General features: G+C 47.2%; 4 protein-coding genes across 11 annotated transcripts in view; all 4 read left to right on the forward strand.

Moving 5' to 3' along the window:
* Positions 1 to 64097: 64097 nt before the first annotated feature.
* On the forward strand, positions 64098 to 70349 carry foxl2l (forkhead box L2-like). Its single transcript, XM_085967369.1, has one exon. The coding sequence runs from the start codon at positions 68901 to 68903 to the stop codon at positions 69750 to 69752; it is 852 nt and encodes a 283-aa protein (XP_085823495.1). The 5' UTR covers positions 64098 to 68900; the 3' UTR covers positions 69753 to 70349.
* A 54956-nt stretch (positions 70350 to 125305) lies between these two features.
* pik3cd (phosphatidylinositol-4,5-bisphosphate 3-kinase, catalytic subunit delta) lies at positions 125306 to 385512 on the forward strand. The gene is made up of 26 exons (XM_085967370.1): positions 125306 to 125608; positions 125838 to 125913; positions 192608 to 192716; positions 248868 to 249010; positions 281257 to 281425; positions 288610 to 288838; positions 295071 to 295303; positions 296004 to 296183; positions 298570 to 298725; positions 308705 to 308794; positions 323968 to 324189; positions 337641 to 337737; positions 342009 to 342139; positions 343947 to 343997; positions 347247 to 347414; positions 357889 to 358010; positions 359405 to 359548; positions 359714 to 359813; positions 364454 to 364632; positions 367883 to 367992; positions 368925 to 369003; positions 370655 to 370822; positions 375351 to 375474; positions 378063 to 378208; positions 382274 to 382406; positions 384076 to 385512. The coding sequence occupies exons 5-26, from the start codon at positions 281285 to 281287 to the stop codon at positions 384211 to 384213; spliced, it is 3141 nt and encodes a 1046-aa protein (XP_085823496.1). The 5' UTR covers positions 125306 to 125608; positions 125838 to 125913; positions 192608 to 192716; positions 248868 to 249010; positions 281257 to 281284; the 3' UTR covers positions 384214 to 385512.
* An 18769-nt stretch (positions 385513 to 404281) lies between these two features.
* On the forward strand, positions 404282 to 420092 carry lzic (leucine zipper and CTNNBIP1 domain containing). Of its 6 annotated transcripts, none has more exons than XM_085967371.1 (8): positions 404282 to 405149; positions 407355 to 407462; positions 411427 to 411562; positions 414549 to 414647; positions 416483 to 416578; positions 417495 to 417576; positions 419798 to 419852; positions 419943 to 420092. In XM_085967371.1, the coding sequence occupies exons 2-8, from the start codon at positions 407362 to 407364 to the stop codon at positions 419956 to 419958; spliced, it is 585 nt and encodes a 194-aa protein (XP_085823497.1). In that variant the 5' UTR covers positions 404282 to 405149; positions 407355 to 407361; the 3' UTR covers positions 419959 to 420092. The 6 variants fall into 6 exon arrangements, with proteins under 6 accessions (XP_085823497.1, XP_085823500.1, XP_085823501.1 ...); XM_085967374.1 differs by having other exon boundaries at positions 404282 to 404799; XM_085967372.1 differs by lacking the exon at positions 404282 to 405149 and adding an exon at positions 405169 to 407207.
* A 19989-nt stretch (positions 420093 to 440081) lies between these two features.
* Positions 440082 to 524735, forward strand: part of ctnnbip1 (catenin, beta interacting protein 1) — a 124866-nt gene continuing 40212 nt past the window's right edge. For 2 of the 3 annotated variants that reach the window (XM_085967379.1, XM_085967378.1), the window contains exons 1-3: positions 477970 to 478060; positions 483277 to 483400; positions 505293 to 505383. In XM_085967379.1, coding sequence (XP_085823505.1) covers positions 478047 to 478060; positions 483277 to 483400; positions 505293 to 505383 — 229 coding nt within the window. In that variant the 5' untranslated portion in view covers positions 477970 to 478046. Of the gene's footprint in view, positions 440194 to 477969; positions 478061 to 483276; positions 483401 to 505292; positions 505384 to 524735 lie in introns of those variants that run through there. The other variant, XM_085967380.1, reaches the window with a different exon arrangement.

Below are 524735 nucleotides of genomic sequence, written 5' to 3' on the forward strand. Positions count from 1 at the left end.
CTTAAACAGGCCCCTCTGCCCCAACACTGGTATCCGAGTTTACCATTATTAACTGTCCGACTGTTACGCGCAGCTGTGGCTCAGTGGGTAGCACCCTCGCCTCTGAGTCAGAAGGTTGTGGGTTCAAGTCCCACTCCAGGGACTTGAGCACAAAAATCTAGGCTGACACTCCAGTGCAGTGCTGAGGGAGTGCTGCACTGTCGGAGGTGTCGTCTTTCGGATGAGACGTTAAACCGAGGACCCGTCTGCTCTCTCAGGTGGATGTAAAAGATCCCATGGCACTATTTCGAAGAAGAGCAGGGGAGTTCTTCCCCGGTGTCCTGGCCAATATTTATCCCTCAATCAACATCACTGAAACAGATTATCTGGTCATTATCACATTGCTGTTTGTGGGAGCTTGCTGTGTGCAAATTGGCTGCCGCGTTTCCCACATTACAACAGTGACTCCACTTCAAAAATACTTCATTGGCTGTAAAGCGCTTCGGGACGTCCGGTGGTCTTGAAAGGCGCTATATAAATGCAAGTCTTTCTTTTTATTTAACTTCTCAGCCAAGTCACTTAATGGAGAAGTTTGTCTTTTGTTTCTGTGACAGTGCGACCGAGCTCTCCTAATGACTCAGTGGGTAACTGCTCCATCCAGTTTGTTAGTGAGCCACGCATCCTTCCTCACTTCGAGCAGGGGCTTGAAGCAGCGCTCCAGCCTGACCTCTGGGAGGACGTGTAGCACAGAAAGACTCAAAGGATTTCACACTCCTGCCTCCCGGATCATCCAAGTAACTGAGACAGTAAGCCTAGTCGCTTGTATATGAGAGAGAAAAGAATCTGCAAATTGGGAGGAGGAGGACAGCAAATGGATTTCAGATTTAAAATTATATTGTGACTGTCACGTGTCTTGAACATACAGGCAATGCAATGAGGTGCAATGGCAGTTGCCAAACCCTGAGTTGTTTCACTTCACTGTGCTTATTTGTTAATTGTATTTGAACGGCAGGATGGAGCGATGCTATCCAGAATAGCAATGGACTGCGTACGGCTTAAGGTCACCTTTCTTTGAAAGCCGCAACTTATTCTGTAACGTAGAATTGCTAGATTTTGTGAAATGCTATTAATCTGAAGTATCTTTAAGTTAAAATGAGTACCTCCCCATAGGTGCTTTTTATTTGCATTTGTTTCCTGAACTATTGTTCCATCATTGATATAAGTGAAATCCCTTTGTGATTACAATTTATCCACGTGGCTGTAATAGACTATTGTTAGAAGTTGAGCAAATTTCAAATTGAGAAAAAGCAAGGACTAAGGTTTTTGTGTGTCTCTCTCTCCACCTTCTTTACGTGTCCCCTGGGCGGCCTTACTTTGCGACGCAGACTCCGGGGCTGACGAGAAGTTCCAAGTGAATGGTTGTTGGTTTTGACACTGAGACTTGCATACACATTAATACAGTTTTACTGCTCTTGAGTGTATAACATTTCCAAATCCAAAGCCAAGTTCTGTGCGGGTCAGGTCTCTGCTGTAGCTGTGGGTATTGCAAATATTTAAGTACCTTAGTTAAGTGTATAGAATTTAGCCAGTTGAATGCTCCTAACAATTAAAGAAAGAACTTGCATTTATATAGCGCCTTTCACCACCTCAGGATGACCAGAAGTGCAACACAAGGAATGAAATCCTTTTGAAGTGGAGTCGCTGTTGTAATGTGGGAAAAGCGGCAGCCAGTCTGTACACCGCACGCTCCCACAAACAGCAATGTGATAATGACCAGATACTCTGTTTCAGTGATGTTGATTGAGGGATAAATATTGGCTCAGGACACCGGGGATAACTCCCCTGCTCTTCTTCAATATACTGCCATGGGATCTTTTACGTCCACCTAAGAGGGCAGACGGGGCCTCGGTTTAACGTCTCATCAGAAAGACGGCACCTCTGACAGTGCAGCACTCCCTCAGCACTGCACTGGGAGTGTTAGCCTGGATTATCCACTCTTTGTGGCCCCTCAGTATAGATCAGGACCCCATGTGTGGGGAATATGAAGTGCAACCTCACATTCTGTTGTCACGTGACGTCATGTTATTGTAATGATGAAGCTTATACCACTAAACAGCCCTGTCCTGTCTTGTTTTTTTTAAGTTCTCCCCCCTCATCAAATTGAGGCCCTGTCTGCCCACTCAAGTGACGTAACATGATCCCATGGCACTATGTGAATAAGAGGAAGGAAGTCCTCCAAGTGTCCTAGTCAACATTTATCTCTCAACCAACATCACTGGAAAAAAAACGGATTATCTGGTCATTATCACATTGCTGTTGTGGGAGCTTGCTGTGCGCAAATTGGCTGCCACGTTTCCCTACATTACAACTTCAAAAAGTACTTCATTGGCTGTAAAGGGCTTTGGGACATCCAGAGATTGTGAAACAGTGCTGTATAAATGCAAGTCTGTTAGGTTCTTGTTACTGTGATTCCAGTAAAACCTTCCAACTTCCACTCTAATGTCCAACTAATTTTCAATCCTTAGACTTGTCTTGGAATTTAAAAAAAACTGTTTAAATATTTTGAAAATAAGAATTCAAGTAGTTTTTCTTTATCCAAATTCAGCAATCGGTTGTACGATTTATTTTTCAGAAGCTCAAACCAGAATGCTTTAATATAAAGGAACTGAAAAGGATACAGATTGCCGAGGCTGTGCTAACACCCAGTGTTCTGTGGTTGTAATCAGTGTCTGATCTACCTTGACAACTTACTTGTTGTCAGAAATCAATCAGGATGTGGGAACACTGCAGAAAACAATTTCAACCACTTTCACCTCTGGGCAAGGACCCCCTCCTATCAGATGAGTGACAGAGCACTATTGGAGCCTGGAGCTTATAGAACACTTACACTCTCTCTCTCGTTCCCAGCTAATACCGAGAGAGGTGGCAAACCAGAAAAGGAAAATAAGCACAAAAGTAAATTCTACAGGTATAGACTATGGTTTGGGGGGATTGGAGAGGAGACATGTCACATGGGTTCGCAAAACCTTTTTGAGTATTCCAAGGCAACAATTTAACGTGGAGTCAGAGGTTCAAGATAAAGTGTAGACAGTAATTAGACTAATTACAGCATTTGTCTAGTTCAGGAGCACTGTGCCCTAGATGAGAGTTTCATAACAGTGAAAAGCTCTGATATTTGAAAAATCAGACAGACATTTACAGTGCATTTTACTCTAAGGCACAAAAGCTTTTCCCATAATGTCTCGGTGGTCCAATTATCACCGTAACCTTATAATTTCCTGCTTAGATTAACACATGCCATTATTTTACTCTATAAGGCGTGGTTCGTCAGAATCCTCAACCAGAGGCTTGCTGGTGCTTGTCGAGGCATTTTCTTCTTATCCCTCATATTTACAGTACGTCTCATCTTCAGGAAGTATAAATACGTCTGAGAATACAGGTAGTACAAGAAACAGCATAACTAGGTTGGGGTCTATCACGCAGAGGGTAACAGACCGGTCAGACTCTGTTACTGGGTCACAACGCGTATCGGTGTCCAGATAACACTAGAATAGAAACATAGAAGATAGGAGCAGGAGTCGGCCATTCGGCCCCTCGAGCCTGCTCCGCCATTCAATGAGATCATGGCTGATCATCCAAATTCAGTACCCTGTCCCTGCCTTCTCCCCATATCCCTTGATCCCTTTAGCCTTAAGAAATATATCCAACTCCTTCTTGAATATATTTAATGAATTGGCCTCCACTGCCTTCTGTGGTAGGGAATTCCACAAGTTCACCACTCTCTGGGTGAAGAAATTCCTCCTCATCTCTGTCCTAAATGGCTTACCCCTTATCCTTAGACTGTGACCCCTGGTTCTGGACTCCCCGACCATTGGGAACATCCTTCCTGCATCTAGTCTGTCCAGTCCTGTTGGAATTTTATAAGTTTCAATGAGATCCCCTCTCATTCTTCTAAACTCCAGCGAGTATAAGCCCAATCGATCCAATCTCTCCTCATACGTCATTCCTGCCATCCCAGGTATCAGTCTGGTGAATCTTCGCTGCACTCCCTCCATGGCAAGAACATTCTTCCTATATTAGAGAAATAGAAATTAGAGCACAGGCGGGGGGGCAGCCTTCGTTCTCCAACTGGAGCTAGATACTCTAATTCCACTTCCCAGAAACCACACGAACAAAACTTAAGCAGTATCTCCTGAACTCTGAGATATGCCATGTCCTTGAAACGCACCCCAACCTGTGTGAAAACGTGGGGATCGTAGAGAGCAGTTCAATTCTTACAAGTAACTTGTCCGCCAAACCCTACATTTGCTTCACTCTGAGCAGTGAACAGTCTAGTAGCTGCTTCTAATCGCTTTTTGTGACTGATGATGATGGATGATTGGATTCTGCCATCAGTTTGAACTAAATTGCTATTGGCCCTCAATTTGAACCAATGATATTGTTGGTTTGGGCGAGGTTGCCGTACTACATGTTATTGAATATATTGCAAAGCTGTAACAGCATTGAGTAAATTATAAAGCTGTAACGTTATTGTGTATATTACTTATTGGGTAAAGGGTAGGTTTGAATCCTTAGTGCTTTTAAATTTTCTGAGGCTCCTGTATTCTGTTGTGTTCATAAATCTAATTTTGGAAGATGGAGGAGTTGCATAACTCTGAGTCAGAAGGTTGTGGGTTCAAGTCCCACTCCAGAGACTTGAGCACATAAAGCTAGGCTGACACTCCAGTGCAGTGCTGAGGGAGTGCTGCACTGTCGGAGGTGCCGTCTTTTGGATGAGACGTTAAACCGAGGCCCCGTCTGCTCTCTCAGGTAGATGTAAAAGATCACATGGCATCATTTTGAAAAAGAGCAGGGGAGTTATCTACAGTGTCCTGGGCCAATATTTATCCCTCAACCAACATCACTAAAACAGAGTATCTGGTCATTATCACATTACTGTTTGTGGGAGCTTGCTGTGTGCAAATTGGCTGCCATGTTTCCTACATTACAACAGTGACTCCACTTCAAAAAGTACTTCATTGGCTGTAAAGCACTTTGGGAAGTCCGGTGGTCGTGAAGGACGCTATAGAAATGCAAGTCTTTCTATAAAAAGTACTTGGATATGCACTTGAAGTGCCGTACAGGGCTCCGGACCAAGAGCTGGAAAGTGGGATTAGGCCGGATAGCTCTTTTTCGGTCGGCACAGACACGATGGGAGGTATGTCCTCCTTCCGTGTTGTAAATTTCTACGATTCTTAATATTGCAGGAGAGAGGCACGAGACCACCCACAGGCTACAAGTGTTGAAGTGCCGGTTGACAGTCTCCCATTATACATAAATCAAAAAGTTGATTTATTTTCAATATGATATGCACACTGTATAAACAGAAAGCAAATTTTGCACATGAGGAAGGCCTTGAAAATTTACAAGTGTACTGTCAGGTTCGCCCTTGGCATCCTCCGTGTTACTGTTCTCCTAAGGCATATCCCCATCTTACAGCTTAAGCGGCTTCAACATTCCAAAGTGTATGAGTATTGTACTTGTAGTTTGCCTCGGCTGCGCACTTTCCATTGTAAAATCTTGTTCCACTGAAAAGGTTGCTGTAATCCATCAGCAGGAATTAACGACCCAATGTTTAAAGATCCACCAGCTCTTAAGTAAGAACATAAAATGCATGAATAACATTGCTGGGTATGGTTCTGGTGGCTGGTCCATTGGTCCTTCTGCATTTGGCACTTGACGCTGGCGCCTGGGATTTTAAAGGATTTTAATAAAGCACTTGGCTACAGCGATGTTGCGTTATAAGTGTACAGGTAAAATTTATCAGATTTTCAAGCTCCCCTCCGACCATTATATACACTGCAGGGCAGAACTGTACAGACGACACGGTCATTTTTGTTTTGCATGCTTTTATTTTCCATACACTTATTGGGTGATTGCCTTGGAGACCATTATTTCTTCTCGTAAGCTCTGTGTGTTAATGGAGTTTCGGTTTCTGCATGAGTCCTTCATTCTGCTCAGACTCGAAGCAGAGAACCTCACCAGCACCCTGGCCAAGTCCATTTCTACTTTATTTGGACCTGATTTAACCTTCTCTTCCCGCCTCTTTCACCCACCCTGAATGCACTTCATATCTGATTTCTCGGTGCTCCTCCACACCACCCCCCCCCCGCCCCCAACCCTTATCTCACACATACACACACTGTTGTACACACACTAGCTGTGACCATCCTCAAACAGGGCCAGGTCCCAATCACATGCAACTCATAACCTAATCTCGCATTCCTTCAAACATACAACCAACGTTCCCCCAAAGGTGCACCCTCGGCTGGGCAGCACATTTAAAGAGACCGCCGACACAAAAAAAAACAATTAGAGGGAATATTGCAGACAGCCCTGGTCTTGTGTCTGCCATTACTCTCAACCTAGTTCTGGTTTCACAGTTCTCGCCCATACATTCTGAACTGCACAAAATCCAGCCCTGAACTTAACTCCTCCTCCTACGGACTGTTTAAATTACCTCCACAACTCGTCCTCCTGACATATACCTTATGTTCTCCTGCCATAAGGACAAATAGAAAAGATGGGACAACGAAAGGCCGCTCAGTCCAATCTAAAGACTTTTTCCACAGATCAGGTACAATCTCCTCTAACATGGTCACTGAACCATCTCCTCAATCGCCTGAGGGAAAGCTCTGCATAAGTACTGGAAGTAATCAAACAAAACTTTCAGAACAGTTAGCAATCCCCACTATTCAACCATAGGCTGCTTCCCTATGCAGACAACTCCCAGCCCCAGCAACACAAGGCCTACTGTGCCCTGTGGGGCCTGGAGTCGTGTATAGGTCAGACCGGGTTTCCTTCCCTAAAGGACATTAGTGAACCAGATGGGCTTTTATGACAATCCGGTAGTTTCATGGTCACCATTACTGAGACTAGCTTTTTATTCCAGATTTATTTAATTAACTGAATTTAAATTCTCCAGCTGTAGTGGGATTTGAACTCACGTCTAACTGGGTCATTAGTCCAGGCCTCTGGATCACTAGTCCAGTAACATAACCACTATGCTACCGTTCCCATATGTCTGTGCCTATTCCTATGACCTCCAAACTCTTTCACAACCAGATATTTATCCAGATCAACTTTGAAGTAGAATCCAACGCAGCATCATCTTCATATCTCTAACCTTGCTCAAATATTTTGAAACTGTGTCCATTATTCAGTCATTTCAGTCCACATCAAAGAGGTACATACATCTATGCCTCTCAGCCTTTGAAAAGTGTATTACATCTCCCTCCCTCCCTCCCCCCATAATCTTATTTCATACCTGTAGAATGTTCCATATTCTATGTTAATGATGTAACTATACACAAACAATGGTTCTAATTTTTGTCTAACTAACTCCTCTGTTTCCTGTACCTCTTTTAATCTTTAATCTTGTTTAAGGTTAATGAATCCTCTAGTGCTATGATGAACAGTCCAAGTTAAATCCGATCCATCTTACAGACCTGGATCACATCCCTACTCCAATGAAGAGTTTAACTCTCTGAGTCGCTCTTGCTAACATACCCTTTTAATCTCAAAATCATCCTTACCTATTTTCTCTGAACTGTCCCCAGTGCATCAGTGTCTTGCAGTTAGCTCAAAGCTTCACACAATATTTCAAACGTAGCCTCACCAGTAATCTATTCAGGGTTCAAATAAGAACATAACATAAGAAATAGGAGCAGGAGTAGGCCATTTGGCCCCTCGAGCCTGCTCCGCCATTCAGTAAGATCATGGCTGATCTTCTACCTCAACTCCACTTTCCTGCACTATCCCATATCACTTGATTCCCTTAATATTCAAAAATCTATTGATCTCTATCTTGAATATACTCAACGACTGAGCCTCCACAGCCCTTTGGGGTAGAGAATTTCAAAGATTCACTGCCCTCTGAGTGAAGAAATTTCTCCTCATCTCAGTCCTAAATGGCCGACCCCTTATTCTGAGACTGTGACCCTGGTTCTAGACTCCCCAGCCAGGGGAAACATCCTCCCTGCATCTACCCTGTCAAGCCCTGTAAGAATTTTGTATGTTTCAATGAGCTCATCTCATTTTTCTAAACTCTAGAGAATACAGGCCTAGTCTACTCAATCTGTCCTCATCGGACAATCCCCCATCCTAGGAACCAGTCTGGTGAACCTTCGTTCCACTCCCTCTATGGCAAGTATTTTGTTTTTCTGCGCCGAGACACATTCAAAGAATAATTTATAATCAACTGTATTTCTGGTCATTAACTTTGTTGATAACAGTTTCACATTAACTGAATACTTTTGGTGAATGACCAGTTATACTGATACTTTTTCTTTTCCTTTGTAGATAATAGACAGAAAAAAAACTAAATTGGTATCAAACACTGACTTGTAAAAGGATACTGTGGGTTCAAATCCTCTTGTTACCTTTGCAAGAACAATTCCAAAAGGCTCCTTAATCCACATTAATGCCACTAATTCCCATGGGAGTTCTCCCGACCTCCCACTGTAATGTCGGCAAAGGTCAGTGGAAACCCCAGAAAAACAGCGTACGTGGCCTTTTACGCCAATTCTTTTGGGTTTCTGCCAGAGTTACACTGGGAGATTGAGGAGCCCCTGCAGAGATGCTACACCTGAGTGCAGATCCAATATATGGCCTGTTCCAACGTGCGTTAAATCCACCTTGCCATGTTGTACCTCAACTTCTTAATCATTGCAAGTTTCTTTCAATGTTCTTTATTTCCCTTCTATTTGTCAGCGGGACACAGCTTAGCCTAATCAGCAATATTACAAGCGAGACTGTTCTACCAAATCACTTAGGAATAGCAGGGGCACGGGACAGACCTCTGCAGATCTCCGCTTGTCACTGTTTCTGCCCTGATCTTTGATTAAAGTCAATTTGCCTACGTTTGTCTTATGTTAGTGGGCCGGATTTTGCGTTCAGCGCCGACGACACTTGCACTTGTCCACAGACTTTCTGCAGGATTTTGCACTGGAACTTACTGCAATTAGAGAGCCAAAAGGCGCGGCGCCCTCAGCAGAGTATCTGGGACCTACGTGAACAGAGCAAGCAAATGTGTATCTCCTGAACCAATCAGATTGAAGAATCATTAATGAGCAGCGCAGAGTCTGAACCAGGAAGTATCAATTTGAATATTGAATTCAATGTCAAATCAGGTACAGAAAGTGATGTAAAGAGAGTGAAAGAAAGATTGTATTAAAAGAGAGAGAGATGAAAGAGACAGAAAGAAAAAAAAATTTAAATTTTTTTTTTAAGATCTCCAACAATAATTAAAATCTGTTTATTTTAGTTACGTCTCAGTGTCACAGAGATTGTTTGGCAGTAATTAAGGCTTACCACACCATTAAAAGGGTACTTAAACTGGACTAGACTTTTTCTGGCGTGTTTAGTTCGTATCCATGAGGTAAGTACAACTTCACGCTGTTCAATGTATTGGAATAGAAGATAGGAGCAGGAGTAGGCCATTCGGCCCCTCGAGCCTGTTCTGCCATTTAATGAGATCATGGCTGATCATCCAAATTCAGTACCCTGTCCCTGCTTTCTCCCCATATCCCTTGACCCCTTTAGCCTTAAGAAATATATCTAATTCCTTCTTGAATATATTTAATGAATTGGCCTCAACTGCCTTCTGTGGTAGAGAATTCCACAGGTTCACCACTCTCTGGGTGAAGAAATTCCTCCTCATCTCAGTCCTAAATGGCTTACCCCTTATCCTTAGACTGTGACCCCTGGTTCTGGACTCCCCGGCCATCGAGAACATCCTTGCTGCATCTAATCTGTCTAGTCCTGTTAGAATTTTATAAGTTTCAATGAGATCCCCTCTCATTCTTCTAAACTCCAGCGAATATAAGCCCAATCGACCCAATCTCTCCTCATACGTCATTCCTGCCATCCCAGGTATCAGCCTGGTGAATCTTCGCTGCACTCCCTCCATGGCAAGAACATCCTTCCTCAGATAAGGTGACCAAAACTGCACACAATACTCGAGGTGTGGTCTCACCAAGGCCCTGTACAACATGCAGCAAGACATCCTTGCTCCTGTAGGCGCAAGGGTGGCAGTTGAGCCCAACTTGTTCCTGAATGGTGGATCTTGGTGAGGTGCCGCATTCGCGCAGTGTTTGGAGGAGCAGGGCATCTCGGAAAGCAACTACCAGATTTCCGCGTGTAAGTGCCGTTAGCCTCACCATTATTTTTTTACCGCAAAATCCGGCCATATTGTCAGAAATTTGAACACTGATTTTGGCCTGTTGATGTGGGTGTGTTGGCCTCGCCGGGTTTCAAGGGATTCATTTTCCAAGAAACTAATTTTGCAGTTTATATAATGTGTTAACATTTGTTTGCTGCTTTGCATTGGCTGGACATGTTGAGTGCTCAGACTACAAAGACTCTTACAACGTCACCCTTGGCTACTTCAACACCTCGGTTTAATATTTTTGCATCTGTCCACTCCATATTGAAATTCACCTGCCATTGTTTGGCTCACTTACATATTTTGTTTAACTCATTCTGTAATTTCTGGGCTTCCTCCTTCAATTCCACTGCTCCTCCAAGTTTGGTATCATCTGCAAATTTGACCAGTATGCATGATGTTTCTGAATCCAAGTCATTGGCTTAAACTAGAAGCAGTAGTTCTCCCAACACTGAGCCCTGGGACATCGCACGTGGTACTCTTTCCCCTCACCCCCCTTCCCCTCACTCTGACATTACTCCTCTCGCCAATACCCATCATTTTCTTCCCTTCATCTAATTTCTTGTCCATCCCCAAGTTTTTCCCAGAATCCTCACAGTTTTGAGCTTAATTAGTAACCTTTCATGCAGAACTTCATCAAATGCCATTTGGGAGCCTAAAAACACAACATCATAGAGTTTACAACAGTCAACTTGGGTTGTCACTTCCTCAAAGAAATCAAGAAGGCTGGTTTGGTGGGATTTTATCCATCTTGAGACATGTCAACTGCGGTTTACTAAGTTGTAGAGGTAATCTTCTCCTGTAACTCAATTCCATTATTTTACATGGAATTGAAGCAAGACTTACTGGATCAGTCGTTGCCTGTATCTGTTTTGTCATCCTTTTTGAATATGAGTACCATATTAGCTTGATTCCAATCTAAAAGTAACCCTCCAGTGTCTGTTGACTCCCTTGTAATGATTGTCATTGATTGACCTCTTGCCTAGTCGCTGGCAGAACTCTGGGATAAGCTCCATTTAGTCCTAGGGATTTCTTTGTTTAAAGCTCTCTCCGCTCATCATGGCCTTGCAACTCATTTCTATTGAGGTCCTGAATTTGCCTCCGTACTCTTCTGTTTCGGGAGGGCATAGAATTATAGAATCGTGGAAACTTACAGCACAGAAGGAGGCCATTCAGCCCGTCGTGCCTGTGCTGGCCCTTTGAAAGTGCAGTCCTGCTTTGTCCCACACCCCCACTTTTTGTCTGTAACCCTGTACGTTCCTGGTCCTCAAGTGCCTGTCCAACTCCCTTTTAAAATTATTTATGGAATCAGCTTCCACCACCTTTCCAGGAAGAGCGTTCCAGATCCCGACAACTCTGAGTGGAAAAAAAATTCTCCTCATCTCCCCTCTGGATCTTTTTCCAATGATTTTGAATCTATGACCACTGGTTATTGACCCACTTGCCAGAGGGAATAGTTTCTCCCTATTTACTCCACCCAAACCTCTCAACATCTTGAAAACCTCTATTAGATCACCTCTTAACCTTCTCTGTTCCAAGGAGGTGTTGTTCATGCCTTCTTAGATTTAAGAGAATGGTTCCAGGGATGAGGGACTTCAGTTACGTGGATAGACTGGAGAAGCTGGGGTTGTTCTCCTTGGAGCAGAGAAGGTTGAGAGGAGATTTGATAGAGGTGTTCAAAATCATGAGGGGTTTGGACAGAGTAGACAGAGGGAAACTGTTCCCATTGGCGGAAGGGTCAAGAACCGGAGGACACAGTTTTAAGGTGATTGGCAGGAGAACCAAAGGCGACATGAGGGAAAAAAATTTACGCGGCGAGTGGTTAGGATTTGGAATGCGCTGCCTGAGAGGGCGGTGGAGGCAGACTCAATCGTGGCTTTTAAAAGGGAGTTGGATAAGTATCTGAAGGAAAAAATTTGCAGGGCTACGGGGAAAGGGCGGAGGAGTGGGACTAGCTGAAGTGCTCTTGCAGAGAGCTGGCACGGGCTCGACGGGCCGAATGGCCTCCTTCTGTGCTGTAACCATTCTATGATTCTCTTGTGAATATGTTGAGGAAGTAATCTTTTAGAATATTTACTATCTTGTGTGCAGTCTTCTCTGACTGCCCTCTTGCTGTTGTAGAACTGGAGAATGTTTCACTGTTATGCTTTGCCTCTGCAGTTATGATTTTTTCTATGTCTCTCCTTGCTCCTCTGATTACCCTTTTAACTTATTTCGGAATGATCCTTTGACCCCCTACGTCTTTTTTTTCTTTGGAGAGTTTGTAACTTTTTTTGGTTTCAATTTGATAATACATTTATCTTAATTTAGGTTATATTTGGCCCATTTTCCACTTGCTTTGCATTGTCTTTCTTGATGAACTTAAGTGACCTTTGAACAAACTCCCTTTATTGTGTGTAGACCAATATAAGTCAATGGAACACTTTAGTGAAAAGCTCATTACTTAATAGTCTCTGTGCCTGGTAAGCACCATTAATTACCCTTAGCACATCACTGCGGATGGGCATTGAAGGTGTAATACTACATAATCTGTACAGAAGGGTTCCCTCTCGAAGGTAACTACCTAATTTTGTTACCTGTAACCTGAATTCTGAGGCCATCTGGAGTCTGCCCTAGAAATGGTCCAAACAGAATGCTTTCCTATTAACTGTTGGAGAAGCAGTAATATGTGTACTAGTCTATTGTGCTGCACCAAACGTTGGCGTCTGAATACAGGAACTGTGAATCTTCAGCTGGAGGCTAGCAGCTGTTTCTTTATCTCACTATCCCCATTTAAAAACAGGTTCAGGTTCTGTTAACTACCCACTCCTTGTATCGTCTGATTGTGTTTAGCACTCTGCATGCGCATGAATGTAATGCAGCACCACTAACCTGCCACACACACACTAGCGCAATACAGCACCATTGACCTATAGCACACACACTAACACAATACAGCACCACTGACCTATCGCACACACTAGCACAATACAGCACCACTGACCTATCGCACACACTAGCACAATACAGCACCACTGACCTATCGCACACACTAGCACAATACAGCACCACTGACCTATCGCACACACTAACACAATACAGCACCACTGACCTATAGCGCGCACACTAACACAATACAGCACCACTGACCTATAGCACACACACGAACACAATACAGCACCACTGACCTATAGCGCACACACTAGCACAATACAGCACCACTGACCTATAGCGCACACACTAGCACAATACAGCACCACTGACCTATAGCGCACACACTAACACAATACAGCACCACTGACCTATAGCACACACACTAACACAATACAGCACCACTGACCTATCGCACACACTAACACAATACAGCACCACTGACCTATAGCACACACACTAGCGCAATACAGCACCACTGACCTATAGCGCACACACTAGCACAATACAGCACCACTGACCTATAGCGCGCACACTAACACAATACAGCACCACTGACCTATAGCACACACACTAACACAATACAGCACCACTGACCTATAGCGCACACACTAGCACAATACAGCACCACTGACCTATAGCGCGCACACTAACACAATACAGCACCACTGACCTATAGCACACACACTAACACAATACAGCACCACTGACCTATAGCAATACGCCATTTTTCATTTTTAAGAGTTTTCTACCACAACAATACAGATGATTATAAATATTCTTGTTCATCTTTGCATTGCAGTTAAAAATGTAAAAATGGGGTGTGTGACAAGCATTCCTGTATTATTAGCATTAATTAATTTTATGACAGTTGCCAATTTTAATAACTACATTTTGTGCAAACAGATTATTCACTGAACATGAAGTGTGTAACTATTCAAATGCACATGATGACACTTGGGAAACAAAAGGCAGTGGCTGGCTCAGTGTGGGCTGAAGTGTTCCACTGTAGAGCAGGAGGATTTTTTTAATTCATTCGTGGGATGTGGGCGTCGCTGGCAAGGCCGGCATTTATTGCCCATCCCTAGTTGCCCTTGAGAAGGTGGTGGTGAGCCACCTTCTTGAACCGCTGCAGTCCGTGTGGTGAAGGTACTCCCACAGTGCTGTTAGGGAGGGAGTTCCAGGATTTTGACCCAGTGACGATGAAGGATCAGCGATATACTTCTAAGTCAGGATGGTGTGTGACTTGGAGGGGAACTTGGAGGTGGTGTGTTCTCATGTGCCTGCTGCCCTTGTCCTTCCAGGTGGAAGAGGTCATGGGTTTGGGAGGTGCTGCCGAAGAAGCCTTGGCGAGTTGCTGCAGTGCATCTTGTAGATGGTACACACTGCAGCCACGGTACGCCGGTGGTGGAGGGAGTGAATGTTTAAAGTGGTGGATGGGGCGCCAATCAAACGGGCTGCTTTGTCCTGGATGGTGTGGAGCTTCTTGAGTGTTGTTGGAGCTGCACTCATCCAGGCAAGTGGAGAGTATTCCATCACACTCCTGACTTGTGCCTTGTAGATGGTGGAAAGACTTTGGGGAGTCAGGAGGTGAGACACTCGCCGTAGAATATCCATCCTCTGACCTGCTCTTGTGGCCATAGTATTTATGTGGCTGGTTCAGTTAAGTTTGTGTTCAATGGTGACCCCCCAGGATGTTGATGGTGGGGGATTTGGCGATGGTAATGCAGTTGAATATCAAGGGGCGGTGGTTAGACTCTCGCTTGTTGGCGATAGTCATTGTCTGGCACTTCTGTGGCGTTGACCCAATGATTCTCCATGTTTACTGTCTTTTCAACCGGGCCATCTAGAGGGGGACACTGAGTGAAGGATATGTAACTCCTCACATGGTCAGTCAACCTGTAGCAGCTTACTCAAGAGTGGCATTAAAGGCTTATTATGAGCAAGCTAGCTCTCGGCTGAGAGAGAATAAAAGGACCAAGAAAACCAAGTGATTCAAAACGAGCAATCCCTCGTGCTGGCGAACAGGTTCTGTGCAGATATCAGATTTGGTGGCAATTATCCTATAAAGCACTTGAAATCCTGTGAATAGCATTGATAGAAATCTGAAGATTTCAGTTACAAATCCATAATCTCGAGACGTGGATCTCCGAAACTAACATTGGTAAGAAGGTAAGGATGGATCAATAGCCTGTGGTTTTTGTGAAGTATGGAGGTTGCTTCGGTACATTTTGCAGGGATATTTCAGCGCACTGTTTGCTGCTATACACTGAAGGTGTCCAGTAGATAACAGTGAAATGATCCTTTCGGCTTTTGCTGGAGTAAGGGAGCTAATAGTTCTGGAAAAAAAAAAGCTATTAGGGTCTTGAAACCTTTTTCATTTGCTTTTCAGACTGAGGCAGTGAGGAGCTTTGTGTACCAGAACTAAGAGCTGATTGTTTATTACTGGCGCCTAGCCTTTTCTACAAAACCGTCTCGACACAATCAGGGGCTTTTAAAACTCTTATCCTACACAAGAGAGACTAAAATACTAACATAAATACTTGGTGTGAAACCTGCCTGTTCACAGTTCAAGTGTTCACCCAGTGTCCTCGATTGCTGAGACACTTGGCGCAAGTTTGAGTACAGGAGGTGACAGATTAAATTAACCCTTTCCCGCTCGCAGTTCCATCCTCAAAATTCCACTTTGTCCAAATACAAATGAGAAGATTATTTTAATGCCAATTTCATTGACGCTCAAAGTTGAAATCCCACCGACAACCTGGCCAAGATCACTGCCGAGATCAGGCGTTTGTAATCACTTTGTCCCATTCAGGTGCCGTCGTGATTCTGGCACCAAATGCTTTTGGCTGTTGGGATATCAGCCCAAATGGTGCCTTTGGTCTGCTTGGCTTGGAACCGATCAGCATTCAACAGGACTGGAGGACTGTATCGTTTTCGTAGGGACAGAGAGGGTTTCAGTGCTGCGTTTGTTTCCCTAAAAATCATTATCTACGAAAAATGACATTGTATATTGTGGGACACGGCACAGCAAAAGTATCCACACTCGTAATATATTCTGCACAAGACTTGCATTTATATAGCGCCTTTCACGACCACCGGACATCCCAAAGCGCTTTACAGCCGATTAAGTACTTTTTTTTGGAGTGTAGTCACTGTTGTAATGTAGGAAACGGGGCAGCCAATTTGCACACAGCAAGCTCCCACAAACAGCAATGTGATAATGACCAGATAATCTGTTTTTTTTAGTGATGTTGATTCAGAGATAAATATTGGCCCCAGGACACCGGGGATAACTCTCCTGCTCTTCTTCGAAATAGTGCCATGGGATCTTTTACGTCCACCTGAGAGAGCAGACGGGGCCTCGGTTTAACGTCTCATCCGAAAGACGGCACCTCCGACAGTGCAGCACTCCCTCAGCACTGTTATTTTTGATTGGGTGTTCTTGTTAAATACTTGGCACTACCAGCCTCTGTCTGTTAAAGTTGAAGCATCTTTTTTATTGTTAATGAGCACAGTTTAATTTACAAACCATTGATGTGTTGGAAACCTTCCTTGAAGGCATCTGCATCCTTTCATGATTAGAACATTTTTGTTGACATTTTAAGCTCTTGTGTAATAGCGGGAGCTAAAATATTACAACCTGGGCTGTTTGCTGCAGGGACAAATACTTTCCAGTAATAAAAGTAGAATATTACACCATTAGCATTAGACAAAGGGAGTTACTCAGTGTAAAAGGCCCCTAACTGATGAAGGAAAAGTAGAGAGGGAATTGTGGAACATGCTTGATCAGTGATACAAGTATAATCAAATGGCGTATCATAGAAATTTAGGGCACAGGAGGAGGCCATTCGGCCCATCGTGTCTGTGCCGGCCGAAAAAGAGCTCTCCAGCCTAATCCCACTTTCCAGCTCTTGGTCCGTAGCCCTGTTGGTTACGGCACTTCAAGTGCATATCCAAGTACTTTTTAAATGCGATGAGGGTTTCTGCCTCGACCACCCTTTCAGACAGTGAGTTCCAGACCCCCACCACCCTCTGGGTGAAAACAGTTCCCCTCAACTCCCCTCTAATCCTTCTACCAATTACTTTAAATCTATGCCCCCTGGTTATTGACCTCTCTGCTAAGGGAAATAGGTCCTTCCTATCCACTCTATCTAGGCCACTCACACCTCAATTAACTCTCCCCTCTAATTTCTAATTATTTTGCAATAGTTTATTGAATCTAAAAATGTTAGAGGCAAATGGTTATTATTTGACCTGTTTCCAATTGATACTTATTATAGATGACAACACTGTACTTTGCAAGAGATTCATGAAGGGTTTTCCACCTAAGAAAACAGACATTCCATTCCATTCCAAAGATTTCTGTTTTGCATTCTGCACTTTTTCTTTTTTCAGTATCAAAAATCCAGCCGTCAGGTTCCTCAGCTAGTCGAGTTTCCAGTACTGTGGTAGCTCTCAGAGTGTGGCAGCCTTGCTCGCAGACAGTGGCAGCCGCCACAGATGCGTCCTGGCAGCCGGTTAGTCCTTGTACAGTAATGACTATCTGGTATCCCTTGTAACAGTGTTGGGAGCTGGCAGTTCTCTTGTAACTGGGTGTTGGCAGCCCAGTAACTCTCGTAGCAGATTATAAGATGGAAGGTAGAGGGTTGGTAACCTGGTAATGCTCATTATTCAAGAAGGGTAGTAGGGAAAAACCGGGGAACTACAGGCCAGTGAGCCTAACATCAGTGGTAGGAAAATTATTGGAAAAAATCCTGAGGGACAAAATTTGTCTCCACTTGGAGAGGCAAGGATTAATCAGGGATAGTCAACATGGCTTTGTCAAGGGAAGATCATGTCTGACTAATTTGATTGAATTTTTTGAGGGGGTGACTAGGTGTGTGGATGAGGGTAACGCAGTGGATGTGGTATACATGGATTTCAGTAAGGCCTTCGATAAAGTCCCGCACAGGAGACTGGTCAAGAAGGTAAGAGCCCATGGAATCCAGGGTGCCTTGGCACATTGGATACAAAACTGGCTTAGTGGCAGAGGGTGATGGTCGAAGGTTGTTTTTGTGACTGGAAGCCTGTGGCCAGTGGGGTACCACAGGGATCGGTGCTGGGTCCCTTGCTGTTTGTGGTCTACATTAATGACTTGGATATGAATGTAAAGGGTATGATCAGTAAGTTCGCGGATGATACAAAAATTGGTAGGGTGGTAAATAGCGAGGAGGGTAGCCTCAGTCTGCAGGATGATATAGATGGGTTGGTCAGATGGGCGGAACAGTGGCAAATGGAATTTAACCCGGAAAAGTGCGAGGTGATGCACTTTGGGGGGACTAACAAGGCAAAGGAATACACAATGAATGGAAAGACCCTAGGCAAGACGGAGGGTCAGAGGGATCTGGGTGTGCAAGTACACAGATCCCTGAAGGCGGCGGAACAGGTGGATAAGGTGGTAAAAAAGGCATATGGGATACTTGCCTTCATTAGCCGAGGCATTGAATATAAGAGCAAGGAGGTTATGATGGAGCTGTATAAAACACTGGTTAGGCCACAGCTGGAATATTGTGTGCAGTTCTGGTCGCCACACTACAGGAAGGATGTGATCGCGTTAGAGAGGGTGCAGAGGAGGTTCACCAGGATGTTACCAGGGCTGGAGCGCTTCAGCTATGAAGAGAGACTGGGCAGGTTGGGTTTGTTTTCCTTGGAGCTGAGGAGGCTGAGGGGGGACATGATTGAGGTGTACAAAATTATGAGGGGCATAGATAGGATGGATGCTGAGGAGCTTTTTCCCTTAGTAGAGGGGTCGATAACTAGGGGGCATAGATTCAAGGTAAAGGGCGGGAGGTTTAGAGGGGATTTGAGAAAGAACTTTTTCACCCAGAGGGTGGTTGGAGTCTGGAACTCACTGCCTGAAAGGGTTGTGGAGGCAGAAACCCTCACAACATTTAAGAAGCATTTGGATGTGCACTTGAAATGCCATAGCATACAAGGCTACGGGCCAAATGCTGGAATATGGGATTAGATTAGACAGGGCTTGATGGCCGGCGCGGACACGATGGGCCGAAGGGCCTCTATCCGTGCTGTATTACTCTATGACTCTATAGTAGAATCTTAGAGCTCTAGTAGTTCTTGAATTGGTGTGTAAAGGGCTGTTATGGCAGAGTGTTGATCATCAGATAGTCCTTGTTGGCAGCCCATTTCTTGTAGAAGAGTACTGGCCATCTGGTTTCCCTTATAGTTAAGTCAGCTCTATGCTCACCCTCTCAGAAGATCTGTTTGTTCTTATAGTCGTATCTACAATCAAGTTGCTCCTATAGTACAGTCGTGGCCATAGATTGTCATTTTGCTATCATATTGGACTGTTAGTTACAAGGTAATAACATAAGTACAGTAGATCATGTAATTGAATGTTGACAGCTTGATAGCTCTTGTGGTAAATATTGGTAGCTCAGAAATGCAATGGATTAACTGCTATGCGGTAGCTTTTATACTAACATTTTGGCAGTCGATAGATTGTATTGTAGAATACTAGCAACCTAGCGGCACTTACTAGAGTAATGGCAACCTGATAACTGTGTCAGCTGTCTAGTAGCTCTCCTAAGAGTGTGTTGTCAGACTGGTATCTCTCATTACACAGTCTTAGCTATCTAATGGCTCCCATTATGTAACATTGGCGATCTAATAGCTCTTGCTACAGCGCATATGATCACCCTCATAGTACAGTTTTGCCTATTCAGCTGTTACTGTGGAGAGTGTTGGAAACCTGATATTATTCAATCTCAGGGTTGGGTATGTGAGAACCCTCAGACTGGTTCCCTCGCTAAGGAGAGTTGGCAGCATTCCAGCTCAGAAGTAGACTATTGGCTTCCAGTTAGCAAATCATTTTCAGTGGTACTGTGGGAAAGAATTGTCAGGGAGACTGTGCCACCTGCAGAATTTGCCTCTTACTGGCCAATATAGACTGTCGTTTATGGCAACCAAAGAGAAGGTGGCAGCTCTCTCTTGCTCTCTGAATGGAAGGATAATATTGAGGTGGGAAGAAAATGAAAGCTAAGATATAAAAAAAGACTTGCATTTCTATAGCGCCTTTCACCACCTTAGGACGTCCCAAAACGCTTTACAGCCAATGAAGTACCTTTTGAAGTCACTGTTGTAATGTAGGAAACGCGGCAGCCAATTTGTGCACAGCAAGCTTCCACAAACAGCAATGTGATAATGACCAGATCATCTGTTTTTGTGATGTTGGTTGAGGGACAAATATTGGCCAGAGACACCGGGGAGAAATCCCCTGCTCTTAGAATCATAAAAATTTACGGCACAGAAGGAGGCCATTCGGCCCATTGTGTCCATGCCGGTCGAAAGAGCGATCCAGCCTAATCCCACTTTCCAGCTCTTGGTCCGTAGCCCTGTCGGTTACGACACTTCAAGTGCATATCCAAGTACTTTTTAAATGTGATGAGGGTTTCTGCCTCGACCACCCTTTCAGGCAGTGAGTTCCAGACCCCCACCACCCTCTGGGTAAAAAAAGTTCTCCTCAACTCCCCTCTAATCCTCCGACCAATTACTTTAAATCAGTGCCCCCTGGTTATTGACCTCACTGCTAAGGGAAATAAGTCCTTCCTCTCCACTCTCTCTAGGCCCCTCATAATTTTATACACCTTAGTTAACTCTCCCCTCAGCCTCCTCTGTTCGAAAGAAAACAACCCCAGCCTCTCCAATCTTTCCTCAGAGCTAAAATTCTCCAGTCCTGGCAACATCCTCCTCTGTACCCTCTCTAATGCAATCACATCTTTCCTTCCTGTGGTGACCAGAACTGCACGCAGTATTCTAGCTGTGGCCTAACTAGTGTTTTATGCAGTTCAAGCATAACCTCCCTGCTCTTGTATTCTATACCTCAGCTAATAAAGGAAAGTATCCCGTGTGCCACCTTAACAGCCTTATCTACCTGTCCTGCTACCTTCAGGTATCTTCTTCAAAATAGTGCCATGGGATCTTTTATGTCCACTTGAGAGAGCAGACGGGGCCTCGGTTTAACGTCTCATCCGAAAGACGGCACCTCCAACAGTGCAGCGCTCCCTCAGCACTGCACCGGAGTGTCAGTCTAGATTTTTGTGCTCAAGTCTCTGGAGTGGGACTTGAACCCACAACCTTCTGACTCAGAGGCGAGGGTGCTGCCCACTGAGCCACAGTTGACACACCAAATTGGGATGGGGTGGTCGAATTCCAGACACAGGCATTTTTCTGTTGTTAGATTTCTCAGGTGTCCCATTGTCGAACATCACAAATTGTGCAGTTTTCAATTCATTTGCACGGTACCATACTGGGAAGCCCAGAAATTAATAAATAGTTTTTTTCCCCCCTAAATACACAAAGAACAGGGGTCAATATTGACATATTGGAGAGATTTTTTTCAGACTGACATTGATACAACCAGGAACAACCTAGTCTAAAGTCACTGTTGGACTCCTGTAGGATGTCTACCCGCCTATTTATAACTGGTCATTTATCCCATTTACTTTTTCTGGACCCTTACTATGCACAAACTGATGGGCACATTTGCCAACATAACATCAGTGACTAGACTTCAAAGAAGCAAGCCATTGGACGTGAAGCACTTTGGGTCGTCCTGCTGAGGCACTCGATGAAATGCAGGATTTTCTTTCTTTGCAAGGTGGAAATCCGATACTGTTGTGCTCACACTACATGACCGGGTTTGGGGGGGGGGGGGGGCGATATATTGAAAGGATGGAATTTGGATTGGCACTTGGGATGGGAGTGTGGTTTTCTATAAAACTTGCAAATCAGCTGGTTCTTGCCTACTTGATCATCTTGCAGCACAGTTTAACGTCAGGAGATCCCGATTAATCCGGGACCTTTAGGAGGTGCGGTGTGGTGCTCGTGTTTGTAAACAGATTGCACCTCATTCTCACGGGGCAACCCAACTGAAATAGTGCCTTACAACTCACCGATACTCTGATCTGACTTGTAATAATTTTTGAGTTTCACTCGTTTGAAGCATTTCAGAAATGGTCCCTGTAATTAAACAGATAAAAATGAAAGCTTCAGTGGAACGAACAGAAGCACCTCCAGAGATGTTTATGCGTAAACGTTGGCAAGGTGTGCAAAGGTGTGAATCATTTAATACGTGTCACAAATCTGCACGAGAAAAATTGTTGCACTGTAATAAATTATTTGCAACAGTCCTTTGCTTTTTCCAATTCTTGAGGGGAGGCAGGCTGTCTCCTCCACGCGACGATTATCTGAGGTTTGTGAACCGCCAAGGCTGGGATTCTTTCTCAGTATGTGGGTGGTGGAACCTGAGCAATGATGACACTCCCGATATATAAATAAATACTTAACCATTTTAGTATTGGAGAATGTTAAAATTCCCATTTTTTCATTAAAAAAAAAAAAAATTAACCATTTCCGACCCAGTCCCGTTAAGTGTTCAACCTAATTGAAGAGACTCTTCTGACATATTACATAGAATTACATACAGGAAACTCTTTGGTATCTGGGACCGGCATGTTGCCGGTTTATCAAAAATTCCGGATGACGGAGAGGGTTATCTACCGAGGCTATTTTTAACAAAGAAAAATTAAAAAATAAAGAAATGTGCAGTATACAGTAATTGGGTACTCACCTACAGAATGTTGTGTTAAATGGATGGTGGAAGATGCTTGATTAAGTACAGTACTGCCAGTTGAGGGTAATGCAATGCAATGACTACCAGCAGCGTGGGAGACACACAGTACCCCTGTAAAATGGCGCATCAGAAGAGACTACCGGCAGCGCGGGAGAGTCAGACTCCTGTTATTGAGGGGTTCCGACTTCCGACAGCGCCAAGAAGCCGAGTAGTGGCAGTTTGGAGAACTACACCCACTGACTAACTCGGCCACTGTGGGAGACTCGGACTCGGACACGGCAACATTGCCGGTTGTTGAGGTGTTGTTTTCGGAGTATGAATTTTGCCGGTTAATAGAGAATTCCGGATATTTAGGTGCCGTTTAAACAAGAGTTTCCTGTAGAATGTACAGGCCATTCGGCCAACTATGCCGGTGTTTATGCTCCGCACGAACCTCCTCCCACCCCTCTTCATCTAACCTTATCAGCATAACATTCTATTCTTTTCTCCCTCGTGTGTTTATCGAGCTTCCCCTTAAATGCATCTATACTATTCGCCTCAACTACTCCTTGTAGTAGCGAGTTCCACATTCTCACCACTCTCTGGGTGAAGGCGTTTCTCCTGAATTCCCTGCTGGATTTATTAGTGACTATCTTATATTGATGGCCCCTAGTTTTGGACTCCCCACAAGTGGAAACATCTTCTCTACGTCTACCCTATCAAACTCTTTCATAATCTTAAAGACCTCGATCAGGTCACCCCCTCAGCCTTCTCTTTTCTAGATAAAAGAGCCCCAGCCTGTTCAATCTTTCCTGCTCAGTATAACCTCTCAGTTCTGGTATTGTACTTGTGAATCTTTTTTCCGCCTTCTCCAGTGCCTCGATATCCTTTTTATAATATTCTACCACCTAGATATAATCAAAGTAAGAAACAGCATTCCGACAGCAATTGTATTTATAGACGGTGGAGCGAGCCATATAAAGCTTGTGAGTGTGTTATTTCAATTGAGTCTGTGAGCCACGTTATGTTTACAATAAAGGTCCTGGGAAATGTCAGTATTTTTTAATGAAGGTCCATATATATTGATACAAAAGCAAAATACTGCGGATGCTGGAAATCTGAAATAAAAACAGAAAATGCTGGAAATACTCAGCAGGTCAGGCAGCATCTGTGGAGAGAGAAACAGAGTTAACATTTCAGGTCGATGACCCTCCGTCAGACCTGGGTTCTGATGAAGGGTCATCAACCTGAAACGTTAACTCTGTTTCTCGCTCCACAGATGCTGCCTGACCTGAGTATTTCCAGCATTTTCTGTTTTTGTTCCATATATATTGATGTTGGGATCTGGTTGCTCTCACCTGCCCTACGCACTCCAACTTTTGCTGTCTAGAACCAGGGGTCACAGAATAAGGGGTCGGCCATTTAGGACTGAGCTGAGGAGAAATCTCTTCACTCAGAGGGCGGTGAATCTTTGGAATTCTCTACCCCAGAGGGCTGTGGAGGCTCAGTCGTTGAGTATATTCAAGACAGAGACCGATAGGTTTTTGAATATTAAGGGAATCAAGGGATATGGGGATAGTGCAGGAAAGTGGAGATGAGGTAGAATATCAGCCATGATCTTATTGAATGGCGGAGCAGGCTCGAAGGGCCAAATGGTCGACTCCTGCTCCTATTGCTTATGTTCTTATGTACCTATTTCTAAGATTATTTATGGCTTGTGAGACCCTGGTATCACCGGACACTTCCATTAACCTCCTGAGTATAAGATGCCTGTGCAAAGACAGTTTATACAACTAAGTAATTTCAGTTCTTTCACAGCTCATTTCAGATGTTAACTACATTTTGGGTATTTTAACATCCAATTTGTCCAGAAAAGTATTCATTCATTACAGACACGTTAATTATTTCAAACATACTTTTATATTCATTTAAATTATCTTTTTTTCCCCCTCTTTCCTGTTCCCTCTGAAATGCACCAATGAACCTCCTACATGATCTAGTCCTGGACCTCCTGTGGATGCTCATCTTGATCTAACCACAGGGAGGTGCACAAGAGCAACCTGGGATTCACCTGTCTGCCTTCTTCCCCGTGAAGTGCTTCTTAATCTGCACTTTGCTAACCTCCCGCCCCTCCCAGAGGCTTGAGTGAGAGCAGGAACTCACAAATATGAATCCACATACTGTTGTATGTGATTGCACTAGAGATTTACTAGTGATTTACCAGGATGTTGCCAGGACTGGAGAATTTTAGCTATGAGGAGAGATTGGATAGGCTGGGGTTGTTTTCTTTGGAACAGAGGAGGCTGAGGGGAGACTTGATTGCGGTGTATAAAATTATGAGGGGCCTCAATAGAGTGGATAGGAAGGACCTATTTCCCTTAGCAGAGAGGTCAATAACCAGGGGGCATAGATTCAAAGTAATTGGTCGGAGGTTGCGAGGGTGTGGTAAACCACAGTTATACCTGTCTGTATGTGTATGTGTATTCCACTAGGTACAGGTCTGGACATGCCTCGGCTGACTCCTCCCACTATTCCAGGTATATAAAGTGACTACCTCCCAGTCCCTTAGTATTCTGGACGGGTCGACCACTCGAGACTAGACCTTCATTCTTTAGTTAATAAAAGCCTGGTTGTTACTCGCTTAACCTCAGTCTTTTGAGTAATTGATGGCACATCAATTTTATTAACTAAATTTTTTATAATGGAGAAGATCCTCACACCAGCATGCCTGGACCTGGACAGTCGGGAAGCGGACGCTTCCACCAAGTTTGCTCACTGGCTCATGTGCTTCGAGGCATTCCTGACTGCCTCCACTGCGGTCATAACGGATGCGAACAAACTGTCTGTCCTGATCTCCAAGGTGAACCACCGAGTGTACTCAGTCATCCGGGACGCGACCTCGTACACAGCCGCCCTCCAGCTCCTCAAGACCCAGTACACGCGCCCTGTGAACGAAGTTTACGCCAGGCACCTCCTGGGGAGTCGCAAGCAACAACCTGGGGAATCGACTGAGGAATACCTCCAAGCACTGTCCGTGCTTGGCCGGGCCTGTGGGTGTAAGGCGGTAACGTCCACTAAGTACACGGATGAACTGATCCGGGATGCCTTCGTAGCGGGTCACAGGTCCAACTACACCCGACAGCGACTGCTGGAGCAGAGTGACCTCGCCCTCGACAAAGCCTCCGAAATCGCACTAACGCTGGACGCAGCCTACCGGGGCATGGATGCCTACTCCTCTGCACCGTGGACGCCGCGGGGAACGACAACCTGGGACACGGTAGGACAGCCCCATAGCACCGTGCCACCCCAGCCACAGCCCAACAACGGCCCAACCACCGCAGCAGTGTCCCAAAGCCAGACAGCAGTATCCCAAGGCCAGAAATGCTACTTCTGCGGCCAGGCCAAACACCCCAGAGCGCGCTGCCCGGCAAAGAATGCGACCTGCTCGGGCTGCGGGAAAAAGGGACACTACGCTAGCGTCTGCAAGGCCAAAGCCACCCCGAACGCCAGCAGCGCCGCGTGTGGGCCGTGCGGGCCGCCATCTTGGGCCTCCCCAGCCATGTGCGAACCACTGCAGCAGCAGCCATCTTGGACGACTCCAGCCACATGGGAATCATGGACGCCGCCATCTTGGACACCAGCTGGGACGCAGCAGGCCGCCAACCCCCCCCCATCTGATACCCGCAGCGACACACCGACCCCTACGCTGGCCTCTGTTACGCTGGACCAAACGAGACCGCACCAACTAGCTCGGTCCAAAATGGACGTTAAGGTAAACGGCCATGCAATAAACTGCCTTTTTGACTCCGGGAGCACAGAGAGCTTCATCCACCCCGACACGGTGCGGCGTTGCTCTCTCCCAGTCCTGCCTGCGCACCAGCGGATTTCTATGGCCGCCGAGTCCCAGTCAGCGGACATTGGCGGCTACTGCGTGGTGACACTAGTAGTAGACGGGACTGTGTTCAATAATTTTAAACTCCTGGTCCTGCCCCAACGTTGCGCTACCGTTCTACTGGGGTTGGATTTCCAGTGCCACCTCAAAAGCGTTACGATGGCGTACGGTGGCCCACTCACAGTCCGCAGCCAGCAGCCTCCAAATTGCCCGCTGCGCAGCAGATGCAACCTCTCCACACTCAGAGTCCCACCCCCCCCACTGTTTGCTAACCTCACCCCCGACTGTAAGCCCATCGCCACAAAGAGCAGGCGATACAGTGCCGGGGACAGGGTTTTCATTAAAACCGAAGTGGAGCGGCTCCTGAAGGAGGGGATTATTGAGGGCAACTCCAGCCCCTGGCGAGCCCAGGTTGTGGTCGTTAAGACCGGCGAGAAACAACGCCTGGTCATCGACTACAGCCAGACAATAAACCGCTACACCCTGCTGGACGCCTACCCACTCCCCCACATAGCTGACATGGTCAACCAGATCGCGCAGTACCGCGTCTTTTCGACCATTGACCTGAAATCAGCGTACCACCAGCTCCCCATCCGCCCCGAAGACCGCCAGTATACTGCTTTTGAGGCAAACGGCCGCCTCTATCACTTCCTTAGGGTTCCCTTTGGCGTTACCAACGGGGTCTCCGTCTTCCAAAGGGAGATGGACCGGATGGTCGATCAAAACGCGCTGCAGGCCACTTTCCCTTACCTAGACAATGTGACCATCTGCGGCCATGACTTGCAGGACCATGACGCAAACCTCGAGAAATTCCTCCGCACCGCCCAACTCCTGAACCTGACATATAACAAGGAGAAGTGCATATTCCGCACAGACCGCCTCGCCATCCTTGGCTGTGTTGTGGAACACGGGGTCATCGGTCCCGACCCGGACCGGATGCGTCCCCTTATGGAACTCCCACTGCCTAAAAGCTCTGAAGAGGTGCCTAGGGTTTTTTTCCTACTACGCCCAGTGGGTCCCCTACTATGCAGACGAAGCCCGTCCGCTGATCAAATCCACCTCTTTTCCCCTGATGGCAGAGGCCCGCTCGGCCTTCCACCGTATCAAGGAGGACATTGCCAAAGCCACCATGCACGCAGTGGACGAATCCATCCCCTTCCAGGTGGAAAGCGATGCGTCCGACTTCGCTCTGGCCGCCACCCTTAATCAGGCGGGGAGACCTGTGGCATTCTTCTCACGAACCCTCCAGGGCCCGGAGACCAGACACTCCACGGTCGAGAAGGAGGCCCAGGCTATTGTGGAGGCTGTGCGTCATTGGAGGCACTACCTGGCCGGAAAACGATTTACCCTGCTCACTGACCAGCGTTCAGTTGCTTTTATGTTCAACAACAAGCAGAGGGGCAAAATCAAAAATGACAAGATCTTGAGGTGGAGAATCGAACTTTCCACCTACAATTACAAGATCTTGTACCGGCCTGGGAAGCTCAATGAACCCCCAGATGCCCTATCGCGTGGCACCTGCGCCAGCGCGCAGATCGATAGGCTGAGGGCCCTCCACAATGACCTCTGCCACCCGGGGGTCACCAGGTTCTTCCACTTCATCAAGGCCCGCAACCTGCCTTACTCCATTGAGGAGGTCAGGACCATGACCAAGAACTGCCAAGTCTGCGCTGAGTGCAAACCGCACTTTTATAGACCAGACAGAGCCCACCTGATAAAAGCCACTCGCCCTTTCGAACGCCTGAGCGTCGATTTTAAAGGGCCTCTCCCCTCCTCCGACCGCAATGTGTACTTCCTCAACATCATTGACGAGTACTCCCGTTTCCCGTTCGCTATCCCCTGCCCGGACATGACCAGTGCCACGGTCATTAAATGTCTGAACAGCCTCTTCACCCTGTTCGGTTTCTCCAGCTATATCCATAGCGACCGGGGCTCATCGTTTATGAGCGACGAACTCCGCCAGTACCTGCTCACTAGGGGTATAGCCACAAGCAGGACCACCAGTTACAACCCCCGGGGGAACGGACAGGTGGAAAGAGAGAATGCAACAGTTTGGAAGGCCGCCCTACTAGCCTTAAAGTCTAGGGGCTGATGCGCTATCAATTACTCATAAAAGACTGAGAGTTAAGAGAGTAACTAAAGGCTTTTATTAACAAAAGAATGAAGGTCTGCCTCGAGTGGTCGACCGGTCCAGAAATACAAAGGGCTGGGGAGCAGTCACCTTTATACTAGGACTTGTGGGAGGAGTCAGCCGAGGCATGTCCAGGCATGTACACAGTGGAATACAAACAGTGGTTTACCACAGGGGCCTTCCGACCTCCTGCTGGCAGGAGGTGCTCCCCGATGCGCTCCACTCGATTCGGTCACTGCTCTGCACTGCCACCAATGCCACCCCTCACGAGAAAATGTTTGTCTTCCCAAGGAAGTCCACATCGGGGACAGCGTTACCGCCATGGCTGACGTCCCCAGGGCTGGTACTACTGAGAAGACACGTGAGGACCAATAAAATGGACCCCCTGGTCGAGAGGGTCGACCTCCTCCACGCCAACCCCCAGTACGCTTACATTGCGTACCCGGACGGGCGGGAGGACACAGTCTCCATACGAGACCTCGCACCCTCAGGGACCGCTGTAACCCACTACCCATTACCACCCCCCCCCCCCCACGACACCCTCGGGGACCGCTGTAACCCACTACCCAGTACCACCCCCCCCCCCCCCCCACGACACCCTCGGGGACCGCTGTAACCCACTACCCATTACCACCCCCCCCTCCACGACCCGATATCCAACCCCAGCAGCCGGCTCGCCTTGGACCGTCACCCACGAGGACTACACTCCAGTGCCCCAGCCTACACGGGACGCGACGCCGGAAGCTCCACCACCCCTGCCGTCGCCACGTCAATCACAGCGGCAGACAAAACCTCCGGAGAGACTCCAATACACGAACTTTTAAATACACTTCACCCCGCCGGACTCATTTTTAAACAAGGGGTGAATGTGGTAAACCACTGTTATACCTGTCTGTATGTGTATGTGTATTCCACTAGGTACAGGTCTGGACATGCCTCGGCTGACTCCTCCCACTATTCCAGGTATATAAGTGACTACCTCCCAGTCCCTTAGTATTCTGGACGGGTCGACCACTCGAGACTAGACCTTCATTCTTTAGTTAATAAAAGCCTGGTTGTTACTCGCTTAACCTCAGTCTTTTGAGTAATTGATGGTGCATCAGAGGGGAGTTGAGGAGAACTTTTTTCACCCAGAGGGTGGTGGGGGTCTGGAACTCACTGCCTGAAAGGGTGGTAGAGGCAGAAACCCTCATCGCATTTAAGAAGTACTTGGATATACACTTGTAGTGCCGTAACCTACAGGGCCACGGACCAAGAGCTGGACAGTGGGATTAGGCTGGATAGCTCATTGTCAGCCAGCACAGACACGATGGGCCAAATGGCCTCCTTCTGTGCTGTAAATTTCCATGATTCTACGCTTGCACGTTAGGCTGGGGCACCAACTGACTGTGCCCATACTCTGAATGCTTTTCCAACAAAAATAAAGGGTTTAATAAGCAGCATTAAAAATGGACTGAAATCCCCAGAGGGCTCGGCAGAGGTACAATTCAAGTGCTGTGTTGCTTGCAAACATATTTTATACGCAGGCTTTTCTGGGCATTCCACTGTGTTCTCTCACATTTCATGTTGAATAGACTTCCACTGTAGATGCATTTTGTTGCCAGCCATGCATTGATTTACATTTTTTATGAGGAAATGGAACTATGAACAAGCAATGAATATAAATAATAATTCTAACATTTGGGGTTAAATTTCTCACCCAAATTGAAGATGTATTTTGGTGGCTGCACTAGTTAGGGCAGCGGGGAGCTGAGCCGTATAGACGGCTAATGTCCCCAGCTCAACCCTTGGCCTTCACTGTGTCGGATGTCACTTAAGGCAATGGCAGTGATGTTCCTGATTGCTACACAGTATTTCAGATCCTAAAGGGCGCCGCTAAGAAAATGTCAATATGTTCAACATAATCACAGATACTACAAGAAGAATTATAAGAATTGATAGAGGTGTTTAAAATCATGAAGGATTTAGGTAGAGTAAATAAGAGAAACTGTTTCCAATGGTCGATAACCAGAGGGCACAGGTTTAAGGTGATTGGCAAAAGAACCAGAGGCAACAGGAGGGAAAACCTTTTTACGCAGTGAGTGGTTAGGATTTGGAACGCGCTGCCTGATAGGGCGGTGGATACAGATTCAATCGTAACCTTCAAAGGGAATTGGATAAATACCTGAAGGAGAAAAAGTTGCAGGGGTACGGGGAATGAGCAGGAGAGTGGGACCAACTGGATTGCTCTTCGAAAGAGCCGGCGCAGACTCGTTGGGCCGAATGGCCTCCTCCTGTGCTGTACTATTCGATGAGTCTATGATTCTAAGAGTGAGGGTGAAAAGCCACTTTATGCAGAAGGTGGTGAATGTGTGTCTTAAGTTGTTAAAGGAGGCAGTGGTTGCATCAGAAAATTCATGGAGCGAATTGGCTGAGTACCTGGTGAAAGATTAAATGGAGAGATGAGCTTTTTCAGACTGTCTGGTTGTGGTGTTTTTTCCGGTCCTGTATAATCCTATCTTCCTGTGTTCCTCTTCTGGTAGTGTGCATGTGTGAACATTGACAGAGACCACCATCAGGCTCAGCTGTAACACCCTCTGCATCCGAGTAGTTTGCTGACATTCACTCTATAGGCTCGTCCATGAATAATAACTTGGACAGGGTATATTGGAAGGTTCCTCACACAATATGACCTGCAGACATTTATTTTTTCACAAAGCAATTTCCAATCACTTTCTTGTTTTGTTTAAATTCCACGTTGTCCTGTTTGTTTCAAGGTGCTCTACAATCACCCTATGCTCCTGGCAAAAACTAAACACCAAACCCCTGTTCAGCACCTCTCAAACGCCAAACTTCCTCTCTTCTGGCACCCCACCTGTCTTAACACAGCTGTACCCTCAACTTGCCTTTACCTTCGATGGCCTTGTCCTCGCCAACTTCCTCTCTATCCCTCGTCCCCACTGTTACCCCAGTACAAATCCCACTGCAACGTTCTTCAATCCCAGGGCTGGAGGCCGGAACGCACCTGATCAAGCCAGGTCAAACGATAAATAACTGGATCATCTAAAGCAGTACCGCGCATTCCTCTCCTCTTCAAAACCTTCCCACTATTTCAGGATTATCCTGGAATGGTAAGGGCAACCTCACCCTCCTCTATTCAATGCAAACCACCTTCTCTGACCCCATTTTTTTTTGCTCCCTGCTCCCCCCCCACCCCTCCCCTACCCTCCCCTCCCCCCAGCTTCATCTCCAATGACAAATAAGAGGAGCTCATGGATTTCTTTGTCTCAGGTTGAGACCATCTGCTGGGTTGCCTCAGACGCCTCTTGTCTTTCCCTCGCACCCCCTTCCTCCTCCTCCTCCTCCACCACCTCAGGTCCCCCCTCCCCACTCCACTAATCCACTCCACTACTGCACCGCAGCCTGAATGCCCAAAGCAGAGCTTGGCATTGTGGAGGGACAACAGGTGATGGTTTGGGGAAAAGCAAGCCAACCAATTTGACAATGATAACTGCACGAGGAGACTGTTCATGGCAAATCAAGGTCTTTGGAAGATAAAATCAGCTTATGATCTGACGTAAGAAAACGACTAGGCACTTGGTCTGAGTATTAAACAAGGCTTTAATCAACTGTTTTACAACATGGAGATCTAGTTGTGTCCTTCACTAGTTCCTGTTAAAGAATGTCCTGAGCAAGCTGGGCCCGTGCCCGAGTATTTATACTCTCCCTGGACAGCGCCACCAGCAGGCCGCCCAGTATCATTTCATAACTCATTTCCACATGAATGACACGATTCATGTCATGATCTATTTCTCTTACTAATTATCACACATATTGGCGAATGGTGTGAGGGGGGTAATTGCAGTGTATCAAATTTACATAGGTAGTTCCATTATAAATACGGACAATGGAAGTTATAATAGGGAAAAAATTATTAGAAGTATGTACAGATTGGATTTTTAATATCATAAATAATATTAATTATCAAAAAAATATGGACTGAGTGTATGACTTTAAAATTAGAACTGAATTTCATCTGTGCCCCCACCCTCTAACCCCGCTTCACCTGAAGATTAGGTCTTGACCCCCTCTGTGTGCAGCACCATGAGAGATCAGCTAGTGTGTGTATAATACAGTGACATTTTGTTTGCTTGTGTGTTAAGTAGGACTGTAACCCTGAAACATTGCTGCTGTTTGTTAACTCTAACTGTGACCCATGGTAACTATTAATCTTAATATAAACCTGCAGGTTCTCCTAATTCCAATTTCAGCCCCCTCTTCCAGCATTAATAGTGAAACGAATGCTTACAATACCCACATTGTCCTTTACCACGCTAACTTCTTGTTTTATTACCATTAATTCCAGTCATTTGCATCTGTGTGTCCACGGTGTTTTCCGGTTTCTGTTTAAGGGAAGGATGAGGTCAGCGAGACGTGTGAAGCACCGTGTCGGAGCTGAGCCCTCAATTTCATGTCCACAAACGTTCAACACACCGACATTATCAGTAAAACAACAACTTGCATTTATACAGCGCCTTTAACTCAGTAAAGCGTCCCAAGGCGTTTCACAGGAGCGATTATCAAACAATATTGGGCACTGAGCCACATAGGGCGATGGCGGGGCTGGTGACCAAACACTAGGTGAAAGAGGTCGGTTCTAAGGAGCATCTTAAAGGAGGAGAGAGAGGCGGAGAGGTTTAGGGAGGGAATTCCAGAGCTTAGGGCCCAGGCAGCTGAAGGCACGGCCGCCAGTGGTGGAGCGATTATAATCGGGGATGCACAAGAGGCCTGACTTGGAGGCTGATTTAGGTAGAAATTCATTCTCTTAGCATTCAGGCCCCAAACTCTGTATTTTTTCTTTCTTACTGTTATTTGCTATTATTAATATACACCTTGCAATCAGCTTCCCCCTTAGTCTGCCTCTCTTGTTTTACTTAGTCTATTTATTCTCCACTTCCCTCTAGTTGTATTTGCTCTCTTTGTGTTCCTGACCACCTCTTTCTTTCTTCTCTCTCATTACGGTGTTGCCCCCGCCCCAGTGCGGTTGTTTAAAGCCCCTGTGTGTTTGTTATAAGGGCTGTTCCCGTGCAGCCACTTGGCTTCCTATATACACTCCTTCCTAATGAAACACTGAGCAGCCAGTAAGCAGACTGGTCGTTCCTGACACACGACTCTTGTTTACCAGAGTCATCACAAACTCTAAATTAGTCAAATTAGATATTTAATAGATTTGAGTAAATATTTGCATTCCCACACCCCCGCCTTGTGAAGTACAGTTTGCAACTCAGCACCAGCTACACATTGTGAACTATCTAACGTGTTTCGCCACAGATCTCTACTGGAGTTTGGAATTGGGACTGTTGAATACATGTTTATTTTTTATTCATTCACGGGATGTGACAAGGCCAGCATTTATTGCCCATCCCTATTTGCCCTTGAGAAGGTGGTGGTGAGCCACCTTCTTGAACCACTGCAGTCCGTGTGGTGTAGGTACCTCCACAGTGTTGCCGCAGTTTGGTACAACTGAGTGACTTGCTCGGCCATTTCAGAGGGCAGTTAAAAATCAACCGCATTGCTGTGGGCCTGGAGTCACATATCGGCCAGACCGGGTAAGGGCGGCAGATTTCCTTCCCTAAAGGACATTAGTGAACCAGATGGGTTTTTACGACAATCCGATAGTTTCATGGTCACCATTACTGATACTAGCTTTTTAATTCCATATTTATTTAATTAACTGAATTTAAATCCCTCGGCTGCCGTGGCGCTGGTCATCTCTCCGGCCTTTGTGTTGAGCAGAAACCGATATTTCACTCGGAATTAGGAAACAGTGAGCACCGCAACAACATAGAAGTGCCTTTCACTCCGTGTGTACCCACTCCAGTCTGTCTGCTCTGCTTTGGATACCTGAGGCTTGCACCATATTTGTGCCACGCCAGCAATGGTAACACCACCCTTCATTACGCAGTACGCCTCGTGCGATTGATTAGATTCCGAAACAGATTTCAGACGCTCCTTAAAACCTACCTCTTTGACCAAGCTTTTGGTCACCTGCCCTAACAATCTCCTTGTGTGTCAAATTTTGTTTGATAACACTCCTGTGAAGCGCCTGGGGATGTTTTAGTATGTTAAAGGCGCTGTATAAATACAAGTTATTGATGTATGTTTTGTTTCTGTGTCCAGGTCCGGGTGGTATGATTATATGTGGTATGCAGTAACTGTTAACCATACTTATTTTTTTTTACAAATTTACAGTTTCACTCTAAATCTGTTGTCACAATTCTTAGGGAACGGTGGATCGAAATTGTAATGTATGTACCTTTAAGGGGAGAACTACTTTTTACAGCTCCTGTATACTGTAGTACCAGCAGTGACCACACCTGTATATAAACCCTGAGTAGTGATCTGTACAGTTAGTTCTAGAGTAACCCTCATTCAGTAAACACCTGTTGAATCATTCCCTGCAGTCTTGTTGTCTAATTATTGAAGGACACAACATCAAGATACACGGACATAACATTGGCGACGAGCAGATTCGAACCTACCTGCAACTCTGCATCACCTCCCAGGGATTCGCTCCTGGAGAACAGTGGAAGGAGGTCGAGTCCAGAAGCACGGGCGTCGAACACGGGCAACCGCCCAGTCATCCAGCGGAGATTTGAGCATCGCAGGGGAGGCTGTTGAGAGCCAGGCTTGGCTTTCCAGTCACGGTGGTCCAGCAAAACGGGCTGGCAACAGGTACTGCGCAGACCCTTCCCGGACAGCGGCGGCTAGAGCCGACCGGGCGGCACAGAAAAAGGCCGAGCAGCGTCGACGGGGGAGAGAGAGAGGGCAGAGCGCACAGGGCGCAGCCGGTGTTCAGGACCGAGCGGCATCAACGGGGGAGAGAGACGAGAGCGAGCAGAGCGCAGCCGGTGTTCAAGGGCCGAGCAGCGTCAACGGGGGAGAGAGGCGCGCAGGAAAATGCGAGGCGCTGCCATTGCCACGAGGACCGCAGAGAGCGGCATTGGCAGCAGCGCAGGAGCAACGCACGAAACCCACAGGGCGTCGCCATTTGCCACGAGGACCGCCGAGAGTGACGTTGGCAGCAGCGCGGCAGACGCCATTTTAAGCCGCAGCGGGGAAGAAAGGAAAGCGCGGGAGACGCCATTTTAAGCCAGTCTAACCACACCCAAAAATGCCGAAGAGTGGCAGTATCACAGCGTTCGACAATGAAGTCGAAGATTGGACGACATATGTCGAACGCATAGAAGTATACTGCAAGGTGAATGAAGTGCCAGATGACAAGAAAGCGCTGGTGTTGTTGAATTCAATGGGTGCAAAAACGTATGGCTTACTACGAAACCTAGTAACCCCAGAGAAGCCAGTAGAAAAGGATTTTGAAAACCTAGTGTCAATCCTACAGGACCACTTAAACCCCACACCGCTGCTGATAGCAGAAAGATTTAAGTTTCACAAAAGGAACCAGCATAAAGATGAAAGTAATGCTGAGTATTTAACGGAACTGCGCAAGCTAGCAAAACACTGCCAGTTTGGAACGGGACTAGCAGATACTTTAAGGGATAAGTTTGTGTGTGGGCTTCCAAGCGAAGAAGCCGTTTCTGGGTTCCTATCAGAAAAGGATCTTACGCTGGACAAGGCTTTCAGCATTGCAGTATCACACGAAGCAGCAGCACGGGGCGCTGCAGAGATACAACGGAGACCGCAAGAATATGGCACAAATGAAATGTCATACGGAACAGTGAAGTGCTATCGCTGCGGCAGAACAACACACGACCATAATGATTGCTGGTTCAAGGACAAAGTGTGCAGACAGTGTGGAAAAGTAGGACACATAGCAAGAGTCTGCAGGTCGGGAAAGAAAACCAGCAGCAAGAAATCTCCACAGGAGAAGTACAAGAAGGTACATAAGGTGACGGAGAGTAGTTCAGACGAACAGAAGAGTGATACAGACTCCGGAAGCAAGGAGCTGGGTTGTCTGAAACTAGATAAGGTGATCAAAACGGAGGATCACCAAACTATCTGGATCACGCTCAAGATAGCAGGAGTCCAAGTGAAAATGGAATTGGACACAGGATCAGCCCTAACAGTCATAAACCGAAGGGACTACAAGCGGCTATTCTCACATATACCCTTGAGAGATACAAAGATTGTCTTGAAGACGTACACGGGGCAAAAGGTCTACCCCAAAGGAAAAATAAGGGTGAACGTTATATATAACGGCAAGGAAACACCAAAAATGGACCTATATGTATTGCCAGATGGAGGAGCACCTAGGACGTGAATGGATCCGGAAGATACAGCTAGATTAGCATTCCATACAAGCACTGACTGTAGATGCCAAAAAGGATGACGACGTCACACCTGGACGACTGTCAAAAATGCTAACTGACGCACAAGAAGTGTTCCAGCAGGGACTCGGAACACTAAAAGGCATAACAGCGACGATCAAAATAGAGGAAAATGCAAGCCCAAAGTTTTTTAAGGCCAGACCGGTACCTTATGCGATCCGCCCAGCTGTCGAAGCAGAGCTGGAAGGTTTGGAACATTCAGGAGTACTGTCCAAAGTGGACTGGAGCGAGTGGGCTACACCCATCGTTCCTGTAATGAAGAGGTCGTTGAGTAATACGCCTGGGGAACCAAAGAAGGTTCGCATCTGTGGGGACTTTAAGGTGACAGTGAACCCAATCCTTCACACTGTACAATATCCGCTTCCGCGGATTGAAGATATTTTCGCCTCGCTATCTGGAGGGAAACGCTTCATTAAGATTGATCTGGCCCAGGCGTACCTGCAAATGGAGGTAGAAGAAGCCTCGAAACAGTACCTCATGATCAACACTCATAAAGGTCTCTACCAATACAACCGGCTGGTGTTCGGGGTAGCATCAGCTCCGGCTATTCGGCAAAGGGCAATGGAACAAGTCCTGCAAGAGATTCCAGGGATCCAGTGTTATTTGGACGACATCCTGGTCACTGGCGAAAATGACAGTGATCACCTCGCCAACCTGGAGCAGGTGCTCACTAGATTGAAGGAATATGGGCTCTGAGCTAATCGCCACAAATGCGAGTTTTTCCAGAAGCAGATCTCGTATTGTGGCCACGTTATTGATAGAGGGGTTACATAAGTCTCCTGAAAAGATTGAGGCAGTAGTCAAGGCTCCAGCACCGGAAAATATGTCACAACTGAGGTCGTTCCTCGGGCTGGCGAACTACTACCATAAGTTCTTGCCGGATTTGTCTACCGTACTACACCCACTGAACACCCTACTGCAAACGGGGGTACCATGGAAGTGGAGTGACGAATGTAAATGAGCTTTCCAGAAGAGCAAAGCATTGATCACATCAAAAGAGGTGTTGGCTCATTTCAACCCAGCACTACCAATTCGGTTGGCGTGTGATGCATCACCCTATGGCATTGGAGCGGTGCTGTCGCACAAATTCCCGGACGGCTCGGAGAGGCCAGTAGCCTTTGCGTCTCGGTCACTAACCTCAGCCGAGCGTAACTATGCCCAGATTGACAGGGAGGCCCTCAGCCTAGTGTGGGGAGTGAAAAAGTTCAATCACTATCTGCACGGGCAGAAGTTCACCTTGCTGACTGACCACCAACCACTTGTCTCCATCTTTAATCCAAAGAAGGGTGTTCCGGTGATGACTGCGCAACGGCTACAAAGTTGGTCCCTTTTTCTAGGGGCACACCAATATGAAATAGAGTATAAGGGCACGAAACAGCATGGAAACGCTGATGGGCTATCACGCCTGCCAATGCCTACTGCGGAGGAAGCACCAGCAGTGGATCCTGTCGAAATATTTCATTCGACTATAATTGAATGCTTGCCAGTAACTAACGCTGGTATAGAGAAGGAGACCCGAAATGACCCGACACTGTCTCGGGTATATGATTTGACGGTGAAGGGATGGCCAGCACATGGCGACTCACTGTTGCCAGCATTCTCATCCAGAAGAGAACAGCTGTCAGTATGCCAGGGGACCTTGATGTGTGGATCCCGAGTGGTAATTCCACCCAAGTTAAGGGAGAGAGTGCTCAATGAGCTTCACGAAGGTCATCTGGGAGGGGTGAAAATGAAAAGCCTAGCTAGGGCTTATGTGTGGTGGCCGGGGATCGATCAGCAAATCGAGGACCTGACAAAGAGCTGCTCAGGATGCCAGAAGGTCCAAAATGCACCACCACATGCCCCTCTACACCCATGGGAGTGGCCCTCATCTCCATGGCAACGGGTGCATATTGATTTTGCTGGTCCATTCATGGACTCAATGTTTTTAATAGCCGTGGATGCGCACTCGAAATGGCCTGAGGTGATCAAAATGTCCTCCACCACCACGGAGAAAACTATTGCAGTCCTACGGACTATTTTTGCCAGGAACGGCTTGCCAGAGCAGATTTGCTCTGATAACGGACCACAGTTTGTGTCCGAAGAGTTTCGAAGATTTATGAGAAGGAATGGGGTAAGGCATTACACATCCGCCCCGTATCATCCAGCCACAAATGGATTGGCTGAGAGGTTCGTACAAACCTTTAAAAAAGCAGTAAAGGCCATGTGCGATGACGACATTCCACTGCAGCATAAGGTGGACAATTTCCTGTTCGCCTACAGAAATGCGACACATGCAGTCACCAACCAGGCCCCGGCCATGATGTTCTTTAACCGAAGGTTGAGATCTCGTCTGGATTTGCTCAGACCAAATGTACGAAGAGATGTTGAGAGTAAACAATTCCAGCACATCAATGAGAAGCCGACAAGGAGCTTCAATGTAGGGCAACCAGTCTTGGCCCGCGACTACCGAACAGAGAAATGGCAACCAGGAACGATATGCACACGGCACTAATGTACACAGTGGATGTTGGGGAGAACATTGTGAGACGCCATGCTGACCAGATCCTAGAGTCACAGGGACGAGTCAACCCCATGTCTCGGCCATACGTACCTGGTGAGGAACCCGACGTACAGGTCGCATCTACCTCAGAAACAATAGCATTGGAAGCTGATGAATCAACTGACGACAGGCTGCTAGAATCGCCTCTGCACCAAGAGCGAGACACTCGGGAAAGGCGTTATCCAGAAAGAATCAGGAAGCCTCCCCAAAGACTGAATTTATAAATAGACTATTTTCAGCTAATGTTGCATGTTAAAAGTGTTAATTGTAATTAGTTTGATATTTAATTGTTAAATGAGTGTTATGGTACTGTTAATCTAAAAGGGGAGGAATTGTAATGTATGTACCTTTAAGGGGAGAACTACTTTTTACAGCTCCTGTATACTGTAGTACCGGCAGTGACCACACCTGTATATAAACCCTGAGTAGTGATCTGTACAGTTAGTTCTAGAGTAACCCTCATTCAGTAAACACCTGTTAAATCGTTCCCTGCAGTCTTCACAGAATCACAGAAACCTCACAGTACAGATAGAGACCATTTCGGCCCATCGAGCCTGCACCGACACATATCCCACCCGATCTCTGTAACCCCTACACCAACACATATCCCACCCTATCCCCATAACCCCACGTATTTAATCCCCCTAACACTAAGGGTCAATTTTTATCATAGTCAATCAACCTAACCTGCACATCTTTGGACTGTGGGGGGAAACCGGAGCACCCGGAGAAAACAAGCGTGCCACCTCCCAATAATTCGGAGCGTATTACACTCCAATAAAACAACTGCAAATAATGCAATTCAGAAATAAAAGCTGCAAAGGATGGAAATAAGCAGCAGGCTTGTCAGCCTCTGTGAAAAGAGAAACAGATGATAAGGTTTGGGATATTGACCCTTGGTTAGCACCGGGTGGAAGCTGGCTGCTTTGAAAGTCTGTACCCAAAACTTTAACCTGTCTTTTCGCAGATGCTGCGGGACTTGCTGTAGATCTCCAGCTTTTTTCCTTGTTGATTTGATATTAAATTCCCAGACTTTGCACTGATGTCACAACCTGCACTGGAACAGGTGAGGGAAATCTCACCGGGGCTTCCAGGTGACATTGAGCTGGTTTGTGTTTGGCTCCCTCAATACCTGATGCAGTAATTTGATTAGAATCCTTGGCTGAAATAATTTTCTGGAAATTGCTCCCACTAGGCTCCACATTGTCTAATCATTTTTTTAAAAATTAATTACAGGTAGGCTTTAAAAAGTACCCCGGAGACGTAAGGTACCCTTCTCCCTACTCTTTGCGCTCACTGGTGACCCGTGACATGATTCACTCAGACACCTCACTGAGTGTCCCACCTCGCCCTTCTCTCCCAATCATATGGGCTGGGAATACAGATGTACACCGAGATAAAGGTTGCATGCGATGTCACCTATTGGTTTGGCGGTGAGGAGGGAAGCTGCAAGTGACAGCAAAGAAGCAGAGGCTGGAGTCAAATGCATTTTTAATCAATGTATGATATAACTAGCTGAAGTGCCCGGCGGTGCCGAGGGTCTTTTGAGGGCATGTTGTTGTTGGAAGAGAGAGAGAGAGCGCGACTGGGGGGGGGGGGTGGGAAGAGAGAGAGAGCGCGACTGGGGGGGGGGGGAAAGAGAGAGAGCGACTGGGGGGGGTAAAAGAGAGCGAGCGACTGTGGGGAGGGAAGAGAGCGAGCGACTGGGAGGGGAAGAGAGCGAGCGACTGGGGGGAAGAGAGCGAGCGACTGGGGGGAAGAGAGCGAGCGACTGGGGGGAAGAGAGCGAGCGACTGGGGGGAAGAGAGCGAGCGACTGGGGGGGAGCAAGCAACTGGGGGGGAAGACAGCGAGCGACTGGGGGGGAAGAGAGCGAGCGACGGGGGGAAGAGAGCGAGCGACTGGGGAGGGAAGAGAGCGAGCGACTGGGGGGGAAGAGAGCGAGCGACTGGGGGGGAAGAGAGAGAGCGACTGGGGGGGAAGAGAGAGAGCGACTGGGGGGGAAGAGAGCGAGCGACTGGGGGGGGAAGAGAGAGAGCGACTGGGGGGAAGAGAGAGAGCGACTGGGGGGAAGAGAGAGAGCGACTGGGGGGAAGAGAGAGAGCGACTGGGGGGAAGAGAGAGAGCGACTGGGGGGAAGAGAGAGAGCGACTGGGGGGAAGAGAGAGAGCGACTGGGTGGGAAGAGAGAGAGCGACTGGGTGGGAAGAGAGAGAGCGACTGGGTGGGAAGAGAGAGAGCGACTGGGTGGGAAGAGAGAGAGCGACTGGGTGGGAAGAGAGAGAGCGACTGGGTGGGAAGAGAGAGAGCGACTGGGTGGGAAGAGAGAGCGACTGGGGGGGGAAGAGAGAGCGACGGAGGGGGAAGAGAGAGAGCGACTGGGGGGGGAAGAGAGAGAGCGACTGGGGGGGAAGAGAGAGAGCGACTGGGGGGGAAGAGAGAGAGCGACTGGGGGGGAAGAGAGAGTGCGACTGGGGGGGAAGAGAGAGAGCGACTGGGGGGGGAAGAGAGAGAGCGACTGGGGGGGAAGAGAGAGAGCGACTGGGGGGGGGGAAGAGAGAGTGCGACTGGGGGGGAACTTGGCCTGATGGACCCCTGCGAAGGAAGAAGGTAAGCTCTCCCTCCCTGTCCCACCCCCTCACTCTTTCCCTCCCTGTCCCACCCCCTCACTCTTTTCCTCCTCACCCCCTCCCTCCCTCCCCCGTCTCTCCTGCTTTACTCTCCCTCCCCCTCTCCTCACGCTCTCCCTCCCTCACCTCTCTCTCTCCTCCTGTCTCTCCTGCTTTACTCTCTCTCCCCTCCCCCCACCCCTCTCTCTCTCCCCTCCCCCCGCTCCCCTCCCCCCACCCCCTCTCTCTCCCCTCCCCCACTCTCTCTCTCTCTCTCTCTCCCCTCCCCCCACCCTCCCTCTCTCCCCCCTCTCCCCTCCTCTCTCCCCCTCCCCCCACCCTCTCTCTCTCCCCCCTCCCCCACCCTCTCTCTCTCCCCCCTCCCCCCACCCTCTCTCTCTCCCCCCTCCCCCCACCCTCTCTCTCTCCCCCCTCCCCCCACCCTCTCTCTCTCTCCCCTCCCCCCACCCTCTCTCTCCCCTCCCCCCACCCTCTCTCCCCTCCCCCACTCTCTCTCTCCCCTCCCCCCACCCTCTCTCTCTTCCCTCCCTCTCTTCCCTCCCCCCACCCTCTCTCTCTTCCCTCCCCCCACCCCCTCTCTCTTCCCTCCCCCCACCCCCTCTCTCTTCCCTCCCCCCACCCTCTCTCTCTTCCCTCCCCCCACCCTCTCTCTCTTCCCTCCCCCCACCCTCTCTCTCTTCCCTCCCCCCACCCTCTCTCTCTTCCCTCCCCCCCACCCTCTCTTCCCTCCCCCCACCCTCTCTCTCTTCCCTCTCCCTCCTTGCCCCTCTCCCTCCCTGCCCCTCTCCCTCTCCTCCCTCCCTATTTCTCTGTCTCTCTGACGACTGTTCCCCTCTGTCACTCTCCGTTTTTCTTCTGCCGTGGTGCCCGATTTGCTACTCCAGGCCCCGCCGTCCGCCCGCTCTCCGGGGCAAGGTAAGAGCCGGGCTCCAGCCCCACACCGCCAGGGATCAGCATCCGAGGAACCCGCCCGCCGCCCAACGTGAACGAAGACCCTCCTTACCTGTCACGGAGTTGAAGTCTCCGAAAGCGGCGTGCGCCGGGCCTCTTCCCCCGCGCATTCAGGAGGCGCGGGGAAGAGAGAGAGAGAGACAGACTTGGGGGGGGGGGCGAGTTAGACGCCGCCGCACACCTGCTCCGCGGAGCTCCGTGCCGCCCCCGCCGCACCAGCCTTTACTAAGATGGCGGCGCTCGGCTGAGGCCCGCCCCTCCAGCCTTCACAAAGATGGCGGCAATCGGGGGCCGCTTGTTGACTGGGGCCGGGAGGTGCCTAGCTCGGGCGTGGGTGCGGAGGAGAGGCCGAGGCTTCGAGGCCTACCTGGAAAAATGGGGAAAGGCAGGAAAATTAATGAGATTAGATAAAAGATTTAGAAAGTAATTAACTTTTTTTAAAAACAATATGTGTTTTAAAAGCAACGTTTTTTTTAAAGACGCAGAAAGCGGAAAAAAGAAAGGAAAAGTTTGGAATCAAGATGGCGGCGACTCACCTCGGTTCAGAACGATAAGGCCCGCCCACACACGCACCATCAGGTCACCAAAGCGTAGGATTGGTCAGTCGTCCCGTCACTCGACCGTAGGAGGGCCCAGCTGCACGCGCCAGCAACCCGGCGTACGATTGGTCGACCTCGAGGTCACTCTGTCGCTAATGAGCGGATAATAAGATGCTAATGAGCGGAATGTTGAAGGTTTTTGGGATACCGCGGGCGCGATTTTTGTCCGGCCGAAACTTAAATATGCTTACCATCGTTTTGGAACGGTGAGCTTTCTTTCGACGTAACGCACGCGTAGGTACGCTCTGTAACTTTCGAGCGCATAGCCGGACAGACGCACACGTGAGGACAGACAGAAGGACAGACAGATAGACAGACAGACAGAAAGAAGTATCCGTTTATATATATAGATAGACTAGCTGGGGGAGCCCGGCTTTGCCAGGGCTGTTTTGGGGCGGGCGGTTTAAATCGAGTGCCAGGCTTTGGGGCCTCTCTGTGTCCCTCTGTGAATCTGCTGCCGGGCAACATTTTAAATCGAGTCCCAGGCTTTCAGGCCCTGTCTCTCTCTCCCTGTGTGAATCTGCTGCCGGGCAACATTTCTACCTTTTAATACCTTGAAAGATGAAAGTGAAAGTACTTATAAAACGTTTTTGGTAAACCTTATGTTATTTTTAAAAGAGATACTAACTTTTTCAAAGCTGGATGATCAAAGTAGTTTGAGCTGGAAGCTGAAGTAATGGCAGTGAAACAATGGCTGCCACATCCCTGAGATGAAAACGATTAGTCCCGCCCCCACACACACACACCAATTGGCCAACCATCAGGGGACCGTACTGTAGGATTGGTCAATCGTGACGGCACAGGATTGGTCGAACCTTGATGTCAGTCAATCAATGCTAGCAGATAATGAGTTTAATTTTGAAGGTTTTTTGCACAAGGCGCGAACAATTTTCGTCCGACCGAAAAGTAAATACGCTTACGAGCGTCCCGGAAGTGTAAGCTTTCTTCGGAGGTAACGCGCGCGTAGGTATGCTGTATAACTTTCGAGCGCATAGCCGGACAGACGCACACCCGAGGACAGACAGAAGGACAGACAGATAGACAGACAGACAGAAAGAACGATCCGTTTATATATATATATAGATGTTAAAAAAAAAACTGTCAGTCTCCAGTCTCGGTCCAGCTACCGTCTCCTGGCTGAAACCCTCTATTTTAAAAAGATAAAAGAAAGGCTTGCATTTATATAGCGCATTTCACGAACACCAGACGTCTCAAAGCGCTTTACAGCTAATGAAGTACTTTTTGAAGTGTAGTCACTGTTGTAACGTGGGAAATGCAGCAGCCAATTTGCACACAGCAAGCTCCCACAAACAGCAATGTGATAATGACCCAGGCAATCTGTTTTTGTTATGTTGATTGAGGGATAAATATTGGCCCAGGACACCAGGGAGAACTCCCCTGCTCTTTAAATAGTGCCATGGGATCATTTATGCCAACAACAACAATAACAACTTGTATTTATATAGCGCCTTTAACGTAGTAAAACGTCCCAAGGTGCTGCATAGGAGTATTTTAAGACAGCAAATTTGACACCGAGCCACATAAGGAGAAATTAGGGCAGGTGACCAAAAGCTTGGTCAAAGAGGTAGGTTTTAAGGAGCGTCTTAAAGCTGGAAAGAGAGGTAGCGAGGCGTAGAGGTTTAGGCAGGGAATTCCAGAGCGTAGGGCCGAGGCAACAGAAGGCACGACCACCAAAGGTTGAGCGATTATAATCAGGGATGCTCAAGGGCGGAATTAGAGGAGCGCAGATATCTCGGGGCGGGGTGGGGGGGGGTTGTTGTGGGGCTGAAGGAGATTACAGAGATAGGAAGGGGTGAGGCCATGGAGGGATTTGGAAAGTCCACCTGAGAGAGCCTCACAGCGCCAGAGACCCGGGTTCGAATCCGGCCTCGGGCGACTGTCTGTGTGGAGTTTGCACATTCTCCCCGTGTTTGCGTGGGTTTCCTCTGGGTGCTCCGGTTTCCTCCCACAGTCCAAAGATGTGCGGGTTAGGCTGATTGGCTATGATAAATTGACCCTTAGTGTTAGGGGGATTAAATACGTGGGGTTACAGGGATAGGGTGGGATATGTGTTGGTGTAGGGGTTACGGGGATCGGGTGGGGTATGTGTCGGTGCAGGCTCGATGGGCCGAAATGGCCTCTATCTGCACTGTGGGGTTTCTGTGATTCTTCTGAGAGCAGACGGGGCCTCGGTTTAACGTCTCATCCGAAAGACGGCACCTCCGACAGTTGATACCTTCTGATCCAGTCCTGATAGTCTGAATGCTATGCAGGGCATTGACTTTGGTACATTTTAAACAATACCTGGTTTCTATATGATGCGTTTGCACGGTTTCTCTTTGCATAGCTTTAATGTTCAGAATTTCAATAATTGGTCAAACTATAGTAATTTCCTGAGAATGTTCGTTATTAGGAAGTGTGCAGCCTATGAAGACCTGAGCAATTTCACATCGAAAGGTAATATCAGTCGAATAATTCCACTCTAACACATTCCTTCACCAGTTAGAAATTTGCAATGCACAAGTGTATTTCCACCAGGTGCTCTTGTATTGGAGTCACTCTTGTCTTTATAACGTGCACTGTAGAGAACATGGAAAACACATTTAAAGTGCAGCTCGGCACTTGCTTGGGTTCTGTTCGTCTAATGTGTTTGCACCCTGCATGTGCCTTCGTTTATTGCAGTTATTTAAAAAAAAATCATTTTCCTTTTAATAATCTTTATTTATACTTTGAGACAATGTATGAAGTGTTTCGCTTTCCTTCGGTACCATAATAATGGTCAGCACCTTCTTGCTAATACAAGTGCAGTGTTTCCTATCATTCTAATGTTACTCCTTATTGGAAATACATCTCTGTATCTGTAACGGGACGATGAGGTGTGGGGGTGGGGAAACACACGCCTGACGGAACAAAAGATTTGCACGGTTCTGGCACAGGAAACAACAGGACCCAGCCTGGAGAGTACAGACAGGAAATCCTCTAAAGGGGCTGTAAAGGGACTGTGTCGATATGGGTGGCCACTGCACCTGAACCCTCTCCAGATGATCCATTCATTTCTCAGGAAAGTCACAAGGGACAATCCAGCTAATCCCACCCTTCACAACAGAAGGTGTTAGGGAATTGTTGCTATCATCAGAAAGTCACAGGAAAAACTGTGCCCCTGAGTGAATAAATATTTCTTCAAAGGTGAATGGAGCGACCATCACCTGATGTACTCAGTGAGTGGCATATAGACCGTGTTTCCATTATCTCTACCCCCTCTCCAGTGATAGTGTTACTTTTTCCGAAACTACATTATCATGGATTCTACCCCATCCATTTAATCTCATGGAGGAAGAGTTCTACATAAATACACCCATGGCCAAAGTGAATTGAGTCAAATATGTATCCAGCCATGCACATCCTTTCTACAATGGTAGTGTAAAGGAAGTCTATAAAGTCTTGCATTGATATAACGTCTTTCACAACCTCAGGACATCCTAAAGTGCTTTACAGTAATGTAAGAAACACAGCAGGCAATTTACACACACAAACAGCAATGTGATAATGACCAGATAATCTGTTTTAGTGATGTTGATTGAGGGATAAATATTGACCAGGACACCAGGGAGAACTCCAGTGTTCTTGTTTGAAATAGTGGCCATGGGAACTTTTACATCCACCTGAGAGAGCTGACGGGGCCTCGGTTTAACGTCTCATCCGAAAGACGGCACCTCTGACAGTGCAGCGCTCCCTCAGCACGGCACTGGGAGTGTCAGCCTAGATTTTTGTGCTCAAGTCTCTGGAGTGGGACTTGAACCCACGACCTTCTGACTCAGAGGTGAGTGTGCCATCCACTGAGCCACGGCTAACAATGAATCGACCATCACCTGATGCACTCAGTGAGTGGCATATAGACCATATTTCCATTAACTCTGCCCCCTCTCTAGTGATACAGTGTTACTTTTTTCAGAACTACCTTATCATGGAATCTACCCCGCCGATTTAATCTTGTGGGGAAGAGTTCTACATAAATACACCCATGGCCAAAGTTAATTGAGTCCAATATTTCCAGCTCTGCACAACAACAACTTGCATTTATATAGCACCTTTAACGCTGTAAAACGTCCCAAGGTGCTTCACAGGAGCGATTATCAAACAAAATTTGACACCGAGCCACATAAGGAGATATTGAGGCAGGTGACCAAAAGCTTGGTCAAAGAGGTAGGTTTTAAGAAGCATCTTAAAGGAGGAAAGAGGGATAGAGAGGCAGACAGGTTTAGGGAGGGAATCCCAGAGCTTAGGGCCTTGGAAGCTGAAAGTAAATGGTGGGGCAATTAATATCGGGGATGCACAAGAGGCCAGAATTTGAGGAGTGCAAACTACAATGGTAGTGTATTCATCACTGAGTCTTTGAATAAAAATATTTCAGTAAATCCTGGATAGTCCCGGTAACCATGTGACCATGCTCGAATTTTCTTTTTATAGAGAGATAAAAATAGTTAGGATTAGAGCAGATCATTTTTGCTGTTATATCTAGTAGTGAGATGATTACAATTAACGGTGGACTGCCCGTGTAACAGAAAAGTGGCTATGGCAGTGGGGAGGGGCCTAATAACCCAGAGGTTAAGAGATCATGGCAAGTTGTGAATTGAATTCAATAAATATCTGGTCTTTTGTGGGTTAGCACCAGAAAAATGACCGTGAAAGTGCAGCGAAGATTCACCAAGCTGATACCTGGGATGGCAGGAATGACGTATGAGGAGAGATTGGGTCGATTGGGCTTATACTCGCTGGAGTTTAGAAGAATGAGAGGGGATCTCATTGAAACTTATAAAATTCTAACAGGACTAGACAGATTAGATGCAGGAAGGATGTTCCCGATGGCGGGGGAGTCCAGAACCAGGGGTCACGGTCTAAAGATAAAGGGTAAGCCATTTAGGTCAGGGATGAGGAGGAATTTCTTGACCCAGAGAGTGGTGAACCTGTGCAATTCTCTACCACAGAAGGCAGTAAAGGCCAATTCATTAAATATATTCAAGAAGGAGTTAGATATATTTCTTAAGGCTAAAGGGATCAAGGGATATGGGGAGAAAGCAGGGACAGGGTACTGAATTTGGATGATCAGCCATGATCTCATTGAATGGTGGAGCAAGCTCGAGGGGGCGAATGGCCTACTCCTGCTCCTATCTTCTATGTTTAAAGCTTTGGATCCTGGTAAAATCTCAGCTGGTTCACTAAAGTCCTTCAGGAAAGGGAATCCAGTGCCCCTCCCCAGCGTGGCGTACATGTGACTCCAGGCTCACACTATGGTTGACACACTGCCCACAGAGCAACTGAGGTTGGCCTGTAAAATACTGGCACAACCTTAATGGAAAAATTGTTTTAAAAGGGGCCGAATCAAATAGGGAACATGTAAACAAAATCATTAAAACTGGCAAAAGGCAGCAAGTTTGATTTTATTTTATTTTTAAGTAGTAACAGAATTATTAGTGTAAATTTTAATCTTTAATGCTAAAGTCTCGATTGGTCGTTTATCTCTGGGCTGTACATGGGAAAATAACATTTGTAATATGTCTTTGTGTAACATCATTCAGGGATATAGCCAGCAGATATAAGTGTCTCCCTGGCCTGAGCATCCCTCAGATTCGAGTGCAGGTATCGCCGTGCGTGCCTGGTGCTAATCCACAAAAAGACCAGATTTATTGAACTCAGTTCACAACTTGCCACGATCTCTTAACCTCTGGGTTATTCGTCCCCTCCCCACTGCCATAGCCACTTTTCTGCTACACGGGCAGTCCAGTGTTAATTGTAATCATCTCACTACTAGATATAACAGCAACCGCTATAAATCCATTGGATATTATTGATTTACGCTTTGACCAAATCAGCCAGCCTTCCCGGACTGCTAAGAGTGGCGTGCACTAACACCTCAGTGCCTTGACTCCTCCCCCCCATCAACTTTGCCAATGCAAGATGTCATTAAGCTCACGGTGTAATTTTTGACTTCACCTCCCAATGTGATAATGAACCACACAAATTAAGTTGTAAATATTCTTGCCAAACTCTTATAAGAGCACCAGGCACGCACGGAGATACCTGCACTCGAATCTGAGGGATGCTCAGGCCAGGGAGTGGGAGCAACTGATCGGCTGTTGTGTGGAGACACTTTTATCTGCTAGCTATATCCCTGAATGATGTTACATAAAGATATGTTACAAATGTTATTTTCCCATGTACAGCCCAGAGATAAACAACTAATCGAGACTTTAGCATTAAACTCTTTATAAGGTTAAAGGGGTTTTTATTGTTGTTGTTGTATTAACTATGAATTTATTTTTGAAGTTGCGTTGGCCCAAGTTCACCTGAAATCTCTATCCCGACTCACATCTCTATTAAACAATAAACAAGAGCAAAATACTGTAGATGCTGGAAATCTGAAATAAAAAGAGAAAGTGCTGGAACACTCAGCAGGCCAGGCAGCGTCTGTGGAGAGAGAAACATTAAGGTTTCAGGTCTGGAAACATGAGCTCTGTTTCTTTCTCCACAGATGCTGCCTGGCCTGCTGAGTGTTTCCAGTGTTTCTGTTTATATTTCTATTATCCTGACCTGCCAACCTCACTGTGCTAGGAACCTCCCATTAACCTTTAAAATAATGCAGGAATCTGTAAAATTGAATGTTGCACTGTGGATGCGAGATATATTTCAAAACTCAGCCTCTCTAGCCCAGTAAAAATGCCACCGTCTGTTGCAGAAGAAGCTGGCTGTCTTTTGTGGGATTATATTTAATTCTGTGCCCTTTAATTTAACATTATAGCTCACAGGCTGTTCAAAGTGAGGTGCTGTGAGTGCAAAAGTTACTAACTGGAATGCATGCATTAGGGATTTAACCGCTTTTAATTTGTGATTATGGCTGTTGGTAGGTGCACCCAAATGATTTCATTTTGATTTTAGATGTGGGTTACTGAAGAACGCACACACTGAGACAGGTTGGTCTTTCTACTTCTTTGATCATTGTGTCTAATTGTGGGGTTGTGCTTTTAATAAAAAAAACCAGACTGTTTAAAACAAGGGGAAAAAGCAACCAAACAGTCTCCACTTTTCAAAGTCAAAGACTTCTGTCACATGAGGTACAGAAAGGATGATGTTTCTTGCACAAGTGTTTGACATAAGTGCTCACAACACTCAGATTGAAATTAACTGGCCCAGGTTACGTGCCATATCGCGAAAGGTCACTTCCATTTCAGAAAATGTGGAAACATATATTGGCCGGTAATTTCCGATAGGTAATCTACGCCCTTACCTGAGGGCTCCCGAGGTCCAGTCATTTCCGCCCCTGGGCGCCTTCACGACGAAATGCGCAGGGCCCACGTATCCCGGGGGGCGCAGGCGGTTCGCAAGCGTCCCTGGGATCACGTGGGTCAGGCGAGCCAATGGGAGAAGGGAATCTCCCTTCATACTTTTGACAGGTAGACCCATCAAATATATGAATGGGGATCACTGAAAAAACACATCAAAACATTAAATACATTTTTTAAAAACCATCACATTTTTAAAATGAGTTAAAATTACATTAAATTAAGTATTTTAAACATATTTAATTTTTTGAAAAAAAATTAAAGTTTTTTACGGGGCTAAAAATAAACTTACCTTTTTTAAAAGTATTTTTAAATTATAAATGATAAATTTTTTAAAAAACTTTTTAAAACTCATGCTGGTAAAAGCAGTGACGTAATAAAGACTCACTACGCACTTGGTTGTACATAAAGCAAGGCTTTAATCGACTTGTAACAAAACATGGAGGTCTAGTTAGTAGTCACTAGCTTCCTGTTTCTAGACTGTCTCTGGCCAAGTTGGGCCCACTTCCTGAGTTACTTCTTGTAGAAGTTGCGACTTATGACATTCTTCCTCCCTAAAAGGTTTGGAAGTCCAGTCTTCCTTTAACGGACTAGACGGACCAAAAATAGCCGTAGTCGTTTAGCTTTCTGCTTGTGACCGGAAGGCACGTCTCCCCGGACCGTGTCCTGGTCCCTGGGTCGCTTGGCCCATACCGGTAAGTCGGTAGAGTCCGCGTCGTCTTGATCGTCCTGTGGAGGCCTGGGAATATCATGACTCCGGGTGCGGGTCCCCACAGGTGCAGAGCTGGCCTCATCCTGGGTCGTAGCCGGAGATTGTCCAGTGTCCTGATTTTGGGTGGCCAGCCTACGGGGAGCGTTCGGCTCCCTGAGTTGATCCGGTAGCACTGCCGGCAGATCCCTCGATGTCCCAGGTAGGGCGTCATCTTCATAGGGGTGCGGAGTGTTGACATCATCATCGTGGGATCCTACATCATTCGGGCCCGTGTGACTGGTTGGGCAGGGAGCCAGATCTCTGAGCGAGACGGTGGACTCCCGGCCATCGGGGTACCGCACGTGCGCATACGTGAGGTTTACCTCCGTTAACTCCACCTCGTCAACAAGAGGGTCGTTCTTGGCCGACTGGACGAACCTCCGGAGTAGCACAGGGCCTGGAGCCACCAACCATGACGGTAGAGATGTCCCATGTGTAGAGCGACACCAGAACTTGAAGAATCGCTCATGAGGTGTGACATTAGTGGATGTGGAGAGAAGAGACCTGATATGTCGGGGAGCACAGTTTCCCACTGCTGGTCTGGTAGGTTGCGTGACCTCAGTGCCAGACGGACAACATTCCAGATGATGGCATTGTATCGTTCAACCTGTCCATTGCCGATTGGGTGATATGGTGTCTTACTCGAGGCGATTCCCCGTTGGGAGAGAGAACTTTTAAGTTCACTCGACATAAAGGAGGGATAATTTTTCCTTCGGCAGCTGTAGTCTTAGCAGTGGTTCTTGGGGGAGGAGCAGCTCCATAGATAGCAGCTGTGAAGCTAACAGGCATTCTCGACCGGTATACTTTAGAGGAGCGGCCTTTCTTGTTAACAGAGGCCCGTGACTGGCATACCTTGGAAAAGTGTCCTTTCTTGCTGCAATGATTGCAGGTCGCATTACGAGCCGGGCAAAATTTTCTGTAATGGAACGTACCTCCACAAAAGAAACACTTTCTTCCTGATTGCCAGGATGCTGCTAGGGCGGGGTCGTCATCAGCAAAGGCCTCTAGGGTAGGGTCGTCGTCCGTTAGAGTAGAGTCATCATCAGCGGGGGCATCCACCCGAGACCTATCGAAAGACTTATTAAGGGTGATGGCCGCCGCCCGTGCACGTGGTGGGAGATAAGTGTCAGCATTCTTCTTGGCCAAGTCCAGGGAACACGCCTGGTCATAAGCAGCCTGTAAATTGAGGGTTTTATTTTCCAGCAGGCGCTGACATATAAAAGGGGACACAATCGCGGATTAGTTCCTCTTGATACTGTTCAGCTGTAACCGCTTTAAGGTTACAATCTTTGCTGAGCCTGTGAAGTTTCTGGAGGAATTCATCGAGTGATTCCCCAGGCTGCTGCCGAGTTGTGGCCAGTAGGTGTCGAGCAAAGATTTCATTCGGGGACTTGACATATAGCTGCTGTAAAATTTCGATAGCAACGTCATAGTCTATACAGTCCTCAATATAATCATACACATGAGGGGATACGTAGTTAATAAGCATTCGTAACTTATTAGAGGCACCCACCCCACATTCTTCAAGAAAGTTGCTAAAGGTACGAAACCAATGCTTCCATACCTTTGCTGCCGCAGGTGCATTCGGGTCCAGGTCGAGACGAGCGGATCTAAGGAGTTTTTCCATGATGGATCAGTTTCTTGCCCAGGTCCCTTTCTGCAGTTCAAGTTGCAGCTGGTTGTTCCGAATCACCCAAGGTGTGGAGACGATAACAAGTCGATTAAATTGACGTAATAAAGACTCACTACGCACTTGGTTGTACATAAAGCAAGGCGTTAATCGACTTGTAACAAAACATGGAGGTCTAGTTAGTAGTCACTAGCTTCCTGTTTCCAGACTGTCTCTGGCCAAGTTGGGCCCACGCCCGAGTATTTATACTCCTCGGGCGGCGCCTCAGCTGGCCGTTCAGTAGTACTTCCTAAGCTACTTCTTGTAGAAGTTGCGATTTATGACAAGTAGGTCATATGCTGCTTTTACCAGGCGTAAGATTTTTAAGTGATTTCAGCGGGCGGAGGTTCTGCAGAAAGTGGAACTCTTCCCCCGCAGAGGCCCTTCTCCAGGGCAGGCGTCCGATCTGTCGAGAGGATTCTTTACAGATCGGAAGTGCCGGTTTTCAACGGATGCGCTTCGCATGCCTGAAACTGACATTTGCGAGGACCCTACGGGTGCGTACACACCCGTAGGGATTGAAAAATACGGGCCATTGTATAAAATGTTGTGCAAACTCCTTCCACATTGCCAAAGTTCCACTGTCACGTTGATTCAAAGTAGCTTTTGATGCACATCAACAAGGAACTGGCAGTATATTTCGGGAGTCGGGCTCGGGATCTGACTCCCAAGTGCACCGAAGGCAAGAGGTGACTCTTGTAATCACAGTGCAAAGCCCATTGGATTGCCTGGGAACTTTCAACTTAGTTTTCAATGTTTTGGACGCTAGCAGTGAAAATTTGTTCTCGCTGGATCTCTCTTACCATTAAAAGTTAATAGGCAGGCGAGTAACTATGGAATAAAATTAATATTCACTTAGAAAGGGATGGACGGGTTAATAAAGGATAGCCAGCAGGGATTTGTAAAAGGCAAGTGATGTCTGACAAATGTAAGAGTTTTTTTTGAGAAATAATGGAATATACTGTTAAAGGAAATGCAGTGGATGTTGTGTATATGGATTTTCAAAAGGAATTTGATAAGGTGTCATGCAGGAGGCATGTTGATGCAATTAAGGCTTACAGTATTGAAGAGAATCTTCTTCTTAAGCAGTCCCTCGGAACCGAGGATGACTTGCTTCCACATTAAAACTGTGTTCTCAGGTGACTGATGAGTCCAATGCAGGACCTACAGTCTCTGTCACAGGTGGGGCAGACGGTGGTTGAAGGGGCGGGTGGGTGGGGTGCTTGGGTTGACTTGCGCTGCCTGCGCTTGGCTTCCGCTTGCTCCCTGCGAAGAGACTCGAGGTGTTCGGCGCCTTCCCGGATGCTTCTCCTCCACTTTGTGCGGCCTTGGGCCAGGGATTCCCAGCTGTCGGTGGAGATGTTACACTTTTTCAAAGAGGCTTTGAGGGTGTCCTTGAAGCGTTTCCTCTGCCCACCTGGGGCTCTCTTGCCGTGCCGGAGCTCCGAGTAGAGCACTTGTTTTGGGAGTCTCGTATCGGGCATGCGGACAATGTGACCCATCCATCGGAGCTGATTGAGCGTGGTCAAAGCTTCGATGCTGGGGATGTTGGCCTGAGCAAGAACACTGACGTTGGTGTGCCTATCCTGCCAATGGATTTGCAGGATCTTGCGGAGGCAGCGTTGGTGGTACATCTCCAGTGCTTTGCGGTGCCTGCTGTACATGGTCCATGTCTCTGAGGCATACAGCAGGGCGGGTATTACTGCTGCTCTGTAGACCATGAGCTTAGTGCCGGGTTTGAGGTCCTGGTCTCAAGAGAATGTAGCAGTATCTACAGCAACCTGGCTAATTGACAGAAAACAGACAGTAATAGTTAATGGAGTCTATTCAGACTGGAGGGATATAAACAGTGATGTCTGCCAGGGGTCAAGTCCATTGCTCTTTTCAATAAGTACGTAAATTAACTGGACTTGATTTTTGAAAAAAGACTTGCATTTATATAGCACCTTTCACAGCCTCAGGATGTCCCAAAGTTCTTTACAGCCAATGAAGTACTTTAAGCAAGCTTTTTTGAAGTGTAGTCACTGTTGTAATGTAGGAAAGGCGGCAGCCAATTTGCGAACAGCAAGCTCCCACAAACAGCAATGTGAAAATGACCAGATAATCAGGTTTTTTTTTTAGTGATGTTGACAGATTTGTCAAACACGATTTCCCTTTCATTAATCCTATTATTATTTTCTAAGTGCCCTGTTACCACGTCCTTAATAATAGATTCTAGCATTTTCCCTACTACTGATGTAGATTGTGAATAGCTGAGGCCCAAGCACTGATCCTTGAGGTACCCCACTAGTTACAGCCTGCCAACCCAAAAATGAAGCTCGCTCACTAATAAGAATGTCCAATTTCCAAAATAAAAATACTTGGACAAATCCCATTTTTTTTTTCATGAGCCTCTGTTAATTTGCCTGGTTAGTAAAGCAAGATTATAAGGAGATCTTGCTTATGGTGTTAAAACAAATGAAGCTTTCCAACACAATGTTACTGTCGATTTTAGATGTCACATCTGCAATCCTTTAGGAAAATATAGTCGAGCCTGGAACAACTATGTTGTACTGACACTTTATTAACAGCAATATTGTTCACAGCAGTGTCAGCCGTGGCTCAGTGGGCAGCACTCTCTACCTCTAAGTCAGAAGGTTGTAGGTTCAAGTCCCCGCTCCAGAGACTTGAGCACAAAAATCATGCAGTGCTGAGGGAGTGCTGCTCTGTCGGAGGTGCCGTCTTTCAGATGAGACGTTAAACCGAGGCCCTGTCTGCTCTCTCAGGTGGGCGTAAAAGATTCCATGGCACTATTTCAAAGAAGAGCAGGGGAATTCTCCCAGGTGTCCTGGCCAATATTTATCTCTCAATCAGCATCACTAAAACAGATTATCTGGTCATTATCACATTGCTGCTTGTGGGAGCTTGCTGTGCGCAAATTGGCTGCCATGTTTCCTACTTTACAACAGTGGCTGCACTTTGAAAAATGCTTTGGGACATCTGGTGGTTGTGAAGGGCGCTATATAAATGCAAGTCTTTCACACATTTATAGGCAATCTACGCTTTAATTAAGTACATTCTATTCACACCTGCATTCAGCAATTTGCTAGAAAGAAGTAATTGGTTCCGGATTTTTTTTTCCGTCAAAAGAAGCCTTCATATAATGTGTAATTGTAGTAAACACTCTTCAGTTGCATAATGTTTCAGCAAATAATTCTTTAAGTTTTACTGCTGAAAATATGTATTAAAACAAGTCCGATCTTGTATACCTTTTCAGACCTAGACCTGTGATATACAGTTCCATACGGTAAGGTCTTATTACAAGCATGTCCTGTTTATGTTCTTGCAATAGGAGTTTATTGTACAAATCTTTCCAGTTTGAAGTAGCTACTGCCACCAGTTTAACCACTTTCAGTCTTTATCTCAACACAATATAAAGTGAATCAATAAATGTAAATTTACTTTGTATCTTTTGTTTTAAACCTGTGGTTTAAAGAGACTTTAGAGGGTGCACAGTGGGGAATAGGTAAACACGCAATTCATTCCACTCACCAGCAAGAACCTTGGACTTCCATGATTTCATAATTTGTGGATTATTTGGTTCTCCACGTGCATGGAATAAACAGGGTAAATAGGGAAATTTTTTTTAAAATTTGTTCACGGAATGTGGGTGTCGCTGGCAAGGCCAGCACTTATTACTCATCCCTGATTGCCCTTGAGAAGGTGGTGATGAGCCGCCTTCTTGAACCGCTGCAGTCCGCATGGTGAAGGTACTCCCACAGTGCTGTTGGGGAGGGAGTTCCAGGATTTTGACCCAGCGTCGATGAAGTATCGGCGATACGTTTCCAAGTCAGGAATACTGGCTTGCATAGTTGAATTCTTTTGTTCACACACACCAATTCAAAACAGTTTGGTGTAAAATTTGCACTCATCTGTGAACAGCAGGTTGCAAACAACAGCTAAGACACCCACCTGGAACACAGCGTTACAGCTTATTGATGCATTTTTAATGGGTGTATAATCCTTTTTTTTAAAAGCACAACATCAACATAACTGAGTTTGGTTGTAATTATGGTGCACTAATCCTTATTGTGTGTCATGTTTCACACTTTATTGTCATTTTGCATTAAATATTTACATGTTTGGAAGATAAAACGCGTGTTCAAATTATTATACCAAAACCAAAGGATTTTGAATTGAGAGATAGTTCAGTATGTATTTCTTAGAATTACTTTTAAATAGAGTGCAATGCATTGGGCATAAATTGTTGGAAAAGTGACTATGGAATAATGGTCATAGATTCATGGAATGATACAGCACAGTAGGAGGCCGTTCGGCCCATCATGCCTGTGCCGGCTCTTTGAAAGGACTATCCAATTAGTCCCACACCCCCCGCCCTTTCTCCATAGACCTGCAAATTTCCCCCCTTCAAGTATTTACCCAATTTCCTTTTGAAAGTTATTATTGAATCTGCTTCCACCGTCCTTTCAGGCCGCACATTTCAGATTATAACAACTCGCTGCTTAAAAAATGTTCTCCTCATCTCGCCTCTGGTTCTTTTGCCAATTACCTTAAATCTGTGTCCTCTAGTTACCAACCATTCTGCCACGGGAAACAGTTTCTCCTTATTAAGTCTATCAAAACCAGTCATGATTTCGATGAAGTAATGGAGAGGGTGGATAAGGGTAGTGTGGTTGATGTTGTGTATATGGACTTCAAAAATCTCCCCTTAACCTTCTCTGCTCTAAGGAGAACAACCCCAGCTTCTCTAGTCTCTCCACATAACTGAAGTTCTGCATCCCTAGTACCATTCTAGTAAATCTCTTCTCCACCCTCTCCAAGGCCTTGACATCCTTCCTAAACTGTGGTGCCCAGAATTGGACACAATACTCCAGCTGGGTCCTAATCAGTGATATATAAAAGCTTAGCATAACTGCCTTGCTTTTGTACTTTATGCCTGTATTAATGAAGCCCAGGATCCTGAAAGCCTTTTTAACTGATTTCTCAACCTGCCCTGCCACCTTCAAAGATTTGTGTACATACACCCCCAGATCTCTCTAACCCTGCACCCCCTTTAAATTTGCAACATTTAATTTATATTATCTCTCCTCATTCTTCCTACCAAAATGTATCACTTCACATTTCTCTGCATTAAATTGCATCCGCCAAGTGTCTGCCCATTTTGTCTATGTCTATGTCCTCCTGCAGTCTGTTACTATCCTTCTCACTGTTTACTACATTTCTGAGTTTTGTGTCATCTGAAAACTTTAAAATTATCTCCCCTATACCCAAGTCCAAGTCATTAATATATATCAAAAAGAGCAGTGGTCCCAACAACGACCCCTAGGGGATATCACTGCTTCACTTCCCTCCAGTCTGAAAAACAACTGTTCACCATTACTACAATAGCAAAATACTGCGGATGTAGAAGGGTTTCGACCCGAAACATTGACTCTGTTTCTCTCTCCACGGATGTTGCCTGGCCTGCTGAGTTTTTCCAGCATTTTCTGTTGTTATTTTGTTCACCATTACTCTCTGCCTTCTGTCTCTCAGCCATTGTTGTATCCATGCAGCCACTGCATCTTTAATCCCATGGGCTTCTATTATGCTAACAAGTCTATTATGTGGCACTTTATCAAACGTCTTTTGAAGTCCATATACACAACATCAACCGCACTACCCTTATCCACCCTCTCCGTTACTTCATCAAAGAACTCGATCAGGTTAGTCAAAGATTGTTTCCCTTTATCAAAGCCATGCTGGCTTTCATTTATTAACCCATATTTTTCCAACTGACAATTAATTATGTCCCGGATTAATGTCGCTAAAAGTTTCCCCACCACTGACTGACCTGTAATTTTGGGTTTATTCCTCTCCCCTTTTTTGAACAGGGCTGGAACATTTGCAATCCTCCAGTTCTCTGGCACTATTGGCAGCATCCTCTTCTCTAATGCAAAGTATTCATTTAATACCTCAGCCATGCCCTCTGCCTCTACAAGATTATCTTTTTGGTCTCTAATTAGTTCCACCCTTCCTTTGACTATCCTTTTACTATTTATTTGTTTATACGTAGAAGACTTTTGGGTACCCTTTATGTTACTCTCTTTGTCCCTCTTTCCTTTTTCAGTTCTCCTCTGTCTATGGCCTCGCTCCTCCCTATCTCTGTAATCTCCTTCAGCACCCCGCCACCCCCTTCCCCCCCCCTCTCCTCCCCCCCCCCGAGCTATCTGCGCTCCTCTAATTCTGCTCTCGAGCATCCCCGATTTTAATCGCTCCACCATTGGTGGCCGAGCCTTCTGTTACCTCGGCCCTAAGCTCTGGAATTCCCTCCCTAAACCTCTCCGCCTCTCTTTCCTCCTTTAAACCGCTCCTTAAAACCTACCTCTTTGACCAAGCTTTTGGTCACCTGCCCTAATTTCTCCTTATGTGGCTCGGTGTCAAATTTTTTGGCTTATAATACTCTTGTGAAGCGCCTTGGGACGTTTTACTACGTTAAAGGCGCTATAGAAATACAAGTTGTTGTTGTACGTTCTGTATTCTGCTTGGTTCTCTACTGTATTATTATTCTGTATTATGAACCTGACATTTATCATAAGTCTCCTTTTTCTGTTTCATTTTAATCTCTGTATCTTTAGTCATCCAGGGAGGTCTATCATTAGAAGCCCTTCCTTTCCCCCTCGTGGGAATGTGTCTAGGGTTAGGGTTAGGGTTAACCCTACATGCAGTGTTCCCAAACTAGCTCCTCTTTGAAGGCCTCCCATTGCTCATTTACTGTTTTACCCATCAATCTTTGATTCCAATCCACCTGGCCAGATCCCTTTTCAACTCACTGAAACTGACCCTCCTCCAGTTGAGTATTTTCACGTTTGATTTTGGCTTTTTCCATAACTACGCTAAACCTAATGATACTGTGATCACCGTTTTGCAACTGCGCTCCCACTGAAACACGCTCCCCTTGCGTGTGATCGCCGCCTGGAACATGCACTCTAGGAAATTCTCAGCCTCCTGTACGGCCTCTAGCTACTCCAGCCGCTCCTCAAGCTCAGAAACTCCGAGTTTGAGTTTGAGCAAGTGGGGGCACGTCCTGCACACGTGGTTATCCAGGACACACGTGGCGTTCCGGTATGGTACACTCATTGCAAGCAACGGGCCTCGGCTGTCCCATCATTTTGCTTAAAAGTCTATCTACTTATGTTTTATATATATATATTTATTTATATATACATATATATATGTTTGTAGTTTCATATCCCCTTACTCCTATTCAATGTTCCCTCTAATATTTTTGGGCACTGCACCTCCCCTATAAGGGGCTGTGCGGGCCATTCAACATACCGTGCATGTTTTTACATTCAAAAGCTGGCAAGCCGGCTGCGCGGGTTCACAGCAATCACAGAAACCCCACAGTGCAGATAGAGGCCATTTTGGCCCATCGAGCCTGCACCGACACATATCCCACCCGATCCCCGTAACCCCTACACCAACACATATCCCACCCTATCCCCGTAACCCCACGTATTTAATCCCCCTAACACTAAGGATCAATTTATCATAGCCAATCAACCTAACCCGCACATCTTTGGACTGTGGGAGGAAACCGGAGCACCCGGAGGAAGCCCACGCAAACACGGGGAGAATGTGCAAACTCCACACAGACAGTCACCCGAGGCCGGATTCGAACCCGGGTCCCTGGCGCTGTGAGGCAACAGTGCTAACCACTATGCCACCGTGCTCCCTTGGAGCGCAGTGTGGCTGCGCAGCTGAAAGGGAACGTCGCTCCTATTTATACAACAACAAACATAGAAACATAGAAGATAGGAGCAGGAGCAGGCCATTCGGCCCCTCGAGCCTGCTCCGCCATTCAATGCGATCATGGCTGATCATCCAATTTCAGTACCCGGTCCCTGCTTTCTCCCCATACCCCTTGATCCCTTTAGCCTTAAGAAATATATCCAACTCCTTCTTGAATATATTTAATGAATTGGCCTCAACTGCCTTCTGTGGTGGAGAATTCCACATGTTCACCACTCTCTGGGTGAAGAAATTCCTCCTCATTTCTGTCCTAAATGGCCAACCCCTTATCCTTAGACTGTGACCTCTGGTTCTGGACTCCCCGACCATCGGGAACATCCTTCCTGCATCTAGTCTGTCTAGTCCTGTCAGAATTTTATAAGTTTCAATAAGATCCCCTCTCATTCTTCTAAACTCCAGCGAGTACAAGCCAAATCGTCCCAATCTCTCCTCATACATCATTCCTGCCATCCCAGGTATCAGCCTGGTGAATCTTCGCTGAATTCCTTCCATGGCAAGAACATCCTTCCTCAGATAAGGCGACCAAAACTGCACACAATACTCAAGATGTGGTCTCACCAAGGCCCTGTACAACTGCAGCACGACATCCTTGTTCCTGTACTCAAACCCTCTCACTACAAAGGCCAACATACCATTTGCCTTCTTAACCGCCTGCTGCACCTGCATGCTTACCTTCAGTGACTGGTGCACAAGGACACCCAGGTCTCGTTGCACTTCCCCTTCTCCCAATCTATTGCCATTCAGATAATAATCTGCCTTCCTGTTTTTGCCACCAAAGTGAATAACCTCACATTTATCCACGTTATATTGCATCTGCCATGTTTTTGCATTTATATCGCGCCTTTAATGTAGTAAAACATCCCAAGGCGCTTCACAGGAATATTATAAGTCAAAAAATGATTTAATTATTTACGTATATCAGATTTTTATTTAACGCAATTTGGATCACTTTAATGTTGGTATCTTCGACTTAATTAATTTAAATTTTATCCCCTTAGATCTAATTAATTACTCTGTATCTATTTACTTAATTACTGCTTACTTAGTATATATTACCTATAGTTGCCCTGATAATTCTTCCATAATACTAATTATCAAATACATACATGTGTCCAGTAATGCCATGTTATAAATGGTTGCGTTAGTGGGACAGACTTTATCCCTTTTTACACGGGGGAGTGGAACAGCTGGAACTACTTTCTCCTGAACCACCAGCAGTTAAAATAACAAAACTCAAACAGCTGTTGCTTGTATTCAGCACCATGAAGTGTTGCTCTCATTATAAAAGCTACCACTTAATAACGCCCCTACTTCACGGTACTTTGTTCTACATAAGGGGAAACATTTGACCACCGTACCAGGCCAAATTTAAGTTCATTTTAAAACTTTAATAAAATAACAGGAAGCTAGAACGCCTACAATGCAAAACTACAATGCATAGAAATGCGTTGAATGAAGTGTTTTCTCCACTTGTAAGAGAAATTTGTATAACTCACTTTGTCACCCATGAGAGATATATTTGTCCCCATTCAGCGAATAAACATATTATTTAACAACTTATTTTACAGTACACTCTCTTCAATTATAATGTAATAAAGGGGTGATATAATATATGCATATATTTCCCCCCAGTTTACATTACAAAGGTAGCATGGTAGCATTCTCCTGATAAAATGACATACATGTACAAATTTGGATAGCAAATGCTGTGCTCTTGATCTCTTGTATTGGGAGTATTAAATAGACACTGATGAATGATATTACTCATTGCTTACCTCAAGGTGCTAGCACTTTCATTTTCACAGCGACTGCAAGGATCATTAGGATATAATTGTTTCCTATTGTGCAGCACCTCCCAAATCCGTGACCTCTACTACCTGGAAGGACAAGGGCAGCAGGCACATGGGAACACCACCACCCCCAAGTTCCCCTCCAAGTCACACACCATCCTGACTTGGAAATATATCGACCGTTTCTTCATCGTCGCTGGGTCAAAATCCTGGAACTCCCTCCCTAACAGCACTGTGGGAGTACCTTCGCCACACGGACTGCAGCGGTTCAAGAAGGTGGCTCACCACCACCTTCTCGAGGGCAATTAGGGATGGGCAATAAATGCTGGCCTTGCCAGCGACGCCCACATCCCAGGAGCAAATAAAAAAAAGTCCATAATCCTTCTCTGATGACGCTTAATAAATACTGGCATGAAAGTGATAGGAAACCTAAGTTGTGACTCAGATGGATTTCCATGCTAGTTTCATACCATGAAAGTTTGCATCACCAACTTTAGTGTACACTGACTTTCACACAGGGGAAACGCAAGTAATGTAGCAAAAATATTCTCCCTCATAGACTGCAGGAAATAATACGGTGGTACATTTATACTCCAAACCCCTTGCATGTTGTCTAAGAACAAGGAGAGGCTTTTCCCATTTAGCAATCACACTGACAGAAGAAAACTGACACTCACATCTGCTGCTACTTCTCCCAGTTTTTTTAAAATCATATATGGGATGTGAGCATCGCTGGCAAGGCCAGCATTTATTGCCCATCCCTAATTGCCCTTGAGGTGGTGGTGAACCGCTTTCTTGAACCACTGCAGTCCGTGTGGTGAAGGTACTGTTAGGGAGGAAGTTCCACAATTTTGACCCAGCGACGATGAAGGATTGGCGATATACTTCTAAATCAGGATGGTGTGCGACTTGGAGGATAACTTGGAGGTGGTGGTGTTCCCATGTGCCTGCTGCCCTTGTCCTTCTAGGTGGAAGAGGTCGTGGGTTTGGGAGGTGTTGTCGAAGAAGCCTTGGCGAGTTGCTGCAGTGCATCTTGTAGATGGTACACACTGCAGCCACGGTGCGCCAGTGGTGGAGGGAGTGAATGTTTAAGGTGGTGGATGGGGTGCCAATCAAGCGGTCTGCTTTGTCCTGGATGGTGTTGAGCTTCTTGAGTGTTGTTGGAGCTGCACTCATCCAGGCAAGTGGAGAGTATTCCATCACACTCCTTACTTGTGCCTTGTAGATGGTGGAAAGGCTTTGGGGAGTCAGGAGGTGAGACACTCGCCACAGAATACCTAGCCTCTGACCTTCGCATTTATTGAATTATATTTATGTTTTGTCTAAGTTCAACTCCAGACTCCTCATGCTCGGCAATGACAATCGCTTTTTTGGGAATAAATATAGCTTTTTTTCTGTATTTCACTATAATAAAAACAACCACAGCTCGAATTATTGTCATAGGTTGAGATTATACCTCACTACTTTTCATTTGCAAACGGCCTTATCTTACCTTAACCTCCATCACTCATTTAATGCTGATTGCAACCAATTCAAAACTGAGATTGATAGATTTGTGTCAGGCAAGGATATTAATGTTACAGCATCTAGGCAGGTAGAAGGAGTTACGATACAGAACAGCCATGATCTAATGGAATGGCAGAACAGGCTCAAGGGACTGAATGGCCTCCTCCTGTTCCTATGAATTATTTTGCCCCAACATTGAGACAGCAGATCGGAGCGGCCCAGGACAAAGATGCCCCCTTCTCTCTCATAAAGACCACGTGGCGTGGTCAGCACTGGAGGGCGGGCTTCAAAACATTTGGAGCTATTGCAGCAAATCAGAAAATGTGCCCTTTATGCCTGAATTTTGCAAGTTTCTGTGCAAAAAGTGCTGCTGTTCTGCAAATCCAGGCAGACTTTTGTGACTGGAAGCCTGTGTCCAGTGTTGTACCGCAGGGATCGATGCTGCGTCCCTTTGCTGTTTGTAGTGTACATTAATGATTTAGATATGAATGTAGGAGGTATGATCAGTAAGTTCGCAGATGACACGAAAATTGGTGGAGTGGTAAATAGTGAGGAGGGAAACCTCGGGCTACAGGACAATATAGACGGGTTGGTCAGATGGGCAGAACAGTGGCAAATGGAATTTAACCCTGAAAAGTGTGAGGTGATGCATTTTGGGAGGACTAACAAGGCAAGGGAATACACGCAGAATGGTAGGGCCCTAGGGAGGACAGAGGATCAGAGAGACCTTGGTGTGCATGTACATAGATCCCTGAAGGCAGCAGGACAGGTAGATAAGGTGGTTAAAAAGGCATATGGGATACTTGCCTTCATTAGCCGAGGCATAGAATATAAGAGCAGGAAGGTTATGATGGAGCTGTACAAAACGCTAGTTAGGCCACAGCTGGAATACTGTGTGCAGTTCTGGTTGCCACACTATAGGAAGGATGTGATTGCATTAGAGAGGGTGTAGAGGAGATTCACCAGAATGTTACCTGGGCTGGAGCGCTTCAGCTATGAAGAGAGGCTGGACAGGCTGGGGTTGTTTTCCTTAGAGCAGAGAAGGCTGAGGGGGGACCTGATTGAGGTGTACAAAATTATGATGGGTAGCTAGGACCTTTTCCCCTTAGTAGAGGGGTCAATAATCAGGGGGCATAGTTTCAAGGTAGGGGGCAGGAGGTTTAGAGAGGATTTGAGGAAAAACTTTTTCACCCAGAGGGTGGTTGGAATCTGGAACTCACTGCCTGAAAGGGTGGTGGAGGCAGGAACCCTCACAACATTCAAGAAGCATTTAGATGAGCACTTGAAATGCCATAGCATACAAGGCTATGGACCAAGTGCTGGAAAATGGGATTAGAATAGACAGGGCTTGATGGCTGACGTGGACACGATGGGCCGAAGGGCCTCTTTCTGTGCTGTATAAATCTATGATTCTATGACCCCAAATCCCAGAGCCTGAAATCGTTCAAGTTTGTGATGTCCTGTGATGTCACCCAAATCCCTAAGAATGTAAAATAACAACAGAAAACGCTGGAAAAACTCAGCAGGCCAGGCAGCATCCGTGGAGAGAGAAACAGAATCAACGTTTCGGGTCGAAACCCTTCCTTGTGGTTTTATTTCTTGGCATATATGCAATTTACTGTTAACTGTGATGTAAACTGGTTGATTGGATTATTTTTAGCACATCCCAATTTATTTGTGACTTTAGCAATAGCACAGACATTAATATATATAGGAACATAGGAACAGGAGGAGGCCATTCAGCCCCTCGAGCCTGTTCCGCCATTCAGTGAGATCATGGCTGATCTGCGACCTAACTCCATATACCCGCCTTTGGCCCATATCCCTTAATACCTTTGGTTAACAGAAATCTATCAATCTCAGATTTAAAATTAACAATTTTAAATCAATTGTCGTTTGCGGAAGAGAGTTCCAAACCTCTACTACCCTTTGTGTGTAGAAGTGTTTCCTAATTTTACTCCTGAAAGGTCTGGCTCTAATTTTTAAACTCTGCCCCCTAGTCCTAGAATCCCCAACCAGCGGAAATAGTTTCTCTCTATAAAGAAAAAAGAAAGACTTGCATTTCTATAGCGCCTTTCATGACCACCGGATGTCCCAAAGCACTTTACAGCCAATGAATTACTTTTGGAGTGTAGTCACTGTAGTAATTTAGGAAACGCGGCAGCCAATTTGCGCACAGCAAGCTCCCACAAACAGCAATGTGACAATGGCCAGATCATCTGTTTTTGTTATGTTGATTGAGGGATAAATATTGGCCCCAGGACACCGGGGATAACTCCCCTGCTCTTCTTCAAAATAGTGCCACGGGATCTTTTACATCCACCTGAGAGGGCAGACGTTAACATTCCTATCTACCCTATCTGTTCCCCTTAATATCTTGAAAACTTTGATCGGATCACCCCTTAACTTTCTAAATTCTAGGGAATAAAACCCAGTTTTTGTGTAATCTTTCCTTGTAAATTAACCCTTGAAGTCCAGGTATCAGTCTATAATAAAAACAGAAAACTCAGCAGGTCAGGCAGCATCCATGGAAAGAGAAACAGAGTTAACATTTCAGGTCAAGGACCTTCCATCAGAACCTTATCATTCTATCTATATATATATATATATAGTTTACTTCAACAGTTAACAGCTTGGGAATTTAAGAACATTGTTATTTTGCATGTATACTGTGTTAATCACCGGGGAATCCAGGAAGTGTATTCACAGCACTGAAGCCAAGAAACTGCAAAGGTGGAGAGAAAAAAGACTATTAATTAGATACCAACCTACTGTAATTAGCAGCAGGTGCAGTCTCGCCTCCTGGAGACGTTAGACTATTTCGCCAAAAATATCAATAGCCTTAGTGAATTTCAAAAGTTTTGGATGTGAAGGGTGCATTGCAGTGCCTATCCTAATCCCTCCCGCCCACCTTTTTGCCAAGACGATCTAAGAGAGGCAGAGAGTGTGTTGACGCCAGTGTCTGGTTGGTTGCAGGGAGAAGTTGTTGCTCTGCCAACTCCAGCTCTCTCCTTCTCACCAATTAAAGGATCAAAATAAAAGTTGTTAGCACCTGAACCGGTGACTCATCTGCCCGATTCTGTGTGGGATCACTTTTGAAATATGCATGGATTTACATGTGGCCTGTGACACTATTACTCCCCAAAGTAGCATTTTCATATAGAAACATAGGAACAGGAGTAGGCCATTCAGCCCCTCGAGCCTGTTCCGCCATTCAATGAGATCGTGGCTGATCTGCGACCTAACTCCATCCACCCGCCTTTGCCCCATATCCCTTAATACCTTTGGTTAACAAAAATCCATCAATCTCAGATTTAAAATTAAGAATTGATCTCGCATCAATTGCCACTTGCGGAAGAGAGTTCCAAACTTCTACCACCCTTTTGTGTAGAAGTGTTTCCTAATTTCACTCCTGAAAGGTCTGGCTCTAATTTTTAGACTCTGCCCCCCTAGTCCAGAGAAAGCTACAGGCATGGTTTGCTTTTTCTCTCTGCGGGGCACATTCGTTTCCTTTCTGTCCCACAGTGCCATTCGCTACTGACAAGATAGATTTACATATCCAAATATAATTCGTTACATATCCGTCTCTCTCTCCCCTCCCCGTCGCTGGGTATAATGCAATCACCGCTTACTGTAAATTGTAAAGATTTGAAACCTCCCAGTTAAAGAGTGAAACCAGTGTGCGCTGTGACCCAAACTGGAATCAAACTTACTCTATTGCTTTAACTACTTTTAGCCTTCGTGTGAACCTTTAAGGGAGTTTACTGCGTGTCTAACAGGCTGAGTCGGTTCTTACAGTGTATTTGCCGAGGGTGTGTAAATGGCTCAAAGGCTGATTTGGGGATTATAAGGTAACGCTGTGTAGTGCTTCTTTTTAATCGTGTTAAAATAGACATCGAGGCAAGTTTTCTTTACACCTGAGCAAGGTGCTGACGGACATGTATCACCGAACAATAAATGACTTCAACCCATTAAACTCTATCCAGTTTAACGCGTGCTTTTTTTTCTAGTGTTTATGTGTAGGAGGTGGGATGAATGATGTTAAGACAATCTCAATTTCTGGGTTAATTTGACCTCGGAGTAACCCTCACACAAAATTACCATTGGTCCTATTTAAATGAGCCGGTGATCAGCCACTGGGAGTTTAGTGGGCGGAGTGAGGGCTCTCTGGCGCTGGAGTTTGGGGCTTTCAGAACAGGGCAGAGTTCCGTGCAGATCAGGAACACATTCCAAGTCCTCTGGATTCCTACAGTTCACGCCACACCTGATTTGGTGCTAAAATGATGGAAACGTTTCCCGATAAGGAGAGCTATGATCCGGAAGGGATCAGCGACGATTCATCTGTCAGAGACGAGCCAATACTGGACAAGGCTGGGGGCAAGGAGTCCATGGAGAAGGTGGACCTTTCTCAAAAGCCACCGTATTCTTATGTGGCCTTAATAGCCATGGCAATAAAGGAGAGCCAGGAGAAGAGGCTCACCCTCAATGGCATCTACCAATATATCGTCGCCAAATTTCCTTACTATGAAAAAAATAAGAAAGGATGGCAAAATAGCATCAGGCACAACCTCAGCCTGAACGAGTGTTTTGTCAAAGTTCCCAGAGAAGGTGGAGGAGAGAGAAAGGGGAATTACTGGACTTTGGATCCAGCTTTTGAAGACATGTTTGATAAAGGGAATTACAGGAGGCGAAGGAGGGTCAAGAGGCCGTATAGACCGTCCTCATCTCCGTTTCTGCCTGGAAAGCCCTGTGTGAATTATTCGGACCCGTTTTACTACCAGACCCCCAAGTATCTGCAGTCTCCCTTTGCGAGCAATTCCTGGCCAATGGGGCAAGGACAGCAGAACGCCTCAATGACCTACCACCCGTCCTGCCAGGCTGCTAACGGCAATGTCAGCCCGGTTCAAATGAATGGACTTGCCTCGTCTTACGGCCCTTACACTCGAATGCAGAGCTTGCCCTTGGTCCCGGGGCCCGCTAGCCCTTATGCCGGCATGAACCAACAGATGAGCCCGGGGACGCTCGCAGCGAGCAGCGGATACCAGCTCTCCTGTGCCCGGCAACCCGAGGTGCCGGTCATGCATTGCTCCTATTGGGAATACGGACCTATGACCACCAGAATGGATATGTAACTTTCCAAGACATTTAAAATACATATCATCACTGACGGTGGTAAGACGTTTTCTTTGAAAGTGCCAAAAAACAAAAAGCTTGAATTGTTTTCCTGGGTTTTTTTTTTATTTTTGCAAACTTAAGGCACATTTGCTGGAAAAAATTGAATGGACCCAGCATCTCAAACCAAGACAAGTGTTTAGTTAAAAGCTGACGTTGAGCCTGGGTTGTGAAAGAAGTTGGTACCAAATGGGCGCCGAAAACTTGTGTTTCCTTTGTCAGAAAGAAAAATGGACCATTATTAAAAAAAAAGGAGCGTTTGTTATTTGAACTTGTTAACAGGGTTTATTTACATAAATAGTGCTTTAAAACGTTTGACCGTATGTTGTGCTTTAATTTGTGAATTTTGAGCTGTTTGTCTTTAGTAAATACAATGTTCTACAAAAAAGTTTAAAAAAAAATAAGATCCAATGTTAAAAACGTTATCGACGTTCTAACAGATGAAGGTTTTGGACCAATGTCAAGTGTCGATGCATAGCACTTTTGTGTATTTTTTTTGTCAAAATAAATGTTTTTTCAAGAATTCTAGTGTCACTAACTTCAATGCTAGCCGCTGTTGAAATGAGCAACTACCTAACTATATTCTTCCGACTACTTAATAAGTTAACAGGCAACCTGCGAATTCGAGTACAGCTCGTTCGCTTGTGGTAAAACTATTAATTTGTCTCAAAACATTTTGTTAATTTGGAGTTTTGTTTTACCGAGTCTTACATAAATGTAAAGCACTTTAAGTCAAAAAAAATACTCAAGTGAAAGTTAATTTTAAAACAGGAAAATAAATCAGTTTTTGATGTCCGGTTACCATCAGAAAATCTGTTTGGGGCAATTTCCTTACACAAGGGATTCCTATATCTAATACCTATCTTTGCATATCCTTGTATTTCAATAAATTATAGAAAATACAGTAATTCGAAAATGCTGTCAAATTGTAGCATTGGTTGTTAAACCAGCCAGTCTGTATGCAGGACTGTTTGCAAAAGATTTATACAAATTGAATCAGTATTGAATCTTAGCGGTCGAGGAAAGCGGAAACCCACAAGTGTTTTACAGTCCTGTGAGAATTTGTTAATCACACAAATTCAATACAGAATTGATCTAACAAAATCTTTGCAAGAGGTTCAGATTCCAAAGAGGACAGTAAAATACAAATGCTTTTTTTTAATGGTTCTTACATAAGGCCCCAAGCACATAAGTGATTAATATATTTTCGTAAATAATGATTCCTTCGTGTGACTTAAATGAGAGGGAGTTTTTATAAGTTTAACGTCTAACTCATATATATTTGTACCCTTGCACGGTTTATTAATTGCTACAAAAGTCAGAAACAACACTCTCAGTTTTATTACTGTTGTCACTTAGCGCAAGGTACCTCGGATGAGCCTGGTCAAATTGGCAGTCGTTTGGAAGGATTACCCTGCCTGTACAGATGCCATGAAATATTAGGAGACTCTAGCGAGTTAAAAAGGGCTGCACAGATTTGTGTTTCCAGCTGCATGTGAATAGAAGAGGAAAGAGACCCTCTCGTTAATCGAAATCGTACTTCTTTCTATTCCTTAGTAATAGACGCAGGTCGCTAGAAAACCGGCTGTATGTTAAGAGAGCAGTAACAACTTTGAACTAGGGCATCTCATGGGCGATTTTAACAGCGCTGCATTTTCCGCAGAATTGAAGCATATTGGAAAAAAAAATAGAACAGTGAAATCATTTTTTTTGAACCGGGGCTGTAAATGCACAAAGGCAGTTTTCAGAAGATCCCACTGTATAACATAAACAACAGAAGACAAACGTTACAGGGTCTGCAGGTGAAATCAGACAGCTGTCTAAAAGATGGCTAGAGAGAGCTCAGTGGCAAGACAAGTGAAACCATTCTGTGTTTAAAAAGTGAAAGAAAAGAATAATTATAAATAGCGTTTCCATTTTTTTAAATCGATGGTTTTTTTCCCAATAACTCCATTTATCGGAATGCTGTTCATTGTATCGATGTTGCAGTATCAAAAGCAAAATACTGCGGATGCTGGAAATCGATATAAAAACAGAAAATGCTGGAAACGCTCAGCGGGTCAGGCAGCATCTGTGGAGAGAGAGAAAGAGAGTCAACGTTTCAGGTCGGTGACCCTTCGTCAGAACGTTTTCAGTTTTGATCATCATCTGTGCTTATTTCAAACCTATTTTAAAAGGATTTAAGTTCAATGTTAAAACGTTTCGAATTTATTTTGTGAGTAACTTAAAAGGAGAAATATCAAATATTCAAAGATACACTGTTATGATGCTAATGTCACAGATAAAGTATGTGCGATTTAAAATGCAAGACAATAATTACCGTCCAGAGTTTAGTATGAAGGAGATATGTTTAACTAGAAAACACCTCTCACTGTGGGAGATTTATAAGCAATGGGGAAATGCTATTGCTCACAAATTGTACTTACATTTCCCGTGAGAGTATTTGAGTTAAGAAAAAAAATTGCAAGATGAGCGACCTTCTGGGTGACACGGGTACCTGGAAAGCCGTTCATTTGCGCAGCTGATTCGTTTGTTTTAATATTAAAACTTTCTTTTACACTCAAACCTAATATAGTTCAGAAGCCACGGTTTATTTTTCACGAACATCGCCCGGCAGAATGCCTCTGTTGAGCGCATCCTATCTCTTTGAGCGTTATTTGGGCTGTCTGGGCGAGTTACTCTGGACACTCGAATTCGCCTTACAGTTCCCCGTATATAACAATCAAGTGAGCACCACCTTCAAGGAATAACAACAGAAAATGCTGGAAAAACTCAGCAGGTCAAGCAACATCCGTGGAGAGAAATTTGAGTTGACGTTTCGGGTTTGACCCTTCTTCAAAACTGGAGAGAAAAGGAACTAGATCGAAGGCAGGGCTGCGATCGGACAAAAGAATAATAGAACCAAAAGAAGTAAAAGAGATTAGGAGCTAGACGAGATGGTAATAGGCTGGGATTAGGTGTAAAGTGTACTGGCAGGGCAAAAGATAGCTGCCAGGTGTGAGAGAGAAACAGGAGGAAAGGAGTGGTTTCTCTCCACGGATGTTGCCTGGCCTGCTGAGTTTTTCCAGCATTTTCTGTTGTTATTTCGGATTTCCAGCATCTGCAGTATTTTGCTATCGCACTTGTCTCACAATGTGATGATTTCGAAACCGTGAAATCCCAGTGCTCTAGTTTCATGCATTTTACACAATTTGTTATCTTCGGAACGTGATTAATATACAAGCTGACACAAGGCTATGCTTCAGAAAACAAACTAGTATCACCCCCATCATTCTGAATGAGAGTCCTCACCGGGCAATAACTAACATTTTTTCTGCCACCAGTCTGTGAAAGAACTGAACTCGGAGCACCCTCAATTATTCAGAATCATTATCCCAAACCGCGTTACAATTTTTTGTGCTAAATATTGTTTCGTTTCCCAAATGACCTGCCTGTTGCTTCTTTCTTGGTCAGTTTACAATGCAGGTACAGATCTGCCATGTTCTAATTGAATGGCTGAGCAGCCTGCTCCTGTTCCTATGTTCCGAGCTGTGTCTGGTCTTACTTACAGAGTCTGTTTTGTCTGAAAACAACTAAGTAGCCAGGTGCGAAAGGGTCAAATAATCATAACAAGACATTTGAATAGATGTAAAGGTCGCATATTTTTTTCTCTCGGTATTTTAACATGTATGAAAACATGCACTCTTCATATCCCGCCAACCCAGCTCTTGGCGGATGTCTTGTTTTGACTATTTGACCCTTTCGCACCTGGCCAGTCAATAGTTTTCAGACAAAACAAACGCTACAAGACCAGACGGCATTCTAAATTGATCAAGACATTTATTTCTATATACAACACCTATATTTAACGTTTGAAGTAATAAGTAGTGGCTCATGAGCGCGCAAATTATATTTAATATCATTTGTCATTTTAAACATTGTATAAATGATATCAGAACCCAGACGAATCTCTACTTTAAGCAAATCGAACGGGCGATCCTTTGCCCTGCGCTGCCAATGATACAGATTGTGAAGGGGATAAAGAGACATTTTGCTTTTCGGAAATCAGCCCTGAGAAATCACTGCTAATAATTAATGTCAGTCCATTATTTTAATTTAGAACAAACGCTGGCAATAAAACACGGGTTTTAGCAAGACAATTCTTATTGGGTTTTTTTGAGCCATTGGCTATTCGTACTGTTTCTGCGAATCATGGGGTGATATTACTGTGGTCACTATGTATGTGCAACATCATTGTAAATCTGGTGGATGAGGAATTCCTCTGTTGAGCATTTTAGCGAAGTGGTCAGGGCTTCCTTCTTTGGGACGCCACCAAAGGAATCCTTAATCCCATTTCTGGACAATATAGTGGGGATGTTTTCCGCCTACCTGTCACGCCATTGTACAGCACAGCCGCCGATTGTAAAAGCTTGCGGCAGTCATACGGTGATTTGTAAATTTTTTTTAGAGTTAGCTGTGAAAATTAGATTTCAAAACTCTCAACAATTAAAACGGCAAGACGCGGTTTCACATATCCCAGCCCAGTCTTCCTTATACACACTTAAAAAAAAGTTTAATTTGTATAACGTGAGTATACACCATACACCAGTGCTGGCCAATGGAAATCGCTGACTGGTCGCTGGTGTGGCTTGTTTTAGCCACTGTTTAGTATAAAACACCTTACATACACTCACCTGATACAGGTAAATTATATTTACTTGAACACCTACCATCATTCAGTAACCAAGGGGGTAAAGCACTCACAATATTTTAATTTAAAAAAAACACTCGCACACTCTGCTTACCATTTTACCAACAAGCTCATAAAAAGGTTCAAGTACACAATGCATGGCGGTGGAGTCACATGGCCAATTGTAGTGTCTATAACTCATTTTTTATTTACTGATGAGAATTGCAACTGCCCACATCTGGATCCGCAATTAGCCACTATTGAGCAATACTGCTGTACACAGTGCACTAGGCGGAGGCCCACCAAATTTTAATTTAAGTTGTTAAGTTTTCTTTAATGGTTTTTTTTTCGTTTTTGTTTTTTGTGTGCACCAAAAGAGTACACTCGGCGGAGGTGAGCAGGACCGGAACCAAACGAGTGCACAAATTCTAAGCATGTTATTAAATCAACAAGACATCGTGTGTGTTGCAGGCTAGTCCATAGATGTTGATTGCTCTGATTAATCAACAGCTCCATTATCGTTCACTACAAGGATGGTAGAACTCGATAGACCCTGGTCTTCAAGTATCTAAATGCTAGCGTTGCCTTCAGTTTTAGCAGCGTCATACCTGGCCCACTTGCATCTGGGGCAAGTGTTAATTTTTCATACCAATGTCTTAATTCCTGCTTTGACGAATGTTATTGCGTTTACCTTGGCTGAGTGTCTCCGTATTGACAAGAATTCTCACACATCAGGGGTGACCCGAGTTTCGAGGTTGGCACAACATTCTTTCCGAAGTGTTCTTTGCGTCGATTCAAAATCAGTTGTTGAATGTTTTTTTTAAGGTAAGTTTAAAAACAATAAAATCAAATATCTCTAAAATAGACTTTACATGGAAATTGAGCAAGGACAATAACTAAATCAATTCACACGATCGGTAATGATCATATTCAAGCCAAGAATAAGATCCTGCCTCTTTATAATATACCCGATCAACCCGAATAGAAAGTATACTTGTATTCAAATCAGTAAAGTTGTTAAAATTTTCAATAATGAGCATTTTAGACAAAATAATACGAGTCATTCCAACCAAGCGACAACTTTTTTTCCTCGTGCATTTTGCATTGTCTGTGTCATTTGTTGCTAGGGCCTTTCTCTTGATTTTTTAAGCGGGTATGTTTAATAAACAGAAAATACGTATAATAGAAACATTAAAAAATAGGAGCAGGAGTCGGCCATTCGGCCCTTCGAGCCTGCTCCGCCATTCAATATGATCATGGCTGATCCTCTATCTCAATACCATATTCCCGCTCTCTCCCCATTCCCCTTGATGCCTTTCGTGTCTAGAAACCTATCTATCTGCTTCTTAAATATATTCAGTGACTTGGCCTCCACAGCCTTCTGTGGTAATGCATTTAAACGATAGTCGATGGCATATTCTATTAAAAAATACAGGTACAGAGTCCGAGCCTGGCCTTTGCAGAGGAGGCGGCCCATTTTTTTGTTTATTTAACTTCTGTTTACTTCAGAATTGAAAGAATTCTCGCAGAATTCTGCTAGCCATGACGTTATCTCGCACTGTAACCACCCATTAAATCGAAACACACATCTTTCGCAGTTTTCAAAGTGAATTAAAAAAGTATCACAGGTGAGTAATATTGTAGAAATGTAACTGAATAGATTTTCGCTATATGTCTACAATTCCCCAGTATACAGGTACAGGTGTGGTTGCAAGTTGAACAAAATTCAAGCTGTTTTAGAGAACTGCCAGCGAGAAAGTCGAATCTCATCTCACATTAAAAACGAACCATTTACAAACGGAAAAGACTTGCATTTATAACAACAACAACAACGTGTATTTATATAGCGCCTTTAACGTAGTAAAATGTCCCAAGGCGCTGCACAGGGGTATTTTAAGACAAAAAAAATTGACACAGATCCACATAAGGATAAATTAAGGCAGGTGACAAAAAGCTTGGCCAAAGAGGTAGGTTTTAAGGAGCGTCTTAAAGGAGGAAAGAGAGGTGGTGACCACCAGACTTCCCAAACACTTTATGACCACCGGACTTCCCAAAGCGCTCTACAGCCAATGAAGTACTTTTTGAAGTGTAGTCATTGTTGTTATGTGGGAAATGCAGCAGCCAATTTGCGCACAGCAAGCTCCCACAAACAGCAATGCGATAATGACCGGATCATCTGTTTTTGTTAGGTTGATTGAGGGATAAATATTGGCCAGGAAGATTCCTGGTGTACAGCTCTTTCTTAACTGTGAAAATAATACATCGCAAATATGCATCGATAAAGGGACATTTAATTAACGGAATGGAAGAGCGGCACCTTAGCAACAGGCATTAAATTAATGTAATAGTTGGGTTTTGGCGTTTAATAATCGACCAAACAAACCCCGTTTCTCAATTGAATGGTGCGCGACTAAACCATTGCGATAGCGGCGCGGGATCTTGTACAGTTCGCAGCTGTTCCAATGTTCACAGAATGTAACCAACCGATTATCGGATTTATACATCTTGGCAGTTTTGCAGTGACTTCCAGAAGGAGTCTGTTCCAGGAGGACGGTCGGTGTGTGTGTGGATGCAATCATGTTCCAGTCACTAATTAAAGGTGACTGCTCTCAGAATTTCATTTCCACACACGAAATGATACTCAAATAAGAGAAATAGGATATTGAAAAGGGGAAACCGTGCGACTTGTTTTCAGCCCAACTAGAAGACAGTACACTTTACACCTAATCACAGCCTATTACCATCTCGTCTAGCTTCTAATCTCTTTTACTTCTTTTGGTTCTTTTATTCTTTTGTCCGATCGCAGCCCTGCCTTCGATCTAGTTCCTTTTCTCTCCAGTTTTGAAGAAGGGTCAAACCCGAAACGTCAACTCAAATTTCTCTCCACGGATGTTGCCTGACTTGCTGAGTTTTTCCAGCATTTTCTGTTGTTATTTTAGAAGACAGTGAGCCTCTCTCTCTCAGTTGTGTATGAACGTTTCATGACGCGCTGATCATTATCCATGAGTTTTCAGAGCTGTAAGGGAATCCTTCCATCCCCAACTCCCATAGAATTTTACAGTACAGAAGGAGGCCATTCAGCCCATCCCTCCTGTGCCCGCTGTCTGAATGAGCTTTCCATTCAGTCACAGTTGTCTGGTCCTTTTTTTTCCAGTTGTTCATCCACTTTCCTTTTAAAAGCGATTATTGGTTCAGATTCCAACATTGTTTCCGGTTGGGCATTCCATATCCTAACACCGCTCCACATAGAAAACACCTCCCAATCTCTCATTTCCTTCTTTCGGCAATGATCATTAGTTACAACTCACCCACTAGTGAAAATAGATTGATAGCAAAATACTGCAGATGCTGGAAATCCAAAATAACAACAGAATGCTGGAAAAACTCAGCAGGTCAGGCAACATCCGTGGAGAGAAATTTGAGTTGACGTTTCAGGTTGAAACCCTTCTTCAAAACTGGAAAGAAAATAAAAAGATCGAAGGCAAAGCTGCGATAGAAGAAAAGAAGACAATAAAAGGTATTAGAAGCCAGATGAGATGGTAATGGCGCTGTGGAGACAAAAGGCAGCTGAGATTAGGTGTGAAGTGTACTGGCAGGATAAGGACAGCTGCCACGGACCCATTACCACCTCACCTGGCTTCTAATACCTTTTATTGTCTCCTTTTCTTCTTTTGTTTGATCGCAGCTTTGCCTTCGATCTTTTTATTTTCTTTCCAGTTTTGAAGAAGGGTTCAACCCGAAACGTCAACTCAAATTTCTCTCCACGGATGTTGCCTGACCTGCTGAGTTTTTCCAGCATTCTCTGTTGTTATAGTGAAAATAGATTGCCCTGTCTACCTAACCAAAAGCCCACGTATCTTTTAACATTCAGTGTCAGCTGTGGCTCAGTGTGCAGCGCTCTCGCCTCTGAGTCAGAAGGTTGTAGGTTCACAGTCCTCACTCCAGAGACTTGAGCACAAAAATCTAACACTGTGTAGATTGGTACTATCTCACTAATGGGCCAGGTTGATGTGCACTGTGTAGATTGGTACTATCTCACTGATGGACCAGGTTGATGTGCACTGTGTAGATTGGTACTATCTCACTGATGGACCAGGTTGATGTAACTGTATAGTTTGATACTATCTCACTGATGGGCCAGGTTGATGTGCACTGTGTAGTTTGGTACTATCTCACTGATGGTCCAGGTTGATGTGCACTGTGTAGATTGGTACTATCTCACTGATGGTCCAGCTTGATGTAACTGTGTCGTTTGGTACTATCTCACTGATGGTCCAGGTTGATGTAACTGTATAGTTTGGTACTATCTCACTGATGGCCCAGGTTGATGTAACTGTGTCGTTTGGTACTATCTCACTGATGGGCCAAGTTGATGTAACTGTGTAGTTTGGTACTATCTCACTGATGGGCCAGGTTGATGTAACTGTATAGTTTGGTACTATCTCACTGATGGACCAGGTTGATGTAACTGTGTAGTTTGGTACTATCTCACTGATGGGCCAAGTTGATGTAACTGTGTAGTTTGGTACTATCTCACTGATGGTCCAAGCTGATGTGCACTGTGTAGTTTGGTACTATCTCACTGATGGACCAGGTTGATGTGCACTGTGTAGTTTGGTACTATCTCACTGATGGTCCAGGTTGATGTGCACTGTGTAGTTTGGTACTATCTCACTGATGGTCCAGGTTGATGTGCACTGTGTAGTTTGGTACTATCTCACTGATGGTCCAGGTTGATGTGCACTGTGTAGTTTGGTACTATCTCACTAATGGTCCAGGTTGATGTGCACTGTGTAGTTTGGTACTACCTCACTGATGGGCCAGGTTGATGTGCACTGTGTAGTTTGGTACTATCTCACTGATGGTCCAGGTTGATGTGCACTGTGTAGTTTGGTACTATCTCACTAATGGTCCAGGTTGATGTGCACTGTGTAGTTTGGTACTATCTCACTAATGGTCCAGGTTGATGTGCACTGTGTAGTTTGGTACTATCTCACTGATGGGCCAGGTTGATGTGCACTGTGTAGTTTGGTACTATCTCACTAATGGGCCAGGTTGATGTGCACTGTGTAGTTTGGTACTATCTCACTGATGGGCCAGGTTGATGTGCACTGTGTAGTTTGGTACTATCTCACTGATGGGCCAGGTTGATGTAACTGTATAGTTTGGTACTATCTCACTAATGGGCCAGGTTGATGTAACTGTGTAGTTTGGTACTATCTCACTCATGGGCCAGGTTGATGTAACTGTATAGTTTGGTACTATTTCACTGATGGGCCAGGTTGATGTAACTGTATAGTTTGGTACTATTTCACTGATGGGCCAGGTTGATGTAACTGTATAGTTTGGTACTATTTCACTGATGGGCCAGGTTGATGTGCACTGTGTAGTTTGGTACTATCTCACTGATGGGTCAGGTTGATGTAACTGTATAGTTTGGTACTATCTCACTGATGGGCCAGGTTGATGTAACTGTGTAGTTTGGTACTATCTCACTGATGGGCCAGGTTGATGTAACTGTATAGTTTGGTACTATCTCACTGATGGGCCAGGTTAATGTAACTGTGTAGTTTGGTACTATCTCACTGATGGGCCAGGTTGATGTAACTGTATAGTTTGGTACTATCTCACTGATGGGCCAGGTTGATGTAACTGTATAGTTTGGTACTATCTCACTGATGGGCCAGGTTGATGTAACTGTGTAGTTTGGTACTATCTCACTGATGGGCCAGGTTGATGTACACTGTGTAGTTTGGTACTATCTCACTGATGGGCCAGGTTGATGTACACTGTGTAGTTTGGTACTATCTCACTGATGGGCCAGGTTAATGTAACTGTGTAGTTTGGTACTATCTCACTGATGGGCCAGGTTGATGTAACTGTATAATTTGGTACTATCTCACTGATGGGCCAGGTTGATGTACACTGTGTAGTTTGGTACTATCTCACTGATGGGCCAGGTTGATGTAACTGTATAGTTTGGTACTATCTCACTGATGGACCAGGTTGATGTAACTGTGTAGTTTGGTACTATCTCACTGATGGGCCAGGTTGATGTGCACTGTGTAGTTTGGTACTATCTCACTGATGGGCCAGGTTAATGTAACTGTGTAGTTTGGTACTATCTCACTGATGGGCCAGGTTGATGTAACTGTAGTTTGGTACTATCTCACTGATGGGCCAGGTTGATGTAACTGTGTAGTTTGGTACTATCTCACTGATGGGCCAGGTTGATGTGCACTGTGTAGTTTGGTACTATCTCACTGATGGGCCAGGTTAATGTAACTGTGTAGTTTGGTACTATCTCACTGATGGGCCAGGTTGATGTAACTGTGTAGTTTGGTACTATCTCACTGATGGGCCAGGTTGATGTGCACTGTGTAGTTTGGTACTATCTCACTGATGGGCCAGGTTGATGTAACTGTGTAGTTTGGTACTATCTCACTGATGGGCCAGGTTGATGTAACTGTATAGTTTGGTACTATCTCACTGATGGACCAGGTTGATGTAACTGTGTAGTTTGGTACTATCTCACTGATGGGCCAGGTTGATGTGCACTGTGTAGTTTGGTACTATTTCACTGATGGGCCAGGTTAATGTAACTGTGTAGTTTGGTACTATCTCACAGATGGACCAGGTCAGTTAATTACTTCCGTTTAGTAAGAAAGAATCTCCTCTCAGCGCTCCGGCAGTGAGAGGTAATCGTGTGTGTGGGAAGCTAAATTTTGAATTGCTTTGAGTCGCTTATTATTACTTTTTAAATTAATAGCTAACAACAGATCATCTTAAAGATGCACTTATACATAGAGTAGAACGATGCGATGTGTGTGAATAAAATGGGCGGTTTCTATATTGTGTTAATGTATTCCCAGTTTTTAATTCATCTTCTCGCCTAGGTGTCATTTTGATGTTCATATTAAGGAAAATTCGTTATGTTATAACTCCGAGAACCACCTCTGTTATATATCTATAGTGTTTGATTTCGTGAAATTCCGATAGTCTTTTTACATGTATTACAGATGATTTTAAAAAAGAATTCCGATTAAAATCATTCTCCGATAGTAATGGGGTAATGTCATTTGGCCGTCCCGTGTTATCGCTAGAATCCCAGAAGTGCACTAACCACAGTTGGAAGAATTGCTCTCGGCGCATTTGTGAAGATTTCCTCTGGTACTTGGTTTAAGGTTTCGCTGGACATAACGAACAGAGGAAATTCGCGACCAGAGGAATTCATGCTGTAACACACCTTCTATCTCTGAACACCCCGCACGCTGGGAGGTGTTGGCAGTTCTGTACGACCTGCAGAAAAGTCAATCGAATCCATAGCCAAAAAAAAAGGTGTAAAATACAGCCTGTCTCAGTGATGATCCACTCAGGCCAGTGGATTACTCTCTCTGGTCTGAACGGAATCTCCTTTTAGCAACGCTCCGCGCTGTGAGATGCAATTGTGTCCGTTGAAAACTGCACTTTGAAAGCTCCTGGATAGCTACCTGTGGGCTATTGTCATATGACCGAAAGTCCCATGGATGAGATATCTCGTCCTGGTCCTGGTGCAACAAAGATTGATTTGGTCCCATCACAAAGACCTCCTCTCCACCCAACCCCCCTCCCCGTGGCTGGTGGGACTTGGGAGAATCACAAAATAATATAAACATAAATAGTTGTGTTAAAGAAATTTAGAGGGTGTATAATTGTTATGGTAGGGGGTATATTAATCAGACAAAATAGTTAAAATAATAAAACAAGAAGGGAGAAGCAAGAATAAGGAAATGCTTCAACAGTTTTATTTTACTTTAAATTGTCTTTTTATGTATTTGATGTAATTACTTTAAATAATATAAGAACATGAACTTCATGCACTTGAAGTGCCGTAACCTACAGGGCTACGGACCAAGAGCTGGAAAGTGGGATTAGGCTGGATAGCTCTTTTTCAGCCGGCACAGACACGACGGGCCGAATGGCCTCTTTCTGTGCCGTAAATTACTGTGATTCTATGAACATTACATCTTTTTTCTGCAGTTAAAACAAAACTATTTAAGGTGGCGCGTGGGAATATGGACGGTGTTGATCCATTAATAAAACAGCCCGGAATCACAGTTAAATTGGATAGTTTGGGACCAGTTATTTATAAAGATAACCCTGAGAAGCTCTTGATCCAAACGCCTTTACCCAACAAAAGTAGTTTGTGATGAGCTCGGCCGGTACACTGAAAAGCGGATGAACGGGGGACTGGTTACATTCTGTATCTGATTCTAGTAATAGGGACGTTGGGATCCTTCTGAGCAAAGGGGGTGCAAGTAATTTACGGGCAAGACCGGATTGAGAAGTTGGGCGACTCCTTCTCAATCTCGCACTTTAGCCCACCCAAATACACCGGCACACCTTCACCATCTTTACAATTCTCCAATTTCTCCAAATAAAATATGATACACTCTGTCTGAAAATGTAATAGCATCGTTAATAGCAATTGATGTCCCTGCGGGGAATCCCCCCTCCAACCACTCCTGCAACTCTGTGTAAGCTTCAGAGAATGTCCCGAATCCCCCAAATCGATTTCTGCCGCCCTGAGAAGGACCTGGGACTGTTCACAGTGTGAGCAAGCCTTCAATGCAAAGTGAACAGTTTTGCGATCGTATTTGATCGAATAAGACACTGCCATGTTTATTTCCAATCAAAGTACCGTGACAGATAAGTGCGCATAGTTAAACTAACGTGTCTCTACTTTTTGGGGTCTGGTTTTTCACACAGAATCACAGAAACCCCACAGTGCAGATAGAGGCCATTTCGGCCCATCGAGCCTGCACCGACACATATCCCACCTGATCCCCGTAACCCCTACACATATCCCACCCTATCCCCGTAACCCCTACACATATCCCACCCTATCCCCGTAACCCCACGTATTTAATCCCCCCCTAACACTAAGGGTCAATTTATCATAGCCAATCAACCTAACCCGCACATCTTTGGACTGTGGGAGGAAACCGGAGCACCCGGAGGAAACCCACGCAAACACTGGGAGAATGTGCAAACTCCACACAGACAGTCACCCGAGGCCGGATTCGAACCCGGGTCCCTGGCGCTGTGAAGCAACAGTGCTAACCACTGTGCCACCGATTTGATCAAGTATCACTTGGTTATGTTCTTTGAAAAACAGTGGAGAGCGGACAGCAGTGCCAGTCCCCAAGGGCTGAATATGGACATGGATAACACTGTGGCAATTTTACTGAAATTGGTTTTATTTTCATCCCCCCCCCCCCAAAAAAAAATGATTGGTTTTGTTGGAAAATGTTCACGGATTTTTGAAAAATAAAAAGGTATTTTGGTTGCGTCGTTTTATCAATCAATGCTTTCACAAGCAAGGAACTCGTATATATTTCACCAGCCTCTTCGGAAATATTAATATATTTGCACCACAACAAAGCAAACGTGGTTTCGGTAGAAGTTGCAAATGAAAAGATACACGTGTCCTTTGATTTATTGAACCAATGCGGCTGAGGAACAACAACAGTAATAAAATGTGGTGGAAAATATTGAGCCTCATCATAAACGATAGTATATCAAAACTAAGTGCATCCAATTTCAACACCATGTACATGCGTAGAACAATCGGATTTCTTTGGAGAAGCGGATTATTTCGCCTTGATTTCAAGTATTTTTTCTTCTTTTTAACACTTTGCAATAATTTAATGCTACCGACGTGTAACAGAACGGCGGTGATACGTCACAGAAAGAAAAGCACTATTAAAAAAACCTGAAAACAGACCCTTTCCCCAGAGTCCAGTGGATCGAACCCGTTTGTAACAAGGAAAGTGGGAACTGTGCAGTGGCGGCGGCGGCGACCGGAATGATGTCCCTCGCAGCAAGCTCTTTCCAAGGGGTGATCATTGCGGCAAGGGTTTAACCTACTCAGTCCTCCAGGACATAGAATGATTGATCATTTTAGGAAAAAGGAATTTGGTGAGCTTAGCGCCTGTTCTAAGGAAATAAACTTGAACTATAAACGATATTCCTCACAGTTAGAATGAGAAAGCTTTTTTCCAGGGGATTGTGTCTCCCAATCATTGTCCAGTGCTCACAGGGAGCATTTGATGCTGCTTTTACATAAGAACATAAGCATTAGGAGCAGGAGTCGGCCATTCGGCCCCTCGAGCCTGCTCCACCATTCAATAAGATCATGGCTGATCATTGACCTCAACTCCACTTTCCCGCCCATCCCCATATCCCTCGATTCCCTTAATATCTACAAATCTATCATCTCATATACTCAACAATATACTCAACAACTGAGCATCCTCTGGGGTAGAGAATTCCAAAGATTCACAACCCACTGAGTGAAGAAATTTCTCCTCATCTCAGTCCTAATTGGCCGACCCCTTATCCTGAGACCCCTGGTTCTAGACTCTCCAGCCAGGGGAAACAATCTCTCAGCATCTACCCTGTCAAGCCCTCTAAGAATGTTATCTGTATCAATGAGATCACCTCTCATTATTCTAAACTCCAGAGAATATAGGCCCATTCTACTCAATTTTGTACTGTGACTATCAGTCTCAAACCATCCTCACCCCAAATACCAACTGGGAACAGCTCATAGATTTCTTGGTCTGTAAGAATGCATCTATACTAGAAGTTTAGTGTCCTGCTACATGATTTCCCTTGGCATGTCATAGATGCATTTAAGGGGAAGCTAGATAAACACACGAGGGAGGTAGGAATAGAAGGTTACACTGATAGGGTTAGGAAGAGGGGTGAGAGGAGGGTTGCATGTAGCATAAACACCGGCAAGGGCCGAATGGCCTGTTTCTGTGCTGTACATTGTGCATGTAACGGACGCTAAACCGAGTGTGAAGGCTCAAACTAACTACAAAATGAAGGAGGGGAGCTCGAGCTCCTCTAGCTGACAACACTTCCTGCTCATGTGGTTGTCCAGGACACGAGAAGCATCCTGGACTCCCCACAAGGCACAGGATCAACGTTCCCTTTAACCGCACAGCGCGCCAGGGATCCTGCACAGCTGGTTTGCCGGCTTTTCAACGCAAAAACCGTGCATGCGCGGTATTATGAATGGTGCCAAAACAAATTAGAGGGAATATTGCACAGGACGTGCATTCGGCGGGACTGAAGTGCCCTGCCATGGCTCTATTTATTAGACTACTAACTAAACTTCTCAGTTTAACCCAGTGAGAGAAAAAAGACAACATTATTTGCTCAAGTTTAACAAGAAGCACTGAGGTACTAAACAAAAAGAACCTAAATATTAGATACTAGCTACTTAACTTAGAATCCTCGGGTTCTGTGGCTCCACTCCCTCTTTTGAGTTGGACGTGAGAAACCGCCTTCCTCCTCGCCACTGAATTCCTACTAACACCAAATTCTTCCACTCTGCTTGCCATCCACAGCGATTGCAATTCATCCAGCTCTGTCTCCAAGCTCTGTGCTTTTGCAAACTCATTATTGTTATTGTTTTCCCTTTTGAGTGAATAGTTGTTAGAATCTCTACTATAACTATATGTTAAATTGTTGTTACACATTGGCTTGTTCATTGTTTAATAAATTTGCTTAACGGTTTAAAATTAGAACAGGTGATGCCTTACCACTTACCGAGGGCTGGGAATAGATTTTGTGGAGGCTTAGGAATAATTCAAGTGTTCTCCTAGGCACCTTACTGTGCCTTTACCAAGACAATACCTCAGATAATGAAGCGGTCCATGCCCGCATGCAACAAGACCTGGACAACGTTCAGGCTTGGGCTGATAAATGGCAGGTAACATTCGCGTCACAGAAGTGCCAGGCAATGACTATCTCCAACAAGCGAGAGTCTAACCACCTCCCCTTGACATTCAACAGCATTACCATCGCTGAATCCCCCACCATCAACATCCTGGGGGGTCACCATTGACCAGAAACTTAACTGGACCAGCCACATAAATACTGTGGCAACAAGAGCAGGTCAGAGGCTAGATATTCTGTGGCGAGTGTCTCACCTCCTGACTCCCCAAAGCCTTTCCACCATCTACAAGACACAAGTAAGGAGTGTGATGGAATACTCTACACTTGCCGGGATGAGTGCAGCTGCAACAACACTCAAGAAGCTCGACACCATCCAGGACAAAGCAACCCATTTGATTGGCACCCCATCCACCACCTTAAACATTCACTCCCTCCACCACCTGCGTACCATGGCTGCAGTGTGTACCATCTACAAGATGCACTGCAGCAATTCGCCAAGGTTTCTTCGGCAGCACCTCCCAAACCCGCAACCTCTTCCACCTAGAAGGACAAGGGCAGCAGGCGCATGGGAACACCACCACCTCCAAGTTCCCCTCCAAGTCACACACCATCCTGACTTAGAAGCATATCGCCGTTCCTTCATCGTCGCTGGGTCAAAATCCTGGAACTCCCTACCTAACAGCACTGTGGGAGCACCTTCACCACACGGACTGCAGCAGTTCAAGAAGGCGGCTCACCACTACCTTCTGAAGGGCAATTAGGGATGGGCAATAAATGCTGGCCTTGCCAGCGATGCCCAGCTCCCATAAGCAAATAAAAAAAAAATAAGGCTAATGAAGACACTTTCAAAGTGCATCGATGAAAGTGATCTAAGGTACAAGATCCCTACAAGCTCTTGATGGGTGGGTTTTGTGCAGTTTGTGGCAATGCCAAACTAAACTTGCCAGATCAGCCCTGCAGCAATCTTTATTGCAGTGTCAGACGTGGCTCAGAAAGTTGTGAGTTCAAGTTCCACGCCAGAGAATTGAGCTCAAAATCCAGGCTGACACTCCCGGTGCGGTGCTGAGGGAGCGCTGCACTGTCAAAGGTGCCGTCTTTTGGATGCGATGTTGAACCGAGGCCCCGTCTGCTCTCTCGGGTGGACGTAAAAGATCCCGTGGCACTATTTCGAAGAAGAGCAGGAAGTTCTCCCCGGTGTCCTGGCCAATATTTATCCCTCAACCAACATCACTAAAACAGATTATCTGGTCATTATCACATTGCTGTTTGTGGGAGCTTGCTGTGTGCAAATTGGCTGCTGCGTTTCCTACATTACAACAGTGACTACACTTCAAAAAGTACTTCATTGGCTGTAAAGCACTTTGGGTCGTCCTGAGGTTGTGAAAGGCGCCATAGAAATGCAAGTTCTTTCTTGGCGGCTGGCATTAGTGAACATAACAAGTTTACTCTGGTGTTGCCACTAGCTTCACGTGACCCACACACCAGGAGTCTGCAGCATTAAGATGGCACTTAACCCGATATAAATGCAGCTTTTGTCGAATCAGCTCCGTCGCACCGTCAGACTCATAATTCCAGTTTGACGAACATATAATCATCAATTAACGTTTAAAAATGATCACAAAAACAGAAAGAAAATAAAGAGAAGAAAACAGTATTAAACCTAAAAAGTCTGTTTAACGGGTTGGTTTTGTTAAAAGAGGTCATTGATGGTTTCACCGTTCTTTTAAAGTAGAGTCATCCCGGGCTGTGTTCATTCAAATCCATTTAAATGGGTTATATTCCTGCCTGTCTGATGTGCTGCACGGACGAGGCACAGCAAAAGCATGGCAGCTGTCTCTCAGTCTGCCAGCGCATTTCACACCTAATCTAGAGCCGTCTTTTGTCTCTCCACTAGTCCTATCACCATCTCGTCTGGTTTTGAATACCTCTTAATGTCTCTTCACTTCTCTTTTGTTCTCTCATCCCCATTTCCCAGCCCCCAAACTGGCCTTTTAATTGGTTTCATTTCCTGTGTTTTTTCAGTCCTGACGAAGGGTTTCGACCTGAAACGTTGACTCTATTTCTCTCTCCACGGATGTTGCCTGGCCTGCTGAGTTTTTCCAGCATTTTCTGTCGTTATTACAGCAAAAGCTTTGTTTGTTGTGACGTGGGGCCTGAAGTGAGTGACGCTGTGTGACAGGCAGCGCATGTTTGTTTGTCTGTTTGTTGGTGTGAATGATATGCTAACAGGATGCAGCAAGGTGTATGAGGACCTTCCCCCCCTCACAAAATCCATGATCGTGATTGGTGAGAGCAGTGAAGCGAGAGAGTTTGTACTCGTACCACTGCGTAAGTTGGGCACTTGCCATCACCCAACACTTTACAGGTCAGCCAACATTTTTATACACCTGTATATATTTTTAGAGAGAGGTTGCTGGAATTATTTACATTTTGGAACAACTTCGTTGTTGACCAACCTGCACGTTAATAATTCTGAAGAAAAATTGATCTGAGGAAATAGTGAGTTCACTCAACACAATGCAGCCTAACATAAAATACCTCAGTTCAATGAACCAGAATAAAACATGGTGCCACTGTTACTTATTTGCATGGGGCTCATCAGTATTTCTGGAGCTCTAACTGATGGGAAGAGCAAGGGAGGGGTAACTGTTTCTTTAAACTATTCCTCCCTCCACCCCAGCCTTTACCTGTTGGTTGCTGGGGAAGAGGTGACCAGCCTACGCACAGCTATCTGGAGCTCCACAACAACAGTCTGTGGTGATGACTTCTCTTCTGATTTTCACTCTTTCCCAACGGGGGCGATCTTGGCTTCTGTACTGCACTCCCCAACTTGGTAGAATGGTTCATTTGGGAGGGGGGAGACTATAGGTCCCCTGTAGTTTTAAAAATCTCAGCCGTGGCTCAGGTGGTAGAAATCTGAGTCAGAAGGCTGTGGCTTCGGATTCTTGAGCACAAAAATCTAGGCTGACACTCCCAGTGCAGTGCTGAGGGAGTGCTGCACTGTCGGATGAGACGTTAAACCGAGGCCCCGTCTGCTCACTCAGGTGGAAGTAAAAGATCCCACGGCACTATTTCGAAGAAGAGCAGGGGAGTTATCCCCGATGTCCTGGGCCAATATTTATCCCTCAACCAATATCACTAATACAGATTATCTGTTCATTATCATATTGCTGTTTGTGGGAGCTTTCTGTGTGTACATTGGCTGCCTCCCTAATTGGAATTCCCTTTCTAAACCTCTCCGCCTCTCTCCCTCTCTCTCATTCTTTAAGACCCTCCTTAAAACCTACTTCTTTTACCAAGCTTTATCCCAATATTAGGATAGCTTTGACCTGCCTTATTGGCCCAGAAATTTGGGTCGGGGGCTTCCCGCGGGCGCAAGCCCCCGATCTGCACTTACCTACCGCGCCAGCCATTGAGCTGTGGGCCCCCGTGGGATTCCGATCCTGGGCCTGCTCCAATTGCCGGCGCGCAGTGCTTGCGTATCCCAGGGGCGCAGTTAGTTCGAAGCATCCCCTGGGATCACATGAGCCATGGAGAACCCAGGGACTGTGATGTAGTGACCCACATGGGACTGTGATGTAGTGGGAATAACAGAGACCTGACTCAAAGAAAGGGAGGATTGGGAACTTAATAATCCTGGCTACAAGGTATTCAGGAAAGATAGGGAAGGAAAAAAGGAAGGGTGGTGACAGTATCAGGAAGACCTGTCAAACCTATAAATATTTTAAGCCCCAAAACATCACTAAATCTTCAAATAAATTTTAAAAAATCACATTTTTAAAATAAACTATAAATTACATGAAATAACTATTTTAAACAATAATTTAAATTTTTGAAAAAATTAATTACATTTTCTAACGGGGCTAAAAATAAACTTACCTTTCTTTAAAGTATTTAAAAATAATAAACCTGTGGAAAAAATGTTTTAATTTTAATTAATTCACCACTTACCTTGTTGAAAGCAGGCCTTGCGACTGCTTTTTACATGTCTAACTTCTGGAGACTTACCCTCCCGGGAAAACCTGCAAAAAAGACGTAAGTTCGATGCGCACGCGCTGCCTCTCCTACGCACACGTTCGACTTCTGAACCCCTTCTTTCAGGGGAACGGAAGTGTCGGTTTCCCGTGCATGCGCAGTGCATGCAGGAAACCGGCACTTCCATTGGGCTTACGGGTGAGTACCCCGTGCGTACTCACCCGTGGAGACCCGAATTTCTGGGCCAATATCTTTTTATGTGGCTCAGTTGCAAATGTTGTTTGATAACACTCCTGTGAAGCACCTTGGGATATTTTACTACATTAAAGGCGCTGTATAAATATAAGTTATTGTTCTGAAAACTGACTGTAATGCACATATGGTGAATTCCAGCGCACTGGCAGCCTTGAATAGCACTGAGCAATGGAAATGGCTCCACCCAATAAACACAACTTCAGAATCTCGCAGCAGGTATCATTTTAGCATTTTCTTTGTATGAAGCTTTCAACAAGAAAAATATATTTGCTTACAAGTATCTACAGTGAGGGTGGAGTGACACTGCTGTGTACCTGGCAGGGGTTTTTTGTGAGTTAATGTTGTTCTCTGCAGGAGTCCCATTCATAGATCATCCCATTTATTTGTTTATAGATCATCCCATCCCATTCATAGGATCACAGTACAGTAAAGCAGGAGGCCATTCGGCTCATCGAGTCTGCGCCGGCTCTTTCGAAGAGCAATCCAGTTAGTCCCACTCCCCCGCTCTTTCCCCATATCCCTGCAATTTCTTTTCTCCTTCAAGTATTCATTCATTCATCGATCATCCTATCCCATTCACTCCCCTGCTCTTTCCCCAAATCTTTCTTTTCCAAATATACATCCACTTCCGTTTGGAAAGCTATTGTCGATTCTGCTTCCACTACCCTTTTAACAGCACTACAATCAATTTAATGTCAAGAAAGCTTAGGCTTTCGCTACAGAGATCGCGAGATCTCTCCGTGGGCAGCTTTCTTCATGGTCAGCCACGATCGCCACCGCTGACCGCAAATTCCGGTCCATGCTCTAACCTTTCCCCAGATTTCTCCCCCTTCCCTGCTGAAGCCACTGACTCTGACTCAATCAGAGGCGGAGTTATTCCAAGAGGCTCAGCTGTAATGACCCCTTCCCCCACAACTCAAATATCCCACCACCATTCGCCGCCTAGGGTCACCCACGAAGAATGGTCATATGAGCGAGGCAACAGAGGGTAGCTGCACCAGTAAAAATACACCTCAGCCAGGATCCACAGCTCCAGTGGCTCAGTGGGCAGCACACTCGCCTTTGAATCTGAAGGTTGTGGGTTTAAGTCCCACTCCAGGAACTTGCGCACAAAAGTCTAGGCCGACACTCCAGTGCAGTGCTGAGGGAGTGCAGCACTGTCGGAGGTGCCGTCTTTTGGATGAGACGTTAAACCGAGGCCCAGTCTGCTCTCTCAGGTGGACGTAAAAGATCCCATGGCACTATTTTGAAGAAGAGCAGGGGGAGTTATCCCCGGTGTCCTAGGCCAATATTTATCCTTCAATCAACATAACAAAAACAGATTATCTGGTCATTATCTCATTGCTGTTTGTGGGAGCTTGCTGTGCGCAAATTGGCTGCCGCGTTTCCCACATTACAACAGTGACTACACTTCAAAAATGCTTCATTGGCTGTAAAGCGCTTTGGGACGTCCCGAGGTCGTGAAAGGCGCTATATAAATGTAAGTCTTACTTTTTTTTCAAGGGACTGGAAGAGAAAATTGGGAAGGGGGGGGGGGAATGGGTGTTGGAGTGAATGCCCCTTTAAGAATCTAAGTTCAAGAAAAACAGGTGTGAAAACCTAAATGGTTTGGTTACTGTGCAGACCCCCGACATGAATTCTCTGAGCACGGTGGCTATTTGACAAATTATAGCTTTCTCCAGAAAGGCCACCCTATTGTGCTGGTTGGGGATGATCCAGTACAGCGTGATCACACCAGTGTTGTTAGTTCTTTTGTTTCAAAACATTATTTACTTTCAAGATACAAAGTAATGCAGACACCGGAGCCCAAAGACATCACAGGCATGAGAGGCGGATTAGGAAATATTTCTCACAGACAGAGCTTGATCTCAGGTGTACCATGCACACTATGATTTGTCTGGCTGGGCTAATGAGCAGCTCAGCCTCTTATTATCACTTCCCAACTTAAAAAGGTGACCCAAAAAAACCCCAAAACAAATACAAAAAAAACACGTACACAACTTCGGGCAAGTCTCCAGCTCATCTTCCTCCATCAGATTGGGATTTTTATATCACTCCATTAAAGTAACCCTGACACAATAATCTAGCACAAGGGGTGGATCGTGACTTGGTGCGATAGTGTAACCACGGGCACCAGCGGTTTCGACGGCCCGTTTTTGCATTTCTCCCCATTTTTATTTCCCGTTGAAGTCACTGAAAATAAATATCGGAAGAGCTGTAGCTCGGGCTGCTGACCCGCTGTCGCCTGTGGTTACACTATTGCACCAAGTCACGATCCGCCCCCCCAGGTCGTGGGAAGGTCAGATAATGTCAGCCTAGATTTTCCGTGCTAGCTGAACTGGGGCGCATTTTCGTCCTGGCATCAATTCGCCCACCACGAAGATGTGGCCCTGAAACCGGCAGATCTTCTGGTCTCGGGTGATTTTTAAAAAATTCGTTCCTGGGATGTTGGCATCGCTGGCCAGGCCAGCATTTATTGCCCATCCCCTAATTGCCCCTTGTGAAAGTGATGGTGAGCCGCCTTCTTGAACCGCTGCAGTCCGTGTGGTGAAGGTACTCCCGCAGTGCTGTTCGGGAGGGAGTTCCAAGATTTTGACCCAGCGACGATGAAGGCACGGCCGATATGCTTCTAAGTCAGGACGGTGTGTGACTTGGAGGGGAACTTGGAGGTGATGGTGTTCCCATGCGCCTACTGCCCTTGTCCTTCTAGGTGAAAGAGGTTGCGGGTTTGGGAGGTGCTGCCGAAGAAGCCTTGGCAAGTTGCTGCAGTGCATCTTGTAGATGGTACACACTGTAGCCACGGTGCGCCGGTGGTGGAGGGAGTGAATGTCTAAGGTAAATATAATAATTACCTTATAATTAGGCATCCACCGAGGAGTCTGCCAAGAGTGGGGATGGAGTTATGCTGCGGTAGGCCTTGGAGGCTGCCCGTGGTCTAGATAGGTGCTGGCAACCTCCAAGCTGCCAAGAAAATGGGCAAATTACTTGTTAAAAGTTGAAGTTGCCTCCTGTGGCTTATGCAATTGGCAGCTCTGCCGGTGACTGTGCAGGCTTTGTCAATGATAACAACTGAAAGGCCCCTCTCTGCCGCCATGGCAACACTGGATGCCAAGGACGAACAGATATCCTTTGTGTCCAGTGTGGCGCAGACTCGATGGGCCGAATGTCCTCCTCCTGTGCTGTACTAGTCTATGATTCTATGATTCATTGCTACAGCGAAAATGGCAGCAGAACTTTGGAGGAATGTATTATCTCCATTTGCATCTGCTTACGATATGTCCGCTCCCTCCTGAATGGCGGCAAAACATTGGCAAAGGGCGTGTGGTAAATCTGCGCCATCGTGCGTACCGCAGTTGGGAGCACTGCCTGTATTAGAGGTTGTCGGTTCAAGCTCCTCCTCCAGGGCTTCAGCACATAAACTTCGCTGATACCTCAGTGCCGTACGACAAAACAAATTAATAAATGGCTCCCAATGAACCCATGGCTCCATGGAGCCTGAGTGGCCATCAAATGGAAATTAAAAAGTTGATGCTTAGCAATCTACACAAGGAAAGGGCAGAGTGCTATTTATGGCTAAGTAGAGTACAGAATTCCTCTCCAATTTGATTCGAGAAGTAATATGTAATATTGGTGCATAAAAAGCCAAATGGCTGGGGGGGGGGGGGGGGGGCGGTGGGGGCGGACACTGATGTACAAAATGTACTTTTTAAATTTACAATTCACTCCTGATAATTTGAAATTATTTTTAGAGATTAGGAAAGGTTTGAGTTATCCAGTATTTCAAAGTAAGCGATGCAAGCAGCATAGAAAAGTAAGAATTTTGTGCTTAAAATTGAATTACGGGATCATTTAAATTAAGCAATATTAACTTCGGAGGAGCAATCTGTACACGCCAGTTCAATGAGGGGGCTGGGGTCGTAGAATTAGACTCAGGGATCGTATTATCTCATCTATATTACACACCAGGACTATGATGAGTTGGTGTTCTCATACTTACTGTGGACTTGACAATGTTTGAAGTTATTAACCTCTGATGGTCAAACAGCTCCTAACCGGCAGCGTTAGATTCTGGGATCTCAGAACTACAGGTTTTCCCTCTCGCTCTCTCTCTGAAAACAGCCTCAGATTCTTACAGTTACTTACACCTTACACGACTATGAGAATAGCTACTGTAATTCAAAAGTTTTACATATTATGATTACCTGATTGGAAAGAAAGAATCATTTTGTTGATGTTTTGATATTTTCTTTACAGGGGGCGATCCCTGCAAGCAGCATTTAACCTTGTTCAGTTGGAGCTGCCTTTTTATCAATGAAGATGATCCATCACCATTCAGTAGTAAAAATACTGCGGATGCTGGAAATCTGAAATAGCAACAGAAAAAGCTGGAAAAACTCAGCAGGCCAGGCAACATCCGTGGAGAGAGAAACAGAGTCAATGTTTCAGGTCGAAGACCTTCGTCAGAAGTTCTGGCCTACTGAGCTTTTCCAGCTTGTTCTGTTGCTATTATCACCGTTCAGTGTTCACTTAGTGCTGACTAGTGGACACATGGTGCACTACACGCCCTTTTCATTACTCTTCAATTTTCATTCAAAGTCAATGGAAAGCAAAAATTGTGCGAAGTGCATAACGGGCGGCCGATCAGCTACCCCTCACCTTATGCCCCTGCCAGTGTTGAGTTTCAATCCCCCCAATGCTGATGGGCATGATCCACGCTTCAAATGTGAGCCTGGACAGTAGGGGTGGTGAAGGGGTGGCGGAGGGCAGATTTTCTGTTGGCTGTAATAGTTGAGTAACCTCAGCAAGGTGGGACTTCAGTCTGCCCCCCCCACCCCAATGACTGCACCCCTGTATGTGCCGAAACCCGCAACCCATCGCCCTCAGAAACATTGTGCTCAAGTGTCGGTGTGCTTGGCCACCCTGTCTATTGTGGCTTAGCAAAAAGACAAATTATTAATGTAATAAGCTAGATTGATCGTATCACTGAGTGAAGTTTCAGAATGAGTAAACTTAGGCCGCGATTTTGCAAATGGATGCGGCTTGGGAGCGGGTCAGCTGGTTTCCGGGTTCCAGTCCCGCCCCCAACTGCATCCGGCCCATGGATGTGATTTTACGTCGAGTGGCCTTGTTAAGCCCGCCCTGCAGGCTTGCCGGCCAATTAAGAGGAAGCCGGTCAGATGACGTCGTTTGATGACGCATCATCTGCCGGTTGTCCTAAAGGGACCACGCACAATTTTTCTTTGACAGCTCATTTCTCAGTGTTTGACAGCATTGAGGTGCTGAAAACACTGACAATCACTGTACAAAGGTGAGCTCTTGCACCCAGGCTCTCCAACGACTCCTTACATAGGCTGGAATAGATGGAAGCTGCAGGTGAGGTGACAGAAGCGATCTGTCACTGGTGAGAGAGGTTCTCCCAATGAGGTGCGACTAGACAGCCAATTCAAAACTTGTTACCTACAGAAAAGTGTAAATGCATTAAAAATTATTTTCCCAACATTTTCTTACCTCTGAAACTCACCAGTGCACCATTGGATCCTTCACACCACTTCTGCAGCTGTCATCAATGCAGAAACATTAAAGCAGACTCATAACACGTCACACTTACCTGGTGTGGTGTCCGGACGTCGGGGAACCCGAGGCAGAAGCAGCAAAATTGAAAAAGAGCCTGTTAACAATGATCAAGTACCTGTTAACGGCCAGGTAAGTGGCTAGAATCCTCTTCCCGCCGCTAGGTGTCAGGTCCATGCGCAAATCGGGGACCCGACACTTGGGAAGATTGACTGCAGGCGGGTTGACAGCGGGTTTCCTGCCAACTGTCAATCTTTGCGATTTTGACAGTGGTCCCGCCTCCAATCCCGCACTCTGAGGACCGGCAGAATTCCGGCCTTAGTTTCTGTCTTGAAGAAAAATGTTTCACAATTATATCAGCTATAACTCCAATAATTAAGGTCAGTCCATCAGCTTCTCCAGGGCAACTAGGGATGGGCAATAAATGGCACTTTGCCAGTGATGCCCATATCCCGAGAATGAATTAAACATACAGGACACTCTACTCTTAATTCAAAGTTGCTTCATTCAAGTTATCTGAAGATTCCATTTTTTGCACCAGATTCCCACATTGCTACGACGTTATTTACACTACTTAATTCAAACGATTGGATAATTTATATTGTTTCAGTGCAAAAGATGACCTTGAACTATCGGGAGCAGAGTGTACGTACCATAATGTTGTAATAATTCTGCTCTCCGTGGGATAAAGAATAAACTGCAGGCTGCATCTTTGTACTTGCTTAATTAATGTCAGAATTTAAGTTAAAAAGGACACCAGCAGTATTCAGGAATGGTACTAAACAGAATTTAAATATGCTACAGTGTCAGCTGTGGCTCAGTGGGCAGCACCCTCGCCTCTGAGTCAGAAGGTTGTGGGTTTAAGTCCCACTCCAGGGACATGAGCACATAAAGCTCTCAGTTTCTCCGTCTCCGCCGTATCTGCTCCGACGATGCCACCTTCCACACCAGTGCTTCAGACATGTCTTCCTTTTTCCGCAACCGAGGATTCCCCTCTACCGTGGTTGACACAGCCCTCGACCGTGTCAGTTCTATCTCCCGCACTTCTGCCCTCACCCCTGCCCCTCCCTCCCGGAACCACGATAGGGTTCCCCTTGTCCTCACCTTTCACCCCACCAGCCTCCACATTCAACGGATCATCCTCCGGCATTTCCGCTACCTCCAAAGTGATCCCACCACCAAACGTATCTCCCCCTCCCCTCCCCTTTCAGCATTCCGCAGGGACCGCTCCCTCTGAGACACCCTAGTCCACTCCTCTATCACCCCAAACAGCCCTTCCCCTTCGCCTGGCACCTTCCCGTGCAAGCGGAGGAGATGTAACACCTGCCCCTATACCTCCCCCCTTCCCACTGTCCAGGGCCCCAAACACCCCTTCCAGGTGAAACAGCGATTTACTTGTACTTCTCGCAATCTAGTATACTGTATTCGCTGCTCACGATGCGGTCTCCTCTACATTGGGGAGACCAAATGCAGATTGGGTGACCGCTTTGTGGAACACCTCCGTTCAGTCCGTAAAGGTGACCCCGAGCTCCCGGTGGCCTGTCATTTTAATTCACCGCTCCATTCCCACTCGGACCTCACCGTCCTCGGCCTCTTGCATTGTTCCACGGAAGCTCAGCGTAAACTCGAGGAACAGCACCTCATCTTCCGATTAGGCACTCTGCAGCCTTCCGGACTCAATATCGAGTTCAACAATTTCAGATCATAACCTCGGCCCCTATTTCATTTTTTCTTATAATTTTTCCACTCTTTTCCCCCCCACCCCTTTCCTTTTGTTTCTCTCTCACACCTGGCAGCTATCCCTTGCCCTGCCAGTACACTTTACACCCAATCTCAGCCTATTACCATCTCGTCTATCTTCTAATACCTTTTATTGTCTCTTTTTTACTTCTTTTGTTTCTTTTATTCTTTTGTCCGATCACAGCCCTGCCTCCGATCTATCTTTTCTTTCCAGTTTTGAAGAAGGGTTCGACCCGAAACGTCAACTCAAATTTCTGTCCACGGATGTTGCCTGACCTGCTGAGTTTTTCCAGCATTTTCTGTTGTTATTTCGGATTTCCAACATCCGCAGTATTTTGCTATCGTAGCACATAAAGCTAGGCCGAAACTCCCAGTGCAGTGCTGAGGGAGTGCTGCACTGTCAGAGGTGCCGTCTTTCGGATGAGACGTTAAACCGAGGCCCTCTCAGGTGGACGTAAAAGATCCCATGGCACTATTTTGAAGAAGAGCAGGGGAGTTATCCCCGGTGTCCTGGCCAATATTTATCCCTCAATCAACATCACTAAAACAGATTATCACATTGCTGTTTGTGGGAGCTTGCTGTGTGCAAATTGGCTGCGGCGTTTCCTACATTACAACAGTGACTCCACTTCAAAACGACTTCATTGGCTGTAAAGCGCTTTGAGATGTCAGGTGGTCATGAAAGGTGCTGTATAAATGCAAGTCAGTCTTTTTACATTGCAGTCCTTGAAAATCAAGTTTACATGTACTGATGCATAGGGAAGCTAGAGGGCAGTACAAGCCCAGAAAAGACAGGTTTTGTATAATATTAGGAAGAGCTACATACATTAGACAATACTGTGGCTCGCCAGTGGTGTCTCTAAATGGGGAATAGCAGAACACACTGTTTGTTTGAGCTGTTAGACTACAGTTCCCACTGCCTATAGCAGGCGCATTGGTGTTATCGCGATTTGCCCTTTATAAGGGGTGTTCGGTTAAACAATAATAGGTTAAGTTTCCTCATTTCAATCTCAATGTTTAGCCTCCTCATTCTGTTGCACTAACAGACTGAAGGCAGCTAGTTCGCATATTCTCGACAGGCTGAAATCAAACAATATTCAGGTGCTGAGGATTAAACGGCAACCTGGGAATTAACCAACCTTGAATTAAGTGCACCTGGATAGGGGGCAACCCACTTTTATTTATTATTTATTCTTGGTATGTGGGTGTCACTGGCAAGATCGGCATTAATCGCTCTTGAGAAGGTGGTGGTGAGCCACCTTCTTGAACTGCTGCAGTCCGTGTGGTGAAGGTGCTCCCACAGTGCTGTTCGGGAGGGAGTTCCAGGATTTTGACCCAGCGACGATGAAGGAGCGGCCGATATACTTCCAAGACAAGGTGGTGGGTGACTTGGAGGGGAACTTGTGGGTGGTGGTGTTCAATGTTCCCTTTAAGCTGCGCGGCTGCACAGCACTCTGCAGCTCCCGCGCAGCCAGCTCGCCGGCTTTTAAATTAAAAAAAATGCGCATGTGCGGTATTTTGAATGGGCCGCACGGCCCCTTAAAGGGGCCACGCATCCAAAAAAAAATGAAAGGGAACAGTGATGGTGTTCCATACAGCTTTATTTCCTCTTTTAGCCCTCCCATCTTAAATAACACATATTTACTTATCTCATAAGACACGCTATCTTTCATACATTGATATGATGGATCACTGATGAGCAGCTTTAGAAGATCTTGTTTCACTGAAGCTGGAATATTTTAAACTTTTCAGGACAACACTAATCAATACACTGTGTAGTGCGCTACATATTACATCGAACAAATTGATTAAACTATCCAGTTACACAAGCTGTAAGCTTCTAAAGATATTTTCAATTTCTAAGTACAGCCAGTCCTCCCGTCTGCATGGGGATTTCCAAATTTAATCGCATATTTAGATTAATGGTTCTCAAACTTTTTTTGGTTGAAGGACCCATTTTCAAATGGATTAGTAATCAAGGAATCCCCATCAAAAATGTAATTATATAACCATATTTAATATATATTTCGAAGCTGATATTTCCCTACCCCCTCCGCTGCTGTCATAGCCAAATCTTCGTCTTAATTTTCTTTTCCCGCCGATCATGCACACAGGAGAATGGGGAGGGGTCACGTGCAAACTGGCCGCACGGGACCAGAAATGACTCCCCGGAACGGTTCATTGACGGGACATCATGCGGCGATTGGATGAGGAACACGTCAATCATGTTGGCGAGGGATTAGATATTTTTGCGCACGAGTGCAGTGATGGTTGAAAGTGCGGGGTTCAGTACGGCAGCACAGGGCTGTGTGTGTGTGTGTGTGTATGTGTGTGTGGGGGGTTCTGCACAGTAGCACAGGGCTGTGTGTGTGTGGGGTTCTGCACAGTAGCACAGGGCTGTGTGTGTGTGGGGTTCAGTAAACCAGCACAGGGCTGTGTGTGTGTGGGGTTCAGTAAACCAGCACAGGGCTGTGTGTGTGTGGGGTTCAGTGCACCAGCACAGGGCTGTGTGTGTGTGCGGTTCTGTAAACCAGCACAGGGCTGTGTGTGTGTGGAGTTCTGTAAACCAGCACAGGGCTGTGTGTGGAGTTCTGTAAACCAGCACAGGGCTGTGTGTGTGTGGGGTTCAGTACACCAGCACAGGGCTGTGTGTGTGTGGAGTTCTGTAAACCAGCACAGGGCTGTGTGTGTGTGGGGTTCAGTACACCAGCACAGGGCTGTGTGTGTGTGGAGTTCTGTAAACCAGCACAGGGCTGTGTGTGTGTGGGGTTCAGTAAACCAGCACAGGGCTGTGTGTGTGTGGAGTTCTGTAAACCAGCACAGGGCTGTGTGTGTGTGCGGAGTTCAGTACACCAGCACAGGGCTGTGTGTGTGTGGAGTTCTGTAAACCAGCACAGGGCTGTGTGTGTGTGGAGTTCTGTAAACCAGCACAGGGCTGTGTGTGTGTGCGGAGTTCAGTACACCAGCACAGGGCTGTGTGTGTGTGGAGTTCTGTAAACCAGCACAGGGCTGTGTGTGTGTGGAGTTCTGTAAACCAGCACAGGGCTGTGTGTGTGTGCGGAGTTCAGTACACCAGCACAGGTCTGTGTGTGTGGGGGGTTCAGTACACCAGCACAGGGCTGTGTGTGTGTGGGGTTCAGTACACCAGCACAGGGCTGTGTGTGTGTGGGGTTCAGTAAACCAGCACAGGGCTGTGTGTGTGGGGGGTTCAGTACACCAGCACAGGGCTGTGTGTGTGTGCGGAGTTCAGTACACCAGCACAGGGCTGTGTGTGGGGGGTTCTGTACACCAGCACAGGGCTGTGTGTGTGCGGAGTTCAGTACACCAGCACAGGGCTGTGTGTGTGTGGGGATCAGTAAACCAGCACAGGGCTGTGTGTGTGTGGGGTTCTGTAAACCAGCACAGGGCTGTGTGTGTGTGGAGTTCTGTAAACCAGCACAGGGCTGTGTGTGGAGTTCTGTAAACCAGCACAGGGCTGTGTGTGTGTGGGGTTCAGTACACCAGCACAGGGCTGTGTGTGTGTGGAGTTCTGTAAACCAGCACAGGGCTGTGTGTGTGTGGGGTTCAGTACACCAGCACAGGGCTGTGTGTGTGTGGAGTTCTGTAAACCAGCACAGGGCTGTGTGTGTGTGGGGTTCAGTAAACCAGCACAGGGCTGTGTGTGTGTGGAGTTCTGTAAACCAGCACAGGGCTGTGTGTGTGTGCGGAGTTCAGTACACCAGCACAGGGCTGGGTGTGTGTGGAGTTCTGTAGACCAGCACAGGGCTGTGTGTGTGTGGAGTTCTGTAAACCAGCACAGGGCTGTGTGTGTGTGCGGAGTTCAGTACACCAGCACAGGGCTGTGTGTGTGTGGAGTTCTGTAAACCAGCACAGGGCTGTGTGTGTGTGGAGTTCTGTAAACCAGCACAGGGCTGTGTGTGTGTGCGGAGTTCAGTACACCAGCACAGGGCTGTGTGTGTGGGGGGTTCAGTACACCAGCACAGGGCTGTGTGTGTGTGGGGTTCAGTACACCAGCACAGGGCTGTGTGTGTGTGGGGTTCAGTAAACCAGCACAGGGCTGTGTGTGTGGGGGGTTCAGTACACCAGCACAGGGCTGTGTGTGTGTGCGGAGTTCAGTACACCAGCACAGGGCTGTGTGTGGGGGGTTCTGTACACCAGCACAGGGCTGTGTGTGTGCGGAGTTCAGTACACCAGCACAGGGCTGTGTGTGTGTGGGGATCAGTAAACCAGCACAGGGCTGTGTGTGTGTGGGGTTCTGTAAACCAGCACAGGGCTGTGTGTGTGTGGAGTTCTGTAAACCAGCACAGGGCTGTGTGTGGAGTTCTGTAAACCAGCACAGGGCTGTGTGTGTGTGGGGTTCAGTACACCAGCACAGGGCTGTGTGTGTGTGGAGTTCTGTAAACCAGCACAGGGCTGTGTGTGTGTGGGGTTCAGTAAACCAGCACAGGGCTGTGTGTGTGTGGAGTTCTGTAAACCAGCACAGGGCTGTGTGTGTGTGCGGAGTTCAGTACACCAGCACAGGGCTGTGTGTGTGTGGAGTTCTGTAGACCAGCACAGGGCTGTGTGTGTGTGGAGTTCTGTAAACCAGCACAGGGCTGTGTGTGTGTGCGGAGTTCAGTACACCAGCACAGGGCTGTGTGTGTGTGGAGTTCTGTAAACCAGCACAGGGCTGTGTGTGTGTGGAGTTCTGTAAACCAGCACAGGGCTGTGTGTGTGTGCGGAGTTCAGTACACCAGCACAGGGCTGTGTGTGTGGGGGGTTCAGTACACCAGCACAGGGCTGTGTGTGTGTGGGGTTCAGTACACCAGCACAGGGCTGTGTGTGTGTGGGGTTCAGTAAACCAGCACAGGGCTGTGTGTGTGGGGGGTTCAGTACACCAGCACAGGGCTGTGTGTGTGTGGGGGGTTCTGTACACCAGCACAGGGCTGTGTGTGTGCGGAGTTCAGTACACCAGCACAGGGCTGTGTGTGGGGGGTTCTGTACACCAGCACAGGGCTGTGTGTGTGCGGAGTTCAGTACACCAGCACAGGGCTGTGTGTGTGTGGGGATCAGTAAACCAGCACAGGGCTGTGTGTGTGGGGTTCAGTACACCAGCACAGGGCTGTGTGTGTGTGGGGGGTTCTGTACACCAGCACAGGGCTGTGTGTGTGTGCGGAGTTCAGTACACCAGCACAGGGCTGTGTGTGTGTGGAGTTCTGTAAACCAGCACAGGGCTGTGTGTGTGTGGGGGGTTCAGTAAACCAGCACAGGGCTGTGTGTGTGTGGAGTTCTGTAAACCAGCACAGGGCTGTGTGTGTGTGGAGTTCTGTAAACCAGCACAGGGCTGTGTGTGTGTGCGGAGTTCAGTACACCAGCACAGGTCTGTGTGTGTGGGGGGTTCAGTACACCAGCACAGGGCTGTGTGTGTGTGGGGTTCAGTACACCAGCACAGGGCTGTGTGTGTGTGGGGTTCAGTAAACCAGCACAGGGCTGTGTGTGTGGGGGGTTCAGTACACCAGCACAGGGCTGTGTGTGTGTGCGGAGTTCAGTACACCAGCACAGGGCTGTGTGTGGGGGGTTCTGTACACCAGCACAGGGCTGTGTGTGTGCGGAGTTCAGTACACCAGCACAAGGCTGTGTGTGTGTGGGGATCAGTAAACCAGCACAGGGCTGTGTGTGTGTGGGGTTCTGTAAACCAGCACAGGGCTGTGTGTGTGTGGAGTTCTGTAAACCAGCACAGGGCTGTGTGTGGAGTTCTGTAAACCAGCACAGGGCTGTGTGTGTGGGGGGTTCAGTACACCAGCACAGGGCTGTGTGTGTGTGGAGTTCTGTAAACCAGCACAGGGCTGTGTGTGTGTGGGGTTCAGTACACCAGCACAGGGCTGTGTGTGTGTGGAGTTCTGTAAACCAGCACAGGGCTGTGTGTGTGTGGGGTTCAGTAAACCAGCACAGGGCTGTGTGTGTGTGGAGTTCTGTAAACCAGCACAGGGCTGTGTGTGTGTGCGGAGTTCAGTACACCAGCACAGGGCTGTGTGTGTGTGGAGTTCTGTAGACCAGCACAGGGCTGTGTGTGTGTGGAGTTCTGTAAACCAGCACAGGGCTGTGTGTGTGTGCGGAGTTCAGTACACCAGCACAGGGCTGTGTGTGTGGGGGGTTCAGTACACCAGCACAGGGCTGTGTGTGTGTGGGGTTCAGTACACCAGCACAGGGCTGTGTGTGTGTGGGGTTCAGTAAACCAGCACAGGGCTGTGTGTGTGGGGGGTTCAGTACACCAGCACAGGGCTGTGTGTGTGTGGGGGGTTCTGTACACCAGCACAGGGCTGTGTGTGTGCGGAGTTCAGTACACCAGCACAGGGCTGTGTGTGGGGGGTTCTGTACACCAGCACAGGGCTGTGTGTGTGCGGAGTTCAGTACACCAGCACAGGGCTGTGTGTGTGTGGGGATCAGTAAACCAGCACAGGGCTGTGTGTGTGGGGTTCAGTACACCAGCACAGGGCTGTGTGTGTGTGGGGGGTTCTGTACACCAGCACAGGGCTGTGTGTGTGTGGGGGGTTCTGTAAACCAGCACAGGGCTGTGTGTGTGTGGAGTTCTGTAAACCAGCACAGGGCTGTGTGTGTGTGGGGGGTTCAGTAAACCAGCACAGGGCTGTGTGTGTGTGCGGAGTTCAGTACACCAGCACAGGGCTGTGTGTGTGTGGGGTTCTGTACACCAGCACAGGGCTGTGTGTGTGTGTGGGGTTCTGTACTCCAGCACAGGGCTGTGTGTGTGCGGAGTTCAGTACACCAGCACAGGGCTGTGTGTGTGGGGGGTTCTGTACACCAGCAGAGGGCCGTGTGTGTGTGTGGGGTTCAGTACACCAACACAGGGCTGTGTGTGGGGTTCTGTAAACCAGCACAGGGCTGTGTGTGTGCGGGGTTCAGTACACCAGCACAGGGCTGTGTGTGGGGTTCTGTACACCAGCACAGGGCTGTGTGTGTGCGGGGTTCAGTACACCAGCACAGGGCTGTGTGTGTGCGGAGTTCTGTACACCAGCACAGGGCTGTGTGTGTGTGTGGGGTTCAGTACACCAGCACAGGGCTGTGTGTGTGTGGGGGGTTCTGTAAACCAGCATAGGGCTGTGTGTGTGTGGGGATCAGTACGGCAGTACAGGGCTGTGTGTGTGCGGGGTTCTGTACGGCAGCACAGGGCTGTGTGCTGTGGGCAATCGCTGGTTTCCGTACATGCTGCCAGTGACTGCGCTTATTTCGTGGGCCCCCTGAAACGTTTCCACGGACCCCAAAGCGTCCACGGAGCCCACTTGGAGAACCAGTGATTTAGATCATACATGCACATGTGCAAGGCTCCTTGATTTCAGTCAAAACTACAAGGATTTTGGTTGAAACTCACTTTCAGATTAAGTTGACTGCAATATAGACCTGCCGGAAAGAAAGAAGAAAGACTTGGATTTATATAACGCTCTTCACGACCTCAGGACGTCCCAAAGCACTTTACAGCCAATGAAGCACTTTTTGAAGTGTATCACTGTTGTAATGTAGGAAAAATGACAGCCAAATTGCGCACAGCAAGCTCCCACAAAAAGCAACGTGACCAGATAATCTGTTTGGAGGACTTGTAAAAATCAACATTTCATTGTGCAGTACACACGTCTGCTACATATATGACAAATAAAATAAAATTGAATTGAATTGTTTCAGTGATGTTGGTGCTTGACGTCATGCCTTGTAGCAGCAAATACATTAACACGTTTCAAATTAAGCAATTTATTTTAAATAGGCCTCTGTTCAAATTGTAGGTGAGAAGATTTTCACACCAAACACATTAACCTCTTCTGACGAAGGGCCATCGACCTGAAACGTTAACTCTGTTTCTCTCTCCACGGATGCTGCCCGACCTGCTGAGTGTTTCCAGCATTTCCTGTTGTTGTTTCAGATTTCCAGCGGCCGCAGTATTTTGCTATTACATTAACCTGTTTGTTGCTGCTATCACCCAGGTGATCTGAACCCCCATCATTCGCTATCTGTTGGTGCACTGCACTTCTTTATAAGAGAGATTGACAAGGACACAACCTTTGAAGAGTTTACTGATGTGGCCGCATGGACTTGCGAAGCGGACAGAGATGGGTCAGTTTTCATCCAAGTGCACCAAAGGTGTCCAAGGCTCGAAGTCTTACTCTGAGAGCACAAGTGCGTGGAAATGCAACAATAAAGAACATTTGAGCTACTTTGAGATCAGAGCTCTCTCATCCGGTTTTACGTTACTGGATTAGACGCTCTTTATTGCTCATTGATCAATATTGCCATTACATTGGGTGAATGAGAACTCCCAGCAAAGCAAACCTTGATTTGCACTAACAACAGAAAATGCTGGAAACACTCAGCAGGTCAGGCAGCATCCTGTGGAGAGAGAAACAGAATCAACGTTTCAGGTCTGGGACCCTTCGTCAGAACTGGAAAAAGCTGGAGATGTAACATATTAAGCAGCTGCAGAGACAGGGAGAGGGCGAGGGTGGGAGGGGAGGAAGGAATTGAAGGAATAGTCTGTGCTAAGGTAAGAGGCAGGAAGGATAAAATGTTGCAAATGGGGGTAACAAAATCACACAGCATGAAAAATGGGAGCAGGGGTTATGGTCTGAAATTGTTGAACTCAATGTTGAGTCCAGAAGGCTGTAAAGTGCCTAATCGAAAGATGAGGTGCTGTTCCTCGAGCTTACGTTGAGCTTCATTTGGAACAATGTAAGATTTGTACTGTTGCAAAATTGGCCGTTGCTCCAAGTTTTGGTTTGTGGGAAACATAGAAACATAGAAGATAGGAGCAGGAGGAGGCCATTCGACCCCTCGAGTCTGTTCCGCCATTTAATGAGATCATGGCTGATCATCCAAATTCAGTACCCTGTCCCTGCTTTCTCCCCATATCCCTTGATCCCTTTAGCCTTAAGAAATATAGCTAACTCCTTCTTGAATATATTTAATGAATTGGCCTCAACTGCCTTCTGTGGTAGAGAATTCCACAGGTTCACCACTCTCTGGGTGAAGAAATTCCTCCTCATCTCGGTCCTAAATGGCTTACCCCTTATCCTTAGACTGTGACCCCTGGTTCTGGACTCCCCCGACATCGGGAACATCCTTCCTGCATCTAGCCTGTCTAGTCCTGTTAGAATTTTATAAGTTTCAATGAGATTCCCCTCTCATTCTTCTAAACTCTAGAGAATATAAGCCTAATCGACCCAATCTCTCTTCATACGTCATTCCTGCCATCCCAGGTATCAGTCTGGTGAATCTTCGCTGCACTCCCTCCATGGCAAGAACATCCTTCCTCAGATAAGGCGACAAAAACTGCACACAATATTCAAGGTGTGGTCTCACCAAGGCCCTGTACATCTCTCTTCAGACATCATTCCTGCCATCCCAGGTATCAGTCTGATGAATCTTCGCTGCACTCCCTCCATGGCAAGAACATCCTTCCTCAGATAAGGCGACCAAAACTGCACACAATACTCAAGGTGTGGTCTCACCAAGGCCCTGTACAACTGCAGCAAGACATCCTTGCTCCTGTACTCGAATCCTCTTGCTATGAAGGCCAACATACCATTTGCCTTCTTAGCCGCCTGCTGCACCTGCATGCTTACCTTCAGCGACTGGTGCACAAGGACACCCAGGTCTCGTTGCACTTCCCCTTTTCCCAATCTATTGCCGTTCAGATAATAACCTGTCTTCCTGTTTTTGCCACCAAAGTGGATAACCTCGCATTTATCCACATTATACTGCATCTGCCATGCATCTGCCCAATCACCCAACCTGTCCAAATCATACTGGAGTTTCTCTGCATCCTCCTCACAGCACACACGCCCACCCAGCTTTGAAATGTTCTCAAAATTAAATTTATTCTAATGATTAATTGCTTGAGCCAGGACATCCATCACATTGGACTGGTCGTAGAGAGGCATCTGGGGTGGGAGGAACGAGACAAATAACAGACCAAGCAAATAAACAGTTTAGAGTTGGAGAGTAAATTTGCATTACCAGATATTATGAGGCACTTTGCTGCATCTCAGCTGTTATGGTTCTCCAGCTCCTGACCTCACCCATTGTTTGACTGCCCATCCTTAGTGCATCAGAGCGAGCTGATTAGATCTATGCTCTTTAGTATGTTGTAACTGATTCCTGATGGGCTGTGTAACCCAGCGCTGAGCTCTTAAACAATAAAATACATGTGCACTGAGGGAGCTTGCTGTGATCCCATTTCCACACCGATTCTATTGTTGCAGCTTTTTCTAAAGCAAGAAAAAAACAAAATGATATCATTTTGAAATCTGTACATTGTCAGTTTGTTTTTTTTGAAGTTTATGGTCTAAATTCACCAAGTGCGTGCTGCGGTGAGGGCTATCGACCGCTGCCAGCCCATATTACGCTGGGCGTTGTCCACCATTTTCCACCCGCTGATTTCACGTGTCCGCACTTTCCTTAGATGTCCAGGTGATGGGATGAATTGAGAGTCACTCGGGAATGGGCTGAGGCGGCTCCATCTCGTGCACTTGCAGCTGTCGGAGAGGAGACTTTTCCAACTTATTAAAAATATAGCAACAATTAAGTGAAAGTTTACGATGCAGTGAAGAGCGCATAATTATTAAAGGAGACTTGTGGATGGTGGGGAGGTGCAGTGTGCTGGGCTTTATTTGCTCTGGCTATATGTGGTTTGCGCCTACAGTCTGTGGCTGCAGAGTTCCCAATCTGAGCTGATTGGATTGGGGAAATTGCTAAGTTAGAAGCCAAGCACTTCACAATGACATCAACAACTTGCATTTATATAGCACCTTTAATGTAGTAAAATGTCCCAAGGTGCTTCACACAGTGTCAGCTGTGGCACAGTGGGTAGCACCTTCGCCTCTGGGTCAGCAGGCTGTGGGTTCACAGTCCCACTCCAGGGACTTGAGCACATAAAGCTAGGCTGACACTCCACTCCAGTGCAGTGCTGAGGGAGTGCTGCACTGTCGGAGGTGCCGTCTTTCGGATGAGATGTTAAACCGAGGCCCCGTCTGCTCTCTGTAAAAGATCCCATGGCACTATTTTAGAGAATAGCGGGGGAGCTCTCCCCGGTGTCCTGGCCAATATTTATCCCTCAAACAACAAAAACAGATTATCTGATCATTATCACATTGCTGTTTGTGGGAGCTTGCTGTGCACAAATTGGCTGCCGCGTTTCCTACATTACAACAGTGACTACACTTCAAAAATTGCTTCATTGACTGTAAAGCGCTTTGGGACGTCCCGTGGTCATGAAAGGCGCTGTATAAATGCTTTTCTTTTTCACAGGAACATGATCAGACAAAAATTGACACCGAGCCAAAGAAGGAGACATTAGGACAGGTGATCAATAGCTTGGTCAAAGAGGTACATTTTAACTAGTGTCTTAAAGGAGGATATCAGAGAACTGCCGTGGAAGTTCTATCCCTTAGTCAGTGGCATAGCAAGTTTTGACCGACTCAAGGGGTGGATCACGAGGTTTGGCCAACTTGGCAGGAAGGGGACCAATCTGGGAACTGGCAACTGTCTGGGGCTGAACCAAACTGTTTGCAGTCATATTTGACCCCGAGATGAGCTTCCGACCACATATCTGCGCCATCACTAAGACCGCCTAGTTCCATCTCCAGAACATCGCCCGTCTCCGCTCCTGCCTCAGCTCATCTGCTGCTGAAACCCTCATCCATGCCGTTGTTACCTCTAGACTTGACTATTCTAATGCACTCCTGGACGGCCTCCCGCGTTTTAACCTCCATAAAATTGAGGTCATCCAAAACCCTGCTGCCCGTGTCCTAACTCACACCAAGTCCCGTTCACTGACCTACACTGGCTCCCTGTTAAGCAACACCTCGATTTCAAAATTCTTATCCTTGTTTTCAAATCCCTCCGTGGCCTCGCACCTCCTTATCTTTATAATCTCCTGCAGCCCCACAACCCCCCGAGATATCTGCGCTCCTCTAATTCTGGCCTCATGAGCATCCCCGATTTCAATCGCTCCACCAATGGTGGCCGTGCCTTCAGCTGCCTGGGCCCTAAGCTCTGGAATTCCCTTCCTAAACCTCTCCGCCTCTCTTTCCTCCTTTAAGACACTCCTTAAAACCTACCTCTTCATCTGACCTAATATCTCGTGGCTCGGTATCAAATTTTGTTTGATAATCGCTCCTGTGAAGCACCTTGGGACATTTTACTACGTTAAAGGCGCTATATAAATACAAGCTGTTGCTGTTGAATGCCGACATATCTAGTCCGAAGAACGAGCGGGGTAATTGCGCAGATTGACAGGCCGAACCTGGCGGCCCAAGACATGTCACAGAGGTTCCTGGGAGCCAAATGGAAGTGGTCCTTCAAAGCCGCATTGGCCAACCACAAAATGGGCAGGTCATGACCCCGCATTGGCTCCGCCACTGCCGTTAGTGCTTGGGTCACCCAAAGAATGGAACGATCTTGCGATCACACCAACAAATTCTAAGGCTTTCCACATTTTGGAAGAGTGGGCTGTATTGGGGCAGATACCTGCCAGGAAAGGGAACATTCTTTGTAACTTTGCACAGCCAGAAAAACACATTTTAAGGAAGAGATTTCTTACCCAATGTGTTTAAAGAGGAAGTTCAAAATAAGGATGTAAATCCCATAAAGGATCTTAAGAAAAGGTCTATTTAAAAGTTAATTGGTTCCCTAATAACCTGCCTTTTGCAGGAAATGGGGAAATAGCTTGGTGCACTGAAAGGCTAAGGTGGACTAATTGCAACATTTGGTATTTGGTTAACTTACAGTAAAACAGGAAGAATGGTTGCTCTTTTTTACAAAATATAAAACCACAAGAAAAATAGTAGAACTGTAACCACTAAGGTCTGCATTTTCCTCTTTTTTGGGAGGATAAAGTGTTAATTTCCTTGTTTTTTTTATACAAATCATATCAGAATGGCAGGTTAATCTTCAGTACTCCACTGTGGCACCACCAGGTCCCCCGTGCTGGTGATAACAGACTCTCTCTGTGTAACGGAGTTACTACTGGGAGCCTGTCCTCCATGGTTACCGATCCTCAACCCAGGAAAATGGGTCAGGGGTCACTCCATCCACCCTGCCCCACCTCCATGGCGACACTGCCCCAAAGAAAAGTCCAGGCATTCAGGGTCATGAGATACCAAAAAGTTGAGCACGGGTCAATGGTGCTGAAGGTCTAGTAGAGCAGGGTGGTTTTGAGAGACCAGCAGATATAGGGCAAAGGATTTGCCTATTGAATGCTCCTCGTGGCTTACCTCAGGATACAAACCTTAGTGGCCTTCCTTTCCAATAGAGAGCATTGCAACATATCTTCTTCTTCTTAGGCAGTCCCTCGGAACCGAGGATGACTTGCTTCCACATTAAAAATGAGTTCTCAGGTGACTGATGAGTCCAATGCGGGACCTACAGTCTCTGTCACAGGTGGGGCAGACGGTGGTTGAAGGGGCGGGTGGGTGGGGTGCTTGGGTTGACGTGCACTCCTTGCGCTGCCTGCACTTGGCTTCCGCTTGCTCCCGGCGAAGAGACTCGAGGTGTTCGGCGCCTTCCCGGATGCTTCTCCTCCACTTTGTGCGGTCTTGGGCCAGGGATTCCCAGGTGTCGGTGGGGATGTTACACTTTTTCAAGGAGGCTTTGAGGGTGTCCTTGAAGCGTTTCCTCTGCCCACCTGGGGCTCTCTGGCCATGCCGGAGCTCCGAGTAGAGCGCTTGTTTTGGGAGTCTCGTATCAGGCATGCAACATATAGCATGTGTGGAGCAGGCACATAGTCCTTGCCAACAGCAGTCCAAGGGATGGACGTATGATTGATCTCCACTACAGTTTGATATTGAGCAGGAAACAATCGCAGTGGCACTGGAGTGATGACTATAGTGCCTCAGACCATTTCTCCTTGGCTGATGCTCTTTTGGGGGCTTGGGGGATTCCAAAAAAGCAGTGAAGCCTGCCTCCTACCACTTTAGAATTGGTGAATCAATCATAGAATCACACAGCACAGAAGCAGGCCATTCAGCCCATCGTGCCTATGCCGGCTCTCTGAAAGGGCTCTCTGATTATTCCCACACCCTCCTTCCCCTTAGCCCTGCACATTTTTCCTTTTAAGTATTTCTCCAATTCCCTTTTGAAAGTTACTATTGAATCTGCTTCCACCGCCCTTTCAGGCAGCGCATTCCAGATCACAACAACTCGCAGTTAAAATAAAATTCTCCTCATCTCTTCCCCTGGCTTTTTTGCCAATTATCTCAAATTTGTGTCAGCACTATGCTGACAAGACAGGAATTCAAATACCTTATAGATGCCACTATTTTACACTCAGGACCGATCAGTGGGAGCTGTGAAATGACCTCCAACAGCAGCATGTAAAGAAAGAAAGACTTGCATTTATATAGCGCCTTTCACGACCACTGGACGTCTCAAAGCACTTTACAGCCAATGAAGTACTTTTGAAGTGGAGTCACTGTTGTAATGTGGGAAACGCAGCAGCCAATTTGCGCACAACAAGCTCCCACAAACAGCAGTGTGATAATGACCAGATAATCTGTTTTTGTGATGTTGATTGAGGGATAAATATTGGCCCCAGGACACCGGGGAGAACTCCCCTGCTCTTCTTCAAAATAGTGCCATGGGATCTTTTACGTCCACCTGAGAGAGCAGACGGGGCCTCGGTTTAACGTCTCATCCGAAAGACGGCACCTCCGACAGTGCAGCACTGGGAGTGTCAGCCTAGCTTTATGTGCTCGAGTCCCTGGCGTGGGAGTTGAACCCACAACCTTCTGACGCAGAGGCGAGTGTGCTGCCCACTGAACCACAGCTGACACAGGTAGGAGGTAGGAAATAGAAGGGAAGGTCTTGCGGTTTGACAGCAGTGGTTGGCGGGAGCCCTGGAGCTTGGTAGTATTGGGAGGTGGTCCTAGGGTTTAGTGGAACTGAGATGGGAATTCGGCAGCACTCTTGGGCCTTATAAGTTTTACAGCATTGGGGGGCAGAATTCTGGGGTTCAGCAGCATGGGCTGGGGAGGAGGAGTTTCATGGGCCTAGGTTTTATCATAATGGGGGGGTGGAGATCCTGGACCTTGGCAGCACTGACCATGGGGGTCTTCGGCAATGTTCCCCCTAAGGTTTTAAAGAAATTTTACATTTAAAAAAAAGTTTGTTCATCTTTATTTCGTCTTTTCCCCATGTGAGAGCCCCAGTCTTTGTTTTTCTCTCTCCAACATTTTTAAAAGGTTAGAATTTTAAGCGCTTACCCACTTCCTAGTTTGCTGTCTGTGAGAATTCTTCATTTTGATTGGCTGCTTAGACACCTTGCTGGCATCACGGCCGCCCTTCGCTGGGAATCCCCATTAACATCCGTTGATTTCAACTATGCATCGGAAACAGGACTAGACAGACTAGATGCAGGAAGGATGTTCCCGATGGCGGGGGAGTCCAGAACCAGGGGTCACAGTCTAAGGATAAGGGGTAAGCCACTTAGGACAGAGATGAGGAGGAATTTCTTCACCCAGAGAGTGGTGAACCTGTGGAATTCTCTACCACAGAAGGCAGTTGAGGCCAATTCATTAAATATATTCAGGAAGGAGTTAGATATATTTCTTAAGGCTAAAGGGATCAAGGGATATGGGGAGAAAGCAGGGACAGGGTACTGAGTTTGGATGATCAGCCATGATCGCATTAAATGGCGGAGCAGGCTCAAGGGGCCGAATGGCCTACTCCTGCTCCTATCTTCTATGTTTCTATGTTTCTAAAACCCAAAATTCTCGCCACAGAGATCGCGAGATCGTTGTGCGGAGCTCACCTCAGGGCCAGCGGTGAACGTCTTTGCTTCGCCGCCGACCGCAAATTCTGGGCCAATGATCCATAGCTGCTGCCTGACGTGCTGAGTATTTCCAGCTTTTTCTGTTTATATTTTGTCCTTTCTGCCATTTCTGTATTATGCAGCGAAGGAGGAAGCGTTTTCTTTAAAGCAGACCAAACTGAACATGTGCAATTCTTTGCCAAATCTAAACAGGTGAAAACATGAGCAGGTCCTTTGCACATAAAATATGTTCATAGGCAGTCAGAATGACCAAATGCAGTGTGCACCAAAATCCTGCTGATGGCTCCTGCACACTATCATCCTTTTGCTCTTCCGAAATTCCTTGCTGCTGTTCCTTACCCAAGCCCAGGGCGAGACCTCGGCCTTTGGTAACACTGTACAGCTTTAGCCTAATGTTACAATTTTGCCCACGTTCACTGGGACATCAAAAGCATTATTTTAACAGCCCAAAGGTTTGCTCAATGATGGCCGTGGTTCACGCCTCTGTATCTGCTGGGTTACAGGGGTTGTGCAGAGGTGCCATCAGTCATGATTCCATCACATAGCCTATATCTCCAAGGAGCCAGACTTCCATCTGACCTTCTCCTTCAATGAGCTGTGTCATTGTTGATTGCCTCAGAATAAAAGCGTTGTGGGAACTCTTTGAGATGCGTGCATTGGTGTGCATTATTTTCTGGCAGGTGTTGTATATCACTTACACATTAATGGAACAAGAACTTGCATTTATACAGCGCCCTTAGAACCATAGAATGGTTATAGCACAGAAGGAGGCCATTCGGCCCGTCGAGCCCGTGCCGGCTTTCTGCAAGAGCACTTCAGCAAGTCCCACTCCCCCGCCCTTTCCCCGTAGCCCTGCAATTTTTTCCTTCAGGTACTTATCCAATTCCCTTTTGAAAGCCACGATTGAGTCTGCCTCCACCACCCTTTCAGGCAGTGCATTCCAGATCATAACCACTCGCTGTGTAAAAAAGTTTTCCCTCATGTCGCCTTTGGTTCTTTTGCCAATCACCTTAAATCTGTGTCCTCTGGTTCTCGACCCTTCCGCCAATGGGAACAGTTTCTCTCTATCTACTCTGTCCAGACCCCTCATGATTTTGAACACCTCTATCAAATCTCCTCTCAACCTTCTCAGCTCTAAGGAGAACAACCCCAGCTTCTCCAGTCTATCCACGTAACTGAAGTCCCTCACCCCTGGAATCAATCTCGTAAATTTTTTCTGACTTTTAAATCTGTTCATGACTTCAGGACGTTCCAAAGCCCTTCACAGCCAATGAATGACTTTGGAAGTGTAGTCCCTGTTGAAATGTAGAGAATCCTTTGTTATGCCACAGGATGAGTTGGTAGAGGTATAAATGGCTATTTGCACACAGTCAGTGATGGCCTATTCCTTAAGGAAGTTAGCAATGTGGTACAACTAGCTGCCTATGTCGCTGATGGTGGCTCTGGTTTCAGTTATCTCTTCAATTTAACTGTGGATAGCATAGTGACTAACTACTGTACAGGGCCTTGGTGAGACCACACCTGGAGTACTGTGCACAGTTTTGAACTCCTTATGTGAAGAAGGATATACTTGCCTTAGAGGCAGTGTAACAAAGGTTCACTAGATAGTTCCCTGGGATGAGAGGGCTGTCCTATGATGAGAGATTGTGTAGAATGGGCCGATACTCTCTGGGGTTTAGAAGAATGAGAGGTGTCTCATTGAAACATACAAGATTCTGAGGGGGATTGACTGGGTAGATGCTGAGAGGTTGTTTCCCCTGGCTGGAGAGTCTAGAACTAGGGGGCATAGTCTCAGAATAAAGGGTAGGCCATTTAAGACTGAGATGATGAGGAATTTCTTCACTCAGAGGGTTGTGAATCTTTGGAATTCTCTGCCCTAGAGGGTTGTGGGTGCTGAGTCTTTGAGTATATTCAAGGCTGAGATAGATAAATTTTTGAACTCTAGGGGAATCAAGGGGTATGGAGATCGGGCGGGAAAGTGGAGTTGAAGTCGATGATCAGCCATGATCTGATTGAATGGCGGAGCAGGCTCGAGGGGCCGAATGGCCGACTCCTGCTCCTAATTCTTATGTTCTTAGTGTGATATCTCCTGTGAGGACCTACAAATTTCACACCCAAAAGATCTCCACTTTGGTGAAGTGCATGTAGAACTGTACTTCAGCAAAGGTCAGCAGTTGCAAGGGGGAAAAACACTGGCGCAAGACTCTGTGGTGCAGTGGACCAGGAGTGAAGGTTGCTCCATGGGGTGAGGACGATGACAGAGTTTGGGGATCAGGCCTTGCACCCATTTCCTACTGGGCAGCACTTGGAGTGGGAGCAAAGGAAGGAGCTCCGAAAGTGCCTCAGGCTTTGTATTAAAAACAGAAAATGCTGGAAATGCTCAGCAGGTCATGCAGCATCTGCGGAGAGGGAAACAGAGTTAACGGCCCGGAAATTATGATCCCCATGACGGAGTACGCATGCGCGAAAACCCGGAACTCGCGATCTGTCAAGGTGCAGATCCTTGACAGATCGTCCGCACCGGCTAGAAATTCACCTTCACTGGTGCAGAGTTGGGCTATTTGCCCCACTAATGCCCAGCAAATGCCCACAAAACTCTTACGCCTGTTTCACCAGTGTAAGGGTTATTATAAATCTTAAATTTTAAATTTTAAAACAAAAAATGATGCACAAACACTTAAAATTAGTGACATGAATCAGTCATTCATGAAAGAAAGACTTATGAAATAATACTGAGCGGCCTGCGGGTGACGCTGTCCAGGGAGAGTATAAATACTCGGGCACGGGCCCAGCTTGCGCAGGACATTCTTAACAGGAACTAGTGAAGGACACAACTAGACCTCCATGTTGTAAAACAGTTGATTAAAGCTTTGTTTAACGCTTAGACCAAGTGCCTAGTAGTTTTCTTACGTCAATTAGTTTATGCAAATATTGGCCCAGAGTAAAATGTTTAAAATTATTTTTCAAAAAGTTACATTTTTATTGTATTTGCTGTAATGAATGGACTTTTAATTAAATTTGAAAATCAGTGCATTTATTTTTATTACAGTTGTCTAATTTGTTTAATCGTTCGAAGATTCCAGCCGGATTCATGGGGATTCCGTTCATAAGTGGAATCCTCCTTTCTCATTGGAGGACTTGGCCCACGTGATCCCAGGGACGCTTCCGAACCGCCTGCGTCCCTGGGGCCCGTGGGCCTTTACGCAGGCGTAAGTCTGCAGGCCCGAGAACCGACCTCTCCATAGCTGTGGCGCCCGGAGGTAAGCTCGTCGATCTTGCGTGGGTCGGAGGCGAACTCCAGAGGTACGCCTATGACCGCAAAGTTAGGGCCAATGTTTCAAGTCGATGACCTTTCGTCAGAACTCGTCAGGCTTTTTCCCAATGTTTACAATACTTTTTTTTAGCACAGTGTTGTTTTTATTAGACATGTTTTCCATGTTTCTGAAATTTTTATTACTAACTAACGGATCTTCCATGGCATTGCGCGTCGTGTCATGATTCCTGCCTGTGTCTTTCATGCCCTGCTGGTTGTGTCTCTATCCCCTCTTTTGGTTCTCTCTGTCGCTGTACGTCATTTTCTAGCTGTCTCTCCATGCTTTTTTTTGCTTCTGTCTCTCCTTGTGTTTGGCCATTTCTCTGTGTCTGTTCCCGGGCCCTGCAGGTTCTGTTTCTGGCTCCTGTGCATATAAAGTGCAGCGATCCCACCACCACTGCGATGACACCGCATAATCAGCCCCATATCAAATGAAGAAAATCCTGTATTATTCTGTGAGGGACAATGAATCATAAAATCATAGACTAGTACAGCACAGAAGGAGGCCATTCAGCCCATCGAGTCTGCACCGGCTCTTTCGAAGAGCAATCCAGTTAGTCCCCCTCCCTCCGCTTTACGAAGGGGAAGTCATGTTTGACAAATTTGCTCGAATTCTTTGAGGATGTAACATACAGGGTGGATAAAGGGGAACCAGTGGATGTAGTGTATTTGGACTTCCAAAAGGCATTTGACAAGGTTCCACACAAAAGATTACTGATCAAGATAAAAAATCACGGGATTGGGGGTAATATACTGGCATGGGTGGAAGATTGGCTATCTAACAGAAAACAAAGAGTTGGGATAAATGGTTCGTTCTCGGGCTGGCAATCAGTAACTAGTGGTGTTCCGCAGGGGTCAGTGCTGGGACCCCAACTCTTTACAATCTATATTAACGATTTGGAGGAAGGGACCGAGTGCAACATATCCAAGTTTGCCGATGATACAAAGATGGGAGGGAAAGCAGTGAGTGAGGAGGACATAAAAAACCTGCAAAAGGACATAGACAGGCTAAGTGAGTGGGCAGAGATTTGGCAGATGCAATATAATGTTGGAAAGTGTGAGGTTATGCAGTTTGGCAGAAAAAATCAAAGAGCAAGTTATTATCTAAATGGAGAGAAACTGCAAAGTGTTACAGTACAAAGGGATCTGGGGGTCCTGGTGCATGAAACACAAAAAGTTAGTATGCAGGTGCAGCAGGTGATCAGGAAGGCCAATGGAATCTTGGCTTTTATTGCAAGGGGGATGGAGTATAAAAACAGGGAAGTCTTGCTGCAGTTATACAGGGTATTGGTGAGGCCACACCTGGAATACTGCGTGCAGTTTTGGTTTCCATATTTAAGAAAAGATATACTTGCTCTCGAGGCGGTTCAGAGAAGGTTCACTCGGTTGATTCCAGAGATGAGGGGGTTGACGTATGAGGAAAGGTTGAGTAGGTTGGGACTCTACTCATTGGAGTTCAGAAGAATGAGAGGTGATCTTATCGAAACATATAAGATTGTGAGGGGGCTTGATTGGGTGGATGCGGGGAGGATGTTTCCACTGATGGGTGAGATTAGAACTAGGGGGCATAATCTTAGAATAAGGGGCTGCCCTTTCAAAACTGAGATGAGGAGAAACTTCTTCACTCAGAGGGTAGTAAATCTATGGAATTTGCTACCCCAGAGAGCTGTGGAAGCTGCAACATTAAATAAATTTAAAATGGAGATAGACATTTTCCTAGCAGATAAGGGAATTAGGGGTTATGGGGAGAGGGCAGGGAAGTGGACGTGAGTCTAGATTCAGATCAGCCATGATCCTATTGAATGGCGGAGCAGGCCCGAGGGGCCGTATGGCCTACTCCTGCTCCTATTTCTTATGTTCTTATGTTTTTCCCCATATCTCCGCAATTTTTTCTCCTTCAAGTATTTATCCAATTCCCTTTTGAAGGCTACTATCCACCATCCTATCAGGCAGCGCATTCCAAATCCTCACCACTCGTTGTGTAGAAAAGTTTCTCCTCCTGTCGCCTCTGGTTCTTTTGCCAATCACCTTAAATCTGTGCCCTCTGGTTATCGACCATTGGAAACAGTTTCTCTTTATTTATTTATTGGAATTGGTGAACTATTCTCCAATCTTGCAGATACTGGGTTAAGAGCACTGAGTTACAAGTAACTAGGAAAAATATTGACATGGTGTTGACTAAATGATGCTGAATGTTACTTAAAAAAATTAAATTTGAACGTATACATATTAATAAATATCGCATGTCTACAAGATGGTGGCATAAACCATCAGAATTCTAGCATGAGATCTGTTGTTGCGTTGGACACACTCCAGACTGTGCTAAATGTGGTTATATTAGGAAGAATAGGTTTATTTATTGTTGATCATTTTCCTCTTTTTACTGGCAACAAAAACAACAACTTGCATTTATATAGCGCCTTTAATGTAGTAAAACGTCCCAAGGCACTACACAGGAGCGAGTATCAAACAAAAATTTGACACCGAGCCACATAAGGAGATATTAGGACAGGTGACCAAAAGCTTGGTCAAAGAGGTAGGTTTTAAGGAGCGTCTGAAATCTGAATTCCAGAGCTTAGGGCCTCGGCAGCTGAAGGCCCGGCCACCAGTGGTGGAGCGATTAAAATCGGGGGTGCTCAAGAGGGCAGAATTAGAGGAGCGCACATATCTCGGGGGGGTTGTGGGGCTGAAGGAGATTACAGAGATAGGGAGGGGCGAGGTCATGGAGGGATTTGAAAACAAAGGATGAGAATTTTTAAATCGAGGTGTTGCTTAACCGGGAGCCAATGTAGGTCAGCGAGCAAGAATGTAATGGACACCACAGCAGACAGATGGCTGCAGCAATTAGATCATGTGTCTTGAGCACAAGTGGCAATGGGCTTGATTTTGCTGAATGTTACTGGAGAATATCATAGCTTGCACAGCCTAAGTATATTGCAATGTATTACTAGCTGGAAAACTGTACCATGGGACTGTGAGTAATCCACATTTCAAAGGACTAGCATTGATAATAGATGAGGTGTATGAAGTTGAGTCATACCTACATTGGATTAAAAGGCAACACAGGAACAGAATTCATTACATAACGCGTTTAATTATTGCGCTTCTTACTATCTGGTCAGAGAGTTGTGCTGTTGGTGTACAGGTGCTGGATTAGTGTAAGTACAGCACCAGTTTGTTAATTGCTTCCTCTCATGTTCTCCAAACATCACTGGAAGAGGGGCTGAGGAAAGGAGGGGTTTGTTAGCTGGAGTTTAAACTGTGCATATTGGCTCAGGCCAACTTTACTCCGGAGACAAATCTACCTGCTGGGAGTAGTGCGGCCGTCAGATCAGCCATGATCTCACTGAATGGCGGAGCAGGCATGTAGGGCCGAATGACCGACTCCTGCTCCTATTTCTTATGTTCTTATTTTTTGAAGACTGACAGGGCTGATCTCTGTGCAGCCAGAGGAAGTGGCTGCATACACTGACCACTCCTGTCTGTCTTAAGCTGGGATCACTCCCGATTGTTTAAATTTCAGAGCACCCCCCTAGATCTAACTCGAAGCACGGTGACTAAAGAGGGGTAATAAGTAACGCTTCATTCATGTGACACCAGCATCATCTCTCATCCTCCACCTAATCACAAATCATTCTTTTTGTCTCCCCGCCTCCTTCTCCCTGGCTCCGTTCCTGATAAGCTGTTCATCTGGAGCATCTCCCGGTTCTGACAAAAGGTCATCGACCCGAAACGTTAACCCCTACCTTCCTCTCTCCGCAGACGCTGCCTGGCCTGCTGAGCATTTCCAGCATTCTCGCTTTTTATTTCAGATTTCCAGCATCTGCAGTACAGGAATCCGCGGGGGATACGTCCCTGAAAACCCCCGTGGTTAGTAAGACCGTGGTTGGCAAATACACTATAAATGTTCAAATAACACAATAAAAAAGAATATAAAAAGCAATAAAATCATGTTATTTACCTTAATCCTAAATTTAAAACCGTGTATACGCAAAATTCACCACCGCGGTCGGCAAAAGCTGTCGCAGAGAGGAAACCGTGTACACTTGAAATCCGCGTATGGCAAAACCGCGGTTGGGGCGGGATTCCAGTATTTTGCTTTCTCTTTTCTTGAGTTGCTCTCTGTTTGGGGAATGATGTCCAGTTGTTATTGTTTGCATTCGGTTCATTATAGATTGCTGCTGGCTGGACTAGATGAACGACGCTGAATTATTCCTCTGTCTAGGTCAACGACACACCATTGCTCAAGAAAGACTTGCATTTCTGTAGCGCCTTTCACGACCACCAGATGTCCCAAAGCGCTTTACAGCCAATGAAGTACTTTTTGAAGTGTGGTCACTGTTGTAATGTGGGAAACGCGGCAGCCAATTTGAGCACAGCAAGCTCCCACAAACAGCAATGTGATAATGACCAGATGATCTGTTTTTTAGTGATGTTGATTGAGGGATAAATATTGGCCCCAGGACACCGGGGATAGCTCCCCTGCTTGTCTTTGACATAGTGCCATGGGATCTTTTACATCCGCCTGAGAGGGCAGACAGGGCCTCGGTTTAATATCTTATCCGAACTCGGCACCTCCGACAGTGCAGTGCCCCCTCAGCACTGCACTGGAGCGTCAGCATAGATTATTGTGCTCAAGTCTCTGGAGTGGGACTTGAACCCACAACCTTCTGACTCAGGGGCGAGGAGGGTGCGACCCACTGAGTCAAAGAAAATCGGATGCACTGTAAAACCGGCTGCCAATACACTATGAGCCTGCTTCGTGCTACTGGCATGGACCAATTTCACTCCCTTAATGTTCTAGATGGAGACCCGTCACCCAAAGTGAATAATAAGTGTGCATGTTATAAGATACCTCTAATGATATGTACAGCCGTAACAAGTAACCCAATGGTCTTAGGTGGGCATCAGCAAGGGACAAATCTTTCCATTTCAACATCAATATGGTCTCAGATTACTATTTGCCCTTACTAGTAACATATTACTTTATACTGGTGAAAGGTCATCGACCTGAAACGTTAACTCTGTTTCTCAGGAAGCAAAGAGTTGGAATAAACGGGTCTTTTTCCGAGTGGCAGGCAGTGACTAGTGGGGTACCGCAGGGATCGGTGCTAGAACCCCAGCTATTCACAATATATATTAATGATCTAGACGAGGGAACTAGATGTAATATCTCCAAGTTTGTAGACAACACAAAGCTGGGTGGGCATGTGTGCTGTGAGGAGGATGCCGAGAAACTCCAATATGATTTGGACAGGTTGGGTGATTGGGTAGATGCATGGCAGATGCAGTATAATGTGGATAAATGCAAGGTTATCCACTTTGGTGGCAAAAACAGGAAGGCAGATTATTATCTGAACGGCAATAGATTGGGAGAAGGGGAAGTGCAACGAGACCTGGGTGTCCTTGTGCACCAGTCGCTGAAGGTAAGCATGCAGGTGCAGCAGGCGGTTAAGAAGACAAATGGTATGTTGGCCTTCATAGCGAGAGGATTCAAGTACAGGAGCAAGGATGTCTTGCTGCAGTTGTACAGGGCCTTGGTGAGACCACATCTTGAGTATTGTGTGCAGTTTTGGTCACCTTATCTGAGGAAGGATGTTCTTGCCATGGAGGGAGTGCAGCGAAGATTTAGCAGACTGATACCTGGGATGGCAGGAATGATGTATGAGGAGAGATTGGGTTGATTGGGCTTATACTCGCTGGAGTTTAGAAGAATGAGAGGGGATCTCATTGAAATTTATAAAGGACTAGACAGACTAGATGCAGGAAGGATGTTCCTGATGGCAGGGGAGTCCAGAACCAGGGGTCACAGTCTAAGGATAAGGGGTAAGCCATTTAGGACAGAGATGAGGAGGAATTTCTTCACCCAGAGAGTGGTGAATCTGCGGAATTCTCTACCATAGAAGGCAGTGGAGGCCAATTCATTAAATATATTCAAGGAGTTGGATATATTTCTTAAGGCTAAAGGGATCAAGGGATATGGGGAGAAGGCAGGGACAGGGTACTGAATTTGGATGATCAGCCATGATCTCATTGAATGGCGGAGCAGGCTCGAGGGGCCGAATGGCCTACTCCTGCTCCTATCTTCTATGTTTCTATGTTAACTGAATTCTGCTCAGTTTACTGTGCATTGGAGGAGTGTTGCTGGGTTTACAATGACATTATCTGAGTGGTACAAGGTACCTCATGTACCGACTGAACAGAGCTGGGTATACCAGGCGCTGGGTGAGGGGTGCTGGGTATATCAGGCGCTGGGTGAGGGGGGTGCTGGGTATATCAGGCGCTGGGTCAGGGGTGCTGGGTATATCAGGCACTGGGTGAGGGGTGCTGGGTATATCAGGCGCTGGGTGAGGGGTGCTGGGTATATCAGGCGCTGGGTGAGGGGTGCTGGGTATATCAGGCACTGGGCGAGGGGTGCTGGGTATATCAGGTGCTGGGTGAGGGGTGCTGGGTATATCAGGCGCTGGGTCAGGGGTGCTGGGTATATCAGGCGCTGGGTGAGGGGTGCTGGGTATATCAGGCGCTGGGTGAGGGGTGCTGGGTATATCAGGCGCTGGGTGAGGGGTGCTGGGTATATCAGGCACTGGGCGAGAGGTGCTGGGTATATCAGGTGCTGGGTGAGGGGTGCTGGGTATATCAGGTGCTGGGTGAAGGGTGCTGGGTATATCAGGTACTGGGTGAGGGGTACTGGGTATATCAGGCGCTGGGTGAGGGGTGCTGGGTATATCAGGTGCTGGGTGAGGGGTGCTGGGTATATCAGGTGCTGGGTGAGGGGTGCTGGGTATATCAGGCGCTGGGTGAGGGGTGCTGGGTATATCAGGCGCTGGGTGAGGGGTGCTGGGTATATCAGGCGCTGGGTGAGGGGTGCTGGGTATATCAGGCGCTGGGTGAGGGGTGCTGGGTATATCAGGCGCTGGGTGAGGGGTGCTGGGTATATCAGGCGCTGGGTGAGGGGTGCTGGGTATAGCAGTCTCCGGGCTGGGTGTTGGGTGGTGTATCACTCTCTGGGTGTTTCTCTCTCTGGGTGTTTCACTCTCTGGGTGTTTCACTCTCTGGGTGTTTCACTCTCTGGGTGTTTCTCTCTCTGGGTGTTTCTCTCTCTGGGTGTTTCACTCTCTGGGCTGGATGGTGAATCAGTCTCTCTCTGGGTGTATTAGTTTCTGGGCTGGGTGTTTCTCTCTCTGGGCTGGGTGTTGGGTGTATCACTCTCTGGGTGTTTCACTCTCTGGGTGTTTCTCTCTCTGGGTGTTTCACTCTCTGGGTGTATCACTCTCTGGGTGTATCACTCTCTCGGTCTCGGTGAATCACTCTCTGGGTGTTTCTCTCTCTGGGTGTTTCACTCTCTGGGTGTTTCACTCTCTCGGTCTCGGTGTTTCACTCTCTGGGTGTTTCACTCTCTGGGTGTATCACTCTCTGGGTGTTTCTCTCTCTGGGTGTATCACTCTCTGGGTGTTTCTCTCTCTGGGTGTATCACTCTCTGGGTGTATCACTCTCTGGGTGTTTCTCTCTCTGGGTGTATCACTCTCTGGGTGTTTCTCTCTCTGGGTGTATCACTCTCTGGGTGTATCACTCTCTGGGTGTTTCACTCTCTGGGTGTATCACTCTCTGGGTGTATCACTCTGGGTGTTTCACTCTTTGGGTGTATCACTCTCTGGGTGTTTCACTCTCTGGGTGTATCACTCTCTGGGTGTATCACTCTCTGGGTGTTTCACTCTCTGGGTGTTTCTCTCTCTGGGTGTATCACTCTCTGGGTGTTTCACTCTCTGGGTGTTTCTCTCTCTGGGTGTTTCACTCTCTGGGTGTTTCTCCCTCTGGGTGTTTCTCTCTCTGGGTGTATCTCTCTCTGGGTGTATCACTCTCTCGGTCTCGGTGTATCACTCTCTGGGTGTTTTTCTCTCTGGGTGTATCTCTCTCTGGGTGTATCACTCTCTCGGTCTCGGTGTATCACTCTCTGGGTGTTTCTCTCTCTGGGTGTATCACTCTCTCGGTCTCGGTGTATCACTCTCTGGGTGTTTCACTCTCTGGGTGTATCTCTCTCTGGGTGTATCACTCTCTCGGTCTCGGTGTATCACTCTCTGGGTGTTTCTCTCTCTGGGTGTATCTCTCTCTCTGGGTGTTTCACTCTCTGGGTGTTTCACTCTCTGGGTGTATCTCTCTCTGGATGTTTCACTCTCTGGGTGTTTCACTCTCTGGGTGTATCTCTCTCTGGGTGTTTCACTCTCTGGGTGTTGTGTTTTTCTCTCTCTGGGTGTATCTCTCTCTGGGTGTTTCACTCTCTGGGTGTTGTGTGTTTCTCTCTCTGGATGTATCTCTCTCTGGGTGTATCACCCTCTGGGCTGGGCGTTGGGTGGTGAATCAGTCTGTCTCTGGGTGTTTCAGTTTCCGGGTGTATCTCTCTCTGGGCTGGGTGTTTGGTGGTGAATCAGTCTGTCTCTGGGCTGGGTGGTGAATCAGTCTGTCTCTCTGTGTTTCAGTCTCTGGGTGCAGTGCCGGGCGCTGTCGAGCCTTTGCGCTGTTGACCGCCTCTGCCGCTCGGATCGATGTGAGCCGCACATTTCAGCACTTCCGCTTCTCCAGTCGCACGGGCCTCCATTTTTTTTTTGCACTTTAGTTTGGGGGTTTTTTTGCGTTGAAAAATAAAAGAAGCAACATTGATTCTCTTGCTCGGGTTGGTTTGCGGTCGGGAGGAGCTGGAGAGCGGCGCCGGTCACTGGGAGATGCAAGTGAGCCGCCCGGGACCCTGGACAGCCCGGTACAGAGCAGTGATGCAGCAATGTCCCAATAGACTGGGAAACAAATGCTTTCTTTATTGTTTTTTTTCTCTGTTAAGCCGCGTGTCAGCATCTTACCTGTAAATAAAACAGAACAATGTTTAATTTGATCCATCTGAGGGTTATTTATTTTTCTCTCCCCCCCTCCCTCCTTCCTCTGTTATCTGGGCTGCTCTCAGTGATTCACTCCTGTTTCTTTCACTTCACCAGGGCTGAGCTTTAGTCCAGCCAGGACCCGCTTCACCAGGATGGATTTGGCCCAACTGCGGGAGTGACTGAGGCACCAGTGAGTATCGTTCTTCATAGTGACCCAGGGAGGATTGTTGTTGTTGTTGTGGTGACAGACATCAGTCCCTTATATACACAGTATTATATATATATGTGTGTGTGTGTGTCTATTGTTTCTGTAAAGGGTGGGAATCTGACTCTCAGATCCTGCACTCAAATTATCCATAAAAGTGCAATGTCAGATTTAAACTGCCTTGCCTTTTGAAGTGATTCGCTCACGGCGAGAATTTGAATGTTGACAATGAAGAGGCTCTACTGGCCTGGCTGGCGAGCGAACACTGTGCACTTGGCATGTTTTTGAAGGGACGTGTGTGTTAATATTTTCTGCCACTGTTTTACAATCCAAGAGCTAGGGGCATTTTACTCAAACAATAGGCACGGTGTTTATTATTTTATACACGGGTTGAAGAAGTGAATGGGGGCGAGCTCTTCTTGTTTGCTTTCATTATGTTGGAACTGATGCGAAGTGTCTCGACTTGCTGACGGTTAATGGTGCGAATGATCCAAGTGTATGCAGCATAAAAATACAGGGTATAACTCTCCATGTGTCGTTATCCACTAAACGTAAGGGGGCTGTTGTTGTACAGTTGCTATTTCTCATCCTGGTACCTTTTACTGTACATTGTTCCCTGAAGAATGTCACACTGCTGGTGTCCTCCCTGAAAGGGTTACAGCCAGGCACTGGAAGCTATTCTAAATCAAAGTGCAGGTGGCTTATCCAGAAATATATAAATGTTAACCCACAACCATCCCAGATCTCTGCACTCCTCTAATTCTGGTTCTTGAGCATCCCCGATTTCAGTCACCCCGCCATTGGTGGCCGTGCCTTCTGTTGCCGAGACCCTAAGCTCTGGAATTCCCTCCCTAAACCTCTCTGCCTCGCTACCTCTCTTTCCTCCTTTAAGACGCTCCTTAAAACCTATGTGGCTCGATGTCAAATTTTGTTTGCTAGCGCTCCGTGAAGCACCTTGGGACATTTTACTATGTCAACAAGAACAACTTGTATTTCTATAGCGCCTTTAACATAGTAAAAACATCCCAAGGTGCTTCACAGGAGTGTAATAAGACAAAAAAAAATTGACACCGAGCCACATAAGGCGAAATTAGGGCAGGTGACCAAAAGCTTGGTCAAAGAGGTAGGTTTTAAGGAGCGTCTTAAAGGAGGAAAGAGAGGTAGGGAGGCGGAGAGGTTTAGGGAGGGAATTCCAGAGCTTAGGGCCCAGGCAACAGAAGGCACGGCCGCCAATGGTGGAGCGATTATAATCAGGGATGCTCAAGAGGGCAGAATTAGAGGAGCGCAGATATCTCGGGGGGGGGGGGGGTTTGTGGGGCTAGAGGAGATTACGGAGATAGGGAGGGGCGAAGCCATGGAGGGATTTGAAAAACAAGGATGAGAATTTTGAAATCGAGGCGTTGCTTAACCGGGAGCCAAAGTAGGTCAGCGAGCACAGGGGTGATGGGTGAACGGGACTTGGTGCGAGTTAGGACACGGGCAGCCGAGTTTTGGATGATCTCAAGTTTATGTAGGGTAGAATGTGGGAGGCCAGCCAGGAGTGTGTTGGAATAGTCAAGTCTGGAGGTAACAAAGGCATGGATGAGGGTTTCAGCAGCAGATGAGCTGAGGCAAGGGGCGGAGACGGGCGATGTTACGGAGGTGGAAATAGGCGGTCTTTGTTATGCCGCGGATATGTTAAAGGCGCTATATAAATGCAAGTTGTTAACTTAATATGCAAATAAAACATGTACCTTGGTGTTTATAGTATTCAGTCTCAAATGTTGGTGTGCAAATAATCTAGTGAGAAAGTGAAGAGAGGAAATCTGGGGGATTGTACCTCAATACTCAGAATATTAGACCTCAGTATAGATTTTACTGCATTCAGACTTCTGTTCAGGCCCTTGCCACAGTATCTCGTTCCTTCCTTGCAGAAATGACTGAGTGAAAGTGCAGTATTATCTCAGTTTTTCTCTTCTTTATTTAAAACTGGTAACTAGGAGCATTTCATTACACGGTACCAAGGGATTGCATCAGTCTATTGTGCAGCCTGCAGTACTCCCAGATAAAAGTGAAACACTAAATAGTTTTATTTTAGAATCTCACTGCTAAGCCAACTTTTAAAGGGATGTGCCCAGTGATCCGATTAATTGTTATCTTCAAGAAAAAAACTTAATTTCTGCTTCCTAGAGATTTATTACATGACATATTATTAAAGCTGCAAACAAATCAGAACATCAGAACACAAGAATTAGGAGCAGGAGTAGGCCCTTGATTCCCTTAATATCCAAAAATCTATCGCTCTCTGCCTTGAACGACTGACCCTCCACAGCCCTCTGGGGTCGAGAATTCCAAAGATTCACTACCCTCTGAGTGAAGAAATTTCTCCTCATCTCAGTCCTAAATGGCCGACCCCTTATTCTGAGACTGTGACCCCTGGCTCTAGAGCCCCAGCCAGGGGAAACATCCTCCCTGCAGCTACCCTGTCAAGCCCTGTAAGAATTTTGTATGTTTCAATGAGATCACCTCTCATCTAAACGCCAGAGAATATAGGCCTAGTCTACTCAATCTCTCCTCATAGGACAATCCCCCCATCCCAGGAATCAGTCTGGTGAACCTTCGCTGCACTCCCTCTATGGCAAGTATATCCTTCCTTAGGTAAGGAGACCAAAACTGTACACAATACTCCAGGTGCAGTCTCACCAGGGCCCTATATAATTGTAGTAAGACGTCTTGGGGGAGAAATTCGGTATCGCCCCGTTTGGGGCGCAATTATTGGCCGTGCGCAAAGTTTAGCGCCTGGCGCTAATTATCGCCTCCGACTGCAAACTTGGCTTCTATCGCCCCTGGAGGTGATTGGAGCGCTAAATCAGGCGCTACACACCTCTCTTAAGGCGCTAACGCCGAGGAGTGAGGCACTACCTCAGAGCGCTGGTGAAGCTCATGTGATGTCAGTCAGCAATGGAACACAGACACACTGGCGCCGGCCAGTTCTTAAAAGGGAGGGTCGATCTTGCTCTCCATCCACACCCTGCTCATTGCAGCCTTGAATCTCAGCCTGGAGAGACCTGTACATCAAATCTGCTGGAAAGAACAATGGAGAGGGCCAGGGAAAGAGCTCAGAGTGCAGCCCCCATAGTCTCTTCTAAATCGATGCGAGGAAGGTCAAATCAAAATGAACCTGCAAAGTGCTGCTCAGTACCCAAAACTCCTTCACACAGCGTTGAATCTCTCCAGAAGTCTCTCTCTCACTCTCTCTCTCTCTCTCTCAGAATGCGTGGTGCAAAAATGTCGCCGACAATCCACGCTAGTACATTACCCCCAATCCCATGAGCCCTAATTTTGTTTAATAACCTCTTGAGTGGCACCTTATCGAATGCCTTCTGAAAATCCAAATACACCACATCCACTGGTTCCCCCTTATCTATTTTGCTAGTTCCAACCTCAAAAAACTCTAACAGATTCGTCAAACATGATTTCCCTTTCATAAATCCGTGTTGACTCTGCCCAATCCTATTATTATTTTCAAAGTGCCCTGTTACCACGTCCTTAATAATAGATTCTAGCATTTTCCCTACTACTGATGTCAGGCTAACTGATCTGCAGTTCCCCATTTTCTCTCTCCCTCCTTTCTTAAATAGTGGGGTTACATTTGCCACTTTCCAATCCATGGGAACCGTTCTAGACACTTGGGCGAGTTACTAACGAGTGACCAGTGCTCTTGGAGCTTGAAGCCAGCAAGGAGCCTAAAGCTCCAATACCTTGAGAAGGTGAGGGGGGAAAGGAGCAAGGAGCAAGCTGGCATAAAGGAAAATAAGTTATTATCTTATTTGAGAATCCATCTGTCTGTAATATTCATCTGAAGTGCAAATATTTGTAATATATAACTTTTAATAATAAAATTGAGATATTTTGAACTTCATAAATGGTATCCTTTTTCTTAACTAGTCCAAGAGTATATTTAACACACTGGGGGAGAGAGAGGACTGACCAATTGTAAAATATTTTTCTGTAATTAACTCATTATTGCATTTCATATCTCGCCAAAATATATATTTGGATCTGTTTGTGTAACTGGCTACTAGAAGATAACTTGACTTGGATAAGTTGCAAATATATTTCTGGCCCAATAAAAGAATAACTTCAGACTAAATCTGGAAAGCATAGGATGTATTTAAACAGTCAAAGAAAAGTATTTTCTTTTTAAATTAAATCTATTTGTTAAAAGTTAATTGCATGTTTGGCTGGATTGGTTTGTGCTCAGTGCAGACCCACTGGAAGAGATAGTCTGGTTACCAAACTTAAAGTGTCCTAGTCCTCCGATTGTTCAGCTCAACACGTAATATCTAGAATAACTGGCAATCATTCTAGATTCATAATGAAGATGTGTTGATTGTACTTTGTGTACAGAATTATGATGGTTATGGTATGATCTATCTACCATCGTTGGCTGTGTTTTGGAATGAGAAGCTGATGAGTAAGAAGGAAGAGTTGAGTAATTTTTATATGTTAAATCACTTATTCTTATTACATGCAATGTGGCATTTTAGTTTTTCCTTTTTATATTCTTCAGTGTTCAAACTGAAAATGAGTTGTTTGTTCCAGCATGTTTTTAAATGCACCGTACCTAATAACAGTAAAGTTCGTCATATCAGATATATACTTGTATATAGTGGTTTTCATTTCACTATTTTGGAACTGACTTTTTTCAGTATAGTGGCTCATCGTAATTCTGTATTCTGATTGTTATTATTTGTGAAATCCCTTTTTTTTTGGTATTTTATTAAACTGATTCCTGAGGCACAATTGGAGTTCCATTGGGGTAAGACATTTTGCTCTCAAAAATAATTGTGTAAAGTGTTATAAGATGAAATATAGAAAACATAGAAGGCAGGAGTAGGCCATTCGGCCCCTCGAGCCTCTTCCGCCATTCAATGAGATCATGGCTGATATCATATTCTATCTACAAGACTTAATGAAATATTGATAATATCCAAAACTACGTGTGTTTTCTAAAGACATTTAAAAACAAATCACCAATATGTCAAAATATTCATTTATTTCTGTAGTTAATCCTTTTACCCAGACCATCAGAGAAAGGTGGGTCACCTGTTTGGAACAGAAAGACCTTTCCGATTTTGTGCAAGAATCATTATTCAACACGAGCAGTACTGATTACAGCATGAACTGAAGCATAGAGCACAGGCTCGTGCAGACTATACCATGAAAGGAACTTTACATTGTAATCTTGTACCATTTTGGACAAAGGGAAGGAAGTCATGTAACACTTTTTTGTGCCTTTTTGAAGGGTTGATTAGAGCTTGGCGAGAGCGGTGATTCTTTTTTGGTACCCTCTTTGAGTAGGATGCTTTTAATTACTGACGAGTTGGATGACTTCTCTGTCACCTTCAGTAATGAACCTTCATCACCTGATGTTCTATGTCATCAAGGAGATGGTGGTCAGGTTGCAGTGGGAAATCGAAGTGGTAACTGTTTTCTCTGCAGAGTTTGCCACCTGCTTTCATTCTGCTCAATCACGTTCTCCCAAAATTCGGTGTTATCTGTCCGCCGGTGCAATTTACAATGTAAAATGAGTCAATTCTGTTAAAGTACTGTGTGAAAATATTTTAGCAAAGCATATTAATATCAAAATCCCCAATATTTAATCCCTCAATCAACATAACTAAAACAGATTATCCGGTCATTATCACGTTGCTGTTTGTGGGAGCTTGCTGTGCACAAATGGGCTGCCGTGTTTCCCACATTACAACAGTGATTCTACTTCAGAAAAGTACTTAATTGGCTGGAAAGCGCTTTGAGACGTCCAGTGGTCGTGAAAGGCGCTATAGAAATGCAAGTCTTTCTTTCATTGCGGTGGAACAAACCAAATAGAACATTTTTAAAATGGCTGTACTGTATCTATTCCCTACAGTATATCGTCAAAATCTAGGAAGCTAATGAATAATGGACAGTGCTCCAAAAGGAATTAATCCATACACATGCAGCCCTAATATAAGTAGCTCCTTCCAAGTGTTCTGACATATGGAGGATATATACGGGAAACAGTGACTCAACTTATTCCGCCGGGAATCGAGTTGTGAACGAGTTGCAGAATTTCTCCTTGCCAGGGCAATAAGCTGGGTTCTCTGTTTCCTATTTTATGTTCAGTTTCTGCAAAAAGAGTTGGAAATTTTAAAATTAAATTGTAAGCTTTATTTTCTTAAAAACTGCAGGGTGCTTCTCGTTATGAGATATCCTGCGCTCTAACTCTGCCCTCTCAAGCATCCCTGATTATAATCGCTCAACCATTGGTGGCCGTGCCTTCTGTTGCCTAGGCCCTAAGCTCTGGAATTCCCTGCCTAAACCTCTCCACCTCACTACCTCTCTTTCCTCCTTTAAGACGCTCCTTAAAACCTACCTCTTTGACCAAGCTTTCTGCCCTAATTTATCTTTACGTGGATCGGTGTCAACTTTTTTGTCTTAAAATATCCCTGTGCAGCGCCTTGGGACGTTTTACTACGTTAAAGGTGCTATATAAATGCAAGTTGTTGTTGGCGGAGATTTCCACTGCGTCCTTTCCAGTTCCGACTGGCCCCCAGCTTTTAAAATGGCCAAAGCCTGAATTTTTAAATTGGGCTTTCATCGCTTCACACACAATCGCTTTCAAGAGTGGGTTGGTTGGGCTACTCTGTTTAGTCCCAGGACTCGGGTTTTATTAAAATAAGAATTAAAATATGTTTTTCGATTCACCTTGGCCACTGTGGTGTGGTGCTCTAAAGCACCTGAAGAGCAATGGGAGAGGGAAAAAATGAATTCTGAAGTTATTGTACCGTGCAAGACACTTGGGGACCCGCTGGAGTGTGATATCTTTTTGTGCAATAAGTTGAAGTGAAACAGTGGAAACAGCAATGTAATATAATTGGCCACTGTTACATTTCAATAACCCTATTGCTTTGGCGTTTTATAGTTTGACAAATTCGAATTGACTTCCATCTGTCAGTGACTTCCTAATTCTGGCACCAGTTATTTCTGCAAAGCCATGTTGTCTATGCCTTGCGCTGCTTTTCCAGAGTGCAGTAGCAATAAGAACACAACATAAGAATTGGGAGTCGGCCATTTGGCCCCTCGAGCCTATTCCGCCAATCAAGAAAATCATGGCTGACCTTCGACCTCAGCTCCACTTTCCTGCCTGATCACCATGTCCCTTGATTTCCCTATGAGTCCAAAAATCTATCGATCTCAGTCTTGAATATACTCAACAATTCAGCATCCACAGTCTCTGAGCGAAGAAATTCCTCCTACTCACGGTCTTAAATGGCCGACCCCTTATCCTGAGACTATCCCCCCTAGTTCTGGACTCTCCAGCCAGGGGGAAACAACCTCTCAGCATCTACCCTGTCAATCCCCCTCAGAATCTTATATGTTTTAATGAGATCATCTCTCATTCTTCTAAACTCCAGAGAGTATAGGCCCAATCTACTCCATTCGAAATAAAAATCATATCAATAGGAAGGAGGAGAATTTAAATCAAGTGAAAAAATATTTGTAGAAAAATGTAATGTATATAAAAAAATATAACCCTTTTTTGAGCGAAGACGAAATGAGGAAGAAACTCTGCCTTGGATCACTCAAATGTATCTCCTGATGAGTTGAGCAAAGAGCAGCCTCTATGGTGTCTACCCAGTTCTCGTCGGCTCCACTGTAACGGTTTTAGCAGGCCTAAAAATGGATAAATCCCCAGGCCCGGATGAAATGTATCCCAGGCTGCTGTGTGAGGCAAAGGAAGAGATTGCGGGGGCTCTAACACACATATTCAGGACCTCTCTGGCCACAGGGGATGTGCCAGAGGACTGGAGAACCGCTAATGTAGTACCATTATTCAAGAAGGGAAGTAGGGAAAAACCGGGGAACTACAGGCCAGTGAGCCTAACATTAGTGGTAGGAAAATTATTGGAAAAAATTCTGAGGGACAAAATTAGTCTCCACTTGGAGAGACAAGGATTAATCAGGGATAGTCAACATGGCTTTGTCAAGGGAAGATCATGTCTGACTAATTTGATTGAGTTTTTTGAGGGGGTGACTAGGTGTGTGGATGAGGGTAACGCAGTGGATGTGGTATACATGGATTTCAGTAAGGCCTTCGATAAAGTCCCGCACAGGAGACTGGTCAAGAAGGTAAGAGCCCATGGAATCCAGGGTGCCTTGGCACATTGGATACAAAACTGGCTTAGTGGCAGAAGGCAGAGGGTGATGGTCGAAGGTTGTTTTTGTGACTGGAAGCCTGTGGCCAGTGGGGTGCCACAGGGATCGGTGCTGGGTCCCTTGCTGTTTGTGGTCTACATTAATGACTTGGATATGAATGTAAAGGGTATGATCAGTAAGTTCGCGGATGATACAAAAATTGGTAGGGTGGTAAATAGCGAGGAGGGTAGCCTCAGTCTGCAGGACGATATAGATGGGTTGGTCAGATGGGCGGAACAGTGGCAAATGGAATTTAACCTGGAAAAGTGCGAGGTGATGCACTTTGGGGGGACTCAAGGCAAGGGAATACACAATGAATGGTAAGACCCTAGGCAAGACGGAGGGGCAGAGGGATCTGGGTGTGCAAGTACACAGATCCCTGAAGGCGGCGGAACAGGTGGATAAGGTGGTAAAAAAGGCATATGGGATACTTGCCTTCATTAGCCGAGGCATAGAATATAAGAGCAAGGAGGTTCTGATGGAGCTGTATAAAACACTGGTTAGGCCACAGCTGGAATACTGTGTGCAGTTCTGGTCGCCACACTACAGGAAGGATGTGATCGCTTTGGAGAGGGTGCAGAGGAGATTCACCAGGATGTTACCAGGGCTGGAGCGCTTCAGCTATGAAGAAAGATTAGGCAGATTGGGTTTGTTTTCCTTGGAGCAGAGGAGGCTGAGGGGGGACCTGATTGAGGTGTACAAAATTATGAGGGGCATAGATAGGATGGATACTGAGTAGCTTTTTCCCTTAGTAGAAGGGTCAATAACTAGGGGGCATAGATTCAAGGTAAAGGGCGGGAGGTTTAGAGGGGATTTGAGAAAGAACTTTTTCACCCAGAGGGTGGTTGGAGTCTGGAACTCACTGCCTGAAAGGGTTGTGGAGGCAGGAACCCTCACAACATTTAAGAAGCATTTGGATGAGCACTTGAAATGCCATAACACACAAGGCTACGGACCAAATGCTGGAATATGGGATTAGATTAGACAGGGCTTGATGGCCGGCACGGACACGATGGGCCGAAGGGCCTCTATCCGTGCTGTATAACTCTATGACTCTAAGATGTTAAACCAAGGCTCCATCTGCCCTCTCAGTTGGCTATTAAAGATCCCATGGCACTATTTGAAGAAGATCCGGGGAGTTCTCCTGGTGTCCTGGCCAACATTTATCTCTCAACCAATATCAGGAAAAACAGACTACTGGTCATTTATCACATTGCTGTTTGTGGGAACTTGCTGTTTGTGGGAACTTGCTGTTTGTGGGAACTTGCTGTGTGCAAATTGTCTGCTGCATTTGCCTACATTATAACAGCGCTTACACTTTAAAAGCGCTTCATTGTGCTGTGAAGCACTCTGGGATGTCCTGAGGATGTGAAAGGTGCTATGTAAATGCAAGTTCATTCTTGCTTTGTGGGGGCAGTGGGAGGGACATTTTGTTATGGGTCTGTCAGTGAACCCCAACAACCTCTCAGTAACTTCTGATTTTTGTTTTACATAAGAAATAGGAGCAGGAGTCGGCCATTTGGCCCTTCGAGCCTGCTCTGCCATTCAATAAGATCATGGCTGATCTTTTACCTCATCTCTACTTTCCTGCACTATCCCCGATATTCCTTGATTCCCTTAATATTCAAAAATCTATCGATCTCTGTCTTGAATATACTCAACGACTGAGCCTCCACAGCCCTCTGGGGTAGAGAATTCCAAAGATTCACCAGCCTCTGAGTGAAGGAATTTCTTCTCATCTCAGTCCTAAATGGCCGACCCCTTATTCTGAGACTGTGACCCCTGGTTCTAGACTCCCCAGCCGGGGGAAACATCCTCCCTGCATCTACTCTGTCAAGCCCTGTAAGAATTTTGTATGTTTCAATGAGATCACCTCTCATTCTTCTAAACTCCAGAGAATATCGGCCTAGTCTACTCAATCTCTCCTCATAGGACAATCCCCCCATCCCAGGAACCAGTCTGGTGAACCCTCGTTGCACTCCCTCTATGGCAAGTATATCCTTCCTTAGGTAAGGAGACCAAAACTGTACACAATACGCCAGGTGTGGTCTCACCAGGGCCCTATATAATTGCAGTAAGATGTCTTTACTCTTATACTCAAATCCTCTTGTAATAAAGGTTTTAATCTAAATTTTGATCAAACCTAAATTATCAATTCCCTTGTTAAATACTAGCCTTGTTTTGAGAATTTTCATGCTTGATTGGAAGAAACAATGTGTTCTCTTAAAAAGCCTCAAACTTTTCATTGGATCTCCGAAAACTGCCTTCTTTCTCTTTAGACACTTAGGTCCATTTGAGAATGTAATTCTTAAACAATTTTATTTTACATTGATACTCGTATTTATTTAAAATATTAGCTGAAATTCTAAATTATATAGCTGATATTAGGAATGAAACAATAAACCAGCACAGAAATGTTTTTTTTTTGTTGCAAACTTGGCTCATTTAAAGTACACGTACCGTATAAATGTTCCTATCTGTGTTTACTTCCATTGTATGACCTTTTGACTGTCTGGAGTGATTTTATATACCTTTATCAGCACCTTTTACCAAGGGTTTTCTGACTGTCAACAAGCTTTTCTAGTTTAGTTTTGTTTCCTTAGTAAGCATTTGCAATGAATTTGCAAGTTAAATTTGTAATCATGTAGGCTGACTCACTAAAACTACTACAGAGCGCTTTCCTTCATGACTCAATAGTGTTGTCAGCATCAGAGTAACCAGCAGTATGATGGCTTCGTGTTAAACAGTACTGTTGTCACAGCACAGATGTCATAATGCAGTCTATTTTATAGTTCCCTAAAAAACAAAGACTTCCATTTGTATAGCACCTTATCATGTTTCAAAATGTTTCACATACCTGGGTGTGGGGATCAAATTACACATTCCAGACAAACTGTTGGGCGTGTCTGGTCCTCCAAGGGAACCAATCAGAAATCTGGTGCTGCAAATAGATGTGGCCTACAATGAATTACTTTGAAATGCAGTGGTAATTGCAATGTAACCACTGCACTGAATTATCAGAAGATGTGCTCGAGTGGGGCTTAAGCCCACAACTTTCTTACCTGTAAGCGAGAGTACTAACAAATATGAAATTAGTCAAATTGCTAAATGATCTGTTTTTTTTACCTAAACTAATCAAAAGTGCATGATTTTCGAAATGCAAAATTCTACTGAATGTGTTTGTTGCATTTCACTCAAAACTAGATTTAATTTACAAAATACATCTTAAAAACCTTTTTTAGTATTGCAAGGCCTTTTCCAGCTTTCAAAATACACCTACTTTTTGATTCTTGTAACCGTTGTAATTACGGAATTAGGATTTTTTAAAAAAAGTCACTTGTTGCATGTCCCAAGATTTGCAGAGAACACCACTGTAAAGATGCCTGGTCCTATGGACTGTGTTGAAATGCTGCCAAACTTGCTCTTTGCAAGGAGCTGGATTCTAGTATTTACGATCAGCAGAATAGGGGTGCGGTAGCAGAATGGTGATGTTACTAGACTAGTAATCCAGAGGCCTGGACTAATGATCCGGAGACGTGGCAGCTGGGGAATTTAAATTCAATTAATTAAATAAATCTGGAATTAAAAAGCTAGTGTCAGTAATGGTGACCATGAAACTACCGGATTGTAGTTAAAAACCCATCTGGTTCACTAATGTCCTTTAGGGAAGGAAATCTGCCGTCCTTACCCGGTCTGACCGATATGTGACTCCAGACCCACAGAAAGGTGGTTGATTCTTAACTGCCCCTCTGAAATGGCCTAGCCACTTATTCAAGAAGGCAGCTCACCACCGCCTTCTCGAGGGCAATTAGAGACTGGCACCTGTGAATTAATTTTTAAAAATCTTGCAGGGCAGCATTGGGATTTGAACAATTTCTCGCACCGTTATATACTGGACTACTGTTTTATCTTTACTCAAAATATTATTGTGTAGGGGAGTTAGATGTGAATATATACAAATGCAGTGCAGTTGTAGCATCCTGAGATTGTTTTGCAATAACGTGTGCTGTCTGCAGCATGCGCTAGATGTACCGCGTTTAATATGTAACTCGCAGGTTTCCTGGGGTCCTCCTGAGTTGGAGGATATGCTGCTAAGTAACAATAGGGATGTTACGGCAGACAGAGTGAATCATCAGAGCCACTGACGTCTGGTGCCTGAATAAGTTAAATCATATTTATTACATATGGAATATTTTGGGCATTACATACCGCGATTCTGTCCCATTTTTTCACGCAACCTTGATATTCTTTATATGTTTCTTTAGCTACTAGTCAAATTGTTGTCACTTACCTTTTTTAAAGCTCAGGTTATACAGTAAGATGGTAGACAAGATTTACTCAGTTGCAGAAAGAAAGACTTGCATTTCTATAGCGCCTTTCACGACCACTGGACGTCTCAAAGCCAATGAAGTACTTTTGAAGTGGAGTCACTGTTGTAATGTAGGGAACGCAGCAGCCAATTTGCGCACAGCAAGCTCCCACAAACCGCAATGTGATGATGACCAGATAATCTGGTTTTGTTATGTTGATTGAGGGATAAATATTGGCCAGGACACCGGGGATAACTCCCCTGCTCCTCTTCAAAATAGTGCCGCGGGATCTTTTACATCCACTGTGATGGCAGACGGGGCCTCGGTTTAACGTCTCATCTGAAAGACGGCACCTCCAACATTGCAGCACTCCCTCAGTACTGCAATAGAGTGTCAGCCTAGCTTTATGGGTTCAAGTCCCTGGATTGGGACTATGAACCTGCAACCTTCTGACTCAGAGGCGAGTGTGCGACCCACTGAGCCACAGCTGACACAGGTAGGAGGTAGGAAGTAGAAGGGAAGGTCTTGCGGTGGGAGCCCTGGAGATTGGTAGTATTGGGAGGTGGTCCTAGGGTTTAGTAGAATTGGGATGGGAGCTCTGGGAGTTCGGCAGCACTCTTGGGTCTTGTAAGGTTTTACAGCATTGGGGCCAGAATCCTGGGGTTCAGCAGCATGGGGTGGGGGGTGGAGTTTTATGAGCCTAGATTTTATCACAATGGGGGTGGAGATCCTGGACCTGGGCAGCACTGACCATGGGGGTCCTCGGCTATGTTCCCCCTAAGATGCGCAGCCACACATCAATCGCAAGGTCCCGCGCAGGCTGTTCACCAACTACTGCTGCTGGAAGAGGGTATGGTATCATAGCGGTTACCGGTTAAGTTACTGGACTAGTAACCCTGAGGCCTGGACTAATCAGATGCGAGTTCAAATCCCACCGTGGCAACTAGGGCAATTTAAATTCAGTTCATTAAATAAATCTGGGATAAAAAGCTAGTATCAGCAATGGTGACCATGAAACTACCGGGTTGTCGTAAAAACCCATCTGGTTCACTAATGTCCTTATGGGAAGGAAATCTACAGTCCTTACCCTGGTCTGGCCTATATGTGATGCCAGCCCCACAGCAATGTGGTTGACTCTTAACTGCCCTCTGAAATGGCCTAGCAAGACACTCAGTTGTACCAAACTGCTATGACACTGTCAGCACTGTGGGAGTATCGTCACCACACAGACTACAGCGGTTCAAGAAGGCTGCTCACCACCACCTTTTCGAGGGCAACTAGGGATGGGCAATAAATGCTGGCTTTGCCAGCGACGCCCACATCCCAGGAACGAATAACAATAAAAAACATCTGTCTGGATTGAGGTTACACTGTCCAGACTCTCATTTTTAAAGGCAAAGATTCTCAGGAACACCACAACCAAACCAACTGGAAGAAATCAGCCCAGGCTTAACAGAAAAGATTGTACAACTTCCTCCTTCTTCTTCTTAGGCAGTCCCTCGGAACTGAGGATGACTTGCTGCCACATTAAAAATGAGTTCGCAGGTGACCGATGAGTCCAATGCGGGACCTACAGTATCTGTCACAGGTGGGGCAGACGGTGGTTGAAGGGGCGGGTGGGTGGGGTGCTTGGGTTGACGTGCGCTCCTTGCGCTGCCTTGCGCTGCCGGCGAAGAGACTCGAGCTGTTCGGCGCCTTCCCGGATGCTTCTCCTTTACTTTGTGCGGTCTTGGGCCAGGGATCCCAGGTGTCGGTGGGGATGTTGCACTTTTTCAAGGAGGCTTTGAGGGTGTCCTTGAAGCGTTTCCTCTGCCCACCTGGGGCTGTCTTGCCGTGCCGGAGCTCTGAGTAGAGCGCTTGTTTTGGGAGTCTCGTATCGGGCATGCGGACAATGTGACCCATCCATCGGAGCTGATCGAGCGTGGTCAAAGCTTCGATGCTGGGGATGTTGGCCTGAGCGAGAACACTGACATTGGTGTGCCTATCCTGCCAATGGATTTGCAAGATACTGCGGAGGCAGCATTGGTGGTACCTCTCCAGTGCTTTGAGGTGCCTGCTGTACATGGTCACAATAAGAATATCCACCCATTCTCTTCGCATTCACAATCAGTAAATATACTGTGTACAAGGATCGTCCACTGTATATGGGATATTTACATCATGGACCATACCAAATCTTATCTGCATTTTGTTTCCCAAATAGTTCAAATTTTTTTGTTGGAAAAACCCCAGGCTGTACATTCTTTCAGAAGGAGTTCAAGCCATTAAAAACACACACTGCTGTTTAAAGGTGACTCTCTCAAACAATTAGTCACTTGCGCGTGTTAAGCTGAACAAGAATGGAGTGTTGGTTGGAACATAATTCTTATTATGTGCCGAATTAGTCTGGGCATCACCACATGATTTCATTCATTGTATTCGCAGCCATCAGAACATGCTTGACTTGTGTAATGCGTGACTTATGTGGGTGTAACTTAATTGACTTTAGTGTCACCACCCACCCTACCCTATTTTGTTTGTTTTCTCGTCTATTATTATTTAAACCTGACTGTATTCACTCTGTAAACTGATAACTACCTTTTGATAACGCCCTTCCTTAAAAACATTTGCAGGTAAGTAGCAATGTCCTCTAGATTACTTTGTTATTGTTGAGTATATCAAAGCTTGTTGCTTTGTGAGCGATTTAAAAAAAAAATTCATTCACTGGGATGTGGGCCTCGACGGGAAGGCCAGCATTTATTGCCCATCCCTAATTGCCCTCGAAGGTGGCGGCGAGCAGTGTTCCCGCTAAGGTGCACACGCGCGCGCGGCTGCGCAGTAAGCTGAAAGGTCCGGCGCAGGCCGCTCGCCGGATTTTACATCGCGAATACCGCGCGGGTGCAGAAATTTAAAGGGATCACGCGCATTAAAAGGAACAGGCCGCGCAGAATAAAGCGCCGCTCACGGGGAACATTGACGGCGAGCTGCCTTTTTTGGAACAACTGAATGGCTTGCTCCCATTTAGGAGGGCTATTTAGGCCATTTCAGAGGCCAGTTAAGAGTCAACCACATTGCTGTGGGTCTGGAGTCACATATAGGCCAGACCGGGTAAGGGCGGCAGATTTCCTTCCCTAAAGGACATTAGATGAGTTTTTACGACAATCCGGGAGGTACATGGTCACCATTACTGATACTCGCTTTTTATTGCAGATTTATTTAATTAACTGAATTTAAATTCCCCAGCTGCCGTGGTGGGATTTGAACTTGTGTCTCCGGATCGTCCATCCAGGCCTCTGGATTACTATTCCAGTAACATAACCACTATGCTACCGTACCACTGTCTTTTAAAAAATTTAAATGAGGTCAAAAAAAAAACTTGGTACTAGTCTGAAATAAAAACAGAAGACGCTGGAAACACTCAGCAGGTCAGGGCAGCATCTATGGAGAGAGAAACAGAGTCATCGTTTCGGGTCGATGACCTTTTGTCAGAACCGACCTAGCCGGTATATTGACGAGTCTATACTAGTCTGCATTGTTTGTGTGGCAGGAAGGTGTTTTGTAAATAAGTAGTGTAGGACATAACTGACTGGAAACTTGGCGTCTCAGTTTCGGGGTTGTCTATGGTTACTACGGCTGCAGTTGTACTGCCACTTTCATGCCATTGCAACACATCAGTGCAGAAGTGACAGCATAACTTGGCCATCGAGTTAGTGACCTGGCTCCTGAGTGCACTAAACAGCAACGACAACTTGTATTTATATAGTGCCTTTAACATAGCAAAACATCCCAGGGCGCTGCACAGGACACACAAAATTTGACACCGAGCCACATAAGGATAAATTAGGGCAGGTGATCAAAAGCTTGGTCAAAGAGGTAGGTTTTAAGGAGCGTCTTAAAGGAGGAGAGAGAGGTAGCGAGGCGGACAGGTTTAGGGAGGGAATTCTGCCTGGGACGCCAGGGATGGCCTCACCATGGCCACATTTACTTCACTTGACGTTGTACACCCTGGCTGCCACATGATGTGCCAGGTTGGCACCACCCCACACCAACACCATAAAGCATCCCTACAATGCCCAAGCCATTCCTTTCACACTCATTACCATTGCCGGGGGTACCGTTATGTCTCACCATTCACTGCAACTCACTAAGCCACTTGCAAAGGTGCACACAAATCTGTCCAAGAACGCAAAGTGTTGAAAATAAAGGTTTCAATGTTTGACACCACATTAACAGAAACTTTACATGAACATTGGCTAAAACACCCAAGTGCCTACCCTTGTGTGTTGTTAGTTGGTATGATTGCACTAGGATGAGGGTGAGTGTGAGGGATGGCTAGTGAGATGGGGATGTGATAATGTAGATAGAGAGGGATGGGTGGAGGTGCAAGTAAGGGTGTGTAGGGTAGGGAAGGCAGAGTGATGGAGATGTGATGAGAGGCACAGCAGGATGAGGTTGAGTGTGGCTTTGTACTAACATTTCATGATCTACTGAGATCATTGAAAGGTTTGCGCCACTGCAGCCTGGTCCTCCTGACGACATCCCTGCTTGTGCCCTCCTGTGCAATGTGCAACCAGGTTGTGTTGATCTCCTGGGGAGGTCTCTTCCGTCCATGGGAAGGGAAGTGGACCTCCCTGTGTGCTGTGACTCCCTCCATAAGCATATGGAGGGAGTCATGGGAGAGCCTGGGTGCAGCCCTGTGCCTTTGTGCAGTGCTTGCCAGTGTTTGCAACACCTCAATGCTGTAGAACACTGACAGCACAACTGTCAAATTAAAGTTGGCCATGGTCCCTTGAAGGAAACCGGCAGATGACGCATCATCAAATGACGTCACCAGACCCGCTTCTTCTAATTGGCCAGGAAACTCGCTGGGTGGGTTTAACAAGCCCAATCAGGGGAAATTCATTTCAGAGGCCAGGATGGAGACAGCAGCGGGGGTCGGGACCCACCACGGACCCCCCGAGGTTCGTGAAATCCAGCCCTTGAACACAAAAATCCAGGCTGACGCTCCAGTGCAGTGCTGAGGGAGCGCTGCACTGTCTGAGGGGCCGTCTTTCGGATGAGACGTTAAACCGAGGCCCCGTCTGCTCTCTCAGGTGAACGTAAAAGATCCCATGGCCACTATTTCAAAGAAGAGCAGGGGAGTTATCCCCGGTGTCCTGGGGCCAATATTTATACATCAATCAACATCACTAAAACATTTTATCTGGTCGTTATCACATTGCTTTTTGTGGGAGCTTGCTGTGCGCAAATTGGCTGCCGCGTTTCCTACATTACAACAGTGACTACACTTCAAAAAGTACTTAATTGGCTGTAAAGCGCTTTGAGACGTCCGGTGATCATGAAAGGCGCTATAGAAATGCAAGTCTTTCTTTCTTTGAATTGAGCTCAGTGATCTGTTATTTGTATGCTTGTGGTTTTTTAGTATGTGTGGGACAGAGGGAAAGGGGCATAGCTCCTGCCACACTCCAGGGAAGTGAGTTTGAAACTTGGGTCACAGAATACGAGAGTTGTAAGGATGAGGTAGTTTACATGACACAATTGAGTCAAGCTTCTCTATGGACCAGTTGGTCCTAGCCTCACCACTGAGTCAGAAAATTGTGGGACCAAGCCCCACTCCACGACTTGAGTACATAATCTATGCTAACACTTCACTGCAGTACTGAGGGAGCGCCACATTGTTTTCATTCGGGCAAGCTTCTTTAGGAAGGATGTGAAGGCCTTAGAGAGGGTGTAGAAAAGATTTACGAGAATGATTCCAGGGATGAGGGACTTCAGTTACGTGGAGAGACTGGAGAAGCTGGGGTTGTTCTCCTTAGAGCAGAGAAGGTTGAGAGGAGATTTGATCGAGGTGTTCAAAATCATGAGGGGTCTGGACAGAGTAGATAGAGAGAAACTGTTCCCATTGGCAGAAGGGTCGAGAACCAGAGGACACAGATTTAAGGTGATTGGCAGAAGAACCAAAGGCGATATAAGGAAAAGCTTTTTTACGCAGCGAGTGGTTGGGATCTGGAATGCACTGCCTGAAAGGGTGGTGGAGGCAGACTCGATCACGGCTTTCAAAAGGGAGTTAGATGAGTGGCTGAAGGACAAAAATTTGCAGGGCTACGGGGAAAGGGCGGGGGAGTGGGACTAGCTGAAGTGCTCTTGCAGAGAGCCGGCACGGGCTCGACGGGCCGAATGGCCACCTTCCGTGCTGTAACCATTCTATGATTCGAAGATATTAAACAGAAACCCCATCTACCTGCTGTAATAGACCCCGTGGTACAAGAGCAAGGAGTTCTCCTGGTGTCCTAGCCAACATTGCTTCCCCAGCCAACACCACCAAAAACTGGTCAATCATCTCATCTGCTGTTGGTGGGACCTTGCTGTGTGCAAATTGGCTGCGTAGGTGACTGCACTTCAGAAAGTAATTCCAAGACAACTTGTATTTATGCAGTTCTTTAAGGCAGAAAAAGGTCCCAAGGCGCTTCACAGAGGCATGTTGCGAATTGGATGCTGTGCTAAAGTAAGGAGCTATTTGGAGGATAAGCAAAAGCTGGATCAAGTTCATTGGTTGGGAAGCCCTGAAGGCATCATGAGGTACACGTTGGGTCTATCGTGTGCGGTCAGAAACATAGAAACATAGAAGATAGGAGCAGGAGTAGGCCATTCGGCCCCTCGAGCCTATTCCGCCATTTAATGAGATCATGACTGATCATCCAAATTCAGTACCCTGTCCCTGCTTTCCCCCCATATCCCTTGATCCCTTTAGCCTTAAGAAATATATCCAACTCCTTCTTGAATATATTTAATGAATTGGCCTCAACTGCCCTGTGTGGCAGAGAATTCCACAGGTTGGTGTCAAAAACAGGAAGGCAGATTATTATCTGAATGGCAATAGATTGGGAGAAGGGGAAGTGCAACGAGACCTGGGCGTCCTTGTGCACCAGTCGCTGAAGGTAAGCATGCAGGTGCAGCAGGCAGTTAAGAAGGCAGATGGTATGTTGGCCTTCGTAGCGAGAGGGTTTGAGTACAGGAACAAGGATGTCTTGCTGCAGTTGTACAGGGCCTTGGTGAGACCACACCTTGAGTATTGTGTGCAGTTTTGGTCGCCTTATCTGAGGAAGGATGTTCTTGCCATGGAAGGAGTGCAGCGAAGATTCACCAGGCTGATATCTGGGATGGCAGGAATGACGTATGAGGAGAGATTGGGTCGATTAGGCTTATACTCGCTGGAGTTTAGAAGAATGAGAGGGGATCTCATTGAAACTTATAAAATTCTAACAGGACTAGACAGACTAGATGCAGGAAGGATGTTCCCGATGGTCGGGGATTCCAGAACCAGGGGTCACAGTCGAAGGATAAGGGGTAAGCCATTTAGGACAGAGATGAGGAGGAATTTCTTCACCCAGAGAGAGGTGAACCTGTGGAATTCTCTACACAGGGCAGTGGAGGCCAATTCATTAAATATATTCAAGAAGGAGTTGGATATATTTCTTAAGGCTAAAGGGATCAAGGGATATGCGGAGAAAGCAGGGACAGGGTACTGAATTTGGATGATCGGCCATGATCGCATTGAATGGCGGAGCAGGCTCGAGGGGCCGAATGGCCTACTCCTGCTCCTATCTTCTATGTTTCTAGGTTCCCCACTCTCTGGGTGAAGAAATTCCTCCTCATCTCAGTCCTAAATGGCTTACCCCTCATCCTTAGACTGTGACCCCTGGTTCTGGACTCCCCCGCCATCGGGAACATCCTTCCTGCATCTAGTCTGTCTAGTCCTGTTAGAATTTTATAAGTTTCAATGAGATCCCCTCTCATTCTTCTAAACGCTAGCGAATATAAGCCTAATCGACCCAATCTCTCCTCATACGTCATTCCTGCCATCCCAGGTATCGGCCTGGTGAATCTTCGCTGCACTCTCTCCATGGCAAGAACATCCTTCCTCAGATAAGGTGACAAACCTGTGCCGTGCCATTCGACACAAACTGCTCCAGGCCGGGAAACGTACCAACCTCGGCTCCTTTAAGGCCGTTTAGCCTATTTTTGATTTTGATTGGTTAGCCAGCACTGTCTATTGGTATGAGTTCACTACAGTTATTAGTCACCTTTCTCATAAATGACACAAAGACTCACCATGTCGGTGAAATGTGTCAATACCACATCTATAGCCCCGAACTCAGGAAGGTGAAAACAGGCTGCAACAGAGTGCGACGTTTGGTTAGACTGCAGTCACACTTCTGTTTACATAGGGAGGGACACTTTTTGTTTTTCTTACTCCTTTGTTAGCTTTGACTGGTACTTTTGCTTTAAACCAGGACTTGTCCAGAGTGTTTTTCAGTGATAAATAGCCCAATAATAGGAATGATCTGCAAAGTTGCCTTATTCATAGTTGGATAATAAGTAGTCGGATTTGGTCTGTTTCAGGACACAAACATTGCATTGTAAAAATACACACTGAGTCCAGTTTTTTTAGTCCTTCTGTCGCTGGCCTGAGACTTATCCCATTTCACTATAGACAACTCTTATTCGCACAGATAGGAAAATCAAGGCTTGAGCACTTCAGTGCTCATGATTGCAAGAAGCATGTGTTCAGGATGTTGTAACTGAAAATAATCACAGGAAGGACATAAGCTGCATCTAGTTAAGATCAACTTGGTCAGTCTGCTGAACAACATCTTAGGCGGCAACTGCAAGTTGAAGGTTTTTAAGCTAAATTGTGGTTCTGTTCTAATAAGTCACCGGTGGCTGATGAAGGCTTCTAGTTATGATTCCGTTTCAGAAATCGGGTTCCTTGTCCTACACACCCACTGTGGAAGTTAGGGATGGGTGCCATATTTAAGTACAAAATCGCTTTTCCCTAACCCTCTTAAGTAGGTGTGCCGTATGAATAGCCACTTATCTTGCTTGACTGATATGAAAATGATCTGGGGTACGCCGGTCAGGGTTGATTTTTGAAAGGATGGGAAATCAATCTGCAGATTTCTGAGCATTTCCTTTTTGGGTACTAGATGCACCGAAGCTGGAATCTGACTCGGAATACTCTTCTCGCTGTAGGACATCAAAACCACATTTAAAATTGCACAAGCTCCATTTTAAAAAGGCTCTGACTTTTGCTTGCAGAGCAGTGCAAGTTTTCCAGTGTTGTTAGGTTAATCCTGGAGGGGTTTTGGGTTGGTTATAGCTGAAATCTGACTTAATATTGACACCTAAAAGTATAGTAAATTTCCAGGGATGGCCAGTTTCTGTTCTTACAACAGTAGCATTTATATACCCCTGTAACACCTTTAACGTAGTCAAACATCCCAGGGCACGTCACAGGAGCGACTATTGAACAAAATTTGACACCGAGCCACATGAGATATTATGACAGGTGACCAAAAGCTTGGTCAAAGTGGTAGGTTTTAAAGAGCATCTTAATGGAGGAGAGAGAGGCGGGAGAGGCTTAGGGAGAGAATTCCAGAGCTTAGGGCCCAGGCAGCTGAAGACATGGTCGCTAATGGTGGAGCGATTGAAAATCAAAAATGTAAAACCCTTAAACAGTTTGTTATAATGTGGTTGACTATGCAGCTGTATGTTCTAACTTTACATTTTCATAACTTCAGGTTGGGTGGGTTTAGTTATTTTTAATGATTTTGATTTCAGTTTCACTTCATGAATTGCTTAGAAAAGAATGGAGCGGGCGTATTTCAACCTTCCAACAGTTTAAGAGGTTTTTTATGGGTGGTGAGGCTTGGTCCATCATTGCCCCAAAACCTTTCGCTCTCCGTCCTGGAACTTGGTAACTGGTAAAAGACAAACATTCTGTTTTGACCAACAACAAGACGAAGGAGAAGCCGGGCGGATGGCTCTGTGTTTTGTGGTCGCAGAGTGCGGACGATGACTCCTCCCGACTCCGTGCAATCGAACATCTGTCTGTGTCTAGGGTACAGGCCACAGGGAGTGAGTGAGCCATACTGTTTGGCAATGCTAACCTGTTCTTTATGGCAATGACTTGATTGGGCTGGCTTAAATTTCCCCCAAGATGTTTGCTGCAGTAGACAAAACGGAATTCTGGCAATCTGTATTTAACAAGAAAACTGATCTGCACGTGGAATATGAAGTGATGATTTTTGTCAAGTGAAGCAACCTGTGCCCATAGAATTCTTTGCCATGTCAACTTAAAGCTATCTTAACCTGGTCGTTTTACCGATGCAGTAAAACCTACAGAGCGTATTATTGACAATAGTTAGAGGAAAATGCATACTTGTGTCAATATGCTTTTACATTGTGACAGCATGCTGCTTATGTGATACCGTTATCCCCTCCAGTGGCTCCCAATGCTGCCAGCACCTGTGCCAGACCGGTATGCACCAGTGCTTCACCCTGGGATTATATAGATCAAAATACTTTCTGCAGACACAAGAAAGACTTGCATTTATATAGCGCCTTTCATGACCTCCGGACGTCCCAAAGCACTTTACAGCCAATGAAGTACCTTTTGAAGTGTAGTCACTGTTGTAATGTAGGAAACGCAGCAGCCAATTTGCACACAGCAAACTCCCACAAACAGCAATGTGTTAATGACCAGATAATCTGTTTTTTTGTGAAGTTGGAAGGATAAAGTCTATAATTTTATCGCTGGGTGTTTTTCACAGTTCAAGTAGGCCATGCAATTAGCTTTTCACACACCCACCCTTGTGCTTTCTTAAAGTTGCAGGGACATAAGAACATAAGAAATAGGAGCAGGAGCAGGCCATTCGGCCCCTCGAGCCTGCCCCGCCATTTAATGAGATCATGGCTGATCTGATCTTGGCCTCAACTCCACTTTCCTGCCCTGCTCCCTATAACCCTCGACTCCCCTGTTGCTCAAAAATCTGTCTGTCTCAGTCTTGAATATATTCAATGACTGTGTCCACAGCTCTCTGGGGTAGAGAATTCCAAAGATTCACGACCCTCTGAGAGAAGAAATTCCTCATCTCTGTCTTAAATGGGCAACCCTCCCTTCTTAAATAGGGGCGTTACATTTGCGGTTTTCCAATCCGCTGGGACCTCTCCAGAATCCAGGGAATTCTGGTAGATTGCAACCAATGCATCCACTATCTCTGCAGCCACTGCTTTTAAGGCCCTAGGATGCAGGCCATCAGGTCCAGGGGACTTGTCCACCTTTAGTCCCATTATTTTACCGAGTACTTTTTCTTTAGTGATAGTGATTGTTTTAAGTTCCTCCCTCCCTATAGCCCCTTGATTATGTATTATTGGAATGGTTTTAGTGTCTTCTACCGTGAAGACTGATACAAAATATTTGTTCAAAGTCTCGGCCATTTCCCTGTTCCCCATTATTAATTCCCCAGTCTCATCCTCTAAGGGACCAACGTTTACTTTAACTACTCTCTTCCTTTTTATATACCAGTAGAAGCTCTTACTGTCTGTTTTTGTATTTCTTGCTAGTTTACTCTCATAATTTATCTTCTCTTTCTATTATTTTTTTAGTCGTCCTTTGCTGGTTTTTAAAAATTTCCCAATACTCTGGCCTCCCACTAATCTTGGCAACATTGTATGCCTTTGTTTTCAATTTGATACCATCCCTTACTTCCTTAGTTAGCCACGGATGGTTCTCCCTTCTCTTAAAGTCTTTCCTTCTCACTGGAATATATTTTTGTTGAGAGTTATGAAATATCTGCCATTGCTATCAACCGTCTTACCCGTTAATCTATTTTCCCAATCCACATTAGCCAATTCTGCCTTCATACCTTTGTAATTGCCTTTATTTAAGATCAGGACACTGGTTTGAGACCCAACTTTCTCACCCTCCAGTTGAATTTGAAATTCAACCATGCTATGATCACTCTTTCCTAGAGGAGCCTTTTACTATGAGATCATTTATGAATCCTGTCTCATTACACAGTAATGGGGGCAGCTGCGGGATCTGAGAGCACTGGAAAGGAGGTCTGGAGCCTGGCAGTAGTAGATAGGGATTGTGGGCTAGCAGTATTTTGAAGTGGTTCCAGGATCTGGGAGCATGAGAGGGACGGGTCCTGGGGGGGTGAGGGGGGATGGGTCCTGGAGGGGGGGGTGAGGGGGCGCAGCTCCTGGGGGGGTGGCGAGGGGGGATGGGTCCTGGGGGGGTGAGGGGGGACGGGTCCTGGGGGGGGGGGTGGGTGAGGGGGCGTGGCTCCTGAGGGGGGGGGCGAGGGGGATGAGTCCTGGGGGGGGGGGGCGGGCGGGTCCTGGGGGGGGCGAAGGCACCAGAGTCGATTGGAGAGGGAGGTCCCAGGGTCTGCCCATATTGGGGTGGTGCAAAGATCAGGGAGCATTGGGAGGAGAGGTCCTAGGGTCTTGGAGCATAGACGGGCCTGGAGGACGGAGTCTAGGAGCATTGTGGGGTGAGGGTGGGGGGTTGCAGTGCTGACAGTATTGGGCTTTTCTGTTCTCTGGTAATGTGCATGAACTGTTATTGGAGGAGAAAAACATCCGCTTCTGCACAGTGTAACATTCCATTTCCTACACTACATATCCTTATGACCTCTTTTTCAGTCAGAGTGCTAATATATACTGAACTCTGCAGTTTCATGCTGTGAATTGAGAGTCATTCGGGAATGGGCTGAGGCGGCTCCATCTTGTGCACTTGCAGCTATCGGAGAGGAGACTTTTCCAACTCTTTAAAAATGTAGCAACAGTTCGGCGAAAGTTTACGATGCACCGAAGAGCGCATCATATTCAAAGAGACTTGTGGATGGTGGGAAGGTGCAGTGTGCTGGGCTTTATTTGCTCTGGTTATGTGTGGTTTGCACCTACAGTCTGTGGCTGCAGAGTTCCCAATCTGAGCTAAATTTTAATGGGGAAATTGCTGAGTTAGAGACCAAGCAGTTCACAACAACAAGTTGCATTTATATAGCGCCTTTAACAAAAAGGTTCCAAGGCGCTTTGCAGGAGCGATTATCAAGCAAAATTTGACACCGAGCCGCATAAGGAGATATTAGGACAGGTGACCAAAAGGGGGAGAGAGAGAGAGAGGTAGAGAAGCGGAGAGAGTTAAGGGAGGGAATTCCAAAGCTTGCAGCCTAGGCAGCTGAAGACACGGCCGCCAATGGTGGAGCGAAGAGAATCGAATATGAGCAAGAGGCCGGAATTGGAGGAGCGCAGAGATCTTGTTGGGTTGTCGGAGAGGTGGAGGTTACAGAGATAGGGAGGGGCAAGGCCACCGAGGGATTTGAAAACAAGGGTGGGAGTTTTAAAATTCACCACAGGGAATATCAGTCGAGGGTGTCCTCATGAGGCCCATCACATGCAGCAGTTGGCAGCTAGTTCTGAGTGGCTTTGGAGGGGCTCTGGGAGTAGGTTGACAGCCTGCCCTCCCAGCAACTGGACATGCAATTTGCAGGGAGATCAGAGGAATGGGAGAAAATGGAAGCAATTTCACCATCAAAAATATTAAGAACCTCGCAGAGCTTGCTGCTACAATAGCAGCCTTGTAATGAATGGGTTCAGACACAATCGGTTGAACTGTCAGAAAGTATCGCTGAGTTTGCTTCTCGTAACTTCTTCTCAAAAGTTGCAACCTAAACAGTCCTTATTTGTAAACAAAAAGTTGCTGATTGCTTAGAAAGACTAACGGCCTTCCTGATTTTCCACAGAATTTATGCTGTGTCTTACTCTGACTAATGAGTCTCCCTCAATAATGGTTTTGATGGTTGGCACCAATCCGATAAAACCCACTAGATGTGGCAAGGTTGTATAGGCGGGCCGCGTGGAAGGGAGAGAGCTTGTGTGGCAGCACAAACCCGGGATGCCAGCATACTGGACTGCCGTGTCGAGGATGGGGGATCCTTCCTGAAGAAGTTCAATTCTGAGTCAAGTTATGAAAAGTAGGACAGAGATCAGTGACCCGTGATACAGCCCACCCAAACCACCCTCGTGGCCAGTCTTAACATTGACAGAAGTCTGGTAAAGAGTCACCTGCCTCTTGTTGGACAGTGAACACTATATGGTGGCCGGGAAACCAAATAATGTAAAATAGCTATAAAAACGTTGGCACTATTATTTCAGCTGTGCGAGTTTGCTAGAACAATTGCTTGCACCTTTTGAGGTCCACAATACCGGTATAAATAGAGGATAAATATATTTATGTCTCGTGGGAGGGAGAGAGAGGTACTGAAACTGTCTGGGACTGAAGAACATTAGTTATGGCAATGTTATAAAAACAGGAAATGCTGGAAACACTCAGCAGGCCAGGCAGCATCTGTAGAGAGAGAAACAGAGTTAACGTCATCGACCTGAAACGTTAACTCTGTTTCTCCACAGACGCTGCCTGACCCGCTGAGTAATTTCCAGCATTTTCTGTTTTTATATTTCAGATTTCCAGCATCCGCAGTATTTTGCTTTTGTTTAGGGATGGCAATGTGCCTTGGTTCCCAGACGGTTTTCTATCTGACACGCTGCTGTCCAGCATTTTGCTGAAACCACAGAATTCTATGACTCTATGACTATGAACTAGAACCTCTTTTGGGGTGAAAAAACAGCCAGATATCACTTCACAAGTTTGTAAAGCACCTCAGTTGCACGAACACATTACCGGCACCAAATTGCAGCTGGTCTAGTTCTTCTTTGCGAGATGTTTTTTGTGCTGGTAATATAGAAACATAGAAAAATAGGAGCAGGATTCGGCCCTTCGAGCCTGCTCCGCCATTCAGTATGATCATGGCTGATCCTCTATCTCAATACCACATTCCCGCTCTCTCCCCATACCCCCTTGCTGCCTTTATACTTTATTCCGAGAGAAAACTAGTGGCATATTCAAGAATAAACTTGGTAGGGATTTGGTTGCTAGTCGCCTGCCATGTGCCTGCAGCCGGGGCATAGCGTGCGGCATGGAAGGACCTGCAGAGGAGCTAGAAAAAGGCAAGTGTTGAAAATGGCAGAGAAAGTTACAGTGCAAGTATTCTGGGCATTGGCAGGCAAGTGAATCGTCCTTTTGTAAGTTATTATTTTTCTCCTCTCCTTCTCCTGACCTCTCCCACTCAACCTCCCAGCTGGAGACTTGCTCCCAGGTTCTGCCAGTACTTCTCTACAACTGTGAGAGAGGGCTGGAGTGATTGAGTCACCGATTATTTTCTTCAACCCCCGCCCCCCTCCCACACTCTGGGAAGTAACTGGCCTTTTACTCAGTGCCTCCCTCTCACAATACAGCTGAGAGCAGAAACCCGCCACGTGGTGTATCACAGGAAAGAACTTGTATCTTGTCCTGGAGATTCCTCCAGTTTCATGTTGGCCTAAACTCTTCCCAGGAAATGATGGTGAAATAATTTTGCAATTCTCCGAGGAAGGGACCATTTTGGGCTGATGCTTCTTAAAGGCAAAGTATTTCTTGTGGAATCATTCCAAAAAGTGCATCCAACAATTCATTTTAAAAACACAAAAATACTGCTTAGCCCCTTGAATACCCCATGGGGAAAAAATTGGGTATCACCCATTTCCGGTCTGGGGCGCTACCGGGGCGTTGCACGCTCGACTGACGTCACGATCTGCGGGCGCAGGAGATCGTGGCGGTAGTGTTTAGCACCGCCGCAAAACGACTGGTGAACTTCGCGAGCAGTGCTAAAATTGCTGTGCTCGGGCGCTAAGTTCCTAGCGCCCCGTTAGCACCCCCCCCGGAGGCGCTAACCAACCGAATTTTCCCCCCATGAGTTTTACAAGATGTTCTGTCCGACATACTTGAATTGCCTTGATAAGCAAAGTGCATAACCGCTCCAATCATATTTTCGGTAGGCATTGACTGCGTGGAGAAATGATGTGCGCGAAATGCTACTACTTTTTCATTCCTGTTCAGTGTAATTCCTGGTCCTTTTTATCAGTTGTGGGAAATGCACATAAATGTTTTTAACGCCCCTCCTCTGAGCCTATTGTGTGAGGGTGTGACTGGCCGCTCTTCAGTCTCTCAAGGCTCCTCCATGAAGTAGACATCCTATGGTTTATGTATTATTAATTCCAAACCTTCACTGTGACTAGTTAGCAGAAGTGCTGAGGGAGATACCCCGCATGATTTTCTGCACGTGATCTCGATACTGTCTTTTAATATGACAGCAATGTCCAAAAGTACTTATCAAACCTGAAGAGTTGTAAATCCTTCTGCATTGCTCTTAACGTATGTTAATACCACATCTTATTGACTATGGCCCAACAATTCATTTTAAAAACACAAAAATACTGCTTAGCCCCTTGAATACCCCATGGGGAAAAAATTGGGTATCGCCCATTTTGGGGCGCTAATATCGGCCGGGCGCAAAGTTTAGCGCCGGGCGCTAATTATTGCCTCCGACTGCAAAATTCGCCTCTATCGCCCCTGGAGGTGATTTAAGCGCTACACACCTCTCTTAAGGCGCTAACGTCGGGGAGCGTCTGTTAATACCACATCTTATTGACTATGGCTGTAAAGACCCGGGCCCTACAGAGTGAGTGTTTGCTTGTGTGAGCGTCTGATATTTATATTTTTTCCAGTTTCCTCTCCTCCCTAATCTTTGGTTAGGTTCTTCAAACCAAGAGAGCAAGCAGGTGGCCCGCAATTGCTCCCAAGTCTCTACCTCTGCTGTTTGAATCCAGTTGCTAGGGTTTGCATGCAAATGATATAAGTTGGTCTGTCTGCCAGTTCTCCTTCCCCTGTTGAGAATTGTATTGCATCTGGTTTTAAATGTAAAAACGAGAATGATGAGGATCCTGTTCTTTGGTATTTGCGGACCTAACTCATCAGGCACAGAGTATCTTTAGATTTTTTGCAAGTAGGCTTGCTGGGGCTCATGCATCTAGGAACTTGGAACAGGACAATGAGAGATTTAGGTGTCCTCGTACAGGAAACACAGAAAGTTAGCATGCAGGTACAACAAGCAATTAGGAAGGCAAATGGCATGTTGACCTTTATTGCAAGGGGGTTGGAGGAGAAGAGTGAGGAAGTCTTGCTCCAATTGTACAGGGTTTTGGTGAGGCCACACCTGGAGTACACATTGGTATTCACTAGATTTTAGAAGAATGAGAGGGGATCTCATTGAAACGTATAAAATTCTGACCGGGCTAGACAGACTGGATGCAGGGAGGATGTTTCCCCTGGCTGGAGGGGTCTAGAACGAGGGGTCACAGTCTCAGGATACGGGGTAGGACATTTAGGACTGAGATGAGGAGAAATTTCTTCACTCAGAGGGTGGTGAACCTGTGGAATTCTCGACCACAGAAGGCTGTGGAGGCCAAGTCACTGAATATATTTAAGAAGGAGATATTAGATTTCTAGACACAAAAGGCATCAAGATTTCTAGACACAAAAGGCATCAAGGGGTATGGGGAGAGAGCGGGAATATGGTATTGAGATAGAGGATCAGCCATGATCATATTGAATGATGGAGCAGGCTCGAAGGGCCGAATGGCCTACCCCTGCTTCTATGTTTCTATGTACTGTGCACAGTTTTGGTCTCCTTATCTGAGAAAGGATATACTTGCCTTAGAGGCAGTGCAACGAAGGTTCACTAGATTGATCCCTGGGATGAGAGGGCTGTCCTATGAGGAGAGATTGTGTAGATTGGGCCGATACTCTCCTGGAGTTTAGAAGAATGAGAGGTGATCTCATTGAAACATACAAGATTCTGAGGGGGATTGACAGGGTAGATGCTGAGAGGCTGTTTCCCCTGACTGGAGTGTCTAGAACTAGGGGTCACAGTCTCAGGATAAGGGGTCGGCCATTTAAGACTGAGATGAGGAGAAATGTCTTCACTCAGAGGGTTGTGAATCTTTGGAATTCTCTGCCCCAGAGGGCTGTGGATGCTGAGTCTTTGAGTATATTCAAGGCGGAGATCGATAGATTTTTGAACTCGAGGGGAATCAAGGGATATGGAGATTGGGCGGGAAAGTGGAGTTGAGGTCAAAGATCAGCCATGATCTTATTGAATGGTGGAGCAGGCTCGAGGGGCCGTATGGCTCCTGATTCTTATGTTCTTAGGAGTAGGTCATTCAGCCTGTTCTGCCATTTGATTGGATCATGGCTGATCTGTATCTTAACTTCACTTACCCACCTTGGTTCTGTAACCCTTAATAACCTTGCCTAACAAAAATCTATTAATCTCAGTTTTGACATTTTAAATTGACTGATCTTCAACAGCTTTTTGGGAGAGCGAGTTCCGGATTTCCCCCACCGCTTGCATCACGAGCACAACCATGAACAAAACACTTCACTTGACCTTGCGCAAAGTTCATACGTGACTTTCTTGTACAAGACTTGAGATGTTTCAGAAGTTAGCTTGTTGATTCAATTTTGGTGGCCAAATCCTTTCGGTACTGGAATTATAATCCCACTGAATTGGAAACTCCCTTTGTACCTTGTCCAATTTACGTCCTTTGCTGCTGAAACGTTGATTGTGGGTTAGAAAACTGTGTTTCAATTTACCACATGTCCACAGATGAATTTGAGCTCCTTCTAGGAATTCCTGCTGTGTTCCAAGGCAACACAGCAAGGACAGGAAATGTTATCGCTCCTCGATATAATTTTGTAACTAAAATCTGTGGACCCCCTGTTGAGCAGTTGTCTGTTTTGAAACGGCTGTGTCAGCGGAGGAATGTCGGATGTGAAGAATCAGAGTTGCACGGATCATGTGCAAATTTCTGTCCCCAAAATCTAAATGTCCCGGGGCCAACATTTGTCCCTCAACCAACATCACTAAAACAAATTATCTGGGTCATTATCACATTGCTGTTTGTGGGAGCTTGCTGTGCACAAATTGACTGCCGCGCTTCCTACTTTACAACAGTGACTACACTTAAACAAAACACTTCATTGGTTGTAAAGCGCTTTTGGACGTCCTGAGTAAATGAAAGGTGCTGTACCAATGCAAGTCTTTCTTTCTGTATGTGACTCTCAGAATTTCTCAGTCTAAGTGGATTAATCTGCAAAGCTGTTGCCCGAAATGTGACAATTGATATGGGGGTGCTCGTTGCTGGCCACATCACTGCTCCTAACGAGGTACCAGAGTATTCTGTGGCCTAGAAATTCAGTGGGCTGCGCCACCCGTTAGTGCCCAAAGAGGGCACTTAGTGGGTTTTACGCCACTGGCCACGCCTCCCGCTAAATTTAGCAGGACGCTAATGGTGGCGCTAGCCGTTAGTGCTGCACCGCTACCGATGACGGCATCGGTGTGCGCAGCGCCCCGCTACCGCCCCGATCGCGAAATTTGGTAGCGCCCCCTGCTTTAACGGTGGTCGCAATTTGCGACCGGTTCAGGGTGGCCTACCTGCGGCGGTAGAGGCGCTGAGGTGCGGGGCGGCCATTTTCTTTGCTGGCCGCCTGCCAGCACCTCTGTGCGCTGCCGTCCCCGGCCTCCTGAGCACCCCCCCCCCCTCCGCGGAGTGCCGGCTGTGTCCCAAGAGCCTGGCACCACTTCTCGGTGCCGGGCTCTTTTGCCGGCACTCGCGCTGTTCGAGCGCACTGCAGCAGGCCCCTCCCCTTTAAGAAGGGGAGGAAGGCCTGCAGTACCGCAGCGTGTCGCTGCGCTGCGATTTTCAGTTGCAGCGCCCCAAGAGGGATGCGGGGCGCCTCGAGTAGCCTCGTACTTCCGGCACCCTGGCGAGACTGACGGGGCGCCAGTGAATTTCTAGGCCTGTGTGTTTTAATGCAGGTAGTACTTGAATCCAATGCTGTGTTTAAGTGGATAGCTTCTAGAGAACAAAACACCTCTCCAACTAGGGTTAACACTAACGAACTGCAACACGGTTTCGTGTCTAGTCACATCGCAACACTTTTGAGAGGAACCCGCTCAGAGTGAAAATAGCAGGTCAGAAGTGATTAAATGGAGAATGCAGGCCACAGTTGGTGCTTTGTAAATAACTGAAGTGGTGCCAGCTGCATCTCAGTGCTCGGAAGCTAAGGCAGCCGTGGCTCAAGTGGCTTATTTGTCATAAACCACTAATCCTGACCTTTAAAAAAAATATATTTATACAATGCAATGATTCTTGAAATCTATTCTTTATGCTTTAATTCCTATTTTGTTTCTGTTTCTAATTATGAGCTGACTTTCTGAACTTTATTGAAAATCATATACTTATTAAAAATGACCAGAACACACCTTTGGCATGGTTGCTTCAAGACTATGGCTTACTCTATCTCCTTGACTTCTCTGCCTCATTTGACACTGTCGGCTACTCCGTCCTCCTCCAGTGTCTCTCCTCTGCGGTCTATCTCTACGGTACTCCTCTCTCCGGTGCCTCTTCCCTTTTTTCTCTCTCCCACATGGCAGCTGTCTCTCACTCTGCCAGCGCATTTCACACTTCATCTAGAGCCATCCTTTGTCTCTTTACCTGCCCTATTACCATCTCGTCTCGCCTTGAATATCTCTTAATGTCTCTTCACCTCTCAGACCTTCCCTTTTGTTCTTTCATCCCCTCCCCCATTTCCCAGCCCCCAAACTTGCTTTTTCATCCGTTTCATTTCCTGCTTTTTTCTCAGTTCTGACGAAGGGTCTTCGACCTGCAACGTTGACTCTGTTTCTCTCTCCACGGATGTTGCCTGGCCTGCTGAGTTTTTTCAGCGTTTTCTGTTGTTACTCCTCTCTCCTGGTTCTGCTCATACCTGTAACAGTACAGACATTACATTGTCTCCTATCACCTCCAGTGTACCCAAGGGTTCCATCCTTGGCCCCCTCCTTACCATCATTTACCCGTGATCAGCAGCTTTGGAGTCAGCTTCCATATGTCTGCTGATGGCGTCCACCCGACTTCTTTCCATCGACCCACAATCTGCTATGGTGCTTCATTGCTGCTGCTACAACACATTCACCTGTTTGATATTAAGGCATGGATGAGCCAGTCTTTCTTTCAGTTCCACTTCGGTAAAACTAAAGCTATCCTCACTTGGCTCTCGCCAGTACCACATACATCAGACCGTGGCTCCATAAACCTACCCGGCTGCTACCTCGGGCTTAGTCGGGACGTAGGGAAGCTCAATGTACTGTCCGACTCCCAACCCGAGCCTCCTCTCCCACATCCATTCCATCACCAAGACCATCACCTTCCACCTCTGCAACATTGCCTTCCCCTACCACTCCCCACGATCCCAAAACCCTAGTCCATGTCGTTACCACCTCAAGGCTGGATTTTTCTCGAGCTTTCCTGGCCACCTCGCTCCCTCAACAATTTAAGAATTACAATTCATTCAAAATGCCACAGTCCTGAACTCACCCACACAATTTTGGCCCCGATTTTAACTCCAGGTGTGTTCCCCGCTCAGGCCTGAGTTAAAATTACAGTCAGGTCTCAATGATGTCATCAGGGCGCAACATGCATATGTAAAGAAGGACCCCGTTGGCTCCGGGCGCCCGTCCTTGCTGCCTGCTCAGGAGAGCAGGTTAAAATTGCAGATGTTGCGATCATGGCGGCTTTCGGACAGGTCAGAGCCAGGGGCGATTTTAACTGCCCACCCGCCAGGTTTCTGCTCATGAGCGAGTAGGGTTAAAATTGCTTCCAAAGCCTCACAGTTGTATTGCTCCTGCGCTTCTAAGCCCCAGTAGCCTTCCTATGCACTAGTGAATTGAGGTCAAGAGTCTGATCTTTGTTTTCAAATCACTCCATGGCTTTTCCTCACCCTGCTTTAGTGATTTTTCCCCACCCTCACATACCCGTGAGCACCTTCTGCTCCTGTAGCATGGTGACTCCTCCTTGTACCTTGCTTCCCCATTGATGCCTGTACAACCTCGGCATTCCTGTGCTCTGGAACGCCCTTCCTAGATCTCTCTGCCTTAATATCGCCCTTTCTTTATTCAAAAGCTGCCTCAAACCCTTCTTTTCAATGTCTGACCGAGCCCCCCCTATTTTCCCGTTTCCCCTCTTGCTTAGCACCTAATCTCCTCGTCAGTAGAAAGTCCTAAAGCAGCATCATAGAAACATAGAAGATAGGAGCAGGAGTAGGCCATTCGGCCCCTCGAGCCTGCTCCGCCATTCAATGCGATCCTGGCTGATCATCCAAATTCAGTACCCTGTCCCTGCTTTCTCCCCATAGCCCTTGACCCCTATAGAAACATAGAAGATAGGAGAAACATAGAAGATAGGTCTTTATGTCTGTGAGGAGCACTGCAACAATGCAAGCTATTTTTGGATCAACTAACCTCTCGCTCACATACTTTCTTAGAAGAGAAGGCAGTTAGGCAGCCACTCTCAGTCCAAGGCCGTTGATGAAGACTCGCCGTGTTGGTGGGGAATCTCGTGCACAAACCCACATCCTGCCACACTGCAGCACAACAAGTGGCATTTCAGAGCTTTTCTTCAGGCCAACTTCCTGCGGAGCCATGTTGTCTGACTGACGGTCATTTCTCCTAATTTCCCCCCTATTTACGATCAACGGTCTGTTTCTCTTCCCCCGTGAAATTCATTGGGATATTTTGCTGTGTGCAACGTAAATCCAAGTTTGTTGATGATAGAAACATAGAAAAATAGGAGCAGGATTCGACCATTCGGCCCTTCGAGCCTGCTCCGCCATTCAATATGATCATGGCTGATCCTCTATCTCAATACAGGAAACTTTCGATTTACCGGCACCCAAACAACCGGAAATCTTGGTTAACCGGCAAAATTCAGGAGTAGGTTCAGTTAAGTTTTTCTTCATATTAGTGGCCGTTTCTTGATTCTTGGCTGTGTAGTCGGGGGTTCCTGCACTTGTTGCTAAGCAACAGGGACGCTTGATCTGTGGCCGGGCTTCTTGCACCTGTTGGGGAAGCCTGGATTTGTTGCTGTGTATGGGGCTCTCGTACCTTTTAACTATAACTCTCTGTAATCCGGACTTTTTGATAAACTGGCACCACGCCGGTCCCGTCGGTGCCGGATAAAAAAGAGTTTCCTGTACCATATTCCCGCTCTCTCTCCATAATCCTTGATGCCTTTTGTGTCTAGAAATCTATCTATCTCCTTCTTAAATATATTCAGTGACTTGGCCTCCACAGCCTTCTGTGGTAGAGAATTCCACAGGTTCACCACCCCCTGAGTGAAGAAATTTCTCCTCATCTCAGTCCTAAATGGCTTACCCTGTATACTGAGACTGTGACCCCTCGTTCTAGACCCCCGCAGCCAGGGGGAAACATCCTCCTTGCATCCAGCCTGTCTAGCCCTGTCAGAATTTTATACGTTTCATTCTTCTAAACCCTAGTGAATACAGGCCTAGTCGACCCAATCTCTCCTCATACGACAGTCCTGCCACCCCAAGGAATCAGTGTGGTGAACCTTCATTGCACAGATCAGCTCTAGAATCTGTGGCATGTATTATTTTTAAATCATGTGGGGTCGGGGGGAGGTGGCTATCTGGTTAGCCCACAGTGGAGCAGCACTGTGTCCTTTCATCTCGGGGATTTGGGTGACCCATCAAGATTGAAGAGAAGCCAACTGCCTCTGTCAGGCTGCAAGGCAACTTCTGTAAATTCAGCCTGGGGCAGTCTCGACGCAAGTAGGTGTCAACCCGTGGCACAAAACTGCCTCAAATTTGGTCCTAAAATAGCAATCTCACTTGGAGGACCAATAGTGCCATAGGTGGAGGCAGCTGGATGGGCCTTGTGGGGGCTGAGGAGAAGCAGCTTTACTCTGCACTGTACCTGGAATCTCCGTGCTTGTGGTGCTGGCGCTGGGGGTGCCTGTATTCCAAAGTAAGCGAAAGTTGTTGGTGAACGCTTGAGAAAATGAAACTCTTTCTTCCCGTGTTGCAGGGCAACCGAGTCGGTTGACCCGGGACTGGGAGGAGATAATATCTAGAAGTAACCCTGTCATATATTATTTCCTACAATCCTTCTTCTTCTTAGGCAGTCCCTCAGAACCGAGGATGACTTGCTTCCACATTAAAAATGAGTTCTCAGGTGGCTGATGAGTCCAATGCGGGACCTACAGTCTCTGTCACAGGTGGGGAAGACGGTGGTTGAAGGGGCGGGTGGGTGGGGTGCTTGGGTTGACGTGCGCTCCTTGCGCTGTTTGCGCTTGGCTTCCGCTTGCTCCCGGCGAAGAGACTCGAGGTGTTCGGCGCCTTCCCGGATGCTTCTCCTCCACTTTGTGCGGTCTTGGGCCAGGGATTCCCAGGTGTCGGTGGGGATGTTGCACTTTTCCAAGGAGGCTTTGAGGGTGCCCTTGAAGTGTTTCCTCTGCCCACCTGGGGCTCTCTTGCCGCGCCGGAGCTCCGAGTAGAGCGCTTGTTTCGGGAGTCTCGTATCGGGCATGCGGACAATGTGACCCGTGACTACACTTCGAATGTACTTCATTGGCTGTAAAGCACTTTGGGATGTCCTGAGGTCGTGAAGTGAGCTATATAAATGCAAGTTCTTTTTCTTTTTCTTTCTCTCTTTTCTTTCTTTCTTTCTCTCGTTCTTCCTTCTCCCAGAGGTCAATGCCTAGGCTGGTCAGTGGGACTAGTTCTGTCGATGAGGGTTCACGTTCTGTTCTGCTTTTTCTCAAACGCCACCAGCACAAGAGAATTCTCCAAACCTTTGTCACTTACTGGGGCTTTCTTTCTGTTGGATGACAAGTTCCAAATATTGATAATGTATCAAAAGATATTCTAACAACCGCCCCAGAGGCTGGCTGGCCTTCAGAGTAGAGTAGCGTCGGGTGATGTAACCTTGCTCATGTCTTCCTAAAGCCGTAATTGTTTTCTTCCATTACCTTTTCCTCTTAGAAGGTTGTATCTTGTGCTCGGAAGTGGTTCCAGGCACACTGATGGTCCTCCAGTATCTTACTCTAGTGGGAGCTTAAGCACTGAGTGGGTTAATCCCCAAAAAGTCAAAACCTGTCCTCAACCTAGTGAGCACTTCCAGTGGGAGTCAGCAGGCATTGATTGCCAGACGATTAGGGGAATTTACTGACCTAAGTAGGCAACGATAGTGTTCTGACTCAGTAAATAAGAAACAAATTGGAGAAAAGATCTCCGTGCCTGAATAAATGGAGGAAAATAGCGAGTTATGAAATGACAAAAAAAACTTTTCTGAGAAGGACTTAGTTCCTTTTAATGTCAATAACAAGAATAAAGAGGAACTTTTTTTGTGTCTTACCCAGGAGGAAGACAGATATTTATATCTGTGAGGGCAGGTGATTTCTGGGCTGGCGGACTGCCCTTGAAATCTGCAGTGAAGCACATTTGAAATGAGGACTGTTTTATTTTACTTTACGCTTTCAGTAAATGTGACTTTTGATGGTTGTGAGTTATAGGCGAGACAGAAATTGCACTCGCGCTGCTGCCTTCAGCTGTCTAAGTTAACTATAGAGAAGGGAAGTTACAGTAAAAGTGTGAACAAAGCCAGACTTTCATTTCACTTCTCCTTGGCAAAGTTCTCTCGACGACGTTTCAAAGCCCGTGTAAACAACTCCGAAAATAACAGGCAACTGACTGATGTGAGCAGTGCTCCCACTTTTATAGCGCCTTTAATATAAGGACAAGTCCCCAGAAACATTCCGCAGAGGGTCAGGTGGGGACACCGAGCAGAAACGAAGAACTTTCATTTATAAAGCACGTTTCTGAAACGTCCCAAGGAGCTCCTTATTCAGCGAATTAAGTTGCGCAGTTGCCGTTCTATGGGTGAATGCAGCAACCATTTTGCGCGCAAATGCTCGATGAACAACTCTTTTTTTAATGGCCCAGAAATTCGGGTCGGAGGCTTCCCGTGGGTGCGCCGGCCGTTCAGCAGTGTGCCCGCGTGGGATTCCGATCCTGGGCCTCCTCCAGCTGCCGGCACGCAGTGCTTGTGTATCCCAGGGGCGCAGTTAGTTCGAAGCGTCCCCTGGGATCACGTGGGCCATGGAGAGCCAATGGTAGCAGGGAATCTGTATTCATAGATTTGACAGGAAGACCTGTCAAATCTATGAATACAATTCAGCCCCAAAACATAACTAAAACTTCAAATAAATTCTTTAAAAAAAAAATCACATTTTTAAAATAACTATAAATTACATAAAATAACTATTTTAAACAATAATTTAAATATTTGAAAAAATTATTTACAGTTTCTAACGGGCTAAAAATAAACTTACCTTTCTTTAAAGTATTTAAAAATAATAAACCTGTGGAAAAAATGTTTTAATTTTACTTAATTCACCACTTACCTTGTTAAAAGCAGGCCTTGCGACTGCTTTTTATAAGCGTAGCTGCTGGAGACTTACCCTCCTGGACGCCTAAAATGGGCGTTGGGTCCCTTTAAATATGTAAATTATGAGTCTGAGGAAGGACCCCCTCCAGAAATGAGTTGGCGATGAGCAGGGCCGGCGTTGGGCCTGTCGCACTCAGGATACTTCAGCTGCCCTTCTATTTAAAAAAAATGTTCCTGGAGACCTGGAGGAGCAGGAGTGGTCCTCTGACTCCACGGGGATTGCGATTGCACCCCGCCCCTTCCCCCCCGCCCCACACACCGTGGCCCACTCCAACCACCCTCCCGGGACAGTGGCTTCGGTCTTCCCAATATCTAATTGGAGGAAGCAGCGTAACAAATCCGAGGTGGCGGCGGCGGGGTCGAGAGAGGCGCTGGTGCGGTCGAGCTGGGTGCCGTCAGCGTCCACATGGAACCTGGTGTGTTTTTGGATGATCTCGCCGAGGGGCCGCATGTAGATGAGATGTAGGAGGTGGACAAAGAGTGATCCTTGGGGGACTAGTGCAGGAGCTTGAAGAGAAGCCATTGCAGGTAACTCTCTGCCTATGACTGGATAGAGGGGAATGAAACCAGGCGAGGGCAGTCCCACCCAGCTGGACGATGGAGGAGGATGGTCATAGAGTCATAGAGTTATACAGCACAGAAAGAGGCTGGAGTCAGGTTGTGAAGGACGAGGAGGGATAGTTTACCACGGTCACAGTCACATAGGACGTCATTTGTGACTTTGACGAGAGCCGTTTCGGTGCTGTGGCTAGGGCGGAAACCCGATTGAAGGGATTCAAACATGAAGTTCTGGGACAGATGGGCACGGATTTGGGAGGCAACAACACGTTCAAAGACTTTGGAGAGGAAAGGGAGGTTGGAGATGGGGAGGTAGTTTGCAAGGACGGAGGGGGTCAAGGTTTTTTTTTGAGGGGAGTGGTGATGATGGCAGATTTGAAGGGGAGGGGGGACAGTACCTGAGGAGAGAGAACCGTTAACAATATCAACTAACGCGGGGCCAGGAAGGGAAGTTGGGTGGTCAGCAGTTTAGTAGGAGTAGGGTTGAGGGAGCAGGAGGTGGGTCTCATGGACAAGGTGAGCTCAGAGAGGGCGTGAGGGGAGATGGGGAAAAAAAACTGGAGAAAGATGTGAGTTCAGCGCTAGGGCCGGGAGGAACCTGAGGAGAAGTTTAGCTTTGTGGGTTAGGGGAAGGAAGCGAAGCAGCAAAGACAACTGAATGGATGATCTTAACCTTCGGGACAAAGAAGTCCACGAGCTGTTTGCACTTGTTGTTGGAGGTCAGGGGTTTCAGAAGACGGTTTGTAGTGGTGAAGAGAAGCCGGGGATTACCTTTGCATCCCAGGATGATCCTGGAACAGTGAGCAGTTTTGGCCGAGAAGAGCAGGACCCCATAGTGCTTTCTGTGGTCCAGCCAGATCTGGCGATGAATGGCTAAAGCAGTTGTCCGCCATATACGTTCAAGTCTGCGTCTCCAGGACTTAAGGGAGTGGAGATGGCGATGTACCAGGGACCGACCAGAATGAGAGAGTGTCATAGTTTTGAATGGGGGCAAGGGCTTCAAGCACCTGAAGGAAGATTAACATTATGGGTAAGACCCATTATCAGGGCCTTAAAAAGAGCTGGCTCAATATCTGATTTAGGAATGGGTTTAACAACAGCAGCATAGTAAAATATCCCAAGGCGCTTCACAGGAGCGACGATCAAAGAACATTTGACACCAAGCGACATGGAGATATTAGGACAGATGACTAAAAGCTTGGTCAAAAAGGTAGGTTTTAAGGAGCGTCTTAAAGGAGGAGAGAGAGGCGGAGAGCTTTAGGGAGGGAATTCCAGACCTTAGGGCCTAGGCAGCTGAAGGCACGGCCGCTAATGGCGGAGCGATTAAAATCAGCGATGCGCAAGAGGGCAGAATTGGAGGACCGCAGATATCTCGGGGGGTTATAAGGCAGGAGGAGGTTTCAGAGATGGGGAGGGGCGAGGCCATGGAGGGACTTGAACACAAGGATGAGAATTTTAAAATTGAAACGTTGCCAAACCAGGAGCCAATGTAGGTCAGCGAGCACAGGGGGTGATGGGTGAATGGGACTTGGTGCGAGTTAGGACACGGGCAGTAGAGTTTAGCTTATGTTTATGTAGGGTGGAAGACCGGAAGCCGGTCAGAGGAGCGTTGGAATAGCATTAAAGTGTAGAGGAAGATCATCATATATACCAGATGGAACAGTCACAGAAAGAAAGCAATTTAGGATGAATAATGCAGCATATAGTTATAGAGTCATAGGCCTAGAAATTCACTATGGCCCCGCCAGCTGGCTAGCGCCAAAAAGTTAGTGCTGGGCGGGAAGCCTATAGCGATCGCCAGATATTCATTGTTAGCGCCCCAATTCGGAAGCGGGTGCTATACCAGGGTGTGCCCGCCTCCGCTTGGTGCGCTGACACTGAATATCACCGCTCTTGGCGCCGCTGCGCCAGGCGCTGCGCAGCGGCAGGCTGCGGTACTGCAGGCCTCCTCCTTCTCTTAAGGGGGAGCTGCCTGCAACGGGGAGATCGCCGCTGGATAGTGCCGGCAAATGAGCCCGGCACCACGGAGAAGTGCCGGGCTCGCGGAAAGCAGCCGACAATGCCGCGGGGGGGGGGGGGAGTGGAGGAGGCCGGGGAAGGAGGTGCGGTCAGGCTGCCGCCGCAAAAGCGGCCGGCCGCACCTTCCGCTTTAAAACGCCCCACTAAGGCAGCAGGACGGCCCCGTTTTCTGGTCACTGTTTGCGGCTGCTTCGGAGGAGGCGGCTGCAACTAAATATGGGGATCGGCACGGTTTCGGGGCGGAACCGAGGCACTGCGCACACCGATGACGTCATCGGTGCCGGCGCAGCGCTAACGGCTACCGCCGCCAATACCGCTGCGCTGAATATCTGCGCAAACTCATTTTTGGCGCAAACTCACCCTTTAGGCATTAACTGGGCGCAAAGCTGGCAGCGCCTTAATGAATTTCTAGGCCATAGAGTCATAACGGCACAGAAGGAGGCCATTCGGCCCATCGAGTCCGTGCTGGCTCTCTGTAGAGCGATCCAGTCGGTCCCATTCCCCCGCTCTATCCCCGTAGCCCTGCAAGTTTATTTCCCTCAAGTGCCTATCCAGTCTCCCCTTGAAAACATTGAGTGTCTCCGCTTCCACCACTTCCGTCGGCAGCGAGTTCCAGGTCCTCACCACTCGCTGCGTAAAAAGTTTTCCCTCACGTTCCCCCCTGTATTTCTTGCCCAAAATCTTAAATCTGTGTCCCCTAGTCCTTGTACCATCAACTCGCGGGAACAGCCTTTCCCCGTCTAGCCAATCCAAACCAGTCATAATCTTGTACACCTCTATCAAATCACCCCTCAACCTCCTTTGCTCTAATGAAAACAAATCCAGCTTCTCCAACCTGTGCATATGAGGTTCGATAGATACCCTAGAGTTTCACTTCATTTCCTCTGGGAGGGATTTATGTTTTAGTTGAGTCCATAAAGCTCTGCACTCGATTAGCGCCTGTGTCTGTAACTGGAGATGGTTCACACAGACATGTGCGACCTGTGGGGGTGACCTTGCATTGAGAAGCTGTAATCAATGCGGAATGTTTCTTGTGACTACTCGCTCGAACATCAAAGGTCTTTTAACAGCATTAAATGGACTATTTGAAACACTTTTTTTAACATCCTTTTTGTAACTTCTCCAATATTTTTGAATAAAGTTTTCCAACGTCACTGGTTGTTTCCCTAAACAACTTCAGGAAAGGTTGAATGGAAAAATGAAAGCAATGATCATTGGCCACTGGTTTACAATCAGTAAGTGTTGTATTGATGTGATTCTGGAATCTTCACTTGTATCTGTGGAATTCCCTGCCACAGAGGGCTGTGAAGGCTAATTCAATAAATATTTTCAAGAGAGAATTGGATATATTTCTGAAGGCTAAGGGGATTAAGGGTTACGGAGAAAAGGCGGGGACGGGGTACTGAACTGGTAAGATCAGCTATGATCTCAGACGAAGATCAGCCATGATCTCATTGAATGGCGGAGCAGGCTCGAAGGGCCGAATGGCCTACTCCTGTTCCTATCTCTATGTTTCTATGTTTCTATCTTGAGGGGCACAATCCATCCATCTTTCTGGAAATGGACAACATAAGAAATAGGAGCAGGAATAGGCCACTTGGCCCCTCGAGCCTGCTCCACCATTCAATAAGATCATGGCTGATCTTGGGCTCAAAGCCACTTCCCAGCCCGCTCCCCAACCAGACGACCTTGGCAATGATTTATCCCTTTTAGAAACATAGAACACAGAAAAATAGGAGCAGGAGTCGGCCATTTGGCCCTTCGAGCCTGCTCCGCCATTCAATATGATCTGGCTGATCCTCTATCTCAATACCATATTCCCGCTCTCTCCCCATACCCCTTGATGCCTTTTGTGTCTAGAAATCTATCTATCTCCTTCTTAAATATATTCAGTGACTTAGCCTCCACAGCCTGCTGAGGTGGAGAATTCCACAGGTTCACCACCCTCTGAGTGAAGAAATTTCTCCTCATCTCGGTCCTAAATGTCCTACCCCGTATCCTGAGACTGTGATCCCTCGTTCTAGACCCCCCAGCCAGGGGAAACATCCTCCCTGCATCCAGTCTGTCTAGCCCAGTCAGAATTTTATACGTTTCAATCAGATCCCCTTTCATTCTTCTAAACTCTAGTGAATACAGGCCCAGTTGACTCAATCTCTCTTCATACGACAGTCCTGCCATCCCAGGAATCAGTCTGGTGAACCTTCGCTGCACTCCCTCTATGGCAAGTATATCCTTCCTTGGGTAAGGAGACCAAAACTGCACACAGTACTCCAGGTGTGGCCTCACCAAGGCCCTGTATAACTGTAGTAAGACATCCTTGCTCCTGTACTCAAATCCTCTTGCAAGGAAGGCCAACATACCATTTGCCTTCCTAACTGCTTGCTGCACCTGCATGTTTGCTTTCAGTGACTGGTGTACAAGGACACCCGGCTCTCTCTGTACATCAACATTTCCCAATCTATCACCATTTAAATAATACTCTGCCTTTCTGTTTCATGCGAATGAGTGAATAGAATGCGAATCCATTTCTGTGGTGACATAAATCGTGCCATTCATGTAGAAAGGACTTATGAAATATGCTGGGCGACCTGCTGGTGGCGCTGTCCAGGGAGAGTATAAATACTCGGGCTCGGGCCCAGCTTGCTCAGGACATTTTGTAAACAGGAACTAGTGAAGGATAACTAGACTTCCATGTTGTGAAACAGTCGATTAAAGCCTTGTTTAATACTCTGACCAAGTGCCTAGTAGTTTTCTTACGTCATGTGGGTTACAACACTTTATTCTTGTGGCCCAGCCATAAGCAAAATGTCCCGATAATCATGATATTCAGTCAAAGGTCTGTCAAACTCCCTCCCCCAGCCCCTTGAGTGGGTGGACGGACCATCGGCGTGCAGCACGAAGCTGTACAGAGCAGAAAGCACCAGGTACCAGGCAGGGCAGCGGCTGCGGCCGTACAACGAGCCCCTGGGCAATGGAGAGGGGAAAATCAGTCAAGGTCCCCGCAGAATTGGGCTTGGTTTTGATGCCCTCCACCGCCAGCACTATCTGGGCGACTGGCACTGGGTGAGGTACCAGTGGGCAGTATCTTCATGCTGCATGCCCGTCTAATTTCAAAATTAAATGCAGATGAGGCAGTGGCGAGGAGACTAAAAAACAGCAGCAGAGAATTGCAGATTTTTCTAAGCCTTGTGATGGTTAAATGTCCTTATGTCTCCTCCTTTGGCTCGGTGTCAATTTTTGTTTGATTAATCGCTCCTGTGAAGCACCTGGGTACGTTTTACTACGTTAAAGGAGCTATATAAATGCAAGTTGTTGCTGTAGATGTGCGGTTTAGGTAAAATAAGCCAAGACAATGTCCTTAACCTATTTGGTCCAATTTATACCAGCACTTGCCGAGCACATTAGATCAACGCAACCAATAGAAAAGGGAATTCACATTTAAAGCAGAAGTTTATAAAGGAAAACCAACCGATTTCTTCATAGCTCTTTACCAGCCCGCACCTAGAGTTCTGAGAAGCAGTTTCTCAGACGTGTTCCTTCTCAGAATGCAACTCTACAAATAGACAGATCGGATGGTGGCCCCGACATCTCCAAATAAAGAGCAGACGAGCGCTGCTGGTGCTTGTGGAGCCTTCCTCCAAGTAAGCATTGCCTGATTACGATCATTCTCCAGCAGCTGCGCTGTGGGAACCCTGCTATCGGAGGCTGAGCTTTAATCGTGGGGCGGCATTGCGACCGACCAGACCTTTCGTAATACAGCCCCGCTATTGAAGCCTTGGCTCCGAGGCGGCACTCGCACTGAAACTTTATATGTGTTTAGTTGCAGTGTTTCTGTTTTAAGTGTCTTTGTGTTGTACTTGGATAGTTGTATCTTTTAACTTTTTAAAAATGATGTGTGAAGTACTTCGAGATTAAGAGAATCGTGGCACTTTATAACACAGAAGGAGGCCATTCAGCCCACTCGGCCTGTGCCAGCCCAGTTCATCCCATTTCCCTGCACTTTCCTCAAATTCTTTTAAATTTGTCCTTTATGAATATGTATCCATTCCTCTTTTATGGATTCAGCGCCAACCAGTGATTCAGGTAATAACAACAGAAAATGCTGGAAAAACTCAGCAGGCCAGGCAACATCCGTGGAGAGAAAATAGAGTCAACGTTTCGGGTGAAAACCCCTTTGTCAAGACTAAAGAAGCACAGGGAATGAAATGGATTAAGAGGCCAGGCTGGGAGAGAACAAAAGAGAAGAGACATTAAGAGGTATTCAAAACGAGGCGAGATGGTGATAGGACTAGTGGAGACAAAAGACGGCTCTCGATTAGGTGTGAAATGCGCTGGCATTGATTCAGGTAAACCTTTTGATGTCCGAACTACCCTCTTATCAAAAAGGAATCTAACCTCTTTTGGTTTCTGCTGATTATCTGAAATTTATGCCCTCTACTTACAACTCACTGTAGAGTGGAGATAGTTTTGCCATTATTTGCCATATCATGAACCTCCCCCCCACGAAGTGTAATTACAGGTAGACTACCCTTTATCCGAACTTCCGAAAACCGAAACCCTCTAAAAACCGAAGGTTTTTTCGTTCAGCGTAAATCGTGCGCACGACCCCAACCCCCTGCCGACCCCCCACCCTTTCGGATAAGGGATAGTGTATCCTTTATCCGCACTTCCGAAAACCGAAATCCTCTGAAAACCGAAAGGTTTCGTTCAGCGTAAGTCGTGCGCACGACCCCGACCCCCCGCCGACCCCAACCCCCGGCCCCCCCGCCGACCCCCACCCCCGACAAATTTCCCAGTCTTATAAAATACCTTCTGAAATCCGAAATTTTCCGAAAACCGAAACACGGCTGGTCCCGAGGTTTTCGGATAAAGGATAGTCTACCTGTACTTCCATCACCTTTTTTGCCCGACGACTCCTTTCTCATCCCCACCCCACCACCCCTCCCTTGAAGCAGGTTACATTTGGAAAGGTCTCCAGTTTGGGCGAACATTTAAAAGGCGCTCACGGTAGTTCTCCTAATGGCTCGGACCAGAAGCGGCCTGGTTTGATATTCTGACATCGACCTGCTGGAGTGGGTCACACTGCCCCCTGGGCTAGGGACGGGAAACTCGGTGACTCCAGCTGGCAAATGTGAGTGGACATTGGGCAGAGAACAGCATCAGACATGTTGTCTCGAGGGGGCTCGACAAGGTAGATGCAGAGTGGATGTTTCCCCTCGTGGGGAAATCTAGAACTCGGGGACACAATTTCAGAATAAAGGGGTCGCTCTTTTAGAACTGAGATGAGGAGGAATTTTTCTTTCAGAGGGTCGTAAATCTGTGGAATTCTCTGCCCCAGAGAGCCGTGGAGGCTGGGTCATTGAATACACTTAAGGTGGAGATAGACAGATTTTTGCAAGATAAGGGAGTGAAGGGTTATGGGGTGTGGGTAGGGAAGTGGCTTTGAGCCCAAGATCAGCCATGATCTTATTGCATGGCGGAGCAGGCTCGAGGGGCCAAGTGGCCTATTCCTGCTCCTATTTCTTATGTTCTTGTGGGCCAATATTTCAAAAACAAGAGAAAATGAACACGAAAAGGTTGACCTGCTCGGATAAAAAAAAATAAGTTTCCTCATTCACGAGATCTTTGGCACAAAGGAAAACCCATCTGTGCTGTTTTTAAGTGTGCCAGGAACTGAATGATATGTGAAAATGGTTCTCGCAATTGGCGGCAATGAATCAGACCTCTCCATTTCTTTTACTGAGTGTCAACCGTGGCTCAGTGGGTGGCACCCTCGCCTCTGAGTCAGAAGGTTGTGGGTTCAAGTCCCACTCCAGAGACTTGAGCACAAAAATCTAGGCTGACGCTCCAGTGCAGTGCTGAGGGAGCGCTGCACTGTCGGAGGTGCCCTCTTTCAGATGAGACATTAAACCGAGGCCCCGTCTGCTCTCTCAGGAGGTTGTAAAAGATCCCACGGCATTATTACAAAGAAGAGCAGGGGAGTTATCCCCGGTGTCCTGGCCAATATTTATCCTTCCATCAACATCACTAAAACAGATTATCTGGTCATTATCACATTGCTGTTTGTGGGAGCGTGCTGTGCGCAAATTTCCTGTAATAGTGACTGAACTTCACAAGTACTTCATTGGCTGTAAAGCACTTTGGGACACCCGGTGGTCGTGAAAAGGCGCTATATAAATGCAAGTCTTTCTTTATTCTGTGCTGTAGGCTATAATGTGTATTTGAAACTGGCTTGGACGTGAAGTGTCTCGATTGAAGCTGCTTTAATATTGGATTTATTGGGAGTAGTCCGGGGCCACCAGCACTCACAAAGTGAGCCGGTGTCCCCAGCCACAGGCCGCGGCGAATCCCGCGAATGAAGCCTGGAGTGGCCGCTGGCTGCGGGAGGCCCGTGCGTTGGGAGCGGGCGGGCCTGGCACTCCGCTGAACCGCGATAGAAACCAAGCGTTTGGTTTTTTTTGCTCGTTGTGAGAGAAGAGACTCCCGTCCTGTTCAATGTGGACCGCACCGAGAGCCAGAGGCAAAAAGGGCGATGTGGCCACTCGCCTCGGCAGCGTTGTTTACAACATGCCTGGGCGAGACCGTGGTGAATTGGTCTGTTTCTCTTGTTAAAACCTCCCTACCTCTTTGACCAAGCTTTTGGTCACCTGCCCTAATTTATCTTTATGTGGCTCAGTGTCAAATTTTTTGCCTTGCAACACTCCTGTGCAGCGCCTTGGGACGTTTTATTACGTTAAAGGCGCTATATAAATACAAGTTATTGTTGTTGGAGGGTATCAGAGCTGGGGAAATGGAACTGTTCTCCACTTTTGGCACTCACCTAGCCCCCTCCAGGGCCGCACAAATACTTTCAGAGTAACAACATGCCCCAACCCTGGTACGGTAGCATAGTGGTTATGTCACTGGGCTAGTAATCCACAGGCCTGGATTAATGATCCGGAGACGTGAGTTCTAAATCCCACCACGGCAGCTGGGGAATTTAAATACAGTTAATTAAAAAACCTGGAATAAAAAGCGAGTATCAGTAATGGTGACCATGAAACTACCGGATTGTTGTTAAAAACCCATCTGGTTCATTGATGACCTTTTAGGGAAGAAAATCTGCTGTCCTTACCCGGTCTGGCCGATATGTAACTCCAGACCCACAGCAATGTGTGGTTGACTCTTCACTGCCCTCTGAAAAGCCTACCAGCAAGCCACTCGCAGTTGCATTCAAGAGGTGGCTCACCACCATCTTCTCGAGGGCAATTGGGGATGGGTGATAAATGCTGGCCTTGCCAGCGATGCCCACATCCCGCGAGTGAATTAAAAAAATAAAAACCATGGTTCTCGCAACTGGCGGCAATGAATCAGGCCTCTCCATTTCTTTTACTGAGTGTCAGCCGTGGCTCAGTGGGCAGCACCCTCGCCTCTGAGTCAGAAGGTCGTGGGTTCAAGTCCCACTCCAGAGACTTGAGCACAAAAATCTAGGCTGACACTCCCAGTGCAGTGCTGAGGGAGTGCTGCACTGTCACACAGCCATCTTCGGGCCCCTTTGACGCTGCCAGTTAGTGCCAGAGTCGGCGGTGTTCTGTCTGCTCATTCCCAAAAAGAAATGGCTTGAGACAGGCCTCTGACTGAAGAACAGCGAGTTGCTGTGATCTGGAATGCGCTGCCTGAAAGGGTGGAGGAAGCAGATTCAATAGTAACTCTCAACATGTACATGAATCACAAAAAGTTAGCATGCAGGTACAGCAAGTAATTAGGAAGGCAAATGGAGTGTTGGCCTTTATTGCAAACGGACTGGAGTAAAAGTAGGGAAGTCCTGTTACAACTGCATAGGGCGTTGGTGAGACCACACCTGGAGTACTGCGTACAGTTTTGGTCTCCTTATTTAAGGAAGGATATACCTGTACTTGCATTGGAGGCAGTTCAGAGAAGGTTCATGAAGTTGATTCCGGAGATGAAGGGGTTGTCTTATGAGGAAAGGTTGAGCAGGTTGGGCCTATACTCATTGGAGATTAGAAGAATGAGAGGGGATCTTATTGAAACATATAGATTCTGAAGGGGCTTGACAGAGTGGATGCAGAGAGGATGTTTCCCCTCATGGGGGAATCTAGAACTAGGGGGCATAGTTTCAGAATAAGGGGACACCCTTTAAAATCGGAAATGAGGAGGAATTTCTTCTCTCAGAGGGCCGTGAATCTTTGGAATTCTCTTCCCCAGAGAGCTGTGGAGGCGGAGTCATTGAATATATTTAAGGTGGAGATAGACAGATTTTTGAACGATAAGGGAGTTGAGGGTTATGGGGAGCGGGCAGGGAAGTGGAGTTGAGGCCAAGATCAGATCAGCCATGATCTTATTGAATGGCGGAGCAGGCTCGAGGGGCCGAATGACCGACTCCTGCTCCTACGTCTTATGTTCAACGGGATAAATACTTGAGGGGAGGAAAATACTTTCAGGGCTGTGGGAAAAGAGCAGAGGGGAGTGGGACTAATTGGAGAGCTCTTTCAAAGAGCCGGCACAGGCACGATGGGCCGAATGGACTCCTCCTGTGCTGTATCATTCTATGAATCTGTTCTATAAGTAGCTACCACCTAAGCCCACCTCATCCCGACTTGGACATGTATCGTCGTCCCTTCATTGTCGCTGGGTCAGAATTGTCACACTCCCTCCCTAACAGCACTGCAGGAGTACCTTCACCTCACGGACTGCAGCGGTTCAAGACGGCGGCTCACCACCACCTTCTCAAGGGCAACTAGGGATGGGCAATAAATGCTGGCCTTGCCAGCGACGCCCACATCCCAAGAATTACTATTTTATAAAAACTAGAAGTGTTATATGTACCTGGCCCTTAACATCAAGAAAACCAAAGAAATCATTGTGGACTTCAGGAAGTCTAAAGGCGGAAGTCACACCCCCATCCACATCAATGGGGCTGTGGTGGAAAGGGTGGACAGCTTTAAGTTCCTCGGCGTCCACATCACGGAAGACCTCTCCTGGTCCCTCAATACCTCCTCTCTGGTGAAGAAGGCCCAGCAGCGCCTATATTTTCCTAAGGAGGCTGAAGGGATGTAACCTGTCACCCCTGATCCTCTCTAACTTTTACCGCTGCACAATAGAGAGCATCCTGACAAACTGTATCACAGTATGGTATGGCAGCTGTAGCTACTATGACCGGAAAGCCCTGCAGCGGGTAGTCAAAACTGCCCAACGCATTACCGGCACCCGGCTACCGACCATAGAGCACATATACCAGAAATGCTGTTTACGGAGGTCACGGTCCATCATCAAAGACCCTAGCCACCCCAGCCACAGTCTGTTCGCCCTCCTGCCATCTGGGAGACGCTACAGATGCATTCGCACCCGTACGACCAGATTTAGGAACAGCTTCTTTCCCAGGGCTGTCATCCTACTGAACTCCACAAATAAACTCTAAAGCCTGCACATCTGCCAATGCACTTTATATGGTTATATTTATGTTAATGTATTACAAGCCAAATGTATGTTGAATGTTTAAATGTCTTAATCTAAATGTACACTCTCGGGAGCCACAAGCCTACATTTCGTTGTACTGCACTTGTGCACTAACAATGACAATAAAAGTTGATTTGATTTGATTTGATAAGATATTGATTCCGTGGTGTCGCTTTACACCCCACAGCTTTAGTTTTTATGCGGGAAGACCCACGTTCCCGCTAAGATTGCACCGGCGCGCAGGCCGCACAGCGATCGGGAGGTCCCGCGCAGGCCACTCACCGGCTGTTCCGCTGGAAAAGATACCGCAGCCGCGTAGCAAATTTAAAGGGACTGCGCATCTAAAATGAAAAATTAGAGGGAACATTGGTGAAGACATTCCTTTAATTTAGAATTTCAATTAAGTGTGAGTTTCAGTTCGTAGGTTCCAGCTGCACTGACTGTGAGCGAGTTTCTAAATCGTCCATTTGAGAAGTTGTGGATTTCTGCACCTCTTTAGTGGTTTCATACAGGCTGCTTTCATTTTTTGGCATCAACTTGACACTGATAGCTGCTCGGTGTTGACTTCTTGCTCACGATGCAACAAACTCAATGGCAGTGAAATTCATCTTGGGCGCTCGTGAATTGGCAGCCCATATTACACCCCGCCCGCTCATGCCCTATTGCACAAGTCGGATATCGCCCCCGGAATGCTATAGTCCTTTAGCGTGGAATTGGGAGCTGCCCGCTGTGAAATCCCAACTTCTGAATCCCGTGTCCATGGCGCCAAATAAGTGCTTGAACCACCCTCGCATTATCGTGCAACTTCTCTTTATTTTTTGGTGGGCGAGAGGGAAGTGGAAATTGGCCACTTGCAGTTGGGAGCCACGCCTTCAGATTGTAGCCTCCGCCATCCGTTGAACATTGGTGTCACGTTACAGAACATAGACGCTAACCTCCTTGGCTGGCTGGCAGCCACCAGAGAGTTCCTCTTTCATAAACATCCTGGTGAGGCCGCAGTTGGCAAGGAAGATTGAGGGCTGCATTGGAGACTGGGGCACAGATCGGTGGTGACACTTGTGGCCTTGTGGGAGGCTGGCTATCATCTGCAGGGCTCTGGGAAAAGAGCAGGGGAACGGGATTCAAAGAGCTGGCACAGGCATGAGGGGCCAAATGGCCTCCTTCTGTGCTGTAAGATTCTCTGATCTGTGGCAAACCTTCAGCTATCACAGCCTTGCATGCTAGAATTCTCTTCCTAAACACCTCGATCTGGCACCATCTCTTTCCCCCCCCCCCCCCCTTCAAAAACCTCCTCACACCCCGACTCTTCAATCATGCCTTTGGTGCCCTCCCATTATCTTCTTCCTGTTTTTGTCAGTTTGGTTCAGTATTGAACACCCATGTCTGAATCAGAAGGTTGTTGTTTCAAGCTTCCCTCCAACATAAAGTCAAAAATGGGGATGTTCGCTGATGACTGCACAGTGTTCAGTGCCATTCACAACTGTGGTGTATGTACCTTTAAGAGGAACTATTTTTTTTTTCTTTTCTTTTCTTCGACCTTCGTCTGAGGAATCGATCTCCTTGAGGTGCTGCCGAATTGCAGGTAAGTTCGTTTCTAACTCGTCGCCACTGTTGTATCCGTGTGTTAATGGAGACACGGAAAGCAGGAGTTGATTTAACAAGTGTTTACTGAACAAAGTCTGGAGGTGAACTAACTATACAAGACGCTATACAGGCTTATATACCCGAGTGGTCACTACCGGTACTACAGTACACAGGGGCTTCAAAAAAACATAGTTCCTCTTAAAGGTACATACACCACAACAACTCCTCAGATAATGAAGCAGTCCATGCCCGCATGCAACAAGACTTGGACGACGTTCAGGCTTGGGCTGATAAGTGGCAGGTAACATTCGCGCCACACAAATGCCAGGCAATGACTATCTCCAACAAGCGAGAGTCTAACCACCTCACCTTGACATTCAACGGCATTACCATCGCCAAATCCCCCACCATCAACATCCTGGGGGTCACCATTGACCAGAAACTTAACTAGACCAGCCACATAAATACTGTGGCAACAAGAGCAGGTCAGAGGCTGGGTATTCTGCAGCGAGTGTCTCACCTCCTGACTCCCCAAAGCCTTTCCACCATTTACAAGGCACAAGTAAGGAGTGTGTTGGAATACTCTCCACTTGCCTGGATGAGTGCAGCTCCAACAACACTCAAGAAGATCGACACCATCCAGGACAAAGCAGCCCGCTTGATTGGCACCACATCCACCACCTTAAACATTCACTCCCTCCACCACCGGCACACCGTGGCTGCAGTGTGTACCATCTACAAGATGCACTGCAGCAACTCGCCAAGGCTTCTTCGGCAGCACCTCCCAAACCCGCAACCTCTTCCACCTAGAAGGACGAGCAGCAGGTGCATGGGAACACCATCACCTCCAAGTCACACACCATATGACTTAGAAGTATATTGCCAACCATTCATCATCGCTGGGTCAAAATCCTGGAACTCCCTCCCTAACAGCACTGTGGGAGTACCTTCACCACATGGACTGCAGCGGTTCAAGAAGGCGGCTCACCACCACCTTCTCAAGGGCAATTAGGGATGGGTAATAAATGCCGGCCTTGCCAGCGACGCCCACATCCCAGGAACGAATTTTTAAAAAGCTGCTCTATGAACACGTAATCGTAGAATGATACAGCACAGAAGGAGGCCATTCGGCCCATCGTGCCTGTGCCGGCTCTTTGAAAGAGCTCTCCAATTAGTCCCACTCCCCCGCTCTTTCCCCATAGCCCTGCAGATTTTTCCCCTTCAAGTATTTATCCAATTCCCTTTTGAAAGTTGTTATTGAATCTGCTTCCACCGCCCTTTCAGGCAGTGTCATTCCAGACCGGATGTGTCAAGTGCAGGCCGAATCCAGACCACAAACACTTGCATTTAAAGAGCAGAACCTGCTCATTGCACACTCAGTAGGGTGGCTATGATTCGCTGGGCTCTGGGGAAAGAGCTGGAGAGTGGGACTGATTGGCGAGCTCAGAGCAGGGTGAAGGGCCTCCTTCTCTGCTGTGTCACTCTATGTCAATGCCATGCAAAAGAAACAAAGACTTGCATTTCTGTAACGCCTTTCGCGACCGTCGGGTGTCCCAAAGCGCTTCACAGCCAATGAATTACTTTTTGAAGTGTAGTCACTGTTGTAATGTGGGAAACGCAGCAGCCAATTTGCGCACAGCGAGCTCCCACAAACAGCAATGTGATAATGACCAGATAATCTGTATTTGTGGTGTTGATTGAGGGATAAATATTGGCCAGGGCACCAGGGATAACTCCCCTGCTCTTCTTCGAAATAGTGCCACGGGATCTTTTACATCCACCTGACAGAGCAGACGGGACCTCGGTTTAACGTCTCATCTGAAAGACGGCACCTCCGACAGTGCAGCACTCCCTCAGCACTGCACTGGGAGTGTCAGCCTAGATTTTTGTGCTCAAGTCTCTGGAGTGGGGCTTGAACCCACAACCTTCTGACTCAGAGGTGAGGGTGCTGCCCACTGAGCCACGACTGACGTTCTTTTGGGTTCTCCCTTTGCTCAGCGCAGCTGCAATGACTTGAGAAATGGCTTTGGATTCTACTGACCGACTGTCCACAGTTGCTGTACAGAGGCGCTTTTAGTAAAAGAATTTTGTCAAATACACTGGTACTGTGTAATTCATGTGAGTGTGACCCTCCACTCCTCTCACAGGTTGCACCGTGTTTTCTGGATCACATTCTCCACTAGAGACAGGGTTCAGCTGTCTCATCTAGAGAGAGAGAAAGAGACTGGGGGGGGGAGAGAGAGACTGGGGGGGGAGAGAGAGAGAGAGACTGGGGGGAGAGAGAGAGACGGGGGAGAGAAAGAGAGAGACTGGGAGAGAGAGAGACGGGGGAGAGAGAGAGAGAGAGACTGGGGGAGAGGGGGAGAGAGAGAGAGAGACTGGGGGAGCGAGAGACTGGGAGGAGCGAGAGAGACTGGGGGAGAGACGGGGGAGAGAGAGAGACGGGGGAGAGAGAGAGACTGGGGGGGAGAGAGAGAGACGGGGAGAGAGAGAGAGAGAGAGACAGGGGGAGAGAGAGAGACTGGGAGGAGTGAGAGAGACTGGGGGAGAGAGAGAGAGAGAGAGAGAGAGAGACGGGGGAGAGAGAGAGACTGGGGGAGAGAGAGAGAGAGAGACGGGGAGAGAGAGAGAGACGGGGGAGAGAGAGAGACTGGGGGTGAGAGAGACTGAAACTTGAGGGTGAGAGTGAGACTGGGGAGAGAGAGCGAGACCGAGAGAGAGAGAGAGACTGAGACTGTGGGGAGAGAGAGAGATGGAGAGAGAGAGTGACTGAGATGGGGGAGAAAGAGAGATAGACTGGGGGGGAGAGAGAGAGACCGGGGGGGAGAGAGAAAGAGAGAGACTGGGGGGAGGAGAGAGAGAGAGAGAGAGAGAGAGACTGGGGGGGGAGAGAGAGAGACTGGGGGAGGGGAGAGATTGGGGGAGAGAGGGAGAGATTGGGGGAGAGAGGGAGAGCAGCTTTCCAGCAAAGACCGGTCGCTGTTGGTCAATAGGAATGCCCTGGTACTTGGATTTGAGGTCAAGAGTGCGTATCCATCAATTCTGGGAATGTCTCTGTTGCTTTGAAACTCTTCTTATGGAACGGTTTGTAGTCCTCCCAGTCAGTATTCTCTCCTGGATTTCTGTTCCCTATATGTAAAAGTTTAAAAGAAAAATTCTACATGCTAATTTTCTGGTCCGTGTGTCTCCCTCTCTCTGTGGAATGGTTTCATGGGTCTCTGGTGCCCTCTGTGCCCTTACCCAAGTGCTCACTGGTCGTCTATGATGATTTTTGTGTCAACCGGTTAATCGACAGCAGAAGCCATCAGCACCGCGTGGAGTTCTAGCCACACCATGTGTTCAGTGGTAAATGGATAGCAATCGCCAGCGAGGAACCCGATTTAATTATTCCTCCCAAAGTTAAGGAAGCCGAGGCCAACTTCATCGCCTCTCGTGCTGTCAACTCGGCACAAGCCAAGGATCAACCTGGCGAGCTCCTTGGCCGCTGCGGCTCAGCTAGTGACTTGAGTCATCAGGGGCGCCGTCTCTGCGAGGTTTAAGGCGGAATTAACCATTGCCACAGTTGGCGAATTATCGCTCACCGGAAATTTGTGACTTCCTTCTTGGCACCCCGGTATAATTTCTCCGTCTTTCTGTGCTAAGCCAAGCACAAGGGGTCAGGTAGATGCTGTATATGTCCGTGGAGTAGTCTCCAGTTCCATTCTGTTATGTGACCTAAAAGAAACACTTGCATATTTCTACAGCGCCTTTCATAATCTGGCGACGTCCAAAGCATTTTTACATCTAATTAAGTACGTTTGAAGTGGAGTCACTCTTGTATTGCAGAAACACGGCGGCCAATTTGCGCACAGCAAGTGCGCACAAACAGATAATAGCCCGCTAATCTGATTAGTGATGTTGGTTGAGGGATAAATATTGGGCAGGACTCCGGGGGGTGAACTCCCCTGCTCTTCTCTGAAATAGTGGGATCTGTTATGTCCACCTGAGAGGGCAGATGGGACATCGGTTTAACACCTCGTGCCAAAGACAGCGCAGCACTCTCTCCAAGTCTGACAGGGCAGTGCAGTGCTTTGCTCAATTCTCTGGAGTGGGGTTTAAACCTACAACCTTCTGACTCGGAGGCGAGTGTGCTACCATTGAGCCACGGCTGACCCAATTAAACATGAACTATTGACACACTTACACTGCCTCGTCTTGCAGTGTAAACTTTAAGTTGAGGCAAACATGAGTTAATTGTCAAAAAGAAATTGCTGCTGAAACCTTGATTTAATCTTTGCAAAAATTGCTATTTGATATTTATCTGTTTATTGCATGGCGATTTTACTGAGCCCATCCTTCGGAAGGGAATACTTGTTGGAGCAGTCCCTATTTCATGCACACCAGCTTTTAACCCTTTCACTCTCCTACTGCTGTATTCGGATCCGCACTCCTCTCCGCGCTAGCATCCCAGTTTTGTTGGCACTGTAGCCTTCAATCCAAATTCCCACAGAAGAATGTTGCACCATGTTTTGTGATCGAAGCACGGGGAATTCATTCATTTAAAAAGCGCCAGAAAAACAATTTAGTCCACCAGAAAAAGACAATGGGCCTGAATTTGCGATCGGAGGCTTCCCGCGATCGGAGGCTGATCCGATCATCAGATTTTCTATGCATTTACCTGGTGGTCCGGGAGATACGGAGGCCCACGATCCTGGGCCTCTCCTGGTAGAAATGCGCAGAGGCCCACGTATCCAGGGGGGGCGCAGGCGGTTCACAAGCGCCCCTGGGATCACGTGGGCCGGCCCAACCAATGAAAGAAGGGAATCCCCCTTCATACTTAATGGAGTTTTGTACGTACAGAAATGTCAAAAGTAGGAATGGGGATGACTTAAAAAATACACAAACACATGAAATAATTCTTTTTTAAATTACATATTTAAAATGGCATTTAATTAAATATTTTAAAGAAAAATTTAATATTTTGGGGGGAAAAGTTATGTTTTGACGGGGCTAAAAATAAACTTACCTTATTGGACAGGGTTTTTAATGTATAAGTGAGTGATAACATTTTATTTTTTCTATTTTGTAAAACTCTTACGCTGGTAACAGCAGGCCTTGCGCTGCTTTCACCAGGCGTAAGAATTCCACGGCCTTTCAGCGGGCGGAGGTCGGGCAAATAGCGCAACTTCCCATCCACGGAGGCCCTTTTCCTGGGGATGCGGGGAATCTGTCGAGAAGACTCTTGACAGAGCGCAAGTGCCGGGTTTCAGCGCACGCGCTTCGCTTGCCTAAACCCGGCACTTGCGCGGCCCCTACGGGCGCGTGCGCACCTCGTGGGCACCTGTAGGGGTGGCAAAATACGGCCCAATAATATTCAGATCACGTCCCGCTCAAAACTTATTTTTATGATTAAAATGAATTCTTTCCCAAAATCATCATCAATGGACAAATTGATTTTATGGGAATTGAATTGTTTAGTACAAAAAAATATATATTTTTCTGAAATGGCAGTTTAAAAATTTTTTTTTTTTTTTTAATCATTTATTTCAAAAACAGTTTCTGAGGGAATTTTGAATAATTTACTATTACATGCAATCCTTATTGTGGGGAGGGGGAATAATTAAACTTGTCGCTATAAATGGCTTGTGGACAAAGCAGCATAATGCATGGGGCGAATTTCTGCCAGGCTTGTGTGCATATTCTGTATGTCGTCCTGTAATGTTCATTTGTTCTAGGTTTTTAGGTTAGAGTGCAGAAACCACATGGTGCACTATAAACGTTTGTCATTATCACCAAAGTATTTTAAAAAGAAACCTTTTGTGGCAAATGGGGGAAAGTCAAACTGCTCAGAGGGGAGAGTTGCGTAATGAAAATGAGTGAACAAGATCTTGCATTTATTTAGTGCCTTTCACGACCTCGGAATGTCCCAAAACGCTTTAAGTGTTGTCGCTGTTGTAATGCAGAAAGAAGACACAAAACTCCTCACAACAGGCTATAGAAACATAGGAGATAGGAGCAGGAGTAGTCCATTCGGCCCCTCGAGCCTGTTCTGCCATTTAATGAGATCATGGCTGATCATCCAAATTCAGTACCCTGTCCCTGCTTTCTCCCCATATCCCTTGATCCCTTTAGCCTTCTGTGGTAGAGAATTCCACAGGTTCACCACTCTCTGGATGAAGAAATTCCTCCTCATCTCTGTCCTAAATGGCTTACCCTTTATCCTTAGACTGTGACCTATCGCTATATTCGTCACTCAATTACAACATGAGTGTTTTTATTGTATTTATTTATTTTTTAATTGTTTTAAAATTCTCATGGTTTTTCTGTAATTTTTCCGGTATTGACCCAACACTCCAGTGCAGTGCTGAAGAAGTGCTCCACTGTCGGAGGTGCAGTCTTTTGGATGAAATATTAAACCGAGGCCCCGTCTGCTCTCTCAGGTGGACGTAAAAGATCCCATGGCACTATTTTGAAGAAGAGCGGGAGTTATCCCTCAATCAAAATCACTAAAACAGATGATCTGGTCATTATCACATTGCTGTTTGTGGGAGCTTGCTGTGCGCAAATTGGCTGCAGCGTTTCCTACATTGCAACAGTGACTGCATTGGCTGTAAAGGGCTTTGGGACGTCCTGAGGTTGTGACAGGTGCAGGTCTTTTTTTAGGTAATGTAACGGTAAATTTGGGTCGGTTCTTGCCTTCCAGCTTCTGCTGCCAAGCTGCCCCCAGTGCCCTCGGGGTCCTCGACCCGAAACGTTGACTCTGTTTCTCGCTCCTCGATGCTGCCTGACCGGCTGAGCGTTTCCCGCACTTTCTGTCGTTATGGCAAGATTGCAGTCCAGGTGCATTTCTCGTTCCCTTTTGTATCCCATTGTGAACAAATCTGGAAGCCATTAACCAAAGCAGAACTCACTGGAAATAAGCAGTGGGTCAGGGAAGAGCAGCGACGGGTTAACGGTGTGGGCATCGCCGCCCTTCATCCGAACCTGATCCATTCTGGTTTGTGGAAAGTCCAACAACTTCAACTAAAGTCAAGTTTTAAGAAGTAATAAATCTCCTTGCGGCAACTGTGTCTGGTAGGTAGGTGGGTGGGTGGGTGGGTGGGTTGTTACCTGAACATTGAAAAACAAGATGGTGCAGTGTAGGAATCGAGGTGGTGGGGACTTCAGTTATTTTCACATACAGAGAACTTAAAAGGGTGTTGCCACTGTTTGCGGAGTGAACGGTGTTTTTTCTTGCCCAATCTGAAGACTTAGCTTGAAGACTGGCGGTTGTGGGTACGACTTCTGTTTTTTTTTGCAAGGAAGCCCCTTTGATGACAACATTAAAATTATTTGCAGTGGGCACGATCGAGCTGCTGTGCATTCCGCTGCTTTTGCAGACCTGGGCACTTTAACCAGATGACAGTTCAATATAAAACTGATTCTGCAGAGTGGACTTAATGTGCCAAGGGATATAGACCCAGTCCAGAAAAGGCAAAACAGTCCTCTCCAGCTGATGTTGATTTTTGTAATGTGCCCCAACATTTCCCAGACGTGTCCCTGTTTCTCCAAAGAGTAGACACCTTGTACTGAGGGTGTTGTTAACACAAGCCCCTTCCTGCACATACTGCCATTGCGAAAAAACCTCTTGTGAAAAAGGGTGGTGGGAGGGGGGAATGGACGGGTGGGGGGGGGGTGTGGGGGGCGGGGAGGGAGGGCGGGGGGGGGGGGTGGCGTGGCTGTTTCTTTCTTTGGTGCCGTGTATGTAGTTTCTGTTCTGCAGTTGGGTTTCCTGTTTTTGTGTTTGTGTGTGCACGGATTAATTGAACATTTAGTGCTGTTGGTTTCTAATCGTCCTCTCAGTTCTGTGCTAACCATGTAGCTAACAGGTTACGGTGCGTTCATACTATAACAACAATTTGCATTTATATAGCGCCTTTAACCTAGTAAAATGTCCCAGGGCGCTTAACAACAGCGTTATCAATAAAAATGTTCACACCGAGCTACAGAAGGAGATATTAGGACAGGTGACCAAAAGCTTGGTCAAAGAGGTCGGTTTTAAGGAGCGTCTTAAAGGAGGAAAGAGAGGCGGAGAGGTTCAGGGAGGGAATTCCAGAGCTTGGGGCCTAGGCAGCTGAAGGCGCAGCCGCCAATAGCAGAGCGATTAAAATCGGGGTTGCGCAAGATGCCAGAATTGGAGGAGCGCAGAGATCCCAAGGGGTTGTTGGGCTGGAGGAGGTTACAGAGATAGGGAGGGGCGAGGCCATAGAGGGATTTGAAAACTAGGATGAGGCGGAAGTAGGCAGTCTAGGTAATGGAGCGGATATGTGGTCGGGAGCTCATCTCGGGGTCGAACACAACACCAAGGGTGCAAACGGTCTGGCTCCGTTCAGAGAGTTGCCAGGGAGAGGAATGGAAACGGAGTTTGTGGTGGGGACCAAAGACAATGGCTTTGGTCTTTCCGATACCTAGTTGGAGGAAATTTCTGCTCAACCAATGCTGAATGCTGGACAAGCAGCGTGACAAATCAGAGACAATGGCGTGGTCAAGCAAGGTGGTGGTGAGATAGAGCTGAGTGAGTGTTGTCAGCAGACATGTGGAACCTGATGATTGTGTTTTCAGATGATGTCGTCAAGGGGCACCATGTAGATGAGAAATAGGAGGGGCCAAGGATAGCTGGATCGTTGATGCTACGCCTGAATCTGGAGTCGGGACCCAATCTGACACTGGAGTGAGAGACACTGGAGGAGGCACTTGTGTTTGCTCTCTCGCGCTCTCTCATTCTCTCTCTCTCTTGCGCTCTCTCTCTCGCGCGCACTCGCTCTTTCTCTCTTGCGCTCTCTCTCGCGCTCTCTCTCGCGCTCTCTCTCGCTCGCTCTCGCGCTCTCTCATGCTCTCGCTCTCGCGCTCTCTCACGCTCTTTCTCGCGCTCTTTCTCGCGCTCTCGTTCTCTCTCTCGCGCTCTCTCACGCACTCTCTCTTTCTCGCTCTTTCTCGCTCTTTCTCGCTCTCTCTCGCTCTCTCGCTCTCTCTCTCGCTCTCTCTCTTGCGCTCTCTCGCGCTCGCTCTCTTGCGCTCTCTCTTGCGCTCTCTCTCGCGCTCTCTCTCGCTCTCTCTCTCTCGCGCTCTCTCTCTCTCGCGCTCTCTCTCGCGCTCTCTCTCGCGCTCTCTCTCTCGCGCTCTCTCTCTCGCGCTCTCTCTCGCGCGCTTTCTCTCGCGCTCTCTCCGCGCTCTCTCTCTCGCGCTCTCTCTCTCGCGCTCTCTCTCTCGCGCTTTCTCTCGCGCTTTCTCTCGCGCTTTCTCTCGCGCTCTCTCTCTCGCGCTCTCTCTCTCGCGCTCTCTCTCTCGCGCTCTCTCTCTCGCGCTCTCTCTCGCGCTTTCTCTCTCGCGCTCTCTCTCTCGCGCTTTCTCTCTCTCTCTCGCGCTCTCTCGCGCTCTCTCTCTCGCGCTCTCTCTCTCGCGCTCTCTCGCGCTTTCTCTCGCGCTCTCTCTCTCGCGCTTTCTCTCGCGCTCTCTCTCTCGCGCTTTCTCTCTCTCTCTCTCTCTCGCTCTCTCTCTCTCGCTCTCTCTCGCGCTCCCTCTCACTCTCGCTCCCTCTCCACTTCATTTTCAGAGTCAGTCAGATCTTGACTTGCGATTCACAATACACAAGTTTAGAGTTGGTGTGAAGCCACAACCATTTCACGCCGGCTGAATTTGTAGCGTGGACGCAGCGTCACTGTCTGCGCTAGACTCCATTTGGAGCTGAGATGGACTGTTTTTTTTTAAAAAGCTGTGCTAAATCCAAATGCACGTTTTGTTGCGTACAGCTTCGCTAGTCTGTACTTTTTAATGCAAAATATGCTGTGGATTGTTTTCCTTGCCTTGACGGGGTTAGCACTTTGCAGAGCACAGTGCCTTGTTGCGCGCTGTGTACGTGTTGACAACGAAGGCTGTCAACCAGCTGTAGCAGCTGTCGTGCACCCTGTTAAATTAGAGGGCACCAAATGTTGGGTTTTTTCACCCGGCTGAGTGGTGGAGCTGGGGGAGGAGAGGGGCTGTTGCTGATGAGACATAAAACTGCTGGCACTAGAGGTGGCAGGAAGGTGGTTGCGGTGAAACTGGGTAGGTCTAGACGCTGTGTCATTGAATGAGTAGTTTGACCGGCCCCACTTTGAATATTTCTTTCTTCAAAAAAAAAAAGAAATTGCACCTTTGGCCAAGCTTTTTGTCCGAATATCTCTGTGTGCGGCTCGATGTCAAATTTTCTTTCATACCGCTCCTGTGCAGCGCCTTGGGACGACTCACTACGTTAGAGGCGCTATATAAGTGCAAGTTGTTGTTGTTGCATTTATATCGTGCCTTTCACACCCTCGGGGCGTCCCAAAATACTTTATAGCCAATGAGTTCCTTTTGAAGGACGATAGCAAAATACTGCAGATGCTGGAAATCCGAAATAACAACAGAAAATGCTGGAAAAACTCAGCAGGCCAGGCAACATCCTTTAAAGGGTTTGACCCGAAAAGTTGACTCTATTTCTCTCTCCACGGATGTTGCCTGGCCTGCTGAGTTTTTCCAGCATTTTCTGTTGTTATTTCAGTTCCTTTTGAAGTATAGTCTCTGTTATTTTGTAGGCAAACACAGCGACCAATTTGTGCACAGCAAGATCCACCAACAGCACTGAGATGAATGACCGACCGACTGGTTAATCTCTCTTTGGCGATGTTAGTTGTTTAAGGCCTGCCTCTTGGTCAATAGCTGTAGCTGCAAGTATTGATCTGTTGGATCAAGTGGGACAATTGCTTCCCCATGAATGTGAAATAGTGGAGAAAAGGAGTGAAGGGTCCTGTCCCTCATCCTTTCATTGGCATGCAGAGTGCTTATTGGCTGGAACCTGGATGATGAGGAACTTAAACATTAAATATTGAACAATCTAGGCTGATGCTTCAGCACAGTATTGAGGGAGCATTGCATTGTTTATGATGGGAGGCCTCGTCTACCTGCTTAAGTGGAAGTAAAAGATCCCAGAGAACCATTTAGATAATAGCAGGGGAATTACACTGGTGACTGACGTAAGAAAACTACTAGGCACTTGGTCTAAGCGTTAAACAAAGCTTTAATCAACTGTTTTACAACATGGAGGTCTAGTTGTGTCCTTCACTAGTTCCTGTTAAGAATGTCCTGCGCAAGCTGGGCCCGTGCCCGAGTATTTATACTCTCCCTGGACAGCGCCACCCGCAGGCCGCTCAGTTGATTCATGTCAGTGACTATGCCAACATTTGTTCCTCATCAAACCAATGGTCACTTATCTAATTTGTGGGACCTTGCTGTGCGCATGTTGGCTGCTGTGTTAGCCATGTCAGCTGTGGCTCAGTGGGTAGCACACTCTCTCGCCTCTGAGTCAGAAGGTTGTGGGTTCAAGTCCCACTCCAGGGGCTTGAGCACATAAATCTAGGCTGACACTCCCAGTGCAGTGCTGAGGGAGTGCTGCACTGTCGGAGGTGCCGTCTTTCGGATGAGGCATTAAACCGAGGCCCCGTCTGCTCTCTCAGGTGGATGTAAAAGATCCCACGGCGCTATTTTGAAGGAGAGCAGGGGAGTTATCCCCGGTGTCCTGGGGCCAATATTTATCCCCCAATCAACATCATTAAAACAGATTATCTTGTCATTATCACATTGCTGTTTGTGGGAGCTTGCTGTGCGCAAATTGACTGTCGCGTTTCCTTCATTACAACAGTGACTACATTTCAAAAAGTACTTCATTGGCTGTAAAGCGCTTTGGGACGTCCGGTGGTCGTGAAAGGCGCTATATAAATGCAAGTCCGTGTCTCTTTCTTTTGACCTCAACTCCACTTTCCCGCCCGATCTCCATATCCCTTGATTCCCCGAGAGTCCAAAAATCTATCTCAGCCTTGAATATACTCAACGACTCACCATCCACAGCCCTCTGGGGCAGAGAATTCCAAAGATTCACCACCCTCTGAGTGAAGAAATTCCTCCTCGTCTCAGTCCTAAATGACCGACCCCTTATCCTGAGGCTGTGCCCCCTAGTTCTAGACACTCCAGCCAGGGGGAAACAGCCTCTCAGCATCTACCCTGTCAATCCCCCCTCAGAATCTTGTATGTGTCCGTGAGATCAGTTCTCTCCTCTTTGTAAAATAACATCCCAACCGAATTACCCCGTGGGACATCTATATATTCCATTGACAACCCAGGAGTGACTCCATTTAAAATCTCTAGCTATCGAGGCTTTCAGCATGTGCTTTTATTTTGCTGTTTCATGCTGTGTGTTATGTTTTTTTTAAATTTGGCGTAAAAAACACAGACGTACATTTTGTGAAGCCGTCATATAGTGTAATGTGAAACATGATCCCTGTGAGGCAGTCAGTCGGTTGCTGTGATGAGCTGCTGTTGCCAGGGCGAGGGTTGGAAGCAGTCAGTCGTACTGTTGGCTCCGTGCAGTCTCCATGGTGACTGCATCCAGACTGGTTCAGCGCTTTTGAAAGGGTGTGCAAGGTAGAAATCTTTGCTGTTTGTGCGTGAAGATGATCTGGAATCACTTTTCTTTCTGTACAATAAAGGGGTGATGCTGTGATCCCAGCATGGAACCACACTTGCAGGGAGTGTGGGTTGGAGACGGGGCTAAGGCACTGTCACAGAATCGTAGAAATTTACACCACAGAAGGAGGCCATTCGGCCCATCGTTTCAAAAAAGAGCTACCCAGCCTAATCCCACTTTCCAGCTCTTCGGCCCGTAGCCCTGTAGGTTACGGCACTTCAAGTGCACATCCAAGTACTTTTTAAATGCGATGAGGGTTTCTGCCTCTACCATCCTTTCAGGCAGCAAGTTCCAGACCCCCACCACCCTCTGGGTGAAAAAAGTTCTCCTCAACTCCCCTCTAATCCTCCGACCAATTACTTTCAATCTGTGCCCCCTGGTTATTGACCTCTCTGCTAAGGGAAATAGGTCCTTCCTATCCACTCTATCTAGGCCCCTCATAATTTTATACACCTCAATTAAGTCTCATCTCAGCCTCCTCTGTTCCAAAGAAATTGTCGCTTCAAGCAGGATCGCCACTGGAGTGTCTTTGTTCATTTCCGTATAGAAACCAAACGTGTGTGTGCGTGTATATACTTAGTCCCAGTTAAGGCCAATTAGGGACGGGCAATAAATGCTGGCCTTGCCAGCGACACCCACATCCCACAAACAAATTTAAAAAAAAGTTACAATGTCAAAACCTTAAGCCTTTTAAAAATTTATAACCTATTCTGAAGGGCCAGATAATGTCAGATAATTAAGCTGTTTATTTATTACTAACTTACTACAGTCGAACCTGACTTTTCAAGTCCGACTCCAGGACTTGAACATATAACCTAGGCTGATGCTCAAGTTGCCATGGCACGATTCGAAACAAGGACAGCAGGGAGTTCGCCCGATGTTCTGATCAGCATTCCTGTAAGCAAAGCCACTCGAAGCAGATTAACTGGCCAGTTATCTCTGCTGCTGGTTGTAGGCCTCCGCTGTGCATAAAGTGGCTGCTGCGTTTACCTAAATAACAAGTGAGCCCACTTCAAAAAGTAATTCATTAGCGGTGCAGTGTCTTGCGATGTTCCTGAAGACGTGATGAGGTGGCCTTGTCACAAGCTGGTGCCCGGGAAAGGGATTCAGCTGCCGGGCGAGCGGGGACACTCGCTGTTCCCTCGGAACAGGAGCACTGTCAGGTGGGCAGAGGCTCGATCCTGTTTATGAACTGTGCCAGAAAACGCTGGGAGTGCACAGCTGTTGTAATGTAGGAAACGCGGCAAATTGCGCACAGCAAGCTCCCATAAACAGCAGTGTGATAACGACCAGATAATTGTTTTTTCAGTGATGTTGATTGAGGGATAAATATTGGCCCCAGGACGCCGGGGATAACTGCCCTGCTCTTCTTCGAAATAGTGGCCATGGGTTCTTTTACGTCCACCTGAGAGAGCAGACGGGGCCTGGGTTTAACATCTCATCCGAAAGACGGCACCTCTGACAGAGCAGCACTCCCTCAGCACTGCGCTGGGAGTGTCAGCCTAGCTTTTTGTGCTCCAGTCTCTGGAGTGGGTTAACGTTTCAGGTGTCACCTTTAGTCAGAACATTCTGCCTATACCTGAAGTTTTAATCCATTCCTCTTCCTGGATGCTGACTGTCCGGATGTGTTACTTCCTGCATTTTCTGTTTTGGTTTTAGATATCCAGCATTTAAAGGTTTTTTTTTAACTTTTGATCTCAACTTTCTCAAATGATATCTTAGAATTTTATTTGTGCTGCAAGTTCTTTTGTGAACACAAATGAAGCAAGTTGGTCAAATTACAAAATTTACCATTACAACCGAACTGCAGAGTGGGGAGATCTCGGTGCCAAGTGTGCTATTGTGTAACAGACCGGCGGAGGCATCCATTTTGTTTTGGAGTGTTATTTATGTCCTTGTGATAATGTTTCAATTTTTGGATGTAGCTGTGTTGACCGTGTTTTATTTTCATTTTTTATTTTAAATAGAGACTCAGGAAAGGCCAGTCCAAACGTGAAGCTGTTTCAGTCGAAAGTCATATGGATGGCGATGGAACCTGGGGATTTCATAACTTGTGTTTTCTTCTGATACAATAAGGTTTGTGCCTGTGTATGTTCGTAGAGCAATGCGTATTTGGCCTCCTTTAATAACCACAAACCTGTAGAGTGCCGTTTATTACTGTGCGTCTGTTATATATTCCTTAACTATATCGAAAGGCTGGGATGTTCAATATTGTTCGCAGCCTTGGTGTCATATTTGACCCAGAGATGAATTTCCAACCACACATCTGCGCCATCACTAAGACAACCTTCTTCCACCTCCATAACATCACCCGTCTCCGCCCTTGCTTCAGCTCATCCGCTGCTGAAACCCTCGTCCATGCCTTTGTTACCTCTAGACTTGACTATTCCAATGCACTCCTGGCTGGCCTCCCACGTTCTACCCTCCGTAAACTTGAGGTCATCCAAAACTGCCCGTGTCCTAACTCGCGCCAAGTCCCGTTCGCCCATCACCCCCTGTGCTCGCTGACCTACATTGGCTCCTGGATAAGCAACGCCTCGATTTTAAAATTCTCATCCTTGTTTTTCAAATCCCTCCATGGTCTCGCCCCATCCTACCTCTGTAATCTCCTCCAGCCCCACAAACCCCCGCGATCTCTGCACTCCTCTAATTCTGCCCTCTTGAGCATTCCCGATTTTTAATTGATCCACTATTGGCCTTCAGCTGCCTGGGCCCTAAGCTCTGGAATTCCCTCCCTAAACCTCTCCGCCTCTCTCTCCTTTAAGACGCTCCTTAAAACCAACCTCTTTGACCAAGCTTTTGGTCGCCTGCCCTAATATCTCCTTATGTGTCTCGGTGTCAAATTTTGTTTGATGACGCTCCTGTGAAGCGCCTTGGGATGTTTTTACTATGTTAAAGGCGCTATGTGAATACAAGTTGTTGTTGTAATGAGGACATGTTGCGAGGGGGGTTGTCCTCTGCACTGTTTCTCTTTCAGTGTTTGAATGATGAGCAGTATGCTGTTTTGCCAGAGTGCTTTGGACCAAGTGGGGCTGGCCGGTGTCCTTTTCGTAGTTTAGACCAAGTGTTTGCGAGAGTCTGAAGCTTGACCACCCCCCCCCCCCCCCACCCCTTTCCTCTCTGAAACTCCTCCAGCCCTGCAGTAAAATTGCATTCAGGCAGTGGGCGTGTTTTAATTGGCTGCCGATTCCGTGAGCGACGTGAGCTGCTGTAGCCAATCACCACCCACTTCTGTGAAAAAGTGAATGTGACAGTTTAAGCATGTTGCTATTATTTGTGAGGTTTGCAGCTGCACCAAGGCCGGTGGTTTCCTTTTCCTTTACATATTGGTTTGTTTTTGCTGGAAATCGCGTGTTTGATCTGCCGTTAAAAGACGGCAACAACAAAAAAGTTTGCGAAACAAAAATAATTGTGAAGTGTTACTAAACCAAATCCGTATGAAGTGCGAGTGTCGCCACTGTTAAAGCGTTGGTAACTCAATTCAATAATCTCAATCGAATTTAAATTTTAGGCATGTACCTGTGCTGCACGTTCAGCATTATTTCTTTAAAGGTGTTCCATTTATCTTCTGCTGAAATGTTGACAGGTGATCTTCTCCGATCCATTTGTTTTACTTTTAACCCTTTCAAAGTGACAAACCTGCTGCTTTGATGACCAAATAAACTCCAGCGCCTCGCTGCGTTCCTCAGCTCCCCAAAGCTGGAAAGCAACTCCCCCCGCCCCCCACCCCCCCTCCCTTTCAGGCCGCCGTGGTGTGCAGGGTCTTCAAGTTGGGTTTGTCTGGGGTGCAACATACAGGAAACTTTTTTTTATCCGGCACGGACGGAACCGACGTGGTGCCGGTTCATCAAAAATTCCGGATAACCGAACGCTACAGTAAAAGATAGGGAGAGCTGTTGCTTAGCAACAACTGTAGAACAATGGCCACAAGTTCCAAGCGTCTCTGTAGCTTAGCAACAGCTGCAGCCACACCCTTGCACAGCAACAGATGGAAGAAGGCAAATATAATACGAAGTAAAACCTACTCCTGAATTTTGCTGGTGAACCGAGATTTCCGGTTATTTAGGTGCCGGTAAATCGAAAGTTTCCTGTATGTGATTAATGGGGGACAAACGTGCAGCAACATTGTGTTTCCCATCACACATCACAGTCTTGACGTGGTTCACAGAACTCCATCAGCGGAGAAGTGCCCTGGGGTGCATTGTCCAAAACACTGAATAATTTACTGGCTGTGGATTCTTATTTGTGCTTTGGTGCCTTTAGCACTCTGGCTGAGTAGCTGGAGGTTTTCAAGGCCCTTTTCTCATGAGAATATGCCCTGCAGCTCCTCTATATTTTATTACCTTGATTCGGCACCAAAAAAATACCACAAGCACAGCAGATGGACAGTTCCAGAATCTATAGAAACACCTGACTCAACAAGAGGAAGCAGGTAGTTTGTCAACAGTTCCCATAGTGAAGCTTTTCCATTCCAGTCAGTTAATAAAAGCAAAATACTGCGGATGCTGGAAATCTGAAATAAAAACAGAAAATGCTGGAAATACTCAGCAGGTCAGGCAGCATCTGTGGAGAGAGAAACAGAGTTAACGTTTCAGGTCGATGACCTTTCATCAGAACTGGAACAAGTTGGAGATGTAACAGGTTTTTAAGCAAGTGCAGGGGCAGGGAAAGTGGGGAGGGGAGGAAAGAACAAAAGGGAAGGTCTGTGATCGGGTGGAAGGCGGGAGAGATTAAATGATGAAAGGGATGATGGTGCGAGGCAAGAGGAGATGGTAATGGGACAGGTTAAGAAACAAACGATGGCTCTAGCTGAAGTGTAAATAGGAATGGCAGAATCATCAACAGCTGCTCTGTGAAAAATTAGGGGCCGACATTCTGGTCTGAAATTGTTGAACTCGATGTTGAGTCCACAAGGCTGTAAAGTGCCTAATCGAAAGATGAGGTGCTGTTCCTCGAGCTTGCGTTGACCTTCGTTAGAATAGTGCAAGAGGACGGAGAGGTCAGAGTGGGAGTGGAGCGGAGAATTAAAGTGACAGGCGACCGGAAGCTCGGGGTGACGCTTCCGGACTGAACGGAGGTGTTCCGCAAAGCGGTCACCCAATCTGCGTTTGTTCTCTGCCACTCTTGTTGTGCAACACATTGTATATCTGTTCGGGCTCTCTCTTCTGCGGATGAAAACAAGTCAGAGCTTCTGCTGTATATAGCACAACTTCTGTGGCATTGCTTGCAGGGAGTTGGGAGGTTATAAGGGAGTTGCAAGAACGAGGGTTTTATGGCCAGCAGTATTACCAGGGACACTGATTCCTCGGCCTTGGGGATAGAACTGGGAGCACGGAGGGCGGGGGTGGCCAGGGTCTAGTAGTATGGGGATGGGGTCTCGGGGTATTTTGGTTAAAAGGAAATGTCCATCCAGAAACATCTGTTCTCCCAACAGTCATCAGAAGCAAATAAATTATATGTGGCTCAGTGGGCAGCACTCTATCCTCTGAGTTAGAAGGTTGTGGGTTCAAGTCCCACTCCAGAGATTTGAGCACAAAAATCCATGCTGACACTCCAGTGCAGTGCTGAGGGAGCGCTGCACTGTCGGAGGTGCCGTCTTTCGGCTGAGACGTTAAACCGAGGCCCCGTCTGCCCCCTCAGGTGAATGTAAAAGATCTCACGGCAATATTTCGAAGAAGAGCAGGGGAGTTATCCCCGGTGTCCTGGGGCCAATATTTATCCCTCAACCAACATCACTAAAACAGATTATCTGGTCATTATCACATTGCTGTTTGTGGGAGCTTGCTGTGTGCAAATTGGCTGCTGCGTTTCCTACATTACAACAGTGACTACACTTCAAAAAGTACTTCATTGGCTGTAAAGCGCTTTGAGACGTCCAGTGGTCGTGAAAGGCGCTACAGAAATGCCTTTCTTTTCGACCACTCTTAGTGAGTTTACTGACTTGTACAGACTTTAGCAAACATAAATATTCAGAAAAGAACCCAATATTGGGTATGGTAGTGTAGTGGTTATGTAACTGGACTAATAATCCAGACAACGATAGTTCAGTTTCCACCACGGCAGTTTTGAGAATTCAAATTTCACTTTTTAAAAAATAATCTGGAAATAAAAAGCTGGTATCGGCAACAACAAAAAACATGACCGAGAAGCAACCAGATTGTCGTAAAAACTCAAATGGTTCATTCGTGTCCCTTAGGGAATGAAACCTGCCGGTCTGGGCCTATATGTGACTCCAGTCCCACACCAACGTGGCTGACTCCCAACTGCCCTCCTGAAGTGGCCGAGACGGCCTCTCGGGTTCCCAGGGCAGCTCGGGTGGGCCAATAAATGTTGGCCTTGCCAGTCACACCTGCATCCCAAGAATTAATTAATTTAAAAAACAAAAACAAATTACCTCATCAAGTGCTCAAAACTTCATAATTTAAGTAGTTCCCAAGTTTCTCTAACTATAAAATAGTCCTTAAGCCTCAAAAGTGGTTCAGGAGAGATTTTTGAACTGAATTTTTTGAAGCAAAATGAAAAAAAACAATATTTTTATACAAAAACAAAATACCGCGGTTGCCGGAAATCTGAAATAAAAACAGAAAATGCTGGAAATACTCAGCCGGTCAGGCAGCGCCTGTAGAGAGAGAAACAGAGTTAACGTTTCAGGCCAATGGGTCACAGACCTGAAATGTTAACTCTGTTTTTCTCTCTACAGATGCTGCCTGACCTGCTGAGTATTTCCAACAGTATTTTTATTTTGTTTTCTAAACCTCAACGAAAAAGATGCCACAGGTGCTATTGTGTTTGTCTGTAAGGGAAACGAACAGTTGCCGATGCATATTAATAAATAACAGACTTGCCTGAAGTAAAGCTTTGATTTAAAAACTTATTTTGGGAATTAGGAAATTTCAGTTACTGCGGGGAGGGGGGGGAAATTACAATTTTTTTTCTAAAAGCATTCTATGATTAGATTCAAAGTTGACAGTGAAATATTGACTTGTTGACTGTAGGGTTGCGCCATTGTGATTACGGTATTTACTTAGGGACTTTCCATTATAAATGCTGGCATGAAAAGTGTGACAGCAGACACTCGAGGTTTGGAGACGGGACGCGGGCAGTCCCAAGATGTTTAACAGACAGATAGACGTTCGGGCCTGAATTTTAATACTTTGGCGGGTTGGGAGCGTGGGGGCTCGGAAGCGGCCGGGAGAAGGGGCTTCCCGCCGGCCCTGCCGAATTTAACGGCAGGGCCTGATGTGCATTGGAAGCCTCTGTTTCCCACCCACAGTCAGCCAGATTGAGAGGCTGGCTGGCTGCGGGCGGGTAGGCCTGAGGCACTAGGCCGCAGAGAGGAGGGAAGGAGGGATTGCACAGGGGATGGGGTGGTGGGGGCGGGAGGGCCGGAGGAGCGGGGTTGTGGGGGGCGGGTATCGGGACCTATCGGAGGAGCGGGGTTGTGGGGGACGGGTATCGGGACCTATCGGAGGGCCGGAGGAGCAGTGGGGCGTGGGGGTTCGGACCATCATCAGAGGGCCAGGAGAAGAGGGGGAGGAGGATGAGGAGTGGGAGTGGGGGGGATCAGAGGCCTCGTGGGCGCAGAGGGGTCTCCGATCGCAGGGGATGGGTTAGGCAGGGACGCTGGATCCAGGAGGTTAGTATAAAGGCTTACCTCGGCTTCCATTAGCTGGCGGGTTTCACAAGGTCTGCAAAACTCGACCAGCTACGGTTAAATTTAAAATGGCGGTTAAATCAAAGACTTCCAGCCTCATTATAATATTTAAATGGACGACTCGCCTCCTGGGAGCGGATTGGCTGCCCAACCCCCAGTCCTGCCTCCGTTAAAACCGGAAATGGGTGGGTTGGAGGCGGGTTCTGGTTGGGATTCCGATTTTTAACACTTTAATTTCCCACCCGACCCCAACCCACAGGTTTTTTGGGGGGTTAAAATTCCCCCTCCCCCACCCCCCCTGTTAGTGAGCAGTCTCGGTGACAGAAAGGAAGGAAAGAGGTTGGCAGGGGATCCTCCTCATCTTATTTCACAACCATCCCTGGCTGAAGAGCCGCACAGGTTGGATACAAGATATGAACTGAGCCAAGCTCGTTTTACAATAAAGTTAACCTCATTTGAAGTTAGGCAACTTAAATTGTGTCTTTTTAATAGATGTGTGCGAGGATGGGGAGGCTGGTCAGTGTATTTTGCTTGTTATATTTATTGTCACTATTTTTGAAGCCATTTAATCCCTTGACCCGGGATAAATGTAACCAAATTCGGCGATAAACCTTCTACAGTTTAGCAAAATAAAATGAATTTTGGTGCTTTCTTGATACTGCTGTGGTTTGGTTTGTAGCTGTGATATCCGAGTGGTAAGGTCAGAAACTGAGAGAAGCGAGATATTAGGAACAAACCCAACTGTTTATTTACACGGTGTAGCAGAGGAACATATCTCTTACAAGCTGGAGGCCAGGCACAGTTCTTATTGCACGAGCACAAGATGGAGGATCAACCTCTGAGTCATACCCATAATGCAATGCCACATTACCGTATTAACTGGTGTACCAGGACATTGAATACATGACCCATTACCTTAAATACTGGTGAATGTGAACCCTTAATATTTGGCTCCATCTGGTGGATAACTTAAACATTACATCCCAGATTACTATAGAAGCTGTGTTGATTGTCAACAACTAATGGTTGCTGCAAGTGTCACAGACCCTGAGGTAGGGTGAAAAGTTAGCACTCCGTGTTACCTAACAAGAAGAAAAATATTGGACAAATTGATGTGAACCTCTATAGCGCCTCTCACAACCTCAGGACGTCCCAAAGCGCTTCACAGCCAGTGGAAGAACTTTTGAAGTGTAGTCACTGTTGTGATGTGGGTAAAGCAACTTCAAAAGTGCTTGGATGGGAAGTGTTGGAGAGATGTTCTGCCAAGTTGACTCCGTGACTTGGAGCTCTAGGTTGTAATTCACAGAACTGAACTTGGATATTTCGGATAGAAGCAGGTTATTTTGGATTGTGAGCGAAAACCTACAGGCTTCAATGGAAATTCACAGTTTCAAGCAGGTTTCAGTATCGGGAAGATTTTTAATACACCGACACATACACACACACATACACACACACACACAGACACAGACACAGACACAGACACAGACACACACACACACAGACACACACACACACTTACTAGTGGAATAGACTTTCAGTCAAAGCCACTCATGTCCGTTAACATTTTGAAACATTTGCTGGGCCAGTATCCAGTTGAGAATGGGATTGAAGATTATCAGGATTATAGCCTGGTGCATAGTTTGATTCCTATTGGGGAGAAATTGAATCCTTTGGATCTTCTATCTCTGGTCTCCCTCAGGAGTTCAAATGGGTTCACTAGTGTCCACGAAAGAACAAATTGTACATGATCGGTTTGGGAACTGGGTTGATGGGGAAAATGGCTGTCTTCGCCCTGTACTTCGCTCTTAATGCCTGAACTAGTTGATGTGAAGGTGAGAAAGAAAAGAAAGACTTGCATTTCTATAGCACCATTCACGACCCCAGGACGTCCCAAAGCGCTTTACAGCCAATGAAGTACTTTTTGAAGTGGAGTCTCTGTTGTAATGTAGGAAACGCGGCAGCCAATTTGTGCACAACAAGCTCCCACAAACAGCAATGTGATAATGACCAGATAATCTGTTTTAGTGACGTTGGTTGAGGGATAAATATTGGCCAGGACACCGGGGAGAACTCCCCTGCTCATCTTTGAAATAGTGCCAAGGGATCTTTTATGTCCACCTGAGAGAGCAGACGGGGCCTCGGTTTAACGTCTCATCTGAAAGACGGCACCTCTGACAGTGCAGCACTCCCTCAGTACTGCACTGGGAGTGGCAGCCTGGATTTTTTGTGCTCGGCTCTCTGGAGTGGGACTTGAACCTTCTGACTTATGCTTCACGTCTAGAGCAGTGCTACCCACTGAGCCACGGCTGGCACGACCGAGCGAGTAGGGAGCCACTTGATCTATTCGATTGATAGATGAGACGCCAAGGTTAGATGATTTAGTCTACTGAAGGATAATGAACTTACATCTGTAGTAGAGTGCAATGCCCCTGTCGGGCATAAAATAGAGAAGGAAGCACAGACATCTAATCAGATAAGCGAACTAGGATATTCATATTGGAGAGCTGATGGTTTTACTATGAAGCATTTTGATAAGCTAAGTTGTGGCAGACTAAACCGCAACACTGGCCTATCCAGAAGGTAATGTTTTTAATGGGTATCACATGCTGCTACACCACAGCCTCCCACACAACTACTTGGATGACTAAGCATGGTTGTTTTCTTCATGACTGCTGCTAATAGGCTCTCGTTCAGGATCGCATCTGAAGAAGGGTGTTCTAGATCTAAATATACCAACACCTCAGTGGCACAGCAGCACAATACCTCACACCACTCTGTGTGTATTCGGGCAAGCAAGGAACAGGTCCGCTCCTAGCCGTGGGTGGGCATGGCAGCAGCCTGGTAGAGAGACCTCCGCTGACTTTCCCTTCCTGGGCACTGGCTGAGAGTGGGGCTGGAAGCTGCGTCTCTCCACTCCGTGGTGTTGAAATGAGCAGCACCAAGGGACTTTAAACTTAATAATGCAGCAGCCGTCATTTTATAGTTCTCGACTATTCCAACGCGCTCCTGGCCTGGCCTCCCACGTTCCACCCTCCGTAAACTTGAGGCCATCCAAAACTCGGCTGCCCGTGTCCTAACTCGCACCAAGTCCCGTTCGCCCATCGCCCCCTGTGCTCGCTGCCCGTGTCCTAACTCGCACCAAGTCCTGTTCGCCCATCGCCCCCTGTGCTCGCTGCCTGTGTCCTAACTCGCACCAAGTCCCGTTCGCCCATCGCCCCCTGTGCTCGCTGCCCGTGTCCTAACTCGCACCAAGTCCCGTTCGCCCATCGCCCCCTGTGCTCGCTGCCCGTGTCCTAACTCGCACCAAGTCCCTTTCACCCATCACCCCCTGTGCTCACTGCCCCGTGTCCTAACTCGCACCAAGTCCCGTTCACCCATCGCCCCCTGTGCTCGCTGCCCCGTGTCCTAACTCGCACCCAGTCCCGTTCACCCATCGCCCCCTGTGCTCGCTGCCCGTGTCCTAACTCACACCAAGTCCCGTTCGCCCATCACCCCCTGTGCTCATTGCCCGTGTCCTAACTCGCGCCAAGTCCCGTTCGCCCATCACCCCCTGTGCTCGCTGCCCGTGTCCTAACTCGCACCAAGTCCCGTTCGCCCATCGCCCCTGTGCTTTCTGACCTACATTGGCTCCCCGTTCAGCAACGCTTCAATTTTCAAAATTCTCATCCTTGTTTTCAAATCCCTCCATGGTCTCGCCCCCTCCCTATCTCTGTAATCTCCTCCAGCCCCACAACCCCTCTAGATCACTGCACTCCTTCAATTCTGCCCTCTTGAGCATTCTCTGTTTTCAGTAACTCCACCGTTGGTGGCCGTGCCTTCAGCTGCCGAGAACCTAAGCTCTGGAATTCCCTCCCTAAACTACTCTACCTCTCTACCGCTCTTTCCTCCTTTAAGACGCTCCTAAACCAGGGGTCACAGTCTCAGAATAAGGGGTCGGCCATTTCGGACTGAGATGAGGAGAAATGTCTTCACTCGGAGGGCGGTGAATCTTTGAAATTCTCTACCCCAGAGGGCTGTGGAGGCTCAGTCGTTGAGTATATTCAAGACCGAGATCGACAGATTTTTGATTATTAAGGGAATCGAGGGATATGGGGATAGTGCAGGAAAGTGGAGATGAGGTAGAAGATCAGCCACGATCTCATTGAATGGCGGAGCAGGCTTGAGGGGCCGAATGGCCGACTCCTGCTCTTATTTCTCATGTTCTTATGTTTAAAATCTACCTCTTTGGTCATCTGCCTTAATATCTCTCTAAATGGCTCAGTGTCAAATTTTGTTTGGTAACGCTCCGCAAAGCACCTTGGGATGTTTTACTACGTTAAAAGGCGCTATATAAATGCAAGTTGTTGCTGTTGACGAACAAAAGCAGCCCTCTAACATTTTAATGAAAGTGTTGGAAAGCAGGGAAGATTTCAGTGTTATATTTAACATGACGTTGGATAAAAGGGATAAATCCAACTTAATATTGGTTTCAGCCAGCTGCTTCTTTAATGGTAACCCTTCGGGGGGAAAAATTGAGTCACGCCCCCTTTGGGGCGCTAACTTCGCCGGGGCGCTACTTTTAGTGCCCCCGCGGCCAAAGTTGAATGGTAGCGCCCCAAGAGGGAAGCGGGGTGCTACTGGAAGTGCCCCGCCTCCCTCTTGGGGCACTGCGAGGGAATAACGCGGCGCAACGTGGTGCTGCAGGCCATTCTCCCCTTCTTAAAGGGGAAGGGCCTGGTGCAGCACGTTCCGGCGCCCAGCTGGGCCACCAGGGATCGGGAGTGCCGGCACCCCGTGGGGGGGCTTCAGAGGAGGCCGGGAACGGCAACGGGGGCAGGTGCTGGCAGGCGGCCAGCAACAAAAATGGCCGCCCGCCACCTCTTCGTTAACTAGTGCCGCCCCGGCCGCAGGTAGGCCCCCCTGACCCCGTCGGCCATAGCATCCGGCGGTAAGTCGGGGGGCGCCATCGAAGATCGTTAACAGGAGGCGCAAAGCAACTGAATTTTTCCCCCTTAGTCTCACGTGTCCTCTTGATCGCTGGGCCACCCAAGAGAATGGGCTCATCAATTCCCGAAACCTGTAGACCTGCATTTGTCAGAGACTTGCTCTGACTGCCAAGCAATCAATCTGTGGCTTCATCAGTTTCTGGGGGAGGGGGGTGGGACGAGAGGAATGGCAATGGTCAATATATGGGTCTGATCAGATCCAGCCAACTATTCAAGGAAAATCGACTCGCCGTCTTTGCTGTATTCAGGAATTGATTGGGTCGAAGATTGTTTAGTGGCAAAGGGCAAGTCTCTCTTTGAAATGTTGAGGGATGCAAGCCTACAGGTTGGAAAATAGACAAATTCATCATCTCGAGTGGCCTACATTGGGGAGGATGTTTGGGAGGAAGACAGTTACTGTCTCAACATTAACACCCCTGACATGAAAGACTCGTGTTTGCATAAATCACTGCTCCAGTTTCTCAACTTTAGCTCAGCTCTGAATGGATTACTGGATTGTGTGCAGTTAACAAGGAATTGTCACCCTCGTACAACATTGCACTGTGCAAACCTACAGTCCAGGAGCCTTGCGCATAATGATCTCTTTCCAGAGAAGGGCATTTTAACCCCTTACGGACAAATGTTTTAAGTATTTCACTTTTGATTTGTTGTTGTTTCTTACAGTTTCTGTGTTCGATCTCATCAGTAAATCTGTTGCTTTTAGCTGAGGCACTTTGTTTGGATGGTGAGGTATTTACAGAAGGCTGGTAAAACATGGTGGGCAACCACATGATCTCTGGTGCACAATAGAACATCGTGACGGGATCATTATTACCCGCTGGTGGGTTGCCCCAGACTCTGCTTGCACCAGGGCACAAAGAAAGAAAAAAAAAGACTTGCACCTTTCACGACCACCGGATGTCCCAAAGCGCTTCACAGCCAATGAAGTACTTTTTGAAGTGGAGTCACTGTTGTAATGTAGGAAACGCGGCAGCCAATTTACACACAGCAAACTCCCACAAACTGCAGTGTGATGACGACCAGATCATCTGTTTTAGTGATGCGGGTTGAGGGATCAATATTGGCCGGGATACTGGAGATAATTTCCCTGCTCCTCTTCGAAATAGTGACATGGGATCTTTTGCGTCCACCCAAGAGAGCAGGTTTACATAGAAACATAGAAGATAGGAGCAGGAGTAGGCCATTCGGCCCCTCGAGCCTGCTCCGCCATTTAATGAGATCATGGCTGATCATCCAAGTTCAGTACCCTGTCCCTGCTTTCTCTCCATATCCCTTGATCCCTTTAGCCTTAAGAAATATATCCAACTCCTTCTTGAATATATTTAATGAATTGGCTTCTACTGCCTTCTGTGGTAGAGAATTCCACAGGTTCACCACTCTCTGGGTGAAGAAATTCCTCCTCATCTCTGTCCTAAATGGCTTACCCCTTATCCTTAGACTGTGACCCCTGGTTCTGGACTCCCCGACCATCAGGAACATCCTTCCTGCATCTAGTCTGTCCAGTCCTGTCAGAATTTTATAAGGTTTAACGTCTCATCTGAAAGACGGCGCCTCCGACAGGGCAGCACTCCCTCAGCACTGCACTGGGAGTGTCAGCCTAGATTCTTGTGCTCAAGTCTCTGGGACTGTGAACCCACAACCTTCTGACTCAGAGGAGAGAGTGCTGCCCACTGAGCCACGGCTGACACTTTTCTAAAGAATATCGAGGAAAGTTGTACAAATGGGATGAATACCCAGGTGCTTCTTTTACAAAAATGACTTTTAAACGATAAACTAGCTGCAGAGGGGGCAATGTCCAATTTTAATGTGCTTTTAACCCATTATAGAATATATACCATGTTTTTTTTTTCTGAAGCCAGTTTCCTTTAGTTGAATGGCTCCTCGCAGAGACTGGGAGGCAGATTTTTCACATGGAACCTGCTTCAACTGACCTAGAGCCAGAGGCTCCTGTATGGAAAGTATCCCGCTGCTGCCATTGATTGCTTCGCGGTTGGCCTGTTTCCAAGCGGATAGCGAGCAGCCTGTCTCTGTATTGCATGCCCAGCAAGCACTGCCTAATGTTCACAGCCAAATTTGATAGGAGCAGTATTAAAAAAAAAAGACAGACTAGCTCTGGATTAGGCCTGGGGAATGGTCCCAGCTACGTGATATCTGGCGGACATGGTCCACAGGGCTTCCCTCCACCTGACCATGTTGGCCTCACTTCTCATAGAGTCATAGAGTTATACAGCACAGAAAGAGGCCCCTCGGCCCATCGTGTCAGCGCCGGCCATCAAGCCCCGTCTATTCTAATCCCATTTTCCAGCACTTGGTCCATAGCCTTGTATGCTATGGCGCTTCAAGTGCTCATCCAAATGCTTCTTGAATGTTGTGAGGGTTCCTGCCTCTACCACCCTTTCAGGCAGTGAGTTCCAGATTCCAACCACCCTCTGGGTGAAAAAGTTTTTCCTCAAATCCCCTCTAAACCTCCTGCCCCTTACCTTGAAACTATGCCCCCTGGTTATTGACCCCTCTACTAAGGGGAAACGTTCCTTTCTATCTACCCTATCTATGCCCCTCATAATTTTGTACACCTTAATCAGGTCCCCCCTCAGCCTTCTCTGCTCTTAAGGACTACTTCTAATCTGAGAAAACATCTGTCTCCCAGGCCATGTAGGGCAGCCTTTCAGCCGAAGCAGTTAAAATAATGAACAACGTGGGGCTTACTAGATTAGTGCCTTCCTTTTTAATTTTAGGCGCCTTCAGAGCAGACTAATGATAAAAATTTGTGGAAGAACGTGAAATGTTCCACATTTCCAGGGACACCAACTGCTACTTTCTGCCACTCATTATCTCCCGTTTATCATCTTTGTATTTTTTTTTTGGTTTCTCTGAAAACTGTAGGCGTACTTGACGGCAAAACAGTCGAGCTCTCCAGGTGTGTGTGTGTGTGCATGTGTTTGTGAAGAGAGCTTTTGATGGCACTCAGCCACTCGCAGTGTGTTTGAAGTTAATCAGCTGAACTGGTTCAGTAATATCGCAATCGAACTGGGGGGGGAGTGGAAATGTTTGCTGGGAGGCGTGGTGGTTTGAAATCAATGGTGTTGTTTTAAAAGGAAACGCAGATGTGCTCTTAACATTCAGCAATCGCTCGGTGCTTTCAAATATGATCGTGATGGCCACCAGAGCACCACGGATGGCTGTCTTGCATTTTTATCAAATTAGCTCCAATTTAAATAGGAAGTAAGGTTTTATTGCCAGGAAATCCTATTTAGGATTTGTCATCTGATGGAATTATTTCCGAGCTAACCTTGGGCTGCAATTAGTGGCCGTCTTCGGTTCAATCTGGTATTCAAAGAAGAGTTTCATCTTGTGAGACCCAAATTCACCACAATGATATTTTTCAGTATATTCTTTGTGCTTATTTAAGGAGGTGCTCGTGCTCGTGCTGGGAAATGCAACGCATGCAAGTCAACCGATTCAACGTTTGAAGAATAAAGGGTTTCAATCTCTCCATTCTTGGATGATAACTTTCACCTGTTTGATTTTTTTTGACAGCTCAGGCTGCATGAGTCCAATTGGGACAAAAAGAAAATACTGCAGGTGCTGGAAATCTGAAATAAAAACAGAAAATGCTGGAGATACTCAGCAGGTCAGGCAGCATCTGCGGAGAGAGGGAAACAGAGTTAACGTTTCAGGTCGATGACCCTTCGTCAGAACTGGAACTGGAACAGTTCTGACGAAAGGTCATCCACCTGAAACGTTAACTCTCTTTCTCTCTTCCCAGATGCTGCCTGACCTGCTGAGTATCTCCAGCATTTTCTGTTTTGAATTCAATTGGTACCGGGTGCTCCTATCAACCAACCCCAGATTGCACAGGAGACACACCCTCTGCAACACCCAAATAACCTGCCTTTAACCCCCAGTTTTGGAAGATACTCCCTCTTACACCAGTGTGGCTGTTTTCATTTCAGTTACTACAAATAATACTTTGTTCAGCAGCGGTACGTGGCAAAGGCAGGAAGAAATGAATGGGGGCTTTACCCTGCAGGGACCAGTTTGACCTTGGTCCCGGCTCTTTAGATTCAGGAATTGTGCCATTGGATTGGAAAATTGCAAATATCACTCCATTATTTACCCTATGTAAACTTGAGGTCATCCAAAACTCGGCTGCCCGTGTCTTAACTCGCACCAAGTCCCGTTCGCCCATCTCCCCTGTGCTCGCTGACCTTCATTGGCTCCTGGTTAAGCAACGCCTCGATTTCAAAATTCCCATCCTTGTTTTCAAATTCCTCCATGGCCTCGGCCCTCCCTATCTCTATAATCTCCTCCAGCCCCACAACCCCCCCCGAGATATCTGTGCTCCTCCAATTCTGCCCTCTTGAGCATCCCTGATTATAATCGCTCAACCATCGGTGGCCGTGCCTTCTGTTTCCTCGGCCCTAAGCTCTGGAATTCCCTGCCTAAACCTCTCCGCCTCTCTACCTCCCTCTCCTCCTTTAAGACACTCCTTAAAACCTACCTCTTTGACCAAACTTTTGGTCACCTGCCCTAATTTCTCCTTGTGTGGCTCGGTGTCAAATTTGTTTTATGACACTCCTGTGAAGCACCTTGGGGCGTTTTACTACGTTAAAGGTGCTATATAAATACAAGTTGTTGTTGTAATGTGCTTTTTTTTAAAAATGCTAGTCCCTGAAGCCAGAACTGGAGACGACAGTAGAGCGCTGTAATTTGTCTAGACTGCTCCGACTGTAAAGGGCCGTACACTGGAGGTGGTGTAATCATATTGGACAGATTAATGTGCTCTGCATTACGTCAAATGCAGAAGCTGCAGTGTTGACCCGTCGGATCGGAATAATGTCCCCTCTGTATGTTGGAGCTCCAGATGCCACAGTTTCCTTTTAAGATGAGCAGTGGGAGGAGCAAAGAGGAAAATGGACGAGATGCTAATAATTTAACGGCCCATCTGTTTAGTGTACCTTCAATGACACAAAAGCCTGTAAATGGAGGCCATGTGACGGCTGTCAATGAGCCGTGATAACTGGCCCCCGCCCTGAGACTGTTCCAGGAGCTCCACAGACACTGAGATTTTTCCTACTTCATTGCCGGCCACTGCTCCTATTCACCCCACGCTTTTCATAATTTTTAACAAATTTGTGTAACTTGGCGTTCCCATTATTGACGATAAGATTCTAGGTCCCGAAATATTTTTTTTATTATTCGTTCACAGGATATGGGCATCGCTGGGCAAGGCCAGTATTTATTGCCCATCCCTAGTTGCCCCTTGAGAAGGTGGTGGTGAGCTGCCTCCTTGAACCGCTGCAGTCCGTGTGGTGAAGGTACTCCCACAGTGCTGTTAGGGAGGGAGTTCCAGGGTTTTGACCCAGCGACGATGAGGCAACGGCCGATATATTTCCAAGTCAGGATGGTGTGTGACTTGGAGGGGAACTTGGAGGTGGTGGTGTTCCTATGCACCTGCTGCCCTTGTCCTTCTAGGTGGTACAGGTCGCGGGTTTGGGAGGTGCTGCTGAAGAAGCCTTGGAACATGTTTAGGTTCGATGACTGAAATGATATGAATTGTACAGTAGAGGGGCTGTTGCTTGGCGCCTTCACATCTGCCCGTGACCTAACTCGCACCAAGTCCCGTTCACTTATCACCCCTGTGCTCGCTGACCTACATTGGCTCCTGATTAAGCAACACCTCGATTTCAAAATTCTCATCCTTGTTTACAAATCCCTCCATGGCCTCGCCCCGCCCTATCTCTGTAATCTCCTTCAGTCCCACAACCCCCCGAGATATCTGCGCTCCTCCAATTCTGCCCTCTTGAGCATCCCTGATTTTAATCGCTCAACCTTTGGTGGCCGTGCCTTCTGTTGCCTAGGCCCCAAGCTCTGGAATTCCCTCCCTAAACCTCTCCACCTCGCTACCTCTCTTTCCTCCTTTAAGACGCTCCTTAAAACCTACCCCTTTGACCAAGCTTTTGGTCACCTGCCCTAATTTCTCCTTATGTGGCGCGGTGTCAAATTTTCTGTTTTATAATACTCCTGTGAAACGCCTTGGGACGTTTTACTACGTTAAAGGCGCTATATAAATACAAGTTGTTGATGAGAAGCTTTGTTTCTATACCTAGTGCAAATCTTGTAAAGGTAAATTACATTTTGTAAATCTATTGTAAATCACATCAACAAGTTACAGGCATAAGACCTTTAGACAATGACGTAAACCATAAAAGCACAGCTTGATCACTAACTTTGAGGAAAATCTTTCAACAGCGCCAACAGCTTGCATTTATATAGAGTCTTTAACATAGTAAAACAGGAGCGATTATCAAACAAAATTTGACACCGAGCCACATAAGGAGATATTGAGGCAGATGACCAAAGAGGTAGGATTTAAGCAGGAGAGAGAGGTAGCGAGGCGGAGAGGTTTAGGGAGGGAATTCCAGAGCTTAGGGCCTTGGCAACAGAAGGCACGGCCGCCAGTGGTTGAGTGATCAAAATCGGGGATGCGCAAGAGGCCTAAATTGGAGATATCTCGGCGGGGGGGGTGGTGATGTGTAGGGCTGAAGGAGATTACAGAGATAGGGAGGAGCGAGGTCATGGAGGGGTTTGAAAACAAGGATGAGGATTTTGAAATCGAGGAGTTGCCGGACCGGGAGCCAGTGTAGGTCAGCGAGCACAGGGGGTGATGGGTGAACGGGACTTGATGCGAGTTAGGACACGGGGCAACATGAGGATGAACATTCTGCCAATTGCTGAAAGTCCAAGGTGTAACCAATATCACTGGATATCCGGCGCTGTGTTACATCCCCAAAATCATTGGGGTGTCCTACACACCTTCATTTGATACCAATAAACTAATGAGGTAAGTACACTGGTATTAAAAGTTGCAGGTGATACGGGAGCAAGTTGAAAAGACAGTAGATGCATGTGCCATTGCGGAGGGGGTGGTTGGGGGGGGCGGTGTTGTGTACCTAGTGGTGTGGCTGTGGTGTCAGGTTTCCGCCATCAATCGGAGTGATTTTTAGTTAATGGGGTATACAAGGTAAGTCATTTCCCGTAAAAGCTGCAGTAAAATAAACCCTGGTACCTGGGCAATACAAATCATGTGGTGCAGTAGCAGAGCAGGCCAAAGTCACAATCAATCAAGCTTGTTGTTCGGCTTTGCACACATTACTGCCACACCCACACACACCCTGACACCCCCCCTCCCCCACACACACGCCCCCCCCCCCCACACACACCACCACACACACCCCCACATCCCCCCCACACACACGCCCCCACCCCCCCCCCCCCACACACACAGACACACCCCCACAGACAGAGAGACACACACACACCTCAATGTTCCCTTTAAGCTGCGTGGCCTCTCGGGACCTCTCGCGCCGCCGGCTTTTCATTGCAAAAAATGCGCGGGTGCGCAGTATTTTGAATGGGCCACACACCCCAAAAAAAGAGGGAACATTGCACACACACCTTTAGAACTTACCAACATAAGAATTAGGAGCAGGAGTAGGCCATACGGCCCCTCGAGCCTGCTCCGCCATTCAATAAGATCATGGCTGATCTTCGACCTCAACTCCACTTTCCTGCCTGATCTCCATATCCCTCGATTCCCCTAGAGTCCAAAAATCTATCGATCTCGGCCTTGAATATACTGAACGACTCACCATCCACAGCCCTCTGGGGCAGAGAATTCCAAAGGTTCACCACCCTCTGAGTGAAGAAATTCCTCCTCGTCTCAGTCTTAAATGACCGACCCCTTATCCTGAGACTATGCCCCCTAGTTCTAGACACTCCAGCCAGGGGAAACAACCTCACAGCATCTACCCTGTCAATCCCCTTCAGAATCTTGTATGTTTCAATGAGATCACCTCTCATTCTTCTAAACTCCAGAGAGTATCAGCCCAATCTACTCAATCTCTCCTCATAGGACAACCCTCTCATCCCAGGAATCAATCTAGTGAACCTTCGTTACACTGCCTCTTCTTCCGGTACGTCTTGGTGTTGGGCATTTCACTGATGGGATTCTCTGCTGGCGCAAGACTGACTGATAGGGTTAAGGGACGAGCAGCCCTGACTGCTATCCTGAAACAACTAATACTGAGATTCTTACTGGGATTAATTCTCTCACTTTCCTGCACCTTCGGCGATAGCTCCCAGCAGTGAACAACCCGGTTATTTCCCTGACCTTGGACTAGCACAGAATTAAACCTTTCTGTGTGTGTGCGTATTTTATTCATGACTGACAGCACGGCTCCAATTGCTGAATTTCTGAGCTGGAAGGAGTTCAGCTCATTAACCTTGGAGAAACAGCTTGTGGAATTGGATGTCCCACTGTCCCAGTCGATTGGAACAGTGCAGTCTTAATTTATCAGGAAGAATTTTATCCAAATTCATAGGGTAGGCAAATGCCCTTAAAATCTCAGCAGGAATGATTTGAGTTCTCCCTTTCTCGTCTTTATTTCTGCACAGCAGACTGACTACAGACTACAGTCTCAGTCACTGAAAGCAAACATGCAGGTGCAGCAAGCAGTTAGGATGGCAAATGGTATGTTGGCCTTCATTGCAAGAGGATTTGAATACAGGAGCAAGGATGTCTTACTTCAGTTATACAGGGCCTTGGTGAGACCACACCTGGAGTACTGTGTGCAGTTTTGGTCTCCTTACCGAAGAAAGGATATACTTGCCATAGAGGGAGTGCAGCGAAGGTTCACCAGACTGATTCCTGGGAGAGCAGGACTGTCGTATGAGGAGAGATTGGGTCGACTAGGCCTGTATTCACTAGAGTTTAGAAGAATGAGAAGGGATCTGATTGAAACGTCTAAAATTCTGACAGGGCTAGACAGACTGGATGCAGGGAGGGTGTTTCCCCTGTCTGGGGGGTCTAGAACGAGGGGTCATAGTCTCAGGATACGGGGTAGGACATTTAGGACTGAGATGAGGAGGAATTTCTTCACTCAGATGGTGGTGAACCTGTGGAATTCTCTACCACAGAAGGCCAAGTCACTGAATATATTTAAGAAGGAGATAGATAGATTTCTAGACACAAAAGGCATCAAGGGGTATGGGGAGAGAGCGGGAATATGGTATTGAGATAGAGGATCAGCCATGATCATATTGAATGGCGGAGCAGGCTCGATGGGCTGAATGGCCGACTCCTGCTCCTATGTTTCTATGTTACACCATCGCCGCTGATCCCGGCCGGTCGCCTATCTCGGGCGAATAGCGCTGACCTTTACTATACACGTCAATTACAAAGGAGCTGCTTGAAAGAAAAAGAAAGAAAGACTTGCATTTCTATAGCGCCTTTCACTACTACCGGACGTCCCAAAGCGCTTCACAGCCAATGAAGTACTTTTTGAAGTGTAGTCACTGTTGTAATGTAGGAAATGCGGCAGCCAATTAGCGCACAGCAAGCTCCCACACACAGCACTGTGATAATGACCAGATAATCTTTTTTAGTGATGTTGATTGAGGAGATAAATATTGGCCCAGGACACCGGGGAGAACTCCCTTGCTCTATGCTCACCAGCACGGTGGCATAGTGTTAGCACTGTTGCCTCACAGCGCCAGGGACCCGGGTTCGAATCCGGCCTCGGGCGACTGTCTGTGTGGAGTTTGCACATTGTCCCCGTGTTTGCGTGGGTTTCCTCCGGGTGCTCCGGTTTCCTCCCACAGTCCAAAGATGTGCGGGTTAGGTTGATTGGCCATGATAAATTGACCCTTAATGTTAGGGGGATTAAATACGTGGGGTTACGGGGATAGGGTGGGATATGTGTTGGTGCAGGCTCGATGGGCTGAAATGGCCTCTATCTGCACTGTGGGGTTTCTGTGATTCTTCAAAATAGTGCCGTGCAATCCTTTATGTCCACCTGAGAGAGCAGACGGGGCCTCGGTTTAACGTCGCATCTGAAAGGCCGTATTAAGCGGGCCGGCTATTCCAGGCGGGGTTCAAGCAGCTGTTTGCACCTCACCATTACCTGTCATTAAGTCCTAACCCTGCCCTCCCCAACCCCCCCCCCCCCCCCGCCTCTCAACCCCTTCCCCATGGCCTCCAGAACTCCTGCCACTGCTGCGAGCCCTGCACGCTGGCTGCAGAGCTGGACATATTCCGGCTCCGTTTCAAACTTCCGAAAGGGGCTTTCCCCTCATTAGGGTTAAGTACGATCCAACTTCAAGATAATAAAGGATTGAGATGGCACGTTGCGGCCCTGATTTTAGATGAGAGAGCGTTTAACTTGCCCTCCTACAGACACCTGACGGTTTCAGGGTTTTAATCTCAACAAGGTTGACCAATTCATCGGATGTCAGTGCAGGCTTCTGAATCGCCCTGCGTGTGTGCTGAACAGATTCATCCTGAGTTCTACACCGACCACCATGTATAGCCTCCTTCCTTAGGCAGTCCCTCGGAACCGAGGATGACTTGCTTCCACATTAAAAATGAGTTCTCAGGTGACTGACGAGTCCAATGCGGGACCTACAGTCTCTGTCACAGGTGGGGCAGATGGTGGTTGAAGGGGCGGGTGGGTGGGGTGCTTGGGTTGACGTGCGCTCCTTCCGCTGTTTGCGCTTGGCTTCCGCTTGCTCCCGGCAAAGAGACTCGAGGTGTTCGGCGCCTTCCCGGATGCTTCTCCTCCACTTTGTGCGGTCTTGGGCCAGGGATTCCCAGGTGTCGGTGGGGATGTTGCACTTTTTCAAGGAGGCTTTGAGGGTGTCCTTGAAGCGTTTCCTCTGCCCACCTGGGGCTCTCTTGCCGTGCCGGAGCTCCAAGTAGAGCGCTTGTTTTGGGAGTATCCTTTCGGGCATGTGGACAATGTGACCCGTCCATCAGAGCTGATCGAGCGTGGTCAAAGCTTTGATGCTGGGGATGTTGGCCTGAGCGAGAACACTGACGTTGGTGCGCCTATCCTGCCAATGGATTTGCAGGTAATAAAACATGTATAGCAGACAAATGGCGGGTGTATAAAGGTGCCCACCATGCGCGGTTGGGGATCGCCCTGGGTGAATGCTAGCCTCCCAAGGACCCCGCAGAACATCACTCAAGTTTAATTGAGTAGAAGGGAAGGGAAGGCAGATCGGAAGCTGTAAGATCGTTTTCATCAAGCTTTTGAGTTTTGGAATAAAAACAGACAATGCTGGAAACACTCAGCAGGTCAGGCAGCATCCGCGGAGAGAGAAACAGAGTCAGCGTCTCGGGTCCATGAGCTTTCATCAGAAGGTTTTGGAAGTCTGAAGATTATAGCAGGGATCAACATTTTCATTTATTTCCATTTGAAATGAACAACTAATATCCCAGATTGAGACGTCGTTGCCCATCACGTGGTGCTTTTACATTGTTGTCAGGGTTTGGGTCTGGTACTCGGGAGAACAACATCCACGAGTCACTTTCTCACAAGTAACTGGTTCCGGCCTACGTACAGGCCCCATCAGGAGATCAAACCCCTGCTGCCCCACACCTGCATGTGCCTCTTGTACTGGCGCTGTGAGCGTTCCTGCGCATCCTGAGCTGTGGTTCAGTGTGTTTTCATCAATGCAATCGGGCCTTTGGGTGGAGGGCTCAGGACTGGCACCAGATTGTCAGACCGGCGGGGCATTGGGGAGAAGTGGGTCTCCAATGTCATCTGTAAATTAAAGGCCGGTAAGCTTGTATTTACCCCTACCACTAATTGCACAAGGTGACATGAATCAGTCATTCATGAAAGAAAGACTTATGAAATAATACTGAGCGGCCTACGGGTGGCGCTGTCCAGGGAGAGTATAAATACTCGGGCACGGGCCCAGCTTGCTCAGGACATTCTTAACAGGAACTAGTGAAGGACACAACTAGACCTCCATGTTGTAAAACAGTTGATTAAATCTTTGTTTAACGCTTAGACCAAGTGCCTAGTAGTTTTCTTACGTCACAAGGTCTGTATGTCGGAAGTCAACAGCACTGGATAACGTAAAGGCACTTTGAAAGGATTAGAGGTAACAGGCTCCAGGTGTTCGCTCACACCTGTTTGTAGCCAGGCACTGGAGGGGTGTGAGAGTGTCTTGGCATGATATCTAACCATGTGATTTCCACTTCCCCTTGTTGGGCAGTGCCACCTGACACGTGCCCATAATGGCCTGGTGGAAAGAACTGGGTGTTGACATGCTTGGCACATGAACAACACACACACTCACCCTTGAAAAACTTTTCACTTTCACTTGTTAATCTGAACTTCAATAAAGCAGTCAAAAAGGTCATTGATATGTTGGGATTTTTGTATTTTTTTCCCCCAGGAGATGCAAAATGAGGGTGTTATGCTCTGCCCCCGCCCCTCTCCCTCCCTCCTGCTTATTAGCGAGGTGAATCTCTTAATGATTAATTCATCAATCGCCAGTCCTGCTCGCTTTCATGTTATATACTGTCTGGCTGTGTTATTGAACAGGTGAGATTTGATACCAAGAACCGTGCCATGAATATACAATGAACCCGTTCAGAAAGCGATACCTGCTACAAAGCTATTCCAGTTCGACAATGTAAATGATCTGGCTTCTGAAAGTTTCATGAGCTGTTGGTTCCTGAACACAAACTTTGTAAATCTGGTCTAAGTGCTGAGCTAAAACATTTTCAATTGTTTAAGTGAGTCTGACTAGGAAGCTTATTAACTGTTAATGTAACAGACCACTTGCTGCACGCCTCTTTAGTTGAATTATGCACAAGTTGAACCCCTGAATTGTGTGACAGAATTTGTCCGTTTGTTTTCATTTACATTCCCCAATCTTCCCCTGAAATGTTCTCTCTTCCTCTCTTGAAGGTGCTAGTCCCTTGCTAGGGTGAGGTTCCACTAGCACAAGCAGCCCTTTGCTGCCCAGCCCAAGAGGCCTGTCTTCATGTGAGAGTCTTCGCGGGCTATTCGGCAATAGAATGCAGCCGAGCGCAATCCTGTTCTCGTTATCCCCCTCATGCACACTTCCAGCAGAGGTCACTGGACAACCCTCACAAGCAGGAACACTGGCTGAGGCAAAATGCACAGCAAATCCTAGCAGGCTGCGCCTACTCTTTGCCGCTGTGACTTGTTTAAGCGTAAATAAATTTGATTCGCTATTCTAGCCTGTATGAAGTGAGTCGAGAAGGTGCCATTTTCCATCTTGCAGATCAGCCGAGAGGTGCATTGAGTGTACTGCATGGGTTCCAGCGTGCAGTGTTCCTGCAGAGCAGGACCATCATTAGCCTTGGGCTGCACGATCCGAACTTACATTTCCAGTTCTCGTGGTGAATTAGCCGCTCCAGCGAAGGCTGGTATAACCAGTGACAAGATAAATGAGGGGAAAAATTCGGTTGGTTAGCACCTCCTGTTAGCGCCTCCAGGGGGCGCTAGCAACTTAGCGCCCAAGCGCAGCGATTTTAGCGCCGCTTGCGAAATTGACCTGCCATTTTGCGCTGGCGCTAAACACTACCGCCACGATCTCCCGCGCCCGCATTTCGTGACGTCATGCAGCGCCCCGGACCGGAAATTGAGCCTTAGCGCCTGCCGCTAGGAACGACAGGTAGAGGAGAACGTTTTCAAGTCGGGAAGGGGCGCTATTTAAAGGCAGGCGCTTCCTGCCTTTTCTTGTCGGCAAAATTTTTGGTACACGCAGGTTGAGAGGGAGAGAGACGTCTGGAGAGATTTAACGCTGTCCTAAGGAGTTTTGGCCCTCAGCACCACTTTTGAGGTTCCTAAGCGCCGAGCTCTTTCCCTGGGCCTCTCCATTAGTGCTTCCAACACAATTGCTTTCGAGGTCTCTCCAGGCCGAGATTCAAGGCTGCACTGAGCAGGGTGTGGCTGGCCAGCAAGATGGCCCCTCCCCTTTAAGAACTGGACGGCGCCAGTCTGTCTGACTTCCATGGTAACGGACATTATCTGAGCTTCGGTAGCGTTCTGAGGTCGCGCCTCGCTCCCGGATGTTAGCGCCTTAAGAGAGATGTGTAGCGCCTGATTTAGCGCTCAAATCACCTCTAGAGGCGATAGAGGCAAATTTTGCAGTCGGAGACGATAATTAGCGCCTGGCGCTGAACTTTGCGCCCGGCCGATATTAACGCCCTAAAATGGGCGATACCCAATTTTTCCCCCATGGTGTTTAGAAAGCCTGGGTCATACCAAGCCATTTCTGTTGCTGGTCAAGGGGGGAGATCGATATTAATGATACAAGTCTGGAACTTCAGTCAAAGATCAGAAATTAATCCAAAAAGACGTGTTTTAAAAGAAAAAGGAACCCTCGGAGACCAGCAGCCACCCTGAGGAATTGAGGTGGCCAGAGGTTTAGAGATTTCAGTTCATTCACCATAAAGGGTTAAAAGAATAAATCAGTGACTTCTGTCTTGTTTTGCACACCTTGTACAAAAATAATAAATTGCAGGACAACGGAGTATTACAGTTTAAACTCTTTTATGAAGCATCAGGTCTGTGATCTCAATCATACAGCACAGTGGGGACAAGATGGAGTTAAGACCCCTAGCCTGGGTCTTTCAAAACAATAGCAGTCCTTACAGATGCCTGCAGGTAAATGACAACTCAGCATGTGATCACATGTGAATATAATAGGTATTCCTTACAGATGCCTGCGGGCCAATGATAATTCACGATGCAAATGTTACAGCTTCAGCAAGCTGAAGTGTAGAACCTGCTCGTGGGATCCGACAACTGTTCATAAATCACATTTTTCCCTCGTAGCTTGACATACAAACCTCAGACCTTTTAAGCATACGAGTGTACCGCATCCTCGTCATGTGCTCCCAGTCGCGGTACCCGTGTTTAACCCAATAGGGATACTATGTTGTCATCGTGGAGGCAGACTGCCGAGGGTCAACGCTGTGGGCTAGAGTTCCTCCGCATTAGCGCCCAGTGACCCACATCATCGGGGAGCAAACCAATCACGGGGCTTAAAAGGTCGCGGAATTTTGGGGCTGAGTTGAGCCGCGCGAGTGACTGCGAATGCGCCCGGGTCTCCTCGATCTTTCACGGCCGACCACCAAACCCTCCGGCCGAACGAAAGTCCGCCCGCAAAACTGGCCACCACCCCCCCTGCCCCCACTCGCAAGTGCGAGAATCCTCCAATTGCGCTCGTTCGGAGAGGCTCTCCTCGCACTGCGACCACATTTCTAGGAGCAGCAGGAAATAAAGTCACTCTTCTGGTGTAATATTTTTTAAATTTCTCTTCCCTGAAGACCTGCTCTGTATTTTCTGTTTCTTCGAATTGCATTTTAATGGCATGAGTGAAAGTCACATTGAAAAGCTTCCCCGATGGCAGGTTCATAAACTTGCTGCGCCTGATGTGCATGAGCGATGGTTTAAATTAGTAGCAGCTTAAATTTTCATACTTAAAGAAGAAATACATGGTGTGGCTTTGGCGCTTTCCCTGGGCCCCCCATTGTTTACGCTGATTTATGTCCATTTTAAGTTTGAGCGTATTCTGATGAAGTTGGGAAGAGACTTGGGCATAACTTGACATCGGAAAAATGGGTACGACATTGGGCGTATTTTCAGGTTGAAATCCTGGGTTGCGCCCACGTAGGAATCTCCTGACCAATTTTTTTTGTATTCATTCATGGGATCTGGGCGTCGCTGGCAAGGCCAGCATTTATTGCCCATCCCTAATTGCCCTCGAGAAGTTGGTGGTGAGCCGCCTTCTTGAACCACTGCAGTCCGTGTGGTGAAGGTGCTCCCACAGTGCTGTTAGGGAGAGAGTTCCAGGATTTTGACCCAGCGACGATGAAGGATTGGCGATATACTTCCAAGTCAGGATGGTGTGTGACTTGGAGGGGAACTTGGAGGTGGTGGTGTTACCGTGCGCCTGCTGCCCTTGTCCTTCTAGGTGGAAGAGGTCGCGGGTTTGGGAGGTGCTGCCGAAGAAGCCTTGGCGAGTTGCTGCAGTGCATCTTGTAGATGGTACACACTGCAGCCACGGTGCGCCGGTGGTGGAGAGAGTGAATGTTTAAGGTGGTGGACGGGGTGCCAATCAAGCGGGCTGCTTTGTCCTGGATGGTGTCGAGCTTCTTGAGTGTTGTTTATATTCATTCATTTTCACCTGGACTAATCGGTCTACGGTATTTGTGAATGAGAAACAAGAGTGTTTGTTTGGCTTAAGTTTCAGTTTCCAAAAATGAGGAAGTGCTAGCTGAGTTCACAGCAACATTTTTCATTCTGTTGCCAGTGCTTTTTCCCTCGCATACATTCTCTTGTATGCACACACGCACACGCACAGGGGTGCAGTAGATCTTTACAAGTCATTAATGTGAAAATTAAGCTGATTACAGATGTCATAGAAACATAGAAGATAGGAGCAGGAGTAGGCAATTCGGCCCCTCGAGCCTGCTCCGCCATTCAATGCGATCATGACTGATCATCCAAATTCAGTACCCTGTTCCTGCTTTCTCCCCATACCCCTTGATCCCTTTAGCCTTAAGAAATATATCCAACTCCTTCTTGAATATATGGTGTGGAGATGCCGGAGTTGGACTGGGGTGGACAAATGTAAGAAATCACACAACACCAGGTTATAGTCCAACAGCTTTATTTGAAATCACAAGCTTTCGGAGCGCTGCTCCTTCTTCAGGTGAAGTGGAGAAATGCATAAAGACACAGCTTATATAGTCAGAGAATCATGTCAGATGTTTACAGGTAACCTTTCCAACTGCCATTTATCGCACCTCGGCAGAGAGATAATCACAGCAGTCAAAGGTGTGAATGGTGTCCAAACAGGTCAGTCAGGGAAACATTACATCAAAGAACAATGAGGTGGGGTCACAAGGGGTCAAATATTGCAGATGCTGGGGTCTGTATGGAAAAACAAAAAAAGACAAAAAACATTTTTTTTGGCTGGAAATCACAGCAGGTCCGGCCGCATCTGTGTAGAGAGAACAAGCCAATGTCGACTCGAGTCTGGATGACCCTGCATCAGGTGGGGTTACATGTAGCGTGACATGAACCCAAGATCTCGGTTAAGGCCGCCCTCATGGGTGCGGAACTTGGCTATCAGTTTCTGCTCGACGATTTTGCGTTGTCGTGTGTCTCGAAGGCCACCTTGGAGAATGCTTACCCGAAGATCGGAGGCTGAATGTCCTTGACTACTGAAGTGTTCCCCGACTGGGAGGGAACACTCCTGCCTGGTGATTGTTGCGCGGTGTCCGTTCATCCGTTGTCGCAGTGTCTGCATGGTCTCGCCGATGTACCATGCTCCGGGGCATCCTTTCCTGCAACGTATGAGGTAGACAACGTTGGCCGAGTCACATGAGTATGTACCATGTACCTGGTGGGTGGTGTCCTCACGTGTGATGATGGTATCTGTGTTGATGATCTGGCATGTCTTGCAGAGGTTGCTGTGGCAGGGTTGTGTGGTGTCGTGGTCGCTGTTCTCCTGGAAGCTGGGTAATTTGCTGCGAACGATGGTCTGTTTGAGGTTAGGCGGCTGTTTGAAAGCGAGTAGTGGAGGCGTGGGGATGGCCTTAGCGAGGTGTTCGTCGTCATCGATGACATGTTGAAGGCTGCGAAGAACATGGCGTAGTTTCTCCGCTCCGGGGAAGTACTGGACGACGAAGGGTACTCTGTTGGTTGTGTCCCGTGTTTGTCTTCTGAGGAGGTCTATGCGATTTTTCGCTGTGGCCCGTCGGAACTGTCGATCGACGAGTCGAGCGTCATATCCCGTTCTTACAAGGGCGTCTTTCAGTGTCTGTAGGTGTCCATCGCGTTCCTCCTCGTCTGAGCAGATCCTGTGTATTCGCAGGGCTTGTCCATAGGGGATGGCTTCTTTAACGTGGTTAGGGTGGAAGCTGGAGAAGTGAAGCATCGTGAGGTTGTCCGTGGGCTTGCGGTAGAGTGAAGTGCTGAGGTGTCCGTTTGTTCTCTCTACACAGATGCGGCCGGACCTGCTGTGATTTCCAGCCAAAAAAAATGTTTTTTGTCTTTTTTTGTTTTTCATACAGACCCCAGCATCTGCAATATTTGACCCCTTGTGACCCCACCTCATTGTTCTTTGATGTAATGTTTCCCTGACTGACCTGTTTGGACACCATTCACACCTTTGACTGCTGTGATTATCTCTCTGCCGAGGTGCGATAAATGGCAGTTGGAAAGGTTACCTGTAAACATCTGACATGATTCTCTGACTATATAAGCTGTGCCTTTATGCATTTCTCCACTTCACCTGAAGAAGGAGCAGCGCTCCGAAAGCTTGTGATTTCAAATAAAGCTGTTGGACTATAACCTGGTGTTGTGTGATTTCTTACATTCTTGAATATATTTAATGAATTGGCCTCTACTGCCTTCTGTGGTAGAGAATTCCACAGGTTCACCACTCTCTGGGTGAAGAAATTCCTCCTCATTTCTGTCCTAAATGGCTTACCCCTTATCCTTAGACTGTGACCCCTGGTTCTGGACTCCCCGACCATCGGGAACATCCTTCCTGCATCTAGTCTGTCCAGTCCTGTCAGAATGTTATAACTTTCAATGAGATCCCCTCTCATTCTTCTAAACTCCAGCGAGTATAAGCCCAATCGACCCAATCTCTCCTCATACGTCATTCCTGCCATCCCAGGTATCAGTCTGGTGAATCTTCGCTGAACTCTTTCCATGGCAAGAACATCCTTCCTCAGATAAGGCAACCAAAACTGCACACAATACTCAAGGTGTGGTCTCACCAAGGCCCTGTACAACTGCAGCAAGACATCCTTGTTCCTGTACTCAAACCCTCTCGCTACGAAGGCCAACATACCATTTGCCTTCTTAACCGCCTGCTGCACCTGCATGCTTACCTTCAGCGACTGGTGCACAAGGACACCCAGGTCTCGTTGCACTTCCCCTTCTCCCAATCTATTGCCATTCAGATAATAATCTGCCTTCTGAATCTGTCACCTGAACCCCTCCATTAAGGTACAGCCTTTAACTCTTTGCACCCCGAACCCCCAGTCCCTATTGATCACAAGTCTGTGACTTTACACTGTCACATTAATGGATGTTTTCAGCATCCTAATTTTTTCCAGTCACCTTGGTGCGGGTGGATTGTCTTGGGGATCAGCTGAAGGACTAGGTCCACCAGCATTCCAGCACTGACCATCGCTCTGTTCCAGAGGAATCATTGGCACATCTAATTCCACAGAACTGGTGGTCACATCTGGAGGGCAAAAGTGTTTCTGCACCTCTTCTGGCTTCCCAAAGTCATGCGTGCAACCAACTGCACTCAAATGGAGATGAGGGCACCTTCGGGCACTTTTTAGCAGTAAAGGCTTCCATTCTGTCAGCGTGTGGCACTGTGATGCCCCACGAGGGACCTTGCCTGTGAATGCAGAGTTCCCGGGATCAACAGGATGCTCATTAATTCTCACCAGGATGTCGTGGTCTTCAGCATTTTTTGAATGAGGTAACCAATAGAGGAGGCATTTCATCTAAAATTGGAGCAGGCCCCTTTTGCCCGGTCATATTATCTCTTCTTAGGAAGTCCCTCGGAACCGAGGATGACTTGCTTCCACATTAAAAATAAGTTCGCAGGTGACTGATGAGTCCAATGCGGGACCTACAGTCTCTGTCACAGGTGGGGCAGACGGTGGTTGAAGGGGCGGGTGGGTGGGGTGCTTGGGTTGACGTGCGCTCCTTGCGCTCCTTGCGCTTGGCTTCCACTTGCTCCCGGTGAACAGACTCGAGGTGTTTGGCGCCTTCCCGGATGCTTCTCCTCCACTTTGTGCGGTCTTGGGCCAGGGATTCCCAGGTGTCGGTGGGGATGTTACACTTTTTCAAGGAGGCTTTGAGGGTGTCCTTGAAGCGTTTCCTCTGCCCACCTGGGGCTCTCTTGCCGTGCCGGAGCTCCGAGTAGAGCGCTTGTTTTGGGAGCCTCGTATCGGGCATGCGGACAATGTGACCTGTCCATCGGAGCTGATTGAGCGTGGTCAAAGCTTCGATGCTGGGGATGTTGGCCTGAGCAAGAACACTGCCGTTGGTGCGCCTATCCTGCCAATGGATTTGCACGATCTTGCGGAGGCAGTGTTGGTGGTACCTCTCCAGTGCTTTGAGTTGCCTGCTGTACATGGTCCATGTCTCTGAGGCATACAGCAGGGCGGGTATCACTGCTGCTTTGTAGACCGTGAGCTTAGTGCCGGGTTTGAGGTCCTGGTCTTCAAACACTCTCTTCCTCAGGTGACCGAAGGCTGCACTGGCACACTGAAGGCGGTGTTGGACTTCGTCGTTGACGTCTGCCCTTGTTGACAGTAGGCTCCCGAGGTATGGAAAGTGGTCCACGTTGTCCAAGGCCTTGTCGTGGATTTTGCTAATTGGGGGGCAGTACTGTGTGGCGGGGGCAGGTTGGTAGAGGACCTTTGTCTTACGGATGTTTAGTGTAAGGCCCATGCTCTCGTACGCTTCGGTGAAGGTGTTGACGATGGTTTGGAGTTCGATCTCTGAGTGAGCGCAGACGCAAGCGTCGTCTGCATACTGTAATTCGATGACAGAGGATGGGACGATCTTGGACCTGGACTGGAGGCGAGGGAGGTTGAACAGTTTCCTGTTTGTTCTGTAAATTAGCTCCACTGCAGTGGGAGCTTACTGAGGGTGAGATGGAGCATTGCAGCAAGGAAGATTGAGAAGAGTGTTGGTGCGATGACAGAGCCTTGTTTGACCCCGGTATGGTAAACCACTGTTATACCTGTCTGTATGTGTATGTGTATTCCACTAGGTACAGGTCTGGACATGCCTCGGCTGACTCCTCCCACTATTCCAGGTATATAAGTGACTACCTCCCAGTCCCTTAGTATTCTGGACGGGTCGACCACTCGAGACTAGACCTTCATTCTTTAGTTAATAAAAGCCTGGTTGTTACTCGCTTAACCTCAGTCTTTTGAGTAATTGATAGCGCATCAATTTTATTAACTAAATTTTTTATAATGGAGAAGATCCTCACACCAGCATGCCTGGACCTGGACAGTCGGGAAGCGGACGCTTCCACCAAGTTTGCTCACTGGCTCTTGTGCTTCGAGGCATTCCTGACTGCCTCCACTGCAGTCGTAACGGATGCGAACAAACTGTCTGTCCTGATCTCCAAGGTGAACCACCGAGTGTACTCAGTCATCCGGGACGCGACCTCGTACACAGCCGCCCTCCAGCTCCTCAAGACCCAGTACACGCGCCCTGTGAACGAAGTTTACGCCAGGCACCTCCTGGGGAGTCGCAAGCAACAACCTGGGGAATCGACTGAGGAATACCTCCAAGCACTGTCCGTGCTTGGCCGGGCCTGTGGGTGTAAGGCGGTAACGTCCACTAAGTACACGGAGGAACTGATCCGGGATGCCTTAGTAGCGGGCCACAAGTCCAACTGCACGCGACAGCGACTGCTGGAACAGAGTGACCTCACCCTCGACAAAGCCTCCGAAATCGCACTAACGCTGGACGCAGCCTACCGGGGCATGGATGCCTACTCCTCTGCACCGTGGATGCCGCGGGGAACGACAACCTGGGACACGGTAGGACAGCCCCATAGCACCGTGCCACCCCAGCCACAGCCCAACAACGGCCCAACCACCGCAGCAGTGTCCCAAAGCCAGACAGCAGTATCCCAAGGCCAGAAATGCTACTTCTGTGGGCAGGCCAAACACCCCAGAGTGCGCTGCCCGGCGAAGAATGCAACCTGCTCGGGCTGCGGGAAAAAGGGACACTATGCTAGCGTCTGCAAGGCCAAAGCCACCCCGAACGCCAGCAGCGCCGTGTGTGGGCCGTGCGAGCCGCCATCTTGGGCCCCCAACAGCGCTGCGTGTGGGCCGCCATCTTGGGCCTCCCCAGCCATGTGCGAACCACCGCAGCAGCAGCCATCTTGGACGACTCCAGCCACATGGGAATCATGGACGCCGCCATCTTGGACACCAGCCGGGACGCAGCAGGCCGCCAACCCCCCCCCATCTGATACCCGCAGCGACACACCGACCCCTACGCTGGCCTCTGTTACGCTGGACCAAACGAGACCGCACCAACTAGCTCGGTCCAAAATGGACGTTAAGGTAAACGGCCATGCAATAAACTGCCTTTTTGACTCCGGGAGCACAGAGAGCTTCATCCACCCCGACACGGTGCAGCGTTGCTCTCTCCCAGTCCTGCCTGCGCACCAGCGGATTTCTATGGCCGCCGAGTCCCAGTCAGCGGACATTGGCGGCTACTGCGTGGTGACACTAGTAGTAGACGGGACTGTGTTCAATAATTTTAAACTCCTGGTCCTGCCCCAACTTTGCGCTACCGTTCTACTGGGGTTGGATTTCCAGTGCCACCTCAAAAGCGTTACGATGGCGTACGGTGGCCCCCTCCCCCCACTCACAGTCCGCAGCCAGCAGCCTCCAAATTGCCCGCCGCGCACCAGATGCAACCTCTCCACACTCAGAGTCCCACCCCCCCCCCCCACTGTTTGCTAACCTCACCCCCGACTGTAAGCCCATCGCCACAAAGAGCAGGCGATACAGTGCCGGGGACAGGGTTTTCATCAAAACCGAAATGGAGCGGCTCCTGAAGGAGGGGATTATTGAGGGCAGCTCCAGACCCTGGCGAGCCCAGGTTGTGGTCGTTAAGACCGGCGAGAAACAACGCCTGGTCATCGACTACAGCCAAACAATAAACCGCTACACCCTGCTGGACGCCTACCCACTCCCCCGCATAGCTGACATGGTCAACCAGATCGCGCAGTACCGCGTCTTTTCGACCATTGACCTGAAATCAGCGTACCACCAGCTCCCCATCCGCCCCGAAGACCACCAGTATACTGCTTTTGAGGCAAACGGCCGCCTCTATCACTTCCTTAGGGTTCCCTTTGGCGTTACCAACGGGGTCTCCGTCTTCCAAAGGGAGATGGACCGGATGGTCGATCAAAACGCGCTGCAGGCCACTTTCCCTTACCTAGACAATGTGACCATCTGCGGCCATGACTTGCAGGACCATGACGCAAACCTCGAGAAATTCCTCCGCACCGCCCAACTCCTGAACCTGACATATAACAAGGAGAAGTGCATATTCCGCACAGACCGCCTCGCCATCCTTGGCTGTGTTGTGGAACACGGGGTCATCGGTCCCGACCCGGACCGGATGCGTCCCCTTATGGAACTCCCACTGCCCCACTGCCTAAAAGCTCTGAAGAGGTGCCTAGGGTTTTTTTCCTACTACGCCCAGTGGGTCCCCTACTATGCAGACAAAGCCCGTCCGCTGATCAAATCCACCTCTTTTCCCCTGATGGCAGAGGCCCGCTCGGCCTTCCACCGTATCAAGGAGGACATTGCCAAAGCCACCATGCACGCAGTGGACGAATCCATCCCCTTCCAGGTGGAAAGCGATGCGTCCGACATCGCTCTGGCCGCCACCCTTAATCAGGCGGGGAGACCAGTGGCATTCTTCTCACGAACCCTCCAGGGCCCGGAGACCAGACACTCCGCGGTCGAGAAGGAGGCCCAGGCTATTGTGGAGGCTGTGCGTCATTGGAGGCACTACCTGGCCGGAAAACGATTTACCCTGCTCACTGACCAGCGTTCAGTTGCTTTTATGTTCAACAACAAGCAGAGGGGCAAAATCAAAAATGACAAGATCTTGAGGTGGAGAATCGAACTTTCCACCTACAATTACGAGATCTTGTACCGGCCTGGGAAGCTCAATGAACCCCCAGATGCCCTATCGCGTGGCACCTGCGCCAGCGCGCAGATCGATAGGCTGAGGGCCCTCCACAATGACCTCTGCCACCCGGGGGTCACCAGGTTCTTCCACTTCATCAAGGCCCGCAACCTGCCTTACTCCATTGAGGAGATCAGGACCGTGACCAAGAACTGCCAAGTCTGCGCTGAGTGCAAACCGCACTTTTATAGACCAGACAGAGCCCACCTGATAAAAGCCACTCGCCCTTTCGAACGCCTGAGCGTCGATTTTAAAGGGCCTCTCCCCTCCTCCGACCGCAATGTGTATTTCCTCAACATCATTGACGAGTACTCCCGTTTCCCGTTCGCTATCCCCTGCCCGGACATGACCAGTGCCACGGTCATTAAATGTCTGAACAGCCTCTTCACCCTGTTCGGTTTCCCCAGCTATATCCATAGCGACCGGGGCTCATCGTTTATGAGCGACGAACTCCGCCAGTACCTGCTCGCTAGGGGTATAGCCACAAGCAGGACCACCAGTTACAACCCCCGGGGGAACGGACAGGTGGAAAGAGAGAATGCAACAGTTTGGAAGGCCGCCCTACTAGCCTTAAAGTCTAGGGGCCTTCCGACCTCCCGCTGGCAGGAGGTGCTCCCCGATGCGCTCCACTCGATTCGGTCACTGCTCTGTACTGCCACCAATGCCACCCCTCACGAGAAAATGTTTGTCTTCCCAAGGAAGTCCACATCGGGGACAGCGTTACCGCCATGGCTGACGTCCCCAGGGCCGGTACTACTGAGAAGACACGTGAGGACCAATAAAACGGACCCCCTGGTCGAGAGGGTCGACCTCCTCCACGCCAACCCCCAGTACGCTTACATTGCGTACCCGGACGGGCGGGTGGACACAGTCTCCATACAAGACCTCGCACCCTCGGGGACCGCTGTAACCCACTACCCATTACCACCCCCCCCCCCCCCACGACCCGATATCCAACCCCAGCAGCCGGCTCGCCTTGGACCGTCACCCACGAGGACTACACTCCAGTGCCCCAGCCTATACGGGACGCGACGCCGGAAGCTCCACCACCCCTGCCGTCGCCACGTCGATCACAGTGGCAGACAAGACCTCCGGAGAGACTCCAATACACGAACTTTTAAATACACTTCACCCCGCCGGACTCATTTTTAAACAAGGGGTGAATGTGGTAAACCACTGTTATACCTGTCTGTATGTGTATGTGTATTCCACTAGGTACAGGTCTGGACATGCCTCGGCTGACTCCTCCCACTATTCCAGGTATATAAGTGACTACCTCCCAGTCCCTTAGTATTCTGGATGGGTCGACCACTCGAGACTAGACCTTCATTCTTTAGTTAATAAAAGCCTGGTTGTTACTCGCTTAACCTCAGTCTTTTGAGTAATTGATGGCGCATCACCCAGTCCGTACGTGAATTGGGCCTGTGGTGGAACCATTGGTCAGGATCACGGCTTGCATGTCGTCGTGAAGCAGGTGGAGGATGGTGACAAACTTTTGAGGGCAGCCGAATTTGAGGAGGACACTCCATAATCCCTCATGGTTGACAGTGTCGAAGGCCTTTGTGAGATCAAAGGCGGTCATGTACAACAGTTGATGCTGTTCCCTGCATTTCTCTTGTAATTGACGTGCGGCGAAGATCATGTCCATTGTGCCCCTTAGTGGGCGGAATCCGCATTGCGACTCTGGGAGGAGCTCTTCAGCCACTGGGAGAAGGCGATTGAGGAGGATTCTTGCGATGACTTTCCCTGTGGCAGACAGCAGGGAAACTCCTCTGTAATTACCGCAATCAGACTTGTCACCTTTCTTGAAGATGGTCACAATTACGGCGTCTCTGGGATCCCCTGGCATGCTCTCCTCCTTCCAGATAAGAAAAATTAGTTCATGAATTCGCGCCAGTAGTGCTTCTCCGCCATGCTTCAGTGCCCAGGCGGGGATTCCATCTGCTCCTGAGGCCTTGTTGTTCTTCAGTTGTCGGATGGCCTTTTCAACTTCGTGCCGGACTGGGGTTGTGCTGAGATGGTGGCGGGTAGCATGCTGTGGGATGGAGTTGAGGACACTCGCGTCGAAGACAGAGTCGCGGTTAAGGAGATCTTCGAAGTGCTCCTTCCAGCGGGCACTGACTGCTTCCCTGTCCTTGATGAGTACCTCTCCGTTCTTGGCCCGCAGTGGGGTAGGGCCTTGGGTGCTTGGGCCGTAGATGGTCTTGACTGCGCTAAAGAATCCACGCACGTCGTGGTTGTCGGCTAGCTGTTGGATCTCCTGCGCTTTCTCCACCCACCATCTGTTCTTTAGGTCGCGAGTATTTTGTTGGACCTCGGCCTTCAGGCATCTTTAGAGCTGCTTTCTTGCTCTCGAGTTGTGTTGCTGTTTCCAGATCAGGAATGCCTTGTGCTTGCGGCTTATTAGCTCCTGGACCTCCTGGTCATTCTCGTCGAACCAGTCTTGGTGTTTCCTGGTCGAGTGACCGAGCGTCTCTTCACAGGTGCTGATTATGGAGGCCTTGAGTGCAGACCAGGCGCTGTGGACACTCTGTGTCTCTGCATCACTGGGAGTCGTCAGGTTGTTTGTGAGGCGCAGGCTGAATATTATACCGGTATTTACAAAGCTACACACAGCAAAGCAAGCTACCCAATTGTGCCAATTTCCTAATCGATGCGAGGTGCCTGGTACTATAGATGTATTTTTGTCTTTATCTTGTATCCTCCCCTTTCTTCCTTTCTGAGTAAGTGTCAGGTCTCCCTTGGTGCCTGTTACAGAAGACTGGGAACATTCCCTGTCTGAAGTCCCTCACAAAGACCATCTCACCAAGCTATTCAGCTATGGTGCAGATGGAGGCATTGGCGTTGATATGGTGACTGTATTAAATCATCCGTATTCTTCCTAAAATAACTTCATGTAAAAAAAAAAGAGCCTCCTCAATTTTCAGTCTGTTATATTGTTGGATCCCTGCCTCTGTGCTGCTGAGAGGGGTGGGCAGCAGGTTTTCAGACGTCAGTCAGACAGGTCAGCCAGCGAGAGGCAACAGCAACAGCAACCCCTCCTCTGGTGGTGAGACATCACAATCCCAGACCTGTGCTGCCTTGCTGGGCACAGTTCCAGAACGGAAACGGGAGTGGCGAGCAGGATTCAAACTCTGACAGCACACAGTGGCACCGTGCGTTACTGCTCCGAATCCAGCTCTGCTGCACTCCCCTAAAAGATGTTCTTTTGAGATAATTACGTTGCTGAAATGTTTCTTTCTGATGTGTCGCAATACACAGAATTTTTAAGACTGCCAATTAATTAAAAGAAACTTGTTTCTGGCAGCTGATAATTGCGCCCTATTTTTGGCTAAAACGAATTGTCACATGTTATATGTTTCTTTACTTCCTTGTAGTCTGAATAAAATGAGAGTTGGAAGTGATAAGAGTCGGATATGCATTTGCATGCACATTTCTGTGAATCAGACTTCCTTGAAAATTAATTTGATTAAACAGCCACTGGAACATAAGCCGATCTGTGTTACGATCCAGTACGTTTGAGGGCTAGGTGATTTTTTTTTTGGAAAGCGCCAGTGAAGCAAGTGGATGTTTCGGGAGCCAAGACCCTTGGAGACATTTCAGCTTGAACCGATTTGATCATTTTGAAGGTAATGTGCCTGTTGCCAGAAATGCAGCTCGGAGACTGATTGAATGGAGATTAAGTGTTGTGCAAGGTCAGGTGCCGGACTGTAACCGCTGTTGCCTGTGTAGCTGCCGACACATTCTGTCGGACACTGTAGCTTCAGGTGACTGAAAGAAAACAGCTGTGGTAAAGTCTTTGGTTTCTCGCCAGATTAAAATATTTAAAAAATATAAAATATTTGGCGGATAAATGTCGCAATGGTTCTGATTTCAAACTGCAGGAAACTTTTTTTATCCGGCATTGACGGGACCGGCGTGGTGCCGGTTGATCGAAAAGTCCGGGTTACAGAGAGGTATACTTACTAAGGTACGAGAGCCCCGTACACGGTCACAGATCCAGGCGTCCCTGTTGCATGGCAACAGGTGCAGGAACCCCGGTTACACGGCCACAGATCCAGGAACCCCGGTTACACGGCCACTAATATGAAGTAAAACTTACCTGAACCTACTCCTGAATTTTGCCGGTTAAGAGAGATTTCCGGTTATTTAGGTGCTGGTAAAAAGAGAGTTTCCTGTATAAGCCATTATGCTTTCCAATTCTGACAATCTATTTTACTGCGTTGGAGACATTCTTGCCGTAGTTACATGCCTTGTAAGACGTGGCTCAGTGGGTAGCACCCTCGCCTCTGAGTCAGAAAGTTGTGGGTTCGAGTCCCACTCCAGGGACTTGAGCACAAAAATCCAGGCTGACACTCCAGTGCAGTGCCGAGGGAGTGCTGCACTGTCGGAGGTGCCGTCTTTCGGATGAGATGTTAAACCGAGGCCCCGTCTGCTCTCTCAGGTGGACGTAAAAGATCCCATGGCACTATTTTGAAGAAGAGCAGGGGAGTGTATTAGGGATGGGTTTCTTGAGCAGTATGTAACTGAACCGACCAGGGGGCAAGCAACCTTAGATCTGGTCCTGTGTAACGAGACAGGATTAATTAAAAATGTCCTAGTAAAGGATCCCCTTGGAATGAGTGACCATAACATGGTTGAATTCCATATTCAATTAGAGGGTGAGAAGGTTGGATCTCAAACAAGCGTGCTAAGCTTGAATAAAGGAGACTATAAAGGTATGAGAGCAGAATTGAGCAGAGTGGATTGGGAAAATAGATTAAAGAGTAAGACGATACATGATCAGTGGTGTACATTTAAGGAGTTATTTTACAACTTCCAAAAAAATATATTCCAGTGAGAAGAAAAGGGTGTAATAGAAAAGACAGCCATCCGTGGCTAAGTAAAGAAATTAAGGATAGTATTCGACTAAAAATAAGGGCATATAAGGTAGCCAAATCTAATGGGAGGATAGAGGATTGGGAAAACTTTAAAAGACAGCAAAAAATAACAAAAAGATTGATTAAGAAAGGGAAGATAGATTATGAAAGTAAATTAGCAAAAAATATAAAAACAGATAGTAAGAGTTTTTATAGTTATATAAAAAGAAAAAGGGTGGCTAAAGTAAATGTTGGTCCCTTAGAGGATGAGACCGGGAAATTAATGGTGGGAAATATGGAGATGGCAAAAACACTGAATGAATATTTTGTATCAGTCTTTACAGTAGAGGACACTAAGAATATCCCAACACTGGACAAACAGGGGGCTATGGGGGGGAGGAGCTAAACACGATCAAAATCACTAAGGAAGTGGTACTCGGTAAAATAATGGGACTCAAGGCGGATAAATCACCTGGACCTGATGGCTTACATCCTAGGGTCTTGAGGGAAGTGGCGGTAGGGATTGTGGATGCATTAGTAATAATTTTCCAAAACTCCCTGGACTCAGCAAAGGTCCCGGCAGACTGGAAAACTGCTAATGTAACACCCTTATTTAAAAAGGGCAGTAGACAGAAGGCTGGAAACTATAGACCGGTTAGCCTAACATCTGTGGTAGGTAAAATTTTGGAGTCCATTATTAAGGAGACAGTAACAGGACATTTGGATAATCATCATTTAATAGGACAAAGTCAGCATGGTTTTATGAAGGGGAAGTCATGTTTGACAAATTTGCTGGAGTTCTTTGAGGAAGTAACATATAGGGTGGATAAAGGGGAACCAGTGGACGTAGTGTATTTAGACTTCCAAAAGGCATTTGACAAGGTGCCACACAAAAGATTATTGCTTAAGATAAAAGATCACGGGATTGGGGGTAATATTCTGGCATGGATAGAGGATTGGCTATCTAACAGAAGGCAGAGAGTTGGGATAAATGGTTCGTTCTCAGACTGGCAATCAGTAACTAGTGGTGTTCCGCAGGGGTCAGTGCTGGGTCCCCAACTCTTTACAATCTATATTAACGATTTGGAGGAGGGGACCGAGTGTAACATATGAAAGTTTGCAGATGATACTAAGATGGGAGGGAAAGTAGTGAGTGAGGAGGACATAAAAAACCTGCAAGGGGACATAGACAGGCTAAGTAAGTGGGCAGAGATTTGGCAGATGGAATACAATACTGGAAAGTGTGAGGTTATGCACTTTGGCAGGAAAAATCGTAGAGCAAGTTATTATCTTAATGGCAAGAAACTGGAAAGTACTGAAGTACAAAGGGATCTGGGGGTCCTGGTGCACAAAACTCAAAAGGTTAGTATGCAGGTGCAGCAAGTGATTAAGAAGGTCAATGGAATGTTGGCTTTCATTGCTAGGGGGATAGAATATAAAAATAGGGAGGTATTGCTTCAGTTGTACAAGGTATTGGTGAGACCGCACCTGGAATACTGCGTACAGTTTTGGTGTCCATACTTAAGAAAGGACATACTTGCTCTCGAGTCAGTACAAAGAAGGTTCACTTGGTTAATCCCGGGGATGAGGGGATGGACATATGAGGAGAGGTTGAGTAGATTGGGACTCTACTCATTGGAGTTCAGAAGAATGAGAGGCGATCTTATTGAAACATATAAGATTGTGAAGGGGTTGGATCGGGTGGATACGGGGAGGATGTTCCCGATGATGGGTGAAACTAGAACTAGGGGGCATAGTCTTAGAATAAGGGGCTGCTCTTTCAAAACTGAGATGAAGAGGAACTACTTCACTCAGAGGGTGGTAGGCCCATGGAATATGCTGCCCCAAAAAGCTGTAGAAGCTACATCATTACATAAATTTAAAACAGAAATAGACAGTTTCCTAGAAGTAAAGGGAATTAAGGGTTACGGGGAGCGAGCAGGAATTTGGACATGAGTCTAGGTTCGGATCGGACATGGCCCTGTGGGTAGCGGAGCGGGCCCAGGGGCCGTGTAGCCTGATCCTGCTCCTATTTCGTGTGTCTAATTCTGTTAGATTCAGGAGATGGTTCTGTGATAGTAGCTTGGCGGTTAGGATCAGATCAGCCATGATCTTATTGAATGGCGGAGCAGGCTCGAGGGGCCGATTGGCCTACTCCTGCTCCTATTTCTTATGTTCTTATGTTATGTTCTTAGTTATCCCCAGTGTCCTGGCCAATATTTATCCCTCAATCTACATCACTAAAACAGATTATCTGGTTATTATCACATTGCTGTTTGTGGGAGCTTGCTGTGCGCAAATTGGCTGCCGCGTTTCCTACATTGCAACAGTGACTCCACTTCAAAAACTACTTCATTGGCTGTAAAGCGCTTTGGGACGTCCGGTGGTTGTAAACAGTGCTAGAGAAATGCAATTTTTTTTAATGCTTTGCCATTTTATAAATTGAGGACATGAAAGTCACAGTGTCACAAGGATGGTCTCACATTGCTCATCACTGCTGCTTGCAAAACATGTTTAAATTGTACTCCCCAGCAGCAGATTGGTGCTTCACATTGTGACTCCAGCACAGAGTGGCGGGACGTGCTTGTTACACGTTTTGGGTTTTTAAACCCTAGACCATTTTTTCACATTCAACAGGCGATTTAAATAGTGCACACATTTGCATACATTGCAGAGACCTGGTTCTAGGCAAGTGCAGCGTTACCTTGCCCTGCAGATAGGATCAGATTGTGCCGCTGAGATCAGAACCTACACCCCGATCTGGGGTACTTCAGCTCGATGGCCTTGTTGCTGGAACCCAGGACAAGGTCCCCTACTGACGGCAGTTGATAATTTGCATCCTTTAAAACATCCACTCAAAGGATTTCTAGTCCAAGATGGGAATGGTTGGGCTAAAAGTCTGTTGGTCCTCCGCCATGTAGGTGTGCTACATTTCAGAGTCTCCACAACATGTGCTGGAACTGAGTTTAAAGCCCAGTTCCGTTCATGTGCATCTTGCCGATAGCCGATTACAAAAAGCAAACTACTGCGGATGCTGGAAATTTGAAATAAAATCAGAGTGCTGGAAACACTCCGCGGGTCGGGCAGCATCAGCGGCGAGAGAAACAGAGTTAAAGCTTCAGGTCGATGACCGAAGGTTCTGACGAAAAGGTCATCTCCCTGGAACGTTGACTCTGTTTCTCTCTGGCCTCTTGAGTGTTTCCAACATCTTCTGATTTATATTACCGATAACCTCGTCTATCATGAACCACTAGTCTCCAAGCCAATAGGGGAGGTGGGTGGGGCTGTTGAAGACCTCTTTTGGTATCTTGCTTCATGCAGGAAACTACGCCCAGGTGAACCTCTCTTAGTGGAACCTCAGAGTAATTCTTCACAGGCTTGTCTACCTGTTGTCTGAGCGTCTGAAGGCTTTTGACGTGAAACGTTATGGGAACGCTGGCATGGTGATTATGTTACTGGTCTAGTAATCCAGAGGCCTGCACTAATGATCCAGTGACATGAGTTCAAATCCCACCACGGCAGCTGGGGAATTTAAATTCTGTTAATTAAATAAATCTGGAATAAAAAGCGAGCGTCAGTGATGGTGACTGTGAAGCTATCGGATTGTCGTAAAAACCCAACTGGTTCACTAATGTTTTTTAGGGAAGGAAATCTGCCGCCCTTACCCGGTCTGGCCGATATGTGACTCCCGACCCACAGCAATGTGGTTGATTCTTAACTGGCTTCTGAAATGGCCGAGCAAGCCACTCGAGGGCAATTCGGGATGGGCAATAAATGCTGGCCTTGCTAGCGACGCCCACATCCAGTGAACAAATATTTTTAAGAAAACAACTTTGCTCGCAGAGCTGGAGGGCTGCCGGCCTGCATTGTAAATCAGCCTTATTTAATTTGTTGTTCTTGGTTGTCACCTGGGGTTTCTCCCCAAGGCAGTTTCTCAGATTTGTTTAAATCAGGAAGTGGTTCCCAGTCATGCTGCCTGCCACCTCGCTCATCAGAGGTACATCGTCGGTGTGGAATGTCACAGAGCTCTGTTTTTATGTTTACTGAGCTCGACAACAACACGCTTGCATTTATATAGCACCTTTAACGTAGTAAAGCGTCCCAAGATGCTTTCGCACAAGCGTTTTCGAACCAAATTTGACACCGACCCACACAAGGAGATATTAGGGCAGATGACCAACAACCTGGGCAAGGAAGTAGGTATTAAGGAACATCTTCAAGGAGAGGAGAGAGAGGCGGAGAGGTTTGTGGAGGGAATTCCAGAGCTTAGGGCCTTGGCAGCTGGAGGCACGGCTGCCAATGGTGGAACGATTAAAATCGGGGGATGCTCAAGAGGCCAGAATTGGAGGAAAGCAGAGATCTCGGAGGGTTGTAGGTGCTGGAGGAGATTACAGAGATAGGGAGGGGGCGAGGACCATGGCAAGCTCAGCTGTTTAGGAATTCTAGGCAGTCCAGTCTTTTATGGCAAGAAGATCATCGGCAAATCGGTGACTTTACTGCAAAAAGCGGAGTGCATTTCACCGCTGTGCAATCCGGCTGGAAAGAATCCCAAAGTGTCCAGTTAAGGACCATTTTAATTCATTCGGCGGCCACTTCATGGGCAGCTTAGAGTCAGGTCTCAATTGATGCTGGATGCAAACTTACTGCATTAAACACTGTTCAAATTATCTGCATGTTTACATTTTTCAGCGTAAGGTTTTTTGGCCGATCTTTCTTGGCAGCAGATGTTTGGGCTCCCCACCCCCCAGCTTCTGTATCACTTTGGTGACGTAAAAAACTACTAGGCACTTGGTCTAAGCGTTAAACAAAGCTTTAATCAACTGTTTTACAACATGGAGGTCTAGTTGTGTCCTTCACTAGTTCCTGTTAAGAATGTCCTGCGCAAGCTGGGCCCGTGCCCGAGTATTTATACTCTCCCTGGACAGCGCCACCCGTAGGCCGCTCAGTATTATTTCATAAGTCTTTCTTTCATGAGTGACTGATTCATGTCATTTGGTGCAGCTTCTACAGTGTGAAAGCTACCCAAATGAAGAAGGCAGGGGGACTTTGGGGAGAATTTCTTCTGCCGGCCACCTATTTCTCACCTGAAAAAAACAGGGGACTGGCAAAGGACAGTCTGCTAGGGACCTTGGGCATCCATTTGCCCAGTGGGACTTGAACCTATGACCCTCTGACTCGGGCGAGAGTGCTACCACTGAGGCATGGCTGCCACCTTAAGCAACTGAGTGGTAACAGCAACGCCTCACCTGATTTTGAAAAAATGGTCCGCTTGAGCAAACAAGCCAGCAAGTCCAGGTTCACTGAGCAGCAGGAGGATCTGGTGCTGGAGGCGGTCATGGCCTGGGATGCAGCGTTACTTTGCATGAGGGTGGTTCCACCTGATCCAAGAAGGGAAGGGAGGCTTGGAATGAGGTTGCTCAGCAGTTGAACTCCATCTACCAGAAAAAAGAGAGAACCTGACATAACCCGCATAAGTGTTTTGACAACTCAATAACACCGGATGGTGTTAAACCACCAAACCCACCGTGAAGAACATGCAACGCTGAAGGAGCTAACGCAGGCTGACTTGAAGAGTGCTGAGGTATTGAATCCCAAGTTGTAGAGGATGTCAGAGTTGTTGCATCCAGATTTTGGGGTTTCTTTGTCTGATGTGTGACGTAAAAAAACTACTAGGCACTTGGTCTAAGCGTTAAACAAAGCTTTAATCAACTGTTTTACAACATGGAGGTCTAGTTGTGTCCTTCATTCCTGTTAAAAATGTCCTGCGCAAGCTGGGCCTGTGCCCGAGTATTTATACCCTCCCTGGACAGCGCCGCCCACAGGCCGCTCAGTATTATTTCATAAGTCTTTCCGGATGTTCCTGATGGCCGGGGAGTCCAGAACCAGGGGTCACAGTCTAAGGATAAGGGGTAAGCCATTTAGGACTGAGATGAGGAGGAATTTCTTCACCCAGAGAGTGGTGAACCTGTGGAATTCTCTACCACAGAAGACAGTTGAGGCCAATTCATTAAATATATTCAAGAAGGAGTTACAGTAGATATATTTCTTAAGGCTAAAGGGATCAAGGGATATGGGGAGAAAGCAGGGACAGGGTACTGAATTTGGATGATCAGTCATGATCGCATTGAATGGCGGAGCAGGCTCGAGGGGCCGAATGGACTACTGCTCCTATCTTCTATGTTTCATGAATGACTGATTCATGTCACTGTGTATTTTGCTTGTACAATTAAAAATAGATCTGCGAGAACACAAGAGAAGCACAAAGCAAGCATTAAATGTGGCCTCGACTAGGTTGGAGAATTGCGACTGCTCATGGCTTCCACTGCTGTTGATATATTGAAGGGGACATGAGCATCGGGAGAGAAAATTTAATCTAGAATGCTTCCCCCATGAATACCGTGAAGCAAAGAGGAAGGTTATTTCCCTTAGCGATGACATTCTTTGTTTGCCTGTCGCAAGGCAATCCACTCGGGTGTCCACCTTTGGCTTGTTCTCAGACCTAAATTCTGATCAGCACACTTGTACATGCGAAGTTCAGTGTTGCCTGAACAAATAAATGGAGACGATCTCCTGTCAGGGGAAATGTTCTGTACAACATTTTTCACACCTTTTCGACGGGTGGAGCACTTTAAGTTCCTTTGAACATATAACGTCAATTGTCCCGTTCGCCCATCACCCCTGTGCTCGCTGACCTACATTGGCTCCCGGTTAAGCAGCGCCTCGATTTCAAAATTCTCATTCTTGTTTTCAAATCCCTCCATGGCCCTCACCTCTCCCGATCTCTGCAATGGCAGGAATGACGTATGATGAGAGATTGGGTCGATTGGGCTTGTATTCGCTAGAGTTTAGAAGAATGAGAGGGGATCTCATTGAAACTTATAAAATTCTAACAGGACTAGACAGACTAGATGCAGGAAGGATGTTCCCGATGGCGGGGGAGTCCAGAACCAGGGGTCACAGTCTAAGGATAAGGGGTAAGCCATTTAGGACTGAGATGAGGAGGAATTTCTTCACCCAGAGAGTGGTGAACCTGTGGAATTCTCTACCACAGAAGGCAGTTGAGGCCAATTCATTAAATATATTCAAAAAGGAGTTAGATATATTTCTTAAGGCTAATGGGATCAAGGGATATGGGGAGAAAGCAGGGACAGGGTACTGAATTTGGATTATCAGCAATGATCCCATTAAATGGCAGAACAGGCTCGAGGGGCCGAATGGCCTACTCCTGCTCCTACTATGACTAGTAAGGGCATCAAGGGATATGGCGATAAGGCCGGTGAATGGAATTGAGGCAGAAGATCAGCCATGATCTCATTGAATGGTGGAGCAGGCTTGAAGTGCCGAACTGCCGACTCCTGCTCCTATTTCTTATGTTCTTATGTAATCACCTTCAGCCCTGCAACCCCCCGCCCCCCCGAGATATCTGCACTCCTCAAATTCTGCCCCCTTGAGCATCCCTGATTATAATCGCTCAACCATCGGTGGCTGTGCCTTCTGTTGCCTGGGCCCTAAGCTCTGGAATTCCCTGCCGAAACCTCTCCGCCGCTCTACCTCTCTTTCCTCCTTTAAGACGCTCCTATGTGACTCGATGTCAAATTTTTTTCTTGTAATACTCCTGTGCAGCGCCTTGGGACTTTTACTAGGCGCTATATAAATAGAAGTTGTTGTTGTTGAAAAATTTCTCAATCATTTTTTGTTTAGTATAAGTTATTCTGTTTTTGTATTTATGCAGATAATTTTCCAGCTTAAATGTTTGTCAGTGTTGCAAGCCTTCATCAGTTATCTGGAATTCGAAGCCCTACAGTGATGGAATTTAAAGTAATTTGAAAATTCCTCTGTTTTATCATCAAATGCTCTGAAGTCCGTGTGAGCTTTTTGTTCTGTAAAAGAATGTATTTCATTGTTGTGCCGAGGCACTGTGGCACCAAGTGGTAGGATAAAGGTCATTTGCAGTTTCCCACATGATAAGTTATCGATCGTGGCTGCCTGTTCTAGAAGGCGTTGAACAGAGCAGAGCCAGTTTCCCCAGCAGGTGGGAGAACATCAGCAATCAAGCCAACGTGGAATTGTGCAAGTGCGCCAGTTATTTGCCTCTAAGTCACACTTGAGCACAAAAAATCTAGGCTGACACTCCAGTGCAGTGCTGAGGGAGTGCTGCACTGTCGGAGGTGCCGTCTTTCGGATGAGACGTTAAACCGAGGCCCCGTCTGCTCTCTCAGGTGGACGTAAAAGATCCCACGGCCACTATTTCGAAGAAGAGCAAGGGGGAGTTCTCCCCCGGTGTCCTGGGCCAATATTTATCCCTCAATCAACATCACTAAATCAGAATATCTGGTCATTATCACATTGCTCTTTGTGGGAGCTTGCTGTGCGCAAATCGACTGCCGCGTTTCCCACATTACAACAGTGACTCCACTTCAAAAAGTACTTCATTGGCTGTAAAGCACTTTGGGACGTCCGGTGGTCGTGAAAGGCGCTGTAAGTCTTTCTTTGTAAAGCATTCATGACCTGGGACACAAATTCCTGGGATCCGTCTGAAGCATGAAGTGGTGTGTGTCACAGAGGGACCTTGCAAATAAGTAAACACGTTTTGTAAAAAAAATTCTACTGTTTAAAAAATCTGTTTATTTATCTTATTGCAATGAATAGAAAAAAACATTGGGCGGAATTTTAGCATGAAAAAATGGGTAGGTTGTGTTGTGTATGTACCTTTTTAAGAGAATAACTGGTCTCAGACTGCAGTACCGGCAGTGACCACCCCTGTATAAAAGGCGCTAGAGAGCCTCTGTTTGTTAGTTTTCACTATTGACTTCCACCAGTAAAGACTTGTTGTTTTCACTCCTGCTGGTCCGTGTCTCAATCATTCACGGACTTAACACTGGCGACGAGTAAGAAACGAACTTACCTGCAACTCGGCAGCACCTCAGACGACGTTGTTGAAGGTCGGAGCCAGAAGAAAGAAAAAAAAAAAAATTGAGTCAAAAGAAACTCGAGAAACGGGCGTCGACCGTCAATCATCGGTTTGAAAACTTGCAGGAGAGACTGTCCAGAGCCAGGTTCGGTTCACCGGTCTGTGGTTTCCCAGCTAGTCGGGCTGGTGGCAGGTAGTGCTCTGATCCTTCCTGGGCTGCGGCGGGCTGAAGCTCGATCGGGTGGCTTTTCAACGGGGCCGGGCAGCGAGTCGGGAGGCAAAGAGAGAGAGAGAGAGGGTGGAGCACACAGGGCGCGGCCGGTGCTTCGAAGCCGGGCAGCGTTCGGACCTAGAAGAGGGAGGGAAGTGTCCCAGAGGGTCCGCTCCATGACGGGAAAATAATAAAAGAAAAAGAATCAATATTTAACGCGCAAGAAACCGTGGAAAGCAGCGCTAACAACAGCGGGGAAGAAGGCAAAGCGCGGGAGGCGCCATTTTGTTAAATTGGGGAAGAAGGCAAAGCGCGGGAGGCGCCATTTTAGATTTGCAAGATGCCGAAGACTGGCTGTATCACTGCTTTTGATAATACATTAGAGGACTGGACCACGTATGTGGAAAGAGTCGAGGTATATTTCGAGGCAAACGAAATAGCGGAGGGGAAAAAGGCATCGATATTGCTAAACTTAATGGGCGCTAGAACGTACGGCCTATTGCGGGACCTGATTACTCCAGCCAAACCGAAGGCGAAGAGTTTTTAACGAAATTGTTGCTGTCCTACAGGAACACTTAAACCCTGCACCGCTGTTGATAGCAGAAAGATTTAAATTCCACAGAAGAACTCAGCAAAAAGATGAGAACAATGCTGAGTATCTTATGGAACTACGCAAGCTATCAAAGCACTGCCAGTTCGGAGCAGGACTGGCAGATACCCTACGGGACAAATTTGTCTGTGGACTCCTGAGTGAAGGAACACAGAAGAAGTTACTCTCAGAAAAAGAGCTGACGCTAGATAAGGCTTTCAGCGTGGCAGTATCGTATGAAGCAGCAGCCAGGGGAGCTGCAGAAATTCAACAAAAACCACAGGAATACGGCACCCACGAAATGACACGGGGATTTGCAAAATGTTATCGCTGCGGCAGAACTAACCATGACCAGAAGGACTGCTGGTCCAAAGACAAAATATGCAGACAATGTGGGAAGATTGGACACATTGCACGAGTTTGCAGGTCTGGGAAGAAGACCAGTGACAACAAAAAGGCTACTAAGGAACCGTACAAGAAAGTACAAAAGATGACGGACAGTAGTTCCGAAGACCAGATGAGCGATAGTGAATCCGGAAACAGGAGACTAAGCTGTCTCAAACTTCACAATGTAATCGCAAAAGAGGATCACTGAACCATTTGGGTCACCCTCACGACAGCAGGGTCCCAAGTTAAAATGGAATTGGATACAGGATCAGCGCTAACCATCATGAATCGACGAGACTACGAGCGGCTATTTTCACACATACCCTTGAGAGAGACATCCATCGTCTTGACGACGTATACGGGGCAAAAAGTATACCCCAGAGGAAAAATAAGGGTGCCTGTCGAATACAATGGCAAGAAAATACGGAAATTGTATCTCTACATACTGCCAAATGGTGGACCACCGTTATTGGGACGGGAATGGATCAGGAAGATAAACTTAGATTGGCATTCCATTCATGCAATGACGGTGGACGGTAAAAAAGATGAAGACGTCACTCCTGGACGATTGTCAACAATCTTAGCTAACGCCAAAGAGGCATTTCAACAAGAACTGGGCACGCTTAAAGGCGTAACCGCCTCGATAAAAATAGAAGAGAATGCAGTTCCCAAGTTTTTCAAAGCAAGACCGGTACCATATGCAATTCGCCCAGCCGTCGAGGCAGAGCTGGAGAATCTGGAGAAGGCGGGCGTGTTGTCTAAGGTCGACTGGAGCGAGTGGGCGACACCCATCGTTCCTGTCGTGAAGAAAACGTTAAGCAATAAGTCCGGAGAGCCAAGGAAGATTCGCATCTGTGGGGATTTCAAGGTGACGGTGAACCCTGTCCTTCACACAGTACAATATCCTCTTCCAAGGATAGAAGACATCTTCGCCTCACTGTCTGGAGGGAAGCGTTTTACAAAAATTGACCTAGCACAAGCATATTTGCAGATGGAGGTTGAAGAGTCCTCTAGGAAGTATCTCACGATAAACACTCACAAAGGTCTTTACCAGTATCATCGATTGGTATTCGGAGTAGCATCGGCTCCGGCGATATGGCAAAGAGCGATGGAACAAGTCCTGCAAGGGATTCCGGGGACTCAGTGTTACTTGGACGACATCCTTGTAACAGGTGAAGATGACAGTGAACACCTTAACAACCTAGAACAGGTGCTCACTAGACTACGGGAACATGGGCTGCGAGCCAACCGCCCCAAGTGCGAATTTTTTAAGAAACAGATATCGTATTGTGGCCACGTGATTGATGAAGAGGGGTTACATAAGTCCCCTGACAAAATTGAAGCGGTTGTTAAGGCCCCAGCGCCTGAAAATGTGTCGCAACTGAGGTCATTCCTCGGGTTGGTGAATTACTATCATAAGTTTTTGCCGAATTTGTCGACAATTCTGCACCCACTGAACGCCCTGCTACGAACGGGGGTAGCATGGAAATGGAACGATGATTGTAAGCGTGCTTTTCAGAAGAGTAAGGACTTAATCACTTCAAGGGAAGTATTGGCTCACTACAACCCAGCACTGCCAATCAGGCTGGCGTGTGATGCGTCTCCCTACGGCATTGGGGCGGTACTGTCACATAAATTCCTTGATGGTTTAGAGAGGCCAATAGCTTTTGCGTCACGCTCGTTAACTTCTGCCGAGCGTAACTACGCCCAGATTGACAGAGAGGCCCTCAGCCTAGTGTGGGGGGTGAAGAAGTTCAATCACTATCTGCACGGTCAAAAATGTACTCTACTAACCGACCATCAACCTCTTGTCTCCATTTTCAACCCTCAGAAGGGCATACCGATAATGACGGCACAACGGCTGCAGAGATGGTCCCTTTTCCTAGGGGCACACCAATATGACATCGAGTACAAAGGAACTAAACAGTATGGAAATGCTGATGGATTGTCACGCTTACCGTTGCCGCCGGTGGAAGAAGAAGACCTTGCAGTGGATCCAATGGAGTTATTCCACTCGACCATAGTCGAATGTCTCCCTGTGACGAATGCAAACATAGAAAAGGAAACACGGAATAACCCAACACTATCACGGGTCTATGATTTAACGGTGAAGGGATGGCCAGCACATGGCGAACCACTGCTGCCAGCATTCTCGCCGAGAAGAGAACAGCTGTCAGTGTGCAGAGGAACCTTGATGTGCGGATCCAGAGTAGTAATTCCACCTAAGTTGACGGATAGAGTGCTCAATGAGCTTCATGAGGGTCATCTGGGTGGGGTAAAAATGAAGAACTTAGCCAGAGCGTTTGTGTGGTGGCCGGGAATCGATAGAGAAATCGAAGAGATGACCAAGAGCTGTGCAGGATGCCAGAAGGTTCCAAACGCCCCACCACAAGCTCCTCTACATCCATGGGAGTGGCCCTCATCTCCATGGCAACGGGTGCACATTGATTTTGCTGGTCCCTTCATGGACTCGATGTTTTTAATTGCGGTGGATGCACATTCAAAGTGGCCAGAGGTAATAAAAATGTCCTCAACCACCACGGAAAAAACGATCACAGTTTTGCGAACCATATTCGCCAGGAATGGGCTGCCTGAACAGATTTGCTCTGACAATGGACCACAGTTTGTGTCTGAAGAGTTCCGGAGGTTCTTAAAGAACAATGGCGTTAAGCATTACACATCTGCCCCATATCATCCAGCCACTAATGGATTGGCCGAGAGGTTTGTCCAAACATTCAAGAAGGCTATCAAGGCAATGTGTAATGAAGATATACCCCTACAACACAAGGTGGACAACTTCTTGTTTGCCTACCGGAATGCGACACATGCGGGTACCAACCAAACTCCAGCCATGATGTTCTTCAATCGAAGACTACGATGCCGCTTGGATTTGGTTAAGCCAAACGTCTGAAGAGATGTGGAGAACAGGCAGTTTCAGAATATGAATGAAAGGCCGACCAGGAGTTTTAAGATAGGTCAACCAGTTTTGGCCCGGGACTACCGCGCTGATAAATGGCAGCCAGGAACGATTTGTACACGACAAGGACCTCTCATGTATACCATGGACATTGGGGAGAGCATTGTAAGATGCCATGCTGACCAGATTCTAGAGTCACTGGAAAACGTCAACTCCACACCACGATCTGATACACCTGGTAATGAAATTGACGTTCCAGTTGCAGCTACCGCAGAACCGGTAATATTGGAAGCAGATGAACCAAACAAAGACATTGATCCCGACGCAACATTGCCCGAAGAACCTGATACCCCAAAGAGGCGTTATCCAGACAGAATCAGGAAGCCTCCTCAAAGACTGAACTTATAATTGCTTAAACTTAACCAATGTATCTAGCAACAGTAATTGTGATTGTAATTCGTTATCATTTAGTTGTTAAATGAATGTTATGTACTGTTTATCTAAAAGGGGAGGAATTGTTGTGTATGTACCTTTAAGAGAATAACTGGTCTCAGACTGCAGTACCAGCAGTGACCACCCCTGTATAAAAGGCGCTAGAGAGCCTCTGTTTGTTAGTTTTCACTATTGACTTCCACCAGTAAAGACTTGTTGTTTTCACTCCTGCTGGTCCGTGTCTCAATCATTCACGGACTTAACAGGTTGGGAGAGACGAAGTAGTTAAAGTTTTGAAAATCTAAATCACGCCTCCAACCTGCCCACTTTCAACTTTTACTCAGACAGGACGGTGGCGGCGGGCAGCCAACCCGCTGCCAGGAGGCGGGCTGGCATTTTAAATATGATAATCAGGCCCTGAAGCCTCTGCTTTAACCTGCTGTGCAGGTTTAACTGCAGGCGGCCGGGGATCGCGGGCCTCGGGAGTCCCGGTAGCTGCAGCGAGGCGAGCACTGCCTCGGAGCAATTCTTGTTGGGCCGAGTAGAGCAGGAGTGCTTCCTCCCGGCCCGCAAGCTCACCCACCAGCAGCCCGTCCCCTGGCGTCGTGGATGGGACCCCCCCTCCCGGGGTCAGGGATGGGACCCCCCCTCCCGGGGTCAGGGATGGGACCCCCCCTCCCTGGGTCAGGGATCGCACCCCCCCTCCCGGGGTCAGGGATCGGAACTCGCCCCCGGGGTCAGGGATCGCACCCCTCCTCCCGGGGTCAGGGATCGGAACTCACTCCCGGGGTCGGGGATCGCACCCCCCCTCCCGGGGTCGGGGATCGGAACTCGCCCCCGGGGTCAGGGATCGGACCCCCCCCTCCCGGGGTCAGGGATCGGAACTCACTCCCGGGGTCAGGGATCGGACCCCTCCTCCCGGGGTCAGGGATCGGAACTCACTCCCGGGGTCAGGGATGGGAACTCACTCCCGGGGTCAGGGATCGGACCCCTCCTCCCGGGGTCAGGGATCGGAACTCACTCCCGGGGTCAGGGATCGGACCCCTCCTCCCGGGGTCAGGGATCGGAACTCACTCCCGGAGTCAGGGATCGGACCCCTCCTCCCGGGATCAGGGATCGGAACTCACTCCCGGGGTCAGGGATCGGAACTCACTCCCGGGGTCAGGGATCGGAACTCAGCCCCGGGGTCAGGGATCGGAACTCACTCCCGGGGTCAGGGATCGGAACTCAGCCCCGGGGTCAGGGATCGGAACTCACTCCCGGGGTCAGGGATCGGACCCCTCCTCCCGGGGTCAGGGATCGGAACTCACTGCCGGGGTCAGGATCGGACCCCCCCTCCCAGGGTCAGGGATCGGACCCCCCCTCCCGGGGTCAGGGATCAGAACTCACTCCCGGGGTCAGGGATTGGAACTCAGCACCGGGGTCAGGGATCGGAACTCACCCTCGGGGCCGTGGATCGGACTCCTCAGGGCTTGGAACCCCCCCACCATCAGCCTTGCAAACCCCCCACCGGACCCCTCCCCCACCTGTTGCTGCGTCACCCTGTCCAGTGTTCCCCGCCCGACTGGAAGCCTTCCCGTCAACCAGGCTGCCGATGACATCACACGCACGCCGCTATTTATTTGATAACATTCCTGTGAAACACCTCGAGACGTTTTACTGCGTTAAAGGAGCTATATAAATACAAGTTGTTGTATTTTTCCCTTTGCAAAGTGTTGTTTTTGTACACGGCGATCAAACTACATTTGAAGACAATGAGATACAGACAGTACGTACAGTAGGAAATCTAACATTATTTAACGCATGCCACTTATTATCAAACATTCCATAATCAACTCAGTATCTTTTATGTCACCCTAGATTCAGGCTTTTAAAGATGCCATGCTTCGTTTACCTCCCTCTCTCTGCAGGCACACAGCATTGCAAAACCTTAACCTGAAAATAGAATTTGTTTTACCACAGAAGACACTGGCGTGGCTCCAGAATAATGCTGGAACATCCCAGCAGAACTTACTTTTGCCAACTTGTTATCACCAGCAAGTGATCATTTAGTAACTGGCGTATTGTCGAGCATTTCAAGCCATTTCACGCATCAGCTGGGGGCATCTTTTCTTGTATAAATCCAATAAGGCAGATAGATTTCTGGGCATTCATTCTTCAAAGCGATTTTTCACACTGTTTTTAAGTGCCAGGTGGAATACTCTCAAAATATTGTGTGGCTGGGAGAGAGAAGAAAAAAAAATCTTTCTGCTTTCTAGTTAGGCCACGGCTGGAATACTGTGTGCAGTTCTGGTCGCCATATTATAGGAGGGATGTGATTGCATTGGAGAGGGTGCAGAGGAGATTCACCAGGATGTTACCTGGGCTGGAGTGCTTCAGCTATGAAAAGAGACTGGACAGGCTGGGGTTGTTTTCCTTAGAGCAGAGAAGGCTGAGGGGGGACCTGATTGAGGTGTACAAAATTATGAGGGGCGTAGATAGAAAGGAACTTTTCCCCTAATAGAGGGGTCAATAACCAGGGAGCATAGTTTCAAGGTAAGGGGCAGGAGGTTTAGAGGGGATTTAAGGAAAAACTTTTTCACCCAGAGGGTGGTTGGAATCTGGAACTCACTGCCTGAAAGTGGGGTAGAGGCAGGAACCCTCACAACATTCAAGAAGCATTTAGATGAGCACTTGAAATGCCATAGCATACAAGGCTACGGACCAAGTGCTGGAAAATGGGATTAGAATAGACAGGGCTTGATGGCCGGTGTGGACACGATGGGCCGAAGGGCCTCTTTCTGTGCTGTATAACTCTATGACTCTAAGGTCTGGCCAGTTATATTAGTTTCCAGAATTTGTTAATATCCCTTCATAATAATTTATATGCGGCGCATAATCTGACTGTAGACCATGGATGGTAAACACAGTCACTCCAGGGCTCCACCATGCCATCTTTGGAGGTCATAACCAACAACAACAACAACTTGTATTTATATAGCACCTTTAATGTAGTAAAACATCCCAAGGCGCTGCACAGGAGTATTATAAGACAAAAAATTTGACACCAATCCACATAAGGATAAATTAGGGCAGGTGACCAAAAGCTTGGTCAAAGAGGTAGGTTTTAAGGAGCGTCTTAAAGGAGGAAAGAGAGGTAGAGAGACGGAGAGGTTTAGGGAGGGAATTCCAGAGCTTAGGACCCAGGCAACAGAAGGCACCGCCACCGATGGTTGAGCGATTATAATCAGGGATGCTCAAGAGGGCAGAATTAGAGGAGCGCAGATATCTCGGGGGGATTGTGGGGCTGAAGGAGATTACAGAGATAGGGAGGGGTAATGCAACTCAGTGCAAGCCGCAAGCATTAATAGCCAAATCAGTGAATTTGTTTTGCTGATCAGCTTTGGAAGTTGGCCTCTTGTCTGAACCACATTTATATGAGGTTATCACGGTTGACTTTCATTGCTAGCTTTACTTTCAACGACAGGTCCTGCAACCCAATAATTACCTGCGACTCCAACCACTCTGCATGACTGCTCCCTGTATAAAATAATTGCTGCACCCACCAAAATGGGAAACCTCTGGTTTTTGTTTTAAAGTTTCGGCAAGCATTTACAGTCATTCTTTAAATATATTTCAGAATAAAAACTTGAAAACTAAACCGCTCAATCTCTCCGTCTGCCTCCAGGACAGTTGCCGGCGCTCTTCCGCCTGACCATCAAGCTTGCCTCCACCAACCGATGGTTAGGAACTCCACTGCATGTCACTGAACCCAATCACAGGACGTCCCAACACCACCTTTGCCCACTACAACTACCACCAGCTACAACGGTAAGTGTGTCCATTACATAGCCGTTTAAAAAAAAAGAAAGACTTGCATTTCTATAGCGCCTTTCACGACCACGGACGTCTCAAAGTGCTTTGCAGCCAATGAAGTACTTTTTGAAGTGGAGTCACTGTTGTAATGTGGGAAACGTGGCAGCCATCTTGCGCACAGTAAGCTCCCACAAACGGCAATGTGATAATGACCGGGTAATCTGTTTTTGTTATGTTGGTTGAAGGATAAATATTGGCCCAGGACACCGGGGATAACTCCCCTGCTGTTCTTCGAAATAGTGCCGCGGGATCTTTTACATCCACCTGAGAGAGCAGACAGGGCCTGGGTTTAACGTCTCATCCGGAAGACGGCAACTCCGACAGTGCAGCACTCCCTCAGCACTGCACTGGAGTGTCATCCTAGCTTTATTATGTGCTCAAGTCTCTGGAGTGGGACTTGAACCCACAACATCATTTTTTAAAATATAAAATTCTGATCGAAATATCGTAGACCATTTGGCGCACGGGTTTACTGGGGCCTGTAACTTCCCAGTGCCACTCTACAGTTTATTTTCTGTAAAGCGCAGTCTTGTTGCAGCACACACTAATTATCTCCCGTACTGGTTATCGTTGGAACAGATAAGCGTGTGCTCCTGATTTATTTCAAACTTGCACTTCTAACAAGGGCTTAAGGCAAAAGAACCAGAGGGGAGATGAGAATTGGTTTTTTACGCAGTGAGTTGTGATCTGGAATGCTCGCTGCCTGAAAGGGCGGTGAAAGCAGATTCAATAAAAACTTGCAAAAGGGAATTGGAAAAATACTTGCGAAGGAAAAATTTGCAGAGCTGTGGGACTAGCTCTTTCAAAGATGGGCCAAATGGCCTCCTCCTGTGCTGTAACATTCTATGAGTTGTGTTTGTAAAGTTGGAGAATTTTCAGTATAGAAGAAGGCCATTCAGCCCTTGTGCCTGTTGTCATGCCAGCTTCAATTTGGAGCCATTTGCACCAACCACATTTTCTTGCTCTTACCCAACTCTCCTATAATTCCTTCTAAAATACCATGATCAACTGGCTTCAACAGCCACTTGCAGTGATGCAATCTATATTCTAGTAACGCTTTGGTTATTAGAATGGTTTTAGTATCAATCTTAAATTTATGTCCCCTCGTTATCAATTCAGTGGAGAAATAATCTTTCACCATTTACCCTTTCAAAATTTGGATCATGTCTATTAGATCCCCTGCTCTTCTTACTCAAGTGAATAAACCCCCAGTTTTCCAAATCTCTCTTCATAACTATATCCTCTTAGAAACATAGAAACATAGAGATAGGAACAGGAGTAGGCCATTCGGCCCTTCGAGCCTGCTCCGCCATTCAATGAGATCATGGCTGATCTTCGTCTGAGATCATAGCTGATCTTACCAGTTCAGTACCCCGTCCCCGCCTTTTCTCCGTAACCCTTAATCCCCTTAGCCTTCAGAAATATATCCAATTCTCTCTTGAAAATATTTATTGAATTAGCCTTCGCAGCCCTCTGTGGCAGGGAATTCCACAGGCTCACCACTCTTTGAGTGAAGAAATTCTTCCTCTTATTCCTGGTATCCTAGTAAACTTACATTGTACACTTGATGGTTCCAATATCTCTTCTCTGACGTGTTACTTGGTAAAGAACTGTGTTCCTGGACCTAATGCAATCCCCTGAAGTATGTTCATAAAATTCCTGGAGTGTTCACTGCTTGCAAAGCTACACAAAACAAAGTATTGTACACTGACCCTTATCTTTACATTGTAGCCAACAGACAGATTATTTATTCTGAAATGTAACGTACACACCAACATCTGATTTTCTAGCATGAAATCATTTTGATTCTGAGTAAGAATATTAAAACAGCAACAACTTGCATTTATATAGCGGCTTGTCAGCCGTGGCTCAGTGGGCAGCACCCTCACCTCTGAGTCAGAAGGTTGTGGGTTCAAGTCCCACTCCAGACACTTGAGCACAATAATCTAGGCTGACACTCCCAGTGCAGTGCTGAGGGAGTGCTGCACTGTCAGAGGTGCCGTCTTTCAGATGAAACGTTAAACCGAGGCCCCGTCTGCTCTCTCAGGTGGACGTAAAAGATCCCACGGCGCTATTTCGATGAAGAGCAGAGGAGTTATCCCCGGTGTCCTTAACCAACATCACTAAAAAAAAAACACACATTATCTGGTCATTATCACATTGTCGGAACTTGCTGTGCTTAAATTGGCTGCCGCGTTTCCTACATTACAACAGTGACTGCACTTTAAAAAGTACTTCATTGGCTGTAAAGTGCTTGGGACACCCAGTGGTCATGAAAGGCGCTATATAAATGCACGTCTTTTTTTATTAACATCGAAAAATGCATTATCTGAAAAATGCACATTTGGGGAATATTTATGCGCCAACATTTTAATAGAAGCACTAATTGACCTGAATCTTGTCATTCATGTGGAAATGACTTATGAAATAATACAGAGCGGCCTGCGGGTGGCGCTGTCCAGGGAGAGTATAAATACTCGGGCACGGGCCCAGCTTGCACAGGACATTCTTAACAGGAACTAGTGAAGGACACAACTAGACCTCCATGTTGTAAAACAGTTGATTAAAGCTTTGTTTAACGCTTAGACCAAGTGCCTAGTAGTTTTCTTACGTCACAAATATTCCTCAAATAATAAACAAAATAACCAAAGTGTTACAGTAGGAAGAGATGAGAAACAGTCAGATTGGATCCTGAAACAGGGCAACAAACAACCTTGATATGTTCAGTATGTTTGGCGGTGGTTTTTGCATTATTGCAATGTTTTTGAACCTCAACACACGGATCTCATGGAGGTGACTGCAGAATATCAGATTTAGCAGCGAGCTCACACGGGACAGCAGTGGAAATTCCACTTTATCTGGGTTTTTGGAGCTACTACCAGCATTGCTGCCTCCCACACTGGTCATTGAAAAGCACGGAGTCAGGAGAGAGTGCTTGTCATCATGGTGCGAAATGACGCCACCACCTGAACTCTGTGTGACCTATTGAATTAGTGTCTGTTTGGTGGCAATTTCTTTTCTAAAAATGGAAGATCTTGTACAACAACAAAAAAAAACTTGGCACCCTCAATACTACCCTGTGCCTCCGCCGTTCTGTGAAGGAGGCTGATTCAGACACGGAGACAGACGTTGCCCACATACACAGAAAGCGAGGTCTCCATTTTTTCCAAATGGGACCCCTAACACAGCTCGGACAACCCGAGGCTCAGGGCAGTACATAAAGACGGGAGAGCGTACAGAGAGGTGTCGCTCCCCCAAAGCCCAGAACAGAAGTAAAGGTCCCTTGAGATGATAGCAAAATACTGCGGGCGCTGAAAATCTGAAATAACAACAGAAAATGCTGGAAACACTCAGCAGGCCAGGCAGCATCCCATGGAGAGAGAAACAGAGAGAAACGTTTCAGGTCTGGGACCCTTCAGCAGAACTGGAAAGAGCTGGAAATGTAAGATTTTAAGCAGGTTCAGAGACAGGGAGGGGGGTGGGAGTGGGAGGGGAGGGAGGAATTGAAGGAATATTCTGTGCTAATGTAAGAGGCAGGAAAGATAAAATGTTGCAAATGGGGGTGACAAAATCTTACAGCATGAAAAATGGGGGCAGTCTGAAATTGTTGAACTCAATGTTGAGTCCGGCAGGCTGTAAAGTGCCTAATCGAAAGATGAGGTGCTGTTCCTCGAGCTTACGTTGAGCTTCATTGGAACAATGTAATAGGCCGAGGACAGAGAGATCAGAGTGGGAGTGAAGCGGAGAATTAAAATGACAGGCAACCGGAAGCTCAGGGTCACCCTTACGGACTGAACGGAGGTGTTCCACAAAGCGGTCGCCCAATCTGCGTTTAGTCTCCCCAATGTAGAGGAGACCGCATCATGAGCAGCGAATACAGTATACTAGATTGCGAGAAGAACATAAGAACATAAGAAATAGGAGCAGGAGTAGGCCAATCGGCCCCTCGAGCCTGCTCCACCATTCAATAAGATCATGGCTGATCTGATCCTAACCTCAAATCTTCTATCACTCTGCATCCACCCGAACCCATGTGATCTCCCGGGAGAGGCGAAAAACCAGATAAAGACCCAATGGCCAATTTGGGAGAAAAAAATCTGGGAAATTCCTCTCCGACCCATCTAGGCGATCGAAATTCTTCCAGGAGATCACTCTGTCCCTATATTTTCTACAGTACTTACCTTCTGTAAAGGCGATCTCCACCCCAGCCAGGAACAGGAATAAAACCATCTCCTGAAATCTAACAGAATTAGAACACAGTAGGAGCAGAACAAGGCTACACGGCCCCTGGGCCCGCTCCACTACCCACAGGGCCATGACCATTCCGAACCCAGACTCATGTCCAATTTCCTGCCCGCTCCCCGTAACCCTTAATTCCCTTTACTTCTAGGAAACTATCTATTTCTGTTTTAAATTTATTTAATGATGTAGCTTCCACAGCTTTCTGGGGCAGCAAATTCCACAAACCTACCACCCTCTGAGTGAAGAAGTTTCTCCTCATCTCAGTTTTGAATGAGCAGCCCCTTATTTTAAGATTATGCCCCCTAGTTCTAGTTTCACCCATCATTGGGAACATCCTCACCGCATCCACCCGATCAAGCCCCTTCACAATCTTATATGTTTCAATAAGATCGCCTCTCATTCTTCTGAACTCCAATGAGTAGAGTCCCAATCTACTCAACCTCTCCTCATATGACCACCCCCTCATCCCCAGGATTAACCGAGTGAACCTTCTTTGTACTGACTCGAGAGCAAGTATGTCTTTTCTTAAGTATGGACACCAAAACTGTATGCAGTATTCCAGGTGCGGCCTCACCAATACCTTGTACAACTGCAGCAATACCTCCCTGTTTTTATATTCCAACCCCCTAACAATAAAAGCCAACATTCCATTGGCCTTCTTAATCACTTGCTGCACCTGCATACTAACTTTTTGAGTTTCGTGCACCAGGACCCCCAGATCCCTTTGTACTACAGTACTTTCCAGTTTCTTGCCATTAAGATAATAACTTGCTCTATGATTTTTCCTGCCAAAGTGCATAACCTCACACTTTCCAGTATTGTATTCCATCTGCCAAATCTCTGCCCACTTACTTAGCCTGTCTATGTCCCTTTGCAGGTTTTTTATGTCCTCCTCACTCACTACTTTCCGTCCCATCTTTGTATCATCTGCAAACTTTGATATGTTACACTCGGTCCCCTCCTCCAAATCGTTAATATAGATTGTAAAGAGTTGGGGACCCAGCACTGACCCCTGCGGAACACCACTAGTTACTGGTTGCCAATCTGAGAACGAACCATTTATCCCAACTCTCTGCTTTCTGTTAGAGAGCCAATCCTCCACCCACGCCAGAATATTACCCCCAATCCCGTGATTTTTTATCTTGAGCAATAATCTTTTGTGTGGCACCTTGTCAAATGCCTTTTGGAAGTCTAAATACACTACGTCCACTGGTTCCCCTTTATCCACCCTGTATGTTACTTCCTCAAAAAACTCAAGCAAATTTGTTAAACATGACTTCCCCTTCATGAAACCATGCTGAGTTTGCCCTATTAAATTATGTTTATCCAAATGTCCCGTTACTGTCTCCTTAATAATGGACTCTAACATTTTACCAACCACAGATGTTAGGCTAACAGGTCTATAGTTTCCAGCCTTCTGCCTACTACCCTTTTTAAATAAGGGTGTTACATTAGCAGTTTTCCAATCTGCCGGGACCTTTGCTGAGTTCAGTGAGTTTTGGAAAATTATTACCAATGCATCCACAATCCCTACCGCTACTTCCCTCAAGACCCTGGGATGCAAGCCATCAGGTCCAGGGGATTTATCCGCCTTGAGTCCCATTATTTTACCAAGTACCACTTCCTTAGTGATTTTAATTGTATTTAGTTCCTCCCCCCCCTAGAGCCCCCTGTTTGTCCAGTGTTGGGATATTCTTAGTGTCCTCTACTGTAAAGACTGATACAAAATAATTGTTCAGTGTTTTTGCCATCTCCATGTTTCCCACCATTAATTTCCCGGTCTCATCCTCTAAGGGACCAACATTTACTTTAGCCGCCCTTTTTCTTTTTATATAACTATAGAAACTTTTACTGTCTGTTTTTATATTTTTTGCTAATTTACTTTCATAATCTATCTTCCCTTTCTTAATCAATCTTTTTGTTATTTTTTGCTGTCTTTTAAAGACTTCCCAATCTTCCATCCTCCCACTAGATTTGGCTACCTTATATGCCCTTGTTTTTAGTCGGATACTATCCTTAATTACTTTACTTAGCCACGGATGGCTATCTTTTCTTTTACACCCTTTTTTCCTCAGTGGAATATATTTTTTTTGGAAGTTGTAAAATAACTCCTTAAATGTACACCACTGGTCATGTACCGTCTTACCCTTTAATCTATTTTCCCAGTCCACTCTAATTAATTCCGCTCTCATACCTTCATAGTCTCCTTTATTCAAGCTCAGCACGCTTGTTTGAGATCCAACCTTCTCACCCTCTAATTGAATATGGAACTCAACCATGTTATGGTCACTCATTCCAAGGGGATCCTTTACTAGGACATTTTTAATTAATCCTGTCTCATTACACAGGACCAAATCTAAGGTTGCTTGCCCCCTGGTCGGTTCAGTTACATACTGCTCAAGAAACCCATCCCTAATACACTCAATGAACTCTTCCTCAAGGCTGCTCTGCCCAATTTGATTTGTCCAGTTAATATGATAATTAAAATCCCCCATAATTATAGCTGTTCCCTTATTACAAGCCTCAACTATTTCCTGATTAATACTCCGTCCAACAGAGTTGCAACTGTTCGGAGGCCTATAGACTACACCCACTAGTGTTTTTTTCCCCTTATTATTCCTTACCTCCACCCAAACTGTTTCACTATCCTGCTCCTTTGACCCAATATCATTTCTCTGTATTATAGTGATTCCTTCCTTTATTAACATAGCCACCCCACCTCCTCTCCCTTCCTGCCTGTCCTTCCTGATTGTTAAATAACCTGGTATGTTTAATTCCCAGTCATGGTCACCCTGCAGCCATGTTTCTGTAATGGCCACAAGATCATACCCATATGTCATTATTTGTGCCGTTAACTCATTCATTTTGTTACGAATGCTACGTGCATTCAGATAAAGAACTCTCAAATATGTTTTGTAACACTTAGTTCCTGTTTTTTCCCTTTTTAGTACTTTACTTTTTACTCCATACCTTCTGTCCCTTCCTGACACATTCTGTTTTTTAATTCCCCCACTGCTACCTAAGTCTATGACCTTCTCTGTTGTCATTTCTATTATTTGCTCTCTAGAAACCTCCCCCCCACTAATTAGTTTAAAGCCCTCTCTACAGCCCTAGTTATATGATTCGCCAGGACTCTAGTCCCAGCACTGGCCAAGTGGAGTCCGTCCCAACAGAACAGCTCCCTCCTGTCCCAGTACTGGTGCCAGTGTCCCAAGAAGCAAAACCCATTTCTCCCACACCAGTCTTTGAGCCACGCATTTAACTCTTTAATTTTATTTATCCTAGCCAAATTCGCTCGTGGCTCAGGTAATAACCCAGAGATTATTACCCTTGAGGTTCTGTTTTTTAATTTGACCCCTAGCTGCTCATACTCCTTTAACAGAACCGTCTTCCTTGTCCTATCTACGTCGTTTGTACCAACATGGACCACGACAACTGGATCCTCCCCCTCCCACTGCAAGTTTCTTTCCAGCCCAGAAGAGATGTCCTTAACCCTGGCACCAGGCAGGCAACACAGCCTTCGGGACTCCCGCTCTTGACTGCAGAGAACCCTATCTATCCCCCTAATGATACTATCCCCTACCACTACAACATTTCTTTTTACTCCCTCCACTTGAATGGCCCCCTGTACCACGGTGCTGTGGCCAGGTTGCTCATCCTCCCTGCAGTCCCCGCTCCCGCCCTCACAGGGAGTAAGAACCTCGATCCTGCTGGACAAGAACAAGGGCTGCGTCTCCTTCAACACTACATCCTGGATCCCTGTACCTTCCTCACTCGTAGTCACACCGTCCTGTCCCTGACCACGGACTACATCTGCAGTAATTAACTTCATAGGTGTGACCATCTCCTGAAACATAGAGTCCAGGAACTTCTCCCCATCCCTGATGTGTCGCAGTGTCCGAAGCTCGGTCTCAAGCTCCATAACATGGAACTTGAGTTCCTCTAGCAGCAAACACTTGTCGCAGATGTAATCACCGTTAGCCTCAATGGGGTTCAACGGCTCCCACATCTCGCAACAGTAACACATCACCTGCTCCATTCTATATAATTAATTTAATTTCTTATTATTAGTTATGAAGACCCTGCCCGGATATATATGATAATATCACACCACTATTCAATAGGACTTACCAACTTAAAGGTATGAAAGAGAAGAGAAGGAAGAAAACCAACCAACCAGCTGATCACCAACCTCCTCCTTGAATACTGTCTGTGGAGCCTGTTTGGTTGACTCGTCTCGCTGCTCCTCCTCCACAGTGCTGTCTAAGCCTGGGAGTGGGGAATAAAACAGAGCAAAAAACACACCCTCACCTCCCACTTATCCGGACTCTCCCACTTAGCAAAACTCCAACAGCACTCAATGCACAAAGCACTCCGTGCACTGCACTAGCCCCTCCCCTTTTATACCCGGATTCTACTTCCTGTTTAAACTGCCCAAGAGTTTAAAAAACCCTTAAAAAATTAAACTTACTTCAAATAATTGACTTCTTAACACACTAAAATTCACAAAATACACTTAAATGATTTTTCCCCCAATTAGCAAAACTCCAACAGCACTCAATGCACAAAGCACTCTGTGCACTGCACTAGCCCCTCCCCTTTTATACCCGGATTCTACTTCCTGTTTAAACTGCCCAAGAGTTTAAAAAACCCTTAAAAAATTAAACTTACTTCAAATAATTGACTTCTTAACACACTAAAATTCACAAAATACACTTAAATGATTTTTCCCCCAATTAGCAAAACTCCAACAGCACTCAATGCACAAAGCACTCTGTGCACTGCACTAGCCCCTCCCCTTTTATACCCGGATTCTACTTCCTGTTTAAACTGCCCAAGAGTTTAAAAAACCCTTAAAAAATTAAACTTACTTCAAATAATTGACTTCTTAACACACTAAAATTCACAAAATACACTTAAATGATTTTTCCCCCAATTAGCAAAACTCCAACAGCACTCAATGCACAAAGCACTCTGTGCACTGCACTAGCCCCTCCCCTTTTATACCCGGATTCTACTTCCTGTTTAAACTGCCCAAGAGTTTAAAAAACCCTTAAAAAATTAAACTTACTTCAAATAATTGACTTCTTAACACACTAAAATTCACAAAATATACTTAAATGATTTTTCTCCCACTTAGCAAAACTCCAACAGCACTCAATGCACAAAGCACAAGTAAATCGCTGTTTCACCTGGAAGGGGTGTTTGGGGCCCTGGACAGTGGTAAGGGAGGAGGTAAAAGGGCAGGTGTTGCATCTCCTGCGCTTGCACGGGAAGGTGCTGGGTGAAGGAGAAGGGCTGTGAGGGGTGATTGAGGAGTGGACCAGGGTGTCGCAGAGGGAGCGGTCCCTTCAGAATGCTGAAAGGTGAGGGGAAGATGCGTTTGATGGTGGGATCACATTGGAGGTGGCAGAAATGGCGGAGGATGATCCGTCGAATGTGGAGACTGGTGGGGTGAAAGGTGAGGACAAGGGGAACTCTATCGAGGTTCCGGGAGGGAGGGGGAGGGGTGAGAGCAAAAGTGCGGGAAATGGAACGGACGCGGTTGAGGGCCGTGTCAACCACGGTAGAGGGGAATCCTCAGTTGAGGAAAAAGGAAGACATGTCGGAAGCACTGATATAGAAGGTGGCATCGCCAGAACAGATGCGGTGGAGACGGAGAAACTGGGAGAATGGAATAGAGTCCTTACAGGAAGCGGGGTGGGAGGAAGTGTAGTCCAGGTAGCTGTGGGAGTCAGTGGGCTTGTAGTGGATGTTTGTCGATAGCCTATCGCCAGAAATGGAGACAGAGAAGTCAAGGAAGGGAAGAGAAGAGTCGGAGATGGACCATGTGAAGGCGAGGGAAGCGTGGAAATTGGAAGTAAAGTGAATGAACTTTTCTAATTCGGGGCGAGAGCAGGAAACGGCACCGATACAGTCATCGATGTACCGGAAAAAGAGGTGAGGGCTAGGGCCCATATGGGTTCCCATAGCAACACCTTTAATTTGGAGGAAGTGAGTGGAGTCAAAGGAGAAGTTGTTCAATGTGAGAACAAGTTCAGCCAGGCGGAGGAGGGTGGTGGTGGATGGGGACTGGTTGGGCCTCTGTTCAAGGAAGAAGCGGAGCGCCCTCAGGCCGTCCTGGTGGGGGATGGAGGTGTAGAGGGATTGGACGTCCATAATGAAAAGGAGACGGTTGGGGCCAGGAAACTGGAAACTGTTAAAGTGGCAGAGGGCGTCGGAAGAGTCACGAATGTAGGTGGGAAGAGACTTGACAAGGGAGGGAAAAAATAGAGTCGAGATAGGAAGAGATAAGTTCCGTGGGGCAAGAACAGGTTGAAACGATGGGTCTACCAGGGCAGTTCTGTTTGTGGATCTTGGGAAGGAGGTAGAAGCGGGCTGTGTGGGGTTGGGGGACTATGAGGTTGGCGGCCATGGAGGGAAGATCTCCAGAGGAGATGAGGTCAGTGACAACATTTTATCTTTCCTGCCTCTTACCTTAGCACAGAATGTTCCTTCAATTCCTTCCTCCCCTCCCACCACCCCGCCCTGCCCCCTCCCTATCTCTGCACCTGCTTAATATCTGTTACATCTCCAGCTTTTTCCAGCTCTGATGAAGGGTCCCAGACCTGAAACGTTAACTCTTGTTTCTCTCTCCACGGATGCTGCCTGGCCTGTTGAGTGTTGCTTGAGATGATCTGTTTTTGGAGTTGGATCCAATTTTGAGAAACCTTGGGGCCGTGCGTAATGTAGTTGAGTAGTTGCGCTGAGAGTACTCGGTGCACTTTGAAAGATCGGCACTGGTGCCCGCCCTTGTGTATGACTTCGGCCTCGACTCAAAAAAGGTGCTTTTATTCCATTGGGTGAATTCTTCTGGTTTCTGCAACAGTCGGTGGAAGAGGACAGTGAGTATTCTTTTCATAGCTGAGAAGACCGAGTCATGCAGGGTGTCTTGGAATGCATGAAGTCAGCCTCCTTAACTCAATGACTCTACTCAACAAGTAGTTCTTTTTCTCCCCCACCCCACACCTGGCCTTTGGCAGTTTTAAAACATTCTGCACAACAGCCTTGGGCCACATGAGAAATGGTTAAGAATAACATACAAGTTCACTATGTCCTCAGTGGGTGATAAACAAATAGTGTAACAGATAATAATCACATGTTAACCTTCCATTGAATGGTGCTGGCATCAGAAGGGCACCAGGCCTCAGCCACACCGCCTTAAGATGCTAAGAGCAGAATGTTACCAACGTGACCTTTCAGACTCAAAACATCATCAATACCACATCAATGCAAAAATTGGTTGGAAAATGTTAATACGTTTTTTTTTTTTAAAAACAGTTTCTTTTGAACATTTTCACCCATGTAGGCTCAACGTGAAACAAAATGCAGTGTCTTTTACTCAAAACGGCCGGGCTCGGTTAGGCAGCAGTGTTCGAAAGCGACTGCCCGTGCGTATGACCCAGTTAATTCCCCAGTCGTGGAACTGGGTGACTACTTCAAGGGGGTAAATGTCGCTGGGCTGTGGGGGGAAGGGCAGGGGAACAGACAACACCTTGAGTATTGTGTGCAGTTTTGGTCGCCTTATCTGAGGAAGGATGTTCTTGCCATGGAGAGAGTGCAGCGAAGATTCACCAGGCTGATACCTGGGATGGCAGGAATGACGTATGAGGAGAGATTGGGTCGATTGGGCTTGTATTCGCTAGAGTTTAGAAGAATGAGAGGGGATCTCATTGAAACTTATAAAATTCTAACAGGACTAGACAGACTAGATGCAGGAAGGATGTTCCCGATGGCGGGGGAGTCCAGAACCAGGGGTCACAGTCTAAGGATAAGGGGTAAGCCATTTAGGACTGAGATGAGGAGGAATTTCTTCACCCAGAGAGTGGTGAACCTGTGGAATTCTCTACCACAAAAGGCAGCTGAGGCCAATTCATTAAATATATTCAAGAAGGAGTTAGATATATTTCTTAAGGCGAAAGGGATCAAGGGATATGGGGAGAAAGCAGGATCAGGGTACTGAATTTGGATGATCAGCCATGATCTCATTAAATGGCGGAGCAGGCTCGAGGGGCCGAATGGCCTACTCCTGCTCCTATCTTCTATGTTTCTATGAACGGGACCAATGCTCCCCCCCCCCCAATGTTGTTTTTGGGTGCGTGGCCCCTTTAACGGGCTGTGGGGCCCGTTCAAATTATCGCGCGTGCGGGCGGTTTTTTCTTCTGTTTCAAAGCCGGCGGAGCGGCCTGCTGCATGGGACCTCCAGACTGTTGCGCGGCCACGCAGCGTAATGGGAACATTGAACGGGACGAATCGGACAGCACTTTCAAAGGAGCCGGCACAGACACGATGGGCCAAATGGCCTCCTTCTGTGCTGTATCATTCTGTGGTTACGGAGAAGTAATGGTAGACCAACTAGAACAGCGGATAAGACTGGTATGCAAATGATTAAGACCTGGAGCTTGTGTGTACTCAAATTTGCATGTAAGCACTTGAACTTAGCCCACATGAACCTGTGTGGACTGTGTCAAAATTTGCATAGAAGCAGGTGAGACCACAAACTTTTATTTATCTTGTTGGCTCTGGCAGCTCGAGATCAAGACGACCCAGATGTCACTATATTTTTGTATTTATTCCTGGGATGTGGGCGTCGCTGGCAAGACCAGCATTTATTGCCCATCCCTAATTGCCCTCGAGAAGGTGGTGGTGAGCCGCCTTCTTGAACCGCTGCAATCCATGTGGAGAAGGTACTCCCACAGTGCTGTTAGGGAGGAAGTTCCAGGATTTTGACCCAGCGACGATGAAGGATCGGCCGATATATTTCCAAGTCAGGATGGTGTGTGACTTGGAGGGGAACTTGGAGGCGGTGGTGTTCCCATGAGCCTGCTGCCCTTGTCCTTCTAGGTGGAAGAGGTCGCGGGTTTGGGAGGTGCTGTTGAAGTAGCCTTGGCGAGTTGCTGCAGTGCATCTTGTAGATGGTACACACTGCAGCCACGGTGCGCCAGTGGTGGAGGGAGTGAATGTTTAAGGTGGTGGATGGGGTGCCAATCAAACGGGCTGCTTTGTTCTGGATGGTGTCGAACTTCAAGTGTTGTTGGAGCTGCACTCATCCAGGCAAGTGGAGAGTATTCCATCACATTCCTGACTTGTGCCTCACATTCCTGACTTGTGCCTTGTAGATGGTGGAAAGGCTTTGGGGAGTCAGGAAGTGAGATAATCACCGCAAAATACCCAGCCTCTGACCTGCTCTTTTAGCCACAGTATTTATGCGGCTGGTCCAGTTAAGTTTCTGGTCAATGGTGACCCCCAGGATGTTGATGGTGTAATAGTGCTGCATCCTGCATTTTACATCGGTAACAGTGTAAACTGCAAGCATTTGTTTAGTTCAGATTGTGGGGGATCAGCACCTGTACATTGGCTTTTACACCATTTAATCTGACTCTTCTATCCCAATGACAATACTGAGATGTCACTGGTCAAAGTCACAACTAACATTCTATGTGACTGTTGCTCTGACTCCCGATCTCTCCTCCATCCTCCTTGACCACTCTACTGCCTTTGGCACAGGCAACCTCTCCATTGTCCTCCAGTGTCTCTCCTCTGAAATCCATCTCTTTCCACCGCTTTCTTCGAGCTTTTCTCTTAACTGACAACACAGCCTCTCCAACGCTGCTTCTCCTCTGCATGCGTGGTCAATTGCTGAGCGCATTCTCGGCCCCCTCCTCTTCATTAACCCCACGCTGCCCCCTTGGCTTTACGATCCAGAAGCATAGGGTTAGTTTCCACATGTAGACCGACAGCAGCCAGTTCTCCCTCACTGCCTCCTCCCGTGACCCAAAGAATTTTTTTTCCGCGCTCTCAAGTTGCCGGGTTTTGATACCAAGACCTGGATGAGTCAAAACCTCCCTGCAGCTGAATCTCAACGCAACTGCTCCTGTGAGCAGCTTCACACGGCTGGCCTCTACTCCATCAACCACTCTGGCTTACCATCACAAACTGAGTTGGAAAGTTCAGGGCCTTAGCGTCCCTTCTCAATCCCCAAGCCCAGCTTCCTCCCCCACCTCCATTCTGTCACCAAAGGTTTATTTCTCCACTTCTGCAGCATTGCTCACATTGGCTTCATCTCCACCCCCCCCCCCCCCCCCTGCCTCCTGCTGCTGCAACTCCTGGTCAATCTCTGACACCTCAAGGTTCACCTTGAAGGAAAAGGAAGAAAGTCTTGCATTTATGTAGCGCCTTTTACGACCACCGGACGTCCCAAAGCGTTTTACAGCCACTGAAGTACTTTTTGAAGTGTAGTCACTGTTGTAATGTGGGAAATGCGGCAGCCAATTTGCGCACAGCAAGCTCCCACAAACAGCAATGTGATAAATGACCGGACAATCTGTTTTTGTTATGTTGGTTGAGGGATAAATATTGGCCAGGACACCGGGGAGAACTCCCCTGCTCTTCAAAATAGTGCCATGGGATCTTTTACCTCCACCTGAGAGAGAGGACGGGGCCTCGGTTTAACGTCTCATCCGAAAGACGGCACCTCCAACAGTGCAGCACTCCCTCAGCAGTGCACTGGGAGTGTCAGCCTAGATTTTAGTCTTCTTGAACATCCTCCACACTGGCCTCCCTGCCTCAATGCCCAGAATGCCATACCTCTTTCCTCCTCTTATTGTGAAGCACTCCAAGGCACCTTCCTACACGTGAAGAGCCACAATATAAATGCGAGCCGTTGTAGTGTTAGTCAGAATTGTACTGATAATCCCACTCTTTGTGGAGCTAAGATTCTGCTGCTGGGATAAGGTGGTCAAATTTTACAGTCTCCTGAGACCTGAATTGTAAAATCTCCTTAAACTCTCCTCCGGAGTAGTTTTCCTGTTATAAATAGTTTGGGATAATGCAAACACTCTTTGGTTATATTGACTGCATCAACTCCCTATATTGGGTTCATTCTGGCGTCTGTGGAACCACATTAAACTATTTTTTTTCTAAATGAATGTCTAATGTTTTCCACATGAGTAAATGTTCTGAATTATACACTAAGTGGGTTTTCCCTTTCATGCAGTGTAATTGGCCCTGGTGACAGTGTGATCTAACCTCTCGTGCACCTTTTAAGAGCCTGAGGAACATGGCATTATAGCATGGGGTCAGAGCATTGCTGGTACTGTGCCATCTCTGAAGTATCTACGTTAGAGATCTTTCTAATCAACTGTGGCTCAGTTGGTATCACCCTTGCCTCTGAGTCAGAAGGTTGTGGGTTCAAGTCCCACTCCAGAGACTTGAGCACAAAAATCTAGGCTGACACTCCCAGTGCTGTACTGAGGGAGCGCTGCACTGTCGGAGGTGCCGTCTTTCGGATGAGATGTTAAACCGAGGCCCCGTCTGCGCTCTCGGGTGGACGTAAAAAAGATCCCATGGCAATATTTCGAAGAAGAGCAGGGGAGTTATCCCCGGTGTCCTGGGCCAATATTTATCCCTCCATCAACATCACTAAAACAGATTATCTGGTCATTATCACATTGCTGTTTGTGGGAGCTTGCTGTGCGCAAAATGGCTGCCGCGTTTCCCACATTACAACAGTGACGACACTTCAAAAAGTACTTCATTGGCTGTAAAGAGCTTTGAGACGTCCTGAGATTGTGAAAGGCGCTATATAAATGCAATACTTTCTTTCCTTTCTCTTACGATTTGTTCATGAGCCAACTACTTGGAGATTATTGGGTGAATTCCAGGGTTTCTTTTTTTTGTCACTCCCCAGGTAGAAGTTGGGCGAGGAGAATCTCCATCCTAAAACTCAGTGTTAGCCACCCTTATTCTTTGGGGTGGCAATTAATTTAGGCCCATTTTTGGGCCTGAAATGGGGTCCTGCGCATGCAGCTTGTGTCCCAACCGGGATGCCCAAGGCCGGCCCGAAATTGGATCTTGAGCCTCATTAACATTATAAGAGCATAAGAAACAGGAGCTGGAGGAGGCCATTCAGCCCCTCGAGCCTGCTCCGCCATTCAGTAAGATCTTGGCTGATCTTCTACCTCAACTCCACTTTCCTGCACTATCCCCATATCCCTTGATTCCCTTAATATTCAAAAATCTATCGATCTCTGTCTTGAATATACTCAACGACTGAGCCTCCACAGCCCTCTGGGGTAGAGAATTCCAAAGATTCACCACCCTCTGAGTGAAGAAATTTCTCCTCATCTCAGTCCTAAATGCGCACGTTTTATGCTGGTAAAACCCCTTATTCTGAGACTGTGACCCCTGGTTCTAGACTCCCCAGCCAGGGGAAACATCCTCCCTGCATCTACCCAGTCAAGCCCTGTAAGAATTTTGTATGTTTCAATGAGATCACCTCTCATTCTTCTAAACTCCAGAGAATATAGGCCTAGTCTACTCAATCTCTCCTCATAGGACAATCCCCCCCATCCCAGGAACCAGTCTGGTGAACCTTCGTTGCACTCCCTCTATGGCAAGTATATCCTTCCTTAGGTAAGGAGACCAAAACTGTCCACAATACTCCAGCTGTGGTCTCACCAGGGCCCTGTGGATTATTTGGGGAAGCAGCCAGTGCCCATCAGGCCTCCACAGCCAGCATGCCCGTTTTATAAGTATGAATGAATGTCGGGCCACTTTCCTTGTTGACAGCGGCCTGAAAGTAAGTCGGGGTAGAGGAGAACGGACGGGGGCACCGATCGCGGGCCAACAGTGCCTCATGCGAGTGCGGTGGAGCCGGAAGGATCACTCCTGTTCCTCCTGGTTCCACATCAGACTTAAAACAATTTTTAAAAACCTTCTTCTCCTCTTAGGCAGTCCCTCGGAACTGAGGATGACTTGCTTCCACTTTAAAAATGAGTTCTCAGGTGACTGATGAGTCCAATGCGGGACCTACAGTCTCTGTCACAGGTGGGGCAGACGGTTCTTGAAGGGGTGGGTGGGTGGGGTGCTTGGGTTGACGTGCGCTCCTTGTGCTCCTTACGCTTGGTTTCCGCTTGCTCCCGCCGAAGAGACTCGAGGTGTTCGGCGCCTTCCCGGATGCTTCTCCTCCACTTTGTGCGGTCTTGGGCCAGGGATTCCCAGGTGTCGGTGGGGATGTTACACTTTTTCAAGGAGGCTTTGAGGGTGTCCTTGAAGCGTTTCCTCTGCCCACCTGGGGCTTTCATGCCGTGTCGGAGCTCCGAGTAGAGCACTTGTTTTGGGAGTCTCGTATCGGGCATGCGGACAATGTGACCCGTCCATCGGAGCTGATCGAGCGTGGTCAAAGCTTCGATGCTGGGGATGTTGGCCTGAGCGAGAACACTGACGTTGGTGCGCCTATCCTGCCAATGGATTTGCAAGATCTTGCGGAGGCAGCGTTGGTGGTACCTCTCCAGTGCTTTGAGGTGCCTGCTGTACATGGTCCATGTCTCTGAGGCATACAGCAGGGCGGGTATCACTAATGCTCTGTAGACCATGAGCTTAGTGCCGGGTTTGAGGTCCTGGTCTTCAAACACACTCTTCCTCAGGCGACCTTAACTTAAAAACCTTACCTTTTTCGTGGCTGCCGTTTGCTAGACTGCATTCATGCCTGAAAAACCTGGGCGGGGCAGGACAGGCCCAGTGCCCGCTCTACGTCAGGGCAGGCCCAGTGCCCGCTCTACGTCAGGACAGGCCCAGTGCCTGCTCTATGTCAGGACAGGCCCAGTGCCCGCTCTACGTCAGGACAGGCCCAGTGCCTGCTCTATGTCAGGACAGGCCCAGTGCCCGCTCTACGTCAGGACAGGCCTAGTGCCCGCTCTACGTCAGGGCAGGCCCAGTGCCCGCTCTACGTCAGGGCAGGCCCAGTGCCCGCTCTACGTCAGGACAGGCCCAGTGCCCGCTCTACGTCAGGGCAGGCCCAGTGCCCGCTCTACGTCAGGACAGGCCCAGTGCCCGCTCTACGTCAGGACAGGCCCAGTGCCCGCTCTACGTCAGGACAGGCCCAGTGCCCGCTCTACGTCCGGGCAGGCCCAGTGCCCGCTCTACGTCAGGACAGGCCCAGTGCCCGCTCTACGTCAGGACAGGCCCAGTGCCCGCTCTACGTCAGGACAGGCCCAGTGCCCGCTCTATGTCAGGACAGGCCCAGTGCCCGCTCTGCGTCAGGACAGGCCCAGTGCCCGCTCTGCGTCAGGACAGGCCCAGTGCCCGCTCTGCGTCAGGACAGGCCCAGTGCCCGCTCTGCGTCAGGACAGGCCCAGTGCCCGCTCTGCGTCAGGACAGGCCCAGTGCCCGCTCTGCGTCAGGACAGGCCCAGTGCCCGCTCTGCGTCAGGACAGGCCCAGTGCCCGCTCTACGTCAGGACAGGCCCAGTTTCTCTGAGTGAGGAAACAGGAGTTAGGCCCCTGATCAGCATATGCAAGACGCCTAATGCCGGTCTTAGGTGGCCACCTCAGACACCTGATTAATATCGGGTCGGACATCTTTCCGCCATCCTTGGGCCGCAGGGCATTGGTCGCTGAAATCGGCCCTCGCTGCGTGCGTTTTATGGTAAAACGTGCTTAGGAGGTCCAATTTCTACCCCTTATTTGTGACGCTGTCTTTAAAGCGGCAGATTACAAGTATCAGCACTGACAAGACCGCCGTTATGAGTGTTCCGCTTTTTGAGTCTTGGCCCCAATCGGTCCCTGCAGTGGAGATTCCCAGATTGGGGAAATGTTTGTGATTAGAGCTTTGTCTCAGCCGTGGCTCAGTGGGTAGCACCCTCGCCTCTGATTCAGAAGGTTGTGGGTTCAAGTCCCACTCCAGAGACTCGAGCACAAAAATTTAGTCTGACGCTCCAGTGCAGTGCTGAGGGAGCGCTGCTCTGTCGGAGGTGCCGTCTTTCGGATGAGACGTTAAACCGTCTGCTCTCTCAGGTGGACGTAAAAGATCCCGTGGTGCTATTTCGAAGAAGAGCAGGGGAGTTATCCCCGGTGTCCTGGCCAATATTTATCCCTCAACCAACATCACTAAAACAGATTATCTGGTCATTATCACATTGCTGTTTGTGGGAGCTTGCTGTGCGCAAATTGGCTGCCACATTTCCCACATTACAACAGTGACTACACTCCAAATAGTACTTCATTGGCTGTAAAGCGCTTTGTGATGTTTGGTGGTCCTGAAAGGCGCTAGAGAAATGCAAGTCTTTCTTTCTTTATGTTATTCTTTACCTGCTGCAGAAGGTGCCTTCACGTTACAAGTGTGTCTGTATTATGTTTTGAATGTCGTGTAGAGCGAGCTGGAGTGTTCCATGTTTTGCATACAGGAGCAGGTTTGTCGTATTTCACAACCTACCCGTTGTTGGCTTTGTAAGAAAAGAATGAAGAAATTCCATTTAATTTAACTTGCCTGCCATCAGACAGAATCTGGGACGTTGAAATGCGTTGCTTCACTGCATGTGGAGCGATTCCGGAATCCGTAAGCAGCTATACCCGGGAAACCGCTTCATTTTTAACTGCACTATTGTTCAGTAAAATCTTTTTGTAACTGATCCTGAGGTGGAGCTTCTGTCGTTTGATTAGCATAATCTAAGTCCAACCTCCAGTTGGTGGTTAGGCTGGGAAGGAACTGCATTCTGGTTGTGTGTGTGTGGGGTTTTTTTTTGGTTTTTTTGCTTCTCTCTGTTTTCAAGCTGTGCTTCATAAAAAAATGACTCGCTGTGCTTGCCAGCAACCCTGAGAAAATTGCATTCCACGCAAGAAGGCAGCAAGGTTGAGGCAGCAAGGGAAAGGGAGAGACATTGCGAGACAATGGAGAGGTTTAAAAGGCTGGAGTGCATTCTGGTGGTGATGTTTGCTTGAAGCTGTGACTGATGTCAGCTGGCATGCTTCCATCACAGAGCTGGTGTAAATGCTTGACTTCCCTCTTGAACTGCCGCTGGAGTGACTGCTGCTTGGCTGAGAATTTCAGCCAAGATTTTTTTATAATTGCGCACAAGATCCTTGTATGATGTAACCACTGTCGTGTTTCTGAACTGCAAAGTTGGTTTTACAATTGAAAAAAAAAAGCCTACGTTCATTCAAGGAAGACTGTTCCTAGTTGAGAGTGCTCATCACCACAGCAAATCGACACCAGGACCGTTCGTGTTAATGCACGGGTCTAGTTGTCTTCTTCACACATTCCTTCTCAGGAACTGAGGCAAGTTAGCATTCATTGTTTTTGCATTTAATTTATGCAGCAGAGCTGTCTGTCTGTGTGTAAATTTTTATGTGTGCAATCAGAATGTCAAACATTACTTGAACTAAAACTGTCCGCACTGTGCAAATTGCTCAGAAGCAGTGCTGTCTGAATGGAATAGTTTATTGGTATATTTTCATAATTGGGATGTTGTCTGAGGTTAAAATCTAAATATAACATCTGTAGAAAAAGATAGCTGCTTGGAATCCCCATCTCCAGCCAACCTGACCGTCAGATGGAACAAAACATCTGAGAAAGGGGATCAAACCTGACGGTTACGGTGTCTATGAAATGACTTCTTTTTTTAACTGAAAACTGTGTGGAACATTTTAATTATTTACGAAGATGGGAATATTTGTGAGGGTCTCACCATGGGCAGGGACTGTTAGTAGTTTGAACCTAACAAGCAGGTCCTGTAAAGGGTCAACACAGATACTGTTTGTGTTGTTAACATGACTAACTTATGTCTCCACTGTTCGACTTTCCTTTTAATCTTATAATGGGTTTACAAGCTGTGTGAAATGTGTCTTGTTCATTTTCCCTTTTCTGTTGGCCTGTTTCTAAAGCGATAGTGCGCCGAGCCAGATCTATTTCTTTGCTTTTACACCCGCTAAGTATATACTTGTACGTTGGAATGACTTGGGAAGATTTTTTTTTACCAAATTGAAAGAAAGAACGAAAGAAAGATTGCATTTATATAGCGCCTTTCACGACCACCGGACGCCCCAAAGCACCTTACTGCCAATGATCACCATTAAGCCAGAAGGTCGATGGCACGCACATGACTTGCACAGCAGATTTATGGTGCCATGGATCGTCAGAAATTTTTTAATAAATTGAGTACTTAAACATAGTCTTGAATTTTGTAAGAGCGGTGAAGGGCTAAGCTAAGACCCAGGTGGGCAGGTGAGGCTAATTTATTTCAATTACTTTTGGCGTGGGGAGTATTATCCAGCTTGTAACCAGGAGAGATGTCTCGCTGATTTGTTGCTTGACGGACAAAAAGACTTTGATGGTGTGGCGGAGAAACAGGGAAAGGTTAGATTTGCCATAATGTCATGGTGCTCTGGGGGTCCTGGTTCAGGAAGCTGTGGCTCACTCTGCGCATGAACCTCTGTATACAAGGGATGTAGTCGCAGACAACGGCCCTGTCTGGGCCAGCCTTCGACAGGTAAGCAAATTTGCTGTCTCAGTATTTTGTGCAGATCTTTTGGATTGGTGCTCAACGTTGAGATGCCACTGCAATTAAACCGAGGCCTCGTCTGCCCTCTCAGGTGGACGTAAAAAAAATCCCATGCCACTATTTCGAATTATCCCCGCTGTCCTGGCCAATATTTATCTCCTCGACCAACATCACGAAAACAGATTATCTGGCCATTATCACATTGCTGCTTGTGGGAGCTTGCTGTGCGCAAATTGGCTGCCACATTTCCCACATTACAGCAGAGACTAGACTTCAAAAAAAAAAGTACTTAATTGGCTGTAAAGCGCTTTGGGATGTCCTGAGGTTGTGAACGGTGCTATATAAATGCGTGTCTCTTTTTAGGATTATTTCTTTGTGAATGAATGAATGAATGAAAGGACCAACTGCATCCTATTACAAGGGGTAGGTGGATGGCTGGCTTCCAAACATCTGTCCATTCCCTTTTTGGCCGGCAGCCAAGCAAGGCTTCATCATGACCCGACAGCACCTCCACCTGATTTTTTTTTCTCTCTAATCTGGGATTTATTTAACTACGGTTGCCTTAAAAAAAAAAAATATTTAGCACTTGCATAACACTTTTATCACCTCATCCAAATAACTCAAAACGCGTCAAGCAATCGATTTGGAGTTAATTGACTGTTGTTAGTGATTTGTGACTGAGCTCCAAAGTATTTAAAAAGAGGAAGGTGCGTTGTATACGGCAGTGCATTTGCAATGTTTCTGTGCCGGGGACCCACTACAAATGCTGACTTACCCCTGGGGGAGTCCACCCGTCCTGAAAGATAGTGCCGGCCACGTAAAGGAAAACCGATCATTTCACGAGACAATCTTATTAGTATACAACAACTCTCATAAGATGCTCGTAGTAGGGACCGGGTACTGAATTTGGATGATCAGCCATGATCGCATTGAATGGCGGAGCAGGCTCCTATCTTCTATGTTTCTATGTAAGTCAACAGATACAGAAATTTGGTAAGTTGGGTCGCAATCTGATGATCTGGCAGATCCCTCACTTTTCAAAATATGGAACAGAGAGGTTCTTTGTGCAGAGCTAGAAGGCAAAAATCAGATGACATTACAAACTTAGGAAGCCACTAACTAATTATACCATGAGGAGGAACTTCTAAGGATAAGGGGTAAGCCATTTAGGACAGAGATGAGGAGGAATTTCTTCACCCAGAGAGTGGTGAACCTGTGGAATTCTCTACCACACAAGGCAGTTGAGGCTAATTCATTAAATATATTCAAGAAGGAGTTAGATATATTTCTTAAGGCTAAAGGGATCAAGGGATATGGAGAGAAAGCAGGGACAGGGTACTGAATTTGGATGATCAGCCATGATCTCATTAAATGGCGGAGCAGGCTCGAGGGGCCGAATGGCCTACTCCTGCTCCTATCTTCTATGTTTCTTCACATCGAACGTATGGAAAAATGGACAAAGTGCTGACTGAGTGGTAAAACATTTCAAAATGGATGGGTTGTTTCCTCATTTAACAGAAGGGGATGGGCTGTGGGCTTTCGACGTGGTCATTTATGTTATTTTTCGTTGTGACCAAAGATGATTTTTCTATTTTAAACAAAGCTCTGGTTTATAGGTTTGTAATGGTACATTTTATTGCCCAGTGATTTTTAATGACACTAAGGTAAATGTGCCACTTTCTAACACACCGATGGGAAAATTGTATTTGGAAGTCAGTCACCGAAAGATTGGCCGAAAACTGATGGGAGGAATTTTTTTTTTTTTTGGCTCCGCCTCACTTCAGAACTCTTTGTTTTTTTACCTACACTAATCACAGAAAAGTAGTCGCTTGCCAGCAGTCTGATTGTTCAGTGCCCCTGTGAATGGCTCTGTGAATTGCTAACTTTTGGCATGTATGTGTCTTCTTTGAGATTTGCCGGTGTTCAATTGATTTTAATATAACTGAACAGGGAGCAGTGTGCTCCCCTTTCCGAAATTTAAAAAAACAAACTAGATCATGGCAAGCAGATTTGTTCGTACATTCGCACATTTTATTTTAAAGAGAAAACTGGACTCTAGATATCCAGTCTGCAGTTATCGAAATCACTGGTAGCCACACTGGAAACCACTGTTAATATTATTGGTGCGTTTGGCATCATTCAATGTTGTCAGGTGCTTGGTGGAGGTGTTCTGTTTAACTTGCAGATTATCGAGTTGTTTAAGGTTCTCCCCTCTTCCCTGCAACCCCCCCCCCCCAATAAAATAATAGAATCATAGAAATTTACTGCACAGAAGGAGGCCATTCGGCCCATCATATCTGCGCCAGGCAAAAAAGAGCTCTCCAGCCTAATCCCACTTTCCAGCTCTTGGTCCGTAGCCCTGTAGGTTACGGCACTTCGAGTGCATATCCAAGTACTTATTAAATGTGATGAGGGTTTCTGCCTCTACCACCCTTTCAGGCAGTGAGTTCCAGACCCCCACCACCCTCTGAGTGAAAACAGTTCTCCTCAACTCCCCTCTAATCCTTCTCCCAATTACTTTAAATCTATGCCCCCTGGTTATTGACGTCTCTGCTAAGGGAAATAGGTCCTTCTATCCACTCTATCTCAGATGCTATCCAATTTATTATTTCAGTCAAATAATAATATAATAATGGAATATCCCATCACTGCTCCAATTATCGGTTTCTCGAATTATCTGTAAGAATTTATTGTGGGACAGATTCTCCCGTGAGATGTACCTTGGAAGAGCAGCATGCTAACCCCAAATTCCTCCTCCCCAAAATATATCAATCTGCAGCTCAAGAAAGATCAAATTTAATTTATATTATTTGTATTGTAATTGTCTTCATTCCCACTCTACGGTGTACCATATGTGCAAGGTTTTAGGGCAGTATTATCGCCACTTTCCACTATCAACCAGGATGGAGAGGATGCCTACATTATGGTAGATAATCAGTGTTCCAATCTACGTAGTAAAGCGTTGGCAACAAGGAAGAATGAAAGTTACAAACCCTGTACTTTGATAATGACTACTGGCCAAACCGTGCCATGCAGCCGTGGTGCCAAATTCAAATTGTTGAATAGCAGCTGCTGCTGTTGTTGGCTCCCATGACTTTACTTAGTTTGCTCTTATGTCTTTCCAAATGAACTGCAGCCTGACCTGCCGAGCCCACAGCTATCAGCCCTCATGGATGTTGGTACTCGGGGCACACTTCAGGGTGCATTTCTGTAGGGCAAGTTTTTATAACTAGCCAAGGGTTATCTCTCTCTCCCCCCACCCCACCCTCTCGCTCTCCCCCGCCCCCCCACTCCCACTACCCACCCCAACATCACTCTCCCAGCACTGACCCCTGGGTCACTGCACTCCGCACCTCTCCCCACCCCAACATCACTCTCCCAGCACTGACCCCTGGGTCACTGCACTCCGCACCTCTCCCACCCCAACATCACTCTCCCAACACTGACCCCTGGGACACTGCACTCCGCACCTCTCCCCACCCCAACATCACTCTCCCAACACTGACCCCTGGGTCACTGCACTCCGCACCTCTCCCCACCCCAACATCACTCTCCCAACACTGACCCCTGGGACACTGCACTCCGCACCTCTCCCCACCCCAACATCACTCTCCCAACACTGACCCCTGGGTCACTGCACTCCGCACCTCTCCCCACCCCAACATCACTCTCCCAACACTGACCCCTGGGACACTGCACTCCGCACCTCTCCCCACCCCAACATCACTCTCCCAACACTGACCCCTGGGACACTGCACTCCGCACCTCTCCCCACCCCAACATCACTCTCCCAACACTGACCCCTGGGACACTGCACTCCGCACCTCTCCCCACCCCAACATCACTCTCCCAACACTGACCCCTGGGACACTGCACTCCGCACCTCTCCCCACCCCAACATCACTCTCCCAACACTGACCCCTGGGACACTGCACTCCGCACCTCTCCCCACCCCAACATCACTCTCCCAACACTGACCCCTGGGACACTGCACTCCGCACCTCTCCCCACCCCAACATCACTCTCCCAACACTGACCCCTGGGACACTGCACTCCGCACCTCTCCCCACCCCAACATCACTCTCCCAACACTGACCCCTGGGACACTGCACTCAGCACATCTCCCCACATGTCAGTTGAAAGTGGAAATATAAGGCTGGTTTCTTCATGAGTTCTCATCATTATTGGGGCTACTTTCCACCCACTGTGTGCCCTCTCTAAATGTCGTGTGTTTAAGGGGATCAACTTTCAGTATTATTGACGTATGAGGAGAGATTGGGTCGATTGGGCTTATACTTGCTGGAGTTTAGAAGAATGAGAGGGGATCTCATCGAAACTTATAAAATTCTAACAGTACTAGACAGACTAGATGCAGGAAGGATGTTCCCGATGGTCGGGGAGTCCAGAACCAGGGGTCACAGTCGAAGGATAAGGGGCAAGCCATTTAGGACAGAGATGAGGAGGAATTTCTTCACCCAGAGAGTGGGGAACCTGTGGAATTCTCTACCACAGAAGGCAGTTGAGGCCAATTCATTAAATATATTCAGGAAGGAGTTGGATATATTTCTTAAGGCTAAAGGGACCACGGGATATGGGGAGAAAGCAGGGACAGGGTACTGAGTTTGGATGATCAGCCATGATCTCATTGAATGGCGGAGTAGGCTCGAGGGGCCGAATGGCCTACTCCTGCTCCTATTTTCTATGTTATCAATCACTTCTACGCCAAGCCCTTTAGTCAGCATCTAACACCACCTTTATACTGCAGGGTTGCCTCCAAGAGCAGGAACACCATCCGGAGCAGCCCTGCGCGATAAATGACCCGACCTTGCCATTGAAGGTAGCCAGGTGGGGTTTTCATTGGCTTCCTGTAACCCAACCGCTGCCAGTGACTTCCCCGCCGTGCTGTAAATCTATATCTGACCATCTATCTACCTCTCTAAATATTGCAAGGAGGCTGCTTGAAATGTTAATTTCAGCCCCTGCAGATGTACAGAAGCGATGGTGGTGTCAGTGGAAACAGGAATATGACAATCTCGCCCAGTCTGTAGTAATGTATTGATACTGAAGTTCAAACTGTGCAGTCGGCCCACACAGAGACGGGTTAACTAAGTTCGTGACCCCACAGCGTACGTCTCTGGAGGAAGCATAGGATGTTTGTCAGCCGTGTGCTCTTGAGATTAAAGAGTTTTAATCTTCAAAGTCTTACAAGTCAAGCGATTTCATTTGAATCGGAGGAGGTTGGCGTAGAATTCTGTGTTCATAAAAGTGATGGAGTAAATGCCTCAAAACCTAGCTGCTTAATCAATTTGAGAATCCCATTCCCTCAGTATTTCGATCTATGTTAAAGGTTTTGTGTTTTCCAGGTTGTGTGAGTTCAGTGTCCCAGCAGTGTTTCTGATTGGTCCACACTAATCTCGTGATATTGGCCATGTTGTCAGTCTGGAGCAATCAAATCCCAGTGAATCAATGTACGCTGCTGTCCCCTCTCTGGTTGTTGGCATTCCCATTTGTTCATCCTTATCTGAGGAAGGATGTTCTTGCCATGGAGGGAGTGCAGCGAAGATTCACCAGGCTGATACCTGGGATGGCAGGAATGACGTATGAGGAGAGATTGGGTCGATTGGGCTTATACTCGCTGGAGTTTAGAAGAATGAGAGGGGATCTCATTGAAACTTATAAAATTCTAACAGGACTAGACAGACTAGATGCAAGAAGGATGTTCCCGATGGTCGGGGAGTCCAGAACCAGGGGTCACAGTCTAAGGATAAGGGGTAAGCCATTTAGGACAGAGATGAGGAGGAATTTCTTCACCCAGAGAGTGGTGAACCTGTGGAATTCTCTACCACAGAAGGCAGTAGAGGCCAATTCATTAAATATATTCAAGAAGGAGTTGGATATATTTCTTAATGCTAAAGGGATCAAGGGATATGGGGAGAAAGCAGAAACAGAGTACTGAATTTGGATGATAAGCCATGATCTCATTGAATGGCGGAGCAGGCTCGAGGGGCCAAATGGCCTACTCCTGCTCCTATCTTCTATGTTTCTATGTTTCCTAGCTCTGTGGCCCCCTCGGCCCTGAATGACCCCAACACTTGGCCTAATGGCTCATTAGCAGCAGCTTCGTGGCAGTCATGGGAATCTGACTTTCTCCGCTCTCGGCCCAGCCCAACTGAGAACCCCCGCACCCCCCCCCCCCCGCCCCCACCCCACCCCCCCGGCACACCCTGCTACTTTTTAAGTAGCTTTCTTGATGCAGATCACAGGCTTGATTCCTGTTCGTACCAGACCCGTGGCCTGACCACAGTCACATCACAAGTCATTCACCAATATGCACAAGAAGCCCGGGGAGCCTAGAATCATTCACACAGTACACTCACTTAAGAAGGCTTGCCTTTCACAAACTTGGAAAACCCCTTTGCGCGTGGCTCATTTCCTCATTAGCTGTCGGTCACTGTTTTAAATAGCTTGACTCATGCTTCAAGAAAGCAACATGTGCTTCACCTGCCGGCTCGTGCGGTGCTTTTTATTCTCGAGTGGCAAAGAGGGGGAGCTGGAGTTTCAACATAAACGTGTACCGAGCCTAATTGTGAAAACTGCACTGTATATATTTTAGTTTCCATTTGTTGGTTATATAGTTGATTGCACATGTTTTGTGCCTGCCATGAACATCTGTCTGTTTTCTTCTTCCTCGTTGATTTTTGTGTATTTCTTTCTGCTTTTGTTTTTCACCAATTATGTTGCGGTTAATTGTTCCTCCAAAAACGATTTCTGTTTGATCGCAGCACAACAAATTCTCCAAGGTACGGCCACCAGGACCCTCGAGCCTTTGCTCTACATCTTGTCATTTCTGAAGGGAACCTGCCATCACGTACTCCTAGGAATAAGAAATTACACACACAAGCCGCCAACTCCCTTGCCAACGCCGGGGTACCTGGGCCTGCTCCGACATAACGTGAGGGACCCATGCCCTGCTCCACCCCTCCCTCGGGCCCATGTGTGCTCCAGCTCCAGCTCCACTCCCTCCTTCGCTACTCACCCTGACTGCTCCACCTCTGTCCCCTACCTTGCAGACCACCCCCCCGACATCTGCTGTAACCTCCAGCCCTGGTCCCTTCCCATTTGAGCGGTGCACTGACCTAATAGAGGTATTCAAAGTTATATGGGGTTTAGATAGAGCAAATCGTGAGAAACTGTTTGCTCTGGCAAGTGGGTCGGTAACCAGAGGTCACAGATTTAAAATAATTGGCAAAAGAACCAGAGGAGAAATGAGGAGAAATTTCTTCACACAGAGGGTTGTTAAGATCTGGAACGCACCACCTGAACGTTTGGTGGAATCAGATTCCACAGGAACTTTCAAAAGGCAATTGGACATGTATTTGAAGAGGACTAATTTACAGGGTTATGGGGGGAAAAGCTGGAGTGTGGGACTAAATTGGACAGCTCTATCAAAGAGCCGGCACAAGCACGATGGGCCGAATGGCCTCCGTCTGTGCTGTAAGATTCTATGATTCTATCCCTTCCCACTGTAGTTCCACAGGTTCCCCGATGATTCACCTGCCCTTTAAAAGAGAACGTGCCCCTAACTATTGGAACAGGAGTAGGCAATTGAGCCTCTCGAACCCGCTCCGCCATTCAATTAAATGGTAGCTGACTTGTACCTTAACTCCAATTACCTGCCTTGGTTCCATTTCCCTTAACATAGAAACATAGAAGATAGGAGCAGGAGTAGGCCATTCGGCCCCTCGAGCCTGCTCCACCATTTAATGAGATCATGGCTGATCATCCAAATTCAGTACCCTATCCCTGCTTTCTCCCCATATCCCTTGATCCCTTTAGCCTTAACACCCTGACCTAACAAAAACCTGTCAATCTCAGTTTTTAAATTTTCAATTGACACAGCTTTTGTTGGGCGGGGGGCGGGGGGGTGGAGGGGGGAGAAGAGAGTTCCAGATTTCTACCACCCTTTGCGTGAAGCAGTGCTTCCTGACCTCATTGAAACTTATAAAATTCTAACAGGACTAGACAGGCTAGATGCAGGAAGGATGTTCCCGTTGGCCGGGGAGTCCAGAACCCGGGGTCACAGTCTAAGGATAAGGGGTAAGCCATTTAGGACTGAGATGAGGAGGAATTTCTTCACCCAGAGAGTGGTGAACCTGTGGAATTCTCTACCACAGAAGGCAGTTGAGGCCAATTCATTAAATGTATTCAAGAAGGAGTTGGATATATTTCTTAAGGCTAAAGGGATCAAGGGATATGGGGAGAAAGCAGGGACAGGGTACTGAATTTGGATGATCAGCCATGATCTCATTAAATGGCGGAGCAGGCTCGATCTTCTATGTTTCTATCACCCCTGAACGGCCGAGCTCGATGATGCCTCCATTGCATGCAAGCAATGCCGTTGAAGATTTACAGGTGTACGTGCGATTCACTGACTCCGCTGGCCGTGTGGTGCCATGCATGAAGTTTTTTTTTCTGTGATTGATTTAAAAATAAAAAAATCCTATTTCTGCAAGTGACTATTGTTTTGTGGTCGCCGTGTCCGGGTGCTGCTATGTAAATTTCAGCACTATGGGCAGTGTGAATGTTATATCACTATTTATCGCGGCTTTGATGATGGCTTCTGTAGGATCACAGTGGTGCGGCGGCTTTGATGTGGAGCTGGCCCACACAGGTGAAGAGAGATTTACGGTAATAAAAACAGGAAATGCTGGAAATACTCAGCAGGCCAGGCAGCATCTGTAGAGAGAGAAACAGAGTTAACGTTTCAGGTCGATGACCCTTTGTCAGAATTCGTCAGTCAAAAATTTAAGGTAATTGGTAAAAGAACCAGAGGGGAGACGAGGAGAAGTATTTTTTTAAGCAGCGAGTTGTTGGGATCAGGAATGCGCTGCCTGAAAGGGCGGGGGAAGCAGGATTCAGTGGTAACTATCAAAAGGGGAATAGGATATATACTTGAAATGGAAACATTTGCAGGGCTAAGGGGAAAGAGCAGGGGGGAGTGGGACTAATTGGAGAGCTCGTTCAAAGAGCCGGCACAGGCACGGTGGGCCGAATGGCCTCCTTCTGTGCCGCAGGATTCTAGGATTCTATAATAGATGCTCAAATGGTGGAATCTGTAAATCAGCATTTAAATGAACAGATCGGTTAAGGTACAATGGCCCAAAAGAAAAATGTTGCTTTGCCAAGTGGTGCTACGTCGTTGTGTCTGTCAGATTTCTCCCTCCCCTTCTGCCGCACGTCGGATTTCTCATTTCTACACATCAGCTGGGGAGGGGTTTGGGGGAGGGGGAGGGAGTGGCTGGGGAGGGGTTTGGGGGAGGGGAGGAGGGGGTGGCTGGGGAGAGGTTTGGGGGAGGGGAGGAGGGGGTGGCTGGGGAGGGGTTTCGGGGAGGAGTTTGGGGGAGGGGAGGAGGGGTGGCTGGGGAGGGGTTTCGGGGAAAGCTACCGATGAAAACACTTCATTTTAATTCCTAAATGCCAAACCACTGCTCATCACTCTTCTGCAAATAATTTAGTTGAGGAAAAATACAATCGTGCCAAATAACCCAGAAACCAGAAGTGTTTTACATCTTGTATTTATTTAAAGAATGTGCTTACTTTCCCTTGCCATAGGGGAAAATCCAGGGTTTATTTTTATATATATATTTATAATAAATGTACTGCTGAACAGTCATTTTAGAAATCTACAGATCTTTATAAAGAATGAATGATGGGACCGTAAAAATTGGTCAGGCCTCGGACTGACTGATTCCGTCAACTGGCCAGCGGGCTTTCACCTCCCGCCTGATGGAATAGTATCATAGAATGGTTACAGCACAGAAGGAGGCCATTCGGCCCGTCGAGCCCGTGCCGGCTCTCTGCAAGAGCACTTCAGCTAGTCCCACTCCCCCACACTTTCCCTGTAGCCCTGCAACATTTTGTTCCTTCAGGTACTTATCCAACTCCCTTTTGAAAGCCACGATTGAATCTGCCTCCACCACCCTTTCAGGCAGTGCATTCCAGATCCTAACCACTCGCTGCGCAAAAAAGTTTTTCCTCATGTCACCTTTGGTTCTTCTGCCAGTCACCTTAAATCTGTGTCCTCTGGTTCTCGACCCTTCTCTTATCTACTCTGTCTAGACCCCCCCGGATTTGGTCACCTGAAAATCGCCCCCTTGAGAGGAATGCTTTAAAAAGGGCAGAAATTCCGATTGGCGAAGTATGAAATGCTTTTAATGCACTCCTACAGTGATCCTGTGTGTGTGTGTGCTGTTGTTAGTGCACATTTATGAACTTTATTGAGCAGAATGTCCATTGGAAGTGGCAAGCTGCTTTGATATTAATCTTCAGTTGCCCCCCCTACTTCCTCCTGCTCACCAGGGAAGTCCCCGACTACAGCTTTTCTCGTCCTCCTGACAACTCGTCCAAGATTGAGAGCTTGCTGTTTCTGTAATGTTCCTGGCAAATTCTGTGTGCTTTTCTTTTTTTTTTTGCTTTTTCAGTTTCTAGAACCAAATAATATCCAAATCCAGATCGGAAGACCATAAACTTAATCGACATGTTTTTAGCTGGTACACACTGCAGCTTGAATCAATCGGATCGTTTTTTCGAGAAGTGATGTTTTGTTCATATTTCAAAATCCATTTTATCCTTTGTGTCGCAGGGGAAGTTGCCGCTGAAAATTGGCCATAATGCCGCCAGGAATACATTACCATCAGGACTTCTGGAGTGAGGATGAGAGTCCCGATGTGGAGGTTGAATTTCTGTTGCCGACCGGGATTTACTTGAACTTCTTTGTGCCTCGCAGTTCTACAATCAAATTCATCAAAAAGGTAAATTATTAAAACATCATGAGAATAAAGTGCCTTAAGATGTCCAGGAGTTGCGCATTTGTGTTTCAAAAGAAAACTCAATCGCTTTCTCACCAACACAATCCTCTATTGTAGTTTCCATGTTCCCTTTGACATTATGGGGGCAATTTTGCCAATGGGGGCGCGTTGGAGGCGGGACTGCTGCTTGTCGGGTTTTAATCCCGCCTCCCTTGACTTGTGGCCAACCCACGCTATTTTCCCTTGATTGACCTTATTATGCCCGCCCAGCGGGTTTAGCAGACCAATTAAGGGGAAGCCAGTTACAGAGAACGTCAGCGTATGACATTTCATCTGTCAAAAATTTTTGACAGATGAATTGTCATCGTTTGACAGCTCTGTGAAGCTGTCAAACACGGACATTCTCTGTTCTTTAATGAGTCCTTGTATTCAAGACTCATCAAACCTCTTTTGTGAGCAGAAATTAGATGGTTGTTGCATTGGAGAATGCAGCAGCCATCTGTCATATCTGCCGGGGAGATGCGAGACTCTCCGCATCCCCAACGGTTGAAGCCTGCAGGAAGAAACAAAGGTAAGTAAACATTTTCTATCACTTTTCACTCACCTCACACACTTATCTCTCCACACTTGCACCCATCACTTATCTTCATAGCACACTTTTGGACCCCTCCGACCCACTGCTCGCCTCGGTGACCGCGGCGAGGTTTCCCGACGTCGGGAAGCCCGCGCCTCTGCTGGAAAAAGACTACTGAGAGCTTGGTTTGAGTATAAAACAAGGCTTTAATCAACTGTTTCAAAACCATGAGATTCTAGTTACATCACTAGTTCCTGGTTACAGAAACATCCTGAGCAAGCTGGGCCCACGACCGAGTATTTATACTCCTTGGACGGCGCCACCAGCTGGCCGCCCAGTGTTACTTCATGAGTCATGATAAGATTCACGACAGGGATAATCCTCTTAACTGCCTGTTAACTACCTGTTAACAGGCAGTTAAGTGGCTGTAATCCCCTTCCCGCCTCCAGGAGACGGGACCCGGCACGGGTCGGCTACCCGTCTCCTGGGAAGATGGCACGGAGGCAGGTTGGGGGCGGGATGGGCACCTGCCCCAGATTCTGCCATTTTCCCGGCAGTCCCGCCTCCCCAGGGCTGGCAAGATCGCGCCCTATATTATCGCTGTCATTTTTGGTAAAGCAGTCCATGTTCCAATAATCTCTCAGGAGATTACATTTTTTCTCACTTTCTCCTTCATTCTTCCAGTGTTGACGCTGAGGTTATGTCCCCTTTGTTATTAGTTTGTTAACCACTGCAAACAATCTTTCACTGTCTATCCTCTTAATTTTCACTAACCCCTCTATTAAATTTCCCCTTTTAATGCTCAGTGGAAAAGCCCCCAGTGTTCCGAGTCTTTCCCCATAGTTCTAATGTTTCATTCCTGGTGTTTTAGTGGATCTTGGCCGTACCCTGTTCTGTGACCAATGCTCCCTGTGAGCTGCGCTTTTTCTGCGCGGTCTGTTTCTTTTACTGCGTGGTCCCTTTAAATTTCTGCGCACGCGCGGTATTCGTGACGGAGAAGCCGGTGAGCGGCCCCGCGCAGGACATTTCCCATTACCTGCCGCGCAGCTTAGAGGGACCATGGTCTGTGACCCTCAACATCCTTCCTATAATAGGGTGGCCCAGAACTGCCCACCATAACCCCCCAACTAGGCCCCAAAAGCAAAACACTGCGGATGCTGGAAATCTGAAAAAAAAAAACAGACAATGCTGGAAACACTCAGCAGGTCAGGCAGCATCCGCGGAGAGAGAAACAGAGTTAACGAAGGAAGGCAAATGGTATGTTGGCCTTTATTGCAAGGGGATTTGAGTACAGGAGCAAGGATGTCTTACTACAGTTATATAGGGCCTTGGTGAGACCACACCTGGAGTACTGTGTGCAGTTTTGGTCTCCTTACCTAAGAAAGGATATACTTGCCATAGAGGGAGTGCAACGAAGGTTCACCAGACTGATTCCTGGGATGGCAGGACTGTCGTATGAGGAGAGATTGGGTCGACTAGGCCTGTATTCACTAGAGTTTAGAAGAATGCGAGGAGATCTCATTGAAACGTATAAAATTCTGACAGGGCTAGACAGACTGGATGCAGGGAGGATGTTTTTCCTTGGCTGGGGGGGTCTAGAACGAGGGGGTCACAGTCTCAGGATACGGGGTAGGACATTTAGGACTGAGATGAGGAGAAATTTCTTCACTCAGAGGGTGGTGAACCTGTGGAATTCTCTACCACAGAAGGCTGTGGAGGCCAAGTCACTGAATATATTTAAGAAGGAGATCGATAGATTTCTAGACACAAAAGGCATCAATGGGGTATGGGGAGAGAGCGGGAATATGGTATTGAGATCGAGGATCGGCCATGATCATATTGAATGGCGGAGCAGGCTCGAATGGCCGACTCCTCCTCCTATTTTTCTATGTTTCAATCAATGACCTTTCGTCTGACCTAACCAATATCTTCCACAAATTCAGCATCCTTCCCTTGCTTTTGTATTCAGTGTAGCCAAATAAACCTCCAAATCCCATTGTTTTATTAAGGCCTTTTGAACGAGCACTGCCACCTTTTATAGATCGATGTATCTGCACCCCTAGATCTTTCTGTTTCTCCACACTCGTTAAGACTCTTATCTTTTAGGGTATATTTCCTTTCACTGTTCTTTTCCCCAGAATTTGCCCATTCACATTTCTCTGCGTTGAACTGTGAACCTCAGTGATTCAGATACTTCACAGATCAATTGGAACAGAAAGTCTAAAAAAGAAATACAGGAAACTCTTTATTATCCGGCACCGACGGGACCGGCGTGGTGCCAGTTTATCAATAAGTCCGGATTACAGAGAGGTATAGTTAAAAGGTACGAGAGCTCCGTACACAGCAACAAATCCAGGCTTCCCTGTTGCTTAGCAACATGTGCAGGAACTCTGGCCACAGACCAAGCGTCCCTGTTGCTTAGCAACAAGTGTAGGAGCCCCAGTTACACAGCCACAGATCCAGGAACTGCCACTAATACAGGAAACTTTCTGATATCCGGCACTGACGGGACCGAGCTGGTGCCGTACCATCAGAAGTGCTGGACATACCAGCGTCAATGTTGAAACATACGGAACTGAAAAGCTCCGTGTGAATCAACAAACCCTGTTGCTTAGCAACAGCTTCAAAACAGTCGGCTGCAGCTGCAAGCGTCTCTAGCTGAAGCTGTTGCTATAGCTACAGACCTTGCAGTGCCTGACTGGGGAAAAAAAAGCAACGAGAACTAAAAAAACTTATAGAAAACGGCTCCTGATTTTTGCCGTTAGATCGAGTATTCCGGACATATAACCTCCGGATAAACCAAAGTTTCCTGTATGAAGTAAAACTTACCTGAACCTACTCCTGAATGTTGCCGGTTAACAGAGATTTCCGGTTATTTAGGTGCCGGTAAATCGAGAGTTTCCTGTAAAGAGGAATTATTAGTCTCGGAATAAACCTCACGATGTGCCGAACCTGTACTTGACCTCCGATGTGCTGCTAATAGGAAACTGTGGTCTTAAAGAGAGGGACTGAATAAACACCTTAGCAGCAGACTAACATACTGTGTACTTTGTGGTATAATTCTACAGTTCCTGCACAGCAGTATATCTTCCGATTTACTGTCAGCAACACCATGAGTGACCTGCAAGTAAGGTTAAAAAGCCTCATTTCGAACATGCTGTGAATAAAGTTACTTTACCTCCCAGCGGATAATGTCGGGTTATTAAGCGCTTCGAATACAGTTGGGCGTTAGCCTGCACTATACTGGCTGGCACAGCGCAGCTGATCCCATCTACAGAGGCGAGATGAGAATTTTTTTTTTCCGCAGCGAATTGTTATGATCTAGAACGCGCGCTGCCTGAAAGGGCGTTGGAAGCAGATTCAGTAGTAACTTTCAAAAGGGAATTGGATAAATACCTGAAAAGGAAAAATGTGCAGGGCTCTCGGGCAACGTTGCCTCTCTTTTTTATTGGGGGGCGCGGCCCCTTTAATGGGCTGGGCAGCCCATTCAAATTCCCGCACGCGCCTGGAGTTTTCCATTTAAGAGCCGTTGAGTGGCCTGCGCGGGACCTCCAGACCGCAGTGTGGCTGTGCAGCTCAACGGGAATATTGGCTAGAGGGAAACATAGAAGATAGGAGCAGGAGTAGGCCATTCGGCCCCTCGAGCCTGCTTCGCCATTTAATGAGATCATGGCTGATCCTCCAAATTCAGTACCCTGTCCCTGCTTTCTCCCCATACCCCTTGATCCCTTTAGCCTTAAGAAATATATCCGACTCCTTCTTGAATATATTTAATGAATTGGCCTCAACTGCCTTGTGTGGTAGAGAATTCCACAGGTTCACCACTCTCTGGGTGAAGAAATTCCACCTCATCTCTGTCCTAAATGGCTTACCCCTTATCCTTAGCCTGTGACCCCTGGTTCTGGACTCCCCGGCCATCGGGAACATCCTTCCTGCATCTACTCTGTCTAGTCCTGTTAGAATTTGATAAGTTTCAATGAGATCCCCTCTCATTCTTCTAACAGAGTGGGCGAAACGGGACTAATTGGATATCCGTGCCAGGAAAACCCTTTACTGAAGTCATAGGGATATGGGGAAAGAGCAGTGGCTGCAGGACTAATCGGATGCGCTATGGGCCGAATGGTGGTCTTCCGCGCTGTAAGATTCCACGATGGGAAGTTGATGGGTTGCAATAGCCCAGGGCATCGATGGTTTGTAACTTTTTGCCAGTAAGCTCATTATTGCACAGAAGTTGCAGTTGTTGCTTCACTGCTGACAGTAAATGAGTTGTACGGAAGTTCCTGTCCAACAGTTTTGAGGAAGGATTGCACACACTGCACCTGTAAGTGCAACGGAAAATTGTGGTGTCCTTTGAGAAAGTGAATGCGTTAATTTACCTTACAGTAGAAGTTAATGGCCCTAGGATTGCATAGGATATACGGCACAGAAACAGGCCATTCGGCCCAACCAGTCCATGCCAGTGTTTATGCTCCACTCGAGCCTCCTCCCGTCTTTCCTCATCTAAATCTATCAGCATAACCCTCTATTCCCTTCTCCCTCATATGCTTGTCCAGCCTCCCCTTAAATGCATCTATATTATTCACCTCAACCACTCCCTGTGGTAGCGAGTTCCACATTCTCACCACTCTCTGGGTAAAGAAGTTTCTTCTGAATTCCCTATTGGATTTCTTGGTGACTACCTTATATTGATGGCCTCTAGTTTTGCTCTTCCCCACAAGTGGAAACATTCTCTCTGTATCCACTCGATCAAAACCTTTCATAATTTTAAAGACCTCTATCAGGTCACCCCTCCGCTTTCTTTCTTCAAGAGAAAAGAGACCCAGCCTGTTCATCCTTTCCTGATATGTATACCCTCGCATTTCTGGTATCATCCTTGTAAATCTTCTCTGCACCCTCGCCAGTGCCTCTATATCCTTTTTATAATATGGTTGAAAACAGACTCCCAAGTTCTTGTGAAGAAATTGCTGTCCTTCCAAGCCTTTATCGAAACTAAACACTATTATAACTGACTCATGACTTCCACGTTTACGTATTTTCCTTTTGTATTAATGTCTGAAAACTTTATTATTATACGAGAAAGTGAAAGCGCCCATTCCCTCCCCTAGTTGTGTTCTTGTATTAGGGATAACAGTTATGGTTTTGCTTTAGGAAAAGAACAGGTGTTTTATTTTTACTTTCCTCAAACTTCACTGAAAATTGTTCGTTTTAATATATTCCCCACAGCAATAAAGTCAAACACAAACAAGACGATAACACACAAGGTGCGCTCAACCCTGCCCCTGCTTCTAAGGAGTGCAATCCAGTGTAGTATGTTGAAGTAAGAGATAATATGACCTCTATGGGACATCGATTGTTGCTCTGATGGTACTCATCATCGAAGGCGGAATGGGGACAGCAAGGATCCGAATGAGGCGTTAAACCGTGGGCCCTGGGTGTGGCCTTCTTTGCAAAATGTAACACTGGAGGAAAATAGCAGCCAGCCTATTCTCCTCTAGCACTCCGTCCACCAGAAATTCGGGTCGGGGGCTTCCCGCGGGTGCAAGCCCCCGACCTGCACTTACCTAGTGCGCCGGCCGTTGAGCTGTGGGCCCCCGTGGAATTCCGATCCGGGGCCTGGCCCAGCTGCCGGCGCGCAGTGCTTGCGTATCCCAGGGGCGCAGTTAGTTCGATGCGTCCCCTGGGATCACGTGGGCCATGGGCAGCCAATCGGAGGAGGGAAAAGCCCATTCATAATTCTTGACAGGAAGAGCTGTCAAGACTTATAAATACTACTAGCAGTAAACCTTCAAATAAATTTTTTAAAAACATCACATTTTTAAAATAAACTATAAATTACATTAAATAACTATTTTTAACAATAATTTAAATTTTTGAAAAAAATAATTTTATATTCTAACGGGGCTAAAAATAAACTTACCTTTAAAATATTTAAAAATAATAAACCTGTGGAAAAAATGTTTTAATTTTAATTAATTGACCACTTACCTTGTAAAAAGCAGGCCTTATGCCTGCTTTTTAAATTTCTAAATTCTATAGACTTACCCTCACGGAAAAACCTGTAAAAAAAAAAAGTGAGTTTAAAGCGCACGCGCAGCCTCCCCTCGCACACGCGTTCGACCTCTGAACCTCTTCGTTCAGAGGAACGGAAGTGCCGGTTTCCCGCGCATGCGCAGTGCATGCACGAAACCGGCACTTCCATCGGGCTTACGGGTGAGTACCCAGCGCGTACTCACCCGTGGAGACCCAAATTTCTGGGCCAATGTGTTTAATAAGTTGGTCAGCAAACATACACTGGACAAGTTTATGGAGATGAGAAAAAGCCATGAGCAACCAGCAGGAGCAACATGCACGTAGAAACTGCACCTCTCTACATTTAAAGACTTGATCAAGTGGCAATAGTGAGTGAAATCCTGATCACAGCAGTGTTGGTTCAGAACGAAGGTTCGGTGCTCCCTCTCCAGATAGGTCACTTTTAATTGTGCAGGTGCGCCCTCGGGAAAGGTTGGTGTTTTCAGAACGTGTGCACTTGTCCTTGCCATCTCCCAGCAGAACCTTGCGTTCCCTTGAAAGGTAAGCGGCGAAGTATAACGAGTGTTGTCTCCTCTTCCTCCAGTTGCTCTGGCAGCAGGCTCAGCACCAGCCCCTTTTCCACACTCTGAATGAACCGGACGCCTACGTCTTCACCTGCATCAACCACACAGCTGAGCAGGAGGAGCTGGAAGATGAACGCAGGCGCCTCTGTGATGTGCGGCCATTCCTTCCTATCTTGAAACTTGTGGCGAGAGAAGGAGACCGAGCAGAAAAGCTCATTAATTCGCAGATTAGCCTTCTAATTGGAAAAGGTAAGACCCACCAAGCTGAAAATGCTTACGATTCACTCAATGTATGTCATTCAGCAGCAGCTATAAGGGTTCGGGAAATCTGCAGGAAAGTACCTAATAATATCAGCAAATGCAATGGGCTGGATTTTCATTGAGGAGTCGGGTGGGAGGCGGGACTACAACTTTTGGGGTTGTAGTCCTGCCTCCATCGAGTTGTGGCCAACCCACGCGATCTTGACTTGATTGACCTTGTTGAGCCTGCCCAGCGGGCTCAGCAGGCCAATTAAGGGCCACCCAGCAACAGGTGACATCACAGATTGATATTTCATCTGTCAAGACCTTTTGACAGATGAAATATCAGTGTTTCACAGCTGTTTGAAGCTGTCAAACACTGACAATCTGTACTCCAGGTTAATTCCTTCCTCTCAGGATGATTTAGAGATCTCCCCGGAACAGAAAGCTGAATGCTGCAACTTTTGACAGCTCGCAGCCATTCTGCTTTCTGTGCCGGTGAGATGAGAGACTCCCGAGACCTGAAGGAAGGAAGGCCGTAAAGGTAAGTAAAGGTTAGTAGAACTTCTTTAAACACTTTACACAGACCAAACACACTTACCTCTGCACTCATGCACCCATCACTCACCTGAACACCGGACATCTCGACCCCTCCAAGCCCTTCATCCCGACGGTCCGCCTCCTCTAACTTGGCGTGGTTTGGAGCCGTCGGGAATCCCACACTTCAACATTAAAAATAGGCATTAGGCTAAAAACTGCCTGTTAACTACCTGTTAACAGGCAGTTAATTGGCACTAATCCCCTTCCCGCCTCGGGGAGGTGGGTCCCAGTGCGGGTCGGGTATCCGCCTCCTTTGAAACTGGCATGGAGGCGGGTTGGGTGCGGGATGGGTTCGTGCCCCCCGATTTTGGGATTTTAACCCCCCACACGCCTCCAATCCCGCCTCCACGGCCCAATGAATATCCTGCCCAATGAGTTTCCTTGCTAATTCTATTCTATACAAAATATTGGCCATTTAAAGCTTTGGTTCCTTTCCAATCTTTCTTCCTGAAGGTGTTGGTTTTTGATGAGGTTCACTGCCACAATTGGAGCCAACCCTCTGGTACAGCGCTGTACTGGGTACTCTTCACGCCTGTCTGTATGACTGTGAACGTCAGTAGACTATACGAGCGCAGTATGCATCGCAAGGAATCTGATCCTATTTTCACCCGTCATCCAGCCACTTTCCAACAGGGAATATCAAATCAAAACAGGAACTGTAGCTGAAATTCTCCATCTCTAGCCAAGAGGTGCTGACAGTAACTGTAGCGTCCCAACTGAAATGAGTTCGGGAGACAACACAGATGGAATGCTGAGATCTTTTGGTTTGTCTGGCTCAGTCCCAGTGAACGGTTACCCAGTAGGCCATCTGGGTAGTTCCTTCCATAGGATTCACTGTACCTTAGTGATTACAAAGCAGCTGATGCTGTTATAACTCCGTACTTTGATGAGTCAGAATTTCTCACTGCCTTTCAAAACATTTTCAAAGAATTGTTCAGGTGAAGTCTTTTCTAAGGTGCTGGAGCAGATTGTGTGCTTCACTTAAATTCCATTCTTAAAACTTTGAAACAACAAAAACTTTGACATCGTTTGACCTGCAGCAAGTGCAGCGGCTCCTGTAGTGTGATAGTTTCCCACCAGCCAAACGTGGGCCAGCTTTCAACTCTGGCTGCGCCGGGAATTGAACTTGCCTGAGAAACTTTCGAGGAAAACAAAACCATTTTGGTATCCGTTTATGGAGTGATATTTCACACAGAATTTACACGCAATGTCCTAAATTGAAGCGTTGAATGAAGTCTATTTTGGCTGCCAAGACCCAATCCAGATGGCAGTCTCCAGGGACGGATGTCTCTGCTCCAACCATTATAATGGTGCTGACACACTTTCCAGAATCCAGTGCATAGATATTGAAGCTACCCATTGCTTCCCGATGGCACCCTGGGCCCTGGGACCGCGGTGCACAGTTAGGTAGACTGGCCATTCATTCTGCATGCTTTGCCTTCCTCTTTGGACCGCCTCTGAATGTGCCCAACGATATACACGTTGCATCGTGCACTGCTTATGTATCTGTACATCCCGAGCAGTAGTTTGAGGGTCCCAGAACATTTAGTGTGTGTGGCCGGTATCACCTTACAGTTGGTGATGTAAGAAAACTACAGGAAACTTTGCGCTATCCGGCACCGACGGGACTGAGCTGTTGCCGTTCCCTCAAAACTGCCGGACAAACCAGCGTTAATGTTGAAGCCTACGGAGCTTTTCAGCTCCATATCTGGCAACAAACACTGTTGCTTAGCAACAGCTTCTAAACAGTCGGCCTGGAAGCGTCTCTGTCACTTAGCAACAGCTTCAGAGAGACTTTGCAGAGCCTGACTGTTGAAAAAAAAGCCACGAGAAGAAAAAAAAGCCACGAGAAGAAAAAAAACCTAACAAAACTGCTCCTGATTTTTGCCGGTGGCTCGAGCTTGCCGGACATTTAGCCTCCAGATAACACAAAGTTTCCTGTACTAGGCACTTGGTCTAAGCGTTAAACAAAGCTTTAATCAACTGTTTTACAACATGGAGGTCTAGTTGTGTCCTTCACTAGTTCCTGTTAAGAATGTCCTGCGCAAGCTGGGCCCGTGCCCGAGTATTTATACTCTCCCTGGATAGCGCCACCCGCAGGCCGCTCAGTATTATTTCATAAGTCTTTCTTTCATGAATGACTGATTCATGTTAGTTGGCGTAGGGTGTTCCTGTTGAGCATACAGACTGGAGAAAGGTGGGCGTTCCTGCCCCTGTACATACCTTTGCCCCTATAGCGGGGAGAAGCTTGGCATCATTTTTCCTTAACGGGGCAGCATCTCCATCTGAAAGCACGTGGCTGACTTTTTGTTGCTTAAACATGCAGTGCGATGAAGTAATTCACATCATTGTATCATGATGAAGGCATCAGTATGCCATGTACGTCTGATGTCACTACCATCGTGGGAAAATCATCACCACAACTGCAGCGGTTCAAGAATGCAGGCCCAGCACCACCACCTCAGGGCAACTAAGAATGGGCAATAAATGCGACTTTGCCAGCATTGCCCGCATCCCAAGAAGTAAAGAAATTACACCTGATCTGCAGCCTAATCTATTTTCAGCGTCGTGTGGTCTTGTTTTTCACAGATCCCTGACACTTCGCACGGTTGAGTATTTCTGGGAGTCTATACTCCGTGTAAGAAGACTCCAAACTTGGTCAACTGCAACTTGTCATCGAAAAGGAAAATCGAAAAATCAATCCACACTTCGCATTCATGTACCTCATTTGCAATAATCAGGGAAGATAGTGTTTGGGAAATATTAAATATTGACACTTTTGTTAATAGATTGTAAATGGATATACTGATTTTGTGCTGGGAGTGAATCTTTACTGAGAGAGCTTCATGCCATTGGTAAAGGAATTATGGCTGGGATTCAGCCATTCTGGGAAAGAGAGTTGTTATTTCAGCTTTCTGTTCCCTATTGCAACACAAGACCGACAGGAATGTTCATTGGTGGCATGTCAACTGTAATGTGTAGCCAGTTAAAATTCTCCACATGGTTGACTGTTGTGGGAAAGGGAGGTGTTCCAGGAATGGAGCAGCTTTTTGGGACTTGTCGACATCGCACGCGAGATGGGGTAACCCAAAAAAAAACCATAACAGTGAAAATCTCAACGTATTAAAAATATTGGGGGAGAAATTGGGTGAGTAGCGCCACCTGTTAGCGCCTAAAGAGGCAGTCAGTGGCTGTAGTGCCACTGGCTGCGTCTCCGGCGATATTCAGTAGGGGCGCTAATGGTGGCGTTAGGCATTTGCGCTGCGCCGCCACCGATGACGTCATCGGTGTGCGCAGCGCCCCATTCGTGCCCCGTTCACGATATTTGGTAGCGAACGGCGCTGCTCGCTACCCGCGCCCGGTTCACGGGGCCTTACTGTGCCGGCAGTGGCGCAAGTTAAGGTGGAGGTGCGGGGCGGCCGCTTTTTTGGCGGCCGCCTGCCAGCACCTCCGTCCCCGACCTCCTAACCCCCCCCCCCCCCCCCCCGCGGCATTGCCGGCTGTTTCCAGAGAACCTGGCACTTCTCCTTGGTGCCGGGCTCATTTGCCGGCACTCGCAATCGGGGATCGCGCTGTTGCAGGCACCTCCCCCTTAACAGTGGGAGGAAGGCCTGCAGCACCGCAGCGTGCCGTGCCGCAGCGTGTGGCACTGCGGCACGTTGCGCTGCGATAATCAGTTTCAGCGTCCTAAGAGGGATGCGGAGCGCCTCGAGCCTCGCCCCGTCTCCCTCGAGGGGCACTGAAACTGAATTTCTGGCGATCGGTATCACTCCGATCGCTGCGCTAAATCCTGCGCTCAGGCGACTTTTGCGCCACTTTGGCGCCCCAACCCAATTTCTAGGCCATTGAGTTAAAAAATCAGAGATGCGAAGGGACTCTGGCTGGGTTGAGGTCACTCAATGTATGAACATCATTATCTTCCCTTGGTTATTAAGGGAGAATATGGAGTAAATAATTCAGATGGATTGATTGGATGTGTGGATGAGTCCATGATGCTGGCTCTTAATGATCAATGCAGAGCTTCACATCCACTACTTGTTCACTTAACCAATTGTGGCCATTAAGAAATTATTGCCCATCTATTTAAAACTTTATAAGGATCTAATAAACTTGGAACTGGTTGTTTTAACTCTTAGATTTTTTTAAGAAATGCTGGAAACCTGAACTGAAAACAGAAAATTGCTGGCTATTTCACTTGCTGATTGACAAACTGTGGCCTGGAGTTTCCGCTCGATTGCTGCTGATTTCTTCAGCACAGTTCCCCCCGATATCGCCGCAAACATTCGCGGAATTTTAAGCGCAAATTGCGTTGGGCGCATTTCCGAGTTTCCCCGATCTTTTGTGCTAGTTTTAACAACATCGCGCGAGAAGCAGGCCCCGACCACAAAATCAACGCCCCCCCATGGCAATGTTTCCTTTAAGCTGCGTGGACGCACAACGCTCTGGAGCTCCCGCGCAGCCGGCTCACCGACTTTTAAATGGGGAAAAACGCGCATGCGGGGTATTTTGAATGGGCCGCGCGGCCCCAAAAAAATTTTAAAGGAACATTGCCCCCAGGGTGAGCTAATCACCATTGGGAGTTTCCGCTAATCACGCTCGTTTGCAGGCCACGAATTATTTTAATTGCCTCCCCCTGCCGCTGCGTGTTGAGTCTGCTCAGCGCTGGCAGACCCGACATCGGGGAATGGTGCGTGGTGGCAGGTTCACACCGGGGACCCGACCCGCTGGGGGAAAAAAACACACACTTTCCCACCCGACCCGCCACCAAACGCGCCCGCTCACCCACCCGGCAAAATCCAGCCGACCTGTAAAAAAAAAAAAAATCTACGAGTGTACCTGGTGGCCCGGGAGGTACGGAGGCTCGCGATCCTGGGCCTCTCCGGGTCTGCGCGGGCAGAGGTCCCCGTATCCCGGGGCGCAGGCGGTTCGCAAACACCTCTAGGATCACGTGGGTCGGCCCAACCAATAAAAGAAGGGAATCCCCATTCATAGTTATGGGAGTTGCGTACATACGGAAACCCCTTAAGTATGAATGGGGATCATTTAAAAATACGCCAACACATGAAATACATTTTTAAAAATTTACCTATTTAAAATTAATTAAAATGCCATTTAATTAAATATTTTAAATGAAAATTTAATTTTTTGAAAAATAATTTATATGTTTTAGCGGGGCTAAAAATAAACTTACCTTACTGGACAGGGTTTTTAATGTATAAATCAGTGATAAAATTTTATTTTTCTATTTTTTAGAACTCTAATGCTGGTAAAAGCAGGCGTAAGAATTTCACAGGCATTCAGTGGGCAGAAGTTGTACAAATAGGGCAGCTCTCCGCCCGCGGAGGCCCATATCCCGGGGATGCGGAGGATCTGTCGAGAGGATTCTTGACAGATCGCAAGTTCCGGGTTTTCGCTTCGCACGCCTAAACCCGGACCTTACGCGGCCCCTACGGGCGCGTAGGCACCCGTGGGGTGGGGGGTCACAAAATACAGCCCGTTCTGTTTTTCCGAACACTTTTGGGCCAGACTTGACGATATGCTCGCGCTGATCCAGGTGTACCAGCAAGACTTTTTTTGGTTTACGTAGGATGAAAAGGAAATGACTTGAAAGGCACAAAGCAAGTTTCACTCTTTGTTGCAGGTCTTCATGAGTTTGACAGCGTGCCTGATTCTGAGGTGAATGAGTTCCGTGGGAGCATGCGGCAGTTTTGTGAGGAGAAAGCGGCCGAGCGGCAACGACTGTCCTGGCGGCAGTGGATGGAGTACAGCTTTCCCAGGAATCTGGAGCCAATCCCAGAAATAGTAGATAACAGCGTCGCCCGGAAGCAGAATAACCGCAACATTGTCATAAATGTGAAGTTTCAGTTCACCGAAGTGAGTACACAATGCCTTTCTTACTCGTCCTTGTAGTCTGTATTGAGGCAACTTCATTTTAATTTCCGCATTCAAATCCCAATCCTCAAGGATTGTAAAAAGCATCGCTGCCTCGGCAACTTCAGTCTCAAAGGAGTGATAACTGGTTGTTTGAAGTGTGCGCTGTATTGCAATAACAACAACAACTTGTATTTATACTTGTATTTATTTAAGCCTTAAACGTTGTAAAATGTCCCACGGTGCTTCAGAGGAACATATAAAACAAAATTTGACACCCGGCCACATTAGGAGACATTAGGACAGGTGACCAAAAGCTTGGTCAAAGAGGTAGTTTTTAAGGAGCGTCTTAAAGAAGGAATGAGAGGTAGTGAGGCAGAGAGGGTTTCTTTTTAATATTAAGGGAAGTAAGGGATATGGTGATAGGGCCAGTGAATGAAGTTGAGGTAGAAGATCAGCCATGATCTCATTGAATGGCGGAGCAGGCTCGAAGGGCCGTATGGCCGACTCCTGCTCCAATTTCTTATGTTCGTTTGTTCTTATGTACCCCTGCATCTACTCTGTGCATCTACGCCATTCGCCTCAACCATGCCCTGTGGTAGCGAGTTCCACATTCTCGCCACTCTCGGGGTGAAGAAGGTTCAAAGTACTTCGCCTGCTGCAGCTAACCGATTTTTTTTTTTTTTACTTGTTTCTACATCAGGAAAGTTTCAGCTTCCAAATCTCCTCCCAAGCGCTTCCTGCACTTCTCATGAAACTGGTAGTGAAGAAAAAAGCTACAGTTTTCCGGCATAAAGTAGTCGAAGACCCAGAAGATTTCACTCTGCAAGTGAATGGGATGGAGGAATATATCTATGGAAAGTACCCGCTCGGTCGATTTAAGGTGGGCTGCGTTATCTTTTTTTGTTCCCGTTTTTGATGCTGCGCACGGTCTGACGTAAGAAAACTACTCGGCACTTGGTCTAAGCGTTAAACAAAGCTTTAATCAACTGTTTTACAACATGGAGGTCTAGTTGTGTCCTTCACTAGTTCCTGTTAGGAATGTCCTGCGCAAGCTGGGCCCGTGCCCGAGTATTTATACTCTCCCTGGACAGCGCCACCCGCAGGCCGCTCAGTATTATTTCATAAGTCTTTCTTTCATGAATGACTGATTCATGTCACGGTCCAGTTTGTTTTTGTTTTTTGACGTGCCCGCCCCGGTGCCAGTCTTTGCTTCGCGGCACCTTGGCCGTTTGTTCAGGCCTCAGTGGTGCTGCACGCCCAAATCTCTCAGAGGAAAGGTCTAACTGTACTGGCTTTATTGAGCTTACAGCGCTTGACACTTCTTGAAGGGTGGCTCCTGTCAGTTGACTGCTGAAGCTGCAATTATTGGAGCTGCTTTTTGTGCAGTCCGTACAGACCAACAGCACTTCAGGTCTGAAAACCTCGACAGTAGGATCGGAATGGTCTAAAATATATCTATGGTTAGCGTGTGCTTGTTTGTTTATTGTGGGATGGTGGCCAAGTAACTCGAAAGAATTGAGTGCTTGAACCCAACCCAGATGGTCATGAGTTTGACTGCCAGGGTAACAAACTTGCCTCAGTCTGGTTTCACCTGCTCCAGTCTGAGCCACTGCTGTGTCACGTCGCAGTCAATGCTTCCGCTAAGCTGAGTAGCAGCGCGGCGGCCGGGAGGTCCCGGGCAGGCCGCTCGCCGGCTTTTTTCGTGGAAGAAACCGTGCATGGCCCGAAAATTTCAATGGGCCGCGCAGCCAGTTAAAGATGGGGGGCGAAATTAGAGGGAACGTTGGTTGCAGTGTGCCATTCCATCTCAAGGGGCGGTGGAAAACACCTAACCCGCTGGAGGTACTCCCGAGTGATCATGAAACCGCGTCGGTGACGATTGTGAGGACCTCTATGATCCAGATCACCCGATGTTGAAGCAGATTGGGTGACCGCTTTGCGGAACACCTCCGTTCAGTCCGTAAGCGTGACCCCGAGCTTCCGGACGCCTGTCACTTTACTTTTCCGCTCCACTCCCACCCTGACCTCTCCGTCCTTGGCCTCTTACACTGTTCCATCTGTCTGGAGGAAGGCAGAAGATGCAGATTGCAAACCTCTGGTGATGGAGGAGCAGTTGCAGGAATGGAGATCTGTAATTTGAGGATATTTGTCATTATTTTAGCCATTAACTGAATAAAATGAATTTATTATAGCCTGCAACTGCTTAACCTGCCAACAATGGACCTCCGCCAAATATTCAATGTTGAATTTTTATTTTTTGACTATTTGGGTATGTAAATCAAAATTATGCAAAAATGGGACCAGAAATTAGGCTGTCTGAATACTTGGAACACAGAGGAGAGGCTGCCTTCTGTCAGGTTAAACTGCTAATGAGGTATAGTTGCTATGTAACGTTGAAGCAGATTGGGTGACCGCTTTGTGGAACACCTCCGTTCAGTCGGTAAGCGTGACCCCGAGCTTCCGGTCGCCTGTCACTTTAATTCTCCGCTCCACTCCCACTCTGATCTCTCTGTCCTCGGCCTCTTGCACTGTTCCAATGAAGCTCAGCGTAAGCTCGAGGAACAGCACCTCATCTTTCGATTAGGCACTTTACAGCCTTCTGGACTCAACATGGAGTTCAACAATTTCAGACCATAACCTCGGCCCCTATGTTTTCTTTTCTCTCACATGGCAGCTGTTGATGATTCTGCCATCGCCATTTACACCTCATCTAGACTCATCTTTTGTTTCTTAACTTGTCCCATTACCATCTCCCCTTGCCTTGCACCATCATCCCTTTTGTCTTTCAATCTCTCCTTCCTTCCACCCGATCACAGACCTTCCCTTTTGTTCTTTCCTCCCCTCCCCCCTTTCCCTGCCCCTACACTTGCTTAAATATCTGTTACTCCTCCAACTTGTTCCAGTTCTGACGAAGGGCCATCGACCCGAAACATTAACTCTGTCTCTCTCTCCACGATGCTGCCCCCGACCTGCTGAGTGTTTCCAGCATTTTCTGTTGGTGTGACAGTTGCTGTGGTGTTCCACAATATCGGGGAACCAAGGGATACGGGGATCGGGCGGGAAAGTGGAGTTGAGGTCGATGATCAGCCATGATCTTATTGAATGGCGGAGCAGGCTCGAGGGGCTGAATGGCCTCCTCCTGCTCCTAATTCTTACCAACGCTTAAGATGATTACATGCACATTGTTTTGATTTGTGGCCTTGTGTTTATCCATTAAATGATTAGACGATTATAGGACTGACTGTAATGTATTCTTCTTTCTCCAGTATATCTTTAATTGTATGTCCGGTAATCTAACTCCACATTTGACCATGGTCCATAATTCCACGATAAAGTCCTGCCAAGAGGAGCAGTGTAACAGCATGGGACAGATCGCAAAGAGCCGGACTCATTCCAAACCGCCGCCACTTCCAGTTAAAAAGGTAGGTAACTCGCATTATTCCGCTCCCCCCCCCCCCCCCCCCCCACTCTGGGACTGTCTAAGTGGAGAGGGTTGAACTTCATTCCGCAACATACCTAGATTCCTAGATGACTGTGAGAATATTATACTTGGTGGAATGTCTAATCAGTAACCCGGTTGCTTATTTTTTCTTTGTGCAATTCATAACTGGGCTCGATTTTAAATCATGATGGGGTCCGGACAAAGTAGACAGAGGGAAACTGTTCCCATTAGCGGAAGGGTCGAGAACCAGATTTAAGGTGATTGGCCAAAGAACCAAAGACGACATGAGGAAAAACTTGTTTACGCAGCGAGTGGTTAGGATCTGGGATTCACGGCCTGAAGGGGTGGTGGAGGCAGACTCAATCGTGGCTTTCAAAAGGGAATTGGATAAGTACCTGAAGGAAAAAAATCGGCAGGGCTATGGGGAAAGGGCAGGAGAGTGGGACTAGCTGAAGCGCTCTTGCAGAGAGCCAGCACGGGCTCGACGGGCCGAATGGCCTCCTTCTGTGCTGTAATGATTCTATGGTAAAGTAGTTGTGCTGACAGCACTGGTACCCAGGGAGACTCTAATGTGGCTCACTGAGTACAGGACAAGTGTCTACAGTACTCGCACTGCTGGTCATTCATTTGCTGCTTGTGGACCTTTGCTGTGTGCAAATTAGCTGCTGCGTTTCCCACGTAGCGACAGTGACTGCACTCCAAAAGTAACCCATTGGTGGCAAAGCACTTTAGGATGTCCCGAGGACATGAAAGACCCCATACAATGTGACATGAATCTTGTCATTTATGTGGAAATGACTTATGAAATAATACTGGGCGGCCTGCTGGTGGCGCTGTCCAGGGAGAGTATAAATACTCGGGCACGGGCCCAGCTTACTCAGGACATTCTTTAACAGGAACTAGTGAAGGACACAACTAGATCTCCATGTTGAAAAACAGTTGATTAAAGCCTTGTTTAACGCTTAGACCAAGTGCTTATATATAGTTTTCTTACGTCACAATGCAAGTTCTCCCTTATGGGGCAAACTCTGGATCTTTCAACCTAATCGCCCCAAGAGTGCTACACATGGGGACATGTCAACACGCCTATTGCCTTGAAACGTGTGGAACTGCTCAAACATTGGCTCTGGTTGTAAGCACGTTATGTTTATTGGAAGCAACACTACTGTGTGTTAGACACCGTTGAATGAAGCAGTGGAGCAGCCCCACCTGGACCAAGCTAAGTACATAAGACGACTCCATTGAAGTTGGAACTGAATGAATTGGACCTTATCAAGAGGAGCAAGTGCAAGCAAGATATTTACTCCAGTGAGCAGGACGGCAGTGTTGAAACCCATTTCAGAATTAATGCCTGTCAGGTTTTTTTTTGTTAAAAGATTGGGCTTTTCTAGTATCAACCTTTTATCCATCTGAAGAAAATGAACCTTTTGTGAATGAAATAAAACCAACATTTAGAAAAAAAGACTTGCATTTATATGGACGTCCCAAAGCGCTCTACAGCCAATGAAGTACTTTTTGAAGTGTGGTCATTGTTGTAATGTAGGAAACACAGCAGCCAATTTGTGCACAGCAAGGTCCCACAAACAGTAATGTGATAATGACCAGATAATCTGTTTCAGTGATGTTGATTGAGGGATAAATATTGGCCAGGACACCGGGGATAACTCCCCTACTCTTCTTCAAAATAGTGGCCGTGTGATCTTTTACGTCCACCCGAGAGAGCAGACGGGGCTTCGGTTTAACGTCTCATCCGAAAGATGGCACCTCCGACAGTCTGGCACTCCCTCAGCACTGCGAGTGTCAGCCTAGATTTTTGTGCTCAAGTCTCTGGAGTGGGACTTGAACCCACAACCTTCTGACTCAGAGGCAAGGGTGCTGCCCACTGAGCCACAGCCGACACACATTTCAGCCAAACTTGTGCTGTCCCAGTAAACCTGGTTGATTAACATAGGAAATCCATACCTCTTGCAGATTATATATCGAAAGACATGGAAGTTACAACATAGAAACAGGCCATTCAGGTCAACCAGTCCATGTTGGCGTTTACCCTCCAGGCAAGAAAATAGTCCTGATTACACTTACCCAGCCTGTTTCCCATATCCCATGTATCTGCGCCTTCCACTAACTTAATGCCTAGACATGCAAGAGTACAATTTTGCTGAATGCTAGTTGCCCTAGAATTTATGCACCATTTTACGTCGCTTGTAGATGTCTGTTCAATATTGCTGTTATTGTTTAAGCAGTATGAATTTAACTCATTCAAATTGAACAAGTATTTCTGCACTAAAGCAAACAAATATCAATCTAGTAGTGGCAAGTGACCCAAACCAACCCGCACATGTGTTTGACCACTGCAATCCTTCATTGTTGACTTATCTCATTGAAACTTATAAAATTCTAACAGGACTAGACAGACTAGATGCAGGAAGGATGTTCCCGATGGCGGGGGAGTCCAGAACCAGGGGTCACAGGCTAAGGATAAGGGGTAAGCCATTTAGGACTGAGATGAGGAGGAATTTCTTCACCCAGAGAGTGGTGAACCTGTGGAATTCTCTACCACAGAAGGCAGTTGAGGCCAATTCATTAAATATATTCAAGAAGGAGTTAGATATATTTCTTATGGCTAAAGGGATCAAGGGATATGTGGAGAAAGCAGGGACAGGGTACTGAATTTGGATGATCAGCCATGATCTCATTAAATGGCAGAACAGGCTCGCGGGGCCGAATGGCCCACTCCTGCTCCTAACTTTCTATATTTCTATGTTGCTTTGGAACCTTTTCTCCAATTAGTTACGGAGATGTAAGTTCAGGTATTTGAAATGCTCCAAATGTGTTGCTTAAACAGGTAATATACAAGAAAGTTGCAAAGGAGAAGAAAAGATTAGATTGCAGAATTGTAATTTTTTTAAATAATCTTACACATGAGAGAGGTTGCATTATGGTAAGTAAGCCAACTTTGCAGGAAATATGTTGTTGAAGTGACCACAGTCACTTGGAGTTCAAGGCACACCTAGATGCTTTAGGGACTTTATAATTTGAAGTTATGTTGCACCAGCACAGGACATTGAAACCTTGTAGTATTCTAGCATTCATAGTTAAAAATAGACAGTGGTACTTTCAATGTGTGGTTAATAGTGTTGAGATGCTAATCTGAAATATGGTGAGATAAACATATTTTGCATGCAACAATGCAAGCTAAACTTTACTCAGTGCGTCTGTTAGTATAGTGGGTATGGTAGCATAGTGTTTATTTTATGGGACGAGCAATCCAGAGGCCTGGACTAATGATCCAGCAACAGGAGTTCAAATCCCACCACGGCAGCTGGGGAAATTAAATCGAGTTAATTAAATAAATGTTGAATAAAAAGCGAGTCTCAGTAATGGTGCCCGTGTAGCATGTCGTAAAAACCCATCTGGCTCACTCGTGTCCTTTAGGGAAGGAAATCTGCCGTCCTTACCCGGTCTGGGCCTATAAGTGACTCCAGACCCACCGCAATGTGGTTGACTCTTAACTGCCCTCTGAAATGGCCCAGCGAGACACTCAGTTCTCAATGCTGGCTATGCCCACGACAGCCACATCCCGTGAATGAATTAAAAAAAATATATAATTTACATTTGATGTCTCATCTTATCTGGCATTTGTTGTTCCTTTAGGTAGTCCTGTCTTAAAAAGAACATTGATTCTGGTGGCAATAGACTTAGCCTGTTCTTTATTTTCCATCAGTGTCTCCTTTGGCTGGAGGCTGTGTTGAACCCGTCCCTATTAAACCTGATGCTGTGCCTTTCCTGTCTTATCGTGCTTCTGGCTGCACTGTCTTTACTTAAAAACTGCCAATAGTTTTCTTTAAAGTAAAAGATATTGGCCCGTATTTTCCGATGCCTACGGGTGTGTACGCGCTGCAGAAGGCCTGCTTTTACCAGCATAAGAATTTTTTTTTTAACGTTTCACTCATTTATAATTTTTAAATACTTTTAAAAAAGGTAAGTTTATTTTGAGCCCCGTAAAAAAACTTTAATTATTTTTTTCAAAAAATTAAATTTTTGTTTAAAATATTTAATTTAATGTCATTTTAACTCATTTTAAAAACGTGATGGTTTTTTTAAAACGGGTCTATCTGTCAAAAGTATGAAGGGAGATTCCCTTCTCTTATTGGCTCCCCATGGCCCACGTGATCCCAGGGACGCTTGCGAACCGCCTGCGCCTCTGGGATACGGGGGCCCTGCGCATTTCGACTGTGGAGAGGCCCAGGATCGGAAGTGTCCGGACCTCGGGAGCCCTCGGGAAGGGTGTAGATTTTTTCCCGATACGAGGCCTCCGCACGCAGGAAGCCTCCTATCGGAAATTACGGGCCATTGTCTGAATTCAGTTCCCTGGTCTGTGCTGAATTAACTCATCTCAGCTTTGGCTGTGGAAGGGGGTCACGAAAGTGGATTGTCTTCATTTGTGGGATGTCGTTTGAGGACGTAACCGGACGCGGCTGCGATATTTCCCGAGATTGAATCCCTCAGTGTCTGGGCTCGTCCAGTGGCCAAGTGGGCACTGTATGGACAGCGACTGGTGCCTGTGTGGCATTGGTCCCCAGCAAGGAGTCGACCCCTTCAAGAGAGGAGGGAAGAAAATTGATTGGGAAAAATGGGGATAGGCAAACAAGAGCTACACCATGGAGTAGATGAACACACCGACAAAAATGGTGTCACTGTCGAAAATCTTTGTGCCTTTTAGGTCAGTGGTTTAATACAGAATCTTTTCCGGAAGACCTTGCTTGTTCTATCTCTTTGAACTGTACTCTTCCCTGCTGGTGTGCATGCTGGGGGCACAAACAAACTTCAGAAAGCAAGGATGAGAACAATTCTGATTTGACTTGTGTCCTTTCAGAGACACTTGCTTTAATGCCACTTCCTTTGTGCTTTCTTTGATTTTTTTAAAAAGAATTCGGCACTACAATATCACTATTATGCACAGGCCTAAAATCCGCTGGGAACGCTACAAAGCTCTGCTGTTGGAGCTGCTTGTAGTTTCACCAGATTCCGAGTGAAGGTATCACATGCTGTGTCGCCGGTGACCCTCCAGAGAGACTGGAAACAGCATGTGATGCGCTCCTTGCAAACAATCTGGGAGGAGGGAGTTTCAGTTGCCGACTAACTGAGCTGAGCCTGATTGGCTTCACTAATGCCACATTCATACTTGGTCTGTTTGCTTGTGGCGCCTTCGCTCAGAGAGTGCAGGGGAATCCCGGCAGCTGGCAGAGTATAAATAGCGCACAGGCCAAGCACCTGCATTTTACAGGAACAGTCGGTGATTTGGACCCTGTGTCTGCCCGCTCACATTTACAGATGGAACGCAGCAGCTATTTAAACACCAATACCAACTCGGTTTGGCTCAGTCGCCCTTCCCCTTGTTAGTGGAGTTGAGGTAGAAGATCAGCCATGATCTTATTGAATGGCGGAGCAGGCTCGAGGGGCTGAATGGCCGACTCCTGCTCTTATTTCTTATATTCTCAATGGTTACAGCACAGAATTAGGCCATTCAGCCCGTCGAGCCCGTGCCGGCTCTCTAACAGCACTTCAGCTAGTCCCACTCCCCCGCCCTTTCCCCGTAGCCCTGCAAATTTGTTTCCTTCCGGTACTTATCTAATTCCCTTTTGAAAGCCATGATTTAGTCTGCCTCCACCACCCTTTCAGGCAGTGAATTCCAGATCCTAACCCCTCGCTGCGTAGTTCTGTCAATTCTCATTCCTAACTAACTATTATTATTATTCTGGGCTTGAATCTTTAGTACAAAATGTCCTTTCTAAAAAGAGGAAAGTAGACAATATTTTCCTCCACGCTTTAAGTTTAACAAATCCATAAAGGAATTAGTGATTCTTTAAAACACACGAGGAAAGAAGTTGAGCATTGGGAGCAGCGCGGAGCGGGCACAGCGCGGAGCAGCGCAGAGTGGGCACAGCGCGGCGCGGGCACAGCGCGGAGCGGGCACTGCGCAGAGCGGGCGGGGAGCATCGTGGAGCGGGTGATGGTGGATCAGCCGCCTGGGTGGGGTGTTTAATGGACGGCTAATCTGCCAGGACCTGTTTTTGCACTCCCGCTGAATTTCACCCAGCAAGAGGGGAATACGACTTTAATTTGTCGTGGTGGAAAATACAGGCCAAATTTTTAACATTTTAAAAATGGGAGCGATTTGTTTATTTGTCAAAAATGTAACTCCAAATCCTGATTAACAAGCATTTGATGTGCTCGAAGTTTTTACAGTTTATTACAAGTGTTCCATTGTTGATCCTTTTTTTGAATGTGTTCTGCATAAGCCTCAAGCTGTAATTCACTTTAACTAAGTTTGACAGATGAACCCGCGGTTACTTAAGACTTCTTTCATTGGCAACAAGAAAGATTTTGTTTCTTAAAATGAATAGCATTTGTTTTAATATGTTAAATGTTGGTAGAAAAAGATTGATGTGATTGCATCAAATGAATTGCTTAAAAAGCTATTTTAAACCTGTGATTTAAATAACATTTTATTTAAACCTCCACTACCTTAAACATTCACTCCCTCTACCACCGGTGCACCGTGGCTGCAGTGTGTACCATCTACAAGATGCACTGCAGCAACTCGCCAAGGCTTCTTCGACAGCACCTCCCAAACCCGCAACCTCTTCCACCTAGAAGGACAAGGGCAGCAGGCGCATGGGAACACCACCACTTCCAAGTCCTTCTCCAAGTCACACACCATCCTGACTTGGAAATATATCGGCCGTTCCTTCATAATCGCCGGGTCAAAATCCTGGAACTCCCTCCCTAACAGCACTGTGGGAGCACCTTCACCACACGGACTGCAGCGGTTCAAGAAGGCGGCTCACCACCACCTTCTCAAGGGCAACTAGGGATGGACAATAAATGCCGGCCTTGCCAGCGATGCCCACATCCCATGAATGAATAAAAAAAAGTTTAATGCCAATATAATACTGTTGGCGGGGTGGGAGGGAAGGATGAAAAGTACTTTCAATAAAAACTTTGCTCCCTGCCCAATAAGGTGTTTTTAAGAGTTTGTTCTTCATCGGTTTATGTCTTTCCAGCATTTTGTGTTTTTATTTCTACATCTAAAGCTGTTTTGTTTTCTCTCTCTCTTTCACTTTCTTACATTTTCCGTTTGTTTGGACCTTCACTGTACCTTTGAATCATCTTATTTTTTTTATTTTTTTTTATTCATTGATGGGATGTGGGCGTCGCTGGCTGGCTAGGCCTGCATTTAGTGCCCATCCCTAATTGCCCTTGAGAAGATGGTGGTGAGCCGCCTTCTTGAACCGCTGCAGTCCATATGGTGTTGGTACACCCACAGCGCTGTTAGGAAGGGAGTTCCAGGATTTTGGCCCAGCAACAGTGAAGGAACGGTGATACAGGTCCAAGTCAGGACGCTCTCTTGTCCGTTCACTCTGCCCGTTACCTCACTGAGGCGATCCTTGAAGGCATGGAATAGTTTCCCGCTTTTCTATTAAGAAGCTCGTAGGTCGTTCAGGCCAGTGACCTTCTTTCGGAAGGTCTGTTGTTTCCAACCACCCTTTCTCTTTCCAGCCCGACGGGGGGGGGGGGCGGAGGTTGTTTTTTAATCTTTGTTTTCAGTTGTGACAGAGGATGCACGGCCAGAGTCTTCTCTCTTTACAGCTGCTGACCGGCCCGCTGTGCAATGTTCCCCGTTGTTTTCTTTTGGGCCCATTCACGGTTGCAGAAAGCCAGGTCCCGGGCTGCGCGGCCTCGCTGCTCTTCTCGGGAACGTTGCTGCTGTGTAGTTGCAGCAGCTGCAGGTTTTTTTTTCCTTCTCTCTGCCTTTTATTTTCTTTTGCCTTTAAGCATGTCCTGCTTATGAAATATTAATATTAGGCAAGAGTATTCAGGGTTATGGAACCACGGCTGTTCTACGGAGTTAAGATACAGATCAGCCATGATCTACAGGAAACTCTTTGGTATCCGGCACCGACGGGACCGGCGTGTTGCCGGTTGATCAAAAATTCCGGATGACGGAGTGGGTTATCTACCGAGGCTATTTTTAACAAAGAAAAATTAAAAAATCAAGAAATGTGCAGTATACAATAATTGGGTACTCACCTACAGAATGTTGTGTTAAATGGATGGTGGAAGATGCTTGATTAAGTTCAGTACTGCCAGTTGAGGGTAATGCAATGCAATGACTACCAGCAGCGTGGGAGACACACAGTACCCCTGTAAAATGGCAGATCAGAAGAGACTACCGGCAGCGTGGGAGAGTCAGACGCCTGTTACAGGGGTATTGAGGTGTTCCGACTTCCGACAGCGCCAAGAGGCCGAGTAGTGGCAATTTTGAGAACTACCCCCACTGACTAACTCGGCCACCGCGGGAGACTCGGACTCGGCAACATTGCCGGTTATTGAGGTGTTTTCAGAGTGAGAATTTTGCCGGTTAATAGAGAATTCCGAATATTTAGGTGCCGTTTAAACGAGAGTTTCCTGTAATTGAATAATAATTTAACAATCCGTTCCTATTTCTGTTTACCAACTTTTGCAATCACACAGCAGCCTGCTGGCCACCTGCTGTGCCCCAGACGCTCTGCTGGTGTATGTGGCTGGGCTGTCGGAGGGTTGCTGCTTTTATGTGGAGCAGGGTATGGCCGGCTTCCCAGCTGATGATGATCCAAGTACTCGAACACTATTTAAAAAATGTTAAATGACAACCAGCTGGGACGGGATGCATGTGTCAGTAGACTGGTTTTATCCAGCTGAAGGAGACGGTGCGAAGAGTTATCAAGTCTCTTATTTTCAACGAGCTTGGGTGAAGTGTATTGTGTGAGAAATTGTTCCCCCCCACAAAAAAATGAATAAGCAGTTCTGTTCATCTCAGTGAGTTGGCAATCTAACATGTCGATTCTGCTCGTCAAAACTCTAACGGTTGGCATCTTGGCAAATGTGCCCCTAACGACCCCAGCTTTTTTAATCTCTCCAAAAAAAACTGATGGCGGGAGAGTCCAGAACCAGGGGTCACAGTCTAAGGATAAGGGGTAAGCCATTTAGGACAGAGATGAGGAGGAATTTCTTCACCCAGAGAGTGGTGAACCTGTGGAATTCTCTACCACACAGGGCAGTTGAGGCCAATTCATTAAATATATTCAAGAAGGAGTTGGATATACTTCTTGAGGCTAAAGGGATCAAGGGATATGTGGAGAAAGCAGGGACAGGGTACTGAATTTGGATGATCAGCCATGATCTCATTGAATGGCAGAGCAGGCTCAAGGGGCAGAATCACAGAAACCCCACAGTGCAGATAGAGGCCATTTCGGCCCATCGAGCCTGCACCGACACATATCCCACCTGATCCCTGTAACCCCACGTATTTAATCCCCCTAACACTAAGGGTCAATTTATCATAGCCAATCATCCTAACCCGCACATCTTTGGACTGTGGGAGGAAACCGGAGCACCCAGAGAAAACCCACGCAAACACGGGGAGAATGTGCAAACTCCACACAGACAGTCACCCGAGGCCGGATTCGAACCCGGGTCCCTGGCGCTGTGAGGCAACAGTGCTAACCACTATGCCACTACCTACCCCTGCTCCTATCTTCTGTGTTTCTAAGTCGCCTCATCCCTGGTACCATTCCAGTAAATCTCCTCTCCGAGGCCTCAAGATATTAGAACCTGCCCTGGGGGGGATTGCCTGATGTGAAGAGGGGGAGTCAGGCGAAAGAGAGAAAGTGAAGTTGTCGAGTCGTTAGCTCTTCAAAGACTCCAGAAAGTATTTGCGCAATGAACAAAAAGTAATGCAAGATCTGAGTTTTCTGCTGCTGTTGGGCCGAGCGTTGTCGCTGTCGCTGTTAACTGCCCATGGACAGAAAAGTCGGGCTCCGAGGAGTTTATCGCCCGCCCAGTGCAAATACAAATTAGAGGGAGCGTTGCCTGCCCATGTGTTAATGTCACATTTCCTTTTTTTTTAATTTCAGCAATCTGGTATTAGTCTCTGGAACTTGGAAAAGCCATTTACAGTCCGTTTACTTTCGGGGAGCAAAGTCAATGCAGATGAAGGAATGAAGGTTGGTGCTATTTCCCCCCCCCCCCCCCCCCCAGCCCCTCTTGTTGTGAACTTACCCAGTTGTTTACTATGTTAGAATGATTAATATATATAGATTACCAGTCATATGACCTCAGTCACAAATCCACAGTTGTGTTGTAAGCGAGTTTGCAAAATTCAGATAAAAGCACAGGAAGTGGAGAGGTTTTTTGGCTGCAGACCTCCTGAAGCAAGCTACTTCTTCTCAGAATCATGATTTCTCGGTAGTAAAATTTCTTTTTTTTTGTGGTTGCAAGCAGCAAGGGGAAGTTTAGTTTTACAAGAGTGAAGTGGGGGAGGGGGGGCGGCCAGCCACGCATGTCCCATTTTGCAAGAAACTGGCTTGTCATTGCACGATGTTTTTCGAAGATGAGAAGGAGATAGGTAACTGTCAGATGTTTTTTTTTCAAAAATCAAAGTGTTTTGGGAGTTTTTAAATTAAAAAAAAAATTTGTAATTTGACCTCAAAAAAAGGTGAACAGTGTCGGAGCAAAAACAACTTATATTTTTTCAATGAAGAGCTTAAAACATTGTGGCTTGTTAATGTGGGCATAATAATTTGGGTTGCCAACTCCGGTTGGCTGTATCCCTGGAGGTTTCATCACATGACCTCCAAACTCCCCGCCCCTGCCCACCCGCCATTGGTCTCCCAACATGTCCATCTTCAAGGAGCACCGCCTTCCCAACCAACTGGGAAAGGAGCAGACTCTTCATTCCCCATTGGATGATTCTTGACTCGCAGTCGAACAGCCCTTTTCCCCAGCTCCAATTCTTTTATTCACTAATAAGCAAAAAAAAAGTGTTCAAAGAAAATGGAAGAACGAGCACAATTCCTTTTCAACGTCCCTATGGTTTTTCTCCCAGGGTTTTTCGCTCATAGTCAGTGTCCTGGCGATTAATCTTCAATTCTTGGAGACTCCAGGAGCAAACCCTGGAGTGTTAGCGACCCTAATTCTAATCCAGGACCATTTTATAATTCAAGCCGGGAGGGAGCATTGTACGAAACACAAAGGGGGAAAAATTCAATTGGTTAGTGCCTTCCGTTAGCGCCTCCAGTGGGGCGCTAACAGGGCGCTAGGAACTTAGCGCCCGAGCGCAGCAATTTTAGCGCCACTCGCAAAATTGACCCGTCGTTTTGCGGCGGCGCTAAACACTCCCGCCACGATCTCCTGTGCCCACAGATCGTGACGTCAGTCGAGCGTGCAATGCCCCGGACCGGATATTGAGTCGCGCTCCCTGCCTTAACGCCTGCCGCTAGGAACGACCGGTAGAGGGGAATGTTTTCAAGTCGGGAAGGGGCTGGGGGAGCGCTATTTAAAGGCGGGCGCTTCCTGCCTTTTCTGTCAGCGAAACTTTTGGTACACGCAGGTTGAGAGGGAGAGAGACGTCTGGAGAGATTTAACGCTGTCCTAAGGAGTTTTGGTCCTCAGCACCACTTTTGAGGTTCCTAAGCGCCGAGCTCTTTCCCTGGGCTTGTCCATTAGTGCTTCCAACACAATTGTTTTCGAGGTCTCTCCAGGCCGAGACTCAAGGCTGCAATGAGCAGGGTGTGGCTGGCCAGCAAGATGGCCCCTCCCCTTTAAGAACTGGACGGCGCCAGTCTGTCTGGCTTCCATGGTAACAGACATCGTCTGAGCTTCGGTAGCGTTCTGAGGTAGCGGCTCGCTCCCCGAGGTTAGCGCCTTAAGAGAGGTGTGTAGCGCCTGATTTAGCGCTCAAATCACCTCCAGGGCCGATAGCGGCGAATTTTGCAATCGGAGGCGATAATTAGCGCCGGGCGCTCAACTTTGCACCCGGCCGATATTAGCGCCCCGAAATGGGCGATACCCAATGTTTCCCCCAGAATCTCCAGCACGGTACAAATTGTGTTATTGGTTTGGTGATAGAAAGACGTGCAGGAAATGCAGCTGCAGCAAAGTGCGAAAGAAGCGACGGCATTTCGATGAGAACTAAAATCGGCATCGCGCCTCTTTTATGAAATACATCCGTCTACTTTCAGGTGGCGATGTTTTTTTGGAAATTTAGAAATTATTCATTTAGAAAAAACATGTGCATGGAGTTCACATTGTTTTCTTGCACTGAGTACTCCAGATTTTCCCCTTTTCAATATGTGGGCGTGAAACATTGACTGAGCAGAGCGTACAAAGGGTGTGTTACAGGCGTGCAATCCTCCCTGCCCAGTTTTCCTCTGCACACTCTACGCTTTACACCCAAGTGCTCGCGAGGAAAGCTTGTCCCACAGTAACGTCACAAAAGTTGCAGAAAGACTCACGGTCCATACTGACAGCACCACGCTTGCTGCGAACACACCCCAGCCCCCCACACCGTCAAGCTACTCCTGATCTCCAAACAAGATTCCTGCTTTACGCAGCGGGCAGCCTGGTCTGTGCCACAGACATGCATGGGTTCAGCAACCACCAATGCATGCTTGTACTTCCCCTCGCTGCTCTCTCCCTTTTCTTGTTTCCTTTCCTCAAGTAATCGGGCAGAGCGAGATTGAGTTTCCCAATGCAGAACTCCATTGGTGAAGCAATTCAGGGGGGAAGATCGCCGCCATTAGCAAAGTTATAAATGGTTTTAACACACAGACTTGTCAATTCACTAAGATCGCCAGGGTTGATCTGTTAGCCAAATGAGTCTGAGCAAGTTGAAAGATACATTTTTCATTTAAAAGAAACAAATTTAACTAAACACCTAAAATAACATAGGCTAAATGTCTTCCAAAGCATGGGTTGTCTTTACAAGTTTCTTAAGATTTTAAACAGCTACCATCTTTGTCAAAGTAAATGATTGGCGAAGCGTTTTTCTAGACTGGGTTACATTGCAGCAGCCGGGTTTCTTGATCGCTCTAGATGATGAGATCTTCGGAAACCTGGAAGCCCTGCCTCCGACCACGTGGCTCAGTGTCGCGCCGTCAGATCGCGCAGCTCGAACCTCCTGCTCCTGCATTGCAGCATCCCAGCATTCTGCGGCCATTATGCTGGGGAGAGTGTGGAGCCAGGCCCGCTCCCGACTAGAGAGGGACTTTCTGCAGAGGAAGTGGGTGGGAGGGGTGAGGAATGTGTGGAGGGAGGCCAGAGTGACTGGAATGAAAGCTCAGCTCGCTGGGGACATCATTCTCCTGCAGGTCGCGCTGCAAACAGTTGCTTGTATGCAAAAATCTGGAAAATGGATGGCACGTAGGAGCACTCAAACTGCTGGATTTATTTTTGGTCTTCCTCCTGGTTTCCCCCTCTCTGCTCCCGGTTTCCCCCTCGGCCCTCTGCTCCCGGTTTCCCCTCCTCCCTGCTCCCGGTTTCCCCCCCCCCCCCCTTCCCGGTTTCACTCCCTCTCTCCTCCCGGTTTCACCCCCCCCCCCCCTCCCGGTTTCCCCCCCCTCCCCTCCCCGCTCCCAGTTTCACCTCCACAGGTACCAGAATCCTACCTCGCTCAATTTGATCCTCGATCAGAACTGTTGGACAACAATACAGATGTGGAGGATATCACAGTCGAGCCCAACGCTATCCTCACTTGGCATCTATATATATATCCACTTCCAGTTTGTCGCAATCAATCAAGATTGCAAACTCTGGACATTTGGTTGTTGTTGTTGCGGGTGCCCATTTGGCCCCGGGGATCCTGAGGGGTAATTGGTAGTTGCCAGTTCAGGTAGCTTTCAAAGAACAACTGAGCGATTTGATTGCTCAGTGTTTTTTTTTGCTGCTTACTTGTTCCTTGTTGGTACTCACTGACTAACACTCTTAGTCCGCCAGATGTTTGGGGATTTAACATCTAAGCCCTCAGTGTGACACTGTGAGCTGTGACAACATGCAATGTGACCGTTTTCACATGAGACACCGTTGAGAAGTGTGGCACAGCAGGTGAACGAACATTAGATGTAAGCGCTTTAGAGATATAATAGATGGTTTTCGTGAAGTATTTAACTCCAACAGCCCCTTCCTCCCTCCACACCTTGGGAAAAGAGATGCTCTTTGTAATCCTGTATAACGGTGGTTCTCAAACCTTTTTGGTTCAATGACCCATTTTCAAATGGATTAGTAATCACGGACACCCCCATCTAAATTATAATACTCATAATAATATGAAAGTGCAGCATGTAAAGAGTGTTTTAATAATGCTTTTAAGAAAACAGCTACTTACTTACAGGGTGTGCCTGCTTCTCAATGCAGAGTCTGTCCGTCCTTGGTGTGATGTTTCACAATGACACTCATAAATGATTGACAGCTACTTTATCCAATCAACGCCCTCCAGTGATTGGTCTCTCGCCAATCAGAAAAAGGGGCGGGATCATTTTATGGCTTTAAAAAAACATACATTCATGATTTATATATATATACGTATATATATCTGTGTGTGTGTGTGTTTGTATATTACAATAATTAAAAATTAATTATAGATAGATGCACTCCAGAGATGTTTCCATTGGTCGAAACCGAAGCCTAGTTTTTAAAGTACGATTCCATCTATTCCGCTCCACAAACTGGATGGTAGCGTGATGTATGATTGACGCGTCAAAGAACCAATAAATGGTGAATGTCTGTTCCTAGCCGGAGCTTTCCAACCAATCAGTGTGCAGAGAGGCGGTGCTCCGAGGTGGGTGGGGTGGGGAAGGTTATTATTAGTGTTAGTCTCGAACACGGGGTCACAGTCTCAGGATAAGGGGTCGGCCATTTAGGACTGAGATGAGGAGAAATTTCTTCACTCGGAGGGTGGTGAACCTGTGGAATTCTCTACCCCAGAGGGCTGTGGAAGCTGAGTCATTGAGTATATTCAAGACAGAGGTCGACAGATTTTTGGGAACGAAGGGAATTGAGGGATATGGGAATCGGGCGGGAAGATGGAGTTGAGGTCGAAGATCAGCCATGATCTTATTGAATGGTGGAGCAGGCTCGAAGGGCCAATGGCCGAATCCTGCTCCTATCTCTTATGTTCTTAAGAACATTAAATTTATCGTTGTTGAAGCGGTCTACGGTTAGAAACCTTTTCATTTCAATACATTTCATATGAACCTTGTGACGGAGGTGGTTTAGTTCGCGGAGTCCCCGGAAGGTCTCTGCAGACCCCAGGTGTCCGCAGACCGCGGTTTGAGAACCGCTGCTGTAACGCACACTCCACGCTCCCGCCATTGGCATGCTGGCTCTGTGGCTACTTTCCTGCAACCGCTGTTTGTCTTTCCATTGTTTCTTTCCTCAGTGGGGAATGCGATTGTGATTGTGATTTCTAGATAACGTTACTCTTTTTTGTTTTGTTGTTGCCCGGACGGAGTGCATTGCACTGCCGGGAACAACCCGTCTTGTTTGAGGATAACATCGATGATCCTGGTTCCCGTTCCCCGTCTGCGGCTTGGAGTTTGTCTTGCCATTTGGATTTCTGCCAATTGCTCTCAAACTTCTTGCTTCCTTCCGTCATCCACCGGAGGGGAATGCGGCGCCTGATGTCCCGTCCTCATCACTGTAGCATTGGGTCTTCGACCCAAGTCACTGTTGCCGATTGGACCAGATGGGCTGTAGACCAACCTTGCCTGGGGTTAGGAGCAAGTCACTATACTGGCCTATGTTTGGTAGGAAGGGCAATCAGGGCAGTGGTTTGGTTCTCATGTTGACTCATGTACTGCCTGAGCATTGGCTGTCTGCATGGGATGACTGTCATGAATCTTATCATGACTCATGAAGTAACACTGGGCGGCCAGCTGGTGGCGCCGTCCAAGGAGTATAAATACTCGGGCGTGGGCCCAGCTTGCTCAGGATGTTTCTGTAACCAGGAATAAGGCGTAAGCCATTTAGGACAGAGATGAGGAGGAATTTCTTCACCCAGAGAGTGGTGAACCTGTGGAATTCTCTACCACAGAAGGCAGTTGAGGCCAATTCATTAAATATATTCAAGAAGGAGTTGGATATGTTTCTTAAGGCTAAAGGGATCAAGGGATATGGGGAGAAGGCAGGGACAGGGTGCTGAATTTGGATGATCAGCCATGATCTCATTGAATGGCGGAGCAGGCTCGAGGGGCTGAATGGCCTACTCCTGCTCCTATCTTCTATGTTTCTATGAACTAGTGATGTAACTAGAAATCTCATGGTTTTGAAACAGTTGATTAAAGCCTTGTTTTATACTCAAACCAAGCTCTCAGTAGTATTTTTACATCAATGACCATGTACACAAAGCAGTCAAATAATTTTTATCAATGAAACGAGATTATAACATTTCAGGAAACTTTATGCCAATCCTTGTGCTGACCAATATATTGAATTATTATTTTTTAACATTCACAGCAGGCATGCCGGCCTCTGCAAAGAGAAGAGTCGGGGAAATGTTTTCCCTAGATTCCATCGGAACATTCCAACCAAGGGTCCACCCCCCCAAATCTTTTCTCTTTGCAAATACTGACCAGCCTGCTGTATATTTCCAGCATTTTCTGGTTGCATTTCAATTTGTTTTGGCATTAGAGCTTTTTTAAATCCAAAGTTCTGTCGTCGGTGCTTTCGAAATACTTCAGGGAGCTGCCGCTTGAAACTTGACCCAGTCTTGTCCTCCGCTCATCTTTTCATCCACTGTGGGAATTGTCGGCATTTTGTGGAGGAAGATACCAAAATATATCGGACTGCAAAAAAAAAATGATTAACGGGCTAACTCGGAATTGGCGGTACAGTAGTCTGTTTTGAGGGCGGAGAGGTCTCGAGCAGTTCACACAGGCTCCTGCTGTTCAGTGAAATGACCGAGCATCCTGTCCCCTGTTTCTCCCCCCCAATTTTTTCCCATCCCCTGAAGTTGCTGATCTAGTTCCCGGGACACTGACGGCCCTCTTGGACTTGGACTCAATGAGTCATTCTTCCTGTCTGTGCAAGCTATTTGAACACGGGGACATCAAGCACATATTTCTGTTTTTTTTTTTTCACGTGCTGATCAAGACGAGGAATGTCAGTGCTTGGAAATGGAACACTTTCCATTTCGGGCATCCTGTGTGAACATCAAAAGATTGAAGCAGAAAAGAAAGAAAGACTTGCATTTCTATAGCGCCTTTCACGACCTCAGGATGTCCCAAAGCGCTTTACAGCCAATGAAGTACTTTTTGAAGTGTGGTCACTGTTGTAATGTAGGAAACGCGGCAGCCAATTTGCGCACAGCATGCTCCCACAAACAGCACAGCAAGCTCCCACAAACAGCACAGCAAGCTCCCACAAACAGCAATGAGATAATGGCCAGATAATCTGTTTTAGTGATGTTGATTGAGGGATAATTTATTGGCCTCAGACACGGGGAGAACTCTCCTTTGCGCACGGCAAGCTCTCATATTCCGACCGGATAATCTGTTTTTAGTGATGTTGGTTGAGGGATAAACACTGGCCAGGACACCGGGGATAACTCCCCTGCTCTTCTTCACCTGCCACGGGACCTTTTACGTCCACCTGAGAGAGCAGACGGGGCCTCGGTTTAACCCCTCATCCAAAAAGACGGCACCTCCGACAGTGCAGCACTCCCTCAGCACTGCACTGGGAGTGTCAGCCTAGATTTTTGTGCTCAAGTCTCTGGAGTGGGACTTTGAACCCACAACCTTCTGACTCAGAGGCGAGGGTGCTAACATCCGAGCCACAAAGTAAAATTCCTCTTACACACCTAGCTTATCCTTCCCTTAAAACCTACAATTTATCTCGTCCAAAGCACTGTCGCCACCCACCCAGCCCTCCCCCCACCATCATCAGGACATTTGATCGCCTCACCTCTTGAATTAATCCAGAGTTGTTGCTTCCACTGTCACACGGGAACACTGTTCCAGTTGTCGATCTTTTTTTTTCCTGAAGACACGCTCCCAGTCCCTACAGAGAGTTTTAGTCCCTGCCTCAGAAGGACCCCTGTCTGTGTTCCGATGGAATCACATGTCCAGAAGGAGCAGCTTCGACATAAACACCCTCGCATTTGTGCGGACAGGTTTAAAAATATATATATCTTGCAGTGAACAGTTTTAAAATAAATTATTGGACAAAACTAATAACAAAATGAAAGTATATTAATCCCTTAAACTCTAGTTTACAATGCGAGTAGCCCCAAGGGAACGCTAAGGCAATCATATTGCATTACATTGTCAGTAATGTGCTGTTTTTTGAAACCTCTGCTTGTCCTGTGTGGCACATTCACACATATATAAATTGAATATTCTTGTTTTACCTAATATTTCTTTTTATATGTACACTTTCCATAATTTTTTCCCCTCTGACATTGTGGGTTAGTCATTGGTCTTTCACCTCTGAGACCTGGCTTTAAATCCAGTCCAGACAGAAGAGTCTATGGGCAGGATTTTCATTGGGCCGTGGAGGCGGGATTGGAGGCGTGTGGGGAGGTTAAAATCCCGAAATCGGGGGGCACGAACCCAACCCGTCCCCAACCCACCTCCATGCCAGTTTCAAAGGAGGCGGGTACCCGACCTGTGCTGGGAGCCGCCTCCCCGAGGCGGCAAGGGGATTAGTGCCAATTAATTGCCTGTTAACAGGTAGTTAACAGGCAGTTTTTAGCCTAATCCCTATTTTCATTCTTGAAGTGTGGGATTCCCGACGGCTCCAAACCACGCCAAGTTAGCGAGGCGGACCGTCGGGCTGAAGGGCTTGGAGGGTTCGAGATGTCCGGTGTTCAGGTGAGTGATGGGTGCATGAGTGCAGAGGTAAGTGTATTTGGTGTGTTTAAAGAAGTTTTACTTACCTTTACAGCCTTCCTTCCTTCAGGTCTTGGGAGTCCTTCACCTCATCGGCACAGAAAGCAGAATGGCTGCGACCTGTCAAAAATTGCAGCATTCAGCTTTCTGTTCCGGGGAGATCTCTAAATCATCCTGAGAGGAAAGAATTAACTTAGAGTAGATTGTCGGTGTTTGACAGCTTCAAACAGCTGTCAAATGCTGATATTTCATCTGTTGAAAATCTTGACAGATGAAATGTCAATCTGTGACGACACCTGTTGCCGGGTAGCCCTTAATTGGCCTGCTGAGCCCACTGGGCGGGCTCAACAAGATCAATCAAGTGAAAATCGCGTGGGTTGGCTACAACTCAATGGAGGCGGGACTACAACCCTGAAAGTTGTAGTCCCGCCTCCTACCTGCCTCCTCAATGAAAATCCAGCCCTATGACTCTATGGGGAAAAAATTGGGTTGCTTTGCACCTCCCTAAGAGGGCGCTAATGGGGCGCAAAGCAACTAGCGCCCGGGCGCGGCGCCGCCCACGCCTCCCGCAAAATTCAGCGGGAGTTTAGCGTCGGCGCTAACCGGTAGCGCCCCGTGGCGCTGCGCCGCCGGCGATGACAGTGGAGTTGAGGTAGACGATCAGCCATGATCTTATTGAATGGCGGAGCAGGCTCATGGGCTGAATGGCTGACTCCTGCTCCAATTTCTTACGTTCTTATTACTTTGCATCTCACTGTGCTGAACCTGACCTGATTGTGATACTGGGTCCTGAAAGGTTCCATTCACTTAACAACAAAACTAAAGGTCGTTTTAAAAAAAAATGTCAGCAAATTGTACCAACTTTGTTTCATCACATGGACGGACTTTAGGGCAAATATTTTGAAGTTATTTTGGCTCGCACATCGCGGACAGATAAAAATAACTTTTATAGGATATACTGCAAGTTGTGAGGCTTTTTTTTTAAAGTAGCATTTTCCTTGAAACAATAACCATATTCATTGAGCTTTCAAGCTTGTTTTCTGTGGACTCGTTGTTTTGGATCTTTCAGCTACCATTTCAGTAACTAGAAAACGTCGCGTTGAGCTGACCTTTCCAAGCTCGTGCGTCATCGCTGTGAATTCAACATTGCAAGTCAGAAATTCTTGTTTGGAAACGGTGGGCTGGATTTTCACTGGGCCGTGGAGGCGGGATTGGAGGCGTGCGGGAGGTTTAAAATCCCGAAATCGGGGGTCCCGCCCCCAACCCACCTCCATGCCAGTTGTCATGAATCTGATCATGACTCATGAAGTAACACTGGGCGACCAGCTGGTGGCGCCATCCAAGGAGTATAAATACTCGGGCATGGGCCCAGCTTGCTCAGGATGTTTCTGTAACCAGGAACTAGTGATGTAACTAGAAATCTCATGGTTTTGAAACAGTTGATTAAAGCCTTGTTTTATACTCAAACCAAGCTCTCAGTAGTCTTTTTACATCACCAGTTTCAAAGGAGGCGGATACCCGATCCGCACTGGGACCTGCCTCCCCGAGGCGGGAAGGGGATTAGCGCCAATTAACTGCCTGTTAATAGCCTAATCCCTATTTTCATTGGTGAAATGTGGGATTCCCGACGGCCCCAAACCACGCCAAGTTAGCGAGGTGGGCCATCGGGATGAAGGGCTTGGAGGGGTCGAGATGTCTGGTGTTCAGGTGAGTGATGGGTGCACGAGTGCAGAGGTAAGTGTGTTTAAAGTGTTTAAATAAGTTTTACTTGCATTTACTTACCTTTACAGCCTTCCTTCCTTCAGGTCTCTGGAGTCCCTCATCTCACCGGCACAGAAAGCAGAATGGCTGCCTGCTATCAAAATCTGCAGCCTCTGCTTTCTGTTCTGGGGAGATCTCTAAATCATCCTGAGAGGAAGGAATTAACCTGGAATACAGATTTGTCAGTGTTTGACAGCTTCAAACAGCTGTGAAGCGCTGATATTTCATCTGTCAAAAGGTCTTGACAGATGACATTTCAATCTGTGACCTCACCTGTTGCTGGGTGGCCCTTAATTGGCCTGCTGAGCCCGCTGGGCGGGCTCAACAAGGTCAATCAAGTCTAAATCGCATGGATTGGCTAGAACTCGATGGAGGCGGGACTACAACCCCGAAAGTTGTAGTCCCGCCTCCTACCTGCCTCCTCAATGAAAATCCAGCCCGGTGTGTCCAATTGCAGCTATCGAAGATAACAAGGAATTAGCCCCAATCCAGCTAGGTTTGTGACTTTGATCACAAACCACTTTTAATGGTCTTCATGATCATCTTCTCCTGCTCGCTTGATCTTCCTGCACCACATCGCATTGCATCTCCACTGAGAGAGCAACTAAGCAGTCTGCACCCATATCCCTGCTAGTTGTAAACTTTTTATTTCGACTGGCATTAAATTAACAGCATGACATGCAAGTTTATTAAACACACACATTCATGCACATCAAAACAATAGCCTAGTGGTATTTATGGACTCTACTCGATTACAACAGGTAAGGCAATGGGTTAGATTTACACAGACTGGTACTTCCCTGAGTTAAGCAATGCACGTGGCCTTTTCCCTTGCTTCTTGGTCTGGTCTGTAGAGGGAGGGCTTCTTGTTCTTCCGTGTGGTCTCTACTCTAAATTGCTAAGACCCCATGATTGGGTGTTAGATTCATGGCAGTTCTTGATTGGCTTTCCTTTGAACATGTGTCTGTCTGCAGTGGCTGGTGCCATTTCTTGCTTAAGTTAATTGTTTGTTGACACCTTTTAGTGGCTCTTGAGTTTCGATGGTGTCTCTGCGGGGGGTTATCCTGCTATGCAGGGTTCCTTTGTTAAGTTTTGCGCCGTTGCCTGGCCCAGAGTAGATCCATGCACATCAAAACATCTTATATTAATAGTCTCGAGCCCATCACACATACAAAACATATATTTTAATCCTTACACAGTGTTGCCCTGCCGCTGTCTGCTAGGAGTGAGTTAGAGCAGGCTGGGTCATTGATTCCCCCTCTCCCCCCCCTGCCCACCCCAACTTTAGGGCGAAGGTAACAACAGAAAATGCTGGAAAAACTCAGCAGGCCAGGCAACATCCGTGGAGAGAAATTAGAGTCGACGTTTCGGGTCGAAACCCTTTTTCAAAACTGGAAAGGAAATGAAATAGATCGAAGGCAGGGCTGCGATCGGACAAAAGAAGTAAAGAGACATTAAGAGGTATTCAAAACCAGACGAGATGGTGATAGGACAGTGGAGACAAAAGACGGCTCAGATTAGGTGTGAAATGTACTGGCAGGATGAGAGACAGCTGCCATGTGGGAGAGAGAAAAAAAAGGAAAGGGGGGGAAGGGAAAACCCAAAACAAAGGGGTGGGAAAAAAATATAAGTAAAAATGTAATAGGGGCCGAGGTTATGATCTGAAATTGTTGAACTCGATATTGAGTCCGGAAGGCTGCAAAGTGCCTAATCGGAAGATGAGGTGCTGTTCCTTGAGCTTACGTTGAGCTTCCGTGGAACAATGCAAGAGGCCAAGGATGGTGAGGTCCGAGTGGGAATGGAGCAGTGAATTAAAATGACAAGCGACCGGAAGCTCGGGGTCACCCTTACAGACTGAAAGGGCGAAGGTCCTGACCTTTGCTCAGCACCTTCTCACTGTGTCACAGACAAGATGAAGAGTTTCCCATGTGGGATCACGGGCAAAAAGCCCACATCCTTCCACTCGGTTAACAAAATGCATTGGAGCAGCTGTCCTTTTCCGCCATGCTTCTCCCTCCACTTTTACTCCCCGTGCCCATTGCTGTGGTGATGGCACAGGGCACTGGGCCATTGGCCATTCCTGCAGCAGTCCTCCAGGCTGTCCATAGGGTGATATTGTGCCTTTGACGCTGAAACGTTGATTATTGGCGAGCCGATCTCGGCAACGATGACACAGGCTTGAAAAAGTGGCCACATTTCTTTTCAGATAGCTGAGAAATGAGCGAGGCTAGCTTGGAGGCAGTTCTTATTTCATGCGTTGATCTTTGTGTGGTTTGTAGATGTAATAATTTCTACTATTCGTACTTAACTTGCATCACCTAACATTGCCAATTAAATAATTACAGTCGATCCTCTAGAAGTCTTTGATATCAAGTATCAACGTCACCAGAGTTCTTCGAAGGCCTTCATCCCATAGCAACAGGCTTCTAGCCTTTTGTTTTTAATTTTTTCTTAGATACTTGCATTATGTTTCGGTTATAAATTGGAAGATTAACTCGGGCGCTCACCCCATTGAAATAAAACAAAACCATAAATTGATATCAAGTGATTCAAGGAGAAGTTAGAATCCTAGAATCCTAAAAATTTACGGCGCAGAAGGAGGCCCATCGTGTCTGTGCCGGCCGATAGAGTTACCCAGTTGATGGGATGGATGGAAGTTGATGGGAACGAGGTCGTGGGCGCTGATGGTTGCCTGACGAGATGAAATAAGTTTATTTTTTTGCGTGTCACGAATTTATGACTTATTTGAATATGTGTACAGAAAATATCACTTATGGGAAACGGTTTGTGGTTGCACACATTTCTGTAAGTCAAACAAACCGGCATGCAAAATGATGTAGGAAAATTGAAGGGCTTGAGAGCGATAAGAGAAACTCCACCTCAGGTTAATTTTGCCTGAATTTGAATGAGTTACTTTGTGTTCGGGGTACTTAAGGACATAGTGTTATTCAAACGCACTCCTGGCTGACTGCCCACATTCCACCCTATGTAAACTTGAGGTCATCCAAAACTCGGCTACCCGTGTCCTAACTCACACCAAGTCCCGTTCGCCCATCACCCCTGTGCTCGCTGACCTACATTGGCTCCTGGTTAAGCAGCGCCTCGATTTCAAAATTCTCATCCTTGTTTTCAAATCCCTCCATGTCCTCGCCCCTCCCTATCTCTGTAATCTCCTCTAGCCCCACAACCCCCCGAGATATCTGCGCTCCTCTAATTCTGGCCTCTTGAGCATCCCTGATTATAATCGCTCCAGCATTGGTGGCCGTGCCTTCTGTTACCTGGGCCCTAAGCTCTGGAATTCCCTGCCTAAACCTCTCCGCCTCTCTTTCCTCCTTTAAGACGCTCCTTAAAACCTACCTCTTTGACCAAGCTTTTGGTCACCTGCCCTAATTTCTCCTTATGTGGCTCGGTGTCAAATTTTGTTTTATGACGTTCCTGTGAAGCACCTTGGGACGTTTTACTACGTTAAAGGCGCTGTATAAATACAAGTTGACATAAGAAAACTACTCGGCACTTGGTCTAAGTATTAAACAAAGCTTTAATCAACTGTTTTACAACATGGAGATCTAGTTGTGTCCTTCACTAGTTCCTGTAAAAAAATGTTCTGAGCAAGCTGGGCCCATGCCCGAGTATTTATACTCTCCCTGGACAGCGCCACCAGCAGGCCACCCACTATTATTTCATAAGTCATTTCCACATGAATGATAAGATTCATGTAACAAGCTGTTGCTGTTGTTAGTGGATCTGCGTACACACTGCTTGATGTCCTACTGGACCACGCAAAGGAAGTCCCAATGTTCAATCACTCGTCTGCATTGAGTTGGCCGACCTCAGCCAGGGCGGAAAGTGCAACGGGCATTAGTCCAAAGGAACAATCAGCCAGGGCTCCCGCCGCTGGCTGCTCTCCAGTGACTTCTGTTGGATTGTGCGCGTGGGAGGGACGTTGAGTGAGGACTAGTTTTTTGGCTCAGTTCTGATGGATTCCAAATGGTGGCTGAATCAGCTGCCAACACCCAGTGTCCAGGCTTGCACGCGACGGATGGTCAGTGGGGTAAGGCGCTGAGGGCCGCTCGTGCTGCTCGTGGGGCTGTACCCGAGTATGAGTCGGGACTTCAAGACCGGGGAGAAAATTCCAACGGTGCCACATTTTAGAAAAAATATATAGGATGTTAGAACTCGATTTTTCTGAGAGATACTTGGAAGATGGCAAATGTTCATAGCTTTAAAAAAGTGCTAAAATGACAAGGGCCGGAGGTGATAATAAAAGCAAGAAGCTTTGTGTCAGCCGGGGCTCAATGGCTAGCACTCTCGCCTGAGTCAGAAGGTTGTGGGTTCAAGTCCCACTCCAGAGACTTGAGCACAAAATTCTAGGCTGACACTCCCAGTGCAGTGCTGAGGGAGCGCTGCACTGTCGGAGGTACCGTCTTTTGGATGAGACGTTAAACCGAGGCCCCGCCTGCTCTCTCAGGTGGACGTAAAAGATCCCACGGCCACTATTAAGAGCAGGGGATTTATCCCTGGTGTCCTGGGGCCAATATTTATCCCTCAACCAACATCACTAAAACAGATTATCTGGTCATTTATCACATTGCTGTTTGTGGGAGCTTGCTGTGCGCAAACTGGCTGCCACGTTTCCTACATTACAACAGTGACTACACTCCAAAAAAGCTTGCTTGCAGATGTAACTGGCGACCACTTGTCACTTGCATGCTTAAAGTGTAAATGTTTACTGTCCTTTCCTGCCTCCACCCCAGCTCGTCGTCCAAGCTGGCTTGTTTCACGGGAGTGAGATGCTTTGCAAAACGGTTTCCAGCCATGAGGTTAACGTGTGCTCCGAGCCTCTGTGGAATCAGAACTTGGAGTTCGACATCAACGTCAGCGACCTTCCACGCATGACCCGGCTCTGTTTCGCTTTGTACGCCGTGATTGAAAAGGCCAAAAAGGCGCGATCTACCAAGAAGAAATCAAAGAAAGCGGTGAGTTGAACTTGCGTTGCTTCACTCAGATTTCTGCAATAATCAGTAAAATGTTCATTTATATTTACGAGATCTGAGCGGAATTACTCAGATTGGGTGATCCATGACTAAGTTGTGTTCAGGTATGTTTAATTTTGTGACCTACTTGCAGAAGACTTGGTGCTGTACTTGGCAGTAGAGTAAATGGCGTGACAGAGGAATTTTTTTTAAATTCGTTCCTGGGATGTGGGCGTCACTGGCAAGGCCAGCATTTATTGCCCGTCCCTAATTGTCCTCGAAGGTGGTGGTGATCCGCCTTCTTGAACCACTGCAGTCCGTGTGGTGAAGGTGCTCCCACAGTGCTGTTAGGGAGGGAGTTCCAGGATTTTGACCCAGCGACAATGAAGGAACAACGATATATTTCCAAGTCAGGGTGGTGTGTGACTTGGAGGGGAACTTGGAGGTGGTGGTGTTCCCAGGCGCCTGCTGCCCTTGTCCTTCTAGGTGGAAGAGGTTGCGGGTTTGGGAGGTGCTGGGGGAATGAAAGCCAATTGTACCTACTGAGTTTCTATTACTGGATGGATGTTATTATCCCAACAGCCAACAAACATGGCAAATTTGAGCAGGGTCTCCCGAGCACATTGTCACACATCATTTTTAACAGGAACTTAGTTTACCTAAAACATTCCCTTGTGCCTGCAGTGTCCTTTTAAGTGAAGTAATTTCTGCAATCTCAGTCTGGTTTTCTATGAGTTGCATCGTTAGCACAGAACTGCGAGGGAAATATACTTTTGTGTATATTGTAGAATTTCAACAGTTTGCTCGCAAAGTTCTTTGCTCCCCATGCAACGGGATTGTGGAAAAACACAGCATATAACTACGCTCTCAGCACTAAGGAGCTTGTGTAGCAGTGTCAGGGAATTTTGACTTCCAAGCCTATTTCCCCATTATTTTTTAAAATATAAATGAGCCACAATTCTGTGCGAGATTACTTTTGTTAATATCCAATAATTCTACAACGACACTACAATTCCTGAAACATAGGACTTGCTTGCATTGGCCCAGCATTGGGAGATAGAAATGCTTTGAGGCCCATGGGTGAACATACAAACATCAAATTAGGAGCAGGAGTAGGCCACTCGGCCCCTCGAGCCTGCTCCGCCATTCAATAAGATCATGGCTGATCTGATTACTCCACATTCCCGCCTACCCCCGATAACCTCTCACCCCCTTCCTTACCAAGAATCTATCTACCTCTGCCTTAAAAATATTCAAAGACTCTGCTTCCACCGCCCTCTGAGGAAGAGAGTTCCAAAGACTCACAACTCTCTGTGAGAAAAAATGTCTCCTCATCTCTGTCTTAAATGGGCGACCCCTTATTTTAAACAGTGACCCCTAGTTCTAGATTCTCCCACAAGAGGAAACATCCTCTCCACATCCACCCTGTCCAGACCCCTCAGGATCTTATATGTTTCAATCAAGTCAACTCTTACTCTTCTGAACTCCAGCGGATACAAGCCTAGCCTGTCCAACCTTTCCTCATAAGACAACCCGCTCATTCCAGGTATTAGTCTAGTAAACCTTCTCTGAAAGTTAAATGGACTAGACTTTCCCTTTTTAACATCTCACTGAATGGTATTTATAAGGCAATCTCAGCAGGAAAGTGAAGGGACCCATCGCTCCCACCACCAACACCGCATTGGAGCATTCACATCCCGATGTGTTCGGCGAGTCAGGCAGAGGAGCGCAGCGCAACGAGCAGCAGCAGCAGACTCAACAACAAGCTGCAGCACGTCGGCCGGCAGCTCCATTTCGGGTAACTCGCAGTCCGGATGGGAGGAGGGGAGCCGGGCATGGTGGCTAGAGCGGGAGAAGCAGGCAGGAGGCCGGAGCGGCTGAGGGACATCGTGCTCCCACTGCCACGGGAAGCCATTGTATTGACTCTGAACGTGGCGCTGTATGTCTAGCTGACGCGTCCCTACGGGGAACAAGCATTCCATTGTACTTGTTACATATGGCAAATGAATCTGAATCTGAATCTAATGCTCGCACACTTCTGGTCTCTGAGCTCTTGATGCTGTCACCGAGTAAAAATGGGAAACAAGCTGACCATCAGGGAACACCCATTCTCATGATGTTCAGTGCGGTGCCTCTTCACCTGGAGTCACCGGGAGATGCGGAGTGCGCTCCAACCACTCCAATCACTATCTTACGGGAATTATTTAATATTTTCAGTTGTCGGACCCAAGTACTGGCTCCTGCTCTGAGGTTTGGGCGCTTATAACAAAAAAAATTAGGCAGATTTCTTTCAGAAATAACATTTTGGGATCGAGTGTATGAGCAATCTGAGACATGACATGTAAGTAAGAACATAAGAAATAGGAGCAGGAGTCGGCCATACGGCCCTTCGAGCCTGCTCCGCCATTCAATAAGATCATGGCTGATCTTCTACCTCATCTCCACTTTCCCGCCCGATCTCCATATCCCTCGATTCCCCTTGAGTCCAAAAATCTATCGATCTCAGCCTTGAATAAAATCAACGATTCAGCCTCCACAGCCATTGGGGCAGAGAATTCCAAAGATTCCCCACCCTCTGAGTGAAGAAATTCCTCCTCATCTCAGTCTACCCCTTATCCTGAGACTATGCCCCCTAGTTCTAGACACTCCAGCCAGGGGAAACAACCTCTCAGCATCTACCCTGTCAATCCCCCTCAGAATCTTGTATGTTTCAATGAGATCACCTCTCATTCTTCTAAACTCCAGAGAGTATCGGCCCATTCTACTCAATCTCTCCTCACAGGACAACCCTCTCATCCCAGGAATCAATCTAGTGAACCTTCGTTGCACCGCCTCCAAGGCAAGTACATCCTTCCTTAGATAAGGAGACCAAAACTGTGCACAGTACTCCAGGTGTGGTCTCACCAAGACCCCGTACAATTGTAGCAAGACTTCCTTACTCTTATACTCCAAACCCCCTTGCAATGAAGGCCAACATGCCATTTGCCTTCCTTATTGCTTGCTGTACCTGCATGCTAGTATGCTTGGGAGGAACAGGCGACATTGTTGGACCTCTGGTTCCCAAAACACTTTACCACTGGGGGTTTTCCTCGCCTCGTGTCTGGCTCTGTTGTAGACTCATTGACAGAGATTGATTGCTGTGATTAGTCAACAACTGCATTATTGTACCCTCTGACTACCAGGATAGTAGAGGCGAATCGGATGAACCTTGATCTTTTTTCAGCTCACAATTCCTATGTTCCTATAAAATCTCTTGTCTTTTCAACTGAATATTTTGCACAGTAGAAGCCAATATGGAAATTCCTATAGCTTACAAAAATGAATGACATCTTCATCTTGGTTACAGAACCAGATAAAAACATGTTGAGCCAGTAATTCCGGTCCCAACGCGTGAGTACGGATGGTGTACTCACGCGTGGGCCCGTTGGAAGTGCCGGATTTCAGCATGCACAGCGCATGCGCGGGAAACCGGCATTTCCTCCAAGGGGTTCAGAGGTCCAACGCGTGCGCACAGGACTCTGCGCGCACGCGTTGAACTTCCTTCTTTTTGACAGGTTTGCCCGTGTGCAAGGGCCTGAACTTTTTAGACATATAAAAAGGAGACGTAAGGACTTGGGGCTAAAAATTCGGTATCGCCGCGCCAGGTCTTTAGTGCCCGAAATTTTGCGCTCGCCCGGATTCCCGTAGCGCCCGCCTGAAATTCAGTTGCGCCGCCCCAAGACGGAGGCGGGCGCTATTGCAGGGTTTGGCCGCCTCGTTTGGGGCGATGAAAGTCAGTTTCAGGCGTCCAGCTGCCGCTGCGGCACCCGATGCGGTGCGGCAGGCTGGGGTACTGCAGGCCTCCTCCTTCTCTTAAGGAGGAGCTGCCTGCAGCCGTGAGATCGCCGCTGGATTCCCCCGGCAAATGAGCCCGGCACCACGGAGAAGTGCCGGGCTCGCGGGAGTCAGACACCAATGCCGCGGGGGGGTGGTGCAGGAGTCCGGGGAGGGAGGTGCGGCCAGGCGGCCGCCGGGAAAGCGGCCGGCCGCCCCTCCACCTTTATGCGCCAGCCTCTCGGAGCTGCAAGGCACCGTTTTTCAAACGCTGTTTGCGGCCGCTACGGGCGAGGCGGCCGCAACTGAATTTGGCCATCGGCACGGAATAGCATTGGAACCGGGGCGCTGCGCACACCGATGACGTCATCGGTGCCGGCGCAGCGCTACCGGCTAACGCCGATGTTAGGGACCAACTGAATTTCGGGCGCTAAAAAACTTCCGGCGCAAACCACTCTATAGCCAATAAGTGGGCGCAAACGCGACTGAATTTCTAGGCCTTGATTCTTTAAGGTAAGTGGTCTATTATTTAAAATTATACCATTTTTTCCACAGCTTTATTGTTTTTAAGGACTTTACAGTAAGGTAAGTTTATTTTTAGACCCGATTTCTTAAAAAATTATTTTTTTCAAAAATTTGATTAATTGTTTAAAATAGTTTTTAAAGTTATTTATAGTTCATTTAATTAGTGGGATGTTTTTTAAAATTTTATTTAAAGTTTAAGTAGTGTTTTGGGCGCCTGTAGTTTTCATGAGTTTGACAGTTCTTACTATCAAACTCATGAATGAAGTTTCCCCTCCCCTGATTGGCTGCCCAGTGCTCACCTGATCCCAGCTGGCACATCGCACTAACTGCGCCGCTGGATCAGGCAAGCACAGCGCGCCGACAGCTGAACTAGGCCAGTGACAGGAAATCCAAGCAGCCTCAGGCTTCAGCTGTCGGCGCGCCGGGTAAGTGCACATCGGGGGCTTGCACGTGCGGCAAGCCCCCGAACCTAATTTCTGGGCCGTTATTATAAATCTTGAGTCTAGAAATTCCTGTCAACGATGTTATCGCTTGAACACTTGACACACTTGTATCAAAGATTCCCCTCTTCCATATATTAATGGGGACATTAATCTATTTATTTTAAACGGCCGCCATTAAAATGGCAGATACTGCCATATTAAGTGTTCGGATGTTAACGGTAATCGCCGGTATTTTCTATTTAAAGGAGCAGCCCCTTTTGCTGCACTTTCTACTGCAGCGCGAGTACTCTGAGATGGACGCGTTTAAATTTCAACAACAACTGACATTTATACACTGTAAAACATCCCAAGGCGCTTCACAGGAGCGTTATCGGACAAAACTATTGGCACCAAGCCAACGCAGGGGACACTGGGCCAGGTGACCAAACGCTTGGTCCAGGAGGCAGGTTTTAAGGAGGCCAGAGAGGTAGGAACATGGGAGCAGGAGGAGGCCATTGAGCCCCTCGAGCCTGTTCCGCCATTCAATGAGATCATGGCTGATCTGCGACCTAACTCCATCCACCCGCCTTTGGCCCATATCCCTCAATACCTTTGGTTGACAAAAATCCATCAAGCTCTGATTTAAAATTAACAATTGATCTAGCGTCAATTGCCATTTGCGGAAGAGAGTTCCAAACTTCTACCACCCTTTGTGTAGAAGTGTTTCCTAATTTCACTCCTGAAAGGTCTGGCTCTAATTTTTAGACTCTGCCCCCTAGTCCTAGACTCCCCAACCAGCAGAAATAGTTTCTCTCTATTTAACCTATCTTTTCCCCTTAATATCTTGAAAACTTCGATCAAATCACCCCTCAACCTTCTAAATTCCAGGGAATACAACCCTAGTTTGTGTAATCTCTCCTCGTAATTTAACCCTTGAAGTCTGGTATCATTCTGGTAAATCTACACTGCCCTCCCTCCCAAGGCCAGTCTATCCTTTCTTCTTCTTCTTCTCTTCTTAGGCAGTCCCTCGGAACCGAGGATGACTTGCTTCCACACTAAAAATGAGTTCTCAGGTGACTGATGAGTCCAGTGTGGGACCTGCAGTCTCTGTCACAGGTGGGGCAGACAGTGGTTGAAGGGGCGGGTGGGTGGGGTGCTTGGGTTGACGTGCACTCCTTCCGCTGTTTGCGCTTGGCTTCCGCTTGCTCCCGACGAAGAGACTCGAGGTGTTCGGCGCCTTCCCGGATGCTTCTCCTCCACTTTGTGCAGTGTTGGGCCAGGGATTCCCAGGTGTCAGTGGGGATGTTACACTTTTTCAAGGAGGCTTAGAGGGTGTCCTTAAAGCGTTTCCACTGCCCACCTGGGGCTCTCTTGCCGTGTCGGAGCTCCGAGTAGAGCGCTTGTTTTGGGAGTCTCGTAACGGGCATGCGGACGATGTGGCCCGTCCATCGGAGCTGGTCGAGCGTGGTCAAAGCTTCGATGCTGGGGATGCTGGCCTGAGCGAGAACACTGACGTTGGTGCGCCTATCCTGCCAATGGATTTGCAGGATCTTGTGGAGGCAGCGTTGGTGGTACCTCTCCAGTGCTTTGAGGTGCCTGCTGTACATGGTCCGTGTCTCTGAGGCATACAGGAGGGCGGGTATCACTGCTGCTCTGTAGACCATGAGCTTGGTGCCGGGTTTGAGGTCCTGGCCTTCAAACACTCTCTTCCTCAGGCGACCGAAGGCTGCACTGGCACACTGAAGGCGGTGTTGGACTTTGTCATCCTTCCTAAGGTGGAGATGATTAGGGAGGGAAATCCAAAGCTTAGAGCCTAGACAGCTGAAGGTGAAGTCGAGACCTGGAATTGAAACCGCTGGGTTGAGATTTTAACCATTTTCCCCCAGAGCTCCATAAATTTATATGTTTAATTTGTCTTGGAAGAGGACTTGAGCAAAGTCTGTGTGTGAGCTTACTTGATAATTTGTTCTGGGCATTGCTGAAGGTCTGGAGTAACAGGCGGCAGTGGGTTGTCGCTCTGTTTTATACCCCGCCCGATTTTTTTTTTTCCCGTTGAACTCAATCAGGCGGCCGATCTGTTTCCCCACCCAAGTTAAAATTCCCCCGAGTCTCTCCTCAATAAAATGCTCCAACAAGCGACAGAGATCATGTTATTTTGACCACTATCTGAACATAACCTCAGGAGGTTTTGAAGACGCCAGCACTGCACAGTCACTGGGTCAGCGGTTGGTCATGTATCAGATATTGTCGCGGGGACAGATGGTAGAAACCCAATTCTGAGAAAAGTGGCAACTGTCAAAAATGGGTTCACGGTTAGTTTTTTTTTAAACTTCAGATTTGGTGCAAAGATACAAGTCCTAGTGTTGACAAACGTAACATTGTAAAGGACTGTGCAGATAAATAAATGAGCACTTTGCTAAAAGAAAGAAAGAAAGATTTGCATTTCTATAGCGCCTTTCACGACCACTGGACGTTTCAAAGCGCTTTACAGCCAATGAAGTACTTTTTGAAGTGGAGTCACTGTTGTAATGTGGGAAACGTGGCAGCCAATTTGCGCACAGCAAGCTCCCACAAACAGCATTGTGATAATGACCAGATAATCTGTTTTTAGTGATGTTGATTGATTGAGGGATAAATATTGGCCAGGACACCGGGGATAACTCCCCTGCACTTCTTCGGAATAGTGCCATGGGATCTTTTACGTCCACCTGAGAGAGCAAATAGGGCCTCGGTTTAATGTCTCACCCAAAAGACGGCACCTCCGACAGTGTTGCACTCCCTCGACGCTGCACTGGGGTGTCAGCATGGATTATGTGCTCAAGTCTCTGGAGTGGGACTTGAACCCACAACCTTCTGACTCGGAGGTGAGAGTGCTACCCACTGAGCCACGGCTGAACAAAAACAGAGTTGTTCTGTGTCTTCCTGTGGAGAGGTGTGTGACGCCACATTCAAATCCAGCTGTGCTTTGTGAGTCAGAGCTTATGAACATCAGTTAGCAATGAATCAGATACATATCTAAATATGTATTTCAGATGACTGAAGCCCTGCGCGGTAGATGTGAGATGTACTTTTGCCTGGGATAGCACAATATTGTGGAACATTCTCATAACAACTTATTTGGTTCTGTGTTCAAAGCTGAGAGAGGATTGGAGGTTGGGTGCTTTAAGTCTTATTGAGACTAGTATCTGGATTCAGAGTTGGGAGTAGGAGGCATTCCATTCTTCTCATGTTCTGGGAATGAATATCTACATAATGTTTGCCTTGGACACGTCTTGAACCTCCCACAAATTGGCATTATTCCCCCTTGAGGTGGAAGGTTTCGCTGTTGCGTATTAAGCAGGAACCTAAATGTTATAACTCTGTGACTAAGGCTGTGTTGCTTTGCTGTCTTTTATGAAGCTTTATTGCCTTATTTAATTGTTAGTTAAAATAATAAGACCTCAACCAGTGTTGGGGGTTGTTTTGATATCTGGGCTATAGATGAGGCTTAATATACAACTTTGAAAACCAGTATCAAATCATGATGCCATTTACCAGCAGGACCCAACTCTTGCAAATTAGCCAGCTGTTGGCTTGTTGTTGTCGAAGGGTTGGGCCTCAGCAAACCTCCATGTAAAACACCGTGTTAATAATGGAGTCCGGGGTGACATAAAACGTCCTCATTTCATCGAATAGTACAGCACAGGAGAAGGCCATTCGGCCCATCGAGTCTGCACCGGCTCTTTCGAAGAGCAATCCAGTCAGTCCCACTCCGGCTCTTTCCCCATATTCCTGCAATTTTTTCTCCTTCAAGTATTTATCCAATTCCCTTTTGAAGGTTACTATTGACTCTGTATCCAGCACCCTATCGGGCAGCGCATTCCAAATCCCAACCACTCGTGTAACATTTTTTCCCTCCTGTCGCCTCTGGTGCTTTTGCCAATCACCTTAAATCTGTGCCCTCTGGTTATCGACCCTTCAGCCATTGGAAACAGTTTCTCTTTATTTCCTCTGTCTAAATCCTTCATGATTTTCAAAACCTCTATCAAATCTCCTCTTAGCTTTCCCTGCTCCAAGGAGAAGTAGTAGAGACACAGGTTAAAGTATAGTAGAACCTCAATTACCTGCATTCACAGCTATCCACAAGATTCAGGCTTGTATTTTTTAATTTCAAAGCAGCGCCTCTTGCCAGCCAGATCAGATGATGTGCTTGTCATCGACATGGGGGCATAAGGTCTTGCCAGCACCTTACAATCTTGTGTGTATATATGGATATATATTTTTATGTGTGTGTGTATATATACATATACACACACAAGATTGTACTGGCAGCACTGCTGACTGAGATCATCAGTTATATGGTCGACACAAACTGATCACACCCATTTAGTCAGATAGATTTTGTATGAAAACATTGTTTTTACTACAACCTGCGAAATATCAGCTCCCTAATTATAACCATCTGCTTGAAACTGTTTTCCAAATGAAAATCTCTTGAATAACTTCCTGCTGTTGCCAAGTCGTGTGTGTGTGTGTGTGTGTGTGTGTGTGTGTGTGTCCTCTGTCCACCCCACTCCCATATTTTAAATGCAAACTAGATAGTGGTCAAGATGGTGATTGCAAACTGGGGACTCAGAGGGAAGGTTAGTGCCCCACTGACGCCCCTGCCGATATCAGCTGACCTTACATTGACGAGGATCAGTGTTGGGACATTCCTGTTTGCGTGATTCTACCGCATTGCACTGTGCAGTTACCCACTGAGCATCAAGGGAATCCATGCAGTCCATTGTGGGATGTTAACGTGCATCTAACTTCTCCTACTCTCAAGCCACTCACACGTTTCCACTTAGATCTCCGGTGGGATTCGATCTGAAGAGGAACCTTCCCTCTGCACATTAAAATATTGGCTGTTAACGGAGCACTGAGTCTGATGTAAGAAAACTACTAGGCACTTGGTCTAAGCGTTAAACAAAGCTTTAATCAACTGTTTTACAACATGGAGGTCTAGTTGTGTCCTTCACTAGTTCCTGTTAAGAATGTCCTGCGCAAGCTGGGCCCGTGCCCGTGTATTTATAAGCTCCCTGGACAGCGCCACCCGTAGGCCCCTCAGTATTATTTCATAAGTCTTTCTTTCATGAATGAAGGGTTAACTTGCCCTTTTACTTTGTCCCTTTTCTTCTTACAACCTCTTTGTTTTTAAGACAGAAGTGCCACAATGACATACCGCACTGGTCAAGCAGGTGACCAACTCCCCGTCCTCTGTCATTGTGTCTTTGTTCCGATCACTGGAAGCTGTGTTAGAAAGTTATCGAGTGACTGTTCTCTCACTGCCAGAGGGAAACATCTCTTTTCCATTCTGCACTTACTCTTCACCCTCCCCTGGTGACATGTTCACGTTTGGAACTTGCTGTCTGAAGAATAACTGAATTAATAAAAATAAGTCAAATGTAAATAACTTTGCCGGTTACTTGACGCCTCAATTTAGCCACCATTTTAGAAGTGGTCATTCCCAGGCCCAGCAATTCTTGTCTTTGGCACGGCCTTCTTGATTCATAGTTGTGGTCTGGCACCAAAATTTATACTTGTTTTTTAAACTTGATGCGTGAAGTTACATTTGTTGAAAACAAATGCTTTAACAGCAGTTGGTTTTGTCAAAACTTGAGGGTTTGAAATCCCCCCTTTTTAACCTTTGCCCGTTCCGTCTCCAGAGACCACACTCCCACTGGCAGCAGAGAAAGCAGGAGTGGTACGTCACCCACTTCCGCCAGGGGCACCCGGAGCTGTCTGCTGGCAGGTGTGCGGCAGTGTGCCAGGCACAACCCTTTGTGAGGACTGGATTTCTGCCCCCTGCAGTAGTGTGTGTGCACTGAGTGTTTGTCTGAGGAGTCATTAGATCATAAGAAATAGGAGCAGGAGTCAGCCATTCGGCCCCTCGAGCCTGCTCCGCCATTCAGTAAGATCATGGTTGATCTTCAACCTCAACTCCACTTTCCCGCCCGATCCCCATATCCCTTGATTCCCCTAGAGTCCAAAAATCTATCGATCTCAGCCTTGAATATACTCAACGACTAAGCATTCACAGCCCTCTGTGGCAGAGAATTGCAAAGATTCACCACCCTCTGAGTGAAGAAATTCCTCCTCATCTCAGTCCTAAATGGCCGACCCCTTATCCTGAGACTATGCCCCCTAGTTTTAGACTCTCCAGCCAGGGGGAAACAACCTCTCGGCATCTACCCTGTCAATCCCCCTCAGAATCTTGTGTGTTCAGTGAGATCGCCGCTCATTCTTCTAAACACTAGCGAGTATCGGCCCAATCTACTCAATGTAGAGTAGGGATGGAAGCTGTGTCACACCATTCCAATTGCCCCAAGTTGATGCCCCTGTGAGGTACTCTTCTCTCTCTTAGGCAGTCCCTCGGAACCGAGGATGACTTGCTTCCACACTAAAAATTAGTTCTCAGGTGACTGATGAGTCCAATGCGGGACCTACAGTCTCTGTCACAGGTGGGGCAGACGGTGGTTGAAGGGGCGGGTGGGTGGGGTGCTTGGGTTGACGTGCGCTCCTTGCGCTGCCTGCGCTTGGCTTCTGCTTGCTCCCGGCGAAGAGACTCGAGGTGTTCGGCGCCTTCCCGGATGCTTCTCCTCCACTTTGTGCGGTCTTGGGCCAGGGATTCCCAGGTGTCGGTGGAGATGTTACACTTTTTCAAGGAGGCTTTGAGGGTGTCCTTGAAGCATTTCCTCTGCCCACCTGGGGCACTCTTGCCGTGCCGGAGCTCCGACTAGAGTGCTTGTTTTGGGAGTCTCGTATCGGGCATGCGGACAATGTGACCCGTCCATTGGAGCTGATCGAGCATGGTCAAAGCTTCGATGCTGGGGATGTTGGCCTGAGCGAGAACACTGACGTTGGTGCGCCTATCCTGCCAATGGATTTGCAGGATCTTGCAGAGGCAGCGTTGGTGGTACCTCTCCAGTGCTTTGAGGTGCCTGCTGTACATGGTCCATGTCTCTGAGGCATACAGCAGGGCGGGTATCACTACTGCTCTGCAGACCATGAGCTTAGTGCCGGGTACATCACCATACTGACAACCCCAAACTCTTTTTAAGGACCGGTATTAGAATTTTGTACATAGCAAAGTGGCATTCACTCCCAATTTATCGGCAAATATAACTGCACGCCACACAGCCCAAAGTACAAGTTTGTTCTTATTATGTCGATGTCGTTAGTCACCAGGTTTATGGTCTGGGCTGTGTGCTATAATATCGTCGTATGGATCAAAGAGAATAATAGATAACCAGGAATGAGTGCAATAAATACATCAAGGGGTTCAGATTAGGTCATAACCTGGGTGTGAAGCTGGAACATCTTTTACCGATCATCTCTGAACCGCAAGGTTGAGGAATGTTGTATCCGTTTTTGCAAATATATGTTGGCAGATTGATTGTCTGCCATGATACCATCTCAGGCAAAATACAATCATCAGGGAGCTCAACGTAATTGAAGTGGATGATGTCCATATTGAAAGATTAATCATTGCAATGTGCAAGTTTATAGAGTGCTAAAGTACAATTGGCAATAATCCAGTCTCTCAAAACCTCCACCTGAGTTTGCAGATATAAAATTCACCAAATCATGAGAGACTTTTTTTTCCCCGTACAGAATTCTCAATCTAATCTAATTATAAACATGAAATAAAAGATCACTTCTGCAAAAAATTCAACGGAATCTTTGAACTGTACTCCAGGACTGGAGCACCTAATCCAGGCCGACATTTCAGTGCACTGCTGAGGAAGTGCTGCAATGTGGTCGACTCTTAACTGCGCTCCGAAGCGGCCCAGCAAGCCATTCTGTTGTCCCAAACCGCTACAATGGTTCAAGGAGGCAGCCCCACCACCACCTTCTCAGCCCCACCGCCACCTTCTCAGCCCCACCGCCACCTTCTCAGCCCCACCGCCACCTTCTCAGCCCCACCGCCACCTTCTCAGCCCCACCGCCACCTTCTCAGCCCCACCGCCACCTTCGCAACCCCACCGCCACCTTCTCAGTCCCAGCGCCAGCTTCTCAGCCCCACCGCCAGCTTCTCAGCCCCACCGCCAGCTTCTCAGCCCCACCGCCAGCTTCTCAGCCCCACCGCCAGCTTCTCAGCCCCACCGCCAGCTTCTCAGCCCCACCGCCACCTTCTCAGCCCCACCGCCAGCTTCTCAGCCCCACCGCCAGCTTCTCAGCCCCACCGCCACCTTCTCAGCCCCACCGCCAGCTTCTCTGCCCCACCATCAGCTTCTCAGCCCCACCGCCAGCTTCTCTGCCCCACCATCAGCTTCTCAGGACAACGAGGGATGGGCAGGAAGTGTTGGCCTTGCCAGCGACGCCCACATTCCGAGAATGGATTTTTTTTTTACACGGGGCCGACTTTTGGATGAGGCCCCACCTGCCTGTTCAAGTGTGCAAAAGATTCCATGGCCAACGTTCTTTCCTCAATCTACACCATCAAAAGCGGTCATGAATTGAATGTTGAAGTGCTTTGTGATGTCCTGGGGGTAAAGCCCTGTATAAATACAAGTTCATTATATTATTGTGCGGATTGGATGAAGTATCCCTTTTTGAATAAACCACATCTATATTTGACTAATTCATTGAACTGGCCGTTTATAAGAATTGTATCTGACCTCACTCAGTCTGTACCTCTTATTGATGGGAATGTATCTGATTCCTTTCCAGGATTGCCCAATTGCTTGGGTGAACACCATGGTGTTTGATTACAAGGACCAGCTGAAAACTGGTGACGTGTGGTTGTACACATGGCCATCAGTGCCCGGTAAGACACAAATCTGCTCAGTTGTTCAGTCAAGGAATGAAAAACGACACCACCTACTGTTCCCAATAGAAGGCCATTATCACACTGCTTTAATCAGAGTGACTCGAGCCCAAAGACGAGGTGGGAGATTGAGTGACGGCAGAATTGCCTGTCTCTTCTAGTCGGTGTCATAAAGAAAAAAAAGAAAGACTTGCATTTCTATAGCGCCTTTCATGACCTCAGGACGTCTCAAAGCGCTTTACAGCCAATGAAGTACTTTTTGAAGTGTAGTCGCTGTTGTAATGTAGAAAATGCAGCAGATAATTTGCGCACAGCAAGCTCCCACAAACAGCAATGTGATAATGACCAGATAATCTGTTTTTGTTATGTTGATTGAGGGATAAATATTGGCCCCAGGACACCAGGGAGAACCCCCCTGCTCTTCTTCTAAATAGTGCCATGGGATCTTTTACGTCCACCTGAGAGAGCGGACACGGCCTCGGTTTAACATCTCATCTGAAAGACGGCACCTCCAACAGTCCGGCACTCCCTCAGCAATACACTGGGAATGTCAGCCTAGATTTTTTGTGCTCGAGTCTCTGAAGTGGGACTTGAACCCACGACTTTTTAACTTCATGGCGAGGGTGCTGCCCACTGGGCCACAGCTTACATTTTATAAGTAAAATTAACTGCCAGAATTATACAAACATCCTTAACTGTTCACGTGTGACACACAAGAAGGGGGATGCTGGTTTTAGCGCACTATGGTCAGATGAAATCAGTGAGAGTTAAATGAGCAACGCTACAGAAATCCTACGTCACTGGTTTAAATGGAATAAAGAACAGCTCAGCTCCCAGGAACAAGGATGTCTTGCTGCAGTTGTACAGGGTCTTGGTGAGTCCACACCTTGAGTATTGTGTGCAGTTTTGGTCGCCTTATCTGAAGAAGGATGTTCTTGCCATGGAGGGAGTGCAGCGAAGATTCACCAGACTGATACCTGGGATGGCAGGAATGACGTATGAGGAGAGATTGGGTCGATTGGGCTTATACTCACTGGAGTTTAGAAGAATGAGAGGGGATCTCATTGAAACTTATAAAATTCTAACAGGACTAGACAGACTAGATGCAGGAAGGATGTTCCCGATGGTCGGGGAGTCCAGAACCAGGGGTCACAGTCTAAGGATAAGGGGTAAGCCATTTAGGACAGAAATGAGGAAGAATTTCTTCACCCAGAGAGTGGTGAACCTGTGGAATTCTCTACCACAGAAGGCAGTTGAGGCCAATTCATTAAATATATTCAAGAAGGAGTTAGATATATTTCTTAAGGCGAAAGGGATCAAGGGATATGGGGAGAAAGCAGGGACAGGGTACTGAATTTGGATGATCAGCCATGATCTCATTAAATGGCGGAGCAGGCTCGAGGGGCCGAATGGCCGACTCCTGCTCCTATCTTCTATGTTTCCCAGCCGGCGGCAGCATCTCGTGTATATTCAGTGCAAACGCCATCATTTGGTTTTAAATTAAAAGCAGCATAGAGTTGACGAAAGAGATGAAAATGTTTGAAACTTGAAACCAGTGTCAGCTGTGGCTCAGTTGGTAACACCCTCCCCTCTGAGTCAGAAGGCTGTGGGTTCAAGTCCCACTCAAAGTGCTGAGGGAGTGCCGCACTGCCGGAGGTGCCGTCTTTCGGATGAGATGTTAAACAAAGGCCCCGCCTACTCCCTCAGGTGGACGTAAAAGATCCCATGGCACTACTTCGAAGTAGAGGAGGGGAGTTACCCCCGGTGTCCTGGGGCCAATATCTATCCCTCAATCAACATCACTAAAATCAGATTATCTGGTCATTATCACATTGCTGCTTGTGGGAGCTTGCTGTGCGCAAATTGGCTGCCGTGTTTCCTACATTACAAGAGTGACTCCACTTCAAAAAGTAGTTCATTGGCTGTAAAGTGCTTTGGGATGTCCTGAGGTCATGAAAGGCACTATATAAATGCAAGTCTTTCACATCGCAAGCCACACTTTCCATGCTGCACGCACACTGTTAGAGTCAGCATGGAATATGGGGTCCAGGCTCTCGAGGTCCAAGAGAGATGATCAACGAGGCTGGTCCGTGGTCGTCTGAGAGAACAACGATGAGGAACAACTTGATAACTTTAGGCTCTCTGGCCTGCAAGAGACAGCTCGGAGCAGATCCTCGAGAGAATTAAGATGCTTAATTTGAGAACTTAAACCCCAAGCAATACCTTCAGATACAACATGGCACCAGGACAAGTGGGCATAGGGCCAGAGTTTTAAAAGGCACATTTGGGACAGACATCAGGAAGTATTTTTTTTACATAGAGTGCGATCAATAGCTGGGAAAGGTTGCTAGCAAGGGCGGTTGAGACGGGGAAACCAGACTCCTGTAATGGGGAGATGGTAGAGTTGGCATTCTGGAAGGATGAGATCAGATGGTCTGCAGCGTTTTCATTCAGAGATCTTTTAATTTTAATAGTTCTGTATTACTCAAAGATTATACAAAGAGTGGGTGGGGAAACGTATCTTCAAAAGCTTTAATTTCACATGCACGCACACACTGGGTGGACCCGATGATTAATGTAAATCAGAGCTCTTTGGATTCTCAAGCTTGTTGAAGGAATGATGATTTTAGTTTAGTGGAAGATGGCATTTTGACCCTGTAATTGAGTAACTAGCGCCGTCGCAAATATAATCCCAGCTGCTTCTCCATTATAGTTTAAACATTTCGGGGTATAAATTCACCTTAGGCATTTGCGCGAGACGGGTGATCACAAATCGGCAGCCCGCTTTACCCTCCTTTCCATGATAAAGGCGATCGGGCAGTGTGTAAACCAGACTACCAATTAATACCCCCATTATAACAACAGAAAAAGCTGGAAACACTCAGCAAGTCAGGCAGCATCAAGGAGAGAGAAACAGAGTCAGTGGGCTCGAATTTCCAAGCCCCTTGGAGGCGGGAGTGGTGGGAAAATTGCAGAATCGGGGGGCACGAACCTATCCCGCCCCCCAACCCGCCTCCGTGCCAATGTCCCAGGAGGCGGGTATCCGACCTGTGCTGGGAGCCGCCTCCCCGAGGCAGGAAGGGGATTAGTGCCAATTAACTGCCTGTCAACAGGTAGTTAACGGGCAGTTTTTTGCCTAATCCCTATTTTTAGCCCTGGCGTGTGGGATGTCCGACGGCTCCGAACCACGCCAAGATAGCGAGGCGGACCGTCGGTCTGCAGGGGTTGGAGGGGTCGAGATTTCCGTTGTGCAGGTGAGTGATGGGTGCATGTGTGCCTGAGGTAAGTGTGTGAGGTAAGTTTAAAGAGTTTTAATAAGTTTAACTTACCTTTACTTTCTCCTGCAGGCTTCCTTCCTTCAGTTCTCGGGAGTCCCTGAGCTCACCGGCACAGAAAGCAGAATGGCCGCTGGACTGTCAAAAGCTCCAGCCTCTGCTTTCTGGCCTGGAGAGCTCTCTAACTGAGTCTGTGTAGAAGGATTCAAGTTAGAAAACAGATTGTCAGTGTTTGACAGCTTCACAGAGCTATCAAATGCTGATTTTTCATCTGTCAAAAGCTCTTGACAGATGAAATGTCAATCGCTGACGTCACCAGTAACCAGGTGTCCCTTAATTGGCCTGCTGAGCCCGCTGGGTGGGCTTAACAAGGTCAATCAAGGGAAAATAGTGTGGGTTGGCCACAAGTCGATGGAGGCAGGACTACAACCCAAAAAGTGGGAGTCCCGCCTCCATCACGTCCCCATTGACAAAATCCAGCCCAATGTTTCGGGCCCTCGACCTGAAACGTTAACTCTGTTTCTCTCTCCTCGATGCTGCCTGGCCTGCTGAGTGTTTCCAGCATTTTCTGTTGTTATATCAGATTTCCAGCATCCGCAGTATTTTTGCTATAATACCCCATTATGTTTCGTTTTGTTTCTTCCGCCTTTTAAGCGATTGCACGGTGTGACATTGACGGGGGCCAGGCTGTGAACTAGTGCAACGACGGGTAATGTGAGCAGATGAATCTTAAAAACAAAAAAACCAGAAGGAATAAGTCCTGGCTGCTACTGAACTTTGAGATGTTACTGGAACTCGGGGCTTGTCATCCTGTATTAGGAAAAACGCTGATCCTTGCTCAGAAATATCAGAGTCACTCACTGATGGACCAGAGCTTGCGTCAGAGAAATGGCTCTCCTCCAACAGTTCTGTAACCATCAACAGTTTTGTTTTTTTAATAAGTGATAAATTAATTTCAGACTTTGTAACAAATGCACATCCTGTCTGTTTTTGCAGATGATAAGGGAGAGCTATTAAACCCGATGGGCACTGTGCAGAGCAACCCAAACACTGACAGCACTGCAGCCTTACACATCCATTTCCACAGTGTTGTATCCCACCCCATCTACTACCCATCCTTGGATAAGGTACGTGCAGAAATCGAACTCTGTGTTTGCTTCGATCTGACGGTATTTGATTCCACGGAGGGGGCGGGCTGCGGAAGGTACTAAGCAAAAATAAGACAGTTCCCCAAAGCTACAGGAAATGAAAAGGTGTATTGATCCAGCAGTGTGCACACACCTCTGGACTATTTAGTATTATGGGCTGGAGATCAGAAAGGAGGTCGCCTGCCTATGAGCTCATCCGGGGATTGAATTGCTTCCTAGAGGAAAAACGGGAAAGAAGTGAGATGAAATCTGGGGAGAGGAGCAAGGCAGAAATGATTCTACACAACAACAGAAAATGCTGGAAAAACTCAGCAGGCCAGGCAACATCTGTGGAGAGAGAAATAGAGTCAACGTTTCAGGTCGAAACCCTTCGTCAGGACTGAAAAAACACAGGAAATGAAACAGATTAAAAGGCTAGTTTGGGGGCTGGGAAATGGGGATGAGAGAACAAAAGAGAAGTGAAGAGACATTAAGAGGTATTCAAAACCAGACGAGATGGTGATAGGACTAGTGGAGACAAAAGACGGCTCTAGATTAGGTGTGAAATGCACTGGCAGAATGGGGGACAGCTGCCATGTGGGAGAGAGAAAAAGGGGGAAGGGCACAAAACAAAGGTGTGGATAAAAAATATATAAAAATGTAATGGGGGCCGAGGTTATGATCTGAAATTGTTGAACTCTGTGTTGAGTCCGGAAGGCTGTAAAGTGCCTAATCGGAAGATGAGGTGCTGTTCCTCGAGCTTCCGCTGGGTTTCCGTGGAACAATGCAAGAGCCCGAGTACGGTGAGGTCCGAGTGGGAATGGGGCGGTGAATTAAAATGACAGGCGACCGGAAGCTCGGGGTCACCCTTACGGACTGTGTGGAGGTGTTCCGCAAAGCGGTCACCCAATCTGCGTTTGGTCTCCCCAATGTAGAGGAGACCACATCGTGAGCAGCGAATACAGTATACTAGATTGCAAGAAGTACAAGTAAATCGCTGTTTCACCTGGAAGGGGTGTATTTCCAGCATTTTCTGTTGTTGTTTCGGATTTCCAGCATCCGCAGTATTTTGCTATCGTAGAAATGATTCTACAGCTGGTGTTTTGTGTCTGATTCACTGGCCTCAGTCTTACGTTTAAACAAACTCAACTCTGGCTATTTCTACTACTTCGTTGCTTTAGCCTCTTTCTCGTCCCTCCCCTGCCCAAGGGTGCTGACTCGTACTGTGGTCAGTCTCGGCAGAAGCCGGCCAGCACTTCACCTGAGTGGCCATCCGCACCGTGAGAGTCCAGGCAGTGAGTGTCAGCAGGATGTTCAACCGTGGAGTGCGTCAGCAGTCACGCCCAATCCTGCAATGGCTAGTGATCATTGAGGGCAAATCCCTGGCTGATTTCTCCCCTGCCTCCCACGCCTGCACTGCTGACAGGGATCACTGGGTAGCCAGGAGAAGCAGGAACCCTGGTTCATTTCACCACCCCCCCCCCCCCCCCACCGCGTCAATCCAGACAGTCTGAGGGTAGTTTTTGCACCTGTACCTCGGCCCTAGCTGACCTGGCACAGACCAGAGATTGGTCTGTACATCTGAGCTGCTCGCTGCCTTAACTGACGAGGCACCGGGGGAGCCCGTAACGCTTAATCCGATTTAGTAGGATCGATTTTTCTCGTCCTCCAGGTGAATCTTTACAAAATGGCAATCTACATTTGCTAAAACATAAACTCTAAATATCTGTTACGTTGCCTTGTAATTTGACTGTAAAGTTTTGTTTTTTAAAATATTAATTTGCTAATCTGTTTTTCTCTCCCTCAGATTCTCGAGTTGGGTAAGAATGGAGACCGTGTAAAAGCATCGTCGACGGAGGTAAACCCCCAATAATGTCTGTACGGTGCGCTAATCCCCAGGAACATGTACGCTGTCTGTTATTCCCAATTAAAGTATACCCTGTGGGTTATCCCTCAGTGCATTAGGCTTGCTTGCTATTCCCTGGTAATGTGTATATTGTGTGTTACTCTCCAGTAGTGTAAAGGCTATGTTACTCCCCACTATCATGTCTTTACTTGCCTGTTAGAGGCATGCTGAGTTACTCCCAGATAAACAGCTGCTATGCGCTCCAGTAACACATACACCGTGTTGCCTCCCAGTGATGTGTTCTGTGTGCTGTTCTCAGTGATGTGCGTACTCCCCAGTAATGTGTGCACTGTCTGTTGCTCTCCTGTGATGACCAATGTTCCCTTTAAGCTGCGTGGCCGTGCAGCGCTCTGCAGCTCCCGCGCAGCCAGCTCACCAGCTTTTAAACAGGAAAAACCGCGCAAGCGCTGTATTTTGAATGGGCCACACAGTCCCTTAAAGGGGCCGCGCACCCAAAAACAAATTAAAGGGAACATTGGTGATGACTATACTCGAGGTTACTCTCCCGCGCTATGCTCACTGTTACTCTCCCGCGCTATACTCACTGTTACTCTCCCGCGCTATGCTCACTGTTACTCTCCCGTGATATGTTCACTGTTACTCTCCCTCGATATGCTCACTGTTACTCTCCCGTGCTATACTCACTGTTACTCTCCCGCGCTATACTCACTGTTACTCTCCCGTGCTATACTCACTGTTACTCTCCCGCGCTATACTCACTGTTACTCTCCCGTGCTATACTCACTGTTACTCTCCCGCGCTATACTCACTGTTACTCTCCCATGCTATACTCCCTGTTACTCTCCCGCGCTATGCTCACTGTTACTCTCCCTCGATATGCTCACTGTTACTCTCCCTCGATATGCTCACTGTTACTCTCCCGCGCTATACTCACTGTTACTCTCCTGCGCTATGCTCAGTTATTCTCCCTCGATATGCTCACTGTTACTCTCCCTCGATATGCTCACTGTTACTCTCCCGCGCTATGCTCACTGTTACTCTCCCGCGCTGTGCTCACTGTTACTCTCCCTCGATATGCTCACTGTTACTCTCCCGCGCTATACTCACTGTTACTCTCCCACGCTATACTCACTGTTACTCTCCCGTGCTATACTCACTGTTACTCTCCCGCGCTATACTCACTGTTACTCTCCCATGCTATACTCCCTGTTACTCTCCCGCGCTATGCTCACTGTTACTCTCCCTCGATATGCTCACTGTTACTCTCCCTCGATATGCTCACTGTTACTCTCCCGCGCTATACTCACTGTTACTCTCCCTCGATATGCTCACTGTTACTCTCCCTCGATATGCTCACTGTTACTCTCCCGCGCTATACTCACTGTTACTCTCCCGCGCTGTGCTCACTGTTACTCTCCCTCGATATGCTCACTGTTACTCTCCCGCGCTATGCTCACTGTTACTCTCCCGCGCTATGCTCACTGTTACTCTCCCGCGCTGTGCTCACTGTTACTCTCCCACGCTGTGCTCACTGTTACTCTCCCGCGCTATGCTCACTGTTACTCTCCCGCGCTATGCTCACTGTTACTCTCCCTCGATATGCTCACTGTTACTCTCCCGCGCTATGCTCGCAGTTACTCTCCCGCGCGCTATACTCGTTGTTACTCTCCCACGCTATGCTCACTGTTACTCTCCCGCGCGCTATACTCGTTGTTACTCTCCCGCGCTATGCTCACTCTTACTCTCCCGCGCTATGCTCACTGTTACTCTCCCGCGCTGTGCTCACTGTTACTCTCCCGCGCTATGCTCACTGTTACTCTCCCGCGCTATGCTCACTGTTACTCTCCCGCGCTATGCTCACTGTTACTCTCCCTCGATATGTTCACTGTTACTCTCCCGCACTATGCTCACTGTTACTCTCCCTCGATATGCTCACTGTTACTCTCCCGCGCTATGCTCAATGTTACTCTCCCTCGATATGCTCACTGTTACTCTCCCGCGCTATGCTCACTGTTACTCTCCCGCGCTATGCTCACTGTTACTCTCCCGCGCTATGCTCACTGTTACTCTCCCGCGCTATGCTCACTGTTACTCTCCCGCACTACGCTCACTGTTACTCTCCCGCGCTATGCTCACTGTTACTCTCTCGCGCTCTGCTCACTGTTACTCTCCCGCGCTATACTCGTTACTCTCCCGCACTATGCTCACTGTTACTCTCCCGCGCTATGCTCACTGTTACTCTCCCGCACTATGCTCACTGTTACTCTCCCTCGATATGCTCACTGTTACTCTCCCGCGCTATGCTCACTGTTACTCTCCCGCGCTATGCTCACTGTTACTCTCCCTCGATATGCTCACTGTTACTCTCCCGCGCTGTACTCGTCGTTACTCTCCCGCGCTATGCTCACCGTTACTCTCCCGCGCTATGCTCACTGTTACTCTCCCGCGCTATGCTCACTGTCACTCTCCCGTGCTATGCTCATTATTACTCTCCTGTGACACATGAACCACTTGCTGGTGACCTGCAGCCTGTGTGCCATAATCCGCTGAGCAGCAGAATATTGTGAAAACCACAGTAATCAGTCCCGTTAGGCTGCTGTCTGGCTCAGACATCACCAGCCGGTGTTTCCCCTCTCGTGCTCCCATTGTTTTCGCACTGTGCTTTATTCCCAGAGCTATGAGGAGCCGTCTCAAACCACAGGAGCAGAAATGAATTAAATGGTGTATTATTTGATGCAATCACTGTTTTGTAGCTCTCCCCGTCATTACTCATTATTCCCATGGCGACAACAGCACTTGAACAATGGATGCTGTGAAGATGATTGGGTGGTCGGGCTGTTCACTCAGCCCTCTCCCGAAGAATATTTGTAATGTATTTTGCATCCGATAATGCTGCAGATACCTTGACGTAAGAAAACTACTAGGCACTCGGTCTAAGCGTTAAACAAAGCTTTAATCAACTGTTTTACAACATGGAGGTCTAGTTGTGTCCTTCACTAGTTCCTGTTAAGAATGTCCCTGCGCAAGCTGGGCCCGTGCCCGAGTATTTATACTCTCCCTGGACAGCATCACCCGCAGGCCGCTCAGTATCATTTCATAAGTCTTTCTTTTATGAATGACTGATTCATGTCATACATTTTTTTTGAAACTCCTACTGACAGCCTTGTGAAAAGAGACAAATATAGAGAATATGTTTGCTGAAAGCCCTGGATAATTGTGTTCTCTGAAACCTCCGTGCAGCAACAGCAATTGAAGGAGATCATGGAACGCAAAGCGTGCACCGAGTTTTTTGAAGACGAGAAGGACCTCGTCTGGACGCTAAGATACGAAGTGCGTGACCAGTTCCCCGACGCCCTCACTAAGCTGCTGTCGATCACAAAGTGGAACAAGCATGAAGACGTTACTCAGGTAAGAAGCTGAGGTGAGAGCCCCTCTCCCTGAGCCAGCACCAGGCCCTCTGGGTTGCGCCGGCAGACGTGCGGCGTGTTTGGGGACGGAATCGCGCTGGGTGGTATTTGCGACAAACGAGTTACATTTGTGTGAAATTCCTTTGCTACTTTTTTTTTTTTTTTTTTAAGTGCTCACTTTTACTTCAGATGGTTTTTGTGCCTTTGTTAAAATACCGAACCGAGGGATTTCACGGGAATGCATTTAACTGAACATTACCAATATCACGCAGCCTGATTCAACCCACTAGAGTAAATGAGGTCTGTGTCCAGTTCTGGGCTCCGCACTTTAGGAAGGACGTGTAGGCTTTGGAGAGCTTACAGAAGAGATTTATTCGAATGGTTCCAGGGATAAGAGATTACAGTTGTGTGGATAGACTGGAGAAGCTGGGATTGTTCTCCTTGGAGCAGAGAAGGCTAAGAGGAGATTTGATAGAGGTGTTTAAAATCACGAAGGATTTAGAGAGAGTAAATAAAGAGAAACTGTTTCCAGTGGCTGAAGGGTCGGTAACCAGAGGGCACAGATTTAAGGTGATTGGCAAAAGAACCAGAGGCGACAGGAGGAGAAACGATTTTATGCAACGAGTGGTTAGGATTTGGAACGTGCTGTCTGATAGGGCGGTGGACACAGATTCAATAGCAGCCTTCAAAAGGGATTTGGATAAATACTTAAAGGAGAAAAATTGCAGGGATATGGGGAAAGAGCGGGGGGAGTGGGACTAACTGGATTGCTCTTCGAAATAGCCGGCGCAGACTCGATGGGCCAAATGGCTTCCTCCTGTGCTGTACTATTCTATGATTCTGTGACATGAGCTCCTGTTCATGTTCGAGGGCAACGTCCTCACGGACATTTTAAACCATCTTTCACCACAGCTGCTCTGTACTTCTGCTCGAGTCGGGTGTGACAAAGAGCAGCGGGGGGGGGGTTGTTGGACTTGGGATTTGTGCAGTTGCTGAGTCCGCCTTGGACGATGGTTCCACACAGCATCAACCGTTCTGTGGCCTGCCCTGCCACCAGCGGTCCAAATCAGCCCAGGGGGTCATTGTGCTGACACCTTCTCTCAATTCAGGGTCTGCGCATCACTGCAAAAACCATCCGTCCACTTGTCATTGTGATTCTAATCGGAATGGAACTGATGGGATGGGTTAATCTGGGTACGGTCGCCTAGCGACTGTGACATGAATTAAATAAATCTGGTCCTTTTGAGGGGCTGGCACCAGAAAATGACCATGAAAACTCAAACTCCACTCCAGGGAAGGGAACCTACCATTCCTACTTGGTCTGTTCTACATGTGACTCCAGTTGCACCATGTGTGACTGACTCTTAATGACTTGAGGGCAACTCGGGACGAGCAATAAATACTGCCTAATACTGGGAATTAAAAAGGAATGAGAAATAGGATCAAGTCTTAAAAGGGAACTTGTACTGCAATCTTGTGTGTGTGTGAGTGAGTTTTTTTGCAAGCGTTACCCATTTTAAATTTGTTCATTGTACCCTCAAAAAATGTCTTATCTTTTTACAAAACAATTTGTTTAATAAAATCCCCCAAAATACAACAGAGTTGAAAAACATGCACAGGCAGATTGCTTTCAGTGAGTGTGCTCGTGTCTGAATCTCAAGACAGGCAGAGGCGAAAGGCCCCTCCCTCGATGGGGGTCCTGTCTCCACATTGAGCAGCTGTGGGTGTGACAGACTAACAATCTCCGGGGCCTTATCCTGCACAAACAGATGGAAGATGAAGCAAACAGTCCCAAATGACCAAGCGTGCTCACCCTATGCTTCCTGAGAAGGGGTTATCCAGATTTCCAAGAAAGGGAAAAGATGGAAATGTACAACAGGGGGGGGACGCGCATCGCAGGAAAAAGGATTGTGTGACCTTTTTTTCCCCCTCTGCGCTCGAAAAACCGTCCTGTTTAATGTACAGTAGAACTCAGCTGTCAATAGAGAATTTGTCATGAATGAAGACAGTCTTTGATGAGGTGCGTATTGGGCTTAATTAGCAGCTTTAATTCTTCGTCCCTGTTTCATGTAGGGCACAGATGCAATGCGTCCTCAAACAGCCAATCCTCAATCCAGACCATTCAGTTCCGAGACTGCTGAGAAGTGCCAGATTCCTCTGCCAGCTTTCTGGGCCAGACCTGCATTCTGTTAGGGAGAGAGATCGAGCTACTTGGGCAGTCGGCCAGCATAATATACGTCAGTTCTTTCTCTTCCACTGTTTTCTTTTGGGAAGGACTACGCAGTACATTTTACTGATCTACGTATCAAAATTGATGTACATATCAACATGTACGCTATTGCTTCCTGTGACATGAGAGAATCTGCAGGGTTTTTGTTTCTTTCAAAAAAATGATTGTTTTCTCCTCCCAGTGTTCTCCTCTCTCATCTTCTGTGGGCGCTGATTCACGCTGACTTACAGTTCCGTAGTTGCCAGTAGCCCTACCACACACACGGCCAATCACCACATGCGAATCTACATAAGAATTAGGAGCAGGAGTAGGCCACATGGCCCCTCGAGCCTGTTCCACCATTCAATAAGATCACGGCTGATCTTCGACCTCAACTCCACTTTCCCGCCCGATCCCCATATCCCTCGATTCCCCCTAGAGTCCAAAAATCTATCGATCTCAGCCTTGAATATACTCAATGGCCTAGAAATTCAGTGGGCTGCGCCACCCGTTAGCGCCTTAAGAGGGCGCTAAGTGGGTCGGAAGCCACTGGCCACGCCTCCCAGTAAATTTAGCGGGACGCTAATGGTGGCGCTAGCCGTTAGCGCTGCGCCGCTACCGATGACGTCATCGGTGTGCGCAGCGCCCCGCTACCGCCCCGATCACGAAATTTAGTTGCGCCCCCCTGCTTTAACGCCGGTCGCTATTTGCGACCGGTTCAGGGGGGCCTACCTGCGGCAGTTGAGGCGCGGGGCGGCCATTTTTTTTGCTGGCCGCCTGCCAGCACCTCTCCGCGCCGCCGTCCCCAGCCTCCTGAGCCCCCCCACCCCCGCGGAGTGCCAGCTGTGCTCCAAGGGCCCGGCACTTCTCCTCGGTGCCGGGCTCTTTTGCCGGAACTCGCAATCTTCGATCGTGCTGCAGCAGGCCCCTCCCCTTTAGGAAGGGGAGGAAGGCCTGCAGTACCGCAGCGCGCCGTGCCATAGCGTGTGGCGCTGCGGCACGTTGCGCAGCGATATTGAGTTGCAGCGCCCCAAGAGGGATGCGGGGCGCCTCCAGTAGCGCCGCGCTTCCCTCTGGGGCGCGCAAAGTCAATTTCCGGCGGGCGGCCGCGACTGCTTCCAGGGCGCTACTTTTAGCGCCCTGGCGAGGCTGGTGCCCCAAACGGGGCGCCACTGAATTTCTAGGCCAATGACTCAGCATCCACAGCCCTCTGGGGCAGAGAAGTCCAAAGACTCTCAACCCTCTGAGTGAAGAAATTCCTCCTCATCTCAGTCTTAAGTGGCCGACCCTTCATCCTGAGACTATCCCCCTAGTTCTAGACACTCCGCATCTACCCTGAGAAACTTGTATGTTTTAATGAGATGAATCTAGATAATGAGTGGCGTCAGGCTATTTGACCATCGACGAATTACCACTAAGAGTGATCCCAGCCCCTAGCCTCGTCCAGTATCTCCGAATGTAGCAGGGGGTCACTGGATAAAGGAGCTGAATCTTTGGCTAATTTCCCCGGGGACACTGATTGTTGATCCCTGACTCCTGCCTCAGCTGCGATCAGCTAATTCAGCTCAGGCCAGAGATGGATTCGGAGACCTTATGGCCTGGGTAGTTTAGCAGCACACCATCAGACGGCCTTAGCAACGTGGCTATGGGGACTGTGAGAAGATGTGTGGCTGTATGAGGTGCTGTCAGGAGTGAACACTGTATTGATTCTGCACAGACTGAACCTCTCTGATCACCTGTTAAAGTAACCTCTTCAGGCAGTTAATTTTCAGCTGGATTTAGATGGTCCTCCAGTGTGTCTACTGGGATGTTTCTTATACTACCCCAACAACCGCGCCCCCCCCCCACCGCCACCCCCTCGGGCGGTGCATGGGCCTGAAGTGGTCCAGGGCGCTGTGAGTCCATTCATTGTCAATACAAGTTGTTGGAGGTGTTTTCAGCGTTAGAACCTTGCAGACACAGGCTGCAAATGTTGAACATAAAGTGGACCTGGCTGAGCGGGCAAACTCTGGAGAAAAACAGTTTCTTTTTTTTTGTTTGTCCTGGCCGAGTTAGAATCCAATTTCCAGTAAAAAACGGCTGTTATCTGCTCCGATATTCTCACTTCTAACCTTCCCACACACATTTTCTTCTTAGTCACAAGTTATTGGCAGTCACTATTTGCTGCCTGCTCGAGATGGGGGTTACAAACTGGGCTGCTTTCCCGGAATGTGCTTTACGTAATTACTGGAGGTCGGGAATGACTGCTTCGTGATTTTTTATTTATTTTTTTAATAGATTTTTCTCCTCGACAGTCATAAGATAACAGGCGCGCACATTGGGGATTGCTTTCTGCGAGGTAAATCGATGACGGGGGGAAGATGGCAGACGTACCAATATGTGGGGACTTGGCCTTTGACTTAGTGGTGGCATTCCCAGCTCCGAGTCCGAAGGCGCAGGGTTCGAACCCCCACTCCAGACAGTCCCGACGAGCGGAGGCCGGAGCTCCGGCTTGGCATTCATGGTTGACATCCAGCAGGATACTCGAGTGAGTGTAGGTGGCCTCCCCCCCCATCTCATCATATGGGGTGTGGGAGCCCATAAAACCCTCCCGCCGTAAAGGATTAACCACCTTATCACTGACCTGTATTGGCTCCCGGTCCGGCCATGCCTCGATTTTAAAATTCACGCCCTTGTTTTCAAATCCCTCCATGGCCCTCGCCCCTCCCTATCTCTGTAACCTCCTCCAGCCCTACAACCTCCCCCCCCACCCCGAGATCTCTGCGCTCCTCCATTTCTGGCCTCTTGTGCATCCCCGATTTTAATCGCTCCGCCATTGGCGGCCGTGCCTTCAGCCGCTGAGGCCCTAAGCTCTGGAATTCCCTCCCTTAACCTCTCCACCTCTCTAAACTTGCAGAATGGGCATATAATTGGCAAATGAAGTTCAACACAGATAAATGTGAGGTATTTTACATCTTGGTAGGAAGAATAAGGAGGTCACTTATCACTTGGAGGGTGCAAGTCTAGGTGGGGTAGAGGAACAAAGGGATCTCGGAGTACAAATACACAAATCACTAAAAGTTGCGACACAGGTTAGCAAGGCCATAATAAAAGCAAACCAAGCACTAGGGTTTATTTCTAGAGGGATAGAATTGAAAAGTAGGGAGGTTATGCTAAACCTGTATCGAACCTTGGTTAGACCACACACTGCGTACAGTTCTGGTCACCATATTATAAAAAGGATATAGAGGCACTGGAGAGGGTGCAGAGAAGATTTACAAGGATGATACCAGAAATGCGAGGGTATACATATCAGGAAAGGATGAACAAGCTGGGTCTCTTTTCTCTTGATAAAAGGCTGAGGGGTGACCTAATAGAGGTCTTTAAAATTATGAAGGGTTTTGATAGAGTGGATACAGAGAGAATGTTTCCACTTGTGGGGAAGAGCATAACTAGAGGCCATCAATATAAGATAGTCAACAAGAAATCCAAGAGGGAATTGAGAAGAAACTTCTTTACCCAGAGAGTGGTGAGAATGTGGAACTCGCTACCACAGGGAGTGGTTGAGGCGAATGGTAGAGATGCATTTAAGGGGAGGCTGGACAAGCATATGAGGGAGAAGGGAGTAGAGGGTTACGCTGATAGATTTAGATGAGGAAAGACGGGAGGAGGCTCGAGTGGAGCATAAACACCGGCATGGACTGGTTGGGCCGAATGGCCTGTTTCTGTGCCGTATATCCTATGTAATCCTGTGTACCTCTCTCCTCCTTTAAGACGCGCCTTAAAACCTACTTCTTTGACCAAGTCTTCCCTTCTTCTTACATCTTCTAATATCTCCTTAAGTGTTAAATTTTGTTTGGTAACGCTCCTGTGAAACACCTTGGGATGTTTTACTATGCTAAAGGTGCTGTATTAATACAAGTTACTGGTGGCGGTATAAAGATGGGAATGGAAGGAGCATTCACATTGCGGACCTCTTAGACTGTTATTCAGCCTGTGAATCTTTCCACAATTCACCCTGTCCTCCAAGGGAAAAGTGTGAAGATACAAGAACATCAACAATCGATATGTAATGGGGCATTGAGCCTGTAAATTGTGCTTTTTTTAGTGTTTTTATTTCATTTCTTGCCCCGGCATTCACCCTCGTTTACACAAGTATGGTTTCCATGGTCACCAGCAGTTCTCTGATACCTCACCCAAGTGACCAATCCCTGTAAGAGTCTAGACTCCGGGCAGCAGAATCCATCCCAGCTAATAGTCTTGGAGTCAAACTCTACAAACTTTGAGTCGTGGAGCCGCCTCATCCCGTGTGAGACTTGGACGTGATGGCGCGGTGACTGAGGGACATCCTTTTAGACCTGTTGTACAAATGGAAAGTGGCCGTGTTTTGTAAGGGCATGGACATGTCCCGAGATCCTTTATTTGTCTCTCAGGTTGGCTTCTAACCTAACTCCCTGTTGTCGTCCTCAAATATCCACACAGGCTCACGTTCCAGTCGGACTCACTGGATGCTAATTAGGAGCAGGAAACCTGGCTGATTTTTTTGGGTTTGTTTCTTTTCTCTCCCTAGTTCAGAAAGGCCGAGGCAGATTGTAACGTCCCATCCGCTGCAGCGATCTCAGCACAGACCAGTCATCGAATGTGGGGCCCTCTGTTTCCAGATAGTTAGGACCACACCACATGGCACATATACCCTCAAAGCCGTTGGGGGGGGGGGACTTGTGGTAATTCCATATGAAAGCCAGAAAAGTATATCTGCAATATGAGCTGGGCGGACATTTAATGACATTTTGCGAGCTGGCTGTTGTCCTTAGAATGCCTAACGAACCGACTTTATTCCTTTTGAAGAACAGAGGTGCAACTGTAGGTAATCCGGGCTAATGAGCTTGGCATAATAGCAATAAAAATTCTTTAGAGAATTCAGGATCCTTTAGCGCAGGTTCCATTATTATAGAGTTTAATTATAAACCCTGCACCTGATTCCACCCACAGGATGCACCTATAACAGTTGTTGTATTGATGCCTGGGCCACGCAGCAGCTGCACAAGTTAGGAAGATTAGACCTTCCATATTTTTTTTATATGGTAATGAAAATTCACAACATAAGAGCCAGGAGCAGGAGTCGGCCATACGGCCCCCTCGAGCCTGCTCCACCATTCAATAAGATCATGGCTGATCATCGACCTCAACTCCACTTTCCTGCACTATCCCCATATCCCTCGATTCCCCTAGAGTCTACCTCAGCCTTGAATATACTCAACGACTCAGCATCCACAACCCTCTGGGGCAGAGAATTCCAAAGATGCAGCCAATGAAGTACTTTTTGAAGTGTAGTCACTGTTGTAATGTAGGAAATGCGGCAGCCAATTTGCGCACAGCAAGCTCCCACCAACAGCAATGTGATAATGACCAGATAATCCATTTTTGTTGTGTTGATTGAGGGATTAATATTGGCCCGGGACACAGAGGATAATTCCCCTGCTTTTCTTCGCCTGCCGTGGGGATATTTTACATCCACCCGAGAGAGCAGACAGTGACCTCGGTTTTAACGTCTCGTCCGAAAGACGACACCTCCGACGGTGCGGCACTCCCTCAGTACTGCACTGGAGAGTCAGCCTAGATTTTTGTGCTCAAGTCTCTGGAGTGGGAACTTGAACCCACAACCTTCTGACCCAGAGGCGAGGGTGCTGCCCACTGAGCCACGGCTGACACTTGTGTGAGCATTTCAGTTTGTTTTCAGGATTTGAAAGAAGGAAAATGTGCAGATACACTTGTGGTCAGTGAGTTTAAACCACTTTGAAGCTTAAAAAGGAAAAGGAAAGGCTGCTCACACTTAATATTCACTCAGGCCATCATTTGAATGTTGAAAATCACTTCAAAAAGAGCCTGCTCACTTTTTTAAAAATTATGGGGTAAACTTTCTCACTCAGCAGGAGGACAGATTGAAGTCAGGCTTGAGGTTTATGTACAGCAAATTAAATATAATGCCTTTTCTTCATACTTATTGTTCAATGTGTGTATACATGAGTCGATCTCTCGCTACCTTTGTGTGTGTTTGTCAGTCTCTTGCTCTCTTCCCCGTGTCACGCTCTCTTTTTCATTTTCTCTCTCTCTTTGTGAAAGTGAAAAGGCTGTGGCCACTACATTGATAAAGTGAGCTCTGTTGTTTTGAGAAACACGAACCCTGTATTGTCTGTAACCAGCATTTCTAGTGACTGTTATTGCAGTCCAATCAATGGAGCTTCAAGGGTTAAGTTACGAGGAGAGGTTACACAAACTAGGGTTGTATTCCCTAGAATTTAGAAGGTTAAGGGGTGATCTGATCGAAGTTTTCAAGATACAGGAAACTCTCGTTTAAACGGCACCTAAATATCCGGAATTCTCTATTAACCGGCAAAATTCTCACTCCGAAAACAACACCTCAATAACCGGAATTGTTGCCAAGTCCGAGTCCGAGTCTCCCGCAGTGGCCGAGTTAGTCAGTGGGGGTAGTTCTCCAAACTGCCACTACTTGGCTTCTTGGCGCTGTCGGAAGTCCGAACACCTCAATAACAGCACGGTGGCATAGTGGTTAGCACAGTTGCCTCACAGCGCCAGAGACCCGGGTTCGAATCCGGCCTCGGGTGACTGTCTGTGTGGAGTTTGCACATTCTCCCCGTGTTTGCGTGGGTTTCCTCCGGGTGCTCCGGTTTCCTCCCACAGTCCAAAGATGTGCGGGTTAGGTTGATTGGCTATGATAAATTGACCCTTAGTGTTAGGGGGATTAAATGCGTGGGGTTACGGGGATAGGGTGGGATATGTGTTGGTGTAGGGGTTACAGGGATCGGGTGGGATATGTGTCGGTGCAGGCTCGATGGGCCGAAATGGCCTCTATCTGCACTGTGGGGTTTCTGTGATTTCTGTGAACAGGAGTCTGACTCTTTGTTTATTAAAAGTAGCCTCGGTAGATAACCCTCTCCGTCATCCGGAATTTTTAATCAACCGGCACCATCCCGGTCCCGTTGGTGCCGGATACCAGAGAGTTTCCTGTAGTAAGGGGAGCAGATAGGGTAGATAGAGAGAAACTATTTCCGCTGGTTGGGGATTCTAGGACTAGGGGGCATCGTCTAAAAATTAGAGCGAGACCTTTCAGGAGTGAAATTAGGAAACACTTCTACACACAAAGGGTGGTAGAAGTTTGGAACTCTTCCGCAAACGGCAATTGATGCTAGATCAATTGTTAATTTTAAGTCTGGGATTGATAGATTTCTGTTAACCAAAGGTATTAAGGGATATGGGCCAAAGGCGGGTATATGGAGTTAGGTCGCAGATCAGCCATGATCTCATTGAATGGCGGAGCAGGCTCGAGGGGCCGAATGGCCTCCTCCTGGCCCGATGGTCCTATGTGTGTTACACAGCATCAATGGCAATTAGCTTCACCTGTAGTTTTCACCTGGGTAGCAGAAGCTTTCTGTCTGCTGGATATCTGTCCTAAGCAGCCTTCCTGTTCGCTCGCTCTCTCTCTCTCCACGAGCTGAAGTTAAAAGCAATTAACACTGGGCTCCGAGTCAGCAGTCTGCTGGTCGATGGAGCACTCTGCTGCACTGCCAGTGCTTAACCATTTGAGGACTGAAATTTGTTCAGACCTCGCAGATTAACACTTCAATATTAACTGGAAATAATTACAAGAAGGGTATTGTGCAAAATATATTTTACAAGTATATAAAATTATGAGGGGCCTAGACCGAGTGGATAGGAAGGATCTATTTCCCTTAGCAGAGGGGTCAATAACCAGGGGGCATTGATTTAAAGTAATTGGTAGAAGGATTAGAGGGGAGTTGAGAGGAACATTTTTCACCCAGAGGGTGGCGGGGGTCTGGAACTCACTGCCTGAAAAGGTGGTAGAGGCAGAAACCCTCATCGCATTTAAAAAGTACTTGGATGTGCACTTGGGATGCTGTAACCTACAGGGCTACGGACCAAGAGCTGGAAAGTGGGATTAGGCTGGAGAGCTCTTTTTTGACCGGCACAGACACGATGGGCCGAATGGCCTCCTTCTGTGCCATAAACCTCTATGATTGAAGTTTCCAGTGTGCAGAAGCTGATTGACGCTTGTAAGGTACAGACGTAGAGGGTGATTGGCCAATGCAGTGTTCAGTGTGGCAAGCAGGGACTCCACTTTGTTTAGATTGGATGATACTTCGACTCAATACAGTTAATGGACAGTGAGCTGATGCAGTGATATAATGTGGGTGCGCTCGCGTGCATTAACCATGTAACTGCAGCACAAGTTGATTTTATTTTGCAGATGATATACCTCCTGCAGTCATGGAAAGAACTGCCTGCACTAAACGCACTGGAGCTTCTGGACTACAGCTTCCCCAGTCGCTACGTCCGCTCGCTGGCAATAAACTGTTTAAAGAAGCTGAGGTATGTAGGGGTTGGGAAAACAAGCGACTTAAAGCTGAGCCCTTCGTGAACAAAAAGTGGACCCATTTGCAAGAAGGTTAGCTTATTTCCAAAGATATTTGTCCAATTGGATTTGTTCTGGTAAAACAGATTGTCTCGTTAATGGAAAGAAAGAAAGAAAGAAAGACTTGCATTTCTATAGCACCAATATTTATATTGGTCTCCTTATTTAAGGAAGGATGTAAATGCATTGGAAGCAGTTCAGAGAAGGTTTACTAGACTAATACCTGGAATGGGCGGGTTGTCTTATGAGGAAAGGTTGGGCAGGCTAGGCTTGTATCCGCTGGAGTTTAGAAGAATAAGAGGTGACTTGATTGAAACATATAAGATCCTGAGGGGTCTTGAAAGGGTGGATGACGTAAGAAAACTACTAGGCACTTGGTCTAAGCGTTAAACAAAGCTTTAATCAACTGTTTTACAACATGGAGGTCTAGTTGTGTCCTTCACTAGTTCCTATTAAGAATGTCCTGCGCAAGCTGGGCCCGTGCCCGAGTATTTATACTCTCCCTGGACAGCGCCACCCGTAGGCCACTCAGTATTATTTCATAAGTCTTTCTTTCATGAATGACTGATTCATGTCAGTGGATGTGGAGAGGATGTTTCCTCATGTGGGAGAATCTAGAACTATGGGGTCACTGTTTAAAAATAAGGGGTCGCCCATTTAAGACAGAGATGAGGAGAAATTTTTTCTCAGAGGGTCGTGAGTCTTTGGAACTCTCTTCCTCAGAGGGCAGTGGAAGCAGAGTCTTTGAATATTTTTAAGGCAGAGTTAGATAGATTCTTGATAAGCAAGGGGGTGAAAGGTTATCGGGGTTAGGCCAGAATGTGGAGTAATCGGATCAGCCATGATCTTATTGAATGGCGGAGCAGGCTCGAGGGGCCGAGTGGCCGACTCCTGCTCCTAATTTGTATGTTCGTATGCCTTTCATGACCACCGGACGTCCCAAAGCGCTTTATAGCCAATGACGTACTTTTTAAAGTGTAATGTAGGAAATGTTATAATGTTGCAAGAATTTTACTGTAATCGAGTTTACGATAATTGACGTAAGAAAACTACTAGGCACTTGGTCTAAGCGTTAAACAAAGCTTTAATCAACTGTTTTACAACATGGAGGTCTAGTTGTGTCCTTCACTAGTTCCTGTTAAAGAATGTCCTGAGCAAGCTGGGCCCGTGCCCGAGTATTTATACTCTCCCTGGACAGCGCCACCAGCAGGCTGCCCAGTATTATTTCATGTCATTTCCACATGAATGACAAGATTCATGTCAATAATCTTCGAGGGTTTTAGGTTTCACTTTCTATATTTGCTTGAACAATCCTTTCTTGTTTTTTTGCTGTTTTCCCTTTGCCCCGCAGTGAGGAAGAGCTCTTCCAGTATCTGCCGCAGCTGGTGCAAGTGCTGAAATGCGAGCCCTACCTGGACGCTGAACTAACAACCTTCCTATTGGACAGGGCGCTGACCAACAAAAAAATAGGACACTTCCTGTTCTGGCACCTCAGGTAAAGAACCCAATACATTTATACACGGTGTCCTTAAACCCTGACGATGGGTGAACAATAATGGGCTTGATTCCCACCTCGTTAATGTCTGCAGTTGTCAGGGGTGCACCTTTAAGCTATGTTAATCATTCTGATGATGAATCCCATTTTATTTTATTGTGTCAGGTCAGAAATGCATTTTCCAGCAGTATCACTACGATTTGGATTAATTCTGGAGGCGTACTGCCGAGGGACTAACTACCACATGAAGTCCCTGCTGAAACAGGTGAGCAGAGGCGTGGCTGGGCCAGTAATTCAGGCCGTTAAGCATTTTGAGAGCGAGTGGTTGTGTGATGCGGCTGACTGCTCTTGGCGGGGCTGGGCTGGGCTGGGGGGTGCGGGGGGGACGGGACTGATTGTCCATTATTCTTTTGCACTAAGCCCCTACTTAAATAAAACAAATTGAAAAGTAGCTAACGTAACTTTAAAAAAGAAAGGTCGTCTGGACGATACAGGAAGCTACAAGCCAGTGAGCTCAACTTCTGTTGTGAACTGTTCCAAGGCGTGCAGTAAAGACAGGATAATGAAACACCTAGGTCGTACAGTATGGCAAGCAGTTAAAAGAAAGACTTGCATTTCTATAGCGCCTTTCACGACCACCGGTCGTCTCAAAGCGCTTTACAGCCAATGAAGTACTGTTTGAAGTGTAGTCACTGTTGCAATGTGGGAAACGCGGCAGTCAATTTATACACAGCAAGCTCCCACAAACAGCAAGCTCCCACAAACAACAATGTGATAATGTTAGTGATGTTGATTGAGGGATAAATATTGGCCAGGACACCGGGGGTAACTCCCCTGCTCTTCTTCGAAATAGTGCCATGGGATCTTTTACGTCCACCTGAGAGAGCAGACGGGGGTCTCGGTTTAACGTCTCATCCGAAAGACGACGCCTCAGACAGTGCAGCGCTCCCTCAGCACTGCACTGGGAGTATCAGCCTAGATTTTTGTGCTCAAGTCCCTGGAGTGGGACTTGAACCCACAACCTTCTGACTCCGAGGCGAGGGAGTGCTGCCCACTGAGCCACAGCTGACATATGTTGGCGTGGATTCTAGGAGGGAGGTCGTGTCTGAAAACTTTACTGGAACTCTTTGAGCAAAATGACCGACCTTGTTGTCAACAGAAAGTTTGAGGAGGTGATAGATTTAGATTTGAGCAAGACTTTTGTTTAAAAACTGCATCACAAAAGCAATTAATCCACAAGATGGGAAGACCAGGAATAGGCTCACTCAGAAATCCCAAAAGCAGGATGATGAGTTAAAAGAAAAGAACTTTTGATCGGTTGAAGTCCACTTATGACTGCTTGACATACTCGGACTATATTCCCATGTCCCCTATTTTCACCCATAAATTTAAAAAAGTGAGCTACTGCCTGTATACAGATATGTGGTTGTAGTTTGAGTGCATTACACATTCATGTGTAGATTTACTCAATCAGAAGCTTGATCCTAAACTGTCGTTAGTGGGGGAAGGGTACTTGGTTGTGGGGAAGGTAAGAGAGTTTGGCCTTGAAACGTATTGTGCCTGACCCAGGGCACTGACACCAGATATAAAGATTTTGCTTCATCTTTGAGGTCATCGCTTCTGCTCCCTGTAAAAGCTAAAAGGGAGTCCTGGAACTTTTCGTGCTGATAGATCTGAGCGCGATGGTGACTCGGAGCGTTTTCTGCTATGTGCTCAGTGGCAGCCCCAATAAAGCTTCACATGACACGCTTGGAGACCAGTGTTTTCATGGCCTCGATTCAATCGGTGTTATTGGAGCGGCGCGCCTGCAGCACATCACGTACCCGAGGCCGGAGCCTCCAGGTGGAGCCTGCAGCACACCACGTACCTGAGGCCGGAGCCTCCAGGTGGAGCCTGTTACACGTCACGTACCTGAGGCCGGAGCCTCCAGGTGGAGCCTGTTACACACCACGTACCTGAGGCCGGAGCCTCCAGGTGGAGCCTGTTACACACCACGTACCTGAGGCCGGAGCCTCCAGGTGGAGCCTGATACACGTCACGTACCTGAGGCCGGAGCCTCCAGGTGGAGCCTGTTACACACCACGTACCTGAGGCCGGAGCCTCCAGGTGGAGCCTGCAGCACACCACGTACCCGAGGCCGGAGCCTCCAGGTGGAGCCTGCAGCACATCACGTACCCGAGGCCGGAGCCTCCAGGTGGAGCCTGCAGCACACCACGTACCCGAGGCCGGAGCCTCCAGGTGGAGCCTGTTACACATCACGTACCCGAGGCCGGAGCCTCCAGGTGGAGCCTGTTACACACCACGTACCTGAGGCCGGAGCCTCCAGGTGGAGCCTGCAGCACATCACGTACCTGAGGCCGGAGCCTCCAGGTGGAGCCTGTTACACATCACGTACCGGAGGCCGGAGCCTCCAGGTGGAGCCTGCAGCACATCACGTACCTGAGGCCGGAGCCTCCAGGTGGAGCCTGTTACACATCACGTACCTGAGGCCGGAGCCTCCAGGTGGAGCCTGTTACACACCACATACCTGAGGCCGGAGCCTCCAGGTGGAGCCTGTTACACACCACGTACCTGAGGCCGGAGCCTCCAGGTGGAGCCTGCAGCACATCACGTACCTGAGGCCGGAGCCTCCAGGTGGAGCCTGTTACACACCACGTACCTGAGGCCGGAGCCTCCAGGTGGAGCCTGTTACACGTCACGTACCTGAGGCCGGAGCCTCCAGGTGGAGCCTGTTACACACCACGTACCTGAGGCCGGAGCCTCCAGGTGGAGCCTGTTACACACCACGTACCTGAGGCCGGAGCCTCCAGGTGGAGCCTGTTACACACCACGTACCTGAGGCCGGAGCCTCCAGGTGGAGCCTGTTACACACCACGTACCTGAGGCCGGAGCCTCCAGGTGGAGCCTGATACACGTCACGTACCTGAGGCCGGAGCCTCCAGGTGGAGCCTGTTACACGTCACGTACCTGAGGCCGGAGCCTCCAGGTGGAGCCTGTTACGCGCCACGTACCTGAGGCCGGAGCCTCCAGGTGGAGCCTGTTACACGCCACGTACCTGAGGCCGGAGCCTCCAGGTGGAGCCTGTTACACGCCACGTACCCGAGGCCGGAGCCTCCAGTTGGAGCCTGTTACACATCACGTACCCGAGGCCGGAGCCTCCAGGTGGAGCCTGTTACACATCACGTACCCGAGGCCGGAGCCTCCAGGTGGAGCCTGTTACACATCACGTACCCGAGGCCGGAGCCTCCAGGTGGAGCCTGTTACACATCACGTACCCGAGGCCGGAGCCTCCAGGTGGAGCCTGTTACACATCACGTACCCGAGGCCGGAGCCTCCAGGTGGAGCCTGTTACACACCACGTACCCGAGGCCGGAGCCTCCAGGTGGAGCCTGTTACACACCACGTACCCGAGGCCGGAGCCTCCAGGTGGAGCCTGTTACACACCACGTACCCGAGGCCGGAGCCTCCAGGTGGAGCCTGTTACACACCACGTACCCGAGGCCGGAGCCTCCAGGTGGAGCCTGTTACACATCACGTACCCGAGGCCGGAGCCTCCAGGTGGAGCCTGTTACACATCACGTACCCGAGGCCGGAGCCTCCAGGTGGAGCCTGTTACACATCACGTACCCGAGGCCGGAGCCTCCAGGTGGAGCCTGTTACACATCACGTACCCGAGGCCGGAGACTCCAGGTGGAGCCTGTTACACATCACGTACCCGAGGCCGGAGCCTCCAGGTGGAGCCTGTTACACACCACGTACCCGAGGCCGGAGCCTCCAGGTGGAGCCTGTTACACACCACGTACCTGAGGCCGGAGCCTCCAGGTGGAGCCTGTTACACACCACGTACCAGAGGCCAGAGCCTCCAGGTGGAGCCTGTTACACACCACGTACCTGAGGCCGGAGCCTCCAGGTGGAGCCTGTTACACACCACGTACCTGAGGCCGGAGCCTCCAGGTGGAGCCTGTTACACACCACGTACCTGAGGCCGGAGCCTCCAGGTGGAGCCTGTTACACACCACGTACCTGAGGCCGGAGCCTCCAGGTGGAGCCTGTTACACACCACGTACCTGAGGCCGGAGCCTCCAGGTGGAGCCTGTTACACACCACGTACCTGAGGCCGGAGCCTCCAGGTGGAGCCTGTTACACACCACGTACCTGAGGCCGGAGCCTCCAGGTGGAGCCTGTTACACACCACGTACCTGAGGCCGGAGCCTCCAGGTGGAGCCTGTTACACATCACGTACCTGAGGCCGGAGCCTCCAGGATGGCAAACTTTCCAGGCTTCATTCCTAGTCCAGTGTATTTTTTAAAAATTCATTCCAGGGATGTGGGCGTCGCTGGCAAGGCCAGCATTTATTGCCCATCCCTAATTGCCCTTGAGAAGGTGGTGGTGAGCCGCCTTCTTGAACCGCTGCAGTCCGTGTGGTGAAGGTGCTCCCACAGTGCTGTTAGGGAGAGAGTTCCAGGATTTTGACCTGGCGACGATGAAGGAACGGTGATATACTTCTAAGTCAGGATGGTGTGTGTGACTTGGAGGGGAACTTGGAGGTGGTGGTGTTCCCATGCGCCTGCTGCCCTTGTCCTTCTAGGTGGAAGAGGTCGTGGGTTTGGGAGGTGCTGCCGAAGAAGCCTTGGCGAGTTGCTGCAGTGCATTTTGTAGATGGTACACACTGCAGCCACGGTACACCGGTGGTGGAGGGAGTGAGTGTTTAAGGTGGTGGACGGGGTGCCAATCAAGCGGGCTGCTTTGTCCTGGATGGTGTCGAGCTTCTTGAGTGTTGTTGGACTGTGCGTGTGTGACTGTTAGGATTCTTTGTGGTCGTTCTCAATCTTGCACTTTAATAAAATAGATATTACATTAATTCAGCCGTTCACTAAATCAGTCTATCACTGTATTCTTTTGCAGTGTGAAGCGCTTAAGAAAATGAAAGCCTTAAATGACTTTGTGAAGTCCAGCTCCCTGAAGACAACCAAACCAAAAACAAAAGAAGCCATGCACCTGTTCATGAGACAAGAGACTTACATGGAAGCTCTTTCGAACCTCTATTGTCCCTTGAATCCCTGTAACCTCCTCACAGAACTCTGGTACGTAGAGCTAATAGGAGAGTTAGCCAGGAGATATTAGCAGCTTGTCCTGAGTGCAGGCCTACTATAAACAAAATGTGCAACTGTAGTAAAGGTCAGAGCTTAGAATGGATTTTTGTTACAATGAGAAATTTCATGGGTCAGCTGTTGCCAATAACCTGAAAGTAAAAACACTGTTTCTGAGCCATATGGCTTTGGAACACCTCATGATTGATTCCTGATCTGTGCTGAATTGGTTGCTCAGAGTTGGAGGAGTGGTAAGGACACTCGGGGGGGCGATTTTGTCAATGGGGGCGTGTTGGAGGCGGGATTGCTGCTTGTCTGGTCGATGTCCCACCTCCATTGATTTGTGACCAACCCACGCTATTTTCCCTTGATTGACCTTGTTGAGCCCGCCCAGCGGGCTTAGCAGGCCAATTAAGGGGAAGCTGGTTACAGAGAACGTCAGCATATGACGTCTCATCTGTCAAAAATATTTGACAGATGAATTGTCATTGTAGATGTGGTGTACCTGGACTTCCAAAAGGCCTTCGATAAGGTCCCACATAAAAGATTAGCATGGAAAATTGAGGCTCATGGGATAAAGGGGAAAGTTTTGGCGTGGATAGGGAACTGGCTGTCAGATAGAAAACAGAGAGTTGGAATAAACGGCTCATTTTCTGAATGGCAGGCAGTAACAAGTGGGGTACCACAGGGATCTGTCCTGGGCCCCCAGCTGTTCACAATTTACATTAATGACCTGGATCAGGGAGTCGGATGCAGCATTTCCAAATTTGCAGACGACACTAAACTAGGAGGGGGGGTGGGCTCAGAGGAAGAGACCAGGAAGCTCCAGAGCGATTTGGATAGACTGGGCGATTGGGCGGATAAATGGCAGATGCACTATAATGTGGACAAGTGCGAAGTTATCCACCTTGGGTGCAGGAACGGGAGGGCAAATTATTATTTAAATGGCAATAGATTGGGAGAGGGGGAAGTACAGAGAGACCTGGGTGTTCTTGTACACCAGTCACTGAAGGCGAGCATGCAGGTGCAACAGGCGGTCAAGAAGGCAAACGGTATGCTGGCCTTCATAGCAAAAGGGTTAGAATACAGGAACAGGGATACCTTGCTGCAGCTGTACAGGGCACTGGTGAGACCACACCTCGAGTACTGTGTACAGTTTTGGTCGCCTCATCTGAGGAAGGATGTTCTTGCCATGGAGGGGGTGCAGCGGCGATTCACCAGGCTGATACCAGGAATGGCGGGAATGACCTATGAGGAGAGACTATGTAGTTTAGGGATGTACACACTGGAGTTTAGAAGATTGAGAGGGGACCTCATAGAAGTGTATAAAATTCTGACAGGTCTAGACAGACTGGATGCAGAAGGAATGTTTCCCTTGGCGGGTGAGAACAGAACTAGAGGACATAATTTAAGGATAAGGGCTAAACCATTTAGGACAGAGATGAGGGGGAATTTCTTCACTCAGAGAGTGGTGAACCTGTGGAACTCATTGCCACAGAGGGCAGTGTACGCCAGCTCATTAAATATATTTAAGAGGGAATTAGATATATTTCTACGGGCAAAAGGGGTTAAGGGTTACGGAGAGAAGGCGGGGACGGGATACTGAATTAAAGGATCAGCCATGATCTCATCGAATGGCGGAGCAGGCACGAAGGGCCGAATGGCCTACTCCTGCTCCTATCTTCTATGTATCTATGTATCTATGTTTGACAGCTCTGTGAAGCTGTCAAACACTGACATTCTCTGTAGTTTGATGAGTTCTTGAATTCAAGACTCCTCAAACCTCTTTCTTTAGCAGAAATTAGATGGTTGTTGCATTGGAGAATGCAGCAGCCATCTGTCATCTCTGCCGCGGAGGTGCGAGACTCTGCACATCCCCACCGATTGAAGCCTGCAGGAAGAAACAAAGGTAAGTAAACTTTTTCTAACACTTTCCACTTACCTCACATACTCACCTCTCCACACTTGCACCCATCACTTACCTTCACAGCACACTTTTGCACCCCTCCGACCCCCGCAGACCCACTGCTCGCCTCGGTGACCCTGGCAGGGTTCGCAGCCTTCGGGAAGCCCGTGCTTGTGTGGGTAAAATTGGGATAATCCTCTTAACTACCTGTTAACAGGCAATGAGGTGGCTGTAATCCCCTTCCCGCCCCCTGGCAAGATGGCACGGAGGCGGGTTGGTGGCAGGTTGGGCACCCGCCCCCAGATTCTGCCATTTTCCTGGCAGTCCCACCTCCCCAGGGCTGGCAAGATCACGCCCTCAATGTGGCCACCATTCCCTTGAGTTAGAGATGGCAAAATCAGCCAGGGTTCTTGCTTATCTAGCAAATTTCACTGTAAGTACAAGTAGCTGGTGTTCGGGTGAGGACACTGTCGATCAGTTTGCCTGCACTCAATATCAAGGTTCACCGATGAACGTTGGCCACTGGCCGAGCTATTAAAGAGTGACGGGCTCCTGTGGTACCATATCCCAACAAGGGACTCGGTGCCTTCAGGAGAGGGAAATTGGCCAATGGAAGAAGTTTAGGTCATGCCAGCAAAGCTAAAGCAATCTGAGACAACACTGTGTCTACAAGAGCAGGTCAGAGACTGGGTATTCTGCGGCGAGTGTCTCACCTCCTGACTCCCCAAAGCCTTTCCACCATCTACAAGGCACAAGTAAGGAGTGTGATGGAATACTCTCCACTGGCCTGGATGAGTGCAGCTCCAACAACACTCAAGAAGCTCGACACCATTCAGGTCAAAGCAGCCCACTTGATTGGCACCCCATTCACCACCTTAAACATTCACTCTCTCCACCACCGGCGCACCGTGGCTGCAGTGTGTACCATGTACAAGATACACTGCAGCAACTTGCCAAGGCTTCTTCGACAGCACCTCCCAAACCCGCGACCTCTTCCACCTAGAAGGACAAGGGCAGCAGGCGCATGGGAACACCACCACCTCTAAGTTCCCCTCCAAGTCACACACCATCCTGACTTGGAAATATATCGGCCGTTCCTTCATCGTCGCTGGGTCAAAATCCTGGAACTCCCTCCCTAACAGGAGACTATGACGGGCTAGTCACCAACACTGTAGAAAAGAATTTTCATTTGCAAAAATCTTTGGCGGCCAAAAATGAGTTTTGTGGTGAATTTTACATCCAATGCTGTGAAGTTCACTGGACATATTTCTCAAGTTATTGACTCAAATTAGCCAAATCAGTGATTTATTTCAGTCAGTTTCTTATTGACCTTTTCAGGGTGGAGAAATGCAAGTTTATGGATTCCAAAATGAAACCACTGTGGATTGTTTACAAGAATCAGAGATCTGATGGGAATCCCATGGGTATCATATTCAAGAATGGAGATGGTACGGCAAGCGTTGTATGCCTATAATTTTGTTTTAATTTTTATGCTTCTGTGTTATGGAATACATGATAGTGAACATAATAAAATATAATAGTAACTTCACTTAACCTCTCCTACGGTGGGTTAATTCCACAATCCCACCCTGCGCTCGGAGATAGAGCTACGACATGGTTGGAGATGGAGGCACAACATTGCAGCCCCGCCTGTTTAAACCGCGCTCCCTGCATGTGTAGCTCCCCACTGGGAGCGCTGGGCAAACCTTGTGTGTACACAGTAACCTGTGAAATCAAAATCATTTATACCAGGAAACTCTCGATTTACCGGCACCTAAATAACCGGAAATCTCTGTTAACCGGCAAAATTCAGGAGTAGGTTCAGCTAAGTGTTACTTCAAAGACAAACGACCTGCTTAATCACCCAGTCACTGATGGTCTGCTGTAACCATGGTAATCTCCTGACCTTGACCGCCTCCAAACATCGTGGAGCATCAACAAGTGAAGAGCTAACATCGCGAGTACCATGTTGAGGGCTGCCCCTGAGCATTGGGGTCAGTCTGACATGGTCAGAGGTCGTGTTTTGGGGTGACAGGAAGACCTGCCCTTGGTGCGGAGGTTTCTTTGGTTCTGTATTCTCTCGTGATGCCAACCCGTAACAACTCGCTTGTGGCACTGCCACTCAAACACTATGAGAACATAAGAACTAGGAGCAGGAGTCGGCCATTCGGCCCCTCGAGCCTGCTCCGCCATTCAATAAGATCATGGCTGATCATCGACCTCAACTCCACTTTCCCGCCCGATCCCCATATCTCTTGATTCCCCTAAAGTCCAAAAATCTATCGCGCTCAGCCTTGAATATACTCAACGACTGAGCATCCACAGCCCTTTGGGGTAGAGAATTCCAAAGATCTTACTGTAATTCTTTTTCTTACCATAGACCTTCGACAGGACATGTTGACAATTCAGATGATTCAGCTAATGGATGTTCTGTGGAAGAAACAGGGTCTGGACTATAGGTAATAAAGCACTTCTGACCACTTTTCCAGAGCTCTCTTCAAATTGTATTGTTATACAGACGGAACCTAAACTAATCCCACTTGGAAGTGAGAGCAATACATCAAACGGTATCATTATCTGGCCTACACCATTCCATAGAGAGACCATGTCATAAATTAGTTAAATTCTTGCTGCCAAGCCAATTAAGGCTCATGTTTTTCTAATTTATTCATTTACGGGATGTGGGCGCCGCTGCCAAGGCCAGCATTTATTGCCCATCCCCAATTGCCCTTAATCCACCTTCTTGAACCGCTGCAGTCCTTGTGGTGACTTTGTCGTAGTGGTTTGTTACAACTGAGTGTCTCGCTAGGCCATTTCAGAGGGCAGTTAAGAGTCAACCACATTGCTGTGGGTCTGGAGTCACATATAGGCCAGACCGGGTAAGGGCGGCAGATTTCCTTCCCTAAAGGACATTAGTGAACCAGTTGGGTTTTTAGGACAAACCGATAGTTTCATGGTCACCATTACTGACACTAGCTTTTTATTCCTGATTTATTTAATTAACTGAATTTAATTATTCCCCAGCTGCCGTGGTGGGATTTGAACTCGCGTCTCAGACCTTGCTGTGGGAAAAGATCATTATTTCAATACTCTCATCCAAAGGCTGAATTTAAATGGTATAACATCCCCATCTAGGCAATTAAGTGCAGGGCAGCTTCTGTTGAAATATTGAACATCAGTCCAAGGATGAGTTATAATTCAAATCAATATCAAAGCCAACCATTAACAACAAATTGCATTTACATAGCACCTTTAAGATAGAGAAAAGGCGCAAGAGGACCCAGTCTGACAATAATTTAATAAAAAAAGAAATTGCTTTATTTCAGAAATATTAAAATGAAAAAGTTAAACTGGGATACAGAATACATTGATTTAAGAATCGTTCTGTATAGTTAATGCTCAGCATCTTTGACAGTCAGATCGGAATACCAATTGCACATGAAACCACGTTTAAATTGATGGATTTTAGATGAGGGTTTCAGCATTTTGTTATAGAAGTGTACCGACTGAAACTTTTAACACAGAGTGCAACATTCCTATGTGCATTACTTGAGCGTAAACCCACTTATTTTAAAAACAGTGCAGACGAGAATATTTGCTCAGTTGTGTTGACTGTAAATAGTGCTCTGCAGCACCTGGTGAGATTCTGGAGCGTGCGGTGGGAGCAGGCGAAAAACTATTGTGCCAATCTTTATTTTACAGAAGGAATTGGTGCAGGACTTGTTGGCTGATGGGGCAGAACATCCTCCATACATGAAGTAATGTGTGGGAGTAGCAAAGACATCTGAGAATATATATATGTTTTTATATATATCATTGTGATATATATATAAAGAGTGCCTTTCAACAGCCTCAAAGGTGTGATTTGTGGTACATTTAAAATGCTTCAAATGACCTTGTTATTGGAAAATCTGAAGCATCTCAGTTACTAACCTTTTAAATTCTCAAACCAACCAGAGTTTAGGCACAAAACTGTCAGCCCCACGGGCAGAAATAATTTGGGATGCACCTTTCAATGTCGATGAAACCTCACAAGTGGCATGTTGTCGAGTTGTTGAAAATATGGCTTACAGAAGATGTTCAGGACATGTCCATTCTTTTTCCTTGCAGGATGATTCCCTATGCCTGTCTTTCCACCGGAGACAAGACTGGAGTGATCGAGGTGGTCTCGCACGCAGAAACAATTGCAAACATTCAGCTCAATAAAAGCAATATGGCAGCTACTGCAGCTTTTAACAAGGACGCTCTGCTAAACTGGTTAAAATCGAAGAACCCGGGGTAAGCAGTGAAGAGAAGCGCCCATCATAATTTAGGACCTTTAGGATTCTTCATGCTGAACAGAAAATGCCAGAAATGCACGCCAGGGTTCGTCAGTATCTGAAAGAGTAAAGACACTTAACGTGCTGGGCGGGCTTTTCTGCAGGGTTCAGGTGTACGGCGCTACCTGAGACGTTAACCCTTTGTTCTCTTGCAGATAGTGAGTGACCTGCTGCGTACTTGCAGCAGTTTTTCTTCTTTTTAATCTCTCTTGTTTCCCCTCAGTCTCAGGATAAGGGGTCGGCCATTTAGGACTGAGATGAGGAGAAATTTCTTCACTCGGAGGGTGGTGAATCTTTGGAATTCTCTACCCCAGGGGGCTGTGGAGGCTCATAGAAACATAGAAACATAGAAGATAGGAGCAGGAGTAGGCCATTCGGCCCTTCGAGCCTGCTCCGCCATTCAACGAGATCATGGCTGATCATCCAAACCCTAGCACCCGGTCCCTACACCGACAACCATCCCACCCAAGCCCTATCCCCGTAACCCCACGTATTTAATCCCCCCTAACACTAAAGGCCAATTTTTTTATCATGGCCAATCAACCTAACCCGCACATCTTTGGACTGTGGGGGGAAACCGGAGCACCCGGAGAAAACCCACGCAAACACGGGGAGAATGTGCAAACTCCACACAGACAGTCACCCGAGGCCGGATTTGAACCCGGGTCCCTGGCGCTGTGAGGCAACAGTGCTAACCACTATGCCACCGTGCTGTTTATCCAAGGCAGAGATCGATAGATTTTTGGACTCCAGGGGAATCGAGGGATGTGGAGTGGAGGCAGGAAAGTGGAGTTGAGGTCAAAGATCAGCCATGACCTCACTGAATGGCGGAGCAGGCTTGAGGGGCCGAATGGCCTCCTCCTGCTCCTATTTCTTATGTCCTTATGTTCTCCTGGTACTGTACAGACCTTTTTGAAGAGGCTGGAGCAGATAATGCTCTGTGTTAACGCTGAACTTCCATTCATGATGCTTTAATTCACTGAACACTGCAAAAAAAATAGTTTAGATTCTACCTCTAGACTTGACTATTCAAGCGCACTCCTGGCCAGCCTCCCACGTTCTACCCTCCATAAACATGAGGTCATCCAAAACTCGGCTGCCCGTGTCCTAACTCGCACCAAGTCCCGTTCGCCCATCACCCCTGCGCTCGCTGACCTACATTGGCTCCCGGTTAAGCAACGCCTCGATTTTTAAAATTTTCATCCTTGTTTTCAAATCCCTCCATGGCCTCGCCCCTCCCTATCTCTGTAATCTCCTTCAGCCCCACAACCCCCCTAGATAGCTGAGCTCCTCTAGTTCTGCCCTCTTGAGCATCCCTGATTATAATCGCTCAACCATTGGTGGCCGTGCCTTCTGTTGCCTGGGCCCTAAGCTCTGGAATTCCCTCCCTAAACCTCTCCGCCTCGCTACCTCTCTTTCCTCCTTTAAGACGCTCCTTAAAACCTACCTCTTTGACCAAACTTTTGGTCACCTGCCCTAATTTATCCTTATGTGGCTTGGTGTCAGATTTTGTTTGGTTACGCACCTGAGCAGCGCCTTGGGACGTTTTACTATGTTAAAGGCGCTATATAAATACAAGTTGTTGTTATTTACGTTAATGAAACATTTGTCAAGTGGATAACCTCGGGAGGTAATTGCGTCAGTAAGCACGACCGTCAAACTGGTTTTAGTTTGCCTTTCAGGGAATTGTGGAATTTCATGCTGAAACTAAAAGTAAAATCGTAACAACACTCGGATTGTTCACCCGACTGTTTGGAATATTTAGAATTCCTGAAAGTTTAGTCCCGATGATTTTGCAACACGTCTGGAACAGATTTATTCGTTTGTTACTGAAAGCACTAAACGTAATGTTTCTGATGTACTGGGGTGGCACTCTGTGGCCGTAATCCTGTGACATTTGGCTGACATTTCACTCTGCGTATTTCTCGGGCGTGTTGCAAAGGGTGAGTCATGGTGCCGTACCTTTATGGGTTTAAAATCGGAGGACACACATTTGGTATGTGCGCGCAGCGTGGGCCCGTTTCGTGCGGTTGTTTTCCACTGACACAGTCGGTGGTGAATTTCCCACCGTTATTGCTGTGTGTTTTCTGCTGTGTGGCTTAACTGTTGTGGTGAAATGATATTGAGCCTCGCAGAGCACGTCGGAACTAAAGTTGCCATTTTGTCCGATAAGAGTAGAGAGCAACGGTTCGAAACAGTTTCCTCTTTTTCCCACACCACTCCCCCACTAATTTTTTTTTTAAACAGTCTGAATCATATTTTGCACTCTATGAAAATGTCGTGTATGTGTGTTGTGGGGGCGGTGAAGTGCAGCGTGAGAAAGGGAACAGTTTGGAACATAATAGCAGATCAGCTTCACCCGAAAGGTGGTCTTACTTTTACCATTGCAGCACCATATTTGCGAGGATTATAAGAGCAGGGGCACTTCAATGGGTTCGGGTGGATGCAGAGTGATAGAAGATTTGAGGTTAGGATCAGATCAGCCATGATCTTATTGAATGGTGGAGCAGGCTCGAGGGGCCGATTGGCCTACTCCTGCTCCTATTTCTTATGTTCTTATGTTCAATGCCTAACACAGCCCAGGATTTCATAGAATCATCGAATAGTACAGCACAGGAGGAGGCCATTCGGCCCATCGAGTCTGCGCCGGCTCTTTCGAAGAGCAATCCAGTTCGTCCCACTCCCCCGCTCTTTCCCAATATCCCTGCAATTTTTTCTCCTTCAAGTATTTATCCAATTCCCTTTTGAAGGCCACTATTGACACTGTTTCTACCACTCGATCAGGCAGCGCATTCCAAATCCTAACCACTCGTTGCGTAAAAAATGTTTTTCCTCCTGTCGCCTCTGGTTCTTTTGCCAATCACCTTAAATCTGAGCCCTCTGGTTATCGACCCTTCAGCCACTGGAAACAGTTTCTCCTTATTTACTCTATCTAAACCCTTCGTGATTTTGAACGCCTCTGTCAAATCTCTTAGCCTTCTCTGCGCCAAGGAGAACAAGCTCCAGCCTCTCCACGTAACTGTGATCCTTTTATCTAGTAAATTTTGACAACACACCACTTTGCAAGGGGCAGTTCCCTGGGTTTAATGAGGGGAGGCATTGATCTTTAAAATATATATATATATTGGTGTGGGGAGAATAATGCACAGTGCCGCACAGTGCTAGGAAGCACTGAATCCCCGACTGTACTGAGTTACTGAACCGGGCCCATAACAGGTGGGCAGAAGCCAGGTGCGTCCCTACAGTCTGTTTAGAAAAGACCCATTTTGTCTTCTTTGACCATGTTGACGGTTTCGTGGGGCTTCAAGCAGGATGGTAGTTTATCTGGGCGGCTTTTCTGTCTGCCTGATATTTTATTTTAGACCAACCCCCGAAGCTAGGTGCAAAAACTCCTTCTTCGCGATTGTGGCAGATTTATAACAGGAGACGGGTATTTCAGCGACTGGGCGTGGGATCAGGGAGCGCTTTCGTCCTCCGGGGAAGATGCCAGCACCAATTGCCAAGAGAGGCAAGAATGGCCACAACTACACTCCCCACCCCCAGCCCCATGGCTTATGGAATTTAGGAGGCCCCCGTCAGCCCTCTCAGGTGGACGTAAAAGATCCCACGGCACTATTTTGAAGAAGAGCAGGGGGAGTTCTCCCCAGTGTCCTGGGGCCACTATTTATCCCTCGATCAACATAACAAAAAAACAAATTCTCTGGTCATTATCACATTGCTCTTTGTGGGAGCTTGCTGTGCGCAAATTGGCGGGATGTGGGTGTGGGCGTCGCTGGCGAGGCCGGCATTTATTGCCCATCCCTAATTGCCCTCGAGAAGGTGGTGGTCCCGCTGCACCACCGCTGCAGTCCCGTGTGGTGAAGGTACTCCCACAGTGCTGTTAGGGAGGGAGTTCCAGGATTTTGACCCAGCGACGATGAAGGATCGGCGATATATTTCCAAGTCAGGATGGTGTGTGACTTGGAGGTGATGGTGTTCCCATGCACCCGCTGCCCTTGTCATTCTAGGTGGAAGAGGTCGCGGGTTTGGGAGGTGCTGTCGAAGAAGCCTTGGCGAGTTGCTGCAGTGCATCTTGTAGATGGTACACACTGCAGCCACGGTGCGCCGGTGGTGGAGGGAGTGGATGTTTAAGGTGGTGGATGGGGTGCCAATCAAACGGGCTGCTTTGTCCTGGATGGCTGCAGTGCTCGGCCACAATAGTGAACCAAATGGGTTTTTACGACAATCCAGTAGTTTCATGGTCACCATTCCAGATTTATTTAATTCCCACAGCTGCCGTGGTGGGATTTGAACTCGCATCTCCGGATCGTTGGTGCAGGCATCTGGATTACGAGTTCAGTAACGTAACCACTCTGCTACCGTACCCCTGGCTGCAAGATGGGAGGCAATACTTATTTGTAATCCATAGCCGCCAGGAATTGTGAAATGGCTTTTACCCCCTTTTCTCCGGTGGTGTTCAAAATTGCTTTACTCTTCATCTTTTTCAGGGAAGCCCTGGAACGAGCCATTGAGGAGTTCACCCTCTCGTGTGCTGGCTACTGTGTAGCTACCTATGTGCTCGGAATTGGAGATCGGCACAGTGACAATATTATGATCAGGGAAAATGGACAGGTATGAGGAGATACGAGAAAAATATAATTACTTGGATTACAAAATAATGCCAAGTGTGACCTTCCCAGCAGGAGTTAGTGGATCGGGATCGGAAGCAGGAAGTCTGTCTGACTTCTCCTTCCCCTCTCATACCATCCCTGGAGTCTGCTCTCTCAGGTGGACGTAAAAGATCCCATGGCATTATTTCGAAGAAGAGCAGGGGGAGTTATTCCCCGGTGTCCTGGGGCCAATATTTATCCCTCAACCAACATCACTAAAACAGATTGTACTTCTTAGGCAGTCCCTCGGAACCGAGGATGACTTGCTTCCACATTAAAAATGGCTTCTCAGGTGACTGATGAGTCCAATGCGGGACCTACAGTCTCTGTCACAGGTGGGGCAGACGGTGGTTGAAGGGGCGGGTGGGTGGGGTGCTTGGGTTGACGTGCGCTCCTTGCGTTGTTTGCTCTTGGCTTCCGCTTGCTCCCGGTGAAGAGACTCGAGGTGTTCGGCGCCTTCCCGGATGCTTCTCCTCCACTTTGTGCGGTCTTGGGCCAGGGATTCCCAGGTGTCGGTGGGGATGTTGCACTTTTTCAAGGAGGCTTTGAGGGTGTCCTTGAAGCATTTCCTCTGCCCACCTGGGGCTCTCTTGCCGTGCCGGAGCTCCGAGTAGAGCGCATGTTTTGGGAGTCTCGTATCGGGTCATTAACTGGTTATCTGGTCATTATCACATTGCTGTTTGTGGGAGCTTGCTGTGCGCAAATTGGCTGCCGCGTTTCCCACATTACAACAGCGACTACACTTTAAAAAGTACTTCATTCAGACTGTAAAACGCTCTGAGACGTCCGGTGGTCGTGAAAGGCGCTACAGAAATGCAAGTCTTTCTTTCTTTCCTGGAGCCAGTTGTATAGTCCCTACAGCCACCCCGGGCTAAGATCACTTAACTCAGCACAGGCTGGTGACCTAAGCTGCAACTGTCACTGAACAATGATGTGTCACGTATTCTATTCTATTCTAGCATCCACCCCATTCAAAAAATGTGGGGATAAATTTCTCTTTCAGGGTAGGTGTAACCTTTTTTTTAAAAGCTGAGGGAAGGGGAAGAAAGGAGCAAACCTTACCTTCAACCTCTCCCCACTTTACTCTAGTTCCCCCCCCCCCCCCCCCCCTCCCCGGCCCGCTCCACTGGTGATAGCTCTGTGAGACGGGTTGAGTGTCATTTTGGCTCTCTCTGTTGATGACTCTCTTCCCTCTAAGTCAGCAGGTTGTGGATTCACGCTTCACTCCAGGGCTTGAGCGCATAATCTAGGTTGACATCCGCAGCGTCGCGCTGTTGGGAGTGCTGCATTGTCAGAGGTGTGCCGTCTTTCAGTTGTGACGTTAAACAGATGGGTGGATGTCAAAGGTTCCGTGAGACTATGCCAAGGATAGCCGAGGCATTCTCTTGGTGCCCCAGCCACCACCAGCACCAGACCAGGTTGACCGATCTTTTATCTCATTTGTGTTTGTGGGGCCTTGGTTACACAGATTGGCTGCAGTGACTTCTCTTCAAAAACCGATTGGTCGTGGAGTGGTTTAGGACATCCTGGGGACGTGAAAGGCGCTATATAAATATACGTGTATTCTTTCTTACCAGCGGGGGTGGCGGAACAGTAAAATATGGCAGGTTTAGGAAAAAGGACTGGTGAATTCCTATTAAGAAAGGGGATACAGGGATATTGGTTCCAGAATCCAATAAGAAACCAGGTGCAAGGTTTGAAAAGGGGAGGCTAGATGGTCCTCTCCTGGCCAAATCACTAACGATTTTGCTACAATTAGCAAACAGAAGAAATGTTCCTTCATACGATAGCAAAATACTGCGGATGCTGGAAATCCGAAATAACAACAGAAAACGCTGGAAAAACTCAGCAGGCCAGGCAACATCCGTGGAGAGTGAAACAGAGTCAACCTTTCAGGTCGAAGACCCTTCATCAGGACTGAGAAAAAAGCAGGAAATGAAACAGATTAAGAAGCAAGTTTGTTCCTTCATGTTCAGCTGAATAGAGGAGTCCTCAGACTGAACCAGGAAGCTGAACTGTAGGCTCGCCCCATCCCGTAGCCGCAACTTAGCTAAATATTAGCTGGAGCTCCAATCTGAATTGCACGATAATTCTCTTATACAGGAAACTTTTGATTTACCGGCACCTAAATAACCGGAAATCTCGGTTAACTGGCAAAATTCAGGAGTAGGTTCAGGTAAGTTTTATTACTTGCCTTCCTCCATCTGTTGCTGTGCAAGGGTGTGGCTGCAGCTGTTGCTAAGCTACAGAGACGCTTGCAACTTGTGGCCATTGTTCTGAACCTGTTGCTAAGCAACAGGGTTTGTTGCTTTATACGGAGTTCTCAGCTCTCCCTATCTTTTACTATAGCTTTCGGTTATCCGGAATTTTTGATGAACCGGCACCACGTCGGTCCCGTCGGTGCCGGATAAAAAAAAGTTTCCTGTAACTGCATCAGTTCCCACTAAATGATTTTCTGCAGTGAATTGTAGCCTTTAGATATCCTTCAATGCTATTCCAGAAGATCTTTCTCATTGAAGGAATGCGTTTTTCCATCCTTGTCATCCACAGCTCTTCCACATCGATTTCGGACACTTCCTCGGAAACTTTAAGAGCAAGTTTGGGATTAACAGGGAGCGCGTGCCGTTCATTTTAACGCACGACTTTGTGCACGTGATCCAGCAAGGAAAAACCAACAACAGCGAGAAGTTTGAAAGGTAAACAGCGCGAGCTTCCAGTCAGTGTCATAGTAACCACAACGGGGGGGGGGGGGGGAGGAGATGGGGCCACGTGCCCAAGCTGCTGACGTGAGCTCCCGGTTGGTGAGGCTTCGCGCCGGGAGTGTAAACTCGTAGAGCTGGGTCGCTTTTCTCCAGAAAAAGAGAAGGCTTGAGGGGGTGACCTAATCGAGGTCTTTTCAAAAATTACGAAGAGGTTCGATAGAGTAGATGTGGAGCTGATGTTTCCACTTGCGGGGGAGGTGCAAAACTAAGGGGTCAGAAATATAAGATAGTCACGACCAACGTTACCTCTAATTTTTCTTTTTGGGGTCCACGGCCCCTTTAAGGGGCTGCGCGGCCCATTCAAATTTCCGCGCACGCTCGATTTTTTTCCATTTAAAAGCTGGGGAGCCAGCTGTGCGGGACCTCCAGACCGCTGCCCGCCCACGCAGCTCAATGGAAACATTGATCACTGCTAAATCCAATAAAGGATCCAGGAGAAACTTCCTTTCCCAGAGAGGAGTTAGAATGTGGAACCTGCTACCACAGGGAGCGGTTGAGGCGCGTGGACACAGCTGCCCGTTAAGGGGAAGCTGGACAGGGCAGCACGGTGGCATAGTGTTAGCACTGTTGCCTCACAGCGCCAGGGACCTGGGTTCGAATCCGGCCTCGGGTGACTGTCTGTGTGGAGTTTGCACATTCTCCCCGTGTTTGCGTGGGTTTCCTCCGGGTGCTCCGGTTTCCTCCCACAGTCCAAAGATGTGCGGGTTAGGTTGATTGGCTATGATAAAAAATTGACCCTTAGTGTTAGGGGGATTAAATACGTGGGGTTACGGGGATAGGGTGGGATATGTGTTGGTGTAGGGGTTACGGGGATCGGGTGGGATATGTGTCGGTGCAGGCTCGATGGGCCGAAATGGCCTCTATCTGCACTGTGGGGTTTCTGTGATTCTGAGGTACACTGCGGAGAAAGGGATGGAAGGATCTGCTGATAGGGTGGGAGGAGGCTCGTGTGAAGCAGAAACACCGGCATGGACCTGTTTCTGTGCTGTAAATATGTAATTCTATTTACAAAATAAGCCCACCAGAATTTTAAATACAAGTTCAAATTCTCCATTTCAACCCCTTTCACCACTCTGGAGTGGGCCTTTGGCGTAGCGGTAGCATCCCCGCCGCTGGGCCGGAAGGCGTAGGGTTTCGAACCCTGCTCCAGACAGTCCCGGCAAGTGGAGTCGGAGCTCCGGCTCTAAATTCTGGGTTGACATCCAGCGGGATAATTGCGTCCGTGGGTGTGGGTGGCCCCCCCCCCCCCTCGTATGGGTTGTGGGAGCCCGTAAAACCCTCCCGCCATAGGGCTAACCACCCTAATGGCTGGTACGAAGATGGTTACGGTCACGGAAGGAGCGTTAATCGCGGCCAGAAATCCTTCCACCACTTCGTACAGCTCCCCAAAGGGAACAGTATGAAGACACGTACGACGATGACCACTCTGGAAGTGGCATTTGGTAATTAATCAGCATGTGACACCATTAGCAGCAATATCATTGAGTTAGGTCGAATCGTGTCTCATCAATGCCCCCCCCCCCCCCCCCCCAACCCCTGTCAACACACACCATGCACTGCTCTTTTTTAAAAATATAAATCCTGCCTTTGTCTCCCTTTCCTCTTCCTCCAATATTTCCCACCCTGAGCAGCCAGCCCGGTCACATTAACTCACTGAGAGCATGGCCTATCTGTCACACAAAGATAGGCGGCATTGTAGGCAGTAGAGATGGAAGCATAACATTACAAAGGGATATTGACAGATTAAGTGAATGGGCAAAACTGTGGCAAATGGATTTCACTGTAGGCAACTGTGAGTTCATCCACTTTTGACCTAGAAAGGATAGAACAGGATACTTTCTAAATGGTGAAAGGCTAAAAACAGTGGAGGTCTAAAGAGACTCGGGGGGGGTCCAGGTACATAGATCATTAAAATGTCCTGAACAGGTACAGGAAATAATCAAAAAGGCTAATGGGATGCTGGCCTTTATATCTAGAGTTCTAGAATACAAGGGGGTAGAAGTTATGCTGCAGCTGTACAAAGCCCTGGTTAGACCACACCTGGAACACTGTGAGCAGTTCTGGGCACCACACCTTAGGAAGGATATACTGGCCTTGGAGGGAGTGCAGCGTAGGTTTACCAGAATGATACCCGGACTTCAAGGGTTAAATTACGAGGAGAGATTACACAAACTAGGGTTGTATTCCTTGGAATTTAGAAGGTTAAGGGGTGATCTGATCAAAGTTTTCAAGATATTAAGGGGAACAGATAGGGTAGATAGAGAGAAACTATTTCCGCTGGTTGGGGAGTCTCGGACTAGGGGGCATAGTCTAAAAATTAGAGCCAGGCCTTTCAGGAGTGAAATTAGGAAACACTTCTACACACAAAGGGTGGTAGAAGTTTGGAACTCTCTTCCGCAAACGGCAATTGATGCTAGATCAATTGTTAATTTTAAATCTGGGACTGATATTTTGTTAACCAAAGGTATTAAGGGATATGGGGCAAAGGCGGGTATATGGAGTTAGGTCACAGATCAGCCACGATCTCATTGAATGGCGGAACAGGCTCGAGGAGCTGAATGGCCTCCTCCTGTTCCTGTGTTCCGATCTTAGTGTTAAACTCCAGGCCCATTACAGCGCAAGATGTTGCGGTGGTGACAAGTATAGTTTTAAACCCTTCAACAAAACAGACAAGTTCTTCACAACATAATTGCATTTTAGAAAGTCTCTTGGAGTTTCCCCAGTGAGATCAGAGGTCAGTGTTTAAACAAAAATATCAGCAATGGGGAAGAAAGAATTCCTCATAAGAGATTTTAAATGCAGTTTTCTTTGGCGAGGGTTACATTTTGTTCTGGAAACAGTAAGTTCTTCGAGTTTCATGGAATTGGATCAATATCCGGAAGGGGGATTAGAGTTGTGGGGAGAGTCTGGCACTGCTATGTTTTGACGGGTGGGGTGGGGCTTGAAGTCCCGACAGGTGGTGGTATGAGTGGAGTTTACAATAAAAGCTTTCCATAGCCAGCAATTCCTTATTGCGAAACATAGTGAGATTTCCTGTCTCGCCATGACACCGCTGTGAACTGGATTTCCCACCCATTCACAGACCAATCCAGTCGCGCCCACTCCCTGTTTTGAGACAAAACTTCAAAGGGCAAAGGGCGCGCCACTTTCTTTCACTGATGTTTTGTTACTTAAAAACCAGCCTCTTTTCATAGTGATTAGGAATTCCACTCAATAAATATGTTCATGCACAGGTCCAAGCATCGTGCGCACAGAGATGTGTTCAGCTTTTGTCCGTGAATGTCGCTGATTGGAAGTCCCACCCTTTTTATTTAAAACCAGCATTGATCTTCCACTGATAAAATATCCTGAAGGTGGAGTCTTAGAGTAGCTACTTGGACGGTCGTGACAGGAGCTTGCAGCTTTCTGTAGTGTAGCGCACAATCAAGTGTGCAAATGCACTGTTGTGCAAACCTTCACGGTTTTGAACCAGGTTGGAATGATGGGCCGACTGGCCTTTTCCTGTTCCTAGAAGTTCTTGTGTAGAATCTACATTAATGTGGCTAATCTTGTAACTAAACTATCCAGATGCTGTTGTATTACCTGTGCTGAATTGTGCTGCATCTCTCTAAAGGTCTGATTATCCTTGATTATTTCATTGCTTTATGTGACCCCTTACAGTAATAACGTGAGGCCTGTGATGGGCTCCAATAGCTTTAGCTTATTCTGTAGTGAATTAAAAAATATACATATTTATTCCTTGTGTTAGAATTTCAATGTTAAGTTAATAGTTCAGTTCTGTGCCATCAATATATAAATCCAATATTAATCATTTGAAACTAATATTAAGGCATAACCCTCTCCAAATGAGGCTTCATGAGTTTAAAAATTCTTTCTAGAAAACATTTCGACAGTAATTGGATGTATTGAGTTTGTGTGTGTGTGGTGCTAAAGGTTCTTGGAATTCATACGGAGTTTTTCCTTCTATTTCCATTCCTCTCCTGTTGCGGTCTTGAAAAGGTTCCGGAAGTATTGTGAACAGGCCTACATGATCCTCCGAAGGCACTGCCCTCTCTTCATTAACCTCTTTGCACTGATGCAAGCTGCTGGACTCCCAGAGCTCAGCTCCTCCAAAGATATCCAGTATCTCAAGGTGAGGAAACGCGTAACGCCTGCCACAGCTCCGACACAATGCCGGGGCGAACTTAAGCACAATCCAACAAAAAAAAACCCTGAACCGCAGCCACAAAACCCCGGAAGAATTGTGCACGTGAAAAGCTGCACTGTCCCAGTGCTGGCAAGGCCTAGTTCACTAATATCAGCAATACTCCAGATTGCAACCATTTTATAAACAGTCTCCTGACACCATGATAATAAATAATGTGATCAGATTGGACATTGTAATTCACAACTATTTGGGTTATCTAATCTTTTAGGGAGAGGGTCACAGTCTGTCAGTACAGGTATGGTGTAGTGTAGTGGCTATGTTACTGGGCTAGTAATCCAGAGGCCTGGACTAATGATGAAGAGACGTAGTTTCAAATCCCACCACGGCAGCTGGGGAATTTGAATTCAGTTAATCTGGAATTTAAAAAAAAGCTAGTGGCCATGAAGCTACTGGATTGTCATAAAAATCCATCTGGTTCACTCTGGTTAATTACCCAGTCTGGGCCTATACGTGATTCCAGACCCACAGCAATGTGGTGGACTCTTAACTGCCCTCTGAAATGGCCGAGCAAACCACAAAGAAGTATACGGCAGCGGTTCAAGGCGGCGGCTCACCACCACCTTCTCAAGGGCAGTTTGCGATGGGCAATAAATGACTGCGACGCCTGAATGGCCTCCACCTGTGCTGTAAAATTCTATGATTTTGCATCAAACAGAATAAATAAAGGGTTTTTGATAACCCACGGCTTCTGAGAGTGTACAGCAGACCCTGTGTCCCACTTAATATTCTACAGTGTAGTCTTGTATGCAGTGGCTAAGAATAGATACCTGAGAATCACTGCTGCGCAAGAGATGAGTGTCATATTTGACCCTGAAATGAGCTTCCGACCACCTATCCGCAGCATAACTAAGACCGCCTACTTCCACCTCCGTAACTTCGCCGGTCTCCGCCCCGCCTCAGCTCATCCGCTGCTGGAAACCCTCATCCATGCCTTTGTTACCTCTAGACTTGACTATTCCAACACACTCCTGGCTGGCCTCCCACATTCCACCCTACGTAAACTTGAGGTCATCCAAAATTCGGCTGCCCACGTCCCAACTCGCACCAAGTCCTGTTCGCCCATCACCCTCTGTGCTCGCTGACCTACATTGGCTCCTGGTTAAGCAGCGCCTCAATTTCAAAATTCTCATCCTCGTTTTCAAATCCCTCCATGGCCTCGCCCCTCCCGATCTCTGTGATCTCCTTCAGCCCCACAACCCCCCCCTCGAGATATCTGTGCCCCTCTAATTCTGCCCTCTTGCGCATCCCTGATTATAATCGCTCAACCATTGGTGGCCGTGTCTTCTGTTGCCGAGGCCCTAAGCTCTGGAATTCCCTCCCTAAATCTCTCCACCTCTCTACCTCTCCTCCTTTAAGACGCTCCTTAAAACCTCCCTCTTTGACCAAGCTTTTGGTCACCTGCCCTAATTTATCCTTACGTGGCTCGGTGTCAAATTTTTTGTCTTGTAATACTCCTGTGCAGTGCCTGGGGACGTTTTACTAGATTGAAGGTGCTATATAAATACAAGTTGTTGTTGTTTTGTGTTGTACTTCTGCCGTTGAGGTAGCCACTGTCTCTGCGTTTTCACTTTGTAATGGGGATTTTGTTTAACAGGATTCACTAGCGTTAGGAAAAACAGAAGACGAGGCACTTAAACACTTCAAAATGAAATTTGATGAAGCACTGCGTGAAAGCTGGAAGACCAAAGTGAATTGGATGGCTCACAATGTAGCCAAAGACAATCGGTCATAGCTGAACTCGCGCCCTCTCTCGCTCTCTGAAGCCTTTAACTAAAAGAAGGAAAAACACGAGGAGGCAAAACGACCAATAACAGCCTGTCAGCATACAGCATTTACAAAATAAGTCAATAAGTGATTGACGAGCCAATATGTTGATGAAGAATGCAAAGCTTTCTCAGCAGTTTGTGAATGTTGAGAGATGTTTACACGTGCAGCGTAGGTACATGCACTGTCTGCAACCACTCGGGGGGGGGGGGGGGGGCGGTGCGGTCGGTCTTAGGTACAGAATTGGCACTGAATATCCGTTTTAATTACCCAGGTTCCGGGTGGGCCTGCCCTCTCTCTGCTGGCCGGTTGTGCTCGAGCATGTCCTGTTATTGTCTCAGACTGTCTCTTTTAGTTTCGCTGTTTGGCAAGACTCGGTTGGGCCGGCAGCAGGTCCACAGCCACCAACTTGAACAGGGAAAAGTGCAAGTGAAGGTTGATGTAAAAAGACTACTGAGAGCTTGGTTTGAGTATAAAACAAGGCTTTAATCAACTGTTTCAAAACCGTGAGATTCTAGTTACATCACTAGTTCCTGGTTACAGAAACATCCTGAGCAAGCTGGGCCCACGCCCGAGTATTTATACGCCTTGGACGGCGCCACCAGCTGGCCGCCCCGTGTTACTTCATGAGTCATGATAAGATTCATGACATCGGTCAAGTGGATAATTGTTCAACCTGATAGTAATGCGGTTTGAACGACTATCTGTGGTAGCCTCCAGAAAGTCGGCTCTCGACCAGGCTTCCCCCCCCCTTGCAGTCAGAGCAGATCCGAACTTCCAGAACCTCAAGCACCAATGTCTTCCTGTGCTCGGTCGTTACTTGTTTTGGGTTGAGGCAAAATGTTCGTGCCGTTTCCCCCCACCGCCCCCCACAAAAAAAGGAAGTACTGTACTGTACTTGCTTCCAGAGACATTTTTATAACAAAAGAGGAAAAATATGGTTATATTTATGTGATTGAAAATGTGTCTGAAAGGTACTAATTTAAGGAGCTTTGTTGATGGGTAGCAAATCATCAACCGCGTTGTAGCGAAGATCGGCAAGCCTCCCCATTGCGACTGTTTGCAAGAGAGCAGGACCGCAAAGCAGAAATGTCCGGGCCGTTTTTTATTCTGCTTCTTCTACCAAGCCATATTTAACAGCAGTGCCTTGTCAGTAGCTTCAGTGTAGGGGGGAGCTGGCGAGCAAGACCCGTTTGTACGGAGCGTCTCCACGGCTTGAAAGCAGTGATGACTTCGGGTGGGGGAGGAGAGGAGGAGTGAGGGGGTGGGGGAGGAGAGGAGGAGTGAGGGGGTGGGGGGAGGAGTGAGGGGGTGGGGGGAGGAGAGGAGGAGTGAGGCGGTGGGGGAGGAGAGGAGGAGTGAGGGGGTGGGGGAGGAGAGGAGGAGTGAGGGGGTGGGGGAGGAGAGGAGGAGTGAGGAGGGGGTGGGGGAGGAGAGGAGGAGTGAGGGGGTGGGGGAGGAGAGGAGGAGTGAGGGGGGTGGGGAGGAGAGGAGGAGTGAGGGGGGTGGGGGAGGAGAGGAGGAGTGAGGGGGTGGGGGAGGAGAGGAGGAGTGAGGGGTGGGGGAGGAGAGGAGGAGTGAGGGGGTGGGGGAGGAGAGGAGGAGTGAGGGGGTGGGGGAGGAGAGGAGGAGTGAGGGGGTGGGGGAGGAGAGGAGGAGTGAGGGGGTGGGGGAGGAGAGGAGGATGTGAGGGGGTGGGGGAGGGAGAGGAGGAGTGAGGGGGTGGGGGAGGAGAGGAGGAGTGAGGGGGTGGGGGAGGAGAGGAGGAGTGAGGGGGTGGGGGAGGAGGAGAGAGGAGTGGGGGGGTGGGGGAGGAGTGGGGGGTGGGGGAGGAGTTTGGGGGGTGGGGGAGGAGTGGGGGGGTGGGGAGGAGAGGAGTGAGGGGGTGGGGGAGGAGAGGGGTGAGGGGGTGGGGGAGGAGAGGGGTGAGGGGGTGGGGGAGGAGAGGAGGGGTGGGGGGGAGGAGAGGAGGAGTGAGGGGGTGGGGAGGAGAGGAGGAGTGAGGGGTGGGGGAGGAGGAGGAGGAGTGGGGGTGGGGGAGGAGAGGAGGAGTGGGGGTGGGGGAGGAGAGGAGGAGTGGGGGTGGGGGAGGAGTGAGGGGGTGGGGAGGAGAGGAGGAGTGAGGGGGTGGGGGGAGAAGAGGAGGAGTGGGGGAGGGAGAGGGGGGGTGGGGGCAGAAGAGGAGGAGTGGGGGGTGCTGGTGCTGGTGGCGGCTACACTCGCCCCGATTCAAAGTTTCGTCTCATTTGATGAACACCAGAAAACGTGTTGAAGAGACAATGGAACAGGAAGGTCATCGCGCACCTAGCGCGTGTTGCTGAGGGACCAGAGGAAGAGCTGACTCGTCCCAGTGTCCAAACCGAAGCAATTTTGGGCTATCTTTCCAAAGACCTTCAGAAGAAACCCACTGTGGATATGTAATATTTCGAGACCAGATTCTGCCATGGCTCTATCTTCAACCAAAGTAGCCTTGTGTTGGTCGCACATACTTGTGTAGATGCAAAGATAGTGTAATTGCACCTTGACAAAGTTAACTGTGCCTTTGTTTTGCTTCTTATGCAAACTTATTTGTGTAAATCGAGCTATTTAATATTTGCATATTTAAAACAAGGTTGAATGTTTTTTTGTTTTTATTCGAGGTACATTTTGTGCAGTGTAGAATCTTGAGCAATTGTTCTTTAAGGAATATGTTTACAAAATTAATATCCCAGGACATCTGAACGGCTTTATGTAAACTAAAGGTAGAATATTTTTTTCTGATTTTAAAAACTTTAAAAATGTTGGCACATTTGTAAAACTGTCGAAGTTGCGTGTACAGCTTGCATACCCCGAAATACGTGGCCAAGACACTAGGTTGTTACTAGGTACGAAGTGATGTGTCCAGGCAAGCCCCGCTCACTGGGGGAGAAATTGGGCTCTTGCGCCCCAGAGTGTGGCGGCACGTTGCCATAGCGATTGCCCACCCGCCTGAGGCCTAGGCCCAATTTCGGCGTCATCGAGGCCTGACTTCATCGGAAAGCCGCAGCCGCCAAAACGGGTGTCACCGACACAGCTCGCCGCTCGAAGCCTGAGCGGTTGCGGCCGGGCTTCGACGCCGAGCCGGCCTGTGGGAAGGTCCTTGGGTGGTGGCGGGGGGGGGAGAGGGGGGAAGGCAGCTGAAGCCGAGGAGGGTGAACCCAGGCCGGCATTGGACTGCAGTCATTGCTGTGGAGCCAAGAGGAGCGCGCTCCTGCTCCTTCTAGCCGCACAAAAAATGTAACCTTCGGAAAAAGTGCAGGCAACACCTGTTTGTACTTGAATGTCGCAGAGGGTCCTACAACTGGCGTAAGACCCCGACTATATGCCCATCGGCCATTTACTGTCCCGCCACCGCCCTTGGAATATGGCATCAGGCGGGTCCTTGGGTGTCAATGGGACGCAGAGCTGCCCCCACACCCTCGATATTCAACCCCTGGCCTCGCGTTTTTTTTCAGGTGTGAGTTGAATATATCTCGCTCTGTCTTCAGATATTAATTTCCCAAATGTATGAGCTGCATTTCCGCAAATATCGACAGAGGCAACAACAAAAAAAGCAGTAGCTGGCTCTTTAAGCTTATATTCCTCCCTTTGTGACTCGGTGTGTGTGTGTGTGTGTTACTCGTCATTGCTCACCACAGTACAGCACTCCTTGTTCAGGGAGTCGGCTGCAGTCTCCTTCTGATAGCAGTCCCACTCTCTGTGTGGGGGTACGTCTCAGTCCCACTCTCTGTGTGGGGGTACGTCTCAGTCCCACTCTCTGTGTGGGGGTACGTCTCAGTCCCACTCTCTGTGTGGGGGTACGTCTCAGTCCCACTCTCTGTGTGGGGGTACGTCTCAGTCCCACTCTCTGTGTGGGGGTACGTCTCAGTCCCACTCTCTGTGTGGGGGTACGTCTCAGTCCCACTCTCTGTGTGGGGTACGTCTCCTCTATCATGCGACCGTGCGAAGACGGGAGTTGGAAAGCCGGCAGCCCGTCTTGCATTGCTTTCCCCGACTGAAGTTAACGAAATTAAAATGGGGAGAGATGTCAAAAGGGGCTGCCGACTCGCTTGGGCACAACGTCGCGATCTACCCTGTGATTTAGTCAGCGGGAAGTGATTGCCACAGGGAGTGAGAAGGACTGTCAATCTTCCTCCTTCCCCCGTCCTGCCCCTTCTTTCCCGGTACATCTTGGGCTTAATAACAACAGAAAACGCTGGAAAAACTCAGCAGGCCCGGCAACATCCGTGGAGAGAGAAACAGAGTCAACGTTTCGGGTCGAAACCCTTCGTCAGGACTGAGGAAAAAAAGGCAGGAAATGAAACAGATTAAAAGGCAGTTTGGGGGCTGGGGAATGGGGGAGGGGATGAAAGAAGAGATATTCAAGGCGAGACGAGATGGTAATAGGACAGGTAAAGAAACAAACAATGGCTCTGGATGAAGTGTGAAATGCGCTGGCAGAGCGAGAGACAGCTGCCACGTCCCAGCCCCCAAACTGGCCTTTTATTCTTTTCATTTCCTGCCTTTTCTCTCAGTCCTGACGAAGGGCTTCGACCTGAAACATTGACTCCGTTTCTCTCTCCACGGATGTTGCCTGGCCTGCTGAGTTTTTCCAGCTTTTTCTGTTGTTATTTTGGATTTCCAGCATCCGCAGTATTTTGCTATCGTGTACATCTTGAGCTTGTAGTGAGCGCTGGATCGCTGGTACGTTTCACCACCTACGTAGACTCAAAGCCCGTAACATTGTGAAATGAGTATCTTAACCAATACACTTAGCAGGTGACTGTTTTAGTGATGTTTGTCTATATGCTTTAAACTATAAAGTGAATCAAAAAGGGGTATTTTTGTGTTTACATGCAAATCTCGTCTCTCTCTCTCTCCCCCCCTCCCCCCAACCCATCCACAAATAGTGCGCGAAGCTGAGGGAAGTAACAGGCCACAGCCAACGTTCCCGCTAAGCTGCACGGCCGCACAGCGGTCTGGAGGCCCCGCGCAGGCCGCTCACCGGCTTTTAAATGGGAGAAACCGCGCACGCGCCAAAATTTGAATGGGCCGCACAGCTAGTTAAAGGGACCACGCACCAAAAACGATAAGAGGGAACATTGGCCACAGCTTTAATACTGGTGTCTGACTGCAGCGAACAGTCTTACTGGCACCTTTTGAAAAAACAAACTTGGCCTTCTATTAAAATGTAAAGCCTTCACCAAGGCCTTTCAAAGCACTCAATGCTTTACGAGCAGTTGGCTCGCTGCTGTAATTTACTTAAATGGTAAACTTGAGCAGCAGACCTCAGGTTAGCTGCTTCGAGAGTTTGGTATCTCACAGTCACTGGACGGAAGCCAAGGTTTGAGAAGTCAGACAACCCGACAGCTGAGGGGAGGGGGTCACAAATTTAAAGGTTGTCCTCACCCGACCTTCGACGACATCTATTCCTCTCTCCGCCACCAGGGGGAGCCCCCCGGCTGCAGTGCCGAGTTCCACCTCTGGGGGGGGGGGGGTGAGGCTGGGGATCTGAGGCAAAGCGGCCTGACTGCGGTGCCCCGATTTTTAACCCCTGTGGCCTCATCCGTGCGCCCCCACCCCGGTCGGTCAATGAGAATGAGGTGATCTTATTGAAACATATAAGATTCTGAGGGGGTTGAACAGGGTCGATGCTGAGAGGATGTTTCCCCTAGTGGGGGTATCTAGAACTAGGGGGCATAGTCTCAGAATAAGGGGTCGCCCATTTAAGACGGAGATGCGGAGGAATTTCTTCTCTCTGAGGGTCGTGAATCTTTGGAATTCTCTGCCCCCCAGAGAGCTGTGGAAGCTGAGCCATTGAATCTATTCAAGCAAGGCGGAGCTCGACAGATATTTGAGCAACAGGGGAGTCGAGGGTTATGGGGAGCGGGCGGGAAAGTGGAGTTGAGGCCAAAATCGGATCAGCCATGATCTCATTAAATGGCAGAGCAGGCTCGAGGGGCCGAATGGCCTGCTCCTGCTCCTATTTCTTATGTTCTTATGTAATTGCCCGCCCGAAACCGGTGAGGAGTGGATGTCTGGTCGGGTGGCAGAGGCCGCTAACGGGAACCCGGGGTACGTCCCGGGGAAGGAGGTTTCAGGAGGGGCCCGCGCAATTGGGCAGTGGGTGAGCGGAGGTCTAAACCTTCTTCGTGGGGCTCGGGAGAACACTCCTGCTATTCCTGGCCAACCCCCAACCCCAACCCCCACCTCACAAGGAAAGTTACAAAATCGAACAGACCAAAAATTAACAGAACACTTGCCTCTTTGGGCCTCTTCTGGCCCCGACTCTTCCCGTACGCTTCAACGGGCGGGAAAGCCACAGCGACTTCCCAGCGCGCACCACGAGGTTAGAAGAGCAGTCGGGCCCAACGGCGTCAACCTGCACCTGTAACGAAGGACCCTGCCTGCTCGGAGGAGCCAGTTAAAATTGACGGCCGCTTCTGACTCCTGTCTGTCCGGCTTCCGCCAGGCGAACGGGGTTTGACGTAAGAAAACTACTAGGCACTTGGTCTAAGCGTTAAACAAAGCTTTAATCAACTGTTTTACAACATGGAGGTCTAGTTGTGTCCATCACTAGTTCCTGTTAAGAATGTCCTGCGCAAGCTGGGCCCATGCCCGATTATTTATACTCTCCCTGGACAGCGCCACCCGCAGGCCGCTCAGTATTATTTCATAAGTCTTTCTTTCATGAATGACTGATTCATGTCACGGTTAAAATCGCACCCGATCCAGCCGGCCAGTCAGCCTATGGCGTGGCATCGATTGCAACTCCCAGATCTCTTTGGGGTGTGGGGGGGAGGGGGGACAAGGGAGAGAGGAAGAAAAAAACTGGAAGTCTAAGCCAAAGGGTACTATTTTTACAGATATTGTATATAAAGTAAAAAGTTGTGTTCGCCATTCCCTCCCTTAATTTAAATCCTGCAGAATAACCACTAACTGGAGACTGCAGGGGCTGCCTGTCAGGACTGTTGGTGAGCTTGTCTTGTCTATAAATCAGGTTGTTTGTACAGAATTTACAGTATGTTCTTTTTAAAAGAGGAAAAAAAACTGGATACTTGATAAATTTAAAACCTTGCTTCAAATAACTTAATGCTTCAATAATTAAAAAAAGGTCAAGTTGTGTAATAAGAACAACTTTATTATATTTAAGGAAATGTATGATGTGTGTAATAACATGATATACGGTGAACAAGCGGCAGGAGTTGCCTGCTTCACGGCATGTAGCTCGCCGCCTTGTTTACAGTGCGAGTGTTCCGCCTTTATGGATAACTGATCTGCGAACTGAACCCTGTTTGGAAACAATACCTGAGGTACCTGTGGCATTGTAAAATGCAGCCTGTATTATTGAGAAGTGGACATTTGCAATATCCCAGTGTGTTTGCAGAAGTAATGTTGGCAATAAAAATGTCAGAATATCCTGTTGTGCATTTATTTAAACACCACAAAGCTCTTTACGGTTAATCTTTACGCAGTGGCGAAGGAGATCTTCGAGCAGTGCAACAGGAGTGAGACAGTAACTAGAACTGGATTCCCCTGCTGGTTTATGCTGCTGACTAAAGAGCTAATCGGTTCGATCGCTGGTGTATTCAGGCCGATGTAATTTGAGTTTTCCCCCTGTCCATTCGCGCGCGCATTTTGGCTGCCGCTCCGGACCCGAGCCGATCACTTTTCTATTTCCACTTTTTTTTCTCCCCCTTTTTCTTTGCTCTCTATCCCTCCTTGACCCCTCCTTCTTGTATCAAGCCTTTGGTCATCGGCCCTGATTCCTCCTTATGGGGCTCGGTGTCACATTTTGTCTGGTAACGCTCCTGGGCAGCGCCTTGGGGCGTTTCACTATGTTAAGGGCACTATACAAATACAAGTTGTTGTTGTATTAGCTGGTGTTTGTTGGGTCAGTGATGAGACAGTGCAATTAGTCTCCATGTCTCCCAGATATTGCGGGGGCGGGGGGGGGGGACGGAACAGCCAGGGTTTTTTGCAGATGTAACTGGTAGAATAGATAAGGGAGGACAAGTGGATGTGGTGTATTTGGACTTTCAGAAGGCTTTTGATAAGGTCCCGCATAAGAGATTAGCGCGTAAAGTTAAGACACATGGGATTGGGGGCAAGGTACTGACTTGGATAGAGAACTGGTTGGCAGACAAAGCAAAGAGTTGGAATAAACGGGTCTTTTTCCGAGTGGCAGGCAGTGACTAGTGGGGTACCGCAGGGATCGGTCCTAGGACCCCAGCTATTCACAATATAAATGATCTAGACGAGGGAACTAGATGTAATATCTCCAAGTTTGCAGACAACACAAAGCTGGGTGGGCGTGTGTGCTGTGAAGAGGATGCCGAGAAACTCCAGTATGATTTGGACAGGTTGGGTGATTGGGCAGATGCATGGCAGATGCAGTATAATGTGGATAAATGCGAGGTTATCCACTTTGGTGGCAAAAACAGGAAGGCAGATTATTATCTGAACAGCAATAGATTGAGAGAAGGGGAAGTGCAACGAGACCTGGGTGTCCTTGTGCACCAGTCGCATGCAGGTGCAGCAGGCGGTTAAGAAGGCAAATGGTATGTTGGCCTTCGTAGCGAGAGGGTTCGAGTACAGGAACAAGGATGTCTTGCTGCATTTGTACAGGGCCTTTGAGAGACCACACCTTGAGTATTGTGTGCAGTTTTGATCGCCTTATCTGAGGAAGGATGTTCTTGCCATGGAGGGAGTGCAGCGAAGATTCACCAGACTGATACCTGGGATGGCAGGAATGACGTATGAGGAGAGATTGGGTCGATTGGGCTTATACTCTCTGGAGTTTACAAGAATGAGAGGGGATCTCATTGAAACTTATAAAATTCTAAAAGGCTAGACTAAATGCAGGAGGGATGTTCCTGATGACCGGGGAGTCCAGAACCAGGGGTCACAGTCTAAGGATAAGGGGTAGGCCTTTTAGGACAGAGATGAGGAGGAATTTCTTCACCTAGAGAGTGGTGAACCTGTGGAATTCTCTAGCACAGAAGGTAGTGGAGGCCAATTCATTAAATATATTCAAGAAGGAGTTAGATATATTTCTTAAGGCTAAAGGGATCAAGGGATATGGGGAGAAGGCAGGGACAGGGTACTGAATTTGGATGATCAGCCATGATCGCATTGAATGGCGGAGCAGGCTCGAGGGGCCAAATGGCCTACTCCTGCTCCTATCTTCTACGTTTCTATGGTTCATGCTCCTGATCTCTGCCCAGCGATTGTGTGTGGACATCAGGTGGGGATAGGATTGGGCTCGCCTTGCAATGTCCCGGTCGATTAGCCCGCTGACCTTAACTGTGCAGGCTGAGCTGTGAGGACAAAATACCAGAGGGACACGCATGAAACCGCCAACCCAAGGTGGTATCTTAGGACAGCAAGAGATGAACCTTAAAAGAGAAAAATAACCTGTTAACACACATTAAAAAAAATCATTTTACATTCCTACATTACAACAGTGAGCACACTTCCAAAGTAAAGGCTGTAAAGCGCTTTGGGATGTCCTGAGGTCGTGAAAGGGGCTATATAAAGGCAAATCTTTTTATTTTGCACAGTATACTGGCATGGTTTCTGCACCTACCTCCCAAACCTGCCAAGAAGGACAAGGGCAGCAGGCGCATGGGAACACCACCACCTCCAAGTTCCCCTCCAAGTCACACACACCATCCTGACTTGGAAATATATCGGCCGTTCCTTCATCGTCGCTGGGTTAAAATCCTGGAACTCCCTCCCTAACAGCACTGTGGGAGCACCTTCACCACACGGACTGCAGCGGTTCAAGAAGGCAGCTCACCACCACCTTCTCGAGGGCAACTAAGGATGGGCAATAAATGCTGGCCTTGCCAGCGACGCCCACATCCCAGGAACGAATAATAAAAAAATATTAGTTACCAGCTCGGCAAGCAGAAGGAAACCGAGTTGCTTAAGTGAAGGACCAGAGTTATGGCCTCCTTTGTACAAGTGGAAAGATTCTGTTACGATCCAGATAAGGGCCAGATTTGTACCCTGGGAATTTAGCAGGAATTCATTGGGGAAACTGGGCCATGCTGCCCTCTCATGGTTTAGGCACTGAGTCTACACTTCAAAAATAGTTCATGAGCCCTGTGGTTGCTAGAGGAGGGCAGATGGGGCCTCGTGTGTGCATGCTACCGAGGGGCATTATGTACTTTGCAAAACAATGCGAGTAATTCCTATATGCAAATAAACCACAAACTGGTCCATGCAGAAGGAAACTCTGACTGCACTTGCAGTCTGACTGAATTTATATCACCGGCGTCGTGTTTCCCGACATCGGACTAAACGTGGTGACACATTAGGAAGTGGTGGGTTATGGAAAATAAACTGTTGAATATCCCAGGCCAAGTAACTCACAGGGGCCCCGGGCAGGAGTTCATTTTCCATGATTGAAGATGAAATCGTGTTTTGTTTTTCTTTAACTTTTTTTTCTTTCAAAATGTTCCTTTTCTTCAGTGTGGGAGTGGGGTGGCCAGCACTCGCTGCTGGGGCTGTGCTGCTGCTGCACGTCAGTGTTGCTTAGACGAGGTGTGGATTTGTGGGCCCCACGAAACACGTCAAAGCACAACAAGTGGAACAGAGTGCAGTCGGATTATGACAAATCGACTCTGAGAAGAACAACAAGCCACAAGGGAAAGACAGCAAGAGCACCCAGTGAAAAGTGACTGATTATAAACAGCGTGGAGGGTGAGCTGGAGATGGCTGGGTGTTTAGAGAACGAGTAGTGATGGACACCTTGACATGAATCAGTCATTCATGAAAGAAAGACTTATGAAATAATACTGAGCGGCCTGCAGGTGGCGCTGTCCAGGGAGAGAATAAATACTCGGGCACGGGCCCAGCTTGCGCAGGACATTCTTAACAGGAACTAGTGAACATAAGAACATAAGAAATAGGAGCAGGAGTAGGCCAATCGGCCCCTCGAGCCTGCTCCGCCATTCAATAAGATCATGGCTGATCTGATCCTAACCGCCAATCTACTATCACAGAACCATCTCCTGAATCTAACAGAATTAGACACACGAAATAGGAGCAGGATCAGGCTACACGGCCCCTGGGCCCGCTCCGCTACCCACAGGGCCATGTCCGATCCGAACCTAGACTCATGTCCAAATTCCTGCCCGCTCCCCGTAACCCTTAATTCCCTTTACTTCTAGGAAACTGTCTATTTCTGTTTTAAATTTATGTAATGATGTAGCTTCTACAGCTTTTTGGGGCAGCATATTCCATGGACCTACCACCCTCTGAGTGAAGCAGTTCCTCTTCATCTCAGTTTTGAAAGAGCAGCCCCTTATTCTAAGACTATGCCCCCTAGTTCTAGTTTCACCCATCATCGGGAACATCCTCCCCGCATCCACCCGATCCAACCCCTTCACAATCTTATATGTTTCAATAAGATCGCCTCTCATTCTTCTGAACTCCAATGAGTAGAGTCCCAATCTACTCAACCACTCCTCATATGTCCATCCCCTCATCCCCGGGATTAACCAAGTGAAACTTCTTTGTACTGACTCGAGAGCAAGTATGTCTTTTCTTAAGTATGGACACCAAAACTGTATGCAGTATTCCAGGTGCGGTCTCACCAATACCTTGTACAACTGAAGCAATACCTCCCTATTTTTATATTCTATCCCCCTAGCAATGAAAGCCAACATTCCATTGGCCTTCTTAATCACTTGCTGCACCTGCATACTAACCTTTTGAGTTTTGTGCACCAGGACCCCCAGATCCCTTTGTACTTCAGTACTTTCCAATTTCTTGCCATTAAGATAATAACTTGCTCTACGATTTTTCCTGCCAAAGTGCATAACCTCACACTTTCCAGTATTGTATTCCATCTGCCAAATCTCTGCCCACTTACTTAGCCTGTCTATGTCCCCTTGCAGGTTTTTTATGTCCTCCTCACTCACTACTTTCCCTCCCATCTTAGTATCATCTGCAAACTTTCATATGTTACACTCGGTCCCCTCCTCCAAATCGTTAATATAGATTGTAAAGAGTTGGGGACCCAGCACTGACCCCTGCGGAACACCACTAGTTACTGATTGCCAGTCTGAGAATGAACCATTTATCCCAACTCTCTGCCTTCTGTTAGATAGCCAATCCTCTATCCATGCCAGAATATTACCCCCAATCCCATGATTTTTTATCTTAAGCAATAATCTTTTGTGTGGCACCTTGTCAAATGCCTTTTGGAAGTCTAAATACACTATGTCCACTGGTTCTCCTTTATCCACCCTATATGTTACTTCCTCAAAGAACTCCAGCAAATTTGTCAAACATGACTTCCCCTTCATAAAACCATGCTGACTTTGTCCTATTAAATTATGATTATCCAAATGTCCTGTTACAGCCTCCTAAATAATGGACTCCAAAATTTTACCTACCACAGATGTTAGGCTAACCGGTCTATAGTTTCCAGCCTTCTGTCTACTGCCCTTTTTAAATAAGGGTGTTACATTAGCAGTTTTCCAGTCTGCCGGGACCTTTGCTGAGTCCAGGGAGTTTTGGAAAATTATTACTAATGCATCCACAATCCCTACCGTCACTTCCCTCAAGACCCTAGGATGTAAGCCATCAGGTCCAGGTGATTTATCCGCCTTGAGTCCCATTACTTTACCGAGTACCACTTCCTTAGTGATTTTGATCGTGTTTAGCTCCTCCCCCCCTATAGCCCCCTGTTTGTCCAGTGTTGGGATAATCTTAGTGATGCGCTATCAATTCTAATGAGAGGCTGAGCAGAGTTCAGAACGACAGGCTTTTATTAACTACTGAATTGCACTTCAGACAGATCAGGACTATGCCTCTAGTGGATGACCGAATGCCTGGAGCTGCCATGCGGCCGTCCTTATACTCGGTAGCCGAGGGCGGAGTCAGCTGAGGCATAGTCAGACATAACAGTTAAACAAGAGTGAACGACAACAACAACAACAAGTGAACACAGTGAACTACAGTGGTTTACCACACTTAGTGTCCGTCCTCTACTGTAAAGACTGATACAAAATATTCATTCAGTGTTTTTGCCATCTCCATATTTCCCACCATTAATTTCCCGGTCTCATCCTCTAAGGGACTAACATTTACTTTAGCCACCCTTTTTCTTTTTATATAACTATAAAAACTCTTACTATCTGTTTTTATATTTTTTGCTAATTTACTTTCATAATCTATCTTCCCTTTCTTAATCAATCTTTTTGTTATTTTTTGCTGTCTTTTAAAGTTTTCCCAATCCTCTATCCTCCCACTAGATTTGGCTACCTTATATGCCCTTGTTTTTAGTCAAATACTATCCTTAATTTCTTTACTTAGCCACGGATGGCTGTCTTTTCTTTTACACCCTTTTCTTCTCAGTGGAATATATTTTTTTTGGAAGTTGTAAAATAACTCCTTAAATGTACACCACTGATCATGTATCGTCTTACCCTTTAATCTATTTTCCCAATCCACTCTACTCAATTCCGCTCTCATACCTTCATAGTCTCCTTTATTCAAGCTTAGCACGCTTGTTTGAGATCCAACCTTCTCACCCTCTAATTGAATATGGAATTCAACCATGTTATGGTCACTCATTCGAAGGGGATCCTTTACTAGGACATTTTTAATTAATCCTGTCTCGTTACACAGGACCAGAGCTAAGGTTGCTTGCCACCTGGTCGGTTCAGTTACATACTGCTCAAGAAACCCATCCCTAATACACTCAATGAACTCATCCTCAAGGCAGCCCTGCCCAATTTGATTTGTCCAATTAATATGATAGTTAAAATCCCCCATAATTATAGATGTTCCCTTATTACAAGCCTCAACTATTTCCTGATTGATACTCCGTCCAACAGAGTTGCAACTGTTCGGAGGCCTATAGACTACGCCCACTAGTTTTTTTTCCCCCTTATTATTCCTTACCTCCACCCAAACTGTTTCATTATCCTGATCTTTTGACCCAATATCATTTCTCTGTATTACAGTGATTCCTTCCTTTATTAACATAGCCACCCCACCTCCCCTTCCTTCCTGCCTGTCCTTCCTGATCGTTAAATAACCTGGTATGTTTAATTCCCAGGCATTGTCACCCTGCAGCCATGTTTCTGTAATGGCCACAAGATCATACCCATATGTAGTTATTTGTGCCATTAACTCGTCTATTTTGTTACGAATGCTACGTGCATTCAGATAGAGAACTTTGAAATATGTTTTGTGACACTTAGTTCCTGCTTTTGTCCTTTTTATTACTTTACCTTTTACTCCATACCTTCTGCCCCTTCCTGACATGCTCTGGTTTTTAATTTCCCCACTGCTACCTAATTCTATGACCTTCTCTGTTGTCATTTTTATTATTTGCTCTCTAGGAACCTCCGCCCCACTAGTTAGTTTAAAGCCCTCTCTACAGCCCTAGTTATATGATCCGCCAGGACTCTAGTCCCAGCACTGGCCAAGTGAAGCCCGTCCCAACGGAACAGCTCCCTCCTGCCCCAGTACTGGTGCCAGTGTCCCAGGAAGCAAAACCCATTTCTCCCACACCAGTCTTTGAGCCACGCATTTAACTCTCTAATTTTATTTGTCCTAGCCAAATTTGCTCGTGGCTCAGGTAATAATCCAGAGATTATTACCCTTGAGGTTCTGTTTTTTAATTTGACCCCTAGCTGCTCATACTCCTTTAACAGAACCGGCTTCCTAGTCCTATCTACGTCGTTTGTACCAACATGGACCACGACAACTGGATCCACCCCCTCCCACTGCAAGTTTCTTTCCAGCCCAGAGGAGATGTCCTTAACCCTGGCACCGGGTAGGCAACACAGCCTTCGGGACTCTCGCTCTCGGCTGCAGAGAACTCTATCTATCCCCCTAATAATACTATCCCCTACCACTACAACATTTCTATTTACTCCCCCTTCTTGAATGGCCCCCCATTCCACGGTGCTGTGGCCAGGTTGCTCATCCTCCCTGCAGTCCCTGCTCCTGTCCCCACAGGGAGTAAGAACCTCGAACCTGTTGGACAAGAGCAAGGGCTGCGGCTCCTCCAGCTCTACCTCCTGGATCCCCGTACCTGCCTCACTCGTAGTCACACCGTCCTGTCCCTGACCATGGGCTACATCTGAATTAATTAACTTCATAGGTGTGACCACCTCCTGATACACAGAGTCCAGGTACTTCTCCCCCTCCCTGATGTGTCGCAGTGTCTGAAGCTCAGACTCCAGCTCATCAACATGGAGCTGGAGTTCCTGTAGCAGCAGACACTTGTCACAGACGTAATCACCGTGAGCCTCAATGGGGTTCACCGGCTCCCACATCTCGCAACAGTAACACATCACCTGCTCCATTCTATGTAATTAATTACATTTTTTATTGTTAGTTATGGACACCCTCTGCCCGATTTTAGATGTTAGTATCCCCTTTAATTAATTGGATTTAAATTAAATCAATCCCTCTAGTTACACCAGTTAAATGGTTTACCAACAGTCACTCTGCACCAGAAAGGCCTTATTAACTACAACCCACAGAGTTAAAGTTTGAAAAGAGCACCTAACACCCCACTTGCCCTAACTCACACTTACCCAAACTCACAGCACTCTTTGATGACTTCACTCAGTGCTTGCTCGCACTAGGACTGGTCTTTTTATACTGTTTGTTTGTTTGTAGCCAAATGAGTCACCCCTGCTGATTGGTTAGAAAACTGGTTTCCACTGCCTGCTGTGCCAATTTACTCCTACTGCAGTGTAACCTTGTTTTACTCTTCTTAAACCAACAGAATCCCAAATATTTAACTTTTCCCCTTTACTTAAACTGCTTAAGTAATCTTATCCAGAATGATTTAAAGAGAAATAACAATTAAAGAACTCTCACACTTACCCAAACTCACAGCACTCTCTGCTGACTTCACTCAGGACACAACTAGACCTCCATGTTGTAAAACAGTTGATTAAAGCTTTGTTTAACGCTTAGACCAAGTGCCTAGTAGTTTCTTATGTCACACCTTACAACAACAATTTGCATTTATATAGCGCCTTTAACACACTAAAATGTCCCAAGGTACTTCATAGGAGCGTTGTCAGACAAAATTTGACACCAAGCCATATAAGGAGACATTAGGACAGAAAGAGGTCGATTTTAAGGAACATCTTAGAGGAGGAGAGAGAGGCGGAGAGGTTTAGGGAGGGAATTCCAGGGCTTCGGGCCGAGGCAGCTGGAAGCACGGCCGCCAATGGTGGAACGTTTTAAAATCGAGGATGTGCAAGAGGCCAGACTTGGAGGAGCGCAGAGATCTCGGAGGATTGTAGGGCTGGAGGAGGTTTCAGAGATAGGGGAGGGGACGAGGCCAAGGAGGGATTTGAACACCAGGATGAGAATTTTAAAACTGAAGCGTTGCCAAACCGGGAGCCAGTGTAGGTCAGCCAGCACAGGGGGGGGGGGTGGGTGAACGGGACTTGGTGCGAGTTAGGACATGGGGCAGCAGAGTGAGTTTTGGATGGCCTCAAGTTTATAGCGGGAGTTCGAGCTGTGTACAAATTCACCATTCAGCCTTGCACTCGAAACATCCCTCGGCTCTCAATGAATGTCTTCCTCAAGTGGCTGAAGTACTGAATCTGTTGGAAAGAATAACCAAACCCTGTGATAACTAGAACAGCAACTACAGTATATTGTGTGTGCACATACTGGATCGAACTAGTCCAATAATTGAGAATTGAAATGTTCAGATCTTTTTGCCAATTTATTTTCTCTCTTCTCCCCGCTCCCATCCAAAGTTGCTGACTTTTGCTGAGGTGCCATTCCAATTTTAAAAAACTTGACTTCATATAGCGCCTTTCACGATATTAGGCCATTACAAAGCACAGCCAATGAAGTACTTTTGAAGCGAAGTCACTGTTGTAAAGTAGGGAAATGTGGCAGCCAATTTGCGCACAGCAAGCTCCCACAAGCAGCAATGAGATAAATGACCAGATAGTAGTTGAGGCGAATAGGCATAGATGCATTTAAAGGGGAAGCTGGATAAGCACATGAGGGAGAAGGGAATAGAGGGATATGCTGATTAGGGTGAGAGGAAGAGGGGTGGGAGGGGGCTCATATAGAGCATAGGGGCCAGTGGGCCGAATGGCCCGGTTCTGTGCTGTACATTGTGTAATTCTATGTGAACTATTTATTGATGTTGGGTGAGAGATGTGTTGGTCAGGACGCTGGGGGACTCGTCTGCAGAGAGTCGTGCCTCCGGTGCCTCCATCACAATGTCCATCCTTCATCCGTGAGCAAACCTGAAGAGAAGCAAAGTTACCAAAAGGAATTGTGAAAACATTTAAAATAAATTAAAATTCCTAACTGGGATAAACTTAAAAACTGGAAAACAAAATTACATTTTATTGTTTTTCAATGTAAATTATTAACACATCTTTGAGCCTCTTTCTTGGAAATCAGTGCTTGTCATTCGCAAGCTCCATTTTTGAAACCAACTTTTGATGTGTCGTTTAAGTACTTGTTGAAATCCGTTTTTTTTTTATTCGTTCATGGGACGTGGGCGTCACTGGCAAGGCCAGCATTTATTGCCCATCCCTAATTGCCCTTGAGAAGGTGGTGGTGAGCCGCCTTCTTGAACCGCTGCAGTCAGTGTGGTGAAGGTGCTCCCACAGTGCTGTTAGGGAGGGAGTTCCAGGATTTTGACCCAGCGACGATGAAGGAACGGCCGATATATTTCCAAGTCAGGATGATGTGTACTCTTTTGATTGGGTGCACACTAAACCAAATAACTGTGACTAATAAAACATAAAAGGAAACTTAACAACTTAAATTAAAATTTGATTGGCCGGGGTGATGATGCACTCCAGTCCCCGCGGCGCCCACCGGTCGCGGAAGGCCTCGAGTGTGCCGGCGGACACCACATGCTCCATCTCCTGGCCCACCTGGGCGGGAGCGTGGCCAGGATAGTGGGGAACTTGGAGGTGGTGGTGTTGCCATGCGCCTGGAAGTGGTCACCACTAGATGGGGCTCTGCCCACTTGGTGCATTTCTCCAGCACTCCTCTCCTTGCACTCTGCTGTGGACTCGGGTTCCCTGTGAAGATAACAACGCTGAACAGGGAGCCTCAGTAAGAGCCGATCTGCACTTGGACTTGGCACGTCAAAACCGGCAGGCACAGACCGACCTGAACCAAACCAAAGGAGAAAGAAATTGCAGGGATACGGGCAAAGAGCGGGGGAGTGGGACTAACTGGATTGCTCTTCGAAAGAGCCGGCACAGACTCGACGGGCCGAATGGCCTCCTTCTGTGCTGTACTATTCTCTGATTCTAAGCGATCGCACAAAGGGCAGCGGGCTCTGTGTTTGGGGCATTTCTCACCAGGCACATCGTCCGAAACTCAGCTCAGCACCAACATTTCTAAACCACTCCCTGGGTTGGGACTCAATAAAGGAGAGTTTTCATAGAATGATGGAAATTACAGCACAGGAGGAGGCCATTCAGCCCCCAGTGCTGACGCTCTCTCCTGTAACCTCATTTCCACTCCTCCTCTCTCCCCCAGATCCTTTTATATTCATCCTTGTCCAACTGCTTATCCCATTCCCTTTTAAATGGTGTTCTAGTGTGTGCCTCAATAGCCAGTTTTGGTGAACCCTCCCATGGTCCCATAGCCCTTAGTTCAAAAGCCTTCTTTCTCTCTCTTCCCTCCTGGTTCTTTCAGTGAGAATCCTCGGGCTCCATTTCCTTGTTGCCCATTCGCCTAGCAGTGGAAACAATCTTTCACTGTTTACCCACAGTGAGGTCCAGGCCTTTCACTCACCCCTTTTACTGGCTGCTCCTCTCAGGGTGCCGCTCCCACTCACCAGCTCACGGTGCCCCTCCCAGCTCTGTAGGAAATGCTGCCCTCCCCCCCACCAAAGACCCAAACTCCCCCCCCACCCGAACCCCATCCCCTCTCTCATCCTCACTCGAGCCTCAATCTTCAACAATTTCCAAAAGGGAATTGGATAAATACTTGAAGTGGAAACATTTTCAGGGCTGTGGGGAAAGAGCGGGGGAGTGGGACTAATTGGAGAACTCTTTCAAGGAGCTGGCACACTGTGCTGTATCACTCTATGATTCTGTCTATTTCCAGCCACTCTGTGTTTCCTTCCTCTAACCAGCTTTGCAATGATGCACACTGGCTCGATATCCAGGCAGCAGAGGAAGTTTAAATCCTACTCTTATTTTTGTCAAAAAAATCCGTGCTGACTGGACTGAACCCTAGACAACACTGTCGATTGCCAAGTATGGGTCTGTGCTGACCCCAAGCAATGGGGGTTGCTACAATTGGCCTCTGTGTCTCCTGGGGCGAGTATGGAAAAAATGTCAGTCAGGGTTCCTGGTCCGAATGGCTGGAAGCGCGCAGTGTCCACCCGGTACACTGGAGGCCTTCCACGGCCGGTGGGCATTATAATTTAATAATTATTTGTGTTTTATACGGTAAACAAGTGTTATTATTGATTATTGTATTTGTGGTGCCCCGGGGTAGTTGCCTTTATGTTTTTTAATTTCCCCTATAAATGCACCAAAAAGGCTGGATCACTGCTCAATGACAACTCTCTCCCCCTGGCTGTCAAGGACAAGCAGCAGGGAGGGGGAGAGAAGAAAGGGTTTTAATGCCTCATTATATTTTTTGGTGGACTCTCACCCTGGGGCCAAGAGGTTGTGGACTCAAGTCCCACTGCAGGATTTGAGCACTGACTCCCAACACCAGTGCATTTACCAAGCACTCTGGCAGATTCTCGTCGCTGTGGTTCTGCGGCCCATTTGCACACAACAACCGACAAATGACCCCGACAATCTGATTTCGGCGGTGTTGGACAAGGAAGGAATATTAATCAGAACAGCCGAGGAATTTCCCGCCCCAGGCCCTTCTTCAAATAGAGCCCCGGAATCTTTGTGCAGCAGGGCGCGGTGCTTCGAGGGAGGCGATTGAATGTGACACAGAGGGAGCCGGATGCAGCCTCCTGATTGGCTAGCCAGCCGCAAGCAGGTCCGTCGGCAGCCGGTTCCCCCAGAGGTGAGTGTCGGGGGGTGGGAGGGGAGGAAGCCGGGCGGCTCGAGTTTGATTCCTGGGCCGCCTCTGGACTTTGTAACGGGACATTTTTAGTCGCTGACCGAATCGGGACTCAGTGGGCAGCACCCTCGCCTCTGAGTCAGAAGGTTGTGGGTTCAAGTCCCACTCCAGGGACTTGAGCACAAAATCTAGGCTGACACTCCGGTGCAGTGCTGAGGGAGTGCTGCACTGACAGAGGTGCCGTCTTTCGGATGAGACGTTAAACCGAGGCCCCGTCTGCTCTTTCAGGTGGACGTAAAAGATCCCATGGCACTATTTCGAAGAAGGGCAGGAGAGTTATCCCTGGTGTCCTGGGCCAATATTTATCCCTCAATCAACATCACTAAAACAGATTATCTGGTCATTATCACGTTGCTGTTTGTGGGAGTTTGCTTTGCGCAAATTGGCTGCCAAGTTTCCCACATTACAACAGTGACTACACTTCAAAAAGTACTTCATTGGCTGTAAAGCGTGTTGGGATGTCCTGAGGTCATAAAAGGTGCTATATAAATGCAAGTCTTTCTCAGCTAGCCCTTAAATGCATCTATGCTATTTGCCTCAGTGAATGTAGCGAGCTCCACAGAAGTATCTCCTGAATACCATGTGCTTAGCACTGACTAGTCAAAGCCATTCGGAACCCTACCTTCAATCATTTTTACAGATGCATAACTCTTAATATAGATTCGGCATGTGTATGCATTGGCCCTTTACCTATAGCGGTTGGCATATTCCAACAACACTTTTAACATAGGAAAACATCCGAGGCACTTCACAGGAGTGTGATCTGATCAGATAAAAAGTAACATCGAGCCAAAAGTAGGAGGAATGACTAAAACCTTGGTCAAAGAGGTAGGTTTTAAGGAGCTTCTTAAAGGAGAGAGATTGGTGGAACTGTTTAGCGAGAGAATGTCAAAGCTCGGGGCCTAGACGGCAAAAGGCATAGCGAGCTCCACAGAAGAACGGTAGGGGGAGAAAAAACAAGTCAAGGTTTCTATTCCTGATCACAGTCCAGTGATCGATGATGGATGAGGTTCAGGTCAATGTTCCCTCTAAAAAATTTTTGGCCCGCACGGCCCCTTTAAGGGCTACACGGGACCTGCAGTGCAATGCGCAGCTTAAAGGGAACGTTGTTTAGGGTTGGACTCTGCTTTGATGGCTGCCATTGTGCTACCCACTGGCACTCACTGTCTGGGCTCCCATAAAGTGGTGCCCACTCGGATAAAGGAGCAAAGGACCTATCACCATGTGTCACTGTCTTCAGAAGAGAAAGGGTGTAGGGAAGAAATGAAAAGAAAAATAAATATTGCAGGGAAATGTATTTGCTGTAAGGATTCCTGGTCTGTCAGTTTGGTCTGGGCCACTATAAGTACTACGCTCTGTCGTCTTCTTGCTGACCTTTGCAAAACTGGCTAATATTGATTTCCCTTTCTTTAACTCCACCACCTCTACCAAAAAGATGGATCACTCAAGGACACAGCTAGAGTACTGCACATTACAGGAAGGATGTGATGGTACTAGAGAGGGTACAGAGGAGATTTGCAAGGATATTGCCAGGACTGGGGAATTTTAGCTATGAGGGAAGATTGGATAGGCTGGGATTGTTTTCTTTGGAACAGAGGAGGCTGAGAGGAGACTTAATTGAAGTGTATAAAATTATGAGTGGCCTAGATAGACTGGATAGGAAGGACCTATTTCCTTTAGCAGAGAGGTCAATAACCAGGGGGCAGAGATTTAAAGTAATTGGTCGGAGGATTAGAGGGGAGTTGAGAACAGTTATCTCCCTAATGCCAGCTGAGCCAAAAAGCAGAGAAACTTTAAAATAAAAAGTAAAAACCTTCAAATGTTGGAAATCTTTAAAAATAAACAAACAGAAAATACTGGAAATGCACATTTAATGGACACCTGGTACACGCCTGAATCATCAGACCTTGTCTTTTCTCTTTACAGAGGCTGACCTGATGTGTCTTTCCTGCATTTTCTGTTTTTGAACCAGAGAAACTTGTTCCTGGAAGGGAACCTGTTTAGAACAGGGGAACTCTACATGAGACCTGCTAACTGCAGAACAGTGGGAATGTGCCTGTACTGCAGCCAAGTGGATAACTCCTGCCAGATTCAACACTCATCTCTTCCAAAAAATGGCTGCTTTTCTGGTCTAGCTAGAAGCAACATAATGGCCTGGAATTTGCGGTCCTGATGACGGCAAACTGGCAGCGTTTGCTGTCATTTCCTATTGAAACTGACCGCAACTTCGGGATTTAGCTCATGCTAAGTTGCGGCCAGTCATTCACTGCTCCGACACTGGCTGCGCTGTGGAACCTCCCCAAGAGCTGGCAATCAGTGAAACCACTGGTCGGATGAAAATTTCCACTTTTCTGAACCAATATCGCTGTTAGAAACCCCATAAAAAAGTTAGACCCATTCAAATGAGGTGTAACTGGGTTTTTAACGGCGATCTGAGTAATAACTACTGATAAATGACTTATCTGGCCCTGAAAAACTAATTTATTATTGGTGGAATGTCAAATTTCTCCACATAAGTTAAAAATTATTAGATTTTTAATTTAATTTAAACAAATGTTTTAAAGTTTGTTCATGATATTTCAGCTTCTACCTTAACCCAATGTGTATGTCCCAATTGCTTGCTTAAAGAAAAGTAAAAAGTGATTGATTATTGGTGCTTTCTATTCCCTGTCTGTGAGAATTCTGCAATGTCATTGGCTGCTCAGACAGCATGATGACATCACAACAGCTCGCGCTGTGGGATTCCCACTAAACTACGCTGATTTCAACCACACGTCGGAAAAGCTGAACGTCTCGCCACAAGGATCGCGAGATCTTTGTGGGAAGCTTACCTCGGAGCCAGCAGCCAACGCCTTTGCTTCGCCGCCGACCGCAAATTACGGGCCGGTATCTGAAAAATACTCAGCGCGGCGATTTTGTTTTGTTTTTTAAACAGAAACATTTATCAAATGTTCCCCGCCATTATTTAATACTGGTCCAGGCGTTTCCATTTACTGCGCATAAATCCCTGTGTGACGTTTGTCTTGAATCTAGTGTAAAGATGGCATCGCGAGGAAAGAGTGAGACGAGTAAACTGAAGCAGAACCTGGAGGAGCAGCTGGACAGGTTGATGCAGCAGTTACAGGATCTCGATGAGTGCAGGTACGATACGGCAACAGTCCAAAGCTTTTGTTTCATTTGTAATTTTTATTTTTTCCTCCTGGCCACTTCCTTCCTGTGTAAAATGTGCTCTTCATTACTGCTGCCATTAATGTCTTCTCATAAGAACTAGGAGCAGAAGTCGGCCGTACGGTCCCTCAGGCCTGCTCCGCCATTCAATAAGATCATGGCTGATCATAAACCTCAAGTCCACTTTCCCGCCCGATCTCCATATCCTTTGATTCCCCTAGAGTCCAAAAATCTATTTACCTCAGCCTTGAATATACTCAAAGACTCGGCATCCACAGCCCTCTGGGGCAGAGAATTCCAAAGATTCACAACCCTCTGAGTGAAGAAATTCCTCCTCATCTCGGTCTTAAATGGCCTACCTCTTATCCTGAGACTATGCCCCCTAGTTCTAGACTCTCCAACCAGTCCAAAGATGTGTGGGTTAGGTTGATTGGCCATGATAAAAATTGGCCCTTAGTGTTAAGGGGGATTAAATACGTGGGGTTACGGGGTTACGGGGATAGGGCTTGGGTGGGATGGATGTCGGTGTAGGGACCGGGTGCTTGGGTTTGGATGATCAGCCATGATCTCGTTGAATGGCGGAGCAGGCTCGAAGGGCCGAATGGCCTACTCCTGCTCCTATCTTCTATGTTAGGGGAAACAACCTCTCAGTGTCTACCCTGTCAATCCCCCTCAGAATCTTGTATGTTTCAATGAGATCACCTCTCATTCTTCTAAACTCCAGAGAGTATTGGCCCAATCTACACAATCTCTCATCATAGGACAGCCCTCTCATCCCAGGAATCAATCTAGTGAACCTTCGTTGCACCGCCTCCAAGGCAAGTATATCCTTCCTTAGATAAGGAGACCAAAACTGTGCACAGTACTCCAGGTGTGGTCTCACCAAGGCCCTGTACAATTGTAGCAAGACTTCCTTACTCTTATACTCCAACCCCCTTGCAATAAAGGCCAACGTGCCATTTGCCTTCCATCAGCTGGCGGGAAGTGTCCTTCTGGTGTGCTAATAACAACTTGCATTTATATAGCGCCTTTAACATAGTAAAACCTCCCAAGGCGCTGCACAGGAACGTAATCAGACAAAAATTAACCCCAAGCCAAAGAAGGAGACATTAGGACAGGTGACCAAATGCTTGGTTTTAAGCAGCCTCTGAAAGGAGGGGAGAGGCTTGGGGAGGGACTTCCAGAGCTTGGGGCCCAGGCAGCTGAAGGCACAACCGCCAATGATGGGGGGCGAAGGAAGTGGCTTTTCTTCATAATGTCATTCACATTCTCTTCCTCGTCTCTCCCATTGTCCGCCCCCCCCCCCCCCCCCCCCCCCCCCTACCGCTGGATAAAAAACCTGATATAAAATTCACAGCATTGATGTGCGTCACTTAGCGACTTGATGACAACTGATGGAACTACTCCACATGAACCTTTACATGCTGGTATAAGTGACAAACATCACTGGCACCTGATTCTGAAGGACAGCAACAATCTAAATGGGAAGCTGTCAGTGGAAAAGTAGGAGCAAGTGTCCTTGTACACGAATCACTGAAAGTCAACATGCAGCTACAGCAAGCAGTTAGAAAAGCAAATGATATGTTGGCCTTTATTACAAGAGGATTTGAGTATAAGAGTAAAGACGTCTTACTGCAATTATATAGGGCCCTGGTGAGACCACACCTGGAGTATTGTGCACAGTTTTGGTCTCCTTACCTAAGGAAGGATATACTTGCCATAGAGGGAGTGCAACGAAGGTTCACCAGACTGGTTCCTGGGATGGGGGGATTGTCCTATGAGGACAGATTGAGTAGACTAGGCCTAGATTCTCTAGAGTTTAGAAGAATGAGGTGATCTCATTGAAACATACAAAATTCTTACAGGGCTTGACAGGGTAGATGCAGGGAGGATGTTTCCCCTGGCTGGGGAGTCTAGAACCAGGGTCACAGTCTCAGAATAAGTGGTCGGCCATTTAGGACTGAGATGAGGAGAAATTTCTTCACTCAGAGGGTGGTGAATCTTTGGAATTCTCTACCCCAGAGGGCTGTGGAGGCTCAGTCGCTGAATATATTCAAGACAGAGATCGATAGATTTTTGGATATTAAGGGAATCAAGGGATATGGGGATAGTGCAGGAAAGTGGAGTTGAGGTAGAAGATCAGCCTTGATCTTATTGAATGGCGGAGCAGGCTCGAGGGGCCAAATGGCCGACTCCTGCTCCTATTTCTGATGTTATGTTCTTAAAATCCAAACATTTTCTTGCTTGCATCTACAGGAAACTTTGTGTTATCCGGAGAATAAATGTCCGGCAAGCTCGAGCCACCGGCAAAAATCAGGAGCCGTTTTGTTAGGTTTTTTTTCTTCTCGTGGCTTTTTTTTTTCCAACAGTCAGGCTCTGCAAAGTCTCTGTAGCTTAGCAACAGCTTCAGAGAGATGCTTCCAAGGTACGGGCCGACTGTTTAGAAGCTGTTGCTAAGCAACAGTGTTTGTTGCCAGATATGGAGATGAAAAGCTCCGTATGCTTCAACATTAACGCTGGTTTGTCCGGCAGTTTTGAGGGAACGGCAACAGCTCGGTCCCGTCGGTGCCGGATAGCACAAAGTTTCCTGTACTACACTAGATTAACACCACAGAGTGATGCTGGTAGATAATTGACACCATAAACCTGTAGTGTAATAAAGCTGGGATTAGGTAAGGATATACATTAAAGGAAGACTGTCTGCAGTGGGAGCAAAACGTGGTGGTGTGTGTGGGGGGGGGTGGGGGGGTGGTGTACGGCAGTGCCCGGGTGTACCAGCTTGTCCCTCGCCATGTTTTAGGACAAGAATGCTCCACAAAGAACAAGTTCCCAATCTTCGGTTTGTTAGGTGCGAGGGGAGGGGAAGTGCGAGATCAGCTCATTCCCGAAATATCTGCTCGTACCGCCTTGTGGTCACTCAAAATGTCAGGGGCAGTGCCCCTTCACCCTGGATTGGTGCCTAGCAGAGGACGGCTTGATTTTTTAAAAACAAAAACACCACAAATTAGTTTAGTGAAAAATAAAAGTAGGAATTAAAAGGATTTTATCTTGCAATCATTGAAGTGAACTGTTTGGATGAAATTCTATCGAGAGGCAAAACGTGGCAGGAAAAAGAGGATTTCTGCTGAATAAAAGGAAGGCTGAGAAAAAGCTTAAAAGAGCGACAAAGTTTATTAAAGAGTATGAAGCATTCAAATCTAACAGTCGCCATATGTTGTACTCCTACATAATCCTAATACAAATTACAACCAAAATTAGGTGTTTGAATACAAATAGCTTAGTGTAATGGTTTAAAAAAAATCCTAGATCAGCATGCATGTCGAATGGGTATTTGAACTGTGCTTGTATGCAGGTTTGTCTTTAACCGACAACCCATGCCTTGTTGCACAAATATCCATTTTCCTTATCTGGAAGTGTGCCTACCTCCTGTAGCTGTGTAATGTCTCTAAGCCACAGACCAAGAAAGTCCCAGGTTTGATTACTGGGCCGCGCTGAGTTGATTGATCTCTTTGGGGCAGCAGGGAGGGGCATTGTAATTGGCTGCTGCAGCCCTGAATTATGAAAGGGAAAACTGATCAGGGGTTTACTGCTCTGGGTGAGGACAAGATCAATATTTTCCCCCGTAATCTCTGCCTCCCAGCAATGTTTGTGATGTCCCCACAGTCAAATACCTTGATGCCAATAATTAAGGCTCACAGATGAACAAGGTAAAGGAGGATCCTCGGTGACTCGGGTCCCGTACCCCAGTGAGAGAGTCAATACTATCCGTAGAGGAGAGGACAGGAGGAGGAAAAAATGTCCTATTACCTAATCCATACAGTACTCTAGACTCCCCATTGAAAGGTGGAGGGGACGATGCGGGTGTCTGGAAATCTGTTATGTCAATCTGAAGTATAATGCATGTTTGTTCATTTATTTATTTTTTCCCCCATTTCAGAGAGGAACTTGAGCCAGAAGAATATGAAGAAACAAAGCAGGAGACATTGGAACAGCTGAGTGAATTCAACGAGTCACTGAAGAAAATCATGTCCGGAGATATGACATTAGTGGACGAGCTCAGCGGGATGCAGCTTGTAAGAAATGGAGCTGACGAGTTTGTATTTGTTTCGAGCTGGGCCTGCCCGGCGCAGCAGTAACTGAATCGTGCCAGTGTTCGCTCACTGTCCTCCCTGGGAGATGCTCCTTGCATCAAAAGGTTTAAACCTCAGTTGCCTGTGGTAATATCTCCCTCCATAAAAACAGAAAATGCTGGAAACATTCTGCAGGTCAGGCAGCATCTGTGGAGCGGGAAACCGAATTAATGACCGCTTTGCGGAACACCTCCGTTCAGTCCGTAAGGGTGACCCCGAGCTTCCGGACGCCTGTCACTTTAATTCTCCGCTCCACTCCCACTCGGACCTCACCGTCCTCGGCCTCTTGCATTGTTCCAATGAAGCTCAACGTAAGCTCGAGGAACAGCACCTCATCTTTCGATTAGGCACTTTACAGCCTTCTGGACTCAACATCGAGTTCAACAATTTCAGACCAGAACCTCGGCCCCTATCTTTTTTTCCTTTTTTTGTCTCTCACATGGCAGCTGTCGATCATTCTGCAATCGCCATTTACACTTCATCTAGAGCCAGCTTTTGTTTCTTAACTTGTCCCATTACCATCTCCTTTTGCCTCGCACCATCATCCCTTTTGTCTCTTAGTCTCTCCTGCCTTCCGTTTGTTCTTTCCTCCCCTCCCCTCGTTCCCTGCCCCGACACTTGCTTAAAAACCTGTTCCATCTCCAGCTTTTTCCAGTTCTGACGAAGGGTCATCGACCTGAAACGTTAACTCTGTTTCTCTCTCCACAGATGCTGCCTGACCCGCTGAGTGTTTCCAGCATTTCCTGTTTTTTATTTCACATTTCAGTGCCACAGCTACTGGGCTGATTTAATGTTTCGTGTTAGCTTTTTCTTTTTCCTAACCCGCTTGTGCCACAAATAGAAAGCAGAGCCTTTGTTTGAAGACTTGTGTCTTGCTTGGATGCGGTGATTTGATTATGGACAGGATTTGTCTCTTGCCTTATTGACTTTATGCAGCACAGCAGTTTCCTGTTTACAGTAGTGTCGCATCTAAGGAGGGCAAATGGGTTCCTGTGGTTCTCCTGGACCAGGTGAAGTGAGTGCTTGTAGTTTCTGTTGATCTATCCCCGCAAAGCACAAATAAAACTTACCAAGTGGTAATCGGCCTTTCAGCTCAATCATAGCTTTAATTCATAGCTTCAACAGCTACGGTAGCATAGTGGTGATGTCACTGGGCTAGTAATCCAGAGGCCTAGACTAATGATCCGGAGACGTGAGTTCAGATCCCACCTCGGCAGCTGGGGAATTTAAATTCAGTTAATTAAATAAATCTGGAATAAAAAGCTACTACAGGAAACTCTTGTTTAAACGGCACCTAAATATCCGGAATTCGCTATTAACCGGCAAAATTCTCACTCCGAAAACAACACCTCAATGTTGCCGAGTCAGAGTCTCCCGCGGTGTCGAGTTAGTCAGTGGAGGTAGTTCTCCAAACTGCCACTACTCGGCTTCTCGGCGCTGTCGGAAGTCGGAACACCTCAATACCCCTGTAACAGGAGTCGGACTCTCCCGCACACTGCCGGTAGTCTCTTCTGATCTGCCATTTTACAGGGGTACTGTGTGTCTCCCACGCTGCTGGTAGTCACTGCATTGCATTACCCTCAACTGGCAGTACTGTACTTAAGCATCTTCCACCATCCATTTAACACAACATTCTGTAGGTGAGTACCCAATTACTGTATACTGCACATTTCTTGATTTTTTTATTTTTCTTTGTTAAAAATAGCCTCGGTAGATAACCCTCTCCGTCATCTGGAATTTTTGATCAACCAGCAACACGTCGGTGCCGGATAACAAAGAGTTTCCTGTATCAGTAACGGTGACCATGGAACAATCGGATTGTCATAAAAATCCATCTGGTTCAATAATGTCCTTACCCGGTCTGGCCTGTACGTGACTCCAGACCCACAGCAATGTGGTTGACTTTTTAACTACCCTCTGAAATGGCTGAACAAGCCACTCGGTTGTATAAGGCAGCTCCCCACCACCTCCTCGAGGGCAATTAGGGATGGGCAATAAATGCTGGGCTTGCCAGCGACGCCCACATCCCGTGAATGAAAAAAAAAATTAGGGTTTCATTGGAGTAGTCTGTCAAAACAGCCTGTTGCCTTTTTACTCACTCACTCTCAGATTCTTGAGACCGTATGCGACCACAATTTTATACACCAGCTCCGAGTGTTGGAGGGTAATGTTGAGCAGGGGCTGGAATAAAATGGAAAATTGGATGGGGCGCATGCTAACTGGGACTTGCCCTTGAAATGCCGAAAGCAACTTGTACTAAGACAGCAAGTTAGGTGGGTAGATTTAGTGCCAGAGTTGTATACCCAACTAGGAGATGTTATGATTCAGATCCCACACATGACTGGGTAGTGTGAGCATGGCAGACCGTGGCTGAGTCCTGGATACAGTATCCCTTTCCATACTGAAACGCCCCTCCTGGAGAATGGCTTTGGAGCTGCATCAACCCAATCTCTCAACTAACCGGATTAATTCCGTCTTATTTCCTTGTGCTACATTGGCTTCCGGTTAAGCAAAACCTTTTTTTTTAAATTCTCATACTTGTTTTCAAATCTCTCCACTGCCTCATCCCTCTCTATCTCTGTAATCTCCTCCAGCCCCACAACCCTTCGAGATCTCTGCGCTCCTCAAATTCTGGCCTCTAGCGCATTCCTGATTTATAATCGCTCCACCATTGGCGGCCGTGCCTTCAGCTGCCTAGGCCCTAAGCTCTGGAATTCCCTGCCTAAACCTCTCTGCCTCGCTCTCCTCCTTAAAACCTACCTCTTTGACTAAGCATTTGGTTACCTGCCCTAATTTATCCTTATGTGGCTGGGTGTCATATTCCTGGAATTGTGAGGAAATTGTACTGGTGGCAAATATTGTGCATCTCATTCAGGTTTGTTTTTGTGGCAACCTTGTTAAAGCTTTCGTTTTTTTCTCTCTTCGGCAGGCAATCCAAGCAGCTATTAGTCAGGCCTTTAAAACTCCAGAGGTTATCCGAATGTTTGCAAAGAAACAGCCTGGACAGCTGCGGACTAGACTGGCGGAGGTAAGCACCCCACCGTGATGCTGATTAATCTGCCGAAGAGTTCAGTAGTGCCGCTGATATTTCTGAATACTAAGCAAGAAGGAAAGAATCAAGACAGATGGTATGGCAGATGATGGTTATTCTGTATTTGCCCAGCGTGGTATCATTGTTTCAACCCTTTTCAGCTCTACTAATTTGATTGGAACAAAATAACATGACAAGATTACATTCTTAAGTCGCTGTGGATAATGTTAATTAAAAGGGAGGAGTGTATCGGGGCACGGTAGCATAGTGGTAATGTTACTGGACTAGTAATCCACAGGCCTGGACTATTGATCTGTTCAAATCCCACCACAACAGCTGGGGAATTTAAATTCAGTTAATTAAATAAATTTGGAACAAAAAGCTGGTATCTATCGGATTGTTGTTAAAAGCCCATCTGATTCACTAATGCCACTAAGGAAATCTGCCGTCCTTACCCGGTCTGGCCTATATGTGACTCCAGACCCACAGCAATGGCCGAGCAAGCCACTCTGTTGTATCGAACCGCTACGACAAAGTCAGCGCTGTGGGAGCACCTTCACTGCACGGACTGCACCGGTTCAGGAAGGCAGCTCACCACCACCTTCTCGAGGGCAATTAGGCATGGGCAATAAATGCTGGTCTTGCCAGCGACGCCCCCAATCTATTGCATTTTTCAATGTTAATTATTTTCAATGACCTCCTTTCATTCAAGTGGTTGAGGGGCTACTGGGATGTGCCCAAATGACAGCTATTTTATTTCGGTGGATGTGAAGCTCTTTTAATCTATAGTAGGACCACATATAGTAGTTGGCATTGATTTGTGTTGGACTTGATACTGATTCGGAATTTTATTTTTCCCCACTTTTCACCCCTCCTCCTGCAGGGGCTGACTCTTGGTTTTAAAGCAGCTGGTCACCCTCTAGTTCCTCGGCAAAGTAGCTATTCTTCCTGCGTGAACCTAGTGCCTAAGTATTGGTGGACTATCCAATCGTGGCGGGCATCATTGTTGAGCCAGATCCTGACCTTGTCAGCCGTGGCTCAGTGGGCAGCTCCCTCGCCTCTGAGTCAGAAGGTCGTGGGGTCAAGTCCCACTCCAGAGACTTGAGCACAAAAATCTAGGCTGACACTCCCAGTGCAGTACTGAGGGAGTGCTGCACTGTCGGAGGTGCAGTCTTTCGGATGAGACGTTAAACCGAGGCCCCGTCTGCGCTCTCGTGGATGTAAAAGATCCCGTGGTACTATTTCGAAGAAGCGCAGGGGAGTTATCCCTCAATCTACATCACTGAAAGAGATAATCTGGTCATTATCACGTTGCTGTTTGTGGGACCTTGCTGTGCACAAATTGGCTGCCGCGTTTCCTACATTACAACAGCGACTACACTTCAAGAAGTACTTCATAGCTGTAAAGCGCTTCGGATCGTCCGGTGGTCATCAAAGGCATTATGCAAATTGAAGTCTGTCTTTCTGACCTTGCTTATAATGTTTATACCTGCACATTTTCCAGTATGGATCACTGGATAGTGATGGAGCGATAACGATAACCTCTAGCTGTTATACCCCTCCAACGGGTAGGGATGCTCAGACCAAGTTGTAGCATCACAGCTGCAGCACAGACGAGGAATCGAACCTTGCTCCTTCTAGTCTCTGTAGCTCAGTCACACATTTCTTTGCCAACTGGCTTGTAGAGAGAACCTTTTTTTTTTATTTGATAGCCTTTCTCAGGAAAATAGGCATGTGTTTTGAAAGATGCAGTGCCCACAATGTCAGTGTGAAATAATTGTAGTAAATATTTCTTTAAAAAATCTAGGTTTGATATTCCTATGTTCCTTCAGATGGAGCGAGACGTAATAGTAGGAAAACTGCCCAGGGATGTCTACACACAGCAGAAGGTTGAGGTGCTTACAGCCCTGAGGAAACTGGAAGAAAAGGTAACATAGAAACATAGAAGATAGGAGCAGGAGTAGGCCATTCGGCCCCTCGAGCCCGTTCCGCCATTTAATGAGATCATGGCTGATAATCCTAATTCAGTACCCTGTCCCTGCTTTCTCCCCATATCCCTTGATCCTTTTAGCCTTAAGAAATATATCTAACTCCTTTTTGAATATATTTAATAAGTTGGCCTCAACTGCCTTCTGTGGTAGAGAATTCCACAGGTTCACCACTCTCTGGGTGAAGAAGTTCCTCCTCATCTCAGTCCTAAATGGCTTACCCCTTATCCTTAGACTGTGACCCCTGGTTCTGGACTCCCCCGCCATCAGGAACATCCTTCCTACATCTAGTCTGTCTAGTCCTGTTAGAATTTTATAAGTTTCAATGAAATCCCCTCTCATTCTTCTAAACTCTAGCAAATATAAGCCTAATCGACCCAATCTCTCTCCATACGTCATTCCTGCCATCCCAGGTGAATCTTCGCTGCACTCCCTCCATGGCAAGAACATCCTTCCTCAGATAAGGCGACCAAAACTGCACACAATACTCAAGGTGTGGTCTCACCAAGGCCCTGTACAACTGCAGCAAGACATCCTTGCTCCTGTACTCGAACCCCCTCGCTATGAAGACCAAAATACCATTTGCCTTCTTAACCGCCTGCTGCACCTGCATGATTACCTTCAGTAACCATGTCGAGACCAATGTCAGGCCCAACCAGTTAAAGGACTGTTCCTAAATTTTATGAGCTCATCTTGCAATAAGGTGCAAAATTGATGAATCTGAGCGATGCCGTGATTGTGGTATATGATCTTGTGAGGACTAGTCCTTGTGATGGAATATATAAGCTCACGTTGCCATGCAGAATGTGATTCTGGGGGTTTTTGAGACTGACTAACGTTCTGACACTTCATTCAGCTTACGCCAGAAGAAGAAGCTTTTCTCTCCACAAATGCGAGTGCAACGCTCAGTCAGTTTGAGAAAGTCTCCAGAGGCCTCGGTAAGTCTGAATCTCTGTGTGTGTCTCATAACCATGTCATTAAATGTTGCAGCTTAGTCGCGACAAATTTCGAAGTGTAGTGGGAGTGAGCAGTTCAAATTTTAACTCATTTTCAATTGTTATTTTGCTGAGCCATTTTTTTCTTGCTAACTTTCCCTGCTTTTTATTTTCCCCCCTCTTTCTCCGCTCTTGACGACATTGACAGTTTAATGAGGTGTGGTTCCACTGGTGCCAGGGGCCCCCCTCGTGCCCGTACCAAGCGATCCGTATTCACGCGCAAGCCTTCACCGCGTCGACAGATTATTCTGCCTCGGGAGCATCCCAAGTCCGATTCTGTATTCACGTGACATTCGCGCTCCCAGCGAGGGTAGTTGGATGGCGACGAAGAGCCGTGCCCTTCGCCCATCCTCCCCCCTCCCAAATCTAGGGGTGCCTCAGCTAACTGTCACACAAAGAAAGACTTGCATTTATATAGCTGCTTTCACCGGACATCCCAAAGCACTTTACAGCCAATGAAGTACTTTTTGAAGTGTGGTCACTGTTGTAATGTAGGAAACGCGGCAGCCAATTTGCGCACAGCAAGCTCCCACAAACAGCAATGTGATAATGACTGGATAATCTGTTTTTGTTATGTTGATTGAGGGATAAATATTGGCCCAGGACACTGGGGAGATCTCCCCCTGCTCTTCTTCGAAATAGTGCCATGGGATCTTTTATGTCCACCTGAGAGAGCAGACGGGGCCTTGGTTTAAGGTCTCATCCGAAAGACGGCACCTCCGACAGTGCAGCACTCCCTCAGCACTGCACTGGAAGTGTCCGCCTAGATTTTTGTGCTCAAATCTCTGGAGTGGGACTTGAACCCACAACCTTCTGACTCCAAGGCGAGGGTGCTACCCTCTGAGCCACTGGCTGACGTCCCTAATGCCAGCCCCCACCCCACCCAAGCTGAGCACAACAAACTCAACTGGGGATCAAAGCTGGAGTTTCAGCAGGGCTATTAACATCAAGCCCACACAAATACGCTTGCACTGAATAGTGACCAGGAATGGCGAACGCTAGCTAATTTTTTTTCCCTCTCTTCCCAGTCCGGGGACACTGAGGCAGCCCAACAGAAGGGATATCCAACCGTTGGCGCTTCTAATTACCAAAGCCACTCAGTGTTTCAGTCTGACACTTTGTAGGTGATGGTGTCTGTCATGGACTAGCAGCCTGTGATGTTTCCGCAAAAATAATAATTGGTAGTTTCTCAAGCGAAAGCGCTCCGTCTTGTTGAGCTTGATTTACATCTTCTGAAAGCAAACACCATAAAAGACAGAACTGTCACAAAAAGACTAGTTCTTAACCCCTATCTCTCGGCTCCAGGCTAGTAAATAACCCTGCATGCATGAATGCTTCAAATTTGTGGAGACACCACAAAGGGTCACCAGTAACACAATTTTTCCACATTTTCATTAACAAATCAAAGACTAGAACTTGTGATTTTTTTAATGCTTATTCTGATGGGTCACTTATTAACACTGCATAACATGTGCAAATAGACCTTTTCCCAATAATTTAAGCTTGTTTATGAAGTTAGAAAGTACAGATGTCAAAAAATGAATGGTAAATTTTGGGCATATTTACGTGGGAAAATTACATATAAATATAGAACAGACTGTCAACTGAAAAACTATGCAATTTGGCCAGTGAAGCTTGTAATTTTGCATTGGTTAATATTATGTGATCAAATATATGCTAATGACACCTTATTTACATATATTCTAGAAGAAAAGCAGGTCCTGGCAGCAAGTTCAGTGTTTAATGTTTTGCAGTTGCTATTTATTCACATCTCCGCTGAGCTCCTGGTCTCAACCACTGGCCAAGCAGAGATCAGATGCCAGCCTGCAGTGGTTGGGGGGGGGGGGGGGGGGTGTAGAGACACCCCTCCCCCCCCCCCCCCCCCCCCCAGCCATGTGTCATAGCAGTCGGCTCAAAGCGGAAGTAGCAGAGGTCTGGGCGCAAGTTAACCAGTCATTCCTCTGGCCTCGGCTGTTGAAAATGCCCCGGGAGACCAAGTGAGAGTGGAAGACAAAGGGTTTCAGATCCCCCCAAAAATGGGGAAGCCAGGGGGGAAATACCTGAACTATGTGGAATGCTGTGTGGATTTAACTTGCAGCAAGGGAGCCTTTGAACAAACTACAATCACTGCAATAAGAAAATGTCTTTTTTTTTAAACTTGCAGGAACTGGGGATAAAGTCCTTGCCCTCGCCAGTTCAGGAGTGGAAATCACTAAGAAGTGAGGAGTGATTTGTGGTCCCGTTTTTCAGATAACGTCCCGTTTCCTTTGTTTACATTTTAATGTCCTGTTTGTTTTTTTTTGTTTCAGCCTGAACAGAATGTAAAATCGGAATAGAACTTGTATATATGTTGTTTTGTATGCTCAGCCTTTCCGACACTCTCGGTATTCAGCTTTAAACACTAAGAGTAGCATCTTGAATCGTCTTTCTTTGTAAAATAAAATCCTCATCTCCATGTATCCCATTCGTTCGTTCTTTCCAAATCCGGATAAACCAAGCTTGTGTTCTGACTTAGTCTTTTGCCTGACTAAAGGTCATCGACCCGAAACGTTGACTCCGTTTCTCTCTCCACCGATGCTGCCTGGCCTGCTGAGTATTTCCAGCGTTTTCTGTTATTATTTTGGATTTCCAGCATCTGCTGTATTTTGCTATCGTATTAGTCTTTTGCTGCCTAGCCTCGCACAGATTTTGATTGTAAGCAGTTATTTATTTGGGTAACAAGAATTTGACCAATTTTGAAAGTTAAATGGGCTTTTGAATTTGCCCATATTTAAGACTAGGTCTGTTTTTGAGTGGGGGGCGTTGAGGGAAATGGTTAGGAAATAGAGTTACATAAATGAATTAAAGTGTTAATTATTTTGGAGACAATCCCTTTCAAGATGTTAATTTTTTTTTGCAAGGGCCTATTTTCTTCTTTTTTTTTGTTGCCCTGCGTAACGTCCTTGGCCGAGAGAACAAACCCATGGCTGACCTGTTCCCCATCTTCCTCTCGTGCTGGTCATAAATCAGCCACTAGATGGTGTGTGAAACTGGTCTGGGGTGTCTCTCCGTCTGATTTTTTTTTTAACCCGTCTCCTTACCTAGAGCCAAGCACTTGGCCCCCTGCTCCACATCTTTCCATGGCAACACAACTGAGATTTGGAAGTCAGGATGTGGAATATTGCAGGCAAAAACCTGCGCCACAGTATATAACGCAGAATGAATTGGCCTCCACAATCCTGCAGTATCCTACCACCTAAGATATTCATTGACGTAAGAAACTACTAGGCACTTGGTCTAAGTGTTAACTTTAATCAACTGTTTTACAACATGGAGGTCTAGTTGTGTCCTTCACTAGTTCCTGTTAATATTCTGCGCAAGCTGGGCCCGTGCCCGAGTATTTATACTCTCCCTGGACAGCGCCACCCGCAGGTCGCTCAGTATTATTTCATAAGTCTTTCTTTCATGAATGACTGATTCATGTCATTCATTATAATAAAAAATAAGCACAATGTTATTTCCAGCTCTAATATCTATATAGATATATATATTCCAATTCTCTCGTTTCTTCTCTTGACAGCACTGACTTGCTGCGGTCTGGTTCCAGCAGGCCTCCATCCCCCAGGGGACCATTCTTCATATGTAACCCTAGACAGTAAACGCTGGTTGGTTATTGGGAGGGCATCAGAGGAGCCTGTGTAAAAGTCACTATCAACGGGATCCAGCCAGCTCGAGGGTGGATAAGTAACCTGGGCGACTTTACCTGTCCGGTTAGCACCGGGGGATGCAAGGTTAAAATCGCCCTCTTTGTAACATCGTCCCCGTCAGTTCCAATTGTGTCGTCTAAAGAGGAGGAGGCAGCATATGGTGGCAGCCAGGAGCCAGCGCACTGTGGGTCACATCTCTCACTCCATTTGGCGTAAGCACCGCGGGGCATTTAGATAGTGAGTTTGAGGAAGTGGCACTGGGTGAAGTCAGGAGGAGCAAGTGGAAGTTGCGGCCATGGAACAGCAAACAACTTCCCATCACCCGAGTCCCAGGTGTTTCTCTCTTGCCCAGCCAGGGATTGGTATCCCACTGAGCTTGCCTTGAAAAGAAGGGTGATCGGTGAGCAACAGGCCTTTGTGATATCTGTGCAGGCTGCGCTGAGCACCTTGAAGGGCTGCCGGAAAATGTGCAGCAGTGCAACTTCGACCTCTCCACAGCAACATGCTGAAGATTCTCGCACTTGCAGAGCAGCATGAAGCGTGTGGCGACTGTGAGGAAGCCCCAGAGGATAGACCGGTCAAGCCCAGACAGTTTTGCTCAGACAGTGTGACTAAGGCTTTGGACACCTTAGGCTTCAACTTAACACCAGGGTTACAGTTACGTGGAGAAGCTGGAGTTGTTCTCCTTTAGAGCAGCGAAGGTTAAAAAGAGATCCGAGAGAGGTGTTTAAAATCGTGAAGGATTTAGATAGAGTAAATAAAGAGAAACTGTTTCCAATGTCTGATGGGTTGATAACGAGAGAGCACAGATTTAAGGTGATTGGCAAAAGAACCAGAGGCGACATGAACAACTTTTTTATGCAACGAGTGGTTAGGATTTGGAATGCGCTGCCTGATTGGGCGGTGGATACAGATTCGAGAATAGCTTTCAAAAGGGAATTGGATAGATACTTAAAGGATATGGGGAAAGAGGAGGGGAGGGAGACTAACTGGATTGCTCTTCGAAAGAGCCGGCGCAGACTCGATGGGCTGAATGGCCTCCTGCTGTACTGTTCTATGTTGCTGCCAGATTGACTCAAAAAAAGCGGCTTTCCCACTCATTCATATCCTATGGCCTGCTCTCGTGCAGAGTGCCGTCTACTGTGCCCTGGACTCACAGCAACCATGCCACATGATGCTGCCTTTCCATAGGGAAGGTGTTGAGTTGTCGCCCCCTTGGAAACATTGCATCTGTCAGTGATGATGGGTTAGCCAGGAGCTTAATGACTGGGGTGGCCGCCACAAGGCAAATGTGACGTTGGACGATTTTCAGGTGTCTTTGAGATGCGGGGCATAGCCCTGCCATATTGGTCACATTTGCCGTCTGAAAGGCAGGTGCAACGATGGCCAGTTTCTACCCCAAGTGTGAAGAAATTGTTGCTCATTACTATTGCTCATGGCTTTTTTTTTAGCTTCTAACCATGTTCCCCGGTGCTTCTTTCATGATTCTATTCAAAGTACCTCTCCATTTCCACTTTATTGATTCCCGTCATGATTTTAATAACTTTGGTCATGTCGCCCCTTCAACATTTTTTTTTCTCCTGCAGTAAGTATGGATCAGTCTCCCGTAGCGGAATGATCAGAAGCTTGGAACTGTCTTTCTTGCTCTTTGAATCTTTTCCATTATTTCTGTCATTTTATAAAAGATTTGACAAATTAGAATCTTCAAAGCTGAATTCCTTTTACTGGTTTCAAACGGGTCATGTATCTGCAAGAGGCTGGGCAGCTTTCACACTTGGAATATTAAGTAGGCACAGAGAAATGTACAGAGTGGTAGAATATTCCTTCGTCCCATTGTTCTGCCAATAAAAACAGTCTCAGTAATTTTTTGCATGTGTTTTTGTGTAAAAGTACATAAATGTCTCTCTTTAAAAAAGAATCTATATCCAAGATTGAAAAAAGAAATTCATAATTGGCTCAGTCAGCCTGGGTGCACTTGCGTCATAAGGCATCATTAATACATTTGGAAGGTTCAGATGTTAACAGAACGGTGGAGAATTTACTGCAGGATTCCAACAATAGGCCCCACACTGGGAGCTGTCACAATCTGCTCTTGTCTGTGGCCTTTGTACTTGACCCTTTGGGGGGCTGATTATGTGAATGTGCTGCTGGTTCTGCACTCTCTGCTGCTGTTAATGTACACAAAATGGAGCAGCACTGGCATGCAGCAGCCTTTAACAGTGACACTTCGAACAAAGCTCTTTCAGTCTGGCTGTCTTTTTACGTAATACAATATCTGCTCTCTCTATGTAATGCATAGATGCAGCTTCCAGCAAACACAGATAATGATTTGGAAGAGCTTGTGGGGTGGGGAAGAAACTATTGAAGCCATGTTAAAAGTATGTGTGTTCTACTACAGGTCAGGATTCAAATCTTGTTACTGCTGTCTGGATACGAGTCCATTGTAATCAAATCACTCGGAGGTTCCACTGCATAGTAGTTAATAAGCATCAGCATTGCATAGCTCAGTGGCTCCCTGATAGGCCAGTGGGTAAATGCACCTGCCAGTTTGGTACTACTCAGTGTCCTCGGCCCAACCATCTTCAGCTGCTTCATCAATGACCTTCCCACCATCATAAGGTCAGAAGTGGGGATATTCGCTGATGACTGCACAGTGTTCAGTTCCATTCGCAACTCCTCAGATAATGAAACAGTCCATGCCCGCGTGCAGCAAAACCTGTACGACATTCAGGCTTGGGTTGATAAGTGGCAGGTAACATTAGTGCCAGGCAATGACTATCTCCAACAAGCGAGCGTCTAACCACTGCCCCTTGACATTCAACAGTATTACCATCGCCGAATCCCCCACCATCAATACTCTGGGGTTACCATTGACCAGAAACTTAACTGGACCAGCCACATAAATACTGTGGCAACAAGTGCAGGTCAGAGGCTGGGTATTCTGTGGCGAGTGTCTCACATCCCAACTCCCCAAAGCCTTTCCACCATCTACAAGGCACAAGTCAGGAGTGTGATGGAATATGCTCCACTTGACTGGATGAGTGCAGCTCCAACAACACTCAAGAAGCTCGACACGATCCAGGACAAAGCAGCCCGCTTGATTGGCACCCCATCCACCACCTTAAACATTCCCTCCCTCCACCACCGGTGTACCGTGGCTGCAGTGTGTACCATCTACAGGATGCACTGCAGCAACTCGCCAAGGCTTCTTCGGCAGCACCTCCCAAACCCGCGACCTCTTCTACCTAGAAGGACAAGGGCAGCAGGCGCATGGGAACACCACCACCTCCAAGTTCCCCTCCAAGTCACACAGCATCCTGACTTGGAAATATATCGGCCGTTCCTTCATCGTCGCTGGGTCAAAATCCTGGAACTCCCTCCCTAACAGCACTGTGGGAGCACCTTCACCACACGGACTGCAGCAGTTCAAGAAGGCGGCTCACCACCACCTTCTCAAGGGCAACTAGTGATGGGCAATAAATGCTGGGCCTTGCCAGTGATGCCTACATCCCATGAACGAATATCAAAAGAATTCTGTGCAGACCACGAAGGCACCAAGCTCGGTTACCGGTTTGTGCTGTTAGCTCCTTGGACAACAGTGTGGGTGCTTCAATTGGCTTTAGTACTCTTGGTCTAGCAATGGGGAAAATAAGTGGGGCTACCACAAGGAGTAGTTGAGGCTAATAGCATCGATGCATTTAAGGGGAAGCTAGAGAAGCACATGAGGGAGAAAGGAATAGAAGGCTATGTTGATGAGGTTAGATGTGGGAGGAGGCTCAAGTGGAGCATAAAGACCGGCATAGACCTGTTGGGCCGAATGGCCTGTTTCTGTGCTGTAAATACTTAGTAAGTGACCTGTGCTGGAAATTCTACACGTGTGCGCGCTGGATGAAAACAGGACGAGCATTGCTGTGACGCCCTCCAGTGTGGAATAGTTCATTACCTTGTGGTCTGTTTGGTTCAGTAGTACACCCAGCAAATTATTTTAATGAACTGGGCAGCTAACCAGTGAGTTTTTAAGAGGTTAACGGACGCTGCTTTTGCAGGGGAACTATTGTACGTATACATTGATGCGCCATCAATTACTCAAAAGACTGAAGTTGAGCGAGTAACAATCAGGCTTTTATTAACTAAAGAATGAAGGTCTTGTCTCGAGTGGTCGACCCGTCCAGAATACTAAGGGACTGGGAGGTAGTCACTTATATACCTGGAATAGTGGGAGGAGTCAGCCGAGGCATGTCCAGACCTGTACCTAGTGGAATACACATACAGACACAGACAGGTATGACAGTGGTTTACCACATACATTACTTCGTAAGGAATAATAAATAAGCTAAATCTGTTCATTTTTGATCTGTGTTCACAGTCAAACCTGTTTACAGCTACATCATCTGCACCTCTTGGCATTGCCCGGTGAGCCTGGGCCTCCTCATGTATTGGTCCTCTACTATGCCCAAGTGACGATGTTGTGGTAGATCTGGGTTGTTTCCCACTGTGAGTCCTGTGCCTCCCGCTCCTCCTCCCATTGTACTGCAACATGCCTTCTTTAAACATGCTGTCGGACAAAACACTTCCCATGTGCTATTTACTTCTGTCACTGCTGATGCTTGAAAACCTACTTTTTTGTCAGGCTTATCAAAAGCCTGGAGTGAAATACCAATTTTAAATTTGTGCAGGTGCAGAATACTGAATGACTTTATCAATAATGAGCTTAACAAGGAGTAATTGGCTTTTCGTCATATAGTCTGTTAGTTTTAGGGTCCAGGGAAATGACTCAACCCCACAATCTTGGGTTCAAATCAACTGGAACATACTTTGGTGCCACGCTCTCTATCATAGTCATATTCTGAAGCTGAATAACACACCAACCCTAACATAGGGGGTGATTTTATCAATGGGGACGTGATGGGGGCGGGACTGCTGCTTGTCGGGTTTTAGTCCCGCCTCCATCGACGTCCGGCCAACCCACGTTATTTTCCCTTGATTGACCTTGTTAAGCCCGCCAATTAAGGGAAAGCCGGTGACAGAGAACGTCACCGTATGACGTTTCATCTGTCAATAATTTTTGACTGATGAATTGTCATCGTTTGACAGCTTTGAGAAGCTGTCAAACACGGACATACTCTGTTCTTTGATGAGTCGTTGTACTCTAGGCTCACCAAACCTCTTTCCTGAGCAGAAATCAGATGGCTGTTGCATCGGAGAATGCAGCAGCCATTTTGCTTTCTCTACCGTGGAGATGAGGAGCTCCACAGCCTAAAAGGATGAAGCCCTGGAGGAAGAAGCAAAGGTAAGTAATCTTATTAAAACACTTTAGACTCACCTCACACACTTACCTCTCCACACTTGCACTCATCGCTCACCTGCACACCGGACATTTCGCCCCCTCCGACCCCCGCAGACTCACGGCCCGCCTCGCTGACCCTGGCGAGGTTCGGAGCCGTCGGGAAGCCCACACTTTAGGGCTCAAAATAGGGATTAGCCAAAAAACTACCTGTTAACAGGCAGTTATTTGGCACTAATCCCCTTCCCGCCTTGGGGAGACGGGACCCGGTGCGGGTCAGGTACCCGCCTCCTGGGAAGATGGCACGGAGGCAGGTTGGGGGCGGGATGGGTACCCGCCCCCAGATTTTGCCATTTTCCCGGCAGTCCCGCCTCCCCAGGACTGGGAAAATCGCCCCCATAGTCAACGTGAGAGGGAAATGCAGGAAACCACACAGCATTCCATTTAGAGTGCAATCAAAATACACTTTAAAAACAGTATCATTCACGGCCTTCGTAGCACAACAGTGTGAAGACCCACCTCAGCACCGGATAACAGGGTCTGCAATTTCTTCCAGACAATGCAATTTACAAGGAGGCGAGCTGATCACTGAGCAGGGGACTGCTAACATTGGGAGGGGGCCAATTACAAAGCTTTCGGCAGCTGTTGGGGGAAAAAGGAGAGTGTTGTAAGGGGAAATGGTTTTGGGATAGTGTTTCAGAGAGCAGGGACATCGTGACCGAAAGACTGGCCAACAGTGATGGAGCCAAGGGAGTAGATGATGAGCCATACACCAGAGTGAGAAAAGAAAGAAAGATTTGCATTTATATAGCGCCTTTCACGACCACCGGACGTCTCAAAGCGCTTTACAACCAATGAAGTACTTTTGGAGTATAGTCACTGTTGTAATGTAGGAAACGCAGCAATCACTGCGCACAGCAAGCTCCCACAAACAACAATGTGATAATGACCAGATAATCTGTTTTTAGTGATGTTGATTGAGGGATAAATATTGTCCAGGACACCGGGGATAACTCACCTGCTCTTCTTCGAAATAGTGCCATGGGATCTTTTACGTCCACCTGAGGGAGCAGACGGGGCCTCGGTTTAATAGCTCATCCGAAAGACGGCACCTCCGATAGTGCAGCACTCGCTCAGCACTGCACTGGAGTGTCAGCCTAGATTTTTGTGTTCAAGTCCGAATCCACAACCTTCTGACTCAGAGGCGAGTGTGCTGCCCACTGAGCCCACGGCTGACATTAAACAGGAGCAGTGAGAGCTGGACTCGGACATTGGACTGATTATTTGCACAAACAAGTTTGAGTCATTCTGCGTATGCGCACCTCTGTGGCTGTGGGCTCCTCCAGCCAGCCCCGATCCTATCTCTCCCCCCACCCCCTGCAATGCTCCTCCAGCTGGCCGCAATCCTATCTCCACCCCTGCCCCCCACCCCTGAGGCTCCTTCCGACCACAATCCTCCAGCACCTGATTAGCCCCCACCCGATCCCTCCCACCCTCCTCTCTGTGGCCTAGTGCCGCAGGCCTGCTAGCCAGCCAGCCTCTCCCTCTGGTTGGCTGCGGGCGGGAAACAGAGCTTTGAAATTTGGCGGGGCCTGCGGGAAATCCATTCCCCCCTCCCCCCCCCCGGATTTCCCGACTGCTTTCTCGCCCCCACGCTCCCGACCCGCCTCCAGATTAAAATTCTGGCCACAATGCCCCGTGAGTCACTGCTGCTTTCACCCAGAGCGTTTAGTCTGCCGGAGTGATTAGCGACGGTTTGGGTACTTCTGGTTTTTGGCTGATCTGTGAACAATGTTACAGTCCGGGACCGGCTTTTGCAGTGTTAAATTTTGCGTCAGTGAATGGGCCGCGCAGTCCTTTAAAGGGGCCGCGCACCCAAAAAATATTAGGGGGGAACAGTGCCCGTGATGTCATCCTGCGCATGAGCCAGGCCACTCAATGTCATTCTCAGCGCATGCTTAAAGTCTACGGTTCAGCTAGTGATGTCACTTGCAATGACGTCACCCTCACCTGTTCCCATTGAACAACATGCGCCTCACTAAACCAACCTCGCAGCTCAAATTATGTGGAATAGCCAATGCTGTGGATTTGCCAAATTCAGCCTCAGACAAACGGCTGCAGCACCCCGCATGATCTTGCGTCGCCCGTTTGCGGGCTCACCTCTGTGAAGAGCCTCGCGAGTCAACTCGAACTTAACACTGGTGGACAGCTCAAGTGTTGCTGATTCCAACTATCGCTCCGCTGATTCAAAAACACAACCCGGCGGATGCTGGAAATCTGATATAAATCGCTGGGAAGCAGTCGGCAAGTCGGGCAGCATTTACGCAAACGGAAACAGAGTCAACGCTTCACGTTCTGATGACAGGAGCTGAAACGTTAACTCTGCTTCACTCTCCACAGATGCTGCCCGACTTGCTGAGCAATTTCAGCATTTTGTGTTACATCGCTCAACTGATAATTGGGAGGAGGTCGACAGGGCAGGCCGTACCTGGCCGCCTGAGAGTTACCTTGCTTTTCCAGGTGACCCTCCACACTAATAGGTAGATGCCACTGCCATATGGCTGCACTGGAGCAGCCTGGCTTGGGGAGCCTGCCTGTGACAATGGGCACGATCTCACCAGCCCTGGGGAGGCAGGACTGCCGGGAAAATGGCAGAATCTGGGGGCAGGTGCCCAACCCGCCCCCAACCTGCCTCCGTGCCATCTTGCCAGGAGGTGGGTAGCCGACCCGCGCCGGGTTCCCGTCTCCTTGGAGGTGGGAAGGCGATTAAAGCCACTTAATTGCCTGTTAACAGGTAGTTAACAGGCTGATAAGAGGATTATCCTCATTTTACCCACACAAATGCGGGCTTCCCAAAGGCTGCGAACCCCGCCAGGGTCACCGTGGTGAGCAGTGGGTCTGCGGGGGTCGGAGGGGTGCGAAAGTGCGCTGTGATGGGTGTAAGTGTGGAGAGGTGAGTATGTGAGGTAAGTGGAAAATGTTAGAAAAATGTTTACTTACCTTTGTTTCTTCCTGCAGGCCTCATGAGTTGGGGATGCGGAGACTCTCGCATCTCCGCGGCAGAGATGACAGATGGCTGCTGCATTCTCCAATGCAACAACCATCTAATTTCTGCTAAAGAAAGAGGTTTGACGAGCCTTGGATTTAAAAACTCATCAAACTACAGAGAATGTCGTTGTTTGACAGCTTCACAGACAGGCAAACGATGACAATTCATCTGTCAAAATTTTTGACAGATGAAACATCATACGCTGACGTTCTCTGTAACCGGCTTCCCCTTAATTGGCCTGCTAAACCCGCTGGGCGGGCTTAACAAGGTCAATCAAGGGAAAATAGCGTGGGTTGGCCAGAAGTCGATGGAGGCGGGACTAAAACCCAACAAGTGGGAGTCCCGCCTCCAAAAGCTCCCCATTGGCAAAATCCAGCCCAATGACTGGGTCAAATTATTGCAGAGACTTTCAATTACTCTCCAGCAGGCAGGATTAAATTACACATTCCAGACAAACTGTTGGGTGTGTCTTGTCCTCCAAGGGGACCAATCAGAAATCTGGTCCAACCCACTTGTGATGCAAATAAACTCAGCCCTCGGGCATATGGCTAGAGAAGGTCATTCAGGTAAGTGGAAGCCAGACGAGGGGGCACAATCTCAGGATAAGGAGTCGGCCATTTCAGACTGAGGTGAGGAGGAATTTCTTCATTCAGAGGGTTGTGAATTCTTGGAATTCTCTGCCCCAGAGAGCTGTGGAGGCTGAATCGTTGATTTTATTCAAGGCTGAGATCGATAGATTTTTGGACTCTAGGGGAATCAAGGGATATGGAGATCGGGAGTTGAGGTCGAAGATCAGCCATGATCTTATTGAATGGTGGAGCAGGCTCGAAGGGCCCTCTGGCCGACTTCTGCTCCTAATTATGTTCTTACTGTAGTCGGATTTAAAAACAAAGACAAGAATTTTGAAGTTAACATACATTAATGGCTTTGTGGTGGATCGCCACCTAAACGGGCGCAATCCACTTTTCCGTCCGTGGACAATAAATCGGGCACCTCGCCTTTAAGAAGCATGCTGCCTTTAAGGCATGACAAAGGAGCGGGCGTCGCCCTCAGTGTGTACACAAAAGCGCGGGCGTCGCCCCATTCGGGTTTCGGATTTAGCAGAGAGAAGAGCTGGGGCAGCCATCTCTCAAGAGAATGTAATAAAAAGCCATGTGTTCCTCAGATCGGTTCGGCCTCCATTCGTGTTCCGCGGCAGCCTCAACAGCGTAGTCTTTAATGCATCAAACTTGAGTACTTTATGTAGCAAGAGGGACACTTAATGCACTTTTCATCATTCTATGGTGTTTAGCGTATGATCCGTTATGCCTGGTTTGAATGCTGCAACTATCTTGTTTGTCTAAAGGCATCATCACATTAAGGCTCACCAAAAATAACTACTACAGCGCCAAAGAAGACATGCCATCATATCTGTAGCACGCTTAACATTAAAATACAGGAATAGCACAGAATGTGCAAGGGAAACAGAAAATGCTGAAAACACTCAGCAGATCAGGCAGCATCTGTGGAGAGAGAAACAGAATTAACGTTTCAGATCGATGACCTTTTGTCACAGAGGCTGCCTGACCTGCTGAGTATTTCCAGCACTTTCTGTTTTTATTGCGGATGTTTTAGGGAGGTTTCTTTTGTGCGTCTGATTTGTTTAATGCAGGAGTCCAACTGGAAACCATGAGGACTGAGAATTCCCTGTAGCGCTGTTCAGTTTATGCATTTTCTGATGTTCAACAACAAAAACAACAACTTGTATTTATTTGGCGTCTTTAAAAAAGAAAGTCTTGCATTTCTACAGCGTCTTTCACGACCACTGGACGTCCCAAAGCGCTTTACAGCCAATGAAGTACTTTTGTAGTGTAGTCACTGTTGTAATGTAGGAAACACGGCAGCCAATTTGCGCACAGCAAGCTCCCACAAACAGCCTTTAACGTACTAAAACGTCCCACAGGAGTATTATAAGACAAAAAATTTGACACCGAGCCACATTAGGAGAAATTAGGGCAGATGACCAAAAGCTTGGTCAAAGAGGTAGGTTTTAAGGAGCATCTTAAAGAAGGAAAGGGAGGCAGCGAGGCGGAAAGGTTTAAGCAGGGAATCCTAGAGCTTAGGGTCTAGACAACAGAAGGCACGGCCATCAATGGTTAAGCGATTATAATCAGGGATGCGCAAGAGGGCAAATTTGAGGAGTGCAGATATCTCGGGGGTGGGGGGGGGGTCGTTGTGGGGCTGGAGGAGATTACAGAGATAGGTAAGGGCGAGGCCATGGAGGGATTTGAAAACAAGGATGAGAAATTTGAAATCGAGGCATTGCTTAACCAGGAGCCAATGCAGGTCAGCGAGCACAGGGGGTGATGGTGAACGGGACTTGGTGCGAGTTAGGACACGGGCAGCCGAGTTTTGGATCACCTCAAGTTTACGGAGGGTAGAATGTGGGAGGCCGGCCAGGAGTGCGTTGGAATAGTCAAGTCTGGAGGTAACAAAGGCAGGGATGAGGGTTTCAGCAGCAGATGAGCTGAGGCAGGGACGGAGATGGGCGATATTATGGAGGTGGAAATAGGTGATCTTAGTTATGCTGCGGATATGTGGTCGGAAGCTCATTTCAGGGTCAAATATGACACCAAGGTTGCGAACAGTCTGGTTCAGCCCCAGACAAATGTTAGGGAGAGGGATGGAGTCAGGGAACAGAGTTTGTGGCGGGGACCAAAAACAATGGCTTCGGTCTTCCCAATATTTAATTGGAGAACATTTTTGCTCATCCAGAACTGAGTTCGGAAGTATAGATTTTACAGCTTCCCATTTTCACGCATGTATGACACTTGGGTTTGTCTGATCCAGGTAAAATGCTCCCTTAAAAGATTTATGACTTTTTTTTTCCAGACAGCACATATCAACACCCAACGATTGCTCGTGCTGCAGGCTTGCATTTACCTTGTCTCCTTTTTTTGACATATTTTTGTGGACACGTCGTGATGTTGAAGGTGGAGGACTGCACTAAGTGAAAGGCAAAATGTAGCAACAGTGAAATTCCCTGGCAGCCCCCCTCTGCCGATTAGAAATCGGTATTTTGCAATGCTCTCGCCTCCTCCACTGAAAATAACCTGCAAACTCATTAAAGAAATGAATGCCACATAATAGAAGCAGATCGAAGTGTTCCTTCATCTCTCAAATAGTGCAAACCATACAGGGCCTCATATAGAGCCGTGCATGGGAGTGGGGAAAGCTGCAGATTGTTTAGTTTGATTGACAGGGTAAGATTTATCTGTGACAAGTATGTACACGTGGTTCTAAAACATTAACCTTGTTTGTTTTGACCTTGGTAGGCTTGAAGATGAATCGTGAATGTGGAGCTATTTGTTAATTCATGGTAGATTCAATTGGGAGTAAGAATTCTTTTATTTTTAATCCTCCCAAACCCGCGACCTCTACCTCCTAGAAGGACAAGGGCAGCAGGCGCACGGGATCACCACCACCACCTGCAAGCTCCCCTCCAAGTCGCACACCAGCCTGACTTGGAAATGTATCGGCCATTCCTTCATCGTCGCTGGGTCAAAACCCTGGCACTCCCTCCCTAACAGCACTGTGGGAGCACCCTCACCACACGGACTGCAGCAGTTCAAGAAAGCGGCTCACCACCACCTTCTCCAGGGCAACTAGGGATAGGCAATAAATGCTGGACTTGCCAGCGATGCCCAGATCCCGAGAACAAATTTTTTAAAAGCACCATGGCTTTTGTTGAATGGTCATTTCGCTGAAGCACTGGAGTGTTGCCATTGCACACGGGATTGTGCAGTACCCCAGCAAGGAAAGTAAATATTACAGAAAAAACTCACTGACACTCATTTACATTTATTAAGTGATTATTGATTTTAAAGCGACAGAGAGAAGATTTTCGAGATGTAGCAGATCTCTTGTAGCATTGCTTGTGCTAAGGCAGTGAGGAGAGGTAAGGAGAAATTTCTTTACACAGAGATGTATTGGAGCAAGGAATGCTTTGCCATTAAGGCAGAGACCATTACATCTTGGAATATAAAAGTGGATTAAAAATGACATTAAGGACTTTACAAAGTCTCATTGCTGTAAAAATCCTGAGGTTAATTATAGCCTACTTATTGCAGGTGAGGGAAGATCGCAGATTGAACGTAACATAAGAGATAAGAGCAGGAGTCGGCCATTTGGCCCTTCGAGCCTGCTCCGCCATTCAATAAGATCATGGCTGATCTTCTACCTCATCTCCACTTTCCCGCACTATCCCCATATCCCTTGATTCCCTTAATATTCAAAAATCTCAATCTCTGCCTTGAATATACTCAATGACTGAGCCTCCACAGCTCTCTGGGGTAGAGAATTCCAAAGATTCACCGCCCTCTGAGTGAAGAAATTTCTCCTCATCTCAGTCCTAAATGGCCGACCCCTTATTCTGAGACTGTGACCCCTGGTTCTAGACTCCCCAGCCAGGGGAAACATCCTCCCTGCATCTACTCTGTCAAGCCCTGTAAGAATTTTGTATGTTTCAATGTGATCACCTCTCATTCTTCTAAACTCTAGAAAATATAGGCCTAGTCTCCTCAATCTCTCCTCATAGGACAATCCCCCCCATCCCAGGAACCAGTCTGGTGAACCTTCGTTGCACTCCCTCTATGGCAAGTACATCCTTCCTTAGGTAAGGAGACCAAAACTGTACACACTACTCCAGCTGTTGTGGCAAGTGCTTGTAAATTTCCAGCTCCAGGTTAGAAGAAATCAACATGAAATAGCTGGCTCTCTAGTTTCTTTGATAAACTTTTAACACTGCAGTTTTGACATCTGAAATTAACAGATACTGTCCAAACCTTTAAATATATTTATTTATATATCTATATCTATATATATATATATGTGGTGGCAATAAGTAAGCCTTCAAAATGGAGGAGCTGTTGGATGCATCAGGGATAACTTTTCTGACAAACTCCAAATATAACTCTACGCTTGAGACGAAAACGTAACCATTAAAAAATACCTTTTCCACAGAATTACCACCCAAAGTAACTAAGCTTCCTTTGAAATAACATCATCTTGGCTGCAGAATAAAGTATTCTATTGTGTGACTCTTGAAAGTTGTCCCAGCGGACTGCAAGTGAAGTGGGAGTAATATCTGCAGTTCAGGATATTGATGAAAGATTACTGTTTTATGTTTGAGGATATGAAAGTGGATCTTAAACTGTCCTCTGAGTTCACTCTGGAAAAACACACATGAACTTTCTAATAATAAGTTTGCTTAGCCAGATATTCTCCAATTGATACTGATAATGCGTGTGACCTTAGGTCAATGGCTTTTCAAACTGCAGCACCACGCCAATTTATAAAAATTTGTTCTTGGGATGTGGGCAGTGCTGACAATACCACATTTGCTGCCCATCCCCTGGTTACCCTGAGTAGTTGGTGGCCTTTCCTGAACTGCTGTAGTCCTGTTAATGATGCTTTCATAATGCTGCGTTCAGTGTGACCTGTCTTGAGCATCCCTGATTATAATCGCACAACCTTTGGTGGCCGTGCCTTCTGTTGCCGAGGCCCTAAGCTCTGGAATTCCCTCCCTAAACCTCTCCGCCTCTCAAACCTCTCTCTCCTCCTTTAAGATGCTCCTTAAAACCTACCTCTTTGACCAAGCTTTTGGTCACCTGCCCTAATTTATCCTTATGTGGACCGGTGTCAAATTTTGTGTCTTAAAATACTCCTGTGCAGCGCCTTGGGACGTTTTACTATGTTAAAGGCGCTATATAAATACAAGCTGTTGTTGTTGTTGTAGGTATGAAATTCCAGGATCTTGATCCAGTGACATTGAAGGAATGGTGATAATGTCCAAATCAGGATAATGTTAGAGAAGAAGTTGGATGTAAAGGTGTTCCCATTACATTGCTGTTCAGTGGTAGAGGTCACAGGGCTGTGAGTTGCTGCAGTGCATTTTGTAGATAGTACATACTGCAGCCATAGTGCACCAGTGGTGGAGAGAGTAGATATTGAATCCCATAGCCAGTGATACTGATCAAATGGGCTGCTCTTTTTTAGAGAGTGCTGAGTTTCTTGAGTGTTGTTGTGGCTGTACGCATCCATGCAAGCGGTGATTATTTGTCACACTCCTAACTTGTGCCTTGTAGGAGAAGGTGAAGAGGCTTTGAGGGGTTAGGGGGACAGCCATTCGCCACCAGGTTTCCAGCTCTGTCCTTCTCTTGCAGCCACAGTGCTGTTGACTGGTCCAGTTATGCTTCTGGTCAATGGACATCCCAAGATATTGATGGTGGGGGATTCAGCAATGGTGGTGTTGTTGATGGTCAGGGGAAGGCAGTTGGTCTTTCTCCTGTTTCAGATGGTAATTACCTGGCACATACGTAGCACGAATGTTACTAGCTACGTCAGCCCAAGCCTGGTTGTAGTCCTGGTCCTATCCTAGCCTGGCATAGGCTGTATCATTGTCAAAAAAGTTGTGAATGGAATCAAATAGTGTGGTGTTGTTAGTGAATATCTAAGGTAAGCTATTTAGGACTGAGATGAGGAGGAATTTCTTCACCCAGAGAGTGGTGAACCTGTGGAATTCTCTACCACAGAAGGCAGTTGAGGCCAATTCATTAAATATATTCAAGAAGGAGTTAGATATATTTCTTAAGGCTAAAGGGATCAAGGGTAATGGGGAGAAAGCAGGGACCGGGTACTGAATTTGGATGATCAGCCATGATCTCATTAAATGGCGGAGCAGGCTCGAGGGGCCGAATGGCCTACTCCTGCTCCTATCTTCTATGTTTCTATGTCTACGTTTCTATCCCCATTCCTGATCTTATTCTGAAGGGAAGGTCCATCAATGAAACAGCTGAAGATGTTTGGGCCTTGAGGAACTTTTGCAGCAATGTCCCGGGGCTGCGATAATTGTTCACTGACAATCATGACCATCTTCCTGTGTGTTAGCTACTAGTTGGTTTTGTCCTTAACCCCCAATGACCTCAGGGTTTTTCTAGGGCTCCTTGGTGCCCCTAATGTATCCACACAATTAAAAGTTCCATGTCTGTAATAATGTAGCATTGCATAATTGCAGAAAGCAAATGTATAAGATCGCAAGAGTCTATCCCCTCCTGTTCTGAATTATTTATCTTCGCCCTTCTCTTCAGCTTCAGTAATTAAGTCCTTGTCTGAAGATTTTGCCATGAATAAAGAATTTAATAATTTATGTTTTGTTTTAAAAACTACAACAAGACTTAAAATTACATTACTTTCCAAAGTTTCCATAATACAGATAAAATTGTTATATCCTATTGAACATGATATTGGTATTCATCATAGGTAAACTTGCATAACGTGATAATATTTTAAATCAGTGAATTACATTATATAATTTAAAATAATATTTTTTTTAATGTATTGATTATTAATGTTAGTGTGCTGGCACCCTGGATGCGAGTCCCTTGCTAGCCCCATTGCCCTGGATGAGAGCTCCTCAGGAACCCCGGAGCCCTGGGTGTAAGCCGCTCACTAGCCCCCATCCCCTGGATTAGCTCCTCACTAGCCCCCATCCCCTGGATTAGCTCCTCACTAGCCCCCTAGCCCTGGATTAGCTCCTCACTAGCCCCCTAGCCCTGGATTAGCCCCCTCACTAGCCCCCTTCCCCTGGATTAACCCCTCACTAGCCCCCTAGCCCTGGATTTACCCCTCACTAGCCCCCTAGCCCTGGATTTACCCCTCACATAGAAACATAGAAGATAGGAGCAGGAGTCGGCCATTCGGCCCCTCGAGCCTGCTCCGCCATTCAATGCAATCATGGCTGATCATCCAAATTCAGTACCCTGTCCCTGCCTTCTCTCCATATCCCTTGATCCCTTTAGCCTTAAGAAATATATCCAACACCTTCTTGAATATATTTAATGAATTGGCTTCTACTGCCTTCTTTGGCAGAGAATTCCACAGGTTCACCACTCTCTGGGTGAAGAAATTCCTCCTCATCTCTGTCCTAAGTGGCTTACCCCTTATCTTTAGACTGTGACCCCTGGTTCTGGACTCCCCGACCATCGGGAACATCCTTCCAGCATCTAGTCTGTCTAGTCCTGTTAGAATTTTATAAGTTTCGATGAGTTCCCCTCTCATTCTTCTAAACTCCAGCGAGTATAAGCCCAATCGACCCAATCTCTCCTCATACGTCATTCCTGCCAACCCACGAGCCCCCTTCCCCTGAATTAGCCCCTCGCTAGCCCCCTTCCCCTGGATTAGCCCCCTTCCCCTGGATTAGCCCCCTCACTAGCCCCCTTCCCCTGGATTAGCCCCTCACTAGCCCCCTCCCCTGGATTTACCCCCACTAGCCCCCTTCCCCTGGATTAGCCCCCTCACTAGCCCCTTTCCCATAGATTAGCCCCCTCACTAGCCCCCTTACCCTGGATTAACCCCTCACTAGCCCCCTAGCCTTGGATTTACCCCCCACTAGCCCCCTTCCCCTGGATTAGCCCCCTCACTAGCCCCCTTACCCTGGATTTACCCCTCACTAGCCCCCTTACCCTGGATTTACCCCTCACTAGCCCCCTAGCCTTGGATTTACCCCCCACTAGCCCCCTTCCGCTGGATTAGTTCCCTTCCCCTGGATTAGCCCCCTTCCCCTGGATTAGCCCCCTCACTAGCCCCCTTCCCCTGGATTAGCCCCCTCACTAGCCCCCTTCCCCTGGATTAGCCCCCTCACTAGCCCCCTTCCCCTGGATTAGCCCCCTCACTAGCCCCCTTCCCCTGGATTAGCCCCACTAGCCCCCTTCCCCTGGATTAGCCCCTCACGAGCCCCCTTCCCCTGGATTAGCCCCTCACTAGCCCCCTTCCCCTGGATTAGCCCCTCACTAGCCCCCTTCCCCTGGATTAGCCCCTCACTAGCCCCCTTCCCCTGGATTAGCCCCTCACTAGCCCCCTTCCCCCGGATTAGCCCCTCACTAGCCCCCTTCCCCCGGATTAGCCCCTCACTAGCCCCCTTCCGCTGGATTTACCCCCCACTAGCCCCCTTCCGCTGGATTTACCCCCCACTAGCCCCCTTCCGCTGGATTAGTCCCCTTCCCCTGGATTAGCCCCCTCCCCCTGGATTAGCCCCCTCCCCCTGGATTAGCCCCTCACTAGCCCCCTTCCCCTGGATTAGCCCCCTCCCCCTGGATTAGCCCCCTCCCCCTGGATTAGCCCCTCACTAGCCCCCTTCCCCTGGATTAGCCCCTCACTAGCCCCCTTCCCCTGGATTAGCCCCTCACTAGCCCCCTTCCCCTGGATTAGCCCCTCACTAGCCCCCTTCCCCTGGATTAGACCCTCACTAGCCCCCTTCCCCTGGATTAGCCCTTCACTAGCCCCCTTCCCCTGGATTAGCCCCTCACTGGCCCCTTCCCCTGGATTAGCCCCTCACTAGCCCCCTTCCCCTGGATTAGCCCCTCACTAGCCCCCTTCCCCTGGATTAGCCCCTCACTAGCCCCCTTCCCCTGGATTAGCCCCACTAGCCCCCTTCCCCTGGATTAGCCCCTCACTAGCCCCCTTCCCCTGGATTAGCCCCTCACTAGCCCCCTTCCCCTGGATTAGCCCCTCACTAGCCCCCTTCCCCTGGATTAGCCCCTCACTAGCCCCCTTCCCCTGGATTAGCCCCTCACTAGCCCCCTTCCCCCGGATTAGCCCCTCACTAGCCCCCTTCCCCCGGATTAGCCCCTCACTAGCCCCCTTCCCCCGGATTAGCCCCTCACTAGCCCCCTTCCCCCGGATTAGCCCCTCACTAGCCCCCTTACCCTGGATTTACCCCCCACTAGCCCCCTTCCGCTGGATTAGCCCCCTCCCCCTGGATTAGCCCCCTCCCCCTGGATTAGCCCCTCACTAGCCCCCTTCCCCTGGATTAGCCCCTCACTAGCCCCCTTCCCCTGGATTAGCCCCTCACTAGCCCCCTTCCCCTGGATTAGCCCCTCACTAGCCCCCTTCCCCTGGATTAGCCCTTCACTAGCCCCCTTCCCCTGGATTAGCCCCTCACTGGCCCCTTCCCCTGGATTAGCCCCTCACTAGCCCCCTTCCCCTGGATTCGCCCCTCACTAGCCCCCTTCCCCTGGATTAGCCCCTCACTAGCCCCCTTCCCCTGGATTAGCCCCTCACTAGCCCCCTTCCCCTGGATTAGCCCCTCACTAGCCCCCTTCCCCTGGATTAGCCCCTCACTAGCCCCCTTCCCCTGGATTAGCCCCTCACTAGCCCCCTTCCCCTGGATTAGCCCCTCACTAGCCCCCTTCCCCTGGATTTACCCCTCACTAGCCCCCCTTCCCCTGGATTAGCCTCCCCTTCCCCTGAGTGTGTGCCCTCCTCACTAGCGCCCCCTGGCCTGGCTGAGTTGAGAGGCCGGGCTCGCTGCTGCCCCCTCCGGCGGGGCGGGGCGGGGCCTCGGGCCGCACGGTGCGGGGGCGGGGCCCGGTGTGTTGGCGGAGGGGGTGGGGGGGAGCGGCCTGGCGTGGCCCCGCCTTGTCGCCGGACTCCCAGTCCCCGAGCAGGCCGCTCCGCCACACTGCCGGCGCGGATCCTCACCGGAGCACAGAGAGCCTGCGGCGGTAAGGAGCCATCTCGTGTTTACGGTCTTTCACTCGGTGTTAATGGCGGCTGAGCTGCCTCCAACTCGCTGCTTTGTCTCCACTGGAGCCTCCTCACAACTAAAGACCATTTAAAACCATGAACTTACTGCCCATTACTGGCACCTTTCATCATCTTTCAAAACCCCCCTGCTCTTCAGGAGACAATTTGTAAAGATTTCTTGTTGTGTGCTAATAATTACTCAGTAATGGAGTGAAACAAAGCTTGAATTGTTTGTCAGATTGTTTTGTCTTTAAATATTTTTTGAAATTCTAAGCTGGTTTCTTTAAGCTTTCTGCTTGATTGCATTCTGCCAAGGCAGATTTAGGAAAGTGTTTACATCGTGGAATCATAAAATAGTATATGGTGCTTGTAAATGCCTTAAAGCAGCAATTTCAATCGCAGCCCAACATGTTCCACCCTTCCCCCTCATACCCAGTACATGGAGTTTTAAAGGCATATAAAGCTTTGAAAAAGAAGAAAAGGTGTTTCGGCTGCTTAATTTTGAAATTATGACCGAAAAATCAAAACAACCAGTGAAGTGCTGAGGGAGTGCTGCACTGTCGGAGGTGCCGTCTTTCGGATGAGACTTTAAACCGAGACCCCGCCTGCCCCCTCAGGTGGACGTAAAAGATCCCGTGACACTATTTCAAAGAAGAGCCGGAGGAGTTAGTGTCCTGGCCAATATTTATCCTTCAATCAACGTCACTAAAACAGATTATCTGGTCGTTATCACATTGCTGTTAGTGGGAGCTTGCTGTGCGCAAATTGGCTGCCGTGTTTCCTACCTTACAACAGTGACTACACTTAAAAAAGTACTTAATTGGCTGTAAAGTGCTTTGGGATGTCCGGTGGTCATGAAAGGCGCTATATATATGCAAGCCTTTTTTTCTTTTTCGCGGTTTGTTGGTGTGCTGACAAATAATGATGCTTGTATTTATATTGGAATCTCTGAAAAGTGCATTGAATTTAAGAGTCCACTAAGTGTTGAGTAGGCAAACGTGTCAGCCATTCTACGACAGATATGTGTCTCAAACAGCAGTGAGCTTCATGACCAGTTAAGTGTGTGTTGTTTTGGAGGGGTTGGCTGAGGGTGGAGTGTTGGCTAAGACACTGGGAGAGCTCCCTGCTCCTCCTCGAATAGTGCCATGAGATTCTTAATGTTCAATGGAACGGGCAGCTCCTCGGTTTTAACATCTCACCCTGAAGAGTGCACCTCAGACAACACCATCTCGGTCCTGCACTGAAGTGTCGGCCTGCATTATAAGTTTAAATTTTGATCTGGAAGTTGAACCTGCAACCTTCTGACCCGCCAGTGAGTGCTATCAACTGAGCTAAGTTGACAGTTTTAAGTGGTAGGTGATGATTCCCCGCCCCAAGATGTGTCTATTGAATTGCTAATGGAAGCAAGGGATTCATAGGCCACGTACTTTCTCATTGCTAGTTAGTTATAAAGTAGCAGTAGCAAACGCCTATGAACAGATTGCTTGCCTTCTATGGGAATTGGTGATCTAGAGAGCTGAGGGATGGAATTAGCATTCGGAATTGAGATGGAGAGAAATGTGAATATTCTATACAGTCGTAGAAGTGCTGTGCATTTTCTGTTAACTTTTTGGCTGCAAAGGCCTTGCGGAGTAAGGCAGGTGGTGAGGTTCATGCATCCCAACCAGATAGCAATGAACTTGAGTCCCAGGAATCCCTGTTGCTATTGGGAGCAATTGTTGCCGGTTCTCAACTGGATGACCAGACTGATTTCTGCTCTTGGCAGAAGGATTCTGATATCACCAGATAGCTGCCCAGCAAATTGTGCCGACTGCTTCTGACCTAAGGAGTGGTACTGATAACAATTCCACACCTTAAGCCATCACTCAGGTGAGTAAAGGAAGCTGAATGGTGATGAGTTACCCCGTGTGACATTGGGAAAAAATCAGGAATGTGCTGGACACAATCGGTGTGAACAAGGGTATAGGAGCTTGTGGAATTTTTGAACCCTCATCCATGCCTTTGTTACCTCTAGATTTGACTATTCCAACGCACTCCTGGCCAGCCTCCCATGTTCTACCCTACGTAAACTTGAGGTCATCCAAAACTCGTCTGCCCGTGTCCTAACTCTCACCAAGTCCCGTTCACCCACCACCCCTGTGCTCGCTGACCTACATTGGCTCCTGGTTAAGCAACACCTCGATTTTAAAATTCTCATCCTTGTTTACAAATCCCTCCATGGCCTCGTCCCTCCCTATCTCTATAATCTCCTCCAGTCTCACAACGGAGATATCTGCGCTCCTCTAATTCTGGCCTCTTGAGCATCCCTGTTTTTAATCGCTCAACCATTGGCGGCCGTGCCTTTAGTTGCCACAGCCTGAAACTCTGGAATTCCCTCCCTAAACCTCTGCACATCCCTTTCCTCCTTTTAAGATGCCCCTTAAAACCTACCTCTTTGACCAAGCTTTTGGTCATTTGCCCTAATTTCTCCTCATGTGGCTTGGTGTCAAATTCTGTTTTGACGTTCCTGTCAAGCGCCTAGGAATGTTTTACTATGTTAAAGGCGCTATATAACTACAAGTTGTTGTTATTGTGCCTTTTACTCTGCTGAACCTGATCAGAAAATAGTGCTTCTGCCGCAGAGATCTTTTGCCAAAGGTAATTAATTTTATATGCACCATCTTTTATGGCGCTATGGTTGAATTGCTGTAGTGCTGATTTCACCGGTAACATTTGCACTAGGAGCGATCAGACCTATAAAGTGCATGCCGTTTCACTTGCAGAGCAACAGTTCACCTGAAGTAATTTTGCAGAGTCATTTATGTTCTCTATCCTGTCGCATTAATGACTTTGTCTAACAAAAGCTCATCGCTAGCGTGTAATAATAGTCAGTGTTCGGAGTGGGATTTTTGTCAGGTATGGAGTGATATAAATGTGGGATGAGAGCTCACTGCCATCTCATCGTCAACCTTATTTTGATGGTATTCGTTTAATTTTTGTCCCTCTCTGTGCCCCCCCAATTGTTCTCCCAGTCTCATTCAAGCACTGGCCCCTCTCAAGGGGGCACAATTCCAAGGGCAGCAGTCATTATCTGGACCCTCATTTAAGCGACTGCTGTTCATACACAAGACTCAACAGTGAGTTGCTGCAGCCTGTTGAGTGTCAACAACCATGCCTGATCTTGATGTTATCCACCGTCCGCACATGCACATTTCTAGTAAGGAATGTCGCGCTAGGTTCTGCAGCAGCAGGACCCCGAACAATGTTCCCCCTCCCTAACTTCAGTGGCATGATATCCAATTCCAACGCTACTTCTGTTGCTCCTGCTGAGAGAGGTTAATTCAGCACAGACCAGGGATTGAATCCTGGACATTCCTAGTCTGTGTGGCTCAGAGCTGCAGACTTTATCTCTGAGCTGTCAGGACTTGTCTATTATCTAGTGTCAGTGGGTAGCACGCGCACCTCTGAGTCAGAAGGTTGTGGGTTCAAGTCCCACTCCAGAGACTTGAGCATGTAAAGCTAGGCTGTACACTCCCAGTGCAGTGCTGAGGGAGTGCTGCACTGTCGGAGGTGCCGTCTTTCAGATGAGACGTTAAACTGAGGTCCCGTCTGCTCTCAGGTGGATGTAAAAGATCCCTTGGCACTATTTCGAAGAAGAGTTATCCCCGGTGTCCTGGTCAGTATTTATCCTTCAATCAACATCACTGACGTAATAAAGACTCACTACGCACTTGGTTGTACATAAAGCAAGACTTTAATCGACTTGTAACAAAACATGGAGGTCTAGTTAGTAGTCACTAGCTTCCTGTTTCCAGATTGTCTCTGGCCAAGTTGGGCCCATGCCCGAGTATTTACACTCCTCGGACGGCGCCCTCAGCTGGCCGTTCAGTAGTACTTCCTGAGTTACTACTTGTAGAAGTTGCGATTTATGACATTCACAAACAGATTTTCTGGTCATTATCACATTGCTGTTTGTGGGAGCTTGCTGTGTGCAAATTGGCTGCCGTGTTTCTTACATTACAACAGTGACTACACTTCCAAAGTACTTCCTTGGCTGTAAAGTGCTTTGGGACGTCCGGTGGTCATGAAAACGCTATATAAATGCAAACCTTTCTTTCTTTACTATGTTGCACGCAGCCTGTTTCAATGTGCGGTCCTTTTAAATTTCTGCGCATGAGCGGTATTTCCAATGCAAAAGCTTGTGAGTGGCCTGCGCGGGACCTTGCAGTTTACCGTGCGGCCGCACACGCGCGCAGCTCGGGCAATCATTGGTCATTTGTCTTATTTCCTGTTTTTGGGACTTCGCCGCGTGCAAATTGGCTGCTGTGTTTGCCTACAAACAGCGACGACACTTCAAAAGTGATTCATTGGCTCCGGATTGTGAAAACTGTTATATAAACTCACGTTCTTTCTTTGTTCCTATGTAAACCTTGAAAGGAGTGTTAGCGGAGATCGCAGGGATACAGGATCTTATCCTCACCTAATGTCCGTGTAAGGTAAGAGTCAAGCAGAATATATTAGCACAGACCTCTGTCTGTGTCTCTGTGTCTCTGTCTGTGTCTCTGTCTGTGTCTCTGTCTGTGTCTCTGTCTGTGTCTCTGTCTGTGTCTCTGTGTCTCTGTCTGTGTCTCTGTCTCTGTCTCTGTCTCTGTCGTCTGTCTGTCCCCACATATAAAGTTTAAATCTGTGCTCCCATTAATTTACCATTCCCTATATTTTACTGATAGCAGTGTCCTATAGTTAGAAGGTCAGATGATTTAATCTTCTAACGGTACATCTATATTGAAGAATCACTTCAGGAAGAGGTTTGACGGCACTGTAGAATTTAGCTGCTTGTGTTGCGGGGTTGATTCCGCAGCAGTCAGGACAACAGATTTTGAGTGTTTTTCCACACTTGAGGAAATACGTCACATTTTAGCCTTGCGGAGACCTACCGTGTCTGCTCTTCTAACTGGGAGAGATTGGGTCCGTCTCCAAATTGCTGCCTTTGAGCTGGGTGGGAATGGGCTTCCTGATCCTGCGCTCACACCCGTCCCAGAAGCCCAGCACAGGTTGGGACTTGAGCCCTTGTAACACAGAGCTTTTGATTTATTTTCCCGCTGAGATTGGATATTCCTAACGCTGGGATTCCTCGGTGGAAACCTGCTATGCCAGCAGTATCATATTGTAATAGTACGGAATGTGGGAATTAAAACATTTATCAATAGCTGGATGTTCTAGTGGTTGAATAAATTTTGTTTGAATTTTATCTGTGAAGGGATGCTGGTGCGAATGTAGAATGGATTGTCAACATTAAAGTCTTGCAAATCATTTTGCAGGCTGAAAACAGAATAGAATTCCCTCTAATCTGCCTCAGCAATGTGCATCAATCCCCAAATCAGAAAAGCACAACCGTTATTGTAGTGCTGTGTAAATTGCAGCCCATGGACCACTTGCAGCCTCTGAGCCCTGGTAACTACTCCATTTTATTCGTGCTTGTGTTTTTTTACTCACTCACAGCTTTCTGGTGTTTAAATTATGTGGACCTGGATGTTTGGAAAGGGATGTTGGCCCTGAAATTAGGTTCGGGGGCTTGCCGCGCGTGCAAGCCCCCGATGTGCACTTACCCGGCGCGCCGACAGCTGAAGCCTGGGCCTGCTTGGAATTCCTGTCACTGACCCGGTTCAGCTGTCGGCGCGCTGTGCTTGCCTGATCCAGCGGCGTAGTTAGTGCGATGTGCCGGCTGGGATCAGGTGAGCACTGGGCAGCCAATCAGGGGAGGGAAAACTTCATTCATGAGTTTGATAGTAAGAACTGTCAAACTCATGAAAACTACGGGCGCCCAAAACATTACTTAAACTTTAAATAAAATTTTAAAAAACATCCCACTAATTAAATGAACTATAAATAACTTTAAAAAACTATTTTAAACAATTAATCAAATTTTTGATTTTTTTAAAGAAATCGGGTCTAAAAATACACTTACCTTACTGTAAAGTCCTTAAAAACAATAAAGCTGTGGAAAAAATGTTATAATTTTAAATAATAGACCACTTACCTTAAAGAATCAAGTCCTTACGTCTCCTTTTTACATTTCTAAAAAGTTCAGGCCCTTACACACGGGCAAACCTGTCAAAAAGAAGGAAGTTCAACGCGTGCGCGCAGAGTCCAGCGCGCACGCGTTGGACCTCTGAACCCCTTGGAGGAAATGCCGGTTTCCTGCGCATGCGCTGTGCATGCTGAAATCCAGCACTTCCAACGGGCCCACGCATGAGTACCCCGCCCCTACTCACTCGTTGGGACCGGGTTGTCTCATTCATTGGTGGATAAATTCTAAACAGATCTGTTATCAGCAAATTGAGAAATATTCAAATTATTGGGAACATGGATTTAAATTTCACAAAATAACAACAGAAAATGCTGGAAAAACTCAGCAGGCCAGGCAACATCCGTGGAGAGAGAAATAGAGTCAACGTTTCAGGTCGAAACCCTTCGTCAGGACTGAGAAAAAAACACAGGAAATGAAACAGATTAAAAGGCCAGTTTGGGGGCTGGGAAATGGGGATGAGAGAACAAAAGAGAAGTGAAGAGACATTAAGAGGTATTCAAAACCAGACGAGATGGTGATAGGACTAGTGGAGAGACAAAAGACGGCTCTAGATTAGGTGTGAAATGCGCTGGCAGAATGGGAGACAGCTGCCATGTGGGAGAGAGAAAAAGGGGGAAGGGCACAAAACAAAGGTGTGGATAAAAAATATATAAAAATGTAATAGGGGCCGAGGTTATGATCTGAAATTGTTGAACTCGATATTGAGTCTGGAAGGCTGTAAAGTGCCTAATCGGAAGATGAGGTGCTGTTCCTCGAGCTTACGCTGGGTTTCCGTGGAACAATGCAAGAGCCCGAGTACGGTGAGGTCCGAGTGGGAATGGGGCGGTGAATTAAAATGACAGGCGACCGGAAGCTCGGGGTCACCCTTACGGACTGAACGGAGGTGTTCCGCAAAGCGGTCACCCAATCTGCGTTTGGTCTCCCCAATGTAGAGGAGACCACATCGTGAGCAGCGTGGCTCCCTCGGCACCATGATGTGCACCTATGCCCCTCATGAAGACCTAAAGGTTGGATACCCATGCTCTAATGTAGGGGTACAGTTATGTTACTGGACTAGTAATCCAGAGGCCTGGACTAATGATCTGGAGACATGAGTGCAAATCCCACCATGGCAGCTGGGGAATTTAAATTCAGTTAATTAAATATGGAATTAAAAAGTTAGTATCAGTAATGGTGACCATGAAATACCAGTTTGTCGTAAAAACCCATCTGATGCCCTTTAGGGAAGGAAGTCTGCCCTCCTTACCCGGTCTGGCCTATATGTGACTCCAGACCCAGAACAATGTGGTTGACTCTTAACTGCCCTCTGACATGGCCGAGCAAGACACTTGTTCAAGAAGGCGGCTCACCACCACCTTCTCGAGGGCATTTAGAGACAGGCAATAAATGCCGGCCTTGCTGGCAGCCCGTGAATGAATTAAAAAAAAAAAGTGTGGATTAGTATTTCCCATATGGCTTATGGCTTCTCTGGATGAAAATGCTACTTTAATAAGAAGTGTGAGTGGTTTTAAGCTGCAGATGTCCTGGTGTCCATTCGGAGCAGAGTTGAGATTGCCCTATTTTTCACTTGCAACAAAGTCTTTCATCCCCCTAAAGTCCTGGAGGCCAGAGGGCAGGTTCTAGCCCAAGTCCTAGAAATTCCTTGAGGCCATTTCTAAAGTGGCAACTGGGCGCAGGGAATGATCCCGAGGATGGAGGATTGCACAAAATTGGGCCTTGGGACTCCTCTAAGTAATCAGGGTGAGCTGTCAGGACCTGTCCCACCTTCACTGGCAGCTCGCCCATCGGAAACACACAACTTCAGACCGCCTGCTTCGCCAGCAGCGGCCACCAGATGATTCCCGGGGTGAGGTGAGGGTGGTGGGGGGGTGGGGGGGGTGTGCGATCACAGCTGGTGGAAAGCACCATGAAGTCGGCAGGAGGCCGCTGGCTGGGCCACAGCTGCGTCTCGCAAACCCGATCAAGGCCCAAAGCCTGCTCCACTCCGAGCAGCCCAACTTCTGGTCAGGATCATTAGGCCTTCTGTCCCTCGTTAGCCTAAGCAAGGGGGGGGGGGGCCTTATGCCTGTTTTAGGCGGCCGTCTCGGATGCGTGAAAAATGGGCTGCCCCAATTTCAGGTCAGACATTGTGCCGTGAAATTGGTCCTTTATTTTACGCTCGTTTTACGACAGGCGTAACGAGGACCAATTTCTACCCCTCCTCCCCCCCCCCCCCCCCCCCCCCCCCCAAGGTTTTCAGACTGGGGCCTGTTGAGGTCCCCAGATTTTTGTAATGCTTTCTGTTGAAACGCTGGGCATTACTTCCCTTGCCGTCTACGAAAGCATTTTCTGCAAAGATGTGACTGCTCCGTTTGGGAAGCTGTCAAAGTCTTTCAGAAGTTAGGCAGGGGGTCTGTGGGAGTGTGTCAATATTTGCGAGAGAGATCTGGGAACACATCAGTATTCACGAAGCGTCTCCACACAGAAAAGTTTGAAAACCACTAATCTCACCTACTGCAGTCCCCATTTTTAACATGACTTCTCATAAATATTCAAAATATAAAATCTTAGGGGTTTATTATGAACATGTGCTGCAAGCACGGTTTTGATGAATTATGCAAGGTGTCGGAGTCAGGATGAGGAGCAATTATTTTGTTCAAAAATTTCATATGGAGGTCAGTGCTCTAATTATTGCAGTCCCAGCTTTTTAAAAAAAAAACACATCATCTGTGCAAATGATCCAGGTTTCAGTGGATTCATTACATTTTTATATAGCAATTAGTGAGGAAATGAAGGTGACAACTTGGGGTTATTAAAACATCACTCCTCTCTGCCCCTACTAACATATTAAAACTGCTGCAACAGGGCTTTACAGCCAATGAACTACTTTTTGAAGTGTAGTCACTGTTGTAATGTAGGAAACACGGCAGCCAATTTGCGCACAGCAAGCTCCCACAAACAGCAATGAGGTAATGACCAGATAATCTGTTTGTGATGTTGGTTAATAAATATTGGCCCCAGGACACAGTACTTGAGTGTGTTCCTAAACACGCAATAAATATGTTGGTAGCATGATAAAGACTGTGCTGAACCGTACAGGAGATGTGGAAAGTCAAAACAATCCAGTCCCGCGATTCTCATAGAGTCATAGAGTTTTACAGCACAGAAAGAGGCCCTTCGGCCCATCGTGTCTGCGCCGCCCATCCATCCCTGTCCAGTCTAATCCCATTTTCCAGCATTTGGTCCATAGCCTTGTATGCAATGGCATTTCAAGTGCTCATCCAAATGCTTCTTGAATGTTGTGAGGGTTCCTGCCTCTACCACCCTTTCAGGCATTGAGTTCCACATTCCAACCACCCTCTGGGTGAAAAAGTTCCTCCTCAAATCCCCTCTAAATCTCCTGCCCCTTACCCTGAATCTATGCCCCCTTGTTATTGACCCCCCTACTAAGGGGAAAAGTTCCTCTTTGTCTACCCTATCTATGCCCCTCATCATTTTGTACACCTCAATCAGGTCCCCCCTCAGCCTTCTTTGCTCCAAGGAAAACAACCCCAGCCTGTCCAGCCTCTCTTCATAGCTGAGGCGCTCCATCCCAGGTAACATCCTGGTGAATCTTCTCTGCACCCTCTCCAAAGCAATCACATCCTTCCTATAGTGAGGCGACCAGAACTGCACACAGTACTCCAGCTGTGGCCTCACCAGCGTTTTGTACAGTTCCATCATAACCTCCCTGCTCTTATATTCTATGCCTCGGCTAATGAAGGCAAGTATCCCATATGCCTTTTTAACCACCTTATCTACCTGTTCCGCTGCCTTCAGGGATCTATGTACATGTACACCAAGGTCCCTCTGACCCTCTGTACTTCCTAGGGTCCTACCACTCATTGTGTATTCCCTTGCCTTATTTGTCCGTCCAAAATGCATCACCTCGCACTTTTCAGGGTTAAATTCCATTTGCCACTTTTCCGCCCATCTGACCAACCCGTTTATATCGTCCTGTAGCCTGAGGCTTTCCTCCTCACAATTTACCACCCCACCAATTTTCGTGTCATCTGCGAACTTACTGATCATACCTTTTACATTCTCATCCAAATCATTTATGTAGATCACAAACAACAAGGGACCCAGCACCGATCCCTGAGGTACCCCACTGGACACAGGCTTCCAGTCACAAAAGCAACCTTCGACCATCACCCTCTGCCTCCTGCCACTCAGCCAGTTTAGGATCCAACGCGCCAAGGCACCCTGGATCCCATGGGCTCTTACCTTCTTGACCAGTCTCCTATGCGGGACTTTGTCAAAAGCTTTACTGAAGTCCATGTAAACCACATCCACAGCATTTCCCTCATCCACCCCCTCGAAAAATTCAATCAGATTTGTCAGACATGATTTACCCTTGACAAAGCCATGCTGACTATCCCCGATTAATCCTTGCCTCTCCAAGTGGAGACTAATTTTGTCCCTCAGAATTTTTTCCAATAATTTCCCTACCACAGATGTTAGGCTCACTGGCCTGTAATTCCCTGGTTTATCCCTGCTACCCTTCTTGAATAATGGTACTACGTTAGCTGTTCTCCAGTCCTCTGGTACATCCCCTGTGGCCAGAGAGGTTCTGAAAATTTGTGTCAGAGCCCCTGCAATCTCCTCCTTTGCCTCCCACAGCAGCCTGGGATACATCTCGTCTGGGCCTGGGGATTTATCCACTTTTTGGCCTGCTAAAACCGCTAGCACCTCCTCCCTCTCGATGCTAATATGTTCAAGTATGTCACAGCCCCCTTGCCCGATTTCTATGTCTGCATCGTCTTTCTCCATAGTGAACACAGATGCAAAAAATTCATTTAAAACCCCGCCTACATCATCTGGCTCTACACACAGATTGCCACTTTGGTCCCTAATGGGCCCTACCCTTTCCCTGGTTATCCTCTTGCCCTTAATATACTTATAAAACATCTTAGGATTTTCCTTTATTTTGCTCGCCAGTGTTATTTCATGGCCCCTCCTCGCCCTCCTAATTTCTTTTTTAAGATTCTGTTCATCTAATTTAATTTTCTCCCATTCGGGAGGAATGGTGATTGAGGAAGCGGCTCAGTGACGGTGGGCGCAGCTTTCAGTGCTGGAGTATACAGGGCAAACCTCGCGAATCTCCCGAATATAAGGAATATTCAAGAATGAGACTCAAAAATGGTCCTGTAGGGTTTCTGTAGCTCCCTATCTCTGTAATCTCCCCCAGCCCGACAACCCCTCCGAGATCTCTGCGCTCCTTCAATTCAGGCCTCTTGCGCATCCCCGATTTTCATTGCTCCACCATTGGCGGCCGTGCCTTCAGCTGCCGAGGCCCTAAGCTCTGGAATTCCCTCCCTAAACCTCTCCGCCTCGCCACCTCTCCTCCTTTTAAGACGCTCCTTAGAACCTACCTCTTTGACCAAGCTTTTGGTCATCTGCCCTAATATCTCCTTATGTGGCTCGGTGTCAAATTTTGTTTGATAATCGCTCCTGTGAAGCACCTTGTGGGTGTTTTATTACGTTAAAGGCGCTATATAAATACAAGTTGTTATTGTTCGTCCATAAAGAACATTGATGTCATCTTAGTCTCCCATCTGAAATTTTCACGACTATTTAGATTACAATGCTATGTCTCTGATAGTCTCCTTTACTGTTGAGTATCTATTTAAGTGCCCGTTACAGCCACAACAAATTTATAATGTAGTTACTTAGCATACAGCTGTCAGTACAAAACACCATATGGTTATGCTTCCTGCGCAGATTTTATTAGTCATCTCTTTTTTACACTTCCACCAGAAGCAGTGGCAAACACATTTCAAAGATTTCAAGAACTGTAGGATTTAAAAGATTAGCTAGTTAGGTGAAGATGAACACCCGCAGATGAAGGCGGGGCAATCACTACCAGCAACGTCATGCGGATTGTAAAGAGAAGCATCCACTAAGTGGATAGAATTTGCTGTTAGCTGAGAGATGAAAGATGACCTTTATTCCCATCAGGGGTGTTGAATGCGGTATTGATGTACGTAGGGGCTGCTCCTGCAAAGAGGCTGTGCTTCAACCGTGAGCCCTCCCTCGGGCGGGTGGGGGGGGGGGGAACCGTAACCAACTCGCGTAAACGTTGCAACCTCCGCCACCACCCCCAATTTGGAAAAATGTGGCACCAGCATGAGGCAATATGGTATTTTGGACAGTGGGAAGGGGGGCAGACAAATTTACATAAATCACACAGTGGAAAATAATTTTGTCACTAGGATTCTAGTGAAATGTAGTGGTGCGCAAGTGAAACTTTTGTACTATTTCCACTTGAACTGTGGGGAAAAAACACAGCGATACTGATTTTGCCCCTCTGAACTACAGTTTCTTCTGTAGGGATCAAGGGATATGGGGAGAAGGCAGGGACAGGGCACTGAATTTGGATGATCAGCCATGATTTCATTGAATGGCGGAGCGGGCTCGAGGGGCCGAATGGCCTACTCCTATCTTCTATGTTTCTCAGTGGCTTGATTTGTACAGTCCTAAGAGTGGTGATTGGTTGCTGATCGAAAAAAAACCACATTCATCGAGAAGAGGGATGGCAGGTGATTGAGAATATGCCATCGTTGACTTAATATTCCACCAGAAGCCTGCAGCAGGGCCTGCTCTTCTGAACTTGTGCTTAAGAGACATTGCAGGGGCAGAGGGGAGTGTGTCGTACTCTGCACGTGGCCTGTGATGATGGGAGTTCTTGACACTGACACTGGCTGTCCAAGGTTGAGTTGTTCCATTCCCCAGCAATGATATCCTTCATAAAATAAAAGCAGAAAATGCTGGAAATTCTCAGCAGGTCAGGCAGCCTCTGTAGAGAGAGAGAAACAGAGTTAACGTTTGAGGTCGATGACCCTTCGTCAGAACGTTCATCGATCTGAAATGTTAACTCTGTTTCTCTCTCTACAGAGGCTGCCTGACCAGCTGAGAATTTCCAGCATTTTCTGCTTTTATTTCAGATTTCCAGCATCCGCAGTATTTTGCTTTTTAATTAATGATGATATCCTTCACCATCCGCAAAAAATTGCAAGTGGAGTTCTCGGATTTGGCACTAGACGTCAAATATGTAATTATAGGGAGTGGAATAGTTCACTTAACTAAAGCTTAAAAAACACCGATCGTATTTGTTTTATTGTATGCATGGACTTACATTTATTTAAAAAAATAATTTTCATTATTTTCTGTAGCCCATAATCTGTGACAGTATCCTGTACTTTGCCACTGAGAGTGTAAACTCTCTCTTTCAATGTGACTGATCTTTAGCCAGTGCATTTTGCCTTTCAGGTCATCATGGATATATAAAACTGTAATATCCTATCCTGTGGCTGTTAGTGTGGTGACTGCTTGCTATTCACCAGTAGCATGAAAAATTGAGATGTGGAAATGCCCTTAACCCTTTGAGTGCTAAGCTCTGTTAACTTTCAAAATATGAATGTAATTGTGAGCATATGATCATTAAGGAACTGACATGCAGCAAGTTACTGAGGCCAATGATGTAAGAGAGTCTAATTAATGTTACCCGATACACGTGGGAGTTTTAGCGATTCCATACAGCGTGTTCAGTCAACTCTCTCTTGGCTCTCCCTGATGTGTCAGTGAGTTTATCCAGTGATTAGCAGAACCATGCAGATGAGGAAGGAACCAGGTTTGATCCCAGAGCTGAACAGAGTTAACTTGCCACAGCCAAGGTGGTGAGCGGAGCACGAAAATTGGGCTTGATGTCGCAGGGTTAAAGAGGGGACCTTTGGGCAGGATTCCTGCTCCTGATCTCTTGTATGGATCTTGGGTGAGGATGGAATAGGGCTTGGCTGTGATCACCCGCATTTAATTTTTTTTTAAATTCATTCGCGGGATGTTGGCGTCGCTGGCAAGGTTAGCGTTTATTGCCCATCTCTAGTTGCACTTGAGAAGGTGGTGGTGAGCCGCCACCTTGACCCGTGTGGTGAAGGTGCTCCCACAGTGCTGTTAGGGAGGGAGTTCCAGGATTTTGACCCAGCCATGATGAAGGATAGCTTGCTGACTTTCAGTTTGATGGTCCACACTTTCATAGTGGTCTCTTGGGTGAGCTAACCTGTGGAACTGTACCCCAGCATTTAAGTTAATGCCTTCATGAGACAGAATTGGTGAGGAAAGGAGTTGGTTGGGGGTGGAGCGGGCGGGGGGAATCGGAGCGGTGGTAGAACTCCCTTAAACTTGGTCTGGTTGAGCTCATCAACACTAACAAAACAAAAACATCCTCTCCAGGAAAAGCAGAAATAACAATGACCTCAAGGTTTTTTTTTGAGCTTAAGGGGTGTTAACTCAGCAGTATTAAATGCCACCGGCGACAGCTTTAAGAATGTCCAAATAGCAGCAAGAAAATAAACTATTCAAGAGTTCGCTTCTCCAAGAAACATGCAGATTAGGTATACTTTCATAACATCGGCTGGGGGGTGGCAGGGTGAGAAATCTCCTTCATCGGTCCCACAAAACTAGGATCTGTTCAGCATTGTCATCAGAGATTTGGAAACATGAGAAATCTCTGTTGAGCCTGGCAAAGGAAGCTCTTCGTTCTGCAAACTGAATAGGATTGCCCCTCTGATTGATGGTATCTTAGCACATCTGCTCCAATCTGGTTGCTTGAGATGGCGCCCAGCAAACAAAGATTTCTCCCAAACAAAAACCCATTTTGTTCATGACTGACGTAGGGAGACATAGAAAGAAAGAGAGGACTTGCATTTCTATAGCGCCTTTCACAGCTACCTGACATCCCAAAGCGCTTTGCAGCCAATGAAGTACATTTTAATGTAGGAAACGTGGCAGGCAATATACGCACAGCAAGCTCCCACAAACAGCAACGTGATAATTGACCAGATAATCTGTTTTTGTTATGTTAGTTGAGGGATAACTATTGGCCATCAACACCGGGGAGAACTCCCCTGCTCCTCTTCGAAATAGTGCCATGGGATCTTTTACGTCCACCTGAGGGAGCAGACGGGGGCCTCGGTTTAACGTCTCATCTGAAAGACAGCATCTCTGACGGTGCAGCACTCCCTCAGCACTGCACTGGAGTGTCGGCCTAGATTTTTATGCTCAAAGGCATTAAATATCAATGCTTCACAGCAAAGGAGTTACTTTTTGAAGTGTAGTCATTGTTGTAATGTAGTGAAACACGGCAGCGAATTCTCACACAAGGTGCCACAAATAGCAATGAGATTAATGTTTTTAGATATGTTAGTTGAGGGATAGATATTGGGCAGAATACTGGAAGAACTCTCTTGTTCCTCTTCAAATAGTGCCATGGATCTTTTATGTCTTCCTGCGAGGCCAGCGGGCCTTGGTTTAACAGCTCATCCGAAAGTACCTCTGATAGTAGAGCACTCCCTTACTACTGCACGGAAGGTCAGCCGAGATTATGTGCTCGAGTTCTGGAGAGGGGCTTAAACCCATATCCCTCTCGCTCGGAGGTGAATGCTGCCACTGAACCAATCTGAGACTTGGAAAACTTGGAGAACATCTTGCAGAGGTCCCAATCACTGCCTTGCTGCATAGGGAGCTGCCAAGTTAGGTGCCTCCCTCCTCAAGGCCTGCCAAAAACAGGAATGTTCCCTGCCCTTTTAGCTGCAGAACATCTATAACCTGAGGAACCCTATGAAAGGCGAAAAGACAGTGGGAGATTTTCGGTTCCGGCCCAAAATGGGCACGATATTGGCGGTGCACCCTCCAAAGCCTCAGTCTGACAGCTTGAACCATTTTCAAGTGCAGGCCTCATTTGATGTTGCCACCGAGCTGCGGGTGCCAAACAGACAATCCGCTGCAGCTCACTGGTTTGTTGTGGAAAATCGGCCGGCCGGCAGGCTGGGCCTGGTGGAGGGGGCGGTGCGCTGGGAGGGGAGGTGCGAAAGGGATGGAATCTTCCTCTGGGTCCCACATAAATCTTGAAATAAAGAAAAACTTACCTTTTTTCCGAGCAACCTCCAGTGGTCCCTTTTAAGGACTGTTGGTTCGGCCTCTCAATACCTTGAAAAAGTGGGACTAACATGCACTTCGAATGTTCTGCCAATTTCTCCATTAAAATTGCAATCGGGGTCCAACAACCAGCGCAGGACCCAGATTGGCGTATTAAACAGGCTCATGCCCATTTAAAGGCTTGTCTGAAGATTGAATCGGGCGGACAAATGGCTGGAGAAGGTCCCCCACCAGATTTTCCTGTCGGTCGCCTGTTTTTCAGGCAGTTGAAAATGCCCCCCATAAATGTGGAAAGAGTGTGCATAACATTAAAACAAATGCTTCTTTCCCCATTACATTTCAAGACCTCGACTGTTTATTCGGTCAGGATTTGTTGGCCCAAACTTTGACCACCTATTTTATACCTGGCACTTCTGTAGTTCAGATTGGAAGAGAGTGATATCTGTGTGCTGTCTGCATTTATTGCTGAAGCCAGCTCTCTTTTCTCCCCCACCCCCCCCCCCCCACACACACACCCCTTGTCCAACACTAGAATCAGAGCTCCACAATTAGAGGAATACAAATATATAAGCACACCTGTGCTGTGTACCACCCTGACAACTTTGCACTGGTGTAAAACCCACAGTTAAAAACAGCCAGCAAAAATGTTGCCATTTTGTTTTACGTGTGTGTTTTCCTTTATTGCTGAATGATTTACACACCATGAGTACTGTGTGCAGTTTTGGTCGCCTTATCTGAGGAAGGATGTTCTTGCCATGGAAGGAGTTCAGCGAAGATTCACCAGACTGTTACCTGGGATGGTAGGAATGACGTATGAGGGGAGATTGGGTCGATTGGGCTTATACTCGCTGGAGTTTAGAAGAATGAGAGGGGGTCTCATTGAAACGTATAAAATTCTAACGGGACTAGACAGACTTGATGCAGGAAGGATGTTCCCGATGGCGGGGGAGTCCAGAACCAGAGGTCACAGTTTAAGGATAAGGGGTAAGCCATTTAGGACAGAGATGAGGAGGAATTTCTTCACCCAGAGAGTGGTGAACCTGTGGAATTCCCTACCACAAAAGCAGTGGAGGCCAATTCATTAAATATATTCAAGAAGGAGTTAGATATATTTCAAGGCTAAAGGGATCAAGGGATATGGGGAGAAAGCAGGGACAGGGTACTGAGTTTGGATGATCAGCCATGATCTCATTAAATGGCGGAACAGGCTCGAGGGGCCGAATGGCCTACTCCTGCTCCTATCTTCTATGTTTCTACACAACCTTTTCTATTGATGCCTTTATGAGAGGAGTTTTGTGAGTGTGGTTAATTTGACAGTGTTTTGTAATAACGCTATGCTTTTCAAAGATCCATATTGTAAGCTTTGTATAACAGGATTGTTTTTCTCTCATGTAAATTTTTTCTAGCCATACACCTCATATTTTCTCTGGTCCACTTGTGAGGAATGCACTGTGGCGCGTGTCTGATCTCTAAACCATATCTACCCAATACCATCATCCACACACGTTTCCTAGAGCCGCAGGTTGATGCATCTCTTGCCCTTGAAATAGGTAACGGTTATAGATCCTGCCGGTCTTGATTCCCTAGAGTGGTGTCAATTGAGCTTGCAGCTGCTGCTCTTTCTAAGGTCACCAGACATTTTAAAATGCAACATAATACTGAACCATTGCCTTCATGCTTTATTTTCAACTGAGGCTGCATTGTTGTGAATGTTGTAATGCTTCAGAGTTTTGCTTAAATAAAAACAGGAAATGCTGGAAATACTCAGCAGGTCAGGCATCATCTGTGGGGAGAGAAACAGTTAACGTTTCAAGTCGATGACCCTTCATCCGAGTTATAACCGGTTTTAAACAAGTGCAGAGGCAAGGAAGCAGGGAGGGGAGGAAAGAACAGAAGGGAAGGTCTGTGATAGGATGGATGGCAGGAGAGATTAAATAACAAAAGGGGATGATGGTGCAAAGCAAAAGGAGATGGTAAAGGGACAAGTAAAGAAACAAAAGAAGAGTCTAGAGGAGGTGTAAATGATTAATTGGACTCTGATTTTTCTATACCTGTTTTCATCTAGAATCGAGATCCTTGTAAGATTAGTGGAATGTGCTAACACATTTGCTGGATCTTGACTTGCTGATTCCACCCCCCCCCCCCCCCCAAGCAGCCGAATGTTCTCCCTCCCTCTCTTGACCCTCTGGGGTGTGGGTCCACAGCAGCTCTCTGCCACCTTCCCCAAGTGGTTGGATAGTAAGTGTCGGCAGGCTGTGTGAACGTGCAGAGTGATGCACTATCAATTGCTACAAAAGACTGGAGATTGAGAAAGTAATAAACAGGCTTTTATTACCAAAGAACAGAGCATGCCTCTTGTGGTTGCCTGGTATCCAAAAGGGCCGGAGGCTTCTGAGCAGCGACCTTTATACCCAGCCATGAGGGTGGAGCCAGGGGCGGAGTCAGCTGAGGCATGCACAGACAAGTACAACAATATGCAAGAGTGAACAACAGTACTAACAGTGAACAACAATACTAACAACAGTGGTTTACCACATTCACCCCTTGTTTAGAATTGAGTCCGGCGGGGTGAAGTGCACTAAAAATTCGTGTACTGAAGTCTATCAGGAGGCCTTGTAAGCCGTCCTGAGCGTCGCAGCAGCGGCGGTGATGGTGCAGCATCCAACGGTGAACCCGGTGTCTCGTTCAGAGGAGGTGTAGCAGGTGGCGGACCCTGGGGCTGCTGCATGCCGTCTACAGGGGTCAGAGCATGGGTAATGGGAGGTAGCGATGGTGGTCTCTCAGAGGCACCCGAAGGTGCGAGGTCTCGTGCGGGGACTGTGTCCTGGGGGTAGGCAGGAGTAGCGGTGGGTGGCGAAGAGGGTGTTTCAGGAGCACCTGCAGGTGCGAGGTCTCGAATGGAGACTGTGTCCTCCCGCCCGTCCGGGTACACCACGTAAGCATACTGCGGGTTGGCGTGGAGGAGGCTCACCCTCTCGACCAGGGGGTCCGCCTTATGGGTCCTCACGTGCTTCCGCAGTAGGACGGGACCTGGAGAAGTCAGCCATGTTGGTAGCGAAATCCCCGACGTGGACTTCCTGGGGAAGGAGAACATTCTCTCGTGAGGAGTGGCATTGGTGGGTGTACAGAGCAGCGACCGAATGGAATGGAGCGCCGCAGGGAGGACCTCCTGCCAGCGGGAGGTCGGAAGGCCCTTAGATTTTAAGTTTAAAAGGACTGCCTTCCAGACTGTCGCATTCTCCCTTTCCACCTGGCCGTTACCCCGGGGGTTGTAGCTGGTGGTCCTGCTTGTAGCAATGCCTCTCGCGAGCAGGTACTGCCGAAGTTCGTCGCTCATAAAAGATGAGCCCCTGTCGCTATGGATATAGCTAGGGAAACCGAACAAGGCGAAGAGGTCATTCAGACATTTAATGACCGTGGTACTGGTCATGTCCGAGCAAGGGATGGCAAACGGGAAACGGGAGTACTCATCAATTATATTGAGGAAGTACACATTGCGGTCAGAGGAGGGGAGGGGCCCTTTAAAATCGATGCTCAGCCGCTCGAAGGGGCGCGTGGCTTTGATCAGGCTCGCTCTGTCTGGCCTATAAAAATGCGGCTTGCACTCGGCACAGATCTGGCAGTTCCTGGTCATGGTCCTGACCTCCTCGATGGAGTAGGGCAGGTTACGGGATTTGATAAAATGGAAGAACCTGGTGACCCCCGGGTGGCAGAGGTCATTGTGGAGGGTCTGTAGCCTATCAACCTGCGCGTTGGCGCACGTACCACGTGATAGGGCATCTGGGGGCTCATTGAGTTTCCCGGGCCGGTACAAGATATCGTAATTGTAGGTGGAGAGTTCGATTCTCCACCTTAAGATCTTGTCATTCTTGATTTTGCCCCGCTGCTTATTATGAAACATAAAAGCCACTGAACGCTGGTCAGTGAGCAGGGTAAATCGTTTTCCGGCCAGGTAATGCCGCCAATGTCGCACGGCTTCCACAATGGCCTGGGCCTCCTTTTCGACAGAGGAGTGTCGAATCTCGGGGCCCTGGAGGGTCCTTGAGAAAAAGGCCACGGGTCTCCCCGCCTGGTTAAGGGTTGCAGCTAGGGCAAAGTCGGATGCGTCGCTCTCCACTTGAAAAGGAAGGGACTCATCCACAGCGTGCATTGTGGCCTTCGCAATGTCTCCTTTTATGAGAGTGAAGGCTGCACAGGCCTCTGCTGTCAGGGGGAAGGAGGCGGACTTGATGAGGGGTCGGGCTTTATCCGCATAGTTGGGCACCCACTGAGCATAGTAAGAGAAAAACCCCAGGCATCTCTTCAGTGCTTTCTGGCAGTGGGGGAGGGGGAGCTCCATAAGGGGGCGCATTCTATCGGGGTCTGGGCCGATGACTCCGTTCTCCACTACGCAGCCAAGAATAGCAAGGCGCGTAGTACGAAACATACATTTGTCTTTGTTGTATGTGAGATTCAGCCGCTGGGCCGTCCGGAGGAATTTCTCTAGATTAACGTCGTGGTCCTGCTGGTCGTGGCCGCAGATGGTGACGTTGTCTAGATATGGGAAAGTGGCCTGGAGCGCGTTCTGGTCAACCATCCGGTCCATCTCCCGTTGGAAGACAGAAACTCCGTTGGTGACGCCGAAGGGAACTCTGAGAAAGTGATAGAGCCGACCGTCAGCTTCAAAAGCTGTGTACTGGCGGTCCTCAGCCCTGATGGGGAGCTGGTGGTATGCCGACTTCAGATCAATCGTCGAGAACACCCGGTATTGTGCTATCTGATTGACCATGTCAGATATGCGGGGGAGTGGGTATGCATCTAGTTGGGTGTAGCGATTGATCGTCTGGCTGTAGTCAATAACTAGGCGCTGTTTTTCGCCAGTCTTCACTACCACCACTTGTGCTCGCCATGGGCTGGTGCTACTTTCAATAATCCCTTCCTTCAGGAGTCTCGCTACCTCAGATTTAATGAAGCTCCTATCCCCAACACTGTAACGCCTGCTTTTGGTAGCGATGGGCTTACAGTCGCGGGTGAGGTTAGCGAACAAGGAGGGGGGGGGGACTTTAAGGGTGGAGAGGCTGCAAATGGTGCACGGCGGGCGATTTAAAAGCTGCTGGCTGCAGACTGTGAGTGGGGGGAGGGGTCCGTCATACGCTAATGTGACACTCTTAAGGTGGCACTGAAAATCCAACCCCAGTAGAACGGCAGCGCAGAGATGGGGCAGGACCAGAAGTTTAAAATTTTTGTATTCTGTGCCCCTTACTGAAAGGGTCACTACACAGTAGCCACCGACGTCCGCTGACTGGGCTTTGGAAGCCAAAGAGATCCGATGGCGCGTCGGCAGGACCGGGAGAGAGTAACTGCGCACCGTGTCGGGGTGGATAAAGCTCTCCGTGCTCCCGCTGTCAAAAAGGCAGGTAGTGGCGCGGCCGTTTACCGTAATATCCATCATGGACCTGGACAGTTGATGAGGGAGAGATTGGTCCAGCGTCACGGAGGCCAGCGTATGGTCGAGCGAGTCGATGTGGTCGTCAGATGAGGCGGTGGTTGAGTCCGGGTCCCCCGTGGTTGAAGTCGGAGGCGTCCAAGATGGCGGACAAAATGGCGGCGCCCACGGTCCCAATCCCCACGCGGCTGGGGGAGCCCAAGATGGCGGACAAGATGGCTGCGCCCACGGTTCGCACGCAGCGCTGCTGGCGTTAGCGGTCTTCCCTTTGCAGGCGCTAACGTAGTGACCTTTCTTCCCGCAGCCGGAGCAGGTAGCATTCTTCGCGGGGCAGCGTGCTCTAGGGTGTTTAGCTTGGCCACAAAAATAGCATTTTTGTGCCTTGGACATCGCTGCAGCAGTCGGAGGTGGCGGTCCCATGGCCCAAGATTGCGGCGTCCACGGCGCGGGGCGATGAGGGGAAAAAGCGTCCATATTTCTGTGGGCCGCGTCGAGCGAGAGCGCGAGGGACACTGCCTTTGTCAGGTCTATTTCACCCTTCTCCAGCAGCCTCTGCCGAGAGTAGTCGGACCTTAGACCCGCAACGAAAGCGTCTCGTATCAGTCCCTCCGCATGTGCCGCGGCCGATACTTCCTTGCAGTCGCAGCCGCGTCCGAGTACCCGCAGTGCCCGTAGGAAGGCTTCCACCGATTCCCCGGGCTGCTGTCTGCGAGATCTTAAAAGGTGCCTGGCATAGACCGTGTTAACCGGGCGTGCATACTGCCCTTTCAGTAGGTCGATAGCCGCCGCGTAGGTCGTCGCATCTTGGATTAAAGTATAGACTTGGTGGCTCACCTTCGAGGCCAGGATTTTCAGTTTATTTTCATCAAGAGTCACGGTCGAGGCTTCCAGATACGCCTCAAAGCAACGCAGCCATTGTGCGAATTTAGTCGACGAACCCGCTTCTTGGGGGTCTAGGTCCAGGCATGTTGGTCTGAGGGCTCGCAGCAGCGCCTGCTGCTCAGCGTTTTGCGCCATCGGTTGATCAGCATCCGCAGCCAACATTTAACTTTGGTAATAAAATTGATGCACTATCAATTGCTACAAAAGACTGGAGATTGAGAAAGTAATAAACAGGCTTTTATTACCAAAGAACAGAGCATGCCTCTTGTGGTTGCCTGGTATCCAAAAGGGCCGGAGGCTTCTGAGCAGCGACCTTTATACCCAGCCATGAGGGTGGAGCCAGGGGCGGAGTCAGCTGAGGCATGCACAGACAAGTACAACAATATGCAAGAGTGAACAACAGTACTAACAGTGAACAACAATACTAACAACAGTGGTTTACCACACAGAGTATCACAGCCAAGTCTCATCCACTCCTCTTTGATACCCATACACTTTGCAGCACAATGCTGTAGATAATGACCAGAAGAAGGACCCCGGGTGATTTGATTCCCCCCCCCCCCCCCCCCATTATTGGCACTGAGGTTGATTGTAGTCACTCATTTGCCACTCAACGAGCTCGGCACAGACTGGGAATCAAAGCTGGTGCATTCTGCCGTGTGTGGTTCAGTACTACACCAAGCATTGCCTTTACTGACTAGAATGGCTGCTGATGCTTTTCATGTTGCATGGTATTATTGTTAGCCTATTGGTGACACACAGCAGGAATAACCTCTACCATGATATCACAGAATGGTTTCAGCACGGAAGGCGGCCATTCGGCCCGTCGAGCCCGTGCCGGCTCTCTGCAAGAGCACTTCCGCTAGTCCCACTCCCCCGCCCTTTCCCCGTAGTCCTGCAATTTTTTTTCCTTCAGGTACTTATCCAACTCCCTTTTGAAGGCTGTGATTGAATCTGCCTCCACCACCCTTTCAGGCAGTGTATTCCAGATCATAACCACTCGCTGTGTAAAAAAGTTTTTTCTTACATCGCCTTTGGTTCTTTTGCCAATCACGTTAAATCTGTGTCCTCTGGTTCTTGACCCTTGCGCCAATGGGAACAGTTTCCCTCTATCTACTCTGTCCAAACCCCTCATGATTTTGAACACCTCTATCAAAATCTCCTCTCAATCTTCTCTGCTCTAAGAAAAACAACCCCAGCTTCTCCAGTCTATCAACGTAACTGAAGTCTCTCATTCCTGGAATCATTCTCGTAAATCTTTTCTGCACCTTCTTTAAGGCCTTTACATCCTTCCTAAAGTGCGGTGCCCAGAATTGGACCCAATACTCCAGTTAAGGCCGAACCAGTGTTTTATACAGATTTATCATAATTTCCACACTGTGGTAAACCACTGTTAACCTGTACATGCCTGTGTGGTAAACCACTGTTAACCCTGTACAAGTCCAGGCATGTCTCAGCCCCTGGCTCCACCCCTAAGCCTGGGTATAAAGGTGACTCACCACCCTTCCCCCGGGAGCTCTTAGGATGGATTCACTAGCAGAGGCATGCTCTAGTTCTTAGTCAATAAAAGCCTACTTCATTTAAGTCCATCTCGTAGTCTTTGGTATTGTTGATAGCGCATCACACACTTTTGTACTCTATACCTCTTCTATGAAGCCCAGGATCCCGGATGCTTTTTTAACTGCTTTCTCAACCTGCCCTGCCACCTTCAATGATTTGTGCACATATACCCCCAGGTCTCTCTGTTCGTGCACCCCCTTCAGGATTGTACCATTTAGTTTATATTGCCTCTCTCCATTCTTTCTACTAAAATGTATCACTTCACATTTTTCTGCATTAAATTTCATCTGCCACATGTCCGCCCATTCCACCAGCCTGTCTGTCTTCCTGAAGTCTATCACTGTCCTCCTCACTGTTCACTATACTTCCAAGTTTTGTCTCCTCTGCAAATTTTGAAATTGTGCCCTGTACACCCACATCCAAGTCAATTAATATATATCAAGAAAAACAGTGGTCCTAAAAGCGACCCCTGGGGAAACACCACTGTACACCTTCCTCCAGTCTGAAAAACAACCATTCTCCACTACTCTCTGTTTCCTGTCACTTAGCTAATTTTGTATCCATGCTGCCACTGTCCCTTTTATTCCATGGGCTTCAACTTTGCTGCCAAGCCGATTATGTGGCACTTTATCAAACACCTTTTGGAAATCCATGTACACTACGTCAACCGTATTACCCTCATCAACCCCCTGTTACCTCGTCAAAGAACTCAATCAAGTTAGTTAAACACAATGGGGGAAGAATTCAGTTGGTTGCGCCTCCCGTTAGCGCCTTAAGAGGGCGCTAACGGGACGCAAACCAACTAGCGCCCAGGCGCGGCACTGCCCACGCCTCCAGCAAAATTCAGCGGGAGGTTATTGGTGGCGCTAACTGGTAGCGCCCTGTGGCGCTGCGCCGCCGGCGATGACGTCATTGGTGTGCACAGCGCCCCACTCACGCCCTGGCCACGATCTTTGGGAGCGCCCCCTGACTTACCGCCGGACGCTATGTCCGACGGGGTCAGTGGGGCGTACCTGCGGCCGGGGAGGCGCAATTTAAAGGCAAGGTGAGGGGCGGCCATTTTTGTTGCTGGCCGCCTGCCTGCGCTCCTGTCCCAAACCTCCTGAAACGCCCCCCCCCCGCCCGGCGGAGTGCTGGCTGCGCTCCAAGAGCCCGACACTTCTCTTGTGCAGCGTGACCTGGAGCCCAGCTCAAGGCCCCTCCCCTTTAAGAAGAGGAGCCGCTGCGGCACATAACGCCGCAATATTGACTCGCAGCGCCCCAAGAGGGATGCAGGGCGCTTCCAGTAGCGCCCCGCTTCCCCCTTGGGGCGCAACCACTCAAATTCCAGTGGGGGAGCGCTAATTTTTCTGGGGTTAGCGCCCCAATTGGCGCGCTACTCAATTTTTAGCCCAATTTGCCTTTAACAAATCTCTCTAATTTCTCTGCAAATTTGCTCCTCCATATCTTTCCCACTATTTGGTGGTCTATAGAATACACCTAGTAGTATAATGGCACCTCTATTATTTCTTAACTCTAGCCATATAGATTCTGTCCTTGACCCCTCCAGGACATCCTCCCTCTCCAGCACTGTAACATTCTCCTTGACCAATACTATCACACCACCTCCTATCTTTCCTGAACACTTTTTGTAACCGGGAATATTTAATAGCCAATTCTGCCCTTTTGTGAGAGAGGTCTTAGTTATTGCCACATCATATCCCCATGTGGCTATTTGTGCCTGCAGCTCACTTACCTTGTTTACTACGCTTTGTGCGTTCACACCCACTGTAAACCCATCTTAGACCATCCTGTATTCTCTTTGGTTGACCGTGGTTTGATATACAGGAGACTTTGTTATATCCGGCACCGACGGGACTGAGCTGTTGCCGATCTATCAAAACTGCCGGACATACCAGCGTTAATGTTGAAGCATATGGAGGTTTTCATCTCCGTATCTGACAACAAACACTGTTGCTTAGCAACAGCTTCTAAACAGTCGGCCCATACCTTAGAAGCGTCTCTGTAGCTTAGCAATAGCTTTGAGAGACTTTGCAGAGCCTGACTGTTGGAAAAAAAAGCCACGAGAAGAAAAAAAACCTAACAAAACGGCTGCTGATTTCTGCCGGTAGATCGAGGTTTCCGGACATCCAACCTCCGGATAAACCAAAGTTTCCTGTACTTAGAACATAAGAAATAGGAGCAGGAGTAGGCTTAGTGACTTGCTCTCCTTCCCCCCCCCCCTTCCATAAACTACCATGAGATGTTTGAAATGTTAAATCTGCTGTACAAGTTAGTTGATACTGCCCTTTCGGATTCATTCCAGTTTAGCTCTCATGAATAATTGCAAGAATCGTTGTATTTGAATTGGAACTTGTTTTCACTAAGAATCCATTTGAAGAATCCTCTTAGTGCAGGACACCATCAAGGTTGAGAAGAGTAAAAGTGAAGACGAGGTAAATCTGGAAGTGGTGATTTGATGCTGCCAACTTTGGGTATTAAAAGCCTGACGATTACTGGAGGAGTGAGAGGCAGCTGTCAATAAGCCCACCACACGCCTGTGAGAATGGGAATTCAAATGTAGCCAAATTTGGAATGAAACAGAAAGTGGGTTAGTTCCGAAAGTTTGTTGTTGCTTTGTTTTGGAGGAGAAAATACCTATTTCTATTTCTCCTTTCCTTTTCTGACTAACGCTGGAATATGGTTTCATGGATGCCCTCGGGTACCAAGCAGGCAATCTTCAAGCATTGAACCTAAATAAGTGGAGTGTTGGGCTACCCAACCATGGTGGCCATCGTAGCCAAGCCTGCTCTGTCCCTACTGGACCTCCATATGCACTCGCTCTCCAACAGGAATCACTGACTACAGTGAGCTGCGGGAGTCCTGACTCATTTGTACGTGACCTCCCCTCTCCCAGTCTAGAAGCACCAAGATTAAATGTAGAAGCCCTCCAGCTACCCCAGCTGAGATGAGCTCATTTTGGGGGATTGTATCTGGAATGTCCCTGGTGGGGTAGGGCTTATTCTACATTCGGCAGTGAATTTACCAACCGATCCCTTGGGGAACCAATTTTGGAGATTTCTCGTCAGTGGCTGTTATCTAGGTTGGGTTGGAAAGATGAATAAAAATGTTAGCTGATTTAAGCACTAAAGCTGGGAACTTAAAATGCCATTAGCATGACTGATGCCATTGGCCTCTTTATTATATAATGCTCATTAAGAAGGCTCTATTGTATTTTCAAGACAGCATTTTCACAAAATGTATTGCCTTGTGAAGTGAATGTAATTTTAAATCCATTAATTCTGTTCTTCACATTGTGACCCTGAATGATGAAAGTGTAATTGGAGATCTTTGTTTTTACCTTTTGTGTTACATCATCAAGAAAAAGGGGTAATCTTATTTTGCTCATTAGTGCAGTTGTTTGGGCTGAGTAAGATCTATTTTAATAAAGTTACAACATGAAACCTGAGCTGAGCATGAGAGAAGAGTAGAAAATGTCTTGATCATTTCGGACACAAAAATGCATTGTCAGACTGCCTTGGCCGCAGGTTCCTCCAGCTGAGATCTCCTTTATACTGACAGCTGACCAAGAAAATCATCCTCTTAAAGCAGAGTGAAGCCAAGAGCTGTGCCTTACACAGGTTCAGGTGTCTAATGTTTGAAGGTCTGCAGATCCTGTATTTCTCTCTCGAAGTTATTGCAAACTCCGTATTTGGTACTTGGTACCACAGTAAATTGATCGTAATTTGTAATGTCTGGAGGCTTGAATAAGAGGCAGAATGCAAGTAGATTTGGTTTTCACATCTGAGTTTTGCGTAGTACGTATAATCAGTAATTTCATTTAATTTCTAAAGTGCTGAAATTAAATCCAGATTTAACTTGTTTACAATTTAGCCTACTAATCCATTGCCTGTTCTTTATACAGTTACACCAATAATCTATGGAAAAGCCCATGTAAAATAATCTAGGGTTTATAAAGTTCAAAGATAAATGTGATACTGGATTTGTAATTCACTCCTGTAAATATTTGCCTGTATCCAAATGTTGCTGTAAAATGTAGCGTGCATTTCGCCCCTCCTCGCCTCCTCCCCCAAAAAAACAGATGGATGGCTCAGTGGGTAAATGTATAATATTATGTGACACCGAACAATGTCTCAGCAAGGTCCCGGTTTGGTTGATCCTTGTTCTGGGTTCAGTAGGCTGAAGTCAAAGACCGACCACTGGACATCCTCCCAAAGCGCTTTACAGCCAATGAGGTTCTTTTTGAAGTGTAGTCACTGTTGTAATATTGGACAGGACACTGGGGATAACTCCCCTGCTTGTCTTCGAAATAGTGCCATAGGATCTTTTACGTCCAGCTGAGGGGGCAGACGGGGCCTCGGTTTAACGTCTCATCCAAAAGACAGCACCTCCGACAGTGCGGCACTCCCTCAGCACTGCGCTGGAGTGTCAGCCTAGATTTTTGTGCTCAAGTCTCCGAGAGGTGCTACCAACTGAGCCACAGCTGGCACTTATGCAGCTGGTGGGTTACTACGATTGGGCTTGGTGTCCCTGGACTAGGAATAGGCAAAAATTAGCAAGGGTTTCTACTCATTCCTGTCCTTTGACCCTCTTGTAAATGCATGGCTGTGGACGGCAGGTGCGTTCAGAAAACAAATGCAAATGGGTCAATTTTGCAGATGATCCCAAACTTGGAGGGGCACTGCAATCAAAGGAGGTGACTTAGAAATGACAGAATGAGTTTGACAAAATATGTAAACGGGCAGATGAAATTTAATGCAGACACATGTAAAGTATTACACAGAGGAAGGAAAAATTGCTGGCACACGTACTCCGCGAATGGTTGTGAAATAGCTAATGATTTAGCTCAAAGGGATCCAGGAGTCTTAATAGACTTAACGCGCAACATATCCAACCAATGCAGAGCTGCAGTCAACAAAGCCAATAGAATGTTGAACTACAGAGCCAAAACACTGCAGTACAAGTCAGAGAAGGTTATGATCAAACTGTAGTGCTCTGGCCAGACTGAATATGTCTAATTCTCGTTGCTGAGAAATGAGGGAAGACATTCATAAGAACATAAGAAATAGGAGCAGGACATTTTACTAATCTACGTATCAAAATTGATGTACATATCAACATGTACACTATTGCTTCCTGTGACATGAGAATCTGCAGATTCTTTGTTTCTTTCAAAAGAACGATTGTTTTCTCCTCCCAGTGTTCTCCTCTCTCATCTTCTGTGGGCACTGACTCATGCTGACTTACAGTTCCATAGTTGCCAGTAGCCCTCCCACACACACGGCCAATCACCACATGCGAATCTACATAAGAACATAAGAATTAGGAGCAGGCGCAGGCCATACGGCCCCTCGAGCCTGCTCCGCCATTCAATAAGATCATGGCTGATCTTCGACCTCAACTCCACTTTCCTGCCCGATCTCCATATCCCTTGATTCCCCTAGAGTCCAAAAATCTATCGATCTCAGCCTTGAATATACTCAACGACTCAGCATCCGCAGCCCTCTGGGGCAGAGAATTCCAAAGATTCACAACCCTCTGAGTGAAGAAATTCCTCCTCATCTCAGTCTTAAATGGCCGACCCCTTATCCTGAGACTATGCCCCCTGGTTCTAGACACTCCAGCCAGGGGGGAAACAACCTCTCAGCATCTACCCTGTCAATCCCCCTCAGAATCTTGTATGTTTCAATGAGATCACCTCTCATTCTTCTAAACTCCAGAGAGTATAGGCCCATTCTACTCAATCTCTCCTCATAGGACAACCCTCTCAGCCCAGGAATTATTCAAGCATTGCAAACAGTGTAGGGAAGAACCAGGAGGCTGATCCTTGTGTCAGGGGCCTGAGTTGTAAGAAAACATTGAAAATATGTGGACTTTGTCTGAGAGGTGCCTTATGATATATGCATTAGTTTCTGGAATACTGCTTTAAGTTAATTTGAAACTGTTGCAAAAGTGGCCAAAAAGGCTTTTTGGCCTGATAGCAGGAAGTTCTTCACACAAAGAGTGAGCAACACTTGGAATTCATTTCCAGATGGAGCAGTGGAGGTGAAAACCCTGGTGTCATTTAAGAGACAATTGGATGTTGTAATGATGGGACTGTAGGCTTCATTTAGGATGGATGAGTTAAGGTGAGCCGAAGGGCCTTCCTAATCTGCAGTTATCTTGTGATCTGCTGAAGCCTGGGTTGGGCTTGACTGTGACGGCCCCTGTGGTTTAAATGACCCACCGGGTCCTACTCAGCGTCACACGTGAAGAACAGCAATTTGGTTGAGGCATCAGAGGATGGCTGCTTGTCAAACTTTACTGTAGAATGAGTCTCTGTTTTCTGGAGCAAGGAGTTAAAATCTATTGGGGAAGAAATAGAGAGAAGTGTAATGGGCATTTTGCAAATATAGGACAGTAATCTAAAACATGCTGTTGAGGTGACAGTATTTTTTAAATGAGTGAACAACTAAGATTTTACTGGCTAGCAAGGTTCCCTTTAAGCTGCCCAGTCGCGCAGGGGTCCTGCGCAGCCGGTGAGCCAACTATTAAATTGGATAAAACCGTGCATGCGCGAAATTTTGAATGGGCCGCACCGCCCGTTAAAGGGACCCAGAAAAATATTGCAGGGAACGTTGCTGGCTAGTGATGAATGTATTTGTCGAATACAGGGTTCATAATTATTTACATCAAATAGTACAGGTATGATAGGCAGTAGGTTTTTTTTTGTTTATGGGATGTGGGTGTCGCTGGCAAGGCTGGCATTTATCGCCCCTTCCTAATCGCCCTTGAGAAGGTGGTGGTGAGCCGCCTTCTTGAACCGCTGCAGTCCGTGTGGTGAAGGTGCTCCCACAGTGCTGTTAGGGAGGGAGTTCCAGGATTTTGACCCAGCGCCGATGAAGGTTAGCTTGGTTTTAAAATGATCAGGTCCTGGCTTATTAGAAAGTTTTGAGGGGTAACTACGTTAGTGGACAAGACTAATTCAGTAGATGTAGTTTGCTTGGATTTCCAAAAGATGTTTGGCAAAGTGAGACTAGTAGGGAAGATTAAGGTTCATGAAATAGATGACAGGTTACCCTGATGGATGAACAACAGAAGGTAAATGATGGTGATGAACGCAATATGCTCTGCCTGGGATAAAGTCATCAGTGGTGTTCCTGAAGAATCTGTTCTGGGACCTCTGCTGTTCACGTTATTTGTGAATTAAAATGGAACATATCTATAATACTAGCAGCGTTAAACTTACCAATGACACGCAGCTATGTGAACAGGTAACAAGTAGAAAGGAGACTGATCATCTTTCGAAAGACTTGGACCACATGTGGATGGGTAGATGGATTTTAATGGAGATAATTGGAGGGCAATGTATTTGGGGGAAAAGTAATAATAAACATACGTAATATGAGAGGGAATTTGCTGGCAGAGGGCGGAAAGAATTTCGGAGTGATCATTCATCATACCGCATGAAAACATCCGGTAAAGTGAAACAATTATCAGTGAAGCAGATTGGGTATTTCTGGAGAACACTGGATTATTAATAACCTTAATAAATTAGATTGACTTTGTACAGATCAATGGTGGTGGCAGTTCTGGAGTAGAAGATAGGGTTTGGAGAAGACTAACCAAGCCCTGAGGGATTACATTATGAGGATAGGGTTTGGAGAAGACTAACCGAGCCCTGAGGGATTACATTATGAAGATAGGGTTTGGAGAAGACTAACCGAGCCCTGAGGGATTACATTATGAAGATAGGGTTTGGAGAAGACTAACCGAGCCCTGAGGGATTACATTATGAAAGGGTTTGGAGAAGACTAACCGAGCCCTGAGGGATTACATTATGAAGAAAGGGTTTGGAGAAGACTAACCGAGCCCTGAGGGATTACATTATGAGGATAGGGTTTGGAGAAGACTAACCGAGCCCTGAGGGATTACATTATGAAGAAAGGGTTTGGAGAAGACTAACCGAGCCCTGAGGGATTACATTATGAAGAAAGGGTTTGGAGAAGACTAACCGAGCCCTGAGGGATTACATTATGAAGATAGGGTTTGGAGAAGACTAACCGAGCCCTGAGGGATTACATTATGAAGATAGGGTTTGGAGAAGACTAACCGAGCCCTGAGGGATTACATTATGAAGAAAGGGTTTGGAGAAGACTAACCGAGCCCTGAGGGATTACATTATGAAGATAGGGTTTGGAGAAGACTAACCGAGCCCTGAGGGATTACATTATGAAGAAAGGCTCAAGTGACCAAACTTACTTTCATTTGAGGAAAAAAGATTGCGGGGAGACAAGATTCAGGTCTTTAAAATAACGAGAGGCGTAGAGAAGATTGAAATTCGCAGGCTATTTATCTTGGACAATGAACATAGAATTAGGTCACGAGTATAAACTTCGAAAGCCTCGAGCAAGGACAGAGATTAGAAAATGCATCTTCTCCCACAAGGTAATGGACCCCTACAGAACGTAGTTGATGCAGACTAAATTGAAACCTTTAAAGGGGAGCTAGATTTGACACTCTGTTGAAAGGGAGGACAAGGCAAGAGAGATTTTTTGCTGTTTTTCAGGAAAGGAAGGGGGACAGAATTACCGTTCCATAATGTTAGAGGTTTAACAGGTTAACATTAACATAGGAGAAGTCCATGAGAGAATAATCACACATGGACCCTGGAACGAATGGCTTTTCTTGCTCAAGACATTATGCCCCAAGAATTGGAAAAATCGAAGCCATCATCTTCGGTCACTGCCACAGACTTTGTACCTTTGCAACTGACTCCACCGCCCTACCCGGCCACTGTCTCAGGCTGAACCTGACATATTTGAACCCATGCTGAATTTCCAACTCCATATCTTCCCCATCACACAGACCGCCTACATTCCACCGCTATGACATTGCCCGCCTCCACCTCTACCTCAGCCTATATGCCACTGCAACCCTCGTCAATGCCTTCGTTACCATCTGACTCGATTATTCTCCCATCCTGCACCCTCCCTAAACGTCAACTCATCAAAAACTCTGCTGCCCGTATCCTATCCTATCCTGCATCAATTCATACTCGCCCATCACCCCTGTCCTCGTTGATCTGCATTAGCTCCTGCTCCCCAATGCCTCAGAGTTAAAATTCTCATCTTCATATTTAAATCCCTTCACGGTCTTGCCCCATCCTATCTTTGTAGCCTCCTCCAGTCATACAACCCCACCCCATCGAACTCTGTTTTACTGACTCTCGCCTCTTGTACATCCCTCACTTCCTTTGCCCCAGTATTGGTGATGATTGAAACTTATAAAATTCTAACAGGACTAGACAGACTAGATGCAGGAAGGATGTTCCCGATGGTCGGGGAGTCCAGAACCAGGGGGTCACAGTCTCAGGATAAGGGGTAAGCCATTTAGGACAGAGATGAGGAGGAATTACTTCACCCAGAGAGTGGTGAACCTGTGGAATTCTCTACCACAGAAGGCAGTGGAGGCCAATTCATTAAATATATTCAAGAAGGAGTTAGATATATTTCTTAAGGCTAAAGGGATCGAGGGATATGGGGAGAAGGCAGGGACAGGGTACTGAATTTGGATGATCAGCCATGATCTCATTGAATGGCGGAGCAGGCTCGAGGAGCCGAATGGCCGACTCCTGCTCCTATCTTCTATGTTTCTATGATGCCTTCAGTTGCCTAGACACGCTCTGGAAGTTCCCCCCTCTGCCTTTCCACCTCCCTGTCCTCCTTTAAGACCATCCTTAAAACACACATTTGACAAAGCTTTTGGTCACTTCTCTTAATATCCCATTTTTGGCTCAGCAGTCATTTTGTTGATCGGCCCTGTAAAGTGCCTTGAAATGTTTTTCTATCTTAAAGTTCTATATAAATGCAAGTTGGTCCTGTTCTTTTTATAATGGCAATGAGGACAATAAATTGAATTCTGTTATGGATGAAGTTCATACCATTCACCACTTATGCCAGTACACAGAATATGTTCAAGTATTTGGTTAAATGTGACCAATATCAAATATCTAAAGTTCCTTAAAATAATGGAAGGTTGGGCATTTTTTGTGTGGGAGGGGGAGGTACATAGGAACAGGAGAAGGCCATTCAGACCCTCGAGCCTGTTCTGCCATTCAATGAGATCTAACTCCATATATCTGCCTTTGCCCCATATTCCTTAATACCTTCGGTTAACAGAAATCTATCAATCTCTGCCTTAAGATCATCAATTGACCCAGCATCAACTGCTGTTTGCGGAAGAGTTTTCCAAACTTCTACCACCCTTTGTGTGCAGAAGTGTTTCCTAATCTCGCTCCCGAAAGGCCTGGCTCTCTTTTGGAGAGGAGGGTTCTGACACACAGAAAAATTCTGAATATAAGATTGTGTTGAACGAAACACACTGTTGCATTTCTGGCAGTTTAAGAATTTGAATTGGAAATTTAAAAAAACTGGCATCAGTGAAAGTAACTATGAAACATAGAAGATAGGAGCAGGAGCAGGCCATTCGGCCCCTCGAGCCTGCTCCGCCATTCAATGCGATCATGGCTGATCATCCAATTTCAGTACCTGGTCCCTGCTTTCTCCCCATACCCCTTGATCCCTTTAGCCTTAAGAAATATATTCAACTCCTTCTTGAATATATTTAATGAATTGGCCTCTACTGCCTTCTGTGGTAGAGAATTCCACATGTTCACCACTCTCTGGGTGAAGAAATTCCTCCTCATTTCTGTCCTAAATGGCTTACCCCTTATCCTTAGACTGTGACCCCTGGTTCTGGACTCCTCGACCATCGGGAACATCCTTCCTGCATCTAGTCTGTCCAGTCCTCTCAGAATTTTATAAGTTTCAATGAGATCCCCTCTCATTCTTCTAAACCCTAGCGAATATATGCCCAATCGACCCAATCTCTCCTCATACGTCATTCCTGCCATCCCAGGTATCAGCCTGGTGAATCTTCGCTGAACTCCTTCCATGGCAAGAACATCCTTCCTTAGATAAGGCGACCAAAACTGCACACAATACTCAAGGTGTGGTCTCACCAAGGCCCTGTACAACTGCAGCAAGACATCCTTGTTCCTGTACTCGAATCCTCTCGCTACGAAGGCCAACATACCATTTGCCTTCTTAACTGCCTGCTGCACCTGCATGCTTACCTTCAGCGACTGGCGCACAAGGACGCCCAGGTCTCGTTGCACTTCCCCTTCTCCCAATCTATTGCCATTCAGATAATAATCTGCCTTCCTGTTTTTGCCACCAAAGTGGGTAATCTCGCATTTATCCACGTTATACTGCATGAAGCTGCTGGATTGTCATAAAATCCCAACTGGTTCACTCCTGTCCTTTTAGGGAAGTAAACCTGCCGTCCGTGGCTACACTTCAAAAGTACTTCATTGGCTGTAAAACACTTTGGGAGGTCCTGAGGTCATGAAAGCGCTATAGAAATGCAACAACAACAACTACTTGTATTTATATAGCGCCTTTAATGTAGTAAAAAGTCCCAGGGCGCTGCACAGGAGTATTTTAAGACAAAAAAAATTTGACACCGAGCCACACAAGGGTAAATTAGGGCAGGTGACCAAAAGCTTGGTCAAAGAGGTAGGTTTTAAGGAGCGTCTTAAAGGAGGAGAGAGAGGTAGCGAGGCGTAGAGATTTAGGGAGGGAATTCCAGAGCTTAGGGCCTCGGCAACAGAAGGCACGGCCGCCAATGGTTGAGTGATTATAATCAGGGATGCTCAAGAGGGCAGAATTAGAGGAGCGCAGATATCTCGGGGGGGGGGGGGGGGGGGGGGGTTGTGGGGCTGAAGGAGATGACCGAGATAGCGAGGGGCGAGGCCATGGAGGGATTTGAAAACAAGGATGAGAATGCAAGTCTTTCTTCCCTACCTGGTCTGGCCGAGACATGACTCCAGTCCCACACCGCCGTGGTTGGCTCTTGACAGCCCCCCGGAGCAGTCTAGCAAGCCCACCATCAGCACCACCACCTCAGGGTAACTAGGGATGGGCAATAAATGGCAGTCTTGACAGTGACGCCCACAACCTGAGAATGTGGGGGGGGGGGGGGGGGAGAAAAAACTTTCAGGATGAAGTGCAGCTTTACAAAATTTTTAAGATTTTACATTATAATAAATTTATGAGAGCCCCTGGCATAAAATTAATTTTAAAAAATTTAAAGTTGTAGCTTAGTATGAAGGCTGACTTTATTTTCGCACTAAACATTCCTGTTTTCCACTGCGGCAGCATTTACCCTGATTCAATCCGTTCTGACTGCATTGAGTGCTGGCTGGAGAGCAGATGCCTTGTAATTGAAAACAAAGCGTCCTTTTCTTTCACATTGCCATAAATAGGTCATGATGCAGTAAGACATCCTTTCACAATTTGGAGCCAAGACCTTTTTTTTTGTAATAATATATATCAGCAGCTGAGAACAAAAGCCAGGAAGCCTTGTATTTAAAAAATAAAATAAATTCATGTACGTAGTTATACAGCCTGCGTACTTCAAAAGTACTTCACAGGGCAGTTATATTCCCCAGTATGTGTTGATGCAATGCTGACCGTCTTTGCACCAGTGCCAACTGCGTAGAGCAATTCTGGTTAGCCAAAGTGCTCTCTGGCAAGAAGTCTGCGACCACCTCCAGCAGGTGGGGATAACTGTAGCCAAGTGCAGGGCTAAATTTAAACTCGATTTTTAATGTTAGCAGGAGCAGACTGTGTGTCTCTTTTTTTAAATGTGATTCCAATGCATAGAGCTCCATTGTAATGGATAGCGAGTGACGTGGGGGCTAGTGTAGTAACTCGAGTGTGGCGAGCCTGTGTCGCTCTGCATCATTACTTGTCTCGGACATGGGTGCAGTCATTGGAGGGTATGAGGGGGATGTGTTCCCCCTTCACCCACATTGTGTTGCTGATGTCTCTCTCTTTCCCCCGCCCCCTGCTTCAAACCCTGCCTGTGATGGTTTCCCCGGCTGACCAGCCCCTACAACTCATGAGTGGTTGTGCCTCTCCTCGGAGAGCCGTTACTTCTAGCCTAACCAGCCTCTCGAGCTCCTTGCTTTCCCTTTCCAGCATATTTTATATTAAGATGTAGGATAAGAACATACAAATGCTATGACACCTTTGCTACTGCAGGAAAAAAGAATAATGAAGCAGCGTATGTGTGTACTAAAATAACAACAAAAAATGCTGGAAAAACTCAGTAGGCCAGGCAGCATCCGTGGAGAGAGAAACAGCGTCAACGTTTCAGGTCGAAGAACTCTGTTTCTCTCTCCACGGATGTTGCCTGGCCTGCTGAGTTTTTCCAGCGTTTTCTGTTGTTATTTCAGATTTCCAGCATCCGCAGTATTTTGCTATTGTATACTATCCTGTTTTGCTGTATTCCCTTGCTTTTATGTAGAATGAAAAAATACTTATTTAAGGGTTTTAATTGCAAGCGGAATTTTAAAAAACCTTTCTCAACTGGGGTGATTTTTGTGTGGATTTGCATGCATGGTTAATTTTGGTTGTGCGTACAGTAACTCTTTTGGCTTTTTACTTAACTCGGAACCTTGCCATCAAGTACTGTCGCAGCTTTGAGAATTGACAGCTTCTTCACTGCACCAGACGTGGTAACTCACTGCCATGAAATTAAAAACGATAATTTACTCAAACGAATTATCACTTAATGCACTGAGTAAATTGGGTTGGTTTGTGCGTGGCGCTCCACACTGACTGAAAAATTAGCAGCGAGACACACACACACCTGCCAAATAATAAAAGGGAGTTTTGCACCGACTTGTGTGTTGCGCTCCTGAGAACAGAGGTCTTTGGGATCATTTTGCTCACGTCACTGTGGTGCTGACACTCTTCCTGCACAGGCCAAAAATGTGCAGTGATTTCTCTCGGTTCTCAACTGAGCTGTTCTCTGGGCTGGGGGGGGGGGGTGGTGGGGGAGGGGTGACAGATTCCTGTCAGTTGAGCACATAGCAGCCCCGGCGAAGGGAAATCATGGATCCGTGCAGGTAAGCAGGATTTCTGGCATGAGAAGGAGCAAGGCTGGGATAAAGGGAGTTTGTGAATTAAACACGTTGTCGCTCGGCTCCGCTCCTGTCTGCTTGTTCGCTTTGGAGCGCAGCTCAAATTGATCGGTCATGCCTCTCAGCAGCACTAGTAGAAAATCATTATGTGGTTGCCACAGCATTCTTTTGTGCTGAGTATATTTGTTGCTGCCGAGCACAGATCTAGATTGCTGCGGAGCAATAACTGGTCTCTTAAAGTAGGCTGCACTCGGGAACGAGCACAGCATTGCCACATTGAAGTGTAAGAAAAGGTCTGAAATTTTAGATACTTAAAATAAAAAAAGATATAGCTCAGCTCAGTATTATCTATTATTTCCCCCTCCATCTTTAAAAAAAAAACCTGTTGAAATGCTGCCTTTCGTTGCACATCGCCATCCTGTCGATTAATCGCTGTGCAATAAGTGTCCCATGAAGGGATCCAAGCCTGTGAGCAAATGCAGCGCCTACAAGTTTCCAAATACAGTACTGTAAGCTCCAGAGTTCTCTGCAGTTCACTAGACGACAAACATGTGCTGCATAACACAAAAACTAGTAAGCAGCTGCTTTTGCTGAAGGGGTTCTTCTACCGTGTGTGTCACAGTGCTGTTGTCCTTTGGGTATAATGTCCCAGTTAGTTGCAGTAACCTTGGTCCTGTGTGTCACTTTGTGTCACAGCCTCAACCTTATAAATACGCTCTGCACGGATATGTAAAATTTAATATCTGCTAGTGACATAAAGGCAAACTTAATCGACAGTCTGTGAAAGCTTTGCACTCTTTAATGGACTTACAGCTTTGTAACTCGGGTCTAAGTACCCTTTCCAAATATACAATTTCATTATATCTTTTAGCCAGACACTGTATTACAGTATAAATCTCTCCGACTACAGAAGGAGTAAATCAGGAGAACACAGCAGCATTTGTGACGCTTCTCAAAACCGCAACTTTTGACCGTCAAATCTGAGGCGTTTGATAAGTCGAGGAAAAAACGTTGAAAATGAAAGGATCTCTCTTTTTTGAGCATGTGAGGAAATGTAGTGCTTAAGGCACAGCAGGTGTTGGGTTTGTTGCTGTATTCTGCATGAAGTGCGATGATAATGGGGATATTGCTTGGTGTAAGTTTGAAAACGATCGATTTTAATGACAAGCTCACTATTGCTTTGTTTCAAGGCCTATAATAGGCCAGGTGAACTGCAGATTCTGTGTCGATGCGTACAATGGGCAGTATAAATCTCTTAATTTGAAGTCGCTTAATTCAAATGATGATTGAACAGAAAACCCTCCTGTGTTTTATTTAAACTGCTTCATTCAAATTACTTGATTATTCACACTTAAGTGCAATAAATGACTTTGAATTTAGAGGAGTAGCCTGTAACTGGTTTGACGCCAAGCTGAAAGCAATTTGGATTTTGGCAAGTGGTATGAAACTATCTTGAGATTATCTTAACCACTTGGGCTTTACGCTGGCCACAGTGTATCTGCAGCCAGCACATAACCGTCGTTTTGAGCTCCGCGACGACCCCAGGCAGCCGACTGGGCCACCTCTTGAGTTCTGAATGTTCACAATAAACTGCGGAGAATTGGCTTCTCAATAACATTACAACCTTTTGCTGGCATTCCAACGCTGGTAGGTGGAGCTCCACACGGGCATTTAAGTTCACACAGGCTGAGCTTAGCTTTGCCCGAGCACAGAGTGGTGCGGGGCAGGCCGTACCATGCAATGCTGTCAGCCTGTACTCCCTAAAGCCAGTACAAAGTCACCCTAGGTCCCAAAATGGGCATCGATGCATTTTCTTGCATAAGATGTGCTTTTTTATTACATTTTTGAACAAGAAAATTATTTATTTAAACATGTTTAAGCCTTTTGCAGGTCGTATCACTCAAACTGCAACATCTAGCATCATTAAATTATGGCTTGAATTTTACTGAAACTTCAGAAACTCTTGAAGTTGTAGCATAGATGTATTTAAGGGGAAGCTAGATAAACACATGAGGGAGAAAGCAATAGTGTTGTGCAGATAGGGTGAGATGAGGAGGGGTGGGAGGAGGAGGCTCGTGTGGAGTATGGGCCGAATGGCCTGTTTCTGTGCTGTAAATTCGATGTAATCCTCACCGATCGTGGAGAAATTGCATGTGTTGTAGGCTTCAGGGAAACTGGGCGACGACTGAAATAACTCAGGCGGGGGCTGCTGCCCTCCCACTGGAAGGTGTTTTGTGCGAGGACAGGCTCGGCCGTGATGTTCCCCACTCTTAAATAAATTGCTGACACTCACTGCCTGAACTTGCATATGAAGATTGACCACTAGGATAAAGTTCCAGAAGAGTGACGGTGCCCCAGTACGATTGACTACCTCGTCCAGAGAGGGAAAGAAGTGAGAGGGGAATCTATACATTGTGGTTGCAAATTATATATAATCCGGGAAAAAACAGAACAGGGCTTGCCTTTATACAGTGCCTTGCACAACCTCAGGACGTCCCAAAGTGTTTTACAGCCAATGAAGTACTTCTGAAGTGTAGTCACTGTTGTAATCCTAGATTAGTATAGCACAGGAGGAGGCCCTTCGGCCCATCAAGTCTGTGCTGGCTCTTTTGAGGAGCAATAAATGTAGAGTGACCCCGACGTGACGTAATGTAGGAAACACGGCAGCCAATTTGCGCACAGCAAGCTCCCACAAAGAGCAGTGTGATAACGACCAGATAATTTGTTTTGAGTGATATTGATTAAGGGAGAAGTATTGACTGGGACACACTGAGCATAAGAAATTAGAGTCGGAGTAGGCCATTCGGCCCACAGTGTGTGAATTGCATTTGAAAATGATATGTCTTAATGCTCCCTCGATATAGGGGAGCGATTTGTACATCAGTCCAGTTATTGTTTTAATGAAACCCATAAGCATAGAGAGATATTTAAACACTTGCAATGTTATATATTCCAGAATTTATGGTATATGGAAACTGTTTCAGTTTTTATTTTTTGTAGACTTGTGTTATGGCCATTGCACACCTCTTTCTGCAGTTAACGGGAACCACTGACCAGCTGAAAAGTTTTATAGCAAGTTCTAAAAATAACGAAGCCTCCCTTTCCCAAGGGAGTAATTTTATGTGGTGGCCGTATCTACTGGAAGTCAGCTGTCCGTTGCCAGCAGTGCAAACGTGTGAGGTATTCAAAGCTGCCTGGTGTGTTGGTTTAAGACGCTCAGTCTCGAGGTTGAAGGTTGCTTGCTGCCTGCTGCACAAACATCATTTCTGGCGAATGGGTTTGCAGAGGTTTGCAACTTGGCAAAAGGCTTGCCGTAAGAGGGTAGAGGCAGAGACATGTCCTCGCATGTCCTCTTTCCCACTGCAAGCAAATCTTCTGAAAAGCTCCAAAACAAAGATGCGGTTTGGTTGTAGTGTCGCTTGTCATTTCACCTGCGGGATCTGACGTTGAATCCAGCCCAGAACAATGGATTGGAAGTCCTGTCCCTGTATGTCGTAGTGTAAGTACAGGCAGTCAAAGCCTAGTTGGTTGTGTTAATTTTTTCCACAATTCTCAATCTCCCTCCACCCCCCCCCCCCCCCCCAGGCACTAACTGGCATCAAGTGGTATGGGGAAGAGAGCGGGAATATGGTATTGGGATAGAGGATCAGCCATGATCCTATTGAATGGCGGAGCAGGCTCGAAGGGCCGACTCCTGCTCCTATTTTTCTATGTTTCTAATTCTTGCTTCGGTTCTGTATGAGCCAGCGATCCTTTGTTACCTCGCCCAAGTGCTGGTTAGTTAATGTTGACCCTGGAGAGTATTATCAGCTATTTGACTCTAGGGCCAGTGCAACGTGGTCCTGTCCTCACGGGAAGTCCACACACCCTACATTCCAGCAGAGGTCACCGGATAGGGATCTGGAGTAGGAACCCTGGCTAAATTCCTCCCCCTCACCCAGGAATAAGGAGGCTACTTGTTGTGCCCGGTTGCTGTCCCAGAAAGTGATCGTCAATCAGCTTGAACAAGGATGTGAAAATCCGCACCTTTGGTGTGTGACATAGCATTACATCAGGTGGTGCCTTTGCCCACTTGACCCCCCACTCCCCAAGTGAGTTTGTCCACAACAGCAAACTGCCTATAATTTGCAGTAATTTGCTATTCTCACTTTAAAAAGCAAGATACCGTTAGTACAGACTGACAGGAGGAGGGGGAGAGTGTACAGGTTCATAAGAACATAAGAAATAGGAGCAGGAGTAGGGCCTTCGAGTGTGCTCCGCCATTCAATGAAATCGTGGCTGATCATCTGCCTGAACTCCATTCAACGGCCCTATCGCCATATCCCTTGATGCCCTTACGAGTTAGAAATCTATCGACTTCTGTTTTGAATGACTGAGCCTCCTCAGTCCTCTGGGGTAGAGAATTCCAAAGATTCACCACCCTCTGAGTGAAGAAATTTCTCCTCATCTCAGTCCTGAATGTCCGACCCTTTATCCTGAGGCTGTGGCCCCTGGTTCTGGACTCCCCAGCCAAGGGAAACATTCTCCCAGCATCCATCCCATCAAGCCCTGTAATAATTTTGTATGCTTCGATGAGATCCCCTCTCATTCTTCTGAATTCAAGAGAATACAGGCCTAGTTTACTCAATCTCTTCAAATGTAAATTTAGGACTGGTTTTGGGATGATCTTGGTGCAAAAAGCGCTCAACACTTGGAATGGGCTCTTGGGTAGAATAGTGATGGCAAGAAACTTGGAATTATTGAAGAAACAGTTGAATGGCGTGTCGGGGAGGATGGATGAGCTCGGGTTGGTCCAAGAACCTGAGTTTCTCCAGTCTTTCCTCATAACCTGGGTCACTGACTTAGCTTGACGGAGTAAATCAAATCCTAACCCTTAACCCATAGCCTTCTGACTCAGAGGGGAGAGTGCTACCCACTGATCCATGACTGAGGCCCATAATTTGATGGTGGTAATGCTTGGAAATGCCGGGGATTGAACACCAGGCCTCATACATGCAAAGAGTTTAGTCTTTTGCTCTCAAAACACGTTGATTTCTTATGAAAGTTGCTTTTAAAGGGGGTTCTTCCACGTCTTCTGCAGCTAAATAGTTTGTAATTATATACATTGCTCTGATTATTGTTGATAAAAGGAAATGTGTCCTGAAGGGTGTAAAGGTCTAAAAAGCCGTGACTTCAAGAACAATATTTGTTTTCTTACGAAGTGAGAACAGAGTGACTGGAGCTGAGCAGATGAACCGTGAAGGTGCCCAGGGGAAGACTCCCGAGGAGATGTACATCCAGCAGAAGGTGCGAGTGCTGCTGATGCTGAGGAAGATGGGATCAAATGTGAGTTAAGAACTTAACGTGCAAATCTAGCTTTCACTGTTTCACCTGGGGTATGGTGTCGAATAAGTCCTTAATAGAATCATAGAATGATGCAGCACAGAAGGAAGCCTTTTCGCCCATCGTGCCTGTGCCAGCTCTTTGGTAGAGCTATCCTATTAATCCCACTCCCCTGCTGTTTCCCCACAGCCCTGCAAATTTAATGTTCTGTTTTCCATAATTCAATTCAGAAAAAAGAGGCGAAGGCCTGACTTTATATTCTGTGCAGTCCCAGCTTATGCTCTAGAAATATATTTCAATTAATTTTTCTCTCTCTCTGTGACTCATTGATTCTGTGAACGTAAATGTTTAAAACCTGGCAGTTGGGGCCGGCATTAAAGGAGGAATTCAGTCTCTGTTCCCAGTAGCTCGTGGTAAGGCTGCCTTCCAGCACTGATGATATTTATTAATCCTGATTCCTATTTAGAGTGCCAAAAGTCAGGGAGCTAGGTGTTTTAGCCAACTCTGTGAAGGGATATTAAAATATATGCAGCAGTTCTGTCAGAGCCCAAGAAACTAACTTTAATCTCGCCTTTGTCTGCCTTTTGAGACACCGAGAAATAAGCCATTTCATAGAACAGCTTGGAAGCTATTAAAAGCCCCTCCAAGTTTATAATACCCCAGAGTGAAATACACTTAATATAGTAATACAATAAAACTTTATTTTTGTGTTACAAACCGGATCTTCAATGGTAAGCCAACAAATCTAGAATTTATTGCACTCACGTGAGATCTGCACAACTTGCTCACACCAACAGTGCTCTTTAGTTATTTTGTACCCCTCACTTGTGGAATGAATTTTGCCTTCAACAGCTAGCGACAGACTATCCACGGAGCTGTGAAAGTATCAATAAATCTCCAGTTGGCCTGATTTATCCTTGTTTTCAGATCCCTCCATGACCTCACCCCTCCCTATCTGTAATCTCCAGCCCCACAACGCCCCCCCCCCCCGAGATATCTGCGTTCCTCTAATTTTGCCCTCTTGAGCATCCCTGATTATAATCGCTCAACCATTGGTGGCCGTGCCTTCAGTTCCCTAGGCCCTAAGCTCTGGAATTCCCTCCCTAAGCCTCTCCGCCTCTCTACCTCTCTTCCCTCCTTTAAGACACTCCTTAAAACCTACCTCTTTTACTAAGCTTTTGGTCACCTGCCCTAATCTCTCCTTATGTGGCTCGGTGTCAAATTTATTTTGTCTTGTAACGCTTCTGTGAAGCGTCTTGGGACATTTTACTACGGGAAAAATAGAGTATGAGAGTAAGCTTGCAGGGAACATAAAAACTGACTGTAAAAGCTTCTATAGATATGTGAAGAGAAAAAGATTGGTAAAGTCAAGCGTAGGTCCCTTGCAGTCAGAATCAGGGGAATTTATAATGGGGAGCAAAGAAATGGCAGACCAATTAAATACATACTTTGGTTCTGTCTTCACAAAGGAGGACACAAATAACCTCCTAGAGATGTCAGGGAACATAGGGTCTAATGAGAGGGAGGAACTGAAAGAAATCAGTATTTGTAGGGAAATGGTGTTGGGGAAATTGACGGGATTGAAGGCCAATAAATCCCCAAGGCCTGATAATCTACATCCTAGGGTACTTAAGGAAGTGGCCCTAGAAATAGTAGATGCATTGCTGGTCATCTTCCAAAATTCTATAGACTCTGGAGCAGTTCGCATGGATTGGAGGGGAGCTAATGTTACCCCACTATTCAAAAAAGGTGGTAGAGAGAAAACGGGGAATTATAGACCGGTAAGCCTGACACCGGTACTGGGGAAAATGCTAGAGTCCATTATAAAAGATGTAATAGCAGAGCACTTGGAAAACAGTGACAGGATCGGACAAAGTCAACATGGATTTACAAAAGGTAAATCGTGCTTGACTAATCTACTGGAATTTTTTGATGCTGTAACTGGTAAAATAGATAAGGGAGAACCAGTGGATGTGGTGTATTTGGACTTTCAGAAGGCTTTCGATAAGGTCCCGCATAAGAGATTAGCGTGTAAAGTTAAGGCACATGGGATTGGGGGCAAGGTACTGACTTGGATAGAGAACTGGTTGGCAGACAGGAAGCAAAGAGTTGGAATAACCGGGTTGTTTTCCGAGTGGCAGGCAGTGACTAGTGGGGTACTGCAGGGATCGGTCCTAGGACCCCAGCTATTCACAATAAATATTAATGATCTAGGCGAGGGAACTAGATGTGATATCTCCAAGTTTGCAGACAACACAAAGCTGGGTGGGCGTGTGTGCTGTGAGGAGGATGCCGAGAAACTCCAGTATGATTTGGACAGGTTGGGTGATTGGGCAGACGCATGGCAGATGCAGTACAATGTGGATAAATGCAAGGTTATCCACTTTGGTGGCAAAAACAGGAAGGCAGATTATTATCTGAACGGCAATAGATTGGGAGAAGGGGGGAAGTGCAACGAGACCCGGGTGTCCTTGTGCACCAGTCGCTGAAGGTAAGCATGCAGGTGCAGCAGGCGGTTAAGAAGGCAAATGGTATGTTGGCCTTTGTAGCGAGAGGGTTCGAGTACAGGAACAAGGATGTCTTGCTGCAGTTGTACAGGGCCTAGGTGAGACCACATCTTGAGTATTATGTGCAGTTTTGGTCGCCTTATCTGAGGAAGGATGTTCTTGCCATGTAGGGAGTGCAGCGAAGATTCACCAGACTGATACCTGGGATGGCAGGAATGACATATGAGGAGAGATTGGGTCGATTGGGCTTATACTCGCTGGAGTTTAGAAGAATGAGAGGGGATCTCATTGAAACTTATAAAAATCTAACAGGACTAGATGCAGGAAGGATGTTCCCGATGGCCGGGGAGTCCAGAACCAGGGATCACAGTCTAAGGATAAGGGGTAACCCATTTAGGACAGAGATGAGGAGGAATTTCTTCACCCAGAGAGTGGTGAACCTGTGGAATTCTCTACCACAGAAGGCAGTTGAGGCCAATTCATTAAATATATTCAAGAAGGAGTTAGATATATTTCTTAAGGCTAAAGGGATCAAGGGATATGGGGAGAAGGCAGGGACAAGGTACTGAATTTGGATGATCTGCCACGATCTCATTAAATGGGGGAGCAGGCTCGAGGGGCCGAATGGCCGACTCCTGCTCCTATCTTCTATGTTTCTATGTTAAAGGCGCTATATAAATACAAGTTGTTGTATTTACGACTGATGTAGTCTATTTGCTTCATTCCCAACCTCTCCAACACATCCCTGAAATAAGGCTCTGCCTATGTTGGATCTCAGCCCCAAAACCTGGGCTTTCTCCAGCGGTGTGTGGAAGGCGACTGATTTGAAAAATGAACTCGGGTGTGCAATAATAGCAGGATCCCATCCATTTCAACAACCCCAAATTATCGGTTTGCAAGCTGGAAATCCTGGGATTACAGAAATAATAAAGTGACCATCAGAGCGCACAATCACAAGGAGCTTCAGTGAAGGGTCCACACAGATGCTGCCTGACCCGCGGAGTGTTTTCTGATTTGGTTTCAGATTTCCAGCCTCTGCAATTTTTCTTTGCTTTTTGTTTACTCAGAACAGCACTGTGCTTACTGAGAGAGAAGGGCAAGCGAGATGAGGAGCGGTATCAGAACCAGAAAGGTACTGTGGGATAGAAAGTGTGGAGAGAGGTACAAATCAGAGCGTGGCTATGGGCAATAGAAAGGTCTCCTTTATACTGGACTGCTGGAGAGTGAGGGAGAGGAAATACGAGGAGCTGGAGTTTGAAAGTCTGATACCTGCTGGCGTATGTGACCAGGAGCCAAGGCAATGCTATAGAGGCTTCAAAAGTAATATATTGTTTTAAAACGAGGCAGTTTATTGGAGCGACTGGTTTAAATAATTGTCAGACTGGACTGGCTTTGTTTTATAGGGACCTGTTCAGCACTTCTGTCTAGTAATGACTCAAGAAGCTTGTAAACATTAAAGAGACACAGAGACCCTGTTAGTACAAAAGTAATAGTGAATAGCAATCCTGATCCCTACTGAGGATCCTGGGATTTGCAAAGTTGAATCCCACACTACAAGACAGGTAACCTATCTTTCCTTTTATATTAAAATTTGCCTCGGAACACTTTTTGGTGTGTGTTTTCTCCTTGCGCCTCTGTGATACTTCTTGATGTTTTTCCACGTTGAAGGCACTATACAAATGCTGGTTGTATTCTCCCAGTGTAAGGCACGTCGGTGTAATTGTTGCCTGTGAATCTCGAGTAATATTAAACCTCCAGAGATGCATTGGGAAAATTCAAAAGAAAGGTGGGAGGATAATCCGTTCTACCACTAACTCTGCTTAATGAAGTTGCCGAAGAGAAGTTTTCTGAGTGCAGTTTATCAAATCCACGTGGAATGACGAGGTTCTCTGCTTTTTGACAAACTAGGTTGAAGGGCGAAGGTCTAAAGTGCAGGCCAAAGGTAGGCTAGGATAGAATACAAGGTAAATCGAGAAGTAGTTGCTTAGAAAATGGATCAATTTTAGTTGACAAGACTTTAGATATGGAGGCTATTAGGACCGTTGACTTAAATGGGGTAAGTTACCCCCATTTCAAGTTCTTCTCTGCCCCTTCTCCCAATGTAGTGATTCATGTTTGGCATATAATTCCACTGGGGTCAGCATCCCTCTGGTACCTCGCCCAAGTGACCACACTTGAGTGTGGACAGTGAGGTTATTCAGTCATACGTCTAGCCCAATCTGGCCCTTCTCCAACGCCCACATACATATGCTCTCCTATTGGTGTTGCTCGAAATGAAGAATGGAACCCTAGGTTATTTTTGCACTCTGCCTTGTTCCTGATCTGGAGGCAACAAGACCAGTATACCACCCCATTGCTGCCTTGACTGTGATGCACTAATGTGAGATTTTCCTCATCGGTATGGTTCAGTACCACACCAGCTGGTGCGTTTGCTCGCTGAACCAATGGGAATACATTTTTCTTCATTGAGAATAGATCTGTCTTCTTGGAGAAAAACATTGCATTTAAATTGTTGAATATGTGACTTCCAAAGCACCTTCTCGGCCTCAATGAGTGTATCCAGCGAATTAACGGAGCCCCACAAACCATTAAAAAAGCACGGCTTACATTTTGTCAATTGTAAGTTGGCACGGTCTTTCCAATCAAGTAATAAAAACAGAAAATGCTGGAAATACTCAGCAGGTCAGGCAGCATCTGTGGAGAGATGGAAACAGAGTTAATGTTTGAAACGTTAACTCTGTTTCTTTCTTCACAGATGCTGCCTGACCTGCTGAGTATTGCCAGCATATTTCCAGCATTTTCTGTTTTTATCTCCCGATTTCCAGCCCCAGTATTTTGCTTTTGCATTGGCATTTCAATCAAGTACTTTGTTTTGCCTTCTAGTCAAACTCCCTTTGAGACACATCCCAGTAGGTGATTAGCCATGTAATAACTGATTCGCATTGACTGAGTACTTGCAGTCTATGGTCAGCAAACACTCCCAAAACTTTCATTTTCCACCATTGGTAATGGACATCAACTTCTTCATGTCATGTGTCAGGGTCCAAAGTGTGCATAACCTTAAACACACAAGTTGGTTGTCCATGTAAAGTAGTATATTTCTATCTACATTAAAATCCGCTTTTTAGTCCTTGGCTGGTTCAGATTCCTTGGATTGCTTGCAGTCCCACTTACCGTAGCTCGGTGTCAACTGCAAATTTCATATTGGTACAAGTACAGGAAACTTTTTTATCCGGCGCCGACGGGACCGGCGCGGTGCAGGAGTCCCTGTTGCACGGCCACAGGTGCAGGAACCCCGGTTACACGGCCACAGGTGCAGGAACCCCGGTTACATGGCCACAGGTGCAGGAACCCCGGTTACACGGCCACAGGTGCAGGAACCCCGGTTACACGGCCACAGGTGCAGGAACCCCGGTTACACGGCCACAGATCCAGGAACCCTGGTTACACGGCCACAGGTGCAGGAACCCCGGTTACACGGCCACAGATCCAGGAACCCTGGTTACACGGCCACAGGTGCAGGAACCCCGGTTACATGGCCACAGATCCAGGAACCCTGGTTACACGGCCACTAATATATAGTAAAACTTACCTGAACCTACTCTTGAATTTTGCCGGTTAAGAGAGATTTCCGGATATTTAGGTGCCGGTTAAAAGAGAGTTTCCTGTACCCTCTTTTACATCTTTTGTGAAGTGTGCGAGTCCAAGGGGATCAGAACGAATACCTGTCGATCCCACCACTCCCAAACCAGAGCTTGTTCCATTTATCACCACCTATTGCTTTCTGTTGCTGATCTGGTTTTAAATCTAATCATCAAATTTGCAATTAATTTCAGGAGCCTTAATGTTTATAAGCTTCGTGTGAAATGATATCCTGCCTTCTGAAATTCCAAGTCGGATTGCAGTGGCTTTGTGCGGCACAGCCTCCCCAATGGATCAGCAACTTGATTCAGTAAGTTGCTGAGCTATACACATCAGGAAGGTCCCATACTCCATCGCCAGCCAATGCTGATCCTCGCTGGAGCAGTGGTTGGGGGCACTATGATTCCCCATAGCGCCCAGAAAGCATTCAGCTAAAATGGCAGTACTGAACTCTCAACTAGGAGACCAAGTTGAAATCCTAGTCTTAACTGACACTGAAAGCGGTGGCTTTTGCGGAGGGTGAATTTTCGGGAAAGGGAGAAACCACTGAGAGTTCTTCATGTAGCTTTCAGTAGCATCTCCCTGTGAATCCATTCCAGAGAAGCATTGCTGTCTAATTAAACCATACTTTCCCAACAAAGTGGGGGAGTATAGATACAGAGGGGTAAGTTGATTCAATGAAAGCACGACTGAAGACTTCTAATTCAATTGGCCAGAAATTGTAGAAGTCAATGCGTTTTGTCCAGAGGAATATAGTGGGGAATTACGGGGTAGCTATGGTACACTTTGCATATTTTTACCCAAGGTACCAACCTCTGTTATCTCAATGGTAGTAATGGGATTTTTTTTTCTGGTTTGTTGTGTGTTGCATTTAAGAGAAATTCACAAACTAGCGAAGGGGTTCATGCTCTCTGTGTCTAAATATAAAGGCCTCTTCTATGTTTTTCAGACCAAGGTAAGAGCTTACCCCAGATTTTCTGATGGGCAGCTATCTCTGCCAGAAGTGTGGCAGGGTGGGACTTGCGCCCGGTCACACTGGTGCTGACCCCACTGATGTTTTTTAAGCCATCTTAATTATAATGAGGGCAAGCTCCAAGCATTGTAAGTGCCTCTCATTGAGAGCTCCTTGTTACGGGGTGGGAAATAGGCTGCCGGAGCAGGATTGAAACGCTGCCGGCAACTTGAATGGTCAGGCACACTGAAACCTGGCTTAGGCACAGATTTATATAAATATAAAAATGTCTGCTAGTTCTCCAGGCAGGCATGCATGGCGTCCCCGGATTCTCTGAGGCAGCAGCGGAAATGCTGCTAGATCATGTGAGGCAGAGTAGGGAGGTCCTGTTTGTGACAGAGCAGCAAAGGCTCTCAAAGAGATCTGCACAGGCTCGTTGAAAGGAGGGAACCATGGCAGTGAATGCTAACTTCACGACTCCCCACACAACAACTAAGTGGCACCAAATGTTTAATGACCTTGCCAGGCAAGGTTAGGGAAGCCAGCTGCATTTTCCAGGAATGCCCTGTACTAAACATCTGCTTAATTATAGCCGTCACTGTGTTTATGTGCTTGAAGAGCTTAGCAACAATGCCCAAAAGGTAGCATGGGGCCTTTTACAACTCCCAGCCTCCAACTTGTGTTCCTTCATTCCCAATCTTAAATGCATGCACCCCAGTAAAAGGCTCACGTGGTATGTAATTGCTCGCTTCATGCACCTACTATCATCCCTATTATGGTCTGCCTGCTGACACCTGGGTTTGAATGCCTCTCATGGCAACCAGAGGTCATTCTCACTTTTTTTTGTTTTTAAATGAGAAGACTGCCCTAACATGGAGCCTGGAGACAGGTGGTGATCCCTCTCCCAATCTCTGCCCTCTTTCCCCTATAAAAAGCAGCTTTGGAGCTCCTGGGGGCACACACAGTAGAGAGAGTCCGAGATGGGGAGGTAGGAGGGCAGGTGCCCCTACCGGTTTGTTGTGACTTCTGCTTCTCATCCTGCTGTACCTGCTGAACTAGATCATGAAACTCTCAAGTCAGCCCTACTGGAACTACATTCCTCAGCAGCCCATTTTAACCTCTCCATCTTGTCCTCCTTTTAGATGTGCCCAGCAAAGAAATAATCTGAAGCTATCGCATTCCAAAAATCTTGTCCTTTTATTTTATAATCGCAAACTGCTTACAATGGACGTGCAGTTATTCAAAATTTGCAACACAACTTCAAAGCAGCTGCACGTGTGCAACTCTTGCATGTGCTGAGTGAGTGCAGCTTTGTTAGTTTGGCTCGGGGCTTCTCTAACAATGAGAGGAGGTGTGTAAAACCGAGTAATGGAGCAAGTGCATTGTGAACACACAGACGTTTGCAGTTGAAGAATGAGGAAGATCATTATAGTTCCTGAGCTTTCAGCGAGTTGCAGGTGGCTGTTAATCTTTACTGAATTAAATGTTAATTTTGAGAAAGAAATCCCCTTCTTAAATTAAAACTTAATTTTTCCTTTTCCTTCACTTTTTTTTCCTCATTATCTCCTTATTTCCTGAAAGCTTTGACTCCTTGTTGGAATATGGCTCCACACGCACCCCCTGGTTGCTCTTGGAAATGGGTATTCTTCATGCAATAACCTAGACTGTGAGCGGGACATATTGAGAGAGTGGTTAGCAAAGCATATGGGATCTTGGGCTTCATGAATAGAGGTATTGAGTACAAAAGTAGAGAAGTTATGCTGAACCTTTATAAAGCGCTGGTTAGGCCACAACTGGTGCATTGAGTCCAGTTCTGGTCACCACACTTTAGGAAGGATGTGAAGGCCCTTGAGAGGGTGCAGAGGAGATTTACCAGAATGGTTCTGGGGATGGGGGATCTTAGCTACAAGGACAGGTTGGAGAAGCTGGATTTGTTTTCATTAGAGCAAAGGAGGTTGAGGGATGAATTGATAGAGGTGTACAAGATTATGACGGGTTTGGATAGGCTAGACGAGGAAAGGCTGTTCCCACTAGTTGATGGTACAAGGACTAGGACAAAGAGTTAAGGTTTTGGGCAAGAGATACAGGGAGGAAGTGAGGGAAAACTTTTTTATGCAGCGAGTGGTGAGGACCTGGAACTCGCTGCCGACGGAAGTGGTGGAGGCGGAGACCCTCAATGTTTTCAAGGGGAGACTGGATAGGCACTCGAGGGAAATAAACTTGCAGGACTACGGGGATAGAGCGGGGGAATGGGACTGACTGGATTGCTCTACAGAGGGCCAGCACGGACTCGATGGGCCGAATGGCCGCCTTCTGTGCCGTTATGACTCTGCGACTGAGATTTTTTGTTTCTGATTGCACTTGGAGATGGCACTAATACCTGCTTGCCATTTTAGAGCTCCAATTCTGTAACATTATCTGTTAAACCTTGAGCAGAGACTCGGGCTCTAAATCACTTGTGTATTAAAAAAAAAATGTCGCTGTTGTACTCTGGTATGAAAATTATCCTAGATATCTGCATTAATGAGCTGCAGATCAGCCGTGCTGTATTTAAAGAAACGTCTCGTTTGATGGCCGACTGTCTGTAGATCTAATGTGCTTTAAAGCTATGGATCGCCCCGCCGACAGGATTCACTCCAGTTTGATGAGCCAGGCTTGTTGGGGGCGAGAGCAAGGGAGCTTCCAGCAGATTAGGGAAGATGACACTTTTTCAGCGGAAGTGTTTTCTTACTATGCAACTCCTGTCTTTGAAAATAGTAATTTCGTTACTGGATCAAGTCAGAAACTATAAGTTTGTTTTTGGCAGAGAAGTTACTGCTTTGATATTTTATAGTCCTTAAAAACAGCTGTGGATTGTGCACTCAACCTGGCTGTCGACCTTTTAAATGTCTGAAATGATGAGTTTGGGTTGACAAGAAAGTAGTAGATAAATCAGTCGATGCATTTTCAAAAAGTTGCGAAACACAACCGCAGTTATTTTGACATAAATGTAAGATCTGTGCACAAACGTTATTGAAGCAACGTGGAGGGAGTGCCGCGAAGATTCACCAGGCTGATACCTGGGATGGCAGGAATGACGTATGAGGAGAGATTGGGTCGATTGGGCTTATACTTGCTGGAGTTTAGAAGAATGAGAGGGGATCTCATCGAAACTTATAAAATTCTAACAGGACTAGACAGACTAGATGCAGGAAGGCTGTTCCCGATGGCGGGGGAGTCCAGAACCAGGGGTCACAGTCTAAGGATAAGGGGTAAGCCATTTTGGACAGAGATGAGGAGGAATTTCTTCACCCAGAAAGTGGTGAACCTGTGGAATTCTCTACCACAGAAGGCAGTTGAGGCCAATTCATTAAATATATTCAAGAAGGAGTTAGATATACTTCTTGAGGCTAAAGGGATCAAGGGATATGGGGAGAAAGCAGGGACAGGGTACTGAATTTGGATGATCAGCCATGATCTCATTAAATGGCAGAACAGGCTTGAGGGGCCGAATGGCCTACTCCTGCTCCTATCTTCTATGTTTCTATGGAGCAACATAACGCCAGGTGTCAGCCGTTGACGTGGCTTCCCCATTGACTAGTTCCTGAGGGGTGACCGATACCGTCAACACTGCCCCATCAGCACTGTCCTTCATCAACCGCGCACTCCTGCAGTAGAACACGGAGAAGAGTTGTGGTCGACACGGCTTCGATTCCCACTTCGCCAAGTCCCCAGTTTCAACCTCGGTGGGGATACACTGAGTGGAGGCCCGGCACACCTCTGATAGGGTCGCCAACCCTCCAGGATTGTTCTGGAGTCTCCAGGAATTATAGATTAATCTCCTGAACATTGCAGCGAGCAAAACCCTGGAGAAAAATCAAAGGGATGTTTTATAAAAAATAAAAAAAATTGCATGTTTTTTTCCATTTTCTTTGAACACTGGTTTATTAGTTATAAAGGTATTGGAGATGGGGTGGGAGGGGCAGTTGGAGGCAGGAGGCTATGTAATGAAATCTCCAGGAATATGTTCAACCAGAGTTGGCAACCATGCTCTCCATATAGAGGTCGTTGAGTCAAATGGAGCATTGTTGCATACCTTTTGAAGAGCAAAATTGGTGGGTTACTGTGATTAGAAGGAAATAGTCTCAACAAAAGCTTCAGATGACCTCTAAAGCATAAAAGTGAATTTTGAGCAGTTTATCATAATCTGACTTCCTGCAGCAAAATTATTTTCATTGAAATTGCTCACATGCACTTTTTATTAGTTATAAAAATGTTACTTCCCCCCCCCCCCCACTTTCACCTAAACATGTTGAGCCTTGCTGAGCTACAGTTCTCCAGGTGACTGAAGCACCTCTAGTATCTTGCCCAGGTGGCCTGCAACTCCCAAACCCGCGACCTCTACCACCTAGCAGGAGAAGACAGCAAGCACATGGGAACACCATCGCCTCCCAGTTCCCCTCCCAAGTCTCTCAATCCTGACTTGGAAGTATATCGCTGTTCCTTCATCATTGTTGGGTCAAAATCCTGGAACATTGAGAGAGTGGTTAGCAAAGCATATGGGATCTTGGGCTTCATAAATAGAGGTATTGAGTGCAAAAGTAGAGAAGTTATGCTGAACCTTTTATAAAGCGCTGGTTAGGCCACAACTGGAGTATTGCGTCCAGTTCTGGTCACCACACTTTAAGAAGGATGTGAAGGCTCTTGAGAGGGTGCAGAGGAGAGTTGATGGTACAAGGACTAGGGGACACAGATTTAAGGTTTTGGGCAAGAGATATGGGGGATGAGGAAAAACTTTTTTACACAGCGAGTGGTGAGGACCTGGAACTCGCTGCCGACGGAAGTGGTGGAAGCGGAGACACTCAATGTTTTCAAGGGGAGACTGGATAGGCACTTGAGGGAAATAAACTTGCAAGGCTACAGGGATAGAGCGGGGGAATGGGACTGACTGGATTGCTCTACAGAGAGCCGGCGCGGACTCGATGGGCCGAATGGCCGCCTTCTGTGCTGTTGTGATTGTATGACTCTGACTCCCTACCTAACATCACTGTGGGCGCACCTTCACCACACAGACTGCAGCGGTTCAAGAAGGCGGCTCACCACCGCCTTCTCGAGGGCAATTAGGGATGGGCAATAAATGCTGGCCTTGCCAGCGACGCCCACGTCCTGTGAATGCATTTTTTTTTTAAATCCTCGTACGAGAGCCAAACCATGGAGGACATCACAGCCGAGCCTAATCACATCCTGTCTGTGTATGTGGACTTTCCTGCAGGGCTCATTACCATCCTGTGACCTTGGCTGATTTCAGCTCCGACCGGGACTATAACCTGATATCTTGGAGGCTCTGTATGCAATTACTTATATTTATTTAGCGCCCTTCGGGTTTTGTTTTAGAGATGTTGAGGTGCTGCTGCTTTCAAAGCCTTACTGTCGGAACATGAAATTAAAAACAGCTCAGCTAGGATACAGTGCGACACGTACGTGCTTTGCAACAGCAGCAGTGTTATACAACATATCACAACAGCTGTGATAGCCAGCAGCATAAGTCTCTTCTGAATTCTTAAGTGTGCTTTTTTTCCTGGAGTAATTTACAAGGCAGCGTGGAACTTCCTGTGCTAGTTTCCCTGTCATCGCTATAGCACAATGAAACCATTCAAGGAATTAACCCCTTTGTCACAAGGTTTATTAACATGACATCCAAAGCAGCCTGGCTCTGAGTAAATTGGCATGCGTGTGTTGATCCCAAATTCTGAAGGAAAATTGGTATGCTTCCCAGGAAAAAAATACTTCAATAATTGAAGTACTACTGGAGTAAGCACTTGGTCAGTCTAATATTTACCTATCAGAAGTTTTGGGAATTTATGTTTGGTTCATAGCTGATTCTAGCAAAAAAGGATTTGAATTGTGGTACATGTTTTCGTGGATAGGTTCATAGGCATATAGACAACCAGGTACGACCATTGCAGTCTATCTGGCTGGTCGCAATGTCTAGGAAATATCGGCCCAGAAATTCGGGTCGGGGGCTTCTCGTGGGTGCAAGCCTCCGACCGGCACTTACCTTGTGCGCCGGCCGTTGTGCTGTGGGCCCACGTGGGATTCCAATCCTGGGCCGCCTCCAACCGCCGGCGCACAGTGCTTGCGTATCCTGGGGCGCAGTTGGTGCGAAGCGTCCCCTGGGATCACGTGGGCCATGGAGAGCCAATGGTAGCAGGGAATGCTTCATTCATAAATTTGACACAAAAAGCTATCAAATCTAATAAATACTATAAGCCCCAAAACATAACTAAAACTTCAAATAAGTTTTTTTTTAAATCACAATTTTAAAATAACTATAAATTACATGAAATAACTATTTTAAACAATAATTTAAAATTTTGAGAATTAATTACATTTTCTAACAGGGCTAAAAATAAACTTACCCTTTAAAGTATTTAAAAATAATAAACCTGTGGAAAAAATGTTTTCATTTTAATTAATTCACCACTTACCTTGTTAAAAGCAGTCCTTGCGCCTGCTTTTTAAAAATGTAACTGCTGGAGACTTACCCTCCTGGAGGAACCTGCAAAAAAAACGTAAGTTCGATGCGCATGCGCTGCCTCTCCGTCGCACGCGTTCCACCTGTCAAACCCTCCTTTCAAGGGAACGGAAGTTCTGGTTTCCCGTGCATGCGCAGTGCATGCACAAAACCGGCACTTTCATTGGGCCTACGCGTGAGTACCCAGCACATACTCACACGTGGGGACCTGAATTTCTGGGCCACTATATCCCATGGTATCTTCCACACACTCCTTTGTCAAATTTCTCTCCTGCACTTGTCCAACTCTCTCAAATTTGTTGGTACAATCGGCTCCCTTGACAGTCAATATATACCTTCACCAAACTCTGCGTAAAGTAATTAAATCTTAAACTGTCTTTTCGCCCTCCCTCTTAAAAGTCTGAATCTGTGCTCTCTTGTAGAATCTGTGACCATGTTAAACATATTGACTTGATCCCAGCAGTTATACCCAGATTCTGCCTACCATTGCCCTCCAGCATTGACCCTGCTGGAATTGGTTGGTTCAGTGGGAAGCCTCCCTTTTTACATGTGGCCCATGGGAGCCCATACCACTATAGACACATCTCCAGCACCTATCTCCCCATGCTGCTGGAAACTCTGGCACCTAGCTACCATCCAGGGTGAGATCCAGGCCATTTCCCTGGCCTTGGTCCCTAACCCCCACCAGCAATGGGACCAAATCACAGCATCCTGGAGGCTGCCACACCTTATCTCGCTGCGCATCCAGGCCTCTCGTCATGTCAGGTTTCTGATGGGGCAAAACCTGGCCCGTGAGACTCCAACCCTGGCTCCAGCTCCTTCTCCGCCCCCTTGGTGTCACTTGCCTTGTATGGGGAAGGTGTAGATTCCACCCCATACAAGACCCAGTGGAACACTCAGTATAGGCTGAGTCTGGTGTATCCAGGTCTCGGACAAATTACAGGCCCTTCTGCCGCACTCTCGCTGAAGTCACAGGAATGTGTCAGAAGGGCCAAGTAATTTTGGTCCCATTGACGTTTATCTATCTGTACCCTTTTGGGTCTTGAATACTTCAGTAAGATTACCTGTGAATCTTCTCCTGTGGATCTCTTTCAAGTTCTGAAGTGAAATTAGTCAAATTAGTTTATTTCATAAGCATGAAAGTCCAATAAATAGGATTTGTAAATTTTTAGTTCCTTTTCATGAGGGAAGTAAGCCCAGAAATACACTGTAAATATTCAAATTACAAAACACACAGTGGAACATTTTATGGCAGAAAGTGGGTGTAGCACCTAAAAGTATCAACCTGGAGCGCTGTAGCGTGAAGAGTCTATGAGCAAACTGCTGAGTGCCCGAAGCCAAGCACCTCCCCCGATGGCTCGCTGGTTAGACCACTGATGTGGTGTGGCACTGAGCCATACAGAGCAGGAAAGTACCTGGTTCAGCAGCTGGATTTTGTTGAGTTAGCCAATTTTAAAGTGGGATAGGGCTGCAATTGGCCTCCGCGTTCTCAGTTACGAAAGGGGGGGGGGGGCGGTGAAAAACTGCTCAAGGTTCTCTTTTCCTCTACGCCACCCATTGTTGCTATCCATCACTCGATGCTGGAATTGTGTGTGAAAGACTAGGTCGGGCTTGATCAAGTGATTTGGCACGGTGCAACGCTCTGCAACAAACTCTAAGTTCCTACACTAAACAGAATTCCCTGCCTTATTACCTCATTTTACATCAAAAGCCCCAGTTTCCAGTAGCATAGGGCAGGTAGTCCCAGTCTGTTGGAAAATGCTGGCATTTGAGCAATAACAGATCACTTGCCCTAATGATGGCTTCAACTTGTCAAGGCACATATATAAGGGCAAGGCTGGATGGCATCTATTTTAATGCAAGGAGTCTTGCAAATAAGGTGGATGAACTGAAGGTGTTGATAAACACATGGGAGTATGATATTGTTGCTATCACGGAGACATGGTTGAGGGAGGGGCAAGACTGGCAGCTCAATATTCCGGGGTACAGAATCTTCAGGCGAGACAGAGGGGGAGGTATAAGAGGAGGGGGTGTCGCAATATTAATTAAGGAGTCAATTACTGCAGTAAGGAGGGATGATATATTAGCAGGCTCCTCTAATGAGGCCATATGGGTGGAGCTTAAAAACAAAAAGGGGGCAAGCACTTTGCTGGGAGTGTACTATAGGCCTCCAAACAGTCAGGGGGAGATAGAGGAACAGATATGTAGGCAAATCTCAGAGAAATGTGCAAATAATAGGGTAATAATAATGGGGGATTTCAACTTCCCCAATATTAACTGGGATAGTCAGAGTGTGAAAGGCTCAGAGGGTGTAGAATTCTTAAAGTGCATCCAGGAGAGCTTTTTGAGCCAGCATGTAGAAAGTCCTACAAGAGAGGGGGCGGTACTGGACCTAATTCTAGGGAATGTGGCCGGCCAAGTGGAAAAAGTGCTAGTAGGTGAGCACTTTGGTGATAGTGACCATAATATGGTAAGATTTAAGGTGGTCATGGAAAAGGACAGGGATGGGCCGGAAATAAAGGTTCTAAATTGGGGGAAGGCCGATTTTAATAGGATAAGGCAGGATCTGGCCAAAATGGACTGGGATCAGCTACTTGTAGGAAAATCCGCATCGGAGCAATGGGAGGCTTTCAGAAGGGAGATTGAGATCATACAATGGCAACATGTTCCCGTAAAGGTCAAGGGTGGTTCCAAAAACCACAGGGAACCTTGGATGTCAGGGGATATACGAGAATGGATTAGGAAAAAAAGGAGGGCTTTTGGTAGATACAAAAGGCTAAAGACGGAGGAAGCCCTAGAGGAGTACAAAAAGTGCAGGGGGATACTTAAAAAAGAAATTAGGAGATCAAGGAGGGGCCATGAAATAACACTGGCGAGCAAAATAAAGGAAAATCCGAAGATGTTTTATAAGTATATTAAGGGTAAGAGGATAACTAGGGAAAAAATAGGGCCCATTAGGGACAAAAGTGGCAATCTGTGTGGAGCCGGAAGATGTAGGAGGGGTTCTAAATGAATTTTTTGCATCTGTTTTCACTATGGAGAAGGACGATGTAGACATAGAAATAGGGCGGGGGGACTGTGATATGCTCGAACATATTAACATCGAGAGGGAGGAGGTATTGGCGGTTTTAGCTGGCCTAAAAATGGATAAATCCCCAGGCCCGGATGAAATGTATCCCAGGCTGCTGTGTGAGGCAAAGGAGGAGATTGCGGGGGCTCTAACACATATATTCAGGACCTCTCTGGCCACAGGGGATGTGCCAGAGGACTGGAGAACCGCTAATGTAGTACCATTATTCAAGAAGGGTAGTAGGGAAAAACCGGGGAACTACAGGCCAGTGAGCCTAACATCAGTGGTAGGAAAATTATTGGAAAAAATCCTGAGGGACAAAATTTGTCTCCACTTGGAGAGGCAAGGATTAATCAGGGATAGTCAACATGGCTTTGTCAAGGGAAGATCATGTCTGACTAATTTGATTGAGTTTTTTGAGGGGGTGACTAGGTGTGTGGATGAGGGTAACGCAGTGGATGTGGTATACATGGATTTCAGTAAGGCCTTCGATAAAGTCCCGCACAGGAGACTGGTCAAGAAGGTAAGAGCCCATGGAATCCAGGGTGCCTTGGCACATTGGATACAAAACTGGCTTAGTGGCAGAGGGTGATGGTCGAAGGTTGTTTTTGTGACTGGAAGCCTGTGGCCAGTGGGGTACCACAGGGATCGGTGCTGGGTCCCTTGCTGTTTGTGGTCTACATTAATGACTTGGATATGAATGTAAAGGGTATGATCAGTAAGTTCGCGGATGATACAAAAATTGGTAGGGTGGTAAATAGCGAGGAGGGTAGCCTCAGTCTGCAGGACGATATAGATGGGTTGGTCAGATGGGCGGAACAGTGGCAAATGGAATTTAACCCGGAAAAGTGCGAGGTGATGCACTTTGGGGGGACTAACAAGGCAAAGGAATACACAATGAATGGAAAGACCCTAGGCAAGACGGAGGGTCAGAGGGATCTGGGTGTGCAAGTACACAGATCCCTGAAGGCGGCGGAACAGGTGGATAAGGTGGTAAAAAAGGCATATGGGATACTTGCCTTCATTAGCCGAGGCATTGAATATAAGAGCAAGGAGGTTATGATGGAGCTGTATAAAACACTGGTTAGGCCACAGCTGGAATACTGTGTGCAGTTCTGGTCGCCACACTACAGGAAGGATGTGATCGCGTTAGAGAGGGTGCAGAGCAGGTTCACCAGGATGTTACCAGGGCTGGAGCGCTTCAGCTATGAAGAGAGACTGGGCAGATTGGGTTTGTTTTCCTTGGAGCAGAGGAGGCTGAGGGGGGACATGATTGAGGTGTACAAAATTATGAGGGGCATAGATAGGAAGGATGCTGAGGAGCTTTTTCCCTTAGTAGAGGGGTCAATAACTAGGGGGCATAGATTCAAGGTAAAGGGCGGGAGGTTTAGAGGGTATTTGAGAAAGAACTTTTTCACCCAGAGGGTGGTTGGAGTCTGGAACTCACTGCCTGAAAGGGTTGTGGAGGCAGAAACCCTCACAACATTTAAGAAGCATTTGGATGTGCACTTGAAATGCCATAGCATACAAGGCTACGGGCCAAATGCTGGAATATGGGATTAGATTAGACAGGGCTTGATGGCCGGCGCAGACACGATGGGCCGAAGGGCCTCTACCCGTGCTGTATTACTCTATGACTCTATGACACATAAATCATAAGAACATAAACAGGAGCAGGAATAGGCCACTTGGCCCCTCGAGCCTGCTCCGCCATTCAATAAGATCATGGCTGATCTTGGGCTCAAAGCCACTTCCCCATAACTCTTCACTCCCTTATCTTGCAAAAATCTCCACCTTAAATGTATTTAAAGACCCAGCCTCCACAGCTCTCTGGGGCAGAGAATTCCACAGATTTACAACCCTCGGAGAGAAGAAATTCCTCCTCATCTCAGTTCTAAAAGGGCGACCCTTTATTCTGAAACTATGCCCCCGTGTTCTAGATTTCCTCACGAGGGGAAACATCTTCTCTGCATCTACCTTGTCGAGCCCCCTCAGTATCTTATGTTTCAATAAGATCACACCTCATTCTTCTAAATTCCAATGAGTATAGGCCCAGCCTGCTCAACCTTTCCTCACAAGTCAACCCCCTCATCTCTGGAATTAACCTAGTGAATCGTCTTTGAGCTGCCTCCAATGCAAGCATATCCTTCCTTAAATAAGGAGACCAAAACTGTACGCAGTACTCAAGGTGTGGTCTCACCAATACCCTATACAGTTGTAGCAGGACTTCTCTGTTTTTATACTCCAACCCCCTTGAAATAAAGGCCAACATTCCATTTGCCTTTTTGATTACTTGCTGTACCTGCATGCTAACTTTTTGTGTTTCATGCACAAGGACCCCTAGGTACCCCCCTCCATTTAAATAATAATTTGCTTTTTTATTTTTCCTTCCAAAGTATATAACCTCGCACTTTCCCACATTATACTCCATCTGCCAAATGTTTGCCCACTCACTTAGCCTGTCTATATCCCTTTGCAGATTCTTTGAGTCCTCTGCACAACTTGCTTTCCCACCCATCTGTTTATCATCTGCAAACTTGGCTACATTACACTTGGTCCCTTCATCCAAGTTATTAATGTAGATTGTAAATAGTTGAGGCCCCAGCACCGATCCCTGTGGCACCCCACTAGTTACCGTTTGCCAATTGGAAAATGACCCATTTATCCCAACTCTCTGCTTTCTGTTAGTTAGCCAATTCTCTATCCATGCTAATATATTACCCCCAATTCCGTGAGCTCTTATCTTATGCAGTAACCTTTTATGTGGCACCTTATCGAATGCTTTCTGGAAATCCAAATACACCACATCTACTGTTTCACCTTTGTCCACCCTGCTCGTTACATCCTCAAAGAACTCCAGTAAATTTGTTAAACATGATTTCCCTTTCATAAAACCATGCTGACTCTGCTTGACTGCATTATGATTTTCCAAATGCCCTGCTACTGCTTCCTTAATAAAGGACTCCAGCATTTTCCCAACGACAGATGTTAGGCTAACTGGTCTATAGTTTCCTGCTTTCTGTCTCCCTCCTTTCTTAAATTAGGGGTGTTACATTTGCAGTTTTCCAATCTGCTGGGACCTCTCCAGAGTCCAGGGAATTTTGGTATATTGCAACCAATGCATCCACTATCTCTGGAGCCGCTTCTTTAAAAACCCTGGGATGCAGGCCATCTGGTCATGGGGACTTGTCGTCTTTTAGTCCCATTATTTTATCAAGTACTATTTCCCTAGTGATGGTGATTGTCTTTAGTTCCCCCCTCCCTGTGGCCCCTTGATTATCCATTTTTGGGATGTTGTTAGTGTCTTCTACCGTGAAGACAGATAAAAAATATTTGTTCAGAGTCTCGGCCATTTCCCCGTTCTCCATTATTAATTCCCCAGTCTCATCCTCTAAGGGACCAACGTTTACTTTAGCTACTCTCTTCCTTTTTATATACCTGTAGAAGCTCTTACTATCTGTTTTAATGTTTCTTGCCAGTTTTCTCTCATAATTCATTTTTTTTTTAGTCATCCTTTGCAGGTTTTTAAAAATTTCCCAATCCTCTGGTCTCCCACCAATCTTGCCAACATTGTATGCCTTCGTTTTCAATTTGATACCATCCTTTACTTAGCCACGGATGGTGCTCCCTTCTCTTAAAGTCTTTCTTTCTCATTGGAATATATTTTTGTTGAGAGTTATGAAATATCTCCTTAAATGTCCGCCACTGCATTTCAACTGTCTTACCCTTTTAGTTTGTTTTTCCAGTTCTGCCCTCATGCCATTATAATTGCCTTTGTTTAAGATCAGGACACTGGTTTGAGATTCAACTTTCTCACCCTCCAACTGAATTTGAAATTCAACCATGCTATGATCACTCTTTCCTAGAGGATCCTTTACTATGAGATCATTTATTAATTCTGTCTCATTACACAGTACCAGATCCAAGATAGCCTGCTCCCTGGTTGGTTCCATTACATACTGTTCTAGGAAACCATCCTGGATGCACTCTATGAACTCCTCCTCAAGACTACCATGGCCAATTTAATTTGTCCAATCAATATGGAGATTAAAATCACCCATTATTATTACCAAACTCTTTTTTTTTTTAACAGGCCTCCATTATTTGTTGATTTTTACTCTGTCCAACAGTATTGCTACTGTTCGGGGGCCTGTAGACTACGCCCACCAGAGACTTTTCCCTTTATTATTTTTTTATCTCCACCCAAACTGATTCTCCATCTTGATCTTCTGATCCAATATCACTTCTCACCACTGCACTGATCCCATCCTTTCCCAACAAAGCCACCCCACCTCCCTTTCCTTTCTGTCTGTCCTTCCGAATTGTCAGATACCCTGGAATATTCAGTTCCCAGCCCTGATCACCTTGCAACCACGTCTCTGTAATGGCGATCAGATCATACCCATTTGTGATCAAGGATGACCACTTGCGTAAAGTACTGGAGAGCTGCTACCCAAGAAAAAGAACTGTAGCATGACTTGTCACCTTGACTAGAGGCTGTCAACATGAGAGTCACCAAGAAATCAAATCGGGAATTCAGAAGAAACTTCTCTACCCAGAGAGAGGTGAGAATGTGGAACTCGCTACCACAGGGAGTGGTTGAGGCGAATGGTATAGATGCTTTTAAGGGGAGGCTGGACAAGTACATGAGGGAGAAAGGAATAGTGGGAGCTGGAGTTAGATGAGGAAGGATGGGAGGAGGCTCGAGTGGAGCATAAATACCGGCATGGACTCGTTGGGCCAAATGGCCTGTTTCGGTGCTGTATATTCTATGTAACAAAAAAAAAATGGGGAATTTAGTTTTTTTGGGGTTAATCCTTTGTCTTGCGGCAGAGTTTTGTGTTCTGTGTTACAGTCTTGTCGCATTCTTCCTAAATAAATGACAGTGTTGGGACAAACAAACAGGGTGTCTCCTTCCAGTGTACTATCTGTATTTTGGCTCGTATATCAGAAAGCTCTATTCAGTTTGGCATACTCCTCCTTTACCTAAAGAAAATGGTGCAAGCCACACCAGTAAGATTTATTGGTCACTTCTAGATTATTCTTGTGTAATTCTTGTAGACCGCCTCTGTAATTTTTATGTCTGTGCAAAACCTCGTGGAAGAACTTAAGCTTCTTGTTTAAGAAAGAAATATTTAAATGGCACTTTAATGACTTCAATACTGCTAACCAACTTTGGAAAATAAAACAGGGGATCTTTATTTTAACAGCTCACTCCAAGTGAAGAGGCTTTTCTACGCACCTATGCAGGAGTAGTGAACAGCCAGCTTAGTCAACTTCCACAGCATCCAATTGATCAGGGTAAGTACAAGACCTTGCAAAACTAGACAATCGTGGCAGGCGTTCAGGCCGCAATCCAGTGTTGACCCTTAAGATACAGTATTTATGCCGAGGTAGTATTTATTTTGTCAGGCCCAGGACATGATGATGTCAATGCAGTATTAATATTGTGAGACACGTGGCCAATTGGAGTGCTGCAATTTTGGCTCATCCAGGTTGCTTTATTATTTGCTTAGCTCACTGAGGGCTTCTAATGGCCAGAGCTGGGTATTGCAGAATTCTAATACTGGCTGTACTCTTGCACACTCGCAAAGGACCTGAATATTGTAACCCTTTGTGAACCTGGAACAGCTGGGACAACCTGCCTCCCCATCCTCTACCTTGGGACCTACCGCCCTGCCCCCTATCTGCCAATGAGGATGCAAGTGTCCTTGGGTGCACTTTGTTCTACTTTTCTCAGCCAGTCTATATGATGCAGTACTGCTGCATTCGTAAATGTGCCTGATGCACGGCACTATGTAATGTTCCTATTTTTTTTGGCTCTGTGTGCTTATGTGTGTTTATATAAAAATGTTCATCCGGTTTTCCAATTTTTTTTTTCAATGAAGATAAGCTTCCTTTCCTGATCAGAAGCCAAGCATCTCCTCTGATGGTTTGCTGGTTAAACCTTTCCCCACATGGATTAAAGACCCAGCTGCTTAATCTTGTCATAGCGTCATAACGGCACAGAAGGCGGCCATTCGGCCCATCGAGTCCGTGCCGGCTCTCTGTAGAGCAATCCAGTCAGTCCCATTCCCCCGCTCTATCCCTGTAGCCCTCTGCAAGTTTACAGGAAACTCTTTGGTATCCGGCACCGACGGGACTGGCGTGTTGCCGGTTGATTAAAAATTCTGGCTGACGGAGAGGGCTATCTACCGAGGTTATTTTTAACAAACATAAATTTAAAAAAATCAAGAAATGTGCAGTATACAGTAATTAGGTACTCCCAGCAGTGCAGGAGAGTCACACTCTTGTTATTGAGGTGTTCGGACTTCTGACAGCGCCAAGAAGCTGAGTAGTGGCAGTTTGGAGAATTGCCACCGAAGGAGACTCGGACTCGGCAACATTTCCGGTTATTGAGGTGTTGTTTTCGGAGTATGAATTTTGCTGGTTAATAGAGAATTCCGGATATTTAGGTGCCGTTTAAACAAGAGTTTCATGTATTTCCCTCAAGTGCCTATCCAGTCTCCCCTTGAAAACATTGAGTGTCTCCGCTTCCACCACTTCCGTCGGCAGTGAGTTCCAGGTCCTCGCCACTCGCTGCGTTAAAAAAAAAAAAAAGTTTTTTCTCACGTCCCCCCTGTATCTCTTGCCCAAAACCTTAAATCTGTGTCCCCTAGTCCTTGTACCATCAACTAGTGGGAACAGCCTTTCCCCATCTAGCCTATCCAAAGCCATCATAATCTTGTACACCTGTATCAAATCATCCCTCAACCTCCTTTGCTCTAATGAAAACAAATCCAGCTTCTCCAACCTGTCCTTGTAGCTAGGATCCCCCATCCCGGGAACCATTCTGGTAAATCTCCTCTGCATCCTCTCAAGGACCTTCACATCCTTCCTAAAGTGTGGTGACCAGAACTGGATGCAATACTCCAGTTGTGGCCTAACCAGCGCTTTATAAAGGTTCAGCATAACTTCTCTACTTTTGTACTCAATACCTCTATTTATGAAGCCCAAGATCCCATATGCTTTGCTAACCACTCTCTCAATATGTCCTGCCACCTTCAGAGTCTTGTGGACATTTTACTCCCAGGTCCCTCTGTTCCTGCACACTCTAAAACTGTGACATTAAGTGTATATTGCCTCTCCCTGTTCCTTCTGCCAAAATGCATCACCTCACACTTCTCTGTATTAAATTCCATCCGCGCCCCTGGGATCACGTGGGCCAGGCCAGCCAATAGGAGAAGGGAACCTCCCATCATACACTTGACAGATAGACCTGTCAAATATATCAATGGAGATCACCCCAAAACACAGTAAAACATTAAATCATTATTTTTAAATCAGGTTATTAAAATAAATTAAAATGACATAAAATTAAACATTTTAAACAAAAATTAAATTTTTTGAAAAAAATTAGTTTTTTTACAGGGCTAAAAATAAATTTACCTTTTTAAAAGTTTTTTTTAAATTATAAATGCGTGGAAATTTTAAAAAAAAAACTTTTTTTCAACTCTTATGCTGGTAAAAGCAAGCCTTACGCCTGCTTTTACCAGGCCTAAGATATCTAAAGTGTTTTCAGCGGGCGAGGTTCTGCAGAAAGCGGAACTCTTTTCCACCCCCCCCCCCCCCCGGCCGCAGAGGCCCTTCTCCAGGGCAGGCGTCCGATCTGTCAAAAGGATTCTTTACAGATCGGAAGTGCCGGTTTTCAGCGGATGCGCTTCGCATGCCTGAAACCGGCATTTCCGATGCCCCTACGGGTGGGTACACAGCGCTTACACACCCGTAGGCATCGGAAAACAGGGGCCCATATTTCCTGATGTGCAGTGCAATGCTGCTATCCGATGTCCCTGTTTGGTTGCGCGTTCACACCTGAAGCTCCCACGCAGGCCACTTGCCGGTTTCTCAATGGAAAAACCGCGCATGTGCAGAAGTATGAAAGGGCCCCCCCCCCCCCCCCCCCCCCAAAAAAGAGGGAAAATTGCTGCCATCACTGTCTATTTTGGCCATTATGCCTTTTTTCTTTTTGGATGGTAAAGAAAGAGTTTTTCCAGAATGAATCTGTGGTTATTCTACCCAAAATGTAATTGCGCTAGCTGGTCATAATACAAAGATGTCACATTATTACCAACCCAACTGTACCTGTATATTATGTATATTGGAGGAAAGGAACTAGCTGCGTATGGGGAAAAATGTTGGAAACTCTCTTTCAATAGTCAGGTTAGCTGCAGAATTGTGCGTTAAATGTGCAAACAAGTTTAAATATAATAACGAAGTTCTCGTGTATTCTCCCAGTCTCATTTTATGTACTGTAGCCAGATACATGTATAATGTCTGTGTTTTGGTCACCGCTCCTAATCTGTCTACTTTGACTCATCATCTGTTTTCCCTACACCTCTGAAATACCTTGAGGCATTTTTCTGTTGACGTGCTGTCTAACTGGAACTTGTTGCTGATGTTTTTATGTGTGTGGGGTTGTAAATAGCTTAGAGGAGCTGACAATGAAATGGATTCACGTGGTTCTGATGTTATAAATCACAAGTGGTTCCAGCACAATAGTTTTTTTTTATTCGTTCGTGCAGTGTGGGCGTCGCTGGCAAGGCCAGCATTTATTGCCCATCCCTAATTGTCCTTGAGAAGGTGTTGGTGAGCCGCCGCCTTGAACCGCTGCAGTCCATGTGGTGAAGGTGCTCCCACAGTGCTGTTAGGGAGGGAGTTCCAGGATTTTGACCCAGCAACGATGAAGGAACGGCCGATATATTTCCAAGTCAGGATAGTGTGTGATTTGGAGGGGAACTTGCAGGTGGTGGTGTTTCCATGCGCCTGCTGCCCTTGCCCTTCTAAGTGGTAGAGGTCATGGGTTTGGGAGGTTCAAGATAATTCTTCAAATGCCATAGTATTTAACTGCTGGGAGGATAGTTACAGGAGGGTAAAGTCAGACCTCAAGGTATAAAGTAGTAGCTTGTAATGATTACTATTAATAGCAGATATAGAAAGTCTAGCTTATATAATGGCCCAGAAATTCGGGTCGGAGGCTTCCTGTGGGTGCAAGCCTCCGACTTGCACTTACCTAGCGCGCCGGCCGTTGAGCTGTGGGCCCGCGTGGGATTCCGATCCTGGGCCTCCTCCAACTGCCGGCACGCAGTGCTTGCGTATCCTGGGGGCGCAGTTAGTTCGAAGCGTCCCCTGGGATCACGTGGGCCATGGAGAGCCAATGGTAGCAGGGAATGCTTCATTCATAAATTTGACAGGAAGAGCTGTCAAACCTATAAATACTATAAGCCCCAAAACATAACTAAAACTTCAAATAAATTTTTAAAAATCACATTTTTAAAATAACTATAAGTTACATGAAATAACTATTTTAAACAATTTAAATTTTTGAAAAAATGAATTACATTTTCTAACAGGGCTAAAATAAACTTAGCTTTCTTTAAAGTATTTAAAAATAATAAACCTGTGGGGAAAAAATGTTTTAATTTTAATTAATTCACCACTTGCCTTGTTAAAAGTGTAACTGCTGGAGACTTACCCTCCCGGAGAACGCTGCAAAGAAACCGTAAGTTCGATGCGCACGCGCTACCTCTCCGGCGCCGCGTTCCACCTGTCAACCCCTTCTTTCAAGGGAACAGAAGTTTTGGTTTCCCGTGCATGCACGAAACTGGCACTTTCGTTGGGCCTACGCGTGAGTACCCAGTGCGTACTCGCGTGGGGACCCGAATTTCTGGGCCAATATATTATGTGCAGATAAAAGATGTTTTCATTTTTGGTAAAATTGTGCATTCTTCAGGCTGAGGCGGTGAGTGCTACAGAATGCACACTTTCCATTTTTGCTATGTAATGTCATTGCTGTGTGCTCCCAAGGTCAGGAGTAGCATGACCAGATGTGAAGTGAAGTACCCCCTACTGTACCAGAGAGAATTTTCTGTTTTTCTTATTAGCATCCTTCTGGCTTCTCTGAGTGAAGTGATCTGTTTAGTGGCAGTAGGTATTGTGATGCTTCCCTCCCCCCCGCCCCCCCCCCCCCCCCCGACCCCATGCTGAAATAAAAAGGCACTATGCTCTCTATGACCATGACCCCACAGTCACTGTATTTTGATGCATATATTTGCATGAATGTTTTCAACAAAAGTGTTAAACCGTAAGGTTCTGATGTAATTTGTATCCTTATGAGGACAGCTTGTGCAACCTTTTTGGCATTTGCAGTCAGTCGGTGTTCATTTCTTACATTTATGAGCTGATATATAATGAGTACAATCAGGTATGATTTTTCAGGGGGTAGATTTCCGCTGGAATAACTGAAGGCGCGCCTCAGTGACTTGGTAGGTACAGGAAACTTTGTGCTATCCGGCACCGACGGGACCGAGCTGTTGCCATCCCATCAAAACTGCCGGACAAACCAGCGCTAATGTTGAAACATACGGAGATTTTGAGCTCCGTATCTGGCAACAAACCCTGTTGCAGCTTCCATTATTAAGGAGACAGTAACAGGACATTTGGATAATCATAATTTAATAGGACAAAGTCAGCATGGTTTTATGAAGGGGAAGTCATGTTTGATAAATTTGCTGGAGTTCTTTGAGGAAGTAACATATAGGGTGGATAAAGGGGAACCAGTGGACATAGTGTATTTAGACTTCCAAAAGGCATTTGATAAGGTGCCACACAAAAGATTATTGCTTAAGATAAAAAATCACGGGATTGGGGGTAATATTCTGGCATGGATAGAGGATTGGCTATCTAACAGAAGGCAGAGAGTTGGGATAAATGGTTCATTCTCAGACTGGCAATCAGTAACTAGTGGTGTTCCGCAGGGGTCAGTGCTGGGTCCCCAACTCTTTACAATCTATATTAACGATTTGGAGGAGGGGACCGAGTGTAACATATCAAAGTTTGCAGATGATACTAAGATGGGAGGGAAAGTAGTGAGTGAGGAGGACATAAAAAACCTGCAAGGGGACATAGACAGGCTAAGTAAGTGGGCAGAGATTTGGCAAATGGAATACAATACTGGAAAGTGTGAGGTTATGCACTTTGGCAGGAAAAATCGTAGAGCAAGTTATTATCTTAATGGCAAGAAACTGGAAAGTACTGAAGTACAAAGGGATCTGGGGGTCCTGGTGCACGAAACTCAAAAGGTTAGTATGCAGGTGCAGCAAGTGATTAAGAAGGCCAATGGAATGTTGGCTTTCATTGCTAGGGGGATAGAATATAAAAATAAGGGAGGTATTGCTTCAGTTGTACAAGGTATTGGTGAGACCGCACCTGGAATACTGCGTACAGTTTTGGTGTCCATACTTAAGAAAGGACATACTTGCTCTCGAGTCAGTACAAAGAAGGTTCACTCGGTTAATCCCGGGGATGAGGGGATGGACATATGAGGAGAGGTTGAGTAGATTGGGACTCTACTCATTGGAGTTCAGAAGAATGAGAGGCGATCTTATTGAAACATATAAGATTGTGAAGGGGTTGGATCGGGTGGATGCGGGGAGGATGTTCCCGATGATGGGTGAAACTAGAACTAGGGGGCATAGTCTTAGAATAAGGGGCTGCTCTTTCAAAACTGAGATGAAGAGGAACTACTTCACTCAGAGGGTGGTAGGTCCATGGAATATGCTGCCCCAAAAAGCTGTAGAAGCTACATCATTACATAAATTTAAAACAGAAATAGACAGTTTCCTAGAAGTAAAGGGAATTAAGGGTTACGGGGAGCGGGCAGGAATTTGGACATGAGTCTAGGTTCGGATCGGTCATGGCCCTGTGGGTAGCGGAGCAGGCCCAGGGGCCTTGTAGCCTGATCCTGCTCCTATTTCGTGTGTCTAATTCTGTTGGATTCAGGAGATGGTTCTGTGATAGTGGATTGGCGGTTAGGATCAGATCAGCCATGATCTTATTGAATGGCGGAGCAGGCTCGAGGGGCCGATTGGCCTACTCCTGCTCCTATTTCTTATGTTCTTAAACAGTCAGCCGTACCTTGCAAGCGTCTCTGTAGCTTAGCAACAGCTTCAGCGAGACCTTGCAGAGCCTGACTGGTGGGGAAAAAAAGCAACGAAAAGAAAAAAAACCTAACGAAACGGCTCCTGATTTTTGCCGGTGGCTCGAGCATTCCAGACAGTTAACCTCCGGATAAACCAAAGTTTCCTGTAAATGCACCGTACGGTATGGCACTGATTCATAGTCAGGTCCAGGATTGTGACCTGCGTTAGCTGGACAGGTCACGAGAATATTACAGTTGACGTATGAAGAGAGATTGGGTCGATTAGGCTTATATTCGCTGGAGTTTAGAAGAATGAGAGGGGATCTTATTGAAACTTATAAAATTCTAACAGAACTAGACAGACTTGATGCAGGAAGGATGTTCCCGATGGCCGGGGAGTCCAGAACCTAGGGTCACAGTCTAAGGATAAGGGGTAAGCCATTTAGGACAGAGATGAGGAGGAATTTCTTCACCCAGAGAGTGGTGAACCTGTGGAATTCTCTACCACAGAAGGCAGTTGAGGCCAATTCATTAAATATATTCAAGAAGGAGTTAGATATATTTCTTAGGCTAAAGGGATCAAGGGATATGGGGAGAAAGCAGGGACAGGGTACTGAATTTGGATGATCAGCCATGATCTCATTAAATGGCAGAACAGGCTCGAGGGGCCGAATGGCCTACTCCTGCTCCTATCTTCTATGTTTCTATGACCTCGGTATTCTCCGGTCCGTAGGAGAAAAAGCAGCCAGTGTTCCTGCTTCTGTTTGTTCAATAAAATCTGCTGGAATTTGTGCATGTGACAGGATCAGGCTACGTTATGATGTCCACCCCCACAATTAATTTGCCTGCTGGCATTTGCTGTCAAGAGTAACATATGAAGAATGACTACTGTAGTGAGATACTGGAGGGGTAAGCACTAGCTGTGAAACTGCCTCCGTGTGAATCAGTAGCTCGAGGGAGAAGGGGGGAATGGAGGGGAAGGGAAAGAGACTGAGGGAAATTATATTTTCTTTCACCATTTGTAGGTTTTATATTGTTTGTACGTTCTCGCCCCCGGGGGTGATTCCATCGTGACATCAATAGTTGTCCTAACTCTCCAATTGAGAACAATGGGAACTGGGCATACCTAACACTCAAATGAGCTGTGCTTGAATTTAGGAAAGTTAATCCAGTTACCCTAGCAACGAAGAGTTGGTACCTTCAGGTTCTCCTAAAGGCCAGGCTCAGACATATTAACATAGGAATTTGAATTGACAAGTGTCCTTTCTGCGCAGTAAAGTGGTGAATGATAACATTCCAAGCCTACTCGCCCAGTGTTCAGTACAGTACATGCTGTGCCCAGTGTCAGCAGTTCCTCATCCAAAACTGCAGTTGCATTTTGGCATTACATCCAAAAATATAATGATTAGAATGGATTGCTCTCTCCCAATACGTAGTACTTAAAATAAATCCTTGATTCAATGGCCTGTGATTATTACTGTGTACAGGATGCCAGGGTAGGGGGAAAAGATGGAAAATAGATTTGTTCTACTTCAGCAAAACCAGTCGCCACATCCTCCCTTCTCTCTCCTGTGCCCCACCTCCCACCCCCCAATGAACCTGGCAGATAACCGTACCAAACTGTGTGCTCCTCAGCCACGCAGACCCAGGAGGGTTTCATTTTTGATATTAGCCAGGGTGACCGTTGCGTTGATGCAATAGGATTCAGGACCTCGGGGCTAGAAGGAGTAATCAGCCAAGGGTCCAGCTCCTGATTGCTATCCAGTGACTTTAACTGTAAAGTGCGCAAGTGTGGGCATTAGATGATGATGGGATCAAGCTTGGCTGTGATTCACCCATTGTCGCATAGAGGGAAAATTGCTGGAATTAATCAAGAAAGAAAGAAAGACTTGCATTTCTATAGCGCCTTTCACAACCACCGGACGTCTCAAAGCACTTTACAGCCAATGAAGTATTTTTGAAGTGGAGTCACTGTTGTAATAGGAATAGAGTAAGTGAGCAGTTGGAAAGGTGCAAGCTGATTAGAGTCAGCATGGCTTCACGTCTAACCAGCTTAATTTAGCTTTTAGCAGGGTGGAAAGAAGAGGATCAATATATATATTAATATATGATAGGAGACGGGGTATATTTGGGTCACCTTCTCTGGAGTGAGGGAGTTAAGGGACGATCTAATTGAGGTGTTCAAAATAATGAAGGGAGCTGACAGGGTAGATAGGGAATGACTCTTCTGTAGGAGCGTACCTGGAACAAGGGGACATCATCTAAAAATTCAAGCTAAGCCAGCTAAAAGTGAACCCAGAAAAGCATTTCTTCACACACAAGGTTGTGCGAATGTGGAATGCACTCTGCCAGATGCCCAGAAATGAAGGATCAATTGAGATGTTTAAAAGCGAGTATTTACTCTGGAAGTAAGGATGTTGGAGGATATAGGGAAAGGGCAAGGAATTCTTCAGCATCAGCAACTGGATCAACATTAAAGCAACTGCAAACTGGGGAAGATCCGTACCAGGCCGGCACTTCACTGCCAGCCTATGTTGGACCTCCTGGAGAGATGTATGTTGGACATCTGGGGGAGTTGAGGGTTAACAGCAATGTTCCCGTTAAGCTGTGCGGCCATGCAGAGGTTTGGAGGTCCTGCACAGGCCGCTCAGCGGCTTTTAAATGGAAAAACCGCGCATGCGCTGAAATTCGAATGCGCTGCGCAGCCTGTTAAAGTGGCCGCACACCCCAAAAATAATTAGCAGGAACATTGTTTAACAGTCGAACTTCTTTGTACCATGGAGCAACAGGCTGTCTAGTATAAATAGGATGACTTTGAAATGTGACGGGAAAGCATAGCTTGCCTTCTGATACGTAAACTGCTTGTGCGCAGAAATACATGACGGTAACGGTGTCAGCCATGAGCGATTAAAGTGTAACTTTAGGGTAATAAACATGGGTTGGAGGAATCAATTAGCTATGGTATAGAAAGATAACGGTTGATACAGCCTGTTCTTCAAAGATGTTAGTAACTGTTGGATCCGGAAGTCTTGGTATGGGAAAGTAGCTATGGGATAAACAACTACAAATGTTTACATGCATAGTCTGTTTCCAAAGGATTTGGGAGTAGATGCGTCATGAAATCTTATCTATGATATTTTGGTGTATAAAGGAACATGGTTTTCAGCATTTCTTTGGAGGGTTAGAAAGATACAGAAACCGAAAAGTCACTCTCTCTATACAGTTAAGTTGATCACCTGTGCTGTGTATCAATAAGTCTGTTCCGTATATTCACTACAATGTGTCTCATGCTTATTCGAAACACGTTGTGAACCAGAGAAGGAAGGAGGTTGAATGCTAACATTATGGAGCACTTTGGTCGCTCGACATGCAGCCATGTCTCTTTTATCTGCCTCTCAAAGCATGCTGCTCTGGCATTTAGATTGTAGGCTGGGGCAATACATCTGTAAGAGGCATGACTGAATGCCTACTTTGGTGCGTGCTGCTTCCAGCAAGTGTGCCTTGCTTTTTTGAGTTTACTGTCAATTTTAAAAGTACTGTGCCATCATCAGCAAATTGCAGATATAAATGGGTGATTAAAATCTGGTGAAGTTATGCCAATGCATGGCATCTACAGTGTGCCAGATTATTCTGTAATTGTGCTTGCACATAATGTGAAGCCCATTGTTTGCAGTCTGGTTTATTTTCTTATTGGGTTTCACACTTCATGAACATGTTAATTTGCTGTCAGCGAACAATTCCATAATTGTGCCAAATCAACTTTGCCATTACCGAACCTTGTTTTCTTTCAAATTTACACCTCTTGGCTGCACGAAGATAATGCTAAATTTATAATGAAGGGGTATTAAGCAGAGTAAATTAATGAAATATCACCAACAGCCGGATCAGACATCAAAATCACAACTTTTGTTTAGATGGGCCCTTCTGACAGTGTCAGCCGGGGCTCAGTGGGTAGCACACTCGCCTCCGAGTCCGAAAGTTGTGGGTTCAAGTCCCACTCCAGGAACTTTGAGCACAGAAATCTAGGCTGACACTCCCAGTGCAGTGCTGAGGGAGCGCTGCACTTTCTGAGGGGCCGTCTTTCGGATGAGATGTTAAACCAAGGCCCCGTCTGCGCGCTCAGGTGGATGTAAAAGATCCCATCGCACTATTCCAAAGAAGAGCAGGTGAGTTCTCCCCAGTGTCCTGGCCAATATTTATCCCTCAACCAACATAACAAAAACAGATAATCTGGTCATTATCACATTGCTGTTTGTGAGAGCTTGCTGTGTGCAAATTGGCTGCCACGTTTCCCACATTACAACTGTGACTACACTTAAAATGTGACTACATTTAAAAGTACTTCATTGGTTGTAAAGCGCTTTGAGACGTCCAGTGGTTGTGAAAGGTGCTATAGAAATGCAAGTCTGTCTGTCTGTCTTAACCATACAATCTAGCAGGCCAAAAGCTGCACTACTGGTCCGTGTGAGTGGGCGGAGGGGAAAAAACTGGGTTTCTTTACTTTTGTTGCCATGGCTCTCACTGTCGGATCTTTGAAGAACCTCCTTCTGCGGCGTTTCTGTGCTCTACAGCCGAATCACCACCTGATTTTATAATACAGCGTTAATGAAAAAGATCAGAGGTGCCTATGTAAACCTGCCATGCTGTGATTATACCCTCCTACCTGTGGTGGAGCTGCAGTACTTCCTCAGGGGGTGGGTGGGTGGAGGATGTAATTGCAGTGTGTGGTAAACCACGTTCACTATCGTATCACTGTTAGTAGTTAGCACTGTTCACCACTGTTCGTTATAACTGTATCACTGACCACTATTGTATCACGGTACGAGGTCGCCTCTTGCCACACTGCTATACCTGGGATGACCACTGCCGACTCCGCCTTGGCTCCACCCACCAGGCCAGGTATAAAGGTGAGCGACTGGCTGGTATTCCTCCTGCTTGGATCGGATCACCCACGAGAGTGGGCTCTGTTATTTAGTCAATAAAAACCTTTAGTCACCTTCGTAACTCTTCGCCTTTTATTGGAGGAATTGATAGGTATATCAATTTTATTGACTAAATTTAATGATGTCCGACAACGAGTCACAACCGGCGGAGGAGCCACCAGCGCAGCTCCCAGGAGCACAGCCACACCAGCCAGCTTGGCTGCGAGCCCTCAGACCGCCGTACCTGGACCTGAACCCACGAGCAGCAAACTCAGCCGCAGACTTTAAACACTGGCTGGTCTGCTTCGAATCATACCTGAGAGAATCCAGCGTCCCTCAGGCATCCAAACTAAGTGTCCTGCAGGCACAACTGAGCCCGAGAGTATACACTCTCATCGAGGACATGACTACCTACGAGACCGCCATCAACCTGCTGAAACAGAAGTACCGGACCCCGGTAAACTACATGTACGCTAGGCACCTCCTAAGATCACGGCCGCAACAGCCAGGAGAATCAGTAGCCGAATTCTCACAGGCGCTATATGCACTCGCCAGGAACTGTGAGTTTAAATCGGTGTCGGCAGCCGAAAATACTGAAGATAATATCCGCGACGCATTCCTGAAAGGCCTACGGTCCGAGTACTCACGGCAAAGACTGCTGGAAGCTAAAGACCTCAGCATGGAAAAAGCTGAAGCCCTCGCTATCTCCCTGGAAGTGGCCCACCAAGATCAGGAAGCATTCACCAGGTACTGCTCGCGACCCTGGGACTCGGGCCCGACCCCTACCACAGCACCCTTCCCAGCGCCGCCCCCGGGACCTACCTCTGCGTCGGCGTCCCGGACCCGACCGGCCCCGCCACCCCCGGCACCGGCCCCGACATCGGGCATCCGCGATCGGGCCGCCGGCTGTTTTTTTTGTGGCCAGGAGAAGCACCCGAGGTCGCGCTGCCCAGCCAAGAACTCCATATGTAAAACCTGCCTGAAGAAAGGCCACTTCTCCAAGGCCTGCAGGAGCGGATCCTCAGAGGCCAGCAGTGCCGCATGCGAACTATGGGGGCGGCCATCTTCGTTTAGGGCAACTGAGGCCAGCATCCCCACACATGAGTCATGGGGGCGGCCATCTTTGTTTAGGGCAACTGAGGCCAGCATCCCCACACATGAGTCATGGGGGCGGCCATCTTTGATTAAGGCAACCGACCCCAATAGTGCCTCATGGGGCCCTACCTCGTGGGAGACGCCATTTTACTCACCACGCCCGACCGCCTCGCCCGCAGATGACAACGACTCGCTCAGCTACACACTAGCTTCCGTCACCCTGGACCAAGCCCGCCCGCACCATCTGTCCAAGTCAATGATGGACATCAAAGTGAACGGCCACGCCACGACCTGCCTGTTCGACAGCGGAAGCACGGAGAGCTTCATCCACCCAGACACGGTGAGCCACTACTCCCTCTCTGTCCTACCAACGCGCAGCCGAATCTCGATGGCATCGAGGTCCCACGCCACGGACATCAGCGGCTACTGTGTCGTGACCCTGTCGGTTAAGGGCACGGAGTATAAAAACTTTAAACTCCTCGTCCTCCCCCATCTCTGCGCTGCCGTCCTACTAGGGCTGGACTTCCAATCCCACCTCCAAAGCGTAACCCTAGCATACGGTGGACCCCTCCCCCCACTCACAGTCAACAACCAGCAAACGTTAAACCGCCCACCGCGTAACACCTGCAGCCTCTCCACCCTCAAGGTCCCGCCACCCTCTCTGTTTGCTAACCTTACCCCTGACTGCAAACCCGTCGCTACCAAAAGCAGGCGGTATAGCGCCGGGGACAGAGCCTTCATTAGCTCTGAGGTGCGGCGCCTCCTGAAAGAGGGCATTATCGAGGGGAGCAGCAGCCCCTGGCGTGCCCAGGTCGTAGTCGTAAAGACCGGCGATAAAAACCGCCTGGTCATCGACTACAGCCAGACCATAAACAGATATACCCAGCTGGACGCATACCCCCTCCCCCGCATATCTGACATGGTCAATCAGATTGCACAGTATAAAGTATTCTCGACCATCGACCTGAAGTCGGCCTACCACCAACTCCCTATCCACCCTGAGGACCGCCAGTATACCGCCTTCGAGGCGAATGGGCGCCTATACCACTTCCTTAGGATCCCCTTCGGTGTCACTAATGGGGTCTCGGTCTTCCAAAGGGAGATGGACCAGATGGTTGACCAGAACGAACTGCAGGCTACATTCCCCTACCTAGATAACGTCACTATCTGCGGCCGCGACCGGCAGGAACATGACGCGAATCTGGAGAAATTCCTCCGTACGGCCCAACGGCTGAACCTCACCTACAATAAGGAGAAATGCGTGTTTAACACCACGCGCCTTGCCATCCTCGGCTGCGTAGTGGAGAACGGAATCATCGGCCCCGACCCAGAAAGAATGCGCCCCCTCATGGAGCTACCCCTCCCCCACTGCCCTAAAGCACTTAGGAGAACCCTGGGGCTTTTCGCCTACTATGCCCAATGGGTACCCAATTACGCGGACAAAGCCAGACCCCTCCTGAAAGCCACTTCCTTCCCCCTCACGGAGGAGGCGTGCGCGGCCTTCTCCCTCATTAAGGGAGACATAGCCAAGGCCACGATGCACGCAGTGGACGAGTCCATCCCCTTTCAGGTGGAGAGCGACGCATCCGACTTCGCCTTAGCCGCCACCCTAAACCAGGAGGGGAGGCCAGTGGCCTTCTTCTCAAGGACCCTACAGGGCCCCGAGATCCGACATTCGTCGGTCGAGAAAGAGGCCCAGGCGATCGTGGAGGCAGTACGGCGCTGGAGGCACTACCTGGCAGGCAAACGATTTACCCTCCTCACCGACCAGCGTTCGGTGGCTTTCATGTTTAATAACAAGCTGAAGGGCAAAATCAAGAATGACAAGATTTTGAGATGGAGAATCGAGCTCTCCACCTACGATTATGAGATCTTGTACCGGCCAGGCAAGCTGAACGAATCCCCTGATGCCCTTTCACGAATGACATGCGCCAGCGCGCATATCGATAGGCTTCAGACCCTCCACGACCAGCTCTGCCACCCCGGAGTCACCAGACTCTACCATTTCATTAAGGCCCGCAACCTGACCTACTCCATCGAGGAGGTCAGGACCATGACCAGGAACTGCCAGACCTGTGCGGAGTGCAAACCGCACTTCTATAGGCCGGACCGAGCAAGCCTGATCAAGGCCACCCGCCCCTTCGAGCGCCTGAGCATCGACTTTAAGGGGCCCCTCCCGTCCTCTGACCGTAATGTGTACTTCCTCAACATCGTTGATGAGTACTCCCGTTTCCCCTTTGCCTTCCCCTGCCCCGACATGACCAGTAGCACGGTCATTAAGTGCCTGAATGCCCTCTTCGCCTTGTTCGGGTTCCCGAACTATATACACAGCGACCGGGGCTCCTCCTTCATGAGCGAGGAACTCCGGCAATTCCTCCTAGAGAGAGGTATTGCAGCAAGCAGGACCACTAGCTACAACCCCAGAGGTAACGGTCAGGTGGAAAGAGAGAACGCGACGGTATGGAAGGCCGTCCTCTTAGCCTTAAAGTCTAAGGGCCTCCCAACCTCCCGCTGGCAAGAAGTCCTCCCGACAGCGCTGCACTCCATCCGGTCATTACTTTGCACGGCCACTAACACCACCCCCCATGAACGAATGTTCGTTTTCCCCAGGAAGTCGACTACGGGAACCACTCTACCAACCTGGCTGACCGCCCCGGGGCCGGTCTGGCTGCGGAAACACGTGAGGACCCATAAAACGGACCCCCTGGTCGAGAGGGTGAACCTCCTGCACGCCAACCCCCAGTACGCCTACGTGGCGTACCCAGACGGGCGGGAGGACACTGTCTCCCTACGAGACCTCGCACCCTCAGCCGATCCGGAAACACCGCCACCACCCCCCCCAACCTCAGTCCAGGTAGACGGCATGCCGGAACCCCACGAGCCCTCGCCGACCACGCAAACACCAGCATCAACACCGGATAAGGCACCAGCACCGGATAAGGCAACACCACCGCTGCGGCGATCGGAGAGGCTTACGAAGCCTCCGGACAGACTGACCTACCAGAATTGGTAGTACACTTCACCCCGCCGGACTTAATTCTAAACAAGGGGTGAATGTGGTAAACCACGTTCACTATCGTATCACTGTTAGTAGTTAGCACTGTTCACCACTGTTCGTTATAACTGTATCACTGACCACTATTGTATCACGGTACGAGGTCGCCTCTTGCCACACTGCTATACCTGGGATGACCACTGCCGACTCCGCCTTGGCTCCACCCACCAGGCCAGGTATAAAGGTGAGCGACTGGCTGGTATTCCTCCTGCTTGGATCGGATCACCCACGAGAGTGGGCTCTGTTATTTAGTCAATAAAAACCTTTAGTCACCTTCGTAACTCTTCGCCTTTTATTGGAGGAATTGATAGGTATATCACAGTGTGACAACTTTACGTGGGCAGTTCCATTATAAATGTCAACACAGCAATTTATAATGGGAAAGGTTGATGTACATTCAGAAGCAAGATTTTTAATACATACATAGATATTTTACTGTGCAGTTAGCTGCACTGCCACCTTGTCTAAGTGCCAGCAATGTTTAAACTCTGGATTCACTGTATAATTATTCTACGCTACGATTATGCGGAAAGCTGGTGCCATAATCCTGTCTGGGATTAGTGAAGCTTCCCCAGTTGGATTTAAGGTATTCAGCAGGGCAGATGTGCTCCAAAGTGATGGGTGTGTTTTCCATGTGTATGCATGGAAAAGCAAATATTGAAGCAGGCCAATTACTTGATGAACAGAATGACGGGCGAGTGACAACAATGGAAATTGGGCGATTGAGATTTAGGCCGTGATTTTGCTGGCGCGCGGTGGGTCAGCTGTCCTCTTCCTCCTCTGACTGGGAAGATTCCAGTTCTTGAGTATCTGAAATGAAAAAGTGACAAGGGTTGGGTTGTGGTGCGAGGAGAGGAGAAAGTAGGAGGGGCGTGCTTACACCATCTGCAGCTTGTGAATCAGGAGAGATTGTGGGATGAGGGAGGAGACGGAAGAGTAGGTATGCAGATACCCTCGTCATTAATCCCTCCAGCGCCACGAGTGGCCACAGCCTCCGTGATGTCCCTTCCTATGATGGCCAGCACTGTGTCTTCCATTGGGGTTAAAACGTGCAGACGCATTTGTCCCCCTCCAGTTCTTTCCTACTGCCTCTTGTTATGCGCCACCTTCTCCTGCAAGAAAGCGGGATGTGTGCCAGTGACTGTCCTGCAATAGTTTTGGGTGATCGCTTCCATCATCTGTACTTCACCTGCCATCTATTCCATCAGCATGGGTGCACTTTATACTGCCTCACCTTGGTCCTCAGAATCTGACCACGATGAGCCCCATCACCAGCAGCACCAACAACCACACCAACCTTTTCCGCAATCACCTGATGCTACACAGGACAGAGGGCATCAACACCCGACCACATTGCTGCCTGGGATGACCTTACCATGGCCACATTTACTGCTTGACTCTGTACACCCTGACTGCCTCATGATGCGCCAGGTTGGCACCACCCCACACCAACAACATAATGCATCCCTGCAATGCCCAAGCCATTCCTTTCGCACTCATCAGCATTGCGGGGGGTGGGGGGGGGGTACACAGTTATTTCTCACCATTCACTGCAACTCACTAAGCCACTTCCAAAGCTGCACACACATATGTCCAAGAATGCAACGTCTTGAAAATAAAGATGTCAATGTTTGACAGCACATTAACAGAAACTTCACATGAACATTGGCTAAAACACACAAGTGCCTACCCTTGTGTGTTGTTAGTTGGTATGATTGGACTAGGATGAGTGTGAGTGTGAGGGGTGGCTTGTGAGATGGGGATGTGATAATGTAGATAGAGAGGGATGGATGGAGGTGCAAGGTAAGTGGTGTGAGTAAGGATGTGCAGGAGTAGGGTAGGGAAGGCAGAGTGATGGGGATGTGATGAGTGGCACAGCAGGATGAGGTTGAATGTGGCTTTGCAGTAATGTTTCGTGATCTACTGAGATCATTGAAAGGTTTGCGCCACTGCAGCCGGGTCCTCCTGACGACATCCCTGCTTGTGCCCTCCTGTGCAATGTGCAACCAGGCTGTGTTGATCTCCTGGGGAGGCCTCTTCCGCCCATGGGAAGGGAAGAGAACCTCCCTGCGTGCTGTGACTCCCTCCATAAGCATATGGAGGGAGTCATGGGAGAGCCTGGGTGCAGCCGTGCACTTCTGTGCAGTGCTTGTCAGTGTTTGCAGCACCTCCATGCTGTAGAACACTGACAGCACAAATGTCAAAGTAAATTTGCGCATGGTCCCTTTAAAGGAAACCGGCTGATAACGTGTCATCAAATGACGTCATCAGATCTGCTTCCTTCAATTGACCAGGAAACTCGCTGGGTGGGCTTAACAAGCCCAATCAGGGGAAAGTCATGTCGGCCGCAACCCCACCGACGTCGCCCGCCACGGATCTGCCGAGGTCGGGAAAATCGCGGCCTTAGTGACTGCAATCGGAGAGATTGTGTGCAGGATCTGCCACTTGGCTGTACCAGTAATGCCTAAATTTGTTTGAAACCAACCCCCTTATGGGATACATTATTTTCCACATATGTCCTAACTTTCAAGGGTCAAGTTTCATCTGACTTGCTATACTTCACGTAAGCATGATTGCCTCCTGGATATGAACAGTCTGCACCTTTTTATCACTTCCAGATTTTTTGAAGCATCTTTTTTGTATTCAGTTTTAAACTGTAATACTATTGTACAGTATGGAGTAGCAGTGAAGTGATATCATACAAACTCATAGGGATACCGTTCTCTGAGAGGATTGGGGGGGGGATCGGGCAGATGATCGGGGGTTGGATGAAGAATAGATTGGGGCCGACCACCGGAGGACTGTGGCCGGGCTCCGCATCATCGGTGTGGTGAGGGTGGAGGGTGCAGGCCTCACGGTGGGGATGGGAGGCCTTGTGAGGGCGTCTCCTTGGGAGCGAGTTGGTCGCCCCCCCCCCCCCCCCCCACATTAAAACTGGAAGCAGGTGGGTTGAAGGCGGGATCAGTTCGGGAATCCGATTTTTAACAATTTATCTGCCCCCATGCTCCAAACCCACTCGTGGTTTTTTTTAGGTTAAAATTCCCCCCCATGAGTTCAAATCCCATCACGGCAGCTGGAGAATTTAAATTCAGTTAATTAAATAAATCTGGAATAAAAAGCTAGTATCAGTAATGGTCACCCTGTAATGACCGGACTGTAATAAAAACCCATCCGGTTCACTAATGTCCTTTAGGGAAGGAAATCTGCTGTCCTTACCCGGTCTGGCCTATATGTGACTCCAGACCCACAGCAATGTGGTTGACTCTTAACTGCCCTTTGCAGTTCAAGGCGGCGGCTCACCACCACCTTCTCGAGGGCAATTAGGGATGGGCAATAAATGCCGGCCTTGCCAGCGACGCCCACATCCCGTGAATGAATAAAAAAAATAATAATGTCACCTTATATTCTGGTGCTAAAATCTAAAGTGATCCTGATTGCACTCCTCCAAGCGAAACGTTTGATCATTTTGGCTGGTTATTCTGGTTGAAAGTATCCAGTCTCAACATTGAGAAAATCCTCCCTGCAGCTTTCTGGCAGTATCATGCTGATGTGTATGATGATGATGTATCACAGAGCGCACCTTGTGAAGCAATTTGAAACCAAAACCAGCTTGCAGATATACTGC

Source organism: Somniosus microcephalus, chromosome 25 (genome assembly GCF_052327205.1).
Source record: "Somniosus microcephalus isolate GS21.2 chromosome 25, FLI_Smic_1.0, whole genome shotgun sequence".
Taxonomy (NCBI): Eukaryota; Metazoa; Chordata; class Chondrichthyes; order Squaliformes; family Somniosidae; genus Somniosus; species Somniosus microcephalus.

What these genes read in the sequence shown, in the direction of transcription:
- pik3cd (XM_085967370.1), top strand. Translation starts at nt 281,285, where the DNA reads ATGCCGCCAGGAATACATTACCATCAGGACTTCTGGAGTGAGGATGAG. An exon ending in CGCCACTTCCAGTTAAAAAG is followed by an intron (nt 298,726 to 308,704) that starts GTAGGTAACTCG and finishes TTTTAATTTCAG; the next exon opens with CAATCTGGTATTAGTCTCTG. An exon ending in TGAAGTCCCTGCTGAAACAG is followed by an intron (nt 359,814 to 364,453) that starts GTGAGCAGAGGC and finishes ATTCTTTTGCAG; the next exon opens with TGTGAAGCGCTTAAGAAAAT.
- lzic (XM_085967371.1), top strand. Translation starts at nt 407,362, where the DNA reads ATGGCATCGCGAGGAAAGAGTGAGACGAGTAAACTGAAGCAGAACCTG. An exon ending in CAGGATCTCGATGAGTGCAG is followed by an intron (nt 407,463 to 411,426) that starts GTACGATACGGC and finishes CCCCCATTTCAG; the next exon opens with AGAGGAACTTGAGCCAGAAG. An exon ending in AGCTCAGCGGGATGCAGCTT is followed by an intron (nt 411,563 to 414,548) that starts GTAAGAAATGGA and finishes TCTCTTCGGCAG; the next exon opens with GCAATCCAAGCAGCTATTAG.
- foxl2l (XM_085967369.1), top strand. Translation starts at nt 68,901, where the DNA reads ATGATGGAAACGTTTCCCGATAAGGAGAGCTATGATCCGGAAGGGATC.